We start from the raw sequence: 576,716 nt of genomic DNA, 5'->3' as shown, positions 1-576,716 counted from the left end.
AGGGGGGCTAAGACTTTTGCATTGGGGTGTGTGTGTGTGTGTGTGTGTGTGTGTGTGTGTGTGTGTGTGTGTGTGTGTGTGTGTGTGAGAGAGAGAGATATTACACAGTTGCACAAAGATATGAAGTTTATCTTCAAGTGGTGAATATATTCGAGTAAGAGAAGTGAATGAATGAAAATATTTTCAACACAAGAAGATAAACTTCATATCTTTGCACCACCATGTAATGTTATTTATATTATATGGACACATCAACAAAAAATATCCAAGTTAATCAAAAGAATTTTAATTTTGAACCAGTTTGCCATTTTGGCAACACGCATCCAGTCAGCCGGAAAACACTGGGAGTGACATCATCGGAGTGAAGATATTGGAAAATATCTATAAATAATTATATAGACGTATTCACAAATAAAATGTCCCCAAATTTATTAAAACAATTAATCAATTTCCTCACGAGTGACATAAAGGGAATTATGTCACGGTTTTGGTTCTCCATATCCCGGATGTAGCTCATATGAAAAATGAGTGGTGTATTTCCCAGTAAAACACTTGTGCCGATGTAATATATAATATATAAACACATACGTATGCTCATTGAATAGCAATACCATTAAAACCATATGGCTAATGTTGTATAGGTCCCCGTGTCGCACCAAAGCAGCTCAGACCTGCCAAGGCATGGACTTCACAAGACCTCTGAAAGTGTGCTCTGGTATCTGGCACCAAGATGTTAGTAGCAGATCTCTTAAGTCCTGTAAATTATAAAGTCGGGGCCGAATGGACGAGACTTGCTTGTCCAGCACATTCCACAGATATTCGATCGGATTGAGATCTGGGGAATTTGAAGTCAATACCTTGAACTCTTTCATGTTCATCAAACCATTCCTGATCACTTTTTGCAGTGTGACAGGACACATTATACTTCTGAAAAGAGGAGACTGCCATTAGGGAATACCACTGCATACTGGGGTTTACTTGGTCTACAACAATGTTTAGGTAGATGGGAAACGTCATAGTAACATCCACATGAATCCCAGGGGTACTGTACCTTGGGTTCTGGAGATATATATGGAAGTTAGCCAAGTATGTGCTTCAGATAAACATATTTGCCAAATATTTGGTGAGAGAACTAATTAAAGGTATATAAACCAAATCTGTTTTAATAAAAATGCAGTTGGTGAAAACTTGAGTGATTTCTTGTTAAATATAGTGAATAAACATCACAATATAGTCAGTAAACATCCAAGTGGAAGTCAAAACTTGAGTAAAACACAAATCCTTGAAAACTACACTTTTTTCCTTCCCACCTCTGGTTGGCACATTTCTTTTACAAGATCTCATCCAGCACTTGTTAAGCTGAAAATTAAAAATGTTTTTTTTTCTGAATTTCCCTGACCATATTTTCTGGAATTGAAGTAATTATATGAAATAGAAGAGAGTTGTACAATTGCAGTGACTTCCACCTGATTAAGTAGTTATGGCTCCAGTGTCAGGTACCTTAATAACTTGTTAGCAATTGGATTAAGAAATGTGCAGTTAATAAAAGAATACATTATAGTAAGCACAGTTTTAAATTATATTCTTGATTAATTTTATGAAACTCAATTTTGCCTCTTACATGGGGTTTAAACAGGATTGCTTCTACAGTAAAATACAAATCAAAAGGTATCAAGTTTGTTTCACACAGGAGGGAGAGAACACTCTATTCCTGTCAAACTTATTATGCATGAGATCTCTGTTTTCCTTCTGCTAATCAACATGTGAAGTGACAAAGCAAGTAGAGCTTTATTAAAGTGTCTCAGCACCTTCCCTGGAACATCTGAGTTGATGAAGTACAACAGCAAAAACACTATTATGCTTTGATAAAAGTAGAGAGAATTTACAGAAAGTTGGATTAGTTCATAACACCTTAAACATTTTAGTCATCATATAATTCATCATATCACCTTTAATTAATTCAAAGAAAAACAAATCCCTCCTCAAAAAATAATTATTTTCAACAAAAACACATGCTCCACTGTTATTGGCACCCCTACATTTAATACTTTGTACAACCTCCCTTTGCCAGTAAAACAGCACTGAGTTTCTCCTATAACATTTTATAAGGTTGGAGAAAATAGAGCAGGGCATCTGAGACCGTTCCTCTTTACACAATCTCTCCGGATCATCCAGGGTCCTTGGCCCTCTCTTGTGCTCTCTCCTCTTCAGCTCACCCCACAGATTTTCAATGGGGTTCAGGTCAGGGGACTGAGATGGTCACGGCAGAAGTTTGAGTCTGTGGTCAATTAACCATTTTAGTGTTGATTTGGACACGTGCTTCAAATCATTGTCCTGCTGGAAGATCCAATGGTGACCCAGTTTTAGTTTCTTGGCAGAGGCAGCCAGATTTTAATTTAAAATGTCCTGGTACAGTATTTCATGGAGTCCATGATGCCATGTGCCCCAACAAGCTTTCCAGGGCTTTTGTAGGAAAAACAACCCCAAAACATCACAAAACTTCCACCATATACAGTATTTCAGTTGGGATCGGGTTCTTTTCATTATAGCCATCCTTCTTTTTACACCAAACTCAGCTTGAGTGTTTTTTGCTGCATTTTTTTGACATCAGACCATAGAATATGGTTCCAGTCAAATTTGTAGTAGCATTTAAGAAATTTCAGGTGCTTTCATTTGTGGTTAACACCAAGACAAAGAAAATGCTTTTTTCCTGGCACACCTTCCAAATAATCTGTTGGCATGGAGGTGGCATCTGATGGTGGTTTTTGGAGACTTGGAAATCCCAAGATTTTACTTTTTCTTGTAATTGACTAACAGTGATTCTTAGGGATTTATTTTTTTGTCTCTCTTCCCATCCTCCTCATTGTTTGTGGAGACAAAATAAACTTGGTTCTTCTTCCAGTCAAGTTTGTAACAGTTCCAGTTGGTGTCTACATTTTATTATTGCCCTAACAGTAGAAATGGGCATTTTCAGATGGGTAGCTTTTTTTTTTTAATAACCATTCCCCGAAATATGAAGGTCAATACGCTTCTCCCTCATTTGGTTTGTGTGTTCTCTTATCTTTCTCATGTTGATGGATGACTGAGGGAAATTGGCCTCTGTGTGTCACCTCATATTTGCTCCCCAGTTAATCAGGAAATCATGGGTTACACCTTGAAAGTTCCTACACACTCCAATCAACTCAGAAATGGACAATTTAATGGGAAACATGCTTCAGTTACATTGTGTTCACAATACTTTCCAGCGGTGCCAATAATACTGGCACATGTGCTTTTTTCATTCATTCATTATCTCTAGCCGCTTTATCCTTCTACAGGGTCGCAGGCAAGCTGGAGCCTATCCCAGCTGACTTCGGGCGAAAGGCGGGGTACACCCTGGACAAGTCGCCAGGTCATCACAGGGCTGACACATAGACACAGACAACCATTCACACTCACACCTATGGTCAATTTAGAGTCACCAGTTAACCTAACCTGCATGTCTTTGGACTGTGGGGGAAACCGGAGCACCCGGAGGAAACCCACGCGGACACGGGGAGAACATGCAAACTCCGCACAGAAAGGCCCTCGCCGGCCCCGGGGCTCGAACCCAGGACCTTCTTGCTGTGAGGCGACAGCGCTAACCACTACACCACCGTGCCGCCACATGTGCTTTTGTTGAAAACAATTATTTCTGCACTGTTAGAGAATGGGGTACAGTAGGAGTCCTTTTCTGTACCCCATGATACAGTCTACACTAATGCACCCCTTGTGGCTCATTATTGGACCTCAAGGTAATGTGTACCTTTTAGGGCCAAAAAGGTGCATAGTGGTATATAAATGGTACAGATAAATACCTTAGAGGGTACTACCCCAGTGACAAGCCATTGTGCCTCTAAAGGTACAATAATGTGCTTTACTTTCTGAGAGTGTAGATGAGGGATTTGTTTTTCTCTGAATAAATTTATTTCAATTCAAGGTTGAAATTTTCTCATTTATTCAGTGAGAAATGAAGCTACTTCACCAAAAGGTGGATTTTTTTTCCCTAAGCCTTTTTAATATCCTTTACAAGGGGTGCCAACAATCATGGAGGACACTCTCACACTCATTCAATGAAGAGATAAACTGGAGATTCAATGAAGTGGGTTGCCACCCACTGTGTATGTAGGAGATGTAAAAGATGCAAATCCTTGCTATTTCAGCATGAATTGGGATGGAAAGACAATTTATGCCACATAGACACAGACAACCATTCACACTCACACCTATGGTCAATTTAGAGTAACCAGTTAACTTAACCTGCATGTCTTTGGACTGTGGGGGAAACCGGAGGAAACCCACGTGGACAACATGCAAACTCCGCACAGAAAGGCCCTCGCCGGCCACAGGGCTCGAACCCGGACCTTCTTGCTGTGAGGCGACAGCGCTAACCACTACACCACCATGCCGCCCTGTGTGTGTGTATACACACACACATACACACAGTATATATATATATATATATAAAATGTGTGTGTGTGTATAACTTCCTAAACTCCCAGTACACATCAGATCCAGTGGAATCTGTATTTTTATAACAGTTACTAAAGACTATCCTTTAAAGATAAATCTCAGAATATTAAGTTGGAAGTTTAATAGCTTGGTATTTCTGTAGTGTTGCATCAGAACCTATTCACAAAGTGGAAACCCCAACAGAGCAGCTTGATACTGAATCCTGGTAGAACACTAAAAGTGCCGTCAGTCTCAACAATCCTTTTAATCTCTCATCAATCATGTGGAAGTGGCGCAGGGGCCTCTGATGCTATTACCGTCTCAGAGAAAATTGCTATTCGTGTGAGGAGACAAGCCTTCAATTGACAGTGAAAAGTAGCCATGGTTCAGTAGGGGAAATGACAAGCTTGAGTGAGCAATCACAGAAACAAATCGCTCAGCAAGTGAAACACAAGCCCTGTAAGTAAACAAATGAGAAAATTATGCTGTCTCACTAATTACCAGATGTGGTTATGGCTATCTAATGGATGTGTCTGTGCATGACTTGAGATTCATGAGTGCTTCTGCCATTTTGTGGCATCTCTGACTCAGTTATCCCGATGTGATATTCTGGATGGCTTTGGTTTGACTAATTGTGTGCATGTATATGAGCTTTCTTCTCTTCAAAAAAGATGCAGTCAACACTCAAATGAGTTCAACAATCAGGAGCATGCTGTCATTTAATTTTTGCTAATTTATGTGAACTTATTTTTAATCGTGATTAAATCAACTTTGGTCAGTTTAAGTTCACATTAGTCAGTGGATTAATCGTTGATTTATTATTTGTTAATAGTCATGAAAATAAATAATATTAGTTAAAGATCTTTACAAGTGAATATAAAGTCTAAATAGGTTGCAAATAATATCTTGTATAAAATAAGAATAAATCAGTGTGTGGAGGATATAAAATCCTCACATAAAATTGAAATATCTGATTTTCCTGTTCACAAACCATTTGATGTGTAAATTTATTGTGATATCATTTATTCTAATCAAGCTGTACTATGCATGCTTACACACTGTTACCACCCTGTCTTGACTGGCATCTTTCAAGAACTAGCATGTGATTTTGCCCAAATCAATTGTAGAGACTCTATGGATGTATTATTGTAACTATTAACACTGCAATGCTTTTTAACACAATTACTGATAATGGTGTTAAAAATCACTGTAATGTTAAGTGTTTTTTTTTCAAACACTATATAAACTAAATTACATTTAATTGAATTACACTTTGTAATGTCAAGATGCAGTACACTTAAACTGAATTGAATACACATGCATATTTACACAAAATGTTCTGTTGTAGTCAATCTGTAACAAAGCAAACATCTGCAGTAGTAAAATTACAGTTTCCTCCATACTTTGTAACTACACAGTTATAAAATGAACTACACTCTGACATATTATATTAGTTTTAGATTATATAGCTTTAGAAAGCAGTTCGTCCTTCCTTCACTTAACTCTGAGTCAAAGTGAAGACACTATAGTAGTAATTTCATCTCATTATTTCTAGCCGCTTTATCCTGTTCTACAGGGTCGCAGGCAAGCTGGAGCCTATCCCAGCTGACTACGGGCGAAAGGCGGGGTACACCCTGGACAAGTCGCCAGGTCATCATAGGGCTGACACATAGACACAGACAACCATTCACACTCACATTCACACCTACGGTCAATTTAGAGCCACCAGTTAACCTAACCTGCATGTCTTTGGGCTGTGGGGGAAACCGGAGCACCCGGAGGAAACCCATGCAGACATGGGGAGAACATGCAAACTCTGCACAGAAAGGCCCTCGCCGGCCACGGGGCTCGAACCCGGACCTTCTTGCTGTGAGGCGACAGCGCTAACCACTACACCACCATGCCGCCCCTATATAGTAGTAGTAATAATAATAATAATGAGACCGTCAATGACGGTGTAGCTCACTCCGGCCCCGTCTAGTCCAGAAGAAACGATTTAAAGTGGGCCACCTTGCGCAATAAATGTTGCAAGCTATGTACACTATATATAAGCTATATATAGAAGTTATATACACCCTAGGAATACCTACCTGTTTGCCAGAAAGAGTCCAAAATGGTGAGGAATTGACTGAGAAGAAGAGATTTTTGTTGAACTGCTCATTAAATCTTAATTAGTCCATAACTTCATTAATAATTGTAATTAAGCAAATCTGGGTACAAGTTATATGCACCCTTGGTACCCCTATCTTCATGCCAGAAAGAATCAAAATCGGTGAAGAATTGAGGGAGAAGAAGCGATTTATGTGGAAACTGCTCATTAGGGCTTAATTACTCCATTTCTTCATTAATAATTGTTATTTTGCAAATTTGGGTAGAAGCTATATGCACCCCAGGCAGACCTACCTTCCTGCCACAAAGAATAAAAATTGGTGAAGAATTCAGAGAGAAGAAGCGATTTTCGTGAAATGTGGACAACTCCGGACAGACGACAAACGATGGATGACGGACGGACGGACAACAAATAACATATGATGGCATAAGCTCATAGCTGGGTGAGATGATAATAATAATAATAATAATAAATTCCGGGCGGCACAGTGGTGTAGTGGTTAGCGCTGTCGCCTCACAGCAAGAAGGTCCGGGTTCGAGCCCCGTGGCCGGCGAGGGCCTTTCTGTGTGGAGTTTGCATGTTCTCCCCGTGTCCGCGTGGGTTTCCTCCAGGTGCTCCGGTTTCCCCCACAGTCCAAAGACATGCAGGTTAGGTTAACTGATGACTCTAAATTGACCGTAGGTGTGAATGTGAGTGTGAATGGTTGTCTGTGTCTATGTGTCAGCCCTGTGATGACCTGGCGACTTGTCCAGGGTGTACCCCGCCTTTCGCCCGTAGTCAGCTGGGATAGGCTCCAGCTTGCCTGCGACCCTGTAGAAGGATAAAGCGGCTAGAGATAATGATATGAGATAATAAATTCCCAGAAGCATTGGATCTAAATAAAATGAAAATGTAAGTTCATTTGTATATAATTTAATGTCCAAGAAGGTTCTTATGTTGTAATGAAGTATACTGTAAGCACTGAATGTATTTTGGTTTTAGAGGACAATCATATAGGTTGAGACAATCATATCATCCTCCACATAAAACCCAATTGTATTCATCAGTCTACTCATTAGGTTTGCAATTAAAATTGGATATTAAAGATTAATCTTGGCTCAGTAAAAGTTTCCGTTGACATCTATTTTGTACTGGTAGAAAATGTCCCCCTTTTCCCAATGAATTTTAAAATGATTAAGTTTGATTATCTCATTAATGAAGAGAGTGAGGGAGAGACAATACAGGCAAGCCAACACTAATTAACTGTTTTATGGTGCATGTAATGTAGGTCTCTTAACGCACCTTGTCTAAAAATAAGATACATCAGTCCCGTATTCAGGAGAAAGTCAATGAAACATCTCAAGTAGCCCAAAACAAATGTCTGAAAATGTGAGTAATGATGCAGTGAGCTTTCTTTAGGAGACATGTATTGGTGTCAATACAAATTTAGTCATGAAATATAGATAACCACACTGTAATTCAATACCTTTGCTTATGTGTTTTGTTAAAAAAAAAATGTGCAGTAAGTTCTGTTGAGTGATTTTGACTCAATGATTCCTGGGTCAAAAGTATATAGATCAATATTGGGATGCGAGTCCGTCACAGAACACCATGCACACATATGTTCACACATAAGGGCAATTCAGAGTAGCCAATTCACCTATGGAAATGTTTTTGGGAGGTGGGAGAAAAACAGAGAACCTGGATGAAACTCATGTGGAGATGTGAAGAATATTAAGGGGTAGGTTTCCTGATAACATTGTACTTTAGGGCTAAAGAGCGAGTTTAAAGACGCTCTTAAGCAACAAACACTGTCTCTGTACATGGTTTTCCTGAACTCACTCGTATGAAGGAGTCTTAAGGCATTAGTAGTTGCTAAATTCAGGTCAATGAGGTCACATGGTCTTTGTTTTTAACCAAAAATCAGTGAAATATAAAGTGTTAAAATATGTTAATATATTGTATTGTCATTAAGCATTACATATATAATGTGGTAATTAATAACTGAAACTATTTTACATTTTTGGAAAATAACATTTTTATTCCAAGCATGTTTTTTTTAAATAAATGAACAAATGTTCACACAAAAGAATGAGCAAATAATGAGCTAAATAATTAAGTAAATGTTTTCCCTCTGGCTGCTCATTTCACCAGTCATGCAGTCATGATTATTTCAACTGTTATCCACAATGCCAAGTTGGTAATGTTCTTCCTTATACATACATACATACATACATACATACATACATACATACATATATAAAATGTGTTTGTCTGTCACATGTGCAGAAATTTGTCTCATTTTTCACACTAAATCACTTGCCTCACTTGTCTAATGGAGGTAAATTTGATTAAAATGTGGCAATATCAGTGTGACATTATGATATCTATACATAATTCTTTAACATACTGAAATATATTCATGGTGTTTGGCATATATTTATTTAATAATTAACTCAATGTACTTGCAATGTACAATAAAAATAATTTAACACCGGCAGCAGATTCAACACCAGTTCCCGCCCATTGATTGTGAGAGTCCCTCAGAGGTGCATGCACATTCTGTGTATTCGGCTGTGAGGAGACATTGTTTGTTCTGAAAGCGTGATCCAGGTCCATCATACGTTAAGACAAAACTAAAGTATTACTTTGGCTACAACACTGTTCAGGAAAATCACATCAGCTTAATGATGGATCTTAAGAGGCAGCTAAAGATGCTCTTAGCCTTAAGAGGCTTTCGAGAAACCCGCCCCAGAACTGTGCACAAACAAGAGCTTGAGTTTAGGATTGAACCAGGACCCCTGGAGCTGTGAGATGGCAACACTACCCACTGCATCACCATGCCACTCTCAAATTCTAAAATAAAATAAATTCATGAATAATTTTGTTTTTATATTATTATGAAAGCCATATCACATCAGTGATAGGAGACAAAATATCTCATGGTCTGGAGAAAGAACATCAGAAAATACTACATTCAGTAGGTTTGAAAAATCATTCAAATTTGAGTTCTATCCCTATGGGCCTATGATTTTTTCCCCATTTTACTCACCTCAGAAGCAACAAGAAGAGGCTCAGCAGAAAGCAAATTTTTGGAAGAACTCAGGTGGCTTGTTTAAAACAATTGCTGTATCTCATTTGAGCACTACTTTCCTAATCTGGTTGTGTGAGTGAACACTGGGTTTCCATGGGGATGCTGCTTCACTGCAGTTAAGTAGACTGATACACAGCAACTGTTATTACTTCACTCTCCTGCAAACCTTTCTCACAGGCCCAATCACAAAAACATAATCGGTGATGAGGACCACAGCAGGATGCCCTCAGTAGGACATTCAGATCCTGCCTTGTACTGACCAGACAGTTCCACTGCCTGTCCACCAGAACACTATTCTTGGGGGGGTGAAGGCAAGAACTTTGATATTGATGCGTGTGTTTTTAGATCTCAACTGATTCAAGTGAAGTTAAGGCTTCTTGACAGTTTCATGTGGAGTAAAGAGCAGGATACATTTTGGGCACTGTTCTATTGGGCATCTACATGACTGTCAAAACTGGATCAATACAGCTCTTAGGTTAAAGATGAGTATGTCAGGATGAATGAGGATGAAATTTGTCTATTGTACAAGTTTATGAAAGCCACTTTCCTTGTGTATCAAAAGTGGTCAAAATGTTTTAATGGTTTCTACTGAGTTGATCAATAATATGTGATTGCAGAATGAATACTACTTGCACTTTTTGCACTGATATATTTTGCACTGATATATTTAGTGTTATGCCAATATAGATAATTTCAGTGGAAAAAAAAATCAAAGTCTGAAATGTACTATCCAGTTAAAATATAGGTTTATGTCCATTTAGATACTCTGGTTTTCCCCCATAGTCCAAAGACATGCAGGTTAGGTTAATTGGTGGCTCTAAATTGACCATAGGTGTGAATGTGAGTGTGAATGGTTGTTTGTCTCTGTGTCAGCCCTGCGATAACCTGGCGACTTGTCCAGGGTGTACCCCGCCTCTCGCCCATAGTCAGCTGGGATAGGCTCCAGCTTGCCTGCAACCCTGTAGAACAGGATAAGTGGCTACAGATAATGGATGGATGGATGTCCATTTAGAGATGGACAAATCAGTATTCTGAGTGAGTATGTATCTGTATAATTTGTTTTTTATTCATATTTGCCCAGCAGGCAAGGTAAAATCAGCTGCTGATTGAGCAGAAAGAAAATAAAATCCTATGTCCTTGCAGACCTTTGCAAAGCATTTCCCTCACTTTATAGGTTTAAATCCAATAATTGCAGTCATATGATAAAACATTTCTATCCTGACAGGTGAGGTCTTTTTCGCTCTACAGGGCATGACCTCAATGAATGCTTTGATGAGGATAAAAATTATATTAATCATGTGCACCGGAGCTCAATACATTTGGGAAATTTTGGAGTAAGATATTAGACAGTGCTCCAACCACCATCATCAAAGCATCAGTTAAGTTAATATATCTTAGAAGTGTGGTGTTCATCTTTCCAGTTCCAGAAACTTGTAGAATTTGTGCCAGCATACATTGAAACAGCCTGAATGCATGAACACACTTCATAAAATGTTATATACAGTACAGAGGTTGTGAAAGGACACACATTCAATTACATAGATAGAAGTACACATACTTGTGTAAAAATATAGTCTGGCAAAAGTAGAAGTATTGATTCAACTTATTTACTCAAATAAATGTACAAAAGTACAGGCTCTGACAGGTTCTCAAAGTAAAAGGCAAAAAGTAGCCCTTTAAAGCTATACGGCCTTTCGATTTCATAAAATCGGTGAAATTTAGTTCCATCTGAAATTTGGTCAGTGAGATGTGTTTATTTCTGCAATATCTAAAAAAAAAACAACAACAACAGGCCATTCTGTGGCTGGGAAGTTATTTAATTTGAGGGGATTCCCAAGCAAATAATGTGCATGAAATTGCTCACTTCACACAGTCAAGCAGACAGAGGAAGTCCATGTGTGCATACGCAGGTTTACCTTCTTCTTCTTCTTTTGGGTTTTATGGCAGCTGGCATCCAGTGTTGCATTACTGCCATCTATAGGTTTACCTTGACCGTGCACTGAGAGTTACATCATTCTGTCGCTAAATGAACAGCTGATCACACTGAGGTGCTCGCTGACCGCCGATATTTATTAGTTTGGTCCTGCGTTTCCTTTCCTTCCTTTCCTTCACAACATAACATTTTTTCTTCTTGCTTTCATTTGCTGTAGCCAGTCTTTCACATTTCATTTTTCTCATTAAAATGGTGGCGCGTGCAGATGCAGCGGCTCCTCTCTGTCCCAATAATGTGGTGTTTACATGTTTGTCTTCATCGGTGTGCTTGAGTGATGGTCAAGGACACGTTATCCTAATGGGCTTCATGGGCAGCTGCCCAGGGCCTCGGCCACTAGGAGGTAGCGAGATCGGAAAATATGAAACGATATTTTCAGCAGTTTTGATCATATTGATAACATTTTTGATGCATTTCGCCACCCGTAAGGAAGCCCACCTTGTCCCGTCACATAAATCACCCGTCATTGTCAATATGATCACTGTCCACCATGTCTTCACACGCTACGCCAGCTTGAGTTCAATGATTTAATTAATGACTTCGCTTTCCAGAAAAGTAGGAAAGTGCCCTTGTAAGTTGACCCATGGCTGTCAAACTGAATGCGCAAAGCTGTGTGCCACTGCTGTTTGGGACATTACGTGTGTGAAAGGATGAAATGTTTCACATAGCCTAACATTTTGAGATTTATTTCTGAGAAGCAAGATATAGAGCCCTGCACTCCCGCAGGACCCAACGCAAAGCAGTGTGGCGTGGGACAAATTTTGAAAGCTCATTGCGGGCGCGGGCGGGGAGTGCACAATGCGGGAGCGGGCGGGAGAGGTGATAAGCTGCAGTCCCGCTAACTAAAAACGTGTTTAAAATAAAATTTATAAATTATTAATTTATGTCTATCATATATAATTTCTGCTGGATATTTTATTTGGCATTAATAAAAACATTTTAAGATGCCTAAATTTGCGGATGTGGTCTAATCTCGCGTACGTTTCCAATTCCTTTCCGCTCTTCCGTGTTTGAGATCTCCGATCATGGCAGAAGAGCAGAGCTCCTGTAGTGAAGCTCACAGTGCTTCAGAAGTAAGTGCTGCTTTAAAAAGAGGTACATTGCTTGAAACGCACCCCTGAACGTGAGCTGTAGATATTTATGCTCAAATCCACTCAAAGTAGGGGGCGGGGCACCATCACGCTGTGTCTTTAACTTATATTAATTTCTTATAGGCCTACTTGTATTTCCTAGAATGTAAATGTGAGGAGTGACATATAAGCTATGTGCAATGTACAATATTCTTAATATCCACTGTAGATTTTGGTAGGTGTGTTGGGAATCTCTGTAAAGCCTCAGCTCCGCATGCCAATGCGCACCCTCGCAACGTGCGCTAGGTGAAGGATCAGTCAGTTGAGAGCTCAGCTAAGCTCAGCATGTTTAATTCCCCAAGCCAATGACAAGAACTTTTTTGAGAAATAACGCGAACGTCTGCATCATGCGGGATTTGCGGGTGGGAGCGGGACAAAATATGGCAGGCGCGGGCGGGAGCGGGACTGAAAATCATAATTCTTTGCGGGATCGGGCAGGAGGGACTGCACAATGCGGGAGCGGGACTGAAAATCATAATTCTTTGCGGGAGCGGGACTGCACAATGCGGGAGCAGGCGGGAGCGGGACTGAAAATCATAGTTCTCTGCGGGAGCAGGTGGGAGTGGGACTGCACAATGCGGGAGCGGGTGGGAGCGGGACTGAAAATCATAATTCTTTGCGGGAGCGGGACTGCACAGTGCGGGAGCGGGTGGGAGCGGGACTGAAAAATCATAATTCTTTGCGGGAGCGGGTGGGAGCGGGACTGCACAATGCGGGAGCGGACGGGAGCGGGACTGAAAATTCTGTCCCGCGCAGACCTCTAGCAAGATATTTTTCTTTCTTTGTTATCGCGCTTTGTTTTCACAAGTTAAAAGTCGCCTGGATTCCAAAATGAAAACGAACGGTTATATACCAAATGTATGTTCTTGTTCTGAATACTAAAGAAACTGTTGCAGGCCTAGGTTATGTTCTTGACATGTTGTTCATTGACTCACTCATTCAAAGGCTTCTTGAGGCTAAACTTTAGTTAACCAGACTTGTTAACCGTGATGTCTGATGGATTTTTTCACCATGCAATTGTCTATTTCACCATTGCTTTTTCTCGATTAAATAGGTGTTGATGGATATAAAGTTTTATCGTTCAATAGTATTTCTAATTGTGCCACTGTCATTATTTAAGTTTCTGTGTCTAGTTAGACAGGCACGTCTGAGGGGGTGAATTTGCTGAGCGCAGTTGACAACAGGCGGGGGTGGGGCCTCAGGGGTGTGTCTGCCCAGGGCCTCGGCAAGGGTTAACGCGGCCCTGGTGATGGTATGTTTTCGTCATGTTTATCCGTGCCGTGGGACTCTTTTTTTGACATTGGCAACACTTTTTTCTTTAAGTTAAACCCGGCACACGCTAAGGAGCTACATGACCTCGGCCTACTCCGGCGGCCCGCTTTGACATTGACCCCCATTACTGCTGCACACCCGCAGAGGAAGTGCCGTAGGCAGTGCAAGAGGAAGCAGAAGCGGGGAAAGCGCGGGGGTATCCGAGCCAGGCTAATGGCTAATCCACACAAGCCGGCTATAGACCCTTTTCAGTCACGTGACCTTCGTAAACGTGACCGCCATTTTGGACATGTAGTGGACTTCGGCTCGAATCAGTTTGAATGCGAGGAAGGCGACAAACGAAAAACATAAAAGAAAAAGGAGCGAGATGCAGAAAACACCTTCACTATCCAGCGACATAGGGCATTTACAGGGCGAGCAGAGGGAGAGGTATTTGCAAAAATTGAGGTTAGCAGGCTTAGAGAACGACGTTTACCTGCTTCCACCAGGATTGTTCACTGACGTACGGAAGTACACGAAGCCCTCGTCTTTACCTGACTTCGGCCCACATGATCTGTATACCTATGTCGTTAAAAACCCATCGCCATACACATACATGCCAACGTCCGAGGTTCCGGAGCGCGGGACGGCTTGCTCCAGGAGTGCTCCGGCCGAGGTTCCGGAGCGTGCTCCGGCTTGCTCCCCCTCAAATTAAGCAGCACGCTCCGGCTTGCTCCGGAGCAAGCCGGAGCGCGCTGCTTAATTTGAGGGGAACCTCGGCCGGAGCACGCTCCGGAACCTCGGCCGGAGCACTCCGGGAGCAAGCCAGAGCGCGCTGCTTAATTTGAGGGGAACCTCGGCCGGAGTGCGCTCCGGAACCTTGGCCGGAGCACTCCGGGAGCAAGCCGGAGCGTGCTGCTTAATTTGAGGGGAACCTCGGCCGGAGCACGCTCCGGAACCTCGGCCGGAGCACTCCGGGAGCAAGCCGGAGCGCGCTGCTTAATTTGAGGGGGAGCAAGCTGGATCGCGCTCCGGAACCTCAGAAGTTGGCTCCGGCAGCTATTTACACTGGATCCGGTGTAAATAGCTGCCGGATCATAATTATAGTAAACTAGTAAATACAGTAAAGGAAAAACTTGAGACTGAAAGGTTTTAACAGTCATCCAAATGACTGAACGTAAACATTGCTACAGTAACATACCAGCTACTTGTTGACATTAGCTAGTCAACAATAGCTACTACAGAAGAACAAAGAGGTTACAATGGGTTATTTTAACCTATTTGGTTACACACTCGCCGCCACAGAATGTTAACAGCAATGTAATGCCTTTTCTGGCTAATTTTATTCGTCTTACCGCCAACAAAGTGCTCACTACACAAGCATTGGTATGCCGAGGGCTGCCAATCTTTCCTGTTAATGGCCGCTATCCATCTTCTCCGTCGGGATCCGATAAAATTATAAACCTTGCCTTGTTTGTTGATGGTTACTACATCCAGGTGCACAACAATATAGTGGCATGATGGAAGTCTTGCTGAAAGTAAAAACTTTCTTTGCTGCCGTTCCTCAATGTTGGCTGTGGTAAACTACTGGTAGTACATGTCCAAAATGGCGGCCGTGTTTGTCGTGACGTCACGTGAAAAGGGTCCATACCGTCCATCGTACTCGCCAGTGTACGCTCCTTGGATAACAAACTGGATTATATTCACCTTTTGAGAGCGACCCAGCAGGCGCTGAGAGAGTGCTGTGTTTTTGTGTTCATGGAAACATGGCTCAACGACAGCATACCGGACTCCGCCATCCAGCTCGACTGGCTAACATGCTATCGAGCAGACAGATCCCTCATTGAAGGAGGTAAGACCCGTGGCGGCGGGGTCTGTGTTTACATCAGGGATTCTTGGTGTCAGGACGCTGTGGTAGTTTGCAGACACTGTTCACCCCTTGTGGAGTTTATGATCATCAAATGTCGGCCCTTCTATCTACTGAGGGAGTTTTCTGCCATCCTGCTTGTTGCAGTTTACATTCCTCCCAGCTGCAACAACAACGACAGGGACAAGGCACTGAGTGAACTGTACTGCGCCATCAGCGACCAACAGACAGCCCATCCAGAGGGACTTCTCATCGTAGCTGGGGATTTCAACCACGCAAATCTCAAAACAGTGTTTCCTCAGTTACATCAACACATTGACTTTGCAACACGGGGAAACAACACACTGGACCAGGTTTACACTACACAGAGGCTACATCCACATGACAACGGCAACGAGATTTTTTTTTTAGCAGGTAAAAAAAAATCGCGTCCACATGGACAACGGATCAGTAAAATATCAGGTCCATATGGCAATGCAACGCTTGCTGAAAACGATGCAATACACATGCCACACCTCTACGTGCGCTGTAAGACGGTCCCATCGGAGACACCAGAACAGTAGAAGAAGAAGTCGGACGCATGCGCATGTAACGGGTTTATTTTTTTCCACTTGCCATTGTGTGTAGTGGTGGGGAAATTCTGCGCTGGCCCTTTAAGAGAGTTATGGGAACGAGGCGCTGGCCTCTTTCAGTTCGTTTTGGAAGTGTAAGCGCCAATGCCACTGGACGTTTGCAGCCCGTCCTCAGCAGTGTATTTGTGTCTCATTTCTTCAGAATTAAAAGACTGGTGAACAACACGTCTGTTACACGCATAAACCCCTTCTTCTATCCAGCGTGAAGCACTCACAGGAACAAACACACAACAAGAAGAAGAAGATGGCTGCGTCTATGCAAGGAAATCGTGCCTTCTGTGTGTACAAATTAGTTTTATTAGTGTGCATAGTTTTATATAACTTAATTTTCTTATTGTGTGTGAACATTTTGAAAAGCATTTTTATATAATTTATATAACTTTTTATATTGTGTGTGAACATTTTGAAAAGCAGTCTTATCCAATAAATAAAAGAAATTCAAGAAATGGTTCAGTTACTTGTTTATTTAAAAGAAAAGCTGTATACAAAAGTGAATGCAATGCAGTGGTTCATACAAAACAGTCTGCTGAAGGGTCTTCTGACCCTTTTCCCCTCTGCCTCCATTATAGTCAGGTAACTGTTGCTTTGTGTGGAAGGCTGTACTTTCTGTTCATCAAAGCAGGTGTAAATTGTCTGTCTGGCAGGTCAGTCAGGTTAATGTGTAAACAATTTCAATTTCTGTTGTTGCGAATGATGCGCGCAAGAGTGCTGCTTGTTCTAGTCATGTGGTTGTGACGTCATCGTAAACAAATCCGTTCTACTCATCCAGACGACTTCGCAATGGCGCCGTTGCCAGATTTTTCCACTCTGGAACCCGTTCTCAAAAGATTTCGTTTTGGGGCACCCAAAACGCCGGTGCCGTGCGGACGCCAGGCCGAAACGATAAAAAATTTTATCAGATTCACCTGAATCCATTGCCGTGTGGACAGGGCCTGAGAAGAGCATACAAGGCCTCACCCCTCCCCATCTCGGTGCTTCAGACCACATCACTGTTATGCTAATGCCAGCATACAGGCTGAAGGTCAAAGTCACCAGACTGGTCCAGAAGCAGGTACGGGTGTGGCCAGAGGGTGCTTCCTCAGCACTTCAAGACTGCTTTAACATCACAGACTGGGACATGTTTAAGCAGGCAGCCACTTACAACCACCAGATCAACATCCAGGAGTATTCAGACACTGTTACAGCCTACATTAGTAAATGCACTGATGATGTCACAGACATTAAGACCATCACAGTACGGGCCAACCAGAAACCATGGCTGATGGGGGAAGTCTATCGGTTACTGAAAGCCCGGAACGCTGCTTTCAGAACAGATGATGAGGCTGGTCTGAGATCAGCAAGAGCCAACTTGTCCCATGGCATCAGACTAGCAAGGAAGCAGTACAGTAGCAGGATAGCCCATCATTTCACTGACAGCAGAGACACAAGCAGCCTGTGGCAGGGGATACAGACCATCACGGGCTATAAACCTCAACCACAGACCTGTGACAAGGATATCACTCTGCTGAACAGTCTAAATAACTTCTTTGGACAGTTTGAAGCCAACAACAGCATGCCTGCACAGAAAACACCACCCCTTCCGGATGACCAGGTGCTGTCCCTGTCTCCAGCCAGTGTGAGGAGATCCCTCTCCAGGATCAACACCCGCAAAGCTGTAGGACCTGACAACATTCCAGGTTGTGTGCTAAAGGACTGTGCAAAGGAGCTCACAGAAGTGCTCACAGACATCTTCAACACCTCCCTGAGCCAAGCTGTTGTTCCCACCTGCTTCAAGAGCACCACCATCATCCCTGTTCCAAAGAAGGCCTCTCCATCCTGCTTCAACGACTACCACCCTGTGGCACTGACCCCCATCATTATGAAGTGCTTCGAGCGGTTAGTCATGCAGCACATCAAATCCATCCTCCCGCCCTCCATAGACCCGTACCAATTTGCATATCAGGCTAATCGGTCCACTGATGATGCAATCTCCACCGCTTTCCACTCAGCTCTCACTCACCTGGACACTAAGGACTCTTACATGTGGATGCTGTTCTTAGACTTTAGTTCAGCATTTAACACAATCATCCCCCAGCAGCTGATACAGAAGCTGGACTGTCTAGGACTAAACACCTCCCTCTGCAACTGGTTGCTGGACTTCCTGACCGGAAGACCACAGGCAGTCCGGGTCGGCAGCAACACATCCAGCACCATCATTCTGAACACAGGGGCCCTCAAGGATGTGTGCTCAGCCCCCTTCTCTTCACCCTGCTGACCCACGACTGCACACCAACACACAACAGCAACCTTTTCATCAAGTTTGCGGATGACACGACTGTGGTGGGACTCATTAACAACAATGATGAGTCATACTACAGGGACGAGGTGAGCCAACTGGTTGCATGGTGCAGAGACAACAATCTCTCTCTCTCAATGTGGAGAAGACGAAGGAGATGGTTGTCGACTTCCGGAGAGCCTCCACCCAGCATCTTCCACTGACCATCAATGGTGCCGCTGTGGAGAGAGTGAGCAGCACCAAGTTCCTGTGTGTGTACCTCACCGAGGATCTCTCCTGGAGTAGCAATACCGCATCGCTGGCCAGGAAAGCTCAGCAGCGCCTCTACTTCCTCCGCAGACTGAAAAGAGCTAGAGCACCAGCCCTTATCATGCAGACCTTCTACCGTGGAACCATCGAGAGCATCCTGACCAGCTGCATCACTATGTGGTACGGCGGCTGTACTGCATCCTGCCGGAAGCCCCTGCAGCGCATAGTGAGAGCAGCTGAGAAGATCATCGGTGTCCCCCTACCCTCCCTTCAGGATATTTACAACACACGCCTGGCCCGCAGAGCACTCAGCATTGCAGGCGACTCCACCCATCCCAACCACCACTTCTTCAGCCTCCTGCCTTCTGGGAGGAGAATGAGAAGCCTCCAGGCGAGAACCAGTAGACTGAGAGACAGCTTCATCCACCAAGCCGTCAGGATGCTGAACTCCCTCCCAGGCCAGTACCCCCTTCCCTTAATACACAAACCAAATGTCACCAGCCACTTTAACGAACTGTAATGGAATTCAATTGCACTATGTTAAAACTGTTTACAATACTGTCTACACGTTTTTTTTTTGTTGTTGTTGTTAATTGCACTATATAGAAACTGTTTAGAACACTGTTTACACTTTTCACATATCTGCCATATTTATACTTACACTGAAACTTCTGCTCATACTGCCATTTATTTATTTATATTTATACTGATAATTACTATAATGTCAGACTGCTGTTCCCGTTTACATTGTTCATTCTGTTTATATTGTCATTCGTCACTTTTAAATTTATACCGTTAATTCTGTTCACACTGCCACATTTGCACTTTCTGGATTGCCACTGTCTTGTCTTTTCTTAGATAGGTTTAGCTTGTGTGTGTAACCCCCCCCCCCCCCCCCCCCCCCCCCCCCGGGGTTTTTTTTTCCCTCCCCCCTTTTTTCCTTTGTATAGTTTATACCTTGGACCTATATTTTATATTTCATGTTTATTACTGTTTGCACTGCGGATAAGAGGGAAACGCAATTTCAATTCTCTATATGTCCTGCACATATGGCATTATTGACAATAAAGGCAAGGCAAGTTTATTTATATAGCACATGTCATACACAATGGCAATGTGCTTTACAGAAGTAAAAACAAAAACAGTAAGCAATAGAGAAATAAAATTACATAAAATAATTTTTTTTATTCTAAAACAATTAATTAAAAGAATTAAAAGAAAATAATAAGAATTAAACAATAGTAAAAATAAAATAATAAAATGAAGTAGTAGTTCAAATAGGATGAGAAAAAAAACAGCAGAATAGAATAAAGAATAAAATAGAATAAAGTTAAAGTAAATTTAAAACATACAGAGAAAGTAAAGATTATAAAAAATGTAAAGAAGACAATATTAATTATTTAACAGAAAGCATCTGAAAACAGCTTGGTCTTTAACCTAGATTTGAAGCTGCCAACAGCAGGAGCATTTTTAATGTCCTCTGGCAGTTGGTTCCATAGCTGTACTGCATAGTAGCTAAAAGCTGCTTCACCATACTTTGTTTTAACAACTGGTTTTAATAGTAAATTTTTCTGTTTTGATCTGGTAGATCTGATTGGGTTAGGCCGCTGCAACATATCAGAGAGGTAATTGGGCCCTGTACCATTTAAAGATTTGTATACCAGCAGCAATACTTTAAAGTCAATTCTGTAGCTTACTGGAAGCCAGTGAAGGGACCTTAGAATTGGAGTAATGTGCTCTGTTCTTTTTGTTCGTGTGAGAACCCTAGCCGCTGCATTTTGAACCAGCTGAAGTCGTTTGATGGTCTTTTTTGGCAGGCCTGTGAAAAGGCCATTGCAGTAATCAACCCTACTAGAGATGAAGGCATGTATTAGTTTTTCCAGATCATTTTTTGACATAAGTCCTCTTAGTTTGGAAATGTTTTTTAGGTGATAAAATGCCATTTTAGTGATTGCTTTCATGTGACTGTCAAAGTTTAGCTCGCTGTCAATGAAAACACCAAGATTTTTAACCATTTCTTTAGTTTTAATCCCTTTTGTGTCAAGAATAGTGGTAATCCTGAGTCTTTCATCTTTTTTTCCAAATAGAATTACTTCTGTTTTATCTGTGTTCAGCTGAAGAAAATTTTGTGACATCCAGCTATTGATTTGATCGATACACTGGGAGAGACATTCAAGGGGGGCATAATCATTAGGTGATAGAGCAAAATAAATTTGGGTGTCATCTGCATAGCAGTGATACAAAATTGAATTTTTATTGATAATTTGCCCAAGTGGGAGCATATAAAGGTTGAAATGTAATGGTCCAAGAATCGACCCCTGGGGGACACCACAGGTCAAGGACATTGACGTTGAGGAACAATTTCCCAGGGTAACAAAGAAGCTTCTATCTTTTAAGTATGAATTTAACCAATTGATAACTTCACCAGTCAATCCAACCCAGTGTTCAAGTCGATATAGCAGTATGTTGTGATCAACAGTATCAAAAGCTGCACTGAGGTCCAGTAATACCAGGACCGATGTTTTGCCTGCATCAGTATTAAGACGTATGTCATTTATAACTATAATCAGCGCTGTTTCAGTGCTATGATTGGCACGAAATCCTGACTGAAAATGATCAAAACGGCTGTTTGATATTAAGAAGGCAGTTAATTGATTGAAGACAATTTTTTTCCAGGATTTTCCCGATGAATGGTAAATTTGATATTGGCCTGTAGTTATTTAACACTGAAGGATCCAGATTATTTTTTTTAAGAAGGGGCTTTACAACAGCTTTTTTTAGGGACACAGGAACAATGCCAGTCTCCAGGGATGTATTTATAATTTGAAGCACATCTGTAATTATAAGATGAAGAACAGACTTAAAAAAGTTGGTGGGCAGAATGTCCAGTTCAGATGTTGAGGAACTGAGATTTTGTACAGTTTTTTCAAGAGTCTCATAATCAATTAAACAAAATTCTGACATTGTGTTGAAGTTATCTATCTGTGTCATTGGTGATTGCAGTTTTTCAATTTTTTGCAACTGAGATATATTATGAGAAATATTCTGCCGTATTTTATCAATTTTACCTTTGAAAAAGGATGCAAACTCATTGCATTTATTAACTGAGAGAAGTTCAGGTGCTAATTGTGGTGCTAAAAGTTGACTTGAACTTGAACTTGCACACTCGCGTCCTCCATTTTTCTCTCCTGTTTCAAATTTGTATCCCACAATGCCTTGCGCAAACAGGGAAAGCCCATCACATGATGCATGATGTACAGTGGTGCTTGAAAGTTTGTGAACCCTTTAGAATTTTGAAATTTCTGCATAAATATGACCTAAAATATCATCAGATTTTCACACAAGTCCTAAAAGTAGATAAAGAGAACCCAGTTAAACAAATTAGACAAAAATATTATACTTGGTCATTTATTTATTGAGGAAAATGATCCAATATTACATATCTGTGAGTGGCAAAAGTATGTGAACCATTGCTTTCAGTATCTGCTGTGGCCCCCTTGTGCAGCAATAACTGCAACTAAACGTTTCCGGTAACTGTTGATCAGTCCTGCACACCAGCTTGGAGGAATTTTAGCCCATTCCTCCGTACAGAACAGCTTCAATTCTGGGATGTTGGTGGGTTTCCTCACATGAATTGGTCGCTTCAGGTCCTTCCACAACATTTCGATTGGACTAAGGTCAGGACTTTGACTTGTCCATTCCAAAACATTGACATTATTCTTCTTTAACCATTCTTTGGTAGAATGACTTGTGTGCTTAGGGTCGTTGTCGTGCTGCATGACCTATCTTCTCTTGAGATTCAGTTCATGGACAGATGTCCTGACATTTTCCTTTAGAATTTGCTCGTATAATTCAGAATTCATTGTTCCATCAATGATGGCAAGCCGTCCTGGCCCAGATGCAGCAAAACAGGCCCAAACCATGATGATACCACCACCACATTTCACAGATGGGATAAGGTTCTTATGCTGGAATGCAGTGTTTTCCTTTCTCCAAACATAATGCTTCTCATTTAAACCAAAAAGTTCTATTTTGGTCTCATGCATCCACAAAACATTTTTCCAATAGCCTTCTAGCTTGTCCATGTGATCTTTAGCAAACTGCAGACGAGCAGCAATGTTCTTTTTGGAGAGCAGTGGGTTTCTCCTTGCAGCCCTGCCATGCCCACCATTGTTGTTCAGTGTTTTCCTGATGGTCGACTCATGAACATTAAGATTAGCCAATGTGAGAGAGGCCTTCAGTTGCTTAGAAGTTACCCTGGGGTCCTTTGTGACCTCACTGACTATTACATGCCTTGCTCTTGGAGTGATCTTTGGCTACATCCACACGACAACGGCAACGAGATGTTATTTAAAAAAATATCGAGTCCAAATGGGCAACGATCAGTAAAATATCAGGTCCATATGGCAACGCAATGCTTGCTGAAAACGATGCAATACACATGCCACACCTCTAGGGGCGCTGTAAGACGGTCCCTTCGGAGACACCAGAACAATAGAAGAAGTAAGGACGCATGCGCATAAACTATTATGCGCGAGACTTCATATTAGCCACAAAGTCAGGAAAATCTGTTCGTAAAATTACGTTATAATGACCAAATACAATGAAAATTATTTTTCCAGTCTCACCTGTGAAAGGTAATCCCATGTGATCTCGTTTGGACGGTAAACCTGTTGGTACAGTTAAACGCAGCACATGAATGAGGCATCTTTATTCTCCGCTTTGACCTATCCAATATGGCGGCGAGGATGACGTATGATTCTACGTGGAAGGCGGCATCTTTAATGGTCCAGAATAAATTGAATGATACACGTTGATGGATTAATTTGTTGTTCTACGCCCTTTTTGAGGAATGTATTGTAGGACTTAAACCAACATCTGAAGAGGTGAGATCGCTCCTTTTTTTCCCTATTTTTGCTGGCGGGATTGACTCTGCCCTAAGGGCTATTCTCTCTCTCTCTCACATTGCACCATTACACAATAAATATTCACAGTGAAAATATTTTGTAAGCGCGTTTCATGAAACAAGTTATAGGATTTGTTGACAACTCGCATCGAGTTCGTTACACTTCTACCCAGCGTGAAGCACTGACAGTCATGTGGTTGTGACGTCATCGTAAACAAATCTGTTCTACTTATCCAGACGACTTCGCAACGGCAACGTTGCAAGATCTTTCCACTCTGGAATACGTTCTCAAAAAGATTGCGTTTTGGGTGCCCAAAATGCCGGTGCCGTGTGGACGCCAGGCCTAAACGATAAGCAATTGTATCGGAGTCACCTGAATCCGTTGCCGTGTGGACAGGGCCTTTGTTGGTTGACCACTCCTGGGGAGGGTAGCAATGGTCTTGAATTTCCTCCATTTGTACACAATCTGTCTGACTGTGAATTGGTGGAGTCCAAACTCTTTAGAGATGGTTTTGTAGCCTTTTCCAGCCTGATGAGCATCAACAACGCTTTTTCTGAGGTCCTCAGAAAACTCCTTTGTTCGTGCCATGATCCACTTCCACAAAGATGTGTTGTGAAGATCAGACTTTGATAGATCCCTGTTCTTTAAATAAAACAGGGTGCCCACTCACACCTGATTGTCATCCCATTGATTGAACACACCTGACTCTAATTTCACCTTCAATTAATCCTAGAGGTTCACATACGTTTGCCACTCACAGATATGTAATATTGGATCATTTTCTTCAATAAATAAATGACCAAGTATAATATTTTTGTCTCATTTGTTTAACTGGGTTCTCTTTATCTACTTTTCGGACTTGTGTGAAAATCTGATGATGTTTTAGGTCATATTTATGCAGAAATATAGAAAATTCTAAAGGGTTCACAAACTTTCAAGCACCACTGTAGTATCTTGAATTGGGTCATGGTGAAGCAAGAAAAAATAGTGGAGAATTTAGGGCCACATGGCCCTAAATTCAGTAATTGTTCTATTTCTTTTTTTTTATTTAAAAAAACTAACAAAATTGTAAGTCTGTGATTCAAATTCAGTAGGTTTTCGTCCACTAAACAAAAATAATTGGGTGTCAGGGAAAATTCTTTTTATGACCTAAACTTGAAGAATCTGAAAGGCAGTCTACCTTTAAAGGACATTTCTCCTGGCTGTTTCTGGGCAAAACTATCTGAACCTCATATACAGTGGTGCTTGAAAGTTTGTGAACCCTTTAGAATTTTCTATATTTCTACATAAATAAGACCTAAAACATCATCAAATCTTCACACAAGTCCTAAAAGTAGATAAAGAGAACCCAGTTAAACAAACAAGACAAAAATATTATACTTGGTCATTTATTTATTGAGGAAAATGATCCAATATTACATATCTGTGAGTGGCAAAAGTATGTGAACCTTTGCTTTCAGTATCTGGTGTGACCCCCTTGTGCAGCAGTAACTGCAACTAAACGTTTCTGGTAACTGTTGATCAGTCCTGCACACCGGCTTGGAGGAATTTTAGCCCATTCCTCCGTACAGAACAGCTTCAACTCTGGGATGTTGGTGGGTTTCCTCACATGAACTGCTCACTTCAGGTCCTTCCACAACATTTCCATTGGATTAAGGTCAGGACTTTGACTTGGCCATTCCAAAACATTAACTTTATTCTTCTTTAACCATTCTTTGGTAGAATGACTTGTGTGCTTAGGGTCGTTGTCTTGCTGCATGACCCACTTTCTCTTTAGATTCAGTTCATGGACAGATGTCCTGACATTTTCCTTTAGAATTCACTGGTATAATTCAGAATTCGTTGTTCCATCCATGATGGCAAGCCATCCTGGCCCAGATGCAGCAAAACAGGCCCAAACCATGATACTACCGGTACCACCACCATATTTCACAGATGGGATAAGGTTCTTATGCTGGAATGCAGGGTTTTCCTTTCTCCAAACATAACGCTTCTCATTTAAACCAAAAAGTTCCATTTTAGTCTCATCCATCCACAAAACATTTTTCCAATAGCCTTCTGGCTTGTCCATGTGATCTTTAGCAAACTGCAGATGAGCAGCAATGTTCTTTTTGGAGAGCAATGGCTTTCTCCTTGCAACCCTGCCATGCATACCATTGTTGTTCAGTGTTCTCCTGATGGTGGACTCATGAACATTAGCCAATGTGAGAGAGGCCTTCAGTTGCTTAGAAGTTACCCCGGGGTCCTTTGTGTCCTCGCTGACCATTACACGCCTTGCTCTTGGAGGGATCTTTGTTGGTTGACCACTCCTGGGGAGGGTAACAATGGTCTTGAATTTCCTCCATTTGTACACAATCTCTCTGACTGTGGATTGGTGGAGTCCAAACTCTTTAGAGATGGTTTTGTAACCTTTTCCAGCCTGATGAGCATCAACAACACTTTTTCTGAGGTCCTCAGAAATCTCCTTTGTTCATGCCATGATACACTTCCACAAACATGTGTTGTGAAGATCAGACTTTGATAGATCCCTGTTCTTTAAATAAAACAGCGTGCCCACTCACACCTGATTGTCATCCCATTGATTGAAAACACCTGACTCTAATTTCACCTTCAAATTAACTGCTAATCCTAGAGGGTCACATACTTTTGCCACTCACAGATATGTAATATTGGACCATTTTCCTCAATAAATAAATTACCAAGTATAATATTTTTGTCCCATTTATTTAACTGGGTTCTCTTTATCTACTTTTAGGGCTTGTGTGAAAATCTGATGATGTCTTAGGTCATATTTATGCAGAAATATAGAACATTCTAAAGGGCTCACAAACTTTCAAGCACCACTGTAATATTATATATTATTATACATACAGGACACTTTTGATGGAATAAAAACTATTCCCTTCTAGCAGGTTTCATTCATTTGGTTTAATACTATTGCAATTTTGTTAGTATATCATTTATCCTATGTGTATTATGTCACTCTACCCAATGGAGAATGAGCGTTGAACATGGTTGATGATATTGCATGGTTGTCAAGACAACATAACATTTTATGTCGGAGACATAAAACTTCCATACTAGTGAGCAATTGTAACAATTTGTAAACAAACATGACTGCCAGGTTTGCTTCATGAAATATGGAAGATTTTGAGAGAATTTTGAAAGTGAAAGATGCATTGAACACATGAAAGGAATGTGTGTGTATAATAAAAATAAATGGCTTTTTTCATGGTATAATCAGATATATTCCATTCAGTTAGCATGATACTGAACTTGTCTTTGACTTATTCAATATCATGCTAGCTGAATGGAATATATCTGATATACCACTCAATGTTAGCTAATATAATATAGGGGCTGCACGGTGGTTAGCGCTGTCGCCTCACAGCAAGAAGGTCTGGGTTCGAGCTGGGTTTTGAACCTGGTTTGCTGGTGTGATAATCCAGCAAACCCCCACTAGGCCACCAGGGGGATGACTCAAATGCAGAGGCATGAGGCGGAAGTAGAAAAAGTATCAAAAGTTTTATTTACAATACTTACAAAAAATCCAAAAAGTATAATCCAAAACGCTCAGAAGATCTTAAGGGAAAAAATAAAAAATCCAAAAGTTCAAAGTCAATACAAAAGCCAAAAAAACTAGAAAAGAAAAGGCAAAAATACCAAACGCTCAGAAGATTCACAAAGTCAAAAAACAAAATCCACAAAGTCCAAAAGAAAGCAAAAATACAAAGAACACAAGGACATGGACGAGGAAATCGGAACAGAGATAACTGGAGCTTAAACATAACAGCACAAAGACTCCGTGACAAGAGGACTGAACTCAGGGGGTATAAATACACAAAATAAATTGGAAACAGGTGACACTAATGAAAACAGGCAATCAACACCACCACAAAACACAGGACACAGTAGCGACCTCTAGAGGCCAAAACAAACATAGACAAAAAACAGGAAATAACAGCGGCCTCTAGAGGCCAAAACAGTCCCAGTCCTAACAGAGCCCCATGGCCGGCAAGGGCCTTTCTGTGCGGAGTTTGCATGTTCTCCCCGTGTCCGCGTGGGTTTCCTCCGGGTGCTCCGGTTTCCCCCACAGTCCAAAGACATGCAGGTTAGGTTAACTGGTGACTCTAAATTGACCGTAGGTGTGAATGTGAGTGTGAATGGTTGTCTGTGTCTATGTGTCAGCCCTGTGATGACCTGGCGACTTGTCCAGGGTGTACCCCGCCTCTCGCCCGTAGTCAGCTGGGATAGGCTCCAGCTTGCCTGTGACCCTGTAGAAGGATAAAGCAGCTAGAGATAATGAGATGAGATATAATATTTTAAGCATAGCCAGGGGTTTGGACTCAGATATGGGTAAAGGCATGGACTCAGGCTTGGAAATGGACTCAGGCAGGCACGGGTATGGACTTAGGTGTAGACGTGGGCATGGATTCAGGTATGGGCATGGACTTAGCCATAGACTCAGCAGATAGGGTGATGACATCTTCCTCAAAGCCAGAAGGCAGGGTAAGGACCTCATCCCTGCTGCCCTGCTGTCAGGAGGCAGAGTGGTAATATCAGCTTTGAAATGCAGTCAGCCTCTGGAGGGAGCTCTTGGGAGCAGGCCACCCAGTCAGCCTCTGGAGGGAGCGCTTGGGTGCAGGCCACCCATTCAGCCTCTGGAGGGAGCTCTTGGGTGCAGGCTGTCTAATCAGCCTCTGGAAGGAGCTCTTGGGTGCAGGCTGCTCAGTCATCCTCTGGAGGGAGCGTTTGGGTGCAGGCTGCTCAGTTGACCTCTGGAGGAAGCGCTTGGGTGCAGACTACTCAGTTGACCTCTGGAGGGAGCGCTTGAGTGCAGGCTGCTCAGTTGACCTCTGGAGGGAGCGCTTGGGTGCAGGCTGCCCAGTCGACCTCTGGAGGGAGCGCTTGGGTGCAGGCTGCTCAGTTGACCTCTGGAGGGAGCGTTTGGGTGCAGACTGCTCAGTTGACCTCTGGAGGGAGTGCTAGGGTGCAGGCTGCTCAGTTGACCTCTGGAGGGAGTGCTAGGGTGCATGCTGCTCAGTTGACCTCTGGAGGGAGCGCTTGGGTGCAGGCTGCCCAGTCGACCTCTGGAGGGAGCACTTGGGTGCAGGCTGCTCAGTTGACCTCTGGAGGGAGCATTTGGGTGCAGGCTGCTCAGTTGACCTCTGGAGGGAGTGCTAGGGTGCAGGCTGTCCAGTCGATCTCTGGAGGGAGCGCTTGGGTGCAGGCTGCTCAGTTGACCTCTGGAGGGAGTGCTTGGGTGCAGGCTGCCCAGTTGACCTCTGGAATGGCCTCTGGAGAAGAGGCCACCCTGTCAGCCTCAGGTCTGAGCTCTGGAGATGAAGCTGCCCTGTCAGCCTCTGGAACATCCATGCTGGTTTCAAGAATTTGAAGACCATACATCACATATAGCTAAAATGTTAGGTATTTGAATCAAACAATTTGTTATGTTTACACAAAAATATTCACCTCATTTTGCCAAATTTGAAGCTCATGTTTTAGTCTGGGTTACAAGATTGGGTTGGTGTAATCAGTGTCGCCTGTTCTACGTGATATTGCCCCATCCATTTAGGTTGAAATTGGTTTTGATATTGGGAAGCAGGGCTTTACATTAGCACCCGCCCACCCGCCAAATGTGGGTAAAATTTGGCTTTGGCAGGTAATGACTTTAGTCCCACTAGCCACTTTGGCGGGTGGTTTATTCTGTGGTATGACAATATATTTTAATTGTAGTTTTCTCTGAAGGCATCTGATATAATAAACGCATTGCAATGTGATATTACGCGCCTACAACTCCCATGAGCACCTGCATAAACATTCTGACACAACATGTTAGAATTGTTTAGAACGTCTCAGATAAAATCAGTGATACGGTAACCTGCGGTTAATGAACGAAGTAACAAAGTTGCTGACGACTGACAAGCGCACTATGTGGCGGCATATAGCTGAAGTTTCAAACCCTGCTGCTCAGGGGAAAAGGGGCAGAGATGCGCAGGGCCGGAGCAGCATTTTAAAATCACCGAGGTCCATGATGCGCAAAGCGCGCGCCGAAAAATGTTCGACATATTTAAATGAGAGGGGTGAATTACACGAGATCTATTCCTGAAATTACTTTTAATGGTGTTTGAACTGAATATCATCAGTTTTGAAAAAAAAAAAATCATGTATGTGGCAAGGGTAAGATCTGTTTAATGGTTTGATCTGGCCCAAGCAATGAGGACAAAAGATACCCAAACCATGTAGCCTATGGAACTAAGATACATTAACAATCTGGCATCCGTTACACCTACACCAAAAAAAAAAAAAACATTCTGGGAAAAAAAAATAAGTATACACCACCATGTTTTAGGCAAAGTTATCTAAGGAAAACATAAGTTGAAACTTTCCACTCTATTGCTTTGGCTTATCGAATGATTTATTTTTAAAATCACAAACAAGGCAGGCTACAACTGCGCTGCTGCACATGCAGTACGGAGTAAACCTGAAAAGTAAACCCGATCCGCTCAGAGAGTCATACGAGCTCCTCTTGAGCTCCTCTTTTGCCTCTTTCAACATATTGAAAATAGGGGTTTGATGGCGCATCCTATATGGAAAGCCACTAGAGGCAAAACATGGCCACGCTCACATTACACCACAGGTTCCTGAATGTGGTCCTGGAATGCACCATTTTCCCCTGGTTGAGCTATAATCAGCTAATTAACTAATTATACAACAATTCATTAATATACAGACTCACTAATTTGAGTGGCTGAGCAGCGTTCCATTAGTGCCTATGTTTAGTATAACTGAACTGGGACGTTACCCCTTTTCAACCCACAGAGAACGGATTCTGTTCTTGTTCAAAGAATCCTGAATGGAATTGGTTCAAGAACCTGTTCCCTGTTGGTTGAAAAGGCGTACCTACTCATTCGTAAGTTTTTTTTTTTTTTTTTATAGGCTGTAGCCATGATGTCATCATGTTGTCAGAATCAGTGTAATGCATCTCTCATAACCCGGGACGGAACAATACCATCCTCTGTGTGTGTGTGTGTGTGTGTGTGTGTGTGTGTGTGTGTGCAGGGCCGCTGACAGCTTTGGCTGGGCCCGGGACAAAATGCTCTGAATGGGCCCCCCCGGGTCAACCCACACACATACCCACCTCTCTTATCCCAGTCTCTACTCACGCGATTGGGGTGCTTTTGAAGGAGCAGCGATGGACGGGGGATTTCGGGCAGGGCTGAGGGCGAACATAGTATACTGTGCGTGCGTACTGTCCAGTGTGAAAAGCAGAGAAGAACACACCGCTCGAGAAACGGCGGGATATGATTGCGGGCTAATGTGAATATTCTTAGCTTCAATCAGATATATGAAACGCAATGTTATTAAGCCGTTGTGGTTATGAAATGATTCAATGCCCTGTGCGTTTGATATGGTGTTCAGTGTGACTTGCTCTCCCCTCGTTTGTAACATGAATTGCATGCCGCGCGTGCCTTGGTTGGGGTTACTTTACGGGGCTGGAAAAAGTTGGCTGTGTCTTACCTGGCTCAGCTGCCCCACTGCCTTTGCTAGTACCTGCTGCATCATCCGAATCTTTTTTAAAATATTTATGCAGTGAGCCCCTGAGTCTCTTGGTTTCTTCCTCTCTTTTTCTCTTTTTTTTTCTGTGCTCCTGACTTGTGCATGTTGGCAAATGGCACGCACGCTGATTGTCGAAGTGCTATGATCGAACGATGTCGTTTTTTTCCCCTTAAAGGTGGAGTACGAGATTTTGGAATAACGGTTCCCGCAAGCCATATTTTGAAAAGAAACACGCCCGCCCTCGCCATGCTCCCACCCCCCGCGTCTCCACCCCCCTCCCCTCCACCCCCCTCCCCCTTATAAAGCCTGAGAAATTCCGGAGCTCGTTAAGTTAGAGTGTAGAGAGCTTGGAAAAATAGCTCAAACTTTCTCATTTAAACTGTGTTTTCAGCCCCAATTTTCACTCCACACACACAATTTTCTCAAAAGTAGTAGCCACACTTGTCCTGATTCACACAGTGTGTCTACCTACACGATAGGACTTACAGTTTTTGAATGAGAAGCCTGAAAGTAAGGAGAGGACAGGCGCGCTGCCCCATAGACTCCCATTATAAACTTGGCAGAAAAGTCACTCATTTTTAACTCGCTCTAGTGACCTCATTTTTTACACTACAGACAAAAAAATTACATCAGTGTGTTCAGGAGAGCCTTGTGGCACTCACTGTGAAAGAATTTTGTGAAAATCTCCTTCCGTTTTCATGTAAATCCCCGTTGTTTGGAGGGAGCGCACTGAGAAAATCCTGTGACACTCTGCTCGCAGCACGCGGGTTGGGGGAGGGGCTGCTCACTCTCTCTCACTCACACACACACACACACACACACACACAGAAGGGACGGGCTGAAAGAGTCAGACCAAACCATTTTTGCATTAGGGGTGGTAGGGGGTTCTTGACGCCTTTTTCAAAGACAATAAAGGCAAAAGATCTAGAAATCATTTATTGAATGCAAATATAGCACATTTCTCCCCCAAATCAACACATTTTGAAATGAAATAAAATAATTGCAACTTCATGAGAGCCCAGTTCTGGGCCCCCCCATTCCTGGGCCCGGGACAACATACCCGTTTGTCCCCCCCCTGTCGGCGGGCCTGTGTGTGTGAGTGTATTATTTACCAGCTGAGGGGGTCCATATCGTGAAATACCGTGACCGAGGTCTTGAAAATACTGACCAAGGCCTCTGGGCCGAGGTCACGGTATTTCACAATACGGACTGACCTTAAGCTGGGAAATAATCTCATTCTCATTATCTCTAGCCGCTTTATCCTGTTCTACAGGGTCGCAGGCAAGCTGGAGCCTATCCCAGCTGACTATGAAGTTCGAAAATGTAAATTTAACAGCTTCATGAAAATGCACTGATGGTTACCATAGAAACCCTGTGTCTCCTGCACTGCGTTCCTCCCCCAAGTCGCGTGTGTGCTCATTCGCTTTTGTGTTCTTGGTCTCAGAGTCGCACGCACCAAACAGAGACAGAATCGTTTAACATCATTATCAATGCACTTTTTACAGAGATGTTTTAATGTTATTCTTTATTTTTTTATACAGTTGAATATTTAGCATGCAAATGTATTTTCAGCTCTTAAAATGACCGAGGTCCGGACCGCGGAGGCCTCAGAACTGGCTCCGGCCATGGAGATGAACAAGATGCTAATAGGAAGATAAGACAGTTCAATGACAAATGGACGTTTGGGTGAGATTGGCTAGTTCATAGCAAAACCGAAAATACCATGTACTGCAAAGACTGTAGAAAGTCTGGCAAAGACAGGCACCAGTAATTTTAAACTCGAAACTATAAAGGGCCACGAAAAGTCAAATGCACACATCAGTACTATAACATCAAAACAGGCAAAGACGGCTGGTCACTACAGGGCAGCATTGCTTTCAGTCCAAGGTGGTCATGAAGTCAGCTGAGCTGGAGAGGATGGAGCTGCTGTTTAGAAATGTTCACACAATTGGAAAGAAGTTGATCCCACCCCAGCTATCAACTTATGGCCTGCTGGAAACCTCAGGTCACGAAAACCATTTTTCATGGACCATTCAGACTCATCTGATGATGAATGTAATGAGGACATTTAATGTCTCTCTCTACACATGTTCTCACACACACACACACACACACACACACACTATTAATAGATAATACATAATATACATAATAATACTTGATAATACATATAATACTTGCATATCAAAACATCAAATGTTTTTCAGTGATAAATGTTTTGAATTGGACTTTTAATATTAGAATCAGTTCAGTTGTACTGAATGTTATTTTTCATATTATATGATATTTCATATTGTAAGGGGCTTGAATTTGAGTTCAATAAACAGAATACTCTGTTTATATTTTTGTCTGAATTGGTTGCATGTTTTCATATAGGGAGCTACCTTAACAGCACTGAATACTTGAGTGCTACTGTAGAGATACATTATACGCTGCCATTCATAATTAAATCTAGATCTTCTGAACTTTAATGTATCGTGGTGAAGAAAAAACTTCGATTTCCTGGCAACAAAATTGTGGCTAGTGAAAAGGCTGAATGGCTAGTGACTCGGGAAAACCACTAGCCACAGTGGCCGGTGAGCAAAAAAGTTAATGTAAAGCCCTGTTGGGAAGGTGTGCAATGATGCTGTTGTATTATACCAGGTGGGTGGAGCACAGAAGCACGGCAGGCCAGAACTGAGTTCTCAATAACTCTTTTATTGTCAGCTTTTCAGCTTCTACACGTTCACTCATACACACACACACGCCACACACACGTGTTCTGGTCGGGAGAGCCCCCTTCCTCTGCTCTCCCTCTCCTCTTATAGGGTGCGGTCACTGGGGAAGACACACAAACACAGGTTAATTCCCGTCAGGTGCAGTGATTCTGCCACTTACCTTCCCTGACTCCGTCCTCCCTTCACAGACCGACGCTTGACCACGCCCCTGCTGCCACATACCCCCACCACCCAACTCAGGCCGGGGAGCTGTCCGGCCTGCAGCTGACTCCCCCCCCTTGACGGGAGAGGAAATCCACCACGACCATCTGCGCCCCCGGCCTGTGGACCACCTCAAACTTAAACGGCTGGAGTGCCAGATACCAATGGGTGATCCGCGTGTTGGCATCCTTCATGCGGTGGAGCCACTGCAGGGGCGTGTGGTTCAACCAGAGGGTGAAAGGGCACCCCAGCAGGTAGTAGCAGAGGGCGAGGACCGCCCACTTGATGGTGAGGCATTCTTCCCTATGGTGCTGTACCTTCCCTCACACACTGACAGCTTGCAGCTGATGTACAACACTGGACGGTCCTCCACCTCCTGGGACAGAACAGCCCCCAGCCCTCTGTCCAATGCGTCTGTCTGCAAAACAAAGGGGAGAGAAAAGTCAGGGGAGTGTAATAGTGGCCCCCCACACAGTGCAGCCTTTACCTTAGAGAAAGCCCACTGGCATTGCTCCATCCACTGGACTGGGTCTGGTGCCCCCTTTTTAGTGAGATCAGTCAGTGGGCTGGTGACGTCCGAATAATTAGGTATAAACCTACGATAGTAGCCAGCCAGCCCCAGGAACTGTCTCACCCCCTTTTTGGTCTTGGGCCTCAGGCAGGCCACAATAGCTGCTGTCTTATTGATTCGGGGACGCACCTGCCCATTACCCAAGTGGAAGCCCAGATACCATACTTCCACCCGCCCAATCGCACACTTCTTTGGGTTGGCTGTGAGCCCTGCTCACCTCAGCGACCTAAGGACGGCCCTTAGGTGTTCTAGGTGCTGCGGCCAGTCATTACTATAAATAATAATGTCGTCCAGGTGTGCAGCCGCATAGGTGGCGTGGGGGCGGAGGACCCTATCCACAAGCCGCTGGAACGTAGCGGGCGCCCCAAACAGCCCAAAAGGAAGTGTGATGAACTGGTGTAGGCCAAACGGTGTGGAAAAGGCCGTTTTCTCTTGGGATAGAGGAGTCAAGGGGATTTGCCAATATCCCTTTGTCAAATCCAGTGTCGAATAAAAGCGAGCCATGCCTAGTCGATCGAGCAACTCGTCAATACGAGGCATTGAGTACGCGTCAAACTTAGACATCGTGTCGACTTTTCTATAGTCCACACAGAACCAGACCGACCCATCAGACTTGGGAACCAAGACCACCAGGCTGCTCCAGTCACTGTGGGACTCCTCGACAATGCCCATTTCGAGCATGGCCTCGATTTCTTCCTGAACCACCTTTTTCTTGTGTTCAGACAGTCTGTAAGGGCGGCTGTGCGCTACTACCCCCGGGGGCATCTCAATGTGGTGTTCTATGAGGTGGGTGTGGCCAGGCAGGGGCGAGAACACATCAGAAAATTCCGTTTGCAACTGGGCTACCTCCATGAGCTGGATCGGGGAGAGGTGGTCTCCACAGGGGACCGGAGTGGTGGGCAATGTCAGTTTTCCCTTTTGAACCTCTGGCCCCAGCTCCGCCTTCTCTGGAACCACCGACACCAATGCCACGGGGACCTCCTCATTCCAAAGTTTTAACAGATTGAGGTGGTAAATCTGTAACGCCCCACCCCTGTCTGTTCGCCTCACCTCATAGTCGATGTCCCCGACTCGCTGTGTGACCTCAAAGGGTCCTTGCCACCTGGCGATTAATTTGGAGCTTGATGTAGGCAACAACATGAGTACTTTATCTCCCAGTGTGAACTCCCTAAGGCGCATGCCCCTGTCATACAGACGGACTTGACGTTCTTGGGCCTGCCGCAAATTTTCCTGGGTTAAGTGCATGAGGGTGTGGAGTTTGGCATGCAGGTCGATAACGTACTGAATTTCATTTTTACTTGTTGAAGGTCCCTCCTCCCAGTTTTCACACAGCACATCTAGAATGCCATGCAGTTTACGCAATATAATAATTTGAACGGGGAGAACCCCGTAGAGGCTTGTGGGACCTCTCGCACTGCGAATAACAGGGGCTCGAGCCATTTATCCCAGTTGCTTGCATTCTCGCTTACAAATTTTTTAATTATGTTTCTGAGGGTGCGGTTGAACCGTTCGACTAAGCCATCCGTTTGTGGGTGATAAACGCTGGTGCGGATCAGCTTAATTCCCAGTAACCCATACAGTTCGCGCAGTGTGCGTGACATAAACATAGTGCCTTGACCAGTCAGAATCTCTTTGGGGATTCCGACTCGGGAGATGACACGGAAGAGCACTTCCGCAATACTGCATGCTGAGATATTGCAAAGAGGCACTGCTTCCGGATATCGCGTTGCATAGTCCACCAGAACTAAAATAAAGTGATATCCTCATGTTGACCGATCTAATGGCCCAACAAGATCCATCCAAATTCTTTCGAATGGGGTCTCAATTAATGGCAGAGGGCACAAAGGCGCTTTTGGAATGGCCGCTGGATTTACTAACTGGCATTCGTGGCATGCCGTACACCACCTACGTTCATCGCCACGAATCCCTGGCCAATAGAACCGGGCCATTATTCGGGCTAGTGTCTTATCCTGCCCTAAGTGTCCAGCCATGGGATTAAAGTGAGCCGCCTGAAATATAGATTCCCGGTGGCTCTTTGGGATTAAAAGCTGTTATTGGCTCCTTAGCCTGAGTGTCCTGCGTCACTCGGTATAATCTATCCTTAAAAATGGAGAAATAGGGGAAGGACGGGGTGGCGTTTGGCTGGAGCGTTTGACCATCGATTACTCTCACTTGGTCAAACGGATGCCGCAGAGTCTCATCTCATGACTGCTCTAACAGGAAATCCGCGAGGGATTCCCTGAGAGAGGGAGGAAGAGCCTGCTGCTCCTCACTCTGACGTGGTGATGACATGGACAGCTCTGTGACAGCTGCTCCCGCCAAAGCCACACCAGGACCTCCCCCCACTAAATTATGGCAGGCCCCACTCTTCACTAAATGTGTCATTAATTCCCTGAATCCCGGCCAATCAGTCCCCAAAATTATCGAGTGGGTAAGGCGAGGATTAACCACTGCCTGTACTCTAAATTTCTCCCCTCGAAATAGAATGTGGACTGACACTAAAGGGTAGTTGTGAACATCCCCATGCACACACAACACCTTCACCAATTGTGCTTTCCCCAATGCCTCATCTTGCACCAGGCTTTGGTGGATTGAGGTCTGATTACAGCCGGAGTCCACCAAAGCCTGATACGTATCCCCTCAGATACTCACCGGTATGCGATACATTCCGGCCCGATCGAGGACGGTCCCTGGCATGTCGGGGATCCGGACCACCGCGCCCACCTCCATCACTGAGCACTGATGCTAGAGGTGCCCTGGTTCCCCACAGCACCAGCGTACCGGCCCAGGCTCTCTCTCTGCACCGGTGTTCTGGAGATCACTCACCTGAGGGGGGGAAGACACAGACACGGAAATAGGAAACGGTAGGACACCGTGGGTGCGGTGGACCGGCTGGGGTGGAGCTGGCCCCCGCCTCCGCGGTGGGGCAATGGGGCAAGGACGAGGAACAGAAGGGGGGGAGAGAGAGAGGAGAGGGGATAAGGGGAGACACGCTGTCCTGCCGTCGGAACGGCCGCTGTATGGTCCTCTGCCAGCTCGATGGCCTGATCCAGCGACGCCGGGCGATGGCACTGGACCCCCTCCGCGGTTCGTTCTGGAAGTCGAGCGACGAATTGCTCCAGTGCCACCAGATCCATGATTCCCTCAGCGTCGCGTTTGTCGGCTCTCAGCCACCGCCAGCAGGCATCCCGGAGTTGCTGGCCAAATGCGAACAGCCGGCCAACCTCCTCCAGGCGTAGCGCGTGGAAGCACTGCCGCTGCTGCTCTGGGGTGCGACCCATGCACTGGAGGACGGCCCTGCGGAGGTCCACGTAGACCAGCCGGCTGTCGGCGGGGAGCTGTAGCGCGGCCAGCTGTGCCTTACCCGTTAGCAGGGGGAGGAGGCACGCCACGCGCTGTTCCACTGGCCAACCCCACGCCTCGGCTGCCTGCTTGAAAAGAGCAAGGAAGGCTTTGGGGTTGTCCTGCAGACCCATCTTCGTTAGAGTGAGGTGGGGAGGGTCCGCGACGGTGGTGATCGGGGCCCCCGCCGACGCAAGCAGGTGCCGGAACGCCTGGCGATCTTCCTGTTGCGCCAGCACCAGGGCCTTAAAGCGTTGTTCTTGCTCCTTCCAGAGGGCGATCAGCACCTGGTGCTGGCTCTGTTGGGCCATGACGAGGGCATGGACCAGGTCCTGGAAGGGGGAGAACTCCATGTGGCTGTTCCCTTCTGCGCTGTCCCAGGTTTCAGCACCACTATTGTATTATACCAGGTGGGTGGAGTACAGAAGCACAACAGGCCAGAACTGAGTTCTCAATAACTCTTTTATTGTCAGCTTTTCAGCTTCTACACATTCACTCATACACACACATGCCACACACGTGTTCTGGTCGGGAGAGCCCCCTTCCTCTGCTCTCCCTCTCCTCTTATAGGGCGCGGTCACTGGGGATGACACACAAACACAGGTTAATTCCCATCAGGTGCAGTGATTCTGCCACTTACCTTCCCTGGCTCTGCCCTCCCTTCACAGACCGATGCTTGACCACGCCCCCACTGCCACAGATACAAAATAAAATATTTGATAATTCCCCTTAATTGCATTAAAACTAAAGTAAAAAGCCTAATTTGAAAATGTAGAGTAGAAAGTATTGATATTTGTGTTACAATATTGGGAGTAAAGGTAAAAAGTTGTCAAAAAATAGTCATGTTAAGTACAGATACCTGAAAAGTCTACTTAAGTACAGTAACAAAGTAGCATTATAACACCTCTGGTTCTATAATATTTATTATATAATATACTTTTTAATATGTTCATGCATGTTTGCCAGTCTCCTGACCCCATACCTGTCTATCATTTTGAGTATTGCCTAGCCATTTTGTTTTGTTTGGCCAAGTGGTTTTTAACCTTCATCTGCATCCATCTGTCCATCCTACTGACATCTGGGTAATGTTTCGTCCCTATGCATGTCCCGAGCCTGTATTAACATACTTAACTAACTTGTCACCCTTTCAGTGATGGGAATAACGGCGTTAGAAATAAACGGCGTTACTAACGGCGTTACTTTTTTTAGTAACGAGTAATCTAGCTAATTACTTTTTACATCGTTATAACGCCGTTCCCGTTACTTACAATAAAATACTATGCGTTACTTTTATTTTCTCATCTAGCACGCTGCTCGTTCAGCCTTTCTTTCCTCTGCTTTAGTGTGGGGCGGGGAGATGTGAGACAATGGCATAGTAAGCCAATCAGAGTAGATTTGGACAGCATACGTAGGTAGGCTCCGCCTACTGCACTACTGCACACACTTTCAATCAGAAGACACAGTGATGGCGAGCGGTCAGCCCAACACTGCGTTTTCACATTGGAAATACAGCCATTACTTTTCATTGCTTGAAATAAAAGGCAAAAATGTCTACGTGCAATGCACATTATGTCGAGGAACAAAGCATTTGTCCTCATCCGTGGCCAGTAATTAGTAACATAATTTTAATAACTACAAAAATATATTAAATTTGATAGATGTCTTATCTCACATTATCACACAAAATATTAATATAGTGTAGATAATGTTATTAATTGGTTCTGTTAAGTGTCAATTTCAGTCATTAAACACATTTAACATTCACTTTTATTATGATTACACTAATTGAATTTGATTTTTTTTTGGGGGGGTAACACAAAATGTAACGGAATAATTACTTTCCCTGGTAATTAGTTACTTTTATGACAAAGTAACTCCATTACTAACTCAGTTACTTTTTGGGAAAAGTAACTAGTAACTATAACTAATTACTTTTTGAAAGTAGCGTGCCCAACACTGCACCCTTTGGAGTTAAATTACAATACATATTGGCAAGATACTACAGGTCAATAGGGTCATTTTTAAAACAATAGATATTACAGTCAATCTTTGTCAATGGATTTCTGTCAGGTTAAGCTCCTGGTGCAATCTCCTGTGCAAACAGGAAGAACTGTGCCCAGATGCCTTGATTATCTGAATAGAAGGTATGTAGGAAGCATTCTATTTCCTGATTCGCCCTCTCAACTTGACCATTAGCTTGTGGAAGATACCTTGATGTGTGACTCACAGAGACCCCCAACTTCTCCATGAAGCTTGACTACAAACAAGGAGGTAATAGTGTGCCTCAGTCACTTACGATATTCTCAAGGATACCAAAGTAGCAGAATGCATGATTAAATATGAGCTTGGCCATATCAAAGACTGTGGGTAGGCCAGGCAAAGGGACTGGGTGTACGGACTTTGAAAAAATTGTCAATGACCACCATGATTAATGTGTTTCCATTGGACTCAGGGAGGTCCATGAGGAAATCTATGGCTATGAGGCCAGAGACATTGTGGATTGGGCAGTGACATGAGTTTACTGGCAGTAATGGTGCAGGGAACCTTGGTTTGGGCACATATTGTACATGAAGAAATGTACCTATGGATATCAACCAGCATGTTTGGCCACCAATATTTGGCTTTTAGAAGGTTGTAAGCTCATTGAATGCCTGGGTGAACAGTAACTGGAATTGTGTGTCACCAGGTGATAATTTTGCCTCTAAGTGCTTGAGGCACAAAGGTACAACCAAATGTGGCATGCAACAGGGACCTGGTGAGCGGGAGCATTGGCAATCTGTCTGTCAAAATCCCAGAAATTTGCAAAGCCAAGGAAGTGCTGGAGGTCCTTGACAGTCTTTGGAGTGGGCCAGTCTGTCACTGCAGCCACCTTGACTTTGTTCATAGCCATCTCTTCTGGGCTTACAATGTAGCCTAGGAACAAAATTTCTGAAACATGAAACTCACATTTCTACCCCTTGTTGTAGAGATGGTTCTCAAGGAGATGAGTCAGAACTCACTTGACATGGGTTACGTGGGTGTCATGAAATGGGTAATAAATCAGAATGTCATCTATATAGGCAATAACAAATTTGCCCAAAAAGTCCCTCAGCACATCATTAATCAGCACATCATTAATCAGGCATTGAAACACCAGGGGGCACAAAAGAGCCCATAAGGCATGACACAGTACTCATTGTGTCCAGAAATAGTGCTAAAAGCAGTCTACCATTCTTTGCCAGGTCTGATGTGCAGCAGGTTATAAGCACTGTGAAGGTCAAGCTTGGTGAATACCTTTGAGGAATGCAGTTGTTCTAGGGCTAAGGGGACCAGTGGAAATGGGAAGGGATACTTAACAGTATTCTGATTTAGCTCCATTAGTCAATAAAGGAGTGTAGACCACCTCCTTACTTTTCCACAAAGAAAAAGCCAGCTGAAGCCGGAGAGGTAAAAGGTAAATATACCCCTGTTGGGGGGACTCTTGAACATTTTCCTCCATAGCACATTGGTCAGTGAGGGACAGTGGATATATATATGTGGTGGCATGGTGTCAGGCAGGAGATCTATAGTGCAATTATAGGATCTGTGGGGAAGTAGATTGCTAGCTTTGGCTTTACTGAGCACTTCTCATAGATCATGATACACATCCAGGATGGACACTATGACAGGCATTGGAGCTCTCTATAAAGGTGGCAGCAACAATGGGGCTTGGAAGATGCAGATATTTGTGGAGGCATTGCTCAGACCACTTGGTAATTTCCTTGCCATGCCATGAAATCTGAGGGTCATCAAGGCTCATTCAATGGAATCTCAGGATAATTAGGTGCTTAATAGTGACAGTGACCAGAAAGGAAATGGATTTGTGGTGTAACGCAATGACTTGGAGTGAGAGGGGCTCAGTACAGTGAGCTACAGTGCCAGTCCCAATGAGACATCCTTTGATGGAGCTGATCATTAATGGGCCAAATTGAGTTTCTTTACTGTGTCATGGTCAGTGAAGTTGCCTGTGGCTCTGGAGTCAACCAGGGCTGAGAGAACAGAGACAGATCCTGGGTGCCCTATCTGAACTTGCAATGTAAAAGACTGATGAGATAATATCTGAAAGAAACTCATTGAGGATTTGGGTGAGGATACTGCTGTTCTCTCAGCCTGGGGCAATGAAGCAGGTTTTCTGAGACAATTGGGACATTGGACCAAGAAGTGGTTAGCAATGCAGCAATAAAAGCATAGTCCCTCCTTTCTTTGTTTTTTGCATTCAGTGAGACTGAGGTTTGCTCATCCAAGCTACATGGGTTCAGGAGGGTCAGTGGTAGGTACCTGGTTAGCTGCTCCTTGGAGGGTGTGCTAGTTCTTGAGTAGGTCATCGAATAGGATGGTCAAATCGATAAGGGGGTTAAGGGACATCTTCTATCTACAGGCTAGTTCAGTGAGGACCTCAGAGTTCAGTCCCTGACGGAAGTGTGTTTTCAGCGCTGGCTCATTTCATGCACTTCCTGCTGCTAGCTTGTGAAACTCAGGGACATATTTGGCAGTACTCTCTTCTCCCTATGTCATTGGGAGCAGTAATTCTCCAATCGCCTTTCCTTCTGGAGTTTGTTCAAAGACTTTACAAAATCATTCCACAAAGTGTTCATAAGAAGAAAGGGACTCACCACCTTTCTCCTACACTGCAGAAGCCCATCTGAGGGCTTTTCCAGTAAGCAGGCTGTGAACCTGCGCAATCTTCTGAAGATCAGGAAGGTTAACTTGGCCAGATAAATACAGGGAGCACTGAAGCAGGAAGCCTTTCCACTGCACAGTTTCACCTGAGAATTTTTTGGGACAGGAGATGAGAGAGGTGGACAATGTGCTTGAGCTGTGGTGAGATGCGAGTGTTTGGGACAAGGTGTTGGTGAGCAGGTTAATCTTGGCATCCAGCACACCTAAACACTGCTGTTGATCCCTGACAAGCTTTCCTTGAGCCAACATAGTGCTTTGCCAGCCTTCCTCTCCTGCTGCATCCATGTAAATGGCAAAGTAATCTGTCAGGTTACATCAGGAGGTGGATGCAAATGCAGTTTAAAGAGTTTATTAAAAGACAGGGCAGACAAATCCAAAACATGATTCAAAGTCATAGGCAGGCTGATAAGTCAAGCAATGTGCAAACAGGATATCAGAGGCAATGGACAAAATGCATGAATCAAATTATCAAACAAAGTCAAAACCAGGTATGCAGCAAGATAACAAATGGCTTGGTAAAGTCAGGTAGAAATCACACTGAATGTTTACTTCACAATGAGCTGAGGTTTAGAGTTTGTATTTAGGTGTGTGGTGTGATTGTGAACAGATGTTTAATATCATAAGTCTGGTGATAATGTGAACATGACAGTGAATGTGGTGCATGGGTGATGTAGTCTGCGGCAGCCATGTTTGTAGGCTGCGGTGTGTTCTGGGAACTGGAGTCCAGAAGGGACTCTGGTGAAGATGCGACAATTGCTGATGCATTCTGGATTGGAACTTTTTTCTTTTTTTTTTTTTTGTATTTATTAATGCAAATGGGGATTCATCTAATTAAATAAGCGCACATTTACACACTTAATAAAACCAATAATCTAGTCTTTTAGATGATGTTTATTAAAATGTTCATTTCACACTCTTTAGAAACACTTTCACAGTTTTTTTTAAATATCACTTATTGATTAAATAACAAATTGTGTAAATAAATTATAAATAACTAGAAAAGCAATCGGAGAGTGCAGACCTTCGCCAAGAGTCCTTTAAAAAAATCCGGGATCCAGAAGGTGATCCGGATCACCGCCAAAATTTAATGGATTGTTACTTGTGCCCAGTCGCACCTCTGGAAAAAATTTCAGAGCAATCCGTTCATAACTTTTTCCGTAATGTTGCTAACAGACAAACCAACCAGCAAACAAACAAACCAACGCTACCAAAAACATAACCTCCTTGGCGAAGGTAATAAATTATTTATTGTTTGATCAAGGCAATACCATCCTTCGTGATAAAAAATGTGTTTTAATGACATTTTTCAGTATAGAAACTTCAACAATTTTGGAAACTGAGAAATTTCACTTCAGTAAGCTTCTAAATAGTAGCTGGGATGCACATGTAATTCTGAACAAAGATAAAAACTGACTTAGAGAAAAACTAGTTTCATAAGAGATGTGATTGAATGTATTTATGCACTGGTAAATGTTATTTAGAAGGTTTATAAAAGAATCTGATATATATATATATATATATATATATATATATATATATATATATATACTGTATGTCATGATAATGTATAACTTGATCTTTTTCATCAGGAAACAATCTTTGTAGGGATAAACAGCATTACATGTGCAGCACGGTGATGTAGTGGTTAGCACTGTTGCATCACAGCAGGAAGGTTCTGGGTTCGAGTCCAGTGGCCGACGGGGGCCTTTCTGCGTGGAGTTTGCATGTTCTCCCCGTGTCTGCATGAGTTTCCTCTGGGTGCTTCAGTTTCTCCCACTGTCCAAAGACATGCAGTTAACTGGCTACCCCAGGTGTGAATGGTTGTTTCCCAACTCAGAAATGGAAGGGTTGCAGCAGGAACGGCATCCGGCCTAAAACTATGCTCCAATTAATATGACGTGGCTCAATAGGGTTCACATGGACCCCAACCTGGCAACAGTGCTGGACGATGAAAATGACATGATTTTGCCAAGCAGGAGCATTTACTGCTTTCTTTGAAGTAACTTCAAACATTCAGCTAACGTGATGGTTGCTAATGGACAAACCCAATAAAGCTGTGACCAGAGTTTTGAAATTACTGTTACTATGCTTGTCTATGATTTATGAGTTATGTTCTAATTTACCCCAAATCTGAAAATGTTGTGATCAAAATCAAAATTTCTGCTTGTAGAGTTATGTTTTATGCCTTCAGATGGCTAGAACGTGTGACTGGGCAGCACATTGGTGCTTTTACTTGCATAGTAGCCTATACTTTGTTCACCTATGTCATCACAATGTTAAATTACTTCAACTTTCAATTGATATCAAGATCATAATGCACTACACAATATAACATATAACCACTGATATGGTCTGAAGCATAATTTGGTTTTCACTAAGCCAGACTACATGCATATGGTAAGCCTACATGATGTCATATTACACAAATAAGATCTTTGACTGGATTTCAAATGATGCATACAGTCCTGGCTGTGTGCATCATTCATTACAGTGGGAAGGCTAAAGTAAATTTGCAGCACATTTCTCTCCCATTCACTCTTTCACACTGCCTGGTTTTATTAATCACAGATAGTCAGGCTTCCCAGGCTCTGCTGTGTGCTAGGGTGTGTAAGCGCACATGTGGGTGTCCTGATAATGAGCCTGAACTCGTCTTCCTGTTGCCTGTGTCAACCGAGGGGCTCCAAATCCCATGGCGACACCATCACAATCCCGGCTCAGCCTGACTGTTTTCCATCTGAAAGAATATTTAACTTTTCACTCATCTATTCACAGCCAACCCTAAGCCTCACCCAGATTAGCTGCCTGTGGATAATACAGAGAATTGAAGGCACACACATACCACCTCCTGGCCTCTGCCTTGTTCTCAGGGTAACCAAACACACTTGGTGGGATAGGGATCCTTGAACATTCTTTATGGCTTGTAGAGAAGTGAGGAAGGGGAGAAAGTGCTTGACACGGATGAGTTTCCTGGCCGACCTCATTTAAATGCTGTGACCCCGGCAAAGAAAATGTCAGGTGGGACATCATGAAGGTTCTGTCGCTGCCTAATCTCCAAAACCCTGGTGTCAGAGGTTTCAGCAGTGTTACAGAAAAACACAACCTGAGATTTCATTTGTAAACTCAGTCAAGTATAAGTCCTAGATGATGATCTCAAATGGAGTTTTTTAAAATGAACTTAATGTGTGAGAGAGATTAAGCAGTTCAGCTGCTTGATCTGTAAACCAGACTAAATCACTCAGCGAGACAGGGGCAGAATAATGTCTTTATCAGCAGTTATTTAAAACAGTGCTGTATTTCTGAAAGGGTATCTAGCACTGTCTAATAATCAATTTATTCTCACTAAAATGGTTTATGTTCTATGTCTCAATTATACTCTATTCATATATTATTTATGCTTTACATCATGGGAGGAAGCAAACACACTTCTGAATGACAAGACTTGCAGGCAAAATACACCACCAGAAGGGTGACAAGGCTGTGAACAGATTTTTACAGCTATATTATATTATATTATATTATATTATATAGTCATTCATTCAATCTCATTTTACTGCATAATAACATTTGCATTTCAATGGCATGTCTCATCTCATCTCATCTCATTATCTCTAGCCGCTTTATCCTGTTCTACAGGGCCGCAGGCAAGCTGGAGCCTATCCCAGCTGACTACGGGCAAAAGGCGGGGTACACCCTGGACAAGTCGCCAGGTCATCACAGGGCTGACACATAGACACAGACAACCATTCACACTCACATTCACACCTACGGTCAATTTAGAGTCACCAGTTAACTTAACCTGCATGTCTTTGGACTGTGGGGGAAACCGGAGCACCCAGAGGAAACCCACGCGGACACGGGGAGAACATGCAAACTCCGCACAGAAAGGCCCTCGCCGGCCACGGGGCTCGAACCCAGAACCTTCTTGCTGTGAGGCGATAGCACTAACCACTACACCACCGTGCCGCCCCTCAATGGCATGTTACAAAAGAAAAAAAAATTATAGAGTAATTGCAATGCTTATATTTATGGCTGCACTTCATGTAAAAAAATATTTTTTAAAAAGACAACAGCTTATAAACATGTTTTTATCTCTACCTGGAACTCTTAGCATTTGCAGAAGAACTTTATTTATCACACATACACTTAGGCACAGTGAAACTCCTCTGTGCATTTCACCCATGCGAAGCAGTGAACACACATGTGCGCACACACATGATCAATGAGCACACACATACCCAGAGCAGTGGGCAGCCATGCTACAGCACCTGGGGAGAAGTTGGGGGTTAGGTGCCTTGCTCAAGGGCACTTCAGCCATATTAAACTAACTGCATGTCTTTGGACTGTGGGAAAAGCTGGAGCACCTGGAGGAAACCCACGCAGACATGGGGAGGACATGCAAACTCCACACAGAAAGTCCCCGTTGGCCGCTGGGCTCAAACCCAGAACCTTCTCACTGTGACATGACAATACTAACCACTACACGACTGTGCCACCCAAAACATGGGGAGACATTTTTCGCTGTGTCCCAAGCTGAATATAACTGTACCAAATAGTAGCCAATGTTATATTAAAAATAAAAATAAAAATTTTTAAAAAGACTACAGCTTATAAACATGTTTTTATCTCTACCTGGAACTCTTAGGCAAACACCTATTACCTTTTTTATGCGTTTGCAGAAGAACTTTATTTACTGTATCCCACATACACTTAAGCACAGTGAAACTCCTCTCTGCATTTAACCCATGTGAAGCAGTGAACATGCACGTGTTATTATACCACAATGTTTTTGTGCTCATGATTGCTCAGAAGGTATTAATTAAATTTCTAGCATGGTTCATAGAGTAGTTCCCACTGCAAGACAAATCATAGATTTACAGAGGTTAATGTGCTCATTTTAATACATTATCATTTCTATAGTAACAAATCATTGATATAAATATACACTCTAAAAAATAAAGGTGCTTCAGTGGTTCTTCAAATCTCTGGATGGTTCCATAGAGAGTCAAAACTCTGTGATGAACCATTACATTATGCGAAAGGTTCTTCACGTTGGAAATGGTTCTTCAGATCCTGGCATTCTCTTCCCATTTGCTGGTCAAGGCACATAGGCTATGTTTACACAAATCTGTCTTCACTGCTCAAACAAATGGTTTAAATGGTTCTTTAAAGAACTGTTGCATGAACGGTTCTTTGAAGCCCTGAAAAAGGTTCTTCTATGGCATCGCCCTGAAGAACCGGTACTGGCCCCATTATTTTTTAGAGTGTAATCATTATGTCTCAGCTTTGTAAGCTTTCTATAAGGAGGTGTTGTTTTTTTAACATTGAGGAATGGACTGTCAGTGATTTGTTTCCAGTTTCTTGGTAACATGAAAAAAGAAAAGAAAAAAGGACTGTTTTATGGCTGTTGCAAGAAAAGTGATGCTTTGAGGACATTCTGGAACATTAAATGTAACTATAAATGGATTTTTTTTTTTTTAAATAATAGTCTCAGGTACAAATTTTGCACTTTAATAAGGAAATTAGCTGGCAAGTTTTACTGAGCATCTTGGAGATTCAGCCACAGTTCTTCTGGACACTTTGACTGTTGCACTTGCTTCTTTTTAGCAGCAAAACCCAGCAGCCTTCATTATTCTTTTTCGTCTGAAAAGTGGTCTCATTTACGGACGCGTATTGCTGCCACACCAGAAAAAAAATCAGTTTCACGTAATAAGATGAAAAGTTTATTGTTATAGCAATTTGTTATAACAAATGACATAATTGTTATATAATTTAGGATCACATTATAATGTGATCATTTGGTATCATATTATAACGTGAGAACTTTAAACTCATGTTTAAATCTATGGTTTGAATAAGGTGTGTGGTGAATAAACTGGGTAATATGGCTCATTTACATGATTTAATCAAGGTCTATTTCATGCTTGGGTTGAACTGCGGTAAAGTTAGAAATATATTCACAGATTCAAGCTTCCTGGATCAATAACTCTTAAGCAAAATGTTGTTAAAACGCATTAGACATGTCTTTCCTACTGTACCAAGGTAGCCAACAAGCTACAACCTGATTTCAATCAAAACGAATTATTCTCCAAGCTGGACAAATAACACTGGTCTCTGTGTGCAGCCGGCTGTGAGACAAGGGCACAGGGACTGTCTAAAAAGTGCAATATGAAAAAGATATGCTACAAAAATATTCAATAACTTACTCTTATTCACTGTAGTGTCAACAAAATCACTGCACATATCAACAATCTCCTGTTCATGATTTTGGTGACACTACAGTGTATTACAGTAAAGTTATTGAATATTTTTCCCAATAAAAATTCCCCAAAATTATGCAGAAGCACATTTTTCCAAAAAATAATTGTTGTAGTATAACAAACAGGAGACTGCTGATGTGTGCAGTGATTTTGGTGACATTACAGTGAATAAGAGTGAAGTTATTGAATATTGAAATTTTGTTATAGATTATTATTTTAAAGATTATTATAGGGTGGTACGGTGGCGTAGTGGTTAGCACTGTCGCCTCACGGCAAGAAGGTCCGGGTTCGAGCCCAGTGGCCGATGGGGGCCTTTCTGTGCGGAGTTTGTGTCACGGAACAGACAGGAGAGGAGATCAAATGCGCTCAAACCACAGTTTATTAATAATAGGGGAAAGGGGAGTTGGAAGAATGTGTGTGGGTGAAGTCCAGTGGCAAGAGAACTGAGAGGCAGGGATGGCTGGTGGTGACGTCTGAGTTCTCCCATCCAAGTGCTGACCAGGCCTAACCCTGCTTAGCTTCAAAGATGAGACTGGACCAGGTGTAGTCAGAGAGGTATGGCTGTAGGGCTGAACGAGCTGGAGATCAGGTGAAGGTACAGGAGGGGCAGGCAAGCAGCAGAGTCGACAGAACAGAAGGCAGATCAGGTTACCGGGGCTGGAGAGCAGACAGAGTCAGACAGAACAGGAAATCTTCAGGAGTCAGAGTAGTAGGAACACAGAGCAGGTTATCAGGCTGAGAGTTGCAGACGATCTGACACAGGGGCTAGGGAGAACTGCAGCTTAAATACACACAGGGGGAGAGCAGGTGATCGGCAACAGCCAATGACAGTCACTGAAAGATAATAAGAGGAAGTGAGTGCGGGTGTGGCCGGTAATGCTGAGTGGAGATGTTACCTGAAGAGAGAAGACCACAGGTAGGACCATGACAGAACCCCCCCCCCCCCTTAAGGGACGGCTCCAGAAGTCCCTAGCCACAGATCACCAAAGACGGGTGTGAGGAGGGGGAATACCGGTGGAGGGTTAGAACTCCTCAGACCGGTCAGTGTCCATAGCCTCCGCACCCTCTTCACCGTCAGAAGAGTCGTCATCCAAGGACCCCCGCCCAGGATTCGGTTCGATGTCAGGCTCAGGCACTGGAGCAGGGGCAGGGTCCGGAAGTGGATCTGCATGGTGAGAACCCCTACGTCGGCCCCGTCGGATGGAGGGCTGGTCAGGGTGTAGCCAATGGAAGTCGGCGATGAGGGCCGGATCCAGAATCCTTCCAGCAGGAACCCACATCCTCTCCTCAGGGCCATAGCCCTCCCAATCCACCAGGTATTGGAGGCCCCTGCCCCTGCGTTGTGACTTCAGCAGTCGCCGGACGGAGTAGACCGGGCCACCGTCGATGAGACGAGGAGGAGGAGGAGCAGCTGGGACCAGCGGGCTCTCATGCACTGGCTTGATCTTAGAGACGTGGAAGGTGGGGTGCACTCTCATGGACTTGGGCAGTCGAAGCCGGTCAGCAGACTGGCTGATTATCCTCTGGATAGGGAATGGTCCAACGAACCGAGGTGCTAGCTTACGAGACTCCATCTGGAGGGGCAGGTCCTTGGCAGATAGCCACACCTTCTGGCCCACCCGGTAGGTGGGCGCAGGTGTCCTCCGCCGGTTGGCGCCAGTAGAGTAGCTGGTGACTGACCTGAGGAGTGTAGCGCGGGCTTGAGACCAGGTGCAGCGGCAGCGGTGTGCATAGGTGAGGGCAGCCGGGCAGGTGACCTCTCCCTCCTGGCTGGGGAATAGGGGTGGTTGGTAGCCATACACGCAGTGGAATGGGGACAGCCCGGTGGCTGAGCTGGTGAGGGAGTTGTGGGAGTATTCCACCCACAGCAGGTGCTCGCACCAGGCCCTAGGGTTGCGTGACGCCATGCACCGAAGTGCCTTCTCTAACTCCTGGTTCGTCCGTTCTGACTGGCCGTTGGACTGGGGTCAGAATCCGGAGGTGAGGCTGGCGGTGGCCCCCAGTAGGTGACAGAACCCCTTCCAAAAAGAAGAGGCGAATTGCGGCCCCCGGTCCGAAACGATGTCCTTGGGCAGCCCATGGATGCGAAAGACATGTTGCAAGACGATCTGGGCAGTCTCCTTGGCTGACGGTAGTTTAGGGAGGGGAACAAAGTGAGCCATTTTGCTAAAGCGGTCCACAATGGTGAGTATGACCATCATCCCGTTAGAAGGGGGTAGACCCGTAACAAAATCCAGGGAGATGTGGGACCAGGGTCGCATTGGCACGGGCAGAGGCTGGAGCAAACTGGCAGGAGGCCGGCTGGAGGACTTATTTTGGTTACAGGTAGGGCAGGCTTGGACGAAGTCTCGCACATCCCTGCCCATAGTAGGCCACCAGAACCGTTGGGTGAGCAGGTGGTAGGTGCGAGTGAAACCAGGGTGGCAGGCTAGATGGGAGTCGTGTCCCCATTGTATAACCTGGGATTGCAGGTCTGCAGGAACAAAGAGGCGACTTGCGGGGCATGCACTGGGGCTAGGTTGGTCACGGAGGGCTTCCCACACTTGTTCTTCGATGTCCCAGGTCAGCGCAGCAACGATACAGGGGTCAGGCAGGATGGGAGCCGGGTCCTTGGAGGGGGCATCACCCTTCTGGAACTGGCAGGAGAGCGCGTCAGGCTTGGTGTTGCGAGATCCGGGCAGGTACGAAAGGGTGAAATTGAATCGAGTGAAAAAGAGAGCCCAGCGGGCCTGTCTGGGGTTGAGTTGTTTGGTGGTGCGGATGTATTCAGGATTCTTATGGTCTGTCCAGACCAGGAATGGGACTACGCATCCCTCCAGCCAGTGGTGCCATTCCTCCAGGGCGAGCTTGACCGCCAGCAGTTCCCGATTGCCTACGTCATAATTGCGTTCAGCCGGCAACAGCCGGCGGGAGAAGAACGCACAAGGGTGGAGCTTGTTGTCATCCGCAGACCTCTGTGAGAGCACTGCCCTGACTCCCACATCCGAGGCGTCCACCTCAACGATGAATTGCCGCTCCTCATCAGGCAGCAGGAGGACGGGAGCAGTGGTGAACCGAGCCTTGAGGGTGGCAAAGGCTTTGTTGGCGGCCGAAGTCCAGGTGAAGGACAGTTTGGTGCTGGTCAAGGCAGTGAGGGGTGACGCAATGGTGCTGTAATTACGAATGAATTTCCTGTAGAAATTTGCGAAGCCCAGGAACTGCTGAAGCTGCTTCCTGCTCTCTGGTACTGGCCATAAAGTAACTGCAGAGACTTTGGCAGGATCCATCTGGATGCTCCCTTCTGCCACGATGTACCCCAGGAACCCCACAGACTTGGCGTGAAACTCACACTTCTCTGCCTTGACGAAGAGGGAGTTTTCCAGGAGATGACGGAGCACTTGCTGGACATGCTGGGTGTGTTCGGACAGGGTTTTAGAGAAGATCAGGATGTCGTCGAGGTAAACGAACACGAACTTGTTCAACATATCTCGCAGGACATCGTTCACCAGAGCCTGGAATACCGCTGGCACATTGGTAAGGCCAAACGGCATCACCCGATATTCATAGTGACCGGTGGGGGTGTTGAATGCGGTCTTCCACTCGTCTCCCTCCCTTATCCGAACCAGGTGGTAGGCATTCTGGAGATCGAGTTTGGTGAAGACCGTGGCTCCCTGGAGCAGCTCGAAGGTGGAGGTAAGCAGTGGGAGAGGGTATCGGTTCTTGATGGTGATGTCGTTGAGACCCCTGTAATTGATGCAGGGGTGCAGGGATCCATCCTTCTTTTCCACGAAGAAGAACCCAGCGCCGGCGGGAGAAGAGGATGGACGGATAAGGCCGGCAGCCAGAGAGTCACTGATGTAGGTCTCCATAGCCTTCCTTTCCGGGGCGGACAGAGAGTAGAGACGACCCTTGGGGGGGGTGCAGTGCCTGGGAGGAGATCAATGGCGCAGTCGTAGGGCTCGTGAGGAGGCAAGGAAGTGGCCTTGGTTTTACTGAATACCTCCTGAAGGCTGTGATAACATGCTGGGACATTAGTGAGGTCGGGGGCAGAGCTGGCAGGTGGAGTACGGGTGTTTAGGATGGCGGCTCGTAAGCAGGTCCGATGGCAGTCCTTGCCCCATTCTCTTATCTCTCCAGTGGCCCAGTCGAGGTGAGGACTGTGCTGGCGGAGCCATGGATAGCCCAGGATGAGAGGTTGGCCGGGGGAACAGAGCAGGTGAAATTGGGTGGTTTCATGGTGGTTGCCTGACAGAGTCATCGGAACAGAAGCAGTGAGGCAGGTGACGGTGCCAAGGAGATGGCCATCCAGCGCCCTGGCTGGAACGGGAGAGGATAGGTGGTGGCTTCGCAGGCCCAACTGGCGCGCAAGCTCAGTGTCCATGATGTTAGCCTCAGCGCCAGAGTCAACCAGGGCATGGGTGGAATCCGACAGATGAAGGCAAATTTGGAGCATAGGTTTCTGGCTGGTGGAGGATTGGAGGATCATTGAACCCAACCGGGCCCCTTCTATGTCCGGTGAGCTCTGGCTTCTCTGTGCGGTGATGACTGGCTGAGTCTGGCGGGCCCTCTCTCGTCGATGGGTCTGGACCCAGTGGTCAATGCGGACGGCCAGGGCGATGGCCTCGTCGAGTGTCGACGGTTGCTCGTACGAGACCAATTCGTCCTTCATGTAGTCGGCCAGGCTGTGCAGAAAGGCGTCCACCAGCGCCTGCATGTTCCACTTGCTACGCTGGGCCAAGGTCTGGAAATCGATCGAGTAGTCAGCCACTGTACATCTGCCTTGGCGAATACTTATCAGTCCTCCGGATGCCTCTACTGATGACGAGCCCGGGTCGAAGACTTTAATCATCTCCGCAGCAAACAGGGAGAAGGAGGCACATGCCGGTGTCTGGTGTTCATACTCGGCAGTCCCGGCCAGTCAGATGAGTGATGACGAAGGCCACCTTCACTGCCTCCGACATGAAGGTTCTGGGCTGTAGGTCGAAGATCAACCAGCAGCTGGTCAGGAAAGCACAGACTTGGGAGGGGTCACTGTCAAAGCGCTCCGGACTGCCGACCTTGGGTTCCGGGGCATCGAGTGCAGCAGGAACACCTCCCGGAGGCCCAGGGGGTGCTAGGGCGGTGAGCAGCTGGAGTGCTTGGTCCAGTTGTTGTTGCTGGAGCTGCTGCTGATGGCCATGCTGGATCAGGGGTGTAACGTCAGCAGACATCCCCTTCTGTGCGCTGCAGCCGGTCAAGGGCAGAGGGTTCAGGCGCTGACTCCATGCTAGTCAGATCGTTCTGTCATGGAACAGACAGGAGAGGAGATCAAATGTGCTCAAACCACAATTTATTAATAATAGGGGAAAGGGGAGTTGGAAGAATGTGTGTGAAGTCCAGTGGCAGGAGAACTGAGAGGCAGGGATGGCTGGTGGTGACGTCTGAGGTCTTCCATCCAAGTATTGACCAGGCCCAACCCTGCTTAGCTTCAGAGATGAGACAGGACCAGGCGTAGTCAGAGAGGTGTGGCTATAGGGCTAAGCAAGCTGGAGATCAGGTGAAGGTACAGGAGGGGCAGGCAAGGGGTAGAGTCGGCAGAACAGAAGGCAGATCAGGTTACCGGGGCTGGAGAGCAGACAGAGTCAGACAGAACAGGAAATCTTCAGGAGTCAGTGTAGTAGGAACACAGAGCAGGTTATCAGGCTGAGAGTTGCAGACTATCTGACACAGGGGCTAGGGAGAACTGCAGCTTAAATACACACAGGGGGAGAGCAGGTGATCGGCAACAGCCAATGACAGTCACTGAAAGATAATAAGAGGAAGTGAGTGCGGGTGTGGCCGGTAATGCTGAGTGGAGATGTTACCTGAAGAGAGAAGCCCACAGGTAGGACCATGACAGTTTGCATGTTCTCCCCATGTCTGCGTGGGTTTCCTCCAGGTGCTCCGGTTTCCCCCACAGACCAAAGACATGCAGGTTAGGTTAACTGATGACTCTAAATTGACTATAGGTGTGAATGTGAGTGTGAATGGTTGTCTGTGTCTATGTGTCAGCCCTGTGATGACCTGGCGACTTGTCCAGGGTGTACCCTGCCTTTCGCCCATAGTTAGCTGGGATAGGCCCCAGCTTGCCTGCGACCCTGTAGAACAGGATAAAGCGGCTAGAGATAATGAGATGAGATGAGATTGTTATAGATTATTAGACAGATAGAGAATAATAGATTATTATTTTATGACTTCTACATTATTGAGCCAAACATTCATTTTCCAGCACAAAATTAAATGTTACAGAAAAATGTTTGTATGTCAGTAAAGAAAGCAGCATATTACATGAGAGACCACTTTTCAGACAAAAACCAGAATGAAGGCTGCTGGGTTTTGCTACAAAAATAAGAATAAGAAGCACGTGTGACAGCGAAGGCCCAATTCCAATTCCAAGTAGTAGTACCCAATAGTTCCCTATAGACCCTTCCCGCATGACGTCACCGCGCCGCGAGATTTCGGTAGTCACCATATTGGAAGACCAAGTACACATCTATGCAAGCACATACATACATAAAACAAACTACACCTGAAATGTAGCCAGGGCCGGTTCTGCCCTAATCTGGACCCAGGTGCAACATCGCGCAACCCCCCCCCCCCCCCCCCAAAAAAAAAAACAACACACCAGTCTAAATCAGGACAACCAGTGTTCGAACTACGGGGGTACTCGGGGGATCCGAGATCCCCTGAAACAGACATGAGATCCCTTGAAAACATGATTTGGGAAATGTTGGATGGTCTCTAAAATATTGGCAAAATGATGTTTATTGACACAGCAATTGTGTGTAACGGGAAGCATTTGCATATCCGAAGTGTTGTGTTTACATCAAAGATAAAATAAACCGATATGACAACGACTGCTGCTGCCAGGTTGGTTGTTGAATAGCCTGACTGTTTTTTTTGTTCTTGCATGTGGTATCATTGTTGACGCGAGGTTGTTTTTTGAACATGCTAATGCGGACACGATTTCCCCTGATGAGTTATGACTTCAGACGCGATGCGTGTGTGGAGGTGTGGAGTCTGCGTGATATGTGTGTAAGATAGGCTTCTCATGTGTTTGGAGATCCGCGCTCCGAGACAAGCGCAAGCACCCCCCGGGAAAAAAAGGGGCCCCCCGAAAATATCGGCATAGTTCGAACACTGAGGACAACCATCACATAACTATAACTATAAACATTTTATATCAACTATTTTAACTAAATGGGCTATAATAAATAAGCCTGCAGGCAGCCACAGCAGGCTGCCTCAGAAAAGTAAACATTCAATGACACAACTGAAAGCCTGCAGCCACGGCGGGCTGCCTCAGAAAAGTAACCATTTGTCCTACCTTAACTCGTTTTGCTTTTTCTGCCTCCTTTTTTGTATTTTCGATCCTGTGTTTATTTTCTTTCCTTTTCTGAAAACCCGATTTGTGTCCAGACATTTTGTTCTGCTATTTTGTTCTGCTATTTTGTTCTACTGTCTCCTGGCAGAAAGCTCCTTGGTTTGCTTGTGTCTCAATCACAGCTGGTATTCTGTAGAAAGACTTCTTTTCACCTTTCCCATCAGCTTTGTTGGAACACCCTAACACAGCACAAAAGTTTACCATTGTAGGTTTATGATGAATCAAGTGCCTCGTGGGTTTAAATTCCGCGCGCTGCCGTTATTTCCCCCTGATCATGAGTTTGTTGGTCTTCCAATATGGCGCAGGGTCTGTTTACTTCCAGTTTCCGGTGACGTCAGTGGGAAGGGTCTATAGTACCAAGTTCCCAAAAGTACTATATATTTTTTTAAATATAAAATCCAGTTTCTTGCTACCATTATCAACTATTATCATGAGAAATCTGACCAAATTTACAGGACAGAACAAGACAGATTAATCTACTGACAATAGCCAGGAAGCATACTTGATATCAGTTGAATGGGGAAATGCATTTGCAGCTGGATCATTTTTCAAGCTTCATACATGGGACTTGGAAATAAATAACTGCACTGTCACTCACAAATAATTTTTTATACAAAGTTCTATTGACATTGTGAATAGCGATTTTTCTGAAATGCTTCTTATAACAATCCAATTACATATTCCTTTGTGCCTGTGAAGACTGCATTTGTATCAGAATAAACCAACAAGAAAAAAAGAGAGCTGTCTCAGGGAGAAAAGTAAGCCATTTTGAAGCTGAGAAAAAAAAAGAAATTTGATCAGAGACACTGCACAAGTATTGGGTAGAGCAAATACAAGAATTTGGAATGTCCTGAAAAAGAAAGAAACCACAGGTGTACTAACAACCAGACACAGTGGCCAAGGAATACAACATCAGTTGATGTCAGGAACGTTGTGAGAGCTGTGAAGAAAAAGCCAAAAACAATAGTCAGTGACCTCAACAACAACCTCCACAGGGCAGGGGTGAAGGTATCAAAATCGACTATTTGAAGAAGACTTTGAGAGCAGAAATATACAGGCCACACCACAAGATGTAAACCATTCATCAGCAGTAAGATTGGGAAAGCCAGATAGGAATTCACAAAGAAATACAGAGATGAGCCACAAAAGTTCTGGAACTAACATTAACATCTTCCAAAATGATGGAAAGGCCAAAGTGTGCAGAAAGAAAAGATCTGATCATGATCCAAAACACATAAGCTCATTGGTTAAGCACAGTGGTGGTCGTTTCATGTCTTGGGATTGCATGGCTGCTTCTGGAATGGGCTCAATCGTCATTATTGATGATGTAACTCATGCTGGTAGTAGCAGAATGAATTCAGAAGTCTACAAAAGCATTCTGTATGCCGCATGCAGCATGACAATGACGCAAAACACACTGCTCACACAATGGGCTTCATCAGGGGAGAAAAACAAGCTCAAAGAGGCTGCGGTACAAACCTAGAAAAGCATCACAAAAGAAGAATGCAGCAGTTTGGTAATGTCACTGGGTTGCCGTTTTGTTGCAGTTATTTCAAGCAATGGATATGCAATCAGTTATTAGTGTTATTCACTTTAATTTTCTTTAAGCCTGAACCCTGCAATGACTTGGCGACTTGTCCAGGGTGTACCCCGCCTCTCATCCATAGTCAGCTAGGATAGGCTCCAGCTTGCCTGTAACCCTGTACAGGATAAGTGGTTATGGATAATGGACGGATGGACCGTCCTGTACTGTTCCTATACTATTGCTCAACTAAAAATTGAGTGGCCCCACAGCAAAGGTGCCACGTTCTGAGTTGTTGAATATAACCAGATGTAAACATCAGGAATTGAAAGTTGAAATTCTGAGCTATTGTCTCATATTTATCATTTGATCTTATATACACACACACATATATATATATATATGGTGGCGGCGGCACAGTAGTGAAGTGGCTAGCACAATTGTCTCTCAGCTAGTAGGGTCTGGGTTCAAACCTGCTGGTTGACAGTGTCTTTTTGTGTGAAGTTTGCATGTTCTCCCCACACCTATGTGGGTTTACTCCAGGTGCTCCAGTTTCCTTCCACAATCCAAAGACATGCTGACTAGGTCAACTGCCTACTTTAAATTTCCCATAGGTGTGAATGTGAAAGGCTGTCTGAGATTGGTTCCAGCTCATCTGGTAATGGATAGGTGGTATAGAAAATAAATAAATAAATAAACAAACAAACAAATAAATAAGTCAAGTCAAGTTTATTTGTATAGCGCTTTTAACAATAAACATTGTCGCAAAGCAGCTTCACAGAACGACTTAAAACATGAGCTAATTTTATCCCTAATCTATCCCCAATAAATCTAATAAATAAATAAATAAATAAGCTAAATGTTTAAATGGGAACATTCTCATTTCTGTTGAAGCACTGTGTCTTTTTATTTGAATGAACAACCATCTAACAAGCTCTTTCATATAGCATGCCTTGCTGTTTCCTATTGACACCCCACCCCCCCGGCATGCAAGGACATGATTGATTGGTCAGAGTCCAACTTGTAGTGTTGCCCCACGAAGACACGGTAATTTATGGCACTACGTATGATTGCCTATTCTGACATGGTGACCAGTGTGAAAGACAAAAATATTGTGTAGTCTGATCCCAGCATTCCAGTCATGGTTCTCAAAGTAGGAATTTTGTGACAGTCATGGAAATCACAACCTACTACTGTATCATCAAAGTTATAAATGTAAAGACCTATGAATAATGTCAATGGTCATTTTCATAAAAATGGCTTATATGGGTGGAATAAATAGCTAAAATATTACTATACATCTTTAAATATTCATTCATTTTTTATATGACAGACTCTAAAAATGTTGAAAACTGTATATTTTTGGGCCTGAGGTGTTGTTCGATTTTATTATTATGAGTGTTATCAGGGGTCGGCACGGAGGTGTAGTGGTTAGCACTGTCGTCTCACAGCAAGAAGGTCTGGGTTCGAGCCCCGTGGCCGGCGAGGGCCTTTCTGTGTGGAGTTTGCATGTTCTCCCCGTGTCCGCGTGGGTTTCCTCAGGGTGCTCCGGTTTCCCCCACAGTCCAAAGACCTGCAGGTTAGGTTAACTGGTGGCTCTAAATTGACCGTAGGTGTGAATGTGAGTGTGAATGGTTGTCTGTGTCTATATGTCAGCCCTGTGATGACCTGGCGACTTGTCCAGGGTGTACCCCGCCTTTCGCCCGTAGTCAGCTGGGATAGGCTCCAGCTTGCCTGCGACCCTGTAGGACAGGATAAGCGGATACAGTTCATGGATGGATGGAGTGTCCTCAGGCATTTTGCCTTTCTGTAGCCAGATGGGGGACAACAGTCCTACCCATCCCTTACACTGGCTTGTACAACCCCAGTGACTGGATGTTTTTACCTAATCTGCATGTCTTTTACCAGTAGGAGGAAATCGGAGCACCCGGAGGAAACCCACACAGACATGGGGAGAATATGCAAACTCCACACAGAAAGGCCCCCACTGGCCATGCAGATCAAACTTGGAACCGAAACCTTCTTGCTACGAGGCAACAGTGCTAACCACTGCCCCACCACACCTGTTGGATTTGAACAGTCCCAAAGGTGCTTTGTTTATCTTGTGTGAACAAGTTATTATCTTGTAGTAACACACTGTTATCTTGAAGGAACAAGTTATTATCTTGTATTATTATATGGCATGAGCTACTTCCAGTAAAATCGTGTGCTCTGATCGGTTCCTTGGCAGGCAGAATTTTCCTGTAATGCCCGTGGGCGATTATGGACTTTCTTTCCAAGCCATCAGCTTTCAATGTTGCAAAAAAAAAAAAAGACAAAAAAAGATTAATTGGAAATCAAAATGGAATCAAAATGACCGAAACACAAAAGGCAAACAAGAGTAATCTAATTCAGTGTTTCTCAACCACTGGGCCATGGCCCATTAGTGGGCCACGACACACCATCTAGTGGGCCGCAAAATTTTTTCAAGTTTGAAGCCAAATACTAAATAGCTCAGGATGTCGTAGCGTCCCAAATCCAGTAGCTGGTCTGCCGAACACTTTTCAAGTGAAATAAATTAATTTGTGGGTAAATTAAGAAGAACAAGCCTTTATTTTGTCACATTTAACCCACATACACATGTGCGCGCGCGTGCACACATACACACACACACACACACACACACACACACACACACACACACACACACACACAGAGCATGCAGGGGGCTGAATAAATAAATAGCCTACATTTGTGGGTAAATTATATGGATCTGTGATGCCTGCTGGAAGAGAAGAGCAGGGAGGATTGAAAATCGAGCGGCTGTGGTTTGTTTACACCCGATACTAAAACTTGTAGCATCCTAGCAATCTTCTCAAAGATGCATACAAAAGCAAAGAAACTCCTATTTACCTGGGCAAAAATGGTACAGGATTTATCTTGTAGTGCCCTGATCCCCAGATCTTTAACCCAGCCACATATAAAAAGTTGCACGCCTCCATGCTCTTCCAGGTTTTCATCTGTCCGTGGAGAATGATGTCTGCAGCACCAGGTAGTTTGAGATGTCGGGGAACTCAGTGGATGGATAATTTTCCAACTCTTAATGAATGAATGAATGAATGAATGAATGAATAGCTTTATTTAAACATGATAAGTTGATCAGCAGAGCTGGTGGGGTCGTGCATGTACAGATACAAATAATTACAAATACAAAAGACTAAAAATATACACAGTCTTAAAAAAAACTTAAATCTGTTAATTGTCTGTTAATTATCTTCACATTAAGTTAATTAATAGTATGCATAACTATTGTCTTTGTATTTAATTCTGGCTACAATAGGATCAAAATTTATTCTATTAATGTCAAATTTAACGAGCACATTTTTCTTACATCGGAAAATCCTTCTTTGTTAGTGTGTAAGGCTCTAATCCTGTTGAGTGGTTTCTATATCCACTTCTTTTGAGTGTACTTAGTTTTAATAACTTGCTTGTTTGCTGAACACAAACATGACAATAAGTTCCTGTGTTAATGGACCAAACTCCACTTTTGGATCATTAATTCCTTTTGACTGAGAATGCCCTGCATGCATGGTTTGGCTTCTGGCACATCCATGCAGTGTTAAATACAATACCTACAATTAAAAAGAGTTTGTTTTTATTGCATTTATTTAATTCCTGGGCTCCCATCTGTAACGGAGTGATGCTGCATCCCATTAATACACGTGACAATAGGTTATTAGATTCTAATAGCATAGATGAGCCAAAATAATTGGGAATCTTTTTTAATGGGCCCCGAGTTGTTACAAGTATGAATAGATGGGCCTCAAAGCAGAAAAGGTTGAGAACCCTGATCTAGTTATCCAAGAAATGATCAATGAAGAGCATTCAGAAACCTCTAACAGCTAACAGAAATTCAGTTTTAAAATCGCTAGCTGTTTATTCTCACACATAACTCAACTATGTTACAAATGTGATGTGAAAGCAGCATCACACCTCATTATGATGACCGTCTATTTTAATCTTAGAAATAAAAAAGCCATATAATAAACTCCTTATTAACCTCGCTTGCTCTGTCTTTACAGGAAAATATCAGACCTCTATCTTTTTGTATGGACTTTGCCGTACTGTCAAGACCTCGGTCTGATATTTTCTTGTAAAGACCTCATGCTCAGTTAATAAGTAGTTTGTAACATGCTATTATCTTGTAAACACATCATTATCTTGTAGGAACACACTGTTATCTTGTAGGAACACATTCTGATCTTGTAGGAAGAAGTTATTAACTTGTGTGCACAAGTTATTATCTTGTAGGAAGAAGTTATCCTGTAGGAACAAGATATTATCTTGTGCGCACAAGTTATTATCTTGTAGGAACATGCTGTTATCTTGTGTAAACAAGTTATTACCTTGTAGGAATAAGTTGTTATCTTGTGTACACAAGTTTTTATCTTGTAGGAACAAACTGTTATCCTGTAGGAGCAAGCTATCTTGTGCGCACAAGTTATAATCTTGTAGAAACATATTATCTTGTGTGCACAAGTTATTATCTTGTAGTAACATGCTGTTATCTTGAGTAACAAGTTATTACCTTGTGTGTACAAGTTATTATCTTGTAGGAACACATTCTTATCTTGTTTGCACAAGTTATTATCTTGTAGGAAGACATTGTTATCCTGTAGGAAGAAGTTATTATTTTGAGTGCACAAGTTATCTTCTTGTAGGAACACATTGTTATCTTGTAGGAACACATTATTATTTTGTAGGAACACATTATTATCTTGTGTGCACAAGTTATTATCTTGTAGGAAGAAGTTATCCTGTAGGAACAAGATATTATCTTGTGCGCACAAGTTATTATCTTGTAGGAACATGCTGTTATCTTGTGTAAACGAGTTATTACCTTGTAGGAATAAGTTGTTATCTTGTGTACACAAGTTTTTATCTTGTAGGAACAAACTGTTATCCTGTAGGAGCAAGCTATCTTGTGCGCACAAGTTATAATCTTGTAGAAACATATTATCTTGTGTGCACAAGTTATTATCTTGTAGTAACATGCTGTTATCTTGAGTAACAAGTTATTACCTTGTGTGTACAAGTTATTATCTTGTAGGAACACATTCTTATCTTGTTTGCACAAGTTATTATCTTGTAGGAAGACATTGTTATCCTGTAGGAAGAAGTTATTATTTTGAGTGCACAAGTTATCTTCTCGTAGGAACACATTGTTATCTTGTAGGAATAAATTATTATTTTGTAGGAACACATTCTTATCTTGTGTGCACAAGTTATTATCTTGTAGGAACACACTGCTATCTTGTAGGAACAAGTTGTTATCTTGTAGGAACAAGTTGTTTTCATGTGTACACAAGTTATTATCTTGTAGGACGACATTGTTATCTTGTAGCAACAAGTGATTATCTTGTGTGCACAAGTTTTTATCTTGTAGGAACAAATTGTTATCCTGTAGGAGCAAGTTATCTTGTGCGCACAAATTATTATCTTGTAGAAACATGCTGTTATCTTGAGGAACAAGTTATTACCTTGTGTGCACAAGTTATTATCTTGTAGGAACACATTATCTTGTAGGAACACATTCTTATCTTGTTTGCACAGGTTATTATCTTGTAGGAAGACATTGTTATCCTGTAGGAAGAAGTTATTATTTTGAGTGCACACGTTATCTTCTTGTAGGAATACATTGTTATCTTGTAGGAACAAATTATTATTTTGTAGGAACACATTATTATCTTGTGTGCACAAGTTATTATCTTGTAGGAACAAGTTGTTATCTTGTAGGAACAAGTTGTTTTTGTGTGTACACAAGTTATTATCTTATAGGACGACATTGTTATCTTGTAGGAACAAGTGATTATCTTGTGTGCACAAGTTTTAATCTTGTAGGAAGAATTTTTTATCTTGTAGGAAGAAGTTATCTTGTGTGCACAAGTTATTATCTTGTAGGAACACACTGCTATCTTGTAGGAACAAGTTGTTATCTTGTAGGAACAAGTTGTTTTCATGTGTACACAAGTTATTATCTTGTAGGACGACATTGTTATCTTGTAGCAACAAGTGATTATCTTGTGTGCACAAGTTTTTATCTTGTAGGAACAAATTGTTATCCTGTAGGAGCAAGTTATCTTGTGCGCACAAATTATTATCTTGTAGAAACATGCTGTTATCTTGAGGAACAAGTTATTACCTTGTGTGCACAAGTTATTATCTTGTAGGAACACATTATCTTGTAGGAACACATTCTTATCTTGTTTGCACAGGTTATTATCTTGTAGGAAGACATTGTTATCCTGTAGGAAGAAGTTATTATTTTGAGTGCACACGTTATCTTCTTGTAGGAATACATTGTTATCTTGTAGGAACAAATTATTATTTTGTAGGAACACATTATTATCTTGTGTGCACAAGTTATTATCTTGTAGGAACAAGTTGTTATCTTGTAGGAACAAGTTGTTTTTGTGTGTACACAAGTTATTATCTTATAGGACGACATTGTTATCTTGTAGGAACAAGTGATTATCTTGTGTGCACAAGTTTTAATCTTGTAGGAAGATTTTTTATCTTGTAGGAACAAGTTATTATCTTGTGTGCACAAGTTATTATCTTGTAGGAAGAAGTTATCTTGTGTGCACAAGTTATTATCTTGTAGGAACACACTGCTATCTTGTAGGAACAAGTTGTTACCTTGTGTGCACAAGTTAATATCTTGTAGGAACACATTATCTTGTAAGAACAGATTCTTATCTTGTTTGCACAAGTTATTACAGTATCTTGTAGGAAGACATTGTTATTCTGTAGGAAGAAGTTATTATCTTGAGTGCACAAGTTATTATCTTGCAAGAAGATGTTATCTTGTAGAAACAAGTTATTATTTTGTAGGAACACATTCTTATATTGTGTGCACAAGTTACTATCTTGTAATAACACATTTTTATCTTGTAGGAACACATTATCTTGTGCGCACAAGTTATTATCTTGTAGGAACACATTGTTATCTTGTGTGCACAAGTTATCTTGTGTGCACAAGTTATTATCTTGTAGGAACAAGTTGTTATCTTGTGTGCACAAGTTATCTTGTAGGAACACATTCTTATCTCCTGTGCACAAGTTATTATCTTGTTATAACACATTTTTATCTTGTAGGCACAAGTTATTTTGTGTGCACAAGTTATTTTCTTGTAGGAAGACATTCACTCAAAAAAATAAAACACTGGATTTACTTAACTGAGTTATGGCAACCGGTCCCACGAAACTGTGTTAATTTAGATGTATTGAATACAGTTATGTTAGTTTATTCAACACATAACTGTATTCAATACATCTAAATTAACACAGTTTCGTGGGACCGGTTGCCATAACTCAGTTAAGTAAATCCAATGTTTTATTTTTTTGAGTGTTGTTATTTTGTGTGCACAAGCTATTATCTTGTAGGAACAACTTATTTTCTTGTAGGAATGCCTTCCTATCTTGTGTATACAAGTTATCTTGTCGGAACACGTTATCTTGTAGGAACAAGTTATTATGTTGTAGGAACACATTCTTATCTTGTAGGAACACATTCTTATCTTGTTTGCACAAGTTATTATCTTGTAGGAAGACATTATCTTGTGTGCACAAGTTATCTTGTAGGAACAAGATGTTATCTTGTGTGCACAAGTTATCTTGTGTGCACAAGTTATTATCTTGTAGGAGCAAGTTGTTATCTTGTAGGAACACATTCTTATCTTGTTTGCACAAGTTATTATCTTGTAGGAAGACATTGTTCTCTTGTAGGAACAAGTTATCTTGTGTGCACAAGTTATTTTCTTGTAGGAAGACGTTGTTATCATGTGTGCACAAGCTATTATCTTGTAGGAACAACTTATTTTCTTGTAGGAATGCCCTTCTATCTTGTGTACACAAGTTATCTTGTCGGAACACGTTATCTTGTAGGAACAAGTTATTATGTTGTAGGAACACATTCTTATATTGTAGGAACACTTTATTTTCTTGTGTGCAGAAGTTATTATCTTGTAGGAACACATTGTTATCTTGTGCACACAAGCTATTATCTTGTAGTAACATGCTGTTATCTTGAGGAACAAGTTATTACCTTGTGTTCACAAGTTATTATCTTGTAGGAACACATTATCTTGTAGGAACACATTCTTATCTTGTTTGCACAAGTTATTATCTTATAGGAAGACATTATCTTGTAGGAACAAGTTATTATTTTGTAGGAATGCATTCCTATCTTGTGTGCACAAGTTATTATCTTGTACTAACACACTGTTATCTTGTTGGAACAAATTATCTTGTAGGAACATATTCTTATCTTGTTTGCACAAGTTATTATCTTGTAGTAACACATTTTTATCTTGTAGGAACACATTATCTTGTGCGCACAATTTATCTTGTAGGAACACATTGTTATCTTGTGCGCACAAGTTATCTTGTGTGCGCAAGTTATCTTGTAGGAACAAGATGTTATCTTGTGTGCACAAGTTATCATGTGTGCAGAAGTTATTATCTTGTAGGAACAAGTTGTTATCTTGTGCACATAAGTTATTATCTTGAGGAACAAGTTATTACCTTGTGTTCAAAAGTTATTATCTTGTAGGAACACATTATCTTGTTGGAGCACATTCTTATCTTGTTTGCACAAGTTATTATCTTGTAGGAAGACATTGTTATCTTGTTGGAACAAATTATTTTGTAGGAATGCATTCCTATCTTGTGTGCACAAGTTATTATCTTGTAGTAACACACTGTTATCTTGTTGGAACAAATTATCTTGTAGGAACACATTCTTATCTTGTTTGCATGAGTTATTATCTTGTAGTAACACATTTTTATCTTGTAGGAACACATTATCTTGTGCGCACAAGTTATCTTGTAGGAACACATTGTTATCTTGTGTGCACAAGATATCTTGTAGGAACAAGATGTTATCTTGTGTGCACAAGTCATTATCTTGTGGGAACAAGTTGTTATCTTGTGTGCACAAGTTATCTTGTAGGAACACATTCTTATCTCCTGTGCACAAGTTATTATCTTGTAGTAACACATTTTTATCTTGTAGGAACAAGTTACCTTGTGTGCACAAGTTATTATCTTGTAGGAACACACTGTTATCTTGTGTGCACAAGTTATCTTGTGTGCACAAGTTATTATCTTGTAGGAACAAGTTGTTATCTTGTGTGCAAAAGTTATCTTGTGTTCTTCCTACAAGATTATACCTTGTGCACACAAGATAATCACTTGTTCCAACAAGATAACAATGTCTTCCTACAAGATAATAACTTGTGTACACATGAAAACAACTTGTTCCTACAAGATAATAACTTCTTCCTACAAGATAATAACTTGTGCAAACAAGATAAGAATGTGTTCCTACAAGATAATTTGTTCCAACAAGATAACAGTGTGTTACTACAAGATAATAACTTGTGTACACAAGTTATTATCTTGTAGGAAGACGTTATCTTGTTGGAACAAGTGATTATCTTGTGTGCACAAGTTATTATCTTGTAGGAAGACGTTGTTATCTTGTTGGAACAAGTGATTATCTTGTGTGCACAAGTTATTATCTTGTAGGAAGGAATTGTTATCTTGTAGGAACAACTTATTATATTTCAGCAACACATTCTTATCTTGTGTGCACAACTTATTATCTTGTAGGAAGATGTTATCTTGTGTGCACAAGTTATTATCTTGGAGGAACACATTCTTATCTTGTGCGCACAAGTTATTATCTTGTGTGTACAAGTTATTATCTTGTAGGAACACATTCTTATCTCATGTGCACAAGTTATTATCTTGTAGTAACATGTTTTTATCTTGTAGGAACAAGTTATCTTTTGTGCAAAAGTTATCTTGTAGGAAGATGTTATCTTGTGTGCACAAGTTATTATCTTGTATGAACAACTTATTTTCTTGTAGGAACACATTCCTGTCTTGTGTGCACAACTTATTATTTTGTAGGAACACATTCTTATCTTGTGTGCAAAAGTTATCTTTTGTAACAATTTTTTTTCTTGTAGGAACAAGTTGTTATCTTGTGTGCACAAGTTATTTTCTTATAGGAAGACGTTCTTGTGTGCACGTTATTTTCTTATAGGAACACATTCCTATCTTCTGTGCAGAAGTTATTTTCTTGTAGGAAGATGTTGTTATCTTGTGTGCACAAGTTATTTTTTTATAGGAACACATTCTTTTCTTGTGTGCACAAGTTATTATCTTGTATGAAGATGTTGTTATCTTGTGTGCACAAGTTATTATCTTGTATGAAGATGTTGTTATCTTGTGTGCACAAGTTATGGAACACATTGTTATTTTGTAGGAACAAGTCATTATATTTCAGGAACATATTCTTATCTTGTGTGCACAAGTTATTATCTTGTAGGAACACATTCTTATCTTGTAGTAACACGTTGCTATTTTGTAGGAACAAGTTATTATATTTCAGGAACACATTCTTATCTTGTGTGCACAAGTTATCTTGTAGGAACACATTGTTATCTTGTAGTAACACATTGTTATTTTGTAGGAACAAGTTATTATATTTCAGGAACATATTCTTATCTTGTGTGCACAAGTTATTATCTTATAGGAAGATGTTCTTAACTTGTGTGCACAAGTTATTTTCTTGTAGGAAGATGTTCTTAACTTGTGTGTACAAGTTATTTTTATTACAGGAAGACATTCCTAACTTGTGTGTACAAGTTATTTTCCTGTAGAAACACATATCTTCTGTGCACAAGGTATTATCTTGGAGGAACACATTGTTATTTTGTAGGAACAAGTTATTATATTTCAGGAACACATTCATATCTTGTGTGCAAAAGTTATTTTATTGTGGGAAGACGTTCTTAACTTGTGTGTACAAGTTATCTTCTTGTAGGAAGACATTCTTAACGTGTGTACAAGTTATCTTCTTGTAGTAACACACTGTTATTTTGTAGGAACAAGTTATTCTATTTTAGGAACACATTCTTATCTTGTGCGCACAAGTTATTATCTTGTAGGGACACATCTTGTGCACACAAGTTATAATCTTGTGTGTACAAGTTATTATCTTGTAGGAACACATTCTTATCTCATGTGCACAAGTTATTTTCTTGTAGGAACACATTCTTATCTTGTAGTAACACATTGTTATTTTGTAGGAACAAGTTATTATGTTTCAGAAACACATTCTTATCTGTGTGAAAAAGTTATCTTCTTGTAGGAAGACATTCTTAACGTGTGTACAAGTTATCTTCTTGTAGTAACACACTGTTATTTTGTAGGAACAAGTTATTCTATTTTAGGAACACATTCTTATCTTGTGCGCACAAGTTATTATCTTGTAGGGACACATCTTGTGCACACAAGTTATAATCTTGTGTGTACAAGTTATTATCTTGTAGGAACACATTCTTATCTCATGTGCACAAGTTATTTTCTTGTAGGAACACATTCTTATCTTGTAGTAACACATTGTTATTTTGTAGGAACAAGTTGTTATGTTTCAGAAACACATTCTTATCTGTGTGAAAAAGTTATTTTATTGTAGGAAGACATTCTTAACGTGTGTACAAGTTATCTTCTTGTAGTAACACACTGTTATTTTGTAGGAACAAGTTATTCTATTTTAGGAACACATTCTTATCTTGTGCGCACAAGTTATTATCTTGTAGGGACACATCTTGTGCACACAAGTTATAATCTTGTGTGTACAAGTTATTATCTTGTAGGAACACATTCTTATCTCATGTGCACAAGTTATTTTCTTGTAGGAACACATGCTTATCTTGTAGTAACACATTGTTATTTTGTAGGAACAAGTTATTATGTTTCAGAAACACATTCTTATCTGTGTGAAAAAGTTATTTTATTGTAGGAAGACATTCTTAACGTGTGTGTACGTTATCTTCTTGTAGGAACACGTTGTTATCTTGTAGGAACAAGTTATTCTATTTCAGGAACACATATTCTTATCTTGTGTGCACAAGTTGTTAACTTGTAGGAAGAAGTTGTTGTCCTGTAGAAACAACTTAAAGCACGTCTGGTATTACAGTGTTGCGTTGTGTGCCTACATTTTGTCTCCATCCGCAAGCGCACAGATCCATTGTGTTCCAACAGCTCGCCGCCTGTGGATAAAGCGCAGGCGCGGACACTGATCCAGCTCTCATAAAAACACTGAAGCCGAGGATTTTTTTCCCCTCGCGCACGACACGGCACGACACTCGCTCGCTCGCTCACCCCCCGCACGCTCTCTCACATGGTACGCGCCAGCTCTGACTCGGTGCACGGGGCCGCTGTGTATCGCTGTTCGGTTCCCCGCCGCCGCTCGGTGTCCTGCAGGCGCGGAGAACACTGCAGCAGCAGCAGCCACTGGACTTCACTCTTCCAGCTCTTTCTCTCAGCGGGCTCTTTCTGTTTGCTTGTCGCGTCACACTGCTGTCTGCGGGTCCGTCTGTTCAGCGCGCGCTGTCCATCCTCTCCGGACTCTCTCTCTCTCTCCCTCTCTCTCTCTCTCTCCGAAATGATGCCGCTGCGCACTGGACGCTTCAGCCCGAGTTAATTCTCTCATGGGAGACGACGTGCGAGTGATCAGTCCAACGCGCCCTGCACTTCATCTGCCCAGAAAAAGACTGACCTAGAGAGAGAGAGAGAGAGAGAAAGAGTGAGAGTGGGTGATTTCCACAGCACTCCGGCTTTAAACGCGGATCTGCCTTCAGAATGGTGAGCTCCGATTTTTCTTCCACTGAAAGCGCGTGATGCTGCAAACGCGCATACTGGCACAGAAGCGCGTGCACGTGTGCAGTGCAGATTATATTTCTGGATGGTTTATTATTATAATTATTATAATAATAATAATAATTATTATTATTAATTCTATTTTTCTTTGCATGAATAGGAGCTATAACAGAACACACCTTGAGAGAGAGAGAGGGAGAGAGAGAGTGCTGCTTGCTGCACTCCCAGTCCAGCAGCACGTCTAATGATCCCATTAGAACTGAGCTTGTTCTGGGCTGCAGCTTGATCTGAACCCAATCTGGTGGATAAAAGTTGCTTCTGCAGGCGTTTTGCTCAGAATAATAGCCGCTGTCGGATTCTCTGAGCTGTAAGGTTCGGTAAAGGGCCACGCTTGGATGTGTTCAGGGTTGCGTGTTTACCACCTACAGGGCAATTTAAACAGTCATTGAAAATACAAATAAATAAACAAGTCAATAAATAAAATAAAATAAAATAAAAAAGTCTTCCTGTGCGTTAAAGCGCATCCGGCGGCGTCTTTGCGACTCATTTCATTTCATTTCTCATTCCATTCCTATTCCCAAAGCTTCCTGGGAAACCGCTGCAATATGCTGCTCACATCCCTCTGTGTGTGTGTGTGTGTGTGTGTGTGTGTGTGTTACCTAAACGCGTGGAGAAGTCAATGCAAACAAGATTCTCATAAAAGCATATAATCTTTACACAGCCGACATGTTCATTCCACAGCATGGATTTGGGGAGCTTTGATTTATTTGGGAAATCCAGATTATTTCCCAGATTATTATGGGGGTGTTTAGTGGTAATGGGTGCCAATAGAAAAGTTTGCAATGGAATTAAATAGCATCTGGTTTATTCCTGGGTATAGGCGGGGGAAAAAAAGATGGGGATCGTGTGACGGAAAGGGGAAAAAAATTAAGAGGTCGTGCAAAGCTTTACAGTGCAAACCTGGATACATTTTTGCACTGCATACATTACTCTAGTCTCTCTGTCAGCCATCATGGTGAAGCCTGAAGCTGCACGCTAGGCCCGAAAACCCAAAGTCAGTCGTACAATTGCACAAGCTGCATGCATGTATAAGAAAACTTTTCTTCGGCTACTGTTCCCTAAACGGACGGGTGTGTAGAATGCTAATCAGCCTCCTCTGGCTGTTCAGGATGGAGTGGTGGGGTGCTCTGAAAAATCACAAGTAGATCCCGCTGGCCATCGTGGGGCCCGAATTATTGAATGGTCTGAGGACTGAGGTCTGAGGGAAACGCACTCTGTAGTATCATGTGAAGCACTTGGTTAATAGCAATAAATGAGTCTGAAGTTGGTGGGTCCCTGGAGAGGCTGACCTTTCTAGGGCAGTCTTGTATTCTCCTGCTTGTTGTTGGTCCAAGTTGATGAGCACACGGGAACAATGAAGAGCCGGCCGCTAGGCAGGAAAAGGAAACAAAGCAAAGACAGAGCCCTCTTTGTTATCTCTCACTCTATGTCTCAGGTTTTCTCCATATGTTTTTTTTTTTTTTTTTGCATCAAGCACATTGGTTTTCTCATCTTTCTGCAACTAATGTACCCATGGCAAAGGATAGAGCATAGAGGTATATTTATTGGTGATTCATTAGTAATGGAGTAATACACATCCACATGTTTGTGAAAGGTGCTTCCAAAACTGTGTAAAATTCGACCTGAAGAGAAGTGCTGTGACCAAACTGACCAAATTGCCTTCCTTCCTTCATATGTTGTTCTGATGTACAGATTTGACATCTCATAAACTCCCTTCTTGTTTGAGATCTTTGGAGACAACGAAACAACGATGGAAGCAGTACAGTGAACTAACTACCTCAGCTCTCTGGTGAGGCTTTCAGTAGGGACTCACAGTCTCTCATGCAATAATTGCACAGACTTTACAGTTACTGAGCAAAGGAGGAGGCTTCACTGGAAAGTGGACAGCCAGAGTATGGGGAAGTGTGGCTCATAGTCCTTTTGTTGCTTCTCCTTCCTATTAAAGTGGTAGAGAATTGCACCCCTGCTGGGTCTTTTATCCCTGCAGTGCTACAACCATTTGATCACTGCTTTTAGCGACCGGCTGTTTGGAGGTGGTTTTGCTGGTAGAACACTTCACTGAAACCTAGTGTGATAGAGCTGAAGTGAGAACCCCATGGTTTTCCTTTTCTTTTTTCAAACTCTATTTCAGATCTTCCAAGTGAAACATGATTTAGCCCCCCCCCTCCTTTTTTTTAATGACTCACACATTTATATCAAGCTTAATGGTTAGTTGTACACTTTCTAGCCACTAATCCAGCACCACTGGAGAACAGCCTGCATTCGGATGAAGTATCCTACAGGACACATGTTGCTTTTGCCTACCATATGCACCGGAACAAATTTTCAGGAACAAAGGGGCTGGATCTTTCATCAGCTTGTAACGAAAGTAATCAGAACTCTCATCAGCTGCCTCGTTTTGGTGAAGGCAAATCCTTTTGACCTTAAACACTGCCCAGTCTAGCATGAGGAAAGTTGGATAGAGAAGCAAAAGCAAATGATTTTATCGGTTGAAGCGGATGCAGCTTAGAGTCATAAAGCAGAGTATACATGCAAAGCCGGATCAATGAAGTGCATTACAGCCGTGACCTCCTGTGCACTCGCAGCCCGATAGCAGATCAATGGGAAAATTGGTGTGACCCTTGGTGTTTGGATTTTCTGCTAAGGTAATTAAGCTTTTATTGTAAGTAGATTTATAGTGCTATAAATACCACCCAGACATGTGATTACCATGATTTAAAACAATGGCCAGCTGCTCCATAAAATCACGGTTGTTCATAATGGACAGTGTCACACAGCCGTTTACCAAACAGCCACCAATTTATTCATTCAGCCATTTAGTGTTATTTGTTTGTGCATAATGTCTAAAAGCTTTCAGACATCTTCGAGGTACAATCTGAACGATCTCTTAAATGTTTCATGTAATCTGTAATCATAGAACACTAAACAGCTGCAGGTATATGATATTGCACAAACGTACCGTAATTGATAGTGATGGTTTATGAGCTGGGAAAATGCCTCTTTTCTTCAGAGGTCAGGGCAACTATGCAGGTTTGGCAGCTTCTCATTCTGCCGTCTCCTGTCCAGAAAGAAATGAAAGAAGGAATGAGTGAAAAAGAAAGACTTTTTCTGTAAGATGTCTCCTTAAGATGTCAGCTAGTTATTCTAATTTAAATCATTATTATAAATGATTGCACTTTCCCTTAAATAACATTCCGGTGGAATTTCGCCAGAGGGGGGAAAAAAAACACCCAATAACTTAGATTGTTAATTATCAAATAAGGTCTAGTTTAATTGTGGTAATTAGGTCTTGCTAATTGTAGTCCTACGATAGCTCAGTCAAAACAATACATCACTGTTGGCCTCCTTTATTTTTGCAGTGTTGTCAAGCACTAATGATAGGAAGAAAAGGAGCAGCTGAACAGCTCTAAATGTAACTGCAGTCCCTCTTTAACAACGCTTCATTTGCCCCTCGTTTTATTTAGGGGAGTTAAGCCATGCTTACACATTCAGGCAACTTATAACATGTGTGTTTGATCGGAAATTATGTCCACAGTTGTCACGCTTTTCCATTAATGCATTAAGTGAGACTTAAACTCAGCCGACCCTTTCACTGTCTTTATCCACAGACTTGAGAGATGTAAGAGCGGAGAGGGCGCTGTGTTCGCTTGCCTAGAGCATTATGCTTAGTAGAAACTGCAGTCTGTCACACAGTGATTTATTGCACATAGGACTAATGGCATCCTATCGAGATAACATTTTATTGTAGTCAAGAGCTGGGAGCTAGGGGGAAAAAAAAAACAACTCAGTGGCCAGCTTCATTTTCAGAATTACTGAACAGTGACTGGTCACCGGAACACTGAAGTGTCTGAGATCTGCTTAACGAAAGATATTCATTTCTTTTTTGCACTTTTTTCAGTCTTTCTGTCAGATGAAACTTGGTTAATCTCAGGAAAGTTTTCATTCAGGTAGACACATTCTGAGTGGAGTTATGCAGCTGTCAGAGCTTTGCACCATTCTCTTCTAAATGCGGCTGTTGGGCAAATTCAGGCCTTGCATGCGAGCGCCTCGGTTTTTTTTCCCCCAACCAGTTGGTGGAGAAGAAAAGCTTGTCCCTTACTTTGACTTGGACTTAGGACTTCGACATTGTGCATTCTGAAAGCAAGGCTCAGGATCGGCAGCTGCTACATTTACATCCAAATGACATTGGAGCGGGTCTGTTTCACAGCATGCCCACCTCCTATACACTTCCAGCCAGGTAGACCCTCGGCTCATCTAGCACATGCCTAGTGATTCGTACACAGTACACAGCGACATTCCCAGGGACCATTTGTCCTTATTTCTGTTGATATGGAGGACACACTTGACTTGTTTTCCCGTAATATGGATTACAGTTTTTGTTTGTCGTTGCTCATCATTTGAATAGAAGGCTTTGATAGATGTAGATGACTGAAAGTGTGAAATTGAAGTCGAAGCGGTTTGTTTAGTTTAGTTTAATCAATCAGGGATGGCGGGTGATGCGTGGAATACATAAAAGCCTGGGAAGAGTTATTACTTGCAGTTGCTTGACAGCTGAAAGCAGTAGATCCTTTAAAAGGAATAATTAATCAATTAACTTCTATTTGCCGTTAGCAGTGATAACACTCCAGGCCAAAGAGGGGTCAGTGCTGAGTTCTCACTTTATCCTTCTCACGCATTGTCTGCTTTGTTTAAACATGCTAATGCACCACATGGCCTGCAAACGACCTTATTCCTCTCGTGCACGGAAAGGGTTTAAATGGAATTTGATTGAGGTGGTTTTCAGCACGGTGGGACACCAAACACAATGGAAAGATGATGAATGCTCTTCATGTACTTACGCTTTAATAAGGAGGCAACACTTAGCTTTCAGCCCTCTGACTCTATTGTGGTACACCTAAAGCATGAGCCCTGAAGCATGTGCCCTTCCTGATCCCAGAGTTTACTGCCCTCTGGACTCTCTCGCATCAGTCACACAATCCCCAGTGTCGAATTCACACCGTAGGTCCAGCTGGGCACAAACCAACACCGTATTTAAGCATCGGCTGGGATGGAAGTTTGTAACACTAGTGCCATAATACTTGAAGTTTTTTGGTTTGGAGTTTCTTAGCATTAGTGTTCTTAAATAATGCAGAATGGATTTCCCAACTAACTTTGATTTTTGTCTCAGGAGCAGAACTTTTGGCAAATGATAATGTTTGGAGAAGTTTACAGATGTTTAAACAATGCAACATTCATAAAATTATTTAAAAAGCTGAATAAAAATGAAAGATAGTTTGAAACCAATCAACTGAGGTATGGCGTCTGATAGGGTACACTCTTAGAAGCAAAAAAACCAACCAAACAAAAACAACTTAAGTCCCGATTCCTAAAGGGCTTTTGTCCCTTATGGTCTAGGGCAGTGTTTAAAGAAATGTAGAAACCGACAGCAGATGGTTTTGCAAGGACATTAGAGGAGATTAACTTAATTCATTTCTTTACGAAGTGAAAAACTTTTGTTCAATGTGTCCAAGCAGCTTTTTTTCTGAGACGTTGTATATTACTTGCATGCAGTATGAACATGAAATAAACAAGCATACCAGTGTTAGGCAAAGAAAACAGAATTAACTGTTTTAATTATAGAATTTAGCTGTCTTGGATTTATGAAGCGGTTTGCTTTAGATGCACAAAAGCTGTTTAATAAGCATCTTTGAATCATATTGATTCTTTTCTTTCCCCTCCGCTGGAGATGTGGGGTGACCTACGCTATGAATGGGGCCTTTTACTCCATCCTGCTCATTGGCAATATGAGGCAGAATCAGCCACCGAAGTAGCTTCAGGAAAGGGAGGGGGGCCGACAATACATACTCGAGCCACTTTCAAGAGAGCACGAGGGCTCATGTTTCCCCTCCTGAGCGGTCACTAACAGAATGTCCATTGTGTCCTCCATTTCACACTACACATGTAGCAATTTCTGTGATGATTCGCATAAGCCACAGGAAGCTAATCATGATCTCGGTGCACGAGACTCGGATTTCAGCTTTTGTCACCGCAGCTTAATTTACTGTCACAAACTTTAACACGCCTCATATATATCTAGTCAAGTGTACGAGCATGGAATAACGCTTCGCACCTAGACAGACAAGCCGTCTGATTTGCTTATGGCTGTCGTAGATCTGCTGGAGTAATGTCCATACCAGTACATTATTACATAGCCATTACGATTACAATTATCTGTGTAGGCTGGACTAATGGAGGAAATGCACTCACAGTTATAAAACTGCTGTGGCTTTACTGGTCTAATGCCCTATCTTCTGTAGCCAAGCACTGTCAATTAGGAGCCATAAGAGGAGATTTATATCAGTCCATTTAATGTCTGAGATTCAGATGCTTGTAATGTGTTGTCTGTGGATGAATATTATAATCACACAATACATGGATTCTGCTGCTAATACACACACACAGTATTGTGCAAAAGCCTTGAGCACATGTAAAGAAATGCTGTAGACCAAAAATGGCTTAAAAAATAATGAAATGGAATGTTTCAACATAAAAAAATAGTATAAACAGCAATAAGCTGTAATAAATGAAACAAAGTCCATATTCGGTGTGAGATGACCCTTTGCTTTAAAAAAAAAAAAATAGTAGTCTCAGGTACAGTGAGTGCAGTTTGATAAGGAAATGAGCTGTAGGTTTTACTGAGCATCTTACAGAACCAGCCACAGTTCTTCTGGACACTTTGACTGTCCCACTCGCTTCTTCATTTTGCACCAAAACCCAGTAGCCTTCATTATGTTTTCTTTTTTAATCTGAAAAGTGCTCTCTTATGTATTATGCTGCTCAGATACAAACTTTTTTTGTGTAACATTTAATTTTGTGCTGGAAAATAGATGTTTGGACTCCAAAATGTTTTTGTACTGACTCGATAATGTAGAGAAATTTATAACAAAGTTTGTATAAAAAAAAAATGGTGCCTAAGACTTTTGCACAGTACACGATCAGTCAAAAGCATACATGTCAACCTATACGGAATGTCCGTATTTTATATGGATTTGATTCAATAAATGTAGTATACGGGCGTACAAATAAAGTTATACGGATTCTTTAAAAAAAAATTCAATATTTATTTAGAGCTATAATCAATTCCCACGATGATAAAAGAGCGCATACCATTTACAAACGTACTGTACACCACAGAAAGCACACACAGCCAGTAAAGAGTCTTATGAAATCGCGCGTTATCTTGTGGTAGCGAGACTTCGTTCCACTTTTGATCATGCGCACACCGCATTGCGAGAATCCCGCCAACCTTAACATTTTGTTTGAAAAGCGTATTTCCACCTGAGCGACTTTCAGTATGAAACGATTCTGAATGGGCACTCCGGCAAGATCAACACAGACACTTGCTGTGACATGCAGCCTCGTGAGGTATTGGTGCAGACTGCTAAAAAAGCTGTCATGGAGTACAATTCAGAACATTGTGGCCCTTTTCCACTACCCTTTTTCAGCTCACTTCAGCTCGCTTCAGCTCACTTCAGCCCGACACGGCTCGCGTTTCGACTACCAAAAACCAGCACGACTCAGCTCGCTTCAGCCCTGCTTAGCCCCTAAAACTCGCACCGTTTTGGAGTGGGGCTGAAGCGAGCCAAAACGAGCCGAGTGAGTCTGGGGGCGTGAGCAGACACTCCCCTGTGCACTGATTGGTGAGGAGGAGTGTCCTCACATGCCCACACACGCCCCGCGAGCGCGCTGGGATCTGTAAACACCGCAAACCCGGAAGAAGAATAATTACGAATTACGAGAATTATGAAGCCTTATGCGCCTCGCCTCATCTATACGCTCTTGCCAGTATCTGTTGGCGTTGTCGGTGACAACAAGCCACAGCACCAAGACCAGCAACACTAACGACTCCATGTCCTCCATGTTTATTGTTTACTATTCGGGTCGTGAGACTACCGCTGAAAAGATCACTGAATCAGTGACATACAGAGCATCGTGGACGAGTTCGCGGAGCGCAAGGCTCGTCGTATGCCCTTCAAATAATGCGCGCAGTAGGCTATTGATGTTTTATTATGAGCCACATACAGTATGTCACCTAATGTTTTTTTGTTTCTGAGTTACATGTTCGTTTGAAGGACTTAATGTACAAAATAACATAGTTGCACCCCATAGTGTTGAAATTGGTAAACACAGTGCATTCAGTGAGGTTTGCACCGCCCTCCTTTTATTTCTGACTCTTCCTGTCACCGTTGCAACCTCTGAGCGCTCATTCGTATGCCCTTCAAATAATGTGCGCAGTATAGGCTATTGATGTTTTATTATGAGCCATGTATACAGTATCCTAATGTTTTTTGTTTCTGAGTTACATGTTCGTTTGAAGGACTTGATGTACTAAATAACATATAGTTGCACCCGGTAGTGTTGAAATTGGTAAACACCGCAGTTGCGGACATTTTGTAGCCTAAAATGATGTTATGATAAGCTTTAATAAAGGGCCCGGTCATTTGCCCCGCCCCCAGCCCGGCTCTGACTTGTTCCGCCACTGTCACTGATGTCACTGTTTGCGCTGCTTAACGACATCACGTGACGTCCACCCACTTTCGCTAACTCCACCCAATGTGTCCACCCACTTCCAGCCAGCACGGTTCAGCGCGGTTGTAGTCGAAATGCAACTCTAACAGCCCCGCTCAGCTCGACTCAGCTCGACTCGGCACGGCACGGCTCAGCCGCGTTTGTAGTGGAAAAGCGGCATTAGAGTGACACTTTGTGTTTTTGTCAAACATTGGAGCTTTGTATTCATTCTGAAGGTTTATTGTTATTAATATTGAATAAAAAGTAACTGGGATATATCATTGTTAATTATCATTCAAATTTTAGGTAAATTATTTTAATTTGCATCTTATATGGATTTTATAAGGGAAATACGGATTTTGGAGGTTGGTTATACAGGTTTGATTGACCAAAGGTTGACATGTATGCAAAAGTTTGGACATGACTTTTCATTTTCCATCGATTATCCATAACCACTTATCCTGTGCAGGGTTGCAGGCAAGCTGGAGCCTATCCCAGCTGACTATGGGCGAGAGGCGGGGTACACCCTGGGCAAGTCGCCAGGTCATCGCAGGGCTGACACATAGAGACACGCAACCATTAACAATCACATTCACACCTACGGTCAATTTAGAGCCACCAATTATCCTAACCTGCATGTCTTTGGACTGTGGGGGAAACCGGAGCACCCAGAGGAAACCCACGCGGACATGGGGAGAACATGCAAACTCCACACAGAAAGGCCCCCGTCAGCCACTGGGCTTGAACCCAAAACCTTCTTGCTGTGAGGCGACAGTGCTAACCACTACACCACCATGCTACTCTCAACCATCCATTCATTTTAAATAATACAAAAAAAAGAAGGACAGCTGAAGATTGGGAAAACATGATCTGGCCTTCAACTGTCCAGTTGTATATGTACATGTGCCCACTGTAGCCTCAGATTCTCATTCGTGGGTAACAGGATTGGAGCCTGATGTGGTCTTTTGCTGCGGTTGTCAGTCTGCCTCAAGGTCTGATACATTGTGCATTTTGAGATGCTTTTTCTGCTCACTGTTGTTGTAAAGAGTGGTTGTTAGCTCATCGGCTGACAGGCCAGTGAGCTTATGCCATTGTCGTCTGTCATCCATCCGGCGTCATCCACATTTCACGAAAATTGCTTCTTCTCTCTCAGTGCTTCACTGATTTTTATTCTTTTTGGCAGGAAGGTAGGTCTGCCTGGGATGCATATAGCTTCGACCCAAATTTGCATAATTTCAATTATTAATTAAGATTTGGAGTAATTAAGCCCTAACAAGCAGTTTTCACACACATCACTTCTTCTCCCTCAATTCTTCACCGATTTTGATTCTTTCTGGCATAAAGGTAGGGGTACCTAGGGTGCATATAACTTGTACCCAGATTTGCTTTATTACAATTATTAATGAAGTTATGGACTAATTAAGCCTTAACGAGCAGTTCAACAAAAATTGCTATTTCTCGGTCAATTCCTCGCCGTTTTGGATTCTTTCTGGAAAATAGGTCGGTATTCCTAGGGTGTATATTGCTTCTATATATAGCTTGTATATAATGTATATAGCTTGCAACAGTTATTGTGCAAGGTGGCCCACTTTAGATTGTTCCTTCTGGATTAGACGGGGCCAAAGTGAGCTATGCAGTCATTGACGGTCTCATTTGAGTTACTGTATCCTTCCTGCGAGCTTGAACCATTCTTCTCTGACCTTTCTCATCAACAAGGCATTTCCACCTGCAAAACTGATGCTTATTCAGTGTTCTTTGTTGTTGTTGTTGTTGTTGGTTTTTTTTTGCACCATTCTATGCAATGTTGTGTGTGAAAATCCCAGGAAATCATGAGTTTCTGAAATACTTAAACCAGCCTGTCTGGCATCAGCACCCTTGCCATGGTTAAAGTCACAGAGGTCACGTTTTTCCCCATTCTGATGTTTAATGTGAACATAAACTGAAACTCTTGTCCTGTATCTGGATGGTTTTGTACATTGTGGTGCAGTCACATGATTGACTGATTGGATAGTTTCATTAATGAACAGGTGTGCAGGTGTTCCTATTATAGTGGCCTGTGAGTGTAGATACTAAATGAAACAAACATTTTTTGCAAAAGTAAATAAGATAGTTTAAAGAAAACATGTAACCTGGGATGCTTCTCCATCAGTCTTGAAAGATTTCCCACATTTCCTGAGTGCTTTTACATTTTTACTCTGCTGTATGTTTTAACCCTCTGGGGTCGAGAGCTTCACCGGCGAAGCCCGGCAGGTTTAGAATGAGTAGGTCATGTATTTAGATAAATATCTTCACAAGTTTTTCATCATACAAGCACGATAAACGTATTGACAGAAACTTTACACTTTCCTGTGTGCACTGCCAAATAATATGATAGTTTTTAAATTACCTAAATTACACGAAACATAAAACTTGTCAGCTTACTCAGTCACACTGGATTCGGAGCGCTGAGAGCCCACTTACGCATTCATAAAAGACAATTCACATGGTAACAGCATGATAATCACTTTCACTCTTTCGGTTCCAATTGGTTTCTCTTTCGCAGTGGGAATGCTCACCGTAAACAGCCATAGTTTGGGCTGTTTGGAGGTAAAACTTGTTGCGAGATGGCACGCGGATTTTATGCGCTTCGGATGATTCAGGACAGCGATTCAATTCATCAGGACAGCGATTCAATTCAAGGACAGTGAATCAATTCATGATTCAATTAATGATTCAGGACAGCGATTCAATTCAATCTTGAGAACAGCGACACTGATGAGAGGTGCCCTTTTTATTATTATTATTATTATTATTATTCATTCATTTATTTATTTATTTTTTACTTCGACTCGATCCAGCCAAAGATCAACTCGAATAAGTGTAAATATTGCTTCTATTCATTATGAGCAGATCGGTTGATATGCGTGCACAAGAAAAATCACTGAGCAATTTTCCAGAGTTAAAAGTATTCTCCTCAAAAATAGTTAATTTTGCTCGATTTTGAGTTTAGAGAGTAAAATGTGGAGTTGGAGTGGGAGCAAAATTACAGCATAATTGTGTAACAGAGCTGGTTGTGGGTCTGAACTGAATAAAATAGCCCAAAAGTTAATTTCAAGACACACTGAATAAAGTCAAATACCAAAATAAAGTAAAATACCAGATAAATGAAGCTGTTGTAAAAAGCAGTTTTAGAACTGTGTTGGAATGTGTGAAAAAACATGACTTCACCCATTGTGACGTGACCTGATGGGATTAAGAGTTAATCTGATAGGATTAAGAGTTGGCAGTGGGAGGGGTTTTCACTCTTCTCATGGAATGGAATGGAAATTTTTTACCCTTGAATTGAATACCTCTCCCACTGCCAACCCTTTATCCCAAAACAATAGGACATACATTTTTTGACAGCCAATTAATTGTCCAAATCAATGGAGCAGATTTCAGTTTTTGTGCTTGATACATTCCTAAGACTGAACAGAATCACCCCAAATGACCAAAACGGTTCGCCGCAATTGGTAAGGTAATGCTTTTTCACACATTCCAACACAGTTCTAATACTGCTTTATACAACATCTTCATTTATCTGTTATTATTTTTTAAGTACAATCACAACATACACATTACATAGATATGATTATAGCTGAACTTGTGCTGAATACGGAAAAGGCATATGACTTTGAAAATACTGCTTAGATTTGTTGAAATTTACAACAAAATCAGAGCATACCAAAATCATTAGAGCGCCAGACAATACCCTCAGACCCCAGAGGGTTAGAACACGATTGAATCGTGTCTATCGAGACATTTGACTGTCCGGTTGTGCCATTTGTGAAGAAGAAATATTTTAAGAAAAAAAAAACACTGTAAATGTTAATATTATTACATGACTTGATTTACGCAGATACACGCTGACAGGAGAAAAGTCCTTTAGACTGCCCTCACATTGAAAAATTGAAGGTGCATCATGGGATGAACAGATGACTATTCTTCAGTGGCTGTTATTTGGAAAGACTCGCCAGAGCTCCAGTGGCCATGCTGCAACAACAACTCCGAGATAGAGAGAGAACGAGTGAGCAAGTGAGCGCGCGAAAGAAAGAAAGAAAGAAAGAAAGAAAGAAAGAAAGAAAGAAAGCTCTAGTAGCTGATGAAACTCGCTGTGTCCTGTGACATAGAGAGGACTCTCGGGACAGAAAAGCAGACAGAGTGGAAGAGAGAGACAAAGAACAATATGCAGAGAGCAAAAGTAGGAGAAATAGAGGAACAAATATGACGGTAGATAATGAACGTAGGGGAAACGGGGAGGGGTGTGTATAGAAAATGATAAATAAAATGAAAGGGAAGGAAGGGAGTGAGTGAGAAAAAGAGAGCGACCATTTGAGGAAATTAGAGCTCAGCCCTCTGCAGGTGGTTTAGAGAATAATAATAAGGCACGCTTGTTTTGTTTGAAGGCTCCATTTCCAGGTCTCTTTCATCTGACGGCCGTCATGTCCGTTAGCATCGTCAGACTAACAGAGTGATTCCACATTTTCTGCATGTACGGGTCGCTCACCTCTGATCCGTCTCCCCTGTGGCGTTTCATCATGTGGCCTGTAATCTTATGCAAGATGGTGAAATGGCAGATAATTTGCAGGTAATTAGGCCCTAGTGATTTGCAGGTGAAAGGATGCTGGAAGTGAGCGCTGTGTTTGAATGTCACCGAGGCGGACACACCTGTGCAGGAGGAAATGTTTTTTTTTTTTTGTTTGTTTGTTTGTTTGTTTGTTTATTAAAAAGCAGATAATTGCATAATGGTGGACTTGTATATGAATATAGACTTAATATAGTATATGTACAATGTTATCGCAGGAGATAATGGCTTTAAAGCAGAAAGGATGTGGAAAGATTCAAGCTTCATGTAACAGTTATTCCACAAAATCCAGTCGTACATGAGCTGATAGCTGACGAGGCGCGTAGCACAGAGTCAGCTATAAGCCATGTACGACGAGATTGAGTGGAATAACTGTTTTATTCTATCCACATTCACTGGATTTTGAGAAACAGAGCATTTTTATTTTTTGCAAATTCGATAAATAAATACCTTATACAAGACGTCAAAAAATAATTTCCGCTGAGAATGTAAACAAACCGGCGACATGACAGGAGCAATTTGTGAAAAATGCTATAATAAAAATAATTCTTGAAAAAAAAAATGATACGTTCTTACCATCAAATACTTTCCATATTTTGTTGCTTTTTTGTATTTTTGGGGGTTTTGTTTTCTAGTAGAGTTTTTATTTCATCCTCGGTTGGTTCAGCAACACGCGCCGCCATTTTGTTTTTCTCTACTCACGGTATATGTGCTGATATCCTCGTAGTTGAGTAGCCAATCAGAGTGCACGATGGTTCATATCCAGTGAACGTGGATAGAATAATTTGCGATGCATTGAAAGAATAAAATATCTTTTGACTCGGACTGTGTGACGTTCCAGTCTAAAACTTTCTGGAGTTTGACGGTCAGTCTTAAGCCACACAATGAGCACATTTTTTCAAGATGAAAAAGTATCAGCATGAAAACAACCGCTCTTTTGTAGCATTTGTGTCTTTCTAAATGCCATAGAACTGTGTCCTGTTTTAAAACGAGTTTCTCTTTGTTTTATTCGAGGACATACTGGTTGTCCAATTGATTGCTTTGTTTGCAGCACTTTCCACTCTTCTTGCTCACAAAGCGACCCAAGGGGGAAGAGAGCCCAAGCTTTTACAGGACGAGTGAGTGAAAAAGAGTTGTGTGTGTGTGTGTGTGGGGGGGGGGGGGGGGGTAGACAGAGGGAATGAGTCTTTTGTATCTTGACGTCATCAGTGTTTTTCCTGCTGCAGCTCTCCCACTGTAGCTCTCCTCCTCCACGGACTGTCTACTCATTTGTGTGTATCAGAGGCAAAGCGCTTCAAGAGGCAAAACGGACTCTGAAATGAAAGACCTGCTAAGCCCTCTAATACAACAGCAATTACGGTCCCACAATTAAAGCGCTTAGTCTGGAATTTGGCCTCCATGCAAGGGCACTGCCGAATAAAGCGGGTGCACTCAGCCAGGGAGGCTGTGCAGAGCTCGCAAATGATTACAGGTGGTCGTTTCACAGAAAATTGAATTAGGTCAGAGATTGAGGAACGAAAATGAAAAGTGGGGATGTATAGACAAAGACGCTGGGGTGAGTAAACAGTCTCATCTCAGGCTTTATCTAGGTTCAGGCGAAATAGTTGAGTAAATGCAAAAGAGGAGCCTGTAGTCTGAAAGGAAAGGACTGGATCCTGGATCTCTAAACCCACACGTATTAGGAAGGGTTTGTCAGTGGTGGAACTGAAAAACTCATTACACAGATTGAGGATAGAGGTGATTAAAGTGGATAACGAAAGGTCAGATATGAGTCCAGCACAGTTAATTGGTAAAATTCATTAGAAAATTTCCAAACACTGTCAGACATTATAATGATTAGACAAGCTTTATATTAAGATTCTGTTAACTGACATTATTCGCCTCTTTGACTTTAATTAAACTGATTCAATCCAAACCTTACAGACTCACTGAAATGTGCGTTAGGTATGATTTGTGAAAAATAGGTCTCTGAATTTACACCGTAAGTTGTGTGTTCAATTTGGTTTTCGCATGTCTGCTTTTCCTCATCATCATGTGACCAGTTATTACAGATATTACAACTTTGACTATTTGATATGCAGTAGAACATGAATAAAAGTTTGTTCACTGGGGGGGGGGAATCACAGAAGGGAAAGGATGCAGGATACGAAAGCCGGATATGTACTTCTTTCCAGTGGCGTGCACAGATAGACACGAGGTGGTGCTCAAGCACCTGCCCCTCTGCCCTCTGTCCAAAAAAGTGCCCTTTTTAATTTTTTTTTTTACAGTTTACTGAGGCCAATGTCGACATGATCTTTTAGAAAAGCCGCGGCATTAAAAGCGTGTGTGAAAATAATGTCCCGATGTGTGCCCCCTCCGCACACACACCGGACCTCTGTCTCTCTTGCTCTGTCACGTGAACAAGCGTGCAGTGCATTCAATGTGAGGTTGCAGCAGCATAGCGTCCTGGAAGCCACGGCCTTGTCGTAGTGCAGACAACACATCGGGCAGTCAGTCAGCTCTTCCCCTGCCCCACCAGCCAGGTAACACATGAATCGAGTGAAAATGTATTGTTTGCCCTCTAAGCCCAAGCTGTAATTATTTTGTCGTGAAGTAGCCCGTCGCATACAGAAACAACTGCACATAAGTATTATATTTTTTGCTAGACCATTTTCAGATTTAGGAAAACAAAAATTTATTTTTCTATTTTGTTCAACTAGAGATTCCTGGCAAAGTCAAAAAGCCTTGATGTAATAAATTAACATTAAGTGGTTGTTTTACACCTTTAAAAACTAAAACGGGTCAGTGGTGACCCGAACACAAGAGGAGGGTTAAATCTCAGACTTTTATAATAAGGTGTTCCACATGCGCAAAAAAAGTGCCCTTTTTCCCCCCAGAGCACTTGCCCCCCAAAATGTCTGTGCACGCCACTGCTTCTTTCTGTTTACGCCAATTTTACGGCGGTGAAGTTTGATCTGGGAGTTCCCACAATTTGGTCTTGTGAGCCAAAAGAAAACAAGAAGACGCAACTGTGGTCTCTTGGGTCATTAAAAAACAGAGTAGCTGCTTATTATTAAGCAGAGGGCACACCTCAGTTTTACCTTCCTGTTTTCTTTCTGTTGCTTGGTGCACATCTGAAAAAACAAGTGCCGTCTTGATCATTTGTATACGCTACAATTTTGTAGAGCTTTTTTATTCTTCATAGTCCACACTGTTTTGCAGTCACAATCTTCACAAAGCCTCTCTTTTTTCTTCTCTCTCGCTCTCTGGCGCTCTCGCTCTTGCTGTCTTGAAGTTACAATAATGCCAAAAAAAAGGCAGCTTGTTGCAGAGAAGCTAGAAATTGCAAAAGCTTCTGTCCTGATGACTTTACAGTAGGTGGGTTTCCATAAACCTACTTAATGCATGGTTTGAAACTGCAAACTAAAAGCTGAGTAATGGAAACGTGAATTTTTTTGGGAAAAAAACGGTCAAATATCGCAAAAATCCTTATACGCAAAGCAATATTTCACAAAATTGAAATGGAAACACATTTTTTGCATTTAAGTCACGTGATATGACATTAAAAGGAACAAAGCCACTGAAAAGTGCCCACACTTAAAGCCCAGTTCAACAATACCGATAACTATAAATAAATCATTCCCCTGCAGTTTATGTGGTCGGTGGTCACACCAGACCAATAACGATACCTATAGCCCAGGTCTGGGTTTATCCGTATCAGTGAGATTGCTTCTGGAGCGATTTTTCCAGGCCTGGACCTGATCCGATAAAACATCTGACCAAACAGGTAATTGTTTTCATGTGATGTTGTCTGAGCACGTCCTATTTTTCCCTTGGCATCTTTGTACATGCTTGTTGCATCATGAAGTCACGGAATACGGATTCACGGAAAATAAAAAATATAATACAAAGCACAGATCTTTTATTCACGGATTTGTGATATTTTCTGTGAAATACAGTTAGGTCCATAAATATTTGGACAGAGACAACATTTTTCTAATTTTGGTTCTGTACATTACCACAATGAATTTTGAACAAAACAATTCAGATGCAGTTGAAGTTCAGACTTTCAGCTTTAATTCAGTGGGTTGAACAAAATGATTGCATAAAAATGTGAGGAACTAAAGCATTTTTTAAACACAATCCCTTCATTTCAGGGGCTCAAAAGTAATTGGACAAATTAAATAATTGTAAATAAAATGTTCATTTCTAATACTTGGTTGAAAACCCTTTGTTGGCAATGACTGCCTGAAGTCTTGAACTCATGGACATCACCAGACACTGTGTTTCCTCCTTTTTAATGCTCTGCCAGGCCTTTACTGCAGCGGTTTTCAGTTGCTGTTTGTTTGTGGGCCTTTCTGTCTGAAGTTTAGTCTTTAACAAGTGAAATGCATGCTCAATTGGGTTCAGATCAGGTGACTGACTTGGCCATTCAGGAATATTCCACTTCTTTGCTTTAATAAACTCCTGGGTTGCTTTGGCTTTATGTTTTGGGTCATTGTCCATCTGTATTATGAAACGCCGACCAATCGGTTTGGCTGGATTTGAGCAGACAGTATGTCGCTGAATACCTCAGAATTCATCTGGCTGCTTCTGTCCTGTGTCACATCATCAATAAACACTAGTGACCCAGTGCCGCTGGCAGCCATGCATGCCCAAGCCATCACACTGCCTCCGCCGTGTTTTACAGATGATGTGGTATGCTTTGGATCATGAGCTGTACCACGCCTTCGCCATACTTTTTTCTTTCCATCATTCTGGTAGAGGTTGATCTTGGTTTCATCTGTCCAAAGAATGTTCTTCCAGAACTGTGCTGGCTTTTTTAGATGTTTTTTAGCAAAGTCCAATCTAGCCTTTTTATTCTTGAGACTTATGAGTGGCTTGCACCGTGCAGTGAACCCTCTGTATTTACTTTCATGCAGTCTTCTCTTTATGGTAGATTTGGATATTGATATGCCTACCTCCTGAAGAGTGTTGTTCACTTGGTTGGCTGTTGTAAAGGGATTTCTCTTCACCATGGAAATTATTCTGCGATCATCCACCACTGTTGTCTTCTGTGGGCGTCCAGGTCTTTTTGCATTGATGAGTTCACCAGTGCTTTCTTTCTTTCTCAGGATGTACCAAACTGTAGATTTTGCCACTCCTAATATTGTAGCAATTTCTTGGATGGGTTTTTTTCTGTTTTCGCAGCTTAAGGATGGCTTGTTTCACCTGCATGGAGAGCTCCTTTGACCGCATGTTTTCTTCACAGTAAAATCTTCCAAATGCAAGCACCACACCTCAAATCAACTCCAGGCCTTTTATCTGCTTAATTGAGAATGACATAACGAAGGAATTGCCCACACCTGCCCATGAAATAGCCTTTGAGTCAATTGTCCAATTACTTTTGGTCCCTTTAAAAACAGGGTGGCACATGTTAAGGAGCTGAAACTCCTAAACCCTTCATCCAATTTTAATGTGGATACCCTCAAATGGAAGCTGAAAGTCTGGACTTTATGTCCATGTCCATTATATAATTATAACTTGATGATGTTTCAGTAAACAGGTAAAAAAAACAAAATTTGTGTCAGTGTCCAAATATATATGGACCTAACTGTATCAATCGTAAATTAATAAAGTAAACCTATAAATGCAGGAAAGATATGTTAATTATGAACTTCAGCAGTCCAAACATTTCATTGTTTTAGATTTCTTAATTTTTTATCCGTGATGGATCAGCCGTATGAAATCGGTAACCAATCTGTAATGTACTGAAACATCCGTGACCAATCCGTAAATCCGTGATGCATCCAGATTAAAATCCGTAACCACTCCGTATTTTGAATCCTTTTTTATTATATTTCCGTAATTTGTGACCTATCCATATTATATCAACCACTGGAGTATGTATGTGGGTTGTTTTGAAGTCCAGGCTGTACAGTATGACCTGGAATAATGTGCTACTACTTGGAAAAAACTTCCATGACTATTCCCAAGTTGCATGCATTTATTTACCTGAATGGCAGCATCAAGCGATATTATAGTGAGGATTATAGTTGTGGTGTGACTGCTCCAGACTGGAACTAAATTCAGGTGTAGGTATAGTCTTAGTTGTAGTTATCGGTATAGTTATAGTTGTGGGACCGGGCCCTTATCCGGTCTTGGAAAGCCGTCACCATGTTTAATTGGAATGACTGTTGCGAGAGAAGAAAACTTTATGCTTTAATGCATAACATCACTCAGTGGAAACACAGACCATTCACAATTGTGTGTGTGTTTTTTTTTTTATAAAGTCACTTCAAATTTGCTCATAACTACAATAGAAACCTGCCTAGTGGCAGAAATCTTACTGATTGTTACAAAGCGCTGACCCCAGAGACGCTTTCCATAAATGTTGAAGAAATGTCTCCTTAATGAAAACTCGAAAACAATTCATGTTATAATAAAAACAAAGGGTGGCACGGTGGTGTAGTGGTTAGCGCTGTCGCCTCACAGCAAGAAGGTCCGGGTTCGAGCCCCGTGGCCGGCGAGGGCCTTTCTGTGTGGAGTTTGCATGTTCTCCCCGTGTCCGCGTGGGTTTCCTCCGGGTGCTCCGGTTTCCCCCACAGTCCAAAGACATGCAGGTTAGGTTAACTGGTGACTCTAAATTGACCGTAGGTGTGAATGTGAGTGTGAATGGTTGTCTGTGTCTATGTGTCAGCCCTGTGATGACCTGGCGACTTGTCCAGGGTGTACCCCGCCTTTCGCCCGTAGTCAGCTGAGATAGGCTCCAGCTTGCCTGCGACCCTGTAGAACAGGATAAAGCGGCTAGAGATAATGAGATAAAAACAAAATTTTAAATCAGTGTATTATTATTCTTATAGAGTATGTAGATTATTTACCATATGAATTAGTTGTGACTATGGAAACAATGATGCATTAGAATGAGTGTATAAATATATCTAAAATTATTATTTAAATTAGAGCTAGAACTGCAGTCAGAGTTGTGCAGTTATAGAAGATTAATCAACTCCAAGCAGTGTTGTAGTCGAGTCGCTAAACTTCGAGTCCAAGTTCAGTCTCGAGTCCCCAGTGTTCAAGTCCAAGTCAAGTCCATCTATCCATCCATTATCCGTAACCACTTATCCTGTTCAGGGTCGCGGGCAAGCTGGAGCCTATCCCAGCTGACTATGGGCGAGAGGCGGGGCACACCCTGGACAAGTCGCCAGGTCATCGCAGGGCCGACCGAGTCAAGTCCAAGTCAAGTCCACTATTGATCTTCATCGAGTCCGAGAACAAGACTCCAACCGCACCATTTGATGGTGGCTGTTTTAGCGCCATTACATTAGTTTGTTCCTGAACATGACGTATGAACAGGTGAATGTGCACTCTCTTTGTCAGGGAGTGTGAAGTATTCTGTCAGAGATGGTTGGGAGACAGATGTAAGTGCAGAAGGTGTATTTATTAATACAAGTGAAGACAGGTAAACAATCCAGAACGGCAGGCAAAATCGTAAAACAGGCAAGCGGTGGAGTGAGGCACAAACAGACTATCGTAGACTCAGTAGAATCAAAGATGAGAAACAGGAAATCAGGGATCAGGAAACCAAACAAAGAAATGAGGCTCGGTAACATGTCAGCAACGCAACTCAATACTTTGCAAAGTACGTGCGTTTTCACAGTTTTTATATAGGCATGCTGATTGCGCCTTAATCCTGTGCAGGTGCGAGTAGTTTACAGCGCGCGAGAGAGTCCGCGTGGTGCGCGCACTGTCCGGAGCGCGCCCGAGAGTCTATCTGATGCACGAGCCAAGGTGCGCAAGTGTGACACTCTTGCAGAAAATTAGTTTAAACCAGGGCTTTGAACCGGTTCAAGGAACGAAAACAAAAACCGGGAACTTTTTCTATTTCACATGGAACAGAAACGAAACCAGAAACTTTAATATTTTTTATGTTCCGGAACAGAAACGCTTATTAAAAATAATGGTAACCGGTTAATACCGGTTTTTATTTCGTTCCTCAAAGTTTCCGTAGCCTACAAATAAAAAAAGTCATTCTTCTCCTGCGCAAGTTTCTATGACCCGCTGGGGTTCACTTCCTGTGTGATGTTCGCTGACTGAATGGAGAGAGCGGGAGGGTGGACTACTATCACGTCTTCACACCTTAAATAAGAGGTAAATATTGCAGTCTATCGTTATTCAAAAACGTCAATTTCAAACACGATATCTGTCCACGTTAATGAGAGGCTCGCGAACATTAAATGACGTTAACCTCTGTTAGCCTATCAATGCATAGGGCCTGACTAGCCTTTGGTAACACACTAAACGAATTATCTTTCATTTTTGGCACTTTTTCTGTTTGTGTAGATGGGAAGACATACCGAGAATCCAAATCGCCAACATTTGAAATAATAATTGTTTTGAATTATTTCTTGTCTTATTATTTATTGTAATAGAATTAGCCTACATTTGGCTTAAGCCGGATGAGACAGAGACATAATTTTATAGCCATTTGTTAAACAGCTGACAGGGAACGTAATTAACCGTTCCGGGAACGACATTTTTTTTGTTCTAACCGGTTTGGGAACGTCTATTTAATGGTGGAACCCAAAACCGGAAACGTTAAAATTCCGTTTCTGTTCGGAACGAACCAATAGGAAAAAAATTCTGGTTCAAAGCCCTGGTTTAAACATTAATGTAGATATAAATATCTTATGCCAAATTATTATGGCATGTTTTAAAGAATAAAGAAAAAATCCAAGTCCTCCTCTCCAATTTACAAGTCCTAATGCAGTTAATGCACGAGTCTGAGTCCGAGTCCGAGTCATCAGCGCTGAAGTCCAAGTCAAGTCACGAGTCCTTAAAATTAGAGCACGAGCCAAACTCAGGTACTACAAGCCTGACTCCAAGCCAAGAATTCAACAGCACCATAATCTAAAGGCTAATAATAGTTTATAAAATCTGTACAAAATGAAAACATACACTTTCTTGATCCGTAAATTAGCCTCGATGTTGGCATCTTGTTTTCTTGCTGGAAGTAAACTTTCAGTGTGATGAGAATTAGACTTTTTTTCATGTATTTTTAAGCAGGATGTTTGCAAGCAGTTTGCCTCAGTGTAAAAAAGATGCAGCTCTGGTATAGCGATGTCTCTGTGAAGATACTCTGATCTTTCCTAATCTGCTTAAGCAGGAATGCCCAACTCCTGAACACGTTCCTGCTGAATTTCATTCCAATTCTAATCTAACACACACACACACACACACACACACACACACACACACACACACACACACTTCAGCTAATTAAGTCCTTAAGCAGCATCTGAATATTAGGACCAGGTGTGTTTGGAACTGAACACTGCAGGGTAGCAGATTTCTGGGAATGAGGTTAGGTACTAAGCCCCCACCAACACACACACGGAGGCGCATACATACTTTGTTCCTCTTTCACGCTTGCTAGCTGTCCTCCCAGTGCCAAACTCTGTTTACCCACAAACAAAACATAGGTCTTTCTCTGTAATGGTTCTCACAGCTACACTCAGGCGTTATATAACACACCTTTATCTTAATTGAGGTGTCACTAATAGTTGAGTGCAAGTGATTTCCCCGTCCATCCCACCAAGGAGTTAACAGCCGTTTATTTTTTTTGGACCTTTGCTAGCTTGTTTGTCTCGCTAGCACTTATTGTCTGCCTCTCATTAAACAGATCACAAAGAACCATTTATTCATGCGTGTTCAGATCTGGGCTGCACGTTTGTGATCTGAATAAGTTAATGAGTGACAAAGGAAGCATTTTAATAAGACGTGTTTGATTTGTTTTCTTTAGGAAGTGGCTTATACATATACTCACCAGTCACTTTATTAGGAACACCCACCCATCCACCTGCAGTTTGATGCAGGTCTCAAATCAGCCTGCAGCACAATGCATCAAATCATGCAGATACAACTCAAGAGCTTCAGTTAATGCTCACTTCAAACACCAGAATGGGAAAAATTGTGATCTCAGAGTGTGATTTTCACTGTAGCATGGGTGTTGGTTTGAGCCAGATGGACTGGTTTGAGTATTTCAGAAACTGCTGATCTCCTCCTGGGGTTTTCACACACAACAGTTTCTAGAGTTTACACAGAATCTCATCTCATTTCATTATCTCTAGCCGCTTTATCCTGTTCTACAGGGTCGCAGGCAAGCTGGAGCCTATCCCAGCTGACTACAGGCGAAAGGCGGGGTACACCCTGGACAAGTCGCCAGGTCATCACAGGGCTGACACATAGACACAGACAACCATTCACACTCACATTCACACCTACGGTCAATTTAGAGTCACCAGTTAACCTAACCTGCATGTCTTTGGACTGTGGGGGAAACCGGAACACCCGGAGGAAACCCATGTGGACACGGGGAGAACATGCAAACTCCGCACAGAAAGGCCCTCGCCGGCCACGGGGCTCAAACCCGGACCTTCTTGCTGTGAGGCGACAGCACTAACCACTACACCACCGTGCCGCCCATTTACACAGAATGGTGTGGGAAAAAAAAAACATCGAGTGAGCGACAGTTCTGTGGGTGGAAACAAACATCTTGTTGATAAGAGAGTTCAGAGGAAAATGGCCAGATTGATTCGAGCTGCCAGGAAGGATACAGCAACTTGTAGTAACTCTTTACAACCATGGTGAGCAGAAAAGCGTCTCAGCATGCAACAGCAGAAGAACACATTGGGTTCCACTCCTGCAGCCAAGAACAGGGATCTTAGAGTCAAGAACAAGTTCCTATTAAAGTAGCCGGTGAGTGTAGATGTAAAGGTTTTTTTTTTTTTTTTTTTAGAATTTTGTTTGGATAAATATTAGTCATACAAAATGCAGCATGGAATGATTCAGAAGAAACAAGTTTCTTGTTTTGAATGGATAGTTTCATTAAGTTCAGGTATAAAAACTTTGTGTGAACAGTGTGGCATTTATAAATCCACCATGGATTGTTTACTTAAGTTCAAAAGGTAAGAACAAATGTCATTAAACTTTGCTTTGCCTGGCTGTTGAACCGAGCCAAAAGTGAGTTGCAAAATAAATTTATTGTATTCAAAGCAGAAACCTCATTAGACAATAAAGTAGAAGGGATTGTTCAATCAGCCAGCCAATGGCATACACACTCAGCTCTTTGTTTTCCCACCAAAGCGGCCTCTATTCAAACCAAGCCGAGCGCAAGCGTGCGCTTGGCTCCAAAGGCATGCGGGCCTGTGGCGGCGAGAGCTGCGAGAGACTTGTCAATATATTTTGTGAGCATTAGGCAGCAAAGTGGAGTGATAGCTCTCAAGGGGGCTGCCCTTAAGCTGTTCTTCTATAAATATTAATAAGGCCCACCAGCCTGCCTGGAAGGTAGCTCGGCACATTTGGCCCGTGTCGTCGGCTGTAGTTCAGCATGTCAGGCAGTGATGGGGGAGAGGACGAGTTGACATTTAGCGACACGTCTCATTTCCAGCCCAATTTCATGATTCCCTTCTGAAATGGCACCCCAAGCTACTGACCTAAAAAGGAAAAGGAAGAGTCGGAGATGTATAGCCTTCTTTCCCGACACTCCAGACGGTCCTACCTACAAGTGCAGTCTGCTTCCCTTTGACCTTTTCATGTGAAACAGTGCAAAGACAGAAACTTGAATCAAAATTCACACACTGCCTGAATTTATATTGCGTTAGATAGATAGATAGATAGATAGATAGATAGATAGATAGATAGATAGATAGATAGATAGATAGATAGATAGATAGATAGATAAACTTTATTTCAACAGGGTGGCCCATTCAGCACACCTGGTATCCATAGAGGCCCTGCAAAACCAAACCGATCCACAACTTCAAAAATACAATGCAAAACTACACTTATGTACGATTTCAAAAATCCATGCCAGCAGTCTTTAAAAATCTCATTAACATGATTGATCCAAAATTTCAATTTAATACTACCACCATGGTCTCAAGAGAAAAAACACAATGAAAAAAAGAGATATAAAACTCATCTCATTCATCTCATTATCTCTAGCCGCTTTATCCTGTTCTACAGGGTCGCAGGCAAGCTGGAGCCTATCCCAGCTGACTACGGGCGAAAGGCGGGGTACACCCTGGACAAGTCGCCAGGTCATCACAGGGCTGACACATAGACACAGACAACCATTCACACTCACATTCACACCTACGGTCAATTTAGAGTCACCAGTTAACCTAACCTGCATGTCTTTGGACTGTGGGGGAAACCGGAGCACCCGGAGGAAACCCACGCGGACACGGGGAGAACATGCAAACTCCACACAGAAAGGCCCTCGCCGGCCATGGGGCTCGAACCCGGACCTTCTTATTGTGAGGCAACAGCGCTAACCACTACACCACCGTGCCGCCCAGATATAAAACTAACAAAATATCATAATAATTATATAATATAAATAAGACTATGAAAAATATGACCTAATGAGCCTTTTAAATTGATTTAGAGACGTAGTTGATTTAATATTTGCTGGCAATGAATTAAAAAGTATTGAACCCGAATATCTAAAAGTTCATTGACTGAGCAATAAGCTTATTTTGGTAAATGCAAATCGGATTTACGTCGAGTGTTATAAATATGAATACTTGAGTTCCTAGTAAAATAATCACTCAAATATTAACACACTAATACTAATGAATTTGCTGTTGTACATTTTAAGTGGTTTTTTTTATGTGCCAGTCAACAATGCAGCTCGTCAGCCGACATAATATGGAGAAGACGTTAAACACTTATGCTCTATACACACGCAATCAGAAGTCCTAACTGATTCGAGTGCTGTTGATTGGCGAATGCGCAGCATAGCAGTGTTTAGCTAAGCATCTTAAATTCTTCTCATTTACAAATGCATGACATGCATAAGTCTCGCACACAGACGCACTGGACTGCGTAATTCTCTTTCGCTAGCACAGAATGAACTATTAAAAACACAGACATGCATAATGCATCAGTGACTGTCACAAGAGTTTATCTTCTCACTTTTTCCTGTGCAGAGAGAACGATCCCTGAGTGGAGGAATAACCTTTAAAAGAAGAGAGCTCTACTGTTTTAGTGCTTCTTTTATCTTTACATTTTTTTGATGAATTTTCTTTACAAAATAATGTCAGGCTGTCTAAGTGCCTTTGAACTGAAAAGGAAAATGCAGTGTACGCATTCGGCTCTGGGTGTGAGCACTGAGGCGTTTAATGGCCGCCGCCAGCTCGGGCATTCAGTTGCTTTAACTACTTGGCTTTTGTTCCCATTTGGTTCAGCCTTATTTTGTCAGTTCATGACTATTGGAAATTGAGTGTACGAGCATTGGTTGGGTTTCACTTCATGCATGTGTCATTTCCCGTAGCAAATTATTAACGACAAAAAGAAGTTAAGGGCGTAAAATATGATGTTATGATATGATATGAATAATGTATTGTTGTACATTGCATCAAAATCAGCTTTTCATCTTTTTCTGTGTGACATGATCTGTTGCTGTACATGCGAAAATATTAACACCACAGTATTGCACAGGTCATGTAAATCATTTATATTAGTATTTATTAACAATGTGTTAAAAGAAGAAGGTACTAATATTTATAATAATAATACTAATAATTATAAAAAAGTAATATCCATCCATCCATTATCTCTAGCCGCTTTATCCTGTTCTACAGGGTCGTAGGCAAGCTGGAGCCTATCCCAGCTGACTACGGGCGAGAGGCGGGGTACACCCTGGACAAGTCGCCAGGTCATCACAGGGCTGACACATAGACACAGACAACCATTCACACTCACATTCACACCTACGGTCAATTTAGGCCCTGTCCACACGGCAACGGATTCAGGTGAATCTGATAAAATTGTTTATTGTTTCGGCCTGGCGTCCACACGGCACCAGCGTTTTGGGTGCCCCAAAACGAAATCTTTTGAGAACGGGTTCCAGAGTGGAAAAATCTGGCAACGGCGCCGTTGCGAAGTCGTCTAGATGAGTAGAACGGATTTGTTTACGATGACGTCACAACCACATGACTGTCAGTGCTTCACGCCGAGTAGAAGTGCAATGAACTCGATGCGAGTTGTCAACAAATCCTATAACTTGGTTCATGAAACGCGCTTACAAAATATTTTCACTGTGAATATTTATTGTGTAATGGTGCAAAGTGAGAGAGAGAGAGAGAGAGAGAGAGAGAGAGAGAGAATAGCCCTTAGGGCAGAGTCTTTAGTCCAAACACTGCGGAAGCAGTACCAAACCGCGCACCGCCCGTGCGCTTTCCAAAGACAAAAACAATCCTGCCAGCAAAAATATGAGAAAAAAAGGAACGATCTCAGATGTTGGTTTAAGTCCGACAGTATATTCCTCAAAAAGGGCGTAGAAGAACAAAGTAATCCATCAACGTGTAGCATTCAATTTATTCCGGACCATTAAAGAATTCTGGAGGATATCAGAATGTTGGCGTACCGGCTTCCATCTACCCCCATTCATTCCTCTTTCCGCGTCTTTCGTTTTACGCTACTGATTAATAATCAAAACTTTATGTGGCTGATGCTACAGAAGAAGGGGTTTATGCGCATGCGTCTACTTATTCTATTGTTCTGGTGTCTCCGATGGGACCGTCTTACAGCGCACGTAGAGGTGTGGCATGTGTATTGCATCGTTTTCAGCAAGCGTTGCGTTGCCATATGTACCTGATATTTTACTGATCCGTTGCCCATGTGGACGCGATATTTAAAAAAAATAAATCTCGTTGCCATGTGGATGTAGCCTCAGAGTCACCAGTTAACCTAACCTGCATGTCTTTGGACTGTGGGGGAAACCGGAGCACCCGGAGGAAACCCACACGGACACGGGGAGAACATGCAGACTCCGCACAGAAAGGGCCTCGCTGGCTTCTGGGTTTGAACCCAGGACCTTCTTGCTATGAGGTGACAGTGCTAACCACTACACCACCGTGCCACCGTATAAATAAATATAAATAATAAAGTAATATAAAAAATAGAAGGGTACTCATTAGAGTGTATACCTCCGCCAAGCCACATTATATAAACATCAAAATTAAATCACTTGAACCGAGGATAATAATAAAGCTGGACACCAAATTTTATCAAAATCTGTTCACTGCTTTTTGAGTTGCATTGGGAACAGACAAATAAATAAACAAATGGAGGCGAAAGCAACCTCCTCCAGCAATGTTGGTGGAGGTAATAATAGTTTTGAGTATAACAACAATGGATTGTTGATTATTAATTACACTAATTATAAATTTTAAATGATCGAACTATTATTTACTTATTTATTTATTTTAGCTCACCGGCCGTAGGCGTTGCCAATGAGCAACTGCAATCATGCGGCATCCGTCTGTCTGTCCATCGTCCATCCACAATTCACAAAAGTCGCTACTCCTCCCTGAGTTTTCAGTGGATTTTGATTTTGATTGTTTTGTTTGGAAGATCTAATCAGTCTGCACAAAAGTTACTCCCTGGTTTTGTGATTTCTCATTAACAAGTTGCTCATTCGGCCGGTTAATGAACTTTCAGGAAAATTGCTGCTCGTCCCTGAGTTTTCACTGTTTTTTGATTCTGATTGTTTTGTTTGGAAGATCTAATTGTTCTCATGAAGAACAACTTAGCTAATTATAAACGAGTCTGGTTTCTCGTGGTATGGCCGTGTGAGCTACTGACGCGCTGGTTATTATTAATAATGAGTAATAATGGATGTATATGGTGTTGTTAATAATGGACCACCGTTTGAGTGGAACTTTGTCTGTCAACCTGAATATTGTGATATCATAGTGTTCTCTGCAAAAATGTCTTAAAATATGTTTTTGCTGTTTGGCCACACCCCTGTATTAAAGATCCAATTAACACCCCACCCCACCCCACACCATAGACACACACACATGCACACGCACACACAAACAGATTCTGACCTGAGTCTACCCTACTTTACAGCCTGTATTGTACACTTTTAATATTATTATCTGTACACTGTGAATGGATCAGTGTTACACCCACTTTGCCAGTTTTTTAATCTTTCATAAATGCTACAAAAAATATTTGTAGTGACTGCACGTGGATTCAAAATAATTACAGAAAAATGACCATTTTCAGCATATTTTTGTCTTAAGGAGCTCATTAGATCTGGACATCATTGTCCAGTTGTCCTGCTGTGATTTAATGAAGTGTGAAAATAAAGTAAGGGCGTACTCACACTAGAACTGATTGCCTTGTACTGCTCCCGAGAGCGATTGTCCCTACGCCCCCCTCACCCGCTCTCCTGTACTCACACTGTGCTTTATGTTCTGGTCCCGAGTGTGCTTATGTCATCATGGTGCAACTTTACTGCAATTCACATTCATCAGTAAAATAAGAACCAGACCCGTTATTAACCCAAATATTCTCCAGTGAATTGAAAAGTTTGACTTCCGTGCAGGGCGGCACGGTGGTGTAGTGGTTAGTGCTGGCGCCTCACAGCAAGAAGGTCCTGGGTTCGAGCCCCGGGGCCGGCGAGGGCCTTTCTGTGTGGAGTTTGCATGTTCTCCCCGTGTCCGCGTGGGTTTCCTCCGGGTGCTCCGGTTTCCCCCACAGTCCAAAGACATGCAGGTTAGGTTAACTGGTGACTCTAAATTGACTGTAGGTGTGAGTGTGAATGGTTGTCTGTGTCTATGTGTCAGCCCTGTGATGACCTGGCGACTTGTCCAGGGTGTACCCCGCCTTTCGCCCGTAGTCAGCTGGGATAGGCTCCAGCTTGCCTGCGACCCTGTAGAACAGGATAAAGCGGCTACAGATAATGAGATGAGATGAGATGAGATGAGATGAGACTTCCGTGCAGTTAGTGATCACACTCCACAAGTCCAACTGAACCGCACCTGAGCACACCTCTTCTGAGCAGTCCAACTGAACCACACCCGGGTGGTCTCTATAGTCAAACCAACCGGACTTTAGGGGTCAAACATGCTCGGGTGTGAGTGTGAGTACACCCAAAGTGTGAATGGTCTGTTCAAAGCATAAATTGGATGAAGATGGCTTTTTTGGATTCTCTACTTTCACATACCCATAATGCCTTGTGCCTTGGGGGGTAACCAGGCACTATATTTGTTTACTAAGTTAGATAACTTCAGTCATTTATTTAAATTCACATGGGGAAAATTCACTTTTCCTTATGTAAAGTTTTATAGAATACCTAAAGAAGCTAAATGTCGCAAAGCGTGATTAAACAGAATTCACTGTCAAAATTTTGCACTGACAGAAAACACGCAACTGTGTTCTGCACACTTCAGTGTTGGAGGTAAAGTCTAATGATCCAAGCCTACAACCCCTCTGTCTTTGTGTTTAGTCATAAAAAGTGTGGTAACTGAAAAAACAAGGACAAATCAATCAAAGAACTGAAAAGGACAACTTTATTGACGGATCAACTCCCAAAACAAAGCATGGATGATGCAGTGTAAGTAAGCTTCCATGTCTTTCCCGTTTTAGTGTTTATGTAGGTAGACCGAATGTAGGATTTGACCCTGTAGTCCTAACAGATTCCTCTAAGAGCCCGAAGATTGTCATAATCTGGTAGCACATGAGCTCAAGGAAAATCATAGTGAAATCAAAATCAACTTCAACTTAAAAAAGAAATGTGACAGTTCTGCTGTGTTTACAGTACTTACTTGACTGAGTGAATTCCTTGCTTGTGTTCCCACGCATAAAGCTAACCTAAAATAAAATTAACCCAAACCCCAACAAAAAGCTAACCCAAACCCTAAAATAAAACTAACCCAAACCCTAACAAAAAGCTAACCCAAACCCTAAAATAAAACTAACCCAAACCCCAACAAAACGCTAACCCAAACCCTAAAATAAAATTAACCCAAACCCCAACAAAAAGCTAACCCAAACCCTAAAATAAAATTAACCCAAACCCCAACAAAAAGCTAGCCCAAACCCTAAAATAAAACTAACCCAAACCCCAACAAAAAGCTAACCCAAACCCTAAAATAAAACTAACCCAAACCCCAACAAAAAGCTAACCCAAACCCTAAAATAAAACTAACCCAAACCCCAACAAAACGCTAACCCAAACCCTAAAATAAAATTAACCCAAACCCCAACAAAACGCTAACCCAAACCCTAAAATAAAATTAACCCAAACCCCAACAAAAAGCTAACCCAAACCCTAAAATAAAACTAACTCAAACCCCAACAAAACGCTAACCCAAACCCTAAAATAAAACTAACCCAAACCCCAACAAAAAGCTAACCCAAACCCTAACATAAAACTAACCCAAACCCTAAAATAAAACTAACCCAAACCCCAACAAAAAAACTAACCCAAACCATAAAATAAGACTAACCCAAACCCTAACAAAAAGCTAACTCAAACCCTAAAATAAAACTAACCCAAACCCCAACAAAAAGCTAACCCAAACGCTAAAATAAAACTAACCCAAACCCTAAAATAAAACTAACCCAAACCCCAACAAAAAGCTAACCCAAACCCTGAAATAAAATTAACCCAAACCCTAAAATAAAACTAACCCAAACCCCAACAAAAAAACTAACCCAAACCATAAAATAAGACTAACCCAAACCCTAACAAAAAGCTAACTCAAACCCTAAAATAAAACTAACCCAAACCCCAACAAAAAGCTAACCCAAACGCTAAAATAAAACTAACCCAAACCCTAAAATTAAACTAACCCAAACCCCAACAAAAAGCTAACCCAAACCCTGAAATAAAACTAACCCAAACCCTAAAATAAAACTAACCCAAACCCCAACAAAAAGCTAACCCAAACGCTAAAATAAAACTAACCCAAACCCTAAAATAAAACTAACCCAAACCCCAACAAAAAGCTACCCCAAACCCTGAAATAAAACTAACCCAAACCCTAAAATAAAACTAACCCAAACCCTAACAAAAAGCTAACCCAAACCCTAAAATAAAATTAACCCAAACCCCAACAAAAAGCTAACCCAAACCCTAACAAAAAGCTAACTCAAACCCTAAAATAAAACTAACCCAAACCCCAACAAAAAGCTAACCCAAACGCTAAAATAAAACTAACCCAAACCCTAAAATAAAACTAACCCAAACCCCAACAAAAAGCTAACCCAAACCGTAAAATCAAATTAACCCAAACCCCAAGAAAAAGCTAACCCAAACCCTAAAATAAAACTAACCCAAACCCTAAAATAAAACTAACCCAAACCCTAACAAAAAAGCTAACTGTCTCAAAACATACAAAAATTATAAATTAAACCTAGACTGAATGCTGTCTATATTTTTAACCTAGGTAAAATATGGTTCACCAATTCAACCTAGGTTGAATACAGGTTTAACCTGAGAACGGATTTTACCTGCAACATATCCACCAACATGGCCGACATCCGGGTTTCTATTTTGCTTTGACGTCACTTGCAATTCAAGAATAGGATGTTTATTCTAGATTTCAAGTCAAAGTTAGAGTGGATTTGCTCATCATGGCCAAGGCTGCTGTTTGTTCTGGCTTCTTTAATTTAATTAGTCTTTGCAGGCTGGATCAGGAAAATGTGTGCTGTGTGACAAGGTGCAAAATCGCACCTCATTGATGTTTCAGAGTTTGCTCAAGATTCAAGATGAAGGTGTTAATTAATTGACAAATGTTGTAGCTTGAACTTATTTTATCTTCCATAAGCTTCATGTTTGCAACATTGGAATCCAAAGAAAATCAGCCTTCCTCATATTAACATTGGGTTAAAGGAGAACTGAAGACAAATTTTTTATTATCAAAATTCTATTTATCTTATGGGTTGTTTTACAATCAGGGTACAAAGTTTGTGTCACAGGGGTCCAAAATTCAAATTGATTCAAACTGGTTCTTGTACCAGTTTTTAAGTGAAGGACAAGTTAAAGAACAGATAGGCATGTGTAATAGTTTGTATTATAACAAGATTAAGTGTAGCTTTAAGCAGGGCTGGGAGAAACAAATGAAGTGATTCTCGGAGAGGACTTTTTTTTGACAATTCAGAATCCACTACTTCCATAGTGTTTTTAAATATAAGGCTGTAAGCTTTGTGTTAGTTGTCTCTAATATTTATGTCCCAATATCTTGACCACATTTTAGGATGAAAATAATCATTTTAGATATGTTATTTTATATTGAAAAATTAGCTGTCTCGGAGAGGACTTTTTTTGACACAATTACATACTAATTTGATCAAAATAGTCTGAAACCTTACTGGCATTCAACATTAAAACTTAACTATGTTTCCAATGATATGGAACCAAATATTTGTTTTATGGTATAAAGAATGATTTAAGTGCATCCCTTTTGGAGCTACCTGTGGTCAAAAAAGCACTTTTTCTAAATGACACGAGTAATTTTGCTAAATATGACATATATTGCCATACATTCACCAAAATAATGTTATCACCAAATGTTTTTTTTTTTTTGCATGGTAAATAGAGCTATCACAGGGCTACAATAAACAACCAAGTTTATTTAGCCAAGCCTTTTGATATTGAAGATAATAAGTGTTAAATGTGATTTTTAGCTTGCATACCCTGATTGTAAAACAACCTTTATTTTATTAAATATAGGAATAGATTTTTGATAGCTATTTTGTCACTGCTATAGCAAGTTCTGAATGTTTGAAATATGCTATGTAATATATCGGTCCATATGTCAAAGCAATGGCTGTAAACAAGATTTGTTGAGATCTGTGTGAGACATCGTAGGACGGAAGTAAAACGTACAACGGAAATCAAAGTGACCAACATCTGCCAACGTTGTCAAAAGACGCGCGCGCCCTCTTTCGAATGCTGACGTAATCAAGCCGGAAGTTTTGCTTGTTTTGATAGCAATCAGGAAAGTTTGAAAAAAGTAGGCAGTAATCATCATTTAAACTCGTTTTTGTGCAATATTTCGTTTGGAATACTGTTTTCAAAATGGCGGCGCTGACACTTCACGTTTCGAAGTCTCGCACAAGTCTCGTGAAGATCGCGCGGATAAGCGACACCTGCCATGGACCAAACGAACTACATTCATTCTCATTCTCATTATCTCTCTAGCCGCTTTATCCTTCTACAGGGTCGCGGGCAAGCTGGAGCCTATCCCAGCTGACTACGGGCGAAAGGCAGGGTACACCCTGGACAAGTCGCCAGGTCATCACAGGGCTGACACATAGACACAGACAACCATTCACACTCACATTCACACCTACGGTCAATTTAGAGTCACCAGTTAACCTAACCTGCATGTCTTTGGACTGTGGGGGAAACCGGAGCACCCGGAGGAAACCCACGCGGACACGGGGAGAACATGCAAACTCCGCACAGAAAGGCCCTCGCCAGCCCCGGGGCTCGAACCCAGGACCTTCTTGCTGTGAGGCGACAGCGCTAACCACTACACCACTGTGCCACCCGAACTACATTCAACATGGCTAAAAGCCGAATAGGCCGATAAGTATAATATTTAATTGCAGTTAGTTGCCAATACGAGTCACGATATAAGGTTACTAAAACCGAAAATGTAATGAATAACACGTTAATTAAGAAATAAAGCAAGTTTAAAAATGACTTCAGTTCTCCTTTAAGGCACATGTTGTCTTTTCTATTGTGTAGAATGCTCACTGTTGCTTAGTGCATCATTTTTGTAAAAAAAAAAAAATCAAATACATGCTCAATTCATCAAATATTAGAGTTTTTTTTGTTTATATATCTAGTTTTCTCAGCATCAAGACAAATCACGCTGTCTTGCTCAAAATATGTGCACACCTCCAGTACTTCTCATTGAATTTGTGTAAAAATAAGTTATAAAGATTAGAATGTGCAGACTGTCCTTGTGGTTAAACAGAAACAGGAGCATTTTCCCCTTCCTTTGTTCAGCATAAAACGAGAGTGTTGACAAATCATGTCATCATGTAGCAACTATCTGTTAGTGCAGTCGTTTTGTCCTACCTTGGACAAAGTATGAAGGACAGACGTAACATAAATCGTGTCTGGCTTTAACTGCTGTTTTAGCAGGAACCACAAGCCAACGTTAGCAAAAGTCAGCCCCAAGCAGCATGGCTCAATCATGTGCATCGAGCTTTCCAATGACTTCAGCTCAGTCAGAACCTCAAACATAAGCAAGATTTATTTCATTTTCAGTGTTAGAAAGTGCAGCACAGTCCTCTCTCTACTCACGTCCCATGAACTAGGATCTAAAACAGCACGATCCTTTTCTGCTCTTTGCTTTTATTTTAAAAGGGTAAGCAAGGTTAATACAATTGATTACATATGCATTAATGTCTGTCAATACTATTGAATTTTGTTTGAAGAGAACTAATAGAAACGTTTCAGAAAGCGGTGAGCATTTACATTGATTAATTCAAGACACGCCTGACTTTCTAGAAAGCAAAGTCAAGGAGATATTTCTGTATTTGTGACGACGAGTTGATTTGATGTTTTTTTTTTTAATTTAAAGCTGAAAAAAAGATAAAGCATACGAAACCGCAGAACAAAAAGAATAAAATCAAATAAACTCTGAGTGAAATAATATACATTAGATTAGTCGGAATGGAAATTACACTTCATGGCCACTTTACTAGGAACACTTACTCCTGCTCACACAGTTGAAGATTAGAAACACCTTGCTTGGTCTTTTTGCATTCTTTGTTGATCCTCTCGCCACTGGAGCATCAGGTTTGTGGTTTTGACTGATTTTCTGTTGTTGTAGCTCATCCAACCCAAGGTTTGGTGCACTGTGTATTCCGAGATGCTTTTCTGCTCACCACGGTTGTGAAGAGCGGTTATTTGAGTCACTGTAGCCTTCCTGTCAGCTCAAACCAGTCTGGACATTCCCCTCTGACATCTCTCATTAACAAGGCGTTGTTTTTCACTCCATTCTGTGCATGGAAATCCCAGGAGAGCAGCAGTTTCTGAAATAAACTGGTCTGGGGGTGGGTTTCCCAAAAGCATCATAGCACAAAGATCATCGTTAAATAGTAGAGCGAGCATCACAAGGAACGCTCTCTCTCCTAGTTAAGATGTTCTTAGCGTTAAGAGGCTTTTGGGAAACCCACCCCTGTCTGGCAAAATAAAAAATAAAGGCATGGTCATTCTGATGTTTGATGTGAACATTAAGGGCCCGGTCCCACAACACCGATAACTATAACTATACCAATAACTACAACTATGACTATACCTACACCTGAATTTAGTTCCAATCTGGAGCAGTCACACCACAACTATAATCCCCACTATAATATCGGTTGGTGCTGTCACTCAGGGAAATAAATGCATGCAATTTAGGAATAGTCATAGAAGTTTTTTCCAAGTACTCGCACATTATTCCGGGTCATACTGTACAGCCTGGACTTCAAAACAACCCACATACATACTCCGGTGGTTGATATAATACGGATAGGTCACGGATTACGGAAATATAATAAAAAAGGATACAAAATACGGAGTGGTTACGGATTTTAATCCGGCTGCATCATGGATGCTAATAATTTACGGATTGGTCACGGATATTTCAGTATATTACAGATTGGTTGCTAATTTCATACAGATGATGCATCACGGATAAAAAAATTAAGAAATCTAAAACAATTGAATGTTTGGCCTGCCGAAGTCCATAATTAAAATATCTTACCTTCATTTATATGTTTACTTTATTAATTTATGATTGATATTTCACAGAAAATATCATATAACCGTGAATAAAAGATCCGTGCTTTGTATTATATTTTTTATTTTCCGTATTTGTGTCTGATTAGCCAAAGAAAAACTGATGATGTGATTATCAGTTTGGGTGGTGCCGAGCCATAACTAAATAACCGTTTGAGCCAAAAGTTTATTAATAACTACTTATGTCTGTCTGAATAAATACAAGAAGAGAATTTTTTATTTGCACTCAGCAGAATCATAAAAAAAACAAACTTGACTGGAGCACTACTTTTATCCACCATTTTCCATGATGTGTCACATAATGTTGAAGGTGTGAAGGTGAGTGATAATAAATGTATCACATCTCTCTGACTCATTTCTCATTCGTTAGCTCATTTTCCCCCCTGACACCCAGACCAGGGTCATGGAAGGAATTGAGAAATGACAAAATGCACCAGTGTGACTAGATTTGTGTCAAAATCCATTTCCATGAAATTTTCGAAAATTGACTAATAAAAATGCCAGACACCAAATGAGTTTAGTAATGGGCTTATTAATATTAATTTAAATCCACTACTTTATTTCTGCATGCTAAAAATGTATAGCAGAATGAGAAGATTCATCTGAGATACTGTAAGAAAGACGCTCAGCGATGTGTAAATTGCACACACTTGCAGAATAAACCCTAATTGAAAGTAGAACTAGTTTAAGGGACGTCACATCATGGCACATTGGAATTTGATGGGACAACGTTGATGTGTATACAACCAGTGATTATTTCTGGAAAAAAAATGATAATGATAACTGGAAATAACGATTTGTTCTTTGCAGCTTTGCAAGTTTAGAGTCCTTGCAAACTGCCCAAATCCTTGAGTCTCATTTCTGTAATAAATGCATCTACGCTATTACATAAGGCACACGCAGGTTCATGAAACGCTTTCATTCCTTTGCCATTTCTGCTCCCTCCATTTTGCTACATAACTAGTAATTTGATTTGATTGAACATACTGATGATATTGATGGACTGTAGTGCCTTTGCAGTACCTGATTGTGCTTGTGTGTACTGCACAACCCCAGTTGTGCCTAAAAGTGCTGCTTAGATGCTAGAGAACATTATCTCCAACCCTAAAGCCTATTTCTGCGCACTAATTCATGTTCAAAATTAAATATTAAGGATGTGGTCATTGGGGAAGAAAGATAAATCACAGTAATATGGCTGACTTGAGGAAGAGATTAATCTCGCCCCTGGCGTATTTGTGTTTGTTTTGGTCATGCGGTTGACTTTCAAATCCCAAGAAGCACAAGTCAGAATCGAGATGAATCGAATAATGTAATAAATGGCACTAGAACATTTGCAGCTAGTTAACGTCTATATTCAATGTCGTACCCAGAGACCAAAAACTGTTGTGTAATAAATAGAAAAAGTGCTCCTTGTTGAATAAATAATAGAAGCACTCAGTCTCGACAAATGAGAGATTGAGTAGGGGGAATTCTCACCTAACCAAAGCCATCTACTTGTATTAACCCCTTATAAGCCATAACTGCCTATGTAGCATCTCTATTTAGAACCTGAGTACATTTATGTCCAAATTGCTGAAACAAATTAAGAAGCAGCAGCCAAATGTATGTGTATTTTGCACTGGTTTGCTTTCTAACCATTAACAGGTGGGGAAATATGTCATTTTTTGCATTTTCACAAGCCATCTTGTGTAAAAACAAAAAACAAACCCAAAGTATTCATTTTCCATCAAGTGTAGGGTCTGTGCAAAGTTTTTTCTTCATAGTACACCCAGCAAAAATAATTCTTACTTGACAGAATATATATATTAATTTTGCATCAGATGGGGTTAACTGCACACTCGGGGCATAACACAATGTCACTACCTGTCTCTGGATCTATTTAACGCTCCAAATATTCATATATGTATCTGTGTTCAGGGTGGTACGGTGGTGTAGTGGTTAGCACTGTTGCCCCCCCCCCACCACTGGGTTCAAACCCTGTGGGCGACAAGGGCCTTTGTCAAGTTTATTTGTATAGCGCTTTTAACAATAAACATTGTCGCAAAGCAGCTTTACAGAATTTGAACGACTTAAAAGCGGAGCTAATTTTATCCCCAATGAGCAAGCCTGTGGCAATGGTGGCAAGGAAAAACTCCCTCAGATGACATGAGGAAGAAACCTCGAGAGGAACCAGACTCAGAAGGGAACCCATCCTCATTTGGGCAACAACAGACAACATGACTATAACATTAACAGTTTCAACATGAAGTCAGTTTCGTTGATGTTATAAACTGTTCATTGATGGAAACTTGAGTGCAAAACTGTTCATGACAACTGCAGTCCTAAAGTCAGCAAGTCAACTGTAGTCCTCAGCCATAAAAGCATTACTGTAAGAGTCCAGAGCGTCCTCCAGGTGTGACTTTCAACTGTCCACATTGGGCCGTCCTCTACAGGAGCGATGCGATGAGACTCCAACCAGGCACAGGGCACCAGGATGGATCAGGCAGGTCCGAGGAGCAGAAGAGGTCAGCATCTCGATCCTAGGACCAACATGTAACTCAGAAGGACAGATTTGGGGGGGGGTGGAGGAGAGAGAGAAAACACAGGTTGTTAGGTATGCCCAATGCCACCTGAATAAGTACTGAGTATAAGCAGGGACTCTGGCAAAACTAACTATGACAGCATAACTAAAAGGGGAGAGCCAGAAGGTAACACAGGCATGAGGGAGCCCCGGGACGTAAAGCAGCCAGCCACTACACCATCAACAGACTCGAGTGAGCAAGCGAGTGGGGGGACTGACAGCATCCATACATCCCAGTTTACCAAAACACTATGTATGAGGACCCTCCAGATCTACACCTTTACCTCATAAACACCATTAACAAAAGGCTTGACTAAACAGATATGTTTTCAGCCTAGACTTAAACGCTGAGACTGTGTCTGATTCCCGAACATTACAACCCCGATTCCAAAAAAGTTGGGACAAAGTACAAATTGTAAATAAAAACAGAATGCAATAATTTACAAATCTCAAAAACTGATATTGTATTCACAATAGAACATAGACAACATATCAAATGTCGAAAGTGAGACATTTTGAAATTTCATGCCAAATATTGGCTCATTTGAAATTTCATGACAGCAACACATCTCAAAAAAGTTGGGACAGGGGCAATAAGAGGCTGGAAAAGTTAAAGGTACAAAAAAGGAACAGCTGGAGGACCAAATTGCAACTCATTAGGTCAATTGGCAATAGGTCATTAACATGACTGGGTATAAAAAGAGCATCTTGGAGTGGCAGCGGCTCTCAGAAGTAAAGATGGGAAGAGGATCACCAATCCCCCTAATTCTGCGCCGACAAATAGTGGAGCAATATCAGAAAGGAGTTCGACAGTGTAAAATTGCAAAGAGTTTGAACATATCATCATCTACAGTGTATAATATCATCAAAAGATTCAGAGAATCTGGAAGAATCTCTGTGCGTAAGGGTCAAGGCCAGAAAACCATACTGGGTGCCCGTGATCTTCGGGCCCTTAGACGCCACTGCATCACATACAGGCATGCTTCTGTATTGGAAATCACAAAATGGGCTCAGGAATATTTCCAGAGAACATTATCTGTGAACACAATTCACCGTGCCATCCCCCGTTGCCAGCTAAAACTCTATAGTTCAAAGAAGAAGCCGTATCTAAACATGACCCAGAAGCGCAGACATCTTCTCTGGGCCAAGGTTCATTTAAAATGGACTGTGGCAAAGTGGAAAACTGTTGTGTGGTCAGATGAATCAAAATTTGAAGTTCTTTATGGAAATCAGGGACGCCGTGTCATTCGGACTAAAGAGGAGAAGGACGACCCAAGTTGTTATCAGCGCTCAGTTCAGAAGCCTGCATCTCTGATGGTATGGGGTTGCATTAGTGCGTGTGGCATGGGCAGCTTACACATCTGGAAAGACACCATCAATGCTGAAAGGTATATCCAGGTTCTAGAGCAACATATGCTCCCATCCATACGACGTCTCTTTCAGGGAAGACCTTGCATTTTCCAACATGACAATGCCAAACCACATACTGCATCAATTACAGCATCATGGCTGTGTAGAAGAAGGGTCCGGGTACTGAACTGGCCAGCCTGCAGTCCAGATCTTTCACCCATAGAAAACATTTGGCGCATCATAAAACGGAAGATACGACAAAAAAGACCTAAGACAGTTGAGCAACTAGAATCCTCCATTAGACAAGAATGGGTTAACATTCCTATCCCTAAACTTAAGCAACTTGTCTCCTCAGTCCCCAGATGTTTACAGACTGTTGTAAAGAGAAAAGGGGATGTCTCACAGTGGTAAACATGGCCTTGTCCCAACTTTTTTGAGATGTGTTGTTGTCATGAAATTTAAAATCACCTAATTTTTCTCTTTAAATGATACATTTTCTCAGTTTAAACATTTGATATGTCATCTATGTTCTATTCTGAATAAAATATGGAATTTTGAAACTTCCACATCATTGCATTCCGTTTTTATTTACAATTTGTACTTTGTCCCAACTTTTTTGGAATCGGGGTTGTACTTAGAAGGCTGTTCCATAACTGTGGGGCTTTGTAAGAAAAGGCTCTGCCCCCTGATGTAGCCTTCACTATATGAGGTACCAGAAGATAGCCTGCACCTTTTGATCTAAGTAGGCGTGGCGGGTCATAAAGGACCAGAAGTTCACTCAGGTACTGTGGTGTGAGACCATTCACTGTTTTAAAGGTCAATAGTAGTATTTTATAATCAATACGAAATTTGATTGGGAGCCAATGCAGTGTGGATAAGACAGGGGTGATGTGGTCATATTTTCTAGACATCCAGACAGTAAGGCATTACAATAATCCAACCTGGAGGTACCGAAAGCATGAACTAGTTTTTCCGCGTCACATTAAATTTCTTATCTTAGCAATATTTCTGAGATGAAAGAAAGCTATCCAGGTAATGTTATCACTGTGAGTTTCGAATGAAAGACTGGGGTCAATAATCACTCCGAGGTCTTTTACTACTGCACGTGAAGAAACAGAAAGGCCATCCAGAGTTACTGTGTAATCAGAAAACTTACTTCTAGCTGCATGTGGTCCTAGTACAAGTACTTCAGTCTTGTCAGAGTTAAGCAGAAGGAAGTTAATAAGCATCCAGTGTCTAATGTCCTTTACACATTCCTAAATTCTATTAAGCTGGTGTCTCTCATCTGGTTTTGCAGAAACATACAACTGTGTGTCATCAGCATAACAGTGGAAACTAATATCATGCTTACGAATATCACCCAGAGGTAACATATATAAAGAAAAAAGCAGTGGACCCAAGACAGAACCTTGTGGAACACCAAACTTTACCTCAGTATGTCTAGAAAAATCACCATTTATATCAACATACTGATAGCGATCAGTTAAATAAGACCTGAGCCAGGAGAGGGACGTTCCCTCAACTCCCACACCGTTTTCTAGTCTATCCAGAAGAATAGAATGATCAATGGTATCAAATGCTGCACTAAGGTCAAGCAAGACAAGCAGCAAGACACAGCCCTGATCAGACACCAACAGTAGGTCGTTTACTACTTTAATCAGTGCTGTCTCTGTGCTATGATGAGGTCTAAATCCTGACTGGTACATTTCATGGATGTTATTCTTGTGTAAATATAAGCATAACTGCTGTGCCACAGCTTTTTCAAAGATCTTGGAGATAAAGGGGAGGTTTGATATTGGCCGATAATTGGACAGCTGACAGGGATCAAGGTCAGGTTTTTTAATCGGGGTTTGATAACTGCTAGTTTAAAGGATTTGGGTACATAGCCAATCCTAAGAGAAAATTTTATTATTTTTAGAAGTGGTTCAATTACTTCAGGTATTATCTGTTTGAATAGACGTGTAGGTAAGGGATCTAGTACACAAGTTGAGGCTTTTGATGCGGAGATTAATGAAAGTAATTCAATTTCTCTAAGGGGAGTAAAACATTCTAATTGCTGATCTGATACAGTTATATTGTTAACTACAGGGTCACTTACATTGTCTGACCTTAAATTAGTAGTCTGAATTTTTTGTCGGATATTCTCAATTTTGTCATTAAAAGAATTGATGAAGCCGTTACTACTACATACTGCAGGTGTGCATGTGTCTATAGTGGAATTATTCATGGTTAATTTTGCTACAGTATTAAATAGAAATCTAGGATTATTTTTGTTATCTTCTATTAGGGAGGAGAGATATGTTGATCTAGCAGCACTAAGAGCTTTTCTATACTTCAGGAAGCTCTCCTTCCACGCTAATTTGAACGCTACCAATTTTGTTTGATGCCATTTACATTCCAATTTTCGAGTGGTCTGTTTTAAAGTGCGAGTGTCATCATTATATCAGGATGCTAATTTTTTGTCTCTGACCATTTTCCATTTAAGAGGAGCTACATTATCTAAAGTATGGCGGAACGTTGACTCAGCATTCAGTTGCCTGATCAAGTTCTGCAGGGGCTGACAGTGACCCAATCAAAGTTGATAACTCTGGGAGATCATTTATAAAGCTCTGTGCAGTAGTTGACGTGAATGTACGTTTAATACAGTAGCGTGGTGAGGTGCATATATTATTACTCAGACATATTTTGAATGAGATGAGATAATGATCTGAGATAACTTCAGACTGTGGAAGTGTGACTATATTTTCTACATTTAACCCGAATGTTAGTATTAGATCAAGGGTGTGTCCACCATTATGAGTCGGTCCTATGACATTCTGATTAATCCCTACTGAATCTAAAATGGACACAAACGCTGTTTTCAAAGGGTCTTCTGGGTTATCGAAGTGAATATTAAAATATCTGACAACTAAAGCTTTGTCTAAGGAAATAACCAGATCTGTGATAAAATCTCCAAATTCAGAAAGAAACTCACAATATGGCCCCGGGGGCCTGTAAATAATAAGTAACGGAATTAACTGGGTAGACCTATTTTTCGAGGCTACATACATTATATTCGTATGAAGAACTTCAAATGTATTAAATTTATAACCAGGTTTTTGTGTTACACCTAGATAATCATTATAAATAACTGCAACACCTCCTCCTCTGCCAGTTAGACGAGGCTGGTATATGTAACTGTATCCAGGAGGACTAGCTTCATTTAATGCTATATATTCATTTGGCTTAATCCATGTTTCAGTTAAGCAAAGTACATTAAACTCCTGATCAGTAATAAGTTCATTAACCATTAGCGCTTTAGATGTAAGAGATCTAATATTTAATAGCCCCACCTTTAGATCAAAGGTGCTGGCAGCAGCTGTGCAGTCAGTATGATCTAATTCTATATTGATTAGGTTACTGGAACAAACTCTCTGAATATTTCTACTTTTTTGTTTAGCTCGGGGAACAGACACAGTCTCGATGTAGTGGACCCTGAGTGACGACTCTGTGCAGCTAGCAGACAGTCGGTTTAGCCTGTTTGTCTGCTCCCTGGCCTTGGCTCTGGATTGTCAGAAATTAACTAGGCCTGTTCTGAGACTATGACCTATGTTGCAGGAAATGAGAGCAGTACCTTCCCAAGTGGGATGGATACCGTCCTGCCCTAACAGGCCAGCAGTGCCCTCAAAATTAGCCCAATTATCTATAAAGCCCACACTGTTATCATAGCACCACCTGGACAGCCAGCAGTTCAGCGACCATAACCTGCTGTAAGCTACATCGCCATGCTGCATTGGGATGGGGCCAGAGCATATTACAACATTGGACATCGCCTTCGCTAATTTAAACACCTCTACAAAGTTACTCTTGGTAACCTCAGACTGACGAAGGCATATATCATTAGCTCCTGCATGGATAACTATCTTTGAGAACCCGTGCTTGCCTAGGACCCTACGATTGCCTGCTATGTCTGGCACTCTGGCTCCCGGTATACACCTGACTAAAGCTGCTGGTGCCCCTAAAGGCTGAGCTAATTTTACATGCTGTATGATAGAGTCCCCTATAACCAGAGCTCTTTCAGGTTTCTCAGTGGGTGCACCACTAAGGAGAGCAAACCTGTTTGACACGTGACAGGGAGAGGAGTGGTGCTCCTGTGGGCAAGCCTCAGCGGTAGCTTTGGCTCTACGCTTATGCCGCCAAGTCGTCACCCATTCGCCCCGCTGTAAGGGCTCTAATGCCAGAGTTGGGGAATTACTAACTCCACCTAGGGCATCCAGACTTTCCCCTACAGAAACTACAGTGTTCTCATTCTCATGGGCCTTCTCTAAACAGTCCCCCCAGGATTTTGCGGGCCTTTTTTGTGATTGTTGCAGGCTAAAATGTCTGATGTTGCGGGGTTTTTCAAAAAAATTGTGATGAAATTTGCAGTGTTTTTTAGGTTTTTGTTGCGATTACATTGCGGGAGGAAGTGAAAGTTGCGAGAAATTGTTGCGATTTTCTCTTTTTGTGATTAAAATTGAGTGATATGTTAAATATTAAGTTATTACTGAAAAACTATTGATTAAAAAAAACAAAGACACTGAGAAATGGTCCTATAAACATCTTTACCAATATAAAAGATTGCTAGGACTACAAAAATGCAGAAAAATAGGCTTTACTTATCCAAATGCACCTGTTGGTTCAAAAGTTAAAGTGCATAGAACCTCACAGCACAACATGAAGTTACCTTAAAATATAATATAAATGCCTCAGCTTTCATGTAAGAAAAAAAAAACTAATAATACTAGTACTGTGTGCAGGCAGTCTCTCCTGAAGACTAAATTAAACAATAATTATAAACTAATAAAATAAATGGCTCAGGCTTCAGAGAAGAAAAAAACAATTTGAACAGAATCTCACAGTATGATGCTGAAGCTGCCTAAACAATGGAAAATAAAATACCATTTTGGCAAAAATGTTGGCATCCATTAATTTCTTGTATTAAGTAAAAAAATAAAGTGCACATAGTCCTTCACTGTAAACATAACACACTTTTAGTAACATAATTTAAGCCTATATAAACACTGACTCACACATGCTGCTTCTCTTGAACGTATACACGGAAGTAAGGCGGAAGGTAGTTTGTCGACGTCACCTCAAGACGACGCCAACGATTGGTCAAATTTGCAGGAAAGTTGCGGTGATTGGATATAATTGCAACACCGCCCTGAATTTGCAGGGATTGGTTGAATTTGCGTTGAAGTTGCAAACCGCAACATCACGAAATCCTGAAGGGTCTGTCTAAAGCCTGGATACGTGCTTCTAACACTATAATCTTCTCCGTCAGAGAGCTAAATAATCTGCACTTATCACAAATAAAGCTATCGCTAGCGACGGAGGAAGAATGACTAAACATCCTGCGCTCAGCACACTGAACAGGCTGAAGGTGTGCCATGATGAAAGGATTCATGTCCCTTAAAGGCGTCACGCAGTGGCGATAAAAGTCGCATTATTCTGCACCAGAATGCTTTCGAGATTCGAAATAAATTGACCGTCGATTTTTCAAAAGCTTCCCGCGGTTGTAATCGGTCCTTATTTGGTCATGCCCATCACTTGAAATTTCCCGCGTTCGCAGCGCCCCCTCTCGGTCAATGGAACAGCTGCGTGACGTCATACCAGTAACCACTCGGTGCAGTTGCAATGGCGGACACACCAGAAAATAGGAGCGATGCTGAGGAAATTAGCTTTGATTTTACCGATACAGAAGAAGAAAATGGCCCACAAGTAGAGATTTTGACAGCTGAATGTCCTGGTGGTATCCAGCCTTACAGATTTGAACCTGAGCGCTCATCTTCAGAAGAAAATGAGGACAGCTCTGACGACGACAGAAACGAAGACGAGAATGAAGAAGACCGGCGACTTGAAGACTTGTTTTGGTTGGTTTCTCTGACTAAATCACTACTTGTGTGTATTTTTAAAGACCATTTTCACTTGAATTAGAATGCTGTGTGATTAATCTATGATTATGTGTAATACTGATAGTTGTAGGGGGTGAAAGTATAGCTAGAAAGATTGAATTCTAGCAACTTGACAGCTTGCGATCTCGCGAAATGCAGTGGGCCTTCTGCTACAGTAAGACCCCTTGATATTCCAGTTTTCATCATTTTCCTTTTATTGCGGTTGATTTTAACTTGATATTCAGTATGTTATAGGCTGGGAGTATTGAGCTTTGTATTGTATTGTTTAGTAAACGTACAATCGTCAGTAATAAGTGATAATTATTAGTTAAAGGCAGCTCTGTGGCATAAATCTTTCAATTAATCTTCTGTCATCCATTTGCTAAAATTATGTGCCACATATGTTATCAAGACAACACTTCATGTGACAAAGAAAGATATGACAAATACATAAATGTATGAAAATCATTTTGTACAATTAATGATTGATACATAGAAACACTTAAAACATGTTTTAAAAAAAATATTTTTTTTCTATCAATACCTAGCCATGACCTTGAAATCAGATCCATTGATAACAACAGTCACAAATAGTGTTCAGTGTTCGTTGTTACAGCCAAACACAATACACCGATTAGGCATTTTGTATCACAGAATATTAATACATCATTTCATAGTGTTTTGAGTGTTCAAAACTATCCACAAACTGAAAAAATCCACAAAATCCGCAATGTAAACAACTCTGGTAAACGCACGCTATAGAGAAAACATGGCGACAGGCCAGCATCACCCAAGGGAGGTTACTGGTATGACGTCACACATAAGTTGACCTAGTTAACGGCTGGCTGCCTAAATTTGGCTGTGCGCGTCAACTTTAAATGCTTGTAGCGGGCGCATCGTGACACTGAGATCGCGGGAAACCGAGGGGCTTGAATAACCCACCAAACCCGACATTTTGACACATGATATAGCCTGATTGCTGAAATTACCGCACGACGCCTTTAATTGAAGATCTGTTGATATTAAAGCAGATCCGATGTGGATGTCCTCTGCTTATGGTCTTTACGCAGGAGGAGGAAAAAAAAAAGCTTCCGGTCTCGGCGTTCTTCCAAAAAAAGAGAGAGAAAAAAACGGAAAAAGGAAAGCAAAAGTGGAAAGTACAAAAAGGAAAGTGAAAATACAATAAAAAATGAAGAGGATACTGGAAAATTATTTGTAGAAAAAAAAAAAAAAAGATTAGTAATTAATGCCAACACTCGCGGAAAAAAGACTCATTGCAAACAACTCGGGAACCAGGAAGTGCGTAGCACAGAATGCGCATGCGCAACCCAATCACCAATCACCTTACTGTGTGGAGTTTGCATGTTCTCCCCGTGTCCGCGTGGGTTTCCTCCGGGTGCTCCGGTTTCCCCCACAGTGCAAAGATATGCAGGTTAGGTTCATTGGTGGCTCCAAATTGACCGTAGGTGTGAGTGTGAATGGTTGTTTGTCTCTGTGTGTCAGTCCTGCAATGATCTGGTGACTTGTCCAGGGTGTACCCCGCCTCTCGCCCATAGTCAGCTGGGGTACTGTAGGCTCCAGTTTGCCCACGACCCTGCACAGGATAAGCAGCTACAGATAATGGATGGATGGATGGATCTCACAATTAAGCAAATTGACCTAAAAATCAGTCTTTATGTCTGTCCTTTATAAAAAAGCTGCATGCTGAATTTATTCTTAACGATATAACCACTAAAGTGATGAAAATAGATGGGACAATTTTTTGTCAGGGAGGCCGCCATAACTCCATTGTGCGTGATGTCATTTTCCGCGAGCACAGCGGAGGTGTACAAGTGCATGCTATACTAGACTATAGTATAATATTATGGTCTAGCGTGACTTCTCAGGCAATTTGTTTGCATTTTTCTACAAAAATGATGGTGATGCAGTATTAGAAAAGGAACCAAAATAAAGTAGTGGCTAGTTTATTGCCTAAAAATATTTATCCACTTATCTTCTATCCGTTTGATGCGTGACACGGTATGCTGTCGTGTTGTCTGTGCTTTGTGGTGAAACAAAGGCGGGATCACGTCTGGCTTCAGTTGTTGTTTCTGCCTCGTGTCTCGCTTCTTCCCAGTGATTTTTTTTTCATACCAGTCCTCCACAAAACAATCTTCTGTAAAATGCTCACTGCACAATTTGCTGCTTTTTCCAGGAGTAAAGTTTTCTCGCTTTACTTGATGAAGCCACTCCTTCATCAAACGTCTTGGATCCAGGATGGAATGAAGAAGACATGCAAAATCCTACATCATGCAGTGCCATCCTCGTTTTCGTCTCCTAATACATCCATTTATCTGGATAATCCAGTATGGCCGCGCCTGGGGAAATGGCCCAATGCACTGATGTTCCAACTTTAACATGTTTTTAAGCTAAAGACCACTTAATTTTTTTTCGTCTAGAACATCTTGCATTAAGGTATAATAATGACATTTCATAACCCTGTAATTTCAAAATTTCCTGGTTAATCACTTTTTTTTTCATGAACCCTACAACTGTGCCTCTGGAAAGATTGGAAAATGCTGGAAAAAACAGAGGATAGGTCAGATCACAAAACTGAATTTAGTTCCATTTTCCAAAATATAAGCAACTGCTAGCCGAATTTAAACCACTATGACTCTGACCAGGCAGCTACTAAAGATGAATGAATGAACAACAAGCAAATATTCATGTTAATAACTGTGGCCTTTCTATGTCTCACCAGCTTTATGGATCTCATCACTCACTCTTGCGCTCATGAAAGTTAAAAACCTCCCCCGCTTGCTCAACTGTTTCATTGCGGATCTTTTATTATATCTGTGTATCAAACCAGAAGAGGTCAGATAGAGAAGACTTAAAAAAAAAAAGTCAAACCCACCACCATTATTTCTTGACTACTCTGTCGAAACATCTGTGCGTTTCAGCTTCGTGTGATTCCGTGGTTATTTAGGAACGGTGTAAATGGAATAGTGCATTGTGAGCCAGTGTGATGAGTCCCACAGCAGCAGATGCATGCTCTCAGAAGCTGAGACTGAAATGGTTTCCTGTTCCAGGAGCTCAGACTGAAATATATCTCCATGCTGAACTGGATCATCATCCTGTAGTCATGATAAAAGAGAGCATGCCACTTCTAATCCATGTGTGAATCATGATGCGACGTGATTCAGACTCGTATGCTACTCCAGCAATCCAGATCCATGTCAATGACAGAATTCACAGAACTATTAGGATTGAGATCATTAGAAAAGGCAAAAAGAATCAACTTTGTAATTGGAGTAAATTAACAATGAAGGGTTATTTTTTTCTCATTCCAGTTTTCTCATTCCATTTTTTTTTTAAATCAGATCTGAGATATAAGCAGAGGTGCCAAGTGTCTACTGTTTAGCCATGGCATTTTCAATTTGTGAAAGGGAAAGGATGTAGCTGAATTTGACCTGTGAAGTCTTGTGAGCCAACAGAGGCTTTGCACTGTCAAGTAACCCCATAGCAACAGTAACTAGGGCGCCATGCTTGTAGTGCTCCATTCAGCCGAGTTAGTTGTTATCGATCAGTATGGGTGTTAGGACTAGGACTGTTTTGGCCTCTAGAGGCCGCTGTTATTTCCTTTTCATGTCGTGTTTATTTTGGCCTCTAGAGGCCGCCACTGTTCCTGTGTCTTGTGTTTGTGTTAATTGCCTAATTATCTTCACCTGTGTCCTTAATTAGTTTGTCTATTTATACCCCTGAGTTCAGTCCTCTTGTCACGGAGTCTTTGTGCTGTTATGTTTATCTCCAGTTTCCTTTGTACTACGTTTTTTGATCTTCTTAGCTTTTGAATTTTTGCACTTTGCTTTTCTTTTGGATTATACTCTTTGGTTTTTTTTTGTCTTTTGTTTTGCCCTGTATATAGTGTATATAGTTTAAATAAACCTTTTGATTCTTTTTCTACTTCCGCCTCACGCCTCTGCATTTGAGTCATCCCCCTGGTGGCCTAGTGGGGGTTTGCTGGATTATCACACCAACGAACCAGGTTCGAATCCCAGCAAAACCCTAACAGAAAGACTCTGTCATGACCGACTCAGCAGAGGCTGCTTCAACTGTCTACCCGGCCAACCTTCAGGGAATTATGGCAGCTTTGACACGCTTCGGAGCGACCATGGACGCTCATGGACGTACGCTCACCAGCCAACGTGAGGCCCTTGCTCGCCACGAGGAACTGCTTCAGCAAATTGGGAAAACCCTGGCACAGCTGACATCTCTGCCTGCATCTCCTGCTCCTGATCCAGTTCCTGCTCCTGATCCAGCTCCCACTCCTGCTCCAGTGCCTCCTGCAATGCTGCCTTCTTCACCTCGCGAACCCAGCCTTCCTGCACCACAGAGGTATGACGGCAAGCACAGTAAGTGGATGGAACGAGACTGCCCTGGTGTCAGCCTTCCACCATGGTCTGTCTGACCCCATCAAGGACGGTCTGGCCTCTATTGGATGCCCAAGTGACCTCAAAACCCTCATCTCACATGCTATTCGTCTGGACAACAGGATGAGAGAACGCCACCAAGCCTTGAGCCCCCCCAGCCTCCCTACCTCTACCTGGAGACCGTCTACCTCCTTCAGTGACTGTCCAGAACCCATGCAAGTGGGTCGTACTCGCCTCTCCGCATCTGAGAGGGAGCGCAGAAGGAGGGACAAGTGCTGCATCTACTGTGGCAAGCCTGGTCACTTCCGAGCATCATGTCCCGAACTCTTGGGAAAAGGACCGCCCCGTCCAGCCGAGGGAGGGTTGTGACGGGGCCTACCCTCTCTCCCGGACTCCCTGGCCAAGGAATCTACATCCCGGTCTCCATCTCCTGGGGTGAGTCTGTCCACTCTTGTCAAGCTTTGATAGACTCAGGGGCGGCTGGGAACTTTATGGATATTCACTTCGCCCAAAGCATCAATATTCCGACTGCACCTCTTGAAGTCCCACTGTCTGTGTCTGCCCTCGATGGCCAAGCGTTAGGTGATGGAAGAGTCACCCAAGTAACTTCTCCAGTTTTCCTCCAGTCTCAAGGTCACAAGGAAGAAATATCCCTGCACCTGATTCCTTCACCTGAGTTCCCAGTTATTCTAGGCCTTCCTTGGCTTACTCGCCACAACCCTCGCATAGACTGGGTAACAAGCCAGGTTGTGGAATGGGGCCCTGCATGCCATGCCTCTTGTCTGCTCTCTAGCTCTCCTGTGTCTCCTGCCGAGCCCCCTGATCTCACCGAGTTATCTCAAGTTCCCACAGAGTACTAGGATCTCAAGGAGGTATTCAGCAAGAGCAGGGCCGCCGTTCTTCCTCCGCACCGGGCCTACGACTGTGCCATCGACTTGCTCCCTGGGACTACCCCTCCTCGTGGCAGACTGTTTTCACTCTCTCAGCCAGAACGCAAGGCCATGGAGGAATACCTCAAAGATGCCCTGGTCTCTGGGTTTATTCGACCCTCCACTTCACCTGCTGGAGCCGGCTTCTTCTTTGTCGGCAAGAAGGATGGGGGGCTCCGACCATGTATTGATTACAGGGGCCTGAATAAGATCACTGTGCGCAACCGATATCCCCTTCCGCTGATGTCCACAGCTTTCGACCTGCTCCAAGGCGCCACCGTCTTCACCAAGTTGGACCTACGGAACGCATACCACCTCATCCGTATCCGACAGGGAGACGAGTGGAAGACTGCCTTTAACACCCCGTCTGGGCACTACGAATACCAGGTGATGCCCTTCGGACTCACCAACGCACCAGCTGTTTTTCAGGCCCTAATCAACGACGTCTTAAGGGACATGATTAACCTATACGTTTTTGTCTACCTCGACGACATCCTTATCTTTTCCAAGACCGTGCAGGAGCACCGCCACCATGTCCGCCAGGTTCTCCAGAGGCTGCTACAGAACAATCTGTTCGCCAAGGCCCAGAAATGCGAATTTCATGTTCCCGAGGTCTCCTTTCTGGGATTTATTGTACGGACAGGCCAACTCCAAATGGACCCTGCCAAGACCCTGGCCGTCCGGGATTGGCCTACTCCCAAGTCCGTTAAGGAGGTTCAGCGGTTCTTAGGATTCGCTAACTTCTACCGCAAGTTCATCAGGAACTTCAGTTCTGTGGCAGCACCCATGTCAGACCTCACCAAAGGGACAGGTGGATCTTATGGCTGGTCTCCTCAGGCAGAAAAGGCGTTCAAAGACCTCAAGGACCGCTTCTGCACGGCACCCATTCTGGTTCTCCCGGACACCTCCCAACCATTCATCGTGGAGGTGGACGCCTCGGACAGTGGTGTCGGCGCGGTGCTCTCTCAACGTTCGGAAGGAAAGCTGCACCCCTGCGCTTACTTCTCCCACCGCCTGAGTCCTGCTGAGTCCCGGTACGATGTGGGGGATCGAGAACTGCTAGCGGTCAAACTGGCCCTTGAGGAGTGGAGGCACTGGCTGGAGGGAGCACAACATCCATTCCTGGTTTGGACTGACCACAAGAACCTGGAGTACCTCCAGCAAGCCAAGAGACTGAACCCTCGACAGGCTAGGTGGGCCCTGTTTTTCAGTCGGTTTGACTTCACCCTCTCATACCGCCCCGGCTCCAAGAACACCAAACCTGACGCACTGTCCAGACTGTTCTCTGCCACTAACAGGGAGAATGAAGTCGGGCCTATTATCCCTGTGTCCCGGATTGTGGCCCCTGTCCGCTGGGGTATTGAGGAGGCTGTCCGACGAGCCCAACGCCAGGACCCCGGTCCTGGGACGGGGCCACCAGGCCTCTTGTACGTCCCACATCAAGCCCGGGCCAAGGTTCTCCAGTGGGGTCACTCTTCCCCTCTCACCGCCCACCCGGGAGCTCGGAGGACCCTGGACTTCCTGAAAAGACGCTTCTGGTGGCCTAACATGGAGAAGGAAGTAAGGTCATTTGTCCTGTCCTGTGAGGTTTGCACCAGAACCAAGAACCCACGACAGCGTCCCCAGGGTCTCCTGCATCCTCTGACCATTCCCCGGCGTCCCTGGTCCCACGTGGCAGTCGACTTTATCACGGGTCTCCCTGAGTCACAAGGTAACACGGTCATTTTGGTCTTAGTTGACAGATTCTCCAAGGCCTGCCGCTTCATACCACTGTGCAAACTCCCCTCTACTCTTGAAACTGCGAAACTTTTGTTTAATCATGTCTTCCGAGTCTTTGGTCTTCCACAGGACATCGTCTCAGACCGAGGGCCCCAGTTCTCCTCCCGAGTGTGGCACGGGTTCTGCAAGGTCATCGGAGCCACTGCCAGCCTCTCCTCTGGGTTTCACCCACAGTCCAATGGTCAGACGGAGAGGCTCAACCAGGACCTGGAAACCACCCTGCGAGGCCTGGCTATGGATAACCCGACATCGTGGAGCACCTGGCTGCCATGGGCGGAGTACGCCCACAACACCCTGCAGTCATCGGCCACCAAGCTGTCGCCATTCCAGTGCCAATTCGGGTTCCAGCCACCTCTGTTCCCGGACCAGGAGGAGGACGCGGGGGTGCCCTCGGTCAACCAATATGTGAGACGGTGTCGCAAGACCTGGAGCAAGGTCAGGAAGACCCTCATACAGACCTCCAGAACCAACCAGACTCAGGCCAACCGCCATAGAAGACCTGCACACGCTTTCCGCCCTGGGCAGCGTGTTTGGCTGTCCACTAAGGACCTTCCACTGCGGGTGGAGAACCGCAAGCTTGCTCCTCGCTACATTGGCCCCTTCAAGGTGGTGCGCAGGGTGAACCCTGTCTCCTACCGGCTCCAGTTGCCCCGGACTCTGAGGATCAACCCCACTTTCCATGTTTCCCTGTTACGGCCCGTACTGACATCTACGTATGCCCCTGCCCCTAGGAACCCCCCACCCCCCCGCATCTTCCAGGGGCAGACTGTGTTCACTGTGAATCGCCTGCTTGACTCCCGCCGGGTCCGCGGCGGGTTGCAATATCTGGTGGACTGGGAGGGCTATGGTCCTGAGGAGCGCTGCTGGGTTCCTGCTCGGGATGTCCTTGATAAAGAACTATGTCGGGACTTCCATTCGGCCCATCCGGATCGCCCTGGGAACGTCAGGAGACGCTCCTAGAGGGGGGGGTCCTGTTAGGACTAGGACTGTTTTGGCCTCTAGAGGCCGCTGTTATTTCCTTTTCATGTCGTGTTTATTTTGGCCTCTAGAGGCCGCCACTGTTCCTGTGTCTTGTGTTTGTGTTAATTGCCTAATTATCTTCACCTGTGTCCTTAATTAGTTTGTCTATTTATACCCCTGAGTTCAGTCCTCTTGTCACGGAGTCTTTGTGCTGTTATGTTTATCTCCAGTTTCCTTTGTACTATGTTTTTTGATCTTCTTAGCTTTTGAATTTTTGCACTTTGCTTTTCTTTTGGATTATACTCTTTGGTTTTTTTTTGTCTTTTGTTTTGCCCTGTATATAGTGTATATAGTTTAAATAAACCTTTTGATTCTTTTTCTACTTCCGCCTCACGCCTCTGCATTTGAGTCATCCCCCTGGTGGCCTAGTGGGGGTTTGCTGGATTATCACACCAACGAACCAGGTTCGAATCCCAGCAAAACCCTAACAATGGGAAGGTTCTACTGCGTTTTTGGACGTGCAAATCATTTTGAACAAAACAAAGACATCAGATTTTTTTTAATTTACCAAAATTAATTCATCATCAGGGGGAAAAAGTAGAGACATTTCTCAATGTAGAAGGGGAAAAAAAACATTCAGCAGGACTCGGTGTCGAATTGAGAAGTCAAAAAACCCTATGGTATGCTCACTTCATTTCCACGAAGGTAAGAATTAAAAAAAAAAAATCACAACTACAGCAAGGTGCTCATTCTAATCTAGTGAAGTGAACACGAGCAGCCGCTTTCACCGAAGTGCATTTCCATTCGAGGACCCTTCGAAGCGCGTTGTGTGCACGCTTGGGACCCAGTCATTATGGGAAACACCTGATACTGATTTGAGCCCAATCAGCACACTGTTTTCACAGAGACTTTGTGAAGTCTTCTTCAGGTATGTGACGGTAGACAGGTCTAAGTGCACGAAGAGTGTTCATTAGCAGGCATGATGGTTACAAAAACAAAACGCAAACGAAACCAAAAGCAGAGTCATAAACATGGCTAGAAACAAATGTGGCAGTGATAATGATAATACTTCACAAAGCCTCTGTGTCCTTATATGCATGTACTGACTGCACTTAAATCATCATCAGGTGTTTCCCATAATGACTGGGTCACAAGTGCGCACACAATACGCTCCGAAGAATCCCCGAATAGAAATGCACCTCGGTGAAAGCAGCTCTGCAGAGCCGCTGTGTTGTTGCTCATGTTCACTTCACTGGATAAGAATGAGCACCTTGCTGCAGTTGTGAAATAACATATATTATATGAATTCTTACCTTCGTGGAAATGAAGTGAGCATACCATAGGGTTTTCAACCTCTCCATTTGACACCAAGTCCCACTGAATTTTTTCCCCCATTTTTCCCTTCTACATTTAGAAATTTCTCTATTTTTTCCCCTGATGATGAATTACTTTTTGGAAAATTAAAAAAATCTGATGTCGTTGCTTCGTTCAAAACAATTTGCATATCCAAAAATGCAGCAAAACCTTCCCATACCAATCAATAACTAACTCAGCTGAATGAAGCACTACAAGCGTGCCCCCCGTCATGGCGCCCTAGTTACTGTTGCTATGGGGTCACATGACAGTGCAAAGCCTCACAAGAAAGTAGGACTTTTCACTGCGTCACTGTTTTTATCTCAGCTTGGCTCACTTTTAGGGTAAAAAAGTGAGCCAACCCTACATTCTCTCCAAAATCATACCAACCTGATGTAGTCATTTAGATCATTTAGTCTAAAAAAAAAGTCTGGCTGGATCTGAGTGGGAGAAACAGAAGTGGGTTAACGCTGCAAAATGGTGGATGTTTTATAAAAATATGTATTATGCATTTCTGAATTAAAAGACAGGTTTTATCATTTATGCTGTTAGCACGGATCAATCTCAGCCACAGGCATACTCGAGGGTTTTTGTGGCAAAATACTGTTTTTAAATTCCCCTTTCAGCCTGCTGGGGTTTTCTTGTTCGCAATTTTTTCCTTGCTGTATAATAATGGAAGTTGACGAACTCTTGCACGAAAGCTGAGATTCTTGATTCCTTGGTTGTTGTTCTCCTTTTCGGATTCTATTTTTATTCTATCCAAGGTTGTTTTACTAATTAATATTTCAGCTGGAACAAGCATTTGAATAAGAATTATTCTTGTGCAGAAACTAGGAAAATGCCAGTAATGGGACCGGTACAGTATGTATGACTGAAAAGCAAATTTGGAAACACTAAACTAACTTTATTTTGCCTGTAGTCTGTTTTCATTCATTTTTAATGAATGCTAATAATTATAGATGCAAATAAGGTGTCCTGCAAAGCAGAATATTCTCCCATAAAAAAAAAGTCGAAGAAATCTATCAACCTGTCAACAGATCTTGAATGTATATAATATATGTACAATACATGCCAGTGTTGTAGTCAAGTCACTAAACCTCGAGTCCGAGTCCAGTCTCGAGTCCCCAGTGTTCAAGTCCGAGTCAAGTCCAAGTCATTAAAGAAAATTTTGTGTCGAGTCCAAGTTGAATCCACTTTTGATCCGAGTCAAGTCCGAGAACAAGACTCCATCCGCACCATTTGACGGTAGCTGTTGCCGCCTTTATGTGAAAGCGTCTCTGCTACTGTGTTGGACGAACGTTACTGCTCGACTGCCCCATTTTAGTTAATAGGCTACAGATAAAAAGCTTGTTCATTGCTCAGCAAGCCCCGCCCACTATCAACAGGGCAAATAACATGAGAGAGGGTTAACACTCGCTAGTTCATCGCTCAGCAAGCCCCGCTATCAACAGAGCAATGAACATAGCGTGTCACTTCCTTCTCTGGGTGGAGTCTTGCCAAATGACGATTGAAGTTCGAGGTTGTCCCCGTCGTCTCCTCGATAGTTCCTTTACATGTGGAACACAAAGCAGTGCATTTTTTCCCACTGCACGAGAAGTCTGTATAAGCAAAGCATACAATCCTAGGGGCATTTTAGTGCAATTGACAATAGTTTGTTCCTGAACATGACGTATGAACAGGTGAATGTGTGTTCTCTTACACGAAATTAGTATAAAAATTGATGTAGATATAAATATCTTATGCCAAATTATTATGGCATGTTACAAAAAATAAAGAAAAAATCTGAGTCCTCGTCTCCAATTTACAAGTCCGAATGTAGTTATTGCACGAGTCTGAGTCCAAGTCCGAGTCATCAATGCCCAAATCCAAGTCAAGTCACGAGTCCTTTAAATTAGGGCACGAGTCGGACTCGAGTACTACAAGCCTCATACATATGAAGACAACAGATACTTTAATAATTCAAATATAAGGAAACCGGTGTGTTTTTAATAAAACCATGCCAAAGATCTGATTAGAAAACTAATTATCTCTGCTCAGATTATTTAAAAATATAGACCAAGATCACAGTTTTAATATAGATAAAACACATTCTCATGACACATCTATGCAGTTAGGATTGTGTAAGACATTTCTATCTTTTGACTCTAAAATATTTGAAATCATGAGTAATGGCTCTGAGGATCTTAAAGGTCTTAAGTAATCAAAAGACGCTTTCGGACCAAACGGGTCTAAGGACTCAGAGAGGAACGACCAGCTGGGGAGCTCCTCCAAGAGCTACATACCTTCAAGTGCTTTTTTTCTGTTTGCACTCACACCACCAATAGAAATGCTGAAGTGACGCTGCTATAGCAACCATCGGCCTGCTTACGTCACGTCAGCATTTCTATTCTGTGTGACACAACAAGAACAAGCCTGGACTTCACTGTTGGTCCATTTCTTCTTTGTTTTACGGCTAACATTTCACACGGGTTTTTAGCTCATCTGACTGTAGGCCAGGCCAGATGAGCTTATCCGATCATACATCGTCCGTTGTCATCCGTCCACAATTTACAAAAATCGCTACTCCTCCTACAGGATTGATTGGATTTTGATCAAACTCACATACAATGTTCCTCAGGTGGGTGTGCATAAAAGTTGTCAAGACGGTGGCGCCACCTGTCATATTTACAATCTTATGGGCGTCTGAAATTTTTGGGTGACTCGTCACATTAAACGCTACTCTTCTTAAACTGCTGGGACGTTTTCACTGAAACTCATCCAGAAGACTCTAAAGATACCAACAAGATTTGTTCACCAAGTGGCGCCACCTACCATGGATGAGGCTACAGAGGGGTCACGTGCAATGTCACGAAAATCGCTACTCCTCCTACAGGAGTGATCAGATTTTGATCAAACTCCTATGGAATGTTCCCCAGGTTGGTATGTATAAAAGTTGCCAAGATGATGGTGCCACCTGTCATATTTAACATTTTATGGGCGTTTGAAAATTTGGGGTGACTCGTCACACCAAACACTACTGTTCGTAAACTGCTAGGATTTTTTTCACTGAAACTCACCCAAAAGACTCTAAAGACATATTCCAACAAGAATTGTTCACCAGGTGGTGCCACCTGCCATGGATGAGGCTACACAGGGGTCATGTGCAATTTCACAAAAATCACTACTCCTTCCACAGGACTGATTGGATTTCAAACTCACACAACAAAAGTGGCCAGTATGAGCTACAGTCTTGTATTGGGAGAGTACCTCCCCTGAAGTAGGAGCGAAAAAGTCCATCAAAACGGTGCTGTAAAGACTATGCTCGTCCTCAGTTCCTACAGTGTGGACACACAAAAAAAGGGGAACTTCCTCCAACAGTTCTAAAAAACTATGAAAAATTTCCTCTGGTCCAAAAGCCACTATTAGCACCCTTTTTTCTTTAAATACAGATCTTTTAGGTATATTGCTTTTAGTGCAAGTACATCTTTATTAAAATGTTTTAGATGCCTGTAGTTTATGGTGGAGGTCAGAAGTTGAGAAAAGGGTAATCAGTGAGGGGGGAAAAGGCACCGTCTGGGCATGGCACACTTCGTGCATTTTTTCATTTGTGTCTCAGCAAGACACCGTCTTCTGTTGACTCAATATTGTAATCAGAAACCCAGGGAGCCAAGATGGATACGGCAGGTCATGTGTGCCATAATTAGTGGAGAGAATAGAAAGTCAATGTCTTAACATCCTGCTAACATCGTTTTTGACTGTGCCAGGGTTCAGCCGCATGCAAAAGAAAAAAAAAAGCAAAACACCCACACACGGAAAATATATTTCTGACCTTGCGGTGTCATAATAAATCCTCTAAATACAGTCACTGCCACCTTTCTGTTTGTAACATCCTGCAGCAGGAAAAAGTTATTTATTTTTAAGCATTTTATCACCATGTAAAAACGCATTCATGACAACTCCAACCAGCTGATGGATATGAATTAATTTTCTGCAGCTAAGCAGTCCAATATTCTGTGTGGTAAAATCAGTCCACGTGCACATCAATATTCATAAACTTCCACTCATTAAAATGAAAATTTGTTATTGGTCGTGTATACCCTCTGGCCTGTGCAGTTTTATGCATAAGAAGGCTATGAGAGACGGTGCTTACTCAGCAGTCTGCTTTGGATGAAGAAACATGCTGACTTTTGGCATTCTTTGCAAAATTAACACTATCATTTGGATACCTAAGGGAACATACAGCATACTGACTGCAGTTTATAAATAGCAGAAGGATACAGAACATTTGTTATCAGTTTTATTTTGAAATTGCACTGAATTTATTTAAAAAAAAAGATGTTAATATAATTACGCAAAAAGATTAAATGATCGCAGGTTTAAAATGATGGAAACATGACTGTTTGATACTAACGGAGATGCATGGGTGGACAAATTTATGTTAGCCCACCCAGTACTGGAGTGGAACGTCCAGTGTGCTGCCCAGTCAGATGTTTTGGTTGCTCACAAACCTTATCAGATGGGCTAACTGGTGATTGGTTAGATAGCGAAGCACAGTCACTGCAACCCCATGATAACAAATACCTTGGGGGACGTCCAAATAGTTCATTATATCGAAAAGTTCGTAATACTGGAATGGACACACTTGTCACACCAAACATTCACGTTATATGTGAAATTTTCAGCACATTCTCCTTATCACAAATTTCTCCTTCCAAGTCACTATTGTAGTTCATTGACTGAGTTAAAGGATCACGAATGGAGGCAATGATTTCTTCATCTATTATGGAAATGACGGAGGTTACTGGTGTATCGCTGTCAGTGTCCACCCACTAATGTTTTCTAAATCTTCACCGTTCAGTTCATTCATGTGTTGCAAATCACCGATGATGTCATTCATGTCACGCCGCAGGGCTGGGCAAGGGGGTATAAAAACGCCGCTGGTACACTTTAACTGGGTATTAAGTTTTGCGGTATGAGCAGCCATTTTGTCCTTTAATACATCTCAGATGCTCGCTGGCCGTGCTGTGAAAATTGTGCATGCAGATGCTTATCAAAATTTCCAAATTGGTCACTGCTTAACTCTTGAATATTTTTTATCGTGAATTGAATAATTAAAAAGCTTATAATCTCTGCTTTCCAAAGAAATTTATCTTGGTAAGATCTGTTCAGTACTTTGGGAGTAACGGCAGGTTGAAGTTGGTACAACAGAGTAAAAACTCTGCTCGCGGGACGTCGGGAAACTGCCGGTGCTTTTTGAGTCATGGGAAAGCAGTCAGGCTCTCTCTCTTCTGATCGGTTTCTGACTAGATTACTCATGAATATCAATCAGATAACTTTTATAGGGATGTTCTCTCACTCTCACTGTTTCTGATGAAGTATTCGGCAGAATTTTCCATCTGCTAGTTTTGATGTTATGCTTCATGGAATACTTTGAAATGAGTTTTCATAGCTTTACCTACTTATTTTTTCAAATCAAACTGATTCATGTAAATAAATAACTATTTTAGAATATAACTGTAGTTGTTTTGATGAAAAATATTGAGATCTTAGTGGTCGGAATGATATTTTAAAAACCGGAAGTCAGAAACACGGGTGTCAATTTCAATTCATCTCATCTCATTATCTCTAGCCGCTTTATCCTTCTACAGGGTCGCAGGCAAGCTGGAGCCTATCCCAGCTGACTACGGGCGAAAGGCGGGGTACACCCTGGACAAGTCGCCAGGTCATCACAGGGCTGACACATAGACACAGACAACCATTCACACCTACGGTCAATTTAGAGTCACCAGTTAACCTAACCTGCATGTCTTTGGACTGTGGGGGAAACCGGAGCACCCGGAGGAAACCCACGCGGACACTGGGAGAACATGCAAACTCCGCACAGATAGGCCCTCACCGGCCACAGGGCTCGAACCCGGACCTTCTTGCTGTGAGGCAACAGCGCTAACCACTACACCACCGTGCCGCCCCGCCTTGAAAGCTGTGAATATTAATCGAAATAATCATTTATATTCTTTCATATAAACACTAGTAGGCCCTACTTTTGAGAAATACAAAGGCCTACAGAGTACAAAGAGGGTATTAGAAATAATCTTTGATTGAGTGTACCAGTTTAATGTGTTTACCTAATTAGCATAATTAATGCAAATCATATACTAATTTGCATAATTTGTTTTTACTAATTTTTACAACTTTGTATTCAGTATAAAACCATCTATGTGCCTGCCAATTTCCATGTAAATATCTTGAAACATAAAAAAGTTATGAAGAAAAAACTTTCGATCTCATGCGTTAATGAGGCCCATTTTGGATCATGTGATCCGAATACAGAATATTACGGCAGTTTTCTCAAAATTAAGCTGTTTTTTTTTCATCTTTGATTTGTAATATCTCAAGAACGGATAAACATATTTTAATTCTGTAAAAAGTATGTTGTTCTGCATTCAATTCTGAATTCAGTGAGCACAGTTTCAAGACATTTGGATTGAATTTGAATTTTCACCTGATATGCCTACTTTGATCAATCCTTTGATCACCGTTCTCAATAATTGTTAGTGATTAACACCTAAGCGAGGCTAGTTAAGCCTTTGTTTTCTGGCGTTACCACGTATTGTTAACTTGACTACGGACTTGATTACTTATTGGTTGTCTCTGTTGGGAAGAGGAATGCATGGCTCAGTGTGTCATGTAAGCAGGCAATTGATGGATGTAGCTGCAGGAAGAGTGGTTGTAAATAAACAGGCAGGCAAACAGTTCAAAAACATAATACAAAGGCAGGGTCATGAAACTAGCAATGGTCAAGCAAAGCACAAATAGAATGGCAGAGGCAAAGACAAAAGACAGAGTCCCAATACACAAAACAAAGTCCAAACCAGAAAGGCAATACACGGATACCAGGATTGGTCATGTGAGACACTAGGTACAGCGTGTATACTTCGCCAAGTTTGTGTGTTTAGAGAGTCCTTATAAGTGCACGCTGTGATTGCGCTCTAATCTGGAACAGGTACATAGTGCTGTAATTAGTCCTACACCAAGCACTAATGCACGTGGACGTGACACAGTGATTTTTTTTTGAAGACTCTGACTCATTGTCACTAAAGGCGGGGGACACAAACTTAGTTTGTCATATGCAAAAGTTCAAAGTAAAAGAGTTTGTTATAGCGGAGTTGCAGTGTATATGAATTCCCATGAAGGGGATGATTGCAGCCATAGTCCCACTTATTCTCTCCTAATAAAGTGTTTGATGTAACAGACTGTATTGACCTGAATAAAAAAATCCCCAAGGCATTGGCAAATGTTTTGGCTGAGCTGTGATGTTCTCTCCTTGCCTTCAATGCAAAAATATTATTTACATCTTAATACCGTCTCGTGAAATGTTTAACTGTAAGGTGAAGGAAAGTTATCTGACAGCTTTATGCTGCACTTTGCTCAGTTTTGTTGGTGTTTGTTATACATACACTATTTGGCCAAAAGTTTGTGGACACTTGACCTTCATACCCATATATGTTTTTTGTACATGCCATTCCAGATTTAATCCTCCATTTGCTGTTATAATAACCTCCACTCTTCTGGAAAGGTTTTCCACTAGATTTTGGAAAGTGGCTTTGGGGATTTGCTCATTCAGCCACAAGAGCATCAGTGAGGCCAGGCAGTGACAGTGATGGTGTGTTGTCAGCATTCCAGTTCATCCCAAAAGTGCTCAGTGGGTTTGAAATCAGGGCTCTATTCAGACCACTTGAGTTTTTCCACTCCAACTTTGGCAAACCATGCTTTCATGCGGGCAGCACGGTGGTGTAGTGGTTAGCACTGTTGCCTCATAGCAAGAAGGTTCTGGGTGTGAGCCCAGTGGCTGACAGGGGCCTTTCTGTGTGGAGTTTGCATGTTCTCCCTGTGTCTTCGTGGGTTTCCTCTGGGTGCTCCGGTTTCCCCCATAGTCCAAAGACATGCAGGTTAGGCTAATTGGTACCTCTAAATTGACCATAAGTGTGAGTATGAATGGTTGTTTGTCTCTATGTGTCAGCCCTGCGATGATCTGGTGACTTGTCCAGGGTGTACCCTGCCTCTCGCCCATAGTCAGCTGGAATAGGCTCCAGCTTGCCCGCAACCCTGCACAGGATAAGCAGTTATGGATAATGGATGTTTTCATGGACCTTGTTTTATGCACAGGGGATTGTCATCCTGGAACATGTTTGGGCCTCTTAGTTTCAGTGGAGGGAAATTGTAATGCTAGACATTACAAAGACATTCTGGGCAATTTGTGTGCTTCAAACTTTGTGGGAAACAGTTTAGGGAAGAACCATTTATGGGTGTGACGGTCAGGTGTCCATATAATATACCCGTGTATTTCTGATTATGAAAAGCTTATCTGCCATCCATGCACACTTAATAATCTGGCAAGAAAAAAGGAACTCTGGCATCAACCATATCAGCACCTCGGCCAATGTGTATAGTGCAGCAGGTGGTTGGATTCAGAAGCGTTCATACTGCTGCAAAGTGCTTTAACTTAATAAATGAAAAGGTTTCAGGAAAGTCAATAGGAGCTTGGGTTTATTTGTTCACCAGGCAACTACAAATAACCCGGACATGGAATCTACTTGTCTGGTGATTTGTCCCCCCTTGAGAATAACTATAGGAAATAATGCAGCACAGTGAGAGGATTCCAAAGCACCATTGTTAAGAAAGCTGTGGTAATTAAATACATTTACCAGCAGGCTTTCAAGCTCCAGTCTTATTCCCTAATGACATGAGAAACTGTTTGCCTGTATAGATAATGATATGTCCCATGGGTCAGTTTGGAGTTCTGACCCATAGGTTTTTACCCTGTTGGCCTGCTGTAAACATATCTGAAGTGCGAATGATATAGAGAATATTATTCATGTTGAGTGATGATGCAGGACTCTTTAGACTGGTCATGGACGTCACTCTGCCTGGTGATGTGTGCGGCTCTATAAACCTTCGCTATGCTCTCCAGCTTGGGGTCCTTCTATCTGCAAAGTATCGTGTTCCTCAGAGCCTTAGGTAGAGAGAAGAGATATTAAACACAGATTTTCTTTAACAGCAGTGAAGGACTTTGTGTATTCTGGCATTAGTGGGATATTTTTAGCTCTGCGAAGAACAGAAATGCAGGACAGAAATGTAAAGAGTATACAACAGTGCTGTTGAGTTCTTGAATGTGTTTGGACAGAAGGTGATTTATTTTCATGGCTATGACAGCAGTCTGAGCTGTAATTCAAATCGCAGCTTTATGTTAATGCGCTCCTTCTAGTCCATTGTTTCAGTAGTAACATCTTACACATGGACGGGTAATTTAAAACAAACAGTAGGGGTGTAACGGTACATAAAAATCACGGTTCAGGACGTAACTCGGTTTTGAAGTCACGGTTTGGTTCATTTTCAGGACATTAAGAGGAAAAATTGCACAACATAGGGCGGCACGGTGGTGTAGTGGTTAGCGCTGTCGCCTCACAGCAAGAAGGTCCTGGGTTCGAGCCCCGGGGCCGGCGAGGGCCTTTCTGTGTGGAGTTTGCATGTTGTCCGCGTGGGTTTCCTCCGGGTGCTCCGGTTTCCCCCACAGTCCAAAGACATGCAGGTTAGGTTAACTGGTGACTCTAAATTGACCGTAGGTGTGAGTGTGAATGGTTGTCTGTGTCTATGTGTCAGCCCTGTGATGACCTGGCGACTTGTCCAGGGTGTACCCTGCCTTTCGCCCGTAGTCAGCTGGGATAGGCTCCAGCTTGCCTGCGACCCTGTAGAAGGATAATTGCACTAGAGATAATTGCACAACATAAAATTAGAGGTTGTTTATTATCAATTTTTGGAAACACCAACAGTTTATCCATCCATCCATCCATCCATTATCTGTAGTCGCTTATCCTGTTCTACAGGGTCGTAGGCAAGCTGGAGCCTATCCCAGCTGACTATGGGTGAGAGGCAGGGTACACCCTGGACAAGTTGCCAGGTCATCACAGGGCTGACACATAGAGACACACAACCATTCACACTCACATCTAAAGTCAATTTAGAGCCACCAATTAGCCTAACCTGCATGTCTTTGGACTGTGGGGGAAACCGGAGCACCCGGAGGAAACCCACACAGACATGGGGAGAACATGCAAACTCCACACAGAAAGGCCCCCATCGGCTGCTGGGCTCGAACCCTGGGCCCTTTAAGGGGCTGATAATATGCTTTTAATGATTTTAATAAGACTTTTGAAATAACAACAATGCAATATTCCATCTGGTAAAATGAGCTAATTGAACAAGGTTGTCTATTTCTTGAGTTCTTCAACATATTGTCATTTAACCCTCCCCCTTTTGCGAAATGGTACAGTCCAGTTCTGGTAGAAGCGCGATGCGTTAAATCTGTGTGCTGATCAGTGCAACGCTACTTGCTGCTGTGTCGCGGTGCAGCAGCCAGCCAGCCAGCAGTGGAGTGCGTACAGTCTATGATCGCTAAATATGAAGAGTGGCTGTCAAAAACGTAAAGAAAGGCAGCTGAAAGCTGAGAGGGACCGGAGAGGCAGGCAACTGGTCACAGTTTTTCCCAAAGAAAGGTAGCTATCGCTCACATGTGTGTTCAAAATATTAGCGAATGGTAAATGAACAGTATGAACGTGGTTGGATTAGCCTATCAAGAGAACACTTTTACAGTTTGCACAGTGACATTTTTTTCCATTTTAATAACTGAACTGACTTGTGTGATAAACAAGATGAAATATTACGTTATGCTGGTGCTAATAACTAGTGTTAATAACCAGTTTCATAACTAATGGGGTGCCCTAAATATGCACAGATTCAGCCTCAGGGGGACCTCCGCCCTACCAAACCACTGAACCCCCCTTTGGAGAGGGAGGTAAGCACTAACTTTGCTTTGAACATATTCCCTTTTTGCAGAACAGTACACACAGCTTTCTACCTAACACATAACAATCCATGGGATTTCCATAGGTATTTTGATGCTGGGTAGAAAACTTTTTCTATGATTTATTAGCAGTCATATCACACATTTCACTACCAATTGTCCTAGCACAAGAAGGCATGTGGCAAAATCTTGAATTTTCATTTGTGATTGTAAATGCACCAGAATTAGTCATTGACCAGTTTTCATCTAGTCCCTGGTAGGTTAATACATAAAATGTAATAACAAAGTCACAAACTCAAGGTCCATGGGCTATCAAAAGTCAAATAATGACAATAGTGCAATTGTGACGAGGGTGGGCAAAGTTGGGGGGCCCAAAATTCTAATCTTTCATGGGGCCCAAAATTTCTGGCAGCGCCCCTGACCGTGCCGCCCCTAAAAGAAACATACTAAAAATAATATATGAAACTAAAATAGAATACTGATGCAAGCTACTGAAAACTTCTCCAATAAATAAAATATTCTCAAATAAATTAAAATCAAAAGAACTTTTCCATACTGACTGAAATGCAGCATCAACAGTTCCAGCTTGTAGGCCTGCTCAGATTCATTCAACTTTCATGCTTTGATTTTTTTTTCTTTTTTTCAGAAAAATTAACTTGTCCACATTGTCCTCTGAAAAGGCAGATCTGCTGGCAATTACAACATCTCCAACTGTAGAAAATACCCTCTCGCTTAGGACAGAGGAGATATTCACATTCACGTGGTGCCATTTGCAATGAGTGATCAAGTTCAATGTTTTGCCAGAAGCATGCCAGATTACCACTGAACAATGTCAGCACAATGCTTTCGTCTTATCCACTTGTCTTTGTCTGTCGTTGTATTTCACCGGGAAACCAAAGTGTTCCCAAACAGGAGACCTTAATGATAAGGGCGGGTCTTCAAGCTCTGGATTCTCGTTCACATTACCCATGACGTTCCCTAGCTTGGCTGTGCGTGTAGTGCGCTCGAAGTGTAAGGTGGTGATTTAACAAATGTACGGTCCGCCACTTAATATGTTTGTGTGGGAACTCAGATTTGAAATATGTTCCGCACGCAAAAGCCTTCTGTTAATTACTGTTGAAGATTGCATTTGGTAAACACCTGCACCGTACTGAAAGTCCTGTACTGAAACAGTCCAGTACAAATACGTGTACCGTTCCACCCCGAATAAACAGATTTCAAAATGCACTTTTATTTAATAAGGAAAACATATCATTATTGGTATGTTGAAGTTTCCTGTAAGGAGACATTTATTTATCATTTATGAAAGGAGTCAGAACTTTGGAACAGTCAAATATTCCACCAAAGGAGAGTCTTCAGGACAAAGGACTTTTTGTTCTTTCATGTTCCTCAGTAACATGACAGGCTGAGCGGTTTGTGTCAAAACTAGACGGCCTTTCGATTTCATAAAAGCGGTGAAATTTAGTTCCCTCTGAAATTTGGTCATTGTGATATATGTTTATTTTTGTAATATCGAATAAAAACCAGGCCATTCTGTGGCTGGGAAGTTATTTAATTTGAGGGGATTCCTGAGCAAATAATGAGCATGAAATCGCTCGCTTTGCGCAGTCAAGCAGACAGAGGAAGTCTGTGTGTGCATGTGCAGGTTTACCTTCTTCTTCTTTTCCTTCTTCTTTTGGGTTTTACAGCAGCTGGCATACACAGTGTTGCATTACTGCCATCTACAGGTTTACCTTGATGGTGCACTGACAGTTACATCATTCTGTCGCTAAATGAACAGCTGATCACACCGAGGTGCTCGCTGACCGCCGGTATTTATTAGTTTGGTCCTGCGTTTCCTTTCCTTCGCAACATAACGTCTTTTCTTCTCACTTTCCGTTACTGTAGTCAGTCTTTCACGTTTCATTCGCACACTCACGTCCTCCATTTTTCTCTCCTGATTCAAATTTGTATCCCACAATGCCTTGCACAAACGGGTAAAGCCCACCACGTGATGCACGATGTAGTATCTTGTATTGTGTCATGGTGAAGCAGGAAAAAATAGCGGAGAATTTAGGGCCACATGACTCTAAATTAATTAATTGTTCTATTTTTTAAAAAATGAATGAAATCGGAAGTCTGTGATTCAAACTCAGTAGCCTTCGGTCCACTAAACAAAAAAATTGGGTGCCAGGGAAAATTCTTTTTATGACCTACACCTGAAAAATCTGAAAGGCAGTCTACCTTTAAAGAAAGAGAAACAAAGAGTGAGGCTAGTAAGGGACAGCAACTTTTATTCTATCCACATTCACTGGATATGAGTAGTCACACACTCTGATTGGCTACTCTGCCACTAGGATATCAGCTCATATACTATGAGTAGAGAGAAACAAAATGGCGGCGTGCATCAAGTCAGATATATCACTTTATCAAGTATTTAAAAGAAACAGAAATAGCTAAAATAATATAGATCCCCCCCCAATATGTCCTGTTCCACACTCCAGCCTGGCCGGTGGCGGTAATTCACCTTTAAGTTGGTTTGCCAACCACCAAAAAACCCTAAAGAAGAAGAAGAAAATGGTGGAGCGTGTTGCTGAACCACCCAAGGACGAAATAAAAACTCTGCTAAAAAAAAAATACAAAAAAAGCAACAAAATATGGGATGAAAGTATTTGATGGTAAGAACATATCTTTTTTTATTTTTCAAGAATTATTATTATAGCATTTTTCACAAATTGTTCCTGTCATCTCGCCGGTTTGTTTACGTTCTAAGCAGAAATGATTTTGTGGGACGTTTTGTATAAAGTTTTTATTTATCGAATTTACAAAAAATAAAAATGCTCTGTTTCTCAAAATCCAGTGAATGTGGATAGAATAAAACAGTTATTCCACTCAATCTCGCCGTACATGGCTTATAGCCAACTCGGTGCTACACGCCTCGTCAGTTATCAGCTCATGTACGACTCGATTGCGTGGAATAACTGTTAAATAGCTGCTATTTCTGTAAATGGACAAAAAGTGTGTGTTGCTCATTATTAAATTTAGAATTATAATCATTAGCAAGTTGCTGTGGTATAAGACACTTTGGAACGTGCGTGCATTGAAAATAATCAGCTTTGCTGACTTTGCATTGGGCTGCATCACATCACTTTGTCGTTGATTATTTTTCTATTACATCACACTCAGTCGTGTTTTATGCCTAACATAAGAACCTTTATCGGAATTCCGGTGATTTTTTTTTTTTTGTACTCCATTCATATCTCATGTCATCAGAGCATCACACTGGAACTTGACAGCCTGCTGGTAAACATATTTAATTACCACAGCGTTCTTAAAGACATCCTGATTATTCTCAAGGGAAACTGGCATTTTGATTACTTTCAAATCTTCACATTTCAAACCCTCAACCCAGATGATTACACGACCCAAAGCTACCCCGACTGTACACCTTAATCATATGTAGCTTTTTATGGCTACTGCCTCAAAGAGGCGAAGCGAGGCAGTAGCTACTATGTCATCGTGTTGTAAGAATGTAAGAATGAGTGTAACAATAGCACACTGCACATGTGCATATGCATAAGCATTACAATCATCAGAACGGCGAATCGTGATCTCGCGATACGAACAGTTGATCTCGCATGATCAAAGGTACACAAGAACGAGTGGTGAAGCCACTATGTCATCGTGTTGTAATAATGTGTGTAACAATAGCGAAACTTCGTCACCAATCAGCACTTATCCTGATCAAGTTCGATTACCCGTTCTGCTTCTTGATAAACTTCGGAACCAATCAGAACCAGAAACAAAATAAGAGAAACCTCGTTACAACTTCATAGTATCGGAAGATAATCAGCAGATAAAAAGATAAACAAAATTCACCTCGTGGTTCGCCAAGGTGACTGATTCGATATCAAGTAAGTGGTGTTTATTTGAAGAAAATGTACCTTTTGATGATCACAGCTTTTGTTTGGTCCTTCTGAAAGGTCAAATGAAAGGGTTTTTTTAGCTTTTTGGCAGATATATTGAAAAGCCAATATCAAACTTCTGCTTTACACTTTACACTACACTTGTGAAACAAAATGTGCTCATTAGTACGAAAGAATGCTTCTAAAACAATTTCATGAACACGTGCTTTCTTACTATTTTGAAAAAAGAGATAGTTCACAGCACTGTATTTTGAACAAAACACAGTAAACAAAATTGGTAACCAAAATACTCCAAGCCCTGATGCTGCTCACAGCTTGGTGATGCTTGCAAGAGATGAGGTGAGTATAATTGATAACATGTACAGTGGTACTTGAAAGTTTGTGAACCCTTTAGAATTTTCTATATTTCTGCATAAATATGACCTAAAAACATCATCAGATTTACACACAAGTCCTAAAAGTAGATAAAGAGAACCAAGTTAAACAAATGAGACAAAAATATTATACTTGGTCATTTATTTATTGAGGAAAATGATCCAATATTACATATCTGAGTGGCAAAAGTATGTGAACCTTTGCTTTCAGTATCTGGTGTGACCCCCTTGTGCAGCAATAACTGCAACTAAACGTTTCCGGTAACTGTTGATCAGTCCTGCACACCGGCTTGGAGGAATTTTAGCCCGTTCCTCCATACAGAACAGCTTCAACTCTGGGATGTTGGTGGGTTTCCTCACATGAACTGCTCGCTTCAGGTCCTTCTACAACATTTCGATTGGATTAAGGTCAGGACTTTGACTTGGCCATTCCAAAACATTAACTTTATTCTTCTTTAACCATTCTTTGGCAGAACGACTTCTGTGCTTAGGGTCATTGTCTTGCTGCATGACCCACCTTCTCTTGAGATTCAGTTCATGGACAGATGTCCTGACATTTTCCTTTAGAATTCGCTGGTATAATTCAGAATTCATTGTTCCATCAATGATGGCAAGCCGTCCTGGCCCAGATGCAGCAAAACAGGCCCAAACCATGATACTACCACCACCATGTTTCACAGATGGGATAAGGTTCTTATGCTGGAATGCAGTGTTTTCCTTTCTCCAAACATAACGCTTCTCATTTAAACCAAAAAGTTCTATTTTGGTCTCACCCATCCACAAAACATTTTTCCAATAGCCTTCTGGCTTGTCCACGCGATCTTTAGCAAACTGCAGACAAGCAGCAATGTTCTTTTTGGAGAGCAGTGGCTTTCTCCTTGCAACCCTGCCATGCACACCATTGTTGTTCAGTGTTCTCCTGATGGTGGACTCATGAACATTAACATCAGCCAATGTGAGAGAGGCCTTCAGTTGCTTAGAAGTTACCCCGGGGTCCTTTGTGACCTCGCCGACTATTACACGCCTTGCTCTTGGAGTGATCTTTGTTGGTCAACCACTCCTGGGGAGGGTAATAATGGTCTTGAATTTCCTCCATTTGTACACAATCTGTCTGACTGTGGATTGGTGGAGTCCAAACTCTTTAGAGATGGTTTTGTAACCTTTTCCAGCCTGATGAGCATCAACAACGCTTTTTCTGAGGTCCTCAGAAATCTCCTTTGTTCGTGCCATGATACACTTCCACAAACGTGTTGTGAAGATCAGACTTTGATAGATCCCTGTTCTTTAAATAAAACAGGGTGCCCACTCACACCTGATTGTCATCCCATTGATTGAAAACACCTGACTCTAATTTCACCTTCAAATTAACTGCTAATCCTAGAGGTTCACATACTTTTACCACTCGCAGATATGTAATATTGGATCATTTTCCTCAATAAATAAATGACCAAGTATAATATTTTTGTCTCATTTGTTTAACTTGGTTCTCTTTATCTACTTTTAGGACTTGTATGAAAATCTGATGATGTTTTAGGTCATATTTATGCAGAAATATCGAAAATTCTAAAGGGTTCACAAACTTTCAAGCACCACCGTATGCTATATTTACTGTATGGACATGGTATCAGAAAACAATTTTATTTATAAGCAGTATAAATGTACCCATGTAGGGTACCTATTTTTATAAATAGTATTTCATCTGAACCCAATACTGTGTTTGTAATGACGCTTCATAATCTAACACATGGATTATCACAAGAATTATTGTCTATTAGATTTTATTAATATGATTTTTTTTTTTTTAAATCTCTTCAGACAACTTCAGAAGTCTGCACAGCTCATGAATGGTGACTCAATTTCACTGCTGCCAGGTGATTGATGAATGTCACTTCAGGGATTAAATAACATCCTCTCATTTCTGTGTAATGGCATCTCTTTGCCCTAATGTCTGTCTGTCTGTCTCTCTGTGTGACAGTTTGCGTTTTCGCAGATAGTATTAGTGTTGTCACGATTACAAATTTTGACTTGTGACGCGATACCTGAAAGCTGTCATGATAAAAAATCCCTATTGCTTAACCCTGTGGCTTTGAGGAAGTGTCCTGTTACCAAGCACAAGCTCAGAGGTTAACAAAAAATTACTTTCTTCTCACATGAGAACGTTTTTTTTTCTTTTTGTTGAAATAGTACCCAGTTCATCATGCCCTTGGAAGGTTGTAATTATATGACATTTTGTAATTAGAAGGGTAATTGCTCAAAATTCAGAGTACTCTCTACATGCTCTTCTGAAAAAGAGACAACGGGAAATAAGACGGGACTTTGTTCTGGAGGTTTCAATGTGAACGTTTGTTTTTCTTTCATGAAAAAGAGGTAGCAATTACTTTCATGGTCACTTTTTAGCTGTATTTTGGAGTTCCTTAGTTATCCTTTATTGCTTTCCAGCTGCAGTGTCTTTGTTTTTAGGGTAAATAAAGCTGAATCTTTTTATAGCACACCTAAACTGTGAAGGGCGTTGAAGAAGTGCCGATTTAGATATTGGTCGCTTATTAAAGGTGACTTTGCTTCATTAAACAACATAATTGAGAACATTTTGCTTGTGCTTAAGGCTTTACGGGATATTAAGCATCATCATTAGTGAAATGTCTGTGGTGCGGTCATGTGTAGTAGTTCCAGTGTATAAGCCAGCAGTTCCTCTCATATCTTAATACACATATCGCACCAGATGCAGAGCTAGTCAGTGATTTGGAATGCTCATGCTGTCAAAAAAGTGCTGGAAAATCTAAATGTAATTGTGTTTTTGTTGTAATTAGAAGAGCAATTGCTCAAATTGTCATGAAACGGACTAATAATGGGAGCTCACCGTGACCATGACCAGGATAAACAGTTACTAAAGATGAATGAATGGATAAATGAATGTTGCATGTACTTGGCTTGTTGTGTTACATTTCACGATACAGAGGCATCTTATAGCACTTCTTCACCTTTCCACGCGACACTTGGCAGCAAATCCAAACCCAGGACTATCTGTGTCCTGGCCGAGGTAGCAGATCTGTTTCACATCACAAAGCACTACCTGTGAATGGAGGAGGAGTTTCTCTGCAGGTTGTCTGCTCGCAGTAAAATACAACTTGGAAAAAAACAATAATTAAATTTGCATTTCATGTTAACATGCACAAGGCGCTGCCATGTTTCTCACTAACAAGGGGAACCAATGAGTACAGAGAACTTTGGCTTTGTTTGAGTTAATGGCAGCATGCACCTAAATGTGCCAATACTTAAATCTTTTGGGAGAACTCTAGCAATATGAGAGCAAGGAGAGAAAAGCAAAAAGGAGAAACAAAAATGGAAAGGAAAACCAAAAGGATGCAAAATAATTGTGTGATATATATTTTTTAACAGTTATTCCACGCAATCGAGTCGTACATGAGTCTGATAGCCGAGTTGGCTATAAGCCATGTACGGCGAGATTGAGTGGAATAACTGTTTTATTCTATCCACATTCACTGGATTTTGAGAAACAGCAGTTTTATTTTTATTTTTTGTAAATTCAATGAATAAAAACTTTATACAAAACGTCCGACAAAATCATTTCTGCTTAGAATGTAAACAAACCGGCGAAATGACAGGAGCAATTTGTGAAAAATACGATGATAATAATAATTCTTGAAAAATTTAAAAAAAAGATACGTTCTGACCATCAAATACTTTTACTCCATATTTTGTTGCTATTTTATTTTGAGGGTTTTGTTTTCAAGTAGAGTTTTTATTTCATCCTCTTTTGGTTCAGCAACATGTGCCACCATTTTGTTTTTCTCTACTCATGGTATATGAGCTGATATCCTAGTTGTAGTGTAGCCAGTCATAACATGCAATTGCTCATATCCAGAGAATGTGGATAGAGAAAATATATGTATGTGTGTGTGTGTATATATATATATATATATATATATATATATATATATATATATATATATATATATATATACACATATACAGGGTGTTTCAAGAAATTTGATATTATTTGAGATGTAAATATCCCAGAAACTCCATAGTCTAGGCAAATGAAACCGAACAGGCTTAATGTTGAGCAATATAAGATTTATTCCTCAAAATTTAAATGAGAAATTCAAAGGTATGTGGATTTCACAAATTTTCAATATGCGCGCCGCCTGAGACACGGCACATGTTAAGTCGGTAGTCCAGCTCCTGCCAAACACACTGCAGCATGCCTTTGGTAACAGTCTTTTGTGGTATCAGTGCATTTTTAGAGAATTCTCTCATATATGCATGCTGTACAGTCTTGTTCGACTGTGTTCGAACGTACTCTAACACACAAAACGCCTTTTCTTTGCCAGTGAATGGCATTTCTGTACCTAAAAAGATAAAAACAAAAATCATTAAACATAAAATTTTGACCTGTTTCCACACACGCTGTTAAAATTTGAGGTCAATTGAACAAGAATTGGCAAAATTATTAGATTGTGAAACGATATCAAATTTTTTGAAACATCCTGTGTGTGTGTGTGTGTGTGTGTGTGTGTGTGTTACTATGCAAAAGTCTTAGGCACCCTATTTTTTTCATGCAAATTTTGTTCTAGATTTCTATTTTATGACTTCTACATTAACGAGTCAGTACAAAAACATTTTAGAGTCCAAACCTTTGTTTTGCAGCACAAAATTAAATTCAAACGTAATGAAAAAATAATAAAGGCTACTGGGTTTTGGTGCAAAATTAAAGTGCCATTCCACCATTGGATGTATTCTTTGGCATAAAATACAATATATTTTGACAACATATATAAATGGTATCACTAGATAGAGAAATCTTTTAGCTTCAAAATGATATATCAAACATAATTTTTTGACAACGACAAGTATATTCATTTTGCGACCAAAGTCACCTACCCTTTTAATTTCCGCGCGTGATGTCATCGGCAGGTTCCCCTTCTTGTGTACCACGTGACGTGTGACGTGGCACATATTATCAGCAATGGCGGATAGAACACGATAAAAATAATACCAATAAATCTAGCTAATACCAATAAATCTAGCTAACTGAAAGATTAACTCAAAATTTTTCGCAATTTTTTGGCCCCCATATACGAGGAGAAATGACTCTCTCACTTTGGGGGTTTCCTGGTCTAAAAATAGACCGACACATGGTACACAAGAAGGGGAACCTGCTGATGACATCACGTTTCACTACCGCGCGGAAATTAAAAGGGTAGGTGACTTTGGTCGCAAAATTAATATACTTGTCATTGTCAAAAAATTATGTTTGATATATCATTTTGAAGCTAAAAGATTTCTCTGTCTAGTCATGTTGTCATAAAATATATTGTATTTTATGCCAAAGAATACATCCAGTGGTGGAATGGCACTTTAAGAAGCAAGTGTGTAAGTCTGTAAGATGCTCAGTAAAACCTACAGCTCATTTCCGCATAAAACTGCACTCGTTGTACCTGAGACTACTATTTTTTTTTTTAAAGCAAAAGGTCGTCTCAGACCAAATATTGACTTTGCTTCATTTATTATTGCTTGCTGCTGTTTATAGTAATTTAATTTCATTATTTTTTAAACCAGTTTTAGTCTACAGCATTTCTTTATGTGTGCCTAAGACTTTTGCACACTACTGTATATACTCTTACACTGTCCATATTAATCATGTTGGTGTACTGAGCCAACAAAACAAAAAAACTGAACTAGTATGTTAGCGTGAGGTGCTTCATAGCCATATTTTTGTTTTGTTATGTTCGGCAGTGCCATGTTCCTCTGTGCTTTTGATCGTTGGTGTGTATGATCACATTAGGAACATGGATGGAGTGGAAGCTGAAGTAGTAATATAATGTAACATATTTCCAATAGTCGTGGATTAGAGAGCCAAAGGGTTTTCAGTGCTTTCAGTCCAAATGGAGGGGGTTATACATTTTTGTAGCGTCACAGCTGGATGCGAAGGGGAAGAGAACTATTGAAATAAGGAACTTGATTGGGGGGAAAAGTCAGTAATAGATGGAAATTCATATGAATTGATATTTTGCAAAAGTCAATCATACACCATGAGTAACTGTGAGACCGTAACAGCCCGAATGGTGTTTTATAGTGTCTTGAGATTCTACAGCAAGTTTAGGTATTAAGTAAAATGCCATGGTGCATTGAGTAATGCCGAAGCTCTCATTCATTCAGAGTGAAGATTAGCGCAGGATCTATTCTCTCAGGCAAATTTGACGCTTCAACTGATCCCACCAAAGCCTCTCGTTTCTTAACATTTCCTGATAATGCACCACAGGAATACAGAAAGATTTGAACCTATCTGCTTGTCTTATGTATTCCGAACCCACTGCCATGTGATCCATTCATTAGTTACTACAGCTAACTAATGAGATTATGTGTTGGATGAATAGACACACCTTCTGTTCTCTTTCATCCACAGAAAAACCACCATCGTATTGTGGAGAGGTATGTCTGTTAACTCTGGTTCTTACGTTGGCTAACACCATTTCCGTGGTGAGCTTGAAATGACGTGTCCCGCAGTAAGTGAGCGAGTCAGGCGCTGGGTGGCAGCGATGCCCATACTGGCCCTCATTCCAGATCAGAGCCTCCAGGGAGCTCTCAGCTTACGGCTGTCGCATCCTGCCGCATTAACAAGGCACGGTGAAATAACACGCTGCCATCTGGAACGCCGCCTCACAATCACACTCACCTCAATTAAGAGCTGTTTCTTCAATCCAGACTTGTTCTTGTTCTTCTTTTTCTTTTTTTTTTAGACAAATGAGTTCTTCTTTTTAAAAATCTTTTTACAGTACTTGAAGTCTTTGAAGCCTCTGATGCAGCAAAATGGTGCTTTCTTGTTGTTGTTGTCTGTTTTAATGCACAGGGACTGCAATTTGATATTTTAAAAGCATGTGCGAAGCAGGTGTGGAAAAGTAGCGTGTGAAATGTGGGAGGGTGAATCTAGGCTTTGTGGTGTTGAGAGGTGTGCTCGCTTGGGTGAAAGCACTTTAAGGCTGAAGCCACGGCCTCCGTGCTCAACACAACCCTATTGTGACCCCACTTTAACCGACAATGAACACCCGTGAAAGGTTTTATTGTTCTTCATCACCTCACACTCTTAGTTTCAGTCCCTCAATAAGACGGTTTGTTACCATGGAGAGTTTCTCTTAGTACATCTAACTGTGTGCTCTTAAGCTGGGCTGGCACAATGATCTGAGTCATATTTGCCTAAAGCCTCATGTCTGTTCTGCTTGTGTTTCATGCTACTCCTGCATGTTCTACCAAAAGCGGTTTATGCAGGAATGTCCCAGGTGTATGTTTATTCCAAACCTTAAAGGAAACGTGTACCCTGAAACACATTAAAGATGTTTATATTGAAATATTCATGATGTGTTTACTGATTCTGGTGCTGATTTATTAGCTAGTGCTGTATTTTCATCATTATTTCTGTTAGAAGTTTGTAGCTGTGTCCATGCTGACATCATTAGAGCAGTTATACTGTATTTAATAGGTTAAATAATTTCACAACATGAATAATAATCAAAAGAATAACAGCCTCAAAATAATCTTGAACATAAAGAAGAAGAAGAAACCTTTATTTGTCACATGCACACTTCAAGCACAGTGAAATTCATCCTCTGCATTTAACCCATCTGAAGCAATGAACACGCACACACACTCTCAGAGCAGTGGGCAGCCACACCAGAGCGCCTGGGGAGCAGTCAGAGGTTCGGTACCTTGCTCAAGGGCACCTCAGCCCAAGGCCGCCCCACGTCAACCTAACTGCATGTCTTTGGATTGTGGGGGAAACCGGAGCACCCGGAGGAAACCCACGCAGACACGGGGAGAACATGCAAACTCCACACAGAAAGACCCTCGCCGGCCACTGGGTTCGAACCCGGAACCTTCTTGCTGTGAGGCGACCGTGCTAACCACTACACCACCAAAAGAATAACAGCCTCAAAATAATCTTAAACATAATGGATAATGATGAGGTTTTATTGTTGGCTCTGATAAAGTGCCAGAGACTTGTCTGGTCTCGTTAACGATCTACAAGGTGTCGAGCACAGTGGCAACGATGATGGCTGAAGCTTCGGTACCTGATCTGTCTGGGCAGAATGTACAGATAAGGAGGTGAGAGAGCAGAACAGATTAAAGCAGGGTTCTAACTAGACCAAAATATCAGCATAGTGGCACCAGTCATAACGGCCGGGGATTCGGGGGGCCGCCCTAGGCCCCTGAAAGCTCATGGGTTCTACATGCTCGGAGATGCATTCTAGTGCATTTCCTGGCACTTGCAGGCCTCCCTGAAAGTCCTTTTTGGTCATAATAATGAGATTTTTTTTTTTTTTTGCCAAAAGTTGCTGTGATTGTTTTTGATTGAAGACTTATTATAATTAAAGATAGACTGGACTTTCAGATTTTTCAAGTGTAGGTCACAAAAAGAATTTTCCCTGACACCCAATTATTTTTTGCTTAGTGGACTGAAAGCTACTAAATTCAAATCACAGACTTCCAATTTTATTGTTTTTTTTTAAATCGAACAATTAATGAATTTCGAGCCACGTGGCCCTAAATTCTCCACTATTTTTTCCTGCTTCACCATGTCCCAATTCAAGACACTACGTCATGCATCACATGGTGGGCTTTCCCCGTTTGTGCAAGGCATTGTGGGATACAAATTTGAAACAGGAGAGAAAAATGGAGGATGCGAATGAAACATGAAAGACCGACTACACAGGGATGAGAATGGGACATTTAAAAAAAAAACTCTGAAATGTCTGCCAAGGGCAAAAAATTTAGCATAATGTCCCCTTACGCCAGCCTAACCTGGCCGGTCTAGGGGGCATTTGCCCAATTCACAATCCCCCTTTCCCCACATTATATGAATGTTTTCAAATTCAATGATGGTTTAAAATGTTCATAAACTTTAAGATAACAAATCCCTACAGATATAATTATATATCGTGAGTGATAATGGAGGTAACCGTAACGATATGTTAGATTCCTCCTGACTCTATCTTTGACAATTTAAGTAAAACGTACCTTTGTGCTTTTTTGTTTTGATGTGCTCCTGGATGTTTCTAGCTCCTCTGTTTCCATAATTGATCATATCTGAGCACAGAATACACAGAACCTTTCCCGGCACGTCCACTTTTCGGATATGTTCCGTCAGGCACGTCGTCGCAGTTTGTGTCCCTATCTGCACGGTAACGCTACTATCGAGCCATGCCCATCGGAAACAGTTCTTTATCCCGTTCGATTTATCAATTTCCCTGGCACGATCCTCATTTTTGCAGTCCAAAACTTTCGCCATATTGGCGAAGTAACTTTGAAAACTAACCAAAATAACTAGAACTTAAGAAGTGATCAAAATCGTGTACGTATAGCTTGTTTCTCCATGAATCATAGAAGTGAGATCAGGCTTTCGTCTAAACCGGGGAACAGGGGCGCTGCGCCCTCTTACCGAAATGTCGATTGAACCCCAAGCCACACTTAGGCCATGCACTTATATGCTACTGCACAACATGCAATCTTTCTCAAAATGATCTTTTCTCCGTGAAATCATCCCAGCAACACCACGTGACAATGTGTCTGATCATCAAATACATTATAACTACTCCAAAAATACTCCAATCATAGTAGATACACCACCAGACGGTGCAAAAACAATCTGAATTGGCGTTTTCCAGACTGAGGCGCCATGTTGTTTAGTTGTTTACTTGTCGCGGCTGCTCTCGCGAGATTTGACATGGGTTACATACAAGGTCAGCTGACTTGTAGAGCGAGATTTCTCGAGACTGAATGACCTTTCACCCAACGGCGCGGGAGTTTTTCACAGAAGTAGTGCGCGAGTTGTTTTTGTTGACACTTGGGCATTTAAAGATGTCATCTCCCACGGCACGAAATGGAAGAAAGCCAAAGACTGTCTGGGGCAGAAGAAGATTACTTCTTTCTTTTTCAATGTTGACAGACAATTTGTTACAATTTCCCTCTCAGATAGCCTCAGAATGTCCCATTGTAGCCTCAATTTTTCAAAGGCTTCGCACGGCGGAGGGGGGGACGGACAACCGGCACCATCCCCCCCCCCGTCGTCGCTTCGCTCCCTTGCCATGGTGAGCGCCCTCATACTAAATTTTTCTAGAAAAAACCCTGGAGATGAAACTAGCGCCAAAACGTTGCCGGAAATCGTCGTGAGTTTAGCATACTGTAAATATTGAAGAAAGCAATGACGATTTCTGTTATCACAGCTGCAACTAATTTTGAGATGAGCGCTGCCGAAAGATGCTGGCGGTCGGTCGGTCCTGCGTGCTTGTGCCACCACAAGCCTCGCCTCGCGCCGAACCCCCCCCCCAAATTCTCTCAACGGATTTACACGTTTCATAAAAATGACATTTTCAGCGGAAAAAACTCGGAATTCCGCAGATCCGCGGAAAATTCTCATCCCTGACTACAGTAACGGAAAGTGAGAAGAAAGGACGTTATGTTGCAAAGGAAAGGAAACGCGTGGCCAAACTAATAAATATCGGCGGTCAGCGAGCACCTCGGTGTGATCAGCTGTTCGTTTAGCGACAGGATGATGTAACTGTCAGTGCACGGTCAAGGTAAACCTGTAGATGGCAGTAATGCAGCACTGTGGATGCCAGCTGCCGTAAAACCCAAAAGAAGAAGGTAAACCTGCGCATGTGCACACGGACTTCCTCTGTCTGCTTGACTGCGTGAAGCAAATGATTTCATGCACATTATTTGCTCGGGAATCCCCTCAAATTAAATAACTTCCCAGCCACAGAATGGCGTGATATTTTTTTAGATATTACAGAAATAACATATATCACAAGGACCAAATTTCAGAGGGAACTAAATTTCACCGATTTTATGAAATTGAAAGGCCGTCTAGCTTTAATATTCAACTATATTAGTGACGTTTATGGAATAAGAATAAAACAACCAGTTGATGTTCACCAAGTGTCAGCTTTCTTTTCAGCTTCAGCCATTCAATTACAATACATGATTATCCAGATCTAACTCGAGGACCGGCACGTATTATGTGCATGGCGTGTAAGTGCCTCTTAACACGGATGGCACTTTACCACAAACACAGCATAAGGAAGGAGATAAACCAGACTAACATGGTCAGTGACAGTCTCTACACGGAACTACTCGGGCAGCTATGCACTGGGCGCTTACGTGGAAGGAGAGTGGAGCATGTTCAAATGTTCGAATGCATGGCGGTGCACCGTTACCGCCGCATGGGGATAACAAGAGAAAATTAAACAAATGACCATATTTTCAAGATTAACGAGTTTTTTATTAGTGTAGCAGCAGCTTTTACAGGCGTGTCGGCAAGATTGTGGGCGTAGCGGTAAGGAAACATTGTGTATCGGCCCGATACACTGAACAGGCCTAGATAGAACCCCGTAAAGGACTAGAGCGCCTCTGCATCAGTCCCTTTAGGTCAGACTGCTTTTTCCGTCACACAGAAAACCGTTAGCTGAAGTGAAAATAGACCAACAAAGAAGTTTAAGCTAAAAAAGTCAACAGAATTTAATTTCAAAATAAGTCTTGGATGCTGTTGAAGATTGTTTTTTATTAATTAATGCCCTGCAGCTTTTTTTCCCCCTTTATGCTGCTTCTACTTGGTTTTGTGTCAGAATTCTACTTTGCAAATGCTCGAGTTTTAATGACGAATGTGATCTTTCACAAGCGCTTAAAGATCATTCCGAAGACAGAAAGCCTTCAAGGATTGTAAGGAATGAACTAATTAATGCAAAATGCAGCTTTGGGATTCAAGCTCATAACTGGCTTCTCCTGCACCAGCAGTAATCAGTCAACTTTCACAGACGTACATTGAGAACAGACCCAGAGGAGTGACTCTGGACCCCCCTGTGCTCAGTAATCCAGCATGCCTAGAATAAGATACTGTGTATAAATGAATGTCCGAACCTGCACCCTGCATGCTTATCCATGGATAGAATTAAAGTACAGCCGTGTGAATGAATTTTGCTCAGTTAATTTTAACTTCACAACCACATGCCTCTTCGGATTTTCAAATATGTGAAAAAGTGAACTACCGCTCACTTAAAAACAGGATGATGACATGTTTTCGAACACTTCATTTATCACATCCAGTTTAGCGTAGTATCATGACGCTCCAGCTTCCTCGTAAAACCAGAGAGCCGACCAACCTGTGTAAATAATGCAATGTGTCTGCATTAAAGAGTGACTCTGGATTGATAGGCAGCTTGAATTCTCCCTCATTCTTTGACGTGTTGACTTGATAGACAGGTGCTTTATTCTGGGTATTTTAGGCTGTGAGTCAACCGTGATGTGCCTTTAAGTGTGAAAGTCATTTGCACAGCTTCTCAGGTGTCACCAGGTCAGGTGTGAGTGATCTCCTTGAAAAGAAAAGAAAGGAAAAAAGTTGAAAGAATGAATTGCTTTGACGGTCACACTTTAGAAACATGATCGGTTTTGGTTACAGTGTACGGTTTAAGCCTGTGCTTCAAAAAACAAAGAGAAAGAGAAAAATATCTGAAGAGTTATGTGCTGTAAACATTACAGTATAGATCCAGGGCTGGGTGCCAACAGTTTTGCAGTTAGAGAAAAATTGTTTCAGCCAAATGTACCTGCTATTTCTTATTATAAAATGAGTATAAGTTAAATAGGATTATTACATTGACGTCTAACGGGAGTAGGTACCTGTAGCACTGTCGCCTCACAGCAAGAAGGTTCTGGGTTCAAGCCCAGTGGCTTCCAGGGGCCTTTCTTCATGGGTTTGCGTTGGTTTCCTACAGTCCAAAGACATGCAGGTTAGGTTAATTGGTGGCTCTAAATTGAATGTGAATGGCTGCGTGTCGGCGGCACGGTAGTGTAGTGGTTAGCGCTGTCGCCTCACAGCAAGAAGGTCCGGGTTCGAGCCCCGTGGCCGGCGAGGGCCTTTCTGTGCAGAGTTTGCATGTTCTCCCCGTGTCCGCGTGGGTTTCCTCCGGGTGCTCCGGTTTCCCCCACAGTCCAAAGACATGCAGGTTAGGTTAACTGGTGACTCTAAATTGACCGTAGGTGTGAATGTGAGTGTGAATGGTTGTCTGTGTCTACAGTATGTGTCAGCCCTGTGATGACCTGGCGACTTGTCCAGGGTGTACCCCGCCTTTCGCCCGTAGTCAGCTGGGATAGGCTCCAGCTTGCCTGCGACCCTGTAGAACAGGATAAAGCGGCTAGAGATAATGAGATGAGATGAGATGAGATGGCTGCGTGTCTCTATGTGTCAGCCCTGCAATGACATGGCGACTTGTCCAGGGTGTACCCCGCCTCTTGCCCAGAGTCAGCTGGGATAGGCTCCAGTTTGCCCGCGACCCTGCACAGGATAAGCGGCTACAGATAATGGATGGACACTGATGTCTAGACATTTTCATGAATTTCAAGGTTGTGATTGTCTTTTTCAATTAATGGATTTTTTTCCTCATAATAAACTTGCAAAATTATCTAGCAATTGAATAAGACAGTTTCAAGGTTGAATTAGGAACAATGTCGAGAAATAGGTTTCATAATTTGAGATGTACTTTCATAATAATCTCAGAATGAAAACTAGTAGATAAAGACTTTATATGAAATTTTTTCAAGCTCCTAATGTTTTCCCCCTTTACGGCATGGTGGTGTAGTGGTTAGCACTGTTGCCTCACAGCAAGAAGGTCCTGGATTCGAGCACAGCAGCCGCCGGGGGCCTTTCTGTGTGGAGTTTGCATGTTCTCCCCGTGTCTGGGTGGGTTTCCTCCAGGTGCTCCGGTTTCCCCTACAGTCCAAAGCCATCCAGTTAGGTTAACATGGGACGGCCTTGGGCTGAAGTACCCAAGAGTGTCGGCGCGTACGTACAGTACACAGCGGCTTTGCTCTCCTATGATGAATTAAATTTCCTTGTTGATTTGTGCAGTGACCATCAAGGCATTCTATTCTATTAGTTTAGAAGCACTATACGTGTTTGCTTTTAAGTCTGGAGGGAAAGATGATGCACATTATGTGCACACATCGTCGTTCGAGTCGTCCTCCTGGAAAGACTGAAAGATGCATTTTGAAAGCTCCAGCTCAGGCTCATCTGTGGTTTCATGGCCTAACGGAGCAAAAAAGCTGGCTGTGGCACTTAAGCGTGCCTTGCTGTTAGCTTATCTGAGCATGCAGGTTGGCTGCCCGAGATGCCAGCGAGATACGGGCTGCTACAGGAGTGCCATCTGAACCTGGCACTTAGCATCTCTTACGCTATCAGTTACAACAATCTGTAAGTGAGAAAGGTTTTTCAGGGCCACAAAGACGAGCTTCTTAAAGCACTGAATTCTCTCCAGCGATCTTGTAGTGCTGAAGGACATTCGAGGCAATGGGTCCAGAATGAGCACGGTGGGTGGATCACTTGGGGGGGGGACTTTTATCCTGGCAGCAGTCATCAGGATGCCGCATTTCACACTGAACAAGGGCTGCTTAATGACAGCAGGATTTGCTGGAATGTTCTGGAATGAATGTTGCAGCTCTGTCTCAAATCATTTCAGTTTCACTGGGTTAAATTTACATACACGCAAATAAGCATGTATACAATCTCAACAACAAAGTGGCAAACTCAGCATCAACACTCATGTTCCGCTTTCTCATCGGAGGGCTAAACTCCAAATCCTGCTTGTGTAACCATTTATCTCTGCCTCCATTTGGTTAAGAGATCCATTAGGCAGCAGAAAGAGAGAGAGAGAGAGCACAGTGAGTATGTGTGCGTGTGTGTGAGGCGAGCCGAGTGTGTGACATGTTAATTCAGCGTAATTTATGACCAGGAGCGTTGCAGGAGAAGCCTTCCTGTGTGAGCTGTATCTCTCAGGATCTCCTCAACCTCTCATCTCTCTCTCCATCAGCGGGCTAAGAGCACCCTCTCTCTTACATCTGCCCGATGAGAGCACAAACGCACACTGCCCAGCCAGAGACACACAATAGCTGAGGAAAGGCGCACGAGCAAGCCGCTAAGGTGGGGGGCTAAAAGCACACCTGCCGAGAGAGTGGAGGCTAATCAGATTTTCCTCTCACCGTCATGACCGCTCGCTGCCTCTCACATGGTTTATATTTATGGAGGGCTGTTGCTTCATCCGCCCCCTCCCTTCCACCTCCTCCGTCTGTCTGATTAGATCCTCGATGATGGCTACAGCCCAGAGCTTTGGTGATCAATCCTAATTTACTGGGTGAATTAGATTAACCTATAAAAAAATGCAGTGCGTCGACCCGAACGGTTGAAAGGATGCATCCCTGTCATGCAGCTCTAACGCTGCGAGACACCCAAAGGAAGCTGTCTTTCTTTCGTATTGTTTTTGGAAAGCACTTTTCAATACGGCTACTTTGAAACAGCGACGTTCCAAGAATCACACTATAGTAGTTAGTCAACCGAGAATATGCTGACCTGCCACTCACTCCGCAAACCATCTGTTTGTTTTGGACCGTACTGATGTGTGTGATATTCACATGGCTCGCACTGGTACTTTCTCACTTGCTCACATTGTAATTGTTTCATTTCTGGAGGAAAATCAGAATCTCTGCCTCTCGCTTGTTTTTTATTATTATTATTTTTTTATACCTGTCTGTTCTAATACACAAAATCAGCCTATAGTGTATTTCACTTATTTGCCTTGCTAGTCAGAATGTGTTCACATCACAGATGAATCCCCTTTTCCTTCATAACCCTGTATTACAAAATCCAATTCAGCAAGCTAAGCACATCTACAGCAGAAAGGTATAGCCTGTAGAAGAGGTAAGACGGGGTGTTTATGACTATTACCCTCCACACAGTGCAATGAGCATGGAAGGATGTCTATAGGACTCGGAGGAACGACTCACAGTTTCTGAACAATCATGCATTTTGATTCCCATGTGCTCCTTTTATTACTGAGCTTTTCACTCAGCAGAGGACTTTTTAAAAGCTGCTAGAGGGGCCCTATCTACCAACCTAAGCAAATATTCATGAATTGGGTCTATCAAAGCCGCATTTTACATTGTGCAATAAATCCAGACAGCGTGGATTGTGCTGTTGACAGGAAAATGTATTAGCATGCACCGTCTCTGAAGCTGAAAATTGACAACACTCGAGCTAAGTCTTGTTTTCTTTGCCATTATCTTATCTTCGCAATTTCAAGGAGGCCTTTTATTATATATATATATATATATATATATATATATATATATATATATATATATATATACATCCTACACACGCTTTTTTGAAGCAAGCACAGGCAAACCGTCCCCATTAAAGTAAGTAATAGGTCTAACTCCGAATGATTCATTGCTTGACTACTGCTTTAGTGACTTTGGGAAATATGCTGATTCATTATTTATTTAGCATTAGTTATACTGATGCATCATCCCTTCACCATTTGTGGTGTGTGACTCATACAAGACATAAGTCAAAAAGCCAAGAGTGCAAAAGCCATTACAGTTTAAACACACTGCTCACTGAAGCGTGGTGGTGATGATGAATTGTGTTTAAGCTTTTCGAACTTTCTGTTTGGAAACAATGTACATTGGAGAAGAAATTGGGCGGCACATTGGTGTAAGTGGTTAGCACGGTCGCCTCACAGCAAGAAGGTTCTGGGTTTGAGCCCCGTGGCCGGCGAGGGCCTTTCTGTGTGGAGTTTGCATGTTCTTCCCGTGTTTGCGTGGGTTTCCTCCGGGTGCTCCGGTTTCCCCCACAGTCCAAAGACATGCGGTTAGGTTAATATGGGACGGCCTTGGGCTGAGGTGCCCTTGAGCGAGGCACCTAACTCCCAACTGCTCCCCGGGCGCTGTTAGCATGGCTGCCCACTGCTCTGGGTATGTGTGTGTGCTCATTGCTCAAATGTGTGCATGTGTGTGTTCAATGCTTCAGATGGGTTAAATGCAGAGAGGAAATTTCACAAGTGTGTGATGAATAAAGTTGTGCTTTCTTTCTTTCTTTCTAAATTTAGCAAGAAAAAAATCTGCTATCCAGATTTACATTTTCCGAATTATCTTTTTTTTTAATTCATTTTGACTGGCACAATGGAATTTGAAATCTAAAAATTGTTTTTATTCGATACCCTGTGTCAGAGCTTCGTTCGACTTTTCAACTTGCTGCTTTTAAAAGAGCCAGTACAATCGTAACATCATGCGTATGTTTGCTTCTTTTATCAACTGCAACTGCAAGTAATCAGTGAGTATGAGTACTGTACACTTTCACTGAAACCAAAAGAAGTCCCTTGTTACAGGTGTTGCAATTTTACCGCAGGTCATGCCCATGGTTTTTCACCACTCTGAAAACTATACAGTTAGCTGTTCATGACTGCACAGGGGAAAAAAAATTATACATAAGTAACATTTTAAACAATTATTTCAATGAACACAAACAATTTCTAAAATGTTGAAAAGACAAAGTTTAATATAACATCTGTTTAACTTATCACGTGAAAGTAAGGTTAATAATATAACTTAGATTACACATTTTTTCAGTTTTACTCAAATTAGGGTGGTGCAAAAATGAGTACACCCCACAACAAAAACTACTACATCTAGTACTTTGTATGGCCTCCATGATTTTTAATGACAGCACCAAGTCTTCTAGGCATGGAATGAACAAGTTGGCGACATTTTGTAACATCAGTCTTTTCCCATTCTTCAACAATGAGCTCTTTTAGTGACTGGATGCTGGAAGGAGAGTGATGCTCAACTTGTCTCTTCAGAATTCCCCATAGGTGCTCGATTGGGTTCAGATCAGGAGACATACTTGGCCACTGAATCACTTTCACCCTGTTCTTCTTCACAAATCCAACAGTGGCCTGAGATGTGTGTTTAGTCATGTTGGAAAAGTGACGTCGCCCAAGGGCACGGAGTGATGGTAGCATCTTCTCTTTCAGTATAGAGCAATACACCTGTGAATTCATGATGCCATCAATGAAATGCAGCTCCCCGATACCAGCAGCACTCATGCAGCCCCACATAAGGACACTACCACCACTATGTTTCACTGTAGGCACCAGGCATTTTTCTTTGTATTCCTCACCTTTGCGACGCCATACAGTTTTGGAGCCATCAGTTCCAAAAACATTTATCTTGGTCTCATCACTCCAGAGTATAGAGTCCCAGTAGTCTTCATCTTTGTCAGCATGGGCCCTGGCAAACTCTAGGCGGGCTTTTTTGTGCCTGGGCTTTAGGAGAGGCTTCTTTCGTGGACGGTGTCCATGCATGCCATTCCTCTGCAGTGTACGCCGTATTGTGTCACGGGAAATAGTCATCCCAGTTTGGCTTTCTACTTCTTTAGATAACTGCAGTGAACTTGCATGCCAATTTTCTTCAACCCTTCTCTTCAGAAGACGCTCCTGTCGAGGTGTTAACTTCCGTGGACGACCTGGACATTTCTGTGAGATGGTTGCAGTTCCATCTTTCTTAAATTTTTGTACCACTTTTGCTACAGTATTCTGACTGATAAGTAAAGCTTTGATGATCTTCTTGTAGCCTTCACCTTTGTGGTGTAAAGAAATTATTTTCTTTGGGGAATTCTGAAGAGACAAGTTGAGCATCACTCTCCATCCAGCATCCAGTCACTAAAAAAGAGCTCATTGTTGAAGAATGGAAAAAGATTGATGTTGCTAAATGTCGCCAACTTGTTCATTCCATGCCTAGAAGACTTGGTGCTGTCATTAAAAATCATGGAGGCCATACAAAGTACTAGATGGAGTAGTTTTTGTTGTGGCGTGTACTCATTTCTGCACCACCCTAATTTGAGTAAAACTGAAAAAATGTGTAATCTAAGTTATATTATTAACCTTACTTTCACGTTATAAGTTAAACAGATGTTATATTAAACTTTGTCTTTTCAACATTTTGGAAATTGTTTGTGTTCATTGAGATATTGTTTAAAATGTTACTTTTCAAAGGGGGTGTACTCATTTACGCTGAGCACTGTATGTGTGTGTGTATGTATATATATATATATATATATATATATATATATATATATATATATATATACACAGTACTGTGCAAAAGTCTTAGGCACATGTAAAGAAATGCTGTCAACCAAAAGTGGCTTAAGAAATAATGAAATGAAATATTTCAACGTTAAAAAAAATACTATAAACAGAAGTAAGCCGTAAATCAATGAAACAAAGTCAGTATTTGGTGTGAGATGACCCTTTGCTTAAAAAAAAAGTTGTCTCAGGCCCAATGAGTGCAGTTTTATGCGGAAATGAGCTGTAGGTTTTACTGAGCATCTTACAGAACCAGCCCCAGTTCTTCTGGACACTTTGACTGTCACACTCGCTTCTTCATTTTGCACCGAAACCAAAGCCTTCATTATGGTTTTTTTTTTTTTTTTTAATCTGAAAAGTGCTCTCTTATATAATATGCTGCTCAGATACATTTTTTTTGGTAACGTTTAATTTTGTGCTAGAAAATAAACGTTTCGAACTCTAAAATGTTTTTGTACTGACTCGATAATGTAGAAGTCATAAAATAGAAATCTAGAACAAAGTTTGTATGGAAAAAAAATAGGAGGCCCAAGACTTTTGCACAGTACTGTGTATGTATATATATCCACCCATCCATCCATTATCTGTAGCCACTTATCCTGTTCTACAGGGTCGCAGGCAAGCTGGAGCCTATCCCAGCTGACTGTGGGTGAGAGGCGGGGTACACCCTGGACAAGTCACCAGGTCATCGCAGGGCTGATACATAGACAACCATTCACACTCACACCGACGGTCAATTTAAAGCCACCAATTAGCCTAACCTGCATGTCTTTGGGGGAAAACGGAGCACATAAAGCAGACACAGGGAGAACATGCAAACTCCACACAGAAAGGCCCCCATCGTCCACTGGGCTCAAACCCAGAACCTTCTGACTGTGAGGCTGCAGCGCTAACCACTACACCACCGTGCCACCATATCTTGTCTTTTTTGGACAGGGAGCGGTAATGTACTTGTATATGCACATTAAGAAATCACAATTGAACACATTTTGAGAAAGAAAAATGTTACAAAGGGTATGATGAAGGGTAATGTGTTTCCATTATGACCGTCATAATCAATTTTCCTTACATGTTCAAAGGCAAAAAAAATCTATATTTGACTGTTAAAGATCTATATATTTCACATTTAGTTCTGCAACATAACCTAGAGCTAGATATTAATTAGTTCATTCCCATCACATATTCTGTGTAGATGAAGAGGAAATGTAAAAGTAATACATATCAGTGGGTCTATATCAGTACAAGTAAAAACTAACCTCAAACAAATGTTTGGAAAACAAAAACCAAAGGATGATCTTGTGATATTGTGCTACTATTTCTGTGGCAGTATCAAATTACAGGATCATTAATATTCAAATGCAGTTTTAAAGGGATTTGCCCTAGCCTATGGTGTTTATTTTTCATCAAGCTTGGTACTGTTGATATCCTTCGTATTCTTCATAAAAGTCCGATTATGAGATTTTCTCCGCATTGATGCAGGATTGTTCGGGAGAGAATCGCAGTGCATTGAAGACTTGATTCCTTTTTTTTCCATTTACCTAATTTGTTTATATTCCAGGTTTATGACTTTGTATGGTTGCTCTTACATTTGCTATTTTTCTAACACACCTCCACACTCTAGACTTGAAGTGAAAACACTTTCTTATGTAACACTCTGGGTTTGGTGAAGTCCTTCCTTAGTGAGTGAGAGTATGTCAGGAGAGAACAGCAGGACACTTGTGTTGACTCAGTGTTCAGCTCACTTCTTTTTATTTTTTTAACGAGTAGTTTATTAGTTTATCAGTTGACTGCGTTTATTAGTTTATCGTCATAGGTCTAGCCAAGGCGGCACGGTGGTGTAGTGGTTAGCGCTGTCGCCTCACAGCGAGAATGTCCTGGATTCGAGCCCAGCGGCCAGCGACGGCCTTTCTGTGTGGAGTTTGCATGTTCTCCCTGTGTCCATGTGGGTTTCCTCCGGGTGTTCCGGTTTCCCCCACAGTCCAAAGACATGCAGGTTAGGATAATTCATCTCATCTCATTATCTCTAGCCGCTTTATCCTTCTACAGGGTCGTAGGCAAGCTGGAGCCTATCCCAGCTGACTCCGGGCGAAAGGCGGGGTACACCCTGGACAAGTCGCCAGGTCATCACAGGGCTGACACATAGACACAGACAACCATTCACACTCACATTCACACCTACGGTCAATTTAGAGTCACCAGTTAACCTAACCTGCATGTCTTTGGACTGTGGGGGAAACCGGAGCACCCGGAGGAAACCCACGCGGACACGGGGAGAACATGCAAACTCCACACAGAAAGGCCCTCGCCGGCCATGGGGCTCAAACCCAGACCTTCTTGCTGTGAGGCGACAGCGCTAACCACTACACCACCGTGCCGCCCGGTTAGGATAATTGGTGGCTCTAAATTGACCGTAGGTGTGAATGTGAGTGTGAATGGTTGTTTGTCTCTGTGTCAGCCCTGCGATGACCTGGCGACTTGTCCAGGGTGTACCCCGCCTCTCACCCATAGTCAGCTGGGATAGGCTGCAGCTTGCCTGCAACCCTGTAGAACAGGATAAGCGGCTACAGATAATGAATGGATGGATGGGTCTGTCCAAGATGGCCACCAGCTCAGTCCTGTGTTTGTGTGTCCACATAGATTTTTTTCAAGAGATGCACTTGGGATTCTTTTTGAATTCTTCCAATGACCTAAAAGGGACTTCATTTTATTATCACGGCTGAAACTCCTGAAACTAGCAATCCTCAAGCTATAGCCTTGGCTGCTTCATCTGCTACAGGTCAACCTCTTCAGCTAGAGCTCGCTACTGTTTGGGCCACTTCAACTTTGGTTAGAGAAGCAGCTTTGGGACCGAAAGGTTGCCGGTTCGATTACCTAGATCAGCAGGAATGGCTGAAGTGCCCTTGAGCAAGGCACCTCACCCCCAATTTCTCCCCAGGCTGCTCTGGGCACGTTGTGCATCACTCTGGATAAGAGCATCTGCTAAATGCCTGTATTGCAATGTAACTTTTTACAGCCTGGGTGTATTCAGCTATCTATAGCCCAGCCTTCTTTGCTAGCTGACATACAGCTAATCACATTCTGTCTGACCTGCAGTCTGGGTTTAGGACCGGTCATCGATGGACTACTGCTTCAATAAAGATCCTTCACAACCTCATTACTCCATGAACAACAAACAGCTCTGTGTAGCTGCTTTTTATACCCCCCGCAAACAAAGTTTGCGGGGGGTATATAGGAATCACCCTGTCTGTCCGTCCGTCCGTCTGTCCATGTGTCTTGTGAGCGCAACTCCTCCTAAACGGTTCGACGGATTTCGATGAAACTTTACACAGTTGCAGTGTACCACCTGAAGATGTGCATGAACGAAAATAACCCTGGTCTGATGTTTCAAAGGGGAGATAAGTCAACTAATTCCCTTCCATATAACAATAAATGGTGACAGGCTCATAAGCACAACTCCTCCTAAACAGTTTGATGGATTTTGATGAAACTTTACACAGTTGCAGTATACCACCTGAAGATGTGAAGAAAAATAATCCTGAACCAGCATCTTAAAGATACTTTTTTCTTACGTATGTCATTATCTGGTGATGTGGCTGGTGTTCCACTCCATGAAACTGTACCAAATGGATTTAGACCCCATATATTATTGAGATGAATGACTAATAGGAATTTGAATCATGGTGTTGCAGGGGTATCGTTTTTTTAAGTTCACACACACAGTTCCAGTTGACAAATTTTGTTGCGAGCAGGGGGTATTCTATAGCGTTTACTCACAGTTCTAGTTTAGAACTAGCTAAGGCTTTTGACACAGTCGACCATAATATTCTCCTGCAAAGACTTATCACACTTGGCCTGTCCAGTAGATGCTGTAACTGGCTTGCTAGTTATCTTGCTGAACATATCCAGTGGATGAAGACTGAAAACGTTACGTCAGAACCACTTACCAGATATAAAGGGGATACTTCAAGGCTCCATCTTAGGCCCTATCTTATTCTCCATCTGCATTAACGATGTGCTTTAGGTGACTCTTGGATACATCTGTATGCTGACGATACTATCAGATATTCAGCTGGCTGTTCTCTCCTCTCCTCTGTGTTTGCGCTCAACAAAGCCTGATCTTCATCCAGCAGTCTTTTCACAGCCTTCATCTGCATCTCAGTTCTGAAAAAAAACGATACGTATGTTGTTTGACCGGTCCGAAAAGGCACAACATCCTTCACCCTCCCAAGATATTCAGCGCAGAAGTTTATCAGCTTCTGTGGAGTTGTCAGAACCTTGAATTCTGGTTGGACTCATCTCTCTCATTCAGCATGCATGTTGATAACCTTCAGTCAAAAATGGAAACTCCCGATTTGGCTTTTTGAATCGGAACAAGGCTTCCTTCATGCATTCTGCCATACATATCCTCGTGAAAATGACCATTCTCCTGTTTGATTATGGTGTTGCAGTTTATCAAATGGCATTGAAGAGCATCCTCAGCAAACGGGACACATGACATCACTCAGCAGTCTGCCTTGTCACAGGTGCACCCTTCACCACTCATCATTGTGATCTCTGTAAAATGGTGGATTGGCCTTCGCTCCATATAAGGCAGCTTCAACACTGGTTGCTGCTAGTTTACAAAACAGTCTTGGGAAAAACACCTCGCTACCTCTCAAATCTCTTGCATATTTCTGATAGAAAATATCGCTAAAGATCCAGCGATTTTATTTTACTCGCCATTCCAAAGGTCCGTACTGTTTTGGGGCGTAATTCCTTCCTTTCTGTTGCTGCAAATGATTGGAATTCACTCCAAAACACACTCCAACTCTAGCCTGGGAAATCGCATGCTGCTTTGCACAATCGTTCCGATCTGAAAAGACAGCATGGAAACTATGGGCTAAAGGCTCGCCTGAGTTAGGGAGCCAATCAGAGAGTGGGGAGGGGTGGAAAGAAGGTGACGCGTACTACTCGACAAACGGAAGCTTGTAGTTTATTTGGGACTGTTTACGGATCGCATTTAACATGGCGGCGAGCGATACGAACCAAACTTTCGATCAAGCTTTAGACACTGTTCTGAATAGTTTAGAGCAGTAATCGTTCGGTGCCATTGTTTTCCTATTTTTGTTTTGCCTTCTCTTTCTCTTTCCTTCTCTTCTTCGCCTCTTCGTCACTCTAACTACGTCACCGGGTACAACTGCCATGATTGGCCATGGGCTACGTATACGCCAAATGATAGACATTCACAACGTCCAATAAACGGCCGTTGACAATCGTAAACCACACCTCCCCTACGAAAAATTCAATAGGCGGATTCCAGACCATATTTCACTTGAGATATGGTCTGGTGATAGCCAGACTACTCCAACTCAGAGCTCCCATATCAATTCACATCTTTAAACAAAAACTGCAAACAAATCATCGTTGACTGTTGTACTTGCGAATTACATTTCTCTTTTATTGTGTCATTTTATGAATGTTGCATTGTATAACATTTGCACTGTGTGTCATTTTGTGTGGACTGTGTTTATTTATGCTCTTGCTGATGCCTCTTGGCCAGGTCATCATTGTAAATGAGAAGAGGTTCTCGAGTGATTTTACCTGGTTAAATAAAGGTTAGATTTTAAAAAAATAAAAATAAAAAAGGCTGTCAGTGAGAAGTATCTTTTTGCCTGTCTGCTTTCAAAGCAGATGTAGCTGAGCAAAATCTGGAACATAGCTTTTGCCCTCCATTTTTATGACCGTGATAAAAGAGAGAGCATGCTGGAATTGATGGCACACCATTGTCTGGGACTGCTCGGAACGAGCATCATCGGAGGCAATCAGAGCCCATGCTGTCACCACAGAGCTGTTAGAACACGAGTCCCTGCCCTGTTCGGCACAGATTTCTCCTCAGACAACTCGTCCGCACTGCTCTGGAGTTTTTAGCCCTTTGGCGTAGTGGAAGTGTAATTGGTTCCCTGTTACAGCTACACCACTAGTTTCCCAGTGAGGTATCTCCTGAAAGCATGTAGATGAAACTGTGTGTTTCAGCGGTGTAGGCAGGGTTAGATTTATTCAGCAGCTGAGTAGCGCAGATTTGATTTTCAGCTCAAATTGAATAGAAGCTCATCGAGGCGAGCATTTATAAAGCGCTTCTGTCAGTCAGGCATCAGCCTGTGACTTGACGTTGTACTATCATGTAGAGAGAATATGATCTAGTTAAGTCACTTTTTAATGCCATACAGTACAATACATTGAGAAGAAATGTGTACTGACCCGGAAAATCCCTTTTGACATTTTGAACGATATAGAGTGCTGAAAATAAGATTTCAACCAGAAGTTACGGTTTCCCACAAAAGTGAAAATAATCATATTTAAAGATTTCCTTTGATTGGGCGGCACGGTGGTGTAGTGGTTAGCACGGTCGCCTCACAGCAAGAAGGTTCTGGGTTCGAACCCAGTGGCCGGCGAGGGCCTTTCTGTGTGGAGTTTGCATGTTCTCCCCGTGTCTGCGTGGGTTTCCTCCGGGTGCTCCGGTTTCCCCCAAAGACATGCGGTTAGGTTAATATGGGACGGCCTTGGGCTGAGGTGCCCTTGAGCGAGGCACCTAACTCCCAAACTGCTCCCTAGGCGCTGTTAGCGTGGCTGCTCTGGGTATGTGTGTGTTCACTGCTTCAGATGGGTTAAATGCAGAGAGGGATTTCACAAGTGTGTGATGAATAAAGTTGTGCTTTCTTTCTTTCATATGCATCATTCCCATCAGGCTCTCAGTTCTCATCCCCTGAGATAAATATCAGTTATATTTAATGAACACGAGGCTCATCATCATCATCACTCAACTGAGCTCTGTACATTCTTGCATCACTCCTGAAATAATGTAATTCATTTCAGTCTGTTATGTTTTGCCTAAATTGACCATTTTTTGTTTAGCACTAACTCTTTGCCTGCTGCCATCTCTCGAGTATAAACAACGGTGCATGTGCATCACACAGTAATATGACGGCTGGTATTTTTTAACCCTTTACGCACAGAATATTTTTTGGCTTAGGTATGTTTTATGATAGAGTATATCCAAAAATAACTGATTGAAGCATGCCATTCACTGCAAAAGAACAGCACATGTTAGGTTTTCCCAGACACAGATATTACGCCTCCAAAATACAGTGGCAGTGGACACGAGTACATAACGATGGCAAAATGTACAGATAAGTACAAACCTACACCGTCTCAGTAGAGAGACTTACAGTATACATTTTAGATTTCAGTCGGTGATGAAAGTACAGCCAGACATCAACGTACAGCTGGGAGCTTCAGAAATATTTAACCTTGCCAACTGCAGGTGATGAAAGATTGACAGCTCTGAGATACAGCAGCACTGAACCGAAAGAAGTACTCAGTAAAGATTATCCAGAAAAACAAGCAGCACATCATTTTATTCATGGCCTCATTCCAGTTAGCTTTCTTTACGAAACCAGATCATCAAGCTGATTAAAATGACCGAGTGTAATTATTATTATTATTATTATTATTATTATTATTATTATTATGTACTGGAAAAGCGTATCAAAGTCATTTGAGTGTGATCTGGTTTTATTCTAGTGCTGCTGTACATTTACTCTTATTGATGCTGCTTGAAAATCAGGGCACATTTTGAAATTAATCAAAGTTGTCTCTGACGCAGTTTCCAGCAGTTACTTTTTTTCTCATTTGGCCCGATTTTTTTTTTTTTGTCTTTCCTGATTTGTCCTTCTCTTCTCCTGCTGTAACTCCTGAAAAATGAAGAAATGTTATTTTAAAATGTACTTTAGTTTGTGAAGTCCCACGTGAACCTTCCATTTTCAATTACATGGAGATATGTGTGAGTACAGCAGTTTAGAAAAGCAGTGATAGATTAGTTGGTGATATGAGGGGCTTTGTGAGGATTTTTGACTGCCTGGAAACATACCGTGTTATTATGAACAACATGGTATGTCTTCTGACCGGGAAAATTATTTAGTATTGACGTGAAGTCTTGCTTATATTTATGGCCTTGCCACAGGCATGGTATAAATTATATATATAAAACTCCGATATGATGTAAAAACTCCTTTTTATAATCACAGATAGTTCTGGTAAAAAGGAGACGTGTTAGCGAAACAAGCTTGTCTAAAATCTAAAAATAATTGAACGTTTATAATAAGAATATTTTGAATATTAAATGATTACATTTCTGGCATGTTCTTACAGCAATATCCATCCATCATCTGTAGCCGCTTATCCTGTTCTACAGGGTCGCAGGCAAGCTGGAGCCTATCCCAGCTATGGGTGAGAGGCGGGGTACACCCTGGACAAGTCGCCAGGTCATCGCAGGGCTGACACATAGAGACACACAACCATTCACACTCACGGTCAATTTAGAGCCACCAATTAGCCTAACCTGCATGTCTTTGGGGGAAACCGGAGCACACCCACGCAGGCAACATGCAAACTCCACACAGAAAGACCCTCGTCGGCTGCTGGGCTCGAACCCAGAACCTTCTTGCTATGAGGCAACAGTGCTAACCACTACACCACCCTCTTACATCAATATATCCAGCATTATTCTATCCACATTCATGGGATATGAACCCTCGCACACTCTGATTGGCTAATCAACTACTAGGTTATCAGCTCATATATTATGAGGAGAGAAAAACAAAATGGTGGCGCGTGTTGCCGAACCAACCGAGGACGAAGCAAAAACTCTACTCAAAAACAAAAGCCCAAAAATTATCAAATATTTAAAAGAAACAGAAATAGTGTGAAACGCCTGTTCCACACTCCAGCCCAGTTGGTGGTGGTAATGTACCTTTTGCCAACCACCAAAAAACCCTAAAGAGGAAGAAGAAAATAAAAACCCCAAAATACAAAAAAATAAAGCATCAAAGTATGGAATAAAAGTATTTGATGGTAAGAACGTATCTTTTTTTTATTTTTCAAGAATTATTATTGTAGTATTTTTCACAAATTTCTACTGTCATTTCGCCGGTTTGTTTACATTCTAAGCAGAAATGATTTTGTTGGAGGTTCTGTGTAAAGTTTTTATTCATTATTTATTGATTATATGTTTTGCATTAAATTGTTATTGTTAGCGCATGACTTGATTTCGTTATACATACATATATACATATATGATAGATTTTTTTCATATTTTATTTTTTATATTTGTATATGTTAATACTTAATTTATCTAGAAGTTTTCTCTATTTTCTATTCTCTGTTTATTCTGTAATGATGCTGCTGGAATTTTAATTTCCCTGAGGGAGCCCTCCCAAAGGGATCAATAAAGTTTTATCTATCCATCCATCCATCCATCCATCCATCCAGGGTGCGATTTGTCAAAAAACCAGAAGGGGGGATGTTTTTTTTTTTTTAATCATGAAACGTCACAAAATTAAGGTAACAATAGGCTAACAGCTCAATAACATCCGATGATATCAAATGAATAACACTAAATGAAAACGAACACTAAACCAGAGATAGTAAATTCATCTTCCTATCTCTCTGACTAAATACACGAACACTAACACAACAAAGTTTGCATTGCTTGTCGCGTTGCTGTGATGTTTCTCTCCCTCCAGATTAAATGGACAGTGACTCGAAAATCACTAAAATACATGAATACTAAATGAACAGTTTGCTCTGATGGCGCAGTTCACATTGTGCGCAGCTTTCCGATTTAAACTGGTTTTTTTCTCATCCTTATACTTCCTGTTTCATGGACTGTAACGGATTTGCTTATTTAGTAATTTTAATACAGAATTTACTTTGAAATTATAATCAGACACTCCAACGTCCCCCCTAAAAAAAAAATCGGCCGTGAAAAAGGCGGCATCCGCCAAAAGGCGCGCTGTTTGCATCCCTGCATAGAACGCAAAGATATTGTTATTATCTACAATGTATCTATTTGCTGGGGACGTTCGTGAACATCAAAGCTGCCACTTCGGGTCATTTTGAAAGTGAGTGCAATGTAGACCATAGAAAACTGTGTCACAACATGCCTGTCATGTCAACTTTTTTTTGGTTTGTTTGTTTTATTGACGGGGTTGTCCCCGAGGATTTTTTTTCAGCAGAGATAAAAACCAGAGGGGGGGATGATACCCCCCATCCCCCCCAGCAAATCGCACCCAGTATCTATCTATCTATCTATCTATACACACACACACACACACCGAGTAGGCATATGTGTTCCACAGTGCTGAGTGGAGAAATATTTGAAATTACTAATTGTGAACAGCATGACATAATTTTGTGTATTTGTGTGTATTTGTTAACCTGTTATTGTCCGTTCTTCTACTCCATCCAACAGTGGAAAGGGGCCATTACAGGACCAGCACTGACCAGATATTATTTAGGTAGTGGACCATTTTTAGCATAGCAGTGAACCTGAATATAACTGCTGGGTTGAAAACCAAAAATATCCAGCCAACAGTAGTGCTGTAGTCAGACGCTAATGAAGGGCTAGAAGATGATTATGATATTATCAGCAGTGCGACCCAGCAAAGTATTCCAGCAGATCAAACTGAGCACACAGAAAAGACTGTGTCAGAGTTGATAAACGTATAAAAAACGTTGTAATTCAGTGACATGAACCACCATAGCTACTCAGACCATAGCTTTCACACACTTTCATCGATTTTTCATTTGCTCTCTCTGGTCTGATTAATGAAGTGACAACATGGATGATTAAAAATTTGATCAGGAAAATAATGTTTAAAGGTGACAGGAAAAAAAGAGTTTATGATGCTGGTCAATAGGTGCCACTTCAATTATCTTATTTATCGCCATAACTAACCGTTATTTCCCAAGCAGTAGTATGTAGGTGTGCACCTGTAAAGCGCTACTGCCACACACACACTGCCATGTCACTACCATGTCTGTGATGTAATTTGCTGCAATACAAGTCTCATCTTGTCAGCTCACCCCATCCTCAGCTGCTCAGATATATTGTCAGATGATATCCTATCACTATTCAGTTATTGTGCTTTGGATAAAAGCATCTTGCAAATGAATGATGTAAAACGTGTAGCCTACGTGTGCTTTGTTTAAATGAAGGAAGCATAGTTTGCAAGCATCTAGCATGATGCTCAGACAAACAGACAGCCATGAAAAACACATGATGCCATACTGCTGAAAAATAGCGCGTGGCATGGGAATAGGCTTCGGCACTCAGCCTTGACGTGCACGCACACAGAGAGAGAGAGACAGAGAGAGAGAGAGAGAGAGCACCCAGGGATAAGGTGCTTTTTTTGAAGGCGCCGTTTCTGCTAGCACATTGCTAGTGTATTTTTAAACCGCTGCAGTGTGCAAAGCCGAAATGCTACATGCTCTCTCCACTGGTACTGAAAAAATACAGGCTAAAAGACTCATAGCACTGATCTTCTTGTGTGTAAGCGCAGGACCATGCCTTAGAGGTAGCAGAACAGGAGATGGAGAAGTGTGAGCAGTTGTATGCTTCAGCAATCTCATTGCAAGTCATGGAGCCAAGGGATTGGGCTCTAGAGCTTGTGCTTTCTCTGCTCTGGCTCCAGTCAGGAGCATGTTTTTTGGAGTTTGAGTAGCTGGTCATGCTGGGCTGGCCTCCAGTACTGGTGGGATTACACACCATTGATTATTGCTTAGCTGGTTTTAGGACCGCTCTCACCCTCAACCGTGGCTGTAAATCAGAGGCCGGCCTGGTCAGGGCACCATAATAAGCAGTAATTGCACTCTAATGAGCCATGATGGCATGAAAACACACATCATTTCCCTAGCACCCACTGCTTTTTTTTTTTGCCAGGAGGACCCACATATTCTTTTTTTTTTTGCCTCTCTCTGCCTCACTCATGCTGTCTCTGTTATTTATTTCTTCCCTTTTTCACTCCTTGGCTCATTTGCTCTCTAAGGATTAAGAGGGGCAGCTGAAGTCAAGATTGTTTATTTCCTCCTTTTCCAGGCGTGATCTGTGATATTTGAGCATCTCACACATTAATGCACGCTCGCTCCCATCTAACACACACCAGCCAGTGCACCCCCCCTCTGACATCTCCTCCCACCTGTGCTTGAATGGCATAGGCCTTTCTTGAAAGCAATTTATGCCTCCTTTTGGTGGTGTTAATGAATAACCTGACGTCTTTTTTTTTTTTTTTTGCGCTGAACAGCATGCTGTTAACATTTCATGGCTCCAGCCAAGGTCAGGGATGTACATCAGTGTGGAAAGTGAATAACTGTACCTCGTAACCCTCCCTATTCACCAGTGCCACCCTCTCTGTTATTTACTGGGATGGATTGAAAGCATTATGCTGGCTGTAGGTCTACTCCCTTGCTCTCTCTCTCTGCCTGAAGCCTGAATGTCAGGGTAGTGATTAGTTGGAGGGAGAGCACAGGAACAGCAGGTCTCAGCTACTTTTTGTTTACATTAAGTCTTTTACCAATTCTGTTTTTATGTGCTGCCAGACTTCCTTGTTTGATCCTGGAAGCGGGAGGGCTCTGAATAACACTACCCCTCTCGTGTACACACATGCTCACATATAAACCCCCACCAGACACGGTGCTATACCTCCTGTGTCTTGCTCAAGACTGCTGAATTGAATTTGCCTCCTCTCCCCATACTTGTCTGTTAAAATAACACCTTTCTCAGTGCCGAGTAGGCATGTGAAAGAGCCTCTGCGAAGGAAGTGAGTGGTGCTTTCAGGCCACTATTACATCTGTATGGACATAATCCCAGTTAGGTTCCTCAGTACTGTTATGACTCAGAGTGACTAGGTTTATCTCAAGGCAGTGGCTCCCAGCCTATAATTGTTTTTCCTGATATAATACTTGTGATTCAAGTAGTCAGATAATTAACAGCCCCTTTGTGAGTTGATGTTGGTGTGTTTGAGCGGGGAAGAGGGCAGGGCAGAGAATACTCCAATTACTGTCATAATGAATGTTTTTACACAAAGGTTTGCAATGTTAAGCATATTTCTGCATAATGATATTAAAATACATTTCCTGTGTTTCTACAAAGTGACCTCAGTCCACTGCATCTAATGTGTATGGACAGTTACCATAGGTAAATTATTGGGGCCCAAGCAGAAAAGCTACCGTACGTACTCACCGACTGTGTTTTTATCTTTTCATCGTCTTCTTCTGGCTAGGGTGTCTATGGTAGCCCATAGAACCATATGGTAAAACGTTTTGAAATCTGGCACACTGGTTGGAGACAGTTCCCTGATGCTTTTCACCAAGATAAATGTTTGCAGCTCGAGTGCTTTTCACGCCACCAACAGGTCAAATTTGGAGGTGCATTTATTAATGTAACTTTTGAACCCGCACACCCGATTTTAAGAAAAAAGGGGGACTATTGGATTCCTTTGTTCAAACCATGACGGCAATTTCTGCCATATTGGATTTTCCACCATTTGGGATTTTATCAGAAACACTTAAATGTTTTTACAGGTCTCAGATTTTGTCCAATCTTCATGAAATTTGGCAGAGACGATCTTCAGACCAACTCACAAAGGATATTTGTTGGCTTTGTGAAAGTGTTCGTCTGTCACAGCCAATCTAAATCACTGGCAAAGCCTCCAAACAATAAGTGAAGTCATATTGCAGCAACGCTTTGATGTATCAAAACCGCACTTGATACATGGACTCGGGATCCTATTTTGAGGAAACACAAAAAAATTGTGCAATTTGGCCACTAGGGATTGCTGTAATAACCAAAAATGTGTTTGGGTTAATAACTGTTGCTGTGTTTGCCTTAAAAACCTAATTCTGGGTCTAGTTATACCCAGGCTGAGAACTCGCAAGTTGTTATGCCAACCTAATTGATGTGGCTGCCACACTGGATTTTATTGAAAGGTTTAAAAAATGTTCACAGGCCACAAATTTTGTCCAGTATTCACCAAATATAGCCTTGAATGATCTTCAAACCAGGCCTCACATAAGGGATTTGTTGGTTTTCAATTTGCAAAAGTGTTCATTCGTCAGAGCTAATTGAAAACAGGAAGTGAGGTCAAATCTCAGAAACACTTTGATGTATTGACACCAAATTTGATAGATGCACTTGGGACCCAGCACTGTCGCCTCACAGCAAGAAGGTCCGGGTTCGAGCCCAGCAGCCGGCAAGGGCCTTTCTGTGTGGAGTTTGCATGTTCTCCCCGTGTCCGCGTGGGTTTCCTCCAGGTGCTCTGGTTTCCCCCACAGTCCAAAGACATGCTTTTAGGTTAACTGGTGGCTCTAAATTGACTGTAGGTGTGAGTGTGAATGGTTGTTTGTCTCTATATGTCAGCCCTGCAATAACCTGGAGACTTGTCCAGGGTGTACCCCGCCTCTCGCCCATAGTCAACTGGGATAGGCTCCAGCTTGCCCACGACCCTGTACAGGATAAGTGGCTACAGATAACGGATGGATGGATGGATGGATGGATGGAACCCCATTTTCAGGAAGAACAAAATATTTGCAGCATTTGACCACTGGGGGCAGTGCAGTAAACAAAAAGAAACAACATAATTGTTACAGCTGCTATACTGGATTTCATTGATTGGTTTAAAAAAATTTCAGAGGCCACAATTTTTTTCCAGTCTTCACCAAATTTGGTACGGATGATCTTCAGACAAACTTCACAAAATTTATTGGATGGATTTTTTTATTTTCAAAACTGTTTGTCTGTTACACCAAACAAATTTGACAGCGAAGCCACCAGACAGGAAGTCAGCTCATATTTCGTCCAGTCTTTGGTCATTTGACATGAAAGTTGCTGTGAGTGCATACAGTCATGTCCTTGATAAAATGATATGAAATTGCGATTGGCAACTTCACCTTTTTGGGTTCTCCTTGGCCCCCTTATTGCTGCTTGCAGCTATATTTTAAAGTAAGTTCTGAGAACTTCACTATGGGAAAATGTGTGATATAAATGTAAGGAAAGGGCGGCACGGTGGTGTAGTGGTTAGCGCTGTCGCCTCACAGCAAGAAGGTCCTGGGTTCGAGCCCCGGGGCCGGCGAGGGCCTTTCTGTGTGGAGTTTGCATGTTCTCCCCATGTCCGCGTGGGTTTCCTCCGGGTGCTCCGGTTTCCCCCACAGTCCAAAGACATGCAGGTTAGGTTAACTGGTGACTCTAAATTGACCGTAGGTGTGAATGTGAGTGTGAATGGTTGTCTGTGTCTATGTGTCAGCCCTGTGATGACCTGGCGACTTGTCCAGGGTGTACCCCGCCTTTCGCCCGTAGTCAGCTGGGATAGGCTCCAGCTTGCCTGCGACCCTGTAGAACAGGATAAAGCGGCTAGAGATAATGAGATGAGATGAGATAAATGTAAGGAAATGTGTTATCCAGTCACGGAGACACTAGATCCCACACTAGCTACCCGCTACACATTTATTCAGTTAAAACTGGTTTCGGTCAACACGAGATATTTAGAAGTTTTTTAGTACAGGCATAATATTTACTTCAGTATCAGTATCACTGAACTCTTGAAACTAAATATCCTTTTCTATTAGTTACTGAATAATTGTGAGGTGAATGAATAGATAGATAGATAGATAGATAGATAGATAGATAGATAGATAGATAGATAGATAGATAGATAGATAGATAGATAGTTAGATATCTGGCAGTTTAAGTTAAAATATAAAGGTGGATGAAAACCTCAGATACTGCTGATACCAAGTTAGCTACAGTTTCTTCGTATGCAAGAGGTTTTACACTGCTCTTTTTAGTACACAAAATGTATTTTAAAGCTCATTCTGTTCTAGCTACAATACCCTAGTTTTATGATGCTGAGGATAGATATAAGTGATGTTTTTTCATCTAGTCTAGATAATTAAAAAAAAAAGTCAATAGCACTATGAAAACTAAAATGCTATCAGCTCATTTTAGCTAGCTATCATTGGCAGTGACTATGATGAATATGATGAATATATATATGTGTGTTTGTTATTTACCAGCTGGGAGGTCCGTATCGTGAAATACCGTGACCGAGGTCTTGAAAGTACTGAGCGAGGCCCTCTGGGCCGAGGTCAGTATTCAAGGCCGAGGTCACGGTATTTCACCATACGGACCGACCTTAAGCTGGTAAATAATATGTTTATTTTTTTCTTTACCAAATTCTAACGGAAAACGAGAGCGCCCGAAAGGGAAAACCGAGCCGAGCCGCCATTTTGAATCCTCATTCACGGCTTCCTCTTCGGTATACAAGTGCACTTCCATGGCAGGAAAAAACTACATTTTGCCGCCTATGTAGTCCCCTATTTATACAAAATTGAGTCATTCAGGATTCAGCCATGTTTTTGCTCGGCGTCAGCAACAGTTACAGGTATTTAGCTTTCTCCTGAAATGTTTTCTTTTATTTCTTCTTCCTCAGGGTAGTAAAACTCGCTTTCGCTGTGAAGACTGTAGTTATCGCTATCCATGATGTAAAATTAATGCTATTCTCCTGAGAAATGCAAAAATAAATGTTGACAAAAATTGCTATGATGTTGTTTGTTGTCGTTGTGAACGAGCGAGTCACCAGAGGTCCGTAACTGGGGTCCGTAACTGGGGTCCATATCATAGGATACGGACCCGCTTGCCAGCCAATCAGAGCACAGGATTTGATGGAAACTGGACCGCGAAAAAAAAAATTAGAAATTACTTAAAATTCCTCTCAGAAATCCTGTCAAATTAACTTATTTTAGCGAACTATGTAGCATTGTTTGTGAATATTAACATTTATGAATACGACTTAATGTTTCTGTCAAAAATCCTGTCAAATTAGCTTATGCTAACTACCTCACTAGCATAATGTGTTATTAGCATGCATGGGGGGGGGCACACATTTCTTTGCGCAGCTCCTAATCTTATTGTGTTTTCTTGTAGTGTCTTTAGTTCAAAGCTAATGTGATCATACTAGTTGGTTTGTAACAGTGGAAATTTGAGAGGGAATGGTTGAAGACCTTGCATTAATTCAGATATCTAGCATGTGACCAGCACCATGTGTTTATTGACCTCTTAAAGGCAGGTGATTCCATGTAAGCTTCTTACATTTTAAGCTCAACATATTGCATCCATTTTCATTATGTTTGCCTGAGGTAGAATTTCACAAGCATACATATGGGTCATGCAAGAGAGTGGCCAGTGATGGTAAACTTACTCTTACGGAGCAAAATGTTCCCTTTGCCTGTGGCTTAGTCTCATATGGTCAAGTCTACTTTCTCCCGTCAACCGTTGTTGTACTTTAACAAATTCTATTCATCAGTTTAATCATCTCCAGAAGTTTATCATAATCTGAACCATCAGTTGAGCACCACACACTTGTTTCCATGGCTTAAGGGAAAGGAATGATATTATTCTGTATGCCAAACCACAAAATGGCTCCAATGGCAGATAATAGTGCTGGAGCTTTGTGTCTGCACTGGAGGACTGAATAATTCCACTTAGCTCAGATTGCTGAATTAATAGAAGTGCTGAATGAAAACAAGCCTGTTTTTAATAATAGCATTTCTTCCTTTTTTTTTTTTTCTTTTTTAAAGATTTAATTACAGCTTTGGATTCTAAAGATTTGCCTTCCCGGGATTGCTTTTTACACGTTTACAAGATCAAAATCATCTCAAGTTCCATATTATTGTATAATAAATGGAGTCTAAAGAAGTTTCTTTGACTGTATTACTGGAATGTTTTACAGCTTTGGAAGCCAAAATCAACAACATCTGAAATTGTGTCAGAGGTTAAAACAAATAATATGGAAGTACTGGGGGCGGCACGGTGGTGTAGTGGTTAGCGCTGTCGCCTCACAGCAAGAAGGTCCTGGGTTTGAGCCCCGGGGCCGGCGAGGGCCTTTCTGTGTAGAGTTTGCATGTTCTCCCCGTGTCCGCGTGGGTTTCCTCCGGGTGCTCCGGTTTCCCCCACAGTCCAAAGACATGCAGGTTAGGTTAACTGGTGACTCTAAATTGACCGTAGGTGTGAATGTGAGTGTGAATGGTTGTCTGTGTCTATGTGTCAGCCCTGTGATGACCCATAGAAACGACATACTAACTAATCACTAATCCCATATTTACGGTACATGACACATGTATTCCACACCCCAATTTACCATCATATGGCCATCATCCATCTATCCATTATCCATAACCGCTTATCCTGTGCGGGGTTGCTGTAACACGGCTGTGACAAACCAGACACTCGCGGATTAAAAATAAACTCAATGCTTTAATGAACACAGTGAGAGAAGACAATGTACAAAAGCCAGGCCAGGTCAATACCGAGAAATCTAACACAGTAACGAGGGCTAGACAAATCATGGTCAGGAAACGGGCAATAGTCCAAGAACCGGGAATCAGAAACGCACAGGCGTTTCTGATTCCCGGTTCTTGGACTATTGCCCGTTTCCCGACCACGATAAACACAAGGGCTAGGCAAATCAGAGTCGAAAAACAGGCGAGGATCGAGAAACCGGGAAGCGAGAGAGACGAGCAAACAAACACAAGAAACCGGAAGGCAAAAAGGGTCATACACAGGAATGCAATCAGAAATAGAAACACTCAGTAGGCTCATGAAAATGTGGAGGCAATACTGGGCAAAGGGTAGAACAAACAGAGGGGTATAAATACAGATATAAACAAAGAGGTACAGGTGATGATAATTAGAACTCGGGGGAGACACTCCTAGGAAGTGGCTCCGGGTTGGCAGATGGAGTGCACGTGGTAATGACAGGTGTGTGAAGGGGATTGTGGGAAGTGGAGTCCTGAGTGTTAGGTGAGCCCGGGAGCATGACAGTCGCAGGCAAGCTGGAGCCTATCCCAGCTGACTATGGGAGAAAGAAAGCACGACTTTATTCATCACACACTTGTGAAATTCCTCTCTGTATTTAACCCATCTGAAGCAGTGAACACACACATGCATGCACACACACACACACATACCCAGAGCAGTGGGCAGCCATGCTAACAGCATCCGGGGAGCAGTTGGGAGCTAGGTGCCTCACTCGAGGGCACCTCAGCCCAAGGCCGTCCTATATTAACCTAACAACATATCTTTGGGGGAAACCGGAGCACCAGGAGGAAACCCACGCAGACACGGGGAGAACATGCAAACGCCACACAGAAAGGCTCCCGCCGGTCACTGGGCTTGAACCCAGAACCTTCTTGCTCTGAGGTGACTGTGCTAACCACTTACACCACCGTGCCGCCCGACACGGGAGAGAGGCGGGGTACACCCTGGACAAGTTGCCAAATCATCGCAGGGCTTATGGGCATCATATATACACAATATATCCATCCATCCATTATCTGTAGCCGCTTATCCTGTTCTACAGGGTCGCAGGCAAGCTGGAGCCTATCCCAGCTGACTATGGGCGAGAGGTGGGGTACACCCTGGACAAGTCGCCAGGTCATTGCAGGGCTTATGGGCACCATATATACACAATATATCCTGATTGACCAAATATATAAGATGGATGAACTGTGATATTTGAGAGGGGAAAAGAATTTCAAGAATAAAGGTGATAAAGTTGTAATCTTCAATATTCTCAAAATAATCAAAAAGTCAAAGATCCTTATCCTACTTTTTTTTTTTTTTTACACCAGTAAAAAGTTTGGGCACACTTTCTATTTCACTGGTTTTTCCTTATTTTTATTAACTAAACGACACTTAATGTCTTAAAGTAATGATGGATGTCATTTCTTTTTACTTAGTTGAGCAGATTATTGACATAATATGGGTTACTACAGTTATGGAATAGGGCTATTTACTGTATTTTTATTATTTACTATTTACTGTGGGCGGCACGGTGGTGTAGTGGTTAGCGCTGTCGCCTCACAGCAAAAAGGTCCGGGTTCGAGCCCCGTGGCCGGCGAGGGCCTTTCTGTGTGGAGTTTGTATGTTCTCCCCGTGTCCACGTGGGTTTCCTCCGGGTGCTCCGGTTTCCCCCAAAGACATGCAGGTTAGGTTAACTGGTAACTCTAAATTGACCGTAGGTGTGAATGTGAGTGTGAATGGTTGTCTATGTCTATGTGTCAGTCCTGTGATGACCTGGCAACTTGTCCAGGGTGTACCCCGCCTTTTGCCCATAGTCAGCTGGGATAGGCTCCAGCTTGCCTGCGACCCTGTAGAAGGATAAAGCGGCTAGAGATAATGAGATGAGACTATTTACTGTTTGATCTCAAATGCATTAAGAAGGCAAGAAATTGCACTAAATAACTTTTGACAAGGCACCTGTTAATTGAAAAGCATTCCAGGTGACTACCTCATGAAGCTGGTTAAGATAATGCTAATAGCGTGCAAAGCGACATCAGGGTAAACCATGCTTACTTTGAAGAATCTAAAATATGAAGCATTTTGGGGGGTTTTAAACACTTTTCTATTTGTCATATAATTCCATATGTTATTTCATAGTTTTGATGTCTTCAGTATTGTTCTACAATGTAGAAAATAGTCAAAATACAGAAAAATCTATGAATGAGTAGGGGTGTCCAAATTTTTGACTGGTACTGATTATACAGTATACTTTATCAACCTTATTGTATACAGCGAGTTGTACCCACATTTTGAGACCGAGTCTACAGATTGATGCTAACACTGCAGGTCCTGGAACACAGGATGTGCTTTTCAATGAAACCTGGACCAGTCGTCCCTCTTCGCAGTGTTTGGTTGGGGGTACAGAAGGTGCATCATTTCTCAAACACTCTGTCCCAGTGTTGAGCAGCGACTCAGAGATGAATACGTTTTCTCCGTATGGAACTCAGCACCCTGATGGTTGGTGTGTTTGTGCAGGAGGAGAAGGTTGTAGAAGTGTTTTTTTAGAACTTAACCAATCAGCTTTTTTAACGAAAAGAAACATGAATGGGGTATCATTATATAAACTATATTTAATATTCTGATATACTGTGTTTCTGATATACTACCGTTCAAAAGTTTGGGGTCACCCAGACAATTTTGTGTTTTCCATGAAAAGTCACACTTTTATTTACCACCATAAGTTGTAAAATGAATAGAAAATATAGTCAAGACATTTTTCTGGCCATTTTGAGCATTTAATCGACCCCACAAATGTGATGCTCCAGAAACTCAATCTGCTCAAAGGAAGGTCAGTTTTATAGCTTCTCTAAAGAGCTCAACTGTTTTCAGCTGTGCTAACATGATTGTACAAGGGTTTTCTAATCATCCATTAGCCTTCTGAGGCAATGAGCAAACACATTGTACCATTAGAACACTGGAGTGAGAGTTGCTGGAAATGGGCCTCTATACACCTATGGAGATATTGCACCAAAAACCAGACATTTGCAGCTAGAATAGTCATTTAGCACATTAGCAATGTATAGAGTGGATTTCTGATTAGTTTAAAGTGATCTTCATTGATCTTCATTAGTGCTTTTCTTTCAAAAATAAGGACATTTCAAAGTGACCCCAAACTTTTGAATGGTAGTGTATATATATATATATATATATATATATATATATATATATATATATATAAAATTACAGGGACAGAAAAAACCTCGGGACAAAAAGCAGACCGCAAAATATACTTTTTCGACAACATTTTAATACCCTCTATTGTGGACACCCAAAAGTTTTAAAGTAAACTCACCAGGTGGGATAATAAGGTGTAATTTGCCTCTGGGGACAACAGTTACTTAAACAGCGTAGGCATACAGTTTAACACTTGCTTATGTCGACATTGCATCAGGATTTTTTTTTTTTTTGAATGACAAAGTAAATGTGAAATAGCAATGAATGTGATGTTGATGCAGTAAACTATTTTCATATTTTCGACACTTGCTGCAGATAAGTTAACTTTCCTTTACATATCTTCTGTCAGTCATACTCTATTATTTTACACGGCTCGTACAACAGAGCATAAATCCAAAGCTTTCAGATTCTTGGCATCCTGTTTTTAGCTGCCGCTGAACTCCAGAGATTGGATAAAAACAGATGCGTCTCCTTCCCCCCCCCCCCTTCAGTTTATTCATATCACCAAATGTTCTATCAAAGAAAAACAAACGTGTGAATGTTCCCTTAGTTTTTCAGCTAACCTGAGCTTAAATTCTTAACAGCAACATGCCAGTCAGTCACAGCTCTGCTTTCAAATCTATATATTTGCACTAAGCACCAGCTGTCATAGTGTTTGTTATGCCAGTTGCTTTATTGAAAAGAACAGATCGCTTTCCCATGGCCTTAAAGGTACAACCTTAGACATACCAGCCATCCAACAACAACATGAAGGCATATGCGCAAGGGCATTGAGGATGTTTCTCTGAGGCCAACTCTCTTGGAATTAAGACAATGCATGTAAACAACCCCCAAACTTCAATACAAGGCCTTAAATACATTAGCGTAGGCCCGAAAACCTTCATTAAATGTTGAAAAATTAGTAACCCAGACGCAAGAGACCCTTCAATGCAGAATCAGCAGCTGAAGGGCTCCCTCGGGTCTTTAAGAGAAAGGCTGTTTTTGTCAATGACTGAGGTCTGTGCTCCGAGGTCTCCCAGCCATTAATCACAACCATCTTTTTAGCTGTCAGTCCATACAAAAGGTGACCCCGCCGCCACAATGGGCTTGACAATAAAGAACCTATAGAAGGAGGGGGTTATGTCTAGTTTACTGTGGACTGCAAATCTAACTCAGTACATTTATAGTATACTAGGCTTAAAGATCTTTATACTCATCTACTTGTATGTTGTGAATTGTTATCAGAGAATACTGTTGGTGGAAGGTTTTTTTTTTGGTTGCAGTACGAGCAGATTTACACTCCTTAATTTTGTAGATGTTTACCCGCACTCATAAACCGTACTGCTGCTCTGAATTATGATACTGTTGATGATCACCAGTTACAAAGCTGCAATCCAGAGAAAACTCATAAGATAGTGAATCAGTTTACTACCCATTTAAAGCAGCATCCTCCAGCCCATAGAACAAGTACGAGTCTCGGCTGAATCCAGATAATTCACCCCTGTGCTGCATGACACACTTGATTTGGAGGCCTGAATTTGCAGAGAGCTTGACTGAAGCAAATTAAACGAATCAAGTGGGGAAATCTCTTCACTTTAACCAAGCCCCAGAGAAAACAATGACCCAGCCTCTAATCAACTTTATAAATCCACATCGACATGCTCCAAGCCTGTTCATGGTCACACAATACCATGTGATTACCTGCTGGGGGAGAATAGGGAGCCCTATAAATCGCTGTGCACACCCATAAGCTCACCAAGGCACCATTTCATTGCTAAAGCCAAGCAATTCATCTCAGAGCCACAGCCATTTTGTTTTCACTTGCACCTCCAGCTACTTTATATTGCACAATTACATTAGCATGCAAACTGTTGCATGGCAAGCTTCCATTACAACACACCTGACATCTTCTCAGTGTTGAAGTTTGGTTAAGAATCTTCATCCAGAGGTTTCTCAGGTCCTTTTCACTTCACAGGACAGAGTGTTCCTTCCCTGAAATACTACAGTTCAGTTCAGTTCAGTTGGTCGGGTTCAATGCCGGAACTGATAATCACATCATCAGTTTTTCTTTGGCTAATCAGACACAAGGTATGCCACCACTCTTGCCAGAGCGGTTGAGGGTTAGGTGCCTTGCTCAAGGGCACTTAAGTCAGTCCTGCTGGTCTAGGGAATCGAACCAGCAACCTTTTGGCCCCAAAGCTGTTTCTCTAACCATTAGGTCATGGCTTCCTCTTATATAATATTAAATACAAATACATAAAATGTGGGCGGCACGGTGGTGTAGTGGTTAGCGCTGTCGCCTCACAGCAAGACGGTCCGGGTTCGAGCCCCGTGGCCGGCGAGGGCCTTTCTGTGCGGAGTTTGCACGTTCTCCCCGTGGGTTTCCTCCGGGTGCTCCGGTTTCCCCCACAGTCCAAAGACATGCAGGTTAGGTTAACTGGTGACTCTAAATTGACCGTAGGTGTGAGTGTGAATGGTTGTCTGTGTCTATGTGTCAGCCCTGTGATGACCTGGCGACTTGTCCAGGGTGTACCCCGCCTTTCGCCCGTAGTCAGCTGGGATAGGCTCCAGCTTGCCTGTGACCCTGTAGAAGGATAAAGCGGCTAGAGATAATGAGATGAGATGAGACATAAAATGTGATAAAAAATATACAAAAGATTAGCATATTACACACATAGTGAATACATGGAGTAATCAGCATGGAATTTTTTTCCACATATATTAGTAATTGCTTTAATTCTCTTCCATATTTGATAGATTTTCTGGATTTTATAGTTGCGTCTTGCCAGTGATCACCACTATGGATTTTCTGTTTCTGATTGGAGTTGATGTGTAGCAGTATTGCTCTTGATCATGGACAGACACCTGCTACTTAAAAAGCAGCTGTAAGTGCAACATTTCTCTCTGCCGCTCATAAAAAAGGGGAGGAAAAATGGAATGGGTGGGGTGAGAGGTATTTGTGACAGGACTCAAACCATAAAGTTTATGGTCACAAGATTTGTTGCGCTGTATTTTATCAAAATGAATTTCACTGGCTGCCTGGGCTGGGTGTTTCTGTGTTTTTATCAAAGCCACATAAATGCTGCAGTGGAGGTTTGGGTTGGAAGAGGGATAAACGCCAAGCGGAGGATCATCTAAACTTAAAGCACAGCATTGTTTGAGTTTGCTTAATCTTACCACATACAGACTTATCAATGACATGAAATGGCACAAAAATTTGAGTGGATGAATTTGCTTTTGTCTGAAAGCACTGAAAGAAAAAGAATGTGAAACTTCTCTTCCTTTTTTACAGGATTCTCGAGCCATGTTTAGGATATTACCTTTACCAGAGACGTAAAAACGATGGGAGTGTTAAAAGAAATAACACCACTACCCCTATTACTACTACTATTATTACTGCTACTAGTGTTTTTACTACTACTGTTACTGTTATTATTGGTACTATTGGGGAAGTGCTGGCTCCATGGTTAAGGAACTTCTGATCAGAAGGTCAGAAGTTCAAGACCCGGGACTGTTGGACCCTTCAGCAAGACCCTTAACCCTCTGTACTCTAGGGGTGTTGCTATCACATTTGACCTGTTGTCTAGGATATTCAGCAGGATTACAAAGGAAAGGAAAGACGCATATGAAAGAGTTTTACATACTTTTGCACTTGACAATGAAGACTATCTTCTTCTCGTATCATTCTCATTACTCCTATTACTACTACTGCAACTACTATTACAACTAATACTAATACTTAAACTTATATTTTTTCCATTTGTAGTTTCATTTTCATTTAATTTTCGATACCACCTATGCATTGTGGGTCGCGGGGAAGCTGGAGCCAAACCCAGCTGACGTCAGGTGAGAGGCGGGGCACACTCCAGACAGGTCGCCAGTCCATCACACAACACACAATACTGAGGGTCATCTAAAGCAGGGGTTCTCAACCTTTTCTACTATAAGGCCCACCTATTCATACTTGTAACAAGTCAGGGCCCCTTAAAAAAGATCCCCAGTTATTTTGGCTCATCTATTCTTTTAGAATCTAATAATCTACTGTAAAGTGTATTAATGGGATGCAGCATCACTCCCTGTTACAGATGGGAGCCCAGGAATTAAATAAATGCAGTAAAAACAAACTGTTTTTAATTGTAGGTATTGTATTTAAAACTGTATGGATGTGCCAGAAGCCAAACCATGCATGCAGGGCATTCTCAGTCAAAAGGGATTAATGATCCAAAAGTGGAGTCTGGTCCATTAACACAAGAACTTATTACCATGTTTGTGTTCAGCAAACAAGCAAGTTATTAAAACCAATAAGTACACTCAAAAGAAGTGGGTATAGAAACCACTCAATGGGATTAGATCCTTACACGCTAACAAAGAAGGATTTTTCCTACAAGTTGGAAAATTATCCATCCGTTGAGTTCCCCGACATCTCAAACTACCTGGTGTTGCAGACATCGTTCTACACGGACAAACACATGAAAACCTGGAAGAGCATGGAGGCGTACGACTTTTTATATGTGGCTGGGTTAAAGATCTGGGGATGAGGCCACTACAAGATAGACGGCGAGAGATGGATCTAAGTGCAGGAAGAGTGTTTATTCGCAGGTGTGATATTTACAAAAACGAAAGCAAAACAGAAAACAGAATTTTCAAGCAGAATAAAACAGTGTTATAAACATGGCTAGAAACAAACGTGATAATGATGACACTTCACAAAGCCTCTGTGAAAACAGCGTCCATATCTGCTTGTGCTGATCGTGCTCAAATCAGTATCAGGTGTTTCCCATAACGACTGGGTCCCAAGCGTGCGCACAGCATGCTCCATGAGCGAGCACGGCCGCTCGAGCTGCGTCAAACTCAAGTGCGTGACAGTGTGACAGTCAAGTGTTCGTATGCTGTGTGACCACAACTTTTAACTCACGTGTACGGTATATCGCCATGCATCACCACCAAAATGCCTCATTTTCATCGGTAACCCACTGCAAAGCATCGTGAGCTGTAGTGTGACCGTAGCTTAATGTGACCTCGGATGCAACCCAGCAATTGTACCCTACCCTACTACGAGTAAAAATTAGCTTCAACTTGAAAAAAAATTGCAGCCCACTCGAGGGTGCAGTGCTTGAGAAACACTGATATAAAGCAAGATCCTCAATACTATAAATCCATTTGTTGTATTAATACTAATTCTGTGTAGTAATTATATACTGTTGTGTTAATGAAACTACTGCTACTGTAACTACTAATGATACTACTACTACTACTACTACTACTAATAATAATAATAATAATAATAATAATATATTTAAGATACCTTAAAAACTAATGTATACAGCTTTCCAAAGACCAAGGCATAAACTATTGGTAGCAATTGCAAGATATTATGCTTTCTTTTTAACCTTCATCAATAAATCTTTAACTGCGTTATATTTTTACAATGGCACAGAACAAAAATGAAAAGGTTCAGATTGGAGCCGAGAAAACTGTCACACTGAAACTCCATTTCTCACTTCGAAATACACATTACTGAGCCACATGAGTCATTTGAATTAAGTGCAGACCCAAAGCATCATCACAGCATGTCTAAAGAATAAAAGCACACTACACTGATAACCCCATATCATTTCCTGTTTTAGAATTGCAGGGGCTAAACCAGCTCCATCCCCTTTGATGTGGAGAATTAAGAAAAGCTCATGATGGAAGTGAAGGAACGCAGACCGTACCGCTCTCTGACGGCACGGCGGGACACAGAGCGCCGCTACACCAGCTCTTCAGCCGACAGTGAGGATGGCAAGCTCAAGCCCAAATCCTACAGCTCCAGCGAAACCCTCAAAGCCTTTGAGCAGGACACCCGAGTGGCCTACGGCACACGCGTCAAAGATGTAGTGCACCATGAAGTGGACGAGTTCAGCAGGCAAGGTAGGGGCTAAAGAAAAGGTCCTGAGGCTTAAACTAATTACAGTGCTCCAAGGTGGTTGGACAGATAGACAGAAACTTAAGCTTAAAAAGACATTTCAAAGAGAAAAGTGGATATTCTGCTACTTCAGCATATTACGCTAACATGTCATAGGCAAGTAATAATGTGATCTCATTCAGAGGTTGTTTACAAAGTTGATGAAAATAATGACGGTGCTGGCATATACCCATACAATCTGGTTCAACAGCTAAAGTCTAATTAATTCACCATTGCCAGGTCATACTCATTAGATCTCGCTGATGTGTGTCAGGATGAACCCGTGTATCATTTATACATCCATTTCCTTTTGATGAAATTTTAAGTCGTAGAGTCACCTTGGTTTTCAGATCATTCTTTTCTCTCTCTCTCTTTTTTCCAGCTCACACTGAAGTAGATATCTGTTACATTCAGGCGTTAACATGAAAAGCTCCATAAGTATCTGCAGGTTTTGTGAGATAGGAACTGCATCCCTGAGATATGCTTCACAAACGGATCACATTCAAGCGATTATGGGAGAAAACGTTGTGAAGATTTGGTTTGCTCTTCATTAGATTCACTTTCAGTCATTAAGAAAAATGCAGCATCTAAACATAAATAGATAAAAGGCTGCATTGTAGCCCTGCCATTAGCCCAGCAGGAGCTTAATGCGAGCGGCTGGAGTGAATGCCAATGCCAATCTACCGATGTCTTTTATGACCTTCTAATGCAGGGGTGTCAGACTTCAATCCTGGAAGGCCACAGCACTGTGGAGTTTAGCATCGTAGCCCATTTAACACACCTACAGTGTTTCAGCTCATCAGCTAATTACCAAAGGCTGCATAGGCTGAGTTTGGTGTTAGAAAACACAAATCTTTCCAGAATGGAGCTTAACGTCTCATCTCATTATGTCTAGCCGCTTTATCCTGTTCTACAGGGTCGCAGGCAAGCTGGAGCCTATCCCAGCTGACTACGGGCGAAAGACGGGGTACACCCTGGATAAGTCGCCAGGTCATCACAGGGCTGACACATAGACACAGACAACCATTCACACTCACATTCACACCTACGGTCAATTTAGAGTCACCAGTTAACCTAACCTGCATGTATTTGGACTGTGGGGGAAACCGGAGCACCCGGAGGAAACCCACGGGGAGAACATGCAAACTCCGCACAGAAAGGCCCTCGTCGGCCACGGGGCTCGAACCCGGACCTTCTTGCTATGAGGCGAGAGCGCTAACCACTACACCACCGTGCCGCCCCAAGCTTAACATCTGTTTAAAAAAAAAAAATTGAAATCAATCAGTAAGTAAAATCTGATTGGTCAGAAGATGTTGGTTCATTTTCCATGATAGCAAGTAGTGCCGAGTTTCCCAAAAGCATCGTAGCACAAAGATCATGGTTAAATGGTCGAGCGAGCAGCACAGTGAACACTCTCCTAGTGAAGATGCTCTTATCATTAAGAGGCTTTTGGGAAGTTCAGTGGGCGGCACGGTGGTGTAGTGGTTAGCACTGTTGCCTCATAGCAAGAGGGTTCAACCCCAGTGACCAACAGGGGCCTTTCTCTGTGGAGTTTGTACGTTCTCCCCATGTCTGTGCGGGTTTCCTCCGGGTGCTCCGGTTTCCCCTACAGTCCAAAGACATGCAGTTACGTTAACTGGCTACTCTAAATTGCCCATAGGTGTGAATGTTTGTTTCCCAAGCCCAAAAATGGGAGGGTTGTGGCAGGAAGGGCATCATATGCTTCAATTAATATGACCTGTGGATCAATAGGGTCCACATGGACCCTGACCTGGCAACAATGCTGGACGAAGAAGAAGCAAGTAGTTCTGACGCCAAGGAAAACACATGTTTATGAATGCGTTATTGTTTCCATAGCGACAACTTAAACATGGACTTGTATGGTAAAGGTTTCCCATGAACACAAGTAAAAATGTTATGATTGTTGATTTGGTGAAGTTTGCTGTAAGGCGGCATAACTTTACATTTCCAACACAGGAAAGTCTTTAAGCTGCGTTTGTTTTTAACTTCAAGAGAGAGAAAAATAGGCTGGTGAGGGAAAAACTGTTTATCGCAGTTATGCGATAACAGGAATGAAGTAGTTTCATGGGCGTGTCATGTTAAATGTAACTACTGAATGTACAGGTAAATTGTACAATATGTTATTCTTATATTGGCAAATTTGCTGTGGTGTGAAAGGAATAAAACACTTTGGGAAGTGCTGTTATTGAAAAGTAATCAAACTTCGGGTGGTAACAGTAACCCACCATGACCCGACCTTTTTTTTTTTAAAGATTTTTTTTGGGCTTTTTTCACCTTTATTATTGGATAGGACAGTGTAGAGACAGGAAATGAGCAGAAGAGAGAGACAGGGAGGGATCAGGAAATGACCTTGGGCCGGAATCGAACCCAGGTCCCCAGATTTATGGTATAGCACCTTATCCACCTGAGCCATGATGCCCCAGACCTGACCTTGTTTTTAATTATTTTCTTATTAGGCCAAAAAAAAAAAAAAAGTGTGTTTCCGGTTACCCGACCAACCCTAATCCGTACCGCCCGACCCTAAACTTTTTTTTCGTTTTTTTCCCAGTCGCGACTTTTACATATAACCCAACCGCGTGAACCGGAAGTTTTTGTCACTCACTGGGAAAATCAGGGCTTTCCACAAGCGCCGGCTGCCGGCCATACAGCCGACTGCACAATTAAGTCCAGCCGGCTACTTTAATGACTATTATTTTTGTAGCCCACAGGCTCTAAATATTAATTTTCGATTTTAATAAAATTAAATGTTTATCTAACGGACTGACAATAATGTCAAACTGAACCGCACTCATTTAAGTTGTGATTCGCGCCGTTTGTACCGATAATAACCACAAATTCCCCGCCGACTTCGTTGATCAGGGGAGGAACTCATCCGCGGCCCCGACATGCGGTGTGCGCGCGCATTCGGCGGAGGCAGTAGTGTGTCGGGGCCGGCGGAGGGAACAGAAGCAGAGAGAACGCTTATTTTGTCTTTCACCTAGAGACATGATTCAAACTTTAAAACGGAGACAAAATTCTCCTGTGTGGATCTGGCATTCAACTTTTTTGCTAGGTTCTATACTTTTTGATCAGTCACAGATCAAACACCATGAGCACATCTGGAGAAATTCAGACTTTATAATGGGGGTCTATGGCGTTACACACCAGTGGCGCTCAGGAGTTTAGAGTGGAGGCAGCTTGAAAAAAAAAAAGCTCTAACTTTCTCATTTAAACTGTTTTCTCAGCCACAATTTTCTCAAAAGTTGTAGTCACACATTGTGTGAATCAAGACAAGTGTCTCCCTGAGCGATAGGATTTACAGTTTTTGAATGAGAAGCCTGAAAGTAAGGAGAGGACAGCCGCGCTCTCCCATAGACTCACATTATAAACGTGGCAGCGCTTTTACTGCAAAATCAGAAGTCACTTGTTTTTAACTCGCTCTAGTGTCCACATTTTTTACACTAGGGACAAAAAAAATTACATTTATGTGTTCATGGGAGCCTTGTAGCACTCAGTGTGAAAGAATTTTGTGAATAGCTCCTTCCATTTCCGTGTAAATCAGCGTTGTTCGAGGAGAGGGAACTCTGAAAAAAAGCGCTCTTTGCTTGTTATATTGTGTCTTTTCCCTGCACCGTTACCAAGGCGACGAGCTGCACTCAGGGAGCAGAGAGGGGCGGGGCTGCTCTCTCTCTCTCTCATGGTGTATTGAGCTGTTATATTTACAGAAAAATTCATGTTAAAAGGTGTCTCATGCTGCATCAGATTCATCAGAAGGTGGTAACTCAGGTGACCTGCAAAGAAATTCATTATATTTTGTGAAATTATTCCTGTCTAAATATAGGTTATGGCAGCCACCTTGAAAAAAAAAAAATGCCTGCCTACCGACCCTAGTTTTGAAATCTACGTAACCGGAAACACACACATTTTTTTTTTTGGCCTTACAGCACATGCTGTCATGCTTAATCAGACCTGACTCTGAAATCATGTACTTTATCCAACAAGTAGTTGGTTTTGGTGCAAATATAGAACTTTGATCTAACTGCTGTCATGGTTACTAGAGATATATCACAAATGAATAATTTGCTGTTATGTTCTATGTAATTTGCTCAATCTATATTGCCTGCCTAATACACCGAGCTGGTTCTGGAAAGAGTTTTGTGGAAGCAAGGTGACACGAGAGCTGTCAAGATAATGATTAATTGTTGTACACATAATTGCAATTAACAGTTGAATTAGTTTCTGTTGATTTCATTTAATTTTATGTCAGTGTTATAAGAATAATAGTAGTGTAATAATACACATATAGAGCCAATTATCAATATGGATCACCAGTTGAGTGAGTTAGACGTCTTTCTGCTTTTTAGAACAACACGGGGCGATATGACAAGAATAATGAATGCTATATAAAATTTGTGTAATCTTGCGAAAACTATCCCTGTGTCCGAAATCGCTCACTCATTCACTACTCCCTATATAGGGAATTACTATAGAGGACTATATAGTGAGCTCATTGGTAAAATGAAAAAAAAAAAACCTCTTTCGGACACTACTCCGTCACGCCGTTTTTTACGTCATTACTGTCGCACAATTAAAACATTCCAGATCAGTCGGCTGGTGGGTTTTTCAAAATAATAAATACATGCATGTATTTTTGTGATAAATCCATATTATACTGAGTGCATTTCCCACATTAAGAAATACAAAGTACCTGCATCTTTCAGTTCTTTTAAATCAAGGCTGAATACTTTCTTCTTTCTCACTGCCTTTTATTAAATCAAATTTGAGACTTTTAATTTGATTTCTTTCAGCGCGACCGCAATGCATGATGGTGTAGATATTTGCTTGGTTAGTGACCATCGGTTGTACACTACTTTTTGTGATGCATTGTGGGATACTTTGAGTTCACTATATAGGGTGCAAATAATCCTCACTATCGTTTCGGACAGCACTGCAAAATGGCGTGCTCACTATATAGTGCCCTATATAGTGAGTAGGGAGCGATTTCGGACACAGGGTCTGAAAATATATTTAACAGTTATTCCACGAAATTGAGTTGTAAATGCGCTATAAGCCATGCACGGCGAGATTGAGTGGAATAACTGTTTTATTCTATCCACATTCACTGGATTTTGAGAAACAGAGCATTATTTATTTTTATTTTTTGCAAATTCGATAAATAAAAACTTCTGACAAAATCACTTCCGCTTAGAACGGAAACAAACCGGCGAAATGACCGGAGCAATTTGTGAAAAATGCTATAATAATAATTCTTGAAAAATAGAAAAGATTTGTTCTTACCATCAAATACTTTTATTCCATATTTTGTTGCTTTTTTGTATTTTTGGGGGGGTTTGTTTTCGAGGAGAGTTTTTATTTCCTCCTTGGTTGGTTCCGCCATAGATTTACATAGAAGACTAGATGCCTCGTCCCCGTTGCCCGTCAACGAAGTCGAACGTCCGCACATGGCGGCCATCTTACCTCAGACAGCTGGCTTACCCATTACATTGTGTTGGTAGCGATATGTACTTTTCAGATGACCGTAACTTCCTCAAATTTCAATCGATATTCAAACGGTTTGGTTTGTTATATAAAAAAAAACAAACGGAAGTATGTATTTATGATATTAATGATGAATAATCATTTTATGTTTTAAAAAAATACGCATAGCTTGGCGAAATATAGACCCCTTTCACATGACGTCACCGCGCCGCGAGATTTTGTTAGGCGCCATATTGGAAGACCAAGTACATGCACTCACAATATAAAACAAAGTACGAGCGAGAGTAAAGTGACACGATGGATGATAATTCGGGTTATGTGAGTACATTACCAGCTGCAGAAAGGGCACGGTATGTGGAGAAACTGGCTGTGATTGATGGGTTTGACCCATATGATAAGACTCAGAAAAAATTATGTGAATCCAAGCACACAGTTTAACGCAAAAGTTCATTTATATCCCGACCTTGTCAGCTGTCAGATTTATGTTAATGGACCCGGTAAGCTGGTAAATAATATATATATATATATTTTTACCAAATTCTAACAGAAAACGAGAGCGCCCGAAAGGGAAAACCGAGCCGAGCCGCCTCACGGCTGTAATGCAAATTGCTTTCCTGCTCGGTATACAAGTGCGCTTCCATGGCAGGGAAAAAGAAACTACATTCTGCCGCCTATGTAGTCCCCTATTTAAACAAATAGGAGTCATTCAGGATTCAGCCATGTTTTTGCTCCGTGTTTTTATTCGACCAAAGTTATACAGTATTATGAGCTTTAAACTGCATAAATAAAACCATTTGGTGAAACTTTGAAGAAGAGATTGTACTGGTTTAAAGTTTTTACCTAACGTTTTCATGTCGACTCCAATTAATACACTAGTAGAATCGATGACTAGTTTAGTAGGCCAAAACTTTTTTCAATTTTTGACTGTACCAGCCTGAAAAAACTTGCGACAGTCAAATGGAAAAAAAGCAAGCTGGTCATGTTGTACTGGACTAATCTATGACTGATGAGTATAGTAAGTGATACTAGTACTGATACAATAAAACAGACGACTGTAATCTGGTAGGCAGCACGATTTATATTATTTCTCCGTGTCAGATACATAAGGAGGACCGGACACCAATTCTGCCATCTGTTTGCTACCCAGACATTGTAAACTATTTGTTGTTTACACCCAGTGCCTACACTGCTGGTGACTTGAAGGCCTACAAAGGGCTACAGGCTTACAATTATGTTGTTAGTGGCTTGGTTCGTGATATTACAGCTGTTATTAAGAATAACCTACACATAGTTATGGCCAAGGTAATCTTGTTGATATTTATCTTTTAATAATATATCTTTTCAGTTGAAAAATTAATACTTTTTGTTACTATTAAGGTATCCATAATTTAGGTTAATTTATCCAAATTATACATATGTATTTATGATATATGCCTACACAACAACTATGCTTTATTTATATAATAGGAGGGAGAGCAAGCCCCAAACCATCCTAAATTATTATTATTATCATTTTTATTATTATTATTAAATTGTAGAAGTCTGGGAGGCTTGCTCCTCATACAGTTATCAACTTGAGGCCAATTTAGCATGTTTTAAATCTGAATTTCTTGCGTTTGCTTACCTCAAAGTGTCCGCAGATCATGCACAGACTTATCCATTATATCCACAGTTTTTTGCCAAGTCTCACACAGGTTTCTTTCAAGTCTACTGTTGGGCCAATAAATCATAAATAAAACAGCTCAGATTTGTTTGTTTAAGTCGTTTGCCACTCCACTTTATTCTCGTGGGTTCACATACCGCTGCCGTTATCACGAGTTTGTTGGTCTTCCAAAATGGCGCAGGGTCTGTTTACTTCCGGTTTCAGGTGACGTCAGTGAAAGGGGTCTATACTACAGACTGTAAGACAGGATGCATGCCGTAGGAGAAGCTAAAGTTAAATAAACAGCTTACTCACTTCTGAAACTTCAGAAATACTTCATCCACCTCAAAAACCCAATGCACTCACATCATAGCATAATAACAAATGTAAACTCACATCATAGCATAATAACAAATGTAAACTCACATCATAGCATAATAACAAATGCACTGCCCGAGTAAGTAATAGTATAAAACAGTGACAGCGACTCACGGTAGTTTGTGACAAAAAAAGCATTTAATTAATCACATGTGGTTATACTTCCAAGGATAAAAAGATATCTTTACATTTACAAAAAGAACACTCAAAGCTGATAATCATGTCAAAGTCAATATATGTTAGCACAGAAGATTGAAATTTCATTTGACTAGGCTCCAATGTGCAGTTAAAATGAAACTAAACATACTGATATAAACATCTACAATTAAAACACACACAGACACACACATCATCTTGTCATCAAAGTCAGTACTTTGATTTCCTGTAAATCATAATGTGAGTGCTGGGCTGTGCTGTGCTTGCGTAAGTCTTCATACCCCTTGTCTGTGGTAAGATGGCTGCCCTGTGCGGACGTTCTGGAATACGTGGTGAGGAATCTAGGTGGTGTTTACATTAGACCGTATCCGTATCGTTTTCGTTGCGGATGCACTGTCCATGCACATTAAAACGCTGGGAAACGACTCCACAGGCGGAACAGTTTGAATCCGCCAGGGCCCACGTATTCAACCCAGTATGTATGTGATCCGGTGCCGTGTAAACATTGAGGAACGAGGATACGCAGTGCTGAGCTCTAGCTGACGTCGTCATTGGACAGCGTCACTGTGACATCCACCTTCCTGATTCGCTGGCGTTGGTCATGCCACGTTGGTCATGTGACGCGACTGCTGAAAAACCTTCTCCTCTTTAGTCCCAATGACACGGCGTCCCTGATTTCCATAAAGAACTTCAAATTTTGATTCTTATGCTCTCTCACACTCTCTCACTCGCTTGCTCTCTCTTTCTCTCTCTCACAATCTCTTGCTCACTCTCTCTCTCTCACTCGCTCACTCAATCTTTCACACACTTTGTGTGCTTGCAAGTGGTGAGTGACTTGCGCATGCCCGATATGCACTGGGATCATGTGACGTGCCGTCTAATTAGTCATGTGATTAGCGTATCCGTGTATTGGCGTTGCTGTGTGCACGGGGAACGGTTTTGTTGCGGGCACAGAAATTTTGTGTGTGTACGCGAATCGTTTTAAAAACGTTAATCTGATGATCCGCTGATTCGAAATAATGTAAACAGGGCCTAAATCTATGGGTTCCGCGACACACTCTGCCATTTTCTTCTTCTTCTTTAGGTTTTTTTTGACAGTTGGCAAACCAACTTAAATGTGCATCGCTGCCACCGACTGGGCTGGAGTGTAGAACAGGACATATGGGGGGGGAACTATATTCTTTTATTCAGCTATTTCTGTTTCTTTTAAAGGAGAACTGAGGGCAAATTTTATTATCAAAATTCTACAGTATTTATCTCATTTTATTAAATATAGGAATGCATTTTGGTAGCTATTTTGTCACTGCAGTTTATTGTTAAAAGCGCTATACAAATAAACTTGACTTGACTTGACTGCTATAGCAAGTTATGAGTGTTTGAAATATGCTCTGTAATATCTCAGTCCATATGTCAAAGCAATGGCCGTAAACAAGATTCGTTGAGACCTGTGTAAGACATCGTAGGACGGAAGTAAAATGTACAGCGGAAATCAAAATGACCAACATCTGCCAACGTTGTCAAAAGACGCGCGCGCCCTCTTTCAAATACTGATGTAATCAAGTTGAAAGTTTTGCTTAGCAATCAGGAAAGCTTGAAAAAATTAGGTAGTAATCGTCATTTAAACTCATTTTTGTGCAATATTTCGTTTGGAAAACAGTTTTCAAAATGGCGGCACTGACACCTGGCTGACACTTCACGTTTCGAAGTCTCGTGAAGATCGCGCAGATAAGCGACACCTGCCGTGGACCAAACGAACTAAATTCAACATGGCTAAAAACCGAACAGGCCGATAAGTATAATATTTAATTGCAATTAGTTGCCAATATGAGTCACGATATAAGGTTACTAAAACCGAAACATAATTGAATAGCACGTTAATTAAGAAATAAAGCAAGTTTAAAAATGACTTCAGTTCCCCTTTAAATAGTTAATAACAAAGTGATATCTGACTTGATGTGCTCCGCCATTTTGTTTTCCTCTACTCACGGTATATGAGCTGATAGCCTAGTAGTAGAGTGGGCAATCAGAGCGTGCAATTGCTCATATCCAGTGAATGTGGATAGAATAAATGCTATTATTCTCTAATCATGAAATAAATCTTGTCGTAAATGTTGTAATTTTGTACGTGTTACTGTTAAATCCCATCAGCATGGTTGAATGGTTAATGTATCAACTATTATTGTTTTACTCTTATGTGCTCCAGTCCATATTAATATTCCTTTGTTGCAGAGTAGGTTTTTATTTTCTTTTTCCTTTTTTTTTTTGCCAGAGTGAAGTGTAGGTGTTCTAAAGTGCTACTGCATAAATGGGAACTTTTCAAATTAGTAAGGATTTAAATCACTCCCTGTTTAGCACTTGGACACTACAGTTCAAGTGGATATTAAGTACCCACATAGTGAGGTAGAAATAAAATGTGTTGAAAAGCTGGTGGAAAGTGAATGCTAATTAGACATCGTTTTTCAAAGTTGGCAAAGTTCAAGTACTCCATATTGTAGTGCCTGTAGATGCAGTTGCCATGGGCATGAAATGTCAACCCTCCAAGCTACAGTACTTGTATTTTTCTATTTTCAGTGAAGTTCCAGTTTGTTCATTTTGTGTTATTGCTCAATTCATTAATGGCTAGACAGAAATGCACATCGTTTTCTGTAGCACTTAGCATCACATAGCATCTCGTCAAACTCTAAACTTCATCTTAAATGTGTACTATTCAGTAATGCTTGTGTCACACTGTCTAGTATTTTGCCACATAAGCGACGTGTGGGTCAAACGAGGCATATTTTGTCCAAAATTAAAGTCCTGTGACGTACACGGAGTATGTGTGGCGCTACTGTGGCATATCTAGGGTTTGTATGGGGTTCAAGGGGCGTAAAGTTATGGCGTACTGAGGCGTATGCATGGCCTATGATGCGTTGCCGTGGCTTAACCGTTTCGTTAGCGTGGCGTGGCGTTTCGTTCTTACGTGTGACGTTGCTGCTGCATACCTGCGGCGTTCATGCTGCGTTTGTTGTCATTCGTCACAGTCAAAAAAGCATCATGCCAGCGAAGAAGTCAGGACCCAAGAAGGGCACGGGAAGAGGGAAGACATCAGCCACATCCACCCAGCCAGCCCCAGTGCCACCTTCATCAGACACATGTCAACTAAAGTGTTCGCACGGCATAATAGGTGTTTGAGCAACTTTCTCGCTGCATAGCTTTCATTTTTACGGCGTACACGTGATGTATGTGCGACGTATCAAAGCTGCTACATATGTGCTATGGATTTTTAAGTGCGGACTTAAAAATACGCCACACCTTGGTGTACAAGGAGAGCATGTTACGCATCCTCAAGTATTAGCTACGTAAGCTGACGTTCCTTTCTTACTGCCACGTATCTTGATACGTCGTACATACGGTACACAAGGCTGAAATGCCAGTGTGTGACACAAGCATAACTCAGATGAATTGTTCGGTAACAACAGTGAAACTAATTGAAAGGGAATCTACAGTCGGTGGAGAGTGAGGAATGTCATTCTGTTGGAGCCTGGCAGTTCGTGGGGATAAATTGTGTATGCGCCGATAGACAGTTGACACTTGATTCTTGGTTTTTAGGAGGAGAATTTTCCCTGCGAGACCTGGGCTTTGGTGAGCACATGGCTCCTCGCATGGTGGCGTACCGCTCAGACATGGCAATGCCACACCGTGACTACTCTCTCAGCGTAGGCTCAGACGCAGACACCGAGACAGACGGGATTGTGTCCCCAGAGCACGCCGTCCGACTGTGGGGACGAGGAAACACCAAGTCAGGCCGCAGCTCATGTCTGTCCAGCAGAGCTAACTCCAACCTCACCCTGACGGACACGGAGCACGAAAACACGGAGAACGGTGAGTGTTCAGTCTCCTTCTCTTTCTACATGCTGGATGCTCTGTGTTCCACAGTAATAAGCTTTTAAGAAGCCTATTTGGCTCCATTGTAGTTTTCCCTTTAGAACTGGTGGCGCTTTGAACCTGGAGCTCTTATGGAAATGAAGAGCTGTGCAAAATAATTCAGCTTGGCTCTTGGTTATAACAAGCATTCATAAATGCACCCTTTTTATGCCAGTTGTGGAGCGGTCATAATTTTTCCTCCCACTTTGCATTTTGATTGAAAAATCTCATGACAGGAACAAACAAACCCTTTCGACTATTTTCTACAAGACGAATCTGGTTGACCAAGGTTTATATCATGTTTATTGATGATATAGTTTTAATTTCAATTTGGTCCCGAGTGTATTTCAGGGCTGTGTGGATAGTTGTGCATTGTGTATTCTGTCATCTGGGTGTGTGTTTCCTGGTGCTAGCAGTGACACTGAGTCACGTGGCTGTGGGTTTATCCACTCTGGAGTGTCACAGGCTGTGGCAGCTACGAAACAAATTGGACAAGGGAATGAATCTGTGCTCTCATAATTGTTTCTGGATATTTCTACCTCGGCCATCCTGCCGCGCTGAATGTTTTATCACGACGTTTGCTCAGAAGTTAGCCTGAGGCTCAGGGCTTACTGGAAAGAACACATTTTCTACCCTTAAATCCTCATCTCACCCAAGGCTGAATGAATTTGTGAATTCAGTTGTCCTGTTTAAGTCACTGTGATTTTATTGTTGTTGTTCTTGTTTGTAAATACCATCCCATCTCGGTGATTGGCAGTAATGATTTTGGCTGTGTGTACACTGGGATGCAGCATAGCTAACAGGTGGCAGGTGCCCCAGATAGCCTAGGCAGCCATGATCGGTCTGTCTTGTAGAGGCTCGGTGCTTCTAAATTACCCTCAAGGGCCCAATGAGTCTCTTTGCTTGCATGGAAGGTCACTGTGCACGTCGCCATGAAACATGTCAAGTGCGGATCCTGATTAAGCTTGCAGCGGGCAGACGAGCACAGGGAGACACACGCAATCTGGAAGAAAAGTTGCATGATGGGGAGTCAATCAGAAACGCTGCATGATATGGAGTCAATCAGAAAAGCTCAGTTTCGAATGGATTGAATGGGGGTTGCTCTTCTTCAGGTGGATGCATGTGATTACGATAAGTAACGCAGTGTCAGTCTGAGGAGTGAACTGAAATGATAATGGTGGTTGTTATATACGACCTCATCATGCAAGACAAATCGAGTGTTGAAGGACGAGTGCTGAATCAGGAATCACATATTGTGTCTTCTGTCCTAATGAGTACAATTATATGGCCAGGATAGACATCTTGCTGTGAAATGCTTTGTAAACATTGTCTGTTTTCCTCGTTACAGAGTTGAGTTTAATTCAGAGTATCATAGACCATGCTGTGAAATAAGACTCTTACACTGACACTTATTCCAACTATCGATTTCTACAACCCCGATTCCAAAAAAGTTGGGACAAAGTACAAATTGTAAATACAAACGGAATGCAATGATGTGGAAGTTTCAAAATTCCATATTTTATTCAGAATAGAACATAGATGACATATCAAATGTTTAACCTGAGAAAATGTATAATTTAAAGAGAAAAATTAGGTGATTTTAAATTTCATGACAACAACACATCTCAAAAAAGTTGGGACAAGGCCATGTTTACCACTGTGAGACATCCCCTTTTCTCTTTACAACAGCCTGTAAACGTCTGGGGACTGAGGAGACAAGTTGCTCAAGTTTAGGGATAGGAATGTTAACCCATTCTTGTCTAATGTAGGATTCTAGTTGCTCAACTGTCTTAGGTCTTTTTTGTCGTATCTTCCGTTTTATGATGCGCCAAATGTTTTCTATGGGTGAAAGATCTGGACTGCAGGCTGGCCAGTTCAGTACCCGGACCCTTCTTCTACACAGCCATGATGCTGTAATTGATGCAGTATGTGGTTTGGCATTGTCATGTTGGAAAATGCAAGGTCTTCCCTGAAAGAGACGTCGTCTGGATGGGAGCATATGTTGCTCTAGAACCTGGATATACCTTTCAGCATTGATGGTGTCTTTCCAGATGTGTAAGCTGCCCATGCCACACGCACTAATGCAACCCCATACCATCAGAGATGCAGGCTTCTGAACTGAGCGCTGATTACAACTTGGGTCGTCCTTCTCCTCTTTAGTCCAAATGACACGGCATCCCTGATTTCCATAAAGAACTTCAAATTTTGATTCGTCTGACCACAGAACAGTTTTCCACTTTGCCACAGTCCATTTTAAATGAGCCTTGGCCCAGAGAAGACGTCTGCCCTTGTGGATCATGTTTAGATACGGCTTCTTCTTTGAACTACAGAGTTTTAGCTGGCAACGGCAGATGGCATGGTGAATTGTGTTCATAGATAATGTTCTCTGGAAATATTCCTGAGCCCATTTTGTGTTTTCCAATACAGAAGCATGCCTGTATGTGATGCAGTGCTGTCTAAGGGCCCAAAGATCACGGGCACCCAGTATGGTTTTCCGGCCTTGACCCTTACTCACAGAGATTCTTCCAGATTCTCTGAATCTTTTGATGATATTATGCACTGTAGATGAGGATATGTTCAAACTCTTTGCAATTTTACACTGTCGAACTCCTTTCTGATATTGCTCCACTATTTGTCGGGGCAGAATTAGGGGGATTGGTGATCCTCTTCCCATCTTTACTTCTGAGAGCCGCTGCCACTCCAAGATGCTCTTTTGATACCCAGTCATGTTAATGACCTATTGCCAATTGACCTAATGAGTTGCAATTTGGTCCTCCAGCTGTTCCTTTTTTGTACCTTTAACTTTTCCAGCCTCTTATTGCCCCTGTCCCAACTTTTTTGAGATGTGTTGCTGTCATGAAATTTCAAATGAGCCAATATTTGGCATGAAATTTCAAAATGTCTCACTTTTGACATTTGATATGTTGTCTATGTTCTATTGTGAATACAATATCAGTTTTTGAGATTTGTAAATTATTGCATTCCGTTTTTATTTACAATTTGTACTTTGTCCCAACTTTTTTGGAATCGGGGTTGTATAAACATATCAAATTCAGGGATATAAACTGTGCATTGCTTGTTTGTGCACAGAACCTGCTGTATATATTTACCCTTTTAAGACAATGTGTAGGTATAGATAATATACAAAATATGAGTCGTGGGTGGTTGTTTTTTTTTTTTTTTGGCCGATTTTCAGTCATGTCATACGAAGGGCCCAGCAGAAAAATGCTAATCAGGTACTATTGCTGGATTTATTGCTGTAAGAACATACCAGAAATGTAATCATTTAATATTCAAAATAATCTTATTATAAACACTTTCAATCCCATCCATCCATTCATTATCCATAACCGCTTATCCTGTACAGGGTCGCGGCCAAGCTGGAGCCTATCCCAGCTGAATATGGGCGAGAGGCGGGGTACACCCTGGACAAGTCACCAGGCTGACACGTATACCCTGTCCACACTAGGGATTTTGTACTGATACGATACTACTTTCGTACCGCAACACCTGTCCACACTAGCAACTATACCGGTACTGTAGCGGTATAACTGTATCGGTACGAAACCCACAAATGTATGGGTTTCGTACCGGTACAGTATCGGTACTGTAGTGCTTCGCTGTAGTGTGGACAGATGAAGCGGTTCTGTATCGATACAAATAGAATGCACAAGCGCAATGAACCATTCCTACTTCTTCCGGGTTATTCATACAATACAATACGCACGCGCTTTCCAGCTGTAAATAAAATGTCAAAATGGCTCAAAACGACCGTGGAGCTACATGGAGCAAAGACGAAGTTATGTGTTTGTTGGAGCTTTGCGGAGACGAGCGATGCCAGGAACAGTTGGAACAGGAGATTCGTTTTCTTTGTTTCTTTCTCAACTGCCTCGCGCGTTTTATACGATTCGACTGAATAAATGACCACCAGAAATACAGACTGTACACTGACAACAAAAAGCACACACACGTTGTTTCATCTGCCATATTCTCGGAAGGAAGTTACTCGGTAACCACGGAAACATTTCGCGCACGCGCATTTCAACTACCGTGAAAGAAAACCGCAAACATTTCTCACTAGTGTGGACAGATGCACTAAACTGTACCGGTATACTTTGTATCGATACAGTTATACCACTTTCGTACCGGTATATGTGAACACAGCTATAGACAAACAACCATTCACACTCACTTTAGAGCCACCAATTAGCCGAACCTACATGTCTTTGGGGGAAACCGGAGCACCCGGAGGAAACCCACGCAGACACGGGGAGAACATGCAAGCTCCACACAGAAAGGTCCTCATCAGCCACTGGGCTTGAACCCAGAACCTTCTTGCTGTGAGGCGACAGTGCTAACCACTACACCACCGTGCCGCCCCTTGCATTATTATGTATAAGCATAAAAATCATTCAGCTGTGAAATTGACCCCTTGGCTCTAAAAAGAGAGGTAGTTTATGTAGACTCATGTCCTCACTCCGATACAAACTACAAGATTCACACATGGACTGATAATATGAAATGTGTTTATTTCTGTAGTATCTTACTGGGCTCGAACCCAGAACCTTCTTGCTGTGAGGCAACAGTGCTAACCACTACACCACCCTCAACTTTCAATTAGCGTTATATTTTAGACAAGCTTGTTTCTTTAACACGTCTCCTTTTTACCAGAACTATTTGTGATTATTATCTCATCTGGCCATAGGGTGATGAGAGCTATTGCCATGGCGTGGCGTCGGTTGTTCGTCTCATCTCATCTCATTATCTGTAGCCGCTTTATCCTGTTCTACAGGGTCGCAGGCAAGCTGGAGCCTATCCCAGCTGACTATGGGCGAAAGGCGGGGTACACCCTGGACAAGTCGCCAGGTCATCACAGAGCTGACACATAGACACAGACAACCATTCACACTCACATTCACACCTACGGTCAATTTAGAGTCACCAGTTAACCTAACCTGCATGTCTTTGGACTGTGGGGGAAACCGGAGCACCCGGAGGAAACCCACGCGGACACGGGGAGAACATGCAAACTCCGCACAGAAAGGCCCTCGCCAGCCACGGGGCTCGAACCTGGACCTTCTTGCTGTGAGGCAACAGCGCTAACCACTACACCACCGTCTGTTGTCCACAATTCAGTTAAATCGTATCTCCTCCGTCAGTTCTTCATGGATTTCCATTCCAATTGTTTTGTTTGAAAGAGCTCATCACTCCACACTTGGTCATTGTTTTGTCAGATTTTTTGCTAACGAGTTACTAATTAGGCCAAATTAAGAAACGTTCCAGGCCTCTCACTAGAATTGTATCTCCTCTCTCATTTCTCATCCGATTCCAGTTCTGATTGATGTTTTGGGTAGAGCTTCCCTTTGAGGAACAAAACTTGGTCGTTTGTTCGTTGGATTTCCTGTTGTAAACAATTTATTTACAACTTTGTTTATTTTCAGTTAAATCGTATTTCCTCTTTCAGTTCCGCCTTTCGCCCATAGTCGTCTGGGATAGGCTCCAGCTTGCCTGTGACCCTGTAGAACAGGATAAAGCGGCTACAGATAATGAGATGAGATGAGATGAGTTCTCGATGGACTTCAGTTTTGATTGTTTAATTTGAAAGAACTCGACCTTCTGTACAACACTTGGTCATTGTATTGTCAAATTTTTGCTGACGAACTGCTAATTAGGTCATCTTAACCAGTTTTGGGATTTCTTATTAGAATTGTATCTCCTCTCGCAGTTCCCACCCGATTTCAGTTATGATTGATGTTTTGGGTAGATCTCCCCATGAGGAACAAAATTTGGTCGTTTCTTTGTTGATTTTCTTGTTGCAAACAATTTATTTGCAACTTTGTTTACAGCTTTGTTTATTTTCAGTTCAATCGTGTCTCCTTCTTCAGTTCTCAATGGATTTCAGTGCTGATTGTTTTATTTGAAATAATTAGACCTTCTGTACAAAACTTGGTCATTGTATTGTCAATTTTTTGCGAACAAATTAGTAATTAGGGCAACTTAACACATTTTCTTCTGACTAGAATTGTATCTCCTCTCTTATTTATCATGCGAACTCAGTTCTGATCGATGTTTCGGGTCGATCTTCCCTTGGGGGACAGCATTTAGTCCTTTGTTGATTTTCCTGTTGTAGACAGTTTGCCATGGAGGCTGGTCCTCTCTCACACTGTCACATTTCCGTTCTGTTTGATGTTTTGGTCGTCATGTATGTTTTGATGGCAGGCCAGATGAGCTACTACATCCTTGATGTTCTGGTAAAAGGAGTTTTTGACATCATATCCGAGTCAGACTCTGTCACCAGACAAATGCCAGATTTGTTTCGCACAGGCTTATTTTTTAGCACAGGATCATTTTGTTCCGCCACTCACTGGCCTGGAATGGTTGGTAGTAACAGAGGTAGATCACGTCTCTATAAAAGGCACAAGCAGGCATGGCGGAACAGGGGTGTGATGTTTTTGACGCTGACATTCTTCTTTCCGTGTCCAGTGCGAATTCAAATGTGTCTGTCTACAGCATCAAAGGTCCACACGCTTTTCTGCCTCGAATCTCTTCCCACTGCTCTTCAGTTTCTCCTCCAACATCGCACAAACATACAGCTTGTGTGTGCTCATGCAGCTTGCTTCTCTGATCGCACAAACATGCAGCTCAGCAACTTCGCTTGCATTTGCAGAGGGGTGTAAATGTGCACGGCTAGCAAAAGCACCTCGACACTCACTTCACTGTTGCTGTTTGGCATGCTTGAGCTATTTGTATTTCCAACATGTAGTATGTTATGCGTCACCCTAGACGCTGACACTCTGTTGTATTACAAGTCATACCTCTGGTTGTAGAATGCCAGCAGGCTCTGTAAAAACACACACCGGTGCAGCTTTATGCCGCCTTTCAGTGTAAACGACCGAAGCCAGCATGTTAAAGTGTCCTCTTAAAGGGGAACTGAAGGCAAATTTTTCATTATCAAAATTCTATTTATCTCATTTTATTAAATATAGGAATGCATTTTTGATAGCTATTGTGTCACTGCTATAGCAAGTTATGATTGTTTGAAATATGCTATGTAATATATCAGTCCATATGTCAAAGCAATGGCCGTAAACGAGATTCGCTGAGACCTGTGCGAGACATCGTAGGATGGAAGTAAAACGTACAGCGGAAATCAAAGTGCCCAACATCTGCCAACGTTGTCAAAAGACGTGCGCGCCCTCTTTCGAATGCTGACGTAATCAAGCCGGAAGTTTTCCCTGTGTCCAAAATCGCTCGCTACTCACTATATAGGGCACTATGATAGTGGGGACGCCATTTTGTAGTGCTGTCCGAAACCATAGTGAGGATTATGTAGGAAAGGCGCTCAGTATAATATGTATTTATCACAAAAATACATATATGTATTTATTATTTTGAAAACCTACTAGCCACCTGATCCGGCATGTTTTAATTGTGCGACAGTAATGACGTAAATACCAGCGCGACGGACTCGTCCTTATCCTGTCGTCTTTCCAACTCTTCTCTACTCCACGTTGGTTCGAAGTCGTATGGAATAATCTCCATCACTGATGAAGCTGGCAAATCTCGAAATTAATCTAAATTGGAATGGTATGGCGATCTGGCCGCTGTGTAAACAGTTTTCAAAATGGCGGCGCTGACACTTCACGTTTGAAGTCTCGCACAAGTCTCGTGAAGATCGCGCGGATAAGCGACGCCTGCTGTGGACCAAACGAACTACATTCAGCATGGCTAAAAACCGAAAAAGCCGATAAGTGTAATATAATATGCCAATACGAGTCACGATATAAGGTTAATAAAACCGAAAACGTCATTTAATAACACATTAATTAAGAAATAAAGCAAGTTTAAAAATGACTTCAGTTCTCTTTTAATGGCAATATTGCAGGATCTCGGTTTAAAAGGGGCTTTGAATGCGTCTTGGTAGTAGTTTACACGTGGGCCGAAGTGTAACAAGGCAGACTGTGAAGCATAATGAGGATTCATGTGCAACAAGGTTTATTTCAGATCTTGGCAAACAGGGTGAAATCGCAATCCAAGTTCCAAAACAGTAAGCCAGACAAAGGTCAAAACACAATCAGTAGTATACAACAAGGACAAAGGGTAATTCAACAAGAAAATCAAACACACAGCAAGGGTTCAATCAATGAAAAAGCAATAACAAGACTCAGAACTTGCTCAAACGCACGGAGTGGAAAGACTTCACAATGAATAGCGAAACATAAGCCGAGAAATCACAAGTTTAAATTCCAGAGATGCCACAGATGTGTGGCTGTGAGCGAAGGGAGCAAGACTGGACGCCATCTCTGGGGCGGGAGCATCCAGGTGCAGGATCAATCGCAGCAACACTAGCCAGTCAGGGCATCTGTGAGCCCGTGTATGTGGAAGATGGTAGATAGTGCTTTCATTCAAATGTGCAAGGCTGTCCTCTGATGCAGCGTTGGCTGGCTTCACATATCTCAGAGGAAACACATGTTAGTAGTTAGTAGTTGTTGTATGATATGAGAGAGCTGACTGGTGGGCGGGAATTAGAAACTGGAAAGAAAATACGGAGAAACAATTCTTCACTCAAATAATTAACAGTTATTCTACGAAATCGAGTCGTACGGATACATGAGCTGATAGCCGACAAGGCGCGGCGCACTGAGTTGGCTATTAGCCATGTACGATAAGATTGAGTGGAATAACTGTTTTATTCTACCCACAGTCACTGGATTTTGAGAAACAGAGCATTTTTATTGTTATTTTTTGCAAATTCGATAAATAAAAACTTTGTACAAAACATCCCACAAAATAATTTCTCCTTAGAATGTAAACAAACCGGCAAAATGACAGGAGCGATTTTATGAAAAATGCTATAATAATAATTCTTGGAAAATTAAAATGATACGTTACCATCAAATACTTTCATTCCATATTTTGTTGAGCTTTTTTTTTTGTATTTTTTGGGGTTTTGTTTTCGAGTAGAGTTTTTATTTCGTCCTCGGTTGGTTCAGCAACACGCTCTGCCATTTTGTATTTCTCTACTCATGGTATATGAGCTGATAGCCTAGTAGTAGAGTAGCCAATCAGAATGCACGATTGCTCATATCCAGTGAATGTGGATAGAACAAATTCAAATAAACGTTTGTTCTCTTTTATGCTGTGATACAGCTTGGATCTTGTCTTTTACATACTTATAAAAAATGATACTTTAATAATATGAGTGTTGGGTTCAGCAGTGTTGTAATTGAGTCACTAAACCTCGAGTCCGAGTCCAGTCTCGAGTCCCCGGTGTTCAAGTCCAAGTCAAGTCCAAGTCATTAAAGAAAATTTCGAGTCGAGTCCACTATTGATCCGAATCGAGTCCGAGAACAAAACCCCACCCATACCATTTGACGGTGGTTGTTGCTGCCTTTATGTGAAACCGTCTCTGCTACTGTGTTGGACGAACGTTACTGCTCGACTGCCCCGTTTTAGTTAATAGGCTACAGATAAAAAGCTTGTTCATCACTCAGCAAGCCCCGCCCACTCTCAACAGGGCAAATAACATGAGAGAGGGTTAACACTAGCTAGTTCATCAGTCAGCAAGCCCTGCTATCAACCAGGCCCGGCGCCATGGGCGGGCCTTAGGGGGCCGTGCCCGCCCTGAGACTCATGTGGGCACGCCCTGCTGGAACCCAGAGCAGAGACTTTTTTTCATAGGAGACAGGTCACTGAAGAAATCGTCCATAGAAATGAATGGGGACAGTTCGTAACGGCAGCAAACATTCTAATCAACCGTCTCTGATGGCAGTACGGGTCTGCAAATATCCCGCCTGTTCCGCTGCCAACAACCAATCATATGTCGATCTGAACCAACAGCTTTCCAATCATCTTGCAGCTTCGTGCTCCGCTGTCCCTCTCCTGCTGTTATAGAAGTACTGCGCCTGCGCAGTGTCAAAATAATCCACGAGAAAAGTGGATTTTAAAGCTTTTTCTGAGTCATGAGAACCAACCTAACACTCAAGTATAATCAACTTTTCATGGCGATTTCAATCATATGCTCTTCGCGACCGTTAGTTTTCACAGAGTCCAGTATTGATATCTTCCCATTCATTTTCAGAGGGTCTGGTCTCACTAATCCGAAAAAGATGCCTGAAAGTGGCCGGCGAGTGACAGCACTTGGCCTGATAGGAGCCCGTCACAGCTGCTTCTTCTTTGTTTGTTTTTTCCCCCTCAAAAAAAAAAAAAAACGTAAACTACAAGTCAAAGTTTTTCAGTATAACAATAATAAAGAAAAATGTGCTCAATTTAAAATGTATTGAAACTATTCGAAATCGGCTGATCGGTTCATTCATTATTATCCGGGTTAAACGGAAATTGTGTAGCCTATGGACAACAGCGAAAGTTTTAAAACATCTCCACCAACCCCTTGAGGCTATGCCAGGCGTAATGACAGCACTGAAACACGCTCTGACTTTTGGCGCGAGCACTGCGCTCTGCGAGAACTCGTTTTCCACGCTGAAGAATGTTTTCACCGACCACAGACAAAGTATACTGCACACACGCAAGGCTAATTTAATTAAATTGGCATTTGAGAAGGACATAACAGAAAAATTCAGGGATGAGTGGAGGGACAGTGTCTTGCGAAGATTCCACGCAGCTTCACATCGTCGCCTACAGCTTTACTAATGGTGAGCTTGAATTCTTAACAGAACTACAGTATGTACAAAATAATTACAGCCTACTTGAGTTGTTGACTGCAGTGCGCCTGCTATATATAGGCTACAAATTGTACTTGAATTATTGATTACAATATGAACGAAACAGTATTATTTGAATTGTTGATTAGAACAGAATACCGTTGTTCATTACATTATGAATAAAATGCTTATACTTGATTAATTACAGTAGGCCTATGTACAAAATACCTGTAACCTACTTTTTATTAGCCTACTACATAATCATTTTATTTGAATTTTTATTACATTATGTACAAAAATACATGAATTTTTGGTTACAGTATGTCTAAATACTTTAATGTTATAAAATATGTATACTTGAATTGTTACAAGTAGGCTATGCAATGTAGTTATAGACTGTTATTATCGCCAGAGTTGTAGATATTACTTTTACAATTTAATTTTTCAATAAACCAGCTCCATTTTGCGGCATACTATCTTTTCCGTGAGTACAGAAACACTAGTAATAATTTCTGGATTATTGCTATAAACGTGGACTAATATTTCTTGGGAACCAATGGGTTAATGTAATGGAATGAACCAACCGACCAATCGCATTTTTTCTTCAAATGGTATCAGCAGCTGTCTCAGCCAATCACATTTTATTGCTGGACGGGATCATATCACGACATCTTCCAGTAGATACCTGAAATCAGCTTTGTGTGTTGTGAGGCCAGCGGAGCAAAAAAAAAACTTTTAATATGCTGAGCAATGTTTGATACATTTTGGAAAGTTATTTTGGTTGCTTTATAGGTTTCTTAGAATATTTAACTAGTCACGTCTGTGCTGCTCTCCTGGGTTGCTAGAAACAATTGTGTTGCCCTGGCTTGGCGTATAAAATGTGTGCCCCCCCCAAAGCAATTCAAGGCCCGTCCGTCAGTCCGTGTCTGGCGCCGGGTCTGCTATCAACAGAGCAATGAACATAGCGTGTTACTTCCTTCTCTGGGTGGAGTCTTGCCAAATAATGATTGAAGTTCGAGGTTGTCCCCGTCGTCTCCTCGATAGTTCCTTTACATGTGGAACAGATAGCAGTGTATTTTTTCCCACTGCACGAGAAGTCTGTATAAGCAAAGCAGACAATCCTAGGAGCATTTTCGTGCCATTAACGTTAGTTTGTTCCTGAACATGATGTATTAACAGGTGAATGTGCGTTCTCTTACACGAAACTAGTATAAAAATTGATGTAGATATAAATATCTTATGCCAAATTATTACGGCATGTTACAAAAAATAAAGAAAAAAATCCAAGCCCTCATCTCCAATTTACGAGTCCGAATGCAGTTAATGCACGAGTCCAAGTCCAAGTCCGAGTCATCAATGCTCAAGTCCAGGTCAAGTCACAGAGTCCTTAAAATTAGGGCACGAGTTGGACTCGAGTACCACAAGCCTGGGGTACAGTGATGTGTGTGTGTGTGTCTGTGTGTGTGTGTTAAACACATCAGTGTTCCCAGGTTACACCTCCCTCTCTGCTCACAGTTGTTTGTCTCTGGCAGAGCAGATTGTCCAGTGCGCTTCTTATTCCACTCATCCAAGCAGAAGAGCTCTTGCTGTCACCATTTAATCAGATGGTGCTTGATAACATATATTTTCTATATGGCAGGTTAATTAATGAGCTGCTCAGCTTACTTGTTCTTTAATCACGCAGTACACCAGCAAGTCATTTACTTTGTTACTGAAGCTACAGGGTTCTCTCGTTTCTCGTTTCATCTCAGATGTAATACATGATATATACACCAATCGGCCATAAAATTAAAAACACCGACAGGTGAAGTGAATAACATTGTTTGTTGTTACAATGGCACCTTTCAAGGGGTGGGATATATTGGGCAGCAAGAGAACAGTCAGTTCTCGAAGTTGATGTGTTGGAAGCAGGAAAAATGAGCAAGCGTAAGGATCTGAGTGACTTTGACAAGGGCCAGATTGTGATGGCTGGATAATTGGGTCAAAGCATCTCCAAAATGGCACATCTTGTGAGGTGTTCCTGGTATGCAGTGGTTAGTACTGAACCAAAGTGGTCCAAGGAAGGACAACCGGTGAACCGGCAACAGGGTTATGGGTGTCGAAGGCTAGCCCATATGATCTAATCCCACAGAAGAGCTACTGTAGCACAAACTGCTGAAAAAGTTAATGCTGATATTATCCATTAACAGTTTTAGCCAACATTAACTTTTTCAGCACTGGTAAAGATATCAGTGATTTTTTTTTTTATAAACTTGGGTACTTTTTGTTTGTGAGTGTGTCTATATAATAAAAAGAAAATCACACGTTGGCTTGAAGATATGAAGTTTATCTTCTTATGTTGAAAAGCTTGTATTTTTCATACGAAATACATCCCGGACCTGAGTAACATATATTCACCACTCAAAGATAAACTTCATATCTTCGTGCCACCGTGTAATATCCTCTACACACACACACACACACACACACACACACACACACACACACACACACACACACACACACACATCACATTATAATTTAAACGTAAACTGTGATTACTTTTGAAGACTTTTGAAAACGGCTATAAGAGGGCTTATATGAGATCTGAGTTTGCACTGTGAAAAATGAATTGGTTCATGCAAGCATGTAAATTATGTACAAATATTTTCGGAAGTACTTGCGTTGTTATTTAGCAATTAGCATCCAATTTCCACAGTACACACTGAACACAGTGTTTACCAAAGAAACAAGTGTGATTAAATGCACCACTCAATCAATTAAATAACATCCTCTGTTTGTTCAAGAGAAATGGGTGCACACACGTGTGTGTGTGTGTGTGTGTGTGTGTGTGTGTGTGTGCATATACAGTATGTGTGGGGATGTATGGTTATGGTGATTGAGTCATGATTAATGACAATGCTCATGTCATGACAGTAATATTTTGAGGTAGTGTTTGGATAAAGAGCCCATTTGAGATATGGGATAAGTTTTGAGATATATTTAAAATATACAGTAGTGTGCAAGTCTTAGGCACACGTAAATAAATGCTGGAGACCAAAAATGGCTTAAAATAATGGAATGAAATGCTTCAACATAAATAAAATAGTATAAACAGCAATAAGCCATAATAAATGAAACAAAGTCAGTATTTGGTGTGAGACGACCCTTTGCTTTAAAAAAAAAAGTAGTCTCAGGGCCAATGAGTGCAGTTTTATGCGGAAATGAGCTGTAGGTTTTACTGAGCATCTTACAGAAGCAGCCACAGTTCTTCTGGACACTTTGACACACTTGCTTCTTAATTTTGCACCAAAACCCAGCAACCTTCATTATGTTTTCTTTTTTAATCTGAAAAGTGCTCTCTTATGTAATATGCTGCTCAGAAAGAAATTGTTTTTTTTTTTCTGTAACATTTAATTTTGTGCTGGAAAACGAATGTTTGGAACTCTAAAATGTTTTTGTACTGACTCGATAATGTAGAAGTCATCAAATAGAAATCTATAACAAAGTTTGTATGAAAAAAATAATAGGGTGCAACAAAGGCTTTTGAACAGTATTGTATATGAGATATATATAAAATGTATTAAGACCATTTGTACCAATTTCACACACTTTTTTATCTGTTTCAGCTCTGCAGTCTAACCTCAATCAGACACGAAACAAAAAGGTTTGAGAAGATCGCACTGTAATCGCATTGATTAATCCGTTTGAATTCTTAAATTATTATTGATCTTATAAAAGCGCATGAGTTGATGAGTTTTTGTTGTTTAGTCGAAACTGACAGCAATGGACTGTTTGGTTTTATACAGTACCAGTCAAAAGTTTGGACACACCTTCTAATACAGTAGCTTTTTCTTTATTTTTTATTAATTAAAAGTCACTTCATGTCTTAAAGTAACGATGGATGTAATTTCTCTTTACTTAATCAAGCCGGTTCTTGACATAATATGGATTACTACAGTTGTGGAATAGGGCTATTTACTGTATTTTAGTATTTACTATTTACTGTTTGATCTCAAACACATTAAGAAGGCAAGAAATTGCACTAATTAACTTTCGATGAGGCACCTGTTCATTGAAAAGCATTCCAGGTGACTACCTCATGAAGCTGGTTAAGATAATGCTAATAGCGTGCAAAGCATCATCAAGGTAAACGCTGGCTACTTTGAAGAATCTAAAATATGAAACATATATTTTTTAACAGTTGTAAATTAACCACATAATTCCATGTATGCTCCAGATTTTATTTCGTAGTTTTAATGTTGTCAGTATTTTTCTGCAATGTTATAAAGAGTCAAAATACAGAAAAACCTACGAATGAATAGGGGTGTACAAACTTTTGACTGGTACTGTATATGGTACAGTACATTTAACAGTTATTCCATGAAATCAAGTCATACATGAGCTGATAGCTGATGAGGCGCGTCGTGCCAAGTCGGCTATAAGCCATGTACAATGAGATTGAGTGGAATAACTGTTTTAGTCTATCCACATTCACTGGATTTTGAGAAACAGAGTATTTTTATTTTTATTTTTATTTATTTGCAAATTCAATAAATAAAAACTTTATACAAAATGTCAGACAAATAATTTCCGCTTAGAATGTAAACAAACCAGCGAAATGACAGGAGCAGTTTGTGAAAAATACTATAATAATAATTCTTGGAAAATAATTATGTTACGGTATTTACCAGCTGGGAGGTCCGTATCGTGAAATACCGTGACCGAGGTCTTCAAAGTACTGAGCGAGGCCCTCTGGGCCGAGGTCAGTATTCAATGCTGAGGTCACGGTATTTCACCATACGGACCAACCTTAAGCTGGTAAATAATATATTTATTTTTTTCTTTACCAAATTCTAACAGAAAACGAGAGCGCCCGAAAGGGAAAACCGAGCCGAGCCGCCATTTTGAATCCTCATTCACGGCTGTAATGCAAATGGCTTCCTCCTCGGTATACAAGTGCACTTCCATGACAGGAAAAAAAAATACATTTTGCTGCCTATGTAGTCCCCTATTTATACAAAATTGAGTCATTCAGGATTCAGCCATGTTTTTGCTCGGCGTTCACGACAGTTTGAGATTTTTAGCTTTCTCCTGAAATGTTTTCTTTTATTTCTTCTTCCTCAGGGTAGTAAAACTCGCTTTCGCTGTGAAGACTGTTGTTATCGCTATCCATGCTGTAAAATTAATGCTATTCTCCTGAGAAATGCTGGAAAAAATTTATAAGATTTTTGATAATCTTATAAATAAATCTGGGCGGCATGGTGGTGTAGTGGTTAGCGCTGTCGCCTCACAGCAAGAAGGTCCTGGGTTCGAGCCCCGGGGCCGGCGAGGGCCTTTCTGTGTGGAGTTTGCATGTTCTCCCCGTGTCCGCGTGGGTTTCCTCCGGGTGCTCCGGTTTCCCCCACAGTCCAAAGACATGCAGGTTAGGTTAACTGGTGACTCTAAATTGACCGTAGGTGTGAATGTGAGTGTGAATGGTTGTCTGTGTCTATGTGTCAGCCCTGTGATGACCTGGCGACTTGTCCAGGGTGTACCCCGCTTTTCGCCCGTAGTCAGCTGGGATAGGCTCCAGCTCGCCTGCGACCCTGTAGAAGGATAAAGCGGCTAGAGATAATGAGATGAGATAAATAAATCTTATTAAAAAAAAGATAGATATTGACAAAAAATGCTACTATGTTTGTTGCTGTTGTGAACGAGCGAGTCACCAGAGGTCCATAACCGGGGTCCGTAACTGGGGTCTGTATCGTAGGATACGGACCCGCTCGCCAGCCAATCAGAGCGCAGGATCTGATGGAAACCGGACTGCGAAAAAAATAAAAAAGATATGTTCTTACCATCAAATACTTTTAATCCATATTTTGTTGCTTTTTATGTCTTTTTGTTTTTAAGTAGTGTTTTTATTTGGTCCTCGATTGGTTCAGCAACAGGCTCCGCCATTTTGTTTTTCTCTACTCACGGTATATGAGCTGATATCCGAGTAGTAGATTAGCCAGTCAGAGCGCATGATTGCTCATATCCAGTGAATGTGGATAGAGTACGTAATACCTGATATTAGCACTTATCAGAATTATGTTTTTCTTTATGCACCTGCAGTGTGAAAATCTACTTTATTATTATTAACATTATTGGTGGTTTTTCGATACTGAAATCTCATTCATTTGGAGAAGTGACTGTGATTAGCCATGCAGCATCATTCAAAAATAGGTATCCTCTGGGTCCATGTGGCTACTGCTTATAAATAAAATTGTTTTCTGATCCCATGTTCATACAGTAATTATAGCATATATATTTACTCTATGAGGCAGTAGCTACAAAAATGAAGCGTAATCCAAAAATGAGCAATTTAAAAATCACAAAAGTAAAATATACCCAAGTGTCTGTACTTTATATTATTCTACTCTTACCTCTTACAGTTTTCGAAACTGAAACCTCCGAACCGAGGCTGACATACACACGCTGTCTCCATGAACCAAACTCTTATTTCCCAGAAAAGGCCCGGCGCTAGAGCTCAGTGGTCTGAATACTCTTTTCAACAACTTCCTGTAACAACTCGGAAGTGCGTCACATCTACATCACACGTGGGACCACAGGCCGAAGAAGGCGAGGAAAGGGGGAGTATATTTTAAAATAGGAACGCACTTTCCCTCGGTAATAAGCATGTCTGAAAGCGATTTCTTTATTCTAGTCCATTTATTTCGAATAGTGAACTGAATTGTATATACTCACCGGCCATTTTAATAGGAACACCTGCATGCGCAGTGCGCGATTGTTACACTCTCATTCTTACAGCACGATGACATAGTGGTCACAGCCTCTATGAGGCAGTAGGCACAAAAAACAGTGTGCACTGCTGTGTATAAAATGCACTTTTCCAGTGAACTAGTGTGCAGTTTTAGCTGATACACACAGCTCTGTACTCAGCACGAGCGGCAACATGAACTTAAACTGGTGAGTGAAAAGAACCTGGCGAAAGCAGCCAGTGCAGTGACAAAGCAGCAAATAAATGCATTCATTTGTTTCTCAAATGCAAATGTGTCACCTGCTTGTATTGACATGCAAACTCCTCCTCTCTTTGTCGAGAATGCTATTAGCAGGCTAATCAGTCGTAATGACTATCAGAGGTCTGATAGATAACACTGTTAGGGAGAGCAGGTTCTGTAGTGGAGAGGCAGAAAAGGCACTGTACAATAATTTATTAAAGATATATACTACATCGATATGATTTTCCGAGCAAAACTCACTTTTGGACTTTTATATTGCGAAGATATAGGATTTTTAAAATTGGTATTGATATCAGTGATAAAGGGGCGGCACGGTGGTGTAGTGGTTAGCGCTGTCGCCTCACAGCAAGAAGGTCCTGGGTTTGAGCCCCATGGCTGGCGAGGGCCTTTCTGTGCGGAGTTTGCATGTTCTCCCCGTGTCCGCGTGGGTTTCCTCCGGGTGCTCCGGTTTCCCCCACAGTCCAAAGACGTGCAGGTTAGGTTAACTGGTGACTCTAAATTGAGCGTAGGTGTGAATGTGAGTGTGAATGGTTGTCTGTGTCTATGTGTCAGCCCTGTGATGACCTGGCGACTTGTCCAGGGTGTACCCCGCCTTTCGCCCGTAGTCAGCTGGGATAGGCTCCAGCTTGCCTGCGACCCTGTAGAACAGGATAAAGCAGCTAGAGATAATGGATGGATGGATGGATGGATGGATCAGTGATAAAACATTCCAGTGTGGAGTTTGTTTTGTAAGTGTAACATTTTTATAATTGTGCTTGTTTTCACAATCATAACTATCTGTAAATATGAAGCACTGTTTGTTGTGTAAATCACTATTTGTGAATGTAAATATTTTGCAAATGAAAACAAAAGAAAAACTGCAGAATGCTATTCTGGGCATCTGGTCCTGTGACTTTTGGCAGCGTCCTCACTGACCACACTTGCAATCGTGTTGGTAAGAATTTGTGAAAGAAGAAATCTAGGACAAAAAATAGTGCTGCTAAAAAAAAAAAAAAATCACATGACAATGTGTTCCCTGTGTCTGTAGATTTTCTCGTTCATTTGCAAGGCATTCTGTTCACACTGTAAACAGCCATATAACAAGTCCACATTTTAGTCGACTGAAAGTTACAAACAAGAATTATTCACTAATAGTGACTCTCAGCCTGAGTCACTTTCTGAATCTTTGTGATCCTGTAAGATTGAGTGCGTTATCCTCCAGCCATGTTCCAGAAGACGGGGCTGCTCGAGGCGATACACAGTCAGACTCGAACCAGCAGCAGAACACAGCATTTTCAGGAGCTATATCCCCAACTCCATGTCTAATTCAAAACGTGCACACTGTTTCTCCAGTTAACACGTGTACCTGTTTTGCTATCATAGTTAAACTTAAGCATATCTGACAGAAACTTTTTTTAAAACTGAAAAACAACCAAGTTAACGATTTATTTTTCACGTGTTTTTTTTTTTTGGGGGGGGGGGGGGGTTGGTGGCACTGAGTGATGTCTGTTCCAGTGAAATCATCTTCACGCTGTAAACACTTTGTAATCAATGTAATCTTCATCTGTGGACCGTTTCCATTTCACTCAGTCAGCTGGGAAATCTGAGGTTGCATTGAGCGGCTCGGTATGTTCAGTAAGGGCTTACACCAGAGAGCTCCATCAAGAGTGATGGTTGACCTACTGGGGGATGAATCAAGCATGAATTAAAAGGCTTTTACAAGAACTAAATCATTCCAGATGGTTGCACTTGAGTTGTTTACAGCGGGTTTGTCTGTTGAGTTTTGCTTGCATTTTACTTGGATGAATTTAGAGGTGATTCAGTGATTGGGTGCCATTCAGCCCTTGAAATGAAAAATTAAACTTTAATTATTTTTAAAAATCATTAGTCAACATAAAATTTAAGAAAACATGCATGATAAATTTGTGTTAACCCTTCTGAGGTTACAATATCATTTATTATTATTATTATTATTATTATTATTATTATTATTATTATTTTACAAGGTTTCCTGTCTGCATTTTACTCTTTAAATAAGTAACAGGGTTGTGTTTTAGCATAGAATTACAGTATCTCTCTCTCTCTCTCTCTCTCTCTCTCTCTCTCTCTCTCTCTCATATGCTGTAGACCACGAATGGCTTAAAATAATGATGAAATGTTTCAACATTTAAAAAGACTATAAACAGCAATAAGCCATAATAAATGAAACAATGTCAATATTCGGTGTGAGACGACCCTTTGCTTTAAAAAAAAAAAAATAGTAGTCTCAGCCCCAATGAGTGCAGTTTGATGCGGAAATGAGCTGTAGGTTTTACTGAGCATCTTACAGAAGCAGTCACAGTTCTTCTGAACACTTTGACTGTCCCACTCGCTTCTTCATTTTGCACCGAAACCCAGCAGCCTTCATTATGTTTTCTTTTTTAATCTGAAAAGTGCTCTCTTCTGTAATATGCTGCTCAAATGTAAACTTTTTTTCTGTAGCATTTAATTTTTGCTGGAAAACGAACGTTTGGAACTCTAAAATGTTTCTGTACTGACTCAATAATGTAGAAATCATAAAATAGAAATCTATAACACAGTGTGTATGAAAAAAGGGTGCCTGAGACTTGTGCACAGTACTGTGTGTGTGTGTGTGTATATATATATATATATATATATATATATATATATATATATATATATATATATATATATATAAAGTTTCAATCTACAATCATCACAATGTCATTGAAAATAAAGAAAAAATGAGAGAAGCTGATTTTCTTCTTCCTGTGACCTAAAGAAAATTCAGATAATGCAACTTGTTGATCATGTGACTTGGGGAATATTCCGCATATTCCATGAGGGTGAATTTGTTCAGATAACAGGTTTGGGACATGAAAGTATAATTTTTTTTAAATAACCTGAGCGATGTTTTAAGCACAAGATGGCTTAAAGGTAGACTGCCTTTCAGATTTTTCAAGTTTAGGTCATAAAAATAATTTTTCCTGACACCCAATTATTTTTGTCTAGTGGACCAAAAGCTACTGAATTTGAATCACAGACTTCCAATTTTATTCGTTTTTTAAAATAGAACTACTAATGAATTTAGAGCCACGTGGCCCTCAATTCTCTGCTGTTTTTTCCTGCTTCACCATGACCCAATTCAAGATACTACGTCATGCATCACGTGGTGGGCTTTCCCCGTTCATGCAAGGCACTGTGGGATACAAATTTGAAACAGGAGAGAAAAATGGAGGATGCAAGCATGCGAATTAAACTGTAAAGCCCGACTACAGTAACGGAAAGCGAGAAGAAAAGACGTTATGTTGCGAAGGAAAGGAAACGCAGGGCCAAACTAATAAATATCGGCGGTCAGCGAGCACCTCGGTGTGATCAGCTGTTCGTTTAGCGACAGAATGATGTAACTGTCAGTGCACGGTCAAGGTAAACCTGTAGATGGCAGTAATGCAGCACTGTGGATGCCAGCTGCCGTAAAACCCAAAAGAAGAAGAAAAAAAGGTAAACCTGCACATGCGCATCTGTCTGCTTGACTGCGCGAAGCGAGCGATTTCATGCACATTATTTGCTTGGGAATCCCCTCAAATTAAATAACTTCCCGGCCACAGAACGGCCTGTTTTTTTTTTGTGAGATATTACAGAAATAAACATATATCACAATGACCAAATTTCAGAGGGAACTAGATTTCACCGATTTTATGAACTCGAAAGGCCGTCTACTTTTGAGTAAGTTAAATGGATTCACACATTTATGCAAAATAGTACGATTTTTAAAATATCATAATGATTATATTTCAAGCTGAAGTGTAGTTAAAATGCTATTTTTTAAAAAATGATGTAGGTTTTATTAATGTTTTTATCAAACTTTATAAATGATTAAAATGACTTTTACTTTTCATACATATTTATGAAGGGAATACGGTACACAAACTGCACAGCAATCAAGAAAGCACCTATAGCTCATTCAGTATAAAATGCATATTTTTGCTAGAAAGGCACTCAGTAGAGTGTGTACCTCCGCCAACTACATATATGAATTTACATCAAAATCTAATCAATTAGGGCGGCACGGTGGTGTAGTGGTTAGCGCTGTCGCCTCACAGCAAGAAGGTCCTGGGTTCGAGCCCCGGGGCTGGCGAGGGCCTTTCTGTGTGGAGTTTGCATGTTCTCCCCGTGTCCGCGTGGGTTTCCTCCGGGTGCTCCGGTTTCCCCCACAGTCCAAAGACATGCAGGTTAGGTTAACTGGTGACTCTAAATTGACCGTAGGTGTGAATGTGAGTGTGAATGGTTGTCTGTGTCTATGTGTCAGCCCTGTGATGACCTGGCGACTTGTCCAGGGTGTACCCCGCCTTTCGCCCGTAGTCAGCTGGGATAGGCTCCAGCTTGCCTGCGACCCTGTAGAACAGGATAAAGCGGCTAGAGATAATGAGATGAGATCTAATCAATTATTCCTTGGCCCATGGTCCACCTTTTCTCACAATTTCATCAAAATCCGCTCACTGTTTTTTGAGTTACATTAGGAACAGACAAACAAACGGAGGCGAAAACATAACAAAGTTAAGAAAAAAAAAAGAAAGTATTTTTCTTAGGCTTTTCCTTGTTTACCACCTTTTCTCAACATTATCGTTCTCACAGATCTTCTATTACAGGCACAGGTCTAATTCTAGGTTCTCATTCTATTTCTGAATCCACGCTCTGAGAAAATGATTTACGGGCACGTGAAATCGAGTGTGAGGTGAAAATTAGTGAGGGTTGTGTCTTCTTAAGGGTCGGCTACATTATTGCAGTATGATCTAGCCTGTTCTATCCATTAGCATGTTCTCCACTCACAGACATGGCTCTGATAATGTGCTGATATAATCACACTTTAATCACACTACAATGAAGCGAGTGCCGACGCCTAAAACATAACGAGGACAAAAAGCTGTTGACTGGCAGCTCTGCTCATCTCTATTAGTATATGCCATTTGTGGCTGTCTGTGTCAATTGACAGCAACACCACAGATGCAGGCGTTCAGGGATGGCTTTTGTATCACTTAAAAGGTGAGAAAGATTAGAGTTTTTTTTTTTTAATGTCTATATGCAACATGCCTAACAGGAAGCACCTTTTCTCTTTTTCCTTTCTTTTTTTTCTGAACAGGAACACTAAAGTAGGTTAATTTTAGTGAGAGTGTCTGTGTCGTACAGCGCCTGTGTCAGGTGTCACAGCTGAGGCTCAGAACCTGCGTGAAGCTTTGAGCCGCTGATAGATTGAGGTTAAGAAGAAAGGCTCGGGGGAAGTGATGAGTGTTTTGCGATGATCATGGGACATTCAAAACGAATGCAGATGTGCTTATAGTAATTTCCACCCTAATGGAGAAGTAGCAGTTTACAAAGGATTCAGAGTATTTAATTCTACTTAATTGTATTTAACTACATAAATGGAGAACCATGTTTAACTTTTTATACCCCTGCTCTGGGGGGGAGGGGGGGATACTGGTTTACCTCTGTCTGTCCGTATCTCCGTATTTCCATCTGTCTGAAACACCCTTTTTCTCAGCAACCACAAATTATATCCACTTGGTACTTGGTACCAAGCTTCAGCTTGGGGCTCTATACCGTGGATACCATTTTCAGGTCTGTCGCACATCGACCTCCTGTTTACCGACTGAATGTATTTACGAAACATATAGGGTGGATTTACAAAATTTTTGCAACACTTTTCTCAGCAGCTACAAATCTCAACTGCTTGATATTTGGTACCGAGCTTCAGCTTGGGGTTCTATACTGTGTAGACTGTTTTCAGGTCTGTCGCACATCGACTTCTTGTTTACCTACTGAATGTATTTATGAAACATATAGCGTGGATTTTGACACTATTTCAAGAAGCAAAATGCTATTTCAAAATGACAGTTTACCAGGATGCCATTTGAAATCCCTGGGGAGAACGCTGCTCTTTCCTTACTTGTTTCAGGGTTAATTATTTGTTGAAGTCAGCATTCATAATAAGCGTCCTATTCCTTCAATTGTTTGCATTCTGATATAAGCGAGAGCGGGAGGATACGTAAGTGAGCAGTAGCTCACGGCTGATCTTGTTAAAGACCAGGCAAGGTTTTTCCAGTCTCTCTAGTTTCTGTGACTCTGTGCCCCTTCCAGACACAGCAGCTCCCTGTTCTTGGAGACAGGAGTGGATCCTGATGTGGTCTCCTGTGGTTTTAGCCCATCTGCATGTTCTGAAATGCTTTTCTGCTCACCACAGTTGTAAAGAGTTACTATAGCCTTCCTGTCAGCTTACATAATTCTCCTCTATCCTTTCTCATCTGTCTGGCACTAACAACCATGTCATGATCAAAGTCAGTGGGATCACATTTCACCCCCTTCTTGGCCTGTTTCCACTGCATGGTACCAGCTCGACTTGTCTTGACTCTACTCAACTCTGCTCGCTTTTGGTATCAGATACTTCGTTTTCCACTGCAGATATAGAACTCCCTCAATGTAGCTGACCATCATAGTGATGCTCATTCAGTTAGTCTCATCTCATCTAATCTCATCTCATCTCATCTCATCTCATCTCATCTCATCTCATCTCATCTCATTATCTGTAGCCGCTTTATCCTGTTCTACAGGGTCACAGGCAAGCCGGAGCTTATCCCAGCTGACTATGGCCGAGAGGCAGGGTATGCCCTGGACAAGTCGCCAGGTCATCACAGGGCTGACACATAGACACAGACAACCATTCACACTCACATTCACACCTACGCTCAATTTAGAGTCACCAGTTAACCTAACCTGCATGTCTTTGGACTGTGGGGGAAACCGGAGCACCCGGAGGAAACCCACGCGGACACGGGGAGAACATGCAGACTCTGCACAGAAAGGCCCTCACTGGCCACGGGGCTCGAACCCGGACCTTCTTGCTGTGAGGCGACAGCGCTAACCACTACACCACCGTGCCGCCCTATAACAACCCAAAGAAAGATAAAAATTCTTCATTATTGATTCAAATGTTTAGTAATGTTTATTAATGTTTATTTATTTAGTAATGTTTGTTAATGTTGAATGCTAACAAGAGCATTCAGTACGAGAGATCAGAGCATTGACTTGCATGATTGACAGAGTTTAATGACAATTAACAAACGTTGTTTGCAATTAACATGCTAAATCCATCCAACTGCTGCCTTGTACAATAAATGTAATCCGAGGCGCGACCCTGATGCTCTCTGCTGTTCATAACGTTGCAGCATGTTCCAAATGAAACCGTTTCAGTGTTTCCCCTAAGTCTACTGTTTTTTTTTTTTGTTTCTTTGTTTGGTTTTTTATCCCCCACTGGCCAAAAGGCCCGAAGGGGGATTATGTCATGGCGATTTCCGTCTGTCCATCCGTCCGTCCATCCGGGAAAGGGTACTCACCTTCTGAAATCAACTTCCCTCACAATTTTTATCCTCTGCTGACTAAAAAGCCTGAAGGGGGATTATGTCATGATGATGTCCATCTGTCTGTCCCATGAAGGGTACTCACCTTCTGAAATCAACTCCTCGCACAATCTTTGGAGGAACTTCACAAAACTTGATGGGATTCTTTGTTGTATGTCAGTAATAGACCTCTTGCAGTCACGTGACTGAATCCCGGCTGGAATGTAAACAGCCGCCATCTTGTCGGTCAACAACACAGCTGAATATTGTTGCACTCGTATACAAAATGGATCAATTTCAACCGACGGACTACACGGCTCATTTTTCTAATGAACAGATAACTAGATACATGTCTAAAATAAACGACCTACAGATTAGTGACCCTTATCGATTACCGGACGTAGTTTTCACGACCGTGTCAGTGGATATGGAACTGCCAGAGGTGGAATACCCAGATGTGTATAAACTTTCCCTCGCTGTTCAGTGGTGAAGCACTGCGTGCTTATAAATCTCTGGACAGTTATCTTTACAGAAATTCAGGATTTGTCAGCCCCCCTCAGATGTGGCATCTTGTAAACAAGAAAATAACAATCCTCATTGGACGGGTAAGTCACTTAAAGGATATGGGACATGAAACATAAAAGCACGCAATATCAGTTTCTTTCCATTAAAAATATGAATTAATTGCATCAACAAATACAAAATCATCTATTAAATTCAGCAAAATCGTTATATTCGTGATGATTATATGGCATTTCTGCTCGACTTCTGATATGCATTTTTTGCAACCGGAAGAGCCGCTGTCACGTGATCATACGTCACAGAAACTTTCGGGCACAGCACAAGCGGGTAGATGAATGGAGAAGTGGATGACAAGAAAATTGTTTTTATAGTCTTTAAAGTACATTGGACATCATGGTGTATTGTGCTGCTTATGGTTGCAATAATTCCAATGGGAAATGCCCTGGAGTAAGTTTTTTTGCATTCCCCAAGGACCCGAAGCTGAGGAAAGTGTGGGCTCACCTGCGCATGCGCAGTAGGCTTCGCGCATGCGCAGTAGGCTTGGTAGGACAACTTTACAGAACACCTGTTGAAAAAAACTTTGCACCTACTGTTTCCCACAAACTGTATTCGGACCATTTCACTGAGGATTCTTTCAACATTAATACTCAGGTACTGAGCGATATTAATTCATGAAACATGAAACAGGAAGCATAAGGATGAGAAAAAAAAACCCAGTTCAAATCGGGAAGCCACGCACACCTGCGCCAGGCTGCACAAATGCGAGCAGCTTCTTGACCCAAACCGCCTCTCTCTCATCCTTACACTTCATGCCTCATGCTCCATGAACCAACATCGCTATTTTTTTTAAAAAATCGGATCTGCGCGATTCAGCCGTGAAAAAGGCGGCATCTGCCGAAAGGCGCGCTGTTTGCATCCCTGCCAGGGGACAGGGCAGGAATATTTTTGTTGATATGAGTGATCCGGTGCGATTTCGCGACCCCCCTGTTGAAGACCTCTGCGCTAAGCGACTGAAAGCCGAGGTAAGGATTAGTATTATAATTTTGGGTGTATCAATTATTGATTATCATAATTCTGACTCGTTTCGCCATTTTGAATGTTTTCACCTCGGACTCTGGAAGCATTGTATCTCAATCAATCTCGAAAAATATCAGCAAAAAAAAAAAAAAACTAGCTTGCAACGGACTTTAGCTAGATCTATGATGAACTTTCAGTGTATGATACAAAAATAATACTTCTTTCAACAGATCATTAGCCTTTGAGCAGAATTGTTTTTAACTTACCAGGAAGTGTTATCGAGCCGACCGCTTTCAGTTTCATGAGGGCTGAATGAACTCTCACTCTCAGAATCATCTGACCCGTCAGAGTAAAGACAAGATCTATGTTCATGTGAATTTCCAGCTATCGGTTCGAATTGATAGGGTCTAACGTCACATCTCTGTGAAACATCGGGAATATCACTGTCGATGATGTCCATTTCGGTAACCTGTTTACATTAGATTCCCAAGCGCTGGCTCCTTGGAAAGTTTTTGTGACGTCACGGGTCACGTGACCACCTAGCTCATTAACGAATCCTTGTTTTACGCTGATGTATAGAAAAACTTGAATAATGTGATGATTTTCACATTTTTGACGCCCTGCAGTGATTTAGATGGCATTTCTTATGTCCTTTATACATAATTATGCCCAGGTAAAAATCCATGTCCCATATCCTTTAAGTATTGAGTACTAGTACTGATACCACATGGATATACTGGAATAAATACATGGCGAACCTGAGATGAAATGGTCACTGCACAGGCGCCAGTGATCGTTCTTTCCAGTCGGTACCCATGCCTTGTTGTTGTTGTTGTTTGGATCGGCCTGACTGATAGCAGCAATCCATTTTGCATGCCTGTCAGGGTCCCGTGGCAGCCTATGAAACTTTCTTCCCGATTTCTGACCTCTCCTGTTGTGGCATTTATATGCCATACAACTCTCCGGCTTTGTGGCACGGTAATATTTGCAGATTTGGGCGAAAAACAACGAAAGTCAGTGTCGGTAAATTGCGATGGTGGAAATATGGCGTTTGACCTACAAGATGGCGTCTGTTTACAATCTGGATCGGCTGTGACGTCACATGCAAGTGGACTATTCACATATTGCAGTTTCTTTCAATTCAGTTGCATTTTACCAGAGTTATGGCATAGTTGCCAGCGGGGGATATTGTGCTCTCGTGTATTATTATTTTTTTTTTGGGCTGGGTGCTGGAAAACCCAAAAAGGCAAATCAGGTCAATTTGAGCCAGGACCATACAGTGGGAAAGCTATCTGCTGTCTGATGTGAACAAAACTCTTGACCTGTATGTGCATGATTTTATGCATTGCACTGCTGCCACCTGATTGGCTGACTGAATAATTAAATGAATGATCAGGTGCGGCCAGCATTGTGGTGTAATGATTAGCACTGTTTCCTCACAGCAAGAAGGTCCTGGGTTCGAGACCAGTGGCCGGCGAGGGCCTTTCTGTGTGGAGTTTGCATGTTCTCCCCGTGTCCGCGTGGGTTTCCTCCGGGTGCTTCAGTTTCCCTCACAGTCCAAAGACATGCAGGTTAGGTTAACTGGTGACTCTAAATTGACCGTAGGTGTGAATGTGAGTGTGAATGGTTGTTTGTCTCTGTGTCAGCCCTGCGATGACCTGGCGACTTGTCCAGGGTGTACCCTGCCTCTCGCCCATAGTCTGCTGGGATAGGCTCCAGCTTGCCTGCGACCCTGTAGAACAGGATAAGTGGCTATAGATAATGGATGGATGGATGGATGGATGATCAGGTGCACAGGTGTCCTTATTAAAGTGCCCAGTGAGTGTATCTGCGTCTGAATATACAGACTTTCATACTATTAGTATACAAAAGGCATTATTTCAGGTGTCTGAATCCTCAGGAGGCATTTAATGGTACCTGGATGATCTACGACATCTGTAGTATGCAAACGTCCCACACTGTGCTATACTACGCTATCCCATAGTTCAGCTGGTGCCTCCGAATAACCGAAAAAGAAGAATTTCCCTGGGGAAAAACAGAAAAAAGATGGCTGTCCAAAGTGAAGCCAGTTGATGCAGTGGTGTAGAAATGTATGAGGAATTGTTTAAACATTTCTGCTGCTGTAGAAATCTGGTTTGTTTTTTTTTCTTAATTTGCAGCATATGTGGGTCTACATCATCTGTGAACACCCTGGTCAGATGGTCATCCGAATTGTGTCCTTACGACTCGCTCACATACTCGTAGAACGTACTAGATTTAGAAGAAGACAAGAAGCCATTTTATTTATCACATGTACACTCAAGTACAAACTTAAGCACAGTGACGTGTTTCCTCTGCATTTAACCCATCTGAAGCAGTGAACACACACATGCACACACAAGTGAGCAATGAGCACACACACACATACCCGGAGCAGTGGGCAGCTATGCTACAGCACCGGGGGAGCAGTCGGGGGTTAGGTGCCTCGCTCAAGGCCATTTCAGCCCAAGGCTTGTAGTACTTGAGTCTGACTCGTGCCCTGATTTTAAGGACTCGTGATTCGACTTGGACTTGAGCAATGATGACTCGGACTCGGACTCATGCATTAACTGCATTAAATTGGAGACGAGGACTTGGATTTTTTCTTTATTTTTTGTAACATGTTATAATAATTTGGCATAAGATATTTGTATCTACATTAATTTTGTACTAATTTCATGCAAGAGTATCACACCTGCGCGCCTTGGCGCGTGCATCAGATAGACTCTCGGGCGCGCTCCGGACAGTGCATGCGCCAAGCGGACTCTCGTGCGCACTGTAAACGACTCGCACCTGCACAGGATTACGGTGCAATCAGCACGCCTATATAAAAACTGTGAAAACACACTTACTTTGCGAAGTATTGAGTTGCGTTGCTGACACATTACCGAGCCTTATTTCCTTGTTTGGTTTCCTGATTCCTGATTTCCTTTTTTTCGTCTTTGATTCTGCCGAGTCTATGATAGCCTGTTTGTGTCTCGCTCGACCTGTTGCCTGTTTCACTGTTTTACGATTTTGCCTGCTGTTCTGGATTGTTTATCTGTCTTCACTTGTATTAATAAACAAACACTTAGGTCTGTCTCCCAACCATCTCTGACAGAATACTTCACACTCCCTGACAAAGAGAGTGCACATTCACCTGTTCATACATCATGTTCAGGAACAAACTAATGTTAACGGCGCTAAAACAGCCACCATCAAATGGTGCGGTTGGAGTGTTGGACTCGGATCAATAGTGGACTCGACTCAGATTTTTCTTTAATGACTTGGACTTGATTCGGACTTCAACAGTGGGGACTTGAGACTGGACTCGGACTCAAGGTTTAGTGACTCGGCTACCGCACTGCTTCAGTCCAACCTTCAAGCCAAGGCCACCCCATGTTCACCTAACCTGCATGTCTTTGGACTGTGGGGGAAACCGGAACACCCAGAGGAAACCATACATGTCAAACTTTGGTCAATCAAACCTGTATAACCAACCTCCAAAATCCGTATTTCCCTTATAAAATCCGTATAAGATGCAAATTAAAATAATTTACCTAAAATTTGAATGATAATTAACAATGATATATCCCAGTTACTTTTTATTCAATATTAAAAACAATAAACCTTCAGAATGAATACAAAGCCCCAATGTTTGAGAAAAACACAAAGTGTTATCAGCGTAGTTACGAAGGAAATACTTCGTTGTTTGGAGACAGGTTTCACCGAGCGGCTATTATGTACAAGACTTCATATTAGCCACAAAGTCAGGAAAATCTGTTCGTAAAATTGTTATAATGACCAAATACAATGAAAAGTATTTTTCCAGTCTCACCTGTGAAAGGTAATCCCATGTGATCTCGTTTGGACGGTAAACCTGTTGGTACAGTTAAACGCAGCACATGAATGAGGCATCTTTATTCTCGGCTACTGTCTAGACGCTATACCAGAGACGGATGAAGAATCTCCACTTTGCCACATCCAATATGGCGACGAGGATGACGTATGATTCTACGCAGAAGGCGGCGTCTATGTTTATATGTCTATGACTTCACGGTTGGCGGGATTCTCGCAATGCGGTGTGCGCATGATCAAAAGTGGAACGAAGTCTCGCTACCACAAGATAACACGCGATTTCATAAGACTCTTTACTGGCTGGCTGTGGTGTACAGTACGTTTGTAAATGTTATGCGCTCTTTTATCATCGTGGGAATTGATTATAGCTCTAAATAAATATTGAAGTTTTTTTAAAGAATCCGTATAACTTTATTTGTGCGCCCGTATACTACGTTTATTGAATCAAATCCGTATAAAATACGGACATTCCGTATAGGTTGACATGTATGGGAAACCCACACAGACATGGGGAGAACATGCAAACTCCACACAGAAAGGCCTTCATCAGCCACTGGGCTGGAACCCAGAACCTTCTTGCTGTGAGGTGACAGTGCTAACCACTACACCACCATTACAGCCAGATAGGAGGTACTTAACCATCATGAGTACATACTGAGTATTCAGATGCAGCCTTTGTCTTCAGATTATGTCATTTTACTTCGCTTCTTGTCTTGGGTTCTTTTAAAACAAATTTCTTGTCATGTTTGTGGGTTTTGTCTTTTTTTTTGTTAAATTGTTGGCAAGTTGTTGCAGCACGCATCCAACGCCACTTTAAACCGACAGCATTGCTGTATGAGTGCCTGTATTATGCACTCAGTGACAATGCTATTGTGCTGCTATGAGTCACTTTTTACTACTGATCTTGCTACTACACCTCTCCATCTGTCTTTCTACCCAAATTGCAAAAGAGTGCGCAGTCTATAGTGTTCCAGATGAGTGTGCACTGGTTTCTTCCATTTGCTATTGTTCTGTTGTCCTGTTTAGCATGCATTCTCCTGACTTTGTGTAGTCTGACGTACGGTACTGTGCTACTATATTGTGTGCCACTCCATGATCCTGCAGGAACAACATTTCTTTCCAGTGTGTTCAAGTTATATAGATGAACGACAACAAAACCCATTCGACTTAACAACACCTGTCACCAGTTAGTTATTGCTTTGCATATCGTGAGGAAAGACCCGAGACAATGGAAGACAAGATCGTTTCTGTTGTTTAAGAAGATTATTTTTTCCGGAAAAGTTTGTTTGTCATGAGAACTCGTTATTCCTCCTTGGCATCCACACCCACCTGAAACGTTTGATATTTCGAGTGATGCTTTTGAAGCTCGCTGCATGTTGCATTCCCCCTCGTCAGTCACTCCTCGTCCTTTGAACTGGTTCCCCTGAGCCTTTCGACTATTAGGAGTCCATGGCGTGAAGTTAGAGGAGTAGATTCAGCATGCTGTGTTGTACAGCTGCACAGAAGGATGAGGTTACAGGAACTGACCTCGGAGCAGCAAAGAGACGAGATGGAAGGAGTGACCATTTTGCATAGATGAATTTTTCCCTCCAACGCTCTGATTGAGGAAATTGATTTCTGCAGATCTCATGGAGGACCGTGGCTGCTTGTGCCAATTCTCAATCTGCATGAAATGAGTTGCGCGACCTTCTTTCCAAATGTGAACGGTGAAAAACTGAGCTGGCCATGCTTCCAGCTTGATAGTGAAACAGGAGACGCTGCTTTACTGCATATCTCTTTATTTTTTTGCCAAAGAAAATAGGAAAAGGTTTATTCCTTACATGTGTGCTTCATATTATATAATGTAGTAGTTACCTTTTCTTTATTTTTTATTTTTTTCATTCACTGAACTGAATTTAGCTGATCGAGGTGAAATATGATCAGAGACTAAATGAAGCCATGGTCATTGCTTCGATTAGCAGATTAGGTTGTAACATGAGGCGTTTAATGTTTCCTCTCTAAACATTGCTTGTTTTATTTTTGGAATATAAGAAGTTTTTTTTTTTTTTCAGAAGGACATTATTTACATCAGTTTCCCTGTGAGTTGTTCCATGTTGCATTATCGTGGGCTACACAGTACCACATTTCAGCTTTTGTCCCAAAACAGCTCTGAGGCAAGTTGTCTCTTATAATATTGCTTTATTTTCTGCAGTTCTTGAGAAGTATTTTTCTGTGAAATTTAATATCTTAAAGCCTTTCTTTTATTCTGAAACAAAAATAGTATATTTTAGTGCATTCCCAAAGTACATTAAGTCCATTTATACCACAGAGTTGTTGACGTCTCAGAAGTTGATATTGATATGCCTGTTCTTATACGTTATTGTTGCTGTAGCAACAGCTCATTCATAGTCACTGAAATGGCGGATGTGCCATATAATCTAAGACTAGGAATAAACAGTTTACAAATATTTGTTAATTAGCAAAGATATATAATGTTTTGAGGGGTGGCACAGTCGTGTAGCGGTTAGCGCTGTCACCTCACAGCAAGAAGGTCCGGGTTCGAGCCCTGTGGCCGGCGAGGGCCTTTCTGTGCGGAGTTTGCATGTTCTCCCCGTGTCCTCGTGGGTTTCCTCCGGGTGCTCCGGTTTCCCCCACAGTCCGAAGACATGCAGGTTAGGTTAACTGGTGACTCTAAATTGACCGTAGGTGTGAATGTGAGTGTGAATGGTTGTCTGTGTCTATGTGTCAGCCCTGTGATGACCTGGCGACTTGTCCAGGGTGTACCCCGGCTTTCGCCTGTAGTCAGCTGGGATAGGCTCCAGCTTGCCTGCGACCCTGTAGAACAGGATAAAGCGGCTAGAGATAATGAGATGAGATGAGAATGAGATATAATGTTTTGATATCGGGGCAGCCCTGTGATGACCTGGCGACTTGTCCAGGGTGTACCCCGCCTCTCACCCATAGTCAGCTGGGATAGGCTCCAGCTTGCCTGCGACCCTGTCGAACAGGATAAGCGGCTACAGGTAATGGATGGATGGATATCAGGGGCTCGACGTTAACTTTTTAATCCATCTGTCCAGTCGGGTTAAGCAGCAAGATTTTTCACTTGTCCTGACCATAACCTTTTTATTACCATGTATTTACTAGTTCAACAAAAGGAAAGTGATAAACAAAGTTTATCAAAAAGAGCTATAGTTATGATAACCATTATGCTTTAATGATTTATAATTTTTCAACAATACCGTTACAGTTAAAGTTTGAGTTAACAAAAAACTATCCAAAGCCCCATCTTGGTGCGTGTGTGTCAGATGCGCGAGGGAGGCAAATGTAAGTGCAGAAGTGTTTATTATAATACAGTGCGATCTATACGTAGAGTGCATGAAACACACACAAAAGCAAACAGTCCAAATCAGCAGGCAAGGTCATGAAGAAGAAAACAGGCAAAAGATTGATCGAGGTGCAAACAGAATGTCATAGGCAAAAGGATGACGAGAACTAGAACCAGGAACAGGAGTCGAGAAACTGGGAAAACCACAAACACGGGAAACAAGGCTCGGTAATGCGCACTGAACGTGGCGTAATACTTTGCATCGTCCTTGCATCAGTGCAGTCCTTAAATAGCCCAACACTTAGTTCATTAATTGAGAACAGGTGCGCCTTGTTCACGGCGCGCGTGCTGGAGCTCACTCAGCGTACGCGCAGCCCGAGGCGCGCCTTTTGGTGCACGCGCCACAGCACGCAGGACTGACAGTGTGTTGTTCTAACCCATTACCTGATCTCTAGTTTTAAGAGTTTGACTCACCCAAATTCAAAACTTCTGGAAGAAATAAAGTTACATCTTGATTAATCCAGTAAGACTTGAAGTAGAAATTAATTTAAAGAAATGAAACTGAAAGAAAACAAGTTGGACATGATAAGAATGACAGAATCGTGTTGTGAATGAAAACAAACTGTGAGTGAGTTTGGCACTGTCGTAAAATTCTGGCAAAATACTTTACGATGGGATTTGTGTTGGTTAATGTGTACCACAAAAAAAAAAAAATACAATGAATGTCCAAATGAAATGAAGATTCACCACGGATATTTATTTTATTGAGGTATTTGATTGTCATTTCTCCAATTTCGATGAATTCAAAGTCTAATAATCTATAATTAGATATTACAACATGGTTATTTTTACACACACACACACACACACACACACACACACACACACACACACACACACACACACACACCTGCTGTACTTGGCTTCCCTAGAATTTCCTAAACAACAACACGGCCAGATTGAGGTGACTGAACGAGTTTTGTTGGAACTTTATTGATATGACTCTTGAATAATTACTATATAAATGATGATTTTTAAACCAATATTCAACTCGTCCCATTGGACAGGCAGATGCAGATTTAACTCGTCCGGACCAAACATTTGGTTGTCCCGGACAATCGGACTATCATTAATGTCGAGCCCTGGATATGATGAAGCTTTCTATATGGAGACATTTGTTATGACAGGAGTCTCAGATGTCTGTGCTTTGTAACAGAAAACGGAAAGTTTTCTATCACAGGAAAATATTAATGACAGAGGACTTTACACTTTCTGGATAACATTTCCTTGGTAACACTGACATCAAGGGCGGCACGGTGGTGTAGTGGTTAGCGCTGTCGCCTCACAGCAAGAAGGTCCGGGTTCGAGCCCCATAGCCGGCGAGGGCCTTTCTGTGTGGAGTTTGCATGTTCTCCCCGTGTCCGCGTGGGTTTCCTCCGGGTGCTCCGGTTTCCCCCACAGTCCAAAGACATGCAGGTTAGGTTAACTGGTGACTCTAAATTGACCGTAGGTGTGAATGTGAGTGTGAATGGTTGTCTGTGTCTATGTGTCAGCCCTGTGATGACCTGGCGACTTGTCCAGGGTGTACCCCGCCTCTCGGCCATAGTCAGCTGGGATAGGCTCCAGCTTGCCTGCGATCCTGTAGAACAGGATAAAGCGGCTACAGATAATGAGATGAGATGAGACACTGACATCAAAATGAAGTTAAAAAGAGAGACTGATGAGGACATGGCTGTTTCTACTGTAGATGTTATAGTATAAGTGATAACAGGAACTAACTTGTTTTTTGGAAATTCTACAACATGAAATATAACCATAAATGATTAAAAGACCAAAGTGTCCATGAATAAATTAGAAAATTGCAGGATCAAGCTGTTATTGAATATAAGTGAGTGAATGAAGAATAAAATGTTTTGTGAGTGGATAAAAAGCTAATACAGATTATTCTATTCACATTCATTGGATATGAGCAAGCGCATGCTCTGCTTGGCTACTCTACTACTAGGCTATCAGCTCATATACCGTGAGTAAAGAAAAACAAAATGGTGGAGCATGTTGCTGAACCAACCGAGGACGAAATAAAAACTCGACTCGAAAACAAAACCCCAAAAATAAAAAAGCAACAAAATATGGAATAAAAGTATTTGATGGTAAGAATGTATTTTTGAAAATTTTTTTCAATAATTATTATTATTATTATAGCATTTTTCACAAATTGCTATTGTCATTTCACCGGTTTGTTTACATTCTAAGCGGAAATGTTTTTGTGGGACGTTTTGTATAAAGTTTCGATTTATCGGATTTGCTAAAAATAAAAATGCTCTGTTTCTCAAAATCCAATGAATGTGGATAGAATAAAACAGTTATTCCATTCAGTCTCACCGTACCTGGCTTATAGCCAACTCGGCGCTAGGCGTCTTGTCAGCTATCAGCTCATGTACGACTCGATTTTGTGGAATAACTGTTAAATATAATAAGAACCCAATATACTGTAAGGAGACAAATGTATCTGTTTGATCAAAAATGTTATATATTACTAGCCTATTTAAAGTTAAAATAATAGCTTACTAATAGGCATCTACTGTACTTATCTTAGGTTCATACTTAGAAATGCTAGTGAATTAAATAAAACGAGTATAATTTCTTTACACTTAAGGAACTTCATTAGTGTATTGGTAGTAAACTAGGACAAACTAGCAGTATTATTTTTGGAAGAAAATATTTCTCAGTATCTCAAATCTTCACCCTCCTTTAAAACGCTGTTAGAACATTTAAGCCACGTTAGTCAGTCAAGATCAGAACGGATTCCTCATGTAGCTGTTGGGGAGTGAAAAAATAGAAAGAGAGGGAAAAATAAGAAAAACTCGTCACGCTTGCTCCAAGGCCTGGGCATTACTTCTGTTCAGCCACCAGAGAACTGCTGACTTTGGTTTCTATTAATCATGCTTATGTTCTTTTTTTTTTTTGTACCCAGCATGTTTTTATTTATTTGCTTACTGGTCTTTGGCTGTGGTCGTTCCTCAGATGGAGGATTAGCCGAATTAGCTCAGGCTGAATTGAAAGCTCATTATTATGGATTTGAAGGCTTCTTTTGAACAATGCAAGTCTGCTATAGTGGCTACAGTCCAAAAACACCCTTCTGGGCCTGAATGTGTGCCTCCACCACACACAAACACGTGCGCGCGCGCGCGCACACACACACACACACACACACACAAACGTGCGCGCGCACATACACACGCTATAAAACCACACTGGGCCACATTAAAGCCACCACCATTAGCCACAAAGAATAACCGTGTACGGAGCTATGAACCTAAAATATCGCTCTGTCTATTATTAGTCTTTTGGCAGTCTGTTGCTAGGTGCAAAGCGGTCTTGACTCTGCATAAGTACTTACCAAAGTAATATCTATGTAATTAAGGAGAGTTACAGAAAGGAGACTTGCATGATTTCCCCTGTTCAGCCCATTTGATTTTGCATTTCATTGATTCGAATCTTTTGGTTTTGGTTTTCCAAATATTTTGGAAATGAGATTTGTAGTATGATGGTACAAGTTCTTATTTTAGCTTCAAAACCCACATGTGTATTGTAGATATTATTAGCTCAAAAATCTTTATTTATCGTCCGTCTGAATCTGTTAGTTTGTCTGTCATCTGCTGTCCGTTGGCAGAATTGAAGGTAGCATTTCATGCTTTCAATGAGGAGGCATCCAGGCTTGGGCTCCATATCAACTGGTCCAAGACCAAGCTCATGCATATAGGTGACGGTCCTGACCCACCACCAATCATCATTGGCACCGATCATGTTGAATTCGTTATTTGTTTACCTGGGATTGGAAGTCGCCAAAAACGGTGACCTCCTCACTGAGATCAATAGACGACGTGGACTGGCGGTGGATGTCAGGAGACCACTCTGGAGACTACATGACATCTCCTGATGCACCAAGCTATGGGTCTACAACGCTGCAGTTTTGTCTGTACTTGGCCACCCATGTTCTCGGCTTCGAGACCCGTGCTCTCAGGACTATTGAGGGTGTGTGTTAGTACAACCATGTCTCCAACAAGGAGCTCCGCCAGAGACCTAACCAACCAAATATCCTCCGCACTATCACACAACACTGTGTTCGTTGGCTTAGATACGTACACACAGGCGACCACCCCACAAGAGCCATTTATGATGTTTGAGTTGTCAGCGGTGGGATGGAGACGCTCTCGCAGCCGACCACACACCAATTGGAATGATATCATTCGTCAAAACCTCCAGCAGATCAGTTTGAGGCTGGAGGACATCCCGGGACACAGTCAAGACCGTGAGCGATGGTGGAGTTTGGTGGCACTGGTGAGCTCAACGCCATGCTGGCATGAGGTTTAGGAGGAGGAGGAGGAGTCATCCATGTAATGCATTCCTTCATATCAAAACGACAGACATGCATCGATTTCAAAATGACTGTAATTACATTTTATCAGGCTGAAATCAAAATCTGTCATTCAGCTTTGTTCATGTGGCATTATGCATGACAAATACAGTCTTTCATGACTTGATACTGGATATGAAACATGAGCTGGGCTGCAGAATCAACTATCAGAAATGGTGCAATATTTGGAACTAAGATGAATTAAGCTTTCTATTGAATGAAACATGCTTTTACAGCAGATCCCACACGGAAGTCCTCTTTGCTTCTGCTGTTATTAAATTGCCTTGGTTTAAAGCAGCTCTTTGCCTTTGGCTATAGAAAAGAGTTCCACCTTCATTATAGCATAATTGTTCCAGGTAGCATAAACAAATAAAAATGTGAGGCTCTTTTTTCTTTTGTTCCGTGTTATTTTGTGCCATCTAAACCTTCTGTCACCTCCGCATGATTGTGTACACATTGTGAACCCCAGAGCGACTCGTGTGGTTTTGATTGATAGAGACTATAAATGTAAAAACAAGCATTTTGCAGATGTTAAAGTCAAATAGTCTGACACAACACTGTGTGTGTCGTAGAAATCATTCCATTTGCGAGTTACACAGCCTAAGTTTCATAAATGTAAAGACCTCAAGGTTCCCTGAACTTTTTTTTGATTAACACTGAGTGGAAATGTATGCAAAAACAAGCCCACCAAGGAAAAAAGATAACATTAGAATAATAAAAGTGTGATCATCTAATTGCAAATCAAAAGAGAAGTGAGCGTTATTAGTCGTCTCTCTTGCACTTCCATCTCCTTGGATGATTGTTAGAAAAACTGCAGTAACGATAAAGAATGCATTCTACCTCTGCAAACGTCAACCATTCTGCCTCAACCGTAATTAATGTGTTACCTCAGCTTGGAAATAATCACTGAATGATGATAGCATTGCCAGTAAAGCTAATCCTGAGGCTAAATTTTGTGCTACTTGTGTGGTACACCAATTATACAGAGCAGCCATTATAGAGGCTGTAGTAGTCAGGTAAACAGCGGCCATCTTGTTTCTTAAACAAGAAGCTATTAAAAATGCTACTGGTGTTAGAGTTTGTTTGAGTTTTATATGTTTCCAGATTCATATTTTATCTGAATGTTAGCATTTCGTTAGTCAGGTTTCATTAGGGGCGGCATGGTGGTGTAGTGGTTAGCGCTGTCGCCTCACAGCAAGAAGGTCCGGGTTCGAGCCCCGTGGCCAGCGAGGGCCTTTCTGTGTGGAGTTTGCATGTTGTCCCCGTGTCTGCGTGGGTTTCCTCCGGGTGCTCTGGTTTCCCCCACAGTCCAAAGACATGCAGGTTAGGTTAACTGGTGACTCTAAACCCATGTTTACATTAGACCGTATCAGCGGATCATCAGATTAACGTTTTTAAAACGATTAGTGTGCACACAGCAACACCAATACACGATTTGCGTGCACACAGCAACGCCAATACACGGATATGCTCGGCTCCGCAGGCATCCTGCGCTCCAAATCACTCCGCCCTGAACAGCGAGTGCCCTCTGGAGGGTGCGCACTCCGGCCTTGCACAGCTCACAGAGCACGCGAGTGAAGTGAACAAGCAGTGATTCGGGACTGAGCCGCTGTGTGTGTGATCCCAGCGCACATCACTTACCACTTGCAAGTGGAAGGATGGCAAGCCTAAAGACAATCATAACTACACAATGGGAAGTATTTGCATGAGTATTTGCAGTATTTTCATACTTTTATACTCTTTAATGAAAGGTGATACAAGGCGGAAGTCCGCGCCGTTTTTCAGCAGTTGCGTCACATGACCAACGCCAGCGAATCAGGAAGGTGGATGTCACAGTGACGTTGTCCAATGAGATGCCAGCTAGAGCTCAGCACAGCGTATCCGCGTATTCTGAATGTTTACACAGCACCGGAGCTGACACGATCTGGATTGAATACGTGGACGCTGGCGGATTCCCGTTTCCCGGTGTTTCCAGGCGGTTTAATGTAAACGGACAGTGCATCCGCGAAGAAAACGAGACAGATACGGTCTAATGTAAACGTAGCCTTCATTGACCGTAGGTGTGAGTGTGAATGGTTGTCTGTGTCGATGTGTCAGCCCTGTGATGACCTGGCGACTTGTCCAGGGTGTACCCTGCCTTTCGCCCATAGTCAGCTGGGATAGGCTCCAGCTTGCCAGCAACTCTGTAGAACAGGATAAAGCGGCTAGAGATAATGAGATGAGGTTTCATTAGTTTACTTTTTGTTTCTAGTGCAGTTGCTAAATAGCTTATAGGCTAATAGCTTGAATTAGCATGGAGCACTAGCAATACTGGTCAGAGCTTTTCTCCCGTTATTGTTTATCTCCATTTTTTAGGTCAAAATTGTATAAAAAAATCACTATGGAGTGTGAAAAGGTTCCAACCTTTTGTATTTTGTCCATTTTTGAAAGCTGGGCAAGTGTAACTCCAGCTTGAAGCACATCAGGGAAAATGGCTGCCGCTGTGGTGTAGGCTCTTCATATATTCCCTCTTATTTTTCTCCATTCTCCCCCAGAGGACAAAATGTAGCACCACTGCCTTGTGGAAAGTAGCCTCATCTCTCAGCTGTATGGATTGCTTGGTTTTTACAAGGTACACGAGCTGTGCCAGCGGCCTGTCCTAAGTGAAGAAAGCAGCGAAAAAGCTTCCCTGCGAGCGAGCGAGCGCATCCTCTGCCTCTTTTCCATTATCACTCAGAGACACGGCAGTTTTTGTGCTGACTGGTAAAGATGGCTTTGGCCAAGACTCATCAACAAATGCCTGATAAGGAATAAATGAACTGGCAGAATTATCTGTAATGAGTCAGCGCAGTAGCTCTCATTAGCAGGTCGACGAGCGAACCCAATGCAAATCGCGTATCAATCAAAGGCAAGCTTTTAGACAAAGGGCGTTGGGTGAGATTACAGATTCTGTTTCTGCCATGAATCCTGTCATCATTTATTTTTCCTGTTCCTGCCTGAAGACGGTGACACAGAATGTTTCACTTCCCCAAATGTGGTGAATTTTGATATTTGTATTGGAGTTTTGCATCCATCCAAAGAGCTCAGCGATATAGTAAATGTAGTATCTTGCAGTGATGTTTGAGACAAAATGGGACAAAAGGAACGCCCTTATTATCTTCTTTGACTCATATTAATCCTTTAACATCTTTATCAGATACTTATGCTGTTAAACTGACTTCATTTTTCCCATCGAGTAATGCTGATAATATAGGTTGAAGTGATATTGTTGTAATTTGTTGGCACAAAGCAACACGAAAAGGGTTTTTCTTTGCTTTTGTGATAGACTCGGCACAAATATACAATAGCTGGATCAATAGACTCTCCCTGATGGTGGCTTAACCAGCTGCAGCAGGCTGAGATTGGTCTTGTTATCAGATGTTCAGAGCCAAACACAGATGCTTAGAAAGCAAAGCATGCCTGTGATACATGTGTAGCATTTAATTCCAGCCGAACACATCCCCTTGTGATGAGGAGGTAAATACACAGCATGATTCAATTAGCTTTTACTAACACAAGGTTTATACATTGAAAACTTTTCTCTTCGATACACAGTAAGGTCGTCACTTGTGTGTCTTTTTGGGAAATCGAGTTGGTAGGTTTTGCCCAATCCTGTTTACAGACAGGCTCAAAAACCTCCTTGGTGGAGGTAATAATGGAGCCGGTCAGTGTTATAAAAGTATTGGCACCTGTGTGTTGTGTAGGGCTGCAACAAAAGATTATTTTGATAGTCGAATAATCTGTCGACTACTGAAACAAATAATCAGTTATTCGGATTGTGTATCACCCAATAACCAAATAACTCTTTGTGGCAGTGGGGGCGTGGTCAAGCGTCGGTCTGTGACCGGAGGGCGGAGTCAGGGAAGGTAAGTGGCAGAATCACTACACCTGATGGGAATTAACCTGTGTTTGTGTGTCTTCCCAGCAACCACGCCCTATATAAGGAGAGAGAGAGCAGAGGAAGAGAGCTCTCCCGAACCAGATGACTTATGTGTGTGTGTATGCATGTGGCTGGGAGAGTGTATGTTTGTCACTGAAAAGTGCAGAAATAAAGAGTTTTGGAAACTCAGTTCTGGCCTGCCGTACCTCTGTGCTCCACCCACCCGTTCAAAGTTCTACAGTGGTGCTGAAACCTGGAACCCGAGCACAGAGGAGAACAGCCCCATGGAGTCCTCCCCCTTCGCAGACCTGATCCACGCCCTCACCACGGCCCAACAGAGCCAGCACCAGGCGCTGCTCGCCCTCCAAAAGGAGCAAGAACAACGGTTCGAGGCCCTGGTGCTGGCGCAACAGGAAGATCGTCAGGCGTTCCGGCACCTCCTCGCATCGGCAGGGTCCCCCATCTCCACCGCTGCGGGCCCACTCCACCTCACCCTAACAAAGATGGGCCCGCACGACGACCCAGAGGCCTTCCTCATGCTCTTTGAACAAGCAGCAGAGGCCTCGGGGTGGCCGGTGGAACAGAGCGCCTCCTCCCCCTGATAACGGGCGAGGCGCATCTGGCCGCGCTACAGCTCCCCGCCGACAGCTGGCTGGTCTACGCGGACCTGCGCCGGGCCATCCTCCAGCGTGTGGGGCGCACCCCCGAACAACATCTTCAGCTCTTCCGCACTCTGTGCCTAGAGGAGGTCGGCTGCCCGTTCGCGTTTGGCCAGCAACATCGGGATGCCTGCAGGCGGTGGCTGAGGGCTGACAACCGCGACGCCGAAGGAGTCGTCGACCTGGTGGCACTGGAGCAGTTCATCGTGCAACTTCCCAAAGGAATGGCAGAGTGGGTCCAGTGTCATTGCCCGGCGTCGCTGGATCAGGCCATCGAGTTGGCGGAGGATCATTTGGCGGCTGTTCCCGCGGCAGGATCACAGATCCCCTCTTCGCTTCTCTCCTCTCGCTCTCTCTCCCCATCCCCTTCTGTGTCTCGTCCTTGCCCCGTTCCCCCACCACGAAGGCGGGGTCCGGCTCCCTCACAGCTGGTCCGCCGAACCCACGTTGTCCTCCCGTTTCCCGCTTCCGTGTCTGTCTCCCCCCCCCTCAGGTGAGTGAGCCCCAGAGTACTGGTGCAGAAAGAAAGCCCGGGCCGGTTTGCTGGCGCTGTGGGGAGCCGGGGCACCTCCAGCATCAATGCTCGGCAAAGGAGGTGGGCGCGGTGGTCCGGATTCCCAACGCGCCAGGAGCCGCCCTCGATCGGGCCGGAGCGTATTGCATACCGGTGAGAATCCAAGGGGATACATATCAGGCATTGGTGAACTCTGGCTGTAATCAGACCTCAATTCACCAAAGCCTGATGCAAAACGAGGCATTGGGGGGAGCACAGGGGGTGAAGGTGTTGTGTGTGCACAGGGATGTTCACAGCTACCCTTTAGTGTCGGTCCACATTTTTTTCAGAGGGGAAAAATTTAGTGTAAAGGCGGCGGTTAATCCTCGCCTCACCCACTCGATAATTTTGGGGACTGATTGACCGGGATTCGGGGAGTTAATGAGTCATTTAGTAAAGAGTGGGTCCTGCCATAGTTCAGCAGGGGGAGGTCCCGGTGTCGCATTGGCGGGAGCAGCTGTCACAGAGCCGTCTACGTCATCTCCGCGTCAGAGTGAGGAGCTGCCGGCTCCTCCTCCCTCTCTCGGGGAATCTATCGCGGATTTTCCGTTAGAGCAGTCGCGAGACGAGACTCTGTGGCATGCGTTTGACCAAGTGAGAGTAATCGATGGTCAAACACTCCAGCCAAACGCCACCCCGTCCTTCCCCTATTTTTCTTATGAAAGACAGGTTATACCGAGTGACGCAGGACACTCAGACTAAAGAACAAATCAAGCAGCTCTTGATTCCAAAAAGCCGCCGGGAATTGGTATTCCAGGCGGCTCACTTTAATCCCATGGCTGGACACTTAGGGCGGGATAAAACACTAGCCCGAATAATGGCCCGGTTCTATTGGCCAGGGATTTGCAGCGATGTCCGTAGGTGGTGTACAGCGTGCCGCAAATGCCAGTTAGTAAATTCAGCGGCCATTCCAGAAGCGCCTTTGCGCCCTCTCCCATTAATCGAGACCCCGTTCGAAAGGATTGGGATGGATCTTGTCAGGCCATTAGATCGGTCAACACGAGGGTACCGCTTTATACTAGTTCTAGTGGACTATGCAACATGATACCCAGAAGCAGTGCCTCTTCACAATATCTCAGCACACAGTATTGCGGAAGTGCTCTTCCGTGTCATCTCCCGAGTTGGAATCCCCAAAGAGATTCTGACTGATCAAGGCAGCTCGTTTATGTCACGAACACTGAGCGAACTTTATGGGTTATTGGGTATTAAGCCGATCCTCACCAGCGTTTATCACCCACAAATGGACGGTTTAGTCGAACGATTCAGTTGCACCCTCAAAAATATAATTAAGAAATTCGTAAGCGAGGATGCACGTAATTGGGATAAATGGCTTGAACCCTTGTTGTTTGCAGTGCAAGAGGTCCCACAAGCCTCCACAGGGTTCTCCCCGTTCGAATTGTTATATGGGCGTAAGCTGCATGGCATTTTAGACGTGCTGCAAGAAAATTGGGAGGAGGGACCTTCACCAAGTAAAAATGAAATTCAATACGTTATTGACCTGCACGCAAAACTTCACACACCTAACCCAGGAGAATTTGCGGCAGGCCCAAGAACGGCAAGCTCACCTGTACAACAGGGGTACGCGCCTTAGGGAGTTCGCACCGGGAGATAAAGTACTCGTACTGTTGCCCACATCGAGCGCCAAATTGGTCGCCAAGTGGCAAGGACCCTTTGAGGTCACACGGCGAGTTGGGGACGTCGACTATGAGGTGAGGCGAACAGACAGGGGTGGGGCGCTACAGATTTACCACCTCAATCTGCTCAAACTCTGGAACGAGGAGGTCCCCGTGGCGTTGGTGTCGGTGGTTCCGGAGAAGGCGGAGCTGGGGCCAGAGGTTCAAAAGGGAGCATTGGCATCGCGTGCCTCTCCGGTCCCCTGTGGAGACCACCTCTCCCCAACACAACTCGCAGAGGTTGCCCAGTTACAGACCGAATTTTCAGACGTGTTCTCGCCCCTGCCCGGCCGCACCGACCTCATAGAGCACCACATTGAGACGCCTCCGGGGGTGGTAGTGCGTAGCCGCCCTTACAGGCTACCCGAACACAAGAAAAAAAGTGGTTTGGGAAGAACTCGAGGCCATGCTCGAAATGGGCATCTTCGAGGAGTCCCACAGCGACTGGAGCAGCCCGGTGGTCTTGTTACCCAAGGCTGACGGGTCGGTCCGGTTCTGTGTAGACTATAGAAAAGTCACCGTGGTGTCTAAATTCGACACGTACCCAATGCCTCATATTGATGAGTTGCTCGATTGACTAGGCACGGCTCGCTTTTACTCGACACTGGATTTAACAAAGGGTTATTGGCAGATCCCCTTGACTCCATTATCCCGAGAAAAAACAGCCTTTTCCAAACCGTTCGGCTTACACCAGTTTGTCACACTTCCTTTTGGGCTGTTTGGAGCGCCCGCTACGTTTCAGCGGCTGATGGATAGGGTCCTCCGCCCCCACGCCACCTATGCGGCGGCGTACCTTGACGACATCATTATTTATAGTAATGACTGGCCGCGGCACCTACAACATCTGAGGGCTGTCCTTAGGTCGCTGAGGTGGGCGGGTCTCACTGCCAACCCGAAGAAGTGTGCGATTGGGTGGGTGGAAGTACGGTATCTGGGCTTCCACTTGGGCAATGGACAGGTGCGTCCCCAAATTAACAAGACGGCAGCGATTGCGGCCTGCCTGAGGCCCAAGACCAAAAAGGGGGTGAGACAGTTCCTGGGGCTGGCTGGCTATTATCGTAGGTTTATACCTAATTATTCGGACGTCACCAGCCCGCTGACTGATCTCACTAAAAAGGGGGCACCAGATCCGGTTCAGTGGACGGAGCAATGCCAGCGGGCTTTTTCTGAGGTAAAGGCTGCACTGTGTGGGGGGGCCACTGTTACACTCCCCTGACTTTTCTCTCCCTTTTATATTGCAGACAGACACGTCGGACAGAGGGCTGGGGGCTGTTTTGTCCCAGGAGGTGGAGGGGGAGGCTCGCCCAGTGCTATACATAAGTCGGAAGCTGTCAGTGCGTGAGGGGCGCTACAGCACCATAGAGAAGGAGTGCCTGGCCATCAAGTGGGCGGTCCTCACCCTCCATTACTACCTGCTGGGATGCCCTTTCACCCTCTGTTCGGACCACACGCCCCTCCAGTGGCTCCACCGCATGAAGGATGCCAACGCGCGGATCACCCGTTGGTATCTGGCACTCCAACCCTTTAGCTTCAAGGTGGTCCACAGGCCGGGGGCGCAGATGGTCGTGGCGGACTTCCTCTCCCGTCGGGGGGAGTCGGCTGCGGGCCGGACGGCTGCCCGGCCTGAGTCGGGCGGTGGGGGTATGTGGCAGTGGGGGCGTGGTCAAGCGTCGGTCTGTGACCGGAGGGCGGAGTCAGGGAAGGTAAGTAGCAGAATCACTACACCTGATGGGAATTAACCTGTCTTTGTACCTGTGTTTGTGTGTCTTCCCAGCAACCATGCCCTATATAAGGAGAGAGAGAGCAGAGGAAGAGAGCTCTCCCGAACCAGATGACTTATGTGTGTGTGTATGCGTGTGGCTGGGAGAGTGTATGTTTGTCACTGAAAAGTGCAGAAATAAAGAGTTTTGGAAACTCAGTTCTGGCCTGCTGTACCTCTGTGCTCCACCCACCCGTTCAAAGTTCTACACTCTTATTTAGCTATCAACTTTTAAATTTAGCTTGAGGTTGTTTTATGCACGTATTAACGATAACAGTAAACATGAATACCATCCATCCATCCATTATCCGTAACCATTTATCCTGTGCAGGGTCACGGGCAAGCTGGAGCCTGTCCCAGCTGACTATGGGCGAGAGGCGGGGTACACCCTGGACAAGTCGCGAGGTCATCGCAGGGCTGACACTTAAGGCCAATTTATGCTGACAACGCAGTCCTCGCAGATGGCGTCGCAGATGGCGTCTGCGTAGCCCCCCCCCTTCGCAGACGCTCTGCGCGCACCTCCCAAAAATTGTGACCAGCGCAGAAGCCTCGCAGACAGCGTCGCAGACAAGCGGGCTCTGATTGGTCCACTCTACATCCGCTGTACACGCACTTCCGCTTCCCTACTTTCCCGGTTTGGTTTGTTTTCACTACCGCCATTTTTAAAAACACGAGCGAAGATGGAGCAGCACGAAGAGTGGTTGATCGAGGAAATGAGGAAGTACATACATCTATACGACTCCAGTTCTAGTCATTATAAGTAACCGGAGGATAAACACTCCACTAACCACACCCACCAACTACTCCTAGCGATTTCGCGACTTCGCGCCCCCTTGCATTGTGGCGCAACATCGGAATAACATCGCACACACCTATTACTCCCCGCTCAACGATAAATTACAACTGTCTGCGAAAAGCTATCTGCGAAAGCCTTGTCGCAAGAGCATGCAGAGGCCCTTAGAGGCAAACAACCATTCACACTCACATTCACACCTACGGTCAATTTAGAGCCTCCAATTAGCCTAACCTTCATGTCTTTGGACTGTGGGGGGGAAACCGGAGCACCCGGAGGAAACCCACGCGGACACGGGGAGAACATGCAAACTCCACACAGAAAGGCCTCCGTCCGTTGGCCACTGGGCTCGAACCCAGGACCTTGCTGTGAGGCGACAGTGCTAACCACTACACCGCCGTGCCGTCCTAAGCATGAATACTAAATTCAAAAATTCAATCTTTGAATAAACTTTCCTGCTGATACAAAAGATAAATAAAAATTCCAATACCCATTTTTCCTGTTACAATTTAAAACCAAGGATGAACAAAGTAGCAGCAGTAAAATAAGAAAACTAAACCAGTTTTCCCTTAATCAAGTAAATCAAACAATCCATCTAATGTTACACAGTGAGGATAGAAACCTGCATTCTGTGCTTTGTGCATTCTGCTGTCTCCACTCTGTTGCGACTAAATTAGGCTACAATCACAGTTCTGTATTCAAATAGAGGAAAGTCAGCATCCCCACATGCTCTTGTGAGAGGCTCGCTGTCTTCTGAGAGCAGATAAAAATACTCCTGTCAAATTTCCCATACCACCAAGCACCCCTATTTCCTTGTAGTGGTCCAGCCACCTGGTTTCTCACCAGAAACAGAAAGTATCCGTGGAATTGAATGGCGGGGAGTGAAACTGGATATGGAGTTGTTTTACGAAGTTTTAACCAATAACTGAAAATATTTTAATAGCCAATGTCAGGGTTTGCATTTCTTGATACTGGATAATGTTCATACAGATGAGAGGTGAACATAACAAAGCTTAAGGATGGAATATTTCGGTTTACACACAAAGTAAAATGCCGGTAGGTTTTTCCCTGCACTTCTAAAACAATTTAATTTATTAAAATGTAGTTAATCTACAGTGGTGCTTGAAAGTTTGTGAACCCTTTAGAATTTTCTATATTTCTGCATAAATATGACCTAAAACATCATCAGATTTTCACACAAGTCCTAAAAGTAGATAAAGAGAATCCAGTTAAACAAATGAGACAAAAATTATACTTTCTCATTTATTTATTGAGGAAAATGATCCAATATTACATATCTGTGAGTGGCAAAAGTATGTGAACCTCTAGGATTAGCAGTTAATTTGAAGGTGAAATTAGAGTCAGGTGTTTTCAATCAATGGGATGACAATCAGGTGTGAGTGGACACCCTGTTTTATTTAAAGAACAGGGATCTATCAAAGTCTGATCTTCACAACACATGTTTGTGGAAGTGCATCATGGCACGAACAACGGAGATTTCTGGGGACCTCAGAAAAAGCGTTGTTGATGCTCATCAGGCTGGAAAAGGTTACAAAACCATCTCTAAAGAGTTTGGACTCCACCAATCCACAGTCAGACAGATTGTGTAGAAATGGAGGAAATTCAAGACCATTGTTACCCTCCCCAGGAGTGGTCGACCAACAAAGATCACTCCAAGAGCAAGGCGTGTAATAGTTGGCGAGGTCACAAAAGACCCCAGGGTAACTTCTAAGCAACTGAAGGCCTCTCTCACATTGGTTAATGTTCATGAGTCCACCATCAGGAGAACACTGAACAACAATGGTGTGCATGGCAGGGTTGTAAGGAGAAAGCCACTGCTCTCCAAAAAGAACATTGCTGCTCATCTGCAGTTTGCTAAAGATCACGTGGACAATCCAGAAGGCTATTGGAAAAATGTTTTGTGGACAGATGAGACCAAAATAGAACTTTTTGGTTTAAATGAGAAACTATTGAACATCATGGACGATGCCATTCACCCTCTGCACACCATCATCAGCAACCAGAGGAGTCTGTTCAGTGACAGAATGCTCCTTCCCAAGTGCAGAATTAACAGACTCAAAAACTCCTTTGTCCCTCACGCCATCAGACTGTACAACTCTTCTCTGGGGGGGAGGAGGGGTAACAGGAGGACAGAGGACGGGAAGGAGCAGTAGCCTAGCCTGACAAAAAGCAATACTGGACAATGTGCAATATAATGTGCAATATAAAGTGCAATGTCTCTCGTGCTGCCCCCCCCCTTCTTTTTTCCTTCCTCCTCCCCCCTTCCTCTCGTCCCCATATCTTATTCTTTTTATATTTGTATATGTAAATACTTAATTTATTTTAATTTATCTAGAAGTTTTCCTCTATTTCTTTTCTCAGTTTATCTGTAATGATGCTGCTGGAATCTTAATTTCCCTGAGGGAACCCTCCCAAAGGGATCAATAAAGTTTTATCTAATCTAATCTAAGTTATGTTTGGAGAAAGGAAAACTCTGCATTCCAGCATAAGAACCTTATCCCATCTATGAAACATGGTGGTGGTAGTATCATGGTTTGGGCCTGTTTTGCTGCATCTGGGCCAGGACGGCTTGCCATCATTGATGGAACAATGAATTCTGAATTATACCAGCGAATTGTAAAGGAAAATGTCAGGACATCTGTCAGTGAACTGAATCTCAAGAGAAGGTGGGTCATGCAGCAAGACAATGACCCTAAGCACACAAGTCGTTCTACCAAAGAATGGTTAAAGAAGAATAAAGTTAATGTTTTGGAATGGCCAAGTCAAAGTCCTGACCTTAATCCAATCAAAATATTGTGGAAGGACCTGAAGCGAGCAGTTCATGTGAGGAAACCCACCAACATCCCAGAGTTGAAACTGTTCTGTATGGAGGAACGGGCTAAAATTCCTCCAAGCCGGTGTGCAGGACTGATCAACAGTTACCGGAAACGTTTAGTTGCAGTTATTGCTGCACAAGGGGGTCACACCACATACTGAAAGCAAAGGTTCACATACTTTTGCCACTCACAGATATGTAATATTGGATCATTTTCCTCAATACTAAATAAATGACCAAGTGTAATATTTTTGTCTCATTTGTTTAACTGGGTTTGCTTTATCTACTTTTAGGACTTGTGTGAAAATCTGATGATGTTTTCGGTCATATTTATGCAGAAATATAGAAAATTCTAAAGGGTTCACAAACTTTCACACACCACTGTATAGCAAATGATGATAAATCACACAATGAACAGTGAAACAGTACAGGAAGAGTAGCAGCAGTTCAGCTCGTAATTGTTTGTCGGCAAACAACTTACTGTGCGTCACAGCTCCGTCCGTGACACTCCATTTAAGAAATCTACATTAAAGCCATATTTTTGTTTTGATTCTAGAATCCTATGTAGATATGGAAATGCACATTGAAATGCGCTCTAAATAAATGTCTCCCCTCTATCTGTCCTGCGTCACAATAAATGGAGATGTTAGTTATTCTGGCTGTCACTTTTTTTCCCCAAAAGTCAAGTTTTGACGAGAATAAATAAGCCCATAAATCATTCACTTTGGCCACACACATAAACAGGAGGTGTCAGTATAATTATTTGCAATTTAGTGAGAAAATATCAAATTCTCCTGACATCTGCAAACTTGTGCAGTCAGCAGCAACACTATCTCCAGCCATAAACGTCGCCATGACATTACAACAACAATGCAATGTTTAAAATTGTAAATGGTATTTAGACTGTGAACAGGTTCGTTGTGAAGAATAGGGTGTTACTTACGTCTCAGTTAGAGCTCATTAAATGAAGGCTTTTAACATTACCTAACTAGATCGCTAACTAACTTACCGAGATGGACCTTCTTCATCCAGTGAGCCGACGTGCTTCCTCTTCACATGCTCTAACATCGAGGATGTGTTTCTATGCTAGCTCAGGGTCAGCTTTACAAATTGTGCAATTCACAACCTTGTTTCAGAGTTCAGTGTGAAATGCTCCCACACTTTAGAGGGTTTTGAAGCTGCCATCATGCTTTTGTTAACTTCTTTCCAGTAGTTGGTAATGTCAAAGCATTCCGAGTTAGTGTGAAAATGATGTGCACGTGATGATGTCACCAACTAATCGACTATTAAATGAGTTGGCGGCAGCTAATTTGGTTGTCGACTTTAGTCAACTGAGTCGATTAATCTTTGCATCCTTAGTGTTGTATTGTAATGCCCAGTCCCTTGACATAATGTCCTAACTTTGAGCGAGAGAGAGAGAGAATGGGAAACGTGATGGTGCTCTTCTGATCTGAGAACAAAGAGAGCTCCTGAACCTCATATTTGAATGGACTATCACAGAATGGATTTTTGCCCGTGTCAGCCTGGTCCTGTCAGGCGAGCCGAGTGTAAACACGAATAGACGACACGGAGAAAGATCAGACGAATGCACAGTTTGAGGTGAAGCTTGGCAGTGAGCCGAAATGCTTTGTGTACTGAATCACACACACTGTGCTGTTTGCCTATAAATAATATTATAATTTGTATTGGTTTATTATTCTACACTCACTGGCCACTTTATTAGGAACTCCCATCCACCTGCTGTTTGATGCAGTTCTCTAATCAGCCGATCCCTCGACAGCAGCACAATGCATCAAATCATGCAGATACAAATCAAGAGCTTCAGTTAATGTTCACTTCAAACACAAGAATGGGGAAAAATTGTGATCTCAAAGTGTGACTTTCACTGTGGCATGGGTGTTGGTTTGAGCCACATGGACTGGTTTGAGTATTTCAGAAACTGCCAGAGGTGGAAAGAGTACTAAAATATTATACTCAAGTACAAGTACTGTTACTCTGATGAAATTTTACTTAAGTACAAATAAAGTTACCAGACAAAAAATCTACTCAAGTAAAAGTAAAAAGTAGATCATTTAAAATGTACTTTGAGTAAAAGTAAAACGTTACTTTTAACAATGGGTGTTTTCTGCCTCCATTGTGTTGTGCAAAAATGAAAAAGAAGAGGAAACAAGGATATATGTACATCTCAACCCAGATGTTTTATTTAAAGGAAGTGTATCAAATTGAATGCTTAGGATAATGCTGCATTAAAACTGAGACAAACAAAAAAGGTCAATGCACACAGTCATGTCGTTTACATCGCCCTGACCACACACAAAGCATTGTACACGAAATATGAGAGTGAAATGTTGCACCAAAATCTCGTAGCTTGCCTGTGTGCACTGTGTGTTATTGAACAATTCAATTCAAACATTATTTGTTTTGCTTAGTATTCCTTTCTGGCCTATTGGATGTAGAATGGTAGGAGGACTGATCACATCAGGTTGGCGAGCTAACTTGCTTGCATGATTAGCCAACCGAATAACAGACTAGTTACCGTTATGTTACAGTACCAACAGGTTGCTACTTCAACATTAGCAATGCCATCCACTATTTTTGGAATATAACCAGCCTATTGTCGGTTTTACTATGGAAAGGAAACATTATGATGATGCCAATGACAATACTTACCTCAACATGCTTGCGCAGATTAGACGTCGAATTTTTGTATGCTGCAATGGTTGTCTTCTTGGGCACACATAATCTGCATTGCATAATGAAACCCTTTTCTCTACGAAGCTGAAGTGATCACGTATGTAGGGCCAGGGGTGCACTTCATTACTGGAAGAAATTGCGTTTTCTGCAGGGTCGTCCACCACAGGTTCCTCGGTCTCCTTCATGTCCGCAGGGGCGCTTTATCAACACCCGTGGCCCAGGGGCTAGGCCCCTCATAGGCTACCTGTCAACCCTACCCTTACCGTTGGCCAGGAAAACACTCTTATTTTATTTGCAATACGTGTCAAGCATTTACAGTGTAAGCGCGTAATTAGCCTAGAAGCCTACGATAGGTTACGTTTGGCTCAGCGTAGCTGCGCAAGGCCCACACTCACATCGCTCAACACATCCGACCACAGAGGGAGAGAAGAACGCGCGCATTATCATTACAGAGCCGGTTCTGATTATTACCACGGACAGGACAGTGATACTGCGTAACTTTCACGCAGGGGCATGGCCAGAGATAACCACACAAGCGCGCGTGCGCTTATGTAGACCTATGTGTTGTAAACATAAAACACACACACCTACAGACAAGTCCTTTTAAAAAATAAAATACATAAAAATAGCTCGGCGGCATGAAAACAACATTCACTGCAAGACAAGGTGCCCTAGAATCGCCATCAGTTTTTAAATATCTATATGGACTTTGTTGTCAGGATTGCACAGCATGAGATATCAAAACTGTACCCAGATACAGGCTTCAAGTTCAGATATTGCATTACAAATGAGGTATCCACAAGAGAAATGCGTACGAAAGCACGAGCATCAGGAGAGGGTTGCATAACAGAGATTCTATACGCAGATGATCAGGCCATACTCGCTGGATCCATCGAGGAGCTTCAGAATATTCTTCAGTTGTATGATAAGACCTACACCCGCTTTGGTTTACAAATATCATATGTCAAAACAGAAACAATGGCTTTTAACGTCAATGAGGATATCAAATGTAAACCAAGTATCATTTCCCTTGGCGGCACTAATATTAAAAACGTCCGCACCTTTAAATATCTTGGTTATAATGTCAGCAACTGTGATGAATCCTCACACTTCCTGCATGCTAGGATAAGTGCTGCATTCATGAAATGGAATGAACTGAAACACGTTCTAACTGACCACCGAATACTACTAAAAACCCGTATAAAGTTCCTAGTGGCATGCATCGATCTCGTCTCCTGTACAGCACACAGGCATGGCAACTATCATCCAGTGAAATTCACAAAATTGAGGTAGTGTGGCACGGCTTCCTAAGGAAAATGATTAAAGGTGGATATAAACGAAAGAATGCCCCTGACCAAAAGAACACTACAAATGAAGATATAGACTGGAGCTACAAGATGTCCAATGCTGACCTCCGGAAACTGACAGGAACCCAGGATATAAAACTATCCTGCTACGTACAACAACTAAAATATATTGCTCACGTTTGCCGGATGGGCAATAACCAAGTGCAAAAGCAGCTCCTGTTTGACAAAAATGGTTATAAATGGATGAAATGGGAAAATCTGCTGGGCATAGACACCCAACAGATAAGACGTATGATGATGGACAAATCAAACTTTGAGCAACTGCTGCAACTGCTACAGCAGAAGCACCCCCAGAGAGTTTAACTTTTGACAGGGGAACATGATGATGATGATGATGAAGGTACTTGGCTCGGCAGCCACATGAAACGTAAACACCATGGACAGCGGCCAAACTCATAACTCTACAGACCGAAATACACGAAACCGAGTCCTACTAGGGTCTATTTTACCGATCTATGTTCAAGCATCATGCAAGTCTTCCTTCTCCTTGAATAAGACCGTGCATTCAACTGCCTTTTTGACATGACTGCATCGAAATACCACTTGCAACAATATTTCATGCACTCCATCAAGAAAAAAGTTAAACATGATGAACACGGGCATACTGTTTTGAGCATACGATTTTTTAAAAAGAAACTAGCTACATCAAAGTCCTTCAATAAACCCATCCTTTAGCGCAAATGAGCTTAACCTAGTTCAAAGCATGACGCTAGCAGTAGCTGCATAAGGCAAAATCATGTGGGCCTTTCGTCAACAACAAGCCACGGCGGGCAAACATTAATAATCAAGCGTCCTTACCTTAAAACGTTGTCTTGACCAAAGAACTTCAAGTATTTCACTTAAATCCACACGGGTTAACAACACACCCAACACAGCTAGCGAGAAATGTGGATCTGCGCTAGCTTTGTATTGCTATTCCCCTCAGTATGCTTACTCTGTCTGCTGCCCGAAGTGTGAACATTATAGGCTACAATCTTTTCATCAATTTCTTCAGTAGATGCCGTTTTAGACATTTTATTATCCCCATCGAAATATGCTATTATACTAACAGGATTGTAACTCAAATCACACGACACGTATTCAAATCACAACTGATTTATTTTACTGTTGGACAGATCATAGCATATCTAGCCTAGCTGCACATAGCCTAGCTGCTGGTAGGCTGATAACTGATAAGTAGCTGATATTCTGAACAGATTGGTGATCCTTACCTTAAAAAAGTCTGACTTTAGGCAACGATTCTATCATTACCTGCATCTCTCTCTTTTTTTCCTTTTATGCGCCCCGCTAACATGTGAACGCTTCATCTTTCAAAGCCTCTAAATTTGTGTCTCTGTAGTCTGCAGTCTTTGGCGCGCTTTCGTGCGTGACGTTACATTTTGTTCCATTTTATTCTGGTACAGTTGTGGGTGTTTGTTTCGCAAACCACATCCACCATGTCTCTTACAGCAGGCTACTGTGCGCTCATTTATTTCTAACCTTATTTCTATCCGTACATTAATGTAGGCCCACGATTCCGACAGTTTATTATTTTATTAATATTACAAGGCCCCTGATTGGCTGTGGCCCAGGGGCTTGAGCCCCCCCCCCTTAAAGCGCCGGTGCATGTCCGCCATCGTCTGTGTGAGACTCACTCGCGTGACAACTGTCCTTCCCGTGATTCATTTCCAGAACGCATTTCCCCTTCTCCGTTTTAGCCTTTTTTTATTTTTTATTATTATTTTTTTTACTCAGTAACGGTTGTGATGTAAAATGTACCGAAGTACACTACTTAAAAGAAAACATACTTAAGTAAAAGTAAAATTACACTCTTTAAAAATTACTTGAAAAATTATAAGTACACAAAAAAGCTACTCAAGTACAGTAACGCGAGTAATGTAATTCATTACTTTCCACCTCTGGAAACTGCTGATCTCCTCCTGGGGTTTTCACACACAACAGTCTCTAGAGTTTACACAGGATGGTGCGAAAAACAAAAAAACACTGCGTAAGTGAGCGACAGTTCTGTGGGTGGAAACGTCTTAGAGGAAAATGGCCAGATTGGTTCGAGCTGCCAGGAAGGATATACCGTAGCAACTCATCGCAACTCTTTACAACCGTGGTGAGCAGAAAAGCATCTCAGCATGCAACAGCAGAAGACCACACCGGGTTCCACGCCTGCCAGGCAAGAACAGGAACCTTAGAATCAAGAACAAGTTCCTATTAAAGTGGCCGGTGTGTGTACACTATGACATGTTAACCATCCTTTTGTTTTTCTTTCCTATGATTCTATGATTTTTTTTCTATGAGTTTCGGTGGTTTGAAGTCTTATATTGTACAGATTATTATTGAATAACAGCATGATATCAATTAGGTTTTACTCAACATGCTTTATATATAGAAAACTTTTCTCTTCTGTACGCAGCAAGTTAGTCACTTGTGTGAATTTTATGGGACGTGTCCATGTGTCTACAGCGTGTCTTTTGGTATTTGATTAAGACAAGGATGCTGGGATGGTGCCATCCTCACTCAGCACTGCCCCAGGCGAACTGCATTCAGCTCCTTTTGTGCTGCTTCACTTCAGTTCCTCCCAAATACTTCAAGTTTATTTTTCCCCTTGTCCCTTTACTCATTTTAACAGCAGAAAAGCTGAGCATTTCTTTACGCTGGCTTTTGTGTTGATTCATAGCAAATCTGCATGTGGCGTGCAAGCAGCCGAGGAGCAATGGAAGACACATTGGGAGGGAAAAGCCGATAATTATGCGTTATTTGCATTATTGTGATCTCTGGGGTTCGGCTCTCTGCTCCTGTGGCAGCTGACAGCAGAAGAAGGAAGGATGTGTGTTTTGAACTGATTAACGTGGCCCGGCCCCCTGTGTTGTGGAGAGTTGTGTGGAGTGGGCGTGAAGACGATTAGAGGCTTGTTTTTAGGGCACTCGCCGAGAGAGAAGAGACACTCTTTCAACACGAGGGGGAGGAAAGGTACTCCCACACGGAACAGAGCCAGTCCTAAGACACTGCTTTCCTACGCAGAGGAGACAGAGACACAAAACAAAGAAAATAGGGCTGGAACAGTGTGAAAAATTCACTACAAGATAAGGACACGGGCTAATATTGTGGTTTGGAGGACATCATAGAATGAGCTTACAGCTTCACATTTTCAAAGAGATGTTATAGTTCACAGTTATTCCACGAAATCAAGTCATACATGAGTTTATAATCGATGAGGCACGTAGCGACAAGTTGGCTATAAGCCATGTACGATGAGATTGAGTGGAATAACTGTTTCATTCTATCCACATTCACTGGATTTTGAAAAACAGAGCATTTGTATTTTTTGAAAATTCAATAAATAAAAACTTTATACAAACCATCCGACAAAATCATTTCCGCTTAGAATGTAAACAACCCGGCGAAATGGCAGGAGCAATTTGTGAAAAAAATGCTATAATAATAATTCTTGAAAAAGAAAAATAGATACATTCTTACCATCAAGTACTTTCATTCCATATTTTGTTGCTTTTTTGTATTTTTTGGGGTTTTGTTTTCGAGTAGAGTTTCTATTTCGTCCTTGGTTGGTTCGGCAACACGCTCCGCCATTTTGTTTTTCTCTACTCACGGTATCTGAGCTGATATCCTAGTAGTAGAGTAGCCAAGCAGAGCACGCGATTGCTCATATCCAGTGAATGTAGATAGAATAATTAAATAATATTGGCTGGCTTTGAGTGGTCTCTCAGATATATTCCATTCAGCTAGCATGATATTGAATGAGTCGAAGACGAGTTCAATATCATGCTAGCTGAATGGAATATATCTTATAGATCATGAAAAAAGCCAGCCAATATTATTATTATACATACACACTTTCTTCATATCAGCATTCTCGAAGGCCAACGCGAGCTTACCCGCGACTCAGTGCTGTTAGCATGGCAGTCCAGTTACCTTCCAGTCATTGTAGCAATAGTGTTAGCGAAGGCCAACGCTAGCTTACCCATGACTCGGTGATGTTAGCGCAGCAGTCCAGTGACCTTCCAGCTGGTGTAGCAGTAGCATTAGCAAAGACCAATGCTAGCTGACACTGCGACTCAGTGCTGTTAGCACGGCAGTCCAGTTACCTTCCAGCCGGTGTAGTGTTAGCGAAAGCCAATGCTAGCACAGTCAAGCCAAATATTATTATTATTATTATTATTATTATTATTATTATTATTATTATTATTATTTTACCTGTGTAATTTACTTAGTTACTTTTAAAATCAACATCGACAACTACACACAGTGGCACGACCTGTCAGCCAAAATTCTCTCAAAATCTTCCATTTTTAACGATGCAAACCTGGCAGCCATGTTTGTTTATAAATGATCACTGTCACTTGCTAACGTGGAAGTTTTACGTCTCTGACATGTGACATGTTGTCTTGACAACGTGAGGATAAGCGATATGATAACAATATTGCATGTTATCAATAAACGCGCGAGAAGGGAATAGAATACATGTTTTTATTCCATGTAAAACGTGTCCTGTATGTATAATAATGTATTATATTATGTGATGTGATATGCCGATTTTCAGTAGACCCATTTTGGCACATTTTAAAAACAGATAAAAGATAAATGAACAAAAAAACACATAAAAAGATAAAGAATGAAACAAATGATTGGAGATAGTTGCAGCATCCAATCTGACACTTGTTACTTTGATGAACCAGAAGGGTACTCGGAGAGCACAGACCTCCGCCAAGGACGATAGTCGGCTCTTCTATATGCAAATCTGTAATACACAGCCGCTTTTTATGTCTGGATGAGTCATACTTACTGGCAATGATTCCACAGCCTGTTCATTTCACATTAAAACATTTTTTGAAACCACTGTCCCTGAGCACTCCATGATGACTGCTTTCTCTATTATGTTTGAGCATCTAGTCTGCCTGTGTATCCCAGAGGATTACTGTACTCGTGAATCTGGATTGTGATATGGAGTCATCGTGCTTGTACATTGGCTATGTTTTGTCACTATTGAACTTCACTGCCATCTGGTGAAATTTAAGATGTACGCGCTGTTGACGACAGACTTCCACCAAGGCCAAATGCAGGGTTAGCGAAAGTGAAAATAAATTCATGGATTCTTCTTGTGATTTGTATCCACTACAAAATGTAATGCGTTCTTCCTTGGTGCATGCAATACCCTTCCACCAAGCTGCATGAAAACCAGGGTGGTAGGTTTTGCCCAATCCTGCTTACAGACAAACAGAAAAACAAACAAATGAACATTATCGAAAACCTCCTTGGTGGAGGTAATAATGGAGCGGATCAGTGGCATAAAAGTATTGGCACCTGTAGATTGCAATGCCTAGTCCCTTGACATAATGTCCTAACTTAGAGAGAGAGAGACAGACAGACAGAATGTGAAATGTGACGGTGCTCTTCTGATCCAAGAACAAAGAGAGCTCCTGAACCTCATATTTGAATGGACTATCACAGAATGGATTTTTGCCCGTGTCAGCCTGGTCCTGTCAGGCGAGCCGAGTGTAAACATGAATAGACGACACGGAGAAAGATCAGACGAATGCACAGTTTGAGGTGAAGCTTGACAGTGAGGGGCTTTATCACTGTAGATGACACAACTGACCTGAAATGCTTTGTGTACTGAATCACACACACTGTGCTGTTTGCCTATAAATAATATTATAGTTTGTATTGGTTTATCATCCTACACTGACATGTTAACCATCCTTTGGTTTTTTTTTTTTTATGATTTCCTGTCGGTTTCAGTGGTTTGAAGTCTTGCATTGTACAGATTATTATTGAGTAACCTTTTCACAAATTCCCAAAAGGTTTCGTCATATTTTCATTTGCAGTCATGCTCTGTGTTTGAATTGTTTTCTCATGTGCTCTTTGTCTCTGTCTTGTCTCTAAGTACCATGTTTGTTCCAAACCACACAACATTTAGCAGTTTTCTGCCCTGTTTTTAGCGCCCTGGCATTACAAAAGTAAGCCTAGATTCTAAGCTCTTTTGATTTCACTCAGGACTTCCAAGAAAGAACTGCCACTGTTAGGCCAAGCAGATGGAGCCTTTCAGCTCAATGATGGCATGCAGAAAAAATAGGACTGGCAGAAGGAGGGATGAGGATGAGATTGGGGAAAGACAGGATGTCTACACAAGACTGACAGAAAAAGCCTGTTACAGTGCCCGCCATGATTATTGGCACCCCTTGTAAAGATCAGCAAAGAAGGGTTCGAAAAAATCTACTTTTTGGTGAAGTTCATCTCACACTGAAAAAATGAGAAAAATCCAACCTTTCATTAAATAAATTTAATCAGAGACAAACAAATCGTTCATCAAGAAATAATTTTCAACAAAAAACACATGCCACTATTATTGGCATCCCTGGAAATTATAGTGAACTCAGTGTAACTGAAGCATGTTTCCCATTTAAATTGTACAGTTTTGAGTTGATTGGAGTGTGGAGGAACTTTCAAGCTGTAATCCATGACTTCCTGATTAACTGGGGAACAAATATGAGGTGACACGCAGAGGCCAAATTCCATTCGGCATCCATCAACATGGGAAAGATAAGAGAACACACAAACCAAATGAGGGAGAAGTGTGTTGACCTTCAGAAGTCAGGCAATGGTTTTATATATATCTCATTCATTATCTCATTATCTCTAGCCGCTTTATCCTGTTCTACAGGGTCGCAGGCAAGCTGGAGCCTATCCCAGCTGACTACGGGTGAAAGGTGGGGTACACCCTGGACAAGTCGCCAGGTCATCACAGGGCTGACACATAGACACAGACAACCATTCACACTCACATTCACACCTACGGTCAATTTAGAGTCACCGGTTAACCTAACCTGCATGTCTTTGGACTGTGGGGGAAACCGGAGCACCCGGAGGAAACCCACGCGGACACGGGGAGAACATGCAAACTCCGTACAGAAAGGCCCTCGCCGGCCACGGGGCTCGAACCCGGACCTTCTTGCTGTGAGGCGACAGCGCTAACCACTACACCACCATGCCGCCCCTTTTATTTATATATATATATATATATATATATATATATATATATATATATATATATATATATATATATATATATGTGTGTGTCCATTTCAACTGTTAGGGCAATAATAAAAAGTGGACACCAACTGGAACTGTTACAAACTTGACTGGAAGAGGAACTAAGTTTATTTTGCCCCATGTACAGTGAGGAGGACAGTACAAGAGGCAAAAAGAAAATTCCCAAGGATCACTGCTGGTAAATTACAATTAAAAGTAAAATCTTGGGGTTTCCAAGTCTCCAAAACCACCATTAGATGCCACCTCCATGGCAACAGATTATTTGGAAGGTTTGCCAGAAAAAAAACTTTTCTGTTAGTTAACTATAAACATGAGCACCTGAAATTTGTGAAACGCTACTACAACTTTGACTGGAGCTGTGTTCTATGAGCTGATGTAACAAAAATGCAGCTTTTTGGCAATAAACACTCAAGGTGGGTTTGGCGTAAAAAGAAGGATGGCTATAATGAAAAGAACCCAATCCCAACTATAAAATATAATGGAAGTTCTGTGATGTTTTGGGGCTGTTTTTCCTCCAAAGGCCCTGGAAACTTGTTGGGGTACATGGCATCATGGACTCCATGAAATACCAGGATATTTTAAATCAAAATCTGTCTGCTTCTGCCAGGAAACTAAAACTGGGTTGTCATTGGGTCTTCCAGCAGGACAATGATCTGAAGCATATATCCAAATCAACACAAAAATGGTTCACTGATCACACAATCAAACTTCTGACATGGCCATCTCAGTCCTCTGACCTGAACCCCATTGAAAACCTGTGGAGTGAGCTGAAGAGGAGAGAGCACAAGAGAGGGCCGAGGACCCTGGATGATCTAGAGAGATTGTGTAAAGAGGAACGGTCTCAGATGTCCTGCTCTGTATCTCCAACCTTATAAAATGTTATAGGAGAGACTCCGTGCTGTTTTACTGGCAAAGGGAGGTTGTATAAAAGTATTAAATGCAGGGGTGCCAATAACAGTTGCACTTTTTTGTTGTTGTTGAAAATAATTATTTCTTGATGACGGATTTGTTTTTCTTTTGAATAAATTTATTTCAATTAAAGGTTGGATTTTCCTCTTTTTTTCCCCAGTGTGAGATGAAGCTACATCACCAACAGGCGGATTTTTTCTAACCCTTTTTCCTGATCTTTACAAGGGGTGCCAGTAATCATGGAGGGCACTGTAAATCACTTTATCTACTCTCAATTTGTCCAGCAGTGTGAGTCCATTACTACGAACTGTCTGGATTTCAGCAGCCGTTCTATTTCTCCACAAATATTCTGTTATTTATCACTAGACCAGGAAAGCTTAGTTTAACTAGACTACATTCAGCTGATCAAATATTCAAGAAGTCATGTACATTGCTGTAGAAAACTTAAAAATCGTTGTGTCACAAGCATATATTCTGTTCCTGGAGATCTGTCTCTTTTTTTTTTTTTTTTTGTCAGCCTGCCTTCCACATCGCAGTGCTTGGAAGTAGGAACTAGCACAGAAGCCAGGATGTGTCAGAATATGGGCTGAGGAAAAACAACCGCTGCTTCTCATTTCTTTAATTGCACGTCTTCATTTTCTTTCCTTGCTTCCCTTCATCACCTCTTAGTGCCTCCCTCTGAGCAAGGAAAGTGTGCATGGAAAGGGAACAAGGACAGGAGGAATTGAGAACAAATTTGCCAAATGAGAAATCCTCACTCACTGACACATCACTTGTATTATACTGACTGAATAATGGATCGTCATCTACCTAACACTGATGAAATGCCGAATTAACCTTCATCATTATTGCACATGTACAGTGGTATGCAAAATTTTGGGCACCCCAAAATCGCTGTTACTGTGAACAGTTAAGCAAGTTGAAGATGAAATGATCTCCAAAAGGCATAAAGTTAAAGATGACTCATTTCCTTTATATTTTAAGCAAAAGCAATTTTTTATTTTCATCTTTTACATTTTCAAAATGACAAAAAAGGAAAAGGGCCCGAAGCAAAAGTTTGGGCACCTTGCATGGTTAGTACCTAGTACTAACCATGCAAGTACTAGTACTAACCCCTTTGGCGAGTATCACAGCTTGTAAACACTTTTTGTAGCCGGCTAATAATCTTTCATTTCTTACCTGGGGGATTTTCACACATTCGTCCTTGCAAAAGGCTTCCAGTTCTACAAGTTTCTTGGGCTGGCTTGCATGCACTGCTCTTTTGAGATCTATCCACAGATTTCCAATGATGTTTAGGTCAGGGGACTGTGAGGGCCAGGGCAAAACCTTCAGCTTGTGCCTCTTGAGGTATTCCATTGTAGATTTTGAGGTGTGTTTTGGATCATCGTCTTATTGTAGGACCCATCCTCTTTTTAACTTCAACTTTTTTACAGATGGTGTGATGTTTGCTTCAAGAATTTGTTGGTATTTATTTGAATCCATGCTTCCCTCGACCAATGAAATGTGCCCTGTGCCACTGGCTGCAACACAACCCCAAAGCATGATCGATCCACACCCATGCTTCAGAGTTGGAGACGTGTTCTTTTCCTGGAATTTGGCACCCTTTTTTCTCCAAACATACCTTTGCACATTGTGGCCAAAAAGTTCTATTTTGATTTCATCAGTCCACAGGACTTGTTTCCAAAATGCATCAGGCTTATTTAGATGTTCATTTGCAAACTTCAGACACTGAATTTTGTGGCTAGGATGCAGGAACGGTTTTCTTCTGATGACTCTTCCATGAAGGTCATATTTGTTCAGGTGTCGCTGCATAGTAGAACAGTGCACCACCACTCCAGGGTCTGCTAAATCTTTCTGAAGGTCTTTTGCAGTCAAACAGGGGTTTTTATTTGCCTTTCTAGCAATCCAACGAGCAGCTCTTTCAGAACGTTTTCTTCATCTTCCAGACCTCACCTTGATCTCCACTGTTTCTGTTAAATGCCATTTCTTGATAACATTACAATCTGAGGAAACAGCTACCTGAAAACACTTTGCTACATTCTTGTAGCCTTCTCCTGCTTTGTGAGCATCAATCATTTTATTATTCAGAATGCGAGGGAGTTGCTGAGAGGAGCCCATGGCTGTTGATTTTAGGGACAAGTTTGAGGAGTCAGAGAATTTATACAGCTTTGAAATCTGCATCATCTGACCTTTCCTAACGAAGAATTTGAACAAGCCACAGCTCAATAAGCTAATTAAGGTCTGGAACCTTGGTAAAAGTTACCTGAGAACTCAAATGTATTGGGGTGCCCAAACTTTCGCATGGTGTTCCTTTTCTTTTTTCACTCTCCAGTTGTACAAAACAAAAATAATACACAAATATTGCAGAAAACGCTGAAAAGAAATGTGTCGTCTTTACCTTTATGCCTTTTGGTGATCAGTTCATCTTCTGCTCACTTAACTATTCACAGTAACAGACATTTTCAGTAAGAGTGCCCAAACTTTTCCATGCCACTGTACATCACATGCTCATGATGTCTGAACAACATATTTATTTATTTGTTTATTAATTTGTTTTTGTTTATTTTTATGACTTTTAAAGCAAGGCATATTTAAATTGACTCTTTTATTTGTACATTGTTTATTTGAAGTGTTACTTCTCTCCCAGCGCTGATCCTGACTCCACCCACTTCATCATTTTGACAAATGTTAAAAAGTGGCCAAGAGGCTGGGGAGAGGTTGAAGAGGAGCTGAGAAGGGGGGAGGGCTGATGAGGGTGTGGGTGGGGGGATGTGAAGGCATAAACTCCTGTGAATGATGAGTCTCGACCAGCATCTCATCTCATTATCTCTAGCCGCTTTATCCTTCTACAGGGTCGCAGGCAAGCTGGAGCCTATCCCAGCTGACTACGGGCGAAAGGCGGGGTACACCCTGGACAAGTCGCCAGGTCATCACAGGGCTGACACATAGACACAGACAACCATTCACACTCACATTCACACCTACGGTCAATTTAGAGTCACCAGTTAACCTAACCTGCATGTCTTTGGACTGTGGGGGAAACCGGAGCACCCGGAGGAAACCCACGCGGACACGGGGAGAACATGCAAACTCCACACAGAAAGGCCCTCGCCGGCCCCGGGGCTCGAACCCAGGACCTTCTTGCTGTGAGGCGACAGCGCTAACCACTACACCACCGTGCCGCCCTCGACCAGCATATAATTTAAAAATGAGAGCAGTTTCACAGACTCCCACTCAAAGGCGGTGGCTGAGGAGGTGGGCCGCCCGTCTCTGATTAGAGGGCTTTAAAATTCTTTTTAAAATAAAAATTTAATCACTTCGATAAGTTCAAAATGGTTGACTCTATATCAGCATCAGACTTGCGGACGAGGATGATTTTAACCAGTAAATGGTGTTTTGATCAAATAGGTGGCGCATTTATATTGTGATCACACCTTGCACTATAATAAAGAAGACTGTGTCGGCTACACTAGCGTACCATCAGTCTAGAAATCTCCTATCTACCTGTTACTTGATTTCTTCAAGTGCATTTAAAGAATTGATACCTACATAAAGATGGCAGACTTGAATTGATTTCCTGCTTATAGGCTGGAGGACGTAGGATCAAGGAGTTGTCGTTTAGAGATTTGGGATGCCCCTAATGCAGTAGCAAAGCTAACCACAGCCCTTTCTCTCAGGGATTATTGATCAGTCAACACATAGTCACTGGTGTCCTGAGCAACTCTTAGACATGCACAACCCCAATTCCAAAAAAGGTGGGACACTGTGTAAAACATAAATAAAAACAGAATGTGAAGATTTGCAAGTCATGGAAACCCTGTATTTCATTGAAAATAGTACAAATACTTTAACCAAATTAGTTTTTTTTCTTTTTTAGAATTGCACAACTTTTTCAGTCAAATCAAATGCTGATTTGATAAGAATAATATACAATAAGAATAATGTTGTATCAAATGTTGAAACTGTGAAATTTTATTGTTTTTTGAAAAATATACGCTCACTTTGAAATTTGAAACAACACATTTCAGAAAAGTTGGGGCAGGGGCAACAGAAGACTGAAAAAGTTGTGTAATGCTTAAAAAAACTAATTAGGTTAATTGGCAACAGGTCAGTGACATGATTGGGTATAAAAAGAGAATCCCAGAGAGGCTGAGTCTCTCCGAAGTAAAGATGGGGAGGGGTTCACTGCTCTGTGAAAGACTGCATGGGCAAACAGTGCAATAATTTAAGAAAAACGTTTTTCAAATGTAAAATTGCAAAGAATTTGGAGATCACATCATCTTTGGTACATAATATTAAAAGTTTCAGAGATTCTGGAGAAATCTCTGTATGCAAGAGACAAGGCTGAAAACTGACACTGGATGTCTGTGATCTTCAGGCCCTCAGGCGACACTGAATTAAAAGCAGACACGTGTCTGTAGTGGAAATCACTGTATGGGCTCAGGAACACTTCAGAAAACCATCGTCTGTGAAAACAGTTCATTACTGCAGCCACAAACACAAGTTAAAACCAGATATAAACAATATCCAGAAACACCGCCACCTTCTCTGGGCCCGAGCTCTTTTACAATGGACTGAGGCGAAGTGGGGTGGCATGGTGGTGTAGTGGTTAGCACTGTCACCTCACAGCAAGAAGGTTCTGGGTTCAAGCCCAGTAGCCGACGAGGGCCTTTCTGTGTGGAGTTTGCATGTTCTCCCCATGTCTGTGTGGGTTTCTTCCGGGTGCTCCGGTTTCCCCCACAGTCCAAAGACATGCAAGTTAGGTTAAATTGGTGGCTCTAAATTGACCGTAGGTGTGAATGTGAGTGTGAATGGTTGTTTCGATGTGTCAGCCCTGCAATGACCTGGCGACTCGTCCAGGGTGTACTCTGCCTCTCACCCATAGTCAGCTGGGACAGGCTCCAGCTTGCCTGCGACCTTGCACAGGATAAGCGGTTATGGATAATGGATTGATGGATGGATGGATGAGGCAAAGTGGAAAATTGTCCCGAGGTCTGACAAATCAAAAGCAGAAATTCTTTTTAGAAATCATGGACACCACATCCTCCAGGCTAAAGAGGAGAGGCACCATCCGGCTTGTTATCAGTGCACAGTTCAAAAGCCAGCATCTGTGATGGTATGAGGGTGCATTAGTGCACATGACATGGGTAGCTTGTACATTTGGGAAGGCATCATTAATGTTAAATGATATATACACGTTTCAGAGCCATCCAGACAGAATCTTTTTCAGGGAAGGCCTTCCTTCTTTCAGCAAGACAATGCATACCATATATTATACCACATATTAAAATTGCATGGCCCTGTCGTAAAAGAGTCTGGGTGCTAAACTGGCCTGCCTGCAGTCCAGACCTTTATTCCATTTAAAACATTTGGCGCATTATGATGCACAAAATATGACATTGGAGACCCCGAACTGTTGAGCAACTGAAACTGTATATCACGCAAGAATGGGACACCATTTCTCTTTCAAAACTACAGCAATTGGTCTCCTCGGTTCCCAAACGTTTACAGAGTGTTGTTAAAAGTAGAGGTGATGCAACACAGTGGTAATCATGCCCTGTCCCAACTTTTCTGAAACATGTTGCTGACATCAAATTCAAAATGAGCATATATTTGTCAAAAAACAATAAAATTTCTCAGTTTCAACATTTGATATGTTGCCTTTAGACTATTTTCAATGAAATATAGATTTTCCATGATTCGCGAATCTTCACATTCTGTTTTTATTTACAGTTTACACAGCATCCCAACTTTCTTGGAACTGGGGTTGTATTTCATTGATGAAATCCCATGGTATAATGCACTGCTCAACACTATGTTCATTTTTAAGCTAGTGATAGATGTCAGATTTTAGCCCTCCCATCTCATATCACATCAAACCTGGAATCAGTGTAGTAAGTGATTACAGTATGCAACCCAAGGGAAAAGCCCATGCATTTCTGTTCCCAAACGTTTACAGAGTGTTGTTAAAAGAGGGTGTGATGCAACACAGTGGTAATCATGCCCCTGTCCCAACTTTTTTGAAATGTGTTGCTGACATCAAATTCAAAATGAGCGTATATTTTTCAAAAAACAATAAAAGTTCTCAGTTTCAACATTTGACATGTTGTCTTTAGACTATTTTCAATGAAATATAGGGTTTCCATGATTTGCAAACCTTCACATTCTGTTTTTATTTACAGTTTACACAGCATCCTGACTTTCTTGGAACTGGGGTTGTTTGTTTTAACAGTGGGGTATCATTAAGCAATACTTCTTATTGTTAAAAAAATGTTTATTGTTATTTACAGAAAGCAGTAACAATGACAATGCATTCAGGACCATTCAAATGGCATACATGCTTTCATGGCATTTTTAATGATTTGAACAAATGGGCTGCATTAACCCCTTCAGTGCCCTTGGACGAGTCACGTACGTCATGAAGTCTTTTACCGCTGTGCCTTATGATGTACGCTACTTGTCATAAACACCTCCTTTTATGTACCTTATATGGCATATTACTTTTACTTCAGAGTGGTATGCTACTGTGAGTTGGCCTAGTGGTTAGCGCCTCTTGATTGGGAGAATGCCAGTTCTATTCATGGTTGGGTCATACCAAAAACCATCATAAAAATGGTACCCAGTTACTTGGAATACATGGACCCTTGGTATACATTGTGTTTTCAAGTACTAGTAATTCATGTTTATGGACAGGTTCTCATTGTTATGTTTTTGATTACTAAAGTTATTTTTACTCTACAACAGTGTTTTTTGTGATTTTTCTATACAAATATTAAAAAATATAAAGTTCTGAACAAGTTAGAGAAAGATTATCAAAATATCCTAATTTTGACCTATATGCCCGGCACATTACAATTAATTATGGGTGGCAGCCAAGGGGTTAATATTATTTGTTCATCTTTGTTGCAGTTGATTATATAATAAACAAATGACAGTTGAAAATCAGTGTAGTTGTGCTATTTTATTTATATTGTGCAGCTCGTGACTGAACAGAATATTCAGGTGCAGTTTCAGAAGAGTGTATCTGTCTCACATTTAAATAATTCATTCTTCATTTTCAATTCATCCTGGTCAGGATATTATGGATCTGGGCTAATCCCAGGAATACCGGGCATGAGCCAGGAATACACCCTGGATTAGTCCATCACAGGTTTTAAATAATATGTTATTGAATAATAAGGAGTAGTTGAGTTCAGTTTTACAGTATATTTGCTTTTGAGAACTCATCTCTCATCTCATTATCTCTAGCCGCTTTATCCTTCTACAGGGTCGCAGGCAAGCTGGAGCCTATCCCAGCTGACTACGGGCGAAAGGCGGGGTACACCCTGGACAAGTCGCCAGGTCATCACAGGGCTGACACATAGACACAGACAACCATTCACACTCACATTCACACCTACGGTCAATTTAGAGTCACCAGTTAACCTAACCTGCATGTCTTTGAACTGTGGGGGAAACCGGAGCACCCGGAGGAAACCCACGCGGACACGGGGAGAACATGCAAACTCCACACAGAAAGGCCCTCGCCGGCCCCGGGGCTCGAACCCAGGACCTTCTTGCTGTGAGGCGACAGCGCTAACCACTACACCACCGTGCCGCCCCCTTTTGAGAACTGATGTAATAAAATGGTTTGACTGTGAATTAAGTGAAGTGTTAGACCCTAAAGTAACAACTCTGTTCAGTACTTTCACACAGCGTCTGATCACTCGGACCAACTCACTGTATTAAAGTTAAATTACATAAGTTACCTCAATCATAGCACAGGTATGATTTTTGAAAAATACTCACGAATGATTAGTTCGTTTAATATCATCCCATGTTTCACAGATGGGATAAGGTTATTATGCTGGAATGCAGTGTTTTCCTTTCTCCAAACATAACGCTTCTCATTTAAACCAAAAAGTTCTACTATTTTGGTCTCATCCGTCCACAAAACATTTTTCCAATAGCCTTCTGGCTTGTCCACATGATCTTTAGCAAACTGCAGACAAGCAGCAATGGTTTTTTTTGGAGAGCAGTGGCTTTCTCCTTGCAACCCTGCCATGCACACCATTGTTGTTCACTGTTTTCTCCTGATGGTGGACTCATGAACATTAACATTAGCCAATGTGAAATAGGCCTTCAGTTGCTTAGAAGTTACCCTGGGGTCCTTTGTGACCTCACCAACTATTACACGCCTTGCTCTTGGAGTGATCTTTGTTGGTCGACCACTCCTGGGGAGGGTAACAATGGTCTTGAATTTCCTCCATTTGTACACAATCTGTCTGACTGTGGATTGGTGGAGTCCAAACTCTTTAGAGATGGTTTTGTAACCTTTTCCAGTCTGATGAGCATCAACAACATTTTTTCTGAGGTCCTCAGAAATCTCCTTTGTTCGTGCCATGATGCACTTCTACAAGCATGTGTTGTGAAGATCAGACTTTGATAGATCCCTGTTCTTTAAATAAAACAGGGTGCCCGCTCACACCTGATTATCATCCCATTGATTGAAAACACCTGACTCTAATTTCACCTTCAAATTAACTGCTAATCCTAGAGGTTCACATACTTTTGCCACTCACAGATATGTAATATCGGATCATTTTCCTCAATAAATAAATGACCAAGTATAATATTTTTGTCTCATTTGTTTAACTGGGTTCTCTTTATCTACTTTTAAGACTTGTGTGAAAATCTGATGATGTTTTAGGTCATATTTATGCAGAAATATAGAAAATTCTAAAGGGTTCATAAACTTCCAAGCACCACTGTACTTATAGAAAATGCAAGCAACCGCATACTAATTATTCACTTGCTAGAAAGTTCTTTGTTAAACGTACCAGACGTTCATACTGTCTTAGTGGCCTTTGTAACATTTCTTTTGTGCTCCACTGTATGAGCTATGCAGTTGGCCAGTCTCAAGCTAAGCTTTTACCTTTATGGTTGTTAAATGATATATCATTATAGAGAGATCACAATCTGATCTCCCCCCCACACACACACACATTGATGTCTATAAAAGCCATTCTTTGAGTACTCACCATTTGTTCTTGACTTTCTCATATATTATACTGCCACTCGAATATTGCAATATTGATTGCTTGCTGTTAGATGGCTTTGTCAGGGAAAATTTATGACTTTTCCAATGATGTTCCATTTGGAAAGCCATTTCCAAACTTCCTTCTAATATGCGTGTGGTCTCTGGTCTTGACATACAGGCCATGAGGGAGCGAACAGAGAAGCTTCAAGTAGAAATGAGAATAAGGTGCTTCATTGTTTCGAGTCTGGTCGAGATACATGGAGGTGATTAGCCTTGACGTTTCAGTCTAGCAGATTTAAGAACAACATTAAAAAGTAATACAGTGGGTATTGACGCAAAGAGGCACATTATTTGCTAAACTTAATGGTATGATATTACTAATTCATGTAAAAACTTTTGAGCAAAAGCCACACAGGAACGCTGTGAATGGGATCTGTAAGGAAAATGTGTTTTATAGTGTAGTTTTCTGTTATGAGCCAAGCACAGCCTGGGTACGGCTTTCTGTTCAGAGTCTGCTGTGAAAGACAGATGTTGTTGTCACCCAGGACATTTTAGCTCTTTCATGGCACGACCCTGTGAGAGTAAATCCAAGCCAGAGGAGCTGATGGAGAGGGCTATGCCACCCTTAATCTCACACAGGACTGCTGCTAAGCAAGTGTAGTGGAGAAAAGCAGGCTTGACAGTTCTGAATTTTGGAAAAGGTTTCAGGGGTTTGACACAGTGGGGTAACTCCTAAACTTGGGTATGTACACAGGACAGATTGCTTGATGGTGGAAGCTTGTGGTGCATTTGCACCTGCATATTAAATTTGACTCAAAGAACCTTTATTCTTCATAATTAGGTTTTATTTTAGTAGAACGTTTGCGTTTGTCATGAGTAGTTCATCTCTATATTGTGCCATTTGGAGAGATTGACTGAAAATTATCCAGACGTTGATAACTATATTGTGCCACAGGTTTTTTAGCATACTACCCCACTGTATGACCACAACACTTGGCATATCAGGTGAAAATTCAGTCCAAATTGCTTGAAACAGCTCTCATTGAATTCAGAATTGAATGCAGAACAACATACGTTTTACAGAATCAAAATATGTTTATCTGTTCTTGAGATATTACTCATCAAAGATTGAAAAAAAAGGCCTAATTTTGAGAAAACTGCTGTAATATTAGGTATTCGGATCACATGGTCCAAAATGGGTCACATTAATGCATGAGATCAAATGTTTTTTCTTAATAACTTTTTTATTTTTCAAGATATTTACATGGAAATTGGCAGGAACATAGATGGTTGTAGACTGAATACAAAGTTTAAAAAAATAGTAAAAACAAATTATGCAAATTAGTATTTAATTTGTACTAATTATGCTAATTAGGTAAAAACATTTAACCTGTACACTCAATAAAAAAGTAATAAAAATTATTTCTAATACCCTCTTTGCACTCTGTAGGCCTTTATATTTCTCAAAAGTAGGACCTACTAGTGTTTATATGAAAGAATATAAATGATAATATTCACAGCTTTCAAGGCGAACCTCGAAAAAGCTGTGCGATCCTCATCCAATAAACAATTCCAATAAACTGAACTGAAATTGACACTTTGCGTTTCTGACTTCCGTTTTTTTTAAATATCATTCCGACCACTAAGATCTCAATATTTTTCATCAAAACAACTCCAGTTAGATTCTAAAATAGTTATTTATTTACATGAATCAGTTTGATTTGAAAAAATAAGTCGGTAAAGCTATGAAAACTCACTTCGAAGTCTCCCGTGAATCATAACATCAAAACTAGCAGATGGAAAATTTTGCCGAATACTTCATCAGAAACAGTGAGAGCTCAAGAACATCCCTATAAAAGTTATCTGATTTAATATTCATGAGTAATCCAGTTGGAAACTGATCAGAAGAGAGCGAGCCTGACTGCTTTGCTGTGAATCAAAAAGCACCGGAAGTTTGCCAACGTCATGCGAGCAGAGTTTTTACTCTGTTGTATCAAATTCAACCTGCCGTTAATCCCAAAGTACTGAACAGATCTTAACGAGATAATTTTTTTGGAAAGTAGAGATTATAAGCTTTTTATCCCCCGCTAGCTGAAAGGCCCGAAGGGGGATTATATCGTGGTAATTTCTGCCCACCCGTCTGTCCGTCCCAGGAAGCGTACTCACCTTCTGAAATCAGCTTCTCTCACAATTTTTGGGGGAGTTTCATGAAACTTGGCAGGATTCTTTGTTATATGTCAGTAATACTCATATTGCAGTTTCGTTCAATTCAGTCGCATTTTACCAGAGTTATGGCATAGTTGCCAGCAGGGGACATTGTGCTCTCAGAGCACTCTTGTTAATCATAGTATTCACGATAGAAAATATTCAAGAGTTAAGACAGATTTGGAAACTTAGATGAGCATCTGCATGCACAATTTTCACAGCATGGCCAGCGAGCGTCTGATATGCCTAACAGCACACATTCCATTAACTTATCTGATTATTAATTAACATTATCTTTTAAGCAAGATCCGCTACTAGGTATCAGGATACTTTGTTAAGTTTGTATTATGCCTTAAGTTATCCTTTCATGATATTGCTTGGGAAAATACTTATGAGTCCACAATTAATCCAATATTCACTTTGCAAAAAAAAAGCCCTCAGTGTAATTACAGTTTCAAGCTTTGAAACATTCTAGCCCTCTATTTAAGTCTATGGAAATAATTAAATTTCATGATCTTGTCACCTTCCTCATTGCCATCTTCATGTATAAATTTCATAATCAATTGTTACCTTCTGTATTCTGTAACTTTTTTTCACTAAAGTGGATCAGCTTCACACCTGTAACACAAGGCATGCTGCAAAACAGTTGTACTATCTTCCTAAAGTGAGAACAAATTATGGAAAATGTAATATTTGTTTCCAAGGCCCCATAGTCTGGAACGATATCGTTGTTGATATTAAGTGCCTGTCATATTCACTATTTAAACAGAAACTAAAACATAACTTTCTTAACAGCTGCTAGTCAGTTCTTTATATGAATACACCTTTAGATAACACCACTGTTTTGCAAGGATTATTTGATTTCTTTCTTCTGGTATATTACAGTATGTGTTGCTTTTGTGTTTTATGTGGAAAGTGTGTAAATGTCTGCCCTTAGATAGCAAACACTTTCCTTAAAGCTGACAACCTGGAATTTTTATCCATCTAGGGCTATTTCAGGTTGCCAGTGCCTTCAGTCTATTTTATTAAAACTTGCTATGAAAAATAAGGTTGGGGTTTTTTTCCTAAAAAAAAGGGGGGGGGTGGCATGGTGGCATAAGTGGTTAGTACTGTCGCCTCACAGCAAGAAGGTCCTGGGTTCGAGCCCAGTGGCTGACGGGGGCCTTTCTGTGTGGAGTTTGCATGCTCTCCCTGCGTCTGTGTGGGTTTCCTCTGGGTGCTCCGGTTTCCCCCAAAGATATGCAGTTAGGTTAACATGGGATGGCCTTGGACTGAAGTGCCCAAGAGTGGTGGTGCGCACGTACACAGCGGCTTTGCTCTCCTATGTTGAATTAAGTTTCCTTGTATATTTGTGCAGTGACAATAAAGCCATTCTTCTTCTAAAAATATCCATTCATAAAATGTAAATAGAGCTAATAAAGAGATTGTTGTTGTTGAATGAATGCAGCATGTGCACTGCAACCATCTATGCATGTGTAGGAATAGATGAAGGTAAGTATAACCCCAGCCTTAAGTATGAAACAACCACTACCCATAAAAACTTCTTAAAGGATGCTAGCAACCCTTGAGACATGCGTGATGGTAGTAAGTTATAAGTGGTTGGTATAAATGGACAAGCAAGGGTCAACCTGCTTGCCTATCAAAGATAAGATGTCAATATCAGATATAATTTTTGCACATTAGATTATTTGCTGGTGGCACGGTGGTGTAGTGGTTAGTGCTGTTGCCTCACAGCAAGAAGGTCCGGGTTCGAGCCCCGTGACCGGCGAGGGCCTTTCTGTGCGGAGTTTGCATGTTCTCCCCGTGTCCGCGTGGGTTTCCTCCGGGTGCTCCGGTTTCCCCCACAGTCCAAAGACATGCAGGTTAGGTTAACTGGTGACTCTAAATTGACCGTAGGTGTGAATGTGAGTGTGAATGGTTGTCTGTGTCTATGTGTCAGCCCTGTGATGACCTGGCGACTCGTCCAGGGTGTACCCCACCTTTCGCCCGTAGTCAGCTGGGATAGGCTCCAGCTTGCCTGCGACCCTGTAGAACAGGATAAAGCGGCTAGAGATAATGAGATGAGAGATTATTAGCTGTTAAATATCCTAAGGTATATTATTTTTGGATTTTAGTGGAACCAAGTGTAACAGCACCACTAGTGATGAATAGTATGAGGAGGAGGAAGCGAGGCTGGGGCTGATTTCTTTCTTGCCCAGACTAGAAATTCATGTAGCTTCATGAAGCCTATCAGTGACAGGTGATGACACAGAGTTAAATACCCCTTAGATATGATCTCAATTTGGGCTGATGTTTTTCAGTCCGTTCCACAGACATATCCATGTCATTGGTGTAATGAAAACAAATGAGGTAGTTACTCTCACAAACGTAAAAAATGCCTTTGGATGACAAAATATTTAGAGTTAATTTTGTGCCAAAAATGTCAAATGAAATAATACAATTCATAAATAAAATACCAGTGATCAAAATGTAAATTTATATATATATATATATATATATATATATATATATATTGCAAAATACTTTTCAAAAAGATTACTTTTGATTCACCCTCTCAATTTGTTTAATTTTTGCAGATTTTTCTGATGGTTTTTTTTTTACTTTTGCCATATTTTGACTGGGTGGTCGGTCTTAGAAGAAGGTATTCACCTTTAATCTCTATTGGTCAACTAATTTATGAGTGGGAGGTGCTCTGAGAGGTAGCCACGCCCACTCTATTCAATGTGCTGCTGCCTCTGACATGGCGAAATGAACGAAGCCGAGTTCTCAGGCAGCAGGGAAACACTACTGTAGTTGCATTGAAGATTTTCATCTATACAGCAATCAATTCCATAGAAAGGCTTTAAAACCCCATAGCTGCACCATGTATTTGTTGGTAAAATTTCCCTTGAAGCATGAAGTAGGTGCATCGAACGCAAAGTTCCAAAAGTTTGGTCACTTACTCAGGAGACATTCTGGTCCGTTCACCCAGTGCAGGGTCCTCTTTGAGTCTCTTGAGAGTCACAGCCAAGGCTTTGTCCACGGGAATGCTGCACAAAATTCTTGGACATACCCAAGCTTTCAACTCCTTCAGGAGCCTTCATCAGGGATGGGAAGTGACGTCATTCCTTTGAGCATGCAGTGCACATGCCCGATAAAATATTGTCCCAAACTGCTGGTAGTTGATACCTCCCCCCGTCCTTGTTTAGGGAGGGTCATCACCAATTGCATCCCACTACAGATACAGTACGCCTCCCAAGTTTTATGGACTCCCCAAGATAAAGAAGGCATGCCTCTTTGACCCATAGTAAGTAGCATTGGGTTCTTATAACTCAGCGAGACACGTGGCTGATATTCTTTCACCACTGGTCGGCAAAACAGAACATCATGTTAAGAACTAAGCAGTTTTGTGAAGTTATTAACCGGTGCCATGTGGATGAGGAAGAGGTGTTACGTAGTTATGATGTAAGTGCCCTGTTCACTAGCATTCCCGTGGACAAAGCCTTGGCTGTGACTCTCAAGAGGCTCAAAGAGGACCCCGCACTGGGTGAACGGACCAGAATGTCTCCTGAGCAAGTGACCAAACTTTTGGAACTTTGCGTTTGATGCACCTACTTCATGCTTCAAGGGAAATTTTACCAACAAATACATGGTACAGCTATGGGGTCCCCTGTGTCACTGATATTATATAACTTGTACATGGAGGACTTTGAACAGAAAGCTCTGTCCACAGCACTCCAGGATGGTGGTTTAGGTATGTGGACGACGCTTTCACCAAACAAAAGAAAGAATACTTTGAGGAATTCTTTAAACATCTTAATTTGAATATACACTTTACTTCAGAAGGGGAGAAGGACGGTAGGCTAGCTTTCCTGGACATGTTGGTAATTCGAGCACCAGATGGCTCTATTTCGAACACTGTGTATCTTAAAGAAATGCATACGGACCAGTATTTAGCTTTTTCCTCTAACCACCCATTGGAACAAAATTTAGAGGTGGTCTAAAACCCTTTTCCATAGGGCTAAGATGGTGGTGGCCAACCCTAAAGAAAGGACTAAGCATGTCCAACAGGCCCTTAAGGGTTGTGGTTACCCAAATTGGGTCCTTCAGCCGGTGGACACCAAAGTGTGTCGGAGGAAAGACATTGGTGTGGAGTCTATGGATAAATCTAAATGTGTGTCCCACATAACTTTGCCCTATGTGAAAGACCTTTTGGAAAACTCATGATGTGTGTTTAAGGAATATGGGGTTCAGGTCCACTTCAAACCAACTAACCAGGGCTTTACATTAACTTTTTTGCTCACCGGCCACTGTGGCTAGTGGTTTTCCCGAGTCACTAGCCATTCAGCCTTTTTCTTAGCCACAATTTTGTTGCCAGGAAATCACAGTTTTTTTCTTCACCATGATACGTTAAAGTTTGGAAGATCTAGATTTAATTATGAATGGCAGCGTATAATGTATCTCTACAGTAGCACTCAAGTATTCAGTGCTGTTAAGGTAGCTCCCTATATGAAAACATGCAACCAATTCAGACAAAAATATAAACAGAGTATTCTGTTTATTGAACTCACATTCAAGCCCCTTACAATATGAAATATCGTATAATATGAAAAATCACATTCAGTACAACTGAACTGATTCTAGTCTTAAAAGTCCAATTCAAAACATTTATCACTGAAAAACATTTGATGTTTTGATATGCAAGTATTATGTGTATTATCAAGTATTATTATGTATATTATGTATTATCTATTAATAGTGTGTGTGTGTGTGTGTGTGTGTGTGTGTGTGTGTGTGTGTGTGAGAACATGTGTAGAGAGAGACATTAAATGTCCTCATTACATTCATCATCAGATGAGTCTGAATGGTCCATGAAAAATGGTCTTCGTGACCCGAGGCTTTCAGCATGCTGTAAGTTGATAGCTGGGGCAAGATCAACTTCTTTACAATCGCGTGAACGTTTCTAAACAGCAGCTCCATCCTCTCCAGCTCAGCCGACTTCATGACCGCCAGGGACTTGAAAGCAATGCTGTCCTGTAGTGAACTAGCCGTCGATGTGTGCATTTGACTTTTCGTGGTCCGCGACTCGGGAGAGGAACACAGTGCAGCAGACACGGGGTTTCCATGGTAACCATCAGCGCACATTCATCAAGCTGTTAAATTGACATTTTCGAAGCAGCGCAGTTGTAGCCTGCCTTGTTTGTCATTTTAAAAATAAATCATTCGATAAGCCAAAGCAGTGGAGTGGAAAGTTTCAACTTGGATAACTTTGCCTAAAACATGGTGGTGTACGGTATACTGATTTTTTTTTTCAGAATTTTTTTTTTTGGTGTAGGTGTAACGGATGCCAGATAGTTAATGTATCTTACAGTAGTTCCATAGGCTACATGGTTCGGGTATCTTTTGTCCTCATTGTTTGGGCCAGATCAAACCATTAAACAAGCTTAAATTATTCTTACTCTTGCCACATACATGATTTATTTTTTTCAAAACTGATGATATTCAGTTCAAACACCATTAAAAGTAATTTCAGGAATAGAGCTCTTGTGTGGCGTGTAATTCACCCCTCTCATTTAAATATGTTGAAAATGTTTCGCCGTGCGCTTTGCGCATCACGGACCTCGGTGATTTTAAAATGCTGCTCCGGCCCTGCGCATCTCTGCCCCTTTTTCCCTGAGCAGCAGGGTTTGAAACTCCAGCTATGTGCCGCCACATAGTGCGCTTGTCAGTCGTCAGCAACTTTGTTGCTTCGTTCATTAACCACAGGTTACCGCATCACTGATTTTATCTGAGGTGGGGTTTACATTAGACCGTATCAGCGGATCATCAGATTAACGTTTTTAAAACGATTAGTGTGCACACAGCAACGCCAATACACGATTCGCGTGCACACAGCAATACCAATACACGGATACGCTCGGCTCCGCAGGCATCCTGCGCTCCAAATCACTCCGCCCTGAACAGCGAGTGCCCTCTGGAGGGTGCGCACTCCGGCCCTGCGCAGCTCACAGAGCGCGCGAGTGGAGCGCACGAGCAGTGATTCGGGACTGAGCCGCTGTGTGTGTGATCTCAGTGCATGTCAGGCATGCGCGTCACTTACCACTTGCAAGTGGAAGGATGGCAAGCCTAAAGACAATCATAACTACACAATGGGCAGTATTTGCATCAGTATTTGCAGTATTTTCATACTTTTATACTCTTTAATGAAAGGTGATACAAGGCGGAAGTCCGCGCCGTTTTTCAGCAGTCGCATCACATGACCAACGCCAGCGAATCAGGAAGGTGGATGTCACAGTGACGTTGTCCAATGACGACGCCAGCTAGAGCTCAGCACAGCGTATCCGCGTATCCGCGTATTCTCAATGTTTACACAGCACCGGACCAGACACGATCTGGATTGAATACGTGGACCCTGGCGGATTCCCGTTTCCCGGCGTTTCCAGGCGTTTTAATGTAAACGGACAGTGCATCCGCGAAGAAAACGAGACAGATACGGTCTAATGTAAACTTGGCCTGAGACGTTTTAAACAATTCTAACATGTTGTCAGAATGTTTATGCAGGTGCTCATGGGAATTGTAGGCGCGTAATATCACAATGTGTTTATTATATCAGATGCCTTCAGAGAAAACTACAATTAAAATATATTGTCATACCACAGAATAAACCACCCGCCAAAGTGGCTAGTGGGACTAAAATTATTACCCGCCAAAGCCGAATTTTACCCACATTTGGTGGGTGGGCGGGTGCTAATGTAAAGCCCTGCAACTAACACCTTACAGCAGTTGTTGGTGAAACCTAAAGACCCTACCCCTACGAGTGAACGCTGTGGCTCGGTGTATTTAATTAAATGTGAAGGAAGTACCACGGAACAGTGTAGTGCATCTTATGTTGGTGAGACTGAAAGGATACTTAAAACAAGAGCATTGCAGACCGAGCTCTACGTCTTCTGAAGTCTCCCAACACATTCACAAGCATTATAAGGGACACAAATTTGATTTGGACAATGTCAAGATATTGGATCAAGATCTAGACTGGTTTAGACGGGGCGTGAAGAAGTTCATTCAGATTAAGACCTACAGACCCTCCCTAAACAAGGACGGGGGAAGGTATCAACTACCAGCAGTTTGGGACAATATTTTATTGGGCATGCGCACTACATGCTCAAAAGAATGACGTCACTTCCCATCTCTGATGAAGGCTCCTGAAGGAGTTGAAGGCTTGGGTATGTCCAAGAACTACTGTATTTACTTTGAAAAGCTGAAAAAAATAATATAAGGAGCTACTGAACTGTTTGTAAATGCATTCTCTCTCTCTCTGTCTCTCTCACACACACTTCTTTATCAATCCACTGTCCATTCCATTCAGTTGAGGTAGCAGTTTAAAAAACCGGTCTCTCATTCACCAGCTTCTTATTTTGACTTTTTTTTTCACTTTCTGCCTAATTCCTATAACATTATTTCCTCATTATGAAAATGTCTCAAAAATCTGACAATTCCACATGAAACGAAAAATAGTATACTTTCAAAATGCTCAGTATGAAGAATTTGAAACCATTGTGAAATCAGTGAATACGAGACAATTTCATATGAAAGTAAGTGTGATGTGTTGTTATAATAATGAGATAATGGTGCAGGAATTAGGCAGAAAGTGCAGTTTCTCTGCATCCAGTCATCTCAAATGCTATATTCGCAGGCCCATTAAAAAAAGTCCTACTGTTAAATTTGTTCGTACTGAGTATTTCTACAATACATCACACTTATTTTCATATGAAACTGTCAGGTTTTGGAGGATGTCTTGACAGTGTGGGGGGTAATGGTGTAAGAAATTGTATGTGATATTAGTGCACTTCATAGCGCCATGTACATGGGCGAGATTATAAGACCTGGACCTTTTAAGGTGTAAAGGAAAATCTGAATAAGTCAAATTCAGCCTTGTACCTAGCTAACCTTAACCGTGATAAAGACATGTGTGTGAATGCATCTGCAAACAGTTCAGTAGCTACAGCTTTATAATGCAACTACAGTATAGTTTACCTGCTGCTGAGCCCTCATCTCCGTTCGTTCCACAATGTTCTACCTTTAATAGCCACCAAGCATAACTACATCATCACTTGTTTATTGCAATGCATTGTGGGGGATAGCCGGGGTTGGTAGTTGAGCAATATGACGGATGTCAGATTAATTTTACAAGCGCGATGTGAGAGGAGTGATTTTGCCATGCTCTGTCGTGGAAGACCATGAAATTGGTGATTTAAAGAGGTGGATAACATGTCGAGGGTTTACAGCAGGAAAATCGGAATCCAAATCAAGTTCGGTGAGAAGGTAAGAGTCTAGACCGAGTCTACCACACTGTACAACAACGTCATCAAATCTCAGAATGTCTTATTTCTGAGGACATACAGTATATTGGATCACGAAGCAATCTTAGACTAAAGTCTAAATTTGTTTCTTTTAATCTTCAGTTATTCCTTACCATTTTCTAAGAAGCTTTGTTCTAATGAAATCTTAGCCTTGCACTTAATCTTGATCCAGCACAATGAAAGTTACAGATGCAGTAAGGGAAACTATTATGAAAAATCAACTGTTGGCTTAAGTCTAAGATTGCTTTGCGATCCCGGGCCTAGATGAACGGCATCAAAGCATTTATAAATGAGCGATTAGTTAAAAATTTGATATCAGGAAACATTAAAAAAAAACCTTTGGAAATCCGCTGATCTGCCGTGTCATGTTCAGTATAAATGCATTTTCTTCAATAAATGCCGCTAGTGAGATACACTGAACATTATACATACCCGAAAGAGAACCCGTCTTGGTTTGGGAGTTGAGAGGCAAAGGCAGAAGAATGCTTCTTTGCTTTCCAGGCTTTGGAATATCGCTGGTTTCAGACGATGAACAGTGTTGATTGTTATAATCTTCTATAACCGAAGGCCATTCCACAGACCACTGAAATATTGCTGGGTCACAGTTTAAGTACGTCTTTTTCCCACCAGAGAAATGGAAGCTAGAAACACTTGTCCATTTCGATTCAATTCGAAGGTTTTCGTTGCGAATTAAACTTACCCATTTCTTTCTTCTCGACTGGCAGCTGATAAAAGCTCAAATGAGGTGTTCTCTTTGCTGTGGAGACACAGTAAGGCACACAGCAATTCACTTTAGGCACAGTTAAAACCGGTTAGACCGAACAATGCAGTGTTTAACAAAGGCGAAAGTAAACAATACAGCGGAGATGATCCCGGGTATCACTCATAATGCATTGCGGTAAACAAGCGATGATGTAGTTATGGGTTAGGGTCATTGAATAGGCGTGGCTTACATTCAAAGCACCTCCCACTCCAAAACCCGATGGCCAGTAGAGATTTAAGGTGAATGCCTTCTTCTAAGACTCATTCCCCTGTAAGTAATGTGCCAAAAATGATTGCAGAAGTAAAAGAGAGAATTCAAAAGCCAAAAAAAAATTGCATCAGAAAAATCTGCAAATTGAAAAAAAAATTAAAGAATGAGAGTGGGGCGGCACGGTGGTGTAGTGGTTAGCGCTGTCGCCTCACAGCAAGAAGGTCCAGGTTCGAGCCCCGTGGCCAGCGAGGGCCTTTCTGTGTGGAGTTTGCATGTTCTCCCCGTGTCCGCGTGGGTTTCCTCCGGGTGCTCCGGTTTCCCCCACAGTCCAAAGACATGCAGGTTAGGTTAACTGGTGACTCTAAATTGACCGTAGGTGTGAATGTGAGTGTGAATGGTTGTCTGTGTCTATGTGTCAGCCCTGTGATGACCTGGTGACTTGTCCAGGGTGTACCCCGCCTTTCGCCTGTAGTCAGCTGGGATAGGCTCCAGCTTGCCTGCAACCCTGTAGAACAGGATAAAGCGGCTACAGATAAATGAGATGAATGAGAGTGCCAATCAGAAGTAGTGTTTTTGAAAAAAAAAAGAAAGAAATTCTGATTTCATTCTCATTGCATGTATTTGCTGTGGGTTGTTGTTGTTGATTTTTTTGTTATTGTTGTTTTACATTTTGATAATGTTGTGCTTGTGGATTTTATTATTTTATTTAAAACTTTTGGCACAAAATTAACTCCATAAAACTAAAAGTAGATCGACTGAACATACGTTGTCCAATCTAAGAACGATCTACACAAAAGACAGAGGTCCAGATGTCAGAAACATAAGTGTCTTTCATAAAAAAAAAAGACTTAGAGCTTCCTGTTTAACATGGCTGGTATTAGGAAGAAACGCAACTTGAACCATAGGGCACTGCATATGAAAGAAAGAAAATAAATAAATAAATAAATAAATGCATGGGGGGAAAACAAAGAAAGAAATTACAACTGCCGCTGTCTTTAAGGCCAAGTTTACATTAGACCGTATCTGTCTCGTTTTCTTCGCGGATGCACTGTCCGTTTACATTAAACCGCCTGGAAACGCCGGGAAACGGGAATCCGCCAGGGTCCACGTATTCAATCCAGATCGTGTCTGGTCCGGTGCTGTGTAAACATTGAGAATACGCGGATACGCTGTGCTGAGCTCTAGCTGGCGTCGTCATTGGACAACGTCACTGTGACATCCACCTTCCTGATTCGCTGGCGTTGGTCATGTGACGCGACTGCTGAAAAACGGCGCGGACTTCCGCCTTGTATCACCTTTCATTAAAGAGTATAAAAGTATGAAAATACTGCAAATACTGATGCAAATACTTCCCATTGTGTAGTTATGATTGTCTTTAGGCTTGCCATCCTTCCACTTGCAAGTGGTAAGTGATATGCACTGAGATCACACGCACAGCGGCTCAGTCACGAATCACTGCTCGTGCGCTATACTCGCGCGCTCTGTGAGCTGCGCAGGGCCGGAGTGCGCACCCTCCAGAGGGCACTCGCTGTTCAGGGCGGAGTGATTTGGAGCGCAGGATGCCTGCGGAGCCGAGCGTATCCGTGTATTGGCGTTGCTGTGTGCACGCGAATCGTGTATTGGTGTTGCTGTGTGCACACTAATCGTTTTAAAAACGTTAATCTGATGATCCGCTGATACGGTCTAATGTAAACCCCACCTAAGTGTAAGTAGTAGTTTGCCTTACATCATTCATATTATTTCATTGATTATATCCCATGATATAATGAACTGCTCAACACTAATATGTTAATTTTAAGCTATTGATAGATATCAGATTTTATATCCCACATCAAAAAATTCCCATGCAGGGATTGGCCAAGTGACATGTTCACATGACATGAAGTAGTTCTGCCATTGATTAAGCAATGTACAGTGGTGCTTGAAAGTTTGTGAACCCTTTAGAATTTTCTATATTTCTGCATAAAGATGACCAAAAACATCATCAGATTTTCACACAAGTCCTAAAAGTAGATAAAGAGAACCCAGTTAAACAAACGAGACAAAAATATTATACTTGGTCATTTATTTATTGAGGAAAATGATTCAATATTACATATCTCTGAGTGGCAAAAGTATGTGAACCTCTAGGATTAGCAGTTAATTTGAAGGTGAAACTAGACAGGGACACTCTAACGAGTGCAAACCCCGCCTTTTCCCTATTAAAATACATTGGGCGAAAATTTCGAAGTTCTGCCATGACCTTGACCTTTGACCTTTGACCTCCAAAATTTAATGGTTTCCTTCCTGGGTGATTGGCAACACATGTACAAAATTTGGTCCAAATCGATCCATTGGTTCTTGAGATATCTTGCAGACACACAGACAGACAGACAGATACACACACACACAGACTGACGCAGGTGAAAATAATAACCCCTCTGACTACTGTCGGCGGGGTTAATTAGAGTCAGGTGTTTTCAATCAATGGGATGACAATCAGGTGTGAGTGGGCACCCTGTTTTATTTAAAGAACAGGGATCTATCAAAGTCTGATCTTCACAACACATGTTTGTGGAAGTGTATCATGGCACGAACAAAGGAGATTTCTGGGGACCTCAGAAAAAGCGTTGTTGATGCTCATCAGGCTGGAAAAAGGTTACAAAACCATCTCTAAAGAGTTTGGACTCCACCAGTCCACAGTCAGACAGATTGTGTACAAATGGAGGAAATTCAAGACCATTGTTACCCTCCCCAGGAGTGGTCGACCAACAAAGATCACTCCAAGAGCAAGGTGTGTAATAGTCGGCAAGGTCACAAAGGACCCCAGGGTAACTTCTAAGCAACTGAAGGGCTCTCTCACATTGGCTAATGTTAATGTTCATGAGTCCACCATCAGGAGAACACTGAACAACAATGGTGTGCATGGCAGGGTTGCAAGGAGAAAGCCACTGCTCTCCAAAAAGAACATTGCTGCTCATCTGCAGTTTGCTAAAGATCACATGGACAAGCTAGGCTACTGGAAAAATGTTTTGTGGACAGATGAGGTCAAAATAGAACTTTTTGGTTTAAATGAGAAGCGTTATGTTTGGAGAAAGGAAAACCCTGCATTCCAGCATAAGAACCTTATCCCATCTGTGAAACATGGTGGTGGTAGTATCATGGTTTGGGCCTGTTTTGCTGCATCTGGGCCAGGACGGCTTGCCATCATTGATGGAACAATGAACTCTGAATTATACCAGTGAATTCTAAAGGAAAATGTCAGGACATCTGTCCATGAACTGAATCTCAAGAGAGGGCGGGTCATGCAGCAAGACAACGACCCTAAGCACACAAGTCGTTCTACCAAAGAATTGTTAAGGAAGAATAAAGTTAATGTTTTGGAATGGCCAAGTCAAAGTCCTGAGGTTAATTCAATCGAAATGTTGTGGAAGGACCTGAAGCAAAGAGTTCATGTGAGGAAACCTACCAACATCCCAGAGTTGAAGCTGTTCTGTATGGAAGAACGGGCTAAAATTCCTCCAAGCCGGTGTGTAGGACTGATCAACAGTTACCGGAAACATTTAGTTGCAATTATTGCTGCACAAGGGGGTCACACCAGATACTGAAAGCAAAGGTTCACATACTTTTGCCACTCACAGACATGTAATGTTGAATCATTTTCCTCAATAAATAAATGACCAAGTATAATATTTTTGTCTCATTTGTTTAACTGGGTTCTCTTTATCTACTTTTAGGACTTGTGTGAAAATCTGATGATTTTTTAGGTCATCTTTATGTAGAAATATAGAAAATTCTAAAGGGTTCACAAACTTTCAAGCACCACTGTATCTCATGTCATCCAAGATTTTATATATATATATATATATATATATATATATATATATATATATATATATACACACACTACCGTTCAAAAATTTGGGGTCACCCAGACAATTTTGTGTTTTCCATGAAAAGTCACACCTTTATTTACCACCATAAGTTGTAAAATGAATAAAAAATATAGTCAAGACATTTTTCTGGCCATTTTGAGCATTTAATCGACCCCACAAATGTGATGCTCCAGAAACTCAATCTGCTCAAAGGAAGGTCAGTTTTATAGCTTCTCTAAAGAGCTCAACTGTTTTCAGCTGTGCTAACATGATTGTACAAGGGTTTTCTAATCATCCATTAGCCTTCTGAGGCAATGAGCAAACACATTGTACCATTAGAACACTGGAGTGAGAGTTGCTGGAAATGGGCCTCTATACACCTATGGAGATATTGCACCAAAAACCACACATTTGCAGCTAGAATAGTCATTTACCACATTAGCAATGTATAGAGTGGATTTCTGATTAGTTTAAAGTGATCTTCATTGAAAAGAACAGTGCTTTTCTTTCAAAAATAAGGAAATTTTTAAAAAATGAGGAAATTTCAAAGTGACCCCAAACTTTTGAACGGTAGTGTGTGTATATTAGTGCTGTCAAAGTTAACGCGATAATAACGGGTTAACGCGATCTCAATTTAACGCGATTTAAAAAAATAGTGCTGTTAACGCAAATTTTAATTTGGCCCTGCGAGTCACCCATAGTTCCTGCTGAGGCTTGTCGCGCGCTGCGTTTAACTGTACCAACAGGTTTACCGTCCAAACGAGATCACATGGGATTACCTTTCACAGGTGAGACTGGAAAAATACTTTTCAATACTGTTCCTTCAGTCTTCAGTTTCCCAGCTCATCTCCACCGGGTAGGCGTAGAGTTATAAGCAGTGAGAATTAGATAATACAGTGCCACACTATGATGAACGTTTTTGAACGTATGATGAATGTTTTTATTTTTGTTATGTTTTTTTCTTCTTTTATGGCAAATACTTCTCTTCAAAAGAAACTAATGAAGAGTAAAATAAAACATTTTTTTTTATTTTCACAGTGATATGCACTTTATTTTTCATCCCTTGGTTTTCTCATCTAATATGGAAGTTATGGATGTCAGTGGCTGTGACAAGACGTGTTATGCTCTGCAATAAAAAAAAAACATTGGTACAAAGCAAGCCCATTCACTTTTTTATGCTGATAAGAGAATTACAATGGTTTTTCATGTGACAAAAATGTGCGATTAAATTGCGATCAATCGCGAGTTAACTATTACAGTCGCGAGATTAATCGCGATTAAATATTTTAATCGCTTGACAGCACTAATATATATATATATGTATGTATGTGTGTGTGTGTGTGTGTGTGTGTTATGAGTCAGTCATGGTAAATCCTGGATATATCATGAATTGATGTCACAATTTCAAACTATACAGCCAACTCGTGTGTGTCGATGTACACATCATGATCATGCCTGGCAAGGCAGGTGATAGCATGGTACATTGCACATGCGCAGGTCGAAGGTCGCTCCGACGTAAACAACAAACATGGCTGCCTCCAGTGAGTTCATGCCAAGAATCGATCTTAACACTTTTAGTTTGGAGTTTTTTGATGAGGGATATAAATCCATGCACTGAGAGGCTCCAGTAATCATGGATTCTCTTCGGTTATTGGCATTGTACTATTTTCTTCAGGGTTCTGCCCCTCACAAAATAGTACAATGCCAGTCACCTCAGAGAATCCATAATTTCAACCGGAGTCTGTCAGTGCATGGTATATTTGATTATTGTTCCTCTCATCTAATATCACATCGAACCTGGAATCAGTGTAGTAAGTGATTACAATAGAAAATACCCAAAAGAAAAGCCCCTGTATTTCTGTGTTAATAAATACAATGACACCATAGTGGGTGATGCTGAATGTTCATATATTGAACAGTTTAAAGCTGTAGCTGTTTAGTTATTTTGCCTCCCATGCTCATCCATATTGACTTGCTATTCTCCACTTGTGAGAATAGACAGGTCTGGTGTAAAAGCTATTTAACAATACAGATTGAATTCCCAATCTGAATGACTCACATAAGCTTCTGAGGTTGTGTTCGGCCAGCCTCTGGTGGCGTGAGCTTTGAGAGGCCTTGGTTTTCCAGCTTTTGATGTTCTGAAGGCAATAACAGAGCTTGAAGGCAGTTAGAGAGCAGATCCATCATAACACACAGTAGTTGTGAGTCTGTGTAGCTGTTATTTATCTGTACCGCTTCTGTGTTTTACATCCAATGTCCTTGCCAACTTTAAGGTGAGATACTGAGATATTTGTTTTGTTTTGTCGGTCCCCCCCATCGCTTTGCCTGTCTACTGCAAAAGTGCAATTTTTAGAAAACTCCCTGGGCTAAAACACCCTTGAACAAACCGAATGCTCCTTTTCGTTTGGAGATATGCTGCCTCATATCTGTGCGTGCCTTGGTAAAAATGTGCGCAGGTATATTTTACCGATGTCTGAAATCTAAAGCCTGATAAACACCTGCTTTTTTATAGAGATGACCGGACAACGAGTAGATACGAGTAGAGCACATCAGGGAGTTTGATATTACGTGCAGGACTCTGCAGAGCTGAGATTGAGAGGGAGTAATGATGCAGTTAGCCACGACAGCAATGCCAGACATTGTGTATTGAGAAATTTCACATGCAACTTAAGGAGGATTTCAACAGGTTTTTTTTTCCTTCAGCTGTCTCACTGCTAAACTCCCACACACACACACACACACACACACACACACTCACCAACTCCCCACCTTGAACAAACCGAATTGACTTGAACTGACTTCACTGCACTATCACTATTTGCACTACTGTTTATTCATACCATGTTTTGTATATACTGCAAATATCTATATATCATACAATTGCACTATAGTTCATTCATATTGCACATTTTGTACATACTATAAATATCTATCATATCATTATACCATTCCATACCCTGTAATTCCTGTACATTTATATTTGTATATTAGACGTTATTTACTGCTATGCACTTCTGGTTAGATGCAATCTGCATTTCGTTGCCTTGTACCTGTGACATGTGCCATGACAATAAAGTTGAATCTAATCTCATCTAATTATTCATATTAATAAAATGCATACCAGTTTCAGAGACTAGGTGTTGGAGGATATACAGTAGCTGTATGCTGACCAGCACTGATCAAGCCTATTTTCTTTATGCCCAAGCCATTTCAATGCCCACAAGGTGGACAGAATATATTTAGCTGTTAAAGTGCAGCACGGAGCTCAGTTTTCATGCATATGCAAAATGTATTCTTTAGAAACCCTGCTGAGGTTGAGCTGTGGTGCATCCAGGGTACAAACCTGCCAACAAAAATGCCTTTTTTTTTTTTTTTAAATTCTAAGTGACTCCTGATTTACGTAATAACTCATGCTTGCTGCTAAAACCACTCTGTGCACAAATACCAGATGATCTTCACTCCTTTGTGGTAATTAGGGACCAAACACCAGTGGTTTATAGACACCCTATTGTATTTATGGTATGTATTAGGGGGCCAAGCACCATAAGGCTGCAGGCAACCTATTGTACTTGTATGTATTTTTTTCCTTCTTCTTCTTCTTCGTGGCATGGTGGTGCAGTTAACGCTGTCGACTCACAGCAAGAAGGTTATGGGTTCAAACCTCACGGCTGACAGGGGCCTTTCTGTGCGGAGTTTGCATGTTCTCCCCGTGTGTGTGTGGGTTTCCTCCGGGTGCTCCGGTTTCCCCCGCAGTCCAAAGACATGCAGGTTAGGTACAATGGGCCCACTGTAATTGGTGCAAGCTGTAGTGGTTTCCCAGCCAAAATGTATATACATATATATCACACTATAGCAAAGCTAAATAAATTAAATTCTTCTTACTGTAATACTTCCAGATGGAAGTCCATAGCAGCCCTTTTTTTACATTTTTTAATTAAATATGGCCCAGTGATAGAGGACAGTCTCAGCTACACTGCAGTTTTGGTGTACATAACCCATGCAAATTATTATTATTTTTTTCTGTTGAGTGTTCTTGATGTACACTCATTGTACTAGTGATTTGGCAAAAAGGATGTCGGACATTTTGAGTTTTAACAAAAATGGGGGGTGAAGTGTGTGTGTGGGGGCTGCTTTCTTTTCTTTTTTTTTCCTTATTTGTTCTTGCAAATTTTGTCCCCAGCATCGTGAAACCGACTTGCAGCTGCCAAACAGGAAATGAGGCCATTTTTCAGCAACACTTTTATATATTGACACCAAACTTGGCACCTATGTTGAGCAACATTATCTCATCTCATCTCATTATCTCTAGCCGCTTTATCCTGTTCTACAGGGTCGCAGGCAAGCTTGAGCCTATCCCAGCTGACTACAGGTGAAAGGCGGGGTACACCCTGGACAAGTCTCCAGGTCATCACAGGGCTGACACATAGACACAGACAACCATTCACACTCACATTCACACCTACGGTCAATTTAGAGTCACCAGTTAACCTAACCTGCATGTCTTTGGACTGTGGGGGAAACCGGAGCACCCGGAGGAAACCCACACGGACACGGGGAGAACATGCAAACTCCGCACAGAAAGGCCCTCGCCAGCCATGGGGCTCGAACCCGGACCTTCTTGCTGTGAGGTGACAGCGCTAACCACTACACCACCATGCCACCCTGAGCAACATTACAGTATATAATGTTTATATAATGTTAAGAAACAACCATTGAGTTCACATGTAACTCAGGAGGACTACTGGAAACAGGAAGTGAGGCAATATCTCAGCAACAGCTTGACATTTTGCCTTCGGATCTCCTTGGGAAGAAGCACTGATGGTCCCAGTGGTTTCTGGTCTCTCTCCATCACTAAGCACTAAGCAGTTGAGCCAGAACGTACTTGGCCCCTTAACTGTTGCTTGCAGCTATATTTAGGGCCTCAGGTATTCACCGGAGAGTGCTGCACCAAGGTGCAAGGGCCTATTGTTTCCCTAAGGATTCTTATTCTTCTTCCTCTTCTTCTTCTTTTTCTTCAAGACTTGGCCATTTTCCCATGGGCAAAAACTCATGAAATTTGGTACACATATCAGTCCTGGCCACCACTACTCAGGGATAGAGGCTTGGCCCTGGGTGTGTCTGGGGACTCCATAGTGCCCCCACATGTCATTGAGACTTCTCCTCGGTATATAGGTTCACCTATCCGTGTCAAATTTGGTAGGTGTGTGGGGTGCCCCAAGACAAACCAAATTGCAGTGTACATTGTATTAGCCATACTCAACAGGAAGTGAGTTATTTTTGGTTTTGTGCATTTTGACACATGTTACATTTTAACATTCTCCTCCTTGGCAGTTTGTTGGCTTCATGCCAGATTTGGTATCCAGGAGGTGCTCGGGCCCTTTCATCACTGCTTGCGGCTATATTTTAGGGTTGAGATTGTTTCTGCATATGGACATATTTTTGAACTCTATCAATGTGTCAGGGCCGTTACGAACAGTTCTATACTCTGCGTTTTACATTTTGGGGGTAATAACATAGTGTCAATCATAGGATATCAAGGTTATTGATTTCTCTGACATCATTCGCGGAATCCTGAGCCAGGCCTTACAGTATTACTGCTCAGAATAATAGATTTAGAAACTATTTGTCATGCCGTGATCTGATGCTTGTATCCTCATCCAGCATGGAAAACTTCAAGGCAACTTCAGTCAGCTTCTCTTTACTTGCCAGTGAGGCAGGCGAGTGTCTGAAGGCTGGATTTTGCAATATAAGCACATACAGGGAAAGCAAAAGACCACGCCAGCCCCTGCTGTTTGTACCAGTCGCCTTGGCATGTGACGCCACGTGTTTAGCCCAGCTTCGCAGGTTACAGTGAGGTTGCCATGGCAAATGCAGCACCTCGGCCTACTTGAAAATTAGCAGCTCCTGTTTCTTCACCTTCTCACATAATTAGGTGATTTCTGAGCAGAAAGTGCTTCGTTGCTAACGTGGGTGGCCTGCTGAGTTCAGGATCCGTGGAGCATTGCTGTCGCTACCAGGCTGAAAGGCCACGTCCCAGGAGAGAGAGACCGTCTGGAGTCTGGAGAGGATGCAAGAGCACGCACATTGTGTGTGTGTGTGTATAACTACAGTGTGCTGATGCTGCGTTCTGAGCCAGTCCAGCTTTGACTCTAAACAACAAGTAAAGGGCAAAACAGTCAACTTCAATCAAACAAAAAGAAGTTTTCCGTTCAGCTATATCCAGGCTGTGAGTGTTCTGTTTACTGAGCCCACTCTATGGCTCACTGCCTGTGTAAGTGCAACGGATGAGAATGAATTACGGCAGGCTGGCTTAATTAAGCACAGTCAGCCACAGGCCGACCTTTCCCTGTAAGACAAACGGACTCTCTTTGCATAGCTGTGCATAGGTATGGAAATGTGGAACGGTCTCAGCTACATGTGACTTTCAGTACTTTTTAGAGGACGTCGATGTGCAGTTCTGAGCTGAAAAACAATGCGTTCATTACTTAAAGCAGTTAAAGAGTCTGCACAGTTGAGCACAAGGTGAAACATAATGAATGAATAATGAATTTAATTGGGAGGGAAAAGGTTGGTTTACTCGCCTGTTGTAATTATGACCGGATTTTTAGTACGAATTTGTCTCTGTTTGTCAGCGTTTAATTTAGATTTGTTCATTGTACATGATTATGACCCATAAGACCTTGCAAAATATGTGACGAAAGGAAGCTGGCTGGTTGGATGTTTTTCTCCGTGTCTGTTATGTTTAATTATTTCTTAATTGTCGTAATTGTCAGTGATCTGTCTATCCACATGTGTATATCAAGCCTGTGATTGTTAAGTAAGTACATTTAGCTGGATTTTAACACGGCTAGACGAGGCATGGCTGATGAGACTAGACTGATAGGCTGAGCTCATTGCCATAATCTTACTTAAGTGCTCATTTTTCAGCATGTGGGAGAACAACATCGAATGTTAATCACACTTTATTGGGGCTACTGCCAGGATTTAACTCCCCATGACAAAATGAAGTGAAAAGACAATGAGTCTTGAATGTGGAAATTGAAAGCCCATGTAAGAAGCACAAGAAATCGGCCCTTCAGGTGTCCCCTTTGTTTAAAGGATTTTTTTTCAGCGTGCTTGTTATGCTCTTATTTTAGAATCCGTTGTATTGCAAATGGTATTATATATATACTGTGTTATATACTACCGTTCAAAAGTTTGGGGTCACTTTGAAATTTCCTTATTTTTGAAAGAAAAGCACTGTTCTTTTCAATCAAGATCACTTTAAACTAATCAGAAATCCACTCTATACATTGCTAATGTGGTAAATGACTATTCTAGCTGCAAATGTCTGGTTTTTGGTGCAATATCTCCATAGGTGTATAGAAGCCCATTTCCAGCAACTCTCACTCCAGTGTTCTAATGGTACAATGTGTTTGCTCATTGCCTCAGAAGGCTAATGGATGATTAGAAAACCCTTGTACAATCATGTTAGCACAGCTGAAAACAGTTGAGCTCTTTAGAGAAGCTATAAAACTGACCTTCCTTTGAGCAGATTGAGTTTCTGGAGCATCACATTTGTGGGGTCGATTAAATGCTCAAAATGGCCAGAAAAATGTCTTGACTATATTTTCTATTCATTTTACAACTTATGGTGGGAAATAAAAGTGTGACTTTTCATGGAAAACACAAAATTGTCTGGGTGACCCCAAATTTTTGAACGGTAGTGTGTATATATATATATATATTTCTATGTGCTGTGTTGCATGAAAGAATGCTGGTGTTGTTTGTGTAATCATGCTGCATGTGAACATTAAACAAGCAGACTAATGAGCGAAACATCTTCTGAGTCAATGTTTGGGCTGGGATGAACTTTACATTCTGTATTTGATTTGGAACGAGTAGGAGTTAAAAAGTTAAAGCTGATTTAGAACTGAATTACCAAAATGACGTGAGGTAACAGTCTCATGATGCTTGATGGATAAATATAACTGACGAGCCTGTGTACATTAATTAGGTGTAAATGTCAGTAAAGCTCCTGTTTAAAGAAAAGTCATTTTCAGTTAATAAGTATATTTAATAGTAAGTTAGTACATAGATATTATTTATAAAACACATTTAAACAAACGTCTGTTGACAAACAAACATCGAAATGTTGTGCAAAGTGTTATATTTAAAACTTTTTTCCACTAATTACTGCTCTCTACTGCAAAGAATAAGAATGAAGTTGAAACCAAAGTAGATATTGTGCATTGACTTGATAAGAAGAAGAAGAAGAAGAAGAAGAAGAAGCAGCTTTTATTTGTCACATGTGAACTCAAGCACAGTGAAATTTCTCCTCTGCATTTAACCCATCCGAAGCTATGAACACACAAGTGAGCAATGAGCACACACATACCCAGAGCAGTGGGCAGCGATGCTACAGCGTCCGGGGAGCAGTTGGGGGTTAGGCGTCTTGCTCAAGGGAACTTCAGCTACAAAGGAAGAGGAAAGTGCTGTTCATTCAGTCAACTCCCTTCACATTTTTCCTGCCAATCCCAGAAATCGAACCGGCAACCCTTTGAGCCCAAGACTCAAACCTTCTCTAACCTTCAGGCCATGGCTGCCCCCATTAACCGTTAAAATGTTAAATAAAATGTCAAGCAGGCATGTTAGGGTGGGCTGGGTGATGGAAACATCATATCACACCACATAAAGGGATTTCTTTGATACATAAAATGTGTCACGATATATAGGCAAGAACCTTCTATGTAAACAAAAAAAACCCCACAAATAAGTAAATAAAATATATATTTTGAATGAATTTGATGATACTTTTATTTAAAGGGGAACCGAAGTCATTTTTAAACTTGCTTTATTTCTTAATTAAGGTGTTATTCAATTACGTTTTCGGTTTTAGTAACCTTATATCGTGACTCGTATTGGCAACTAATTGCAATTAAATATTATACTTATCGGCCTGTTCGGTTTTTAGCCGTGTTGAATGTAGTTCGTTTGGTCCACGGCAGGCGTCGCTTATCCGCGCGATCTTCACGAGACTTGTGCGAGACTTCGAAACATGAAGTGTCAGCCAGGTGTCAGTGCCACCATTTTGAAAACTGTTTTCCAAACGAAATATTGCACAAAAACGAGTTTACAGTAAATGATGATTCCTGCCTACTTTTTTTTCAAACTTTCCTGATTGCTATCAAAACAAACAACACTTCCGGCTTGATCACGTCAGCATTCGAAAGAGGGCGCGCGCGCACGTCTTTTGACAACGTTGGCAGATGTCGGTCACTTTGATTTCCGCCGTACGCTTTACTTCCGTCCTACGATGTCTCGCACAGGTCTCGACGAATCTCGTTTACGGCCATTGCTTTGACATATGGACCGATATATAGTGCTCAGCGTAAATGAGTACCCCCCCCCCCTTTGAAAAGTAACATTTTAAACAATATTTCAATGAACACAAACAATTTCCAAAATGTTGACAAGACAAAGTTTAATATAACATCTGTTTAACTTATAACATGAAAGTAAGGTTAATAATATAACTTAGATTACACATTTTTTCAGTTTTACTCAAATTAGGGTGGTGCAAAAATGAGTACACCCCACAACAAAAACTACTACATCTAGTACTTTGTATGACCTCCATGATTTTTAATGACAGCACCAAGTCTTCTAGGCATGGAATGAACAAGTTGGCGACATTTTGTAACATCAATCTTTTCCCATTCTTCAACAATGACCTCTTTTAGTGACTGGATGCTGGATGGAGAGTGATGCTCAACTTGTCTCTTCAGAATTCCCCATAGGTGTTCGATTGGGTTCAGATCAGGAGACATACTTGGCCACTGAATCACTTTCAACCTGTTCTTCGTCAGAAATCCAACAGTGGCCTTAGATGTGTGTTTAGTCATGTTGGAAAAGTGCACGACGACCAAGAGCACAGAGTGATGGTAGCATCTTCTCTTTCAGTATAGAGCAATACATCTGTGAATTCATGATGCCATCAATGAAGTGCAGCTCCCCGACACCAGCAGCACTCATGCAGCCCCACATAAGGACACTGCCACCACCATGTTTCACTGTAGGCACCAGGCATTTTTCTTTGTATTCCTCATCTTTGTGACACCATACAGTTTTGAAGCCATCAGTTCCAAAAACATTTATCTTGGTCTCATCACTCCAGAGTATAGAGTCCCAGTAGTCTTCATCTTTGTCAGCATGGGCCCTGGCAAACTCTAGGCGGGCTTTTTTGTGCCTGGGCTTTAGGAGAGGCTTCTTTCGTGGACGGCATCCATGCATGCCATTCCTCTGCAGTGTACGCTGTATTGTGTCACTGGAAATAGTCACCCCAGTTTAGCTTTCTACTTTAGATGACTGCAGTGAACTCGCATGCCGATTTTCTTCAACCCTTCTCATCAGAAGACACTCCGGTCGAGGTGTTAACTTCCGTTATGACCTGGACGTCTCTGTGAGATGGTCGCAGTTCCATCTTTCTTAAATTTTTGTACCACTTTTGCTACAGTATTCTGACTGATAAGTAAAGCTTTGCTGATCTTCTTGTAGCCTTCACCTTTGTGGTGTTAATAAATTATTTTCTTTGGGGAATTCTGAAGAGACAAGTTGAGCATCACTCTACATCCAGCATCCAGTCACTAAAAGAGGTCATTGTTGAAGAATGGAAAAAGATTGATGTTGCAAAATGTCGCCAACTTGTTCATTCCATGCCTAGAAGACTTGGTGCTGTCATTAAAAATCATGGAGGCCATACAAAGTACTAGATGTAGTAGTTTTTGTTGTGGGGTGTACTCATTTTTGCACCACCCTAATTTGAGTAAAACTGAAAAAATGTGTAATCTAAGTTATATTATTAACCTTACTTTCACGTTATAAGTTAAACAGATGTTATTTTAAACTTTGTCTTTTCAACATTTTGGAAATTGTTTGTGTTCATTGAGATATTGTTTAAAATGTTACTTTTCAAAGGAGGTGGACTCATTTACGCTGAGCACTGTATTACATAGCATATTTCAAACACTCAGAACTTGCTATAGCAGTGACAAAATAGCATTCCTATATTTAATAAAATGAGATAAATAGAATTTTGATGATAAAAAAAATTGCCTTCAGTTCTCCTTTAATATCTTTTCAAGCAAGTATTTTTGTACTTATGATATCTCAGAAAAGCATATTGTGACATGCAGTAATTGATCACAATTTTCTATCCATATTTTATTGTGTTATCACCCAGCACTGCTTCATGTTGTATTTTTCTCATTATTAATCATATTCATTACTCATTCGCTATAAAGGCCTCATAAAATTTGCACCACCAAAGTCTTTCTGTCTCATGGAGCGATGAAAAAGGAAACACCCCTCCATGATTGCCATTTCTTTTCAAAACAACTGGAGGTGCCTCCAGATGTGAATACCCGGCACTCATTTAAACCTGCCTCTCTGATGACGGCTTCAGGGACGGGAGAGACAGACAGATTTGATTCATGCAGCATCAGATCATTTGCATGCTTTTTTGTGACGTTATGTGTTACATATGTGTTTTGTTTTAAGTTCTCTCTGGTGTGTTTGTGTCTGTGCGTGGTGTGGTGTGTGTGTGTGTGTTTGATTCTCAGGTCCTCCTCTGCATTGCTCCTCTGGCTCCTCCTCCCCCGTCGCCTCCCCCTACCCGCCCCCTGCCCACGCAGCCAGTGAGAGCCAGGGAAGGTTGCTAGGTAACAGCGGGCCTCGGGCCGACCCCGACTCTGAGTCGGAGGATGAGTTTGGCCCTGCTTCTTCGTTCTTAGTTAAGACCGGCTCAGGGAACGTGAGCGTGTGCGCCCCTGGCTCTGCGGCCGCTGACGGTGAGTGCTTCACACACAGGCTGTGGCGGTACCTTCGGCTATTTGAGTGCATTTGCATCCTGGGTTTTTTTGTTTTTGTTTTTTTATTGCTCTTATGCACGTGTTGTATTGTGTTGTTTGCTACATGATGGTCCTGGAGGCACAATATTTTGTCCTGTGTACATGTATATGGATTGGATGACAATAGACGTTGACTCAACTTGGCACTTTGTAACTCAAAGACGCGCACCTCAGGCTAAAAGACTGCCGTTTTAAAGCTGTAGTTGAAGATGAGTCAAGTGCCAATGGGAGATTTTTTTTTTTTTTTTGGCCTGGGGTTTTTGCTCAGGCCCACAGGGGAGTGTTGTCTATATTTTTTCGAGGTTGCACACCTTCAGAGGAGGATATTCAGCACAAAGAGATGCCAAACACTTTAAAGTAACCTGTTACTCATACTCATGTGCTCTATGAATCCAGTTAAACATTTGAAAATGTTTTTTGCCTTCATAAATTCTCGAGTTCCTTGTTTTCATCCTCCATCCTAGGCATTTAATTTATCCAGTATAAATTTCCATTACATTGGTCACCCTTTATTTTAAAACATATTAGAGCTCCAGAGAAGGTAACGCTGCCATTGTCACACCAATTACTGTAATTCATTTTATTTCAGCATCCATTATAGTAGTTACTCATGCTTTTTTTTTTTTCGCACAGCAGCATATTTAAATCTCATTCTGAGAACTTAATTAGCTTAAGATGTTTGTTCTTTGAATTTTTTTTCAACAAGCAGCTGATTCCTCCAATTGTTCCCGGCGTGCCACAATGCATAACTCCTATTGTTGGATCTCTCCTGTTTAGCACAGACCTCAGCAAGTCTTGCTTCATTGCCCTTGTCATGGTAGATTTCATCCTGTGTTGTGAATGCTGGTGTAGTCCACAGCTTCACGGTTGAAAGGTCAAGCAATTTGCAGGCGCCTTGAAGTTCAGATATCTTCAGTAGAGGTTTCGAGAGGGCTGTATTTTTATATCGAATTAATAATTAAAAGATATAAAGAAGTGCAAAGGAATAATTAATTGATCACATGACAAAAGCAGGACGCAGACTGTAACTTGTAAAACGAACATGAAGGAAGCAAGGAATATGACATCCGACATGGTTCTAGCATCATAGCGGATGTCTGCGTCTTTGAGATGCGATGTTATGCAAATTAGCAATGGCAGCTTTCTTTCATCGCATCATTAGCATTAAATATTTGCACTACCCCTTCAAGAGTTGTGAAATTCCTTCTTGGCTCCTTAACTACTAAATTATGACTGAATTATATTAAATATCATCAATAATAAATAAAATATTTCACAGCAGTCAGTCAGGCTTCAAGAGTTTTGAAAGTTGAATGGTGAAAAGGGAAAAATGAGCACTGGAATCGAAAATGACTTAAAGCTAGATGGCCTTTTGAGTTCATAAAATCGGTGAAATTTCGTTCCCTCTGAAATTTGGTCATTGTGATATATGTTTATTTCTGTAATATCTGACAAAATATCAGGCCATTCTGTGGCTGGGAAGTTATTTAATTTGAGGGGATTCTCTAGCAAATAATGTGCATGAAATCGCTCACTTCGCGCAGTCAAGCAGGCGGAGGAAGTCCGTGTGCGCATACGCAGGTTTACCTTTGACCGTGCACTGACAGTTCCATCATTCTGTCGCTAAACGAACAGCTGATAACACCAAGGTGCTCGCCGACCACCAGTATTTATTAGTTTGGTCCTGCGTTTCCTTTCCTTCGTATATAACATAACGTCTTTTCTTCTCACCTTCCATTACTGTAGTCGGTCTTTCATGTTTCATTCACACACTCTTGTCCTCCATTTTTCTCTCCTGTTTCAAATTTGTATCTCACAATGCCTTGTACGAACAGGGAAAGCTCACCACATGATGCATGATGTAGTATTTTGTATTGCGTCATGGTCAAGCAAGAAAAAATAGCGGAGAATTTCAGGCCATGTGGCCCTAAATTCATTCATTGTCCTATTCAAAAAATAAATAAATAAAATTGGAAGTCTGTGATTCAAATTCAGTAGCTTTCGGTCCACTAAACAAAAATAATTGGGTGTCAGGAAAATTCTTTTCATGACTTACACTTGAAAAACTCTGAAAAGCAGTCTACGTTTAAAAAAAGTTTGATCGAAATTTATTCAAGACAGATCAGTAAGCCAGAAGCTGTACCGTAACATTGCGGTTAGCACATCCCCTTTGAAGTGTTTCATCTTCTTTTTTTTTAATAAAATATCAAATCATTTTTGGTGATATTTGATAACATTTTAGATTCAAGCAACTGATACGCATTTAAGCAATGCATAATGCTGTGCACTGATTGCTGTAATTACCAGTTTGACGTGTGACTCTGCAGTAATGAGCTGTTAATCAGAAGCAAGGTCCCGGATGGTAAATCAGGTGTCAGTTGATATTATGGTTGTACAGATTTAGTTTGGGACGTTGTTTAATTAAAGAGTTTTGCAAAAGTGTGCAGTTTTACTTCTGTGTTCCTGATCTGTGTACAAAAGCAGGAAAAAAAACCAGAATACTGCTTTGATTATTTGAAACTCTGTTTTTCTGAAACATGTGTTTATTGCTGATAAGGTGTTATACCGTATCATTAGGTCATGGTCTGCACATACACCTGTAACTCTTGCTTCTTGCTTCTGGCGAGCTTGAGGTATGGCTTTGGAGCAGTGTTCTGAAATGATTGTGGACATGGTGAGAAAAGGCTCGTCCTCCACAAAATAAGTGCATCGCAAGTCACTTTAAGTCACGTTCAGTGCAAACTGTAGTTGAGAAAAAGCCTTTTGCTTTGCCACCATCATGCAACATCTCCGATATTTTTGTGGAAGACAATCCTCTTCTCGTCAGATCTGCAATCATTTCAGAATAAGGTTTCAAAGCCATGTCTAAAGTGAGCTAAAAGCGAGAGTCAGTCGTATTGGCCAGCCTTGGTCTAACGATTTACAGCCCTATTAGCAACAAACACAGGTTTCAGAACAGCGTACACTTTTTTCTGCTTTAGTTCATTTACAATTTCATTTTTGATTTTGAAAGAGGGGCGGCACGGTGGTGTAGTGGTTAGCGCTGTCGCCTCACAGCAAGAAGGTCCAGGTTCGAGCCCCGTGGCCGGCGAGGGCCTTTCTGTGCGGAGTTTGCATGTTCTCCCCGTGTCCGCGTGGGTTTCCTCCGGGTGCTCCGGTTTCCCCCACAGTCCAAAGACATGCAGGTTAGGTTAACTGGCGACTCTAAATTGACCGTAGGTGTGAATGTGAGTGTGAATGGTTGTCTGTGTCTATGTGTCAGCCCTGTGATGACCTGGCGACTTGTCCAGGGTGTACCCCGCCTTTCGCCCGTAGTCAGCTGGGATAGGCTCCAGCTTGCCTGCGACCCTGTAGAACAGGATAAAGCGGCTAGAGATAATGAGATGAGCTTTTGAAAGAAGCAAAAGAAACAGGATTTGCTTTGAAGTTGTCAATCTGCTTTTTCTGATTAAAAAAAAAAGACTTTTAGTTTCTCTTGCTGGATCTTGAAACAACAATCAAAGAACCAATCATTTTTCCTGACACCCCCCCCGTTACTAACAAACAACAGAATGATTAAAAGGTACATGTACAACTGTTCTTTCTTTTGGTTTTACTGAAGGTTGTGGACAAAAAGTGATTTTTATTTTGGAAATAATACCAGTTCTGGGTATCATACAATGAACAGTTATTCCACAAAATTGAGTCGTACATGAGCTGATAGTGCCGAGTCAGCTATCAGCCACGTACGACAAGATTGAGTGGAATAATTATTTTATTCTATCCACATTCACTGGATTTTGAGAAACGGGGCATTTTTATTTTTATTTTTGCAAATTCGATAAATAAAGACTGCATACAAAGCGTCCGACAAAATCATTTCCGCTTACAATGTAAACAAACCGGCGAAACGACCGTAGCAATTTGTGGAAAATGCTATAATAATAATAATAATTCTTGAAAAATAAAAAAGATACGTTCTTACTATCAAATTCTTTCGTTCCATATTTTGTTGCCTTTTTTTATATATATTTTTGGGGTTTTGTTTTTCAAGTTGAGTTTTTATTTCGTCCTCGGTTGGTTCAGCAACACGCTCCGCCATTTTGTTTCTCTCTACTTAAGGTGTATGAGTTGATAGCCTTGTAGTAGAGTAGCCGATCAGAGCGTGCGCACATCCAGTGAATGTGGATAGAATAATAAGTGATATTGATGTGATATTGACCTCCCCTGAGTGACTATTGGGAAGTTTCTGTGACCGAGTCATATGAAACACGAGACGTGTTGTGATGGTGGATTTAACGCAAGTTGTGTCTTGAGTTGATCCGCAACAACCAGAGCATCAGAAATCAGAAAATATATCAAACGAAATACGATCCAGAGTTTTAAGCCGATATCAGTATTGGATTTCATTGTGCATTCGCAAACTAAAACACTGTTTTATTTGAGCAGTGTCGTATTTGATTAGCCTGGCCCTGAGAGCATGAATGACTATCAGCACTTGCTGTCTCCCAAAGGCCCTTTGATGTAGCATAACAAAAAATGCTCTAAATAATAGATTGACTTTACCCGTTAACTACCCAAAGGCTTGCACTTGCATCAAGCTCTGGAGTATTCCAGCCATCTGTCAGCACATTAGATGCCGATGTGTGGTTTCTGTTTTCTCCACAAACAACCCCTGGTCATCTAGCAAACAACTGTGATGAAGTGACTCGCCAGTTTTAAAGTCAGGATTTGTCTCTTTGACACCCGGCTGCGATTTGCATCAGTTATATAGGTTACCCTCAGGCTGACAGTGAGGGGTAGCACAACCACCAAGGAATCGGTCTCTGTGCCTGCGAGCTATGTAAAGTACCATGCGGCTCTGTTTGACTGAAATAAAAGAGCATGCATTAGCAGCGTTAGCATGCTGAAAGTAAGTGTAACATAATGGAAACTTTATTGTCATGGATCAGTTGCTTTGCATTGCTGCTGTTGTTGATATAATAGCAGGCCTCAAGCTGCTTTTCCAGATTTCCCTTGACAATCTGGTCATCAGCAGTCTCACCTACTTCTTATTACCGGCAAATAAATGACAAACGATAAATGAGGGATATTCTTCAGAGAGGACTTTGTCGTTTTTCATTGCTTGGCTGCTATTATTGGCAAATCTGTGCCAGAACAAGAAGCCAATTACATTATAAAAGGTATGCCATTGTTTATTCACTTACACCACTTAATGAGCCACTGAAGCTAAATTCACTCATCCTGCAGCGTAGCATTAAATAGCACGTATGGATTTGTCTTGCACTCATACCTCAGACCTGCCACGGCCCCCTTTAAATGAATCGTCCTTCTTTTAAAATGAACAGGTGTCATCCCATTCATTTTGAACTGTCGTTATGAGCATTAATCAAAAGCTCAACATAGCACGCTGAGCTCATTAGCTCAGTTAATATAGAAACCCTGGCCATATGTTTCTAAGCCCTTTCGAATCCACCATCCCTCCATCCTTCTTTTTCTCACATTGTCACCGTGTCAGGAAATGAAACAACTACATTAGACCACATTAGTCCACTTCACTGTTTTGACTATAGGCTAACAGAGGAATATAATGAAACGGAAAAAGACAGAGAGAGAGAGAGAGAGAGAGAGAGAATGAGTGGGATGGGAACACCGTGCATGGATGGGACACGTGCAAGTCCACATTCTCACGTCTCATGTAAAATGATAAGGGAGGACAGAGCCAGCGTTGCTCGACGCTGATATGATTTCGTCTCCGTCTTTTGAAATCAGCCCTATTATGTAGTTATGGGAATGTGATCTTGTGCTGAAATGTGGGCTAAAAAGGGCTGCAGAGTGCTTTTTTTTTTTTGAGACATTTGCTATTCCTCTCAGGTGGATGAGAGAGAATTATACACGAGGACATGACCAAGGTAATCTCAGAATCTGGATATTATGAAGACTAAAGAATCGAGTCTATCTGATGTAAAAACGAGGCCTCAGATTATTCAGCCTCACATTTCACTGAAACGAAACAAACAGCTCGGTTTAGAAATTAAAACATTTTGCCACAGGGGCTGGTGTACATGTCTGATTCACTGGTATTCAAACATCCATCAGGCTGACTGTGGTGTTCTGGCTTTCTGCCTGTCATAAGTCATGTTGCATAAAATAAAAGTACTGGTTGTACTTTTTCGATGCACTTACTGCTTCATTTTGTTCATCGACATTAAAGCATATACGCAGAACCATGGCCTGACTTTTCGTTTATAAATGCCTTGAGACCTCAAGAATGGCACAGGAATAGTTTTAAGCGTTAACAATAAATCTAATGTAGTCATTTTTACGATTAAAGTGATTCATACAGGTCTGAGTGAATGACCTTGATGTCTGTAACATCACAGCAGGAAGTTTATCGGTCTCATCGCCATTTCCACTATACTAAAACACAGAGCTGACTGCAACTCCGATCCTCCATTTTGAGCTAATTTATCGCCATGCCACGTAGATGTGTTGCTGGCAGGGGCAGCAACACAACAGAAGGTGGATTTACGTTGCATTCATGGCCCAAGAATGTTCAAACTGCAAAGATTTGAACATGTTTTGCGAGAAGTTCACGGGCACACTGGGTGCCTATGAAGTGGTCTCTTCTCTGCTCTGCACATTTTACTGAAGACTCATAACGAGACTTCTGATCTGTTGAGGAGCGTTGGCTATAAGCCCGGATTGAAAGAGGGTGCAGTACCAACAATTAAAGGAAAATAAAACTAGGAGAAAAGGAAAGTATTTGTTTTATTATTATTTTTTTTTAAAGGAAAGTAAGTTAAGTTGCACCAGTTCTCCTGGAGTGTGAGCCGAGTGTTGTTGGTAAAACCTGGGACGGAACGGGACGTGACATCACTCGGGCAATGACCTCCCCGCGGTTGTTGCTAAAACCGGTGACGTCCCGTTCCGTCCCGGGTTTTACTAATTGCCTGAGCCAAGCAGTACTGGCGGAGTACTCAGTATGGAGAAAATGGAGAATGAGTGGAGCAGCCGTCTGATTTCTCCACTGGATATTGCTGCCATCTCGCCCTTACGTGGAAGAAGCGAATGAACGGAGAACTGAACGAACAACTGAAAGTTAGATTGTTTCAAAACAATCGGCCACAAGATCGGCTTTCAAGAAGTGGAACACAGACGGTTAACAAAAACAACAACACTCGTTGTTTAGCTGCATTTAGATTAATACATGTAACTTGTATTGTGTGTTTAAGTTATCAGTATAAGCTTATTTAATTTGCTTCAGAATGTGATTGTCTCAGTTCATCTGATTATTTAATTAGCCTTTTACATTTTATCAGTGAAAATGCATGCATGTACACGTATGTTGCATAAGTTATAACACCATCCTGTTTTAATGAGAGTCAACCCACAATCAATGAAGTCAAATCAGTCTTAGTTGAGCAAGTTGGTAACGGGATTTCTTACTTTCACCATAAATTTTTATTTATATGACTTTAGTCTATAGCTGTAAAAGGCCTCGGCCTTAAAACCGATTACCGCTGTGATGTCACGCACTCAGGGCTGGCTGGCTCAGCGGGGCAGCTCGAATGCCAACTTTGCGGTCGATTTTAACTCTCAAAAATGTCTTTTTTTTAAATTCCAATTTATGCAGCATACAGGAGTCAAGGATAGAGATACTGTCCACTCAGAAATTTGTTTAAAAATGAAGGTTCTGCGTATCTGCTTTAATTTTCAGAGATACCTTGTGCACAGAAGAAAGAAAGAAAGAAAGAAAGAAAGAAAGAAAGAAAGAAAGAAAGAAAGAAAGAAAGAAATCCTTTTCTGAATGCTTGCTAACCAATGAGGTGAGCTCACTGAAGCTTGAGCTTCCTTATTGAGCGTGTGTTGCACCGTGGCCCTGAGGTTTGTGTCCGGGCCCAGCTCCTGGAGAGAGTATTAAAGCAGGGCGTGGACTCCCTGCTGGGTTGCTGTTCTCCAGATCTAGGGCTCTGCTTTTCACCCCACCATACCGTTGTTTGCATCTTTGACTATGAGGCAGCATGAGGTTTGGCCACAGTGAGCTGCTAATTGAGTATGGTGCGCTTCTGTAAAGGCCAATTCAACATGCCTTTGCAGCTGACTGGACAGGAATGAGCGGCAGGGAATGAAGCCGCCAGGTTGTCCTTCATGCCTGCATTTAGATGAGCTGAGCTTCATTTGGAACCCGTTTTATCACAGGCCTCTTCCCTGCTGCCAGCACGAAGGAAGCAAATGGGGTTTAAAGAGGTCACCATGGAACAAGTTTTCCGCAGGAGATACTTTGATATTAAAATATGGATGAAGAAATAGTGAGATAATGAGCGGCACATGGCAAAGGAAGAATCTGTATGAATTTGGAAGAGGGTTTTACTAGTTGGTATTCCATTGATGGTGGCCTTTTCCTGAGATGTCACTCTATTAGAGGATTTATGGCTATACAGAAGCGCAGTGCGACCAGCCAGAAGGACTCTTACAGTGGACCGTGCGGCATTTCAGCAGCCTCTGGCTAAAAAACACACTTTGACTAGGTTTTAATGTTGATGCAGTCCTTTTTGGAGTTACCACGGAGATAACAAAAGAGGCAATCAAAGCCATCTGTGCATTTTGCCATCAGATCCATCTTCAGGACCTTTAAGGATGCATGAACGACGTCATGCATGTTCATCAGGGTTGAGATTTCCAGATGACGGTGCTGTTAATAGTTTTGGAAATTGTTACAATTAAAAAGAAGAAAGAATACATTTGGAGCAATTTATTCTCAGGTTTTCTTTTATATAAATACAGACACCCGTCTCACTATTCCTCCTGATGTGTCAGCTTTCATTTGCTGATATCAAATTTGAGAGTAGCGTAGATCAAGTACTCTGTTCTCAAACACGCTTGTCTTCAGACACAGCCCTGTGAAGACAGCTTCGTTTCCCCTGTGTCCTTCCTTCTCTGTCTTCCTTAATGGTGAGAAACAGTAGTTTGACTGGTAAGCAGAACTGAGAACAGTGGTGTTGAAACCAGAATTCCCCAGGCTTTGAATTAAGCTCAGGGGAAACGTTTTTGCTTGTGCGCTTCTCTGTGTGTAACATCTGGTATCCGAAAAAAAATGAGGTTGTTGGAGAGCCACTGCCATCAATGCTGTATGTGAGTAGACAAACACTATTAAGTTGGGGTTTGATGCTCCTGTGTTTAGCTGTAGGGGCTGCAGCAGTGGATTGCTTTTAATGATCTGTCTGGCTGGTGACTGTCTTTTGATTAATTTTGAATCAAATCTCTCACAACTCAGCAGTTTGATTGGGTGTTCAGGGCATGTCGTGCTTTGTCAGGTGTGACCATCGTTGGTGTGGGTTGTTATTTTTGAGCTTCAGGTCGATACACACTTCTCATGGAGGGGAGTGTAGGAATCAGAGCAGGTGGGTGGAGCACAGAAGCATGGCAGGCCAGAACTGAGTTCCCAAAACTCTTTTTATTCTTAGCTTTTCAGCTTTTTTACACTCTCCCAGCCACACACACACACACACACACACAAGTGTTCTGGTTGGGGAGAGAGCTCCCTTTCTCTGCTCTCTCTCTCTCCTTTTATAGGGCGCGGTCACTGGGAAAGACATACAAACACAGGTTAACTTACATCAGGTGCAGTGATTCTGCCACTTACCTTCCCTGACTCCGCCCTCCATTCACAGATCAATGCTTGACCACGCCCCCGCTGCCACATACCCCCACCGCCCGACTCAGGCCGGGGAGCCGTCCGGCCTGAAACCGACCCCCAACCCCCCCCGACGGAAGAGGAAATCCGCCACGACCATCTGCGCCCCCGGCCTGTGGACCACCTTGAACTTAAACGGCTGGACTGCCAGATACCAACGGGTGAACCGCGCGTTGGCATCCTTCATGCGCTGGAGCCACTGGAGGGGTGTGTGGTCCAAACAGAGGGTGAAAGGGCATCCCAGTAGGTAGTAGCGGAGTATGAGGACCGCCCACTTGATGGCGAGGCACTCCTTTTCTATGGTGTTGTACCGGCCCTCACGCACCGACAGCTTCCGGCTGATGTACAGCACTGGACGATCCTCCCCCTCCACCTCCTGGGACAGAACAGCCCCCAGCCCTCTGTCCGACGGGTCCGTCTGCAAAACAAAGGGGAGAGAGAAGTCAGGGGAGTGTAACAGTGGCCCCCCACACAGTGCAGCCTTTACCTCAGAGAAAGCCCACTGGCATTGCTCCGCCCACTGGACCGGATCTGGTGCCCCTTTTTAGTGAGATCAGTCAGCGGCCTGGTGACGTCCGAATAATTAGGTATAAACCTACGATAGTAGCCAGCCAGCCCCAGGAACTGTCTCACCCCCTTTTTGGTCTTGGGCCTCGGGCAGGCCGCAATCGCTGCTGTCTTATTAATTTGGGGACGCACCTGCCCATTGCCCAAGTGGAAGCCCAGATACCATACTTCCACCCGCCCAATCGCACACTTCTTCGGGTTGGCTGTGAGACCCGCTCGCCTCAGCGACCTAAGGACAGCTCTTAGGTGTTCTAGATGCTGCGGCCAGTCATTACTATAAATTATGATATCGTCCAGGTATGCGGCCGCATAGGTGGCGTGGGGGCGGAGGACCCTATCCATAAGCCGCTGGAACGTAGCAGGCACCCCAAATAGCCCAAAAGGAAGTGTGACAAACTGGTGTAAGCCAAATGGTGTGGAAAAAGCCGTTTTCTCTCGGGATAATGGAGTCAAGGGGATCTGCCAATATCCCTTTGTCAAATCCAGTGTCGAATAAAAATGAGCCGTGCTTAGTCGATCAAGCAACTCATCAATACGAGGCATTGGGTACGCATCAAATTTAGACACTGCGTTGACTTTTCTATAGTCCACACAGAACCGGACCGACCCGTCGACCTTGGGAACCAAGACCACCGGGCTGCTCCAGTCACTGTGGGACTCCTCGACGATGCCCATGTCGAGCATGGCCTCGAGTTCTTCCCAAACCACCTTTTTCTTGTGTTCGGGCAGCCTGTAAGGGCGGCTGCGCACTACCACCCCCGGGGGCGTCTCAGTGTGGTGTTCTATGAGGCGGGTGTGGCCGGACAGGGGCGAGAACACGTCAGAAAATTCTGTCTGCAACTGGGCAACCTCCATGAGTTGGGTTGGGGAAAGGTGGTCTCCACAGAGGACCGGAGTGGTAGTCAATGTTCCCTTTTAAACCTCCGGCCCCAGCTCTGCCTTCTCTGGAACCAATGACACCAACGCCACGGGGACCTCCTCGTTCCAAAGTTTTAGCAGATTGAGGTGGTAAATCTGTAGCGCCCCACCCCTGTCCGTTCGCCTCACCTCATAGTCGACGTCCCCGACTTGCCGTGTGACCTCAAAGGGTCCTTGCCACTTGGCGATCAATTTGGAGCTCGACGTGGGCAACAGTACAAGTACTTTATCTCCCAGTGTGAACTCCCTAAGGCGTGTGCCCCTGTTGTACAGGCGGATTTGCCGTTCTTGGGCCTGCCACAAATTCTCCTGGGTTAGGTGTGTGAGTGTGTGGAGTTTTGTGCGCAGGTCAATAACGATTGAATTTCGTTTTTGCTTGTTGAAAGTCCCTCCTCCCAATTTTCCTGCAGAACATCTAGGATGCTGCATGGCTTATGCCCATATAATAATTCAAACGAGGAGAACCCTGTGGAGGCTTGTGGGACCTCTCGCACTGCGAATAACAGGGGCTCGAGCCATTTATCCCAGTTGCGTGCGTTCTTGCTTACAAATTTCTTAATTAAGTTTTTGAGGGTGCGATTAAACCGTTCGACTAAGCCGTCTGTTTGTGGGTGATAAACGCTGGTGCGGATCGGCTTAATTCCCAGTAACCCATACAGTTCGCGCAATGTGCGTGACATAAACGTAGTGCCTTGATCAGTCAGAATCTCTTTGGGGATTGCAACTTGGGAGATGACACGGAAGAGTGCACTGCTTCCGGATATCGCGTTGCATCATTCACCAGAACTAAAATAAAGCAATATCCTCGTGTTGACCGATCTAATGGCCCGACGAGATCCATCCCAATTCTTTCGAGCGGGGTCTCGATAAATGGCAGAGGGCGCAAAGGCGCTTTTGGAATGGCCGCTGGATTTACTAACTGGCATTCGTGGCACGCCGTACACCACCTACGGACATCGCCGTGAATCCCTGGCCAATAGAACCAGGCTATTTGGGCTAGTGTCTTATCCTGCCCCAAGTGTCCAGCCATGGGATTAAAGTGGGCTGCCTGGAATACAAATTCCTGGCGGCTCTTTGGGATCAAAAGCTGAGTTATCGGTTCTTTAGTCTGAGTGTCCTGCGTCACTCGGTATAATCTATCCTTAATAATGGAAAAATAGGGGAAGGACGGTGTGGCGTTTGGCTGGAGCGTTTGACCATCGATTACTCTCACTTGGTCAAACGCATGCCGCAGAGTCTCGTCTTGCGACTGCTCTAACGGGAAATCCGCGAGGGATTCCCCAAGAGAGGGAGGAGGAGCCTGCTGCTCCTCACTCTGACGTGGTGATGATGTAGACGGCTCTGTGACAGCTGCTCCCGCCAATGCCACACCGGGAGCTCCCCCCGCTAAACTATGGCAGGCCCCACTCTTCACTAAATGAGTCATTAATTCCCGAAATCCCGGCCAATCAGTCCCCAAAATTATCGAGTGGGTAAGGCGAGGATTAACCGGTGCCTTTACTCTAAATTTCGCCCCTCTAAATGGAATGTGGACCGACACTAAAGGGTAGTTGTGAACATCCCCATGCACACACAACATCTTCACCAATTGTGCTATCCCCAATGCCTCGTCTTGCACCAGGCTTTGGTGGATTGAGGTCTGATTACAGCCGGAGTCCACCAAAGCCTGATATGTATCCCCTTGGATACTCACCAGTATGCGATACGCTCCGGCCCGATCGAGGGCGGTCCCTGGCGCGTCGGGGAACCGGACCACCGCGCCCACCTCCATTGCCGAGCACTGATGCTGGAGGTGCCCCAGCTCCCCGCAGCACCAGCAAACCGGCCCAGGCTCTCTCTCTGCACCGGTGTTCCGGAGATCACTCACCTGAGGGGGGAGAGACAGACACGGAAGTGGGAAACGGTAGGACACCGCGGGTGCGGCAGGCTGGCTGGGGTGGAGCCGGCCCCCGCCTCCGCGGTGGGGGAACGGGGTGAGGACAAGGAACAGAAGGGGAGGGGGAGAGAGAGCGAGAGAGGAGAGGGGAGAAGAGGAGACATGCTGTCCTGCCATCGGAACAGCCGCCAAATGGTCCTCCGCCATCTCGATGGCCTGATCCAGCGACGCCGGGCGATGGCACTGGACCCACTCCGCTGTTCCCTTGGGAAGTCAGGTGATGAATTGTTCCAGCGCCACCAGATCGAGGATTCCCTCGGCGTCGCGGTTGTCGGCCCTCAGCCACCGCCGGCAGGCGTCCCGGAGTTGCTGGCCAAATGCAAACAGCCGGCCGACCTCCTCCCGGCGCAGTGTGCGGAAGCGCTGCCGTTGCTGCTCCGGGGTGTGCCCCACTCGCTGGAGGACGGCCCTGCGGAGGTCGGCGTAGACCAGCCGGCTGTCCGCGGGGAGCTGTAGCACGACCAGCTGCGCCTCGCCCGTTAGCAGGGGGAGGAGGCGCACCGCGCGCTGTTCCACCGGCCAGCCCCACGCCTCTACTGCCTGCTCAAAGAGCGCGAGGAAGGCCTTGGGGTCATCGTGCGGGCCCATCTTCATTAGGGTGAGGTGGGGAGGGCCCGCGGCAGTGGAGGTGGTGGACCCCGCTGACGCAAGTAGGTGCCGGAACGCCTGGCGATCTTCCTGCTGCGCCAGCACCAGGGCCTTGAACCTTTGCTCCTGCTCCTTCCGGAGGGCTACCAGCACCTGGTGCTGGCTCTGTTGGGCCGTGGTGAGGGCATGGATCAGGTCCTTGAAGGGGGAGGACTCCATGGGGCTGTTCTCCTCTGTGCTCCTCCTGGGTTTCGGCACCACTGTAGGAATCAGAGCAGGTGGGTGGAGCACAGAAGCACGGCAGGCCAGAACTGAGTTCCCAAAACTCTTTTTATTCTTAGCTTTTCAGCTTTTTTACACTCTCCCAGCCACGCACGCACACACACACACACACACACAAGTGTTCTGGTTGGGGAAAGAGCTCCCTTTCTCTGCTCTCTCTCTTCTTTTATAGGGCGCGGTCACTGGGGAAGACATACAAACACAGGTTAACTAACATCAGGTGCAGTGATTCTGCCACTTACCTTCCCTGACTCCGCCCTCCATTCACAGACCGATGCTTGACCACACCCCCGCTGCCACAGGGAGTTTGTCTTTCTTTTTGCCTTTATACTAACAGTGGGAAAGTTGCGATGTACAGATATGACACTGAAAATTGCTGTCAAACTTTTATTCCACTGACGTGTGAGCTGAGATAATCAAGATGGAAGATATATCTGAATGCTCGACCTCACTGCTTCTCAATTATTTAGATCCACAAATCAAGGCTGCACAAGGTTGGATGGTTTCGTATCAGCCAATGGTTAACTAATACTGCTGACTGAAGCAACCTGGTTTTCCTTAAAGGTTGATTGCAGACCAGGTTATTGGGTCTTTATTATTTGCAAATATTGGACATGGAATAGGAGTCTCATATCTATCTATCTATCTATCTATCTATCTATCTATCTATCTATCTATCTATCTATCTATCTATCTATGAAAGGTTTGGCAAAACGTCTTTAAAGGCTATATGTCTAATGATATGAATACATTCCTGATGTTATTTAACAGTTATTCCACTCAATCTCGTCGTACATATGTACGACGAGATTGAGTGGAATAACTGTTTTATTCTATCCACATTCACTGGATTTTGACAAACGGCACATTTTTATTTTTAATTTTCGCAAATTCGATAAATAAAAACTTTATACTAAACGTCCAATAAAATCATTTCCACTTAGATTGTAAACAAACCGGCGAAATGACAGTAGCAATTTGTGAAAAAGGCTATAATAATAATAATAATAATAATAATAATAATAATAATAATAATAATAATAGTTCTTGAAAAAAAAAATTATATATATATATATATATATATATATATATATATATATATATATATATATATATACACACACACACATTCTTACCATCAAATATTTTTATTCCATAGTTTGTTGCTTTTTTTTTTGTATTTTTTGTAGTTTAGTTTTCGAGTCGAGTTTTTATTTCGTCCTCGGTTAGTTCAGCAACACGCTCCGCCATTTTGTTTTTCTCTACTCATGGTATATGAGCTGATATCCTAGTGGTAGAGTAGAATAAAATAAAATGAGAATAGAATTAAAAATAGAATTTTAGAATAAAATGCATTATGCACTTATTTTTGAAATTGCAAAGGGATTACATATGTACGACGAGATTGAGTGGAATAACTGTTTTATTCTATCCACATTCACTGGATTTTGACAAACGGCACATTTTTATTTTTAATTTTCGCAAATTCGATAAATAAAAACTTTATACTAAACGTCCAATAAAATCATTTCCACTTAGATTGTAAACAAACCGGCGAAATGACAGTAGCAATTTGTGAAAAAGGCTATAATAATAATAATAATAATAATAATAATAATAATAGTTCTTGAAAAAAAAAATTATATATATATATATATATATATATATATATATATATATATATATATATATATACACACACACATTCTTACCATCAAATATTTTTATTCCATAGTTTGTTGCTTTTTTTTTTGTATTTTTTGTAGTTTAGTTTTCGAGTCGAGTTTTTATTTCGTCCTCGGTTAGTTCAGCAACACACTCCGCCATTTTGTTTTTCTCTACTCATGGTATATGAGCTGATATCCTAGTGGTAGAGTAGAATAAAATAAAATGAGAATAGAATTAAAAATAGAATTTTAGAATAAAATGCATTATGCACTTATTTTTGAAATTGCAAAGGGATTACACTTTATAGCACTATGCAGTGTGAATTGTTTGTTAGCACCAAAGAAGCTCAGCATTAGTTTGCATGGTTTGATTTAGTGAAAATTCATATGACGTGCAATTTGGATATGGCTATCCTTCCATCCATTATCTATGCCACTTATCCATCAGGGTTGAGGGGAAAGCTGGAGCCAATCCCACTGCTATACCCTGGGCAGGTCGCCAATCTATCACAGTGCAAAAACAGAGACAAACAGCCACTTACACTCACATTCACACTCACATTCACGGGCAATTTAGAGTAGCCAGATTGAACTAATCTTCATGCAGAGGAAGCACACACGGAGAACATGCAAACTCCACACAGAAAGGCCCCTGTCCACTCCGAGATCCGGACCCAGAACCTTCTTGCTGTAAGGAGACAGTGCTAAGTACTGCATCACCATGCCACCCAGATATATATATTTTTTCAGAATTTATGCATGAAAAGGTTAAAGCATGATTTTCTGCTAATGGAGTAAATATTAAAAATTATAATAAATTAAAACCAGTAATGAATAATATCTAATCTGCTGTAATTCACAAATCACTGGGGGAAAAAACAGGTCTCATAATGTACCATACAAAACGGGGCTGAGTGGAGTGAGGTATTTATAATGCATTATGTTAATAATGCATAATATTGGAAACTGAAACGTGTAATGCATTTTCATTTTCATCATAATGTTAGTTCTGATGAATAAAGTAGTGCCTTAAATATGTATTATGACATGAAATGAATGATTACTGTACACTAGTTCATTACAGTTCATTATCGTGATGACCTTCATAAAGAATGCTACCAAATGTGTGGCAGCACAGCAGAACCCATCAGACATCGTTATTCTCGCTGAATTCTTTGGGGAAAAAAAAGTGTTTTGAACAAAATGACAAGGAAATGTTTTTATTCACTCTGTAACCTTGCCTTAGATTTCTGAACACTTGGGTAAATAAGGAGCCAATTTAACTAACAAACAGTTTAATGTCTTTTTCCTAAAGCAGATGTTGTAATTGTTAGTGTGCTTTCCTGATGCAGTGACTGTCGCATGCCAAAGGGAAATGAATATGATCACCCATGGATTTGATCACTCATGTCATAGCAAAACGGATATAGCCCCTTCACGAACAGTATAAAATACCATTTTTATTCAAAGCGACTAACAGTAAGTGCATGTAGCCTCTGTAGCCAAAAGAATCCAAGTGCTGAAGTACGAGTGTAAACAAATAGCTTACAAATACATCCGATATCTGGAATGATCAGGGTAGTTAAGAAGTTGAAGAAGCTTGGACCAATACATAGACAAGGAATTATTTAAGTATGGTATGTTTATTGTTGGGCGGCACGGTGGTGTAGTGGTTAGCGCTGTCGCCTCACAGCAAGAAGGTCCGGGTTCGAGCCCCGTGGCCGACGAGGGCCTTTCTGTGCGGAGTTTGCATGTTCTCCCCGTGTCCGCGTGGGTTTCCTCCGGGTGCTCCGGTTTCCCCCCCACAGTCCAAAGACATGAAGGTTAGGCTAATTGGAGGCTCTAAATTGACCGTAGGTGTGAATGTGAGTGTGAATGGTTGTCTGTGTCTATGTGTCAGCCCTGTGATGACCTGGCGACTTGTCCAGGGTGTACCCCGCCTTTCGCCCGTAGTCAGCTGGGATAGGTTCCAGCTTGCCTGCGACCCTGTAGAACAGGATAAAGCGGCTAGAGATAATGAGATGAGATGAGATGTTTATTGTTTCCAAAGTTTGACAGTATTTGCATTAAAATGGTTAGCCTATGCTTCTCTGACCTAGCTTTTGCTTCTTGAGCCAAAACAAGAGACATCACGGTACAGTAGACTGGTAGAGTTCGATTAAACTAGAGCAGAGGTGGACAGTAACGAAGTACATTTACTTGAGTACTGTACTTAAGTACACTTTTTGAGTATCTGATTGAGATCCATCCATTTTGGCATATCGCTACAGTGACGTGGCCGCTCTGACGGCTTCAGCCATCAAAGTGTCTCAGGAACATTACAATGGTGGTTTCCTGTTGCCTTTTACTGGATTATTATAGAGATTTTCTCCTCTCAACCATTCACACTCACATTCACACCTCAGAGGCGGACAGTAATGAAGTACATTTACTTGAGTACTGTACTTAAGTACACTTTTTGAGTATCTGTGCTTTACTTGAGTTGTTTTTTTGGAAACGTATGACTTTAACTTCACTACATTTGAAAGGCAAATATCGTACTTTTCACTCCACTACATTTCTGTCAAGGTCCTCGTTACTCGTTACTATGAAGCAGCTTTGAAAGTGGATGTTTTTTCTTTTTTTTCTACAACATGATTGGTTTTTTTGCAGGTGACAGTGGGACAGCCTATTAGTAATCACTAGGGTCCTGTCCCGTCCATAGACTGTATAAAATCAAGTTCAGTGATTTCTCAACAGCATAAATTTAACACGATCAGTTGATGGCAGAATGGAAGGAGGCGTTTCTTCTAGGGAATGCACGCACCCATGGCCCATGAACCCATGTTTCAGTTTTCTGAAAGGATAAGATTCGTTTCATTTTAAACGTTTGCTTTGTTTGCCGAAAGCGAACCACATCACGACCTACAAAAACCCGCCATCCAACCTGCAGAAGCATATTGAGGGATGTAAATGTTTTATTCCAAGAGAAAGCTTGCAGTGAAGTTGTCTGTGCTTTTAGAGCCAGCAATAACGTTGCAATAGCTATGCAGTCTGATTAGTCAAATTACTTTCTGTGGATTTGCCCGCCAAGTTGCCATCGCCTTGTCCACAGCTAACATTTACACATAGCTAGTTAACTTGGACACTGTTAGTTAGAATGTAAAAACGGCATTACGCTAACATGAATAACATTAACTTATCTGAAGTCCTTTCAGAAATATGTTTCAGCATAATCTTGCCAAATAAACAGAGTGTAGAAATCTTTCTTTTCTAGTAGCGTTAGCTACCCAATATGATTTTGAGTTTGAAAAGAGTTTGCTAGCATGTCAGGTAGAGTTTCACTGACTAGCTAGCTTAACGTTAAACCACCATGATGGCACAGCATGTGTTCATTTTCTGAATTCACATTTCTGTCTTTGGTTTCGTAAGCGTTGTGGCAATAATACAACGATGCGTTGACAGAAAATGTACTTTTAATACTTAAGTATTTTTAAAAGCAAGTACTTCAGTACTTTAACTTAAGTAAAAATTTGACTGGACAACTTTCAGTTGTATTGGAGTAACATTTGACCAGTGAGATCTGTACTTTGACTTAAGTAATGAAGTTGGGTACTTTGTCCACCTCTGGACTAGAGCTAGGTGCTTATGGTTAATATGGTTATAGTTATAGTTAATATGGTTATAGTTATAGTTAATATGGTTATAGTTATGATTATGGTATTTGGCAGCCGCTTTTGTCCAAAGCCACTTACAATATATAAACACTACATTATTAGTAAACCAATGCAATAATACAATTGCTCTACTCTGACATAGCTTACTTTCCAGATGATAGCTGCTGCATGACTGCAAACAAACTCACCCTCTCTTTTACACATAATTTTGCCAATTTTATTACCATGTAGATAATTGTCTGCATGGAGGCATACAACTGTAGTTCCTTAGCTCCTCGCCACTGACGCTCTCACTAAGAATAAAATAATTGACAATGTCAGCGTAGCTGATGTTGGGCCACAACTTCATGTCGTCTATCCGTTCCGTGAGGGTTGACGGATGGGGCACTTTGATCGTATTATTCCCAGAGCACGTCAGAAAATCGGACCTGTGTAACCATCTTTGGGTCCTCTTTGATCTTACCTACCGAGCAGTTAGCGTTAGCTACAAACGTCAACACAGTGGAGCGGAATTACCGCTATGATGCAGAAATGAATCATGGGAAAAGTCAGAGTTCAGGAAAGTTGTGGATATCATGGAGCGATCTGCAAACTCACAAATGGCTTTGAATTTTGCACTTTAGAGCTAAACTTTTACTAGAATTCACAAATTTAGAGTTGAGGAAAGGGAAGGAAAGCAAAGAAAAGAAAGGTACTCCAAGAAAGAAACATTTTATTTAAATTTTTTTGGTAATTTTTTTTTCATACTTCTCAAATCAGTAGTCGTCTTTTGGGCGATCAGACCTCAACTTTTAGGCCCTGTCCACACGGCAACGGATTCAGGTGAATCCAATAAAATTTTTTATCGTTTCGGCCTGGCGTCCACACGGCACCGGCGTTTTGGGTGCCCCAAAACGATATTTTTTGAGAACGGTTTCCAGAGTGGAAAAATCTGGCAATGGCGCCATTGCGAAGTCGTCTGGATGAGTAGAACGGATTTGTTTGCGATGACATCACAACCACATGACTAGAACAAGCAGCACGCCGGGTAGAAGAAGGGGTTTATGCGCATGCGGCCTACTTCTATTGTTCTGGTGTCTCCGATGGGACCGTCTTACAGCGCACGTAGAGGTGTGGCATGTGTATTGCATCATTTTCAGCAAGCGTTGCGTTGCCATATGTACCTGATATTTTACTGATCGGTTGCCCATGTGGACGCGATATTTTTTTTACCCGCTAAAAAAAAAATCTCGTTGCCATTGTCGTGTGGATGTAGCCTTAGTGGCCCTGGTCAGTTTTTAATCGTCACTGGCAACCGTGTGACGGCCAAGTTTCAACCCTTGCTGCATACATGCATCGTCGCTCACACTGTAGGCGTAGCGAATTCTATCGGTCAGTTCTAGTCAAAATAATTGGAATTTATATCAAAGGAACAAACCTCACTGAATTAATCAGTGAGTGTTTCAGCAGTGATCTAAGCACAAACACTTATCATTTGAGTCAAGAGAGATTGAAAGCCTCCTGTTCAGCAAATGAACCGTTCTGATATTTAGCTCAGGAGAAGAGATTAGAAATGCTGATGTAGATAACTGGACTTTAATGTGGACTGCTGGAGCTTTACTTGTGTTTGAGCTACATTCCAAAGAGAACTAGATTTCAGCATATGTCATCATGTAGAGGGTTTTTCTCGGCTGCAGCAAGAATGTTTCTCTTGGTAGCTTCTCATTAACATGGTTTCCAATTTTAACTATTTATAACTGGTTATGAAGCTTTGATGGGCCGTTTTCCCCTCTGCTTCTCTCCTTCCATAACAGCTGCATGACACATTTGTTGTTTCATAATTATGAAACACTTTGATATCCTGCAAACTGTCAGCTTGGATAATTAGGTGGAAATTACATTACATCTCAAGAGAATTTTTCTCCATCTTTATTCCTTTAGGCAAAGGGGCTTTAGCAAACACGATGGACTGGAGAAAAGACGCTCAAGCTTTTAAACTTTTTTTTTTATGAGGAGGGTGTCTATTTTGGTTTATGAAGTTGGATCTGTCTCATTTTGGTTTTCTCTGCAGTCGCCTTGTTTGTCTAAATATTGATCAGTCCTTCCTCGCAGTTTTAAGCGACTTTAGTCTGCAGCTGATGTATTTTTGCTGAATCATGACTTCTTTTGTTGTGATTCTTATTGTCTCAAGGACTTGAATGTGCCTCAGCGTTTGTGCTTTTCAATGAAAATAAAGCTCTTACTCTTGAATGCTGCATCAGCTGTTCTCATTTACCGTCTGCTATTTTAAGAGACCCAAAGGCCATCTCAAGAGCAAACGCACTGTGAAAGCCTGACCAGTGTTTAATGGTGGAAAGGGTTCCTCGTAATTGAATCATTTGTATTTATTGGGATAAAGATCCTTGAGGACAGGTGTAAAATGTACTGCCTTAAGTTTTAATATATTCGGTGCTTTTTCGTTGCTCATTAAAAGTAGATTGAATACAGTAATTGGCAATGTTAAACAGATTTGTAAGAGGTGATTATGACAGATTTTTTTCTTATAACATATGCTGTACAATTTGGCCTTTTTGGATTTTTTTAAGTGATACACCTGTCCTTAGTCAAGCGTACGTGTTCATTTGAACACTGACAGATTCACAGACTTAATAATATCTGAATTCATAGTGAGTATCTCAATGTATTAAACATTTCTACCTTAAAAACAAGTGAAAACAACTAGCCTTCTGGTGCAGGAAGAAGTAGCAGACACTTTCCTTCATTGCTTTCATTATGTTTTGGTGCCAGTTTCATCAGGGTCATCGTCAGCTTGGCTTGGAGAGGCATCGGGCTCTGAGTAATCGGGAGCGTAGGATTGTGTGAACGTGAATCTTTATGGATCCATCTGTCACTGCTCTCTGACAAATGATCCAAGCCTGCGCCTGAAATGAAGGGGAATAAAAAAGCAACTGGGTTTCTGTCGGTGACATATCCTGTAATGATTTGAGACAAAAAATGTGCTCACCATATGCCATAAAGCGTACACTTCCTCATTTCAGGAAGGTGATTTATCATAGTGTTAATTAATTAAAGCTGGGGTCATGTTCTTGGAATATTTGATATTCTCCTCACAATCACGAAGCTTCTATAAAATATCTGCTCTGAGGGAAAACTCCAAAAACCTCCAGAAGTCTGGAAATGGAAAACAAAAAAGACATATGGACCAGTGATGTCCATCTATGCAAGCTCAGGAGCTGTCTCTACTTGACTGTCAATTTTGTTACCTGTTAAATCGGCAAGCTCTTGATCTTATTCAATTTTAGCAATTTAGTCTAGACGGTGCCTGTGTTTTATGGATCGATTCAAATATTGCAATATTGACGAACTTCAATCAAAATTGCTATGTTTTTCATATTCTCTCTCTCTCTCTCTCTCTCTCTCTCTGTTACCAACATATATATATTCTATCCACATTAACTGGATATGAGCAATTGTGCGCTCTGATTGGCGACAGCTCATATACTGCGAGTAGAGATAAACACAATGGCGGAGTGTGTTGCTCAACCAACCGAGGACAAAATAAAAACTCTACTCGAAAACAAAACCCCAAAAAATACAAAATAACCCAACAAAAAATGGAATAAAAGTACAGCGGTGCTTGAAAGTTTGTGAACCCTTTAGAATTTTCTATATTTCTGCATAAATATGACCTAAAACATCATCAGATTTTCACACAAGTCCTAAAAGTAGATAAAGAGAACCTAGTTAAACAAATGAGACAAAAATATTATACTTGGTCATTTATTTATTGAGGAAAATGATCCAATATTACATATCTGTGAGTGGCAAAAGTATGTGAATCTCTAGGATTAGCAGTTAATTTGAAGGTGAAATTAGAGTCAGGTGTTTTCAATCAATGGGATGACAATCAGGTGTGAGTGGGCACCCTGTTTTATTTAAAGAACAGGGATCTATCAAAGTCTGATCTTCACAACACATGTTTGTGGAAGTGTATCATGGCACAAACAAAGGAGATTTCTGAGGACCTCAGAAAAAGCGTTGTTGATGCTCATCAGGCTGGAAAAGGTTACAAAACCATGTCTAAAGAGTTTGGACTCCACCAATCCACAGTCAGACAGACTGTGTACAAATGAAGGAAATTCAAGACCATTGTTACCCTCCCCAGGAGTGGTCGACCAACAAAGCTCCCTCCAAGAGCAAGGCGTGCAATAGTCGGTGAGGTCGCAAAGGACCCCAGGGTAACTTCTAAGCAGCCGAAGGCCTCTCTCACATTGGCTAATGTTCATGTCCACCATCAGAAGAACACTGAACAACAATGGTGTGCATGGCAGGGTTTCAAGGAGAAAGCCACTGCTCTCCAAAAAGAACATTGCTGCTCGTCTGCAGTTTGCTAAAGATCATGTGGACAAGCCAGAAGGCTATCGGAAAAATGTTTTGTGGACGGATGAGACCAAAATAGAACTTTTTGGTTTAAACGAGAAGCATTATGTTTGGAGAAAGGAAAACACTGCATTCCAGCATAAGAACCTTAATCCATCTGTGAAACATGGTGGTGGTAGTATCATGGTTTGGGCCTGTTTTGCTGCATCTGGGCCAGGACGGCTTGCCATCATTGATGGAACAATGAATTCTGAATTACACCAGCGAATTCTAAAGGAAAATGCCAGGACATCTGTCCATGAACTGAATCTCAAGAGAAGGTGGGTCATGCAGCAAGACAACGATCCTAAGCACACAAGTCATTCTACCAAAGAATGGTTAAATAAGAATAAAGTTAATGTTTTGGAATGGCCAAGTCAAAGTCCTGACCTTATTCCAATCGAAATGTTGTGGAAGGACCTGAAGCGAGCAGTTCATGTGAGGAAACCCACCAACATCCCAGAGTTGAAGCTGTTCTGTATGGAAGAATGGGCTAAAATTCCTCCAAGCTGGTGTGCAGGACTGATCAACAGTTACCGGAAATGTTTAGCTGCAGTTATTGCTGCACAAGGGGGCCACATCAGATACTGAAAGCAAATGTTCACATACTTTTGCCACTCACAGATATGTAATATCGGATCATTTTCCTCAATAAATAAATGACCAAGTATAATATTTTTGTCTCATTTGTTTAACTGGGTTCTCTTTATCTACTTTTAGGACTTGTGTGAATATCTGATGATGTTTTAGGTCATGTTTATGCAGAAATATCGAAAATTCTAAAGGGTTCACAAACGTTCAAGCACCACTGTATTTAATGGTAAGAAGGGTTTTTTTTATTTTTCAAGAATTATTATTATCGCATTTTTCACAAATTGCTACTGGCATTTCGCTTTTTTTTTACGTTCTCAGCAGAAGTGATTTTGTCTGACGTTTTGTATAAAGTTTTTATTTATCGAATTTGTAAAAAATAAAAATGCTCTGTTTTCTCAAAATACTGTGAATGTGGATAGAATAAAACAGTTATTCCACTCAGTCTCATTGTACACGGCTTATAGCCAACTTGGCGCTACACGCATCGTCAGCTATCAGCTCAACTCATGTACAACTTGATTTTGTGGAATAGCTGTGTGTGTGTGTATATATCAGGGGCGATTTCTCAGAGACAACAAGGGAAGCCGAGCTTCCCCTAAAATTCTCTCCCCAACATCTATGACGTTGAATTCTCATTAAAACAATAACTTGCATAACATAATATATGCCCAAGATTGTATTTACAGTATGTTCATAACTATCCTGTAACTTATTTGAGTGATGTCTGACGAACTTGCAGTTCGCTACGAGAATCACCTTTGCTGCCAGGCTGTAACCAGCGTTGCCAGATACTGCTGACGTTTTCCAGCCAAAATATGTTCAAAACCCGCCAAAATGCACTTAAAACCGCCCAATCTGGCAACACTGGCTGTAACCTTTCTTATTTCAATGGGCTCTATGGACTGGCAGCCGGGTATCCGTTGCAGTCTATGAGAGGGCTCTGAACAGCCAATTTCGGCTAGTTGTTATTGGTTAAAATCGACAAAATCGTCACTTCCAGGGAAGCCGGGCTTCTCTGGGATTAAATGAGACAGTGGGAGGGGCAAGAAGCCGGGCTGATGAAGGATTATTGGAGGTGGTGTTTGAAAGACATGAGGAGGGCGGGCTCTGTACTTCTGCGTCGGCGAGGAACACGGAAGTATGATCAGTCAGTCCCGAGCGGATGTCGAGAAAGTGTAGTCGTGTGCCAAAGTGCTGTCCGAATTTCTTTTCATATAAACGTTTCTTCTCATTGATGTCTCTGTACATTACTCTGTAAATAAATGTAAATATTACTCGTTGTGCTCCGTTAACTTTCATCCATTCTATCAGTTTGATCATTCGTGAATTCACTCGTTTATTTTATTTGTAGTTCAATCTGGTTGTAGGCTAGCTTGAGCCTTATTGGGATCTGCAGTGCTAGCTGCTAACAGAAATTGGTGAAGTCTCTGGAAAGCACAACCTGCTAGTATGATAGGGTCACAGACCATTTTCTGGAAAAGGAGCGGAGGGCAGAATTTGTGTATAAATAGTGTGCATCATATAATGTTCATGAATCTGAAGTGTGTATATTGTTCAGTAATGTTAAGAGAATGGTGGGCTCTGTGTTATAGGTTATACCTGGGTATAATATTCAAGGTTCTGTGTGTTGCATAGCCTACCTGGTTATGAATTTCCAGACTGTGTTGCAGAAGATGTTCAAGGATGTGTTGCACAGCTGGGTGTTGCGTTAAAGACCCTGTGTTGCATATCAGGGTATGATGTTCAAGGCTCTTCGTTGAATAGCCAGTGATTTTTGGATGTTTGATATTTTTGATTAAGGATATGAGGCACTAGCCTGGCAAGCCAGACTATAACATGAAATGTACAAGCAAAAATACTTTCTGCCACTAGGTAGGGTTGTCTAGTTCACTATGCTAATGGGGCACACCTTTCTATGCTTTGATATCCGGCCTACAGGTTTTACGATGAATGCGTAAAATGGGCTTCCCCTGTTTTAAAAACCAGCAGCCGCCACTGATATATATATATATATATATATATATATATATATATATATATATATATATATATATATATATATATATATATGCATGATTTTGCAAATGGAAGTACTGTTTGCCTGAATGCAGAGGGATTTCACACCCTGAACAAACTTTCTCTCTGAACAATTTTCTGATGTATCATTTAATGGAACAGTGAGCTCAAAAATCAATAGGATGAACTTTTTCTCAGGCTGCACAATACATCAGCCTCCCTTTGGCAACATTTTACAATCACTTTAGACTTTTTAGTCATGGACACCACTTTTGCTGATAGCTATCTTCAGTCTTTATGGATAGCTCACTCATAAATGTAAAATATTTATTAAAAAAAAGCCACACATTCTGTTCGGATGCTTTGCGATGATTCGGTCTTTGACTATTTCATCCATGTGAAATGAACCACCTTTAATTTTTATAACAGACAGGCTTCTCAGTGGCATGCTATATATACAGATACAAGGTCACATTGAATAACAGGGTAGCACGAATGAAATTGTATGTAATCTTTGCTCTTTTTTGCTGATTGGGCTTTGATTATAGTATGCCATAAAGAACTGATAGGTTCCTTCCTGGTCTGCGCTATCTCGTGTCTGTGAGTTCCCCAAGCCTCATGACATAAGTGACAGTAGGATACAAAAACAAAAGTTGCAACTTTGACAAGCCTCCTGATGGCAGACTCTGACCTGTCGGTTAGCACTTCATAATGGAAGCACACCGGCTGACTCTGGTAATTGAGCATACTTGATAATGACAGCTTGTCAGCAGTGCAGGTAGCTAATGCTGGATGGGATGTTCCAGCTGCCAGCTGAGATGTAAAGTCAACCAGAGCTAATACTGCTCACATAGTTTTCATGATGCATGCATGTAACACTGGTTGTGAGTCTTTACTCCAGTATTTTGTTTCGCAAATCCCATAATATGAAGAACAATCATCTTAGGTTTCCTTTACATGAGCCAAACATGAGTTAGCTTAGCATATTCTGGGGGAATGATTAACCAGATTCTCAGCTTCAAATAGTTCTACCAATGGAGTTATCATGTGTTATCTCTTGTACACTTTTCTGGCCCCAAGCTTCAGGATCCTGAAAGTTGAAATTTGATTGGTTCTCCACACTTCCCTGTATATATTCATTTGTATACTGGTTTACACTTTGACACAATAAAAAAGTCCGCAAGAAAATTATTTATTTTAATTTTGAAGGTTTTTTTTTTTTTTGAAGCAGTCAGCGGTGAGTAAACAAGATCATCTTACATTTTTGGCGATGGACTGCAGTAAAAAGGTTTGTGGCTTATTGTCAGTCAAATAACCTCATTCTGTCAAAAAAGGTAGATTCTGGCCAGCTTTAGTGACAGAACACAGTCATGAGCACAGCTTGCGAGACGATCATCCTGTCTACAGTCAATAACTGAATAAATATTCTGACTAAAATAAATCAGACTGTTAGGAAATGCACTACCATTAAAACCGTGCCAACATTAACACTGTGCCAACATTGCTGTTGATGTTGATGTTTGTAGGAAAAAAAAAATTCATACAGTCAGCGTGTTATGGATCAGTTTTAGAATTTTGTAGATCAGATTTCCGCACTGGAGACAAAACAAAAGTGCATCCACCTACACAGCTTTCCATATAGCACCCTAAACGTTTCTTTGTTTTTGCCTCTGGTGTAACCCATAAACATTGTACAACAGAGAATTTCCCTTTCAGAAAATGTTCCAAGTGGAAATCCTGAAGGAAGCTAGAGCCTTTGAGAATATATATATATATTTTTACGAAGAGTGTACCAATTGTCATGCGATGCTTGCAGGTTATAATGCATCAGTTTAACCTTACTCTTCCTCTCATTCCCTTTCTTTCCATCTCTCCTTTCCTCCTCCTCAGAGGGCTCTTACCAGAATCACTCGCGCCTGAGGACTCCTCCACTCCCCCTGTCCCACTCTCACTCTCCCAGTCAGCACCATGGCACATCTGTGGGCTCGCTGAGCCGGAGTAACTACACGCCGCGCAGCAACGTCAGTCCAGCACCCACCGACAGCACAGCGGCCCCCGAGGGACCCTCCAGCACCCAAGACTCTGGAAGTACACAGGACAACTGGCTCCTCAACAGCAACATTCCCCTGGAGACCAGGTAGGACCGAGGACGAGGCTTATTTCTGGAACCGGCTAATGTTAGAATAAAATAATAGAAAGGTAATTCACCAAATGAGCTCCATGATGCAGACTAAACCTGCATGTTATGAACTTTGGCCTGAGTTCAACCTCCTATAGTGAAGGTGATTATCCTATCATTTAGATTTTAATGAGCATAATTATACAGATGGAAGTATGAAAGATGGCATTTTCTGTAATCATAATTATAAGTTAACTACAGTATAATTACAATTTGTGTAGTTTTAAATAAAGTTGTTCATGTGTAAGCAGTGTTACAGTGTAGAGAGTGACGCAATGCACTATGTCAGTCACACTAAAAGTTGTTTTGTGCACTTCCATAATGAGGTCCAGGTGGAACAGTGTCTCGTCAGGTCACCTACGACAACCCCAATTCCTAAAAAGTTAGACGCTGTGTAAACTGTAAATAAAAACAGAATGTGAAGATTTGAAAATCATGGAAACCCTATATTTCATTAAAAATAGTACAAAGACAACATGTTGAAACTGAGAAATTTTATTGTTTTTTGAAAAATATATGCTCATTTTAAATTTGATGTCAACATGTTTCAAAAAAGTTGGGACAGGGGCATGTTTACCACTGTGTTGCATCACCTCTACTTTTAACAACGCTCTGTAAATGTTTGGGAACCGAGGAGACCAGTTGCTGTAGTTTTGAAAGAGAAATGTTGTCCCATTCTTGCCTGTTATACAATTTCAGTTGCTCAACAGTTCGGGGTCTCCTTTGTCATATTTTGCGCTTCATACTGCACCAAATGTTTTAAATGTGAGACAGGTCTAGACTGCAGGCAGGCCAGTTTAGCACCCAGACTCTTTTACGACAGGGCCATGCAGTCGTTATTTGTGCAGAAAGCGGTTTGACATTGTCTTGCTGAAAGAAGGAAGGTCTTCCCTGAAAAAATATTTTTTCTGGATGGCAGCATACTGCTCTGAAACGTGTATATATCATTCAACATTAATGATGCCTTCCCAGATGTACAAGCTACCCATGTCATGTGCACTAATGCACCCTCATACCATCACAGATGCTGGCTTTTGAACTGTGCACTGATACAGTAACAAGCCGGATGGTACCTCTCCTCTTTAGCCTGGAGGACATGGTGTCCATGATTTCTAAAAAAAATAATTGTTTATATCTGGTTTTAACTTACTTTTTTGGATACAGTAATGAACCATTTTCACAGACGATGGTTTTCTGAAGTGTTCCTGAGCCCATACAGTGATTTCCACTACAGACACATGTCTGCTTTTAATGCAGTGTCTCCTGAGGGCCTGAAGATCACAGGCATCCAATGTCAGTTTTCAGCCTTGTCTCTTGCATGCAGAGATTTCCCCAGATTTTCTGAATCTTTTAATGATATTATGAACCATAGATGATGTGATCCCCAAATTATTTGCAATTTTACATTGAGGAATGTTTTTCTTAAATTATTGCACTGTTTGCCCATGCAGTCTTTCACAGAGCAGTGAACCCCTCCTCATCTTTACTTCTGAGAGACTCAGCCTCTCTGGGATGCTCTTTTTATACACAGTCATGTTACTGACCTGTTGCCAATTAACAAAATTAGTTTGGTTTTTTTTTAGCATTGCACAACTTTTCCAGGCGGCACGGTGGTGTAGTGGTTAGCGCTGTCGCCTCACAGCAAGAAGGTCCGGGTTCGAGCCCTGTGGCCGGCGAGGGCCTTTCTGTGTGGAGTTTGCATGTTCTCCCCGTGTCCGCGTGGGTTTCCTCCGGGTGCTCCGGTTTCCCCCACAGTCCAAAGACATGCAGGTTAGGTTAACTGGTGACTCTAAATTGACCGTAGGTGTGAATGTGAGTGTGAATGGTTGTCTGTGTCTCTGTGTCAGCCCTGTGATGACCTGGCGACTTGTCCAGGGTGTACCCCGCCTTTCGCCCGTAGTCAGCTGGGATAGGCTCCAGCTTGCCTGCGACCCTGTAGAACAGGATAAAGCGGCTAGAGATAATGAGATGAGATAACTTTTCCAGTCTTTTGTTGCCCTTCTCCCAACTTTTCTGAAACATGTTGCTGACATCAAATTCAAAATGAGCATCCATCTATCCACTATCTGTAGCCGCTTATCCTGTTCTACAGGGTCGCAGGCAAGCTGGAGCCTATCCCAGCTGACTATGGGCGAGAGGCGGGGTACACCCTGGACAAGTCGCCAGGTCATCGCAGGGCTGACACATAGACACAGACAATCATTCACACTCACATTCACATCTACAGTCAATTTAGAGCCACCAGTTAGCCTAACCTGCATGTCTTTGGATTGTGGGGGAAACCGGAGCACCTGGAGGAAACCCACGCAGACACGATGAGAACATGCAAACTCCACACAGAAAGGCCTTCGCCGGCCGCTGGGCTTGAACCCAGGACCTTCGTGCTGTGAGGCGACAGCGCTAACCACTACACCACCGTGCCGCCCCAAAATAAGCATATATTTTTAAAAAAATTTCTCAGTTTCAGCATTTGATATGTTGTCTTTGTACTATTTTCAATGAAATATAGTGTTTCCATGATTTGCCAATCTTCTCATTCTGTTTTTATTTATGTTTTACACAGCGTCCCAACTTTTTAGGAATTGGGGTTGTAAATGGCCTGAACTCAAAACTTAGGTCAGTGGCCACAATGAAACTAATCTGTATCCTATGCATTCCACAATGTCTTGAATATCATGAGAAAGAAGGGAAATAATAGACAGGACCACATTAGTCTACCGCAGGCTCGTATGTGCTGAGCTAGACTTTCCAGAATACAGCACAGAGACTCTGTTGGCTCGACGTGCCATAGGTCTCACGTGGCAGTTACAACAAGAGACAAATGTTGATAAGGTTCCCAGTTGTTATTGTACATTTTATATTATCAGTCCATGTATGAATCTTGTAGTTTGTATCAGAGTGAGGACATGAGTCTTGATAAACATAAACGACCTCTCTTTTTATAGCCAAGGGGTCGATTTCACAGTTGAATGATGTTTATGCTTATACATAATAATGCATAATGTTTGCTTGGTACAATGTCCAGGCTTGGCAGAGTGTTGTGTAGGTACTTAGCACTGCAGTGTATGGGTCAAACAAATACAGAAAGCAAAAGTATTATTTTAAACATACTGTAATGTGGATCATTGTACTAAATGACAGTTTTGCATTTTCTGTGCATCATTATACAAAATGACGTGTTTCTTTGCATATCCATGCTTTATCTGATGCACTTTAGTGTACAGCTCTGGTGCAACTGCACTGTTCGTTACTCCAGCAGAATGACCTTCAGTAAACTCCTGCTCAGATGGCTGTCATTGCCAGAGCAGCGAGCCACCATGAATCCAAACCATTCTACAAAAGAAAAGCACTGTTTTCCCTCTGCTTGAAATTTACAGAGCTTGATGTTCTTAAGCATAATATATAGGTTAGTGGATAATGGATAGATAATTGCACTCAGGCACCTGTAGGGCAGCCCTCGCTCTCCCTTATTAGAGCCCGAGGTCCTTATTTATTTCTGATCAGCCTTAGGTTATGCTACTTTCGGAGGGTCTTATATGAAACCGATCAGTCAAGTGCACTGAACGCTAATGAATGTCTATATCATTCAGGCTGCTCCAAATGCATGGCAAATATCAGTGCTGTCAGGTGAGGACTGAAGTGGACTGAAGAGATCAGGTGCTCTGATTACCCTCTCACACACGAGAGAGCCCATCGCTCCCTACAGGCAGCTTTATCCAGTTAAGCTCCGTGAGCCGTATTCAGAGTCAGTCCAAAAGTTACATCAATATTTACGTGGAGAAAGTAAAATTATAAAATGATAAAATAATGGCAGTGTTTTTGTTCATTCGTTGCACTGTTCTGTAAAGAACACTTACCCAGGCGTCAAATGATTCGCCGACCAAGCATTCATCTCCTGTGCTTTTTGCTCACGTTAAGCTAATTCATAACTTTACCCATAACAAACTAGTCACCCAGGCTAGCAACATCTCCTTTTATGATGCTGTCTCCTCAGATGTCCATCGTGCAAGAAACCCCAAGCCCCAATGAATGATTCTATTCATTAATTTAATAACAGTGTCATATTTATGTATGGCGGCATGGTGGTGTAGTGGTTAGCGCTGTCGCCTCACAGCAAGAAGGTCCGGGTTCGAGCCCCATGGCCGGCGAGGGCCTTTCTGTGCGGAGTTTGCATGTTCTCCCCGTGTCCGCGTGGGTTTCCTCCGGGTGCTCCGGTTTCCCCCACAGTCCAAAGACATGCAGGTTAGGTTAACTGGTGACTCTAAATTGAGCGTAGGTGTGAATGTGAGTGTGAATGGTTGTCTGTGTCTATGTGTCAGCCCTGTGATGACCTGGCGACTTGTCCAGGGTGTACCCCGCCTTTCGCCCGTAGTCAGCTGGGATAGGCTCCAGCTTGCCTGCGACCCTGTAGGACAGGATAAAGCGGCTAGAGATAATAAGATGAGATGAGATATTTATGTATTTAATAATGGCTCCAGATAGAATTCCATAGTTGTTTTTGAGTGCATGTACAGCCCATAACATACTGTGGTTCTATCAAACTGTTGCAGTGTGGATTTAATCCTGCTCCTCTCTTTAGCCAACATCACACATGAATAATGCACTTACTTCAGATTAATATGTAACCCAGAATAAGTCTGTAGTGATGTTTGAGGTCTGGATACTGATGTGTGCACTTTTGGTATTAATTCAACTCTGAATACGGCTCCGTTTAAATAGTCCCATAAGAACTTCGTAAAAGAATATTCCACGAGTAGGTTCAGGGCCAGTTCTTATTATATACTGATACCACAGCGTGATTGAATGTTCAAATCTGATTGGTCAGAAGGTGTGCACCACTTTTGTTTATTACCGTACATGGCTTTGTTGAATACTCGAGTCTGATCGGTCGATTATGGATTGAATGGATCTGTTATTTCTGTTTATTATATGGCATGAGCTACTTCCGGTAAAATCGTGCGCTCTGATTGGTTCCTTGGTGGGCGGAATCTACCCGTAATACACGTGAGCGATTACGGGCTTTCTTTCCAAGGTGCCGGCTTTCGATGTTGCAAAACTCTTTCTCAGAACGTTTGTCATGTATTACTCGAGTGGAGAAATAAATTCAGTTTTGAAACCGCAAGCTGTTTATTGTGCATGCCTGACTCAACTACGTTACAAATATGATGTAACTGAAAGCAGCGTCTCGCCTCATTATAATGACCGTCGATTTTAATCTCATCTCATCTCATTATCTCTAGCCGCTTTATCCCTCTACAGGGTCGCAGGCAAACTGGAGCCTATCCCAGCTGACTACGGGCGAAAGGCGGGGTACACCCTGGACAAGTCGCCAGGTCATCACAGGGCTGACACATAGACACAGACAACCATTCACACTCACATTCACACCTACGGTCAATTTAGAGTCACCAGTTAACCTAACCTGCATGTCTTTGGACTGTGGGGGAAACCGGAGCACCCGGAGGAAACCCACGCGGACACGGGGAGAACATGCAAACTCTGCACAGAAAGGCCCTCGCCGGCCCCGGGGCTTGAACCCGGACCTTCTTGCTGTGAGGCGACAGCGCTAACCACTACACCATCGTGCCGCCCTCGATTTTAATCTTTGAAATAAAAAAAAAGCCATGTAGTAAACTCCTTATTAACCTCGCTTGCTCGGTCTTTACGGGAAAATATCGGACCTCGATCTTTTTGTACGGACCGAGCCATACTGTCAAGACCTCGGTCTGATGTTTTCCCGTAAAGACCGAGCAAGCGAGGTTAATAAGTAGTTAATAACAAATTGTTACTGCTATGGACCACATCATTAGCGGAAGCAATAAAATTATTTTAAAATTGAAAAAAAAATGTTAAATGAATATTTTGTGAGTAGCCAAATATAACAGCACAGTCTGTAGTGTTATTCCTTACACATGGCCTAGCTGGCTTCAAATATGTGCATTTTTAGCTATTTTTCATGTTTAGCTTTTGACCGTCTTTACAATATTTTTCTGAAATATTTTTCTTATTCAGGCGGCACGGTGGTGTAGTGGTTAGCGCTGTCGCCTCACAGCAAGAAGGTCTGGGTGGGCCTTTCTGTGCGGAGTTTGCATGTTCTCCCCGTGTCCGCGTGGGTTTCCTCCGGGTGCTCCGGTTTCCCCCACAGTCCAAAGACATGCAGGTTAGGTTAACTGGTGACTCTAAATTGACCGTAGGTGTGAATGTGAGTGTGAATGGTTGTCTGTGTCTCTGTGTCAGCCCTGTGATGACCTGGCGACTTGTCCAGGGTGTACCCCGCCTTTCGCCCGTAGTCAGCTGGGATAGGCTCCAGCTTGCCTGCGACCCTGTAGAAGGATAAAGCGGCTAGAGATAATGAGATGAGATGAGATGAGATTTTTCTTATTCAGACTATAATCAAATTTCTTTTGACAAGCATATATGATATAGATCTATTTGCATGTAGATCACTATTTTCCCTCTTCTCCGTCTCTGCATGATCGCTGCTGTGGCGGTCCACTCAACAGGAAAATGAGTGTTAATTTCAGTTTGCGGAGGGACACTTAACGACATAATGACTGATTAGGCGCTACGGATTTTCCCAAAGTTTAATCTGTAGCAGGTATTCCCAGATGAGAAGGGAACAGATGGTCACACCAGCCAGCATGCAGGAGAAAAGGAGGTGTTGGAAAAGTGAATAAATCAGCATTATCAACCCCTCCCTCATCCAATCCTTTAGTTATATAAAGTCTTCTGACAGAAAATAGAGCCATTAGGAAAAGTTCACAGGGGCTGGGAAACATGGGGCTTTAGTTATTGGCCTGAAAATGGTGCCTTCTGTTAGTTGAAAGGGATAAATGGAGACAGTGACTCCCATGATGTTGTGGCTTAGCTAGGTCTTCGTTTGCTCTCTTGTTCTCTTCCTCTCGTCCACCTACACTCGATTTTCCGAACCCCTTCGTAGCTCGACTCCTTTTCATTAAAAGTTGAACGCTTCTCTTCCCGGCTGAACAAATAAACAACGAACGGAGAGCGAGGAGCCTGTAACAGGAAGTGAACAGGAGGGAAACAAGTCTTTTCTCTTGTTGAACTGAAGGTGTGGAGTCTGTGCTCTGCATGCTCGATGGTTCATTCTTCCATTGCATTATTTCAGCATTCCCTTATGGAACAGCGGTCTAATGCGGACAAGATCCGCCATTCCTCAGACAAGGGAAAACTGTTTAACCCTGACTGTTAACGTACAATTTCTTCTTGATTAATAAATATTTACCATTTCAGAATATCATATAGATATAAATAAATAATGTGTGCCTATAAATCATAATGCCTATAAATCATAATGCCTATAAATCATAATGTGTGATTTTACTGACTATCAAATTTACCGTATAATGGTAATATAACGACTTGTTCTTTTTTAACCCCACCCACAAAGGAACCAGAATACTCTAATGTTTATCAGAGAGGAGCAGGACTCTTGCAGAGAAGGGCAAGGGTCATACAATACAAGGTACATGTTTGTGCGGGAGAAGTACAGGAAATGGGGAGGCTTTACACCAAACAACAATCTCCTAGTTTAGTTCCATAAGGGCTTTAGTTTTGATTTCTCCATTTGTCTCTGTCAGTTTTTCCACCTTTACTTCTGAAGTCACAGGATGATCACATCTGTGTTTCCTTCTTGCATGCATGTCCTCCACTCTCATGCCATCTATCCATCTCTCTACCTGTGTGTAGAAACATAGCAAAGCAGACAGTCGTAGAGAGTTTACAGGACAACCTTATAGAGATGGACATACTGGCTACGGCTCGCCGCGACAATGCTTACAGTGACGGGTATGTTGCATGGTCCGACCGCGGCCACCGTAACTAGTAGGATCTGCTTTGCCATGCTTCCTAGCGCTACATGCGTGCATTGATCTTGTCTTTCCAATCTATTATTTTGTTTTAATGTGAAACTGTACCTTCCAGCAATAAATTATTTTTGCATGCACAGAGCTAACTATGATCAATGATGGCAAGTAAAATTGCAATTGATTTTTTTTTTTTTTGCACATTAGACTGGTCAAGGTTGCATATGATTCATATGTAATTCATCTCTGAGTATCTCTTATTCAGTCAGTAAAGCGGTCTCAATTGTCTCAAAAATCTCTTATCGTCTCTAAAAGCCAATGAGAAACCACAGGACTCATTCGGACCTGAGCATCCTTTCACAAGAGTGCGTCGTGATCTTCAAGGGCAAATGAGCTGCCCTTACCATTTGTGCCCAGCTACATATATATATATCTGGCAGCCTCCTGGCACTCCGGAGACACACCCTCTGGAGGTGAATTAGAAGTCACCACATGGGTCCATATTAACGAGGATCCTCTGTGGTCACTCGGGCTGTAAATTAAATTACATATTGATTCACAATTTCAGTGCAGCAAACCCTGGTGGCGGGAACGTTTTTAACCCTACACAGGTCTAAAAGTGGCCAAAGCAACTGAAAATTCAAAGTGACAGCTTCACTGACTGTGCAGAGGTACTCAGTACTCAGTTCTGTCTACCACAGAGGGGGGAAAACACTTAAAGGCTGGCCCGAATCATTTGAATACTCCAGTGTTTGTTCATTACTTTGGCTTTGGCTTTACCTTCTCACTCCGTGTAGAAGTGCAGTACGGAAATAATGGCTTCTCCAGTATACATAATGCACTCTGTGCCCAAATTGGGAGCCATTTGAGATTCACTAAAACATACATAGACAGTCATGTGACATTTAAGAGTTATTCCATGAAATTGAATCATACGGTACATGTGAACTGATGGCTGACGAGGCGCATAGCACCGAGTCAGCTATAAGCCATGTACGACAAGATTGAGTGGAATAACTCTTTTTATTCTATCCACGCTCACTGGAGTTTGGGAAACAGAGCATTTTTATTTTAATTTTTTTGCAAATTCGATAAATAAAAACTTTATACAAAACGTCCGACAAAATAATTTCCGCTTAGAATGTAAACAAGGGCGGCACGGTGGTGTAGTGGTTAGCGCTGTCGCCTCACAGCAAGAAGGTCCTGGGTTCGAGCCCCGGGGCCGGCGAGGGCCTTTCTGTGTGGAGTTTGCATGTTCTCCCCGTGTCCGCGTGGGTTTCCTCCGGGTGCTCCGGTTTCCCCCACAGTCCAAAGACATGCAGGTTAGGTTAACTGGTGACTCTAAATTGACCGTAGGTGTGAGTGTGAATGGTTGTCTGTGTCTATGTGTCAGCCCTGTGATGACCTGGCGACTTGTCCAGGGTGTACCCCGCCTCTTGCCCGTAGTCAGCTGGGATAGGCTCCAGCTTGCCTGCGACCCTGTAGAAGGATAAAGTGGCTAGAGATGATGAGATGAAATGAGAATGTAAACAAACCGGTGAAATGACTAGCAATTTGTTAAAAAAACGCTATAATGATAATTCTTGAAAAATAAAAAAGATATGTTCTTACCATCAAATACTTTTATTCCATATTTTGCTGCTTTTTTAGTAATTTTTTTGGTGTTTTGTTTTCGAATAGAATTTTTAATTTCGTCCTCGCTTGGTTCAGCAACACGTGCCGCCATTTTGTTTTTCTCTACTCACGGTATATGAGCTGATAGCCTAGTAGTAGAGTAGCCAATCAGAACGCGCGATTGCTCATATCCAGTGAACGTGGATAGAATAACATGTGCTCTATTATAACTATTGTTGAATTATTAATATTTTTTAAAAATAGCTCAAATGTATTATTTTTTTTAAAAAAGAAATTGGTGGGGGCAAAACAGAAGACACGAATATATAATGTTGAGGGACTGAAGTTGGACACAGCAGGTTGACACCTGCAACCCTTATTTATCACTTGTAACACTTTAACCATTGGTGTCGTTATACAGCTGATGAAATGGGTACGATTCCTAAAAGTGAACAGGCTATTGTTGAAATATGATTTGTTTGTTTGCTTTAATCCAAAGCATATACTGTATAGCACAGTCAAACGAATGACCTTGTCTTGTCTTGTTATTTGTTTAGACTCATGTTATTGCTTGAACGAGTTCATTTCAACTACTACGTCATTGCCGCTGACTGAAAATATTTAGAACATCCTTAAAATTATGTTTAAGTGTTGAAAAGCGGAAACACTAACAAGTATTCAAAGTCTGTAAATGATGTTCGGGCCAGCCCTAAATAGAACACATCAACACAAGCTTCTTGGTGTTTTTGTGAACTTGTGCGATACAGTTTTACTGCGCTCTTTTAGACATTTTCTGTTCAAGCCTGGTGGGAGCTCACCACTGTACTGCACAACGTCGCCCGCTTACCCTCTGACCTCCAGCACAGTGTACTCGCCCCCGCCACGACCCTTACCTCGCAACACATTCACCCGACCCGCCTTCAGCCTCAAGAAGCCCTACAAGCACTGCAACTGGAAATGTGCCGCCCTCAGCGCCATCCTCATCTCCATCACACTGGTGTTCCTGCTGGCGTACTTCATTGGTAAGCTCATACCCTTCTTACATTCAGCTTTTTATCCTAGAGCCTAGAAATATGTGCTTGTCTATTAATGAGGACTGTTCCAACTTGAGAAGCATACTTCCTTTAAATATTTTAATACACAGGCATTCCAGAGAAGATTATGCCGAATGTATTTCATCTTATTACAGCAGGGAGTTTTATTTTTTTTCCAGTCAGTTAAAATTTTATGGTCTCCCAAGAACTTTTTAAGTCAGATGTTTCACATACTGTTCAGACCCTACCCTAATTAAGAGTTTCTTTTTAATAAATAACACCTTTCCGTGAAACTAATAAGCTTTGTCTATGCTGAATAGACTATACTTTTGAATTATCTTGTCCTCGTCGAACTCCCTTAGTGTCTTATCACAGATCTGTCATGCAGTGGTGAAATGTTTTGCACACGCTCCCTCATGGCCCTTTAAGGACCTGGCTGTTACATTCCATGCACGTGAAAAGAAATTTCCAGTCACACACTACAAATGCAGATTTTTGCCATCCATCAAACTGAGTATGTTTTACATTCAGAGCTCTGACAAAAGGACTTCATCATATGGCTCCCATTAACATGTATCTGTTTAGCATATAAATTATTTCATTGTTAAATGCAATCTTAGGAGAGGGGCTCGGAAATAAGATTTTATGAAGAAGGAAAAATGGGGAAAGAAAGCGCAAGGGCACATCAGTACAACGACGGTGGAATATCTTTCAGAACAATTTCCCATCATCAGAGAGAAAATAGGTTCTGCTGCTTCATCAGTGAGAATAAATATGCATCGTAGCAGAATGATGATAAAAAAAAGCATAATTTCTACTTCCCTCCTCTGGCTAAATGATAGTAAATCATGATTATCTATTTCTTTTTCCTGCAAAAATTTGCATAAGTTTTTTTTTTTTTAACGATGGCAATTTACCACTGTATTTTGAAATGGGAATGCAAATGTAAAACCTGCTGTTAATTGCAGATGTACTGGGTTAAAGATATAAACCCAATAATCAGTGACAGGCTAAAGCTGAGCATGAAAGTTGTGCGTCTCTGGCCGACTTTGGCTTTAACCTCACCAGGAGCTCTGAGGAGCCCAACAGGCTGATGGGTCCTAATTACTGCTTGTAATTACTCAAACCAAAAAATCAAGACCATCTCCCCATGCACCCTTGAGTAAACATGTAGGGAACCTTAGCTCACCCTGAGAATCGAGAAATTCCAATCAAGAACAAGGGGCCACGTTTAATTAAAAGCTGATGAGAAAATATAGTTAATTTCAAGTGCAATTAATTATGGAGGTCTGTAATTGGAAACTCTAACTGTGTTGTCTAATGAACCCAATTAAATCTTCTGACAGATGTTTAGAGTCGTGTGTGTGTGGGGGGGTGTCCTTATATTTTTTTTATTGTAGTTCACATGAAATGGTTTATTTAAAAAGGAGGAGTGTGTGGTTTAAAAAGTCAGGAGGCGTGTGCCATTTCCTCGGCAGTGCCATTAAGAAGGTCGTTATGTTCGCCGCATCTGAAGGTCATCAGCTTCCCTCTGTGTTCATTTCTGCTCACGCTGGGCTCTCTTTCTCTCTCCATGCTGAAACCGGCTCGGTTTGAACTCCCACACAACTCAAATTCATGTTTCAGCTGTGTCTTTAGTTCCTGCTTCTAGTCACCTTGCATCAGTCTTTATTTACTTGACTTTTTATTTTTATTTGTTTGCATTACTAGTTGAAATGGGGTCATTCCGTGCAAAATCAATCAACGGTTTTGGGGGCTCTTGCCCCCCTCTGAAAAATGTCCGTAAAACAGAAACTATTTGACAGAGAGAGCTCAAACTTCAGATTTGTTCATTCGGTGGGTAAAGGAACATTTATTGGCAAGATGAAGAAAATATGAGACCAAAGGATGTGGGAGATTCTGGAATGTGTCATGAAATGTCCAGCAGATACAAGTCGATGTTCATATGCATTTAGTCGCCATTTTCGATGTTGTGTAATCGTTGAACAGCTTGCTCAGCACGCCATTTAGCTCAGTAGAGTTATTATTGCATCTGTTGGTCAAAATTGGGTACTACAATAAGCACTAACAGAGGCCCATTGGGGCAAGAATCACTGTTGCTATGAGAGTTTTGCTTAGGGAAAGGGCACCAGACAGAACACTTTGTCAGTGACGTCAGGAAGCACCTGCTTTATTGTTTGTTTATTTTCTTGTAAAGAAAACCCCACTTGAAAATAAGCTATCAAGGTTTTAGTTTGAAGTTTTCAGTAAAGCCATGATTGAAAAATTTGTGCAGCTGAAAGATTGGCAAGCTAAATTACTTTACAAATGAGGCAAATTTAACAGTGAGGTTGAAGGGTTGTGCCATTTTTGTAAGACACATCTTTCTATTTTCGTTTTGAAAATTGGTGTGCACAGTTAGTTTGTTCAAGTGCATCCATTTCTTGTCTTTCCTCAACTGCCTATAAAAGGGTTGCTCTAAAAATGTATTAAATAGTAGTGTCATAGTACCTGAGATTGTTCTTGGTCTCAAGACTACTTTTTGAAGGTCTCTGTCTCATCTCGGAATCGGTCACATTTTTACTCGGTTTTATCTCAGTCTCAGACATAGATGACCCAGGATTTTATTTCAACACTGGTCAAGACCACAACTGCAGGCATATCATTAATTGCCTGTGTCTTGTCTGATTTATTTGTTAATATCATTACTGTGATTGGATGTAAAATTTCTTGCTTCAAATGCAGCCATTGCTAATTTTAAATTTTTGTTACTGTTAACGGCCATCGCCCCTCCCCACCCCGCTTCACACACATTGGTCTGGTCCTGGTTTTGACTTGGTTTTGCCCTGCTTTTGTCTTGGTCTTGATTTAGTCTCAACTCCTCAAAGTCTTGGTCTTGTCTCAGTCTCCATGCACTCTGGTCTCGGTCATGACTTGGCCTTGGTTTAGGTGGTCTTGACTACAACACTTGGTCTTGTTTTGCCTATCTAGGTGTGGCCCCTTGTTCTTGATTGGAATTTCTCGATTCTCAGGGTGAGCTAAGGTTCCCTACATGTTTACTCAAGGGTGCATGGGGAGATGGTCTTGATATTTTGGGTTGAGTAAAGACTATATAGTCAACTGCCTAAAAGTCAAGTGTGATAGCCTCTTGACATAATTTTGTCTTTTGAGGCTATGTCATTGTTAGTGTTGTCCTGCCTTACCAAAAACAAACTAGTCATAAGTCACTCCTGAGAATAAAGCAGGCTTACAATTCTGTCAAGATTTGATGCACAGAAACATGGTCATTTAACTAAAGAATAACATAGGATTGCACTTGTCAGACCCCAACAGACACAGTCACAAAAATGAAAGATGACTGCAGAAAAATGATTCCGTCTTAACAGGTTCTTTTGAGATTCACTCAGGATCTCAAAAGAATCTGTTATGTTGAGGTAGTTGCATGCATGCAGACTTAAAACTTGATCAAGGACACAGAGTACAGGACTCTTCCTCCCCTGCAGAGACAATGACCAACATCCCACTATCACATTTCTTACTGAATATGTCAGGTTCTGTGTATGTCATTGCATGTGTGACACAGACCCCCCACAAATCTCATCATCATTAGTAATCAATGAATTAATGAGAGGGGAAAAAGATCTTCTGCTTCCCCCTAGTCGGGGATTTAATTACCTCTAGATAATTACCTCTATCCTTGCAAGGGTGTTCCAGTAATCTTGCCTCTCTTCCTTTGTACATCGTTTCACCCTTTTTAGCTTTTATATCAGCTGCCAGTGTGTTGATGACAGTATGGTCCGATAGGGCAATGCTTCACAGAAAAAGAGCACAGGTTTTGCACACTCTCCTTCCCATTCAGGAAAGGTGTCAGAATCATTAGGACACTAATGCCGCTTTTCCACTACAAACGCGGCTGAGCCGTGCCGTGCCGAGTCGAGCTGAGTCGAGCTGAGCGGGGCTGTTGGAGTTGCATTTCGACTACAACCGCGCTGAACCGTGCTGGCTGGAAGTGGGTGGACACATTGGGTGGAGTTAGCGAAAGTGGGTGGACGTCAGGTGATGTCGTTAAGCAGCGCAAACAGTGACATCAGTGACAGTGGCGGAACAAGTCAGAGCCGGGCCGGGGGCGGGGCAAATGACCGGGCCCTTTATTAAAGCTTATCATAACATCATTTTAGGCTACAAAATGTCCGCAACTGCGGTGTTTACCAATTTCAACACTACCGGGTGCAACTATGTTATTTAGTACATCAAGTCCTTCAAACGAACATGTAACTCAGAAACAAAAAACATTAGGATACTGTACATGGCTCATAATAAAACATCAATAGCCTATACTGCGCACATTATTTGAAGGGCATACGAATGAGCGCTCAGAGGTTGCAACGGTGACAGGAAGAGTCAGAAATAAAAGGAGGGCGGTGCAAACCTCACTGAATGCACTGTGTTTACCAATTTCAACACTCCGGGGTGCAACTATGTTATTTTGTACATTAAGTCCTTCAAACGAACATGTAACTCAGAAACAAAAAAACATTAGGTGACATACTGTACATGGGTCATAATCAGTGATGGGAATAACGGCGTTAGAATAAACAGCGTTACTAACGGCGTTACTTTTTTTAGTAACGGGTAATCTAACTAATTACTTTTTACATCGTTATAACGCCGTTCCCGTTACTTACAATAAAATACTATGCGTTACTTTATTAAAGCTGTTCTCAAAGCGTTTGTCCTCGTCAGTGGCCAGTAATTAGTAACATAATTTTAATAACTGCAAAAATATATTACATTTGATAGATGTCTTATCTCACATTGTCCCACAAAAATATTAATATAGTGTTATAATGTTACTAACTGGTTCTGTTAAGTGTCCATTTCAGTCATTAAACACATTTAACATTCACTTTTATTATGATTACACTAATTGAATTTTATTTTTTTTTTTGGGGGGGGGAACAAAATGTAACGGAATAATTACTTTCCCTGGTAATTAGTTACTTTTATGACAAAGTAACTCCGTTACTAACTCAGTTACTTTTTGGGAAAAGTAACTAGTAACTATAACTAATTACTTTTTGAAAGTAACGTGCCCAACACTGGTCATAATAAAACATCAATAGCCTACTGCGCGCATTATTTGAAGGGCATACGACGAGCCTTGCGCTCCGCGAACTCGTCCACGATGCTCTGTGTCACTGATTCAGTGAGCTTTTAAGCGGTAGTCTCACGACCCGAATAGTAAACAATAAACATGGAGGACATGGAGTCGTTAGTGTTGCTGGTCTTGGTGCTGTGGCTTGTTGTCACCGACAACGCCAACAGATACTGGCAAGAGCGTATAGATGAGGCGAGGCGCATAAGGCTTCAGAAATTCTCGTAATTCGTAATTCTTCTTCTTCCGGGTTTGCGGTGTTTACAGATCCCAGCGCGCTCGCGGGGCGTGTGTGGGCATGTGAGGACACTCCTCCTCACCAATCAGTGCACAGGGGAGTGTCTGCTCACGCCCCCAACCTCAGTCGGCACGGCTTGGCTCGCTTCAGCCCCACTCCAAAACGGTGCGAGTTTTAGGGGCTAAGCAGGGCTGAAGCGAGCTGAGTCGTGCTGGTTTTTGGTAGTCGAAACGCGAGCCGTGTCGGGCTGAAGTGAGCTGAAGCGAGCTGAAGTGAGCTGAAAAAGGGTAGTGGAAAAGGGCCATAATGAGAGGACAGACAACTACCTGCCTTTGAAACATCACCAATTCAAGTGCCCAAAAGGAGTTAATAAACGCATACACACCATCCATTGTATGGAGGAAGAGTGATAGTTGGTGTATTCTCATGCCAAGTCAGTTCCTATCCCAATGGCACACCTTATCCTTTTTTGCATTTCATGCATGGCCTTGATTTTGCTTCCTCTCTTGTCTGGGCAGTGGCTAGACTTTGCACTTATGCTGGTCTAGAATGGAGTAGTGAGGTGCTTCCTGCCCTCCACTAGCCTGGGTGGACACCTTGGGCAAGTATTAGCACACCCGCTGGGCTTACAGTCTGGGTCACTACACCCGATTCGGCAGTTCTGCTTAGTCAACCTGGCGGCAGTTCCAGCAACTCAAGATCTCAATGGTGGAACAGGCAGTGAATGGGTATCACTCCTCTACCCGCTGTAAAGGCGGATGCAGGCTGCAGCACTCGGTGACCCCCAATCATCTTGGTTTTCCTTGTCATTGGAAAGAGGCCCCATTTGCCAAGTAATGTGTGGCTGTCGTGCAGCAGTCTCCCCACTTTAATAGATTTCATGCACAGGCATTCTCTTATGGTCTCCTCTCTTATGCTTTTCTGGAGAACCTGTTGATTCTGGTTACACTAAGGCAAGAGGAACTATACTGAGGGAGGGATTTAGTGCAAGAGGGATGGCACAAACTACCTGTTAATGGGCCTTGCTTCTTCCTCTGGACCTTGGGAGTAGTTTGCATGGGTGTTCTACTTCCTAATTGGCTGTGCTGCTCTGCCCATGCCAAAGAAGCAGAGCACAGGTCCACGCTAAAGCTTAACTGTGAAAGCCCCAGCAGGCAAATTTTGGATGCCGGTCGTTTTCCATTAGAGCTAGCCAAGAATCCGAACTATCCTAAAGTTTGGCTGAACAAAGGGAGTTATTTCTTTCAGAATCCATTTTTCTGGATTCTGACCAAGCCCTCTGCATCATGCAGATACCAGGAATTGCCTGAGGTAAATAATGATAGTGTAGGGGTTTGCTTAGAAGGGTTGTTCTGGCAAGTCATTTTCCATTAACAGTGAAGAGACTGAGAGTGGATGAGTGACGGACCCTACATTGGAGTGAATGCTTGGATGTTTGGCATGACACATGGGCTCCTAATGCTCCTTGATGTACTTGTCCAGGACAATCCTCAAGCACTGACTCAGAGGAGGAAAATGGAATGGAGAGGAAGAGATGGAAATGGACAGAAAAAGAAAGGAGGAAGCATACACGCATACACCACCCAAACTTGACAAATGCTGCCATCTGTCTCAGTGTGCTCACACCCACCTTTACCGTAGTCCATTCCAGCCAATGCAGAGGGACCTGACTGGATGTATTATATTGTCTCAAGATATTTTTTGTGCTTATCCATGTTTACTTCGAAACAAAAAAAAGAAACAGAATTCTGGGCTTGTCGGCTGGAACGTTGAGATGTGGTGGAATACAATCAGCAAAGGCACTCAGCAATTTTCCAAATAGCTATTGATTCAGTAAACCAGAGCTGAGAGACTTTCCAGCCTCTTTGGCAAGCTCTATCAAAGGCCTCATTATTTTTAGAGACCAGACTTTCTTGCAGCTTGTAAATGGGAAAATGTAAAGCAGGATGGAGAAGACTAATTTGACAGTAATTAATGGGGGAGCAAAGCTGTGTGGGTTTTTTTTTTTTTTTTTTGGTTGGTTGGTTGGGGTCCCCCCCCCCCACCTTAGCACCAAAAGTTTGATCTGTAGTCCTTCAGCTAATTCTTGGGACATTTTAACCTGCTCGTTTGAAGCTATTTCTAAAGCCAAAACAAGCAGGATCATTCAATTAATTTTATAGCATCTACAGAGGGGTGAGTGGGTGTCACACAAATGGCTTAATGAGCTGAATTGCATATACTAGTGCATCTCAAACAATTAGAATATCATGAAAAAGTTCAATATTTTCCATCAGTTATTTAAGAAAGTGAAATTTAATATATTCTAGACTAATTACACATAAACTAAAATGTTTCAAGCATTTTTCTATTTTAATTTTGATAATTATGGCCTACAGCACAAAAAAATTTAAACATCTCAAAATATTAGAGTATTTCATTTTGAGTTTGAGTAAAACAGTATAAATACTGTTCTCTCAGCCTAGTTCAGTACACACAACCACAATCATGGAGAAGACTGCTAACTTAACAGTTCTCCAGAAGATGATCATCACCATCCTCCACAGGGAGGGTAAGCCACAGAAGGTCATTGCTGTAAAGGCTGGCTAGAAAAGGTGCACAAGCAACAGGGATGACCGCAGTCTTGAGAGGATTGTCAAGAAAAGTCGATTCAAGAACTTGGGAGAGCTTCACAAGGAGTGGACTGAGGCTGGTGTCAGTGCATCAAGAGCCACCACTCACAGACGTCTTCAGGAAAGGGGCTACAACTGTCGCATTCCTAATATCAAGCCGCTCCTGAACCAGAGAGAACGTCAGAAGTGTCTTCCCTGGGCTAAGGAGAGAAAGGACTGGACTGTTGCTCAGTGTTCCAAAGTCCTCTTTTCAGATGAAAGTAAATTTTGCATTTCACTTGGAAATCAAAGTCCTAGAGTCTGGAGGAAGAGTGGAGAGGCAGAGAACCCAAGGTGTTTGAAGTCCTGTGTGAAGTTTCCGCAATCTGTGACGATTTGGGGTGCTATGTTGTTTGCTGGTGTTGGTCTGCTGTGTTTTATCAAGTCCAAAGTTGACACAGCCATCTACCAGGAGATTTTAGAGCACTTCATGCTTCCATCTGCTGACAAGCTTTATGGAGATGCCGATTTCCTTTTCCAGCAGAATTTAGCACCTGCCCACAGTGCCAAAACTACTACCAAATCGTTTGCTGATCATGATATTACTGTGCTTGACTGGCCAGCCAACTCGCCTGACCTGAACCCCACAGAGAATCTATGGGTTATTGTCAAGAGGAAGGTGAGAAACACCCGACCCAAAAATACAGACGACCTGAAGGCCGCTATCAAAGCAACCTTGGCTTCAATAACACCTCAGCAGTGCCTCAAGCTGACTGCCCCCATGCCACACCACATTGATGCAGTAATTTGTAGTAAAGGAGCCCCAACCAAGTATTGAGTGTATAAGTGAACATATGTTTGAGAAGTTGGTCATTTCTGTATTGTAAATACTTTTTTGATTGATCTTAGGAAAATTCTAATAATTCGAGATACTGGATTTCTGATTTCAATGCACTATAAGCCATAATCATCAAAATTAAAGCAAAAAAAAAAGCTTGAAATATTTCACTTTATGTGGAATGAATTCAGAATATGTGAAAGTTTAGCTTTTTGAATTAAATTATGAAAAAAATGGAACTTTTTTACAATATTCTAATTGTTTGAGATGCACGTGTGTGTGTATATGATATTATATAGGAGCATGAAGATATGAAGTTTCTCTTTGAATGGCAAATGTATATTTCACAAGTGAGTGAAGCAAACGAGTGCAATTTTTTTCAACACGAGAAGATAATATCTTCATGCCACCATGTAATATTCTTTTAATTATATAGACACATCCACAAAAAATATGCAAGTTAATCAAAAGAATTTTACTTTTGCACTGGTTCACCATTTTGACAGCGTGCGTCTAGTCAGCAGGAAAACACTGGGGGTGACATCATCAGAGTGAAATATTGAGAAATGTGTCACTCAGATCTGTGATGTATTTTGTATGAAACATCAGTTTTTCAACATGAGAAGTATAAACTTCATATCTTCAAGCCAACGTGTGATTTTCTTTTTATTACATATTCTTTTTACACATTCACATACAAAAAGTATGTAAGTTAATCAAAACAGTTCATTGATATCCTCACGAGTGAGGATATTGAAAAATATGTTACCTGAGTGGTGTATTTCCCAGTAAAAAATATATATATATATATATATATATATATATATATATATATAGGCAGTGTGATCAGCACTCAGTCCCTTTTTTTTTCATTTGAATTAATCCCTGATGACATTTTGCTAATACTGGCTAACGTCTGCTTTCTGCCCATTAATGGAAAAAGATTCTCCAACATGCACAAGGTTCTGGTCACTTTGCACCTATTATTAGTGTGGTTATACAATAAATTATTCATTATTATGTTCTGACCTCAAGTCCAAGCACTGGTCAATTACCTACTGTAGGTGTATAATTTAGAATAATGGCCACTCTAAAACAGGGTCACATCAAAATGTTCTTGCATTTGCTTTGTTGGGAAAAACAACAACAAATATCTAGATAAATAGCCTGAAATAATAATAATAATAATAATAATAATAATAATAATAATAATAATGTCATAATGTGTACCGAATACCTTGCAATTATACAGTTTAACTGTTGGTGATGGGTTGTTTTTTTGTTGTTGTTTTGTTTTTTTCTTCAGTGAAGGCTTTAGTCAGAAGCATGTACTCCTTACACTGTTGTTTTCTTTCCTTGTACTCTTATATGTTTGGAACTGCACAACACAACACAAATTAAGACTGAGTCCAGTATCTTCAGAATTCGACCAGCTAAGCTTTTCCCCCAAAACGCTGTGACACGAAAATAAATCAGTTTGTTTCGACCTTTTTCAAGATAAGATACTTGCTATTGAGTGAAACTAATACTTTCTCTTTATTCTCAATGATGTTAAGTGAAATGGAAAGTTATTTTTGCTGTTGCGCATTGTTGAGAGTGAGAGAGTGCAGTACAGGAGTGTGCTTGGGTGCCTTGTAGTCTTGTACCAATTATGTGCTGATGAATGAAATCAGGTTTTGAAATTTAAGTGTTAAGAAAAAATGTACTCAGGCTTATATTGGTTCAATAACCCAGGATTGCTCCAAGCTGTATTTATACATCTTCTTCGAATGAACTGGCTTGGGTACGGTAAGTATACCATAGGAAAGACTTTAGTGCTTAATAGTTCTTGTTGTTTTTAATGCTGACCAAAGTGTTCTGGGGCTTGATATTTCCCAGTAAACTGGTCACGGCTTTGCTCTTTTTGGTAATCCGTCATGGTGTGTCACTCTTCTTCAGTCTTTGGCTCCATGGCTGTTCATCCCAGAGGTCATTCCTTTTGTTGATTCCAGGCTTCTCTGTTCTCTTCCTGCTGACTTGATCATTTTCTTGTCTCTCCTGCTCCGCAGAGTGTGTGAAGAGGGGGTTATTAGTAAGGTAATTGGGATGAGAAGAATAGTGTTACCCCAGGGACCCTGTGCTGGTAGTTACAGCACTCTTTTTGTCCTGTGGGGTTAGAAGGTTGCAGGGGTTTACAACTCTTTTGGCTTTTACCCACGCTTTGTCAGCAAGAAAGCTCTATTACCCATTCACTCTCTTTCGAGTGATTTGGCAAGAATTCATCCTTCACAAAACGTATTTCCTTATAATGAAAGAGAAATGCTTGCCAAAGCACCACATTAGGAAAAGCCTGTTTTTGCCAAAACAATATGTCAGTAGATCATCACTCTGTAGTGTAAACACTTTTTTTTTTTTATCACAGTGTATGGAACTGAACAAGTTTGTAGACTTTACACTGAAGAGATTATTCAAACAATTATTCCAGCAAACAGACATGCAGATGCTAATAATGGCAAATTGGAACCTGGCTGTAGCTTTTGTTTATTATCAGCCGCAGCACTATTTGAAAGCTCTCTCAAATGATTCTATAGAACTTACACTTGCTAATTCCAGATACGTGTTGTTGCCTTGCAGCCATGCACCTGCTTGGTTTGAACTGGCACTTACAGCCCATGCAAGGGCAGTTATACCGGCTGGCAGAAGACAACACCAGCAGCCTGTCCATACCTACAGATCTGGGCCTCCCTCCCCTCGGCAATACAGGGCTGGAGCTCCCAGACCGCAGGGGTAGAGAAGACGGTATGTACAAATAATTATGGACAAATGAAATAGAAAATCATTGATCTTTCATCATAATGAGCATATGGACAATTATAAAGCTGTCTCATGAATTTTATGTGCATATCTTGCTGAACATTCCAATATTTCAATGAATTTCTGATGATTAAATGGTTGTTATTTTTATTTAATTGCATACAAGCAGTAATGTCGGGATATGCAGCTGTCATTGTAGTAGTACGTTATGCAGATGCTCTCATAATGACTTGCATTTAAGAGTAGTTGAAGTAATAAAAAAAAAAAAGTACACAGAGCTCCAGGGAGGTTTTATAACTTTAACAATGCTAGTGTTGTCATCGTCTCATTGAGTGCAAGTGTAGCACAAAGGAAATGAAAAATTCAAGGTGCAGTTAAGCATTGTTCTTTTCGAAATTAGTTTTTTTGTTTTTTTTGACAAAAGCGTTGATGTGACAAAATCATATGTGTGCTGTTTTACAACTAAAATACTAGGTTGTAGAATTAATCTTTTACTCATTCAGTTGTTTGCATTCCTGAATAAGCTGGTGAGCTCAGGTGAGTAATTATGAGTTTGTATCTTGTTTGGCTTGTAGCAATAATGTTGGGTCTCAAGGGTCCATAAAGCATAGCCAAGGGAAATAACAACCCATCATTATTACATTTATGGTACTTATTATTACGTTATTACAGTTATTGGCCTAGTTGACTTGTCACTCGCATCAAATTCTCAAAAAATTCAAGTTCAAATTTATTTGTCACATACACAATCATACAGAGTACGACAAACAGTGAAATGCTTATTGCAATGCTCTGTAGGTTGTGAGGATCGTTGGGGCGGGGGGAGTGGTAAAAAAGAAGGAGGGGGAGCAAAGTAGAGTGTAATAAATAGAATCTCATCTCATCTCATTATCTCTAGCCGCTTTATCCTGTTCTACAGGGTCGCAGGCAAGCTGGAGCCTATCCCAGCTGACTACGGGCGAAAGGCGGGGTACACCCTGGACAAGTCGCCAGGTCATCACAGGGCTGACACATAGACACAGACAACCATTCACACTCACATTCACACCTACGGTCAATTTAGAGTCACCAGTTAACCTGACCTGCATGTCTTTGGACTGTGGGGGAAACCGGAGCACCCGGAGGAAACCCACGCAGACACGGGGAGAACATGCAAACTCCGCACAGAAAGGCCCTCGCCGGCCACGGGGCTAGAACCCGGACCTTCTTGCTGTGAGGTGACAGCGCTAACCACTACACCACCCGTAATAAATAGAATAAAAATAAAATAAGAATGTGATGATGGAGTGCTCTGCAGAATATACACAATATACAGAATATGTACACACACACACACACACACACACACACACACACACACACACACACATATATAGCAGAGGCACGGTGGAACAGGGACCTTTCTGTGTGGAGTTTGCATGTTCTCCCCGTGTCTGCGTGGGTTTCCTCCGGGTGCTCCAGTTTCCCCCACAGTCCAAAGACATGCAGGTCTTTGCAAGTCCAATTAGGTGGCTCTAAATTGACTGTAGATGTGAATAGTTGTTTGTCTCTACGTGTCAGCACTGCGATGATCTGGTGACTTGTCCAGGGTGTACCCCATAGTCAACTGGGATAGGCTCCAGCTCGCCCATGACCCTGCACAGGATAAGCAGCTATGGATAATGGATGGATGGAGATTTATATATAATATAAATATTATATATATATATATATATATATATATATATATATATATATATATATATATATATATATACACACAATGCACACTGTAGAATATGTATACATATACAGGGTGTTTCAAAAATTTTTTATATTATTTGAGATGTAAATATCCCAGAAACTCCATAGTCTGGGCAAATGAAACTGAAGACGCTTAATGTTGAGCGGTATAAGATTTATTCCTCTAAATGTGAATGAGAAATTCAAAAGGTATGTGGATTCCATGAACGATTTCACAAATTTTCAATATGCGCGCCGCCTGAGACACAGACACACAGACAGTCTTCCTCTTTGAACTTTTTGTGCCATGTCCAAATCTGCACTGCAGTTGGTGCATTTTTAGAGAATTCGCTCATAAATGCACGCTGCACAGTCTTGTTCGACTGTGTTCGAGTGTACTCTAACACACAATGCCTTTTCTTTTCCAGTGAATGGCATTTCTGTACCTGAAAAGATAAAAACAAAAAACATTAAACATAAAATTTTGACCTGTTTCCACACATGCTGTTAAAATTTGTGGTCAAGTGAACGAGAATTGGCAAAGTTATTAGATTGCGAAACGATATCAAGTTTTTGAAACATCCTGCATTGCAGACAAGAAGTATATTGCACTGTAATGAATATGTTGATGTATATTGCACTATCCAAATAAAAAGACCTATAATATAGACCTACTTAATGTTGTCTAGTTTTGGAACATTCAACAATAACATGTACTTTGGCTTCAATTAGCAGCAAATTATTCCTGTACACCTTTGCATAATGTTTGTATGACTGGATTATGTTCATAAAACTGTACTGAGGAGGTCCATGGAATGAAACCTGTTTAGGAATCGCAGCTTGAAAGCTAGAAGAACTGCTCTCATTAGTCTGATCATACTTGACCCCCTCCAAAAACTTTCTTCACAGCCAACTTTACTAGTGTCCTTCAGCCGGCACAAATCCAGTCACGCGTTCCAAAATATCCAGCTAATTTCCGAGCGGATCCCCACTGATGCAGCTCATCACTGGCCAACGTTATAACGTCTTAGTTTTGATTTTTCAAAGACTTCATCAGATCCAGGATTATTTGTCATCCAGCTCCATGCTGTGACCAGTTTTGGCAGCTTTCTGCAGGATCTGCATTGTAATCCAGTCAGTGTTGCCAGATAATTTTAAGGATATTATTTATCCCTGGAGGAAATGATGACACCGCTTTGGGGAAGCAGGTACCCAGGGGTTTGAGTGGGACTAGAACTTGTATTGTGTCCAAAAAAGGCATGAAGGTTTCCCTTCATCGGGTAAACTAGATTCTAGTTTTCTTGGCAGCTGAAGAAAGTGCGTGCTACCCCTGTGGTATGCCGATGAGCTGCACAGTAGGGAAAGTTTTACTTTTTCTCTGTTCTCAAAACAGAACAGAGCCCAGATTTAGCTGTTTGATTTGCTGAAAGGTGGAGATCACAGTCATTACCATATAGATGAGTCACAGAGTCATCCTTTTTTTCATTTAGCAGACAGTATAGAGAGAGAAAGCGACATGCACCAGGCCACCGCTAGCCCGTCTCTATGTGAGTGACGGCTGTAGCTGAAGGGAAATCAATAGGCAAGGTTTTGTAATTCTGCCTTACAGAGCACAGTTGTCACCAGAAACACCCAATCAGTCCAGTGTCATCTCAATGCTGTGTGCACTTATTTCTGATTCATTCTCAGTGTTGCTGATATATAAGTACAAGATGTAAATGCCTCCTGCATCCAGATTTTCTATTATTTAAATAACAAGATGTCTTGTAGGAAGAAAAAAAAAGACGGATGCCACAGAAAGATAGCAGAAATGCAATAAAGACACCTTTCTAGTGTGACATTGGAGCTACTAAAATTTTAAAGTGGACGAGTGAAGGATTATATCATGTAGAATTGGCGTTGATGTGTTCACACATGATCCACGACAGTAAATTGCAAGGCAGGAGGGCGTACGGTACGTACCTTGTCTCTCCGGATTGAACACATCGCAAATGATGATGTTTTTTGAGGGGCCGCCATCTGGTGTTGCCTGTGGAGCTGACTGCCTCAGAGTCCTCCGGGTTCGGTTTGCAGGCATGTCTGTTTTTGGTGGCATCATTGCGGAAATTGGCCCGTGTACACGGCCGAGCAGATGTTGCCATTTTCCACCGAGTCCCATAAAGAGAGGTGTGGTATGGCAAGCGTGCTTTGCTCCCTCATAGAATGGTCATTACGTGTAAATGAGACCAGGCTGTCAGTAGAATTATCAGTGATCAGTGACACTCTGGTCATTCTGTTGGCACACTTCACCCCCTTCCTTTTTAGAAATGCATTATCTAAATCACAGTGGAGGCATTTTGTTGCTTTGCATCACAGGAAAAATGGACGGCTTGTTCCCAGATGACAGCTTCATAGACATGGGCGAGATAGACGTGGGGCGTAAGGTCACACAGCAGATACCGCCCGGGATCTTCTGGAGGTCTCAGGTCTTTATCGACCATCCCATGTACCTCAAGTTCAATGTGTCCCTTAGTAAAGATGCCTTGGTAGGGATCTATGGAAGAAGAGGCCTTCCTCCTACACACACACAGGTGGGTTGTTCAAACAAGGCACTTATTTGCAGGAATCCGTTTTGTCCTATGAGAGGATCAGTACGAATCCCTTCTCCGAGAACACAATATTTGTATAAATGCCAGATATTTTTGTCTTTCTAATGAGCATGTAAATCAATGCTTGTTTATTGTACAATTGCTTATTGCTAAAAGGTTACACGTGCAGCAAATGTGCACTGTCTGTTTGTTTGTTTGTTTGTTTTATTTTGCAGGGTAGGCTACAATCCACACACAAAGATTGTAAAATCAAACAGACACCTCATTTTGGTATCGAACACCAAGCATGTCGACCTGGCTTTATTGATTTGTATCATAGTTCCAGTGTTATTATATTACTGGAAATTACTCTCAGACCTAAATTGATTTTTTTTAACAATCGGATAAGGGGAATATATACACAATTTAAATTTAACTTTGTGTTTGGTAATCAGGAGTGAATAAGAACAATAAGGTAATATTATCTGATCTTTTTTAGCTTTCCTTTCAGCCCCTTTTCTTTTTTTTGCCATCAGCACATTATTTCTTTTTACAGACATCTCTAGAGTAAAGCAGGCAGCAAACCTCCTCACAAGCGCATATCTCACTGAGCCTGTCACACAAGCAGCAGGCCATTTTGTATCAATCCTTTGTTGGCTCCACGGTATGTGTGTGTGCGTGAGAGAGATTGTGTATCATCCTAATACTTGTCTGCGGTCTCCTTGTCTCTGTCTCTGTTTCCAGTTCGACTTTGTGGAGCTTTTGGATGGACGGCGGCTCCTGGCTCAGGGGGTTCAGAGCCTGGACGGACCGCTGGCTTTGACTCAGTCACGAAGCCTGGTGCCCCTTGGTAGCCATGACACCGGTTTCATCCAGTACATGGACTCGGGCATCTGGCACCTGGCTGTGTATAATGATGGAAAGGAAACAGAGAAGGTGTCTTTCCTTACCACGGCTATAGGTGAGTAATCTATACTGTAGAATGTTAGATAATGTTTATGCAGGATTATTTGGCATACGTAACTAGGAGGGCGGCATGGTGGTGTAGTGCTTAGCGCTGTCGCCTCACAGCAAGAAGGTCTGGGTTCGAGCCCCGTGGCCGGCGAGGGCCTTTCTGTGCGGAGTTTGCATGTTCTCCCCGTGTCCGCGTGGGTTTCCTCCGGGTGCTCCGGTTTCCCCCGCAGTCCAAAGACATGCAGGTTAGGTTAACTGGTGACTCTAAATTGACCGTAGGTGTGAATGTGAGTGTGAATGGTTGTCTGTGTCTATGTGTCAGCCCTGCGATGACCTGGCGACTTGTCCAGGGTGTGCCCCGCCTTTTGCCCATAGTCAGCTGGGATAGGCTCCAGCTTGCCTGCGACCCTGTAGAAGGATAAAGCAGCTAGAGATAATGAGATGAGATGAGACGTAACTAGGAGTTAGTAGGAATGCAGGAAATGTTGAGTTGATGGTTAATTTCTCTGTGTGGTCCGTTGTGCCGTTGTGTTTGAATATGTTAAAGGCTAACTCAGCTAATTCACGCGAGTATGGCTTCTTTGTGGTTTCTTGCTTGGATCATTCCATCTATCTTTATTGATTTTGGTATATTTTTTGTCCAATGCAGCATACATTTGAGAAGAATGCAATCCAAGTTGAGAGTTAAGGGCCTTGCTCAGTGGTTTGCTGCCACTCTTGGGTTACATACTCGCACTAACTCACCTGCTAAGATAACGTTAGTATTTTTACTGTACAATATTTAACAGTTATTCCACGAAATCGAGTCATACATGAACCGATAGCCAACGAGACGCGTAGCACCGAGTTGGCTATAAGCCATGTACAATGAGATTGAGCGGAATAACTGTTTTATTCTGTCCACAGTCACTGGATTTTGAGAAACAGAGCATTTTTACTTTAATTTTTTGCAAATTTGATAAAGACTTGATACAAAATGTCCGACAAAATCATTTCTGCTTAGAATGTAAACAAACCAGCGAAATGACAATAGCAATTTGTGAAAAATGCTATAATAATAATGCTTGAAAAATAAAATAAAAAAGATACATTCTTACCATCAAATACTTTTCTTCCATACTTTGTTTTGGTTTTCTTTTTTGTATTTTTTGGGGTATTTCGTGCTCAGTTGGTTCAGCAACACGCTCCACCATTTTCTTCTTCTTTAGGGTTTTTTTTGGTGGTTGGCAAACCAACTTAAAGGTGCATCACCACCACCGACTGGGCTGGAGTGTGGAACAGGTGATATTGGGGGGGAAAAACTATATTCTTTTAGCTATTTCTGTTTTCTTTTAAATACTTGATAAAGTCTGATTTGATATCTGATTTGATGTGTGCCGCCATTTTGTTTTTCTCTACTCACGGTATATGAGCTGATAGCCTAGTAGTAGAATAGCCAATCAGAGCGCGTGATTGCTCATATCCAACAAATGTGGATAGAATAATATAACATATAAGCTTTAGATTTTCTTTAATATCATGTGGTGTCATTTGACCAGTTTGACAACCTCTCTGTTTCCTACAGAGAACCCAGAGGCTGTGTCTGTGCTAAAATATTAATCACAGTTTAATAACTCCAAAACCATCATTTCATTTGAGTCGAAATCATGTAACCCTAGAACCTCGCCGTATGGACTGAATAGTTCATCTGGTAAAGACGCGCTGATGACAAGAGACAGTTCAAGCTTTTAAAGCTGATATGGATGAGAATCATTACCACACGCATTCATGTGATAGTCATGATTCCCTCCCTCCTCAATCCATTTCTTCATTCACAGTTAGCAAAGACACTTTCCCCTTCATAGTCCTCAAATATTAAAATATCCCCTCAGATAAAGCAGCTAGAGAAATGTACAGGCACAGCCCACTACTTATTTAACCGACCTGCCACTCTTCAGCTCTGATCAGTGTGATCTCAAGCAGGCTGAGCCTCTACACACCAATCAAGGTAGATAACAAAGACAGAGCTCCACATCACCCTGCTTCTCCTTCAAGTGATGGTTCCTGAGGCTTCCATTAGTGTTCAAGTGTCTTCACCAAGGCTGGTTTTGCTGTTTTGCGTAACCGATTTGAATACAGTGCTGCCCAGATTCAAAGCGTCTGATTGCTCAGCCCCTCTCCCGTTCCCTGCCTGAGCCCAGAATAATTTCCAGTTTGCATTCATGTCTTGCTGCTGAAAGAATAAAGCTCTCTCTTTTTAATACTCATTTTAGTGTTCATGCATGGCACAGTGACCATGCAGCCCAGCTGCTGACATCTGGCCTCCTCCGGTGTAGGCTGTTTGTTCATTTTGTCCTCTCTCTTGTGTTCGCTAAAAGCATCTTTGATTGGCGTGAACAGAGAGAGGGCGGGGGAGCGTGAGGTGTCGGCTTTCGCAAAGGTGGCAGCTGGGAGCTGTTCTCACATGCTCTTTAATTAAAAGCTCCTGGGCCATGGTCCATCTGTGACAGGCAAGGGGTGGTGCAGTAAGGTTATTCGAGGGAGGAGCACAGCAGATCGATGGAAGAAGCATGTCCTCAGTCGAAGAGGCACAGCAGACGTGACCCACCCGGAGACAGACATCAGCGCAGTCTCTCGCCAGCCGTAGATATTTGAGCTGATGATGGTGGAGGGGGTGAGGAGGGCAGGGCTGTCAGAGTGAAATGCTCTCTGGTCCTCAGAGGGAAGATTTCTAAAGGGAGGGTGTTTGATAAACCACCTGAGGTCTAGGGCACAATCTCGAAGGACCGGAGGGAATATATGGAGCAAGGGGTATTGGGTAGGATTGATTTGAAGTCAAAGTTGATCAGGCTTTTTTTTTTTTTGAGAGAGAGAGAGTGCTAGAGAGGAAAGTAGTGATAAAGTGGGTCAGCTGATGCCCTTCAGAAAGCTGTTCTATTTTTTTTTTCTTGTTAAATAGAAAAAGCCTTAGATGATCCTCAAGCATTTTGGGATTAGAAGGTCTTTCACATTTACTAATTTCGGAGATGGTCTTCTTGAAGTCATGAAGGAGATGTTACTTAAAAGTCATAACCTAAATCTAAAAAAATATAAGAACGTTGGTCATGAACATTAAGACGGAGAGGGCATTGTTAGATATAATTAGCTACTCTTTTATTGTTTGAGCATTTCAGCAGCAGATATTTATAGAATTACTTTTTGTAACCTCAATGCAATAGTGCTTCACGTACTGTAGTGTGGCTTCACTGATTCTGTGTATCACATTGGAATAAAAATAAATGGACATTTCTGCCGGAACAGGTCATATTCTGTATTCATAAATAGTTATTTCTACACTCATCCGTAGTGGTTTATCAAAATAACCGAAGGAGCCCATTTCCTTCTCTTTTTCTTTCATCGCTCTTCATTTATTACAAGGCTGAGGTGCTCGATCCTTTCTGCTTTTCACCAGAACACACTCTCATTTGTCTGTCCTTGGACTGTGTTCTCTGTGTTCTCTCACACACCTTTACCCTGAAGAAATACAGTGCTCAGTGTCCCACCTCAGTCTGTCCAAAACCATGCTCATCCATTGTTCATACGGTATCTAGAACATGCTGTGTTCAGGCCAGGTATGTAATATGTTGTTCATGGAGCTGTAATTCAGGGTTTATTTCATGGATTAATCCACTTAAGTCACTGTCTCAGCCTTAGACACTGCGTACGAGCATTACAAACTATAATCTCACTGACTGTCCACATCTGCATGTGAATGCACTTTAGTGGATCAGTGTCTGATGTGAAAACATTTCTTTTAATCCAGTGACAGAATGCGCTTCTTGGACAATTTACACTACTGGTTTCTCATCATTAAATGTTATTAAAACATTTTAGACCTACCAAGAAAATGAAATGCTCTTATGTTTTCTGACGGTATACAAGAAAAGTTTGACGTGTCAGGCCAGTGGCTTCCAGTGAAAGAAGATGTTTTTTTGCCATATTTATTGAGAAAAATGCACCACAGAGTTAAAAGTCTGGCTTGTGAGGTAGCCTTAAGGCCAATTTATACTTCTGGGTCAAAGCTACACCATAAAGTGCAGCATTTACTGTAGCAGACACTCTTATCCAGAGAAACATACCCAGATCAGCTTGGGGTTCGGTGCCTTGCTCAAGGGCACTTCAGCCATTCCTGCTGGTTCAGGGAATTAAACCAATGACTTTTTAGTCCCAAAGCTGCTTCTCTAACCATTAGACCATGGCTTCCCCACACCGTGCTCTATACCATAGCCTGACCACACCTCTCCATAAATGCAACTACACGTCACGGCAACGACTGTGATTGGGCCACTTGGTAGAATCACATTTCCTCCTACGCATTTCCAGCTGCTCCATCTCCGTGAAAATTGGAAATCTACTATCACGATATTGTGTTAATATAAACATATAAAGTGTGAGGCTGTATAGCACCTGCAGATCATTATCCCCTTCGGACACAAGGAAAAATGCTATGGAACTTCATGTGTACAATCGTACACATTATGTCTGAAGGGGTTAAAACGGCCCGTTTAATCCTGCATCTAATCCTGTGGATTTAAACATACTGCTGTTATTTTAGTACCTTGTTCCTGAGTGGGACTCTTACTTCGAGCCTGTCATACTGGATACAAATGAGTTAAAACATGTCAGAAATGCTTTCAGTGAGAATTTACTTTGGCTTATTATTAATCATGTGAGGTTTATTTTTCCCGAGTAAATTTGTAAAAAAAAAAATTGTCCATTTTATTTTCTGTGCATTATTCTTACAGTGAAAAACATGGAAACTTGCATTTCGCTTTTCTACTATGTGTAAAAGCAATAAATTCTGGTATGCTTCATGCAATAGTGCTTCCTAGAGGAGACATGTACCTTCGTGCAAGTATAAATGCTGCACTCTGTAAAAACGTCGACGGTGTACCTATGACGCTGATTCAGTACAGAAGTATAAATTGGCTTTTAGCCTCAGAGACACTGACTGCGGATTGTATGATGTGTATTGCACTCCACTGGTCACAACTATTACAATACATATACGGTATGTCATTTACCAGCTGGGAGGTCCGTATCGTGAAATACAACCCCAATTCCAAAAAAGTTGGAACACAGTACAAATTGTAAATAAAAATGGAATGCAATAATTTACAAATCTCAAAAACTGATATTGTATTCACAATAGAACATAGACAACATATTAAATGTGGAAAGTGAGACATTTTGAAATTTCATGCCAAATATTGGCTCATTTGAAATTTCATGACAGCAACACATCTCAAAAAAGTTGGGACAGGGGCAATAAGAGGCTGGAAAAGTTAAAGATACAAAAAACGAACAGCTGGAGGACCAAATTGCAACTCATTAGGTCAATTGGCAATAGGTCATTAACATGACTGGGTATAAAAAGAGCATCTTGAAGTGGCAGCAGCTCTCAGAAGTAAAGATGGGAAGAGGATCACCAATCCCCCTAATTCTGCGGCGACAAATAGTGGAGCAATATCAGAAAGGAGTTCAACAGTGTAAAATTGCAAAGAGTTTGAACATATCATCATCTACAGTGCATAATATCATTAAAAGATTCAGAGAATCTGGAAGAATCTCTGTGCATAAGGGTCAAGGCCGGAAAACCATACTGGGTGCCCGTGATCTTCGGGCCCTTAGACGGCACTGCATCACATACAGGCATGCTTCTGTATTGGAAATCACAAAATGGGCTCAGGAATATTTCCAGAGAACATTATCTGTGAACACAATTCATCGTGCCATCCGCCATTGCCAGCTAAAACTCTATAGTTCAAAGAAGAAGCCGTATCTAAACATGATCCAGAAGCGCAGACGTCTTCTCCGGGCCAAGGCTCATTTAAAATGGACTGTGGCAAAGTGGAAAACTGTTCTGTGGTCAGACGAATCAAAATTTGAAGTTCTTTATGGAAATCAGGGATGCCGTGTCATTCGGACTAAAGAGGAGAAGGACGACCCAAGTTGTTATCAGTGCTCAGTTCAGAAGCCTGCATCTCTGATGGTATGGGGTTGCATTAGTGCGTGTGGCATGGGCAGCTTACACATCTGGAAAGACACCATCAATGCTGAAAGGTATATCCAGGTTCTAGAGCAACATATGCTCCCATCCAGACGACGTCTCTTTCAGGGAAGACCTTGCATTTTCCAACATGACGATGCCAAACCACATATTGCATCAATTACAGCATCATGGCTGCGTAGAAGAAGGGTCCGGATACTGAACTGGCCAGCCTGCAGTCCAGATCTTTCACCCATAGAAAACATTTGGCGCATCATAAAACGGAAGATACGACAAAAAAGACCTAAGACAGTTGAGCAACTAGAATCCTCCATTAGACAAGAATGGGTTAACATTCCTATCCCTAAACTTGAGCAACTTGTCTCCTCAGTCCCCAGACGTTTACAGACTGTTGTAAAGAGAAAAGGGGATGTCTCACAGTGGTAAACATGGCCTTGTCCCAACTTTTTTGAGATGTGTTGTTGTCATGAAATTTAAAATCACCTAATTTTTCTCTTTAAATGATACATTTTCTCAGTTTAAACATTTGATATGTCATCTATGTTCTATTCTGAATAAAATATGGAATTTTGAAACTTGGGCGGCACGGTGGTGTAGTGGTTAGCGCTGTCGCCTCACAGCAAGAAGGTCCTGGGTTCGAGCCCCGGGGCCGGCGAGGGCCTTTCTGTGCGGAGTTTGCATGTTGTCCGCGTGGGTTTCCTCTGGGTGCTCCGGTTTCCCCCACAGTCCAAAGACATGCAGGTTAGGTTAACTCGTGACTCTAAATTGACCGTAGGTGTGAATGGTTGTCTGTGTCTATGTGTCAGCCCTGTGATGACCTGGCGACTTGTCCAGGGTGTACCCCGCCTTTCGCCCGTAGTCAGCTGGGATAGGCTCCAGCTTGCCTGCAACCCTGTAGAAGGATAAAGCGGCTAGAGATAATGAGATGAGATGAGATTTTGAAACTTCCACATCATTGCATTCCGTTTTTATTTACAATTTGTACTTTATACCAACTTTTTTGGAATCGGGGTTGTACCATGACCGAGGTCTTGAAAGTACTGACCGAGGCCGAGGTCACGGTATTTCACCATATGGATCGACCTTGAGCTGGTAAATAATATATTTATTTTTTTCTTTACCAAATTCTAACAGAAAACGAGAGCGCCCGAAAGGGAAAACCGAGCCGAGCCGCCATTTTGAATCCTCATTCACGGCTGTAATGCAAATGGCTTCCTCCTCGGTATACAAGTGCACTTCCATGGCAGGAAAAAAACTACATTTTGCCGCCTATGTAGTCCCCTATTTATACAAAATCGAGTCATTCAGGATTCAGCCATGTTTTTGCTCGCCGTTAGCAACAATGAGAGGTTTTTAGCTTTCTCCTGAAATGTTTTCTTTTATTTCTTCTTCCTCAGGGTAGTAAAACTCGCTTTCGCTGTGAAGACTGTCGTTATCGCTATCCATGCTGTAAAATTAATGCTATTCTCCTGAGAAATGCTGGCAAAAAGTTATAAGTTTTTTGATAATCTTATAAATAAATCTTATAAAAAAAGATAAATGTTGACAAAAAATGCTACTATGTTTGTTGTTGTTGTGAACGAACAAGTCACCAGAGGTCCATAACCGGGGTCCGTAACTTGGGTCCGTATCATAGGATACGGACCCGCTCGCCAGCTAATCAGAGCGCAGGATTTGATGGAAACCGTACCGTGAAAAAAATAATTAACAGTTATTCCACGAAATCGAGTCGTACATGAGCTGATATACGCCGAGTTGGCTATAAGCCATGTACGACGAGATTGAGTGGAATAACTGTTTTATTCTATCCACATTCACTGGATTTTGAGAAACAGAGCTTTTTTTATTTTTATTTATTGCAAATTCAATGGATAAAAACTTTATAAGAATAATTCTTGAAAAATAAAAAAGATACATTCTTGCCATCAAATATGTTTATTCCATATCTTGTTGCTTTTTAAAATATTTTTGGGGGTTTTACTTTCAAGGAGAGTTTTTATTTCGTCCTCGGTTGGTTCAGCAACACGCGCTGCCATTTTGTTTTTCCCTACTCACAGTATATGAGCTGATATCCTAGTAGTAGAGTAGCCAGTCAGAGTGCACGATTGCTCATATCCAGTGAATGTGGATAGAATAACTACAGTTATACTGCCATCTCTTTTACTCTTTACATTTTTATATATGCACGTTTCTGTGCACTAGTTTTTGTCAGAACCTTTGAAAACAGTGAAGAAGAAGAAGAAGAAGAAGAAGCCTTTATTTTTGTCACATGCACATTCAAGCACAGCGAAATTCCTCCTCTGCATTTCTTCCTCCCCATCTGAAGCAGTGAATACATGCACATGTGAGCGCACACACACATACCAGTGCAGGGGGCAGCTATACTACAGCACCCAGGGAGCGAGTAGAGGTTAGGTGCCTTGCTCAAGGGCACTTCAGCCATTCCTGCTGGTCCAGGGAATCAAACCAGCGACCTTTTAGTCCTAAAGCTGCTTCTCTAACCTTTAGGCCACAGCTCCCCCCCAGTGATACTGATGAGTTTTTTTGTTTTGTTTTGTTTTGTTTTGTTTTTCAAAACAAAATCCAGTACTGGGTTTAACAATAATGGTTTGCAAGATATTGACTTGGGCCCTGTCCATATGGCAACAGATTCAGGTGAATCTGATAAAATTGTTTATTGTTTCGGCCTGGCGTCCACACGGCACCAGCGTTTTGGGTGCCCCAAAACGAAATCTTTTGAGAACGGGTTCCAGAGTGGAAAAATCTGGCAACGGCCCCGTTGCGAAGTCGTCTGGATGAGTAGAACGGATTTGTTTACGATGACGTCACAACCACATGACTGTCAGTGCTTCACGCCGGGTAGAAGTGTAACGAACTCGATGTGAGTTGTCAACAAATCCTATAACTTGGTTCATGAAACGCGCTTACAAAATATTTTCACTGTGAATATTTATTGTGTAATGGTGCAAAGTGAGAGAGAGAGAGAGAGAGAGAGAGAGAGTGAGAGAATAGCCCTTAGGGCACAGTCTTTAGTCCAAACACTGCGGAAGTACTGAGTATAACCAAACCGCGCACCGCCCGTGCGCTTTCCAAAAACAAAAACAATCCCGCCAGCAAAAATAGGAAAAAAAAAAGGAGCGATCTCACCTCTTCAGATGTTGGTTTAAGTCCGACAATACATTCCTCAAAAAGGGCGCAGAAGAACAAAGTAATCCATCAACGTGTAGCATTCAATTTATTCCGGACCATTAAAGAATTCTGGAGGATATCAGAATGTTGGCGTACCGGCTTCAATCTACCCCCATTCATTCCTCTTTCCGCGTCTTTCGTTTTATGCTACTGATTAATAATCAAAACTTTGTGGCTAATGCTACAGAAGAAGGGGTTTATGCTCATGCGTCTACTTCTTCTATTGTTCTGGTGTCTCCGATGGGACCGTCTTACCGCGCACGTAGAGGTGTGGCATGTATATTGCATCGTTTTCAGCAAGCGTTGCGTTGCCATATGAACCTGATATTTTACTGATCCGTTGCCCATGTGGACGCAATATTTAAAAAAAAAAAATCTCGTTGCCGTTGTCGTGTGGATGTAGCCTTGTTTGCAGACCGGCTATGAAAAACACTGTGGCGCCATTTTTACAAGACATCAGTAACAAAGGTCTGTGATTGGTCATTTGCAGTGTCCATCAAATAACTGCTTCCTAGGAAAGCCATGTTAAATGAAGTCAGCTAACAACTCAACTAGTGATAGTCTGGCTTGTCAGACTGTTAGGGAGCCAGAGAACCATTCAGGAAAAGAGTGCACTTATTTATTTTGAATAAAACATGAAGGCACTACATTGTTTCAGATCTTAGAGTTTTAAGGACCTGAACGTAGCTGGGTGGGTAAGTGGAGCATGTGATACATGAATTCTTAAACATATGTATCTCTCTTGATGCAGCTTGATGTTGGCAGTTTGGCAACCAAAGCCTACCCCAACACCTTTCTACTTAATACAGTTCGAGACGAGATTCGCCTGAGGAGTCAAATGTGCATAATTGTATTTCTTGGATACGTTTCAAATGGCAAAGCTGTGAAGCTTCACATTTCTGTATGCATCTTATTATACACTCGCAAACACTAAACTCCCTGGTGCCACAGGTCTCTGACAAGCAGCCCGTGCCTTCGAGTGAGAACTCAGTCATAGAGACCATCAAACACTCCACCAAAGTTTTGATGGGACACCCTGGGGATAGGGACTCTTATCACCTCTTCTTCTTGCATCATTCCACTCAAACGGTGGCTGATGAATGTAAAAAATGCACGTTTAACTCACTTTGGAGGTGCCTGCTTTCTCTTGTCTCCAGCCACAGCTCTTTTTATCCTCCTATTGCATTATTGCGTTCTTCATGGTGATTGGCTCTCCTGAGGATGGACAAAGGACTGTGAGGAGGTTCACGTATCCCCTCCTTTGTTCGGCTAAAAAAAGGGTTGTTCAGGTTGATTATGGCTCAAGGAGTGCCAACAGTCCCGAGGGCCTGGAGAGAGGACATGTTATTCCTTGCCATTTGTTTTTTACTGCCTCGTCTGATTTAGAAATACAGCCACTACTGGAATTGTGAAGTGTGGAGAATGTATAGAATGACCTCCAAATCACAGGGGATGTGTGGTGATGGCAAGTATTTGTGCATGAATAGGTTTGAGAGAGAGAGAGTGTGTGTGTGTGTGTGTGTGTGTGTGTGTGTGTGTGTGTGTGTGTGTGTGTGTGTGAGAGAGAGTGTGTGTGTGTGTGGGGGGGTGTTACTGCATAACATTGCTGGTGTTTATGACAGATAGGTATGTCTATAAATATTACTGTAAACAACAAAAAAAAACATACAGGTGAAAATTAACATATGACAGTCTGAGTATTACACTCAAATATCAGCTTTTTCAACATGCTTATTATACTTTAGGAATAAATGCCATTATGTTCTTGCAGGTGAACATGAAATTTATGTTCCCTTCAGTTTTGTACTCCAATATTACATAGGAAAATCCATCCGTCCATCCATTATCTGTAGCCGCTTTATCCTGTTCTACAGGATCGCAGGCAAGCTGGAGCCTATCCCAGCTGACTACAGGCGAAAGGCAGGGTACACCCTGGACAAGTCGCCAGGTCATCGCAGGGCTGATACATAGACACAAACAACCATTCACACTCATGGTCAATTTAGAGCCACCAATTAGCCGAACCTGCGGGGGAAACCAGAGCACCCGGAGGAAACCCATGCAGACACGGGGAGAACATGCAAACTCCACACAGAAAGGTCCTCGTCGGCCGCTGGGCTCGAACCCAGGACCTTCTTGCTGTGAGGCGACAGTGCTAACCACTACACCACCATGCTGTGCCAAATGTTAATATATATTTTAAAATATATCCATTCTGTGAAAGTAAACCCTTTTATATACGTAGAAAATTAAAACATTATCCGCAGCATGTCAGTATACACAATACGGACAAGGGCCGCTGCTTTAATTTGAAATGGAGTACAAAAGGAATTTTGCATAAAGAAATTTGTTAACTGAAAAAAGAGATTAGATTTAAAGCAGTAAGACATTTTGTGAAATAACAAATCCGGGGAATTGAACCAGCAACCTTTTGGTCCCAAAGCTGCTTCACTACATTTTCCATTCAGAACTCCATGAGGGTGTCAAACTTTACTGTACTCTGTACCGGTACCTCATATGTTACATAAATTGGACTCCACGAGACCTCTGAAGGTTTGCTGTGGTATATGGCGCTAAGACGTGAGCAGCAGGTTGTTTAAGTCCTGTACGTTGTGAGGTGTTGCCTCCATGGATCAGACTCTTTGTCCAGCACGTCCCACAGGTATTTGATTGGGTTGAGCTCTGGGGAATTTGGAATTATCCTGCTGAAAGAGACCAATGCCATTAGGGAATACCATTGCCATGAAGAGGTGTAAACTGGGAATACTGCATGCCAGGAAAACCCCACAAGACCTGTTGTTTTGGAGATGCTCTGACCCAGTCATCTAGCCATCACCATTTGGTTTTTGTCAGAGTCACTCAGATCCTCACGCTTGCCCATTTTTTTCCTGCTTCCGACACATCAACTTCAAGAACTGACTGTTCTCTTGCTGCTGAATATATCCCACCCAAGGTCTTTTTATTTGTCATTTCAACCATATACAGTTGGTACAGTGCACAGTTAAAACGAAACAGTGTTTCTCCAGGACCATGGTGCCACATTAAACATCACAGGACTACAAATCTACATATAACAACATAAAGTGCAAGAGTGCAACACTGCAGACAATAAATGACACAATAGAGAGACAATAAACGGACAAGAAAAAAAGAAAAACAAGATGGCGGCGCGGCGGTAGGACGCAGCGGCCTCTCCGGATCTAAAATGGTGCTTTTTTGTGTCATGATGTTCCTCTGCTTGACCCCTTGACAGGTGTCACTCTAAGGCCCCGGTCACACCGCCCGAACTTTGCTGGAGCGTTCCTTGAACGGTAGGGAGGGGGGGCCGAATTTCGACAACGCTCGTCACCGCGCACAAAATGGGAAAAAAATCGAAAACACGGGCGTTGGCTTAGCGGTGCACCGCTGAAGCGGGCGTTGCTTTAGCGTTGGTTTAGCGGTAGCGAGCGTTGGTTTAGCGGTGACGCGAGTGTTGGTATAGCGGCGTTCTGCGCATGCGGGCTTTGGCTCGGCGGGGGTATAAAGTTGGTTTAGCACCAATCATAGCAAGTCTCTCAGCATCCATGGTGATACAGTTTTACTGTAACTTTGAGCAAATTCGATATAGATGAGGTCTGAACTCAACGGCAGCTCGATTCCAAATGAGCTCCTGGTCCATTTCTCCCCATATTTATAGCCAAATTCTAGTCCCGCTCCGACACCTCTATACCAATGCCAAACCAAAGTTCATCGCTGCCATGGATAGCTGCTTCAACGCCCGACACCGTTCCAGCAACCCCGTGTCCACTCGTAAAACGCTTACAACCGCTCCACCGAAGTTTGTGCAACGTTTAATCGCCACCCGGGCAACGCTGGCGAAGCAGCGGTGGTCCAGCGTTCAAGATTTCTGCGTTGGCCTAGCGGACCCAAGCGTCCACGAACTTGCGTCTAGCGGTGCCAAACTTTGACTGGGCGTTGGTGGAGTGGGGGTGAACTTTGCCGGGGCGGAAAATTGCCCCCTCCTCACCGCTCGCAATATTTTGTGCAGCTCAAAACTTTCGGAGCGGTAGAAGGGCCCCTCGAGAAACATCAGCGGTGGCCGAGCGTATACGGCGTTGCTTTAATGGGGGCCAACTTTTGTTAAACGGTGGTGAACGGTTACGAGCGGTGATGAATTTTTTTCACCGCTCCAGGAACGCTCCAGCAAAGTTCGGGCGGTGTGACCGGGGCCTAACAATGTATGTTTTGGCTTTTGGTGTATATGCACATATATTTAGCATCTGTATGGATTAAAATAAGCGACAGACCCTTCTAATTTTAAAAGACAGTTTTGCTAGAACTTTCCTGGGGAAGGAAAACTACATCTGTTTGTTTGAGGTTGTTGAAGGAAAATCTGTTTTAGTTTGAGGATAAACTTGGCATCGCAATAGAAAAAGCCTTTCTGCAGGCAGAAATGTATTTGTTAACAGATTATTGATGGATACTGTGAGCTGCAGTGACAGACACTGTTGTGTTTGATTTGGTTTTAGACTCAATAGATGACTGTCCCAGTAACTGTTTCGGTAATGGAGACTGCATCGCTGGAACCTGCCACTGTTTTCTGGGCTTCAGAGGACCAGACTGCAGCAGGGGTAAGAACTCTCTCTCTCTTCTTCTTCCTTCTTCTTCTTCCTTCTTCCTTCTTCTTTCTGTCTCTGCCTCTGCTATATAGCATTAAATATTTGCACAGCCCACCTACATTAACCTGTAAAATACCTTTCTTACGTTGTCTAGATTTTCGGAGCACTGTAGAAGGTGGTATAGTACCTTCTATTATTGATAGATTTTGTTTCTATATTCCTTCAAATAAAAAATAAAAATTAAGTCAACATCAAATAATGTCCAATGTGATATAACCAACACATTTACAGGTACAAGCTCTAGTCGGTTTTATCCCCCGCTGGCCAAAAGTTATAAAATATTAAAAAATATAATTTGACAATTTCATGAGAGAATGTTTTCCTTCTGAAATCAATTCCTCTCACAATTTTTGGAGGAATTTCACGAAACTTGACAAGAGGCATTGATACAGTGGTGCTTGAAAGTTTGTGAACCCTTTAGAATTTTCTATATTTCTGCATAAATATGACCTAAAACATCATCAGATTTTCACACAAGTCCTAAAAGTAGATAAAGAGAACCCAGTTAAACAAATGAGACAAAAATATTATACTTGGTCATTTATTTATTGAGGAAAATGATCCAATATTACATATCTGTGAGTGGCAAAAGTATGTGAACCTCTAGGATTAGCAGTTAATTTGAAGGTGAATACGCATATTGCAATTTAATTTCGTTTGTGAAAATTTTACCAGAGTTTTGACCCTTGATTCAATAACTTGTACTTTGACAATTTCACGAGGGTGTATGTTATTCTGAAATCAACTCCTCTCACAATTTGTGGAGGAATTTCACCAAACTTGGTAAAAGGCTTTGTTATATGACAGTTATACAGTACACACATTGAAATTTCATTTAATTTGGGCAAATTTTACCAGAGTTATGCCCTTGATTATGGACAAATTTGTACTTTGGCAATTTCATCAAGGTGTGCTTACTTTCTGAAATCAACTTCCTTCACAATTTTTATCCCCCGCTGGCCGAAAGGCCCGAAGGGGGATCATGTCATGGCAATATCCGTCCGTCCGTCCATCCATCCCGGGAAGGGTACTCACCTTCTGAAATCAACTCCTCTCACAATTTTTGGAGGAATTTCATGAAACTTGACAGAATTCTTTATATGTCGGTAATATGCATATTGCAATTTCATTCAATTCAGTCGCATTTTACCAGAGTTATGGCCTAGTTGCCAGTGCGGGATATTGTGCTCTCACGGCACTCTTGTTGTTTTATAATGTAGAATATACTAGAAAGCTGGCTTTAAAAATCCTTCATGAAACCTTGAGCTTGTTGAGTTTGAACATGATTTTACATACTGTAGTCACTATCAGCACTTAAATGATGAAATGAAGCGTATTTGTGTTTGCTCTTACTCCTTACAGCCTCCTGTCCAGTTCTTTGCAGTGGAAATGGTCAGTACCTGAAAGGCCGCTGCATGTGCCACAGTGGTTGGAAAGGGCCGGAGTGTGATGTTCCCACCAGCCAGTGCATCGACGTGACCTGCAGTGGACATGGGACATGCATAGTTGGGACCTGCATTTGCAATCCAGGCTACAAAGGAGAGAACTGTGAGGAATGTAAGAGCATCCTGCTGATCAGTGTGATCTGCTTTTGAGAATATTTTCAGTCAATGTTTCCTCTTTTCCTGAGCCTGGGCCTGGGTAAGATGCTCCGGTTCAGCTTCGGACCATATTGAAAAGGGATTTCAGTAGCAAATTGCTGCCGAAGGTATCATTTAGTTTTATGCCATTAATTCGTTAGCTCCCAGGTGAATTCACCCTCCCCTCACATTACCCAGCATGAGGCTTACCTGATTGCAGCAGCCTGCTGAACGACTAGTTAGGCAAAATGTTTCTGTCTCTCCACTAGTCAAACGCAACATTTGTGCATCGCCAAGCACAGAGCTATAATATAGAGAAAGACTCTGGCCTCTGGTACGCTTATGGAGCTTTTCCAGGGCCAGCCTATACACTGTTCCTGAATATTTTAGACCTCACAGTTTTTGGAGCCAAGCCCAATAGTGATCTCTTTTTGATAAGCTGGTGTAGCTTCTCTGGCCTCATTTCTCTTTCATATATTATGGATGTTTTGGAGGGCTTCGTGACATTCCATTATGCAGCAAAACAATCCCTTTTCTTCTGTGAAATCCAATAAGTTTTGCACAGAGGCAAATTGTGACTTTAATCTTTTAATGGTGTCCCAGTGGCCTGGCAGAGAGGCCCAGAGCAAGGCGCTGAGAGATAAGATTGAGCTTGCCCATTGTATTTGGCACCTTTTGATGGCTCTCGTTTCAAGATGAAAAATAGAGCAGTTGATTTTGATAAATGCAGGGTTTGACACCTCTGATCCCCACCGCACATTCTATTTTGGGTCGCACAGTCTGCAGACAGAGGGAGAGAATAGAGCTGCTGGCCCTTTAAGGGTCCTACCTTTCTTCCCTGCGACCTTCAGGCAGTGATGATTAATTGCCAGGAGAGTAGCTCCTGTCAGTTAGCCTATGATCTCAGCCTTGTGCCCAAGCCATCTGCTAAGAGGCCATACCTCCTGTTTGTCTAGAAAGGCCTTCCTTGTCCTTTTATGTTGTGAAAAAGCGAAGCCACCATACTGCACGCCTCTCTTCCAGCCCCCTATGGGTTCCCCTACATTGTACATTCTCCATCTGTGAGATCCCATTTCTTGTTGTTGTTATTATTTTCTAATTGAGTTTTTTTTTTCTCTCATGGTTCTTGTCCCCTCGTTAACCGAGGCCACATTCGCCAGCTTTCTCGAGGTCTCTAGTATTCATTAAACAACCATTAGCCATCATTAGCATGCAACTGAACAGACTTTCTGCCTTTTTTTTTCTTTTTTGCCAGAGGTTGAGAGATAGAAGGATCAAGCGGCATGAGTCAGGCAGGAGATATAGTGGAATAAAGAGCAGTAAATGTGTGAGGATGGGAGCGTGTGCTTTTTTTTTTTTTTTCCTCATCAGGCCTGAGCCTTGAAACAGACACCTTGTTTGCATTCCATGCTGCTTTTGGTTTTCTGGATTCAGTTGTGAGCAAGAGTCCATGTCCAGTGCCGCTTTTCAATTTATCCCAGTATGCATTGGCTGCAGCCTCCATTCTTGGCAATGAGAAGAAATCTCATTACCGAGAGAGAGAGAGAGCGCTCTACTCCACCTGGTGACATGAGGAATGACTATAGAAGTGGCTGTTTCATTCACCAGATTTAAAATCTCTTTCCTGTCCAGATGTAACAAAAAGAATTGCTGGGAATATGGAGAGATCCTTGTGCAAGAGGTTCCCAGAGGAAAAGCTTGGAAAACCCACCAAGTATATTATTCCAAAAGCATAGAAAATGTCATTCTAAGAATTGAATTCGTATTTGCCAAAGACAAATATGCACTCTAGCTCCTTTTTTTTTTTTTCCACCACGCTTTCTCCCCTGTCTCTGTGTTCCTGTTCCACACTGTGATGTGTGTTTATTTTAGCTTGGGCAGCTTTTTCTGGCTCAAATCGTTGTTTATTATTCTTCACAGTGGATTGCCTGGACCCCACATGCTCAGGCCGTGGTGTGTGTGTGCGCGGCGAGTGCCACTGCTTTGTGGGTTGGGGAGGCTCTGGGTGTGAGAGTCCACGGGCATCCTGCATGGACCAGTGCTCAGGTCATGGAGCCTTCCTGGCAGAGACGGGCACCTGCAACTGTGACCCTAACTGGACCGGGCACGACTGCTCAACAGGTCAGTACTGTTACAAATGAGCGAAAAAAAAACCCCCAAAAAACTTCAGGCTACTTCAGTCACCTAAAGCAGTGTTAATGTTAATCACAGCTAGGGAGTAAAATGTTGACAACGTTAACTAATGTGATCCATTAGAAATCAGACCAGTTCAGGGTTTCTGAAGGAATGGTTACACTTCTGCTGAAACCATTGCTTAACCCACACCATACTTTAAACTCTTTAGCAATCGTGGAGTATTGGACATTTTTATAAGGCTTTTAAAATGTTGTTGCTATGGTTTACACCACCTCTTTTTTCCTGACGCTGAGCCTGAAAGAAAAAAGGGAGTAAACCAAAGAGCATGATACTGCTGCCTGATTAAATTGCCCAATTTAATGACGGCTACAGCCGGTATAGTGCCTAACTTTATGTTTCCAGCTGCTACAATGTCACAATTATAGTTTTATTTAATGATTCATCAACGTGATCATATCTCCATGTGTGACGCAAACATGAAACCCAGGAAAAGAAACCTGATTGAATCTCACTCATGTTGTTAATTTATAGCTGATGTGATGTGAGAGTTTTATCATGGAGGAGAAATTATTACAGAAGCCACTTTGTGAAACTGATAGTTATAGAAAGCAATTTGTCAAATTTCTGTCTCATGCATTTATATAAAAGATTTTTAACAGACTACACTTTCAAAATGTGGTGAAGCCAAAAGCAGGCATATCCAAAAGGTGGTGAGGACATGACTCCAATGTTAGTTAGCACCATAGTCATTGATTATTTAAGAAGAATTGGATGCTTTCCAATTCTTTGAGGATAAAAGATTATCAGTCATGCTGGGCATGAATGGATAAAATTGTCTCCCCTAATCTAAAGCCGCTTTTATTTTCACATGCTATGACTCAGACCTATGATTCAGACCTGGTACCGTTTTCAGTGGCCATTCAACTTCTTTCATATTATACTTTTTTTTTAAATCAGATCCTATAGACAATACTGTAAAGTATGCACAACCTGTAATGTGTGACCTACATTACTGAGACTCTACTCAGTTTATATATATATATATATATATATATATATATATATATATATATATATATATATATATATATGATAGATAGATAGATAGATAGATAGATAGATAGATAGATAGATAGATAGATAGATAGATAGGCATATTGCTGTGTATACAAGTGAGACTCATTCCCTTTTTCAATCAACAGGGAACACGTTCTTGAACTGGTTCTGTTCAGGCTTCTTTGTTGGCAGCTCAGTGGTGTAGAGGTTAGCACTGTTGCCTCACAGCAAGGAGGTTCTGGGTTCAAGCCCAGCCCAGTTTGCATGTTCTCTCTGTGTCTGCATGGGTTTCCTCCGGGTGCTTTACAGTAGTTTCCTCCACAGTTCAAAGACATGCGGTGAGGTTAATATGGCAGCCATGGCACGGTGGTGTAGTGGTTAGCACTGTCGCCCCACAGCAAGAAGGTCCTGGGGTCAAGCCCAGTGGCCAACAAGGTCCTTTCTGTATGGAATTTGCATGTTCTCCCCGTGTCCGCGTGGGTTTCCTCTGGGTGCTCCGGTTTCCCCCACAGTCAAAGACATGCAGGTTAGGCTAATTAAAAAAAAAAGTTAAAGTCCTTCCCACGCCTTACAGTACCTGGTATTCCTAGGCAGTCTCCCACTCAAGTACTAACCAGGCCCAACTCTGTATGGTGGCGCATCGGGCGGCGCTGATCTCCGTTTCCATAGCCCTCGGCCTCTCACCTATTACATAGCTAGGGTTACAGTGGGGGACTAGTCCTCTGGTAACCACGAGAGTTTAACTCCCCATGCACATCTGTATTGCAGCGTGCCTTGCCAGATGGTAGTAGGTACCATTTTTATGATGGTCTTTGGTATGACCCGACCGTGAATAGAACTCACGATCTCCCGATCGAGAGGCGGACACGCTACCACTAGGCCACTAGTCGGTGGTTAGGCTAATTGGTGGCTCTAAATTGACCGTAGGTGTGAATGTGAGTGTGAATGGTTATCTGTGTCTGTGTCAGCCCTGTGATAACCTGGCGACTTGTCCAGGGTGTACCCCGCCTCTCGCCCATAGTCAGCTGGGATAGGCTCCAGCTTGCCTGTGACCCTGCACAGGATAAGTGGATGGATGGATGGATGGATGGATGGGGCAGCCATGGGCTGAAGTACCTTTGAACAAGGCACCAACTCCCAACTGCTCCCTGGGCGCTCTAGCATAGCTGCCCACTGCTCTGGGTATGTGTGTGTGCTCATTGCTCACATGCATGTGTGTGTTAACTGCTTCAGATGGGTTAAATCCAGAGAGGAATGATAAATAAAGTTCTTCTTCTTCTTTAAACCTTGGTGCCAGCTAGCAAACCAGTCCACGTTTTCACCAGTTTTGAGTAGAAACATTATAATCAATGATGTGTCATGAACAGAGGGTGCTGCACAATGCACAACAGGAGTAAACAGTTGTACCAAGATGGTGGAGTGTATTGATTACCTGTGAGCTCTTGTTCTGCTACTGCAGATATTTGTTTCCATTACATTTTTTTCTGAAGATACATCCAAAGTTTTGCATTCTCTATTGCTGCGCTCTGCTTCCTCTCCAAACTAATGACATGCCCATTGATGTCATAATGGTTCACGCTGGAAAAACTAGCTATAATTTGTTTTTTTCAGGCTCAAACCAATTTATTTTTGGTTGAAATGCTCTGAACGGTTCACAATTTAGTGTGTGAACCAGAAAGGAACCCATTCCCTGTTGGTTGAAAAGGGGTATGAGAGTGAAAACACAGCCAGTTATGACTCTGTTAATGCTGATCTTGTAAACACTAAGGCCAAGTTTACATTAGACCGTATCTGTCTCGTTTTCTTCGCGGATGCACTGTCCGTTTACATTAAAACGCCTGGAAACGCTGGGAAACGGGAATCCGCCAGGGTCCACGTATTCAATCCAGATCGTGTCTGGTCCGGTGCTGTGTAAACATTGAGATACGCGGATATGCTGTGCTGAGCTCTAGCTGGCGTCGTCATTGGACAACGTCACTGTGACATCCACCTTCCTGATTCGCTGGCGTTGGTCATGTGACGCGACTGCTGAAAAACGGCGCGGACTTCCGCCTTGTATCACCTTTCATTAAAGAGTATAAAAGTATGAAAATACTGCAAATACTGATGCAAATACTGCCCATTGTGTAGTTATGATTGTCTTTAGGCTTGCCATCCTTCCACTTGCAAGTGGTAAGTGACGCGCATGCCCGATATGCACTGGGATCACACACACAGCGGCTCAGTCCCGAATCACTGCTCGTGCGCTTCACTCGCGCGCTCTGTGAGCTGCGCAGGGCCGGAGTGCGCACCCTCCAGAGGGCACTCGCCCTCGGGGCGGAGTGATTTGGAGCGCAGGATGCCTGCGGAGCCGAGCGTATCCGTGTATTGGCGTTGCTGTGTGCACGCGAATCGTGTATTGGCGTTGCTGTGTGCACGCGAATCGTTTTAAAAACGTTAATCTGATGATCCGCTGATACAGTCTAATGTAAACCCCACCTAAGATATGTGTGGTACCCTTTGAGGTGTCCCTGTCAAATATTCGTTTTAACACTGCATTTAATCTGCTGTCCGTGTTTATGTGCACATATGCACTGTACATTAAGGTACAACTTGTCTTAGCAGAGATATCCACAAGCGCTGGCGACCAGGAGTTTTCTCCACCTACACAGATAGTCCGCGCTGGCTACTCGATCTCAGAAAGAAAAAAAAGAAAAAACCCTTGCTTTTCAATGTTCAAGCAATTTATCATCTCCACTGCCCATAATTTGCTGCAAATCCAATTATTTCACCATGAAATTGGTGAAATCTTCGATTCAGTTCTAACATGACCAGAAGCGACGGCATATTGTTGATCGATTCTCGCGCTCTGATTGGCTGAGCCGGACCACGTGACCACGCCGTAGCAGACGGTAAAGATGCAGTTGGTGCTTGTTGCAGATGATTTCAGTCAGTTTTCACAAAGTGCCACTGAAGAAGAAACTAAAACCTTCCATGGGCCAAATAAATATAAAGTCTATGTTTTCTGCACGTTTGTACATGTAAATCGTGATTAATATTTTCATATCTAAGAATTGTTATTTTCATATCCAGAAGCTACCCGGAGTGCCGAAATTCCCATAGAGATGTCTGGTCCCTTAGCTAAGGCTTCATACTTCTAAAGTGCAAGTGCAAATAACTTATTGTGTGCAAATGTTTATGCTGAAATTAAAACTATACATTACACAATACCACACGAGAAGCACATCAGGTACATTACACATGCACCCCAAATAAGCTCACCATGTAGTTATGTTACAGAGCCAGGCAGCGTACTACAGAGGGGAACTGAGAAAGCCAAGCAAGCACACATCTGGAAGGAAATTTCATACGTATTTTGCAAGTATTTTACAGGGAAATGGTTAGTATTTTATTAGCTGAGAACGCACCAGAAGGCATGTAAATTTCAAAATTTTCTGGGGGTACCCCTTGAGCATTAACGCACTGCAAATTCCAGAACCACCTACTACTTTTTTTTAGCCAGCTGCTTCAGATTTTCTAGAGAACCCTGCCATAGTGAAACAAGAAGCAGCAGGCTGTCTGTAATCTTACCCAATTACATTGCCATGGGATCAGTCACTTCCTGTTTTCTTGGAGGTGTTGGAGTATAATTGTACACCAAAGGTAATTTATGTTGTGGTTCACCATTCGCGTTACTCAGAGAAATCTCAAAAGCAACTCTTAAGCCTGTCATTTTCCCAAAATGATTGCGTCTGTGTTCTAAAGAAGGCCTTTTGCTAAAATCCCCAGATGTTCAGAGAGAAAAATAATGATCCTTGTGTTAGCTGTTTTATAAAAAGTCGCATTTGTTGTGCTTCATTTTGATCACGCAGGCCATTTTGATTATTTGTGTTGCTTCCTTAATTTCCCCCCCCCTCTTTCTTTTATTTAAAATTGGTTCTCTGCGTTTTGCTTGGCTGCTGTAGCATGACTTACAGGGCCAATAAATGAGCCAATTGTGTACCTGGAAATGGAGTGCAGGCTTTCTCTGCTATGTTGAGCCATTTTTTTCCCCTCGATACTGTTATGCTGAGATGTAAAGAGTCAATCAGTAGTAGAGGAAGCTATAGTAGACTTTGATACAATATATATTTGGATTGCTGTTTCGTACATGTAGTGAAGATGCTGGAACAAGGTTGGGTTCTGTGCACACATCCTCCTGAGACTTCCTTCTGTAGATACTGTAGTAAGAGCTCCTCTCTGCATGCCGTACTTACTGCCAGCAAGTGAGTGCAAACTGACTCAACTCTTTCAGAGGTTTGATCTGTCTACAGATTATAACCCCTCAATGCTCATCTCATTATCATCTCATTATCTCTAGCCGCTTTATCCTTCTACAGGGTCGCAGGCAAGCTGGAGCCTATCCCAGCTGACTACGGGTGAAAGGCGGGGTACACCCTGGACAAGTCGCCAGGTCATCACAGGGCTGACACATAGACACAGACAACCATTCACACTCACATTCACACCTACGGTCAATTTAGAGTCACCAGTTAACCTAACCTGCATGTCTTTGGACTGTGGGGGAAACCGGAGCACCCGGAGGAAACCCACGCGGACACGGGGAGAACATGCAAACTCCACACAGAAAGGCCCTCGCCGGCCTCGGGGCTCGAACCCGGACCTTCTTGCTGTGAGGCGACAGCGCTAACCACTACACCACCGTGCCGCCCCCCCTCAATGCTGACACTTTTATTGGTGTACAGTATGTTTTAGTTATTTATTGTGCCCTGAAATTATTCCATGACATAATGAAAATCTCAGCAATTTAAGCATGAAAGGCTTATTTTATCTTTCCTCATATTATTGGGATTTTGTTGTTGTTGTTGTTATTGTAGGTTTTTTTTTTCATTACAGAAATCCAATTTATTGTGGACTTTTGATAAAACACTTCTCCAATGGGCTTCAAGAGATGATCCAAGTAAAAATCAGTCTTCTCTTCCAAAGTGTCGAAACACAACGATCTGTGACTGTGAATTTCCCCCATTAATGCCAAACTGACAGGTTGACCTATTAGGTAATCCAGGGGATTTGCTGGAAAATAGGCATTTTAAAGGCTGGCTTCTCAAGCAGAAGGGCTGGTACTATAAATTATGATTAGCTTGCAGTTTCTGGCTCGCGGCCCTGCGTGCTTTCAGAGCTCGTGAGGCGCGCCAGAATTTAAACGGAGGAGTGTCTGCTCGTGGAGAATGCCTACCTCAGGCCAGAGAGCTCAGGCACAAATCCAAGATATTGTGTAAAGCCAAAGTGCATTTTACCTGTGTTAACGGTGAGGAGAGGTAAATTATTTAAGTGTCATGAAATCGCAGACGTGATGGATGAAAATGCATTTTAGGAAAAAAAAAAAAGCTTGGTAATCGAAACAAACAGGCAGATATAATGAGCCAGAGCGCAGCTAAAGGGTTGGCGATGTGCAAACACACTAATCCAAATCCAAACAGCAAAGTAATAAAAAAAAATAATAATAATCAAAAAAACCAGAATAGACAGTAACAAGGCTGAGTAAAGTCACCCACAATAAACCTGGACCCAGACTTTGCAGATGGCCCTGTTTCTGGGTTTTATATCGGTGAGTTCTCAGTGAGATGCAGATGTGGGTGATCAGAAGTCAGGTGACCTTGAACATGGATATGTAGAGAATCTTGTGCTTGGGATTGTAGTTCACTTCCTCCCACTAGAGTTTCTCCGTTCACTAAATCAGAGCAATGAGAATTATTTTTGGGGAAGGTCATTTTTCTTAATTGATAGTTATCTTGTCCCTTCCACATACAGCCCCAGTGAAAAGTTTGTACACCCGTACTCACTCATAGGTTTTTACTGTATTTTCTACATTGTAGAGCAATACTGAAGACATCAAAACTATGAAATAACATCTGGACCATGTATGGAATTATGTGGTAAACAAAAAAAGTGGGGCGGCACGGTGGTGTAGTGGTTAGCGCTGTCGCCTCACAGCAAGAAGGTCCGGGTTCGAGCCCCGTGGCCGGCGAGGGCCTTTCTGTGCGGAGTTTGCATGTTCTCCCCGTGTCCGCGTGGGTTTCCTCTGGGTGCTCCGGTTTCCTCCACAGTCTAAAGACATGCAGGTTAGGTTAACTGGTGGCTCTAAATTGACCGTAGGTGTGAATGTGAGTGTGAATGGTTGTCTGTGTCTATAGCTGTGTTCACATATATACCGGTACGATAGTGGTATAACTGTATCGATACAAAGTATACCGGTACAGTTTAGTGCATCTGTCCACACTAGCGAGAAATGTTTGCGGTTTTCTTTCACGGTAGTTGAAATGCACGTGCGCGAAATGTTTCCGTGGTTACCGAGTAACTTCCTTCCGAGAATATGGTGGATGAAACAATGTGTGTGTGCTTTTTGTTGTCAATGTACAGTCTGTATTTCTGGTGGTCATTTATTCAGTCGAATCGTATAAAATGCGCGAGGCAGTTGAGAAAGAAACAAAGAAAACGAATCTCCTGTTCCAACTGTTCCTGGCATCGCTCGTCTCCGCAAAGCTCCAACAAACACATAACTTCGTCTTTGCTCCATGTAGCTCCACGGTCGTTTTGAGCCATTTTGACGTTTTATTTACAGCTGGAAAGCACGTGCATATTGTATTGTATGAATAACCCGGAAGAAGTAGGAATGGTTCATTGCGCTTGCGCATTATATTTGTATCGATACAGAACCGCTTCATCTGTCCACACTACAGCGAAGCGCTACAGTACCGATACTGTACCGGTACGAAACCCATACATTTATGGGTTTCGTACCGATACAGTTATACCGCTACAGTACCGGTATAGTTGCTAGTGTGGACAGGTGTTGCGGTACGAAAGTAGTATCGTATCGGTACAAAATCCCTAGTGTGGACAGGGTATATGTGTCAGCCCTGTGATGACCTGGCGACTTGTCCAGGGTGTACCCCGCCTTTCACCCGTAGTCAGCTGGGATAGGCTCCAGCTTGCCTGCGACCCTGTAGAACAGGATAAAGCGGCTACAGATAATGAGATGAGATGCTTTGCACACTATTGGCATTTTCTTAACCAGCTTCATGAGGTAGTCACCTGGAATGCTTTTCGGTTAAAAGGTGCCTCGTCAAAAGTTAATTAGTGCAATTACTTGCTTTCTTAATGCGCTTGAGATCAAACAGTAAATAATAAAAATACAGTAATTAGCCCTATTCCACAACTGTTACACAACTTACTTAATCCATATTGTGTCAAGGATCCGCTCAACTAAGTAAAGAGAAACGACATCCGTCATTACTTTAAGACATGAAGAAGTGTCTTTTAATTAATGAAAATAAAGAAAAACCATTGAATTAGAAGGTTTGCCTGGTACTGTTCTTGATGTGGATAAAGGGCATGAGATTTATGCACTATGGCTACGTTCACACTGCAGGCTGAAGTGACTCAAATCCGATCTTTTCGCCCATATGTGACCTGTATCCGATCTTGTATTGACAATATGAACGACACAGATCCGATTTTTTCAAATCCGACCCAGGCCGTTTGGATATGTGGTCCTAATTCCGATTCCTATCCGCTCTTTTCATATGCGACTTCAGTCTGAACCGCCAGGTCGCATTCATCCGACTTACACGTCATCAACAAGCCACAAACGTCACTATTCTGCGCTGAAGTAGGCGGCGGGTCTCTCAAAAAAAGTTACAACAACATGGCTCATGACCACGGGCACAGATAGAGGGTGGGACTTGTCCCACCCAGATTTAAATTCACCTCGTTCGGTCCCCCCCACTTATAGGGAGGAAAAACATCTATGCTGTCTTTCTTTGCATAAGGCAAACCTCACGGAAAAATCAAAAGACTAATTACCATTCGGTTTATTGAGGTGCACAGCAGTACAGACATAGTTGCAACAACTCACATAAAACAAAACAAAGACTGATATTCGGTTGGTTGAGCTGCGCAGACTGCACAGGTTGCGAGCTCGAGCTTGGTTGCTATGGTTACTAACAACAAGTTTGACAGGCATATCGGGGTTGGGGTTGGTTTGCTGGCAGCTTTGTCCCCCCCCAGTTTTTTGTCCCCCCCAGTTCAAAAAACGTATCTGCGCCCCTGCGCATGACATCAATGCGAGGGACGCTTCGGGCTGTGAAGGTTCTGAATCTTCTCAATGGAAGGACGCAGAGGTTAGGGAGCTGATTTCCATTTGGGGGGATACAGCTATTCAAGCTAGATTGGATGGGTCATACCGCAACCGGGCGGTTTTACTTCCGTAAACACTGGCCATGCTCACTGCGTGTGACGTCGTCGTATCCTGCAATGCGCATGCGGAACACTTTTAGGTCGCTTTTCGTTCATACTGAGGATCACATACAAGTCGCATATATTTGTTAATGTGAACGACCTCACAAAAAAATCGGATTTCACAAAAAAAATCTGAATTGAGCATTAAGCCTTGCAGTGTGAACGTAGCGTATTAGGATCAGGAATGCATCTGTGTCATGTTTTATGAAATGCTACAGGCAGGAGTGGAAAGTGTCAAAAGCAGCCTTTATATCTCATACCCTTTATTATTTACAAGTACTGGAGGAGTAAGTCCATTTAGGATTTAAAAAAAAAATCCTACATTTGAGAATTTCATTACATTTTCCCAGCTCTAAACTCCGTACTTGAAAGCTAATGTTACGATGTCGATATGCTCAAGACGTTTCTTTTGTGATACGTGCAGTGATGTATAGTTAATGACATTATTAGAAGGATGAGGTTAGATCCGTTAGATGTCCTCCACTATTACAGAAACATCTCCCCAGGAAGAATAAAATGATTATTTCTGTGCAGGAGAGCAGGATAGAAACAGAGACCATAAGAGACTGAGAAAAACAAGGCAGGAAGAGAGGAATGGTTTTATACAGGAAGGAACAGTATCCAGCCTTTTGTTTGTATTTGCTGGGTCTGGGGTTGTTAGGCAGGAAGCAGGATGGTGTCTCCAAGACAACTCTGAGCAGCTTTGAATGAATGCTGTTAAAACACCTCTAATCGAAATGTAACACGGAAAATTAAGGGCATTTACATAATTTAACAAAGACCCGATTCTGTAAGGAGGCATAAGGAGAGGGGTTTTTTTTTCCCTCTCTCCATTAAGCTTTCACGTTTTGTAATGTTATATTATGGTCTGTAGCTGAAAAACCTAACATGACTCACACGTGTTTTAATCAGTATTTAAACCATGGCACCGCACACCATATAACTGCCTCACTGATACATAGCTTTTACCTTATTTCCGGCACCCTGTGGCAAATGCATGGGTATCACTCCAACACTTTCGCACGCAAGAACACCATTTTTTTTGTTTTGTTTTATTACACACAATCTAATTCACAGTATGACCTCATTTTCAATTGCGTCGCAGTTTCTCTACTTTTTCTTTCTGAAACCTAGCTGACTGAGAATAATAACCTTGGCTATCAGAATTTGAAAGTTTCGCAGTTCAGTAGCAGCGCTGGTGAGGTGTTACGTTTCTGTATTGCCTTGTCTCTGTATCTTTATCCCACCTGGCTGCCTCGGTGACCCCTGAGCTCCAGGAGGCAGAAGAGAGCATTTGATTTGTAAACACTCAGATGGCAGATTTTTTAAAATGCAGGTTCTGTTAGAGCGTGTTGTACATTCCCCATCTGGCCCTGCTCTCCTCCACTGACTCGCTGACTCGCCTGCAGTGCAGGGCTTTTTTTTTTTGTTTGTTTGTTTATTTGTTTGTTTTCCCCTACTATTGCGATACACTGTCTTTTGTCACCTCAGACGCCACAGTGAGCCTCCCAGCCTTTGTATCATGGCGAAGCAGGATTTAATGAAAGCTGACGTGTTTCCATTTCCATAGAAAGTCAAAATTGGATTGCGGCTTTTTCTGCTTCGCCACAAAGAAGCTCATTTACAAAGAAAGGTTCAAGGGGCAGTGGGGAAACCTGACAGAGTTCCCACCTCCCTCTTTCCTTTTCAGACAGACTTATTAGATTTGTATTGTCCAAAGGGGATCCTTTCCTCTCTTATGAGGTGCGAGAATTCCTTTTCAAGAGCCATCAAATAAACTAGTGGAGCATGGCCATCTGATCTCTGACAATAACTTCTGGATTTGTTTTCTATTACCCCCCCTCTGCCCTGTGCCTTTCCTGTCCCCTTCCCTTTCTCATTCCCTCCCCTATTCACTCCAACAGAGCTTTGTGCGTCGGACTGTGGCGGCCATGGCATCTGCGTAGCGGGCGGCTGCCGCTGTGAGGAGGGTTGGACGGGTGTCGTTTGCGATCAGAGGGCATGCCACCCGCGCTGCAGCGAACACGGCACCTGCAAGGATGGCAAGTGTGAATGCAGCCCAGGCTGGAACGGAGAACACTGCACTATCGGTAGGGTGAAAGGGGTGGGGTTGGGCTAGCGTGGATTTCTGAATGTGTGGATGAGCGAGCGAGAGAGAGAGAGAGAGAGAGAGAGGGTTGGGTCATGTATGGGGGGGGTCACTAGAAAGGGAGAAGCATGTGTAATTGAATTTGTGTAACTCGGCATAGCATGAAGAGGTTTGCTCAAGGATCTGAAGCTTGACTTCATGCATTTTAATGTAAAAATATGCTAAGGTGTCTTTTCATTTCCGCTCATCCTTTGCCTCATCCCTCTTTTTTTTATCCTCCCACATTGCTGTTACCTTTTGATTTGGTGATGTGAAATACAAACATTTGCATCGTCTCCAGCAGCACAGTCACTGGAAAGATGCTCTTTCAGATGGATCAAAATCAATTGGAAAGCTTTTATTTACTCAGCAAGCTCTGGAACTGGAATTCAAAGCACCAATTTTACATCAAACTTTATATGAACTATATTTAGAATTTGATTAAAACTGCCAGAGAGTTAATCAGCTGAGGAGACGCTCACAACTCGCTCTTTCACTCTGTCATCTTCTTGTGTTTTTTTTTCATTACCTCAGAGTTGACTCATGAGGAAGACATGACATCAGAAGGGACACTGTGCCTCCACATCTGGCTTCCCTTAACCCAATACAGTCGAGACGCTTCCAGAAATTTCAAGTCTGGTTTAAAAAAAAAAAAAAGGCTTGAAGACTGCCCGTTTCTCCACATGCTGGGTTGATGGGTAGCCTGAGATCTGTTGAGAAGCCAGTTGAGATTTAAGGTCTAGTTTAATCCAAACCCTGCTAATAGTAAGCTAACTTTGGCAGGTTGCATGACATCATTCTCACCGTCATCGCAGACTTCGTGTTAGACATCAGCATTGTTTTTAGCAAAAGCCCGTTTTCAGCAATATCCCACAGGACTTAGCAAAGCTTCCAAAGTGGCAAGGTGAAAGCAAATGAAAAGAATACATGATTAGGTCAATCTGTTGTGTGGGCAGTTCCACATGACCGTTTTGATATTGCTTTTTGGGGGTGAATTGACCTTCAGGCACTAATTAACAGTTATTCCACAAAATTGAGTCGTACATGAGCTGATGGCGGCTATAAGCCATGTACGATGAGATTGAGCAGAATAACTGTTTTATTCTATCCACATTCATGGGCTTTTGAGAAACAGAGCATTTTTATTTTTTGCAAATTCGATGAATAAACACTTTCTACAAAACGTCCAACAAAATCATTTCCGCTTAGAATGTAAACAAACCGGCGAAATGACAGTAGCAATTTATGAAAAATGCTATAATAATAACTCTTGAAAAATAAAAAAAGATATGTTCTGACCATCAAATACTTTCATTCCATATTTTGTTGCTCTTTTGTTTTTTGGGGGGTTTTGTTTTCAAGTAGAGTTTTTATTTCATCCTCGGTTGGTTCAGCAACACGCTCCGCCATTTTGTTTTTCTCTACTCATGGTATATGAGCTGATATCCTAGTAGTAGCGTAGCCAATCAGAGCGCACGATTGCTCATATCCAGTGAATGTGGATAGAATAACAGTGATGCTAGTATGAGCTTTATTTTACAGTCTAAGAAGCAAGACTTAAATCCTGAACATTTTTATTTTGAATAAACATTTGTAAATTAATTTCTCACCGATCCCATTCGGAACTGGTCTCGAATGATCCGATCAGAAGTGAACTCAAAAGGTGGTTTCAGAGCCAGTAACTCTTTAGACTTTATGTATAGATTAAATTAAAGGCTCTATTTTTTGCTCTTTATTTAAAGTCCTTGAGGCTTTTAATTTTGCTGGGATGTAAAAAATAAATAAATAAATAAAATAATTCAACATGGTTTGCTAAGTAGCACATGTTTTAACCACATAAGCGAGGAATGAATGCATATATGAAATGATGTATGAGCATTTAGTTCCACTGATGAATACACAACATGAGAATTTGGCATATTTCCGCATCTTGGAAATGTTCCAGTTTTGAACTTAATATGTTTTTAATGCTTTTAACTCATTGGAGATAATGCACTACCAATAACCCCATAGTATTGACTTTAAAAGCAACAGATGGCAATTTCCTCCAAGCATAATTAAGAGCAATGAGCCTTAGGTAGAAATGCACAATATTTATATGACTATGTAAGTGAGAATAGTAAATGTTAATGTTTCTCTCTTGGCCCTGTCTGGGGTCTTCTCACTTTGTGTTTGCTGAGCGGATTCCCATTGTCCCAGTTGACCTTAAAGATCCTGAATGGGCCAGTGGACTGAGCCGTTCTGGGAGACTGCCTTTCCCAGTGTGCCTGTCTAAACACCATTGTGCCTCGTCCCCTGTCTCAACTGTTTACTCTCTCTCTCTCTCTCTCTCTCTCTCTCCCTCTCTCTATCTCTTTTCTTATTCTGAGAAGTGTCCCTGCCACCTCTGCTCACTAGAAATGGGTGACACAGTTCTTTGCTGCTGTCATTGCGCTTTCCAGACCCTGATTTTTGTCTGTTTGTCAGTCAATGGCCCCAGAAAAGAAATGGGCCATAAACAGAGCACGACAATTCACACAGCGGGGAAGGAAATCAAAATAAGCAGAGCCGCGTTTTGACTATATTTAGTTTTCGGCATTCTGAAGTTATACAAGGCAAAAATGGCATCTCCGAGAGAGTGCACGGAGAGCCTGCAAGCTTTTCTGCAGGCCTTGAGTGCAAGTATTCAATGTTTAATATTGTCGCAATGAAATATTAATATGCCTTTTATACATGCCATGGTGAGATGCATCATTTGTGAAACACAGGGAATCATAGTATTACATAAAGAGCTTAACTGCAATAGAAATGCTCCAGGAAAAATCATTCAGTTATTTGTGGTAAATAAGGATTCATTTCTGACTCACAATGAGCCGGATATACTGTATAGGATAGAGTTTTTTTTGTTTTTTTTTATAGCCGTATTTAGTAATTGTAAAATTGTTATAATTAGGATTCTATATGTAGTTTTATATAAACACTCATGATGGCGTTTTTATTTGTTTTTTTTTTTATTCGATAATCCCTTGCCATAGTAATGCTTACTCATGCCAGAGCTGGGTGGACAGGAACTGCTTCTTACGAGCTTTATCTCTCTCTCTCTCTCTCTCTCTGTCTCTCTCTCTCTGTGTGTTTCTGATTTTGCGTCTCAGCCTGTGCTGTGTGTGTGTGTGTGTATATATATATCTGTGTATGTGTGTGTAGCTCTTAATGCATGCTGTCAGTTCCTGTCACTAAAGGCACGCACACCTGCTCTAGCTCTTGCTGTCCGTGTCTCATTCTGGAAGCAGCACTGTTCAGATCCTCCCCTTACATGTCCTTGTCTTTTATCTCCCAAGCTCACTATCTGGATAAGGTAGTGAAAGGTATGGCATTCCTACTTTCCTTCCTTCCCTCATTTCTCCTGTCCTTCCCTCCATCTCATCCCCATATCCCTTCTTTCATCCAGCACATGCACAGCTCACGGTTCATTGCAGCATTCAGACAAGCCTCCTTTCTCCTCTTCTCACTCCTCTGCTCCCTCCTCGCGCTCACTCCTCTCTTTTCGTTCTTTTGTGAACCCATTGACGGCGGATGAATTTTTGCCAGTATTGTGCATGAACTGTATTTTCATCTTTAAATAAGTCAGTGGTTCTCAGCTCATTTTTCCGGAGGAACATTTGCCCTTTATTATTAAGTCATGGCCCAAACGCTATTTAACCGTCTAATATTTCGGATTAATTTCACAAAATGAATCATGCAGAACTAGGCCGTGAACTGGTCAAACAAATGAAACTTGAACAAAGGTTAAGCTGTTTTACTTCATATCTTAATCCGCCAAAACCATGAAACTGAAATTATTATTATTATTATTATTATTATTATTATTATTAATCATGATAATAGCTTCAAGGTCACCAATTCAATCCCGAGCTTGGGTTCCTGCCTGGATGGAGATGTTCTCCACACGTTCTTTGTTTGTATGGGTTTCCAGGTTCTTCCAGTTTCCCATCACCTCCCACAAAACAGCCAGTTTGTCCGCTGGCTCATCTAAATTACCCCTAGATATGAATGAGCATGTAAATGTGTGTGCATTGTGTCCTACAATTAACTGTTGTTCAATCCAGGGGGTCTTCCTGCCTCACACTCAGTGTTCCTGGGATAGGCTCCAGATCTACTGTGACTCTGACCAGAATAAAGTGTTTACTGAAGATGAATTCATGAATCAAATTTAGCTACAAGCAGTGATTATGGGGAGCCAAGCACCATGCCATTCAGTGGGTATTACAGATATAGTCATTGGCTAAAATTCGAAATGGCTAAATAACCCATTGTTTAAAATATGACCCATCCCACATGGACTTAAAGCAGTGATCACTACAATTCTAGGTAAGTGATGTGGTTTTGTCATCATGTGTGGATCAAAAGCATGTGGCTAAAACTGGAAGCATACACTTAGCTCTTCTCAGCTTTTGGTTGTTGGTCAGATCTTCTGTACAATTCGGGGACAGAATGCATAATCACAGTTGCTTTTTTTTGGTATGTTGTGGTTATAAATCTGGGCACCCCCTGTGTATCCCATAAGATTGAACTGAGTTGTACGATGAGCTAAAATAGAACGAAATGGTCAGATTTACTGTACGGTCTAGAGAAAAAGAAGCAGGTTGGCTGTGTTGACCATTCCAGAGGATTTTCATATGAATTATTCGCCATGTAATCATAAGGCATGTATACTGTGACGATAAATCATAATACAATTTTACAATGATTCAATTCGATAAAATTTTCAAAAATGAATCACGAATATTATCAGGCTGTGTAATGTCTTTGTTTTTCCTAGCTGTAATTGCATTGTTTGGACAGCAGAGGGTGCAATAATAGACAATAACAGGAATGAACATGACTTCACCATGGGCAGAAGTAACACAGCGCTAATGCTGCAAAAACACACACACACACACACACACACACACACACACACACACAAAAAAAAAGGAAAAATCTGTTTTGTATAAAAATTCCTACAGAAGCTTTGTTAGATATTATATTTAGATATTTGTATTTACAAACCCACCTAAACTAGCTACTTAGCTATATGCGGGTGCGTAATTTATTGTACTTATTTAGCTACAATTTGAATAAAATTGAACTTAAATAAAAAGATCTAAAATGGGAAAGAGCTGTTGTGTGATTCATGGTACAAATAGATTTAACAAGAAATCAGAGCTCTCGTTTTAGAGACTGCTGAAAGCTAAAGAAAAGAGAAGCAAATGGAGGTAGTACAATTTAAGTTTATTAAGAGCTTGCCTATTTGCTATTAACTTTTTAATTTTTAATAAAATGAACATTTTAGTTAATAGACTATTATATTTTACTCCAACATTTACAAATGTGGGTAAATAATTGTTGTTGGTTATTAAGAAAATGAAACAAAAAGTTTTTTTTTTTTATTTTAACAAAAAGATTGTTTAAGTTGATAAAGAACAGGAAAATAAAATGGGGTTTTTTGGTAATAGAATTTTTTTGTTGTTTAAATAAATAAATATATAGTGGAAAATTGAATCATAAACCTAATATCATGAATTGAATCGAATTGAAACAGGTCTACAAATCATTGCTGGATTTATGGAAGGGTACACTGCAGTTATGGAAACTAATCTTTGTTCAATGTGTTTGTTCTTCACTTGTATAGTATATGCTCACCAGTTTAGGGAGAATAAGTTTCTGGAGAAGAAGAAAACCAACAAAGAGATGGAAAATAACAAAAATGTCAGATGCCCAATCCCGCATCCTTGTTAACCTTAATTATTCTGGAGTTCATGCAGTTATCAGATCACAGTGATCTGCTTTAAACTACTGAATTTTTTTTTCCTCCTAACACTTAGACACTCCCGATAAATGTTTCATATTTTTATTTGCCCCTATTTTGCCTCACAAAGCAATGTTGTGACATTCCGTAATATATATTAAATAATATCTATTAAATAGGTTTAATATGTGACAGATTCTTTATGTTAACGAATGGCTTGTGGTTTATATTTGGCTGTTTTAATTAGGACTGTAGGCATCATTGTTTAGAAAGGTGCACATGAGTAATAACAGAAGCTTTCAGCTGAGAGAAATAAAAATGAGTTAATCTTTTTTGATGGACAAGAACAACACATTTATGATCCATCAGTTGAGAACCACTGATTAGGTCCTGCTCATTAATATAGAGTTTTATTTAACTAACAGCACATTTTTACACTGCTGTGTCTGTCTTTGTTGAACAAACACGCCTAATGCAGAACTTCAAGGTGAACAAAATTTTGTCTAAAACTGTAACATCTTGTGTGAGTGTGAATAGGTGAGGTTACAGCATTACAGCATAGTTAATTAAAGAGCGCTCAGCATCATGGGTGGTGGAAGGGAGGTTGAAATTAATGAAGCTACATCACGGTCTCACTAATTAGAGAGAGCTTGGAATTGAGAAGGAGATTGAGGTCTAGCTTCTTTAATATACAGTTCTGTGCAAAAACCTTGAGCACATGTGAAGAAATGCTGGAGACCAAAAACGGCTTAAAAATAATGAAATGAAATGTTTCAACGTTAAAAAATAGACTATAAACAGCAGTAAGCCATAATAAATGAAACAAAGTCAATATTTGGTCTGAAACGACCCTTTGCTTTAAAAAAAAATAGTAGTCTCAGGTACAATGAGGGGCGGCACGGTGGTGTAGTGGTTAGCGCTGTCGCCTCACAGCAAGAAGGTCCGGGTTCGAGCCCCGTGGCCGGCGAGGGCCTTTCTGTGTGGAGTTTGCATGTTCTCCCCGTGTCCGCGTGGGTTTCCTCCGGGTGCTCCGGTTTCCCCCACAGTCCAAAGACATGCAGGTTAGGTTAACTGGTGACTCTAAATTGAGCGTAGGTGTGAATGTGAGTGTGAATGGTTGTCTGTGTCTATGTGTCAGCCCTGTGATGACCTGGCGACTTGTCCAGGGTGTACCCCGCCTTTCGCCCGTAGTCAGCTGGGATAGGCTCCAGCTTGCCTGCGACCCTGTAGAACAGGATAAAGTGGCTAGAGATAATGAGATGAAGTACAATGAGTGCAGTTTTATGCGGAAATGAGCTGTAGGTTTTACTGAGCATCTTACAGAACACAGTTCTTCTGGACACTTTGTCACACTCGCTTCTTAATTTTGCACCAAAACCCAGCAGCCTTCATTATGTTTTCTTTTTTAATCTGAAAAGTGCTCTCTTATGTATTTTGCTGCTCAGGTACAAATTGTTTTTTGTTTTGTTTTTCCTGTAACATTTAATTTTGTGCTGGAAAACGAACGTTCGGAACTCTGAAATGTTTTTGTACTGACTCGATAATGTAGAAGTCATCAAATAGAAATCTATAACAAAGTTTGCATGAAAAAGAAAAATAGGAGGCCTAAGACTTTTGCACAGTACTGTATATCCTCTCTCTCTCTCTCTCTCCTGATCTTTGTCTTTCATTTCTGTCCTCCGCCATTCCAGACCACCTGCATAGCTAGCAGGAGTTGGCCGGGCCATTTTTCAGGCCGCTTCATCTCCAATGCCGCTTCAGTCTGACTAGCTAACACTCCGTAGGGGCTTGTCTCTGAAAGGCCTGCCAATTAAACTGAACCAGTGCCAGCAGAGAGCCGATCTTTATTTATTTAGCCCTGTAATAAGCTTTCAGAAGTGACTAATCTGCCACCTTCTCTGTGCAGTCTACGTAGAGCTCTTGGTCTTCTGGGATGTCAGAAATGGAAACTCTCTGAGAGATAGCTGTCTAAAAGGAGCCATTTGGCCAAAATGATATTTACATGGTTTTTCTTTTAACAAACTTATCCAAGGCACGTTTTACCTTTGTAGTTTTACACTAAAGGGACAAGGCTAATATTGAATGGAATATTGGAAGTCGTCCAAAATTGCATTTTTATTTTATTTTTTACACCGCTTTGTCTGTACTAACAAAACACATTTCTAAAATGGTAAGCTGTTTTCAAATATGAAAGATATTATTAGCCTACAGGAAAAAGATAAAACGCAGAGATTCTTGTTCGATACACAATATTCACCTCAGAGATACAGTGCAAGACGAAAAAAGAAAATTTCAGACACTGAGAAGGTTTTAATTTACACCCCCCCCCCCCCCCCCCCACACACACACACACACAAAATCTGATCTGCCAGAGCAAAACACATCAGCTCTCTGAAGTGTACTTCTTTACTTTTACACATCAGGAGCAGAACAAGCGATGGAGGTCTATTTGGAAGACGACCCAAAGAAGAAAAAGAAAACATTATTCGGAGCTTTGCTTTCCATCTGCAGCTGAAGGCTAACAATGGCATCGCAGCTCATGGAAATATGAATACTGTTATTAGAGGAGACACAGTCTCATGAGTCAAACTTCTAGCGGTCTCTAGATAGTCTGCTACTTTTTGTTCATAAGTGAAACCATGAACCACCTGTCTTCTCAGAAAGAGGACATTTTAGTCACATTAAAAATCAACAACCGTGTTTCCTCATGTCGCGTGCAGGGAAAAAAAACCAGCTCCCTAATAACTTTTAAAGATGTGATGCTGTCAAATTTTTTTCTCCCCCAGTCCAGTGACAAGAACTTGCTCTGAAAAGCTCATTTCATCACTGCTTTTGAACGTTTGTTTTCCTGTTGTAAAGAAGCACTGTGCTTGCATCACTGACGAAAGACGTTTCGAAACTTGTATTGCGCTCAGCTTTTACTACACTGCAAAAAAATGATGTCTTAGCAGTACAAGACACCAGTTCTGAGATTATTAAACCTAGGTCTAGATTGCAACCAACTTATTCTAATGGCCCTTTTCCACTACCCTTTTTCAGCTCACTTCAGCTCGCTTCAGCTCACTTCAGCCCGACACGGCTCGCGTTTCAACTACCAAAGAACAGCACGACTCGGCTCGCTTCAGCCCTGCTTAGCCCCTAAAACTCGCACCGTTTTGAAGTGGGGCTGAAGCGAGCCAAAGCGAGCCGAGTGAGGCTGGGGGCGTGAGCAGACACTCCCCTGTGCACTGATTGGTGAGGAGGAGTGTCCTCACATGCCCACACACGCCCCGCGAGCACGCTGGGATCTGTAAACACCGTAAACCCGGAAGAAGAATAATTACGAATTACGAGAATTTCTGAAGCCTTATGCGCCTCGCCTCATCTATACGCTCTTGCCAGTATCTGTTGGCGTTGTCGGTGACAACAAGCCACAGCACCAAGACCAGCAACACTAACGACTCCATGTCCTCCATGTTTATTGTTTACTATCCGGGTCGTGAGACTACCGCTTAAAAGCTCACTGATGTCACTGTTTGCGCTGCTTAACGACATCACGTGACGTCCACCCACTTTCGCTAACTCCACCCAATGTGTCCACCCACTTCCAGCCAGCACGGTTCAGTGCGGTTGTAGTCGAAATGCAACTTCAACAGCCCCACTCAGCTCGACTCAGCACGGCACAGCTCAGCCCGACTCAGCCGCGTTTGTAGTGGAAAAGCGGTATAAGACGTATTATCAAGTAAAAAATATCTGTCCATGCAGCAAGATCATTTCACGAGTATTAAGTAATTTTCTCCTCAAATTCAGTTTTCAATTTTTTGCAGTGTACGTACAGAAGTTGAGAAAAGCGGTGCAAATTGAGCATTGGACTTTCAAGATTCTGAAGCTTGTGGCCAGAAAAGGTTATAAAACATATACTGTATGGCTCACGGAGATTTACGGCTGAGACACTGATGACATGAATTTCTGCGACTTCCAGCAAATGTTGGACAGAAAACCTAATAAAGAAAAAAAAAAGGAAAAAACAAAAAAGGAAAAATCATTTCTTTTAGGCCAAACTGTAATGCAAACAACAAAATCCTAATATATGTATCTGATACGTCTTTTGTAACAAAGTAGTTTGTGTTTTCGTACTTTTAAATACGAAAGTTATTGTTATCATTTTGGAAAAGATGAAAAACAAAGCTTCTGATTTTTTTTTTCCCGCACACAGGATTTTCCTGATTCATTCGTACACATCGTATTGTGCATCATAATGTATAATTCAGAAAGGCCTTCATGCACAGCGCTGCCTTATCACAAGAGCAACTGCACAAAGCTCAGATGATCGCATTCCATGCTTCTCACATACTGTACACCCATTTCCTTTTAAAAAGCACCAAAGCATCTCTTTTTTCTCCTTATCAGGCAACATCCACCTTCCTTCTTCTCTTCTAAACTCAGTCATGCTCTCTCTATTTTGCTCATCGCCTGTGTTGTGAGGATGTCGCACTGATGGCTGTCACCAGCAAAACAGGCCGAGATATACAGTAGTCATGTAGCAGATATTCGTTTGAGAGCTGCATCATGCTTCCTTAAGGCATGTCAGGATGCAGCGTTTTTATAGCATCCAGAATGTCAGAAAGGAAAGGGGATTATCAGAAGGGAAGTGTGGAAGAGAAGCAACAGGGCAGTCATAGACTCTTTCAGCTTCCAGCCGAATCAGATGCCGCTCTTCACAGCACATCTCCAGCTTCATACGCCCACTCACCGTTCTACATCTCCATACGCTGCAGCCATCCATCCTCACTGATTCCTGCAGAATATGAACAGGATATGGACACAAGGACAGAGTATACGCATTTTAGGTTCAGTGAACGGTAACTAATCATTAAGGTTCTCGGAGCTTTTGGTTCTCAGAACGTCAGGTTTTCAGGGTGCTCTGAGAACATTCATGCATGATGTTTATAAACGTTTTTGTAATGTTGCTCCAGCGTTTCTAGAATCGTTAACATTTCCGTAAATCTTTTTTTTTGTTGTAAAGGAGTAACATTATAATAACATTTCAAAGCAAACCATTATTAGATTACATGTTTAGAATGTTACAGTCGAACCTTTATAGGACTGCGTGAGAGCTTTGCTGAATGTTCGAACAATGTTGTCTCTTAGCTAGAACTGTACACGGTATAACAATAAAGCAATAAGCCATGAAAGGATGTTCTTTACAGTAATTTTATCATAGATAAGGGTGTTCATAGGCATGATAAAAGCAATATAAAAAGTGTTTAATTATTTAATTTATTATTAAATTATACGTAATTCTTCCAGCATGCAAAATAGTCTGTTAACAGTAAAGTTTTGTTGCTAAGCAACATAATGGACAAAGTTTGGGCTATTTGATGAACAGAACAACAGTTTTATTGGTTTCAATCCTGGTGCACTCATACATAACTCGGTTACTGTGATGCAGTCGTAGGTGTTTGTATATTTAAGAGTTATTCCACGAAATTGAGTCGTACATGAGCTGATAAAACTGGCTATAAGCCATGTACTACGAGACTGAGTGGATTAACTGTTTTATTCTTTCCACATTCACTGGATTTTGAGAAACAGAGCATTTTTATTTGTTGCAAATTCAATAAATCAAAACTTTATTTATAAAGTTTTCTTCAATAAAGGTTTCTTCTTTATATATAAAACATCCGACAAAATCGTTTCCGCTTAGAATGTAAACAAACCGGCAAAATGACACAAGCAATTTGTGAAAAATGCGATAGATACGTTCTTACCATGGGCGGCACGGTGGTGTAATGGTTAGCGCTGTCGCCTCACAGCAAGAAGGTCCGGGTTCGAGCCCCATAGCCGGTGAGGGCTTTTCTGTGTGGAGTTTGCATGCTCTCCCAGTGTCTGCGTGGGTTTCCTCCGGGTGCTCCGGTTTCCCCCACAGTCCAAAGACATGCAGGTTAGGTTAACTGGTGACTCTAAATTGACCGTAGGTGTGAATGTGAGTGTGAATGGTTGTCTGTGTCTATGTATCAGCCCTGTGATGACCTGGCGACTTGTCCAGGGTGTACCCCGCCTTTCGCCCATAGTCAGCTGGGATAGGCTCCAGCTTGCCTGCGACCCTGTAGGACAGGATAAAGTGGCTAGACATAATGAGATGAGATGAGACGTTCTTACCATCAAATACTTTCCTTCCATTTTTTGTTGCTTTTTTTGTATTTTTGGGGGGGGTTGTTTCCAAGTAGAGTTTTTATTTCGTCCTCGGTTCAGCAAAATGCTCCGCCATTTTGTTTTTCTCTACCTACGGTATATGAGCTGATATCCTAGTAGTAGAGTAGCCAATCAGAGTGCGTGATTGCTCATATCCAGTGAATGTGGATAGAATAACAAGGATTATACAAGAGCTTTGAACATAGTCCAGCCAATCATATTTTAGAACAGAAACTTTAAATTTTATAACGCATGATGAAATATTTTTATCCCATGATTTCAGGGGATAAAATACAGTGGTGCTTGAAAGTTTGTGAACCCTTTAGAATTTTCCATATTTCTGCATAAATATGACCTAAAACATCATCAGATTTTCACACAAGTCCTAAAAGTAGATAAAGAGAACCCAGTTAAACAAATGAGACAAAAATATTATACTTGGTCATTTATTTATTGAGGAAAATGATCCAAATGAGTGGCAAACGTATGTGAACCTTTGCTTTCAGTATCTGGTGTGACCCCCTTGTGTAGCAATAACTGCAACTAAACGTTTCCGGTAACTGTTGATCAGTCCTGCACACCGGCTTGGAGGAATTTTAGCCCATTCCTCCGTACAGAACAGCTTCAACTCTGGGATGTTGGTTGGTTTCCTCACATGAACTGCTCGCTTCAGGTCCTTCCACAGCATTTCGATTGGATTAAGGTCAGGACTTTGACTTGGCCATTCCAAAACATTAACTTTATTCTTCTTTAACCATTCTTTGGTAGAACGACTTGCGTGCTTAGGGTCATTGTCTTGCTGCACGACCCACCTTCTCTTGAGATTTAGTTCATGGACATATGGCCTGGCATTTTCCTTTAGAATTCGCTGGTATAATTCAGAATTCGTTGTTCTATCAATGACGGCAAGCTGTCCTGGCACAGATGCAGCAGAACAGGCCCAAACCATGATACTACCTCCACCATGTTTCACAGATGGGATAAGGTTCTTATGCTGGAATGCAGTGTTTTCCTTTCTCCAAACCTAACGCTTCTCATTTATACCAAAAAGTTCTATTTTGGTCTCATCCGTCCACAAAACATTTTTCCAATAATCTTCTGGCTTGTCCACGTGATCTTTAGCAAACTGCAGACGAGCAGCAATGTTCTTTTTGGAGAGCAGTGGCTTTTTCCTTGCAACCCTGCCATGCACACCATTGTTGTTCAGTGTTCTTCTGATGGTGGACTCATGAACATTAACATTAGCCAATGTGAGAGAGGCCTTCAGTTGCTTAGAAGTTACCCTGGGGTCCTTTGTGACCTCGCCGACTATTAAACGCCTTGCTCTTGGAGTGATCTTTGTTGGTCGACCACTCCTGGGGAGGGTAACAATGGTCTTGAATTTCCTCCATTTGTACACAATCTGTCTGACTGTGGATTGGTGGAGTCCAAACTCTTTAGAGATGGTTTTGTACCCTTTTCCAGTCTGATGAGCATCAACAATGCTTTTTCTGAGGTCCTCAGAAATCTCCTTTGTTCGTGCCATGATACACTTCCACAAACATGTGTTGTGAAGATCAGACTTTGATAGATCCCTGTTCTTTAAATAAAACAGGGTGCCCACTCACACCTGATTGTCACCCCATTGATTGAAAACACCTGACTCTAATTTCACCTTCAAATTAACTGCTAATCCTAGAGGTTCACATACTTTTGCTACTCACAGATATGTAATATTGGATCATGTTCCTCAATAAATAAATGGCCAAGTATAATATTTTTGTCTCATTTGTTTAACTGGGTTCTCTTTATCTACTTTTAGGACTTGTGTGAAAATCTGCTGATGTTTTAGGCCACATTTATGCAGAAATATAGAAAATTCAAAAGGGTTCACAAACTTTCAAGCACCACTGTATATAGGAAGTTTTCAGTACCTCAAATCACAGCGTTCTTTATCGTAACAAACGTCAGATCAAAACTTTTTTAAATGATGGATTTGAGATCGACTGCTGCGTACCACGTTGTTCTCCCATTAACTGTTCTCTCTCCCAGGTTCTCTCTTTATCTCGTTTCTTAACAGTAGAGTGCTACGGTAGATCCATTCTGCAGCACTAATGAGAGTATATTGATTGGAGAAACTCTGCGATGGGTGCCTGCTTCAAAGGGATATGGGGAGCTTAACAAACGCTGTATCAAAATTAATCACCCAAAGTCAAAGGCAGTTATTTCTGACTCACTATTCAGCCTGCTTGTGTCCAAAGCAGTTTAAACATAAGACAGAATCATATGTAGATTCTCACTCCTGTTTGCTACATAACTCTGAACATCACCCCTTTTTAATCTCTCTCTCTTTAGCATATGTTTTGGAATCATAATGAGTTTGTTTTCAGTCTGGATTCTCCACCATTAACACGGTCATTGTGCTTGTGTGTGCACAGAGGGTTGCCCGGGTCTGTGTAACGGCAACGGCAGGTGCACACTGGGTAATAACGGCTGGTATTGCGTGTGCCAGCTGGGCTGGAGAGGAACAGGCTGTGACACCTCCATGGAGACGTCCTGCAGTGACGCCAAAGACAATGACGGAGGTAAACAAATACAAGACTGCAATAGTCCGTCAGCTTGTCAAAGCTTTTTTATCTCTTCAATTTATCTTAACTTACTCATCACTGCTATCGAAATCTCCTGAAACAGCACCGTTTTGAATCTGTCATTCTGGTTTTGTTTTCTACTTAATCCTGAGCACCTGCACTATCCATGTATCAGGTAGCTCTTTATATAACCACAGATGTGTACGAACCTGCCTTTAGATTCATTCAGTGTAGGAGAGCGAAGCCATGTCAAGTGAGAATTAGATGCTCAGAGCTTCTTAATCTGAGATTGCGAGCATACAAAACCCCACAGAGCTCATGCCTTCCAATCCCAGCATGCACTAGCTTCAGGGTAGGCTTCCCACAAAGCCCAGAAATAAGCTGCAGCCTGCGCCTCTGACAAAATCCCCCAAGACCTGAGAACACACAGGCTCCAGGGATATACGCCGCCACCAGGGAACACTCCTGGCCGTGATCTGCAAACACACTGACCCACCACTGACTACTGCGCTTTATGAAACTGCATATCGCCTTTCAGTCTGTTTTTCTGTTATTGACAATTCCTCTGCATTCAGACTCAAGGCTGAACATATGTTGTCAGAGGATGATCTGTGCCGGAGCAACACAGGATCCAAGCTAATATGCAAATTCCACTCTCCCTCATTTACCATACTGTTCAATATATGGCCAAAGCACTTGGCACATTAAGGCATTCAGATTTACATAAGTGTCTGCTCAGCAGCTAAAACACTCTCAAATGTGCGCAGTAAGAAGTTATGAATTGGTTAGGCCGTGACAGCAGAGGCAGGCTTGAAAGAGGCAACAGTGTGATGTCTGCCAGGAGACGTGTTATTTTTGTCTCACTGTCCATCTGGCCAGAGTGCTTCCTGAGAACTAAGAACGAGAAAAAAAAAAAAAAACACAGAGCAAGGGAGCCATGACCCATTTCAGAGCTCTAAAGTGTCCCTCTCCTGGTCAGGAGTCTTGAATTATTCGAGCTGAATTACAGGAAGGAGAAATGCGGCCAGAGGAGGTGGAGAAAAGACATGTTCGAGAACATTAAAAGGAAAAAAATGAGAAAGGGCAGGAAAAATTGGGCCTATTAAAGAAACATTACGGGATTTTTTAAACCTGGGCCTCATTTTTCTATCTCATTGGGTCCAAATATTTACCAGGGACAAAAATGAGTGAAATTGGTCCAATATTGATTGAGGACATGATAGCCAGCAACCACAAAATGGCCGTATAATATAATCCTATGGGGCAATCATCTCCCGAAACCACTTTCTTCGCATCTGACAGGATCATAATGTTATTCTAAGTGTCTGACAACATGGAAAGAATCCCTACAGAGGTACACCTGTGTCTGTTTATCGCAAAAGCTACAAAATAACTGTAGAAAATAACAATGATTAGAGCCATTGCTCTTCTTCCGGTCTCTGACGCAGCGCCCCATTCAGTGCGTGTAGTCAGTTATCACACAGGGCAGTTTTCTGATGGTTACATAAGGAGAAGTCATGCAGAATTTGTGAAGAAGTCTATTTCCAAAGTAATGCCTGAATATTTAGCTGATTGTGATAAAATTAATGATGCATTTGAATTTGATGGCCATACCTATTTATTTGAGCCACAGTATACAGATAAATAGCTCAGAGAAATTGAAGAGAGAGAGAGAGAGAGAGAGGGGAGCACTCTTTGTATTCTTCATTCAATCCCGGCTAGTCTCTATTATCTGTGAATGTACTAAATGACGTTCTTATATACTGTATGTACATACATACATATATATATATATATATATATATATATATATATATATATATGTATGTACATACATACATATATATAAATATATATATATAGAGAGAGAGAGAGAGAGAGAGGGTGGCACGGTGGTGTAGTGGTTAGCACTGTTGCCTCACGACAAGAAGGTCCTGGGTTTGAGCCCAGCGGCTGGCGAGGGTCTTTCTGTGTGGAGTTTGCATGTTCTCCCCGTGTCTGCGTGGGTTTCCTCCGGGTGCTCTGGTTTCCCCCACAGTCCAAAGACATGCAGGTTAGGTTAACTGGTGACTCTAAATTGACCGTAGGTGTGAATGTGAGTGTGAATGGTTGTCTGTGTCTATGTGTCAGCCCTGTGATGACCTGGCGACTTGTCCAGGATGTACCCCGCCTTTCGCCCGTAGTCAGCTGGGATAGGCTCCAGCTTGCCTGCGACCCTGTAGAACAGGATAAGCGGCTACAGAATATGGATGGATATAAGTCATGGCTTAAAGCTAGACAGCCTTTCGATTTCATAAAATCGGTGAAATTTAGTTCCCTCTGAAATTTGGTCATTGTGATATATGTTTATTTCTGTAATATCTCACAAAAAAATATCAGGTCATTCTGTGGCTGGGAAGTTTTTTTTTAATTTGAGGAGATTCCCTAACAAATAATATGCATGAAATTACTCGCTTCACGTAGTCAAGCAGACAGAGGAAGTCCGTGTGCACATGCGCAGGTTTACCTTCTTCTTCTTTTGGGTTTTACGGCAGCTGGCATCCAATGTTGCATTACTGCCATCTACAAGTTTACCGTGACCGTGCACTGACAGTTACATCATTCCGTCGGTCTTTCACGTTTCATTCGCACACTCATGTCCTCCATTTTTCTCTCCTGTTTCAAATTTGTATCCCACAATGCCTTGCACAAACAGGGAAAACCCACCACGTGATACATGACGTAGTATCTTGAATTGGGTCATGGTGAAGCAGGAAAAAATAGCGGAGAATTTAGGGCCACGTGGCTCTAAATTCATTAATTGTTCTATTTTTTTTTAAAAAACCTAATAAAATTGGAAGTCTGTGATTTGAATTCAGTCGCTTTTGGTCCACTAAACTAAAATAATTGGGTGTCAGGGAAATTATTTTTATGACCTACACTTGAAAAATCTGAAAGGCAGTCTACCTTTAATAGATGATTTGTACTATGACTGGGTTATTGAGTGAATGCTTTCTGACATTATCCTGCCATGTTTTCGCATGTACTGATGTCAGGTCAACAAAATAAATTTAGCTAACTTTACCTCCACTATGTCTGCAGCAAGTCTCTCTGCTCATGGAACAGCAGTTTTCTTTAAGAAAAAGGTGTTTTGGTGGAATATTTCTTCTCCAATCTGACTGTCAAAATGGGTCAAAAAGTAAGGCACAGTGTACAGACATGGGTGTTGTTTAAACCCATGCTAGCACAACTAGCCAAAACTCCAGCGTGTCACTGTCCCCACAGGCAGTCTGTGAAAACCTGGAGAAGTGCATCAACTCATTTTGTTGCCACAATTTGTAAATGCGCAAACATTATTATTATTATTATTATTTTAACTTTTAGATCACAGTAAACTATGGAGCTACGCTCCAACTGTGTAACATGACTCCACTCTTTCACTCATATTTACACTGCTGTCTTCCAGCAACAAGCCAACTCCCGCAAGATTTCAGAGCGAGACTTCCATTATACACTACCGTTCAAAAGTTTGGGGTCACTTTGAAATGTCCTTATTTTTGAAAGAAAAGCACTGTTCTTTTCAATGAAGATCACTTTAAACTAATCAGAAATACACTCTATCCATTGCTAATGTGGTAAATGACTATTCTAGCTGCAAATGTCTAGCCTAGTAAACTAGACCCAACCGCCTAGCGGCCAAAAATATTTTTTGCCTAGTGAGTGGGTCTAGCCTCGCACCATATAAACAAAAACACCCCAGGCATCAAATCATGCCCGCCAATCACAATGCAAGGTTTTTGTTTGGATTCTTTGGGCGGGCTTTTGCAGGAGTGACGACAAAGCTGCGCGACGCTGGAGAAAGCGCAACAGGAAAGATGGCTACGGCTAGTGAACAGCGCGCGTTTGACTCCACTTTGGAATCAGTTTTAGAAGAATTAGACTTGGAGTTTTCGTTGAAACATGAGCAGGAAGAGGCTCTCCGCTCATTCCTTTTCAAGAAGGACGTTTTCGCTGTTTTGCCGACTAGCTATGGCAAAAGTCTGATCTACCAGATGGCTCCGCTCGTAGCCAAAAGGATGGGGCTAGTTTGTGCAGTACGAAGAATTAATAAACAGCTTTGAAACATTACTTTTTGATTGTTTCTTATTTTCCCGTTATTTTAAATTTAAGGGAAATTATTTCACCAAACACCACTAAATAAAAACTCTCAAAAACAGTTTAAGCAAACCCTTGAAAAACACTTGGAAAAAAAATGTGTATGTGGTACAGACTCCAAACTTGTGATCATTATCTCCAAACTTCTTAATATCTAGAACCTGTTTATTAATTAATACGCATTTTGAAAAATTATTTATTTCAAGGCCTCCCCCACTGCTTTCTGTCGCTCTGACTACGTCACAGTCACTGTTGCGCTGATTGGTCAGAGCGTTGGCCTATACGCACAGAGACAGTTTGAAAGACAGCGGTTTGTTCCTCCTACCCGCTTCGGAAATGTCTACGGATCGAGGCCAGACTAAATATTCACATTTAGTTTGGCTTGCCAGGCTAGCAAATGTGTGGTTTTTGGTGCAATATCTCCATAGGTGTATAGAGGCCCATTTCCAGCAACTCTCACTCCAGTGTTCTAATGGTACAATGTGTTTGCTCATTGCCTCAGAAGGCTAATGGATGATTAGAAAACCCTTGTACAATCATGTTAGCACAGCTGAAAACAGTTGAGCTCTTTAGAGAAGCTATAAAACTGACCTTCCTTTGAGCAGATTGAGTTTCTGGAGCATCACATTTGTGGGGTCGATTAAATGCTCAAAATGGCCAGAAAAATGTCTTGACTATATTTTCTATTCATTTTACAGCTTATGGTGGGAAATAAAAGTGTGACTTTTCATGGAAAACACAAAATTGTCTGGGTGACCCCAAACTTTTGAACGGTCTATCTCTGTAGAGATCCTTTCCATGTTTTCAGACACTGATTGAGATTGCCATAATCAGCTAAATATTTGGGAAGTGTTTTGGAAAGAGACTTCACAAATTCTGCACTGAATTGGGTACTGCATCAGAGACAGGAAGAAGAGAAAGGTAAAACAATGGCTCTAGAAACAGTCGTTTTCTCCAGTTTCTTTACAGTTATTGAGATAAACAGACACAGGTGTACCTCTGTCAGGATTCTTTCCATGTTGTCAGACACTTAGAATAATATTATGAAGATGTCCGTGGTGAAAAGAAATGGTTTAGTTTGACGCAGTTTAGTGTGGGTCACACTGTATAGCTATTTTGCAGTTGCCGGTTATAGTGTTCTAACTCAATACTGGACTGATTTCGATCATTTTTGTCTGTAGTAAATATCTGGATCCAAAGATATTTTAAAAAAATGGAGCCTAGGTTTAAAAATCCTGGATTTTTGCTTTAAAGGTTGTCTTTAAGTGATTATGCTCAGTTTTCAAGGAGAAAACAGATGAACAGTTGTTTATCATGTTGTAAATCAACTTCCAAACCCACAATGTTTTGTGTTTTTTCCATCTCTAAAGGTCATTTGTATAAATGACCTTTATTGGGTTTTTTATCCTGGTTTTAAGGCCAGCTCCCACATCCAAAGATATACTTTTTTATTTTGAATAAAGACAACAACACAATCATTTTCTTGTATTGATTTTTCACTTGTATTAAAATATACAAATAAGGAACTAGATCGTTGAATATGCACTAAATATCCATTTGTTAAGAAATGGGTTTAACTTCAGGGTGTTTTATATTATTTCTTTGCTTTATTTTTATCACCGTGAGTTGGCCTAGTGGGGCAGCACGGTGGTGTAGTGGTTAGCGCTGTCGCCTCACAGCAAGAAGGTCCGGGTTCGAGCCCCGGGGCCGGCGAGGGCCTTTCTGTGTGGAGTTTGCATGTTCTCCCCGTGTCCGTGTGGGTTTCCTCTGGGTGCTCCGGTTTCCCCCACAGTCCAAAGACATGCAGGTTAGGTTAACTGGTGACTCTAAATTGACCGTAGATGTGAATGTGAGTGTGAATGGTTGTCTGTGTCTATGTGTCAGCCCTGTGATGACCTGGCAATTTGTCCAGGGTGTACCCCGCCTTTCACCCAGCTGGGATAGGCTCCAGCTTGCCTGCGACCCTGTAGAACAGGATAAGCGGCTAGAGATAATGGATGGATGGAGTTGGCCTAGTAGTTAGCGTGTCTGCCTCTCGACCAGGAGGTCATGAGTTCTACTCACGGTCACATCATACCAAAAACCATCATAAAAATGGTACCTACTACCGTCTGGCAATGCAGATGCGAGTGGGGAAGTCAAACTCTCATGGTTACCAGAGGACTAGTCCCCCACTGTAACCCTAGCTGTATAGGCAAAAGGCTGAGGGCTATCGAAACGTAGATCGGCGCTGCACCCATACGCCTTAAAGAGTTGGTTAGTACTGGGACAGGAGACTGCCTAGGAAGACCAGATTCTGATGTGAGAGGGACTTTGACTTGACTTATTTTTATCATGTCAAGACTTTAAGGTAAAAAGGTATATATTGGATGTCTTTCTTATTTATTTGTTTGTTTGTCTTCAATCATTTTTTAATTATTTTTAAAATATGAAATATAATATAATTTCTTCTCATGTTAGCTACTGGACAATGCTTTTTTGACATTCTCCCTACAGAATAATTCGTCTAGCACGAGTAGTCTAAATGCTGTACACTTCACGAACAGAAATCCTGTTTGTTGAACGCTTGATGGATTTATCTGGTTTCTTCAGACGGCCTGCTAGACTGCATGGACCCTGATTGCTGTGTGCAAACGTCGTGTCACATCACATCTCTGTGTGTGGGTTCTCCTGATCCTTTGGACATCATCCAGGAGACACAGATGTCCTCTGGACCAAGCAACCTGCACTCCTTCTACCAGCGTGTGCACTTCCTGGTGGGCCGAGACAGCACACATGTCATTCCTGGGCCCAACCCCTTCGAGTCTAGGTGAGTGGAGTAATGTCTTAATAGTGGGTCTTAATGCAGATTTGCTTTTTAGAGGCCTGGAATATTGATCTTCATCTCATTTATCAGCAATATCGACCATAATCATTAACAATTAATCGCCGAAGGTGAAGTGAATATCGGTGAATAGTAACCAAGACAAAGTCAAGGTTATTATTCACTGATCTTCACTGAACCGGAGGCGGATAATTGATTTTAGTATCAATACACTGGTGATTATAAAAAAATATATATATATATATATATATATATATTAAAAAAAATTATTTCAAACTTCAAAAGCAGCATGCAAATGTAATAACGTTGCGGTGCAGACTTGTCACTTGTCTATGCCAAGTCACATAAAATACTTTGTTTTGAAATCAGTAAAATGAATAAAAATTCCACCTGACCTTTGAATAGTTTTAGACCAAACTAAGTAGCATCTTTATTGCTTTTAGGAACAGTGTTTTCTTTCATAATTTGTAATTCTTCCTCACTTACTCTGACAAAGCGATTGGCCGCCATTTTACCGAGTCGCTTGAAGTGATTATCGAGAAATAATCCGACTCTCTCGACCAATCAGCACAAACAATTTTCTATAATCACCTGTGTATTTATACTAATAATGTTTGTTGAAATAGAGGCTTAAAACCCATGCGGAATAAGAGACAGAGATACAGTAACACGAACAAATAGCAAGCAATAAATGAACGAATGACTTGTAGTCAAGAAAAAAACTTTACTCAAGCGGAACACGATTTACTTGATGAAAATTATCCCTAAAACGCCCACAGTGATGGGCAGATCCGATCTTGGGAAGATTCTTCAGAGTGACTGTTTCATATCTCCCTTGGCTTGTTGTGTTTTCCCCTCTGAAACATTAATGCATAAGCACTGTGTGTTATTTTTAGACTGCTTGGCTGAGGAATCGCAGATCAGATCACATGAGTATAGCAACAACACAGGCTGCACACACTGTTGTGGCATGTGGAAATGCCTTTGAGTTGTTCTCCCCGAAACAACCAGGGCACAGGATCCCATCCACACTCCTTCAAGTTGAGAGAGGAAAAAAAAAAAAAAAACGCTGTCACTACGTCCCATGTGGCCTCTCAGAGTCTCACTGTCTTTGTCTTGTTCCCTTTACATTTTTACACTCTAGTGCAATTCTTTGGCAATGTGTTTGCATCTGTCACGCTCGCGAATCTCTGGGCACCTTCCCTCTCCTCATGGTTTTCCTAATCTCATTTAAGACCAACACAATAGGCAGAGACGCAAGGAAGAAAAGAAATGCAGCAACTCTGAGAAGTCACAGAACACCCTCTCTGTTATCATTCATCAAACTGAGGAAAAACTCGCAATGCTGGAAATGTAGAAAAGAGAAAAGCATAAAAAAAGAGCATCTAAAGAGGAAGCAGCTTGGGAAGATGGCTGGAAGGGTCAAGCCGTGCAGCATAGTGATGTTTTGATCGTGTCATCTTGAGGCTTTGGCTTAATACGCCAAAGAGGTCTTGGATTCATATGTTTAGCCTCCTGCATATGTGATATATGATGTTTTGAGAAGCTTTAAATCTCATTCTCATTATCTCTTGCCGCTTTATCCTTCTACAGGGTCGCAGGCAAGCTGGAGCCTATCCCAGCTGACTACGGGCGAAAGGCGGGGTACACCCTGGACAAGTCGCCAGGTCATCACAGGGCTGACACATAGACACAGACAACCATTCACACTCACATTCACACCTACGGTCAATTTAGAGTCACCAGTTAACCTAACCTGCATGTCTTTGGACTGTGGGGGAAACCGGAGCACCCGGAGGAAACCCACGCAGACACGGGGAGAACATGCAAACTCCACACAGAAAGGCCCTCGCCGGCCACGGGGCTCAAACCCAGGACCTTCTTGCTGTGAGGCGACAGCACTAACCACTACACCACCGTGCTGCCAAGCTTTAAATCATTTGCTCTAAATGCCATAATTTGCCATCCAGAGCATTGCAACTTTGTCACGAGTCTTAAAACCAAACGACTTCCGCTTTGGACATCAGCATCTCCAGTTTGTCTAATCTCCCTCGTTTCTGATCCATGTCTAATGGTGCTTTGATCACTTCAAAGTCAAGGCCACTAACCCAGCACCCCCCTGCTCTCACTCCAACCTCCTCAGGCTTTTCGCAGCTAAGCCTCCACAACACTTTACCAACTCATCGCATCCTCAGTCTGATAATATTGAGACGTCTGGTGCATATAAGCTTCCTCGAACTGGGGCTCATAACAAAAGATGGCAAGAAGGCAGCGTCTGATAGCAGCTTTTGTGGACATCTCAGTGCATGCTCACGGATTGCCCTCCGAATACAAGCTGACATTTTCCTGAAGTGGCATTCAGTAAGGATTTTGCAGTTCATTATTCTGAGAAGGAAGTCCTTCATTTTATTAAAAAAAAAAGAAAGAAACAGAACAAATAACTAAAGCAGCTATGAATCACAAGACCTAAGCTTTGTCTCCTCTCACCTAAAAATATCGGCTGTTATATATTATTTAACACTCTTCATTCTGCTGACAGATCTGAGAAGGCTTGGCAGAGGCTCTCAAGCTCAGATGGGACACTCCAACACGGGACGTGGCAGCAGGAAACATTCCCCTGCTCGTCACCTGATCAGCCCCTCTTTATTGATCCTCTCCCCCTTTTTCCATGTCAGAGTCTTCTTTCCTGATGCGTCCTGCTACTAAAAAGCTTCTGAGGCGCCGCACGTAAAAGCCACCAAGCTTTTAATGGGACACTTAATACACCAGACTACATCATTTGAGAGTCTGTGGCTGAACAGGCAAAAAGTGCTACACATTTTTTTCTTCTTCTTGTGTTTCCAGTATTTTATGTTGTTTCATATGTTTGCACATGCATACAAACATGACATGGGATCTATGGCAATGCTGCATCAACCCGAAACCAGAGGTTTTCACTCCAGCCAGGGAGACGCATGTGGTTTTTCTTTTTGATATTGGAGCTGAGGGAGATAAAGAATACTATTTATTTAATTCCTCTCCATTTCGCTGATTTAGAAAGCTGGCATATAGTCTTGCAAAAGAGAAACTCTTATACATGTTAATGCACTTCTAATGAGGGTTGGAGAATGCTTTATGTGTTCATTTTCCTGCACTTTAAAAGTAATTGGCTGATGTACTGATGAGGCAGCTTCTTTGGGAAAAATGCTGCACTTGTAAAACCTGTTTTGTCCATACACGAGCAGTAGAAAACAATCTATAACCAGGGTTCTCAAGTGGAGGACCATTTTCCTGAAGTAAACCAAGAAAAGTATTTCAGTGGACTGAATTGTAAAAAATATTTGTAAAAACAATACCTGAAAAAGCTGTCCTTAGTTCAGCCACACCAGTTTTTAAAACATGAACCATTTTTGGATTCTGTAGCAGATACTCTGTTGTGGTTTTATCCAGTGACATCCATCCATTATCCATAACCACTTATCCTGTACAGGGTCGCGGGCAAGCTGGAGCCTATCCCAACTGACTAGAGGCGAGAGGGGTACACCCTGGACAAGTCGCCAGGTCATCGCAGGGCTGACACACAGAGACACACAATTATTCACACTCACATTCACACCTACGATCAATTTAGAGTCACCAGTTAACCTAACCTGCATGTCTTTGGACTGTGGAGGAAACCGGAGCACCCGGAGGAAACCCACGTGGACATGGGGAGAACATGCAAACTCCACACAGAAAGGTCCTCGTCAGCTGCTGGGCTTGAACCCAGGACCTTCTTGCTGTGAGGCGACAGTGCTAACCACTACACCGCCGTGCCACCCATCCAATGACATGCATTTATGTAAATCATGTAGCTCAAGACAACTTATCAGCCCAGAGACTAACTACAAGGCTAGGTCAGAAAGAGGAGAGTTTTCAGAGCCTATATATATGTAGGGCAGCACGGTGGTGTAGTGGTTAGCGCTGTCGCCTCACAGCAAGAAGGTCCGGGTTCGAGCCCCGTGGCCAGCGAGGGCCTTTCTGTGTGGAGTTTGCATGTTCTCCCCGTGTCTGCGTGGGTTTCCTCCGGGTGCTCCGGTTTCCCCCACAGTCCAAAGACATGCAGGTTAGGTTAACTGGTGACTCTAAATTGACCGTAGGTGTGAATGTGAGTGTGAATGGTTGTCTGTGTCTATGGTGGGGTTTACATTAGACCGTATCAGCGGATCATCAGATTAACGTTTTTAAAATGATTAGCGTGCACACAGCAACGCCAATACACGATTCACGTGCACACAGGAACGGCAATACACGGATACGCTCGGCTCCGCAGGCATCCTGCGCTCCAAATCACTCCGCCCTGAACAGCGAGTGCCCTCTGGAGGGTGCGCACTCCTGCCCTGCGCAGCTCACAGAGCGCGCGAGTGAAGCACACGAGCAGTGATTTGGGACTGAGCCGCTGTGTGTGATCTCAGTGCATGTCGGGCATGCGCGTCACTTACCACTTGCAAGTGGAAGGATGGCAAGCCTAAAGACAATCATAACTACACAATGGGCAGTATTTGCATCAGTATTTGCAGTATTTTCATACTTTTATACTCTTTAATGAAAGGTGATACAAGGCGGAAGTCCGCGCCGTTTTTCAGCAGTCGCGTCACATGACCAACGCCAGCGAATCAGGAAGGTGGATGTCACAGTGACGTTGTCCAATGACGACGCCAGCTAGAGCTCAGCACAGCGTATCCGCGTATTCTCAATGTTTACACAGCACCGGACCAGACACAATCTGGATTGAATACGTGGACCCTGGCGGATTCCCGTTTCCCGGCGTTTCCAGGTGTTTTAATGTAAACGGACAGTGCATCTGCGAAGAAAACGAGACAGATACGGTCTAATGTAAACTTGGCCTATGTGTCAGCCCTGTGATGACCTGGCGACTTGTCCAGGGTGTACCCCGCCTCTCGTTCATAGTCAGCTGGGATAGACTCCAGTTTGCCTGCGACAATGAGATTTTATATATATATATATATATATATATATATATATATATATATATATAAAATTAATTTTCCCTGAAATTATTACAGAACTGACAACATAATTTGGTTTAAAAATTCACAATGAAAATCATGGCAAATTAGCAAATTCAAAACAGATATGTCTCCATAGTCCTTGGCACGAGGGCGGCACGGTGGTGTAGTGGTTAGCGCTGTCGCCTCACAGCAAGAAGGTCCTGGGTTCGAGCCCCGGGGCCGGCGAGGGCCTTTCTGTGCGGAGTTTGCATGTTCTCCCCGTGTCCGCGTGGGTTTCCTCCGGGTGCTCCGGTTTCCCCCACAGTCCAAAGACATGCAGGTTAGGTTAACTGGTGACTCTAAATTGACCGTAGGTGTGAATGTGAGTGTGAATGGTTGTCTGTGTCTATGTATCAGCCCTGTGATGACCTGGTGACTTGTCCAGGGTGTACCCCGCCTTTCGCCCGTAGTCAGCTGGGATAGGCTCCAGCTTGCCTGCGACCCTGTAGAAGGATAAAGCGGCTAGAGATAATGAGATGAGATGAGATGAGATGAGTCCTTGGCACAAGTCAAAATTGGTAACATGAAGTGCCACAACAAGACAAAAACTTCCAGTTGTCTTAATTATAGCCATAAACTATATGTAAACTAAGCTTTAACAGCTAGCCATTGTTGCCTTTTAGTTATGATGGTTGCTTGTTGGGAACATTGTAAACAAGGAATTTTATGTAACAGAACCTTCACAAATGTTAGTCCAATGCCTTTGGTCTATAGCTTCAAGGTATCGTGCTTTAGTTTAAAACAGAACTCTTTGGTGAATAGGGTTGGGAACCGAAACTTGGTTCTAAATTAGAACCGAATCCAAAATTCCAAGTGCCGAGTACCGGTAAAAATATTAATTTCAGTTCCACTTATGGGCAGCACGGTGGTGTAGTGGTTAGCACTGTCACCTCACAGCAAGAAGGTTCTGGGTTCGAGCCCAGTAGCCGACGAGGGCCTTTCTGTGTGGAGTTTGCATGTGTGGAGACCCCGTGTCTGTGTGGAGGTTCTCCGAGTGTTCCAGTTTCCCCCACAGTCCAAAGACATGCAGGTTAGGCTAATTGGTGACTCTAAATTGACCGTAGGTGTGAATGTGAATGGTTGTGTGTCTATGTGTCAGCCCTGCGATGACCTGGCAACTTGTCCAGGGTGTACCCCGTCTCTCGCCTATAGTCAGCTGGGATAGGCTCCAGCTTACCCGCAACCCTGTACAGGATAAACTGTTACGGATAATGGATGGATGGAGTTCTGCTTATGGATTCCTAAACATGATGACCCTTTATTATAATATGGCACGAGCTACTTCTGGTAAAATCGTGAGCTCTGATTGGTTCCTTGGCAGGCAGAATTTTCCTGTAATGCCCGTGGGCGATTACAGACTTTCTTTCCAAGGCTCCTTTTCTCAAAAAACCTGTTCATTATCTAGCATCATTTTGTTGAAAAATAAACCAGTACAGATTATATTTTTATCTTTCTCAGAATATTTGTCATGTATTACTCGTGTGGAGTGACTCAACTACATTAGGAATATGACGTGACTGAAAGCAGCGTCTCGCCTCATTATGATGACCATCTATTTTAATCTTAGAAATAAAAAAGCCATTTAATAAACTCCTTATTAACCTCACTTGCTCTGTCTTTACAGAAAAAATATCAGACCTTGGTCTTTTTGTATGGACCTCTCTGTACTGTCAAGACCTCGGTCTGATGTTTTCCCGTAAAGACCTCGTGCTCAGTTAATAAGCAATTATTATTGCAAACAAAGGCTACATATCTGCAAGGATATATGTAGCTAGATGCGAGGAACTGTCTACATGACTACAGTGACACACCAATGCAACAGCATGCATGGATAACATCACACCAGTGTGAAAGATAGACTGCTACTACTATTTACTGTACTTCAATTAACACTGAAAAGAATTAAGATATTTTTGTTATCTAAACATTCTACAGCTTTTTTCTTTTTTTTTTTACCATTTTGTAGTCAAAAGAACCAGGAATCGATACGCAGAACTGGTGTTGATAAAATTTGAACGATACACAACCCTATTGGTGAACAAATGGCACCTGTTACTGTAACACGCGCGCCATATGTTTTTCAACATGAATGTTACAAAGGAAGACTTGATCTTAGCTCTTTCAGCAAACGTATAGTTCTGAGATCAAGGCAGATCCAACACACAGTACATTTCCTGTTGAAATAATGAGCCTGTCAGCACATCTCCCCATGTGTTGGTTTACTGCACTTCAACTCCAGTTGAAATGTGTTATTATTTTGCCCATTAGTGCCAATGAAAAGTCCAACTGCTTTCAGTTTTCCTGCAGAGCACAGCAGAGATCGAGCCGCACTAGATCTGTTGTTGTGACGTGTCCTTTTGAACCAGTAAACCTCCCCATAAATAAACCCTCCAGTTTCCTGCGGTTTGGGAAGCTTGCTGGGGTTTTTGTACTTTTAAATTTTGCTGTGATCACTCACATCTCTCTCTCTCTCTCTCTCTCTCTCTCTCTCTCGCTTTGTGTCTTGGTTTAATATCAATATAGAAATCATTCAGTATTACCAGTCTCGGCGGCACGGTGGTGTAGTGGTTAGCGCTGTCGCCTCTCAGCAAGAAGGTCCGGGTTCGAGCCCCGTGACCGGCGAGGGCCTTTCTGTGCGGAGTTTGCATGTTCTCCCCGTGTCTGCGTGGGTTTCCTCCGGGTGCTCCGGTTTCCCCCACAGTCCAAAGACATGCAGGTTAGGTTAACTGGTGACTCTAAATTGACCGTAGGTGTGAATGTGAGTGTGAATGGTTGTCTGTGTCTATGTGTCAGCCCTGTGATGACCTGGCGACTTGTCCAGGGTGTACCCCGCCTTTCGCCCGTAGTCAGCTGGGATAGGCTCCAGCTTGCCTGCGACCCTGTAGAACAGGATAAAGCGGCTAGAGATAATGAGATGAGATGAGATTACCAGTCCCAGTTCTACGTGTTCTGCTGAGCCGTGTCCCGCCAGGTGTCAAGATACGCTGTGTCCGAAATCACTCACTACTCACTATATAGTGGACTATATAGTGAGTTCGCCATTTTGTAGTGCTGTCCGAATGTATAGTGAGAATTATTTCACCCTATATAGTGGACTCATAGTATCCCACAGTGCATCATGAAAAGTAGTGTACAACCGATGATCACTAACCAAGCAATATATACCATCATGCATTGCGGTCGTGCTGAAGAAAAAGTGTGTTGGGGTGAACGGACAGAGGAAGAAACACATTATAAACGGACATTCAAGTACAATTAAAAATAGTAAAAGAATAGAAAAAAAGCTGAAATAGAATAAGACATAAAGTACAAGAATAAAAGTTAGAGTTCGGAGCAAGGAATTAATCAAAAGCCTCAAATTTGATTGAATAAAAGGCGGCGGCAAAGAAGAAAGTATTCAGCCTTGATTTAAAAGAACTGAAAGATGCAGCAGACTCAAAGCACTTTGTATTTATTAATGTAGGAAAGGCGCTCAGTACAATATGTATTTATCACAAAAATACATGCATGTATTTATTATTTTGAAAACCCACCAGCCGACTGATCTGGCACGTTTTAATTGTGCGACAGTAATGACGTAAATAACGGCGTGACGGAGTAGGGCCCGAAAGTGGTTTTTTTTTTTCATTTTACCAACGAGCTCACTATATAGTCCTCTGTAGTAATTCCCTATACAGTGAGTAGGGAGTAGTGAACGAGTGAGTGATTTCGGACACAGAGATAGTTCCACTTCTGTTGACCTCCATAATAAAAGTCAATTAAAACATGAATAATTGGTTGTAACACAATTGCACCTGCTTCCTTTCTTTTTGGATTTTTTTTTTCTCATTATCACACCGAAAGCCTTTCATGGGCCATGGTTTAGACTGTGTGTAGTAATTTTGTTTATAAAGAAGCAAAGCGAAATCAAGGACTGTTGAAGGAGAAACGCGGCCTAAATTAGCATAAAGCCGTGCTCCATGGGACCAGGATATTGTTAGGTGAATGATTTTGCCTGCAGTAAGGACACGACTAGGGCGGCCTCTTACTCACCAGTGTTAATTGTTTCCGCTATGTGGCAAATATTTAAGAACTAACTCTTCTCTAGGCTGATGGGGCCTAATATTTTTACTTGTACTTTATCAAGCTTCTTAAATTGCAGCAGCGAGAACCACTGGATATAATACAAGCATAAAAGCCTTGGTGATGTACAATGTGTTTACTTCCTAAATATCTTAAGTCTCCCTTAAGCTCTACTTCATGTGACATTGAACTTCACAACACTTGTATTCTGCAGTTAAGCCTCTTGCTGCGAGTTCAGAACTATTAGAAGTATTTGATTGATTTTTAATATTGATTTGTAAGCCTCGTCTCGGCCAAGGTGACAGATAACATCTTTCGACTGCAAGATCATTTCCAACCCGAGTAGAGTGGCTGAAAACATGGATTCTGCACCACACTGTTGTCCTCTCTCCTCGAAGCAGACCCTGTTTTAATGAGGATTAAAGCGTAAAGCATTCACTATGAACACTGTTTTCTTCTCATTATCTCTTTTCCTTCAAGGCAGGGAACCCTACTGTGGTCTCCTCTGAGCTGTCGGCTGGGTTGAATTCATTATTTATGCAATTAGAAACAGGGTAACATGAGGTGCACAGTGCCATTATGTGTCTGCATGTTTGAGTGATGTTATATGGCAGAATTTTGGATTGACTCTCTGGCTTTGCGCTCACGTCTCTCTGCAGTCACGCGTGCGTCATACGAGGGCAAGTGGTGACGTCCGATGGAACGCCACTGGTGGGAGTGAACATCAGCTTCATCAACAACCCTGCCTACGGTTACACCATCACCAGGCAGGATGGCAGGTAGGATGCCCTTTGTAAACGCTCACAAAATATTTGTCCCCAGCGTGCTGTTTACACCTTATCGAGGTGGTCGAGATCAGCTCTTTTTATTTTAGAGCAATACAATTGTACCTTGTAAAATACTCAATATCTTATATTATCATTATGGAAAGAGACATAAAACCAGGTTATGTACTTGGCAATCCTCCTGATACCACGGGTGTGCACCAGGGCTTTACATTAACTTTTTTGCTCACCGGCCACTGCGGCTAGTGGTTTTCCCGAGTCACTAGCCATTCAGCCTTTTCATTAGCCACAATTTTGTTGCCAGGAAATCGCAGTTTTTTCTTCACCACGATACGTTAAAGTTCGGAAGATCTAGATTTAATTATGAATGGCAGCGTATAATGTATCTCTACAGTAGCACTCAAGTATTCAGTGCTGTTAAGGTAGCTCCCTATATGAAAACATGCAACCAGTTCAGACAAAAATATAAACAGAGTATTCTGTTTATTGAACTCAAATTCAAGCCCCTTACAATATGAAATATCATATAATATGAAAAATCACATTCAGTACAACTGAACTGATTCTAGTCTTAAAAGTCCAATTCAAAACATTTATCACTGAAAAACATTTGATGTTTTGATATGCAAGTATTATGTGTATTATCAAGTATTATTATGTATATTATGTATTATCTATTAATAGTGTGTGTGTGTGTGTGTGTGTGTGTGTGTGTGTGTGTGTGTGTGTGTGTGTGTGTGAGAACATGTGTAGAGAGAGACATTAAATGTCCTCATTACATTCATCATCAGATGAGTCTGAATGGTCCATGAAAAATGGTCTTCGTGACCCGAGGCTTTCAGCATGCTGTAAGTTGATAGCTGGGGCGGATCAACTTCTTTCCAATCGCGTGAACGTTTCTAAACAGCAGCTCCATCCTCTCCAGCTCAGCCGACTTCATGACAGCCAGGGACTGAAAGCAATGCTGTCCTGTAGTGAACCAGCCGTCTCCTCCTGTTTTGATGTTATAGTACCGATGTGTGCATTTGACTTTTCGTGGTCCTTTATAGTTTCAAGTTTAAAATTACTGGTGCCTGTCTTTGCCAGACTTTCTACAGTCTTTGCAGTACGTGGTATTTTCGGTTTTGCTATGAACTACCCAATCTCACCCGAACTTCCATTTGTCATTGAACTGTTTTATCTTCCTAGTAGCGTCTTGTTCATCTGCATGGCCGCAGCCAGCTATGAGACCCCCGCGGTCCGGACCTCAGTCATTTTTAAGAGCTGAAAATACATTTGTACGCTACATATTCAACTGGATAAAAAAATAAAGAATAATATTAAAATGTCTCCGTAAAAAGTGCATTGTTAATTATGTTAAACGTTGATTCTGTCTTCTGTGTCTGTTTCGTGCGCGCGGCTCTGAGACCAAGAACACAAAAGCGAATGAGCGTGCGACTGGGGGGAGGAACGTAGTGCAAGAGACACGGGGTTTCCATGGTAACCATCAGCGCACTTTCATCAAGCTGTTCAATTGACATTTTCGAAGCAGCGCAGTTGTAGCCTACCTTGTTTTTGATTTTAAAAATACAACCCCAATTCCAGAAAAGTTGGGACAAAGTACAAATTGTAAATAAAAACGGAATGCAATGATGTGGAAGTTTCAAAATTCCATATTTTATTCAGAATAGAACATAGATGACATATCAAATGTTTAAACTGAGAAAATGCATCATTTAAAGAGAAAAATTAGGTGATTTTAAATTTCATGACAACAACACATCTCAAAAAAGTTGGGACAAAGCCATGTTTACCACTGTGGGACATCCCCTTTTCTCTTTACAACAGTTTGTAAACGTCTGGGGACTGAGGAGACAAGTTGCTTAAGTTTAGGGATAGGAATGTTAACCCATCCTTGTCTAATGGAGGATTCTAGTTGCTCAACTGTCTTAGGTCTTTTTTGTCATATCTTCTGTTTTATGATGCGCCAAATGTTTTCTATGGGTGAAAGATCTGGACTGCAGGCTGGCCTGTTCAGTACCTGGACCCTTCTTCTACGCAGCCATGATGCTGTAATTGATGCAGTATGTGGTTTGGCATTGTCATGTTGGAAAATGCAAGGTCTTCCCTGAAAGAGACGTCGTCTGGATGGGAGCATATGTTGCTCTAGAACCTGGATATACCTTTCAGCATTGGTGGTGTCTTTCCAGATGTGTAAGCTGCCCATGCCACATGCACTAATGCAACCCCATACCATCAGAGATGCAGGCTTCTGAACTGAGCGCTGATAACAACTTGGGTCGCCCTTCTCCTCTTTAGTCCGAATGACACGGCGTCCCTAATTTCCATAAAGAACTTCAAATTTTGATTCGTCTGACCACAGAACAGTTTTCCACTTTGCGACAGTCCATTTTAAATGAGCCTTGGCCCAGAGAAGACGTCTGCGCTTCTGGATCATGTTTAGATACGGCTTCTTCTTTGAACTATAGAGTGTTAGCTGGCGACGGCGGAGGGCACGGTGAATTGTGTTCACAGATAATGTTCTCTGGAAATATTCCTGAGCCCATTTTGTGATTTCCAATACAGAAGCATGCCTGTATGTGATGCAGTGCCGTCTAAGGGCCCGAAGATCACGGGCACCCAGTATGGTTTTCCGGCCTTGACCCTTACGCACAGAGATTCTTCCAGATTCTCTGAATCTTTTGATGATGATATGCACTGTAGATGATATGTTCAAACTCTTTGCAATTTTACACTGTTGAACTCCTTTCTGATATTGCTCCACTATTTGTCGGCGCAGAATTAGGGGGATTGGTGATCCTCTTCCCATCTTTACTTCTGAGAGCCGCTGCCACTCCAAGATGCTCTTTTTCAGTGGCGTGCACAGACATTTTGGGGGGCAAGTGCTCTGGGGGGAAAAAAGGGCACTTTTTTGCGCATGTGGAACACCTTATTATAAAAGTCTGGGATTTAACCCTCCTCTTGTGTTCAGGTCGCCACTGACCCGTTTTAGTTTTTAAAGGTGTAAAACAACCACTTAATTTATTACATCAAGGCTTTTTGACTTTGCCAGGAATCTCTAGTTGAACAAAATAGAAAAAGAAATTTTTGTTTTCCTAAATCTGAAAATGGTCTAGCAAAAAATATAATACTTATGTGCAGTTGTTTCTGTATGCAACGGGCTACTTCACGACAAAATAATTACAGCTTGGGCTTAGAGGGCAAACAATACATTTTCACTCGATTCATGTGTTACCTGGCTGGTGGGGCAGGGGAAGAGCTGACTGACTGCCCGATGTGTTGTCTGCGCTACGACAAGGCCGTGGCTTCCAGGATGCTATGCTGCTGCAACCTCACATTGAATGCACTGCACGCTTGTTCACGTGACAGAGCAAGAGAGACAGAGGTCCGGTGTGTGTGCGGAGGGGGCACACATCGGGACATTATTTTCACACACGCTTTTAATGCCGCGGCTTTTCTAAAAGATCATGTCGACATTGGCCTCAGTAAACTGTAAAAAAAAAATTCAAAAGGGCACTTTTTTGGACAGAGGGCAGATGGGCAGGTGCTTGAGCACCACCTCGTGTCTATCTGTGCACGCCACTGCTCTTTTTATACCCAGTCATGTTAATGACCTATTGCCAATTGACCTAATGAGTTGCAATTTGGTCCTCCAGCTGTTCTTTTTTTGTACCTTTAACTTTTCCAGCCTCTTATTGCCCCTGTCCCAACTTTTTTGAGATGTGTTGCTGTCATGAAATTTCAAATGAGCCAATTTTTGGCATGAAATTTCAAAATGTCTCACTTTCGACATTTGATATGTTGTCTATGTTCTATTGTGAATACAATATCAGTTTTTGAGATTTGTAAATTATTGCATTCCGTTTTTATTTACAATTTGTACTTTGTCCCAACTTTTTTGGAATCGGGGTTGTAAATCATTCGATAAGCCAAAGCAATAGAGTGGAAAGTTTCAGTTTGTTTGCCTTGGATAACTTTGCCTCAGACATGGTGGTGGAAACTGATTTTTTTTTCCCAGAATGTTTTTTTTTTTTTGGTGTAGGTGTAACGGATGCCAGATTGTTAATGTATCTTAGTTCCATAGGCTACATGGTTTGGGTATCTTTTGTCCTCATTGCTTGGGCCAGATCAAACCATTAAACAAGCTTAAATTATTCTTACTCTTGCCACATACATGATTTTTTTTTTTTCAAAACTGATGATATTCAGGCGGCACGGTGGTGTAGTGGTTAGCGCTGTCGCCTCACAGCAAGAAGGTCCTGGGTTCGAGCCCCATGGCCGGCGAGGGCCTTTCTGTGCGGAGTTTGCATGTTCTCCACATGTCCGCGTGGGTTTCCTCCGGGTGCTCCGGTTTCCCCCACAGTCCAAAGACATGCAGGTTAGGTTAACTGGTGACTCTAAATTGACCGTAGGTGTGAATGTGAATGGTTGTCTGTGTCTATGTGTCAGCCCTGTGATGACCTGGCGACTTGTCCAGGGTGTACCCCGCCTTTCGCCCATAGTCAGCTGGGATAGGCTCCAGCTTGCCTGCGACCCTGTAGAAGGATAAAGCGGCTAGAGATAATGAGATGAGATGATGATATTCAATTCAAACACCATTAAAAGTAATTTCAGGAATAGAGCTCTTGTGTGATGTGTAATTCACCCCGCTCATTTAAATATGTCGAGCATTTTTCGGCGTGCGCTTTGCACATTATGGACCTCGGTGATTTTAAAATGCTGCCTCCGGCCCTGCACATCTCTGCCCCTTTTTCCCTGAGCAGCAGGGTTTGAAACTCCAACTATATGCTGCCACATAGTGCGCTTGTCAGTCGTCAGCAACTTTGTTGCTTCGTTCATTAACCGCAGGTTACCGTATCACTGATTTTATCTGAGCCGTTCTAAACAATTCTAACATGTTGTCAGAATGTTTATGCAGGTGCTCATGGGAGTTGTAGGCGCATAATATTACATTGCATAAATATCTTATGACAAATTATTATGGCATGCTCCAAAAAAATTAAGAAAAAAATCTGAGTCCTGGGCGGCACGGTGGTGTAGTGGTTAGCGCTGTCGCCTCACAGCAAGAAGGTCCTGGGTTCGAGCCCCGGGGCCGGCGAGGGCCTTTCTGTGTGGAGTTTGCATGTTCTCCCCGTGTCCGCGTGGGTTTCCTCCGGGTGCTCCGGTTTCCCCCACAGTCCAAAGACATGCAGGTTAGGTTAACTGGTGACTCTAAATTGACCGTAGGTGTGAATGTGAGTGTGAATGGTTGTCTGTGTCTATGTGTCAGCCCTGTGATGACCTGGCGACTTGTCCAAGGTGTACCCCGCCTTTCGCCCGTAGTCAGCTGGGATAGGCTCCAGCTTGCCTGCGACCCTGTAGAAGGATAAAGCGGCTAGAGATAATGAGATGAGATGAGATCTGAGTCCTCGTTTCCAATTTACAAGTCCGAATGCAGTTAATGCATGAGTCCGAGTCCAAATCTGAATCATCAGTGCCCAAGTCCAAGTCAAGTCACGAGCCCTTAAAATTAGGGCACGAGTCGGACTCGAGTACCACAAGCCTGTCTCCACCGATAAACCCATGAACACTTAGCAAATTCTTATTATACTCATATTGTATTCAAAGAACGAATATATTATTAACTATAATTTTTTTGGGCTTGACATTGTTCCTGTCTTAATACTCGTTCCTTGATTAATTGGATTTCTCGGTGCTTTCGTCTCGCATCTCCATTTTAATACACATCATAAAAAAAGCATCTTTTCCGCTTGCTTTTCCACCCACCCAGTAACTAATTTGCATTTTGTTTTCTTGTGCTTTCTACATTTTAGTTATATAACTAGCTCATCCTTCTCATCGTTATATAACCATGCATTTTCCGCCTCTTTCTAAGTGTTATTACTGTTTGTTTTATTCATTTGCTTTATTTAAATTACGATTGATTGATTTTTTTTTTTTTACATCAGATAACTACTGCTTTGTACATGGCTTTGTTCTTTGATGTGTCTACACAGCTTCTCTGAGTACCCTCAAAAGCACTTAGAAATAAAATATTATTTAAATATGATATTAGTATAAATATGATGAATTCTCCTGACACTGTGGGAGCGTCAGTAAACTATATGCTTTAAGGTGTAACCCAAACAGTTTCTGTGGTACTCCAGGTTCTGTCAACAGGAGTAAAAGCAAGTGACCTGTACCACCATGATTCAATCCAATCAGAGCAAGGAGGCGTCTCTACCTACCTGCTCACCCCCTTTTACACTAGTATTCAGGTGTTCTAGCCAAGGCACTGCGTATAAATGTATTCCAGGGGTATGGTGTTGGAGGGAACACCAAGGGCTAGGCTGAATTTTTCAAAGCAGCTAACTGTTAGGTTAGATTATATTCTGTCTGTTTTGATATTTATTTATTTATTTAATTGTAGTGTATACACAGCATGTCAAAAGACCACCTTGTATTTTTTTTTTTTTTTTGGAAACTTTCTGAGTAATATGTGGGCGGCATGGTGGTGTAGTGGTTAGCACTGTCACCTCACAGCAAGAAGGTTCTGGGTTCGAGCCCAGTGGCCGACGAGGGCCTTTCTGTGTTGAGTTTGTATGTTCTCCTAGTTTCTGCGGGGGTTTCCTCCGGGTGCTCCGGTTTCCCCCACAGTCCAAAGACATGCAGGTTAGGTTAACTGGTGGCTCTAAATTGACCGTAGGTGCGAATGTGAGTGTGAATGGTTGTCTGTGTCTATGTGTCAGCCCTGCGATGACCTGGCGACTTGTCCAGGGTGTACCCCGCCCTTCGCCCATAGTCAGCTGGGATAGGCTCCAGCTTGCCTGCGACCCTGTACAGGATAAGCGGTTATGGATAATGAATGGATGAGTAATATGTGATGTTCAGCACCCCCAAACACACCTCAAAGCTGTTTAGTTTAATGGCTTTGTCACAAATTTGCAATTAAATACAGAGAAACTAAGATAACAAAAAACAGTCACATGCATCTAACAGAGAAAACTAAATGGAGAGGTGTGACAGGGGAAAGGAACAGAACTTTCGTCCCAATTGTGACCTAACCCCTACTTATTATGAGGATAAGCTCTACTATCTAAAAACTACAGAAATACTATTAGGAGATAGGAAAATATATACATTACTTTAACGAGGCAGTAATTAACGGTAGAGGCAAAAATATTCATCACTAATTCAGGTCGGGCGGCACGGTGGTGTAGTGGTTAGCGCTGTCGCCTCACAGCAAGAAGGTCCTGGGTTCGAGCCCCGGGGCCAGCGAGGGCCTTTCTGTGTGGAGTTTGCATGTTCTCCCCGTGTCCGCGTGGGTTTCCTCCGGGTGCTCCGGTTTCCCCCACAGTCCAAAGACATGCAGGTTAGGTTAACTGGTGACTCTAAATTGACCGTAGGTGTGAATGTGAGTGTGAATGGTTGTCTGTGTCTATGTGTCAGCCCTGTGATGACCTGGCGACTTGTCCAGGGTGTACCCCGCCTTTCACCCATAGTCAGCTGGGATAGACTCCAGCTTGCCTGCGACCCTGTAGAACAGGATAAAGCGGCTAGAGATAATGAGATGAGACTAATTCAGGTCAGTTACCACACTGAGAAAATGTCAGAAGACACCAATAGGTTACATGTTCTCAGTGTTGCATTTACAAATAGAAAAAAAATGACTCTATGGTGTCTATATTTACTTAAATATATGATTTGTCTGATTAATTTCTAGCCTGGAGGACTGGACATGCCTCGCTCCGATACATAAATATTCATTTGGCTGGTCCTAAACAAACTAAGTGTATTGATTGCTTTAGTACTCGATACTGTGTAGGAGATATTGGGAGGGTATTGACACACTGATGTCTGTAATAAAATGTTCTGTCTGGTCACTGACCTGAATCCAAGCGAGTTTCTCCGGAAGGTTTCGGATAAAAGGTTTCGAGAGAGAGAGACATGTCCAAACCATTCCATAAACCTCAGCTGTTATAGCTGCTTTTCCTCAAAGTGCCTACTTAGCTTTTAAAGGTATAATTAGCGATTTTAATGAAAGTAGCTGTTTGGAAACTTTACATACAAATAAACACAGCCTCGCCCTTCCGTGTTCCCTCCGAAGCTATGTCCCGAACAGATGGATGTGTCCTGTCTAGGCAACAATTACTAGAAACATTACTGTGCAAGTGGTGGAACGTTTTGAATTGGTATTGTAGACAGGAAAGTAGAGACGTCTCCTTGTCCTGATTGGTTGGATGGTGGTGGTCCATATCATTATAGAACCTGTTAGTAGAAAAGTTTTAACTCGGAGTGGATATTTTATTGACCGCTGACATAATATGAGGAAAACCTCACCAAATATTTCAAACAAAAAGTGTACAAAAATCACTGATTGCACCTTTAAGTTATACTGATAAAGTTAAAGAAACTCTTTATTTATTAAAATTAATTTGTGAATTTTTCATTGAACAGTAGTCCATGTAGAATTGAATTTGCTTACACACACGCGCACGCACACATGTATACTGTATACAAATGCAACTCTATCTTGAACCCTGTCCAATACCCCACACTGAAACACACCCTTTAATCCCAGCATCCCTCCCTCTTCAAATCTTTCCTGTTTCATTCAGCACCACACTCCTCTGATCTGTTCTTTATCTTCTTTCATGACATTCTTTACTCTCAGTTGAGATGTCGTCCTCCTGCTAGCTCTCTAAATCTCTACATCTTCTCCTTACCGCCTTCAGCTGATAATTTTCTCCTTGCTACTGTTATTGCTTTGCCTACATCCCACACATTTACTCTCTTCCCTCCTCGACTGTCTTCCTCTTTCTCTCTTCCGTTCACACTCTAGCTTTACTCTGTCTTCTTTCTTCATCACATTCCAACTGTAAATGCTGTCTCTCTCACTGCTCTATTTTTCCTATCCTTCACCCTCTCTCTCTCTCTCTCTCTTGTGTAAATACTGCCTCTCTCCCACTGCTCTGTAGTCAAGCCTAGTGAAACATGCTCAGCATGGCGTGAAATCACAAACGCACCTGTTCAGCCACTTAGAAATGGAGGAAGGTTGCTTTCACTCATTTTTATGATGTGTTCTTCATTCTCGAAGCACTTCTACTTCCTCCTGGTCTCCTCCCTCTAGGCCTCTACTGAAATACTTTCTCTGACTCAATCAAAATTCACACTGACCAAAGCAGTTCATTCATTATGATTTAATCTCTCATGCATCACTGGTAAGGGAAGTGACCAAAAAAAAAAAAAAAAGCCCAAACAAGCTTACACTCAGCCTTGAAAAATCAATCTCTTTCATATTTCCCATGTAACACTGATCTGCTCTCGTCTGAAATCATAGATATTGCTCACTGGAGGAAATCACCCATGTGGTTAACTACAGTACATTTCTTTAACATGTCTTTATGTGACAGATTGAAATAAATAAACAATAGTTTTCACATTAAAAAGGGAGCTCAGTAACTAATCTGTTTTTAGTAGCATAAAAGAAAGTTAGAAATTTAGCTAGCTAGCACAAAAACAAAAAGCAGCTAAATAATTAGCTGGCTAGTTAGCTAGCTGCATTTTTTAAATTCGCCTCATGGTTAGAGAAGCAGCTTTCGGGCCAAAAGGTTGCTGGTTTGATTCCCTGGACCAGCAGGAATGGCTGAGGTGCCCTTGAGCATGGTACCTAACCCCCAACTCTTCCCCAGGCTGCTCTGGGTATGTTGTACAGTGGTGCTTGAAAGTTTGTGAACCCTTTAGAATTTTCTATATTTCTGTATAAATAGGACCTAAAACATCATCAGATTTTCACACAAGTCTTAAAAGTAGATAAAGAGAACCCAGTTAAACAAATGAGACAAAATATTGTACTTGGTTGTTTATTTATTGAGGAAAATGATCCATTATTACATATCTGTGAGTGGCAAAAGTATGTGAACCTCTAGGATTAGCAGTTAATTTGAAGGTGAAATTAGAGTCAGGCGTTTTCAATCAATGGGATGACAATCAGGTGTGAGTGGGCACCCTGTTTTATTTAAAGAGCAGGGATCTATCAAAGTCTGATTTCCACAACACATGTTTGTGGAAGTGTATAATGGCATGAACAAAGGAGATTTCTGGGGAGCTCAGAAAAAGCGTTGTTGATGCTCATCAGGCTGGAAAAGGTTACAAAACCATCTCTAAAGAGTTTGGACTCCACCAATCCACAGTCAGACAGATTGTGTACAAATGGAGGAAATTCAAGACCATTGTTACCCTCTCCAGGAGTGGTCGACCAACAAAGATCACTCCAAGAGCAAGGCATAATAGTCAGCGAGGTCACAAAGGACCCCAGAGTAACTTCTAAGCAACTGAAGGCCTCTCTCACATTGGCTAATGTTCATGTTCATGAGTCCACCATCAGGAGAACACTGAACAACATTGGTGTGCATGGCAGGGTTGCAAGGAGAAAGCCACTGCTCTCCAAAAAGAGCATTGCTGCTTGTCTGCAGTTTGCTAAAGATCATGTGGACAAGCCAGAAGGCTATTGGAAAAATGTTTTGTGGACGGATGAGACCAAAATAGAACTTTTTGGTTTAAATGAGAAGCATTAAGTTCGGAGAAAGTAAAAACACTGCATTCCAGCATAAGAACCTTATCCCATCTGTGAAACATGGTGGTGGTAGTATCATGGTTTGGGCCTGTTTTGCTGTATCTGGGCCAGGACAGCTTGCCATCATTGATGGAACAATGAATTCTGAATTATACCAGTGAATTCTAAAGGAAAATGTCAGGACATCTGTCCATGAACTGAATCTCAAGAGAAGGTGGGTCATGCAGCAAGACAACGACCCTAAGCACACAAGTCATTCTACCAAAGAATGGTTAAAGAAGAATAAAGTTACTGTTTTGGAATGGCCAAGTCAAAGTCCTGACCTTAATCCAATCGAAATGTTGTGGAAGGACCTGAAGCGAGCAGTTCATGTGAGGAAACCCACCAGCATCCCAGAGTTGAAGCTGTTCTGTACAGAGGAATGGGCTAAAATTCCTCCAAGCTGGTGTGCAGGACTGATCAACAGTTACCGGAAACGTTTAGTTGCAGTTATTGCTGCACAAGGGGGTCACACCAGATACTGAAAGCAAATGTTCACATACTTTTGCCACTCACAGATATGTAATACTGGATCATGTTCCTCAATAAATAAATGGCCAAGTATAATATTTTTGTCTCATTTGTTTAACTGGGTTCTCTTTATCTACTTTTAGGACTTGGGTGAAAATCTGATGATGTTTTAGGTCATATTTATACAGAAATATAGAAAATTCTAAAGGGTTCACAAACTTTCAAGCACCACTGTATGTTGCTCTGGATGAGAGCGTCTGCTAAATGCCTGTAATGTAATGTAATGTAAATTCGGGTATTATTCTAGCTGTTGGATAATACAGAAGGTAAACGTTACCGACATAACCTACCAAAACTTATGAGCTGACAACAGATGAAACAAAATCACCGACCACTTTAGATTAGATTAGATTAGATTAGATTAGATTAGATTAGATTAGATTAGATTAGATATACTTTAATCATCCCAGAGGGAAATTCCATTGTTTCAGCAGCCTTAAAAACATATACAACAAACACACATACAATACACATAAATAAATAAGCACAAATACATTCAACCACAAAACACAGCCAGAGGTGAGGTAGCTGTCAAGACACACATATCCAAGTAGCAAGTGAGACTGTAACTGCTTAGTGAGGCATAAAACAGTACTATGCATCAACATTTTAGATTAAAAAATAAGTCATCTCTCTCTGCTCAGAGAGGAGTCATTATAAAGTGCTATTGCTGTGGGTAAGAAAGTCCTCTTATATCTGTCCCGACTGCAACTGAGCTGACGAAGCCGCCAACTGAAAACACTTTTTTGCTTTGCCAGTGTACTGTGTAGAGGATGTGATGCATTGTCCATAATGTTTAACAATTTCTGTAACATTCTCCTCTCCACCACCAACTCTAGAGGTTCCAAAGTAGTCCCCAGCACAGAGCCTGCTTTTCCAATCAGCTTGTTTAGTCTGTTAGAATCACTTGCCCTGATACTGCTACCCCAGCAGATGACAGCAAAGAAAATTGCACTTGCCACCACAGACTGATAAAAATTTGTAGCAACTTAGTACACACATTAAAAGACCTCAGTTTCCTCAAGAAATAGAGCCTGCTTTGACCCTTCTTGTAGACAGCTTCAGTATTTCATTTCCAGTCCAATTTATTGTCAATATGCACCCCCAGATATTTATAGTTCTGTACCACCTCTACCTCCTTGCCCAGAATGGTGATGGTGTTTGGCTTGGCCCTGTTTTTTCTAAAATCCACCACCATCTCTTTAGTCTTAGCCACGTTCAAGAGCAGGTGGTTGTTACCACACCACTCCACAAAGCGGTCCACCATCTGCCGATACTCTGTTTCCTTTCCCCCCCGACACACCCCACTAATGCAGAATCATCTGAGAACTTCTGCAGATGACAAGACTCTGAGCTGTATTGAAAGTCAGAGGTGTAGAGTGTGAAGAGGAAAGGGGATAGAACAGTCCCCTGAGGTGCTCCTGTACTGCTGGTCACCCGCTCAGACACACAGCCCCCAAGCCGCACAAACTGTGGCCTATCTGAGAGGTAGTCCATAATCCAGGAGGTGATGGTTGTGTCCACCTGCATCCTCTGCAGCTTCTCACCCAGCAGTCCAGGCTGAATTGTGTTAAATGCACTGGAGAAATCAAAAAACATGATTCTCACAGTGCTGCCTGCTCTGTCCAGGTGAGAGTGAACTCTCTGGAGCAGGTATATGATGGCGTCCTCCACCCCCACCTTGGGACAGTAGGCAAACTGTAGGGGGTCCAGGGAGGAGGTCACCTGTGGTCTTAGATGGGCCAAGACCAGTCTCTCCAGCACCTTCATGATGTGTGATATCAAGGCAACTGGTCTGTAGTCATTGAGGACCGATGGAGAAGGCTTCTTTGGAACTGGAACAAGGCAAGATGTTTTCCACAGCACAGGCACCTTCCCCTGCCCAAGGCTGAGGTTGAACAGGTGCTGTAGGATCCAGCACAGCTGGTCTGCACAGGATTTCAGGACCCTGGGACTGATGCCATCTGGACCCGCGGCCTTGTTCAGGTGAAGTTTTGCCAGCTGCCTTTTCACCTGGTTGCTGGTGACTGACAGACAGGTGGGAGGGCTGGAGGAGGGGGAGGAGGAGGAGGAGGAAGAGGAGGCAGCACTGTGGGCTGAGGAACTGAGGACAGTGGGGCTTGTGGAGCTTGGAGAGACGGGGGAGGTAGATGGGGACCCCGCACTGAATCTGTTGTAAAACATGTTCAGCTCGTTGGCCCTGCTAGGGCCACCCTCTGCCTGATTCCCCTTCCCCTTAAAGCCAGTGATGGCCTTCATCCCACTCGACACGTCTCTCATGTTGTTCTGCTGGAGCTTGTTTTCCAGCTTCCTCCTGTATGCCTCTTTGCTCTCCTTCAGCCTCACCTTAAGCTCCCTCTGCACACTCCTGAGTGCCTCTCGGTCACCATCCCTGAAAGCTTTTTTCTTCTTGTTTGGTAATGCTTTCAGGTCGCTTGTGACCCAAAGCTTGTTGTTGGCAAATCACCTTACTGTCCTTGTGGGTACTATGCTATCCACACAGAAGGAGATGTACTCTGTAATGCAGTTAGTCATGGAGTCGATGTCATTTCCATGAGGTTCACAGAGCACATCCCAATCTGTGACCTCGAAACACCCCTGCAAGATTTCAATGGCTTCCGGTGTCCAGCGCCTCACTGCCTTTGTGGACACTGGTTGCCGCTGCACCATGGGTGTGTAGGTGGGAGTGAGCAAGACCAGGTTGTGATCTGATCTGCCCGGGGGGGGAGAACGCTAGAGCTATATGCATCCTTCACATTTGCATATAATAAGTCCAGTATTTTATTTTCTCTAGTAGGGCAGTCTACATATTGTTGAAAAATTGGAAGAGTTGCAGAGAGAGAGAGAGAGAGACGTGATTAAAATCCCCTGAAATTACTATTAATGCATTTGGATACTGAGTGAGTAGTCTGGCAGTGACAGAGTTGATGACATCACATGCAACATCAGCATCAGCTGACGGCGGAACATACTGTCCGTTACCACCGCTACTACACAGGTGTACTCCCTCGGTAAATAGAAAGGACGCAAACTCACTGCTAAAAGTTCGATGTTCGAATTGCAAACACGCTCCTTCACCGTGATATGCCCAGGATTACACCATCTGTTGTTCACAAGCACCGCGACTCCCCCTCCTTTCTTCTTACCGCTCAGCCTGCAATCCTGGTCAGCCCGCACCGTGGAGAAGCCATGAACAGAGATGTTGGAGGCCGGAATATACTCCTGCAGCCACGTCTCGGTAAAACACGTGACTGCATTCACGGTACTTTCGCTGTGTTCGTGTCAATGCCGCAAGTTCATCCACCGTGTTTGCCAATGACCTCACATTCCCCATGACGATTGATGGAATAAAAGGTTTAAATCTCCTTCTCCTGGCTCTTCGTAATACAGTACACCGGCCCTGCACCCCCAGCGTCTCCTTCTCAAGTCCCTGGGGATTTGATGCCTTGATCCCGACAGTAGTGGTGGTTTGGAGAGCGCTATCAGCTGGTCCCGAAGGTAAACAATACTGCCCGCTTTGACATTATCTCCCATGTATGTTATAAAAACAATAAAAAAGTATAAAAATCGCACAAGCCACTTAGTATCCGTAATATCTTGCACTGCTAAGGACGTAGCATAAAGCATACCGGTATAAACGCAACATGAAACGCAACTCAAAAACACTCGACAAACTCCACACAGAGCGAGAGCTGCTGCAACAGGCTGCCATCAGCACGGCGCCATTTTCACTGAAAATTCAAAGACTAGGAACTTGTTCTTGATTCTAAGATCCCTGTTCTTGGCTGCAGGAGTGGAATCCAATGTCGTCTTCTGCTGTTGTATGCTGAGATGCTTTTCTGATCACCACAGTTGTAAATAGTTGCTATGAGTTGCTGTATCCTTCCTGGCAGCTCAAACCAATTTGGCCATTTTCCTCTGACCTCTCTTATCAACAAGGTGTTTCCACCCACAGAACTGTTGCTCACTCAGTGTTTTTTGCACCATTCTGTGTAAACTCTAGAGACTGTTGTGTGTGAAAACCCCAGGAGGAGATCAACCGTTTCTGAAATACTCAAACCAGTCCATCTGGCTCAAACCAACACCCATGCCACAGTGAAAGTCACACTTTGAGATCACAATTTTTTTCCCATTCTGGTGTTTGAAGTGAACATTAACTGAAGCTCTTGATTTGTATCCGCATGATTTGATGCATTGTGCTGCTGTCAGGGGATCGGCTGATTCGAGACCTGCATCAAACAGCAGGTGGATGGGTGTACCTAATAAAGTGTCCGGTGAGTGTATATACACTGCAAAAAAATGATATCTTAGCAAGTGAAAATATCTTGAAAATAGTTGAAACTATCTTGCATTTCCCATTAGAAGAATGCAAGACAGCAATTCTGAGATTATTAAACCTAGTTCTAGATTGCAACCAACTTATTCTAAGACGTCTTATCAAGTAAAAATATCTGTCCATGCAGCAAGATCATTTCACTAGTATTAAGTAATTTTCTCCTCAAATTCAGTTTTTGCAGTGTACACATACACAATTAATATTTATTATATTTACCTGCACATAATATTCTGGTTTTTGCCCTTATTTGGAAAAAGACAATATTCCTACTAAGCTGTTTACATGGCTAATGAAAATAAATATTCCCGTTTCCATGCAGCCGTACGTACTCCGATTGTCTAGTTGGTTTGTGTACAACACACAGAGCTGACCGTAAACAGACAATGGGCAGGGCATCACAAACTGCCATAAAAACCCAAATGTGCTGTGTACATGTCCAAAGAATGCTCCTAAAACCTGAATAATATCAGCATATTCCACATCTTAATCGGAAAATGCTAAATTCAGAATAAAGCCAAATTCGCATCTCATCTCATTATCTCTAGCCGCTTTATCCTTCTATAGGGTCGCAGGCAAGCTGGAGCCTATCCCAGCTGACTACGGGCGAAAGGCGGGGTACACCCTGGACAAGTCGCCAGGTCATCACAGGGCTGACACATAGACACAGACAACCATTCACACTCACATTCACACCTACGCTCAATTTAGAGTCACCAGTTAACCTAACCTGCATGTCTTTGGACTGTGGGGGAAACCAGAGCACCCGGAGGAAACCCACGCGGACACGGGGAGAACATGCAAACTCCACACAGAAAGGCCCTCGCCGGCCACGGGGCTCGAACCCAGGACCTTCTTGCTGTGAGGCGACAGCGCTAACCACTACACCACCGTGCCGCCTAAAGCCAAATTCTGAATATCCAAATTAAATATAGTGTTTACATGACCTGTATGAAGTTCCGAATACTGAAATAATCAGAATAATAGTGAAATATTAGTGTGCTAAGACTAATTAATACATACTGATTGAGGTTAATTCTAAATCAATTGCATTTGTGCATTTCATGGTTTCACCTGAAAATCATGTCCATTGTGATGTTATTCATGTCATATCATGCACACTCAAGCAACTTATCGGTTACAGTATTTCACTATTCATACACAGAAAACACTAGCACACATACATCTACCAATAAAGTGATAAAAACCTCCTAATAGAGAGTTTCAGCCTGGATGATACTTGCTCATGTTTGCAGTATTCACTCAGTGGCTTTGCTCCTCCCAAAGAATGACGCCAATTAGCATGTCACTAATATTATTTGCAGCTCAGTATGTTGTGTATATATATTTAACAATTATTCCACGAAATCGAGTCGTATGCGTCAAGTTGTCTATAAGCCATGGACGACGAGACTGAGTGGAATAACTGTTTTATTCTATCCGTATTCACTGGATTTTGAGAAACGGAGCATTTTTATTTTTTGCAAATTCAATAAATAAAAACTTTATACAAAACGTCCGACAAAATCATTTCTGCTTAGGCGGACTTCTTAAAAACCTATCGATGGCTGCACGAATTGACTTAGGGTTGTTGGTTTTTTTTGTAGAAAGTGACATCTTGCTGTCGTGCCGAGGTACAGAATAGCTTTAAACATTTATTTAATTCTTCCTTGGACATGTCAGTTATGTAATTTTCAAACTTCTTTGAGCTTTTGAACCAGTCTAAAAAAATTCAACAAATTTTAATGCTTAAAGATGAAGGACGTAAACAAACCGACAAAATGACGGTAGCAATTTGTAAAAAATGCTATAATAATAATTCTTGAAAAATAAAAAAAAGATACGTTCTTATACTTAAGAACTCAGATACTTTCATTCCATATTTTGCTGCTTTTCTTTTGTATTTTTGGGGGTTTTGTTTTCGAGTCGAGTTTTGATTTCATCCCCGGTTGTGTCAGCAAAACGTGCCGCCATTTTGTTTTTCTCTACTCACGGTATATGAGCTGATAGCCTCGTAGTAGAGTAGCCAATCAGAGCATGCGATTGCTCATATGCAGTGAACGTGGAAATAATAAAAGCGTATATTCTATGAACAGTCTTCTGTATTTGTTTGATAAAAACCCAAGTACCGAAAGCCAACACAGTTCATGGAAGTGGTTTTGTGAGCTTTTACCAGAGAGGGTCTTGAAGTGTTAATGATATTCAACATCTGTGAGGTGGATCAACAGCCTTATTGGTATTGCTCTATAGAATCCATGCATAAAAAGGATTTAATTGTGATCAGTGCCTCTTGTATGGCTCTAGGAATGTTCTGCAGGGTGTTAGAAAGCCTTTGATTTTTGAAATACATGGAGTCATGTGTATTCCCTCAAGGGGACATGAAAGCAATCAGTCACTCATTGCATCAACGAGCATAGTGCAGGCAGTGTAGCCGGACCGAGCCGGACCAATTATTCATGTTAGTGGTCTAATCCAGTTAACCCCTTTGGGTTCATGCGCTTTCCCCGATGAAATCCTAAACGGAGAGAGTGATGCTGTGGAGAATTATAGTGTGTCTCAGTTCTTCAGCCTGAGGTGCTTCTCGTGATTAATAACAGGTTGCATTGATTGGCACAGCAGCCTGTAGGTGTGCGATTTATGTGCATGCGTCCGGCTGGGCTTTGTGTGTGTGTGACCGGCTGTGACTGCAGATTGCCACAGGCTTTGAGGCAGCATGAAAGCACACATGTGACCATTTTGTCACACACACACACACACACATGGAGTCCAAACACAGAGTCCCATTTTAGCAAGGGCACCATGGCAAGGGCAGAGCAGACCTTTGTTTACAGACTCAGCCAATGAACACTATGTATCAGAAGACAGTCTGTAGGGATATGTAGGTGAATTAATGTGCAAGCAGCATGATGGTTTGGCTGCACATTCATGCTGTAAATTGGAGGCCTGGAGATTCATGGCCACACTGTCCCAGTGTACTCCCCAGGGTGTCCACATCACCTTCTGCTAATGGCTTATTAAGAGCTCAGTTGTGCAATGCAGGTGTTCAGTCGGTGGTTTGGTGTAATGTGTACTTCTTAGTGTGTGCTTAGTGTGTGTGTGTTTACATGCTGTTTTTACCTATCTATTAGGAAAAGGAGTGAATTTATTACTTTTATTGTTTGAGTCATATTGTACCTCTATATTCTTTAGCTTGTATTTCATACTATTTCCACTCATTGACCTTTTTTCTCCCTTAGAATTTGTGCTTTTATATTTTAGAAATTACTTTACGTCAAAGTGGATGGATCAGCAATATTAAAAGATTGTTCTTCATGACCGTAAATAACTTTAAAGTGTAACTTCACCCCCAGCTCTGAACCGAACTCCATCCACTGTCAGGGTTCTCCAGAAAACCTGAAGTAGCCGGCTAAAAAAAAAAGTAGTAGGCGGCTCTGGAATTTGCAGCGGTGAAGCCGCCATGGTGCACCAAAAGCATGCTAATACTAGGGGGGTCTGGGGGCATGCCCCCCCCCCAAAAAAATTTTGAAACTGACATGCCTTCTGGTGGGGCGGCACGGTGGTGTAGTGGTTAGCGCTGTCGCCTCACAGCAAGAAGGTCCTGGGTTCGAGCCCCGGGGCCGGCGAGGGCCTTTCTGTGCGGAGTTTGCATGTTCTCCCCGTGTCCGCGTGGGTTTCCTCCGGGTGCTCCGGTTTCCCCCACAGTCCAAAGATATGCAGGTTAGGTTAACTGGTGACTCTAAATTGAGCGTAGGTGTGAGTGTGAATGGTTGTCTGTGTCTGTCAGCCCTGTGATGACCTGGCGACTTGTCCAGGGTGTACCCCGCCTTTCGCCCATAGTCAGCTGGGATAGGCTCCAGCTTGCCTGCGACCCTGTAGAAGGATAAAGCGGCTAGAGATAATGAGATGAGATGAGATGCCTTCTGGTGCATTCTCAGCTAATAAATTAATAACCATTACCCTGTAAAATACTTGCAAAATATGTATGAAATTTCCCTCCAGATGTGTGCATACTTGGCTTTCTCAGTTCCCCTCTGTAGTACGCTGCCTGGCTCTGTAACATAACTACATGGTGTGATATAATTATATATGCTCCAGCGTGGTAATACGGTCCAGCTCAGCCAATCAGAGCGTGAGAATTGATCAACAAATATGGTGTCGCTTCCGGTCATGACCCGAATCGAAGACAATTTCGTGGTGAAATAATTGGATTTGCAGCAAATTATGGGCGGCAGAGATGATATAAATCGCTTGAACATTGAAAGACAAGGGGTTTTTTTTTCTGGGATCGAGTAGCCGGCGCAGACCATCTGTGTAGGCGGAGAAACCCGCCGGTCACTGGGACTCGTGGACGTGTCTGTATTGTACAATTTTGAAAAATGCTAAAAAGTGGACAAGTGGTTGAGAGGGTGGGCAGGGAGGGGCTGGTGGGGGAAGTGGCTTGAGGGGGATGGAGTGATTGGGTAGGCCATGGAACCATTGTAGCAAAAGCAACTGGAATATAATAAGTACAGTAGAGGGTTAGGGTTTGCAAAAAAGAGTGCAAACTCCCGTGATTGATCTCAATCAGAGTCTCAATCAGCATACATCTGAAAATGAGTGCAGTTTCACAGATTCCCACTCAAGGGCGGGAGCTAGGGGACGCGGGCACTCACCTCTGATTAGAGGGTGTTAAGATTATTTTCTTAGATATAAATTTCATGCTGGAGATGAATCCTAAACGGTTGACTTTACATCAGCATGGAACATCAGCTTGTAAGGTTCAGAATGAGTTTAGATTCGATATTAACACCAGCACTGATGTGTTCTGTCATAGTGCAATCATTCCATTTAGGTTACAGCTCAAAAATAAAAACGTTTAAGTGTGCAGTAGCTCGTTAAAGGTAGCTGTTTTTATTCTGTGGTTTAGCTGAGCTGACTGGATAACTCTGAGGATAATTTCACCAAAAAACTGGGGGTTTTCTTTGCTTGTTTTTTTTTACTTTTTTTCCCCTCCACAGCACTTTCAAGGTCTTACTTTAAAGTGCAGAACATGTCCTAAATCTGGGCGGCACGGTGGTGTAGTGGTTAGCGCTGTCGCCTCACAGCAAGAAGGTCCTGGGTTCGAGCCCCGGGGCCGGCGAGGGCCTTTCTGTGCGGAGTTTGCATGTTCTCCCCGTGTCCGCGTGGGTTTCCTCCGGGTGCTCCGGTTTCCCCCACAGTCCAAAGACATGCAGGTTAGGTTAACTGGTGACTCTAAATTGACCGTAGGTGTGAATGTGAGTGTGAATGGTTGTCTGTGTCTGTGTCAGCCCTGTGATGACCTGGCGACTTGTCCAGGGTGTACCCCGCCTTTCGCCCGTAGTCAGCTGGGATAGGCTCCAGCTTGCCTGCGACCCTGTAGAAGGATAAAGCGGCTAGAGATAATGAATGAATGAATGTCCTAAATCTGGCCAGTGGAGAGACATTAATTGAGGATTCTTTCCTGTAGATGTGATCCTTTTGCTTTCGTCCCTAATCTATAGACCAGGGCATGTCAGATGGCAGACTGAGGTCCTGATGCAGACCCACGAAATTATTCCGCCAGACTAAACTGCATACTTGCTCAGAAACTGTAGCAGAGCCAATAAACATGGGAGGAAACGTGCCATTGTTCAGCAACTCCAGTCTTCTAAACACGAACTTCCTTGGCTTCTCTAGCAGATCTTCTGTTTCAGCTTAAGCAGTTCCACATATTCATTCAGTTATTTCACTGAAAGCCGCTCATCTGGTCATAGAGTTGCGACAGGGTTCAAGACATGAGCGCAGAAAGGGAGGTCTTTACAGACTTTTGTAGATTTTTTTATTTTATTTCCCCTCTTGGGTCTGATTAGTGAACTGACGACATGGCTTGACTGCAAAAAAGGTTGACAACCGGATTTCTTTAAAGACGATTAAACAGAAGCATTTGTTTATTCTTTGCATCAAATCAAAAATAAATCCGTCTCATCTGGTCAGAATATGTGGCGTTGGTCAAAATTAGTAATCTGAAGCGCCAGTGCAAAACAAAACAATTTCAAATTGTCTCATTCATAGCCTTTAATCATTAAAAGATAAAGGTAATTGTTGTCACTTTTCAATCATGACAGATCCTTATCCAGACTTTTGTAAGCAATTTCTTGATATATTTCTTGATATATTTTGGTTGAATAGACAACGTTGTTTTATTTTATCTCTTGTTGTTTCATGGAAGAGTCATTGTCGTTGACTTTTAGATGTTGCTCTGGAGATCCAAGTCTGGAGGGTGATGGTGGTGAACACTTGAGCTTTTCCTGCTCTCTTTCAAGATTAGAATGATGTTTGAGAATTTCTGTGATCGTTTCTCTCAGGGAGCTAAATTAAAACCCGATTTAGAAACTGAAGGCTGATACTTCATTGCTCTGTGGTTTTGCTGCACAGCGCAGTCACTGTTATATGCTGTAGCAGTGGCAGGGCCATGCCCGTTTTATTTCCATTAAAATTAATAGTTTTCAGCACCACCCTTTCAAATGATATTAATTTAGATTTAAAAAGCTCAATCTTTCAAAGAGCCAGAAGCGTATTGTTTGTACAGCATACTGTGAAGCCAGTAGATGAAAAAGCACGCTCCCTAAATAGCTAAAGCTGAGATCTTTTCAGCAATAATTAATGCATAATTAATTACAATGACAATTAAATCCCCTTAGGGTGCCTAAGATAGGGTTAGAATATATTGTTTATAAAAAGCATAGTGTTGCTGAGTTTAAAAAAATTGATTTGAGTTATTGTAATGCGATTGCATGTTGAGACATTAGATTAGCATGTAATGTAACATTTTTTATGTTTAATTAATGAGCTGAACATTGAATATGAAATATTCTTAATTACACTGCATCTATCACCCTGCTGTATTGAAAATGGTGCATGTACTGAGTGGATTGTATTGTGAAAAGAAGCATGTCAAAATCCACAAGAGATAAAACCACTGCAGATCCCTACATGTCATAAAGAAAGAAGCGATTGCTGTGACAAAGTGAGTGAACACTGTCTTTTTGTTTCTCTCGTGTGATGGAAGTGATCCAGGCCCTCAGTGGCGTGTCAGAGTGATGGTTTCACTAAAGCACAGTAATCTTTCGGTTCTGTTTCAGTTTTGACCTGCTCTCCAGCGGGGGCGTGGCTGTAGCACTACGCTTCGAGCGCGCTCCGTTCATCATGCAGGAGCACACGCTGTGGTTGCCGTGGTCACGCTTCTTTGTCATGGACACCGTGGTCATGCGGCATGAAGTGAACGACATCCCCAGCTGTGATCTCAGCAGTTTCGCACGCCCGAGTCCCATAGTACTGCCCGCTCCTCTCACTGCCTTCGCCTCGGCCTGTCAGGACAGAGGCATCGTAGTGCCCGAGATCCAGGTGAGTGTTCAAGAAGAACCCGAAAAACTGTTATGTCCCAAGACTGAACTGAAAGGAAACCTAGATGATATTGTTAACTATGTTCATAGATCAGCTTTAAGAGGATAAAGAATCGCTTGTTAAACCAGTGTAGGTCTGTATTTAGATATGACTCTACCCTAATTAAATTCAGCTCACTTTCTGTTCAACTGATATTCACAAAGTGTGTTTGACTACAGAGGTCATACGTTTAAATAATATTGGCTGGTGTTGAGTGGTATATCAGATATATATTTCATTCAGCTAGCATGATATTGAACAAGAGAAAGACGAGTTCAATATCATACTAGCTGAATGGAATATATCTGATATACCATGCAAAAAAGCATATTATTATTATTATTATTATACATACACAGTCTTTTCAGGTGTTCAATGCATCTTTCTCTTTCACAATTCTCTCAAAATCTTCCGTATTTAATGAAGCAAACCTGGCTGCCATGTTTGTTTACAAATTGTCACAATCGCTCGCTAGCGCAGAAGTTTTACGTCTCTGACGGGTAACGTCATGCTGTCCTGACAACCATGCAATATCGTAAACCATATTCAACGCTCATTTTCCACCGGGTAAAGTGACATAATACACATAGGATAAGCAATATGCTAACAATATTGCATGCTATCAAACCAAATGAATGAAACCTGCTAGAAGGGAATAGAATACATGTTTTTATTCCATCAGAAAAGTTTCCTGTATGTATAATAATTAAATAATATTGGCTGGCTTTTTTCGTGGTATATCAGATATATTCCATTCAGCTAGCATGATATTGAATGAGTCGAAGACAAGTAGCTGAATGGAATATATCTGATATATTACCATGAAAAAAGCCAGCCAATATTATTATTATTATTATCAGGGGTTAAATTGGGCCGGGGCTGAGCCCCGGCACATAAGCTCGGAGCGGATGGCATATGATCACGCACACATCAAAAGCAACAAACCCTTTTCACGATTTTCAGTTCTGAATAATTAAATATCGTTTTATTAATCAATAAACCCATGACTTTTATGAGATAGATCATAGTTTTCCTGATAACAAGACGACCTGTCAAAGCTATTTAGAACAGAACTTGCGATCAGAGATTCTGGTTTCTGGAACACTGCGTGGGTTGCCAATTCCGCTTTTTATAAGCGACTTTGGGGTTTCTTTTTTTGTGAGCTCGCTTTAAAAAAAAATCAGAAGTCGTGGTTTGCGGGTTTTTGGGCTTGTGTTTCAGCGTTGTGACTTGTTTATAATTTTCTCCCTACACCGTCTCCCCTTTTACCTGCTGTTACAACTACTACTAATAATATTAACAATACAGTGAACATAATCATTATCATATTTTTTATTATTAAAAACAAAATATCAAAATACTGAAGAGGGGAAAAAATAATACTGATCTAAATATGTTGTGTTTTTATTTTTAGACAGTATGTGCATACTGTCTAAAAATAAAAACACAACATATTTAGATCAGTATTATTTTTTCCCCTCTTCAGTATTATTTGATATTTTGTTTTTAATAATAAAAAATATGATAATGATTATGTTCACTGTATTGTTAATATTATTAGTGTTTTATTATTTATTGTTAATATTTAATTTAATGTTAATTTATTATTATTTATTGTTAATATTATTAGTGTATTATTAGTGTAATTATTATTGTTATTATTATGTATTCAATTATTTATTTGGCATGTGGTGCTTTTTGTATTGTCTAGAACATACATAAGATGAGCATATTATAGCAGCAAAATAGAAGCACAATCATTTGAATGCAGCAAAACTTTTGCTGCATTCAAATGATTGTGCTTCTATTTTACTGCTATAATATGCTCATCTTATGCATGTTCTAGACAATACAAAAAGCACCACATGCCAAATAAATAATTGAATACATAATAACAATAATAATAAATGCTTCCAATGTTATAGTGTTGTTTGTATTTGGTTGCATTCACTGCATGAATATATTTGATTGACAATTTGACTGACAGTGTTTTGGCATATTTAACATTTATCCTCCAAAATAAATCAACTGTTTTGGTTTAAGATTGTGCAAGCCTTCAAATTTTCTCACTGAACATTTCTCCTTCACATTTTTCACCTGTAGGCATGTGACAAGATTTAACATGATATTGCTCAACCTACCTCTGTAAAGTCAGCTAACAACTTATTAAAATGCACCAGAATTCAGCAAATAACATGTATGATAATAAAAAACTTCTGGGGGAGGACCCCCAGACCCCCCACTAATCATTTCCTTCAAACCAATGTACAACAACCTGTACAATCTGTTACATTGGCCAACCAATCTACATTCAAACTGCCATAATGTGTAGGGGGGCACTACAAGACACACATAGGCCTACAACACACAGATAAGGTGTCTATCTCTGTGCAATATGATATGGTTATCAAATTAGAGGGTTATTTTCCAAAAAGTATATTGGGGCAGGGCGGCGGGGGCAGGGGCGGGTACGAGGCAGAGCCCCCCCACATAACCAATCCCAATTTAACCTCTGATTATTATTATTATTATTATTATTATTATACATACACATTCGATGGAACAATTATAGATTTTACAAAAAGTTAAGAACAGGGCAGTAACTTACCAATATTGAATTCTGATTCTGATTGAATGTAATTCAGTGTTCTTTCAATCCAATGTACTGTACACAGTCAAAGTTCTAACAATAAAAATGGTACAAGTCCACAAAGCCTGAACAACAACCCAACTTATATACAAGTTATATACAGGTAGACAGTTCAAGTTCAAAGTTATTTTTGGTCGTAGTTAATTGTTACATTGCAGTTGTTCAAAACAAAAGGGCTTTGCTGAGTGAAATCCACGAGTTAAGTCCTCTTGTAAAAGTCTCTGTCACTTTTCCTCCAAGTAGAACTTTGACAATATTTCCCTGATTGCTCTCTTTTCCAGTTTTTTTAATGTCTGTTGGTATGTTTTTCTCTTGTAAATATGCGTGAAGAATATCCAGTGAAGTTTTGGTAGCCTTTCAGGTGTTCAGCGTGTCTTTCTCTTTAAATCTTCCGCTTTTCATCTTCCGCTTTAAATTTTTCACTTTCAATGATGCAAACCTCGCGGCTGGCTATGTTTGTGTACAAACTGTCACAGTCACTCACTAGCACAGAAGTTTTACGTCTCTGACGTGTCTCTTTTCCAGCTTTTCTGTATATTTTATGTGGAAGATTAATGTGTGAAGAATATCCAGGGAAGTTTTGGTAGCCTTTTGGGTGTTCAGCGAGTCTTTCTCTTTCAAAATTTGCTCTAAATCTTCCGCTTTTAATGAAGCAAACCTCGCAGCCATGTTTGTGACAGTTTGTACAGTCACTCGCTAGTGCAGAAGTTTTACATCTCCGATGTGTCTCTTTTCCAGTTTTTTGATGTCCGTTGGTATGTTTTTTTTTTCTCTTGTAAATATGCGTGAATATATAATGAAGTTTTGGTAGCCTTTCGGGTGTTCAGCGCGTCTTTAGTTTCAGTTTTCAGTTTATTTATTTAGTGCTTAAACCAAGAACTGGATCTTTGCTCTTTCCTGGCCGACAAAGAAATGATTGTGCGCATGCACAGCAGAAAAGTTTTGTCATTGGATCTTCGCATGAGCTCTGATGTGTGATGTCGTGTTGTCTTGACAACGTGCAATATTACAACAATATTGCATGCTCATTCTCCATTGGGGAGAGTGGCATAATACATGGAGGATAAGCGATATAATAACAGTATTGCATACCATTAGTAAACTCACTAGAAGGGAATAGAACACGTTTTTATTCCATGGAAAAAGTGGCCTAGTAAACTAGACCCACCCGCCTAGCGGCCAAAAATATTTTTGCCTACGAGTGGATTTAGCCTCGCACCATGTCAACAAAACACCCCGGGCATCAAATCGTGCCCGCCAATCGCAACGCAAAGTTTTTGTTTGGATTCTTTGGGCGGGCTTTTGCAGGAGTGACGACAAGGCTGCGCGACGCTGGGGAAAGCACAACAGGAAAGATGGCTATGGCTAGTGAACAGCGCTAGTTTGACTCCGCTTTGGAATCAGTTTTAGAAAAATTAGACTTGGAGTTTTCGTTGAAACATGAGCAGGAAGAGGCTCTCCGCTCATTCCTTTTCAAGAAGGATGTTTTCGCTGTTTTGCCGACCGGCTATGGCAAAAGTCTGATCTACCAGCTGGCTCCGCTCGTAGCCAAAAGGATGGGGCTAGTTTGTGCAGTACAAAGAATTAATAAACAGCTTTGAAACATTACTTTTTGATTGTTTCTTATTTTCCCGTTATTTTAAATTTAAGGGAAATTATTTCACCAAACACTACTAAATAAAAATAAAAACTCTCAAACAGTTTAAGCAAACCCTTGAAAAACACTTGAAAAAAAAAAGTGTATGTTAAGTATGTGGTACAGACTCCAAACTTGTGGTCATTATCTCCAAACTTCTTAATATCTAGAACCTGTTTATTAATTAATACGCATTTTGAAAAATTATTTATTTCAAGGCCTCCCCCACTGCTTTCTGTCGCTCTGACTACGTCACAGTCACTGTTGCGCTGATTGGTCAGAGCGTTGGCCTATACGCACAGAGACAGTTTGAAAGACAGCGGTTTGTTCCACCCACACCCTTCGGAAATGTCTACTACCGAGACCAGACTAAATATTCACATTTAGTCTGGCTTGCCAGGCTATGGAAAAAGTGTCCTGTATGTATAATAATTCTGAATATTGCAGGGGTTGTAAATAAAAATAGTCCTGCAGTGTCAGTATTCTGATTCCATTAGCTGGACATTTGAGTAAAGTAGTGGGGTTTATTGATATACTTAAACCTACTACACACTTATTAAAAGTCCAGCTACAAATTCAGTCAAAATCTGATCTAAGAAATTAACCTACTGTCCTGCCTTAACTCCTGCTAGAAATCCCTCATAAAACGACCATACACAATACTGTCTGAGGTTCTCTTCTCAAAGCTGATTCCTTATTTTCGTGCTTTGATGTGTCAGGGATTCTTCCATCCAAAGGCCACACCATGTGTGCCGCCATTTTCACAAGAAAGGAAAAAAATCATCAAAGCTTCAGTTTCATTGGATGATTTGTGTAAAAAAAAAAATGTGATAAAACCCACATCTGCTTGGCTAGAAATTAACAAGAGAGTTTCTAGCATTTTTATCTTCCTATAAATTCCTTACGGCGGCAATACACATAGAGAAATTATGACTTTATTGGATTGTAAAACTAGCAAATAGAAAACTAAAATTCTGTATAATGGTGAATATGAATATCATACCAGGATTATAACATCTGTAGCGTTCACTATGAAATATTTCAGTGAGCCTGTGGGATTCCACTCCTTTTTTTTTTTCCTGATATTAATTTTCCTGTTAATCAAGACAGGAAGGCACACATCTGGAAGTAGCTCAACTTTTTAAGAGACTTTCTTAGAGCATTTATATCTAGAATGTGTTCTGGGCTGGAATTCTCTCAGGGGTACACTGTCAGAAATAGGGGTACTGTACTGTCGGAGTCCAGTTCTGTCCCCCAAGGTACAATGTACACTCATGTACCCCCGAGGGTTCTTAATTGAACCTCAAAGTTTTAGGGCCAAAAAGGTACATATATGTTCCCAAGCAGTATACAAAGGGTCCAGATAAGTACCTTAGAGGGTCCTGCCCCAGTGACAAACCATTGTACCCCTAAAGGTACAATCATGTACTTTATTTTCTGAGTGTGTAGAATACAAATAAAACCGCCTAGTAGCACCAGGAAAGGATCGAATTACACCAGATCATCATGTAAAACGAATGCCATACATATAGGCTGTTATTGACTGCTTCATTTCACAGCTAGGAAGCAGCTTATTTGCTTTTATTTGCATTCCTCTTCTCCATTTAATGTTGCTTATTTCTTAAATATAGAGTGAATTCTGTAGTACGCCACATGCAGAAATGCTTATATTCAGAAGTCAGTGTATTTGAAAGGCCCACAATAATTAAAAAAAAAAATCAAACCTCAGATGTTTGTGTTTCTCTGCTGCCAAAAATTACCTTTTGAGATGGAAATGAACTGGACAGAATTTCAGAGCTGCAGGTCATATACTGAGCATGTTACTTGTGGTGAGAAGACGGCATATAGTGTATTTTTAAAATTGACCATCTTTCTTACAGTCCACAAGAGTAAGGTTTACAAAGTGAAAAACTGTTGAAATGGATGTGATTTTAAGTACAAATTTTCCAATACTGTGCAGCGATGTTTGTACACGGTGGTAACTGTAATAATAACTGAAGTGGTGAGGATCCTTGTGGTTTTCCGGAGAGGACACTTTGATGGAATCATATTTCAACCACCTGTAAAGCTCTGCTGCAAATGTGTCTCATCTGTTTCAAGTCTTTTTTTTTTTTTATACTGTGCAACAACAGTCTTCTGCTTCAAAAGAGAGAAATATTTTCTGGAAAAAAATAATCTACAACCTCATCATATAGTGAGTGCTTTCCAGAGAGGACATTTTTAACGGATAAAGGATACTGTACGGTAAGAGGCACTTGGTTTACAAAAAAAAAAATGTAGCTTCCACTTAAATATCTTTCTAATGTGAATGGAAACACTGTACATTTCCAAAAGTAAAACCTAGTTTGTGTTAAAAAATGCAATTCTGAATTTAACCAGTAAAAATCTCAGTGTAATAATTAAAGCTGAATTAACCGAAATGACCACAAGGTCAAAACTGAGCTTGCATTTGACTCTGACAAACATATTTACAAGAACTTATAAGAGACATTACTGCTGGAGATGGGACTGGTGTGTCCCTGTAAAATAAGGTAGAAGAAACTCCAGCATATACAGAATACACTGGACCTAGTTTCAGGAGTTAGTTGGTGTTCTTCAAAAAGACAACTATGATTGTGAAACAGCCTATATAGTTGTGAAATCTACAGGCTTTCTTGAAATGTTTCTGTTTTGCTTGTATCACAATCACAAGTTCTAGCATTTTGAATGTGAAAAGGGAGAAAATTGCATGTAAATATCCAATTCCATTTGGTAATTGTCTAAAATCAGCCGTTCTTTATTGATTTAATTTGCATTTAATTAAATATGACATAAAAATAAATAAAACACCAATGAATATTACCACAAAAAGCTGCTTTCAAAACCCGCCTTTATTCATAACCTAAAGCAGAGTTTGTCAAACCGACTCTTTATTTACAGAACATAATATTTGCAGAAAGTGCAGGCAGGTTTAAAAAGCAAACAAGAAGACAGAGTCCTCTATATCCCCACTCTATATACCAACTATATACCAAGTTTCAAGATATTATTTGTCACATTTTTCAAGTTCTGCTGCAGGAAACCAACCCTACACCTCTTTACACTGACCTCAGCAGCCCATGGTATACAACCCCGATTCCAAAAAAGTTGGGACAAAGTACAAATTGTAAATAAAAACTGAATGCAATGATGTGGAAGTTTCACAATTTCATATTTTATTCAGAATAGAACATAGATGACATATCAAATGTTTAAACTGAGAAAATGTATCATTTAAAGAGAAAAATTAGGTGATTTTAAATTTCATGACAACAACACATCTCAAAGTTGGGGCAAGGCCATGTTTACCACTGTGAGACATCCCCTTTTCTCTTTACAACAGTCTGTAAACGTCTGGGGACTGAGGAGACAAGTTGCTCAAGTTTAGGGATAGGAATGTTAACCCATTCTTGTCTAATGTAGGATTCTAGTTGCTCAACTGTCTTAGGTCTTTTTTGTCGTATCTTCTGTTTTATGATGCGCCAAATGTTTTCTATGGGTGAAAGATCTGGACTGCAGGCTGGCCAGTTCAGTACCCGGACCCTTCTTCTACGCAGCCATGATGCTGTAATTGATGCAGTATGTGGTTTGGCATTGTCATGTTGGAAAATGAAAGGTCTTCCCTGAAAGAGACGTCGTCTGGATGGGAGCATATGTTGCTCTAGAACCTGGATATACCTTTCAGCATTGATGGTGTCTTTCCAGATGTGTAAGCTGCCCATGCCACACGCACTAATGCAACCCCATACCATCAGAGATGCAGGCTTCTGAACTGAGCACTGATAACAACTTGGGTCGTCCTTCTCCTCTTTAGTCCGAATGACACGGCGTCCCTGATTTCCATAAAGAACTTCAAATTTTGATTCGTCTGACCACAGAACAGTTTTCCACTTTGCCACAGTCCATTTTAAATGAGCCTTGGCCCAGAGAAGACGTCTGCGCTTCTGGATCATGTTTAGATACGGCTTCTTCTTTGAACGATAGAGTTTTAGCTGGCAACGGCAGATGGCACGGTGAATTGTGTTCACAGATAATGTTCTCTGGAAATATTCCTGAGCCCATTTTGTGATTTCCAATACAGAAGCATGCCTGTATGTGATCCAGTGCCGTCTAAGGGCCCGAAGATCACGGGCACCCAGTATGGTTTTCCGGCCTTGACCCTTACGCACAGAGATTCTTCCAGATTCTCTGAATCTTTTGATGATATTATGCACTGTAGATGATGATATGTTCAAACTCTTTGCAATTTTACACTGTCGAACTCCTTTCTGATATTGCTCCACTATTTGTCAGCACAGAATTGGGGGATTGGTGATCCTCTTCCCATCTTTACTTCTGAGAGCCGCTGCCACTCCAAGATGCTCTTTTTATACCCAGTCATGTTAATGACCTATTGCCAATTAACCTAATGAGTTGCAGTTTGGTCCTCCAGCTGTTCCTTTTTTGTACCTTTAACTTTTCCAGCCTCTTATTGCCCCTGTCCCAACTTTTTTGAGATGTGTTGCTGTCATGAAATTTCAAATGAGCCAATATTTGGCATGAAATTTCAAAATGTCTCACTTTCGACATTTGATATGTTGTCTATGTTCTATTGTGAATACAATATCAGTTTTTGAGATTTGTAAATTATTGCATTCCGTTTTTATTTACAATTTGTACTTTGTCCCAACTTTTTTGGAATCAGGGTTGTAAACCCATTGGACCTTTGGTCCATGTGAGCTAAAAGTTAAAATTTCTCACATTTCTTCGTATCAAAAGACACATATACATTACTTAATCAACACATATACCAACTTTCAAGATTGTATCACTCATAGTTTTCAAGTTCTGCTCTGGAAACAAAACCTACCCCTAAGTATAGATGAAAGTCTTCCGGATTTACCCAGAAATCCGGATATTTGACAAAACTCTTGAAAATCTCTGGTTTTCCGAATGGAGAAATTTATTTTTCGGATTTTTCGCGTTCCTAGATGCAGTGTAATACTTCGCATCGTCCTTGCATGGATGCAGTCCTTAAATAGCCCAAACATAGTTCATTGATTAAAGACAGGTGTTCTTTGTTAACGGCGCGCGTGCCGGAGCTCGTTAGGCACGCGTGCCCAAGGCGCACCTTCGGGTGCACGACCTAAGGCGCGCAGAACTGACACCGTTCTGCGCAAGCGCAACACAATCGCACTAGAAAGCATGTTCAAGCTGCCAGTGTAGCTGCAGTCTTTTTAGTTGCGAATTACGAATATTTCCTCTTGTGTTAATAATTCGCTATGTCAAAAACAAGCAAAACTTTTCTCCTTCTTTCGACGTGAAGAGAGGTAAGCAATTTATTATATATTTTTCCATCAAAGTTGCATTTTGTGGCTTCGAAGCTAAGTTTTAGTGCCGTTTCTAGAACACAACATCAAGAAAATGTGGAAGAAACGGCAATAACGGAAAAGCCGGTTTCTGAGCTGCCTAAAACTAGCAGTGGTAATTATTTTTTGTTACATAATGTACTCAGGCTGCCAGTCAGTGTGTGACGACCCCCCCCCAAAAAAAAATCCTAGCTACGCCCCTGATTTACATGAGAAATTTGGTATTCATTGGTGTGTTTAAATTTACAGATAATGAACTAATGTGGCGGCACGGTGGTGTAGTGGTTAGCGCTATAATCGTTTGAGTAGGGTGCGCACATCCAAAAACTCTTTGCAGGTGCCAGACAAAAATGTCATACAATAAAAGAAAATAGGTCTGCACACTGCTGGATACGCTCCAAAAAATAAACTTTATTTAATTAAAACAAGCAACATTTCGATCACCCTGGATCTTCATCAGGCTTATGCCTGATGAAGATCCAGGGTGATCGAAATGTTGCTTGTTTTAATTAAATAAAGTTTATTTTTTGGAGCGTATCCAGCAGTGTGCAGACCTATTTTCTTTTATTGTAGTGGTTAGCGCTGTCACCTCACAGCAAGAAGGTCCGGGTTCGAGCCCCGTGGCCGGCGAGGGCCTTTCTGTGTGGAGTTTGCATGTTCTCCCCGTGTCCGCGTGGGTTTCCTCCGGGTGCTCCAGTTTCCCCCACAGTCCAAAGACATGCAGGTTAGGTTAACTGGTGACTCTAAATTGACCGTAGGTGTGAATGTGAGTGTGAATGGTTGTCTGTGTCTATGTGTCAGCCCTGTGATGACCTGGCGACTTGTCCAGGGTGTACCCCGCCTTTCGCCTGTAGTCAGCTGGGATAGGCTCCAGCTTGCCTGCGACCCTGTAGAACAGGATAAAGCGGCTAGAGATAATGAGATGAGATGAGATGAGATGAACTAATGTAAACAATTGGCTTCAACTCGCATAAATATGAATTAGAAATTTTTAGTTCACTTTAGCTTATGCAAACGCACAACTCTACTAAAAGATTGATAAATGAGGCTCAATGTCCCCAACATTGAAACCTGAAAGCTTTAGAAACTCCAACAGACCTTTACTTTTTAACAGTACTGTTTGGGGATTTTGCTGAGTCTTCAACTGTCTGATTTTTTTCAAAGTAATGAACTGTGTAGCAGGAAAATCACCGCGTTTTCTAAATGCACTCCTGAAAATTACTCATTAACTAGGGGAATTAAATTTGATATTTTTGACATGTTAATCATTAATGTACATGAAAGAAAAAGGCTTAAAAGTTATAACTTGTTTTAGTGAAAATAAGTACTAAAATGCACTAGAATGCAGGGTTTTGTGTGTTATGTTATTAAAATTTTTTCGGGGGACGTTGCCCCCCCATCTTAGTTTGACTTTCGAAAGTTCAGGATTTTTTTTCTTTGCTCCACTTTCATCTCTACCCTAAGACTAACCTGAGAGACTAAGTCTGAAATTGTTTCCATGGAAGCATGAAAAATTAAAATTTCTCAAATTTCTTAGTATGAAAAGGCACATCTACATCACCTTGTTAACATGTATACCAAGTTTCAAATCCGTATCATGAATAGTTTTGGATGTATGCTCCGGAAATGAACAGTGCTCTTAGAAACTAAGTCAAAATCTATTTTTTATGTAAAAAATTTGAAAAATACTTTTTTTTTTTTCAAAAATCCAAAATACAGTAGCAACAGGCACCAGTTCACATGTTGTTTGAGATGTATACAGAGTTTCATGAAGATATCTTCAGTAGTTTTAAAGATATGGCCCGGAAACAAAAACATGACCAGACGAACAGCCAGACTGACGGAACCCGTTTCGATAATAGAACATTTCTACAGGGATCATAAGAGGCACACTAGAAAATCATTGGCTCTAATGTCAAGAGATCACAAGTTCAAATCCTGTAGATTCTGTAGTCATGTAGTCCCAGGGAGCAAACCTGGCCTTGGGAAGGATGATATATACTCTCTCACTTCTGTCAATCACAGCAGCACTCATCAATCAGGGGCAACTGTGAGCTCATGTATGAGGAAGATGGCAGATATTGCTTTTGTTCCAAATGTGTTCATATGCTGTGTATTGCAGTATGAGCATCAGTTTAGAAAGATGCATTGGCTAGTTTCATGTGTCTTGGAAGAAGTACATTGTGAGCTGTTAGATGAGAGTAGAGAATTAGTTAGTACAGAAAAAAATCTACCAAATCATTTTTGGTGAAATCCATACATACAGTGGTGCTTGAAAGTTTGTGAACCCTTTAGAATGTTCCATATTTCTGCATAAATATGATCTAAAACATCATCAGATTTTCACACAAGTCCTAAAAGTAGATAAAGAGAACCCAGTTAAACAAATGAGACAAAAATATTATACTTGGCCATTTATTTATTGAGGAAAATGATCCAATATTACATATCTGTGAGTGGCAAAAGTATGTGAACCTTTGCTTTCAGTATCTGGTGTGACCCCCTTGTGCAGCAGTAACTGCAACTAAACGTTTCTGGTAACTGTTGATCAGTCCTGCACATCGGCTTGGAGGAATTTTAGCCCATTCCTCCGTACAGAACAGCTTCAACTCTGGGATGTTGGTGGGTTTCCTCATATGAACTGCTCGCTTCAGGTCCTTCCACAGCATTTTGTTTGGATTAAGGTCAGGACTTTGACTTGGCCATTCCAAAACATTAACTTTATTCTTTTTTAACCATTCTTTGGTAGAACGACTTGTGTGCTTAGGGTCGTTGTCTTGCTGCATGACCCACCTTCTCTTGAGATTCAGCTCATGGACAGATGTCCTGACATTTTCCTTTAGAATTTGCTGGTATGATTCAGAATTCATTGTTCCATCAATGATGGCAAGCCGTTCTGGACCAGATACAGCAAAACAGGCCCAAACCATGATACTACCACCACCATGTTTCACAGATGGGATAAGGTTCTTTTGCTGGAATGCAGTGTTTTCCTTTCTCCAAACATAGCGCTTCTCATTTAAACCAAAAAGTTCTATTTTGGTCTCATCCACCCACAAAACATTTTTCCAGTAGCCTTCTGGCTTGTCCACGTGATCTTTAGCAAACTGCAGACGAGCAGCAATGTTCTTTTTGAAGAGCAATGGTTTTCTCCTTACAACCCTGCCATGCACACCATTGTCGTTCAGTGTTCTACTGATGGTGGACTCATGGACATTAACATTAGCCAATGTGAGAAAGGCCTTCAGTTGTTTTGAAGTTACCCTGGGGTCCTTTGTGACCTCACCGACTATTACACGCCTTGCTCTTGGAGTGATCTTTGTTGGTCGACCACTCCTGACGAGGGTAACAATGGTCTTGAATTTCCTCCATTTGTACACAATCTGTCTGACTGTGGATTGGTGGAGTCCAAACTCTTTAGAGATGGTTTTGTAACCTTTTCCAACCTGATGAGCATCAACAACGCTTTTTCTGAGGTCCTCAGAAATCTCCTTTGTTCGCGCCATGATACACTTCCACAAACATGTGTTGTGAAGATCAGACTTTGATAGATCCCTGTTCTTTAAATAAAACAGGGTGCCCACTCACACCTGATTGTCATCCCATTGATTGAAAACACCTGACTCTAATTCCACCTTCAAATTAACTGCTAATCCTAGAGGTTCACATACTTTTGCCACTCACAGATATGTAATATTGGATTATTTTCCTCAATAAATAAATGACCAAGTGTAATATTTTTGTCTCATTTGTTTAACTGGGTTCTCTTTATCTACTTTTAGGACTTGTGTGAAAATCTGATGATGTTTTAGGTCATATTTATGCAGAAATATGGAACATTCTAAAGGGTTCACAAACTTTCAAGCACCACTGTATATTTGTTTTCTTCAAGAATTCAGCAGTGACATCTGACAGGTTTCTCAGACCATCGCACATTTTTCTTCCTGTAATTAGACAAATAGTTGCTATTAATTTTTATCCCCTGCTGGTCGAAAGGCCCGAAGGGGGATTACTGTATGTCGTGGCGATGTCCGTCTGTCCGTCAGTCCCAGGATGGGTGCTCACCTTCTAAAATCAACTCCTCTCACAATTTTTGGAGGAATTTCACGAAACTTGGCAGGATTCTTTGTGACATGTCAGTAAAACGCATATTGCAATTTTGTTAAACTTGGTCACATTTTACCAGAGTTACAGCCCTTGATTAGCAAAATTATAATTTGACAATTTCCTGAGAGTGTGTTTTCCTTCTGAAATCAGCTCCTCTCACAATTTTTGGAGGAATTTCTCGAAGCTTGGCAAAAGACCTTGCTATATGATGTTAATACGCATATTGCGATTTAATTTTGTTTGTGAAAATTTTACCAGAGTTTTGACCCTTGATTAAATAACTTGTACTTTGACAATTTCATGAGGGCATACGTTCTTCTGAAATCAACTCCTCTCACAATTTGTGTTGGATTTTCACCAAACTTGGCAAAAGGCTTTGGTATATGACAGTTACTTGCATATTGAAATTTCATTTAATTTGGGCAAATTTTACCAAAGTTATGCCCTTGATTTTTAACAAACTTGTACTTTGGTAATTTCATCAAGGTGTGCTTGCTTTCTGAAATCAACTTTCCTCACAATTTTTATCCCCCACTGGCCGAAAGGCCCGAAGGGGGATTATGTCGTGGCGATGTCCGTCCGTCCATCCGTCCCGGGAAGGGTACTCACCTTCTGAAATCAACTCCTCTCACAATTTTTGGAGGAATTTCACGAAACTTTACAGGATTCTTTGTTATATGTCAGTAATACGCATATTGCAATTTTGTTCAATTCAGTCGCATTTTACCAGAGTTATGGCGTAGTTGCCAGTGAGGGATATTGTGCTCTCAGAGTAAGTTTAAGTTTAGTAGAAAGGAAGAGACTTCAGAGATTGCCGTACTAAATGCTATAAAAACACACCAGAGGAAACCAGGACATTTGCCCTGGCAAAATGTAAATCTCATTGTCTGTTTCTTTTCAAAATCATATTAGACATTGTGGACAGTGCTGCTCTTTATCCTGTACTGTTTTGTATTTTCTGTTCATTAGCATCCATCCAGACTCTCACTGGGTGAACGTTAATAAGATAAACAGTTGCTATTCGCTTTTAAAAGACGGAACAAAACACATCTGGCCCTTTAGTGCTCTCTGTAAATGGATTGTATGACCTCTATTGAGTATGTGATTCATTCCATGCCAGCTGCTGTCACTGATAGAGGACCCTTTGCCCTCATATACAGAGGAAGCAGATTAGAAAGAGCATATATCAAGTTGGAATGGAGGAGTGACTTTTGCTTGTGGCAACACTTTCATCATGGCTTGTTGTAATTGGTTGGAGATGCACAGTGTAATTTACAGTGCAAGCTTTTTGCAGAGCAAGGATAATTACGTTTAGCAGAAAGCAGACCCTTATTGAATTTCTGTATCTAGAGTTTGCAGTCACTAGTAAAAAGCAGCATGTTTTCGCTTGAAAATCTTTTTTTTTTTTGACGGAGGGCAACCAGAGCTTTGGTGCAAGTGGATAAAAAGTGTTTGTTTTTGTGAATGTGACACCAGAATGATGTTTGTGGATGCAGATATGTCTGTGTGCTCTGTCATATGTTTGTAACTGACATTTCCTGTGTTGGGTGTTTTTCTGCCTGTTCCTGCTTGTATTTTTTTGTGAGTGTATCTGTGTTCATGTGGTTCCTTCTAATTATTTTGTCTCCCCCTTTGCTATACAAGATTAATGGTTTCTGTGCAACATGCAGTGCTATCTGGCCTATTAATATCTGACACCGTCTTTCCCATCCGTCCTTTCAGTGGCCTGGGGACACACACACACACGCGCGCACGCGCACACACATGAATGTGATCTTTAACATATTTTTTTTTACACCATTCTGTGTTTTTGTACAGTCCATGGTCTTTGGTAGTGTCATTAAGATTTACAAACGAGCACTGTTTAGCAGACACCTTTCTTTTTCTTTGCTGTCCTCTTTATCTGTGCATTTGTGAAGGAGTCACTGACTGTGTTAATTGCTCTGGTCTTGTCTGAGAAGCAAAGTGCTACATGTGGTGACTTAATGAGAGCACTGCAGTGTGCGTCGAAAAGATTGTAAGGAGAAAACTAACGAACCAATCAATTCTGTGCACTAGGCCTTTATAGGAGATCCAGCACTGCTCTTCCACTGCTTATCCCTTAAGGCCCGGTCCCACAATACCGATAACTATAACTATAATGATAACTAGAAATAAATCATTCCCCTGCAGTTTATGTGGTTGGTGGTCACACCAGACCAATAACGATACCTATAGCCCAGACCTGGGTTTATTGGTATTGGTGAGATTGTTTCTGGAGCGATTTTTCCAGGCCCTGACCTGGTCCGATAAAACATCTGACCAATCAGGTGATTGTTTACATGTGACATGGTCGGAGCACGTCCTATTTTTCCCGGGCATCTTCGGGCATCTTCGTACATCCTTGTTGCATCATGAAGTCACGGAATACGGATTCACGGAAAATAAAAAATATAATGCAAAGCACGGATCTTTTATTCACAATTATGTGATATTTTCTGTGAAATATTAATAGTAAATTAATAAAGTAAACATATAAATGGAGGTAAGATATTTTAATTATGAACTTCAGCACTCCAAACATTGAATTGTTTGAGACTTATTAATTTTTTATCCATGATGCATCATCCATATGAGATCGGTAACCAGTCTGTAATATACTGAAACATCCATGACCAATCCGTAAATTATTAGCATCTGTGATGTATCCATGTTAAAATCCGTAACCACTCTGTATTTTGTATCCTTTTTTATCATATTTCTGTAATCCGTGACCTATCCGTATTATCTCAACCACCGGCGTGTGTACATGGGTTGTTTTGAAGTCCAAGCTGTACAGTATGACCCGGAATAATGTGCTACTACTTGGAAAAAACTTGCATGACTATTACTAAGTTACGTGCATTTATTTCCCTGAGTGGCAGGACCAACTGATATTATAGTCGGGTTATAGTTGTGGTGTGACTGCTCCAGACTGGAACTAAATTCAGGCATACGGTAGTGCTTGAAAGTTTGTGAACCCTTTAGAATTTTCTATATTTCCGTATAAATATGACCTAAAACATCATCAGATTTTCACACAAGTCCTAAAAGTAGATAAAGAGAACCCAGTTAAACAAATGAGACAAAAATATTATACTTGGCCATTTATTTATTGAGGAACATGATCCAATATTACATATCTGTGAGTGGCAAAAGTATGTGAACCTTTGCTTTCAGTATCTGGTGTGACCCCCTTGTGCAGCAATAACTGCAACTAAACGTTTCCGGTAACTGTTGATCAGTCCTGCACACCGGCTTGGAGGAATTTTAGCCCATTCCTCCGTACAGAACAGCTTCAACTCTGGGATGTTGGTGGGTTTCCTCACATGAACTGCTCGCTTCAGGTCCTTCCACAACATTTTGATTGGATTAAGTTCAGGACTTTGACTCGGCCATTCCAAAACATTAACTTTATTCTTCTTTAACCATTCTTTGGTAGAATGACTTGTGTGCTTAGGCTTGTTGTCTTGCTGCATGACCCACCTTCTCTTGAGATTCAGTTCATGGACAGATGTCCTGACATTTTCCTTTAGAATTCACTGGTATAATTCAGAATTCATTGTTCCATCAATGATGGCAAGCCGTCCTGGCCCAGATGCAGCAAAATAGGCCCAAACCATGATACTACCACCACCATGTTTCACAGATGGGATAAGGTTCTTATGCTGGAATGCAGTGTTTTCCTTTTTCTGAGCATAATGCTTCTCATTTAAACCAAAAGTTCTATTTTGGTCTCATCCATCCACAAAACATTTTTCCAATAGCCTTCTGGCTTATCCATGTGATCTTTAGCAAACTGCAGACAAGCAGTAGTGTTCTTTTTGGAGAGCAGTGGCTTTCTCCTTGCAACCCTGCCATGCACACCATTGTTGTTCAGTGTTCTCCTGATGGTGGACTCATGAACATTAACATTAGCCAATGTGAGAGAGGCCTTAAGTTGCTTAGAAGTTACCCTGGGGTCCTTTGTGACCTCGCCGACTATTACACGCCTTGCTCTTGGAGTGATCTTTATTGGTCGACCACTCCTGGGGAGGGTAACAATGGTCTTGAATTTCCTCCATTTGTACACAATCTGTCTGACTGTGGATTGGTGGAGTCCAAACGCTTTAGCGATGGTTTTGTAACCTTTTCCAGCCTGATGAGCATCAACAACGCTTTTTCTGAGGTCCTCAGAAATCTCCTTTGTTTGTGCCATGATGCACTTCCATAAACATGTGTTGTGGAAATCAGACTTTGATAGATCCCTGTTCTTTAAATAAAACAGGGTGCCCACTCACACCTGATTGTCATCCCATTGATTGAAAACACCAGGCTCTAATTTCACCTTCAAATTAACTGCTAATCCTAGAGGTTCACATACTTCTGCCACTCACAGATATGTAATATTGGATCATTTTCCTCAATAAATAAATGAGCAAGTATAATATTTTTGTCTCATTTGTTTAACTGGGTTCTCTTTATCTACTTTTAGGACTTGTGTGAAAATCTGATGATGTTTTAGGTCATATTAATGCAGAAATATAGAAAATTCTAAAGGGTTCACAAACTTTCAAGCACCACTGTAAGTATAGTCATAGTTGTAGTTATAGTTATCGGTGTTGTGACACTGGGCCCTTATACAAATGTCTGTCTGTGATTTCATTTCACATGCTTTCAAAGCAGAATTTTTTTTTTTTTTTGTAACAGTGCACACAAATAAAATGAGTCGATTCAAGTCTTGTTATTGGAGTCCTGTTCACATTTCAGCTGTGAGCATCTGCTTTAGTGCCAAAAGAACTCTCAGAAGATTGCGCACTTGGAGTTTGACCATTCTTGCACCTTTTTTCAGAGCTTTAACAACCTTTTGAACTGGATAAAACTGTCATGTTCTCTTGTGCAGGCTCTTCAAGAGGAAGTGCGTGTTCCCGGGACAAAGTTGCGCCTGGGATATCTGAGCAGCCGTACAGCAGGTTATAAGTCTGTCCTAAGGGTCACACTGACCCACGCAGTTATCCCTTTCAGCCTGATGAAGGTGCATCTCATGGTCGCCGTGGAGGGCCGCCTTTTCAGGAAGTGGTTCTCGGCAGCGCCGAGCCTCTCGTATGATTTTGTTTGGGACAAAACTGATGTCTACAGTCAGAAGGTGTACGGCCTGTCCGAGGCTTTTGGTGAGTGAATCATCATGTGGTTAGTAAAAAGAAAAAAAAATGATTTGGCCACATTCAGTTTATTTTTCAGTGTGTAAGGTTACATATGAACTGTGATTTTCTTTGTTTGTAATTTTTAAAGTACTTCGCTACGTTGAGGTGAATTGTAATTAAGACTTCCCTTTCTCCTCAACCCATCCCATCCCAATATTTAAGATATGACAGGGGCCTTTCTATGTAGAGTCTGTATGTTCTCACCGTGCCTGCGTGGGTTTCCTCCAGGTGCTCCAATTTCCTCCTACAGTCCAAAGACATGTGGATTAGGTCACTTTAAATTGCCCCCAAGTGAAAGTTGTTCATTTCTGCCCAGGGTGTACCCTGGCTCTTGCCCAAAGTCATCTGGGATTGGCTCCAGCTTCTCCCGCGACCCTGACAGATTAGCGGTATAGATAATGGATGGATGGAAGTATGTCTCATAAATGCCTCGGGAAATAACAGGCTGAATTAATGTCTGGACCAGAAAAAATATAAATCCTGTAATGATGAAACTAGCCAGATCCACTTCATCTCCATCTTACAAATCAGTATTTCTGAGATCTATAAAGGTCTAGATACATAAATTGATAAACGGCACCATAAAATTTCACTTCAATTTTATCATTTCTTCTGATCATTAAAGCATATCATAATGTTATTATATGATACTTTCTGTTAAATGTCTCATCATCATCAGTTAGAACACTCTGGTGATATGTGTGTTCAGGTTTGTAGTGTGAATTCTCACTCTAGTGTGCTGTGCTTGAACAGTGTCTGTGGGCTTTGAGTACGAGTCGTGTCCTGATATGATCCTATGGGAGAAGAGGACAGCAATCTTGCAAGGCTACGAGAGCACAGCATCCAACCTGGGGGGCTGGAGCATAGACAAACACCACGCGCTCAACATTCAAAGCGGTGAGCTCACACACACACACACACACACACACACACACATTTACTTCTTTATTTGAGTCCACAATTTACAATAAATATATATATTAGGGCACAAATGTAACAGATGCATTATCTGCCCAGACATGTCCTTGATATGTGATTTCATCAGTTACACGCATTTCAAATCTTATGGGTAAACACAGCATCTTCTCCTCCAAATGTGACGACTTCCAATTATGGATGAGACTGAATAATACTTAGCCAGCTGTTTTGCTCTCACCTTTGAAAATCCAACTATCCTTAGATCCCTCATGACCAGCCTATGCACATGATCCAGACTGCCAAATATCAATACAAGAAGTTGGCATTTGTACCCGAAATCAGAAATTTGCTGTACAAGGGGTTGGTATTTCATAAGCTTCATTAAATAACTTTCTTCTAAATATGAATCGAAACAACAGCCTACTTCCAGAATCAACACACTCATCTTACTCTTATCGATAATGGTCTGGTAACATTTATATTAATCAACATATCTGCACTAGACAGGGAGAATATTTGTGATTGAACAAAGCAATTTTTATAAAATTGTAAAAAAATAGATGGTAGATTTTTTTGATATAATGTCCACAATCCTGTCATGTCTGGAAATATACAGTCTTTTATAAAGATTACAACCTTCTTCGGCAGTCCATCAATTTCGATGATGACATCAGTGTAAGGGGAGTTAGTTATTCTTTGCAGGCATGCCTATGAGCTACTAGGCCCACATTTGTGCGGCGAAAAACGTCTACATCGGTGGCATTGAAAGCTTGTTCCTGTCGATAACATGTGATGCGTTCGGTGCTTCTTGAGGTACAATTCTCTCCGTTTTTCCTCCACAGCTCTCTTGGCTCTGCTGATTTTCTGTCACCACTCTAAACTCTCCTACATCGCGCCATGCACGGTGTTAAAGACAGACTGCGTCGTGCCCCCACCATCTAGTCTCGCTGGACCTCTAGGTCTGGTCCAGACAGTGTGCTACTGCACAACAGGCCTGGTAGACAGGGAGGTTGCCCCACAGTAGCAGCTATCTTGCTAAGTGGTGCCATCCATTGACCAAAAAGTGGTTCTTCTGCATGCCACCTGATGATGAGCCGTTGACCTGCGGGTTCTTCTGCCCCAGAGCACTGGAGTGCCCTGCTGCCAATGCTCCTTTGGATGTGGTTTAACATCATACCCAGGACAGGATGCAGTTTAACGTCATACCCAGGACTGAAAGATTACAACCATTTAGTATATAAGACATAGATTCTATCACCTGGTCTTGTCCATGATGGATACAAAATGGAGGGTAAGAGTCAGGGAATCAGACGGAAAGATTGAGCCGAGTTGGTAAGACCTGAAGTCTGGCTTTAACTGTAAATATCTGGATATCCTCATCAATAGAGGCATTTTGAAGAACAGTTCAATGCTGTCTTTCCTCAGTTCAGTGCTGAGGAAAGACAAGCTAGCTGTCCCTGTAGTCTAAGCCCAGTCCAATGTTTCTGACGTCGATGTTTAACTGACATCAGGAATCAAATCAATCAAAGTCCTTACCATGCCATGTGGCGAATAGGGCGGCACCGATCTCCGTTTCTGTAGACCTCGGCCTCTCGCCTATTACATAGCTAGTGTTACAGTGGGGGGCTAGTCCTCTGGTAACTGCGAGAGTTTTTTTCAAATTCTCACGACATCAAGAATGCCCGTGTAGAAGTAGGTGTAATTATGTGATGAAATCCATTCTCCAATATAGTCGCTCTTACGAAAATGTTTTTGTCTTCGATTACTGCTTCTGAAGGAACCACAGATGTGGTATCTGCTCGTCCCCACTGTAGGTTAACTCCTGTCCAGTTGCACAGGTCATTGAGATCAGGCCAATCAGACCTGACCCCAAAACCAACGTTGTTACTGTCCAATTTGTTATTCGACTTCTTTCGGAAGCCCAAAAAACTGGGTTCAGATTCTCGAGCAAGAGGGACTTTACACTTTTCCAAATCAAGAAGAAGTGATGCTCTGGCCATTTTTCTGATGGTGTTATCATCGCTGTTAAGCATGGTCAAAAGATAGGCCAGCCTAGTGGAGACGTACGTCCACTTGAGATCCGGCACTCCCAAGCCCCCTTCACGTCTGCTCAGATCAGATCAAATCAGATCAGATCAGATAATCTTTTATTATCCCACAAGGGGAAATTTACATTGTTACAGCAGCAAAATATATAAAGAGAAAAAGATAAGGCAGTGAAGGAGTAGTGCAAAAGTACCAAGTATACAAAAAAGGATATACACACACACACACACACACACACACACATATATATATATATATATATATATATATATATATATATATATATATATATATATATAAGAAATAAACTACAAATTTAGAGATTAAAAAAAATTAACAAATTTGCATAACTTAAATGGCAGATATATAGTTAACATAAGTGTATTACAAAGGTGGTATTGCACGTGTAAGTATTGCACAGGTATTATTACCAGTATTACCCAGATAGTATTACACAAGTAAGTCGGTATATTGCACAAGAGCCATTTAACCATGTGTAGCTAGCAGTTTGCTGTAAAGTACTGATGCTGATAGTCAGTGCACACAGTATACGTTCAGAGAGGTTTCTATGGATGTAGAAGTGATCTGGACAGTATTGTTCATTATTGTGAGGAGCGTCTGGTGCTGTGCTTGGTGAGGTGCCGGTTGTACAGTCTCACAGCAGTAGGGAGGAAGGAGCTGCTGTATCTCTCCTTAACACACCGCAGATGGAGGAGCCGGTCACTGAAGGAGCTGCCCAGTGCTGCTACTGTCTCCTGCAGTGGATGGGAGGTGTTCGCCATTAAGAATGACAACTTGGCCAACATCCTCCTCTCCCCCACTACATCCACTGAGTACAGTGCACAGCCCAGGACAGATCCTGCCTTCCTAATCAGCTTGTTCAGTTTTTTTCCTCTCTGCTGTTGTGATACTGCTTCCCCAACAGACAACTCCATGTAATATGGCTGATGCCACCACAGGGTCATAAAAAGAGTCCAGAAGTGGACCCTGTACTCCAAAGGCCCTGAGCCTCCTCAGCAAGTGGAGTCTGCTCTGGCCTTTCTTGTACAGGGCGTGTGTGTGATCAGTCCAGTCCAGTTTATCGTTCAGATGAAAACCCAGGTACTTGTAGCTCCTAACAATCTCAATGTCCTTTCCCTGAATGTTCACTGGGGTAGATGAAGAGAACCTCATCCTGCGGAAATTCACCACCAGTTCCTTGGTTTTACTTGTATTGATCTGGAGGGAGTTCCGTTGGCACCAGTCCACAAAGTTCCTTGTCAGTTCTCTGTACTCGCCATCATTGGCATCTTGGATATAGATGATGGATAATGTCGTGGGTTGTGTGGGTGTTCAGGCCAAGCCATCCTCTCACTACCTGTACAGTTTTATTATTTAAATCCTCCAAAACCTTCTGTGGCATATGAACATTGGCGAAGAAACGTTGAACCTTCGCTAGAGCTGTCTGCCTAATGCTTTCAATTTTCATGGTCAGCAAGAGAGAAGAGGCATCAATTTTCTGCAGCCTTTCAATGTATTCAAAGAAGATTTCATTCACTTGTTCATCCCAGTCGCCCGCAATATTAAATTTATGTCCAAGATATGTATAGGACTCCTTTCGTGAGTAAACCTTGATTAATTTACTATTGATAGTAAATTGTGGATCTCGATCCGAACACACACGCGCACACACACACACAATACCTTCATTTCACTTTTACACAAGAATTGAGTATGGGTTAATCCTTGGGAGAATTGATACAGTAACTAACCAGGACCCAACGAGATAAAATTCCTGGATTTACCATGGGGGTGATGGCATGACGTCTTTCCCAGAATTTCTCAGAGGAGCTGATGCATGACACCTTGAATGAAGCAAAAAACAGAATGCAAACCCAAAAGTCAGTGAAGAAAAAGAAAAATGTGAGAAATTGGAAATTGGAGTTTTTCAGGAATGGAGGAGCTGTCAAAGACAACATTTTTCATCAAAGAAATGGCAGAATGGCCAAAGTAATATGGCTGTTAATGCACAAATCACCAGCCGGTGTAAATCAATTCAAGTGTTTTTGTTGCTGTTGTTGTGGTTCCATTCAACTTGTATTAATTGTTTATACTGTATATGCCTTTTATACAGTATATTGGATATAACAAAAAAAGGGAACAATTCTGTGACACACAACAGAACAGAAAAAGAAGAAGCCTTTATTTATCACACGTACACTCAAGCACAGACTTAAGCACAGTGAAATTCCTCCTCTGCATTGAACCCATCTGAAGCAGTGAACACACAGGCACCAGTTGGGGGTCAGGTGCCTTGGTCGAGGTCACTTCAGGCCATGGCCACCCCATGTTAAACTAACCGCATGTCTTTGGACTGTGGGGGAAACCGGAGCACCCGGAGGAAACCCACACAGACACAGGGAGAACATGCAAACTCCACACAGAAAGGCCCTCGTCGGCCGCTGGGCTCGAACCCAGAACCTTCTTGCTGTGAGGTGACAGTGCTAACTACTACACCACGATGCCGCCCAGAGGTAGAAACCAAGGGTGATAAACATAGTTAAAGGTTTAAAATGTAAATATCTCATCTCATTATCTCTAGCCGCTTTATCTTGTTCTACAGGGTCGCAGGCAAGCTGGAGCCTATCCCAGCTGACTACGGGCGAAAGGCGGGGTACACCCTGGACAAGTTACCAGGGCTGACACATAGAGACAAACAACCATTCACACTCACATTCACACCTACGGTCAATTTAGAGTCACCAGTTAACCTAACCTGCATGTCTTTGGGAGAAACCGGAGCACCCGGAGGAAACCCACACGGACAGAACATGCAAACTCCGCACAGAAAGGCCCTCGCCGGCCGCTGGGCTCGAACCCAGAACCTTCTTGCTGTGAGGTGACAGTGCTAACCACTACACCACGATGCCACCCAGAGGTAGAAACCAAGGGTGATAAACATAGTTAAAGGTTTAAAATGTAAATAGATTTTACATATATAGTATATTTTATGTCACAACCAATGAAATGGGATTTTTTTTATTGAAAACATAATTGTTTGCATCTTGGTTTGCATTTGAAATCTTGGTTTGAAATTTGAAAGCTGCAACTTTATCAAATAAAAACACCTCTATGTTCGTGTGCCCATTCTTTTTTTTTATATAAACACATGCTTTGTCATACACGGATTATTAATGCTACCGTTCTCCAGCCTCCACAGACTGTTATTTCAGCACCATGGACTTCACTGACATTCTGACATGAAGAGGCCATTTTGTCCACTCTGTTTCTCTTCATTGTCTTTTTTATGCCTTTTTGGTGGGAGGTCAGTTTTCATCCTTCTGCCGAATTGGTTTTGAAAGACGGGAGCCATGCGCACTCGCCACTTTCTATCAGGAGTAAGCACTATTGCCAGCATCCATACACACTCATCACAGGAAATGAGGCGTACTTACAGGAGCGTGCAGAGCACAGGTGGCACTTCGATCTGTCACTGATAGCAAATCCACTCGGCGGGAGAACAAACTCTTCCGACTTAGGACTTCCTCTGAAGTTGATTCTGGCTCATCAGATATCAGATTCATTCATGTGTAGTCTTTCTTTCTCTCTCTCTCACTCACACACACAGATCCCTCACTCATATACTGTATATTGCATTTATATGTATGGAATTCACAGTGCTCAGAGAGAGAGTTGGCAAAGTTATCAGATTTTATTATTCATAAATAAACTGACTGGAAAGATTGTTGGGTTAGTTTTTTTTTTTTACATTTGCACCATTTGGAGCCAAAAAAAGTTTTGTTTCAAGCTGAGCAGTGGGGAAGCCATGGCCAAATTGTTAGAGAAACAGCTTTGAGACCAGAAGGTTCGATTCCCTGAACCAGCAGGACTGGCTCAGGTGCCTCTGAGCAAGGCGCCTAACCCCCAACTGCTCCGGCAAGAGTGGTGGCATACCTTGTGTCTGATTAGCCAGAGAAAAACTGATGTGATTATCGGTTTGGGCGAGAACCCAACCATAACTTTTTAACTGAGTAGTTAAGATTCTGTTTTAGTGATTGTAAGATCATAATGAGACCATCAATGACGAAGTAGCTCACTCCGGCCCCGTGAGAAATCAAATCTGGGTAGAAGTTATATGCAACCTAGGTACCCCTACCTTCATGCCAGAAAGAATTAAAATCAGTGAAGAATTGAGGGACAAGAAGCGATTTGTGTGGAAACTGCTCATTAGGGCTTAATTACTCCATATCTTCATTATAAATTGCAATTATGCAAATTTGGGTAGAAGCCATATGCACCTCAGGCAGACCTACCTTTTCTTCACCATAAAAATCGGTGAAGAATTGAGAGAGAAGAAGCGCTTTTCATGAAAAGTGATTGATGCTGGAGAGATGACAGACGACGGACAGACGGACGATGGACAACACATGATGGCATAAGCTCATCGCCTGTTGGCCGGATGAGCTCATAATAAAAAAGCATTTTGTTGAACTGTATATGTACTGTATACTGTATATACACTGTACTTTTCCAGTCATTTTTACTACATTGACATTTTTGCTCACAGTTTGTTTAGTTTTTATGTATTCCATTAATTTTTAGTTTAGTTTACTGTATTCCACCATATTCACTGGTCAGAGATGATGACAGGAATTTAAACGCAAATGTTCATTATAGCTCAGCAATGGATATACTGATTGACTTAGAAACCTATCTGGATTCATAGTTTTTAGATTTAGAGCTTTTCTTTGGCGGTCAGGAAGCTAGTGTTGATTACTGGTTTTCAAGCTGCCTTCCCAGGATTGTTGTTGTTGTTGTTGTTGTTGTTGTTGTTTACAGGGCCTCTCTATGACAAACTGTCAAGTTTCATAATGATTTAAAAAACACATACATCTGGGTTAAAATTTTTGAATTTGTCTTCGAGTTCCTCATAGAGCGTAAGCAGCAATGGAATGATGAGTGATAGACAGAGTAGGCATTATTTTCTGGAAAGCCAACCGAAGCATGTCATGTACGGAATGAAAAAACTCAGGCCAGTAAATGTGAGTTTTGCTTGGTCTGCTTCCGTTCAGTTCTGGTAATGATATAAAATCCCTTCTCACGGAGTAGCAGAAATCCTGTTGCTCAATGACAGGATGATGCCTTTATAAATAAAGCTGAACTGAATTGAAACAGCAGTAAAACCCTATGACTTCTTTTACTACATGCTTACATTACACCAGAAAGAAGATGAAATAAAAGAAGAGAATGCATTCCCAAAATAAATCCATCCATTTACACATGCACATATCCATATATATATACAGTATATGCATATGCAGCCCCCAGTCATCAGGAGCATCATGGGTAGATTAGATTAGATTAGATTAGATTAGATTAGATTAGATTAGATTAGATTAGATTAGATTAGATAAAACTTTATTGATCCCTTTGGGAGGGTTCCCTCAGGGAAATTAAGATTCCAGCAGCATCATTACAGATAAACAGAGAAGTATTAAGTATTTACATAGGGCAGCACGGTGGTGTAGTGGTTAGCGCTGTCGCCTCACAGCAAGAAGGTCCGGGTTCGAGCCCCGTGGCCGGCGAGGGCCTTTCTGTGTGGAGTTTGCATGTTCTCCCCGTGTCCGCGTGGGTTTCCTCCGGGTGCTCCGGTTTCCCCCACAGTCCAAAGACATGCAGGTTAGGTTAACTGGTGACTCTAAATTGACCGTAGGTGTGAATGTGAGTGTGAATGGTTGTCTGTGTCTATGTGTCAGCCCTGTGATGACCTGGCGACTTGTCCAGGGTGTACCCCGCCTTTCACCCGTAGTCAGCTGGGATAGGCTCCAGCTTGCCTGTGACCCTGTAGGACAAGATAAAGCGGCTAGAGATAATGAGATGAGATGAGAAGTATTTACATATAGAAATATAAAAAGAATAAGATATGGGGACGAGAGGAAGGGGGTAACGGGCGGCTACGCAGCATCTCCTGTCCAATGCTTCATTCACATTTATGTTTTATCATCATTTATGTAATAACCAGCTTAACATCTTCTGTCATCTCCGACAGGCATCCTGCACAAAGGCAATGGAGAGAATGTATTCATTTCCCAGCAGCCCCCGGTCATCGGGAGCATCATGGGTAACGGACGGCGGCGCAGCATCTCCTGTCCCAGCTGTAATGGTCTGGCTGATGGAAATAAGCTTCTAGCTCCAGTAGCTTTGGCTTGCGGGTCAGACGGCAGTTTATTTGTGGGTGACTTCAACTATGTTCGTCGAATCTTCACCACTGGGAATGTCACCAGCGTTCTGGAGCTTAGGTACATCATGTCCACTACAGTACATACTCCTTCTCACATACACAGTTATTGATTATTTTTGAGACTTATAAGATAAGCTTCCTGACAGATAGCGGTTATCAGCAGCACTTAAAATCTGGGCTTTACTTAGAGTTAAATGGGATGGACTCGTGTGCAGCGAGCATTTGAAATGGTTGAACCCGAAGATGGAGCAAGACATGAAGCTATTTACATATAGATAGTGGTGTAACTATACCTTATAGCTGTGTAATCTCTCTCACTGTGTCCATTCTGCAATGTTAACCCCTTAAAATCCTAGCTTATTATAGTCATTCATCTTAAAAGTACATAATACTGTGACTCTTATGAACTGTTTAATAAATACATTAAAACTAATGCTGTAATTGTGGAGCCTCTGATGTATCCCGGGAGTTTAAGGGGTTAAAATGTTTGTATATTATTCTGCTTTTGGAAATGGTAATATGATAATTGATTTATCATATTCGGTTTGTATTTTTTGATATCTTTCCTGCATGAGCTGAATACTAACACACTTCTAACTCGCTAATCCTAACCTCTGCTAATGCTTTGGTTATCTTCCTTCTTTTTTCCTGCTGTTCTTATCAAACGATACAGAAATAAAGATTTCAGACACAGGTAAGAGATTTCTGAAAGGCTCACTTCTTCTTTCAAGCATCACCCATTTCATAATAATATCTCATGTCAGACAAGGCACTTGAGACTGTAAAGATTTGTCAAAAATCATACCGTATGGGCGAGATCTGTGCTGCAGACTGTGTGTTGAGTGAACATTCTGACACGGTTACGTCTCAGCGCATCAGAAAGATTTATATCTCTCACAGTGGTGAAAAGGGCAGTGTTATGATAGTCCGTTGGATATGTAGATGGGCATTGACAGAAGTTAGTCTGATGCACACATTTCCACCCCTCCCTGAATTTTGGCCACACATTAAAGCAAACATTTGCAAACATTTGACATATGTCAGTGTATCAGAGAGAGCCAGATTCCCAGGACCATTATTTGAAATGTCAGACAGGTAGATGGAGCAACCATGTCAAGTCGTGGACTTAGCATAAGCCCTGTTTCAGTGCTTTAAATATTTTTCACCCTCAGGGGACATGGTTCCCATAATGACAGTATCCACCACTAGGAGCAGGGAGGAGAAAGCTGACTGCTTTATATATAGTCTAATTTGACATTTTGGTCAGAGAAAAATTATGCACTTAACCGCATTTAGCGCCATCCAAATGTGCAGTCCATTAATGACGTTTGGTGTCACGAATTGTAGTCCATCATCCAAAATGCTCTCGACTTCAAATTGAATGTCTGAAGTTAAAAAACTCTGCAGGATGTGCGCTTGCAAGCATTACTTCTCTTCACAGAGGACAAGACTTAGTGTTCCATGAGCAGGTGTCTGGCATGACAGTGAGTAACAGTGCTGAGGTTTGACTGACAGGACGTGAGTGATGTTCAAGACTGGGCAGAAGTAGCCGGGCAAATACCAGCTGCTTGAAGCCATCTAGCGTGAAGTGCTATTGATTGATCTTTACTCTGGCAGGTCATGGCTCCCGTGGTGAACGTTTCAGTTCTAGGCAGGAAAGAGGAAGGCTTTACACATTCCATCTGTCTCCATATGGGCAGGATTGCAGAATATGGCTAAGTATAGCTATAGACTTAACTCTTTCAAGTCCAGCAGGAATCCGTGCCATTGCATTTTCCCATACTTGGTCAGAGCTCTCCCATCATTACATTACAGGCATTTAGCAGATGCTCTCATCTACAGCAATGTACAACATACCCAGAGCAGCCTGGGGTTAGGTGCCTTGCTCAAGGACACTTCAGCCATTCCTGCTGGTCCAGGGAATCAAACTGACAACCTTTTGGTCCCAAAGCTGCTTCTCTAACCAATAGGTCATGGTGTCCTATCATTCTGCATTCTCATTTTGGCCAACAAAATACATATTTTTCTCTAAAATGGTACCAAAATCAATAAAGGAGTACAGCAGGGGTGCCCAATTCAATTCCTAATGGACTGGTGTCTGATTCATGTGATGAATGTTTCAGTTCTAGACAGGAATTAGGAAGCGTTGACACATTCCATCTGTTGCCATGTGAACCGAATTGCAGCAAATGGCTAAGTAGCTCAGATTTAACCCTTTCATGCCCTAACCCTGGTCTACAGCAAGGATCCGTGCCATTTGAGTTGGAAGTTAAAGGTTCTCCCAGGATTCTTTTGATGGTTAACCATTCCAGCATTTCAGTGAGATTTTTCATGAAGCCATTTCTGAAAGGGAGCCCCTTTGTTTCAGGGTTCTACCAAGAACCATTAATTGATCTCCCCGGGGATAAACCGATGGCAAACCAGGTTGGAACTCCCTATTTGAGAATGTTATTTGAAAGACTGGCACAGGGCTAAAATCATTGTTCAACTGTGAAAAAGCAGAAATGTGATCTGTATTAACTTCATGTGTTAATGTGCATGTGAGGCTGAGTGTGTAAGAGTGTGATTGTGTATGTTAGACCTTATTGCCATGTGCTGTGACCATCAATAGGGTGTGCCTTCTCTGCCTGAGCCACTCTTCATCATCACAATGACCCATTGTGAAATCTAATTATCCCCTGAAACTGGCTGTAGCAAGGGACTAGAGAGTCCATGAATTTAGGATGTATTCCTCACATAAAAGAGCATGATGGGAAAACCATGCAGCAACCAAAGATATACCATTTGAACTTCAGGGAACTAAGAGCACAGAGTCAGCTTGCCAAGTGTGCCTCACTTCCTTGCTGATCCTTGACAAACCAAGGCCAAAACTTTTTGTGACAAACCCTCTGTGCCTCTATTCCAAATGGAGGTCATCAGTCAGTGTGGTCATTCGAGGCCGAGATGGCTTTCTGCCCTCAGGTCAGCTGGAGCAGCCTGTTTCCAAGCATGCAGCAGAAGGTCAATTGTCATTCTGTATAATAAATTGGAGTTGGCAATAGGACAGATCCGCTTCTTCCACTCCTCCACATTCCTTTGAGGTCTTGGGCTTTGGCAAGGCTGCCTACACCCTAAGCAATGTTTAAGGATTGTGAAGAATCAATCTAGAGCTCTGCTTCTTAGACAGATAAGTTATTACACTAATGATGTGTAGCAGGACGGCACTGTCTTGAAAGCCCAATGGCCTCGGCTATATTTAGGTAACCATCATTTGCTTCAGCAGGACAGACACTAGAAAAGAGCAAATCTTTTCTCAAAAGTGTGATCTTTTCTGACTCTTGACCTTTTTAACTCTCTTAAAGCGTTTCTGTCATCTTGACCTTTCTTGCTGTGTTCATGTGGAGATATGCATTTGTGTCAAAAGCCACCGTAAGACAAAGAACAGTAAAACAGATCAAGTCACTATGAGCCAAACATCAAGTGCAGACGATGTTTGTAACTGATTTTGGAGAGTTAGTGTGGAGCTGAATTTGGTGGTTGTTAGACAGTAGTTGGGACGGCACGGTGGTGTAGTGGTTAGCACTGTCATCTCACAGCAAGAAGGTTCTGGGTTCGAGCCCAGCGGCCGACGGGGACCTTTCTGCATGGAGTTTGCATGTTCTCCCCGTGTCTGCGTGGGTTTTCTCCGGGTGCAGGTTAGGGTAATTGGTGGTTCTAATATGTCCATAGGTGTGTGTGTGTGAGAATGGTTGAGAGGAGAAAACCTCTATAATAATATAGAGTAGAAGGCAATGGGAGACCACTACTGTAATGTTCCCTAGAGACTGATGGCTGAAGCCGTCAGAGCGGCCATGTCACTGTGGTGATATGCCAAAATGGATGGATGAAGACAGTAATGGTAGATGAGGTGGTGGTGATTCTGAAAACTGGAAATAAATGAGAGGAACTGTGTTAAAATAAGTTAAGTAGAAAGGAGGTAGAGTGACATGTATGGTCTTTCTTTCAAACATTTCACAGTTATTCCACGAAATCGAGTCATACATGAGCTGTTAGCCAACGAGGCGTGGAGTGCTGAGTTGGCTATAAGCCATGTACGATGAGATTGACTGGAGTCACTGTTTTATTATATCCACATTCACTGGATTTTGAGGATTTTGCAAGTTTGATAAATAAAAACTTAATACAAAATGTCCAATAAAATAATTTCTGCTTAGGCGGACTTCTTAAAAACCTATCGATGGCTACATCAGTTGACTTTAGTGTTGTTGTTGTTGGTTTTTTTTTGTTATTTTTTGTAGAAAGTGCCGTCTTGCTGTCGTGCCAAGGTATAGAATAGGTCTAGACATTTATTTAATTCTTCCTTGAGCATTTCAGTTATGCATACATGTCAACCTATACGGAATGTCCGTATTTTATACGGATTTGATTCAATAAACGTAGTATACGGGCGTACAAATAAAGTTATACGGATTCTTTAAAAAAACTTCAATATTTATTTAGAGCTATAGTCAATTCCCACGATGATAAAAGAGTGCATAACATTTACAAATGTACTGTACACCACAGACAGCCAGTAAAGAGTCTTATGAAATCGCGCATTATCTTGTGGTAGTGAGATTTCATTCCACTTCTGATCATGCGCACACCGCATTGCGAGAATCCCGCCAACCGGGAAGTAACATTTTGTTTGAAACGCATATTTCCACCTGAGCGACTTTCACTAGCGATTGAAAAGATTCTGAATGGGCACTCCGGCAAGATCAACACAGACACTTGCTGTGACATGCAGCCTCGTGAGGTATTGGTGCAGAGTGCTAAAAAAGCTGTCATGGAGTACAATTCAGAACATTAGAGTGGCACTTTGTGTTTTTGTCAAACATTGGAGCTTTGTATTCATTCTGAAGGTTTATTGTTATTAATATTGAATAAAAAGTAACTGGGATATATCATTGTTAATTATCATTCAAATTTTAGGTAAATTATTTTAATTTGCATCTTATACGGATTTTATAAGGGAAATACGGATTTTGGAGGTTGGTTATACAGGTTTGATTGACCAAAGGTTGACATGTATGGTTATGTAATTTTCAAACTTCTTTGAGTTTTTGAACCAGTCTAAAAAATTCAACAAATTTTAATGCTTAAATACCAAGAATGTAAACAAACCAGCGAAATGACAGTAGCAATTTGTGAAAAATGTTATGATAATAATTCTTGAAAAATAAAAAATAAAGATGCATTCTTACGATCAAATACTTTCATTCCATATTGTGTTGTTTTGGGGGTTTGTTTTGAAGGAGTTTTTATTTGGTCTTCGGTTGTTTCATCAATACGGTCCACCATTTTGTTTTTCTCTACTCACGGTATATGAGCTGATAACCTAGTAGTAGAGCAGCCAATAAGAGCGTGTGATTGCTCATATCCAGTGAATGTGGATAGAATAATAGCTATTTCATAACTCCATTGTGGTTTCCCATGCTGCATCCCCATTTCTGCCAACCAAAAATTTACTTTTTTTTTTTTTGAAAGCTGTACTGAAGCTTGACAAAAGGACACATTGGGTACCCCATTACATTGCTGGAAGACAGGAAGGCAGCTCTAAAACATTCCCAGTTAATTGAGTGCCTTTGAGCAGAGACAATGGTCAAATTATGCTGAATTCCAGCCAAGCATTAAGCACCTGTAAGATAGGGTGAAGGACTGCATTAGCCACTTCTGGTATCTGAGTCCACATCAGTTGAAGTGCCACGCCACAGTTAGCCAACGTGTGATTTCCTGAAATTTTAAAACGCAGTGCAGGTGCCTTGCCTTTGTTTGATTAGCTTGCAGTGAGGAGGACCAGCAGCAAATGCCCAAGCGAAGTTTGTGTTCCAGCAGGTAGCTGGCTTTCTCACTCCAACTTGATTGGAGCTATTTTGTCAGGCATTGATGTTGGCGAGCCCCTGGGTGGATGTGAGAGATGGCTGTGTCAGCTTGACTCTGTTGTATAATGGGCTATTTTTTGAGCAGTGTGCCATTTCTGTTTGAAAATGTATAATGTTTTATATGCCAGACCTCAGAGCACATACATCTCTATAAGAAAGCTTTCCTCTCATGGGAAATTGGCAGACCACCTACCTGTACGCACTGACAGCACATTAGCCGCCTGGAGGTTTTACCCTGCATGAGAAAAGCCTACGTTTGATTGTTTAACAGAAGTGTACATGTTGAATATGAATGCATTGAACATCATACAGATGTCTGTGGCAGCTGAAATGGTGGTACATAATTGGGTTAGGATTTTGAAAGTGGCATATATGCATTGTGTTTCTCCATCATAGCTTTTACATACAGTGTGAACATGGGCCCATCTACTTATCAGGTCTGAAAGTGACTATGATTACAGCTCCAGCAATATCAGTTCTGCTGTTGGGAAGGTGTAGAGCTACAAATACCTCTTACTGTGTAGAGATTTCTCTCCACAGTCATGTCACATGTATTCACATGACACAAATGCAAATTGTGTGTGCCAACATTTCTTTCTGACTTTTTTTTTTTGCATGTAGTAACAGTCCAGCCCACAAGTACTACCTGGCCACAAGTCCGGTGTCAGGAACTCTGTACCTGTCAGACACCAGCAGTAGGAAGGTGTTCAAGGTGAAATCTCTGAACATGGTGAAGGATGTGGCTAAGAACCTAGAATTGGTGGCGGGGACGGGGGACCAGTGTCTCCCCTACGATGAGACACGTTGTGGAGATGGAGGCAAGGCTGTGGAGGCGACTCTCACTAACCCCAGAGGTAAGAGCCTGAATCATCACCATTATAATATTTCACCACAGAGATGTCAGCAGGCGTTTACATAAATAAAAATATCTGAAAGTCAATGGAACAATGCTGGCAACAAATGAAAGATGATGAGTTCGAAAGATGCTTATTGCCTGTTAGTTAAAAACTTTTAAAACTGTTAAAACTGTTAATATTATTATAGTCAGGCTGTCTCTTGTTGCCCAAATGAGGATGGGTTCCCTTTTGAGTCTGGTTCCTCTCGAGGTTTCTTCCTCATGTCGTCTGAGGGAGTTTTTCCTTGCCACCGTCGCCACAGGCTTGCTCATTGGGGATAGATTAGGGATAAAATTAGCTCATGTTTTAAGTTGTTCAAATTCTGTAAAGCTGCTTTGCGACAATGTTTATTGTGAAAAGCACTATACAAATAAACTTGACTTGACTTGACTGTTAGTCACATTATTTTGCAACAAAATGCTGTAGGCTACAGCTGTGAACCAGATCATTGCTCTTATAGCGGAGCTCCAGCAGAGCACCATACCTAATGGTAAACCCATCGAGTTGATTTTTTGTGGTTTGTCCGTGTACGTGTACATGTACCACCACTCATACACACCGTCTAGTGGTCAGTGTTAGTAATTACCAGTCATACACACCACCTAGGGCGGCACGGTGGTGTAGTGGTTAGCGCTGTCGCCTCACAGCAAGAAAGTCCGGGTTTGAGCCCCGTGGCCGGTGAGGGCCTTTCTGTGTGGAGTTTGCATGTTCTCCTCGTGTCCGCGTGGGTTTCCTCCGGGTGCTCCGGTTTCCCCCACAGTCCAAAGACATGCAGGTTAGGTTAACTGGTGACTCTAAATTGACCGTAGGTGTGAATGAGAGTGTGAATGGTTGTCTGTGTCTATGTGTCAGCCCTGTGATGACCTGGCGACTTGTCCAGGGTGTACCCCGCCTTTCGCCCGTAGTCAGCTGGGATAGGCTCCAGCTTGCCTGCGACCCTGTAGAAGGATAAAGCGGCTAGAGATAATGAGATGAGATGAAGGCGGCACGGTGGTGTAGTGGTTAGCGCTGTCACCTCACAGCAAGAAGGTCCTGGGTTCGAGCCCCGGGGCCGGTGAGGGCCTTTCTGTGCGGAGTTTGCATGTTCTCCCCGTGTCCGCGTGGGTTTCCTCCGGGTGCTCCGGTTTCCCCCACAGTCCAAAGACATGCAGGTTAGGTTAACTGGTGACTCTAAATTGACCGTAGGTGTGAATGTGAGTGTGAATGGTTGTCTGTGTCTATGTGTCAGCCCTGTGATGACCTGGCGACTTGTCCAGGGTGTACCCTGCCTTTCGCCCATAGTCAGCTGGGATAGGCTCCAGCTTGCCTGCGACCCTGTAGAAGGATAAAGCGGCTAGAGATAATGAGATGAGATGAGATGAGATGAGATGAGACACACCACCTAGTGGCCAGTGTTAGTAATTACCAGTCATACACACCACCTAGTGGCCAGTGCTAGCCAGTAAAGAAATAAAACAAAAGAAACTGGCTATGATATAAGAAAATTCTACAACCCAGAAACAGATGGGAGCTCCGCTTTTAGGCAGTGCCTAAATCTATATATTAACATTTGTTTTGCATGTTTGCTGCTCATTTGAAGAAGAAGAAAGGTTGTTCAAGTGTGGCTGGGGTTTTTAGATTTCTTAAAGGGATTTAATTGGAATCTTTTCTGAAAGGGAAAACTATTGAACCTTTAAGGGTTTACCCAAAGGACAAGCTAAAGAACCCTTTAGTGTACCTGTGGCATCTTCCTGTCAGCTATGATGTCACACACACACACACACACACACACACATACATACATATATATATATATATATATATATATATATATATATATATATATATATATATATGGGGTTTTTTTTTTATTATTCTTGTAGTCTAAAAGATTTTGTTCACACAAATCCCATTTATTTTTTCAATATGTTTTGCACATTTCTGACCTCAAGAAATAAGGCTGCCTACACCCAAAGCAATATTCAGGGATTGTCAAGAATCAGTCAAGAGGTCTGCATATCTCTGCTTATCTCTTAGATAAGTTATCATTAATGATGTGCAGCAAGACAGAAAAAAACCCATACGATTTGAGTAGCATGTCCAGAAATTGGATTTATAACCACATAAAAATGTCTTAAATCTGATTGAAAAAAGTCAGATTTAATGTTATTCCTTGCCTTTAGACTAAAGACGGTTTTTCCTGCTTAGCCCAGATATGTCAAGAAAACATCGTTAACCTGCTGCTCAGAACATAGCTTTAGATGCCGACAGCTTTTCTGTAAAGGCATTATGTAAAATCTTGATGATGACTCTTGGAGAGATGCCCTGCTGCACTGTTCAGTTACAGCTCTCTGGAAATGCTTGCTCTAAAGCACACTAAATGAGAAATACTCATGTTTTCATAAATATTTTAACGTATTTACGTAAAAGTGTAGTCGTATTGCTATCTGTAGCATTTTAGCGAAATACATCTTTGACACACTGTGTTACTCTGTGTTTACCACTGATGCTTAAAACCCTCCTCTGTATTCAAGTTACCTATGATATGAGATGCAGATTAGAAACTATCCAGACTGCATAATATCATCTTCCAGCATTCAGTTTGGAATTGTTTGTAAAACCTGCAGTACAAGGCCAAATTATGCAGCTATCATCCATCACAGGCTGGAGATGGAGGGTCGCCCAGCACTGACTGGTGGATGTTTAGTGTTATGAGTTGTTCATCGGAGTTGTGGGGCTCTTTAGGATGAGAGACGTAGTGCAGACATCTTGAAAGGGCTTTCATTTTATAGCCCAGATCAATTCTGCCCTCCATTTCCAGAAATGTAGGTATAATGATTATTTTCTCTCCCAAGATTTCAGATCGATTGTGCATGGGCAATGTGTAGTGTGGTGTTTTTTTCATCAAAAAGACCTTTTGCTTCTACAGGTGCTGATTACAGCCTCAGCGAGTTATAACTGGGCCACACCTATTTCTGACTGTTATAAGATTGATGTCACCCGATCACAGGCTTTCTTACACCTTTGTGATCAACACATCATCTCTTTCTCTTTCTATCTCACTTTCTTTTTCATCTTTGTGCTATACATTCATTTTCCACCATAGGGAGGGAAAGTGAAACACAGCGATCCTGGTGGTAGCGTTCCTAAGCCGAGAGCCATACTTTTGAAAATCCCATAGACCCAATTTTTTAAAAAAATCCCACGAAGTTATGATGTGGAACTTGTACACCCCCAAAAAATATGTTGTATATGTTGGGATTATCTACTAACTGTGAAAGTATCAGGTGAAATTTCGCTGTCTTTTAAAAGATCGAAATTGCGCCTAACCTGTCTGAAACGGACTACAACCAAACTGTCTAGTCAGAGTCGCTCATATTACGTCAGCAGTAGGCTTAGCTATCTGATCTGTAATGGTTATCCCCACGAGGGATGCATTTCTTATTTGGTACAGAAATACTCCGCCAACCATGCTATACAAATCGGCATGTTGATGTAGGCTACTCGCCGGCCGCTACCTGCTACAGATTTGGAAAGGCGCTAGACTTGCGGTGACGTCACATACGCGACGTTGGGTCCGTGTAGTCTTTGATCAGCTTATTAAAAAACATTCAAAACAATTCAGATCGGTAGAAAAAATAAAGTATGATCACCAGGATCGATAGAGCTGCCCGACATGCACAACATATGGAAGCCATTGTCTTAACTTTGAAGTGTAACCCGAAATGTAATTTTTTGAAAAGATATTCCCATTCATTTTGCCATAGAGGTTGGAACGCATCCAGTAGGGGGCGATGAGATTACTTTCCTTCCCTATAGATATAAAACGTTCCTCTCATCCCCCTGATGCGGGGGAGGGGGGGGTCTTCCTCAAGCTTGGTTCCTCTACCAGAGGCCTGGGAGTTTGAGGGGTCTGCGCAGTATCTTACTGTAGCTGTTCCTAAGACTGCACTCTTCTGGACAGAAACCTCAGATGTTGTACCTGGAACCTGCTGTTGTTCTCAACCACTTTTGGTGGCGTGTCCCATTGGGACATGGGGACTACTCAGCACAGATGTTCCTGTACACTGTCCCAGCCACTTGGTTATGGCTCTCAGTGTGCGCTGTCCCAGCTTGCATCTTACACCCTAGTGCTATGTGCTGGACTGTCTCAGGGGCATCTTTACACAGCCTGCACCTTGGGTCCTGTCTACTGTGGTAGAAACCTGCCTCGAAGGACCAAGTGCTTAGAGCCTGTTCCTGTGCTGCCATGATCAGAGCCTTTGTGCTGTTCTTCAAGCCACTGGTACGACTGCTTGATATCAGCTACTTCCTCTATGTGCCGATGAAACATCCCATATGATACATCTCCCGATGATACATCCCGGCTTAGTCTTCCACAATTTTTCCTCTTCATCCTCATCACTCTCTGTCTTCTGCTACCTAAGGCAATCTCTTACTAGTTCATCCCAAGGGGGCCAGCTTTCTGAAGTATTCATGGATGCTGCTTGTTTCATCACTTTGATGCTCATTGTTTCTTCTGGATTGTAGTTCTAACACTCACTAATCCTCGCCCTCCCCCTTTCTTGTAGAGTCTCAGGGTGCTGGACTTTGGGTGGAACCCTCCATGCATTATGAACAGTTTTCGTGTCTTGATATCAGCTGCATCTGTCTCGTCTTGTGGTCAGCTTACTGTTGCGGCTGGGTATCTGATGACTGGTAGGGCATACATGTTGATGCCTTGGATCTTATTCTTACCATTGAGCTGGCTTCTCAGAACCTGTATTACCTTCCTGAGGTATTTGGTTGTGGCTGACCTCCTTGCTTCCTCATCATGGCACCCATTGGCCTCTGAGATACCCAAGTACTTGTAGCGGTCCTGTATATCTGCTATTCTGCCTTCTGGTAACTCCATCCCATCAGTCCTCATCACCTTTCCTCTCCTTGCCACCATGCAGCCACACTTATCCAGTCCAAATGACATCTTGAAGTCCTTGCTGTAGATCCTGATGAAGTGGATCAATGAGTCAATATCTTGTTCATTCCTGGTGTACAGCTTGGTGTCATCCATGTATAGGAGGTGGCTGATGGTCACGCCACTCCTGAATCCACATACACACACACACACACACACACACGTGTGTGTGTGTGTGTGTGTGTGTGTATGTATGAAATTACATGGTTGCATGAAGATATGAAGTTTATCTTTGAGTGGTGAACATATTCACAAGTGAGCAAAGTGAACAAGTGAAAATATGTTCAACACAAGAAGATAAACTATATATCTTCATGCCACCATGCAATGTTCTTCATGTTATGTGGACACCATCCATCCATCCATTATCTGTAGCTGCTTATCCTGTGCAGGGTTGCAGACAAGCTGAAGCCTATCCCAGCTGACTATGGGCGAGAGGCGGGGTACACCCTGGACAAGTCGCCAGGTCATCACAGGGCTGACACATTGAGACAAACAACCATTCACGCTCACATTCACACCTACGGTCAATTTAGAGTCACCAATTAGCCTAACCTGCATGTCTTTGGACTGTGGGGGAAACCGGAGCACCCGGAGCAAACCCACGCGGACACGGGGAGAACATGCAAACTCCACACAGAAAGGCCCCTGTCAGCCGCTGGGCTCGAACCCAGGACCTTCTTGCTGTGAGGTGACAGCGCTAACCACTACACCACCGTGCCGCCCCCGCGCACTATTCAAATATGGAAAATGTAATAGCAGTTTCCACCAACTGTCAATGTCATGGAGAATCCCTGTCTTTTAACAAGTGAAAATATTTTCAACACAAGAAGATAAACTATATATCTTCATGCCACCGTATAATCTTCTTCATGTTATATGGACACCATCCATCCATCTATCCATCCATTATCTGTAGCCGCTTATCCTGTGCAGGGTCGCGGGCAAGCTGGAGCCTATCCCAGCTGGCTATGGGCGAGAGGCGGGGTACACCCTGGACAAGTCACCAGGTCATCACAGACATCTTTTAATGAAATTTTGAAAGAAATAAATGAATAACTTTGATAGAATCAAACCTTTCATATCTTAATATTTTATATCATTATTCCAGTAGAGAATGTGGTCCAATGTTATTTTCCACTTTGAATGCACCTGATCCCGGAACTCCCGGTGAGCACAAAATGTGTTTGTAAATAATCCCATGTTTTTGTTAAAGCAAATTAAAAATAAGCACAGGATCACCCATCAATTTTATGTAAATAAAGATACAAATTTTGTTGTCTGGTGGTCAAGTGTTTGAGATAAATTGCCTTGCACTTACGATCAGGCTCCCTGTGGTCGCAAAAGCCATCAGAAATCAGGTCGATGCATTACCATGTTCTCTGAAGTATGCAGCTTGGCTCTGCTATGAATTTTTAACTGTACATGCTGTATAAGGTGTCCAGACTTATAAATGTATTGTTCAGAATAAAATGTTTGTCCTTTTTTTTTTTAAGTTTCCATGTAAACATCTGATTGGGCCTATTAACATTCCTCAGAGCTTTGTGTGTGAAATAGATTGAGGCTTGTAGACGACAGGATGAATGTAATTCGGGAAAACCTGTGGTCCGGTATAAGAGATGGTCGAAGTTCAGAAGCTGTTCTCTGTGTAGTTCAACTTCACTTCTTTTTCTAGTTATATTTCACATAAAAACTATTTTATTGATGTTATGGATTTATAGCATTTTGGGGGAAAACTGTGTCATGGATATATTGCATGTTCAGACAGAAAATAGTGATTTTCATGATACAAATTTTTTGTTAAAGAATTTTTTCTCAAGTTCATGACAGTGGATTTATAGCATTTTTGAACCAAACTCTTCATATATATACATATACATGTGTGTGTGTGTGTATATATATATATATATATATATATATATATATATATATACACACACACACTACCGTTCAAAAGTTTGGGGTCACTTTGAAATGTCCTTATTTTTGAAAGAAAAGCACTGTTCTTTTCAATGAAGATCACTTTAAACTAATCAGAAATCCACTCTATACATTGCTAATGTGGTAAATGACTATTCTAGCTGCAAATGTGTGGTTTTTGGTGCAATATCTCCATAGGTGTATAGAGGCCCATTTCCAGCAACTCTCACTCCAGTGTTCTAATGGTACAATGTGTTTGCTCATTGCCTCAGAAGGCTAATGGATGATTAGAAAACCCTTGTACAATCATGTTAGCACAGCTGAAAACAGTTGAGCTCTTTAGAGAAGCTATAAAACTGACCTTCCTTTGAGCAGATTGAGTTTCTGGAGCATCACATTTGTGGGGTCGATTAAATGCTCAAAATGGCCAGAAAAATGTCTTGACTATATTTTTTATTCATTTTACAACTTATGGTGGTAAATAAAAGTGTGACTTTTCATGGAAAACACAAAATTGTCTGGGTGACCCCAAACTTTTGAACGGTAGTGTATACGCACACATGAAACTCACTACTCGATCTGTATGCTTGATGAATTAGTATTTCGCCGATTTTCATCATTAGATGTTCTTTGAACTACTTTCATTTCATGTCATTTCATTCATCTTAACACAGGATCAGTTTATAATTGCACCCAAACAGTGTGATTAGCTTTTAATTGGGATTGGTCTCCTTTTTTTGTCTAAGGTTGAGTTTTTTGGTTTTTTTTTTTTTTTTTTCAAAATAGAACGCAGTTGATCTGATGCTTTGCTTCCTATGTTGTAACATAAAAGCCAGTACTTTGATAGCTTTGAGGGCTATAAAGCTATAAGGAAGAAAGCAGTATATATCATGACTTTGCCAAGATTCTGACATACTCTAATAAGATCTAACCTCAGAACCTGAGATGGCCATTAGCCTGGATGGGGAAAATGGAACAAATGTTCAGTGACTACACCAGTTACACTGCAAAAAAATTGAAAACTGAATTTGAGGAGAAAATTACTTGGTATGAGTGAAATGATCTTGCTGCATGGACAGATATTTTTACTTGATCAGATATCTTCGAATAAATTGGTTGCAATCCTAGGTTTAATAATCTCAGAATTAGTGTCTGGTATTCTTCTAATAGGAAATGCTAGATCGTTTCAACTATTTTCAAGATATTTTCACTTGCTAAGATATCATTTTTTGCAGTGTATTTCTTGTCAGAAATAAATTTTTGAGTCAAAACAAATAGACATAGCATATAGTTATATTCCAGTTGTAGCCAACTGAGGTATGGATGTTAGTTTAGTTTACATTTAATTTGGTTTGGTTTTGGTAGTTTTGGGTTTAGTTTAGATTTATTTGGTTTGGGTTTAGATTGGTTTGATTTGGTTTGTGTTGGTTTGGTTTGATTTGGTTTGTGTTGGTTTGGTTTGATTTGGTTTGTGTTGGTTTGATTTGGTTTGGTTTGTGTTGTTTTGGGTTTCGTTTGGTTTGTGTTGGTTTGGGTTTCGTTTGGTTTGTGTTGGTTTGATTTGGTTTGGTTTGTGTTGTTTTGGGTTTCGTTTGGTTTGTGTTGTTTTGGGGTTAGTTTGGTTTGTGTTGTTTTGGGTTTGGTTTGTGTTGTTTTGGGTTTGGTTTGTTTTGTGTTGTTTTGGGTTGGGTTTGGTTTGTGTTGTTTTGGGTTTGTTTTGTTTTGTGGTGTTTTGCGTTTGGTTTAGTTGGTTTGTGTTGTGTTTAGTTTGGTTTGGGTTTAGTTTAGTTTGGTTTGTGTTTTTCTCAGACTATTCAGCATACCTGAGCAATAGTACAGAATTATGGGATAATTAGGACAACACATCACAACATGTAACGATGGCACAAGGACAACACACCTACACAGGACACTACCATCAATACACAAATGACAACACATAAGGCAGCACACATCACAAAATAATAAATTAATGATCACATCTTTGATAAGCCTTCAGCCATATCTTCAAGGATTTTTTAAATTGGCTGAAACTTGTACAGTCTCTAATATGAGCTGGAATTGAGTTTCATTTATGTTCCAAGTCATTTATGTTGAAGGCTAAACAGAGTGTTTGAGATGCTTTTCCTTCTTTTTCATCTTCTACTCTAGGCATTACTGTGGACAAATATGGCACCATCTTCTTCGTGGACGGCACCATGATCCGCCGAATAGATCAGAATGGAATCATCTCCACGCTGCTGGGCTTCAACGACCTGACCTCAGCACGACCCTTGAGCTGTGACTCTGTGATGGACATCTCGCAGGTATGCTCCTCTGCTTCCCGCATCTCCATCCCCCAGTGTAGCTGTGTCACAGGACAGCACAAAAACATTGTCTAGTTGCTGTCTGAGTGTTCACGACATATATAGCAACATGAGCATCCAGCAGACTGCCACCCACACCAAATGCTAACAGTCACCCCAGGCAAGGACATAGCACTCTCGAGAGGCATCATGGCTTCCATTAGGGAAATGATAGGATACAGGGTCTGGAACCAAGGGGGAAAAACAGAAAGCTGGAGGCTGTGATTAACCCTCTGAAGTTGCACTTATTCCAATTAATAAGAAGATGAATGTTTCAAGAGATGGAAACAAAATGTAAATAATTCCATTTTGAAGTCCAGGAAAAACACATGAATGTAAGCAGGAATTCACACACACATCACATTATCTCTAGCCGCTTTATCCTTCTACAGGGTCGCAGGCAAGCTGGAGCCTATCCCAGCTGACTACGGGCGAAAGGCGGGGTACACCCTGGACAAGTCGCCAGGTCATCACAGGGCTGACACATAGACACAGACAACCATTCACACGCACATTCACACCTACGGTCAATTTAGTCACCAGTTAACCTAACCTGCATGTCTTTGGATTGTGGGGGAAACCGGAGCACCCGGAGGAAACCCACGCGGACACGGGGAGAACATGCAAACTCTGCACAGAAAGGCCCTCGCCGGCCACGGGGCTCGAATCCAGGACCTTCTTGCTGTGAGGCGACAGCGCTAACCACTACACCACCGTGCCGCCGTAAGCAGGAATTAGTTTTACATAAATAATTTCAATTTGGATTTAATTTGTATTTCTGCTTATTATTTAAATTGTAAAACAGGGAAAATCAGGTTGGTATGGGAGGAGCATGTTTTCCAGTTTTTCATATGTGGGAAAGATTTATTTATTATTCTGAATTTATTCACAATTGTTTTCTGAACATTTTTTACGTCCATCCATCCATCCATCCATTATCTGTAGCCGCTTTATCCTGTTCTACAGGGTCACAGGCAAGCTGGAGCCTATCCCAGCTGACTACGGGCGAAAGGCGGGGTACACCCTGGACAAGTCGCCAGGTCATCACAGGGCTGACACATAGACACAGACAACCATTCACACGCACATTCACACCTACGGTCAATTTAGTCACCAGTTAACCTAACCTGCATGTCTTTGGATTGTGGGGGAAACCGGAGCACCCGGAGGAAACCCACGCGGACACGGGGAGAACATGCAAACTCTGCACAGAAAGGCCCTCGCCGGCCACGGGGCTCGAATCCAGGACCTTCTTGCTGTGAGGCGACAGTGCTAACCACTACACCACCGTGCCGCCCCATTTTTTACATATTTTTAACATTTTAAAATTTTAACATTGGGAGATGCTGGTTTTTTGTGTGTGTTTTTTTAAACACATCACTGAATGGACAAAATTCAGTCAGATTTATAAAACTGTAAAAGCTTTTTAAAAAAATCAACAAAATCGACTTATTTTACACATTTTGTCACAATACAATACAATTCCACATTTTAAGAAAAAAAAACACCTTTAACCGCTGACCTAGAGGACTGTCAGCAGTTGCTGTGATTTGTGGAAATATGGAACATTCTTCCAAAAATACTTTCCACCGATTCAGTTTTCAAGCTGTGATGTTTCATTTCTGAAATCTTTGGCTCATTTCTATTTCAGGCTACATCCACACGACACCGGCAACGAGATTTTATTTAAAAAAATATCGCGTCCACATGGGCAACGGATCAGTAAAATATCAGGTACATATGGCAACGCAACGCTTGCTGAAAACGATGCAATACACATGCCACACCTCTACGTGCGCTGTAAGACGGTCCCATCGGAGACACCAGAACAATAGAAGAAGTAGGACGCATGCGCATAAACCCCTTCTTCTACCCGGCGTGAAGCACTCACAGGAACAAGCACACAACAACAAGAAGAAGATGGCTGCGACTACGCGAGGAAATTGTGCCTTCTGTGTGTACAAATTAGTTTTATTAGTGTGCATAGTTTTATATAACTTAATTTTCTTATTGTGTGTGAACATTTTGAAAAGCATTTTTATATAATTTATATAACTTTTTATATTGTGTGTGAACATTTTGAAAAGCAGTCTTATCCAATAAAAAAAATGAAATTCAAGAAATGGTTCAGTTGTTTATTTAAAAGAAAAGCTATATACAAAAGTGAATGCAGTGCAGTGGTTCATACAAAACAGCGAGAGTGCTGCTTGTTCTAGTCATGTGGTTGTGACGTCATCGTAAACAAATCCGTTCTACTCATCCAGACGACTTCGCAACGGCGCCACTGCCAGATTTTTCCACTCTGGAACCCGTTCTCGTTTTGGGGCACCCAAAACGCCGGTGCCGTGTGGACGCCAGGCCAAAACGATAAACAATTTTATCAGATTCACCTGAATCCGTTGCCGTGTGGACAGCCTCTCAGTCTCTTTAGCACAAATGTTAGGGCTGCATCTGTGCAAATGAAATCACAAATCGCATGGGAGAGAGTCTTAATTCAGAGTGTACTGAATGTGAGCACACTGGTACGAGAATCCTTTTCGAATCCAATTTGTATAATGCCGTTCTACAGTTAGCGAGCAGACAGTAGGACAGTCTCGGTAATATTAAGCCTGATCCTTGAGCAGTATTGCGTGTTCATATGTCCAAGTCTACTCTTTTCCTCCTGGATCCCGCAGTGTGTGTGCACGCGCGCATATGTGTGTCCTAGTTACCATCAATAAGCTTCAGTTGCCAGGATAAAAGAGGCTTTCTTTTACAGAAAGGATGCAGAGCGTTGTGTCGACGACCTACAGCTGTTCCTCTGAGACACTGCTCTCCCCTGACACACACACACACACACTCAGATATCCTCACCTCATACACACGGATGCATGCAGTCATCCTGACACATCGTGGCATATCACACACATGCACACCATCTTTTTTTTTTCCCTCCCTCCCACTTTCCTATTCCATCCCTTGGGCAAACAAATAATTGTACACGTGTACACACACACACGAAACCAGACACTCAATTACTTACTCACACCAATATGCTGAAACTTGTGAAAACCCTCAGCATTGATGACAAATCACACTCATTCCTGCCACAGACATTCAGACAGTAAAAAAGCATCCATTATAAAAATTCATGGGCAGCTGTCCACTCACTGCTTCAAATATTTCCCATACTCCCTGCTGCAACACTTTACCTGGGCTACTTTTTATCCTCTTGTCTCACCTAGTTTTGTCAGAGATATGTGGGGTATTTTTTTCTGATTTTCTAGGTTGTGCCGATTCATTACGATGCCATATTTCTGTATCTGTGCAGTGCTCTGGTTCTCTGTAGACTGATTAGCCATGATCATCTGCATTTTATTCCCACCCTGTATTCCAGAAACAGGGTGTTATCTGGTAACCCCCGTATCTTATATGAGAACTAAGTGGCCTGTTTGTCACGAGAATCGACTTATTTATATTCTGTTCTTTGCGACTGAAATGTCTCCATGATGAATTCATCTGAACATGAATCTTCTTCTCAGCCTTCTCATCCCAGTTGTACCCAAAATGATGTGTGAAAGAGGAAAAAAAGGATATTTTGCAGGCGAGGCTACACAAAATTGCTCCCCCCCCCCCCCAATCAAGAGAACTGGCCATATAGTGTGTGTGTGCATGTGTTAATCCCTTGCATCAGCGTGCAAAGCCATCCAGGCTTTTGTGCTGAATTCCCACCAGTACACTTTCCCTCATGATTTAGCCAGGTCTGTTGACAAGGAATAGATTTTCAGAGTAAAATCCCTGTCGTCATTCCGTAATAACGCAACTGCTGATAGAAACAGGAGACATTCCACATGCTAGCTGTTGACACGGGCCACATACCTGTAATGGGTCTTATTACATAAACCAGACTGCTTCAATAACTGATTCAGAGACACTACACAGATGTGAAGTGATACATGGGGAGGGTTAATTATGTTTTTTTGTGTGTGTGTGTGTGTGTGTGTGTGTGTGTGTGTGTGTGTGTGTTAGGGGGGCTGGGTGGATCCTGATATAAGCACAGCCTTATGTTATGTTATTTAAACTACTGTGATAACACTGGCAACAAATACCAATTCGGACCACTCTAAGCAAAACTCAGTCTATAATGTTGATGAAAGTGAATGTGTTTACACCGTTAAGCAAGCTTTATATTAAGCACTTGGAATTCATATATACGTTACGTACTGTATCATCACAGAACCAACCAAAGTAAACCGTAGGTGCTAAAGAAGGCAACTAGACTTGCTTGAAATCCTTGAAGACGTTTCACCTCTCATCCAAAAGGCTCCTTCAGTTCTGTCTGACTAGTGGGTAGTTTCAGGTATTTATCCTCTCGTGGACCCATGGCCTAATGGTTAGAGAAGCAGCTTTGGGACCAAGAGGTCACTGGTTTGATTCCCTGGACCAGCAGGACTGGCTGAAGTGCCCTTGAGCAAGGCATCTAACCCCCAACTGCTCTGGCAAGAGTGGTGGCGTACCTTGTCTGATTAGCCAAAGTAAAACTGATGATGTGATCATCAGTTCCGGTGGCGCCCAACCAAAAAATGGACCAAAAACAAACCTAAAGGGAGTTGTTGAGGTCACATGGGTCGTTGACAATCTCGGCCATCCTGTAGGTGCTAGGGTCACTGGAGGCCAGGTGTGAATGGTGTTAGCAGCCTAGAGGGTCGTTAGGGTGATCTGTGGGTTGTTGTCTCTCTCTGCCATCATGTGAGTCATTGAAGTCAGCTGAGGCCCTGTCCACATGGCAACGGATTCAGGTGAATCCGATACAATTGTTTATCGTTTCGGCCTGGCGTCCACACGGCACCGGTGTTTTGGGTGCCCCAAAACGCAATCTTTTGAGAACGGGTTCCAGAGTGGAAAGATCTGGCAACGTTGCCATTGCGAAGTCGTCTGGATGAGTAGAACGGATTTGTTTACGATGACGTCACAACCACATGACTGTGAGTGCTTCACGCCGGGTAGAAGTGTAACGAACTCGATGCGAGTTGTCAATAAATCCTATAACTTGGTTCATGAAACACGCTTACAAAATATTTTCACTGTGAATATTTATTGTATAATGGTGCAAAGTGAGAGAGAGAGAGAGAGAGAGAGAATAGCCCTTAGGGCAGAGTCAATCCCGCCAGCAAAAATAGGGGAAAAAAAGGAGCGATCTCACTTCTTCAGATGTTGGTTTAAGTCCTACAATACATTCCTCAAAAAGGGCGTAGAAGAACAAATTAATCCATCAACGTGTGGCATTCAATTTATTCCGGACCATTAAAGACGCCGCCTTCCGCATAGAATCATACGTCATCCTCGCCGCCATATTGGATGGGTCAAAGCGGAGAATAAAGATGCCTCATTCATGTGCTGCGTTTAACTATACCAACAGGTTTACCGTCCAAACGAGATCACATGGGATTACCTTTCACAGGTGAGACTGGAAAAATACTTTTCATTGTATTTGGTCATTATAATGTAATTTTACGAACAGATTTTTCTGACTTTGTGGCTAATATGAAGTCTCGCGCATAATAGTTTATGCGCATGCGTCCTTACTACTTCTACTGTTCTGGTGTCTCCGAAGGGACCGTCTTACAGCACCCCTAGAGGTGTGGCATGTGTATTGCATCGTTTTCAGCAAGCGTTGCGTTGCCATATGGACCTGATATTTTACTGATCGTTGCCCATTTGGACGCGATATTTTTTTAAATAACATCTCGTTGCCGTTGTCGTGTGGATGTAGCCTGAGTCTTGGTGTGGATGTGTATTCAGTTTTCTGGGAAGTGTGCCAAGGACTGCATTGTCGGTGGCTCAGACCACCTCCTCTGTTCAGTGATGGTCGTTCCAGGTTGACGAAGATGGCTTCTACAGGATGACTGAGAGGGTCAACAATGTGACCATGTGACCTCAACGACTCTCCTTAGGGTTGCTTTTGGTCCACTAGAGGATAAATACCTGGAACTTCCCACTAGTCAGACAGAACTGAAGAAGCCTTTTGGATGAGAGGTGAAACATCTTCAAGAATTTCAAGCAAGTCCAGTTGCCTTCTTTAGCACTTACAGTTTATGATGACTTGGGTGACTGAGAACCTTCACAGACAGAAACCAACCAAAGTCCCTCCTGAGAGGGAGAAGACACTCAGAACTACAATGTTCATGAGAGATTCAAGACCACTCCAGGTGGCAGTTGTACAATCCAGCAGAGTCGAAATTTGTCACTCTAGGTGACAGTTTAGTAAGGAATAAAAGCATATGCATTCTCTTTTGAAGTGAGACATTAAAAAAACAAGCATAGATACAAACATGTTACTGAAAAACCAGAAAGCATAAAGTCTTGAGGACTGAATTGTCTCCCATGGTGGAAAACCTACTGACCATTCCAAAGCACTGACACTGGAGACTCCTTCCAGAAGTGTTCAATAAACAGTTCCTATTTGGAACAATATTTCCATTTCTTCAAAAAATCTGGTTCATCAGTTAATACATTTTAAGTTTGCTCACAAAGTTTACATAACACCATGCAGAGCTTATTTAATGAAACTCTCGAACGACAAAATCTGTAATAAATGTATCAGCTCATGTACAACTCGATTTCATGCAATAACAGTTAATGATATACATATGTTTCGGGAATGGACACCCAGCATGGAGTTTTGGAATTACAACCCCGATTCCAAAAAAGTTGGGACAAAGTACAAATTGTAAATAAAAACAGAATGCAATGATGTGGAAGTTTCAAAATTCCATATTTTATTCAGAATAGAACATAGATGACATATCAAATGTTTAAACTGAGAAAATGTATCATTTAAAGAGAAAAATTAGGTGATTTTAAATTTCATGACAACAACACATCTCAAAAAAGTTGGGACAAGGCCATGTTTACCACTGTGAGACATCCCCTTTTCTCTTTACAACAGTCTGTAAACGTCTGGGGACTGAGGAGACAAGTTGCTCAAGTTTAGGGATAGGAATGTTAACCCATTCTTGTCTAATGTAGGATTCTAGTTGCCCAACTGTCTTTGGTCTTTTTTTGTCGTATCTTCCGTTTTATGATGCGCCAAATGTTTTCTATGGGTGAAAGATCTGGACTGCAGGCTGGCCAGTTCAGTACCCGGACCCTTCTTCTACGCAGCCATGATGCTGTAATTGATGCAGTATGTGGTTTGGCATTGTCATGTTGGAAAATGCAAGGTCTTCCCTGAAAGAGACGTCATCTGGATGGGAGCATATGTTGCTCTAGAACCTGGATATACCTTTCAGCACTGATGGTGTCTTTCCAGATGTGTAAGCTGCCCATGCCACATGCACTAATGCAACCCCATACCATCAGAGATGCAGGCTTCTGAACTGAGCGCTGATAACAACTTGGGTCATCCTTCTCCTCTTTAGTCTGAATGACACGGCGTCCCTGATTTCCATAAAGAACTTCAAATTTTGATTCGTCTGACCACAGAGCAGTTTTCCACTTTGCCACAGTCCATTTTAAATGAGCCTTGGCCCAGAGAAGACTTCTGCGCTTCTGGATCATGTTTAGATACGGCTTCTTCTTTGAACGATAGAGTTTTAGCTGGCAACGGCGGACGGCACGGTGAATTGTGTTCACAGATAATGTTCTCTGGAAATATTCCTGAGCCCATTTTGTGATTTCCAATACAGAAGCATGCCTGTATGTGATGCAGTGCCCGTCTAAGGGCCCGAAGATCACGGGCACCCAGTATGGTTTTCCAGCCTTGACCCTTACGCACAGAGATTCTTCCAGATTCTCTGAATCTTTTGATGATATTATGCACTGTAGATGATGATATGTTCAAACTCTTTGCAATTTTACACTGTCGAACTCCTTTCTGATATTGCTCCACTATTTGTCGGCGCAGAATTAGGGGGATTGGTGATCCTCTTCCCATCTTTACTTCTGAGAGCCGCTGCCACTCCAAGATGCTCTTTTTATACCCAGTCATGCTAATGACCTATTGCCAATTGACCTAATGAGTTGCAATTTGGTCCTCCAGCTGTTCCTTTTTTGTACCTTTAACTTTTCCAGCCTCTTATTGCCCCTGTCCCAACTTTTTTGAGATGTGTTGCTGTCATGAAATTTCAAATGAGCCAATATTTGGCATGAAATTTCAAAATGTCTCACTTTCAACATTTGATATGTTGTCTATGTTCTATTGTGAATACAAATATCAGTTTTTGAGATTTGTAAATTATTACATTCCGCTTTTATTTACAATTTGTACTTTGTCCCAACTTTTTTGGAATCGGGGTTGTATATAGTCAAAGTACTTTCTGAATTTTTAATGGTCAGTATCCCTTATGCCAAGGTTTACTTTTACTAGAAGATAACTCTGATATACTGTTATTCACAGCAGAAAAAGATATTAATGGCAGCATTGACCACGTCCATAAAGACCATTTTGAAAGGTTGGTTTGACCCAAATATTCACCTGTCTTCTGTTTGCCATTCCTACTTCTTAGATATTTTAATTTTGGAGCATGCCACAGCCAAATTTCACAAGACAACATTTAGAACAATAAATACCTGGTCAGTTGCTATAGTTTTCGTTAAAAATTTGATGAAATATCTATGTATTCACTTTAAGCCATGTACAATGTGTGAGGGCGGAATGGTGGTGTAGTGGTTAGCACTGTCACCTCACAGCAAGAAGGTCCGGGTTCGAGCCCAGTGGCCGACGAGGGCCTTTCTGTGTGGAGTTTGCATGTTCTCCCCGTGTCTGTGTGGGTTTCCTCCAGGTGCTCCGGTTTCCCCCACAGTCCAAAGACATGCAGGTTAGGCTAATTGGTGGCTCTAAAATGACCGTAGGTGTGAATGTGAGTGTGAATGGTTGTTTGTCTCTGTGTGTCAGCCCTGCGATGTGTGTACTCTGCCTTTCGCCCATAGTCAGCTGGGATAGGATCCAGCTTGCCTGTGACCCTGCACAGGATAAGCGGTTATGGATAATGGATTGATGGACAATATGTGAAAATGATATCTGTATGCAAGTTGTATGTGCCCCCTTTTCTGTTTTTTTTTCTTCTTCTTTCCCCCCCACTCCCAAGGCGTTGCTGTTTGTCTGTTCATCCTTTTTTGTAAAAATTATTCAATAAAATTTAACAAACAAACAACTCCTTACAGAAACCTTTAACAAAAGTAGTTTGATGATAGAAGGAGATCTACATGAAAAACAGCCAAGTGTGTCTGATGAGCATCTGTGCTAAGAAGGTTAATATGAAGTGATTCTTTGTATTCAGGTATACACACTACCCTTTAAAAAGTCTTTATTGGATTTTCTTCATTTGTGGGGTTTTTTTTGTTGTTGTTCTCTTTGTTTTGCTGGATGCTGTGCAACACTTATCTTGACATTTCTCTTTAGTCTGTAAAAAATGGATTTGTCCTATTTGATGCATACAAATCAATTGGCTGCTTTTAAGGACTTCTTTTAATAGATTGACAGCATGATGACTTGTTTTTGCTTTATTTTCTCCCGGTACATTAAAAACATGTTTTAATCTTTCAAGCAACCTTGTTGCCATGCAAAGACCACTACCAAAATAAAACCTTTTATATTTTACTCCTAAGAGAACACTCACGGTTTGGTTTTTTTCTTCTGTTAATAATCATGCTCCCTCCCACCTTGGAACTGAAAAAAACTTTTTTCTTTTTTTTTTGGGTGTCCTGATCATGACCTGAGTGGCTGAGTTGAAATAATTTCCAAACTTAATTTAGCTACTTTCCATCATAACTGACCTGCAATCTGATATTCCTGTGTGAATACTAAGAAAAAGGGTACTTCAATAAGTGAAAAAAAAAATTGCAGACTAACTATGTCTGCTTTCGTATCTTCTCATAGGTACGTCTGGAATGGCCCACTGACCTTGCTGTGAGTCCAATGGACAACTCACTCTATGTATTAGATAACAACGTGGTGCTGCAGATCTCGGAGAACCACCAGGTTAGGATCGTAGCAGGCCGGCCCATGCACTGCCAGGTGCCCGGCCTTGACCACTTCCTGGTGAGCAAAGTCGCCATCCATGCCACATTGGAATCTGCTAATGCATTGGCCGTGTCCCACAATGGCATCCTCTACATCTCAGAATCTGATGACAAGAAAATAAATAGAGTGAGACAAGTTTCCACCAATGGTGAGATCTCTCTGGTCGCTGGTGCCCCAAGCGGCTGTGACTGTAAGAATGACCCCAACTGTGACTGTTACTCAGGAGATGATGGCTACGCTAAACATGCAAAGCTCAACTCACCATCATCACTGGCAGTTTCCCCTGATGGAGAGCTTTTCATCGCTGATCTGGGCAATATCCGAATCCGTTATGTACGGCAGAACAAACCTTACCTCAATCCACTGAACATGTATGAGGTCTCCTCACCCATGGATGATGAACTCTACTTGTTTGACACCAATGGTAGTCACATCTACACCCAGAGCCTAACCACAGGTGACTACCTGTACAACCTGACTTATTCAGGAGCAGGACACCTGAGCACCATCACAGATAAGAACAAGAACAAGTTGACCATTCGCAGGGACACGACAGGACTGCCTCTCTGGCTCATGACCCCAGACGGCCAAACATTTTGGTTCACCATTGGGACTAATAATGCCCTCAAGAGCATTGGTGCCCAGGGCCACGAGTTAGCCATGATGACCTACCATGGGAACTCAGGTCTGCTGGCCACAAAGAGCAATGAAGATGGGTGGACTACATTCTATGAGTAAGTAATATACAGTCTTTTATACATATCTGAGTGGCAGGATTTTGTAGGGCTACAACAACTAGCCAGTGACATTGATATACTGTAAATATAAACATAATATAAAACAAGTGTTGCCAGGCAAAACAAACCTCGCCCAGTAGCACTTATGATGAATATGAAGGAAGATATCGCGAAAAAAAAATAGGTACCCTGTGGGTACATGTGGCTATTGCTTATAAATAAAATTGTTTTCTGATACCATGTCCATACAGTAAATATAGCATATATATTTACTCTATGAGGCAGTAGCTACAAAAATGAAGCGTAATCCAAAAAATGAACAATTTGAAAATCACAGAAGTAAAATATACCAAGTGTCTGTACTTTTATATTATTCTACTCTTACCTCTTACAGTTTTCGAAACTGAAACCTCTGAACCGAGGCTGACATACACACGCTGTCTCCATGACCCAAACTCTTATTTCCTGGAAAAGGCCCGGTGCTAGAGCTCAGTGGAATGCACTTTCCCTCGGTAATAAGCATAGACGTGTCTGAAAGCGATTTCTTTCGTGTAGTCCGTAGCGCACAAGGTAATAATAATAAATCAACAAAGCAGGGAAGTTTTTATCAATGGGGTTTAAAAGTGGACGTGGCCAAAACCCCTCCTTTTGAGTATGTAAACAAACCAAGAAACCATCCAATGCCAGCACGGTGTATGCAAATGAGGCAGGTAGTGATCCAGTCAGTGTGTTTGTGGGAGGAGTCTTTCTGAGGCAGCGCTCCTGCAGTCCGAGTTCATAGCTTTTTTTTTTTTTACCTTTTTGGTCACCATGACCTTGACCAGATGACCTTCAAAATGTTGGAGGTTCTATTTGAGACCAACGTCCATCTATCCTGAAAGTTTCATGAAGATTTGTTGCTAACAAAGAAACCCGACCAAAAACAATACCTCGCCCCACTTACTCCGTAGCGGGTGAGGTAATAATGCGTTTGAGAGAGAGAGAGGATGCGAAATCTTCTAGAAGAAAGTAACTGAAAATTTATTTATACATGCTTCATTAGTTGTTGCAAACCACTAAGTCATGCTCTGTAGCTTTGTAATACTTTAAGAAAGGAATCAGTTTGAAGTAGTACTGGTTAAAGCCAAGGGGTTTTATCTTGGATTTCTATAGTGATCTTGATTTTCAGACTAGCTTTTTTCAAACGCATCACCTTTTTGAAAGGTTGTATTGCGTTTTCTCAATTACGTCACATCTACACAATGCAGATGGTTCAGGCATTTCCAAAAAATCCGCCTGCTTTGTGTCTAGAACTGTATCTAAAGGTACTTTCACACCTATTAGTCCATTTTCAGAGTCTGAATCAGAGAGTAAATTGATACTTTTGGTTCCTTTCCTATAGTTTAGTTTCAAATTATAGACAATTAAATGAAACAAAATGCACAAAAGTGTTGGCTAAAGGCCAATTTATGCTGACAACCCAGTCCTCGCAGACGGCGTCGCAGATAGCGTCTGCGTAGCCCCCCCACCTTCGCAGACGCTCTGCACGCACCTCCCAAAAATTGTGACCACCGCAGAGGCCTCGCAGACAGCATCGCAGACAAGAGGGCTCTGATTGGTCCACTCTACATCCGCTGTACACGCACTTCCGCTTCCATACTTTCCCGGTTTGGTTTGTTTTCATGACCGCTATTTTTAAAAACATGAGCGAAGATGGAGCAGCACGAAGAGCGGTTGATCGAGGAAGTACGTACATCTATATGACTCCAGTTCTAGTCATTATAAGTAACCGGAGGATAAACAGTCCACTAACCACACCCACCAACTACTCCTAGCGATTTCGCGACTTCGCGCCCCCTTGCGTTGTGGCGGTGAATAACATCGCGCACGCCTATTACTCCCCGCTCAACGATAAATTACAACTGTCTGTGAAAAGCTATCTGCGAAAGCCTTGTCGCAAGAGCATGCAGAGGCCTTAAGGGGTATTTAGGGCTGAAATTGTCCTCATAAAATGGTAGACAAACCTTTACGAAGTACATATAGAAAATACAAAACTTATGTACAGAGAACATGGAGCTGGCACTCAATAAAATAATCGATAAGTGACTGATTAGAAGCAGAGAGAGAACATTTCACAAAGACTGTCTGAGACCACTTGGTTTAGTCTGTACCCAAATGTGATTGCGGTGTTCTCACCTGTCAGCATGAACCTCATCAAAGAAGAAAAGACACCAGGGTTCGATTCAAATGCACTAAATCCCGCATATGTGAAAGCACACGAAATTTGTACGTTCCTTTGCGACATTACAACTCCACAGGCACTCATAAATTTTGCAGAAAAGTCAGTTAGTAATCAGGAAAATCCCTGACATTGATGGAAGAATGCTGAGCAGGTGGAAAGATTTACAGTTTTACATATGATTCCTCGCACAAATCAGAGTTTGGTCATACATATGCATGTTGATAACACATGTAATGTTGAAGAGAAAACCTTTAACGGAAGACTCAAAAAGATAATATTAATGAAAGCAGTCAGTGATTAACAGAGAAGTCATTACTTGCAGCCCTGTTAGTTTATGACCCAGAACTGGTTGATGCGTCATTGTATATCAGAACTCATTGGTATCTGGACACTGCAGTGAGTCACATTGTGCAGCCAGACCACACGTTGGCAAGAGATTTGGCTGTGGCTCAAGTTGCCATGGCTACGCTAACAGATCAAAGTGAAAAAATTGGGACATGGTCAAATAAATATGGTCAATTATGTCCGCCTCTGTGTAGGGAACGTATTGGGTTTCACAGCTAATTTAGATGAGCCCAAATAGATCCAGTATGCTTTATATTCTGGATTTTAATGTGTTCTGGTCTATTAGGTTTTTTTTTTTCATTCATGGTTGAATTTTAAAATGCTATCTTGTGGTTTCATTTGTGACCTGAAAGAAGCGTATTTTTCCATTTGCATGGACACATTTTCACATTTTTTTTCTATTCTCTCTTTTATACAATTATGAAAAAAAACAAGTTTATTAGGCCATTATTAAAAAATGTTCTGTTTCCGGTCCACCGGCCGGGTGAGTGCTGTTTGTGTGGTTGAAAATTTTTTTTTTAACGCCGGTTTTTCTAAATTTTTTTCAGGTTCGTAAATCTAAAATCGAACTTGACATTTACGCATTCCGCGCAGAATATAGAATCGAATCAGCTCTGCGCATGCGCCGTGCGGCACAAAAAAATGGCAGCCACCATGAAGGAAGGAGATCTGGAGTTTTCAAACATTTGCTTAAGTGTGAAATCGCAAAATGGTATTCTAGCGAACAACAAAATAGTAAAGATTCAGAAAAACAAATCATTCAGTGATCATTTTAATAGTGTAATTTAATCCGAACTAGGCCTAACGCTCGATTTAGAACTACAAAAAGTCCGTGTGTCGGACCATCACAAACCGTTACTGGAAAATTCATTTGATCTTGATCCATCCGAGACGTTACAAACAACTTTTGAGTTTTGTTATGCGAAATTCATTACCTACTTTGTTAATGACCCTGACAGATCTGTCGGAGAACCTAATAGATCTATTCAAAATGAGAACGGAACTGAACAAAAAAATGCGTTTACGGAACTAATGCAGGTTGGCTGGACAGAATTAAAAACTGTGTCTGTAGCAAATAAAAAGAACGAATTACACAACGAAATTATAAAAGACATCCAGAGAGAAGGACCTTGTCTATCTAGACATACTGGCCAAACTGAAGGAACAAATGTAGTAATGAACATTACAAACTGCTTGTGGTATTTAGACGGCCGCCAGGACATAATCGAAGAGGCAGTGAAATGCCGAGGACCGTTTTTGTACAAGTTTCAGTTGATTAAACTGTCATATTTTATTAAATGTGTCTGCTTTTGTAATAAAAAAGTACTGAAAGAAAAAGCAAACACAGCATTGCGATTTCTTATCCATCCATCTATATATATATATATATATATATATATATATATATATATATATATATATATATATATATATATATATAAATAAAAAATCCCTTCCTCCCTACTGAAAATTTTTTTGCTCACCCGGTGGACAGGAAACGGATTTTTTTTTTAAGGATGGCCTTATTTAAGTGCCCAAGTGCCATCGTTTCTCGTGATGCAAATATTTATAATTAGCATTTTGTTTGCGTCAAATAATTAGCTACACATCTTAAGCAGTAGTGAACATTCCGTGTACGCAGTTGTACAATCATCCATAGTGAGCACATTCACATTCTTCCTCTGCCGTGTTACACAGCAAAATCCCCAGTGTTGAATTAACACCCAGAGTGTTGATTTAACACCCTACTGTGTTTATATAGGTCCAACTGGACACAAATTAACTCTGAAAGTGTTAATTCAACACTGAGGAATTTGCTGTGTACTAGATCTTCGTGAAACAGCGTAAAAACAATACATCAACCAAAACACATACCACTGTGCATCTTTTATGCATTTTACATCAGCTTTGATTGTTTATGCTTCAATACACTTACCTCCCCCTGCTGAAAAAAAAACCCCAACCCGTAAAGCTACGTACACAGCATGGTGTTCCAGTCTGATGTACTGTAGAAAGATCTTGTTTTTACCTTCAAGGTCTGGTTGACTATGGATATCTGTCACATGCTCTTCCCTTAACATACTTACCTTCTTTTGTTTTAAGCAAAATAGCCTCGGCTGTTGCTCGTCCTCATTCTTCTCAACAGTGTACTCAGACATGTTCTTTGTGCACATGGCAAAAACATTTAGTAAGGAGCTGAAAATCACCTCTTGACAACTAGAATAAGCCATTAGAGGGTTTTTTTTTCTTCTCTTAACATGCGTCATTTTCTTGTTCAGATAATTTGAAAATAATCTAACGGCAATTTCACCTTTTCCCTCTCCACTGTATCTTTATTAAAAACTCGTGCTGTCAAAATTCCTTTGAATAAACTGCTTATAAAGCACATTACTCTGATTGCGATTAGAAGTGGAGGACAAAAATAATTAACATTAGGAATAGTTCAGTCTGCATGCTTTTCTAAACAATTCAGTTTTGCTCAGACATTCTCCTCCTCAGGCAGCATGAAGAGCTGAGTCTTTATTAGTTTTGAAGGTTATAATGCTGCCTAAATAGTCAGTTATCATGCAGCAAAGGTGGAACAGATCTCAGTATTTATCTATTCACTCTATCCTGTGCACAGAGGAGGCCCTCTGAGTTTATCATAGCCACCACCTGAATTCATTAAGGTCCTTTCAAACCCGTTAGCCTGAGGACACATGCTAGCTATGTCAGCCAGGATTTGTGCCAAGACTGTATGCAAAGCCGCCGAGGCAAACACAACAAAAGCATCTGCTGAGCTGTCCCCTCCATTAAGCTTTATTGGAATCTCTCTGTACTGTTGAGGCTGCAGATGTGTTTTTGTCACTATAATAGAGTTTTGAGTCTTAGTCGCAAAGACACAAGCTCATTTTTAGTTTTAAGAACTCGAATGAAGTCCTTGTCAGCATGTACTGGGTAATGAGTTAGAAACAGACAAACAATGAAGCAAAGAGGGAAAGATCAGGTTATTCATGTGAGGATGGTGGGAAAGGGTTCGAGTGGAAATGTGTGGGGTTTGTTTTGAGAAGCACACGTACTTTGGAGACACTAATAGGCATCACAGTCCGAACAGGAAGAAGTTCTCGAACTTAAGCTCATTTTCAGATAGCTTAAAGTGCATATCCTGGACCAATTTCTTTTTTTTTCTTTTTTTTTTTATATGAAAGTATGTCCCTTTACACACTCATCCAGAAGGGTAATTTTGCACAAGGCCATCTGTCTACAGCAGAAAAAAATAAAATAACAAAACACGTCTGGAAAAATCCCAAGAGAGTCTGGAGCCAGATTCATGACGTTACCTGCGGAAGCGCCAGCAGGCTGCGCGAGCTTTGCACGGTTTCAGTGCACAGCCTGTGTAGACCAAGCGCTCCCATTTCTCTCTCATTGTCCGGTCTTTTGGGAAACGATGAGTACTAATCCCATCAAGATTGGCGTTGCTACACCCTCCTACGATACATCTGTTTACATTTTAATAATTACGTGATAACGTTGAAGAAATTTGCAGAAAACCACCAGGTCGTTTTCTCAGAAACAAACCAGCGCTGACGTAGGATTCAGAGGGAGGCGTCCCGCACGCGACATCATGAAAATCAATGTTTGCCGGGAAATCCAAATGCCAAGTTTTTTCAGAGGCGGACCGATTCTCCTCAAATGGCTTGAGTTCAACTGAATTTTTCTGGTATTGCACAAGGTAAAAAAATTGCACAAAATGCAAAATGTGACAGATATTTGACCAAAGTTTAATATAAAATAGGAGAATTACATTGATCTTGCTCCTGAATTTACCCGTGATATGCACTTTAAAGTGTCAGTGTTCACAGAAAAATCTGGATTGTTGGAGAAATCTTGAGAATCTTTTTTGTTTTCTTAAATAATGTGCCATTCTCAAGATATGAGTGTTCACCTTATTTTAGCTTCCCTGACTATTAAAAATCAAACTCCTTCCCACACCATGTGGCGCATAGGGCGGCACCGATCTCCGTTTCCATAGCCCTCTCACCTATTCCATAGCTAGTGTTACAGTGTGTGTGGGGGGGGCTTAGTCCTCTGGTAACCGCGAGAGTTTGACTCCCCACTTGCATTGCAGCATGCCTTGCCAGATGGCAGTAGGTACCATTTTTACAATGGTCTTTGTTATGACCTGACCATGAGTAGAACTCACGATCTCCTGATCAAGAGGCAGACACGCTAACCACTAGGCCAACTCACGGTACCCACTCCCTGACTATTAAGTTACTGTTATTGGTGCTCATGCATGGTGATGTAGTGGTTAGCACCGTCACTCCACAGCAAGAAGGTTTTGGGTTCAAGCCTTTCTGTGTAGAGTTTGCATGTTCTCCCCATCGCTGCATGGGTTTCCCCCACAGACCAAAAACATGCAGTTAGGTAAACTGGCTACTCTAAATTGTCCATAGCAGGGTTCTAACTCGGCCTTTTCAGCATATCGGGCCGATACGCAGTGCTTCCTTACCGCTACGCCCACAATCTTGCCGACACGCCTGTAAAAGTTGCTGCTACACTAATAAAAATACTTGTTAATCTTGAAAATGTGGTCCTTTGTTTAATTTTCTCTTGTTATCCGCATGCGGTGGTGATGGCACGCTGCCATGCAAATGTTCTACATTCGGACATACTCCACTCCCCGTCCATGTAAGCATCCAGTGCATAGTTGCCCGAGTAGTTCCGTGTTGAGAATGTCACTGATCATGCTCATCCGGTTTACCTCCTTCCTTATGTTGTGCCGGTCCCTGAGTTAGATCTGGATAGTCATGTACTGTAATTGAATGGCTGAAGCTGAAAAGAAAACTGACACTTGGTGAACATCAACTGGTTGTGTTATTCTTATTCCATAAATATGTCACTAATATAATTGAATATTAAATATAACTAGAAAAGCACTCGGAGAGCGCAGACCTCCGCCAAGAATCCTTTAAAAAAATCCGGGATCCAGAAGGTGATCCGGATCACCACCAAAATTTAATGGATTGTTACTTGTGCCCAGTCACACCTCTGGAAATAATTTCAGAGCAATCCGTTCATAACTTTTTCCGTAATGTTGCTAACAAACAAACAAACCGACGCTACCGAAAACATAACCTCCTTGGCGGAGGTAATAAGTCTTCAATCAAAAACAATCACAGCACCTTCTGGCAAAAAAAAATCTCATTATTGTTACCAAAAAAGAGTGACTTTCAGGGAGGCCTGCAAGTGCCAGGAATGCATCTCCGAGCATGTAGAACCCGTGAGCTTTCAGGGCCCTAAGGCGGCCCCTGAACCCCCGGCGGTTATGACTGGTGCCACTACGCTGATATTTTAGAATAGTTAGAACCCTGCATAGGTGTGAATGTGTGTGTGTGAGAGTGCTCAGAAAGGAACTGGCCACCTTACTGCTGCAATTCTGGCCAAGGTAACCAAATATGGTTCGCCTCCAGGGCTTAATTTGAGCCGGAACATGACGGAACAAGATCCGGAACCTCCGTCGTCGGATCCGGCAGCTATTTTCATTTCATTCGGTGTTCCGGCAGCTATTTAAATGGATCAGATCACCTCCATGACCATACATTTCAACAGGAATGGACAGAGGAATTCGCCTTTGTGGGGTGAGAGGGTTCTGCTTTGTGTCCAATAGGCCTATACAATGACAAGATTGCATCGATGAAACAATGAAATAAAGTGGCACTTCGAAACACGCCAAGCGAAACACGTTTGCGTCAAAATATTCAGCGGGGGACAGGAGGAAGACGGCATGTCAAGAGCCTCTTCATTATGAAAAAGAATATATTACACTCAAATTGTTGGTCATACGTAAAAATGCATTTTAGTTGTATTCAGCGTCACTTTTTATATATGGCTCTCACGAAAATGTATTTGAAAATATGTGGCTTTCATGGCTCTCTCAGCCAAAAAGGTTCCCGACCCCTGCTTTAACGTATGTGTGGAGAGCGAGAGTGAACTTGAGTGCCTGTTTGGAGAACATTCTGAGCGTTGTCCATTGTTGTCCAGGATTTGATAACTGGTGCTGTTGCAATACATGTCATGCAATAGGCGTGTGTGCGTAAAGTTATAGTAAACCGCCCCCCGCCTTTTTTTTTTTTTTTTTTGGAGTCGCCGGACCCACCCACCTCCTGCGTTCCGGCCCGGGACCTCCCACTTCACAAATTAAGCACTGTTCGCCTCCAAGCCCGGATCGGGTTCGGCGGTGATGACGACGATGACAATAGGCGCTCATACTGACAGACTGAAATACTGAAAAAGAGGCAATGGTCAATTGATCAGGTGCACAGAGCAGTACAGGATCAAAACACAGAACAAAAGCGAAGGGTCTAAACCAGAGAAGGAAAGAATAGGCTCAGTGAGTGAAGAGATGGCAGAACTTTCAAACAGTGTACATGGTTGAGCTGTTGAAGTAGACAAAGTGACTGAGGAACAACAGTCATTGTTATGTCCAGGTCGGATTTGGAAATGGAGATGATTTTTAAGACCAGGCTTATGTGATTGCTGATGGGGCTCGAGAGGAACAGATCATTATCTGTATCATGTTAGTGCCTTATGGACTGGCAGCTGACTCATTTGTCTTATCCTGCTTGGAAATTGGGACGAAATATAGGCTGTGGCTCAGTCCATAATAACTTCTTCCATAATATTATCATCCTGACACTCGGGTCACATAGCTGGAGTAAGTCTAACTGGAGTGGAATTGCCTGAGAGCCAGTATATGTATTTAATAGCATGAAAAGCTGAAAAATGTGATGCTATTGCCTCACCACCTTCATAGAACGTTTTCTTAATCTATGTAGAAAAGCAGTACTGAGGCCTAGTATTTTATCGCCCTTTACTTCTTTTCATGAAAATAACAGAGGACAACCCCATTCTGCGCTTAATACCACACTGTGTTTCAAGCACTCTTCGCATACCTCAGAAGTTTTACCCTGCAGATCAGAACCAATTTCTGTCAGTAACAGCGCTGCCTTTTCTGTCTTTCATTTCAGTCCGATGAGACTGAAGGGGGGGGGCACACGACGGCTGTGGCCCAGCTGCCGCCATCACTTCCGCTTTGAAAGTTATTAGAGAAACAGGACGTTTCTGAGATCCCCACAGGCTTCAATCACACGCCTGATAAAAGTCTTGGAGAAGATGTGCTCGCTCATAATTTGAAGAGATGGGTGGTGTTTGAAAAGAGGACTGACTTCACAGTGATGCTCTGGCATGTGACAGAGGGTTTTATTTAGCTGTGCATTGCTCTTTATTGCATTTTTATTGTGTTAGAGTTGGTATGGAGGCAGTTGTGTAAGTACTATCATAAAGTAAGTTCACCTGCAGAACTCAAACTCTTAAGTGAGCTGCAGCCAATATTCAGTGCAGCACGCCATCTCATCTCATCTCATTATCTGTAGCCGCTTTATCCTGTTCTACAGGGTCGCAGGCAAGCTGGAGCCTATCCCAGCTGACTACGGGTGAAAGGCGGGGTACACCCTGGACAAGTTGCCAGGTCATCACAGGGCTGACACATAGACACAGACAACCATTCACACTCACGGTCAATTTAGGCCAAGTTTACATTAGACCGTATCTGTCTTGTTTTCTTCGCGGATGCACTGTCCGTTTACATTAAACCGCCTGGAAACGCCGGGAAACAGGAATCCGCCAGGGTCCACGTATTCAATCCAGATCGTGTCTGGTCCGGTGCTGTGTAAACATTGAGATACGCGGATACGCTTGTGCTGAGCTCTAGCTGGCGTCGTCATTGGACAACGTCACTGTGACATCCACCTTCCTGATTCGCTGGCGTTGGTCATGTGACGCGACTGCTGAAAAACGGCGCAGACTTCCGCCTTGTCTCACCTTTCATTAAAGAGTATAAAAGTATGAAAATACTGATGCAAATACTGCCCATTGTGTAGTTATGATTGTCTTTAGGCTTGCCATCCTTCCACTTGCAAGTGGTAAGTGATATGCGCTGAGATCACACACACAGCGGCTCAGTCCCGAATCGTGGCTCGTGCACTTCACTCGCGCGCTCTGTGAGCTGCGCAGGGCTGGAGTGCGCACCCTCCAGAGGGCACTCGCTGTTCAGGGCGGAGTGATTTGGAGCGCAGGATGCCTGCGGAGCCGAGCGTATCCGTGTATTGGTGTTGCTGTGTGCACGCGAATCGTTTTAAAAACGTTAATCTGATGATCCGCTGATACGGTCTAATGTAAACTTGGCCTTAGAGTCACCAGTTAACCTAACCTGCATGTCTTTGGACTGTGGGGGAAACCGGAGCACCCGGAGGAAACCCACGCGGACAACATGCAAACTCCACACAGAAAGGCCCTCGCCGGCCGCTGGGCTTGAACCCAGGACCTACTTGCTGTGAGGCGACAGCGCTAACCACTACACCACCGTGCCGCCCGCAGCACGCCATGATTAAAAAAAAACAACATTCGTAATGTTGTATTGCTTTATACGAGGTTATTGAGAGAAGTGGAGAATCGTTCCAGTATTCCAGTTGCTTTTTCAATTTTATTTTTTTTTCAGTAGCAATAGCCTGACCTCTAACCCTCTTCTTTGTGTGTGTGTCTCTCTCTCTGGCAATTTCTGTCTCACCCCCTCCTCAGGTACGACAGTTACGGGCGGCTGACGAATGTGACCTACCCTACAGGCAGGGTGAGCAGCTACCGCACTGATTCTGATGGTGCCGTGCGAGTGCAGGCTGAAGGCTCCAACAAAGAGGACATCATCGTCACAACCAACCTCTCAGCCTCGGGAACATTTTATACACTCATGCAAGGTCAGTTGTCCAACCTGTGTGCAAGATTCTGCATGAAATATCCCCAAAATATTAGTGTCATATCAAATCTGAAATTGGTATTTTTTTTTCCTGTAATCTAGTCTGTTGACTATGTTAATTAGCTAACACTAAGCACTAAATGGCAACATGTAAGAATGAGATTGATTCATTTAGCTGCTTAAGCTGCTATTCACCTCCAGCACCTGCAACAGTACCACGCCCTACGAACACAGCGCTTTGTTTTTGTGGCAGCCCTGAATGTGTGTGTAAAACAGTGTGTTTTCTGCTGACAACCAGCTCTGTTTGCCTTCACACATGTAGCTTCATGAATAAAAGAATGCAGGAATGTGCTTGTTGTTCTCGCTCAGACAAAATTCCCATAACACTCGTCACATAGAAAGATAAAAGCAGCCATAGATTTCCCTTCTTCCCACTTCACATGTGGAGGCTCCGCTGTGTGCTGTAGGAAACCCAACCTTAAATCTCTCCACTTTCAAAGGAGAGACAAAGGAACATGTCGAAGTTTGTGGGTCACGAGCCTAAGGTTGTAAGTTTTCTTGCATATTTTGATATTCTGCTTTGCAGCTGGCCAAGCCCTCGTCGATTTCCAATAATCGCATTTGAATTCCCTGGTCTTCATCGTCAAAAGTTGTAATGATTTTGCCGTTCTCCCACAGGCACTTGGTTTGAAGGCTCACCTTTTCCCAGGTTTTAAATTAGGCCTAGTATAACAGCATCGGAGAGATAATGTTGCCTGCTTTTCTACTAACACTGTCTGTGCTGATTCAGCGAATGTTTTTATAGAACCGCACCACATTTCACATTTCCATTGGTTTAAGAAGCAGATCATTTCAGCTTTCATAACTAATAAAATATGACTGTTTTGAACTATATATAAAGGAAGGAATGCAATAACGAGAAACAATATAGTTACATTTACAGCATTTAGCAGATGTTCTTATCCAGACTGAAGAAGTACACTGAAGTCTTTATCATAGAACACATCCTTAAGGTCCGGTCCCACAATACCGATAACTATACCTATAGCTACAACAATAACTATAAATAAATCATTCCCCTGCAGTTTATGTGGTTGGTGGTCACACCAGACTGATTACGAGACCTATAGCCCAGGTCTGGGTTTATCTGTATCAGTGAGATTGCTTCTGGAGCGATTTTTCCAAGCTTGAACCTCATCTCATCTCATTATCTCTAGCCGCTTTATCCTGTTCTACAGGGTCGCAGGCAAACTGGAGCCTATCCCAGCTGACTACGGGTGAAAGGCGGGGTACACCCTGGACAAGTCGCCAGGTCATCACAGGGCTGACACATAGACACAGACAACCATTCACACTCACCTACGGTCAATTTAGAGTCACCAGTTAACCTAACCTGCATGTGTTTGGACTGTGGGGGAAACCGGAGCACCCGGAGGAAACCCACGCGGACACGGGGAGAACATGCAAACTCCACACAGAAAGGCTCTCGCTGGCCGCTGGGCTCAAACCCGGACCTTCTTGCTGTGAGGTGACAGTGCTAACCACTACGCCGCCCATGACACATCAATAGTAAATTAATAAACATATAAGTGCAGGTAAGATATTTTAATTACGAACTTCAGCAGTCCAAACATTTAATTGTTTTAGACTTCTTAATTTTTTATCCGTGATGCATCATCGGTATGAAATCGGTAACCAATCTGTAATATACTGAAACATCTGTGACCAACCTGTAAATTATTAGCATCCGTGATGCATCCGTATTAAAATCCGTAACCACTCCGTATTTTGAATCCTTTTTTATTACATTTCCATAGTCTGTGACCTGTCCGTATTATATCAACCACTGGAGTGTGTACATGGGTTGTTTTGAAGTCCAGGCTGTACAGTACGACCCAGAATAATGCGCTACTACTTGGAAAAAACTTGCATGACTATTCCTAAGTTGCATGCATTTATTTACCTGAGTGTCAGGACCAACCGATATTATAGTCAGGATTATAGTTGTGGTGTGACTGCTCCAGACTGGAACTAAATTCAGGCAGAGGGATAGTCCTAGTTATAGTTATCAGTTTTGTGGGACCGGGCCCTTACACTAGTGTGAGTAGACTATGGTTTAAAGGCAGGGTAGATCATTTATTTTAGAAGCATTTTTGTTAGCTTCCTTGAAATTCTCTTTAGATCCCGACAGCAATGAATAGATCAAATACCAAAGCTGACAACAAAACGAAGAAAATCTGTCATCTGTGGCAGCTGCAGACATACAGTGATGTGAAAAAATAAGTACATCCCATGAAATTGTCGATTTTTCTCAACATCTTTAAACAGGCAAACGTTTCACTGTCTTTGATACAGTGCCTGCAGATAAAGGTAATATACGCCAACAAACGAGACATAAAGTCGACATTTTGTAATCATTTTCATAACTTAAATTTTAAAAAAATGTAAGGACACCCTGGAAAAAGTAAGTACACATTTATCACACTTTCAAGTCCATAAAATTACAATCAGGTGTTCCAGATTAGCTGCCATTGATTAATACCTCTTGCAAGTGGAGCTGCAGGCGGAACCCGTCTTATTTAAACCTGACATCTAGGGTCTGGTGTTCTATTTGCTACTGAAGTGTGTGGTGTCATCATGCCAAGCTCTAAAGAGTTCTCTAAGGAGCTCAGAAAAAAGGTTGTGGATGCCTATGAAACTGGCAAGGGTTTCGAAAAAAAGATCTCTAAATTATTAGAAATAAATCATTCCGCTGTCAGAAAAATCATCTACAAGTGGCGTAGATTTCAAACAACTACCAGTTTGTCCAGGACTGGGCGCCCCAGCAAATCCAACCCAAGAGCAGACTGTTTGATGTTTAAAAAAAAGTATTTTAAAAAATCCAAAATTTCATCACTGGATCCGTAGGTAACTCTTGCAGCTGTTGGTGTGAAAGTGCACACGTACAATCAGAAAGAGATTGGAGAAATTTGACCTGCATGGGAGGCGTGCCAGGAAAAAGCCTTTGCTGTCCAAAAAGAATGTTAAAGCAAGACTACAGTTTGCCAATGAACATATGGGCAAAGACTAGGCCTTTTGGAATAATGGCTAAGGACAGATGAATCAAAGGTAGAGTTGTTTAGCCACAGTAAGAGTACACGTGTGGCACAGACCAAAGATGGCTTTTCAGGAGAAGAGCCTCACATCAACTGTGAAGCATGGTGGTGGAAATGTTTGGGGTTGGGGTTGCTTCGCTGCCTCAGAGCCTGGGAAACTTGCATTCATTGATTCAACTATGAATTCTGAATCGTATCAAAGAGCGCTTGAAGGTGATGTGAGGCCATGGGTTCAAAAGTTGGAAGTTGAAGCGGAGGTGGACCTTTCAGCAAGATAATGATCTTAAGCACACTAGTACATCCTCCAAGGAATGGCTCAGAAAGAAGAAATGGAGGGTTATGGAATGGCCTAGTCAAAGCCCAGATTTGAACCCCAATAAAATGTTGTGGAGAGATTTGAAAAGGGCAGTGTGTGCAAGAAAACCCTCAAATACCTTTCAAGTGAAGGAATTTTGCATGGAAGAGTGGTCAAAAATTTCAGTCAGAGACTGGTGGACAATTTTGCAAAACGCTTACAAGAAGTTATTTCTGTTAAAGGCGGCAACACTAAGCTTCTGAAGCCAAGGGTGTGCTTACTTTCTCCACAGAAGAATATTACATCTATTGATATTTTTGTTGAATAAATGACTAGAAGGGCTAATTTTCCTTGTTGTTTTGTTCAAGTATATCACCTTTATCTGTAGGCACTGTGTCAAAAGGATGAAATGTTTGCTTATATAAATATGTTGAGAAAAATCTACAATTTCCATGGGGTGTACTTACAACCCCGATTCAAAAAAAGTTGGGACAAAGTACAAATTGTAAATAAAAACGGAATGCAATAATTTACAAATCTCAAAAACTGATATTGTATTCACAATAGAACATAGACAACATATCAAATGTCGAAAGTGAGACATTTTGAAATTTCATGCCAAATATTGGCTCATTTGAAATTTCATGACAGCAACACATCTCAAAAAAGTTGGGACAGGGGCAATAAGAGGCTGGAAAAGTTAAAGGTACAAAAAAGGAACAGCTGGAGGACCAAATTGCAACTCATTAGGTCAATTGGCAATAGGCCATTAACATGACTGGGTATAAAAAGAGCATCTTGGAGTGGCAGCGGCTCTCAGAAGTAAAGATGGGAAGAGGATCACCAATCCCCCTAATTCTGCGCCGACAAATAGTGGAGCAATATCAGAAAGGAGTTCGACAGTGTAAAATTGCAAAGAGTTTGTACATATTATCATCTACAGTGCATAATATCAAAAGATTCAGAGAATCTGGAAGAATCTCTGTGCGTAAGGGTCAAGGCTGGAAAACCATACTGGGTGCCCGTGATCTTCGGGCCCTTAGACGGCACTGCATCACATACAGGCATGCTTCTGTATTGGAAATCACAAAATGGGCTCAGGAATATTTCCAGAGAACATTATCTGTGAACACAATTCACCGTGCCGTCCGCCATTGCCAGCTAAAACTCTATAGTTCAAAGAAGAAGCCGTATCTAAACATGATCCAGAAGCGCAGACGTCTTCTCTGGGCCAAGGCTCATTTAAAATGGACTGTGGCAAAGTGGAAAACTGTTCAGACGAATCAAAATTTGAAGTTCTTTATGGAAATCAGGGACGCCATGTCATTCGGACTAAAGAGGAGAAAGACGACCCAAGTTGTTATCAGCGCTCAGTTCAGAAGCCTGCATCTCTGATGGTATGGGGTTGCATTAGTGCGTGTGGCCTGGGCAGCTTACACATCTGGAAAGACACCATCAGTGCTGAAAGGTATATCCAGGTTCTAGAGCAACATATGCTCCCATCCAGATGACGTCTCTTTCAGGGAAGACCTTGCATTTTCCAACATGACAATGCCAAACCACATACTGCATCAATTACAGCATCATGGCTGCGTAGAAGAAGGGTCTGGGTACTGAACTGGCCAGCCTGCAGTCCAGATCTTTCACCCATAGAAAACATTTGGCGCATCATAAAACGGAAGATATGACAAAAAAGACCTAAGACAGTTGAGCAACTAGAATCCTACATTAGACAAGAATGGGTTAACATTCCTATCCCTAAACTTGAGCAACTTGTCTCCTCAGTCCCCAGACGTTTACAGACTGTTGTAAAGAGAAAAGGGGATGTCTCACAGTGGTAAACATGGCCTTGTCCCAACTTTTTTGAGATGTGTTGTTGTCATGAAATTTAAAATCACCGAATTTTTCTCTTTAAATGATACATTTTCTCAGTTTAAACATTTGATATGTCATCTATGTTCTATTCTGAATAAAATATGGAATTTTGAAACTTCCACATCATTGCATTCCGTTTTTATTTACAATTTGTACTTTGTCCCAACTTTTTTGGAATCAGGGTTGTATTTTTTTCACATGACTGTATTGCTAAAGCTGTGCGAGCTCGTCAACAGCTGTGAGTACTAACCTCATGATAGCCATGTTTATTGTTCTCATTAATTATTACGATGTTTTCTTACATGTGAATGAGACATGAGGTATTTGGATGTGACAACAATGCGCTACGCTCTAAACCACCCCCCAGCCCACCCCAAACACACTCTCAGACTCGTCCTCCAGCAGTAATCAACCAGTGCACATTCATGTGTTTTGAAAGGAGCACTAAGCAGTTGGATACTTTCAAAATCGAGCTTATTTTTACTGGTTTCTCCAAAATTACTTACCCTACCTTTAAAAATAGTTAGTGTGAGATTTAGAATTGTTTGGGGTTTTTTTTGGCTCAGCCTTTGACTCAAGCCTATAGAGACATTTATCTGTATGTGTATGTTTAACCGAGTTCGAGCGTGTTTAAGAATGTAAGATGGTCCTTGGTGTGCCAGCCTCAGGTAGCGATTCTACAGTTGTGGTGTGGCGCCAGTGCGTACTGACTATGTATGTGTCATGTTATATAACCTGTATTATATAATCTGCATTATGATGTAACCCTCTGTGGCTGAGCGGTCCAGCTTGCTGTCTAGGAAAGGAGCAGGTTTTGCAGTGTCAGTTCGAATCCTGGCGTCAACGTATTTCTGAACGGGCTATCTTTTTTCTATTTATGTGCCTTTATGCCAGTTCCTGAAACTTTTTCCCCACAGATTAATCTAATGGAAGAATTTACCATTCTGAGTTGCTGATGTCTTGCATTGTATAAAGCCTAGGCCATACCGCTGCATTTCTATAACCTTCTAGAGCCTCTAGTAGGTTATAGCAATTAGTCACACTCACTGGCACACTTCAGTCTATGGCTACTAGGCACTCGAGCGCTGGATGGTGGAGAGTCCAACCCTGAACAGGTCTGAACATAATTAGGCTCATGATGTACCATAGCTTCTATCTCTCAATCAGAAAAAGGCTGAGCTCAGACCTGCACAGGTCTCTAGTTATGTAGATATAGCGCTCAGTAATATTAGAAACCTCTGTTCGGGTGTTTTTAATAGCTGTCATGGCAATGAAATGATACTACCCCCCAATCTCCGACATCACCAGTTCTTTGTTCCAAACCATCAGCATTTCTCTTTTGGAATCAAACCCCACAGCTCTTTGGTGGTGGAAAAGCACAGAATTGCTCCATATTAGGAAAAAGACACTATGAATATGTGAGACGATTGTTTCCTTCAGTTGGAGACGTTATACACAGATGGATCCACTGGTCAGTGCAGAATGATGACCCTGTGTGGAGAATCTGCTTTACAGACGTGGAGCGAGGAGAGAGGGGGTGCGGGTGCAGAGCCAGTTGTTTCACTGCTAATTAATTCACTCTTGTCTGCTTTGTAACTGGAAACCATTTTGGCTGTGCTCGTACACTGAATCAATTGGATATACGCGTCTCTCAGTGGTGCTGACCTTGTGGTATTTATTAGCACTGTAACCAGGTGTGTGTGTGTGTATGCGTGTGTGTTCAGGAGCGCCGTCTATGGATTTGTACTTCCTTCTATCATCATTTCTCATTTTATCCTACTTACTGTACGTGCGGGTATTAAAGGTGGACATGTTTATTTCTGTTCTGATTATGAAAAAGTATAATTTGATTTACTTTCTCATCTCCTCTTCTACCTGTCTGAATGATACTTCGAGCTCAGCAGGGTTCATTTAGGAATGCAAAGGCACACAGCGTGCAGGATTACTCGACCTTTATATCCATTACATAAGGGCACATGGATAACCTGTACAGTGATTCCTTTTTAATATTATGATGTGCAATAATTTAAATTGCTTAACTGTCACTTTTAGTTTATATTACATATGAAACACATGTTTTCACAAGGGAGCCCGCTGCACATTTCTGTCTCGGCTGAGAGCACTGCAGCGTAATGAGTGCAGCTCTCATCAACTCATTAATTCACAGTAGCCGGTAATGAGCATTGTATTCATGGTGGGCCTTGTGAAAGTGCTGACTGACACTCACACACGTGTGCTGCATTCCTTTCCTACATTATTTGTCTCTTTTTTTTTTTTGGCTTTTAGTATTTTCTTCTTCCCTCTTCTGTTTTTTCTTTGTCTCTCTTCCTCTGTTAGTCTCTTTACACCTCTACTTTACTGAAATCTGTCTGTGTTAACAAAGAGAGCCAGCTGCATCCACGTATCGCCACGGTTGCTGATACACAAGTTTACCCCAATACGCTCCCTACTTACACACACTGTCTGTTATTGGACTGTTCACACTGGGAGACTGTTTTTGTTTTTTTATTTTTTATTTTTCAAAACTTTCTCGCACCACTCAGTTATTGTTTCAGTACCAAGGTCTTTTCAGACAAAACAACTCAATCACTTATTGTTCTTTCGACGTTCCGTCAAAATAAGGTGTGCAGCTGTGTTAGTCAGAACATAACCCTACTTTACCTGCTGTAATATTTTCCTTCAAACTGTAATTTCTCCACAGATCAAGTCAAGAACAGTTATTACATTGGACTGGATGGCTCGCTACGACTGGTTTTGGCTAATGGCATGGAAGTATCGTTGAACACAGAACGACATCTGCTCTCGGGTACTGTGAACCCAACCGTCAGCAGGAGGAACGTTACCCTTCCTATAGATAATGGCCTCAACTTAGTGGAGTGGAGACAACGGAAAGAGCAAGCACGGGGACAAGTCACAGTTTATGGACGCAGGCTGAGGGTGAGAATTGATCTGTGTGTGTGTGTGTGTGTGTGTGTGTGTGTGTGTGTGTGTGTGTGTGTGTGTGTGTGTCTTTCTTTCTTTCTTTCTTTCTCTCTCTCTCACACACACACACACACACACACAGTCCATTCTGAAATGATCATCAGTAATAACTCTGAATGGTTCCTGGCTGCAGAAGTCAAAGTCGTGTACTTCACTCGTATTTTTTTTTACACTGAAGCCTTGTGCAGTCACACAGTCTCTGACATTTGTGAACAAGAATTTATTGACAAACAAACTAACCATGCTGTCACCAGTTCCATTTACTGGTTGCAGTTCACTAATTTATAGATGCAAAACAAATCCCAAATACATCTGCTACGGGCTGTAAAAAGCAGTAGTGATAAAAACGGAACCCACACCAGACACCTTACTTACTACAACAGTTTGGGCTCCTGAATTTACGGAATAATATTACAAAATGTAATGTTAATGTTTAATACTTGAACTTGACCTACATTTTTCGGTGTACTCACCAAAGTCAATATTTGGTGTGATGATCCTTAGCTCTGGAGGAAAAAAAAACAAAAAAAACCCCCAAAAAACATTATACAGGGTGTTTCAAACAATTTGATATTGCATTGAGATGTAAATATCCCAGAAACTACGTAGTCTGGGCAAATGAAACTGAAGAGGCTTAACGTTGAGCAATATGAGATTTATTCCTCAAAATTTGAATGAGAAGTTCAAAGGTATGTGGATTCCATGAACGAGTTCACAAATGTTCAATATGCGCGCCGCCTGAGACACAGACACACAGACAGCCTTCCTCACTGAACTTTTTGTGCCATGTCCAAATCTGCATGGCAGTTGGTGCATTTTTAGAGAATTCGCTCATAAATGCACGCTGCACAGTCTTGTTCGACTGTGTTCGAGCGTACTCTAACACACACACACACACACACACAAACCGCCTTTTCTTTTCCAGTGAATGGCATTTCTGTACCTAAAATGATAAAAACATTAAACATAAAATTTTGACCTGTTTCCACACACGCTGTTAAAATTTGAGGTCAATTGAACAAGAATTGGCAAAGTTATTAGATTGTGAAATGGGGACATGAACTTATTTTTAAAAATTCACCTAAAACCATTTCTTTTTTTTACCATCAGGTCACAAAACATGTAATCTTTAATGAATGATATGTTAAAAGATAACTTTAATTTTCTGAGATGTAATAAACATATTTATATGCCAAAGTCAGAACGTAACAGAAGTGTTGTGGACATATATATTCTCAATTTTAACAATGTAGAATTACTTTTTGAAACATAGGAAGGTGATGTTTTAGCAAATATAATTAAGAAACATGTGTAGTAGAATAAACATACACATTCTTTCAATAAGATTAACATGGTATATAGCTAGATTGTAATTAATTTGTAACAGACGCGAGATGGACAATCGTAACAGAAGTAATGTAACAGACATCATTTTGGAACTCATAGGCTTGACTTTGGCATATAAATATGTTTTTATTACATCTCAGAAAATTAAAGTTATCTTTTAACATATCATTCATTAAAGATTACATGTTTTGTGACCTGATGGTAAAAAAAGAAATGGTTTTAGGTGAATAAGTTCATGTCCCCATTTCAGTACCCATAAGCGTGGAATCACTCATATATATATATATATATATATTAGTCTCAAGTACAACCTGTGCAGTTTTACAATGAAATGAGCTGTAAGTTGTACTGAGAGCCCTGTGATGACCTGGCGACTTGTCCAGGGTGTACCCCGCCTTTCGCCCGTAGTCAGCTGGGATAGACTCCAGCTTGCCTGCGACCCTGTAGAACAGGATAAAGCGGCTACAGATAATGGATGGAAGTTGTACTGAGCATCTTGCAGAACCAGCCACAGGCCATGTGGATACTTTAACTGTAGCACTTGCTTCTTATTTTTGCAGCAAAGCCCAGCATGATGATGATGATTTTTTTGTCTGAAAAGTGGTCTCTTAAGTACGCTGCTTCCTTTACTGACATACAAACATTTTTCTATCACATTAAATTTTGTGCTGGAAAACTAATGTTTTGGAAATCTAAACCATTTTTCGTACTGACTTAATGTAGAAATCATAAAATAACAATCTATAACAAAGTTTGGACTAATATAAATAGGGCGAGTGACTTTTGCACAGCATTGTGTGTGTGTGTGTGTGTGTGTGTGTGTGTGTGTAGTTTATGAATTTAGATCATCTCATCTCATTATCTCTAGCCACTTTATCCTGTTCTACAGGGTCGCAGGCAAGCTGGAGCCTATCCCAGCTGACTACGGGCGAAAGGCGGGGTACACCCTGGACAAGTCGCCAGGTCATCACAGGGCTGACACATAGACACAGACAACCATTCACACTCACATTCACACCTACGGTCAATTTAGAGTCACCAGTTAACCTAACCTGCATGTCTTTGGACTGTGGGGGAAACCGGAGCACCCAGAGGAAACCCACGCGGACACGGGGAGAACATGCAAACTCCGCACAGAAAGGCCCTCGCCGGCCCCGGGGCTCGAACCTGGACCTTCTTGCTGTGAGGCGACAGCGCTAACCACTACACCACTGTGCCGCCCAATTTAGATCATATGCATCTATTTATAGAATGTGGCCTGCACCACATCTGAGAAACTGAGGAAAAGACACAAACCGAATAACTCATTTAGATTTACTCCTTATTGCCCCCGGCTCCAAAGACGTACTATTCACCTACTCGCTCACAGATTATAAACGTGTGAGGTATGGCACATGCCCACGCACCACCTCTAGCACATATAGAAAAGTGCCCAATGTGGCCTGACAGATACAGAATCACAAACACACCTCCCACAAAGTCAGTCTGGCAGAGAAGCCAGCACAGTCGGAAATAATTCCACATGGACGACCATGCTGCTGCAGCATTGGCTGGATTAATTTTATACAGCTCTGACACTGTTTCGCAGATGCACACTGATTCATCTAAGCGCAGAAGGTTCTGTTCTAGCCATAATTGCATCTCAATTACAATCTCTCCCGCACTCATAGACATTCTTGATGACCACACCTGTCTGTTTGAAAGATGGCCATTTTTATGATGGCACCGTTACGCTCTGACCCAGCCTCGGCAGGCATGGAGCCGCTTGCCAAGGTCACAGAGTGTGGGTGAGCTCTCAGTGTCTCTCAGCAGTCAATCCATCATTGTGCAGCATCCCACTTTCTGACCCTAAGGACTGGGTCAACAGCTAGAGTAGCAATGAATCCCCTGATGCTAGAAACCCAGAGCTTTTCCTCACTGTACCACACTGACACCTCGATCCATCTCCTTGGTGCATCTCGGCTCTAGTTGTATAGAAATCGCCTTAGAGTGAGAGTAAGAGTTGCCGCAGACCTTGTATCAGTCACAGGCAAGGTTTTGCTCATGGGAAAGAGGACGAGTCATGTCACTTCAGCTTCAGACGGTGCGTTCCAACCTCTAGGGAAGTAATAACCGAATCAAAGTGTGCGGCCCAGTTACCGGCACGCTTTGACCTGCACTCATCTGCCAGTGCAGTAATAACAGACGTGATAATGGGAAAACCACTTTAACCGCTAGCCAGCACAGACTTCAACACAAGACGACCCATTTGTGATTTGAACCATGGCATAGCAGCAAGTCAAGGACGCTGGATCTGGATGCATTCAGCAGGAATTGCTGCACCATGTTTCGAGCATGTCTGCTTTCTGTTTGTGTAAGCAAACTTGATGCAGGAGCCGTAGGCAGGGTGGTTTGTAAGCTCAGGCAGCGTAGCAGACAGCTGGTCACAAGGTGCCATTCAGTTGGTGGATAGCTGCTGGTTTAATAACCTTGTGTTGTGTCTCAAGGGAATAGGGAAAATGTATAGATTAGCCTGCAGGTGGTGTGTGTGGTTGTGCATTTGTCCGGACATATGGAAATAGAATAGAGGATGTGTGTATGCACTTCATCCATCCATCCATCCATCCATCCATCCATTATCTGTAGCCGCTTATCCTGTTCTACAGGGTCGCAGGCAAGCTGGAGCCTATCCCAGCTGACTATGGGTGAGAGGCGGGGTACACCCTGGACAAGTCGCCAGGTCATCGCAGGGCTGATGCATAGAGACAAACAACCATTCACACTCACATTCACACCTACGGTCAATTTAGAGCCACCAGTTAACCTAACCTGCATGTCTTTGGACTGTGGGGGAAACCAGAACACCCGGAGGAAACCCACAGAGACACAGGGAGAACATGCAAACTCCACACAGAAAGGCCCTCGTCAGCCGCTGGGCTTGAACCCGGACCTTCTTACTGTGAGGCGACAGTGCTAACCACTACACCACCGTACCACCCCGTGTATGCACTTGTAAGAGTCAAATAAGGGGCTTTAAGACCGGACATGTGCGGTTACAGTGAAGGTAAAAGAGAGTGAGAGAGATTTAGTTTGTGTTGGTGTGTGTGCATCCCTCCTGCATTTATCTGGATGTCTTCTGTTGGAAGCCCCCACCCATCAGCATTTGCAACCTCACTGATGTCTCTGTATCATGCGTACCGTGTTCCCATCACCGTGACAACCCATGCCATTAGGAAAGCTCCTGGCTTCTGTTGCCAGGACATTACAATTTTGCTTCTCTCCATGGCAACGTGGCCACCTATCGGCCCCCAGGCGTTGGGAGTATAATGGGGAAATTCTCCATCTACTGTGAAACGAAATTAAGCAAAACTGGAAAGCCACCCTTGAAGCCTTAGTAACAAAACATGCATGCCCAATCTTTTAGATATTTCGGGATGCGTTTATTAGCACGGTGTCATGTACCACCTCCAAACAGACACAGTAAACATGCAGGCACACTTGTTTGCTCAAGGAAGCAACAAATCACACTGAACAAATAAGATTAGAGTTCTTATCTGAGAAATAACCAGGACATGTTTAGAATGGAAAGCACAGGCAAATATTGGAAGTGCAAAACAAAAACTGGAATTTCATGAGAACACAAAAGACAGTCGTTTGCAAATTTGTATGAATGCTGATGGTGAAAAGTTTCATTATCAGCGTTGATTGAGAGAACAAAGCATGTCCATCATCAAGACAGTACATCAAGACAATACATTATTTGTACTTTAATCAATTCCCTACTTGTTTCGTTCTTGATGTTTTGTGCAGAGGTGGCCATTTTAGAGTGAATATCAACCTGGCTTACATCAAATGTCTGAATACCCTTTATATCTGTCTTTTTTTTTTTTTGTAGCTCATTTTCGGTCTGTTTTAAAACATTTACAACCGTTGAGTGAATTCTCTGGAGGCTTGATTTTTTTTTTTTTAAATCTTAAGTCTATAACTCTGCTCAGCACCTGCAGAATTACTCTTCCTCATCCTATCCCCACCTTGATTTAAAAAAAAAAAAAGTCAATTTTCTGGATTGAAAGATTTCCAAAAGCAGAACATACTCCACCTCCTCACTAAAAGTCTTGTTCTCGCTGTCTTGTTGTTCTGCTAGTCCGTCAGTATTGGCTGGTGTGGTTTTCAGTCTAATACATGATGCAAATGTTTTATATGTATATTCCAAGGCTGATTTTTTTTTTTTTTTTTTTTTGGGTCTTGCTTTATTGTCTGATGTTCTGCTAATTAAAGAGAGAATAAGAGAACTGCAGGACACGAGCTTATTTAACACCAGTAGGGGTGGGAGGTATCAGATAAGCCATGTCTCTTTTTCATTCTGTATGTCTTGCTGGAAATTCATAGGTCCTTTAAGTGTAAAGTAATTCTGTCAGTTAGGCATTCGTGACATTAATTGGCCCTGATGTAATTGGCCCTTTACAGACAAGGGCTCCCAGTACACTAGCAATATGTGAGAACACTTTCACACTCTTCTTCCTCTTTTGCCACTGGACAGCAGCCAATAACAATGAGGAAAGCTGCTTTAAGACTTTAAGACATGCAGTCTGTCATGCCAAGATGGGTGTTCGTGTACATCGAGCAATCAGCTTTAATCATACTTTAATCAAGATGGGTTCAGGGAAATGGTGCTGGTGTTTTGTTTTTTGTTTTTTGAGGATGTATCCAGGCACCTACAACAGAACAGATATATTTAACCAAGAAACTATCTTGATATAATTAGTGTACCTATTACTAAGGAGGGCAGCACGGTGGTGTAGCGGTTAGCGCTGTCGCCTCACAGCAAGAAGGTCCGGGTTCGAGCCCCGTGGCCGGCGAGGGCCTTTCTGTGCGGAGTTTGCATGTTCTCCACGTGTCCGCGTGGGTTTCCCCCGGATGCTCCGGTTTCCCCCACAGTCCAAAGACATGCAGGTTAGGTTAACTGGTGACTCTAAATTGACCGTAGGTGTGAATGTGAGTGTGAATGGTTGTCTGTGTCTATGTGTCAGCCCTGTGATGACCTGGCAACTTGTCCAGGGTGTACCCCGCCTCTCGCCCGTAGTCAGCTGGGATAGGCTCCAGCTCGCCTGCGACCCTGTAGAACAGGATAAAGCGGCTACAGATAATGAGATGAGATGAGATTACTAAGGAAGCATTCAAGTAGTATTCAGCTCGGCTTTAAGGTGACCAAGTGGATATTGTTTCCACCTCATAGCAGCAAAACTCTCCATCGGTAGTGAATTGCCCCAGTTGTGAATGAGACTGACTTGATGTGTACATGGTGCCCTGTAATACTGTAATGGACTGATGCCCAATCCACGGTGTGTTCCCACCTCGTGCCCACCTCATTGCTGGGTTAGGCTCTGAATCCACTGTGAACCTGATCAGGATTAAACAGTTATTGACGATGGATGAATGAAAAATCATTCAAGTAAAGCATTAAATATATAGATAGAGGCACTGCCTAAAAGCGGAGCTCCCATCTGTTTCTGGGTTGTAGAATTTTCTTATATCGTAGCCAGCCTCTTTTTGTTTTATTTCTTTACCATTATAGTTGCTATACTGTTTGCTTATGTTGTACAAAACATACACAGAAAGAGAATAGCTCTGGCCTGATGAGTAAAGTCAGGGCAGTGATTTTATTTACAAATTCAATTTCACCATTGCTGAGACAATACAAAAAAAAAAAAAAACATATATTGGAAAAATAATATCATATATTGAAAACAAAATATAATACAATGAATACGCTGCCCGGTATGAAACCCCGGGATAAAAACCCACTGGGATTAAAAAACTCCCAGGAACATGCTCCTCGTTCGAATGCAGCGCATGTAGCTCCGAGGATTAGAGCTTTGACTTTGAAAAGACGATAGAGGTTTTGTTAAAAAAAAAAGTGCAACTGAGGAAATATTTAAAACACTCAGCATCTGCATTATCAACATACTAATATTAAGAAATTGTGTTATGAAACTAGAAAGACCATTAAAGAGTTTTCTAGAGTTATGGTTTGTTCTTAAAAGATCAACATATATATTTTTTTTTTTTACAAGTGTGCACGTTTTGCACGAAGGTCTCAGGTCCTTATTACATGGTTATCAAAATGAATAGCGCACGTACCGTAATAGTGTGTTGAGACAGAATTAACTCATCAGAAAACCATCAGAAAACAACTCGATGGGTTACTCGCTACACAGCTGTTGGGTTTCCTGTGGTGGCAGGCACGCACGCACAGGACCGAAACCATCAGAAAACAACTCGATGGGTTTCTTTATGTATACACACTCTGTGCCTATGGGGCTTCGCTAATAACAATTCACATTAATCCAAATCAGACATCAGAAAAAAGGATGAGAGAAAGGATTCAAATTCTTAATAAATTTGCAAAAGAGAAAGAAGCTGGGGCGGCACGGTGGTGTAGTGGTTAGCGCTGTCGCCTCACAGCAAGAAAGTCCGGGTTCGAGCCCCATGGCCGGCGAAGGCCTTTCTGTGTGGAGTTTGCATGTTCTCCCCGTGTCCGCGTGGGTTTCCTCCGGGTGCTCCGGTTTCCCCCACAGTCCAAAGACATGCAGGTTAGGTTAACTGGTGACTCTAAATTGACCGTAGGTGTGAATGTGAGTGTGAATGGTTGTCTGTGTCTGTGTCAGCCCTGTGATGACCTGGTGACTTGTCCAGGGTGTACCCCGCCTTTCACCCGTAGTCAGCTGGGATAGGCTCCAGCTTGCACGCGACCCTGTAGAACAGGATAAAGCGGCTAGAGATGATGAGATGAGATGAGAAAGAAGCTGCCGCTTATTAGTATAATATAATGCCAGAGCAGACCTCAGCTGAGTGTAGATGGCTGACCTTAACAGACAAAACCTTCTGCATTGACCCGGATGTGTCCTACGGAAGTGACTCTCTTCTCTAATCTCAGCATGCACTTGGGCCAGAAGGTCCTTACCCATTAGAGTGGACTGATGCTCAGTGTGACATGCCATTTGAGCCCACTAGTGAGTTTTTTGAGTACCTTCCAGAAGCATCACTGATTTTTCCCCTGAACTTTTCTATTGCAGGCAATAGAATTATTTTCTTAAAGGCATAGTGAGTAACTATTAATGATCAGTGAACTACTCTCATTCTCTTACCGTGACAGGAAGAGACCCACCAATTCTCTGCAAGAAAAAAAAACATATTGAAAATGGCATCACTTTTTAATAATGTCTATCCTCTAAAAATATGACTATAATTTAAAACACAATGGTAGTGTTGAGTTCTCAGATGGGCAGCGAACTATGTAGGTCAATTTAAAGGATTTTCTGTCACCATCCATTTTTGGAATTAAATCTCTGCATATTCTTTGGCAGGTTCACAACAGAAATCTGTTGTCCATGGATTTTGATCGCATCACTCGAACAGAGAAAGTGTATGATGACCACAGGAAGTTTACTCTTAGGATCCATTATGACCATGCTGGCAGACCAACCCTGTGGGCACCAAGCAACCGACTGAACGGGGTCAATGTTACTTACTCCCCTGGCGGGCATGTGGCTGGCATTCAAAGAGGCACCATGTCTATCCGAATGGAATATGACCAGAATGGAAGAATCATTTCACAGATATTTGCAGATGGCAAATCATGGAGCTATACTTACCTTGAGAAGGTAAACAGCTTTAGACTCTTTATAGCGATAAATGATATTAATTTATTACGATTAATTCATTAATATCATTTTAGATATAATGAATATTAATTTATATACAATTATCATGCTTGATTAGAGAGTGAGTCAAATTGCTCAAGACCATCCGCCCCATCTCTGTTCTTTTGGCTTTGTGTGGTATTATTGAGTTTTAACTTAGCAGTTAAACTGTCTGATGCACTCTGCTCACATTATGCATTGTTTCTGCTGACAACTTGACGGTGTAGTTACGCCTAAAATAGCAGCTTTTAAGAAAAGGTAAAATGTCTGTCTTGCTAATTAGAGAGCAGGTCTTGCAAATGTAAGACTGCAGGAAGGAATGCAAATCTGACTTTTGTATTTTTGAGTTTAAAAATGGTTATTAAACCTTTTAACAGCCTTGAAAGGCTGAGAGTCCCATTTTGGTTGTTTTGTTGTTGTTTTGGCTGAATTTACCTTTCAACAAGGTCAAACTCTAGCTTGCGTTGCTTCATTAAAAAAGCTTAATGTAAAAAAACACTCTAGAAAATTATCTCCTTGACCTCTGTATTAGGTAATATTATTTGCACTCTTACTGTGCAGGGGTTTCGGGGGCTGATTGTTCCGTTGCCATCTAATGAGAATTTACCCTGCAACATTTTTCAGCCTGTGTTACAGCGGGCTATCAAGCTATTTGTAATTTGTATACCCCCTGAAGCCAGTGTGTGACACCCCACAGTTTGTTGCGCAGTTAATCACAAAGCAAAATGTGACTCCTGGGCTTGTAATGACCTTCAGTTCCATTGGACAAAGAATTTAACATTTAAGGCTTTAACATTTTCAGGCAGTTTTCACAAATGTGCTGCAAATTACCATGCTTCATTGACTCAAACACACTGTCACTTTATTTTTCCCTTGGCAGTCCATGGTGCTATTGCTGTACAGCCAACGACAGTACATCTTCGAGTTTGACAAAAATGATCGTCTGTCATCTGTCACCATGCCCAACGTGGCCCGGCATACGCTAGAGACCACCCGTTCAATTGGTTACTATAGAAACACATACAGGCCCCCTGAGGGCAATGCCACTGTGCTGCATGATTACAGTGAAGATGGTCTGCTTTTGCAAACCATTCACCAAGGCACAGGACGCAGGGTCATCTATAAATATGGCAAGCTCTCCCGTCTGCTTGAGATTCTGTATGATACTACACGTGTTGCCTTCTCATATGATGAGGCAGCAGGCATGCTAAAGACAGTGAGCCTACAAAGCGAGGGATTCACCTGCACCATTCGTAACCGGCAGATCGGCCCACTGATTGACAGACAGATCTTTCGTTTCAGTGAAGAAGGTATGGTCAATGCCCGATTTGACTACAACTATGACAACAGCTTCCGGGTCACAAGCATGCAGGCTGTCATCAATGAAACACCACTGCCTATTGACCTGTACCGCTATGATGATGTATCGGGTAAAACAGAGCAGTTTGGCAAGTTTGGGGTCATATATTATGACATCAATCAGATTATTACCACTGCTGTAATGACCCACACAAAACACTTTGATGCCTATGGACGAGTAAAAGAGGTGCAGTATGAGATCTTCCGTTCACTGATGTACTGGATGATGGTGCAGTATGATAACATGGGCCGTGTGGTAGCTAAGGAGCTAAAAGTAGGCCCTTATGCCAACACCACACGGTACACATATGAATATGATGCTGATGGCCAAATCCAAGTGGTGTCCATAAATGACAAACCTTTGTGGCGCTACAGTTATGACCTGAATGGCAACCTGCACCTTCTGAGTCCAGGAAACAGTGCCCGCCTTACACCGCTACGCTATGATGTAAGGGACCGCATCACACGACTGGGAGATGTCCAGTACAGGTTGGATGAAGATGGGTATCTAAAGCAAAGGGGCAATGACTTCTTCGACTACAACTCTGCTGGCTTGTTAATAAGAGCTTACAGCAAGGTTGGCGGATGGAGCATAAAGTATCGTTATGATGGTCTGGGCCGCAGAATGTCTAGCAGGAGCAGTCAAGGACACCATCTGCAGTTCTTCTACTCTGATCTATCCAGCCCCACCAGAGTCACGCACATGTATAATCACTCCAGCTCAGAGATTACATCACTCTACTATGATCTGCAGGGACACCTCTTTGCCATGGAGCTAAGCAGCGGTGATGAGTTCTATGTCGCCTGCGACAACATTGGCACTCCACTGGCTGTATTCAGTGGTTCAGGCCTTATGATCAAGCAGATCCTCTACACAGCGTTTGGAGAGGTCTACCTCGATTCAAACCCCAGCTTTCAGCTCATAGTAGGATACCAGGGTGGCTTGTATGAACCCCTCACAAAGCTGGTACACATGGGTCGCCGGGATTACGATGTCCTAGCCGGTCGCTGGACCACACCTGACCATGACATCTGGAAGCAACTGAACAGCAACAACATAGTGCCCTTCAGCCTGTACATGTTCAAGAACAACAACCCTCTGAGCAACACACAAGAGACTAGGTGCTACATGACAGGTAATTGCATAGTCATTTAAACTTCGAATACTCTGTAATCTCTTGGTTCGATTTGATCATTTGCTAATTTAATGTAAGATCCTACAATGTATGAGTCCAATTCTTTCAAGTCCTTCCTACAGCAATGGGCATTTTCCAGACTGTGCTCCAGGGCTCAGCCTGGGGGATTTTTCAGGCCATTTCTGTCTCCTCAGGTAGCATGACAGTGCACTGGCTTCCTCTGTTTGTTTTGTGTTCAGTTCTATTCCCCAAAATATCTCACCAGTCTTTGTTGCCTCAGAGCATGAGTAAGGTAAATAGCAGCAAATGCTCCCGAGCCAGAGAACACAATTGGGGCTTTACAAATCAGTGCCAGTGGCTGTTTTATCAGCGTCTCTCTGCTTGGAAAGCAAACAACTATTTTATTGAAAGAGGGCAAAATATTATATATCTGTTTGTTTGTAATACATGCCAGTGCCTTGAACAGCCTAGTTCAGGCCAAATTCAAAGCCTTAGTTAATGTCAGTACTGCCAAAGCAAAATTAATGATTGAGGAAAGTGACTATTAGCTGTACTCAGTATTTTGGATCAAAGCCAAGGGTTTTCATTTCCCCCTTGGGTATTTGATTAAATTGAACAGTAAGAAACTGGAATGTACGGAACATCTGTTAATATCTTTATAGGCTCTGCCTTTCACTGCATTTCATTGCATTTGTATACTAATAGTGATGTACTGTATACTAGATACCAGATGGGAACCATCAGGGCCTTCTAGGCCTTCAGAGAAGGCCCAAACTTATCAGCATTTCAGATGTTATATTTAATTTCTTTCATTCTTTAATTCGTTTCATTCGTTCATAATTTCATTATAATTATTCTCTTCTAATTTGGCCTCATTTTCTGTCAAATTTGCTTCAGGAATAAAAGGATTACTGTCCTGAAAACATTAAAATAGAGTTATCCAATGAGAATTTTTTGTTTGTTGTCTTCAGGCTGAGAAGAGTTGAGAGCTGGCTCACTCATTGGTTAGGACTTCATTGCCGGGACAGAAGGCCATGGCAGTGCATGTTTGTGTAGAAAGTGACATAAATTTTTGGTCCCTCCCACTGTAAATCAAAATCTAATTAGTTAATTCATCACCCTCGACCTTTTCGAAGGCTAACACGAGCTTAACTATGAGTCAGCGCTGTCAGCACAGCAGTGAAGTAACCTTCCAGCCGGTGTAGCGTTCATCAGGAGTGTTAAAACAGTCAAGCCAGCACTATCGAGACCAATTAGCACAGGCTAACGACCGAGAAACTAAGGCTACATCCACACGACAACGGCAACGAGATTTTTTTTTAGCGGGTAAAAAAAAAATATCGCGTCCACATGGGCAATGGATCAGTAAAATATCAGGTACATATGGCAACGCAACGCTTGCTGAAAACGATGCAATACACATGCCACACTTCTACGTGCGCTGTAAGACGGTCCCATCGGAGACACCAGAACAATAGAAGAAGTAGGATGCATGCGCATAAACCCCTTCTTCTACCCGGCGTGAATGAGTGAGTGCTGCTTGTTCTAGTCATGTGGTTGTGACGTCATCGTAAACAAATCCGTTCTACTCATCCAGACGACTTCGCAACGGCGCCGTTGCCAGATTTTTCCACTCTGGAAACCATTCTCAAAAAATATCGTTTTGGGGCACCCAAAACGCCGGTGCCGTGTGGACGCCAGGCCGAAACGATAAACAATTTTATCGGATTCACCTGAATCCGTTGCCGTGTGGACAGGGCCTAAGATTTTTGTCTCCAGACTCTTTTTCCCTGCACGCTTGCTACAGTATTTTTCACTCATACTTAAGTATTCCTTTCCTTATGTAATTTACTTAGTTACTTTTAAAGTCAACATCAACAGCTACACACAACAGAGCGACCTGGCACCCTACCAGTAATCCCTTGCAAAATCCTTTGCCCTGTTGCATTTTTGGTGTGTCTGGCTACGTTTTGGCTGAGCTCAAGTCCCAGCTCTAATAGTAACGGTTTGCCACTGCTAGCTACATTTAACTTATCATTTAAAAAATTAACAATGAACACTTTACCGGAAATGATCATTACACATCAATCTATATCATTAATGGTAGCTTTGGAGGAGGACTCACTAAACATACTGTACTCTTGAGACGTTTATATACAAGAATAAATTCTATTGTTCAATTTAACTGGTGTTGACATTTCCATTGCATACTTGGAATTATTCAAATCATTGTCCTATAGCATGTTTCTGTTGAAAAGAGCCCTATTTGGTAATACAGGCAGAGATTTAGAGTCGTAACCATGAAGAGCACTTTGGAAATGTAGTGGTGCAGTTGATTGAAGTTAATGTTGTATGGTTCCTTCACTTTCTTTTATACAGTGTAAAAGCTGTACAACATTTGTGAACGAATTCAGTGCACATTTTCTGATCTGAGAAAGGATAAACATTTTCGCTTACAAGAAAGCAAAAAAAAATGTGGAATGCAATCAAGTACAGACTCCGAGCCAAACCCACAGTGTCACTCAACTTTGTGAGATGCTTGACGTTTTATCTGTGTAGCATGCCACAATGATGTGCTGGGAATTATCATCGTTTTCTTGAGGTCTCTGGAGTATTCACCATATTTAACCTACCGTCGCATTCTAATCAATTTTTCATTTTAATGAGAGCTTTGTTCATAAAAGGAAATCACTTGACCTACATCCTTATTCTTAATGAAAATGAATTTTGCAGTGCAAAATATCAGCGTGTCTGCCATGTGGTATATTGGCCATCAGTGTAAGTGCTTAAATTCTTAAATTCTTGTCAACACTGTTCATTGCAGATGTGAATAGCTGGTTAGTGACTTTTGGCTTCCAGCTGTACAATGTCATCCCTGGCTATCACAAACCTGTCACTGATGCCATGGAACCATCTTATGAGCTCATTCATACTCAGATGAAGACACAGGAGTGGGACAGCACTAAGGTAAGCAGACACATAACTACTGTACTGTACAACAGCAAATGTAAATACAAATGTATGCACTCATAGTCTTATCCCCAAACATATATACAGACAAATTTCTGAACATGTGATTATACAACCCCAATTCCAAAAAAGTTGGGACACTGTGTAAAACATAAATAAAAACAGAATGTGGAGATTTAAATCATGGAAACCCGAAATTTCATTGAAAGTAGTATAAAGACAACATATCAAATGTTGAAACTGAGAAATTTTATTAGGGTTTTTTTGTTTGTTTTTTTAAATACATGCTCATTTTGAATTTGATGCCAACAAGATGTTTCAGAAAAGTTGGGACAGGGGCAACAAAAGACTGAAACAACTGTGTAATGATAAAAACAAAACAGGTCAGTAACATGATTGGGTGTAAAAAGAGAATCCCAGAGAGTCTGTGGGTCTCCGAAGTAAAGATGGGGTGGGGTTCACCGCTCTGTGAAAGACTGCGTGGGCAAACAGTGCAACAATTTAAGAAAAATGTTCCTCAATGTAAAATTGCAAAGAATTTGGGGATCACATCATCTATGGTACATAATGTCATTAAAAGATTCAGAGAATCTGGAGAAATCTCTGTATGCAAGAGACAAGGCTGAAAACTGACGTTGGATGCCTGTGATCTTCAGGCCCTCAGGAGACACTGCATTAAAAGCAGACATGTGTCTGTAGTAGAAATCACTGTATGGGCTCAGGAACACTTCAGAAAACCATCGTCTGCGAAAACAGTTCATTACTGTATCCACAAACACAAGTTAAAACCATAAACAATATCCAGAAACACTACCACCTTCTCTGGGCCCGAGCTCTTTTACGATGGACTGAGGCAAAGTGGGAAATTGTCCTGTAGTCTTACGAATTGAAATTCTTTTTAGAAATCATGGACACCACGTCCTCCAGGCTAAAGAGGAGAGGGACCATCCGACTTGTTATCAGTGCACAGTTCAAAAGCCAGCATATGTGATGGTATGAGGGGGCATTAATACGCATGACATGGGTAGCCTGTACATCTGGGAAGGCATCATTAATGCTGAATGATATATACACGTTTCAGAGCAATATGCTGCCATCCAGACAAAATCTTTTTCAGAGAAGCCCTGCCTTCTTTCAGCAAGACAATGTCAAACTGCTTTCTGCACATAATAAAAACTGCATGGCCCTGTCGTAAAAGAGTCTGGGTGCTAAACTGGCCTGCCTGCAGTCTAGACCTGTCTCCCATTTAAAACATTTGGTGCATTATGAAGTGCAAAATATGACAAAGGAGACACTGAACTATTGAGCAACTGAAATTGTACATCAGGCAAGAATGGGACAACATTTCTCTTTCAGAACTACAGCAATTGGTCTCCTCAGTTCCCAAACATTTACAGAGTGTTGTTAAAAGTAGAGGTGATGCAACACAGTGATAAACATGCCCCGCCCCAACTTTTTTGAAACGTGTTGCTGACATCAAATTCGAAATGAGCATAGATTTTTCAAAAAACAATAACATTTCTCAGTTTCAACATTTGATATGTTATCTTTGCACTACTTTCAATGAAATATAGGGTTTCCATCATAGGGTTATAGGGTTGCAAATTATCGCATTCTGTTTTTATTTAGTTTACACAGCATCCAACTTTTTTGGAATTGGGGTTGTACAAATGTAATGTATATACTGTAAGTATGTCTGTAACTATCTAATAAGAATTTTCTCCACCTAATCCTAAATCTAACCCCAACCCATGATTGGGGGGCCGTGTTTGAATGTGTGCAGGGGTGGACATTGTGGGGACATTTTGACTGGTTCCCACAAACAAAAATGCTTTTTTTATTAAGAAGCCCAGAAGGTTCCCTTTCTTTCCTAAGGCATTAATTAGCTTGAATAATATTTGTCAGTGGAAGGTTTGAAATAAGGATATTAAGACACACATTCAACTTCAATTTGTATTCATGTAACCTGACTCTTTACTTTGTAGGTTCCTGATGGAGTCCAGAGTAATCAGTTCAAATCAGTGGCTAGTATGCCCGCCCTCTGCACCCGCTTCTCAAACTGAGGGAATGAGGTCAAAATAAAGAGTGCTTGTAATAGTTCTGCCATTAGGAAAATTCATTGCACATTTCCTCCACTACTGGCCATTGATTTCAGCACAGCTTTACACACCTTTTATCTTCCCTTTGTTTTTTTTTATCTTTCACTTTCCACGTTTCATGGTCTGATTCTTAGACTTATCAAACCCTTGTGTCTTCTTTAAGTCACTTGAATAATTTAGGAGCTGTTTGTTGTGTGGGTCAGGTTTCTCCCTGAGAGTGGCACGCATTAGGTGTGCATTGACAGCTGTGTTTTCCTTAAAGTGCATATCCTGGACCAATTTTGTTTTTTTATATGAATGTATGTCCCTTTACACACTCATCCAGAAGGGTAATTTTGCACAAGGCCATCTGTCTACAGCAGAAAAAAATAAAATAACAAAACACGTCTGGAAAAATCCCAAGGGAGTCTGGAGCCAGATTCGTGACGTTACCTGCGGAAGCGCCAGCAGGCTGCGCGAGCTTTGCACGGTTTCAGTGCACAGCCTGTGTAGACCAAGCGCTCCCATTTCTCTCTCATTGTCCGGTCTTTTGGGAAACGATGAGTACTAATCCCATTATGATTGGTGTTGCTACACCCTCCTACGATACATCTGTTAACCATTTTAATAATTACGCGATAGCGTTGAAGAAATTTGCAGAAAACCACCAGGTCGTTTTCTCATAAACAAACCAGCGCTGACGTAGGATTCAGAGGGAGGCGTCCCGCACGCGACGTCACAAAAATCAATGTTTGCCGGGAAATCCAAATGCCAAGTTTTTTCAGAGGCGGACCAATTCGCCTCAAATGGCTTGATTTCAACTGAATTTTTGCGAGGTAAAAAAAAAATTGCAGAGAATGCAGAATGTTACAGATATTTGACCAAAGTTTAATATAAAATAGGAGAATTACATTGATCTTGCTCCTGAATTTACCCGTGATATGCACTTTAACAGGGGCGGCACGGTGGTGTAGTGGTTAGCGCTGTCGCCTCACAGCAAGAAAGTCCGGGTTCGAGCCCCGTGGCCGGCGAGGGCCTTTCTGTGTGGAGTTTGCATGTTCTCCCCGTGTCCGCGTGGGTTTCCTCCGGGTGCTCCGGTTTCCCCCGGGTGCTCCGGTTTCCCCCACAGTCCAAAGACATGCAGGTTAGGCTAATTGGTGGCTCTAAATTGACCGTAGGTGTGAATGTGAGTGTGAATGGTTGTCTGTGTCTATGTGTCAGCCCTGTGATGACCTGGCGACTTGTCCAGGGTGTACCCCGCCTTTTGCCCGTAGTCAGCTGGGATAGGCTCCAGCTTGCCTGCGACCCTGTAGAACAGGATAAAGCGGCTAGAGATAATGAGATGAGATGCACTTTAACACCCAAAGACACCTTGTTCCCTTGATACAGCACTACAGGCTTTCAAGTCAGTCTGATTCATAATAGGAAATGTTCCATGATAATATAAATATCTAGTTGGCTTGATGAATTTGAGATGCGGAGGAAGGATACAAGTCACTAGTTCTTTCAGATGATAAGGCTTTCTAGTCAGTCATTCAAGCATTTGAGGAGGCCACAAGTCATCAGTATAGTCTGACTTGCAAATGGATGCACCATAATAGACAGACATTTGAAGGTATGAGGCATCCGAGGTTTCAGATGTCTGAGATATGAGATTTTAAATGTGAAGCGATGGATCCATTTGAAGCCTGACAAGGTTCACATGGAGCTCACACACACTCCGAGAGAATGAGCAAGCAAGCTAAATATACAGCGGTTTAGAAATATAACACATGTTCTTTGAGACCTTTAGAGGTCAATACATTGTTTTATATTCTGTATAGCATGTCCTTTTCAGCAATTTGATGGCTTTACCTAAGTGCAAAACACATTAACAAACCAGCAAAGCTGCAGCAAAACATAACGCATCAACATTATCTCTCAGCAGAAAGGGAAGGGCCTTCTAACATCACATGCATTAGGCTGAGAGACCATGAAAAGCAGGAAGCTGGAGGATTTTTTAAATGAGAGGAAATATGAGCCAAAATGAACCTATTGACAATTTTATTCATGCTTATTTTTATCAAGGGCATTCATTTGATATGTTAGATATGCTGTCAACTTTGCACAGCATTAGTATGAACATGCAAATGCTGAAAAGGAAGCCAGGCTATTAATATACTCACTATAATAACATGTCATTTTTCATTAAGTCGGTTTCAGTAGAATAATTAAATAGTAAACTGAAGTGCCACACTTCTTTTTCATTGTGATAGTCATATGCCATGTCCAATCAGCAACAAGCATGCGACGTTAAGTTTTGTGTTTTTTTATCTTATTGTGCTTCTGAATTTGCTTTTGTGATTTTGGTTTTGTTGAGCATTTTGAATTGCTGTGGGGTTTTTGGTTTGTTAATCTGTTACAGGCCATCATGTTTACAGGATCATCTGAAGGCCACACAGACTCCGGAAGTCATTTATCTTTTTCATTTGCTCCGAGTGTTTCACATCCAACTTAATGAAATCCCTTTTGGAAAATAGTCATTACGGTATAATCACACACACAGTCTGGTCCCAGACTGGATATATTTGGCTGTTTGATTTGCCAGCATGCACAATTATAAGTCCTAGTTGTTATTTGATTAAATTTTCTGAGCTTGTCATGAAAGCATTAGATGACAGAAAACCCCGCTGGCTAGACTAATTTCTATGTGCACTTTAATTATCACTAACCTGACCACATGATAAGACTCTTTAAAAGTTGAAAGCAAGGCAATTTTCAAGACTTGTCAGATCTTTCGGTCCTGTTCCTCTATAACGGTCAGGGTAGAGTTTACATCACCCCAGGATACTTGGCAAAGATACAGCATCGGTCTCCTGAGTCCAGTCTCAGCCCACATATAGCAGTTCTATACCCTACACAAATTAGCAGACTTCCCTCTCTAGTGGAAATCCTTCCCTGCACCTCTTTGAAGGCTCTTTCAAAAGAAGTACCAGCATAATTCACGTACTACACAATTCTTAAAACGTATTTATTTTATATATTTCACCTGGAACTTTACATAGTCTGAAGTTTGTTTTTTTTGTAATGTTCTTTCCAAAATGCATCATTGTTAGTCTGAAAATAACATACATCAAGAATAGATTAAAGGTAGACTGACTCAGATTTTTCAAGTGTACTGTAGGTCATAAAAAGAATTTTTCTTGACACCCAGTTATTTTTGTTTAATGAACCAAAAGCTACTGAATTATAGTCTGGCTAACGTGACTTCAAAGCTCTGCGAGCATTGGTCTGGCAAAGATATTAAGCCCAACCGTTTCCCAAAGTGCGTGGTTGACCCGCCTCCCTGAAATGCCTCAGTTTGCTACTGGTTGAAGCCAGAAAAGGCTGTGACGAAGCTTAAACCAATCACATCACTCTTTCCTTTGACGTATGTGACGCGACGGGGCTAACTGGTAGATTAAACTCTTACCGAAGCCGGTCGGGAGCAAGGCGAAAACATCCTTCCTTTCAATAAATACCTCCAGGGCTGCTCTTTGCTCCGTTTTCAATGAGAACTTGCTCCATGTTCGTAATGTTTCTAGTGAATGAAGCGTTTCCGGCATAGATTCTGTAAATAATCTATGGCTTCCGGTCGCAGTTCTACTACGTCACTCCTTGAACACGCCTCTACCCAGGGCCGTTGGAGATGCTCAAAGTTGGTTGGCTCCCGATTTTTCGGGAGCTTGGAAGAGCTGGAGATAGCTTGCCTGGCCAGACTAAGCCCGCAACAGGCCCTCGTGTTGCGTCACGCTTAGGATGGACGGGCCCAGGCTAACTGAATTAGAATCACAGACTTCCAATTTTATAAGCTTTTTTTTTTTAAATAGAACAATTAATGAATTTAAGGCCACGTGGCCCTAGATTCTCCGCTATTATTTCTTGCTTCACAGTAATGCAATACAAGATACTACGTCATGCATCACGTAGGTAGGCTTTCCCCGTTCGCGCAAGGCATTATGGGATACAAATTTTAAACAGGAGAGAAAAATGGAGGACGCGAATGAAACGTGGAAGGCTGGCTAAAGTAACAGAAAGCGAGAAGAAAAGACGTTATGTTGCAAAGGAAAGGAAACGCAGGAGCAAACTAATAAATATCGGCGGTCAGCGAGCACCTCGGTGTGATCAGCTGTTCATTTAGCAACACAATGATGTAACTGTCAGTGCACGGTCAAGGTAAACCTGTAGATGGCAGTAATGCAACACTGGATGCCAGCTGCTGTAAAACCCAAAAGAAGAAGATGACGATGCCTAAATGTAAACCTGCGCATGCGCACACCGGACTTCCCCGTCTGCTTGGCTGCGCGAAGCGAGCGATTTCATGCATGTTATTTGCTAGGAAATCCCCTCAAATTAAATAACTTCCTAGCCACAAAATGGCCTGGTTTTTTTTTTTAGATATTACAGAAGTAAACATATATCACAATGACCAGATTTCAGAGGGAACTAAATTTCACCAGTTTTCTGAAATCGAAAGCCCGTCTAGTTTTAAATCCTGACTTGTGGTTATCTGTGTAGATGCTTTATTACTCGTTAATCAGCCCAACCCTACTTACAGACATTATTTTCTTTTTTATTGGGAGGAAGTAAATGCTTATAATTGCTGTCCAAATTGCTTTTTGGAAATATAATTACGGGGTCATTTATGAGTTTTTAAAGAAGCTACATTAAAAAAAAAACACTAATGGCTTCTGCAATAGTAGTGCTGCTCTTATGAGGGCTTAAAGTAGGTTATTTGCCCCATAATGCCCATATTTCATTGAACGTATTCACAGAGATCGAGGACAAGGAGGAAAGAGCCACTCATTACACATGTGATAATAGCTCCTCCGTTTCCTCCAGCAAGATGGCATGTTTTTACAGGAGGCTCAAAATACTTAAACTTAAGTATCATAAAGAAAAAACCTAAAGTAGGGTAGTTGTTTATCAAAAAAGTGCTGCAGTGGTACAGTAATTGGGTTCCATGATTGCATATATGAAGAAACATTTTATCAAGATGACAAGAAGTACTGCTAGAAGGTTTCTTCACCTTGGTTTGCACCACTGAGGATGTGAGGATGAGAACAGAAATAAAGAAGAGGAAGAGTAGTGGGATGACAAAGGTAGAAGTATTGTGTTCGTAAAACTTCAAATCAATTGAGAGCAATTAGTGGTTTGAGATTATGCTCAGGAAGAAAAAATCCTCTAGCACTTCTTTTATTGTATATTGATCTTATGATTACTCACACGAAAAGGATCGTCCACCTCTTTAGTAGAAGGTGAAGAATGCTTGTTGAATAATTAATGTTGTACTCTGACCTCATAAACATTCTTAGCCTGCCGCATATAACTACTTTTCAACTCCGTGACGCATATCTGCTCGGTCTGGCCAGCCGTTCTCACCCTGACATCACTGCAATAGCCGTGGAATAGTGCAGAAATAATGCATACAGCTTGATTTTTACTATATTGGCATTTCCTCTAAAAGCCAGCCTCTTGTAATTAAATTGTCGTTGCTTCGAAGCGTGACTTTGGCTGCCTCTTAAACTGATCGTGATGGATGTCGCATGCTGGAAATTTTCATAAAATGGCAGAGAAGTGAGTGTTCGCTTTTAATCTATCACCCTTTCAGTTCTGCTTACACAAGACCCACATGCCATGAGGAACTGCAGGGGAGAAAATGACAGGAGTATGTGGCCTGATTGGCCTGATGGCATCCACCATTAGCCTCCTGACTTTGATCAGTGCTCTGGACCGATGGTCCTGCAGGCACTCTGACCACCATACGCTACTTGAATGATGCATCCCTTTTATAGTGGAGACGACATGGTGGTAAAGCACAGGACAGGCATTGTCATCCCCACACTCCACACACGTCTGTTCTGTGACTAAGGTCAGAAAGTTGGCGTTCTACAAATTGGGGTGGTGAGGTGTGAAATGTTTTTGAGACCGTATGTCCTGCCAGAGATACCTAACAGCTGAACCCATCCAACTTAGCCTTGCTTTCACAGCCTGTTTTGCCATAGAGCGAGTTCGATTAAGTGTGTGTGAGCTCCTAGCAGAGAGAAAGAGAAAGACATAGTAGGACATAGGGAGGGTAGGAAAGACATAAGCTTTTCCTTGTCTCTCCTCCCAGCCAGGAGCCTCTTCTTTCTGTAGCTTCTCAGCAGAAGCGACTCCTAGCCAGCATCCAGCCCTTGCTATTTCATCCTACCCTCCATGTTGTTCAAATTAGTGTCATCTGGGTAAAGTTATACATGTGTCGAGACTATCGTCGGTCAGGCCCAGAGGATACACTTTACACACATTAATATTAGCCTCTGAAATGGAATTGTATGAATTAGCTGTAATGATATTACTGAAGAAGACTGGAAACAGACATTACTGACTATTTTGTGGCAGAACCACGTTGTTCTTACTGAAGAATTGCAGTATTGTCACCAGTGACAACTGTTGAAAAAGTCAGTGTTTATGTTCATACACCTCGCCATAATACAGAAAGGCGAAACACTGAATAGTCAGAACATGAAAATGAAAGGTGTTTTGAAGTGGTAATGAAGCAGACTGAGAATTGTGAGAGGATTATTATGGCTGGATTGTGAGAGGGAAGAGTGGCTGAGCTTGGAGAGAAAAAAAGACAGTTTCCTGCTGAGATCACCCACCCTGCGCGAGCCATCTTTACTCCTGGGAGTTAGCTACTCCTGAGAGACGGGCTGTGCAATCAAGCCTGCTGCTGCAGGGCAGACGGGGTGAAAACAAATGCAGATATTTTTGTGTGGAAACCAGACGTGTGTAGTCCAGGTTAAATATTAATGTGTTTCATTCGTACAGAGCCTTTGTCAAACCCAAGGCCGAGTTACCAAAATACAGATTACCAACTGTATCTTAAAGCGAAGAGCTACAGTGAGTGTTGATAAAACAAATTCTTTCAGCCGGGCTTCAATGGAGGCGAGAGAAGAGCAAGATGATTTACATTTCAATCAGAATCAAGATAGTCATAGCAGGAGTCATAACAATTATTAGCTCACCAACCATAGGGCGATGAGCTATTGCCATCACGCAGCATCCATCCGTCCGTCCATCCATCCACAATTCACAAAAGTCGCTACTCCTCCCTGAGTTTTCAATGGATTTTGATTCTGATTGTTTTGTTTGGAAGATCTAATCAGTCTGCACAAAAGTTACTCCCTTGTTTTGTGATTTCTCATTAACAAGTTGCTAATTAGGCCGGTTAATAAACTTTCAGGAAAAATCGCTACTCCTCCTTGAGTTTTCAATGCATTTTGATTCCGATTGTTTTGTCTGGAAGATCAAATTGTTCTAATTGTTCTCATGAAGAACAACTTGGCTCATTATAAACGAGTCTGGTTTCTCATGGTACAGCCGTGTGAGCTACTGCGTCACTGACGCTCCGGTGTATACTTCTCTAGTGGAACCAATGCAATGAATATTCCGTTGGATGGATGGATGGAACACATGATTGGAATGGTGGAAAACAAAGTTTAGTGGTTAAGGCATTGGACAACTAGGCAACCCATCAGAAGGTTGTGAGTTCAGATCCCAGCACTGCCAAGCTGCCACTAATGGGTCTTTGAGCAAGACCATTAACCCTGAACCTGAACTGCTCAATAGATATTTCGATTACGTTCATTATGTCTTATATTGAATATTGTTAGTTTTTTTTTTTTTATCAGACATCTAATTTTTTAGGTTTGTTTACCTGACATGTTTCGACGTACGACTGTCGTCTTCCTCAGAGTGTCACCAGATGTTATTGGTGACGCATCTTTTATCAGCTGATGTGTCCGAAGGCGTGGCCTTCCTGTCTGGATTGACAGGTCGGTCACGCCTTCTACTGTCAGTTCGTCCCCTGCAAGATGGCACTCCAGGTATGGGAGAGCATGTATGCTCCCTCATCTCGGTTGAACAGAATGCAGTATACTAGGAAAAGGACTCAACTACGCTGTCACACCGAACAACATACCACACGATGAATTCATTCTGGCAACTGAATTAGCATGTGAGAAAATACAGGATCAGGGACAAAAAGCAGCACTAAGAAGCTGCACTAATAGCTGGTATATTGAAAATGGCCAAACCACCACCCAGTAACATCACCAAACAGGAAGCCAAAGCCATGAGAACATTAGCAAAAAATAAAGACATCACAATCCTCCCAGCAGATAAAGGCAGAACAGTAGTTATCATGGACACCGAAGAATATGAACACAAAATGATGGAATTACTCAGTGACAATGCCTTCGAGATATTAAGAAAAGACCCAACAGAAGACAAGAAAAAGAAACTTAAGGCATTACTCAAACCACTACTCGATGAAAATAAAATAGATAAACAGGCATATAATCATTTAGTACCCACAGCCAACGTCATCCCCAGGATTTACGGCACACCAAAAATACACAAACCAGGAACACCATTACGCCCCATAGTAGATAGCATTGGTTCAGTGACATACAACTTATCAAAAGCACTTACCGAAATAATTAAACCATTACTAGGACTCACAGACCAACACTGCAAAAACTCAAAACAACTAGCAGAAGAACTAAAAAACATAAAAATGCAACAAGACGAAGTTTTCATTTCACACGATGTCATATCGCTTTTCACCAGAACACCCACGGAAGCCACCATACAGGTAGTACAAGACAAATTAAAAACAGATAGGACGCTCAAGAAACGCACAAACCTCACTGTACAAGACATTACGCAACTCCTTCAATTCATCGCCACATCCACATACTTTCAGTTCAGGAACACAATTTACAGACAAAAGGAAGGTTTTGCCATGGGAGACCCACTATCAGCCGTCATGTGTGGCTTTTTCATGGAAGACCTGGAGCAGAAAGCACTCACTACAATACCAGCGGAATGCAGACCAACACTCTGGAAATGGTATGTGGACGACATATTGGAAAAAGTAAAGAGGGGACACACTCAACAACTTACCGACCATCTCAATACTATAGACAATACCGGCAATATAAAATTCACACATGAAGAGGAAACGGAGCAGTCAATAGCATTTTTGGACTTAAAAATACATCACACAGAAGAGGGGGACATCAAAATAAAAGTACACAGGAAACCCATACACACCGACCAATATTTAAACTGGACTTCCGAACACCCCATAATGCACAAAATATCCGTAGTTAGAACATTACATGAACGTGCAGCAATAATTACAGATGCACAGGACAAAAAACAGGAAGAACAACATATACAACACGCACTGAAGGCATGTCAATATCCACAATGGGCAATATCCAAAGGGGCGGAACAGGTCAAAAACAATAAAACACAGAAGAAAGAAAAAAAACAAACCAACAAACAAGAACACAGGGGAGTAGTGACATTACCATACATCAGAGGAATAACGGAACGCATTCAAAGAGCAATGAGGAAATACAACATTAACACACCTGTCAAACCACACACAACACTCCGTCAGATCCTGGTTCATCCTAAAGGCAGAATACATCCAGACAACAGATGCAACACCATATATGAGATTCCATGCCAATTATGCAATAAAACTTACATTGGGGAGACAGGAAGGAGTTTCAACACAAGAAAAAATGAACATAAGAAAGAGTGCGAAAAGGAGACAGCTACAAGACAAACCCAAACAATAAAAGAAAAGGCACAACAGGAAAATTATAAGTCAGCCATAACAGATCATTGCAAAAGGGAAAATCATATTATGGACTGGGGGAATGCCAGAGTCATCCGCACAGAAGATAATAAACATCAGCGCTGGATCAGGGAGGCCATAGAGATCCGTAAGCGAAGTCCAAGGACCATCAACCGAGATGAGGGAGCATACATGCTCTCCCATACCTGGAGTGCCATCTTGCAGGGGACGAACTGACAGTAGAAGGCGTGACCGACCTGCCAATCCAGACAGGAAGGCCACGCCTTCGGACACATCAGCTGATAAAAGATGCGTCACCAATAACATCCGGTGACACTCTGAGGAAGACGACAGTCGTACGTCGAAACATGTCAGGTAAACAAACCTAAAAAATTAGATGTCTGATAAAAAAAGAAAAAATCTAACAATGCTCAATAGATAGTTTTCACTGACGTCACGGCATTCCAGGGAACGCCCCCCAGCCACCATCTTGCGGGGCAAACAAAACGGACCATCGCCACTACCGGCTACGTTATCTCGGACGAATTTATGAAGTTATATAGTCAGTTTTCTAAAATAAAGATCAATGTTGGCAAAATCAAGCAAACAGAAGTATATAGATACATTAGACAACATCTCACGACAATGGTATGCAGCCAAACTGGCCTTGATTGGGGGAATTGACCCCTACGAAGTGGACAAAGATGTATTTTCAAGTGACTATGCAGGGCTGCCAAAGCCTGAAACCGCCAAAGCCTGCTCCAAAGCCTGAAACTGACTTCATCAAGCTTTAAAGGCTGTCTGATATATACAACTTTATATATTCACAGCGCGCCTTTTGGCGGATGCCGCCTGAATCGCGCAGATCCGATTTTTTTTTTAGGGGGGGCGTTGGAGTGTCTGATTATAATTTCAAAGTAAATTCTGTATTAAAATTACTAAATAAGCAAATCCGTTACAGTCCATGAAACAGGAAGTATAAGGATGAGAAAAAAACAGTTTAAATCGGAAAGCTGCGCACATTTGCGCAGTCCTGCACACCGCTCGGGCTGCGCAAATGTGCGCAGCTTTCCGATTTAAACTGTTTTTTTTCTCATCCTTATACTTCCTGTTTCATGGACTGTAACAGATTTGCTTATTTAGTAATTTTAATACAGAATTTACTTTGAAATTATAATCAGACACTCCAACGCCCCTCCTAAAAAAAATCGGATCTGCGCGATTCAGGCAGCATCCGCCAAAAGGCGCGCTGTTTGCATCCCAAACACAAATCAAATCATACAGACTAGACCTAAAATGTTTTTCAAAAATGACCCTTGCATGAGTGAAGTGACAAGTTTCAAATAGAAACGTGACAAACGAGCAATATTAAGTGTACATTACAATGTAAACGTACACTCAGCGGTTCCAGTTAGGCATTCTCCAGAGATTGTTCACATGATGTTTTGGTTTCCAAAAACAAACTTAAACACAATTGATTGTTTATTTAAACAACTTATCACTTATAAAATGATCGGAGCAGACTTTGCTGTGTTTGGAAGGCTGATAATCCTTGCGGTTGATTCTCGCAAGCCATAGATTTCTCCTTTGTATGCTGAGTTTGTTTGCTCGCCTTTGTGCTCCCATACAGTGGGAATTCCACAAAAGCTCCGCTTGACTTCATCATCTGACCTATTACGACAGCCGTGAATACAACAGGTGTGCACCATTGCTAACTTTAAATAGCCTGCTTGGGTTCTTTTGAAGACTTTGTACTCGCGCGTTACAATGTGTGCTCAGTCACCTGTACGGTAAGCTCGACCCGCAAGATGGCTGCCACTAAGGAATCCCCAACTCTGTGACGTCATGTGAAAACTATCTTTTGTATCCTGTCTCACTTGTAAATTGCTTTGGACAAGAGCAGTAGGCAAACATAATGTAATGGAAAGTTTCTCTAAATGAATGCACATGTGGATCTTGGTCCATAGAGGCTAGAATTGTTTCAGATGATATTCAATTTTGCTACCATTCTCTTCTCTGTCACTGCCTCCAATGAATCCTGAGTCAACCACATCAGTCCAGCAAAGTAGTCAAAAACCAAACAGTACTGTATATAACTTGAAGTTGGGTTGGCGAATTACCGTTTGTAAACTGCACTGAGTTCAGCTGAATACTGAGTGCATCTTAAGAGTGCCATAATTCAACCTACTCCACTTACCAGCGTTTGATAAATTCTTCATTGTACATCTACTATTATATCCCACTCTACTGTTTTTCTGAGTTGATTCATCTTAATTTGTCTGCTTTTGTGTGTCTGTGTGTGCAGTCTGTACTTGGAGTGCAGTGTGAGGTTCAGAGACAACTTAAGTCCTTTGTCAAGTTGGAGCGTTTTGACCAGATCTATCGAGCAAGTGGTGCTGGTTGTCCAGAATCCCCTTTCAGCACGTTCTTCGCCTCAGGAGCTTCGATCTTCGGCAAGGGTGTGAAGTTAGCCATCCGAGAGGGTCAAGTTAGTGCCGACATCATCAGCCTGGCCAGTGAGGATGGCAGACGGCTTGCTGCTGTTCTGGACCAGTCCATCTACCTTCAAGACCTTCATTTTACAATTGATGGCATGGACATGCACTATTTTGTGAAAACATCTCCAGCAGAGGGCAACTTGGCACTGCTGGGTATGACAGTGGGACGGCGAATGCTGGAGACAGGAACTAATGTGACAGTGCAGCAGGTGAACACTGTGCTGGGTGGCCGAGCTCGGCGTATTACCGATGTGCTGCTGCAGCACGGTGCTCTGAGCCTGAATGTGCGCTATGGCAGCAGTCTGGATGAAGAAAAGGCTCGGGTGCTGGAGATGACTCGCCAGAGAGTTGTGGCAGCCGCCTGGCACCGCGAGCGACACCGACTGCGCCAGGGAGAAGACGGATCACGCGCCTGGACGGACACTGAGCGGCAGCAGCTGTTCAGCTCGGGCCGTGTGCAAGGTTACGATGGCTACTACGTGGTACCTGTGGACCAGTTCCCTGAGCTGGCCGACAGCACCAGCAACATTCACTTTCTGCGCCAGAGCGAGATGGGCCGCAGGTGACACAAACACAAGGGAAGCCACGCTCGGGCTCAGCATCCAGGACTTCTTGCCAAAGACATGTTGCTTGTGTGACCACTTTGTTAAATCGTTTTTTTTTTTTTTTGACCTTGTTTTTTGTTTATTTTTAGACTGCCTTACTTAAGAACAGCTTGCAGGCAGTTGCACTGCATTGACATTCAAGTGCTTTTCTTTCCTTTTTTTTTTTTTGGAATTGCATAACAGTTATTGGCTGCCAAATGAGGCTGCTAGAAGAATAATGTATGGTAACATTGGTTATTTAGTTCTGACTCCTTTTCGACAGATCAGCTCAAACGGATCCTGGAAGATGGCTGGTAATGCATTTTGATAACTGGCAAGTGAGCAGATTGGCATTCAGCTTCACTCCACCCTGCCTTTTCTCACCCCAGAGCCAAGGAGAGCCTTTTTTAAAATCACTTCTTTTTATACTTGAAAGCCTGCCACACTTAAACAAAGACTTCATTGTCTGTTGTTCAGGCTCCTAATCCCCCTCCTCTTATCATCACTGAATCTTGAATTGGTGTCTTGTACCATTTCAAGACTGCTTGACTGCCGAGTATTCTTTAAAGATTTGACTAATGGATTTAAAAAAGAAAGGGAAAATATCGAGGGCATGCTCACAGTCTGAACACATATTGTGAAACGTCTAATTGAATGAGATTTATCCAAAAAGGGGAAAAGTTGCAAAAACAGAAAATAGCTCCCAGTGGTCTTTAAAGCTGGTTTAAAATATATATATATAAATGACATTGTTGGAAAATATAATAAAACTTCTGTATGAAAATGAATATTTTACTAAAATACATAAAATCACCTAAAATCTATTTCATAGCTACATGTATGAAAAAAGAACAGTATATCAAATGTGAATACATTACCAAAATGTGAACTGTTGTCCCTTTTCATTGCAAATTGTTGTACTTGAATGATGCCTAGTGTTCCAGCACCTGGAGCGTGTGTGTGTGTGTGTGTGTGTGTTATGTTTGGGAATGTCAATCCATTTAAATTAATTTGTTTGGTTTTTATTGTTGAAGCAAATAAGATTTTAATATGCTTAACCATTCCTTTAAGGATAACAGTATTTATTTTAGTAATGTGCTTTTTAAACCAATGTGGCTCCTCATGTGCTCTGTCTGTGCAAGAGACATGAATGCTTATATATATATAAAGAAAAAAAAAACACACAACAACAACAAAAACCCAGCACATTACTAGAACATGCCCTCAGACATTCCTCAGGCTTTCCTTCCTTGAACATGTAGATCTGGGGAGTGCTGGCACCGGACACTGGGCTAAGGACAGATTTAAACCCCAGTAGGATGCCTGAGGGTCAGAGTCTTAAGTGCCCTGGATATGAAGGACAAGACTCCGCAAGAGTCCCACAGCTGCCCGAGATGCATTACGGCCTGCAGGCATGTAGTTCCTGTCTACAAGCAGAGGGGTTGAAATGCATGCCAATCTGGCAACCCGCCATTTGGATATAACTTCTTGCTTTTTGTGTGTCCTATAGCTTGACTACCTACTGAACTTCAAAGAACATCCAGTGTAGCCTCTCTCTGGTTTTATAAAATGTGTCCGAGATGGAACAAAATGGTGTTAATGTGTTGGACATGGTGTCATGGTGTAACGTACACCTCCTCGTGTAAGCGTACAGTAGCTGAATCTGTTGTTGCAGTTTGTATGACTCGGGACGGGGTGTGGAGGTGATGAGTATATCAGTGATCGCAAGCTGTATAATACTGTCAAGCATATTTTTTTATTTGGATGTCAGTCGGATGTTGGATACAGCCATAATTTTTTGCTGTATGTTAAAAAAAAAAAAGTTTGAACGAAGAAAAAAATGCATTGTGGTGACTTCACTGAGAACTGCGTCATGAGGCTGTAATTACTTTCTGAAGTTTTGGACTAATTTAATTTTTTATTTTGTTTTCTTGTTTGTTTGTTGGTTTGTTCTCAACACTGTGTTTCTAACGCTTCTCTTTGGATCTGTAAATAAGAGAACGAGAAATGAGCTGTAAATAAAATGCCAATGTAGATACCTTTTAGAGCTACAGCAGTGAATCTGTGTAGTCTTTAGGTAATGAGGGGAAAAAAATAAAGAATATTTTGTGTTTACATTTATTTAATGTCACTGTTTTGTCATGTTTTGACTAGTCATGTTACTGAGTATGAAAGAATGGGTAAAATTATGAAAAAATAGGTTTTGACCCAAATATTTCTGCAAATTTATTCTCCTTTAAGAAAATATATATCATTATATTTTATTTTATTTTTTATTTTTTTTTTTTTACTAAAATGATGTAGAAATCTTTCTAACCTTGCTTTGGCTGTCTGTCTGAAAAGATCACTTTAACAAATAATGGTAAATGGAGTTAGTTAATCTGTCATAACTTTCTGTATTAACTAGCTCGCTAGCTGTAAGTACCCTAGCTTCTTGAACGCACACATCGATTTTTTTTTTCTTTTCCTTTCTAATTTTTGTATTAATGTATCATGACAATTATTTCAGCCAATCATAGATAAACTCCAACTGGTATAGGTACATACACAAATATGGACATTATGCCTTTTTTATAGAACATCGGCCCACATCTCTGCAGGATGGAAGAAAAGACGTCCGCTTCTAAATGAGGTTGGACATTAGTTATTTCTTCATATGTCTTCAGTAAGAGTTTAAAACTCACTTATAAAATGTGCTTGTGACGCATACAACAGAAACATAGTTCAGTAAAACCTTTAGTTTCCAGAACTGAAGGTAGAAGTTGTCAAGATTTGGCCATATTTCAAATCTTGTTTCCCATGTTTTCACACCAGAAATATGCTAGATCACACCATCACATACCACATCAAAGAGAAAATAACCTCCATTATTCTATCCACGGCGGCACGGTGGTGTAGTGGTTAGCGCTGTCGCCTCACAGCAAGAAGGTCCTGGGTTCGAGCCCCGGGGCCGGCGAGGGCCTTTCTGTGTGGAGTTTGCATGTTCTCCCCGTGTCTGTGTGGGTTTCCTCCGGGTGCTCCGGTTTCCCCCACAGTCCAAAGACATGCAGGTTAGGTTAGCTGGTGACTCTAAATTGACCGTAGATGTGAGTGTGAATGGTTGTCTGTGTCTATGTGTCAGCCCTGTGATGACCTGGCGGCTTGTCCAGGGTGTACCCCGCCTTTCGCCCGTAGTCAGCTGGGATAGGCTCCAGCTTGCCTGCAACCCTGTAGAAGGATAAAGCGGCTAGAGATAATGAATGAATGAATGAATGAATGAGATATTCTATCCACGTGTACTGGATATGAGCAATCGCATGCTCGGATTGGCTAATTTATTACAAGCCTATCAGCTCATATACCGTGAGTAGAGAAAAACAAAATGGTGGCGTGTGTTGCTGAACCAACCGAGGACAAAATAAAAACTCTACTCGAAAACAAAACCCCCAAAATTATCAAGTATTTAAACAAAGCAGAAATAGCTAAAAGAATATAGTCTTTTCCCCCTCAATATTTCCTGTTCCACACTTCAGCCCAGTAATTCACCTTTAAGTTGGTTTGCCAACCACCAAAAAAAAAAACTAAAGAAGAAGAAGCAGAAGAAAACCCCAAAAATACAAAAAAAGCAACAAAATATGGAATAAAAGTATTTGATGGTAAGAACATATCTTTTTTTCAGGAATTATTATAGCATTTTTCACAAATTGCTACTGTCATTTCGCCAGTTTCTTTAAATTCTAAGTGGAAATAATTTTGTCAGACATTTTGTATCGAGTTTTTATTTATCAAATTTGCAAAAAATAAAAATGTTCTCTTTCTCAAAATCCAGTGAATGTGGATAGAATAAAACAGTTATTCCACTCAATCTCGTTGTACATGGCTTCTAGCCAACTTGGTGCTACGTGCTTCGTCGGCTATCAGCTCATGTATGACTCGATTTCGTGGAATAATTGTTAATTATATACACTGTAATTGATTAAATTTTCAGTGTAACAGAGCCGACTGAGTCTGTTTGTCTCATTGTATCTCAAGTATTCCTCAGCAGCTGCTTCAGCCTGCAACCTCACAGGGGTGTTTATTTTTATCTTCCTAAATTGGTTTGGTAAGACTAGCACTCCTTTTAAATAAATGTACAAAGCAACTGTAGTGTGCAAACCAATTCAGGCCAACCATAATAATGATCATTTCAAATTTGCTAATGTATGTGTGAAGACATCCTGCTAAATCAGTAAAGCCAGCCTTCATTTACTGCAGAGATGTTTGGGGGTTTTCAGCTCATAGCCACTGGTCATCAGTATGACTCAAGGTTTCCCAGTGGACACACCTGCAAAGGTTAAGCTCCAAACTGTGGATGCAAGTGTGTGTGTGTGTGTGTCTTCCCACAGGCAAAGGCGAGTTTTCTTCCTGTTGCACTAATGCAGCTAATAGTAGGCAGGTGTTCCAAGTGACCTGTTTCTATTCAGCCTCATTTTAAAGCTAACCCCCCAAAAATTCAAAACAACATGGTGTATGGAGAACGTTGACCTGTCTTATTCCACTTCATGTCATTTTCCTGCAAACAGGTAACTGCAAATTAATTCCTGTAATTGAATAGGTTTTTGCACCACAGTTGGCAGATCTTGGCATTTTGGTTATTCAAAAAACAATTGCCTCGGGTCATTAAAACTTATCAAAACTCAAAATCTGACCATAACATTGCTGGATTAATTGACAACATCATGACTATCACTGCCAGACGAAATTATTAAAATACAATTAGGACACAAAAGATACAAACTTGATTTCATAGTATTAAACCTATACAGGGACGGCACAGTGGTGTGGTGGTTAGTGCCGTTGCCTCACAGCAAGAAGGTCCTGGGTTTGAGCCCAGCGGCCGGCGAGGCCCTTTCTGTGTGGAGTTTGCATGTTCTCCCCATGTCCGTGTGGGTTTCCTCCGGGTGCTCTGGTTTCCCCCAAAGGCATGCAGGTTAGGCTAATTGGTGGCTCGAAATTGACTGTAGTAGGTGTGAATGGTTGTGTGTCAGCCCTAAGATGATCTGGCGACTTGTCCAGGGTGTACCCCGCCTCTCACCCATAGTCAGCTGGGATGGGCTCCAGCTTGCCCGCGACCCTGCACAGGATAAGCAGCTATAGATAATGGATGGATACAGCTATACAGCTATACAGCTTCTCTAAACATCTGTATTAAATATTTGGTCATAAACAAAGAATATCTTCAGAATAAGTAAGTCAGTGTTGCACACAAAGCACATGCACAGAATAAAATTACTACTATTTTTATGACCTCTGCCAACTCTATTGGAGGATGTTGTGTTTTCACCACCATTTATTTGTCTGTTCCCAATGTAACTCAAAAAACAGTGAACAGATTTTGATGAATTTTTGAGGAAAAGCAGGCCATGGGCCAAGGAACAATATATTAGATTTTGATGTAAATCCAGATATGTGGCTTGACGGAGGAATGCACTCTACTGAGTGCCTTTCTAGTTCCATATGCATTTATTCTACTGTAATATGTTAGAATCGATCTACCAGTGCATCACCATTTTTAACTTCACTTCTAATTCACAACAACATGGGTTAGTAATCTCAGGCCACCGTGAAACACCACAATAACTTCAATGCACATCGACACAGATTCTACAGCATATCCCAAAAGTCTCCATGCATGGGGAAATGAACACTTTTAGCAAAATGCCTTCCAAAATTTTTCAGTTACTTTATACAGTGTATATATACAACCCCAGTTCCAAAAAGGTTGGGACGCTGTGTAAACTGTAAATAAAAACAGAATGCAATAATGTGCAAATCATGGAAACCCTAAATTTCATTGAAAAAGTAGAAAGACAACATAAATGTTGAAACTGGGAAATTTTATTGTTTTTTGAAAAATACATGCGAATTTCATGTCAGCAACATGTTTCAGAAAAGTGGGGACAGGGACATGTTTACCACTGTGTTGCATCACCTCTACTTTGAACAACACTCTGTAAATGTTTGGGAACTCAGGAGGCCAATTGCTGTAGTTCTGAAAGAGAAATGTTGTCCCATTCTTGCCTGATAAACAATTTCAGTTGCTCAACAGTTTGGGGTCTCCTTTGTCATATTTTGCGCTTCATAATACACCAAATGTTTTAAATGGGAGACAGGTCTGGACTGCAGGCAGGCCAGTTTAACACCTGGACTCTTACTACAGAGCCATACAGTTTTAATATGTGCAGAAAGCAGTTTGGCATTGTCTTGCTGTAAGAAGGAAGGCCTTCCCTGAAAAAGATTTTGTCTGGATGGCAGCACATTGTTCTGAAACATGTATATATCATTCAGCATTAATGATGCCTTCCTAGATGTACAAGCTCCCCATGTCATGTGTACTAATGCACCTTCATACCATCACATATGCTGGCTTTTGAACTGTGCACTGATAACAAGCCGGATGGCTCCTCTCCTCTTTAGCCTGGAGGACGTGGGGTCCATTATTTTTAAAAAAAATTCCTACTTTTGATTCGTCAGACCTCAGGACAATTTTCCACTTCGCCTCAGTCCATCGTAAAAGAGCTCGGGCCCAGAGAAGGTGGTGGCGTTTCTGGATATCGTTTATATTTGGTTTTAACGTGCATTTGTGGATGCAGTAATGAACTGTTTTCATAGACGATGGTTTTCTGAAGTGTTCCTGAGCCCATAGTGATTTCCACGTGTCTGCTTGTTCATGAATACGTGTCTTCTTTTAATGCAGTGTCTCCTGAGGGCATGAAGATCATAGGCACCCAATGTCAGTTTTTAGCCTTGTCTCTTGCATACAGAGATTTCTCCAGATTCTCTGAATCTTTTAATGGTATTATGGACCATAGATGATGTGATCCCCAAATTCTTTGCAATTTTATATTGAGGAATGTTATTCTTAAATTGTTGCACTGTTTGCCCATGCAGTCTTTCACAAAGCAGTGAACCCCTCCCCATCTTTACTTCGGAGAGACTCAGCCTCTCTGGGATGCTCTTTTTATACCCAATCATGTTACTGACCTGTTGCCAATTAACCAAATCAGGTGGGGTTTTTTTAGCATTACACAACTTTTTTCAGTCTTTTGTTGCTCCCGTCCCAACTTTTATGAAACATGTTGCTGACATCAAATTCAAAATGAGCATATATTTTTCAAAAAACAATAAAATTTCTCAGTTTCAACATTTGATATGTTGTCTTTGTACTATTTTCAATTAAATATAGGGTTTCCATGATTTGCAAATCGTCATATTCTGTTTTTATTTATGTTTTACATAGTGTCCCAACTTTTTTGGAATTGGGGTTGTATATATATTTACAGATGGATTTAAAGAATGCCGTTGACAAAAAAAGAAAGTACTGAAATTATTGTGTTGTGATGTTGTGAAAAGATACAGCACAAGGAGCGTTTACAGGAACACATTTGCAGTGCAATTACATGCATAACACCAGATGTGTTAACAAGAGTGGGAGAGCAGACGCCGTGTGTATTTACAAAGAAAAGGCAATCATGTAGAGGATGTTTTGTAAATAAAGTTACATTTTGCTAAAAATAAAAAAAAGTGTATATTTTCCAAAGTATGGACACTTTTGGGACACCCTGGTACAAGTCTCTGGAGAGATAAACACCTTTTTTTCCCCCCAGACGATATTCCTTCAGTTGGCGTTTTGCTGATGATGGTAAAGAGAGGCCACATTTGCTATTCCATCAGTACACTCTCAGAAAATAAAGTACATTGTTGTACCTTTCGAGGTACAACCTTTTGTTGCTAGGACAGTACCCTCTAAGGTACTTTATATGTACCCTTTATATCCTACTTGGGAACATATACATTGTCTTCCAAAAGTATTAATCCCCCTTTGTGTTTGTCCTGTTTTGTCACATTACAAGCTGGAATTAAAATGGATGTTTGGGGGTTAGCACCATTTGATTTTCACAGCATGCCTACCACTTTAAAGGTGAAAATTGTTGTTTTATTGTGACACAAACAATAATTAAGATGAAAAAAAACAGAAAGCTGGAGTGTGCATAGGTATTAACCCCCACCTCCCCAAAAAAGTCAATACTTTATAGACCCACTTTTTGCTTCAATTACAGCTGCAAGTCTCTTGGGGTATGTCTCTATTAGCTTAGCACATCTAGCCACTGGGATTTTTGTCCATTCCTCAAGGTAAAACTGCTCCAACTCGTTCAAGTTAGATGGATTGCATTGGTGTACAGCAATCTTCAAGTTATGCCGCAGATTCTAAACTGGATTGAGGTCTGGGCTTTGACTAGACCTTTCCAAGACATTTAAATGTCTCCCTTTAAATCACTCCAGTGTAGCTTTAGCAGTTTGTTTAGGGTCATTTTCCTGCTGGAACGTGAACCTTCGTCCCAGTCTCAAACCTCTGGCCGACTCAAACAGGTTTTCCTCCAGAATTGCCCTGTATTTAGTGCCATCCATCTTTCCTTCAGTCCTGACCAGCTTTCCTGTCCCTGCAGATGAAAAATATCCCCACAGCATGATGCTGCCACCACCATGCTTCACTGTAGGAATGGTGTTCTCAGGGTGTCGGGTTTGTGCCACACATGGCATTTCCCATGATGGCCAAAAAAGTCAATTTTAGTCTCATTTGACCAGAGAATCTTTTTCCATGTGTTTGGGGAGTCTGCCACATGCAATTAGGCAAACTCCAAACTTATTTTCTTCAGCAATCACTTTTTTTCTGGCCACTCTTCCATAAAGCCCCACTCTGGAGTGTACGGCTTAAAGTGCTCCTATGGACAGATACTCCCATCTCCACTGTGGATCTTTGCAGCTCATTCAGTGTTATCTTTGGTGTCTTTGTTGCATCTCTGATTAATTCCCTTCTTGCCTCGTCTGTGTGTTTTGGTGGGCGGCCTTCTCTTGTCAGGTTTGTAGTGGTGTCATATTCTTTCCATTTTGCTATAATGGATTTAATGGTGGGCGGCACGGTGGTGTAGTGGTTAGCACTGTCGCCTCACAGCAAGAAGGTTCTGGGTTCGAGCCCAGCGGCCAACAAGGGCCTTTCTGTGTGGAGTTTGCATGTTCTCCCTGTGTCCGTGTAAGTTTCCTCCAGGTGCTCCAGTTTCCCCCACAGTCCAAGGACATGCAGGTTAGGCTAATACGTGGCTCTAAATTGACCATAAGTGTGAATGATTGTTTGTCTCTCTGCCCTGTGATGACCTGGCGACTTGTCCAGGGTGTACCCTGCCTCTCGCCCATAGTCAGCTGGGATAGACTCCAGCTTGCCTGCGACCCTGTAGAACAGGATAAGCGGCTACAGATAATGGATGGATTTAATGGTGCTCCCTGAAATATTTAAAGTTTAGGATATGTTTTATAACCCAACCCTGATCTATACTTCTCCACAACTTTGTCTCTGACCTGTTTGGAGGCTCCTTGGTTCTCATGTTGCTTGCTTAGTAGTGTTGCAGAGTCAGGATCCTTCCAGAACAGGTTGATTTATACAGACATCATGTGACAGATCATGTGACACTTTGATTGCACACAGGTGGATCTTAATCAACTAATTATGTGACTTATGAAGTGAATTGGTTGGAGCAGCTCTTATTTAGGGGTTTCATACAAAAAGGGGTTGAATGCCTATGCACACTCCAGATTTCTGTTTTTTTAATCTTAATTATTATTTGTGTCACAATAAAACAACAATTTGCACCTTTAAAATGGTAGGCATGTTATGTAAATCAGGGCTTTGAACCGGTTCAAGGAACGAAAACGAAAACCGGGAACTTTTTCTATTTCACATGGAACAGAAACGAAACCAGAAACTTTATTATTTTTTATGTTCCAGAACAGAAACGCTTATTAAAAATAATGGTAACCGGTTAATACCGGTTTTTATTTTGTTCCTCAAAGTTTCCGTAGCCTACAAATAAAAAAGTCATTCTTCTCCTGCGCAAGTTTCTATGACCCGCTGGGGTTCACTTCCTGTGTGATGGTCGCTGACTGAATGGAGAGAGCGGGAAGGTGGACTACTATCACGTCTCCATTACTGAGTGTCTGAGCAAAGAAGAGCCTGAACGTTGCAACCTCCCTATTGGCTGTTTGTAAAAATGTATCAATTGTTGCCCTTCCCACGGGAATCATCGCGGGCTCGAGAGACGAGACCTGACGAGTTAGTTCGTTGGTAGCAGAACAAAATGTCTGGACACAAATCGGGTTTTCAGAAAAGGAAAGAAAATAAACGGAGGGTCGAAAATACAAAAAAGGAGGCAGAAAATGCAAAACGAGTTTTAAGGTAGGACAAATGGTTACTTTTTAAGGCAGCCCGCCGTGGCTGCAGGCTTTCAGTTGTCATTGAATGGTTACTTTTCTGAGGCAGCCCGCCGTGGCTGCCTGCAGGCTTATTTATTATAGCCCATTTAGTTAAAATAGTTGATATAAAATGTTTATAGTTATAGTTATGTGATGGTTGTCCTGATTTAGACTGGTGTTTTTTTTTGGGGGGGGGGTTGCGCGATGTTGCACCCGGGTCCAGATTAGGGCAGAACCGGCCCTGGCTACATTTCAGGTGTAGTTTGTTTTATGTATGTATGTACTTGCATAGATGTGTACTTGGTCTTCCAATATGGCGCCTAACAAAATCTCGCGGCGCGGTGACGTCATGCAGTAGCCCTCTATAGGGCCTGACTAGCCTTTGGTAACACACTAAACGAATTATCTTTCATTTTTGGCACTTTTTCTGTTTGTGTAGCTGGGAAGACATACTGAGAATCCAAATCGGCAACATTTGAAATAATTGTTTTGAATTATTTCTTGTCTTATTTAATGAAGGTTGTAATAGAATTAGCCTACATTTGGCTTAAGCTGGATGAGACAGAGACATAATTTTATAGCCATTTGTTAAACAGCTGACAGGGAACGTAATTAACCGTTCCGGGAACGAAATTTTTTTGTTCTAACCGGTTCGGGAACGTCTATTTAATGGTGGAACCCAAAACCGGAAATGTTAAAATTCCGTTTCTGTTCGAAACGAACCAATAGGAAAAAAATTCTGGTTCAAAGCCCTGATGTAAATCAAATAGTGCTAACCCCCAAATAATCCATTTTAATTCCAGTTTGTAATGCAACAAAACAGGACAAACACCAAGGGGGATGAATAATTTAGCAAGACACTGTATGTACATTTTTGGTCCCTAAAAAGGTACACAATGTTACCTTGAGGTCTAGTAATGAGCCCTAGGGGGCTACATTACTGTAGATTGTACCTTGGGGTCAGAAATGGACTCCTACTGTATCCCTATTTCTGACAAGGATTGCATTTTAGACCCTGGAGGTGTACAGAATAAAAATTTTACGGAAAGAAAATCGTAGTAACATTTTATATAACCATTTTTTTTCAGGTAAAACCACAGTGGAGGCTGACTGGTTTACCTGCAAGTGAGACAGCAAGTCTCTAGGTAAACTGTAGCAAGCTCCCCATATTCTCCAAGATGCAGGAAAGACATACCAGCCAATTTTCTTAGGAAACTGCATGACAGTGTACCTGACAGCAGGGTAGTCATGCTCTTCTAGAACTCTCTAAACTCTAGAGACTGTTATGTGTGAAAACCCCAGGAGATCAGCAGTTTCTGAAATACTCAAACCAGCCCATCTGCTACCAACATCAATGCCACGATCAGAGTCACAGAGATCACAGTTGTTGTTGTTTTATTCTGATGTTTGATATGAACATTGATCTGTAGCTGCATGATTTTTTTTCATTGCGCTGCTGCCACATGATTGGCTGATTAGATAACTGCATGAATGTGCAGGTGTGCCGGTGTTCCTAATAAAGTGGATGGTGAGTGTATATAAGGAATAGTAAAATAAAAATAATAGTAAAATGATCATGAGATTATTATTCATAAGCATCAAACCATTTAAATATTTCTTCAGTGCCCGTGCTCAGTAATACTGACGAACTATCTGATATTTACAGTTCAGTTAGCTTTAAACCTTACGCTCCTCCAACCTGCTCCCAAAACTCATGTTTAGAAGTCAGACCTGAAGCGAAGTAAGCATAACTCAGACTTCTCCTAGGTTTAGACAAAACCTTCAGGCGGTACGTTGGTGTAAGTGGTTAGCACGGTCGCCTCACAGCAAGAAGGTTCTGGGTTTGAGCCCAGCGGCCGGCGAGGGCCTTTCTGTGTGGAGTTTGCATGTTCTCCCCATGTCTATGTGGGTTTCCTTCAGGTGCTCCGGTTTCCCCCAAAGTTCAAAGACCTGCGGTTAGGTTAATAGAGTGCTTCGAGGTCAGCGCGAACCCAGCGGCGGCCATATTGGAAGTCAAAGGTCGCTGTGTCAGTGCATTGTTGTTGTTCAACGAAGCAAAAAGGGGTGACAATGCCGAATACGTGTGTCATTGTTGGCTGTAGTAGCCGGGGGGAAAAGGGTGGCAAAAGCTTCCACAGACTCCCTAAAGTCGTGACTAACCAGGGAATTGCAGCACAGGAGAAAAGCGAGCGGAGGAGACGACAGTGGCTGGCTGCCATTAACCGATCAAATTTAGGACTAGACTGTATCCGGATTTGTTCTGATCACTTTGTGACAGGTAGGTTAAATTGTCTTAAATTTCATAGTTACTAAAATAAATGTGATACAAACTATTATCTTTTCTATGTACTTTCAGCAATGATTAATGGATATTTGTCACATTAGGTAGCTTATGTCTACTGCAGTGCATTGTTGCATCAAATGGCATTTAAGATCTAGGCCTAGTAATGTTTATGTACACATGCTGTTAGTACAAGTTACATACTAGGCCTACATTTTATTCACTGACTAAAATAATTGATAATAATTATAATAGTTATAACACCGACACATCGCGGACCCAACCGGACACAAATCTATCGTATGCTTCCATACTCTTGTAGTTCTGGAAATCCTTTAGTTCACAAAATGGACTTGGGTGAAACACCAGATAGTTCACAAGATCTATGTATGTCACATGCGGCAACAAGCTGGGGTCAGCTTTCCATTCCTTCTCACTAACAGTGTATGGATCTACATTCCCAATGAAACGTACCTTCTCAGCATAACGCTCCCGTGCCTGCTTATCCAAACTTTCACAGTAGTGCTCCATCACTTCAGATGTCTAAATTCTTAAACAAATCCAAGCTTCTAAGCCCTCTAATGCGGAAACGAATCGGTGAATGTGTACTCTATGATGTGTACTCTATGAGCGCGCTGGAGCGAGTGACTTCCAAGATGGCCGCGCAGACCGCAGTGTTACTATTTTTAGCATCATCTCGGAGCACTCTATTGCCGCTTTTCCACTACAAACGCGGCTGAGTCGGGCTGAGTCGTGCCGTGCTGAGTCGGGCTGAGCGGGGCTGTTGGAGTTGCATTTCGACTACAACCGCGCTGAACCGTGCTGGCTGGAAGTGGGTGGACACATTGGGTGGAGTTAGCGAAAGTGGGTGGACGTCAGGTGATGTCGTTAAGCAGCACAAACAGTGACATCAGTGATCTTTTAAGCGGTAGTCTCACGACCCGAATAGTAAACAATAAACATGGAGGACATGGAGTCGTTAGTGTTGCTGGTCTTGGTGCTGTGGCTTGTTGTCACCGACAACGCAGACAGATACTGGCAAGAGCGTATAGATGAGGCGAGGCGCATAAGGCTTCAGAAATTCTCGTAATTCGTAATTCTTCTCCTTCCGGGTTTGCGGTGTTTACAGATCCCAGCGCACTCGCGGGGCATGTGAGGACACTCCTCCTCACCAATCAGTGCACAGGGGAGTGTCTGCTCACGCCCCCAGCCTCACTCGGCTCGCTTTGGCTCGCTTCAGCCCCACTCCAAAACAGTGCGAGTTTTAGGGGCTAAGCAGGGCTGAAGCGAGCTGAGTCGTGCTGGTTTTTGGTAGTCGAAACGCGAGCCGTGTTGGGCTGAAGTGAGCTGAAGCGAGCTGAAGTGAGCTGAAAAAGGGTAGTGGAAAAGGGCCATATATGGGACGGCCTTGGGCTGAAGTGCCCTTGAGCGAGGCACCTAACTCCCAACTGCTCCCCGGGCGCGATTAGCATGGCTGCCCACTGCTCTGGGTATGTGTGTGCTCATTACTCACGTGTGTGTGTTCACTGCTTCAGATGGGTTAAATGCAGAGAGGAATTTCACAAGCATGTGATGAATAAAGTTGTTCTTCTTCTTCAGGCTGCCTTTTGGTCTTCTGACAAGCACTCTGAGTTTTCCGAGTTACACGGAGGAAACACTGCCTAAACTTATGCGTTGTTAAAATCAGCACGGGCCAAATGCCTGCTGAGTCGAATGTTTTATACAGTCATGCACACACATAGGGTGCTAGCAGTGTTTTCAAAGTCTATAAACATAGAAATGACTCATAATCAGACACCTGGTCTGTCTTCCCAGTCTCACACTGACATTTGGAGGCTGTGAATTCACAATGAATCAATACAAAACCAGTGCAAACAGCAGCTTGTGCTCAGACAATAGCGATGATGCTCTGATGGGAGTCGTAAATGCGTCTTTGTTTTTCAAAACATTACTCTGTGAATGATGTGTGGCCACATTTGCTGCGATTCCTCATTTCTTAAATGCGTTCAGTTCCCGAAATGTACTGAGTATAACAAAGGAAATGTCCAAGACAGGACATTAAAATGCATCTTTTGTTATGTCAGTCCCATCTACCAAGCACATTCAAGCAGGAATGCAGAGAGAGAGAGAGAGAGAGAGAGAGAGAGAGAGAGAGAGATCTCATAAGGTCAGATGAATGTGCTAAATTAATAGCTCTTGTTAACTTCATTACACAAAGGCTCAATGTGCAAGATGAACACCTACATTTCTTATGCTATGCTTTAAAGCTATAGTCAAGACCGATGAATTTTAAACCACTATGGGATGTTTCTGCTTCTGAATACTCATCAAACAAACACTCAATTATTGTTCTGTGTTTAGAGTATTATTTAACCTGCCTGCATGCCCACCTGTTCTTGGACTTGCGGATATAAATTTTATTCACTGACGCTGATAAGCTTTAGAAGCACCTATACTGCGCTGTTTACTCTCCTGCTGGCTATTAATCACAAATCAACAACCGAATGCTGGCAGAAAGTGGTGGATAAAGCCTCTTTAAAATTCAGATGCTCTTGAAGGTGTGAATGCTAATGTCCATGAGATTGAGGTGATCGCAGCAAGCACACTGTCGTAAGCAGGGTCTATGCTGTGTTGTGATGCCTGGCTCCTTTTTTTTTTTTTTTGACAGGTGTGAACAATGGTAGAGCCTAGAGAAATGTCAACATGGTGATTAGTAGGAAGAGCAGACACAGTCCAATATTCACCAGCCAGACTGTCTTTATACTGTATATTCATTCTTATTGACAGCACAGCAAATGCTTTTAATAGAGAAACTACCCCAGGGGGATATTTGATCCCAAAAGGCTTGACACAGCGCGGAAAACAGGACAATTCCTATGCTGCCACCCGCATGACACATTTATACCCATAGCACTGGCTGAGGTAAAAAATAGAAATAAAAAACAGATCAGCCCATGTATGAGTAATATATTTATATAAGCTTCAGCTCTCCATGTCCTTGTGAGCCTATTTCTCTACAGAACACAAATCCACAAATTAACTCCAGACATCTCTGTGATTAAATCCAAGGATGTAAGAGATTTGCAGTCGAGCCCTATCTGATAAACTCCAGCATGTACATCTGGCGTAGATTTCACTAACCTTGTAAAGTGGTATTCCCTTAGTCTTTGGCAACCCTATGTTTATCCGCTACTTATTTGAAGGGCCAGACCATATATAATTAATCACTTAAGTACTGACATCAGCAGTGAAAAATACTTGAGTAGTTGTATAACCCCAAATCCCCAAAAATTGGGATGGTATGAAAAATGCAAATTAAAAAAAAGAAAGCAGTGATTTCTCAATTTACTTTGACTTGTCTTTCATTGCAGACAGTATGAACCCAAGATATTTCATGTTTTGTCTGGTCAACTTCATTTCATTTGTTAATAACATCCATTCCTGCGTTTCAGCCCTGCAGCACATTCCAAAAAAGTTGGGATAGAGGCAATTTATGGCTTGTAATGAGGTAAAATAATTAAATAAAATAAGTGTTGCCAGGCAAAATAAACCTCGCCCGGTAGCACTTATGATGAATATGAAGGAAGATATCGCGAAAAAAATAGGTACCCTATGGGTACATGTGGCTATTGCTTATAGATAAAATTGTTTTCTGATCCCATGTCCATACAGTAAATATCTCATCTCATCTCATCTCATTATCTCTAGCCGCTTTATCCTTCTACAGGGTCGCAGGCAAGCTGGAGCCTATCCCAGCTGACTACGGGCGAAAGGCGGGGTACACCCTGGACAAGTCGCCAGGTCATCACAGGGCTTACAGTAAATATAGCATATATATTTACTCTATGAGGCAGTAGCCACAAAAATGAAACATTATCCAAAAATGAACAATTTAAAAATCACAGAAGTAAAATATACCAAGTATCTGTACTTTATATTATTCTACTCTTACCTCTTACAGTTTTTGAAACTGTAACCTCCGAACCGAGGCTGACATACACACGCTGTCACCATGACCCACCCAAACTCTTATTTCCTGGAAATGGTCTGGCGCTAGAGCTCAGTGGAACGCACTTTCCCTCTGTAATAACCATAAACATGTCTGAAAGCGATTTCTTTAGTCTAGTCCATTTATTTCGAACGGTGAACCGAATTGTATACACTCACCGGCCATTTTAATCGGAACACATGTATGTGCATGCGCAGTGCATGATTGCTACAGTCTTACATTCTTACAGCACGATGACGTAGTGGCTAGCGCTTCTATATGAGGCAGGAGTCACAACAAAAACGATTTTGACCTTTTTGGTGACCTTGACTGGATGACCCTCAAAATGTTGGAGGTTCTATTTGAGACCAATGCCTATCTATCCTGAAAGTTTCATGAAGATTGATCCAGCCGTTTTCCCGTAATTTGTAATCATTTACAAAAAAACAAAGAAACCCAACCGAAAACGATACCTTGCCCCGCTTACTCCGTAGCGGGCAAGGTAATGATGTGATTTGAAACAGGTGATGTCAACAGGTGACTATAATCATGATTTGGTACAAAATCAGTATCCAGGAAAGGCCTAGTCATTGAGGAGCAAAAACAGACTTAAGATCTCCAGTTTGTCAACAAATCCTCAAGGAAAGACAGGAAGGGATTTGGATATTTCACCCTACATGGTGCAAAATATCATTAAACCATTCAAGGAATCTGGGGGAATTTTGGTGCATGAAGGGCAAGGGCACAAGCCTAAGCTGAACACTTGTGATCTCTGATCTCTCAGAGGGTACTGCATCAAGAACCGTCATTCGTCTATTGCTGATATAACCACATGGTCTTGGGATTACTTTGGCAAACATTTGTCAAGCTCTACAGTATGGAGTTACAGCCACAAATACCAGTTAAAACTTTACTGTGCAAAAAGGAAGCCTTATGTTAACCGTGTCCAGAAGCACCGTCGACTTCTCTGGGCTCAGAGGCATTTGGGATGGACCATCACACAGTGGAAATGTGTATTGTGGTCAGACAAATCAGCATTCCATGTCTTTTTTGGAAGAAATGGACACCATGTGCTCCAGACCAAAAATGAAAAGAGACCATCCAGACTGTTCCCAGCAACAAGTCCAAAAGCCAGGGTCTGTAATGGTATCGGGTTGTGTTAGTGCCCTTTGGCAAAGGTAACACACTTTTGTGATGGCAGCATTAATGCAGAAAAGTACATTGAGATTTTGGAGCAACATAGTTTGCCTTCAAGACGACATCTTTTCCAGGGATATTTCAACAGGACAATGCAAAACCACATTCTGCACACATTACAAAGGCATAGTTGCAGAAGAAGACGGTGCCCAACTCCTCTGTCCCCAATAGAGAATGTGTGGCAAATTTTGAAATGAAAAATGACAGTATAGACGCTGAACTGTTGCACACCCAAAGACCCGGCTGCAGGAAGAACGGGACAAAATAACACCTAGAACGCTTCATCACTTGGTGTCTTCAGACCCTAAATGTCTTTTAAATGTTGTGAGAAGGAATGGCAACATTACAAAGTATTAAATGCTTTACCGTCCCAACATTTTTTTAAATGTGTTGCAAGAATCAAAATTGAAATGTGTTTATTTTGAAAAAAAAAATTCATAAAGTAAAACAACAAATAATGTGCTGTTATATTGTTTTTAGTGTAATACAGGTCAAATCAATTTCAGTTTTAATTTCAGTTTCAGCATACTGTAGGTGGTAGAAATGGGCAACTGGACTTGCTTGAAAATTCTTGAAAACGTTTCACCTCTCGTCCAAAAGGCTTCCTCAGTTCTGTCTGACTAATAGGGAGTATCAGATATTTATCTTCTCCTGGATCAGAATCAGAATCAGAATTCTGATGACCAGCTCATCTAAGGTGTCATTGAGGCATCATGTTGGTGTGGGTCACTGGAGGCTGGGTGTGAACGGCGAGTCATTAGGATTGCCCGTTAGGGTGATCAATGGCAATCTGACTCTCTCTGTCCTCCTGTGAGTCACCGAAAACAGCTGGGTCCTGGCGTACACCCAGCCGTCTGGGAAGAGTGTCCAAGACCGCCTTGTAGATGTTTGACAAATGATGTCTTAGACCCCCACCTCTGTTCAGTGATGGCCGTTCCAGGTTGACAAAAATGGCTTCTTTAACTCCTCGCTCATACCAACGATCCTCTCTGGCTAAAATGCGTACGTTACAATCCTGAAATGAGTGTCCTTTGTTGTTAAGATGAATGTAGACAGCCGAGTCCTGGCCTGGAGAGCTGGCTCTCCTGTGTTGGGCCAAGTGCCTGTATAGCAGTTGTTTTGTCTCCCCAATATACGAATCCGTGCAATCATCACTGCACTGAATTGCATACACTATGTTGTCCTGTTTGTGTCTAGGTATTCTGTCCTTAGGGTCCTTTAGAAGCAAAATCTTGGGAATTTTTGACATGATATGGTGTATTCCCAACTAGAGGAGCCAATCATGTCAAAAATTCCCAAGATTTTGCTTCTAAAGTTGCAGACCTCAAACTAGATTCAGATGAAACCATGATTTCCTACGATGTCACTTCTCTGTTCACCTGCATTCCCACCACAGAAGCAGTCGGATCTGTAAGAAAACGACTCCTTCAGGATAGCTCCTTACTGGATAGAATGAAACTCACCACGGATCAGATTTGCACCCTGCTTGACCTCTGCCTGACTACCACTTATTTCCAGTTTAATGAAAGTTTCTACAGACAGAAGCATGGATGCGCCATGGGATCACCAGTGTCCCCTATTGTGGCCAATTTATACATGGAGGAAGTGGAACATATAGCTTTGACCACTTTTGCAGGAGTTGCTCCCAGCCATTAGTTTAGATACGTGGATGATACCTGGGTTAAAATCAAAATCCATGAGGTGGAAGCTTTCTCGAAACACATCAATGCAGTGGATAGCAACATCAACTTCACTCGGGAGGATGTCAGTGGGAATAATCTAGCCTTCTTGGATTGTGATGTACACATTAGACAAGACAGAAGCCTTAGTATCGAGGTCTACTGGAAACCCACACACACAGACCAGTACCTACTTTTCGACTCTCACCACCCACTGGAACATAAATTGGGGGTCATTAGGACCTTGCAACACAGGGCTCAGAACATTCCTACAACATTAGAGGGAAAAGAGAAGGAGCAGAATCATATCAAGAAAGCACTTCAGAATTGCAGTTATCCCAACTGGGCTTTCCTAAAGAGCATAAAAAGGAACATAACTGACAAGGATGATAACAGGAACAAACGCAAGAACATTGTCATTCCCTAGATTTCTGGTCTATCCGAGAAACTCAGGAGGATCTTCTACAAACACAACATTCCGGTACATTTCAGACCCAGTAACACCCTGAAGCAGAAACTGGTCCACCCTAAGGACAGAATACCTAGACACAAACAGGACAACGTAGTGTATGCAATTCAGTGCAGTGATGATTGCACAGATTCGTATATTGGGGAGACAAAACAACCGCTATACAGGCGCTTGGCCCAACACAGGAGAGCCAGCTCCTCAGGCCAGGACTCGGCTGTCTACATTCATCTTAACAAGAAAGGACACTCATTTCAGGATTGTAACGTGCGCATTTTAGCCAGAGAGGATCGTTGGTATGAGCGAGGAGTTAAAGAAGCCATTTTTGTCAACCTGGAACGGCCATCACTGAACAGAGGTGGGGGTCTAAGACCTCATTTGTCAAACATCTACAAGGCGGTCTTGGACACTCTTCCCAGATGGCTGGGTGTACGCCAGGACCCAGCTGTTTTCGGTGACTCACAGGAGGACAGAGAGAGTCAGATTGCCATTGATCACCCTAACGGGCAATCCATTGATCACCCTAATGACTCGCCATTCACACCCAGCCTCCAGTGACCCACACCAACATGATGCCTCAATGACACCTTAGATGAGCTGGTCATCAGAATTCTGATTCTGATTCTGATCCAGGAGAAGATAAATATCTGATACTCCTTATTAGTCAGACAGAACTGAGGGAGCCTTTTGGACGAGAGGTGAAACGTTTTCAAGAATTTTCAAGCAAGTCCAGTTGCCCATTTCTACCACCCACAGTTTACTATGACCTGGATGATTGAGAATTTTCACAGACAGTTTCAGCATTCCATCCCAACTTTTTCTGATTTGGGGTTATACTTCATTATTGTACTTAAGTACTATTTTGGTAGATTTGTACTTCACTCAAGTAATATTGAAACTGACTAGTTGTACTCAAGTAAATTTATCAGAGAAGAAAAAAAAACTTTTTTTCATTTTGAGCTTCAATGAATCACAGTTGTCATGAGTTATTTTCCCCTTCTGTCAGGCACCAGGGACAGACACAAGGTCTCAGGTGCAGGTATTCAAAAAAAAGCATTAAAAAGCTTGCGATAAATCCAATAGACTGAGCAGAAATCAGGAACAAGAGACAGGCACTGGTCAGGCAATCAGCATACAACATTAGCAAGGCAAGAATAAGAAAACAGAAAACCAGAAAAGGAATCAAAACCAGAATATCTCTCATCTCATTATCTCTAGCTGCTTTATCCTTCTACAGGGTCGCAGGCAAGCTGGAGCCTATCCCAGCTGACTATGGGTGAAAGGCGGGGTACACCCTGGACAAGTCGCCAGGTCATCACAGGGCTGACACATAGACACAGACAACCATTCACACTCACATTCACACCTACGGTCAATTTAGAGTCACCAGTTAACCTAACCTGCATGTCTTTGGGGGAAACCGGAGCACCCGGAGGAAACCCACGGGGAGAACATGCAAACTCCGCACAGAAAGGCCCTCACTGGCCACGGGGCTCGAACCCGGACCTTCTTGCTATGAGGCAACAGCGCTAACCACTACACCACCGTGCCGCCCTGCAAAATGCAAAGCCTTATTATCAAATGTTAACAAAGACACAGTACATATACTTCAGAATGAGGTGGCAGTGAGAACATCCTTAAATAGTGTTATGGTGATTGAATACAGGTGCAGATGATCAGTTTTATTGTGACTATGACCGTGACAGTCGGTGTTTCTAAATGTCAAGTATGCATCCTTTAAAAGATGCATTTTAAGGATGTCGTGTCATCGAATCCCACTGATGGGCTGTTCCAATGTCTAGGATCCTTTGAATTCTACCAAAGACCGCATCCTTCTTTCAGAGAATTTTTTTCAAGGATGCATGTGGAGATCCTTAGCTATTCTTAAATCACCCTATGTGCATACACAAGGCAGGGCCTTTTCAGTGAAGCACTCCTACACGACTGTGTGTAGGACACACAAACATAATTTATGGTGTAAGATTTATATGAAAACATTAGTGTGGGGTATATTTTAACTGTGGGGAAGCACACTTTTGGAATGTAGGAAATATGCTGGGGGAAAAAAAAAACACCCAGAGGATCTAGCTGGAATGGCAAAATGTGGGTTGACATTAAATAGTCTGCAGTTTAGCGCCTGGGACACAATCTAAACTGTTTTCATATTTCTAAAAGTGACTGGTCTTATAAATACAATTTTCTTTCTTTCTTTCTTTCTTTCTTTCTTTCTTTCTTTCTTCTAATGGAAAACGTTCATATTCTCAAAAGTATTTACACCTCAGTCCTTCAGATAGTGCCACATGTGTTTTTGTTGAAAATAATAATTTCTTGACAAAGTATTTGTTTTTCTCTGCATAAATTTATTTCAATTAAAGGTTGGATTTTTTCTCATTTTTTTCAGTGTGAGATGGAGCTACTTCACCAAAAGGTGGAATTTTTCTAACCAATCCATCCATCTATCCATCCATCCATTATTCATAACCACTTATCCTGTGCAGGGTCACAGGCAAGCTGAAGCCTATCCCAGCTGACTATGGGCGAGAGGCGGGGAACACCTTGGACAAGTCGCCAGATCAGTCGCCAGTCGGCTGACACATAGAGACAAACAACCATTCACGCTCACATTCACACCTACGGTCAATTTAGAGCCACCAATTAGCCTAACCTGCATGTCTTTGGACTGTGGGGGAAACCGGAGCACCCGGAGGAAACCCGCGCGGACACGGGGAGAACATGCAAACTCCACACAGAAAGGCTCCTGTTGGCCACTGGGCTCGAACCCAGGACCTTCCTGCTGCGAGGTGACAGCGCTAACCACTACACCACCATGCTGCCCTCACACATTCTACAACCCCGATTCCAAAAAAGTTGGGATAAAGTACAAATTGTAAATAAAAACGGAATGCAATGATGTGGAAGTTTCAAAATTCCATATTTTATTCAGAATAGGACATAGATGACATATAAAATGTTTAAACTGAGAAAATGTATCATTTAAAGAGAAAAATTAGGTGATTTTAAATTTCATGACAACAACACATCTCAAAAAAGTTGGGATAAGGCCATGTTTATCACTGTGAGACATCCCCTTTTCTCTTTACAACAGTCTGTAAACGTCTGGGGACTGAGGAGACAAGTTGCTCAAGTTTAGGGATAGGAATGTTAACCCATTCCTGTCTAATGTAGGTTTCTAGTTGTTCAACTGTCTTAGGTCTTTTTTGTCGTATCTTCCGTTTTATGATGCGCCAAATGTTTTCTATGGGTGAAAGATCTGGACTGCAGGCTGGCCAGTTCAGTACCCGGACCCTTCTTCTACGCAGCCATGATGCTGTAATTGATGCAGTATGTGGTTTGGCATTGTCGTGTTGGAAAATGCAAGGTCTTCCCTGAAAGAGACGTCGTCTGGATGGGAGCATATGTTGCTCTAGAACCTGGATATACCTTTCAGCATTGATGGTGTCTTTCCAGATGTGTAAGCTGCCCATGCCACACGCACTAATGCAACCCCATACCATCAGAGATGCAGGCTTCTGAACTGAGCGCTGATAACAACTTGGGTCGTCCTTCTCCTCTTTAGTCCGAATGACACGGCGTCCCTAATTTCCATAAAGAACTTCAAATTTTGATTCGTCTGACCACAGAACAGTTTTCCACTTTGCCACAGTCCATTTTAAATGAGCCTTGGTCCAGAGAAGACGTCTGCGCTTCTGGATCATGTTTAGATACGGCTTCTTCTTTGAACTATAGAGTTCTAGCTGGCAACGGCGGATGGCACGGTGAATTGTGTTCACAGATAATGTTCTCTGGAAATATTCCTGAGCCCATTTTGTGATTTCCAATACAGAAGCATGCCTGTATGTGATGCAGTGCTGTTTAAGGGCCCGAAGATCACAGGCACCCAGTATGGTTTTCCGGCCTTGACCCTTACGCCCAGAGATTCTTCCAGATTCTCTGAATCTTTTGATGATATTATGCACTGTAGATGATGATATGTTCAAACTCTGCGATTTTACACTGTCGAACTCCTTTCTGATATTGCTCCACTATTTGTCAGCGCAGAATTAGGGGGATTGGTGATCCTCTTCCCATCTTTACTTCTGAGAGCCGCTGCCACTCCAAGATGCTCTTTTTATACCCAGTCATGTTAATGACTTATTGCCAATTGACCTAATGAGTTGCAATTTGGTCCTCCAGCTGTTCCTTTTTTGTACCTTTAACTTTTCCAGCCTCTTATTGCCCCTGTCCCAACTTTTTTGAGATGTGTTGCTGTCATGAAATTTCAAATGAGCCAATATTTGGCATGAAATTTCAAAATGTCTCACTTTCGACATTTGATATGTTGTCTATGTTCTATTGTGAATACAATATCAGTTTTTGAGATTTGTAAATTATTGCATTCCGTTTTTATTTACAATTTGTACTTTGTCCCAACTTTTTTGGAATCAGGGTTGTACATGGCTTAAAGTGAATACATAATACATATATTTTTCTAATCCTTTTTACTAATTTTTACAAGGACTGCCAATAATCGTGGAGGGCACTGTACATAGATGAAGGATAGAATGATTTCCTTATAGCCAATTCTTTACCACAGAAACACCAGGATTATTTTTATCCTCACAATGGAAACCTCATCTCATATTCATCAGTGCTGCCAACAAAAGAGTTTGAAGATGTGTCCAGAATTGCTGGAGAACAATCAACAAAAGGGATTATACAGTGCTCAGCGTAAATCAGTGCACCCCCTTTGAAAAGTAACATTTTAAACAATATCTCAATGAACACAAACAATTTCCAAAATGTTGAAAAGACAAAGTTTAATATAACATCTGTTTAACTTATAATGGGAAAGTAAGGTTAATAATATAAACATAGATTACACATTTTTCAGTTTTACTCAAATTAGGGTGGTGCAAAAATGAGTACACCCCACAACAAAAACTACTACATCTAGTACTTTGTATGGCCTCCATGATTTTTAATGACAGCACCAAGTCTTCTAGGCATGGAATGAACAAGTTGGCGACATTTTGCAACATCAATCTTTTTCCATTCTTCAACAATGAGCTCTTTTAGTGACTGGATGCTGGATGGAGAGTGATGCTCAACTTGTCTCTTCAGAATTCCCCAAAGAAAATAATTTCTTTACACCACAAAGGTGAAGGCTACAAGATGATCAGCAAAGCTTTACTTATCAGTCAGAATACTGTAGCAAAAGTGGTACAAAAATTTAAGAAAGATGGAACTGCAACCATCTCACAGAGACATCCAGGTCATCCACAGAAGTTAACACCTTGACAGGAGCGTCTTCTGATGAGAAGGGTTGAAGAAAATTGGCATGCAAGTTCACTGCAGTTACCTAAAGAAGTAGAAAGCCAAACTGGTGTGACTATTTCCCGTGACACAATACGGCGTACACTGCAGAGGAATGGCATGCATGGATGCCGTCCACAAAAGAAGCCTCTCCTAAAGCCCAGGCACAAAAAAGCCTGCCTAGAGTTTGCCAGGGTCCATGCTGACAAAGATGAAGACTACTGGGACTCTATACTCTGGAGCGATGAGACCAAGATAAATGTTTTTGGAACTGATGGCTTCAAAACTGTATGGTGTCACAAAGATGAGGAATACAAAGAAAAATGCATGGTGCCTACAGTGAAACATGGTGGTGGCAGTGTCCTTATGTGGGGCTGCATGAGTGCTGCTGGTGTCGGGGAGCTGCATTTCATTGATGGCATCATGAATTCACAGATGTATTGCTCTATACTGAAAGAGAAGATGCTACCATCACTCCGTGCCCTTGGTCGTCGTGCACTTTTCCAACATGACAATGATCCTAAACACACATCTAAGGCCACTGTTGGATTTTTGAAGAAGAACAGGGTGAAAGTGATTCAGTGGCCAAGTATGTCTCCTGATCTGAACCCAGTCGAACACCTCTGGGGAATTCTGAAGAGACAAGTTGAGCATCACTCTCCATCCAGTATCCAGTCACTAAAAGAGGTCATTGTTGAAGAATGGAAAAAGATTGATGTTGCAAAATGTCGCCAACTTGTTCATTCCATGCCTAGAAGACTTGGTGCAGTCATTAAAAATCATGGAGGCCATACAAAGTACTAGATGTAGTAGTTTTTGTTGTTGGGTGTACTCATTTTTGCACCACCCTAATTTGAGTAAAACTGAAAAATGTGTAACCTATGTTTATATTATTAACCTTACTTTCACGTTATAAGTTAAACAGATGTTATATTAAACTTTGTCTTTTCAACATTTTGGAAATTGTTTGTGTTCATTGAGATATTGTTTAAAATGTTACTTTTCAAAGGGGGTGGACTCATTTACGCTGAGCACTGTATAATAATAATACTCCATAAAAATATAAAAAATACTATCAGGCTAAAATCTTGTTACTTACTACAGCAATAACAACACACTTAAAAAAAAAAACAATTAGTGCCTTCAGTGTGTGTTTGAAGACAGCCAGTGACTCAGCTGTTTGGACAGAGCCAGGGAAAGTTCATTCTACCATCTGGGTGAAAGGACAGAGAAGAGTCTTGATGCATAGCTTCCTCGTACCTTCAAGGATGTTGGATGTTAGAAGTTCAAGAGGAACATGGTGCAGAGCAACCTCTGATCCATGCCTTCAGGTAGGCGGAGGACACGACTTCTTTAGTCTCATAAAGTTTACAAGATAACTATAAACTTTGCAGGGAACTTTACAGGAAAATGTATGGTTATTGTAAATTATATATTGCCTTTTTTTATTCTTTTGAATTCATGTACACATCATGTCATTAGAAATGCTAAATGACAACTGGGTAATTACACGGTTTACCAAAGTATGGCACTAAATCACAGAGTGAAGTGGGAGTGAAATGAAAAATGCTCCATACATGGCTCATAAAAAATATGGTCTTGATAATGATATTGCTTTAAGATATAATTTAGGACATTTAGTACATAAAATTAAGATGTTTAACAATAATCTTCTGGGAATTAAATGCGAGCTACATGACAACATCTTCTGTAAACTAATTTGTACCAAGTAATATTTATTAGCTAAAAGTCAGCGAAATCATGTTTGATGATCTGGTTAGAAAATAAATCTTGAACATTAAGAACCAATGAGTAGCTTTTTCACTCTAATAACAAAATAAGTCAAGACAAAAATAAAAATAAAACAAGTTTGCACAGGGGGCGGCATGGTGGTGTAGTGGTTAGAACTGTCGCCTCACAGCAAGAAGGTCTGGGTTCGAGCCCAGCGGCCGACGGGCCTTTCTGTGCAGAGTTTGCATGTTCTCCCTGTGTCCATGTGGGTTTCCTCCAGGTGCTCCAGTTTCCCCCACAGTCCAAAGACATGCAGGTTAGGGTAATTGGTGCCTCTAAATTGACTGTAGGTGTGAATGGTTGTTTGTGTCTATGTGTCAGCCCTGTGATGATCTGGTGACTTGTCCAGGGTGTACCCCGCCTCTCGCCCAGTCAGCTGGGATAGGCTCCAGCTTGCCTGCGACCCTGTAGGACAGGATAAGCGGCTACAGATAATGGATGGATGGATGGAAGTTTGCACAGGTTTACTTAATGATTTAATTTATTGAAATTGGTTTAAATAGGGGTGTCACGGTGGTGTAGTGGTTAGCGCTGTTTCCTCACAGCAAGAAGGTCCGGGTTTGAGCCCCGTGGCCGACGAGGGCCTTTCTGTGTGGAGCTTGCATGTTCTCCCCGTGTCCGCATGGGTTTCCTCCGGGTGCTCCGGTTTCCCCCACAGTCCAAAGACATGCAGGTTAGGTTAACTGGTGACTCTAAATTGACCGTAGGTGTGAATGTGAGTGTGAATGGTTGTCTGTGTCTATGTGTCAGCCCTGTGATGACCTGGTGACTTGTCCAGGGTGTACCCCGCCTCTCGCCCGTAGTCAGCTGGGATAGGCTCCAGCTTGCCTGCGACCCTGTAGAACAGGATAAAGTGGCTAGAGATAATGAGATGAGATGAGAGAAGTATACTAGAAGCACACTTGAATAAACTTCTTTTTTGTAAGGGTTCTTCTTGTATGTCAACAATAGTTGACTGTTTTACTGCAGATTTGTTCACTAGCTCAGGAGAGCTACCCAGGGTGGATGTCAAGGACATAGAGCAGTTCTAAGCTAATCAACCTAGTGAGACATAAGAGTGAGTCTTCCAGTTAACTAAGAGTATTGTTTACTGCAGCTGTCCACCTACATGGGTTGAATGCACCAATTAAAATGTATTTGCATTTTACTGTACCTGTTTTACATCTCCAGGTACCTACAGGCACTCCCATTTTCTCCCACCTCCCAAGAACGTGCTGGTATTAGTGACTCTGAATTGGCCCAGATGTGAATGAGTGTCAATAAACTGGCGTTCCTTCCAGGGTGCATTCTTGCTTAGAAAAAGGTCTGGATTTACTGTGCAGATGGATGGATGGATGGATGGATGGATGGATGAATGACTGAATGAATAAATGAATCATTATCATCTACTCAGACCATTGCATCCATCAGCAATATCCAACCCAACCTACTTCATATAATTCTTCACCCTTACAAAAGTTGTTTTCCTTTTTTTTAATAAAACCATCCAGTGTGAAGAATCCTCCTCTGGTCAGATGTAACTAATGGAATAATCCCTGAGTCGTTCCCATCACCAGCTTTTATATACATTTTTTTCCTAATTCTCATTTTCTTTCCTTGTGTTGCAATTTAACATTTAGTTGCACTACATTTTGCTGATCCATACAGTTCTGTGTAAATATGTTTACTGTCTCTCTAGCTGATTCATGTAGGAACTTCGCCCCACTCAGCTGTTCAATCTTCCAAGTCAAGCAGACCCAACTTCTCAGTTGCCATAGTACCAACTTCCTCTGCGGTTCCCACTGCACCAAGATGTTGTACTTCCTAACAAAGTATCCTTACTGCACCTCTTTCTTATTTAATGGTAGCTTTAATTCTCTGCTTCCTTAACTGGTTTCTGCAAAGGATCTCAGAAGACACCCCAGTTCCCTTTCCCACAGAGTGGTGACAAACTCCTGGACCCGATCCATAATTCAGTGAGGTAACTTGTGGTGCTGCTGGTGCACAACACAATGAACCATGTACACCTGCATCCTCTACACCAGGGGTGTCCAAACTGATCCATAAAGGGCCGTGTGGCTGCAGGTTTTCATTCCAGCCATGCAGCAGCACACCTGACTTGGCTCATTCAATCAACTGAACTGTCTTCACACAGTCAAATACTTGCAGCCACACCCACCCTTGATTAAAGGGTGGGTGTGTCAGTTGATTGAATAAGCCAAATGAGGTGTGCTGCTGCATGGCTGGAATGAAAACCTGCAGCCACACGGCCCTTTATGGATCAGTCTGGACACCCCTGCTCTACACATTCAGCAGATATTGTAAGGGGTTAATCTTTTTAAACTAAAAAGAAATTCATGGTATTTCCATCCTTCTTGGAATAAACCACTGACCACTTTTACTGAACCTTCTGTGGATCACGTTATGAAAAAATATCTACAAAACTGATGTTTTATAGTTCCACTGCAGCTGCAAAATAGATCTGTAAGAACTTTTTGGCATGCAGTGAAACACTTGACCTAGAGAACACTTGGCCTCGAGAAATGTCATTGATACGGTACCAGTCAAAAGTTTGGACACACACAATTCTTCGTAGGTTTTTCTGTATTCTGACTATTTTTTTTTTACATTGTAGAACAATACTGAAGACATCAAAACTAGGACACAACATCTGGAACATGGAATTATGTGGTAAGCAAAAGTGTTAAAAAGCAAAATATATTTCATATTTTAGATTCTTCAAAGTAGCCAGCGTTTACCTTGATGACGCTTTGAACACTATTAGCATTATCTTAACCAGCTTCATGAGGTGGTCACCTGAAATGCTTTTCAATGAACAGGTGTCTCATCAAAAGGTAATTAGTGCAATTTCTTGCCTTCTTAATGTGTTTGAGATCAAACAGTAAATAGTAAATAATAAAAATACAGTAAATAACCCTATTCCGCAACTGTCTAATACATATTATATCAAGAACTGCTCAACTAAGTAAAGAGAAATGACATCCATCACAACTTTAAGACATGAAGAAGTGTCTTTCTTCTTCTTCTTTTGGCTGCTCCCGATTAGGGGTCGCCACAGTGGATCCTTCGTCTCTATTGCTCCCTGTCTTCCGCATCCTTCTCTACCAGACCTGCCACTTTCATGTCCTCTCTCACCACATCCATGTATCTCCTCTTTGGCCTTCCTCGTTTCCGTGTGCCTGGCAGCTCCATCCTCAACATTCTCCTTCCAACATGCTCTGCATCTCTTCTCAGGATGTGCCCATACCATCTCAGTCTCATCTCTCTTAGCTTAATTCCCAAGCTCTCCACATGTGCTGTCCCTCTGATGTGCTCGTTCCTTATCCTGTCCAACCTCGTCTCTCCCATTGCAAACCTTAACATCCTCAACTCCACCACCTCCAACTTTGCCTCCTGTCTCTTCGTTAAGGGTACGGTCTCCAATCCATACATCACAGCTGGCCTCACTACTCTCTTATACATCTTACAGTACCTTTCACTTTTGCTGGGACTTTCTTATCACAAATGACTCCTGAAATCCTTCTCCAACTGCTCCACCCTGCCTGCACTCTCTTTCTCACCTCACTATCACAGCCCCTATCTTCCTGCACAGTTGACCCCAGGTACTTGAATTCACCAACTTTCTTTACATCATTCCCATTCTCATTGATGCACATGTATTCTGTTTTGCTACTGCTCACCTTCATTCCTCTTCGTTCCAACGCATACCTCCATCTCTCTAAACCCAGCTCAACCTACTTTCTACTTTCACCACATATCACAATATCATCTGCAAACATCATGTTCCATGGTGACTCTTGCCTCACTTCGTCCGTCAAGCTACCCATCATGATGGCAAACAAAAAAGGGCTCAAAGCAGATCCTTGATGAAGTCCCACCTTCACCTTGAACCATTCAGTCATTCCAACTGCACACCTCACTGCTGTTTCACTGTTCTCATACATGTCTTGCACCACTCTAATATACTTCTCATTCACTCCACACTTTCTCATACAATACCATAACTCATCTCTCGGCACTCTATCGTATGCCTTCTCCAGGTCTACAAACACACAATGTAGCTTTCTCTGGCCTTCCCTGTACTTCTCCATTAACATTCTTAAAGCAAAAATTGCATCCGACATGCTCTTCCTTGGAATAAACTCGTACTGCTGTTCACAGATTGCTACCTCTCTCCTCAATCTCGCCTCCATAACCCTTTCCCATACAGTAAATAACCCTATTCTACAACTGTAGTAATCCATATTATGTCAAGAACCCCTCAACTAAGTAAAGAGAAATGACATCCATCATTCCTTTAAGACATGAAGAAGTGTCTTTAAATTAATAAAAATAAAGAAAAAACATTGAATTAGAAGGTGTGTCCAAACTTTTATCTGGTACTGTATATTTTGTACAATATGTGCCGATTGTCAGGAAATGATGAGGCGGATGAATGGATGTAATCGTAGGAAGATGTTGGTTTAAAAGCATGCAGGCAGACAGATCTAACATGTAAGGCAGACTCGGAGTAGATAAACGAGCAATGGTCAAGCGAGGCCTGAATAGAGTATCGGAGAAACAAACAAAAGGGAGAATCAAATAAACAAAATAAAGTCAGAACTGGAACAGCAGTACGTAATACAAATGGTTTGGTAACGATGAACACTTGGGAACAGAGCGTATACTTTGCAAAGTTCTGTGTGTTGTCTGAGTCCTTATCCACATGTCATGACTGTGCTTCCTCAACAAGTGTCTGTAATTAGTCCTTGTCAGCCTGAGAGTGGCATGCATGTGAGTAGCAACTCAGAGCGCGCCTAGCACAAACACATGCGGATGTAACACTGATATTATGTCAATTACACACATGCTCGACATTCAAATGCTTAGCAAACAATGTAGCCTATATGGCCTGAAAATGCAAACATGGTATTTCAATAAAATGAAAACTGTTATATTCTTTTTTGTTTTTGTTCATCTCTGATGTCACAATAAATAAAACTATGCAGTCATATTTGTGTCATATTCCTGTAATATTACTCCATCTTGACACTCGACATGTTTCTTTGGCTTCTGCCAATTTCACATCCTTTAGTTTGTAAGCAAAAGCACATTCACAGCTGTCCATGAGGGGAACTCGGAGCACAACTTGTATTTTCGTCAGTGGCATGAGAGTGAATTACACTCTGTGACTGTAGGGGGAGCCAGAGAGCAAAAGGGAAAAAAACCCAAAAAACAAACCAAAAAAAACCCAATTCTTACATAATGGTGCTTTAAGTGACTGATCTGGGATTTGTATTAACTGGCAGAATCACCAAGGTAATGGGGTAATAATAATAATAATAATAATAAGTTAAATTTATATCGCGCCCTTCTCATACCAAAGGTTGCTTTATAATTATGGGGGGGAGTCCACCAAAAGAAAGTCAGGATGTCATTCCAATGGTGTAGCAGCCACAGTCCTATTAAAAGGCGCACAAAAATAAATCCCATACCGCCTGCACAGCCGTCACGCCGCTGCCAGGCAACATCGCTTGGAACACCACGCCATGGATCCACAAAGCGAGCACAGAAGCACTGCCACACAGAGCGCTGGTATATCCCAAACCACCTGCACAGCCGCCGCGACGCCACCAAGCAACTTCGCTTGGAACACTGCACCAAGCACAAAAGCGCTGCCGCAGAGCGCTGGACAATCACGATGTTAAAAGAGCAATGAGCTCACTACAGTCCATAGCGAGGAGCACAGGCATCACCCACAGCAAACCAAGGCCTGAAGGGAACCGATGCCCAAAACTGGGTCTGGAGCTACACCACAATCAGCGGACAAAACACTCAAACAAAAATCAAACATCAAACTACACAAACACAAAAAAGAAAAACAAAAGAGAAAATAAAATAAAACAAAAAGCTCTGGTGAGAAGCAGCAGCCAGAATGCGCACAGTGTACTCTCAACCGGAAACGGAAATGCAAATTCCATATTTTTCTGAGGTAGGGCCAGAAACACTCATCCATAAATGGTTAAGAAATTAACCACTTAACTATCAGATGGACAACTTAAAAACAGACATCTGTGAGGCGTTTTTCAGTCGTCTGTCTTATGTCCATCTTTTGTTACAGATATAATCCCATCTTCATCTCGCTTCTCATGAATATTTCTTAACCATTTATACCCCATTATATTGGTGATTCCGCCACTTTGACTACTGATACAGAGCCCAGGTTCGTCACTTCGGTCTCATCTCATCTCATTATCTCTAGCCGCTTTATCCTGTCCTACAGGGTCGCAGGCAAGCTGGAGCCTATCCCAGCTGACTACGGGCGAAAGGCGGGGTACACCCTGGACAAGTCGCCAGGTCATCACAGGGCTGACACATAGACACAGACAACCATTCACACTCACATTCACACCTACGGTCAATTTAGAGTCACCAGTTAACCTAACCTGCATGTCTTTGGACTGTGGGGGAAACCGGAGCACCCGGAGGAAACCCACGCGGACATGGGGAAAACATGCAAACTCCACACAGAAAGGCCCTCGCCGGCCACGGGGCTCGAACCCGGACCTTCTTGCTGTGAGGCGACAGCGCTAACCACTACACCACAGTGCCGCCCCCACTTCGGTCTCGTAAGCAGTTTTTGCAGGGCACAAACTGACGACTGCTGCATTCTCCAGTCTTGAAAATTGCACTTCAGAAAGGGAGGAGGTGTGAATTGTCAATAAGACAAAAAAAAGTTGTCACAGAAAAAACAGTGAATACTTGTTTCATCATGAAACTATGAAATTTCACAGGCAATTAAAAAAAAAACTCTAGGGTAATGGGTAGCACTGCCACCTCATAGCTCCAGGGTCCCTGGAGTCTGTTTGTGTGAAGGTTTGCAAGTTCTTCCCATTCTCCTGTCCATGTTGATTTTCGAAAACATTGTGGATTAACTCCACTAAATTACCCTCGTCATGTCCACCGAGCCACCAGAGAGCACCCTCTCACATATTTTTGAACAACTTCATTTATCTATTTCCTGTGTTTGTGCACACCTTTGTCACTTTCTTTCTTCATTAATCCCTCTATAGTTCTGTGTTTTCCTCCTTCATTGCTTTGCGACTGTTGTGCTTGCCTGTCTGTTGTTGCCGTTGCCTGTCGAATGCTCCATTTTTCCTTCTTGTTTTAAAGGAGAACTGAAGGCAAATTTTTTTATCAAAATTCTATTTATCTCATTTTATGAAATGTCGGAATGCATTTTTGATAGCTATTTTGTCACTTCTATAGCAAGTTATGAGTGTTTGAAGTATGCTACGTAATATATCAGTCCATATGTCAAAGCAACGGCTGTAAACGAGATTCGCTGAGAACTGTGCGAGACATCGTAGAACGGAAGTAAAACGTACAGCGGAAATCAAAGTGACCGACATCTGCCAACGTTGTCAAAAGACGCGCGCGCCCTCCTTCAAATGCTGACGTAATCAAGCCGGAAGTTTTCCCCTGTGTCCAAAATCGCTCCCTACTCACTATATAGGGCAGTATATAGTGTGGACACCATTGTGTAGTACTGTCCGAAACCTTAGTGAGGATTATGTGGGAAATGTGCTCAGTATAATCTGTATTTATCACAAAAAGACATGCATGTATTTATTATTTTGAAAACCCACCAGCCACCTGATCTGTCACATTTTAATTGTGCGACAGTAATGACGTAAATACCAGCGCAACGGACTCGTCCTTATCCTGTCGTCTTTCCAACTCTTCTCTACTCCACGTTGGTTCGAAGTCGTATGGAATAATCTCCATCACTGATGAAGCTGGCAAATCTCGAAATTAATCTAAATTGGAATGATATGGCGATCTGACCGCTGTGTAAACAGTTTTCAAAATGGTGGCATTAATACTTCACATTTGAAGTCTCACACAAGTCTCGTGAAGATCGCGCGGATAAGCAACGCCTGCCGTGGACCAAATGAGCTATGGTACATTCGACATGGCTAAAAACCTCATAGGCCGATAAGTGTAATATAATATGCCAATACGGTTGGTCGGGTTCAATGCCCAAACTGATAATCTGCATCATCAGTTTTTCTTTGGCTAACCAGACACAAGGTATGCCACCACTCTTGCCAGAGCGGTTGGGGGTTAGGTGCCTTGCTCAAGGGCACTTGAGCCAGTCCTGCTGGTCCAGGGACTCAAACCAGCAACCTTTTGGTCCCAAAGCTGTTTCTCTAACCATTACGCTATGGCTTCCCCCTACATGTCACGATATAAGGTTAATAAAACCAAAAACGTAATTGAATAACACATTAATTAAGAAATAAAGCAAGTTTAAAAATGATTTCAGTTCCCCTTTAAT

The 576,716-nt window shown here is 41.9% G+C and overlaps 1 protein-coding gene across 4 annotated transcripts; it reads left to right on the top strand.

Moving 5' to 3' along the window:
• The first annotated feature begins 188,113 nt into the window (after positions 1-188,113).
• tenm4 (teneurin transmembrane protein 4) lies at positions 188,114-541,501 on the top strand. 4 transcript variants are annotated; one of them, XM_060944152.1, is made up of 31 exons: positions 188,114-188,336; positions 199,634-199,906; positions 201,324-201,331; positions 326,749-326,993; positions 334,746-334,844; positions 337,262-337,497; positions 348,924-349,088; positions 353,181-353,395; positions 354,137-354,353; positions 368,072-368,173; positions 369,584-369,778; positions 371,722-371,922; positions 383,178-383,363; positions 386,719-386,745; positions 397,760-397,906; positions 404,636-404,852; positions 414,619-414,738; positions 437,324-437,585; positions 456,284-456,551; positions 457,338-457,481; positions 465,577-465,826; positions 466,442-466,462; positions 472,293-472,525; positions 481,572-481,726; positions 491,625-492,502; positions 503,691-503,863; positions 511,829-512,064; positions 520,803-521,099; positions 522,019-523,633; positions 526,458-526,600; positions 540,642-541,501. In XM_060944152.1, exons 1-31 carry the CDS (start codon positions 188,114-188,116, stop codon positions 541,398-541,400), a joined length of 8,310 nt encoding a protein of 2,769 aa, XP_060800135.1. In that variant the 3' UTR covers positions 541,401-541,501. The 4 variants fall into 4 exon arrangements, with proteins under 4 accessions (XP_060800135.1, XP_060800134.1, XP_060800137.1 ...); XM_060944151.1 differs by lacking the exons at positions 201,324-201,331; positions 386,719-386,745; positions 466,442-466,462 and adding an exon at positions 298,271-298,498 and having other exon boundaries at positions 326,747-326,993; XM_060944154.1 differs by lacking the exons at positions 199,634-199,906; positions 201,324-201,331; positions 334,746-334,844; positions 386,719-386,745 and adding an exon at positions 247,737-247,750 and having other exon boundaries at positions 326,761-326,993; positions 348,924-349,028.
• Positions 541,502-576,716: the final 35,215 nt, after the last annotated feature.

The sequence above is a fragment of the Neoarius graeffei genome, chromosome 17, assembly GCF_027579695.1.
Source record: "Neoarius graeffei isolate fNeoGra1 chromosome 17, fNeoGra1.pri, whole genome shotgun sequence".
In the NCBI taxonomy this organism is placed as follows: domain Eukaryota; kingdom Metazoa; phylum Chordata; class Actinopteri; order Siluriformes; family Ariidae; genus Neoarius; species Neoarius graeffei.
This window is presented reverse-complemented; position numbering and strand designations above follow the sequence as displayed.

Bases quoted from the DNA above. Each gene is read 5' to 3' on its own strand.
- tenm4 (XM_060944151.1), top strand. From the start codon at position 188,114: ATGGAAGTGAAGGAACGCAGACCGTACCGCTCTCTGACGGCACGGCGG. The intron at 199,907-298,270 runs GTGAGTGTTCAG...TTTGATTCTCAG, and splicing joins GCACGAAAACACGGAGAACG to GTCCTCCTCTGCATTGCTCC. The intron at 456,552-457,337 runs GTGAGTGAATCA...GTGCTTGAACAG, and splicing joins CGGCCTGTCCGAGGCTTTTG to TGTCTGTGGGCTTTGAGTAC.